At 45.7% G+C, this 408,752-nt stretch overlaps 1 protein-coding gene across 3 annotated transcripts; it reads right to left on the bottom strand.

Annotated features, from left to right (window-relative positions):
* Positions 1-1,155: 1,155 nt before the first annotated feature.
* LOC144756166 (E3 ubiquitin-protein ligase TRIM39-like) lies at positions 1,156-222,087 on the bottom strand. Of its 3 annotated transcripts, XR_013595092.1 has the most exons (9): positions 221,606-222,087; positions 182,291-182,386; positions 70,205-70,435; positions 57,780-57,802; positions 56,487-56,599; positions 33,467-33,493; positions 21,849-22,421; positions 10,619-10,659; positions 1,156-1,371 (listed from the first exon to the last, which is right to left on the bottom strand). XR_013595092.1 is itself a non-coding variant. In XM_078645746.1 (8 exons), exons 1-7 carry the CDS (start codon positions 222,017-222,019, stop codon positions 21,877-21,879), a joined length of 1,449 nt encoding a protein of 482 aa, XP_078501872.1. In that variant the 5' UTR covers positions 222,020-222,087; the 3' UTR covers positions 1,156-1,371; positions 21,849-21,876. The 3 variants fall into 3 exon arrangements, 1 of the variants encoding a protein (XP_078501872.1); XR_013595093.1 differs by lacking the exon at positions 33,467-33,493; XM_078645746.1 differs by lacking the exon at positions 10,619-10,659.
* Between the last annotated feature and the right edge of the window lie 186,665 nt (positions 222,088-408,752).

Raw genomic sequence — 408,752 nt, 5'->3', positions numbered from 1 at the left:
AATAACTTGGTTAGGTTAGTGCCAGTGAATGATTACATTTTTTACACAAGGGCTCACTGTAGCCTCTTTCTTTCGCTTTCCACTCGGTCAAGATGTGCAAAACGAAGAGCTTCGCACAGTTAAGCTCCTAGAAACTCGATATGCAGTATACCAGCACACCACTCAAACAAAGGACTTAAAATAAATGCTAAGATGTGTGTAAGTCTCATGCCTACATATTGGGCTAAAATCTTCAGTGCTGCTTCCTGTTGTACTGTAAACTAGGTGTCCATCTTGGAATTGGGGACATACCTACTTTTCCGCTTGGCTCAGGTGTCCATCTTGGAATTGGGGACATACCTACTTTTCCGCTTGGCTCACTACTGCGCCCTAAGTAGATTGGTACCCTTGACTGCACCCTTAACTGAGCCAACTCCTCTTAATGACTAAGTCTTCAGCAATTACTGGTGTCTAACTCTATCTTTAAATAATCTTTTCAGTGTTTGTAGAGCCCCTTTTTTCGTTGTAGTGCCCAGCAGGCAACCCCGCCAACCTATGTATGGTGGTTAAACCGCCATTCACAGGCTGGCAGGGATATACTTCAGGAGCCAGTAGCAGGCCCCCCTCAGTAGGAGCATTCAAGTTTTTTTTACTTGGGGGGCAACATTTCCCTGCACCATGTGGCGGGCACCGCGTGGTGCCTGCCACGTAGTGCAGGGAAATGCAAACTTGCATTTTTACCATTGCAGCAGGTGCTGCATCCAACAGCACCCTCCGCAATGGTAAAGATACACAAAGCGACCGCCACCGTGGTGGTCGCATTGTCATTCCATGTGCGGGACTGCTGCCATATAGGTGGGCGGTCCCAAGCCCCGGGATGATGGCATCGTAATCAGCCCCTTTGTTCTTGGTAAAGTTATATCATACAAGTTTGCATTAATTCTGTTTAGAGGTTTTTCTGTTGTTTAGAGGAAAATGCCTGTTGCACATACAAAAGGAAAAACAGGGACCTCCTCTTTAAATCTGCTCCCACCCCTTTGTGCCCTCTGAAATCCTGACAGAGCAAATAAACTCAACGCCATACTTTTCTGCCAAATTTGGTAAGGATTTGTTATTAGTGAATCAAAAAAGCCTTTTGAATGGAAAGTGCAAAATAACCATGACACACATATGAATTTGTATTTATTAGGCCAGACTATGGTGAATGAAGTTTATGCAATTAAACTAACTACTCCGAAATTCTTTCTCTTTTGAACAACTAGCGAATTAATGAAAAGTAAACTCTTCTTTAGCAGATGTACGGTCTTCGGATCTCTCCTCTGCCAGGACCTGGTTTATGTAAACAAAAACTTCTTAGTAGGCACCAGTCCTCATGGACACCATTTTCTCAACCTGGAAAATAGGGAGGTTGAGTTAGGAACACACTTAAAGGTAAACAGCTTTATTCTGATATATATATATATATATATATATATATATATATATATATATAAAAGAACCTCCTCAGGAAAAGATATATATATATTAATGTGTTGCATTTGCCCAGTTTCTTCTGTATTTTGTTTATTTAATTAATGTATATTTTCCAAAACAGTCTTTTCAAATTATATAACAATGAACTATTATGCAAAAACAAGGTATACAAAATCAAAAATGTAGCTTATTAGCTGAATATTTACTTTATAAAGTGCTTACAGAAATGTTCATTTGCAAAAACAACTTTACTAGCCACTACCTAGGTATAAGCATTGAAAAATTATAATATGCATTATTTATTTGCAAAATACTTAATTATCTGGAAAGATGTTTTAACTTTTAGCAAAAAGGATTATTGACATCGCAAAACGAAGATATTTTAACTTTACTCTGGGGCATGCTTAGAAACTTTCATTTACAAACATACCTAAGCAAAGCTCGTCCTACTGTTGACAACTGATAGGCATTAAAAACAGACTTTTATATATATTATTGTTTCTGTAAAGTGCTTGATTAGAAATGGAGCACGCAATACTCAAAAAACGACAATTTCTGAGTTGACTTGATGTAATTAGTCAGATCAGTTCCAATATCTAGATACTTAATTCATGTAAAGTGACTAATGCTTCGTTCGGACAGATTGGCGGATACATATTACCCCAAAACTGGGATTTAGAATTTTTTATTTCTTTACTGAAAAACAAACAATTTAAGTGGAAATGTGTAATACTATATTTCACCCTCTGATCACAAATACATTGATTGTCCACTGCTCACAAAATGTTTTACTTTGAGACCTCTTATTTTGCCAAATGGGGTCGATTCAGATTCCAATTCTTAAGATTAGATCTCAAATATGCTTTTGAGGAATTGAGATCATACAAGGAAATATACCTTCTCTTGAATCCCATGAAAAGAATGCATCACTGCCTTCTCAGAGGTCAAATAATGTATTCATTTGCTTTTTTTTTTAAACTAATTTCCGCAACTCTTTAATTTAAAACTCGTTTTACTTTAGCCAGAGAAAATAAACTTTCTAGTTGCAAAGTATCAACCCCTAGGGCTGCATTTGTACCCCACTCAGCAGAAAGCCAGTTTTTGGTTATATGACAATTTACTGACATTTACTATCCCATTGGAATGTTTGGCCTTCTATTGAAGCAGCGAGGAGACACTAGAGTAGATGGGCTGGATTGATTGTTGTAGTTTTGTATTCGTTATACTGTAATATAATTTATATAGTGCGCCCTGGCAAGGGGTAACCTGTTTAGTCCTGTGCACTCAAGTAAACCATTCAATGCATTCACTCCTGTTTTTTTGTGGTAAACTCGATTAACAGTTAGGTGTGATCAATAGTCGGAGATATGAGCATTAATGCAGATGAAGTGGTGAGATTACTAGAGCTAGATGAAATTAGGTATTGTTAAGTTTCAGGTGGAAGACTTTCAAAAGAGAGGTTGTGATCTTTGAAATGAGGTGTGTGCAGTTCGACAGAAATACAATAATGGAGATTAAACTAAACATGCATGCCAATACACTCCACATAAGTCCACATAAATCCAGTCTATGCCACGTAACAACATTCCACATAACTACACTTCACACCATGCCTCATAATACCACTCAACATAATTTTCACTCAACAGTGCACACTTCCACGTCACACAAATTCAACTCTACACATTTCCATTCCACACCACATAATTCAACAACAAACTACATAATTCAAACCAACAACACAATTACACAACACACCATATACATCCAATCTACACCACAAAATTCCACCTCATGCTACAATATTTAACAGTAAACTCCACTACATACCACTCCCCAACACAAAATACCATTCCAGATAATCTCTCTCCAAAACACACAATCCCACTCCATGACACACAATCCCACTCCACATAATTCCAGTACACTCAATACCCACAATTACTATCTACATAATTACACCATGCCACATTATTTCACCACACAACACAATTCCACTACTAACAATTCCAATCCACCCATACATGACTTGCATATATGCAAATGCATATATTGCAAAACCATATATTGCAAATGCTTGTTTACCTTCCAATGTGCCCCAGCATATCCTGTTCCTGGAGGGAGCTGCAATCCTTCTCCTGCCCCTTTCAGCACTGTGCTGCCTTGTCCCTTCTAGTGCCCTGTGGAGAATGCGGTCTCCGAGGGCCCCCACCCCCATCCTCTTTCCGGGCCTAGCTCGTGGCTCTGACTGAAGAGAAACAATGAACATGTTACTTTGTTTCTCTTCAGTCCTGGGTTAGAGCGAGGAGCTCAGAGCAGTCTGCAGACTGCAGCTGCTTTAGAGCAAGCCTCTCTCTCACAGCTCTCTACCGAAGAGCTGAGGGGGCCCCCTTCTCCTACTGAAGACTGGGGGCCCCCCGCACCGCGTGGGCTGCGGGGGTGTTTGTTACGCCCCTGCACCTTGTGCCAGCTCTCCCTGCAAAACTTCAACTAAACAGCTTGCCTGCAGTCCACTACCCTCTCCTGCCTGTTTACCTGCTTCCCTCTGTTGGTGCCTCCTCTGCTCCTTTCTTGCTCTGGTGTGCCTTTTCTGCTTGTTTTTCTGTTGCTTTGCCCTCTTCTGCTCCGTTTTGCCTTTTCTGCAAATTTTTCTACCACCTCTTTTGACATTTCTGCTAATTTTTCTGCCCTCTTTTGCCTTTTCTGCTTGTTTTTTGTCTGCCCTTTGTTTTGCCTTTTCTGCTTCTCAACTTCTTTTTCAAGCTGCCACTAAAGCCAAAATAGGGAAGGCATACGATCAATGGGCCAGATTCACAAAGGTAAACTGAGACGAAAGTCTAACTTTGCAATTTTCGGTATTCACAAAGGGCATTTACCTGTAATAAAGTTAGACTTTTGTTTCAGTTTAACTTAAGTTTTGGTCTTGAGTTTAACTGTGACCAAAAGTCTCCTTTTAGAGGGTTGTATTCCTCAACTTCTCTAGCCGTTCCAGGCCCTTGTTTTGTAAAATGGAAACTACATGCTTTTATGATATGTGCCATGCAAAAGAAAGAAAAATCAAGTACTACACGTGGCTCGGCACTACACATAGTCGATCTAGGAGAATAATAAGGAGGTCGTCTTTGATTAACCTTTTGATGCACATATCACTGTGCCTGACATCCAGGTGTAAACTCTGGTCACTTCCATGAATTATGTTGTGGAAAATCTGCTTCAGAGTCATGCGTGCTGTGGCAGATGAAGAGAAGCGCCCACTTCTAAAGAAGCAGAACCCAAAAATAAAACTTCAAAGACCCAGACCTTAAATCACATGTGGTGTCTGGAAAAGGACTATAAGAAAGGGAGACTAAGTTCCCAAATTTGTCATCTGCCAAGCAGCCAGACAGGCTGTGTGAGAAGGGGAAGCTCTGCAAGATAGACTTCTGCCTGTGGCCAGAACTGGGGGCTAGGGCAAGCTAGTCTCACAGCTAGTCTCTCAGTTGGGTGACCAGTGTGCCCTGTGAGGAACAGGAGTGTTGGAGGGAGTGAAGAACAGTGAAGAGCCCTATTGTGAGGACTCCCTGTGTGAGGTTTGAGGATTCGGCTGAGCACCGACTGGGCCGTAGCCTGTGTGCAAGACTGTTTTCAGCGACCCCTGTATGCCAGAGAGGGCCGCCGTAGACTCTGCCAAATATCAAGCGATGGGTGGAGGGTGCCACGCTTACATGGCTTTGTTGCAGTGACTTTGTATGCCACAGGGGGAGACTGGTGAAAGTGTGTGACCAGGAGGGGTGCAGTGGTGCGGGTGATAGCACCAGAGGAGTCTGCGTTGCGTCTAGAAGGCACAACGGCAACTCCATGTGCCAGGAGGGACTGCCAGGACCAAGTCTTCCAAAACTTTGGTCTATTTTCTGGGGCAGAAGTGAGGCTGTAACCGGTGGTTCTAGCTGCACCGAAGGATCTGCCCTGACTGACTCCTCCCATAGATCACCAGTACGCCCAGGAGGACGAGGCGCCCTCGAGTGACTCCAGTCAGGCACCAATGGAATTAATTTACCCCACCAGGGAGAACTTGACTTACCACATTGCTGGCAGCTGTAAGCTGCTCCGATCACTTGGGATAGGGGTAATGCCACTCCGGAGAGTAAGCCTGTGCCCTTCCACCGCTGTTGCATGTACTGCGGGAAGCTGGACCTCTCTGAGCAGGATCTGATCTTGCAATTGTCCAAGCTGAGTGCACCTACTGTAACGCCAAAAACGTCTGGGCTCCAGCTGTGGGTAAGACTTGAACTACGGCCTTTGGGGCCCCGAGCTTCACTGCTGAAGGTGCTGTGGCACCATGGCCACTTTTTACTGAGATCCTGAAGAGTTAAAAGGGAACTCTCGAGTACAGTCTAATAGTTTGCATTCCCTGATGTAGCCACCAGTAAATGTGGAATAATCCTGAAGACGTTTCACGAAGGAGAATGGGACAGGAATTCGCCTCACAACTACTAGAGGCCCGACCTGACGGGAGATTGTGTTATTCCACTTGAATGTTGCATCTATTTGCATTTGTAGAGTTAGAAATCAAATATTACTTTTTCTTATAAAAGCAATTATTTCGCTGGACATTGATGTACTGTTCGTACAGTTTGCACTTAAGAGTTTCTGATCACTGGCCTGTATCCACACCCCCACTCAGGGTGCCTTGACTGCTCGACCACAGCTACCAATGAGAGTCAAGTGCAGAAGGGCTAATTGGCCCAGTTCCTCAGGATTCATAGTGGGTTGGGCCAGGGGTCTAGATATCCAGGCAGTTCGGGAACTGCAGCAGTGTGCTACACATATACTGGTGCATAATATCCAAATAAAAGCAAGGTGTACATAACAAAAGCAACACTCTACAATACTTTTCATGGGCCGCTGTGGCAACAGACACATGTTATTATTTCTGGTATGAAAAGACTATACCGCAAGCCCATGCTCACATTCTATAATTCACTCTTACATCTGCCCCTACACTCATCCAGTCATTCAGTGTTTCATACTTACACTTTAACTCATTCATTCTCACTTTAATGTATCCATCCTCAAACTCTCACTCATCTATCATCCATTCTCAGTTCACTTGCCCATCCTCGCATTCATTCATTATTGTATCCTCACCTATCCTTTCACCCTTGATCGCCACACTGTCATTCAATTATCCATCCTTGCATCTTTCCATCCATCCTCATGACCTAATTTGTTCAAACTGCCTCAAACTCATTCATGCTTATTAATTTTCTTCAGTCTCCCTATCATTGAACATTCAATCCATCTTCCTATTTGTTCATGTATCCATCAGCACAACTGCACTTGTTCATCCATCTATGTTCACCATTCTATTTCCGTAAACTAAATATCCTCTGCTCTCTTCACCTACTTTCACATTTCCATTTATTCACTCATCGGAACCCTCATGCATTCAACAGAGTGAATCACCAAGTCATGAACAAGACTCTGTCCTTCATGGGCATCTCATAACTGTCGATTGATTCCTCTCCTTTCTTGTCCAATACGGTTCTCATAGATTCATCTAAATTCAACAAGTGGATCTGAACAAATTGATCCTAACCAATGTGGTCGAATAGACTCATCCCAATCCACACCCATCCAAACCTTTCCCCTGACATGTATGCAGTATGTTATTCAATGGGTGGCCTACATAAGCATACAACAACACATATACAACTAAATCTTACAGTTAAGCCCACACCCAGGATCCTACTTTTAAGCCATTACATAACAGCTAGTCAATCCTCCAGCCTGTCACAAGCCACACCCAACCTAGACTAAGTTCATTCTCATCAACAGACACAAGCTTCAACCCCAGGTGGAGTCTGGCTCAATTGCTCAGGCCTGCCAGGAGAAACTACGACAAACATGTATTCATGGCTAAATCCACACACTGCCAAACTCTGCTGGATAACTCCATTAATAACACTAAACTCATCTTTGACATATTTAAGCCTACGATGGTGCCCTCTCCATCTTTCAACTTTGAAGACTCTAGAGCCAAATATGAAGAGTCTGTGCACTTTTTTGACAAGGACCGTAGTCAATTGGGCGTTCCCTTCCTCCAACCTCTAAGGTCATATCATGAACAGCTGCCCTGGCCCACTGCAGAGCACGTTTTTTGCTTCTGATGTGTGTAAAGTTCATATATATATATATATTTTTATATATATGTATATATATAAATATATATATATATATGAACTTTACACACACCAGAAGCAAAATATATATATATATATATAACTTCGATTTCTTCCGCCTCCTCTCCTTCCAGCAAGAAAGTCACGGCACCGCAGCAGATGAGTTTCAATTTAATTTTATTTTACAACACCATGTTCAAAAGTGCAAATTACAGGATGGCCTACGCGTTTCGGCTACACCTAGCCTTCAACTGGACTCGTAATTTCTTAAAGTTGATGCATAGAATGCAAACAGCTGAATTTGGGGGAAAAAGAGAGCACGGATTGCCTCTCTGTGGCCCTACTTCTTCTGCATTAACGTTTATGCAAAATTACAAGTTATCTGTATATACGTTAGGCACATGCAATGCAAAAAAACAGGTGCTCAGCTCTGAGCCAGCGCAGCTCTTCATGATACGTTCCTGATGCTACTGATGTCCTTAACCATATTTGCAAAGGCCAGTGGAGATGGTCTAACCTCATGGAAGTCACCAAGGATGCTCTTCTCAACACAATGGCTAATGTGAAAACCACTAACCCCTTCAGTGATAAGAGTGCCTAGCAGCAGCGCGGAGGGGCTGCCCTGACACATCTTATCCTGATGGATCACATTAATCATCTCACCCCTCTTGCAGGGCTCATTCCACGACTGCCTCAAACTCGGAGGGTCTCACTCCTTCTTAGGATATGTTTGGCAGATCCCAACGATTCCACTGATTTTCAGGCAGTCTGGGATCTTTCCTTTCTAATAAAGGTGTTGGAAAGCTGGGTCTCCTCTCGGCTCTCAAACCATATCATAGTAAATGCATTCCTTGAACTCCTTTCTACCACTGATCAAATTTAAAAGAAAAATAAATTCTACTACCTCTCTCCAGCTCTGAGGGAGCTGCACTGACTTTCGCTGGAGGCTCAGATAAAATATAAAAGTTACCTGTCTCGACCTTCAAGGCACAACACAGAGGTAGACTGAGCTACCAAACAGATTTATTAACATATTCAATCGAATTTCTGAACACTGCAAGCCCTAAAGCGAGGATTCGTAGGTGCTGCAGCAAATATGATTGAACTAAGAACAACCCTGGACATCATATCATTCTGAAAAAGTCAGAAGACCACCTTCTCTTGATCAACTTGTCAGGAAAATGTATCAAGGCCTGAAATCAAGAACTCAATGGTGTAAATGATTTCAGCAAAAGTCTTCCCAGCAAAATGCTGTGTTTTGAAAAAACTTATTTCACAACTAATCTCTGCTGAGGCAGCAACGTCAATATGGTAGATGATGTCTCTAGCTTCCTTCCCTGGGACAGTGTGGCCTGTGCAGTCATATATTCCCCAATGTGTGGTAAAGTGGCGCTGTAGAAAACAATATAAATAAATAAATCAGGTTCCTGACATGGGCGAAGCACTGAAAGCGCTCTCCACCAAGTTGTAGATGATGTTTGAAGATGCCTCGATGCCGGCAGTTCTGGCCTCCTTATATGCAAACCTCTCTGCTTTGGTGTCTCACCCCCCCCCCCCGCGCATAATTCCCGTGGTCCAGGCTATATCTCAAATTTCCTCTCAGGTTGATATCTCTCTCCTCTCCAAACTATGGAGACCTTCAAAGGTGGATGTTCAACCACCACCAGAAGCTCAACCCCCTAAAAAACTGAAATGTTCCTCATTTCATCCAAGAGATTTTATTACCTGCACAACCTTAGATGCACTCATTTCACGTCATCATTCACGGGTTCACCCACGTAGTCAGATTTAAGCACCAGTCCCAAATTGGTGCTCTCGAGCAGCTTAGATTGCTTTGGGCGATCAGACAGTTCATTCTTGAGTAAAATCTGAAGTCCCTATTTTAAGCCCTCTTTCTTTCTACTTGGGCTCCCTCCTCACAGGAGTAACCAGAGCACTCTCTGCCCCTCTCAGAGATGTGGTGAACGCAGCAGCCTGATCTGTCAACAGATGCAAGACGTATGACCACATAACTGCAGTGGCATCCCACTCAGTGAAAGTTAGCTTGCATCACTCACAGAACCTTGCACACAGGGACCCTGGTAGCGGCAGAGAAGCTGAAAGCCCCAGGCGTCACTGCCTCCTGCGCAGCTCTAATTCTCTATTACTCGAGTGACAGCCTTCAAAGAAGAAAACTAGCTCTGAATTTATCTCCGGCTGAGCTGCAAGACTGTGGAAGACCTCCTTTCCCAAAGAGATTCTCATTCTGTTGTTTAATTTCTCTCCATGCCTCGTTCGATCTCTCTCTCTAGGACTCGACTATCTGATGTTCATGTTTTCCCTTGCAGGTTCTTCAAGGATTTTGTTCTCTATCTCTAATCAGTTGTGCTTCACCTTCATTTTATACACTTTTAGTGCCCCTATCAGGATGTTTTTCTTGTGTAATATGCTATCGTCGTTTTAATTTATTATAAAGCATTCTAACTCCCTCGGGCCATATAGGCGATACATAAAACTGCACTAAATATATATAAAAACACCATGTGAGCGGTCTCCCATTTTTCACCTTCCTCTTTAACTTTGCAAACTAACTAGAGCCTGTCTCTGGTACTTGTATTTGAAAGCAGCATAAAGACTATGAAAAGCCCCATGTTTTGGGGTAACGTGTGGACAGGGTCTGCATTAATACTCCCGATGTACAATGATCATAACAGTGGCCACATCCTGGGTAGTATGTGCTGTAAATGTTATTGGTGTGTCTTTATTAGGCCCTCTTCGTTCACTCATTTTTTCGTTGTGATGTAGACTGGGGGTGCTTTCTTCCCCCGATAGGATTTCACTTGCTGTATTCATCTAATTTGCTGGTGCATTTGCTCCACAAAGCTTGAAATGATTTGCTATTTTCCTCATGGTATTCTTAGGATTTGAATTGTACATCGGTTGTAAGTATTTATGTTCATAATCTTTCTGATGCCCTACGGCTACCTTTTACTTGCAGAAAAGATTCATTAGATAGTGTCACTTACCTACAGGTTATTATAGGTTGGTTGTGTCCATGTTTGTTTTTCTGTGGAAATGAGAAATAAAAGAAAGACTATTGAGAACACGCACAGCTTTTGATGCTTACTGATTTATTTGATATTTACTATTAGTTGAAATACTGGTTTGTTGTGTGCACTGAACCCAATGTGTTTCAATTTAAAATATTTTCTTTGCAAATTTGCTCACATTTAAGTGTTCCTCACCATATTTTCAAGGATTTTAAGTACTTCAAAGTGGCGTTCAATGACCTGAGTTTTTCTGCCCTCCGGATTTGTTCTAGGGCCTTTTCATTAGTTGACACTACTTATCAGAAATGAATATTTACAGTAAGATGTTTTCGAATGTTTATGCATGCTGGTTGTGAATACATTGTACTTTGAGTGTTTTCTATCCCTTTGGGGCACACTCTTACTCTTGGATCTATATAAAGTAAATTTTCTTCCTGTATGAGGTTTTAAAGAGGGACGGCCATTTCTGTTTCTTGACACTAAGGGCCTGATTATGATGGCAGTCAGAGGTCAATATATAACTCCTGTCAGCCTTTAAGTCAGGCTGGAGATACCAGACTGAACAGAGGTGTGCTGTCGTATCTTACTTAGCAGACAATTCTTGGGAACTTCTTCTACCTTGGCGTAATAGCCTAGACACTCCCTCAAAGGAATGCAAAGAATTGAGACTACCCTATTACTCTTCTCATAGCTGAAAGACCTAGAAAACCTGCTACACACTGAGATACATCTGAGACTATCAGGGTAGGTTAGTTTTCATTTTTTTTTTATTTCAAATTCTTTTTATTGAAGATTGAAAGAAAAACGAAAAGCAAGCACAAAACATATCCCATATGGTATTTTAAAGAATTGAAGACTTTCATTCTACACAAAGATTTATTGTCTGTCTGCAACCTTACCTGTATTTTTCAGTACATATCCTACGATATAAGATTTATCTGATTTTAGATGTGTGTGCATAGGGTTTTCTTTCTAAAGTATTCCATAGTTTGGCTGCTTGAACAGAGAAGGATGGGTCATCTATGTTTTTTTTTCTTGTATGGTGGGATTTTGAGGCAAGGTGCCAATCTGGAGTGGAGGAGGTGAATTTATTCCTGATGAAGAGTGGTCCTGTCCTATGTATCACTTTGTGGGTGATACGAAGCAGCTTGAATGTGGATCTTCTGGCAACCGGTAACCAATGTACAGCTTTCAAAGCAGGGGAGATGTGGGCTTATGGCTTTATATGTCATAGTTGTTAAAGGTGATCCAATGTAGAGGCTATTGGCATTATCAAGTTTAGACAGGACAAAAGATACAGTAGTTGGACCTTGTGTGAAAATCCCAGGTGAGGGAAGATGTGTCGCAGAGTTTTTATAGTAACAAAGCTTGATCTTGCTAGTTTGTCCACTTGGGCATTCATTGATAGCTTGGAGTCCATGATAATACCAATGTTTCTTACTTCCTTTGATACATTAGGTGGTGTCCCAGAGTATATAGTATGTAGAAAACACACCCAGGGAGTGGAAGGCAATCACCACCTCTGTCCGGCAGACCCTACTGTGCCATCCACAGGGCTGGCCTGTAAAACGGGGCTTCAGGCCCACCAAATGTAGCCTGACTGCAGCTGACTAAAAGCCTGCTGTCAAACCTGTCAAAATAACCTTTTTTGACAGGCATAAAACCTTGATTAAAAATATTAATAAGTCACCCATAAGAATACCTTGTTGCCTACATGGTAATAAGCCTTATATTTAACACTGGAACATTTGATGCATATGTCAAATTTAAGCTGGCATTTTCCTCCATTCACTGGCAGGGCTGTAGCTGGTTCCTAGAAAATGTCAAAATACAGATTATAACTTTAATCTGTAACTTCTGACTGGAAACGGCTAGATTAGTCATTCAAAGTCTAGTCTTTAGATTTATTAAAATCCCAGTTATTGGTGAAGTTAGATCTTCAATAAATACTTAGGAAAAGTAACTTTTAGGAAGTTATTTTTGTCCTGCCTGAAGCATCTAGAGGCTAAATTGTATTAGCCTGTCAGAGGCTGCCCAGTTTGTGCTTGACCTTTATGAGGTGTGAAAAGTGTTCCAAGAGAAGGACACTGTTTTAGATCGGTGACAGTTTTAGCTGGATGTGGGGCAAGTTATCCCTATCAGCTCAGGAAGGGCAGCTGGGGAGTTTCCAGGGGCTTTATTGACTTGAAACAGGAAGAGATAAGGCCTGCCTATTCATAGTTCAGTGTAGGGAGAGACCGTGGAGGGGGAAACTCTTTCCTCTCCAATCCAATGGCAGTCAGCCTAACTGCATTTCAAAGGGAGGGGAAGCTGGTCTCAGAACCAGTTTGGTGTAGCTTAGGAGGTGGAGACTGCTCATTTTCTTAAACTCTCCACTGACTGGCACACAAGCTCTTTCAAGGATTTTACAGCAGCCAATATTTGATCTATCATTGTCAAAGCTGAATCCATTATATTTTCAAAATTTCGAACACAACTCAGCTTGGGAACAAGCGATGGAATTAAGCTTAGGTCCTAGAACAGCAAAGCTCTAACCGGGCAAAGGTTGTAGTTTTTTTTAAATCACTGTTGAGCTTAAGATGATTACAGCTTATCTAGTACTCAACCAGAGAGAGATGCTCACATAACTAAGTGGCAGCAGTCTGAGTGCATAGAAGAAAATATTAAATCAATTATGCCAAAAGAATCATATAAAGGTTAAATGAATGAAAAGATGCAAACAATCCCTGAAGAACGCCACAAGATGATGCCTTACTCAGACAGTGAAAGAAATCAGACTTACTTGATATATTTGCCTATCAAGAAATCTGAAAACAAGCTCAAAATTGCAAGGCTACTCAGCAGAAGGAGTAGTTTCTGTCCTGTAACTCCAGTTCTGTAGTAGGGGTATCTCTGTTATAGTCATAATCTAGTGAATAGTCCCGCCCATGTGCGTGGACCCCGGAGCAATCAAAAATAATCTCTTACAGTGTCAAAAAATGCAGAAAATGCATAGACACTTAAGAGAGAATTTAAAGACAGATAATGCAGCCAAAAAAGGCTACACTGTCCAGTACTTCAACTAGAAATTCCACCATAAAATCCACAAAACAGCAAAGCCTGTACAGATTTCCCTTGCTTAACAGCAAAATCCCTCAGGAATGATAGAGAGAAGAACCTGGACAGACAAGCCCCATAGGCTGCCATTATGTGGCTTAATTAGGATACTGTGCCTTTAAGGAACCTTCCAGAACCTTCTCTCAGTATCCCAGAATGCATAGCAGGTCCAACTTAGCCTCAGTTCTTTTCGAGGGCGTAGGAAACGCCAGACCTGTAGCATTATGATCATGAACAACACTCCACCGGGGAGGCGGGAGGGCGCTTATGACTATAACAGAGATACCCCTACTACAGAACTGGAGTTACAGGACAGAAACTACTCCTTCTGTAGTAGGGGATCTCTGTGTATAGTCATAATCTAGTGAATAGAATGGCAAGCCCATCCCCACACCAAGCGGCGGTGGAGAGTAAAATAACGCCACTACTGTGCGAACAGATTCCGCAGCGAAGCCTGCCCAACCTGAGCGTCTGTCCTGGCATCAGAATCCAGGCAGTAATGCTTAGCAAAGGTATGGACCGACTTCCAAGTGGCCGCCTTGCAGATCTCTGCAATGGGAACATTACGGAGCATAGCTGTCGTAGCAGCCTTGCCCCTGGTGGAATGAGCCTTAGGTTTGCCCCCTAAGGTCTTATTAGCTTTGCAGTAACACAACTGAATGCAGGACACAATCCACCTAGAGATGGACTGTTTAGAGGTGGCAAGACCCGTCCTGACTGAACCATAATTGATGAACAATTGGTCTGACCTACGAACATCTTTAGTCTTATCAAGATAAAACTTCAGCACCCTCCGCACATCCAGGGAATGTAAAGACCTTTCCGCCGGAGACGAAGGATTCTGAAAGAACGTAGGCAAAGTGATAGTCTGATTGATATGAAAATCAGAAACAACCTTGGGAAGAAACTTAGGGTGAGTACGCAGAACAACTTTAGCATTATGAAATACAGTATAAGGTTCCTGGCAACACAATGCCTGAATCTCACTCACCCTGCGGGCCGATGTAATGGCCACTAGGAACGCCGCCTTCCAGGACAGGTGCTGCAACGAAGCCTTATGAATGGGTTCAAAAGGCTCCTTCATCAATCTGGACAGCACCACATTCAAGTCCCATGAAGGCGAAGGAAGCCTGACAGGAGGGAACACTTTCTTCAAGCCTTCCAAAAAATCTTTGATCACAGGGATCTGGAAAAAGGAAGTCTGTGAAGGGCCTTTCCTGTAGGCAGTCAAAGCAGCCAGATGAACCTTAATGGAATGGACATTAAGGCCCGACTGCGCCAGATGAAGCAGATACGGAAGGATGACATCTTCCTTGCATGACGTAGGGTCATAGTTCTTAGACTTGCACCAGATGCAAAACCTCTTCCACTTGTAAGCATAGGAAGTCCTAGTGGAAGGTCGCTTAGCCTCCTTCAGTATGCCCATACAATCCTCTGGGAGATGCAGATGGCCATATTGCACTATTTCAGGAGCCATGCCGCCAAACTCAAAGACGAGAGGTTGGGGTGCACCATCCGCCCCCCGAACTTCGTGAGAAGGTCCGGCCTGCACGGCAGCTTCATGTGAGGAAGGAGAGAACGGTGAAGCAGGTCCGTGAACCACCACTGTCTGGGCCATTCCGGGGCAATCAGAATCATTCTCGCCCTGGACTGGGACAGCTTGATGAGAACCGCCGGAATCAGGGGAATTGGTGGAAAAGCGTACAGAAAGCTGTTCGACCAGTTGATCCATAACGCGTTCCCCAGCGTCCCTGGTTGGTAGTACCTGGAGGCGAAGCCTCGGCATTTGCTGTTTTCGGCGGTGGCAAACAGATCTACGTCTGGAGTTCCCCACCTCGCGAAGACTTCTCCTAGTACTTCGTCGTTTATGACCCATTCGTGGTTTTCCTGCACGATTCTGCTCAGTTCGTCTGCCTGAACATTCTGCACACCTGGCAGATGGGTGGCCGTTATCGACAGTTCTCGAGCCAGAAGCCAGTGCCAGATCGCCTGCGCCTCCTGCGACAGAGTGCGCGATCTCGAGCCCCCCTGCTTGTTGAGGTAATACATCGTTGTCGTGTTGTCCGTCTGAACAAGCAGAGAGTTGGTCTGAAAGGACGGATGAAAGGCCTTCAGTGCCAAGTGAACAGCTCTCAGTTCCAGGAAATTGATGTGGTACGTGGACTCCGTCGGGGACCACGTCCCTTGAATTTGCAGGTCTCCGGAATGCGCCCCCCAACCTTGGAGAGACGCATCCGTCACGATGGTCTGTGTGGGAATGTCCTTGTGGAAGGGAACGCCTCTGAGGAGATTCTCCTTCGAGCACCACCACTTCAGAGACTGAAGAGCATGTAGAGACAGTCGTATCCTGTCGTCCCAAGAACCTCTCCTCTGGTCCCACTGATCCTCCAAGCACTCCTGCAGAGGTCGCATCTGTAGCCGTGCGTGAGGAGTGAGAAAGATGCAAGAGGCCATCGATCCCAGTAGAGAAGACACGGTCCTCACAGTCGTAGACGGAGTTTTCATGAGAGCCTGAGCCTTCCGAACGAGTGATAAACGTCGCTCTTCCGAAGGAGACACGCTTGCTGACAGCGTATTGATGGAGGCCCCCAAGTACTGGATGCACTGCACCGGAATCGGGACCGACTTGGACATGTTGATGTGCAACCCCAGCTTGTTCAAGAGAACGCACGTCTTCTGGAAGTGTGCTCGAGCTTCCGAGAAGGAGGAGGCCTTGATCAACCAATCGTCCAGGTACGGGTAGACAAACACCTTGTTCTTCCTCAGGTGTGCCGCTACCACTGCCATACATTTTGAGAATGTCCTGGGTGCAGACTTCAGTCCGAAGGGTAGCACCGTGTACTGATAGTGATTGGTGCCGACTTGAAAGCGCAGAAATTTTCTGTGTTTGCATGCAATGGGCACGTGGAAGTATGCGTCCTGTAGATCTATGGCACACATCCAGTCTCCCCGTTGCAGCTGAGGGTAGATCTGATGCAACGACAGCATGCGAAACTTTTCTCTGCGAATCCACTTGTTTGCCTGCCGCAAATCCAGAATGGGCCTGAACTCGTTTTTGTCCTTCTTGCGGACAAGAAAGAACCGAGAGTACAGACCTCTTCCTCTTTGAGACAGAGGTACGTCTTCGATCGCCCTTTTCCTTAGCAGAACGTCCGCCTCCGTCTGAAGCTCGCGCAGTTGATACTGCGAGCTGACGGGAGGAATCGATGGAGGAGGGCTGGTGAAACGTAGACTGTATCCATTGCAAACAATATTCAGCACCCACTTGTCCTGAGTAATTTTTCTCCACTCTGCCAGAAAAAATTGAACGCTTCCCCCCACCGGAGCGGGTAACGGACGAGGGGGAAGTAACAGCTCAGGGACGGGACCCGGCCGGGCCCTTGGTCGCGGTAGAGGACTGTTGACGACCTCTACCACCCTGTCGCTTCTGGAAGGGCTGCCTGTACTGCTGCTGCTGCTGCCGCTGTTGATGTTGACCAGCAGACTGCCCCCTTCCACGACCCTGCGCCCCAAACCGACGCTGGTACTGTCGGAAGGGTTTCTTTTCCTTGGGCTTTTCCAGGCCCACTGCCGTCAGGGTCTCCGCTTCGGCCTTCATCCTGGCCATCTCATCATCCGCGTGCTTCCCGAAGAGGGTATCTCCGGAAAACGGGAGATTCGCCACGCGTTGCTGTGCCTCCGGTTTCAACGATGTCAACCTGAGCCAAGCATGGCGTCTCTGGTGAATCCCGTGGCAATATCCGTGCGCGGACAGCAACGATATGTCTGCTGCGGCGCCGATGGCCTGATTAGAGACCAACATCCCCTCCTTGACGATCTCCACAAAGTCCTCCTTGCGGTCTCGAGGGACGAGGTCTGCGAACTGCTCCATCGAGTCCCAAAGGGACCGGTCGTAACGTCCCAGCAAAGCCGAGTCACTGGCTGCCTTCATGGACGAGGCGGATGTCCCACACGCCTTGCGACCAGCAGAATCGATCCACCGGCTCTCCTTGTCCGGAGGCACCGTGGACGCAGGGGAGGTGGCATGAAGCTTCCGAGCAGCAGTCACGATGACTGAATCCGGTACCGGGTCCTTCCTCAAGAAGGCTGGGTCTGAGTCCGGAGCCCTGTACTTTTTCAGTATCCTGGAAGGTACAGATTTCACCGTTGCCGGCGTCAGGAATAGCTGTTCGGCGGGCTCAAGGAGCCCCGGCACCAGAGGTAACAGGGGGCGAGACAAGTGCCTCTTGTGTAAAGTCTCAAAGATTACCGAGGTAGAAGCCGTAGGCGCTTCAACCTCAATGCCCAACTTCGCCGCACCACGCAGGAGAACCTCCTGAAATGTGCTAATATCGTCTATCGGAGACACCCTAGTCTCCGGCGAATCGGACAGCGTGGGCGAGTAGGAACGGGTCCCAGACGGAGAACGTGACCTGGACCGACGTCTCTTGTGATGATGCCTGGATCGTGATGAAGATCCGCGGCCACTCCTCGACTTGTCCCGTCTCCCCGAGCGAGACCTCGACCTCTTGGGCCTCGGACGCTCCTTCGGCCTCCCAGGGTCAGGAGCTCCAGGCTTCTTAGGAGTCTTCTTCGGAGGCGTCGGGAACTTAGGCATCGACACCCCCCTCGGTGGGATCGGGGGTGGAGGAGCAACCGGACGCGGGTCCCGCGGAGCCGGCTTCGGAGGCGGGGTAGGGGCCTTCGGAGGAGGACCCTTCGGCACAGCCGGCCGCGGAGGAGGCGTAGACGGCTTCATCGGAGTATCCACCCCGGAATGCGCCGGTCCCGGCGAGCCATCCCCTCTACCAGAGAGTGGGGAGCCCCCCACAGTCCTGGGCCTGTCCTTAGGACCTCCAGACGCTGAAGACCGGTGTCCAGACGACGACCGATGTCCCCTCGACGTCGAACGGTCCTTCGGCGTCGACCGAATCACACTCCTCGACGTCGAACCGTGTCTCCGTCTCGACGTCGACCCCGACCAGATCGACGAGCCACGAAACCTCGACGACGGGCGATGGTGCCTCGACGGCGACCTCGACCTCTTCGCCGGTCTCGACGTCGACTTCCCGGATCGCTTCGACGGCGAACCTTTGGACCTTCTCGACGTCGACCTCTCCGACCTTCTCGACGTCGATCTCCTTGACCGTCTCGACGTCGGCCTTTTGGAATGCTTCGACGTCGACCTCTTTGGCGCCGGAGATGCCTTTCGTCTCGACGGCGACCTTGACGACGAGGATCCCCTCGACGACGATGTCCTCGACGGCGAACGGCGGTGTCGCCTCGACGGCGAGCGCCGACGCCGGGCCCTCCGATGTCGATCACTCGACGCCGACAGCGACGACGAGGATATCGACACCGGCTTCGACGGCGGCCGGAACACGTTCCTCGACGTCGACGGGCGACGTTTTCTCGACCCAGAGCCCTGGGGAGACCTGGAACTGGCCGTTGACCGTCCCCTCGACGTCGTGGTCAGCGCAACTGACCCAGACGGAGACCTTGGGCGAGGGCTGGTCTTCCTGCCCCTGGGGAGCCCCCCAGAGGCCTCAGCATGGGTAGAAGGAGCCCCTCCTGACCCACCTCGTGCCTTCAGCTTTCTCTCCTCAAGTCCCTGAAGCCTGATCTTCTTCCTCTCCTTCAGGGTCCTTCCAGAGAAGCTTCTGCAGATCCTACACTCCTCCGGGATGTGGGAAGAGGGAAGGCAGAGAATACAGACCTCATGGGAGTCTGTCTTGGCCTTCTTTCTTGAGCACTCAGGGCATTTGTCGAATAATGCAGGCATTATGGACAAAAAAGAGTGCAGAAACACAGAAAGAAAGTCACCAGAGTACTGTAAAAGTACCAAAAATCGAAATCAGTGTAAAACACTAACAAAAACCCTTGAAAGGGAGAGCTCAATGCTCCAGGGTCCTGCTTGCAGGAGCCGGAAAAAAGAACTGAGGCTAAGTTGGACCTGCTATGCATTCTGGGATACTGAGAGAAGGTTCTGGAAGGTTCCTTAAAGGCACAGTATCCTAATTAAGCCACATAATGGCAGCCTATGGGGCTTGTCTGTCCAGGTTCTTCTCTCTATCATTCCTGAGGGATTTTGCTGTTAAGCAAGGGAAATCTGTACAGGCTTTGCTGTTTTGTGGATTTTATGGTGGAATTTCTAGTTGAAGTACTGGACAGTGTAGCCTTTTTTGGCTGCATTATCTGTCTTTAAATTCTCTCTTAAGTGTCTATGCATTTTCTGCATTTTTTGACACTGTAAGAGATTATTTTTGATTGCTCCGGGGTCCACGCACATGGGCGGGACTATTCACTAGATTATGACTATACACAGAGATCCCCTACTACAGAATTTGGATATTCAATGTTTCAAATGCCACAGAATTACTCCAGCTTACGTGCCATTATCAATGCAAAGGCCCAGCCCATTAATGGCTGTCACAATGGAAAGCTCAGTGCTTTCTCCAGGACACAAACCCTACTGTGTAGGCCTGTTATTCCTGTAACATGAAGGAAGTTAAAAAGTACAAATTCACTGCAAGTAAAACTAGCACTGTGAGCCCTACAGATCCTCTTTGTTAAAAAGTCACAGCCCCCCTTTACAATACATATTAATACAAGATTCCACCCCAACCCTTCTTATTCATTCTGCCACCCTTTACAAAATAACTTTTTCTGTTGCTGCCCTTTCTGACACCTTCAGCCAGTTCTAACTTTTAAGTCATTATAAGTGTGCATGCGCTCGCCGTCGTATACAAATGACATTTCCCACAATGCAATTTGCTGTTAGGTTTGAAAACAACCCCAAAACTGGACGAAAATGCCACACCACATTCTTGACAGCAGCTCGGTTTTAAACTTTTCAATATGCAGTCCGTCCCCGGCACACTTATTTCCTAAATACTTTTTTCCCCTTAGCAATGGGCATTCAAACACAGTCACTGTGCTCCGGCAATGGAAGGAGTGCGATTTTGTTTTTCTTACCCAACTGCTGCCTGCAGTGCACATAAACTGTGTACTGGTGGTTGCATACCCTCCTCCTGCGCAGCTTCTGGGGGGAGACAGCTGTAAGCTTGGTGCCTACACGCAGGGCAGAGTTATTGTGATAGCATTACTCGTTTGTGTTGACAATATACAGTTGGTGTACCTGACATTGCTCACTGCTAGTTACGTTATACACTTCACTTTACCTGATGAAAGTGATATTATCCACAGCCCATTTATCTACTTACAGCGGGTAATACAGCTTTTTTTTTTACCAAAATACATTGGGATCCCTTACAGGTTCATTAGCTGATGATAATGAGTGACATTACACATTACTTTTCCGGTGCCGGCATAGAGGGGTAGGTGACTCGGCTCCTTTTCCTCAGCAGATTGGACACAATGTTCCAGGTGTCTTAACACTCCCACGGACTCTGATTGAAGTGTTACTCTTACTACAGACAGGTCACTTCATGACACTACGGGAAAATTGACGCGTGGTGCGAACACGTGGTAGGTGGAACTCACCCCCATCACGTTGTGTAGATAGATTCACTCAATAGGTCCTGAAGAATTGCCACGAATCCTACTGACCAGCAGGCACGAAACATGTTGACCTCTAGAGTTGAGCATAGCTTAACTGAACCATTATGTCAGAAAGCTGCCACTCTGTTTGCTTTTAATGAGTTGGATAGCCAGCCAGAATAAAAGTCTTATTTGGACTATCCTACCTTTTTTAGTCACCTGTTTACTACATCTACACACCCTAGGCCCCTCTCCCCCACTGTATCATACGGCGAGGAACAAAAGATCTCTGCTAAAGAGCCCCTTCACGGGTGCCTGTCGGATATTGCAGCACCGACCCGACGAGGAGCAGGACCATATGATGAAGTATGACACCTAGCTCGTTGTGTGTGTGAGGACCCTTGTTCCGACAGAAGGAATTCCCCCTTCTCTCCCTCTCACCCTCAGAGTCACCCAGTTCACACTTACAAACAGAAGTGGCTTGTTTTATTGATTTTGTGTCTGTCTGGCACTGAGACAAGAGGAACTGCAACTTTAGGTATTAGCACTTGACTGGACATCCATGTTGGACCTCTATAAAAAGCCCTGCAATCCCTCTTTTGTTGATTGACATTACACAAAGCTCTCTTACCTGGTGTTGCCAGCATGCTGATAGGCTCTCACTCCTGACTCGTCACTGGAAGGATCCGTAATGCCCCAGCATTTTTGCCTCCTTTGATGAGATATGGACTGAAACAGAGCCTCAGCACACAGGGGATGGAGGACATATAGAACGTGTAGAGCAGAGACCTGTTATCCACATTGTACACTGAGAGCCTGCCCGCCTCATAATCCAGGAAAAAACCCACCACCCTGGGAGGCACATGGGGAGTCAGGAGGAAGGGAGGAGAGGAGAGAGCTTGGTATTCCCCATCCCTGAGCCACACTATCCAGTATCCATTCTCAGGTAATAGCACTATATCCCCTTTCCTGCTAACAGACTCATCACACACCCCCAGATCCCAGTCTGTCTTGTCCCCCACCTCCACCTCCCAGTAATGCTTCCCAGAGCGCAGCCTCTCTCTCCCCAAAACATTGATGACAGGTCTAAATCTCAAGGGTGTGTCAGGCAGATCCTGTGCTCTGAGTCCAAGCCTCACACTCTTTCTATCATCAGACACAATAAGTCTCCGGTGAGCAGAGTAAGGGTCCAGAGTCACGTCAGCTGCAAAACAGAGAAGAATAAATCAGAGCTTAGCAACCACTCACAGCAGAGCAGCAAAGAGCCAATTAGAGAAGCAATTACTCCTCGCCCCAAAACATCTGATTGTAATAGTGTAAGACCTTATTAGTGATACAGCCATTTATATTTCGAGCATGCAGACATCATCCTAAAAATCACACCATCACTCGTGCTTCTGGTTCTCGGTTGGTTTCTTTACTTGAGGTTCATTTTTTTTTTTTTTTTTTTAAAAGACGTTTATTAGTAGTCAAGAGAGCAGTACATATAGCAAAGCCTACAACCCCGTGGGCCGGCCGCATCATCACAGTGTTACGAGAGAATGAAGGAGCATGGAGGAGGATGTTCAGTTCCTTCGATCGTATCGTCAGTGAATAAGCTTTTAAGTACAACTTCATGCCACGAGTGCTCAATATTCAGTTATGCTGTCAAATGACGTCTTGTTTTATCTTTTTTTTATAAGTAAACATATTAACTCTGCAAACAAAATAAATCTCATCGGTGTGTCCCAATCTTTGGCTGCTCTATCGCGCATCTCTCCGGTATCTACAACACTGAAACCCATGGGTTGTAACATCAGACCATGGAGGTGTGTCAATGGGATAGGGGTTAGTAGTGCACGTGTTCAGTCTGTCTTCGTCGTGGTGTACGACAGTCACGTAGAGCGGTAGGGACCCACGGGCTGTCAACGAAGTGTGTGATGTGCCAGACGGGCAAATGGTATAGCCATGTTGCATATTGGGGAGACTCCACCTGCGTCCAGTCCCGTGGCTGGATATGTAGCCAGGTGAGTCTTCCGGATGTGGCGTGTGAGGAAGACAGGGCTATGTCTGGGAGGCAAGAGTCCGAAACGATGAACATAGGTGTGAGTGTGGGAGGGGAAGCGGTAGGGGAGAGTGTGCCTGTGGGTGCGATGTTACGAGAAAGGGTCTAGGAGGATATTTCAATATGTCATGGAGTATTGGTCCCCCGTGTGGGCAGTCGTCCAGGTCCACAGCCAGCTCGTCGGATGCGTGGTGCAGCCGCTACCCGGGGCGTCTGGGGGGGAGGCAGGCCACCCTGCGAGTGTCATGAGGGGGGGGTAGCAACCCGCGTCCTTGTCTTCGCCACGGATACCCCAACAGTGCTATCCCAATTGTGGCAGTCTCTGAGCGAGCCCTCTGGCCGTGCCCTCCCCCTGGAGGGAACCCAGGAGGTCGTCCCAGAGCTGCGCTATCGGGAACTGCCGTAAGCCTGCTTTCTCCTCCCGGTGCAGTGGCGTGCTTTCTGCTCTAGCCCAGTTGGTAAAGGACGCATACCAGTATTTGGGGAGTGGCGGGTCTCTTTGTTGCCAGTGTTTGGTGAGCAGCCGCTTGGCCGTGATGAGGCCTAGGTCCCAGAACCTATCTTGTGTCTTATTGAGTTTGGTCCTTTTGTATAGCCCGAGAATGCAAGCCTCCCATGTGTGTGGCAGCCCCGGGCCTGTGCTATGTGTCAGGAGAGATGTCACCTCCCCCCAGTATGTGGCTAGAGAGGGGCAGTGCCAGAGCATGTGTAGGATGTCTGCGCCTAGCAGGTCGCATCTGGGACAGGTGGCAGTGTTGACCATGAAGTACCTGTTGATTCTGTCCGGCGATAGATATGCCTGGTGCAGTATGTAGAACTGAATCGTCCGGAAGCGGGAGTTGCGTGGGATATTCACGGGGACAGCCAGTACCTGGGTCCATTCCTTATCTGTCCAATCCCTCCCTCGGTGGGCCGCCCATTTATCCCGAATCGGTTGTGTAGACCTTTGCGTGTGCATAAGGAGGGCCTGTACCAACCAGTGAATGATGTGGGAGCCGTTGCCCATGACGTGTAGGTATTGCATTAGGTGGTGTATCGGCGGCTCTTCATGAACATCTCCCCAGGACTCCGTGTATGTCCGTAGTATAGACGCGTGAAGCAGGAATTGCCCTGCTGGCAGGCCCGTGCCCTCCGACAGTTCCGCAAATGGGAGTATGGTACCATCCGCGTAGAGGTCGCCCATGGTCTCCACCCCAACCTCAGTCCAGCTCTCCAGGATGCGTGGCGTCACCGTTCCACCCCTCCGGGGGGTGCCCAGCAGGGGGAGCGCAGGGGCATATGGTCTGACTCCCTGGGTCAATTTTAGGCTATGGATGAAGCATTTACGGGCCACAGCCACGTGCAGGGGTAGAGGGTGGGGTCCCTTGGTCAGGGGGTGAAACAAGGCGCACACCTGCGTGTGGGTCCATTGGTAGGCAGCAGTGGCCGTGTCGTCCAGGTGCGAGCCGCTAAACCAGTGAGTCACCCATTGCAACTGCGCGGCCAGGTAGTACAGCTCCATGTTAGGAACTGCCAGCCCTCCTTCAGTAGTCGGGGAGTACAGTTTCGCCAGGGCCACGCGGGGGCGCCCGGTGTTCCAGATCAGGCTACGGATCATTGATTCCAGGTCGCGGAAGATCTTTGTGGGGACATACAGTGGGAGGTTTGCGAAGTGATATAGCAGCCTAGGCAAAGCTATCATCTTGGATAGTGCAATCCTGCTGGGCACGTTCAAGTTCAAGTTCATGTATTTATAAAGCGCACTACTCAACCAGAGGGTCTCAAGGCGCTGGAGGGAGGGGTTTACTTTTTATCGAATAGCCATGTTTTCAGTTCTTTTCTGAAGGAGATGTGATTCTGAGTAAGGCGGAGGTGGGTGGGGAGTGAGTTCCAGGTCTTGGCAGCCAGGAAGGAGAAGGATCTGCCACCCATGGTGGTTTTTCGGATGCGCGGGACTGCGGCGAGGGCTTGATTGGATGATCTTAGTTGGCGGGTAGGATAGTAGAAGGACAGTCGGGTGTTGAGGCATTCGGGTCCTAGATTATAAAGGGCCTTGTGTGCGTGGGTAAGAAGGCGGAAAGTAATTCTTTTGTTGACGGGAAGCCAGTGGAGGTTTTTTAAGTGACCGGTGATGTGCTCTTGGCGCGGGATGTCTAATATGAGTCTCGCTGATGCGTTTTGGATGCGCTGGAGTTTTTTCTGCAATTTTGTTGTAATTCCGGCGTAGAGTGTGTTGCCATAGTCCAGTCGACTCGTGACCAGTGCATGGGTGACAGTCTTTCTTGTTTCGAGGGGGATCCAGCGGAAGATCTTTTTGAGAATGCGAAGGACGTTGAAGCAGGAGGACGATACGGCGTTGACTTGTCTGGACATTGAGAGGGAGGAGTCTAGAATGAAGCCAAGGTTACGTGCATGGTCTGTGGGTGTGGGCGCAGATCCCAAAGCGGAAGGCCACCAGGAGTCGTCCCAAGCTGAGGGGGAGGATCCTAGGATGAGCACCTCCGTCTTGTCTGAGTTGAGTTTTAAGCGGCTCTGTTTCATCCATTCGGCTACTTCTTTCATACCTTCGTGAAGGTTGTTTTTGGCGGTGTTGGGGTCTTTGGTGAGGGAAAGGATTAGCTGGGTGTCGTCGGCGTAGGAGATGATGTTGAGGTTGTGTTGACGTGCGATGGAGGCGAGGGGACTCATGTAGACGTTGAAGAGGGTGGGACTGAGTGAGGAGCCTTGAGGTACGCCGCAGATGACTTCGGTGGGCTCTGAGTAGAATGGGGGGAGTCGGACTCTCTGTGTTCTCCCGGCTAGGAATGAGATGATCCAGTCCAAGGCTTTTCCTTGTATGCCAATGTTGTTGAGGCGTTGTATGAGGGTGTTGTGACAGACAGTGTCGAAGGCGGCGGAGAGGTCGAGTAGAATGAGGGCCACTGTTTCACCGTTGTCCAGGAGTGCTCGGATGTCGTCGGTCGCCGCAATGAGGGCGGTTTCGGTGCTGTGTTTGGCTCGAAAGCCGTTCTGAGAGGGATCCAGGGAGTTGTTGGATTCAAGGAAGGCTGCTAGTTGGCTATTGACGGCTTTCTCGATGATTTTGGCCAGGAAAGGGAGGAGGGAAATGGGTCGGTAGTTTTTCAGATCTGAGGGGTCTGCTGTTGGTTTTTTCAGAAGGGCGCTGAGTTCGGTGTGTTTCCATATTTCTGGAAAGGTGGCGGAGTCGAAGGAGCAGTTGATGACATCGCGGAGTTGGGGAGCGATGATGGAGTCAGCTTTGTTGAAGATGAAGTGGGGGCAGGGGTCAGAAGGTGAGCCAGAGTGGATTGAGTTCATGAGGCGAATGGTGTCTTCACTGGTGATTGGGTTCCAGGAGTTGAGGTAGTTAGTTGGAGGGGTGGGATCTGAAGTGGGTGGGGTGAGTTGGTCATTGGGAGTATTCTTGAAGCTGTTGTGGATGTCGGCAATTTTGTTGTAGAATAAGGAGGATAGCGCATCGCAGAGGTCTTGGGAGTTAGTGATGTCGTTGGATGCTGCGGGGGGGTTGGTGAATTCTTTGACGATATTGAAGAGTTCCTTGCTGTTATGAGAATTGTTGTCGAGACGGTCCTTAAGTGCTGGGCTCGCAACGAGGAGATAGCGCGCACCAGGTTGCCCTCTAGTATTGTTTGCGTGTCCCTGTATATGTACATCCCGAGGTACTTAAAGGTGGTAGGATACCATGTGAGTCGAGCACCTCCAAGGTGCACATCGCACTCCCGCAGGTCCGGGCTGAACGAATACACTCCGGACTTTGTCCAGTTGACCTTAAGGCCCGATACTTCTTCGAACGTCCGGAAAATATCCGACAGTTCGTCCGGTACCGCGGTAAGGTCCCGTACATACAGCAGGAGGTCGTCCGCATAGAGCGAAACTATATGTACCCCGTCAGCCAGCGGGATCCCCCATCCTGCTCCCCTGTCCCGCAGTAGCGCCGCCAGGGGCTCAATGGCCATTCTTTACTTGAGGTTCATATTATATGAAATCAAGATGAAATAGAATATTCTTGGACTAGAATGACAAGACATGTTATCAGCATAGGAAGTGGAAGGCAAATATCCTAAAAGTGCTGCAGTGCCATTACAATCCAGCCAATCCAGTCAAACTATTAATCAAGTAGTGCAACATTAGGAAGTTGTTTTCTAAATAATTTTTCTTATAAAATCCAAGAATGTCATCATTTTGCAGTTCTGCTGTGGTTTGGTTGGGTCCAGTCCTTTTATTAGGGCTGTTCTGGATGAGCGAATGCCCCTGACATTAAACGTGTTTGCCCAGTATTAAAACCAGAACAGATTTTAAAAAGGGGCATAAACAAATCAAACGAATAAAGTCTTGCTCTTCTGCGCTTTATAAGAAACATGACCTAGGCCCACTATATTTCCAAGATGGTTGATCGGCCAGAGACGGCAGCATACCAAAGCGAGAGGCCATTAGTTTTCTTTTTAATGTATGCTGCCGGTTTCAGCATGGAATACATTTGAAGGACAATCCAGGCATGCATACGATTGGATAGGCTGCGTTTATCCTCTAAAAGCGATTGTATTTTGGCAGATTTATTTATTAGGTTGTGGAATACCAGAAAAAATAAGATTCTGATTCAGGTAATCGCTATAGATGGAGTTAAGAGTCCTCTTTCTGAGCCTGCTAAAGGAAATTATTTAATGGACTGGTTCGATTTGTCAATACTTTGTACCATGCTTTTATTGTAGAGTATCCTCTCCAACTTGTTGGATAAGACCGAGTTCCAATTGAACTTGTGCAGGAGAGGCATTCTGTGAGAGGCCGAGTGTGGCTCACCGGTTAGAGGAGGCAGACCCTGATGCAGAGCTCAGACCCGGGACCAGGGTTCAATTCCCGACGCGGCAGGGTCTTGAGCTCTTAATGTCCACGGACTCGATAACTCTCGCCTCGTGCCTACTCGAATCGTGGGTTCACACTCTGCAACTCTGGGCAATAGCTTGCTTAATCTCCACTACGACCCCACTACGACCCCACCGCAATGGGATGCCTGGTCTTCACCTTGGGGATGCCCAGTAGGGGTAATCTCGCAGGGAAAGGCCAGGACGGGTTCCCAAAGCAAGCGCCTTGAGACCTTACGGTGATAAGGTGCTATACAAGAGCGTATGATTACGATTACCATGCAGGACAACACTTGCGTATGCCACCGTTGTAGCAATTTTGCTGCTAAGACTGGCAACAGTGGTTTAAAAGAAAGAGCATTCCGTTTTTTTTTTCAAGAGAACAGAATGTGAAAATCAGGCCGTTCCCTTTCTTGACAATGTATTGTTTATGTGCTTGGAGGTGCAATCCGTTGTCAATGTACAGGCCCAGGTACTTACAATTACTGACCACCTCTAGAGTGGTGTCTCCAGGCTAGATTGGGAGTTGTGGCCCTGCTTTATTCCTGTTTATCATTGTTTTAATTTTGATTGTGTTAATTTCAAGAGCTTTAGTCACCTCACTGAGTGCTCTTTTAAGGCCCACCCTCATACGGCTAAATAAAACAATGTCATCTGCATACGAAAGATGTGTCATGCTTAAAGCACCCTGGCGTGGAGGATGGAAATTTACCTGATCTAATCTTGGGGAGAGATTGTCCATAGACAGATTAAACAGATGCAGAGCTAGAACACAGCCTTGTTACAGGCCTACATATGTTGATGTATTCCTTGATCTTCTTGAGCTATCACATACTTTTAACGTGTGCATGTACAATTGCATTATAGCTTGATGGATTTTGTCTGGAAGGCCCCATGTCTTTAATTTGTTCCATAGTAAGTCCCGCTATATACGGTCAAAGGCTGCTTTAAAATCTATGAAGCATAAATGTAAGGTTTTCTGCATAGGTTTACATTTATCTGCTATTAGTGCAAGTGCTAAGATGTTTGTAGTTATACTGAAGCTTCTACAGAATCCTGTTTGGATGATGAGAATTAACTTGCTGTTGTCTGACCATTCAACCAGTTCTTCAAGGATTAGCGATGCGTAATATTTGGCTTCAGAGTCCATAAGTGCTATTAGCCTATAATTGGATGGGTCTGACCGGTCACCACCTTTATATACTGGATTTAATATCGACCCTCTCCAACTCCTAGGTAAGGTATCCATTGTTCCCAGCTCACTATACAGTGCCATCAATGGGATTCCCAGTAATCAGGATCCAGTTTGAAAATGGCCTGTGGGATGCCATTAAGCCCTAGGGCCCCATCCCTTTGCCCTGATGTTATTATCTTTGAAACCTTCTCTGCTGGATAATATTGAGCATTCTGCTCAGCCTGGCAATATGGAATAATACTTGAGTTAGTAGGGTCTATGGTTCTGGGGGTAGAATCCACAATTTGTTTGTTGTTCTGTTTATTATTACCATTGTCCCACTCTATGTGATCTAGGGATAAACCAATGGTAAATGTCTTAATTAGATGACCAGCCCAGGCTTCCTCCATTACACTTCAATTGTTTATGACTTGTGAAGTTCTTGCAAACCCGTTTACAGTTTCTAGTATTTAGGTTTTTTGCATTAAATAGAAGTTTTGTCCAGAATGCCTCTGTCCCGGCTTTCCGATCCTCCCAGATTTGTTTTTTATATTGCTTCCTAAGATGTTTTATTTTATCCCAGGTATGCTTAGAAGCATTGATATCCATTATGCTTCTGGCTACTTTGCTTACTTCCATTCTGAGCGTACAAGACACATTTGTGAGGCATCGTGTTGTCTGCAGAGTGGCGTCCAAGCATAATTAATAGTGGGAGCACATATTGGTAGATTCGAAGAGAAAGCCATCCAGATCTCTCTTGGGCTACACCTTAAGGTGTCACTGGTCTCCATAATTTTCTTAGCCAGACTTGCTAAGTTAGGAATGGTGTTGGTCGCCCATCTTAAACATGTCATGTTGGTTGTTGTTAACTGCCCCATTTCGACAGGTGCTGTCATGTGTTTTAGAGGATTTATGCTCAATTCCACATGTTGATAGTAGTGGTCACACAGGGCCAGATGTAGGTCGCCCAATACCGGTCGGTAATGGCCGAAAATCGGTAATTTTGGCCATTACCGACCGGTATTCCTAAAATGAGATGTAGGAGTGTAAATTTTTCTGATTCGGAAAATATGAGTCGGTATTTTTCCGAATCGGAATATACCGAATCCACAGTTACCGAATTCTTATCTACCGAATCGGTAAATAAGAAATGGTAAAAAATGCCCATGGAGATGTAGGAAACCAGAAAAATGCTGAATTTGAGGAAATTCGGTATTTAGGAGTCGGTATTTACCATGGATTGAAAATAAAGCCCCAAAATGCAACAGTGTAACCAGAATGGCGGCTTTCTACGTCATAGCAAGGCGGCAAAGACCACAGGCAGCAGGAGAGAGGGAATGGCTAAGGGAGGAGCAAGTGTACAGGCAGAGGATAACACTTTTTCAACTGACAGAGCCAGAAATACTGCAAAGGTACAGACTACACCCCCAAACCACCAGCTGCAGTAGGTGGTGTGTCCCAGAGCTGCCTGTCCCATTTCTTCAGGAGGTTCCTTGACGCCATGATGCAGCGGATGGAGCATTATATTTCATTCCCTGACACACCTGCGGAACTTGCAAAGACCAAGACTGTGGGCAGCTAATTTCTTTTTTGTGATGATACGCAGGTCGTACCACCTTTTTTTGAGGTCATCAATTTCCCTGTGGGTGACCCCAATGGAATTTACCTTGGCTTGGATATCAAGCCAGGTAGTGCGCTTGACAGACTCACTCTGCAACATGCAGAGACTGTTTGCCAAATATTTTGCTGTGGTGTTTCATCACCTCCTCCACCAGCACCTGCAGTTCTGCAGAGCTGAATTTCAGTTTCCTCCTGCGCTCTGCTGCATCCTTCTGGCCATCCTGGGTCTCCATTGTGCTGTTCAGGTATGCTCAGGGAAGCCTGCTCCTCTGTCTTTCCTCCTGCTCTTCACACTGTTCAGTGGGGGTGCACCTGCATGGGTGTGGCCACTCCCAGGTACTGGGGAGGGGTGCTTGATTCTGATTGGTTGATTCCACTGTACCTTTGTTGTTGGGTGTGGTTAGTGTTCCTGATTGGTTCACAGGCTCACATGTTTGTTTATTTCAAAATTCCGATTCGGTATTTACCGAATCGGTATTTTCCGAATAGGTAAATTCCGAATCAGTAAAACCCATTCATTCCTATGGGCCAAGAGGCCAATAGGAATGAATGGGAATTACCGATTCGGAATTTACCGATTCGGAAAATACCGATTCGGTATATACAGATTTCAAATTCCGAGTGATTCCGAATCGGTAAATTTTACTGATTTTTTACCTACATCCTAATTTCCGATTCTGAAATACCGATTCGGTATGAGTTGGTATTTAAGAGTCCGAAAATAAAAATGACCTACATCTGGCCCACAATGTGGTGTATTTTATGAGGTTCTTCCTCAGGTGTGCTAGTAACGGTATGGTAAGAATAGTATAATCTATTGTTTACCGCGTGTTTACACCATAATATGTATATCTCGGGGGCCTATCATCCGGTGTTCTTCCATTTACAACTCTCAGACATAGATGTTTCAAGTCTGTAACTAACTTTTGCCCACTTAAATCAATTTTTTTTCTTGCAGAACGTGATTGTGATTGTACTGACCCAATTGCATTTTCTGTTGCTAAATGCTCGTCTTTTTCTTGGGTGTACATTAAGTTTGAGTTAAAATCGCCTGTAACAATTATTTCCCATGTTGGTTTCTCAAACCTTATTTCCATTATCATGGAAATAAAATGTTTAAATAGTGCATTTTTTTCTGTTTATTTGGGTGCGCTTAAACATTAATCAGTATTATCGGTGTGGTTGGATATTTGAGCTGCACGTCAAGTTTGATTATAAGCTGGGCATCTGTTCCAATGTGATGTTCAATGCAGTAGACACATATACTACGAGGCCACCTTTTGGTCTGCCATACTGATGTGATCTCGTGCCTTTGACATGATGGAGCGTGTAGCCTGCCACTTTTTTGGGATCAATTATCCAGGTCTCTTGGAGAATAATGCTTTCGCACTTTTGCCAGGTAGCTAGGAGCGCGTCATCCTGCAGCTTCTGCTTGGTCCCGGGATGTTCCAAGATAGAAAGTTTAACAGGACGTTCTTATGGTTGTTTGTCCTTTGTATGTAGAGACATTCGCTTCTAGAGGCATTTAGTGTTTATATAATCCATTCCCATTGTTTTTCATTCTGTTCCTTTGAGCAATTATTTTTTGATTGTTCAAATACTCCTGTCTTCCCTCTAGCACACTGTAATACCGAGTACACAGGGATGTTTCCTGAGTCAGAGCTGAGCCTCCTGGGCGGCATTAACAATGGTAGAGGGTAACGTCTCCTTGGAGGTTTTGAGAGAGTTATACCCAAGCTTGCAAAACGCTGACTAGCGTTCATCATTTCATCTGCTTGTTCGGGACGGCAAATGTCGGACATACCAAGTTCTGGAATGAACCCAGCCAGCCCAAGTGCATAAACGTGTCTCATCCCCGCATCCCACCCGTCCCATGCCTCAATATTGTGTTGGGGCACGGTCGGAGACGATGTCGGGGGCGGACCGCGTGCCCACACTCTACAGCAGGTCCAGCGGGGCAGGGTTCCCTGATGATCTAGCATATGGCTGCAATGTGGGCAATCTGCAGCTGCTGCCTGCTGTGCATTTCATGTGAAATGTAACACTGTGAATCCTGAACACTTTGCATGCTAGGACTAGTACTTTTCTCTTTTCCTATAATACAGTATGAACATACAAATCCCAGCATGCAAAGTATACCCGGTTCTAAAACAGCAAACAGCGTATAAATAGTGACCTTCCATTTCAGGTAGAATGGAACAGTTTCAAGATCTTTTTAGAACTTCTTATTGCTTAAAAGGGTGTCATATCTGATACGTATCAGTTCCCACAGACTTGATTGCTTGGTTTTACTCACTCTTCAGTCGTCGTCACACGTAAGTATATGGAAACCATGAAAATGTCACACATAAGCCATCTGAAAACTTGGCAGCTAGGTTCAGAAATAGTCCATGTGTCTTCCAGCAGAGACCCTCTGGCATTCTGCACGTTAATAAATGTAATATATGTAAACCGAATTTGCAAACTCTTACATGCAGCTAATTGTAAATATTAACATTGCATGAAGAAATGAAAGAGAATTAAAATGGGAAAAAAGGAAGGTTTTTAGTTACCTGCAAAGTTACGGGCCCATCTCCATTCTAGAAGAAAAAACACAGAATGACAAAAATACACAATATCAAAACAGATATTGTACACATTTCGATTTACAATCACAGTTTAGAATAATAAATTGCATTTAAGTGGAATGTTCTGAGCCATAATTCTAAGGAAATGGCAATTACCAGTACCTCAATAACAACAGTAAGGCTAACAGTTCAACGCCACTTACTCAAATCCTAACTATCCATAATCCTAACTGATACTAGCTCTATTCTTATACCGCTTCTTAATTCGTGCCTTACATACATTAACCCTACCATAACTCTACCTTAATCATTGCACTAAGCCCATCCTTTATCCTAACCGTAGGCTCATATTTTAGCCTAACCCCAACCCCTATCCTTACAATGACCTGACCCTAAGCATTAGTCTTACGGAACCCCATTGTATGCCCTAAAATCAACCCTTGATTTAACTCTTAACTATTGTCATAACCCATAAAAATTCACTTTGCAATTAATTTTGTATTGTTATTATACAAACCATGTTTTCTTCTAAACGTATCTTTGTTTTGATGTTTTACATTTAAAATAGATCAATGACATTATAATAATTAGATGGCTATTACATTTATGGTAGAACATTTTCGTGTCATGAAATTTTCAATTCTTACTGCAAACTTTGAACATGACAAAATTCCATTCTAGATCCCGAGCATTGTATAAGAGTTGCTGAAACTCAACAGCACCCACTTACCAGCTTTCACAGTGGAAGTGTCCCTCACTTAAAGATACCACTTTACCAATGGATATCACCCTCTTTTGTCGATACCATCATGTGATCAGTTTAATGGTTGCAAACCATTTAGCCATAATCCTGTGAGCTGCAAGGAAAGGGGAGCGCCACCTTTCACATCTTTTTATGAGTCATCATGGTTGTCTTAGGAGGACAGAGACAACGGGGCAGCCCAGTCCTCATTCACATTGAATATCCCATTTTAAAGAAAGAAAATAACTTTCAAACGGTCCTTCTCAAGTATGCATCGAAGGTAAAGCATTTTCTCAGACATGCTACCAACACACTCTCCAATGAAATCTTCTCAGTCATGCTACCAACACACTCTCCTAAGAAATCTATCAAACAAAATCAATAGGTTACTATTTCCACAACACGTTTTTCTGTATGATCTATAATCCTCTAAAAATGTATCAGACAAGTTATAATGTTCACCCAAGACCTTGCACAGATTTCTAGACCTAACCAAACCTTGGACTATCTTCTACTAATCAGAGGTGCAAAACATTTCTGTGTATTAAGTACAAATTTAAATTGTAAGCATGTATGCAGGATGAAATATAAATTCCACTGTAATATTCTCATGTGATCATTAATTTACAAGGTACCCGTCAGGAATGTCACATCTCTTGTATATTGGATGCAATCCTCAGCTGTTTGACATCCGGCTGTCTAATTCAGACAGTTTTGAGATTGTAACTCCTGTAATGTGTTTTGCCATCCTATGGATCTAGTCCGCATAATTCACAAATCAACAATAAATAAAAAAGAAAATTTGAAAAACATGTGTAGATGCTGCATTTGCGACTTGTTTTTTAGAGCAATGCGACTGTGATTTTTGCACTTGCAAAGCTTGCAACTGCACATTCCAAAGGCCTTGTAAGTAGCAAAATCATTCATATAGTCAGATACCGAGTGGATCATTTAAGGATTGATGGGCCGGTTTTAGAGTTTGACATTACTTCTAATGCCTTCCATAACTCGAAGATACTCACATCTTTAGGGTAAGAGCAGCTCTAGAGCAACAATGCCAATGACTAATGCCCACCGCATTGGGAGTTGGACATTTGTTGACTTTTATTTCTAGGACCACAGTAGTTGATATGGCGTTCTGAGACAAGAGAAACTGTGGTGGGAAAGGGGATATTGCTGGAAGGACATTAACACACCCATGTTCCTCCGACTTCTAGATGAAGCAGAGGAACTGCAAGTTTAGCGGCATGCAATTTCCATCAGTAAATGTCACTTTTCCAACCTCCTCTCAAGCAGGTCCCTGACAATAATTAGGGGCCTAGCAAATATAAGAGATCTTATTGTTCTTATGATATATGTGACCTGAAGTTATTTACCACTTTTGAGTTATTAAGCCTGGATCATGTATCTATTGCATGACCAGGCCTCCAGAAATCTACTCGGCCACTCGCTATGGCGATTCAGATTTTATCAGTGTCAACTATATTTAGGTCCTACTCACCTATTCTGGGAGCAGGTAAAAAACAGGCATTCTTTTCACTCAGACAGTGAAGGAGCAATAAAGATGCTTTTAAATATTGTGTTTACCCTGTCACATTTGCTCTGTGTTCTGAGACAGAGGTCAGTTTATATCTTCTTACAAGTACTTTTCTTTCTCCAACCAAAGAGTTCCAGTATTTTGCAAAGTGAACTGTCTGACATGCTGTACAACTCGTGTGAAATTAAGTGTCAGGTTTCTTTCTACCACACAACATTTAAATAACTAATAAGCAAACTGTACAAACATTTCAAAATATATTTCAGTAGTTATTAAACCTTCTTTTTTGTAAGCCTGTTAGATGATTTTTTTTAATAGGATGAAAACAAATCAAAACACTTTACTTGGTGAAGTGCAAATGATAAATATCTTTGCTTAAACCAACTTTTCACAGATTATTCTTTATACACTATATAGTTTAGCAGTAAAGTTGCATGTTAGTGGATATGTTTTTGGCCATTTCAATGAGAAATTTACTGTCTGTAAATGACTATGTGTACCACATCATGCTTTAGTAATATAGGGCCATATGTACAAAACTTTTTTTGAGTTTGCAAATGGCCCAATTTTCAGAATTGGGTAATTTACGACTTCAAAACATGTTTTTAAAATATCCAAAAGGCAAATTTAAGATTCGGTAACCTGTTATCGAATCGCACTTTGTGTTTGTGAATCAGTATTTTGAAGGTGTGTTTGGGACAACCTTTCCTAATACTGATTTGCTGTGGTATGTATGAATGTTTTGCAACCAAATTATGACCCCAAAACCTTCTTCTTTTACCGACACCTCAAGGGTGGTGGTAACCATTCGCAAATGGGAAGGAATCCCCATGGGACCCCTTCCCCTTTGTGAATGTTGATACAGATATATTTTAATAGCAGGCAGTGTTCTCACGGACCACTGCCTACTCTTAAAAAAAGAAACTCAAAAATATTTAATTTTAAACACATCCCATTTTCCTTAAGAAAAACGGGCTGCAGTTTTGAAAAAAAAATTGCTTTGTTGAAAAGCAATTACAGACATGGTGGTCTGCAGAACCCAGCAAGCCACCATAGGATGGTAACAATTTCTAATGGGTCGCAAACTGCGACCTACCTCATTAATATTTATGAGGTAAGTCTATTGTGACCCCATTAGGAATCGCCATTTCCAACTTCTAGGTTGTTGTACATTAGCGCTTGTGATTTCCTAATTGCAAATCGAAAAGAATCGCAATTAGATAATCACAATCCCTAAATTCTCTACATATGACCCTATATTTATTAAAAGGACATTTTTAAACATTAAATCAGAAACACTCCTACACCAGCCCTGATGGCAATGCTATTAGCTGAACTAAGAAGCAAGTCCGGGATCATGTGTACCCTATATGTGGGCTAGATCAGGTGTGTCCAACCAGTCAGTCGCGAACTTCCAGTATCTCGCAGCTACCAGCCGTGAGTTAATTATTAAATGAGAACTGCAATAAATAAGTGTTGTGTTTTTCATTTTAAAGTTGGGAAAATATATGTTTATTTTACATTATCAGGCTGCAGATCCTGATAAGGAGTAGTGCTCTGCTCAGATATATGACCAAGGTGGGTCGCAGAGGGTCAAAACTGAAGCACTGAGGTATTTAACTCTTAAATACAGTGGTTCTCAACTCAACATTAGAGCATGAAAACAAAATGATGTTTCTGAATGGTTTTAAATGAGAGAAAATGTAAATGAAGTGTTAACTTAATTATACCATTTACTCTTAATTTTCATTTCCTCCATTTTCAAAGTGTGCATTTACAAACAGCAGGCATCTTGCTCCCAGTGGCCGGTAGACACAGTGCCATATTTATAAGTGAAAAATACAATAATTTTCTTTTATATTGGGAAATGTAAAGTGAAAATAAATGTTTCCATGAAACATTGTATTAATGTTTTTATCTACTTTAAATTAAGCCAATTAAGTCCTAATATTTTATGAAGCATGTTTCTTCACTTTAAATCTCTCACATTTAAACAAATGACTGTATTTTCTGGTTATAAATATGGCATCACATCTACAGGCCACTGGGAGTAATATGCCTGCTGTTTGTAAAGACACTTTGACATAAGAGAAAATTAAAATGATGAGTTTTATGTACTGCATATAAACAAAGTTCACTCTTCAGTTGAATTTTCTCCCATTTCAAAGTGTTACATTTACACACAACAGACATTTTGGTCACAGTGGCTGGTAGACACGCTGTCATATTCATAACTGAAAAATGCAGCCTTTTTAAAAATAAATGTTCCATCAAGTGCAAAAATGCTCCTTATTCTGAACATTTTTACAAAACATTTTTCTGCACTTTAAATTCATCCAAATAAAGAAAACAATGGTTGTATGTTTGTGTTGTACATGTAATGGTGCTACATATGGCAAAATATATATCCAGTGCCACAAGTACATACGACACAGGCTGTCAGTCACCCATTCACATATATCCCATCCATTCACACACATGTTCATACATCCCAAAGGACTATGTTTTCAATGAAGCAAACGGCAGCCCTATCATAGTACCCCTTGTCACAGTATTTTGTTCAAACAATAACGTCAGGCTCCATGAACATTAGGTTTAAAGACAATGAACCTGGGTGATGGGGTGTCTGGTAACAATGTGCAAGTTTCTTTGCCTTCAGTACCTAAGGATGATTTTCACTGATCATGACTAGCTCTCATTACAAAAAAGGTTGGAGACCCCTGGGCTAGATTTTTATTATGCATGGAGCAAACGTTTATCAAACATGAGAGTTTTGTTTGTAAGGCAGAAAGGCCAAACTCACATATTTGAAGGTGCTGCTCTCTTCTGATTTTCCATTGAAGTGTGTAGTGAGCCAGGGGTGTATATTGGCACCCTTTTTATTTATTTTATATATTAATGGATTAACAGCCCATTTATCCCCCTTCCATCTAGATATGCCTAGGATCACAGGCTCCCCAATTCCTGCACTACTGTATGCTAACGAAATGGTATTGCTAGCCCTCACTCAATGTATTGAGACATCAGGTGGACCACTTTGCTTCATTTATGCAAAAACTGAACCTAAAAACTAACTATACTAAGTCAGACATCATACCTTGTGGTCCGGTCAAATTAAGGTTAAACAAAATTTGTATCAACTGGCATGAATTGACGAGTGTTGATAACTTTCGTTATCTAGGGTTAAACTTTAGTTCATCAGGGTTGTGGAATCCCCATCTTTCCCAAGCTAGCATTAAACTAAGCAAAACCGCCAGTACAATCTGTAACCTTATTAGACCAGATATCAGGGGGACCGTGCTACCTACACTGAAGGTATATACCTCGAAGTGCACTAGTGCAGCTACCTATGGTACAGGAGTTTGGGTTTTTAATAAGGACCTACAGCTCTACATGCCAAGAACAGATGCTTACTGGGTAAGTAACATAATCCGTTTGAGGCATTTGTGCTGTAGATACACATCATTCTTTGCATAGACTACAAAGCAGTACACTCTCAAAGCGGTGGCTAACCTGTAGATGTTGCAGTTGTTTGAAGCAGTGTTTTAAGTAATGCTTGGCCTCATTAGCTTGTTGGTGTGCTAACACATCTACACAATAGTGTTTGGTAAATGTGTGAGGTGTAGACCATGTAGCTGCCTTATATATGTCAGCTAGAGGAATGTTACCTAAAAAGGCCATAGTAGCTTCAATTTTGCAAGTGGAATGCGCTCTAGGGGGTATGGATAAAGTTCTTTTAGCTTCTGCATAGAATGTTTGAATGCATTTAACAATCCATCTTGAAATGCCATATGTAGGGATGGGACTGCCTTTGTGAGGTGGAGCAAATGCAACAAACAGTTGTTTTGTTTTGCGAAAATCTTTGGTCCTATCTATGTAGTACAATAAAGCTATTTTGACATCAAGCATGTGAAGAGCCCGTTCTGCTACAGAATCAGGTTGAGAAAAAAAAACACAGGTAACTCAACTGATTGCTTTAAATGAAAAGCAGAAAACACTTTGAGAAGGAATTTAGGGTTGGTATGAAGAACTACTCTGTCTTTGTGTAGCTGAAAGAATGGTTCGCCTGTAGCTCACCAACTCTTTTCAATGAAGTGATCGCAATGAGGAAAACAACTTTCCATGAAATAAACTGCAAAGGACAATTATGCAATGGTTCAAAAGGTGGCCCCATAAGCCTTGTAAGTACAATGTTAAGATTCCACACTGGTGCAGGGGGACTTTTTTGTGGTATTACCCTTTTCAACCCTTCCATGATGGTCTTTGATTACTGGAACTTTTAATAGAGATAAATGCTGTCTGTTTTGCAAACAAACAGATGTATAAGTTAGTCCAGTTTGCAGTAACTGCAACAGGTAACAGATAATGTTTTGGACAGAAGTATCTAGATTATTGGTTTTGTTGTTATTACAATAGACCACAAATCTTATCCACTTTGCTGCATAACATGCTCTGGTAGCAGGCTTTCTCGCAGTCTGCTGGTAGATTTAAATAACCAAACTCTATGACTTCAGGAGACAGATGGCTAAGTTTAGTTCTTTGGGATTTGGATGCCTGATTTCTCCACAGTTCTGAGTGATGAGCCTGGAGGTGTGATGCAGCTTTTGATGCGGAACTACTGACAGTTCCAACAGGGTGGTGTATCATGGTTGACAGGCCCATGTGGGTGCTATCAGAATCAGTGTGAGGGATGTTTGCATGAGCTTCCGAACCTGAAACAGAGTGAGCGGGAGAAGCCACAAGCATAGGCAAGTAACCCTGACCAGTTCATTCATAGGGCATTGCCTTTGGAGAGTGGGTGTGGGAACCTGGAGGCAAAGTTTGGGCCTTTTGCGTTGTCGACTGTGGCGAACATCTATTTTTTGGGAATATTTATTGTTCGAAGTATGGAAGGAGAACTTGGGGATTAGGTTCCCACTCATGAATTTGCTGCCTCTTTCTGCTGAGGAGGTCGACAATCTGTTTACTCCTAGAAGGTGTTCTGCCAGAGGATAAATCCTGTGATGGATTGTCCAATTCCAAATGGCTTGAGAGAGGCGTGACAGTTGGAGAGAGTGTGCCCCCCTTTTTGTACATAGTACATTGCTGTCATGTTATCCTAGCGGACTAGGACAACTTTGTCTATGAGGTGAATTTCAAAAGCTTTGAGGGCTAGAAATACTGCTAGAAATTCTAGGAAGTTGATATGGAGACTTTTTTGACTGTCACTCCACATACCCTGGATTGTGTCATCCTGGAGAAGCAAAAACAACAGTTGATGGATAGAATGCAGAACAATGTCATACATTCACTGCAGTACAGAGATCTGGGCCTAAATCCATCGTTTTTTTGCTCACCATGCCATTCCAGTTTGAACCCAGCCATATGCAAATCTGTCTTGGCCCTGTACCTCATGGCAACAGTCCAGTCCGAACTGCCAAGCCAGGTCCTCCCTGGAATGGAAACAAGCATTATAGGACTGGTTTCGGGGTTTCATCCCTCTTCAGCCAGGATAGCTTGATGCCAATGGCATGGAGAGCACGGGACCCACGTCCGGGCATACTAGTCCTACTCAGGGTGACAAATGCAAAAACAACAGTTGATGGACAGAATGCCGAACAATGTCATACATTCACCCCCAGTACAGAGATCTGGGCGTAAATCCCTTTTTTTTTTGCTCACCATGCCATTCCAGTTTGAACCCAGTCATACGCAAATCAGTCTTGACCCTGTGCCTTACGGGAACAGTCCAGCCCGAACTGCCAAGTCAGGTCCTCCCTGGACTGGAAACAAGCATCCTAGGACCGGTTTTGGGGTTTCACCCCTTTTCAGCCAGGATAGCTTGATTTCAGTGGCATGAAGAGCACAGGGCCCACGTCTGGGCATACGCGTTCCACTCGGAGTGACAAATGCAAAAACAACAGTTGATGGACAGAATGCAGAACAATGTCATACATTCACCCCAGTACAGAGATCTGGGCCTAAATCCATCGTTTTGTTGCTCACCATGCCATTCCAGTTTGAACCCAGTCATATGCAAATCAGTCTTGATGGATTCAACCCAGATCTGTGACTGGGGGTGAGTGTTTGAAAAGTTTCAGCACTCCGTCCATCAACTACTTGTGTTTGTTTTGTTCGCCATAAGTTGGTAGGGTATGCCCAGACATGGGTCCCTTGCTCACTTTCAATTGGATTCAAGCTAGCCTGGCTGAAGAGGGCTGTTAGCCCGAAACTGGTCCCAGGATGCTTGTTTCCGGTCCAAGGAAGACATGGCTTGGCAATTCGTGCTGCCCTGTTCCCATGAGGCTCAGGGTCAAAACTGATTTGCATATAGCTGTGTCTGTACTAGGGTGGCAAAGTGAGCTAAAGAATGATGATGGATTCGACCCAGATCTGTGACAGGGGCTGAGTGTTTAAAAAGTATCAGCACTCCGACCATCATCTCCTTGTGTTTGCTTTGTTCGCCCTAAGTTGGTAGGATATGCCCAGACGTGGGTCCCTTGCTCACTTTGCCACTGGATTCAAGCTAGCCTGGCTGAAGAGGGCTGTTAGCCCGAAACCGGTTCCAGGATGCTTGTTTCCGGTCTAGGGAAGACATGGCTTCGCAGTTCGGGTTGGACTATTCCCATGAGGCACAGGGTCAAGACTGATTTGCATATAGCTGTGTCTGAACTCGGGTGGCAAAGTGAGTTAAAGAATGATGATGGATTCAACCCAGATCTGTGACTGGGGTGAGAGTATGAAAAGTTTCAGCACTCTGTCTATCATCTCCTTGTGTTTGCTTTGTTCACCATAAGTTGGCAGTATATGCCCAGACATGGGTCCCTTGTTCACTTTGCCACTGGATTCAATCTAGCCTGGCTGAAGAGGGCTGTTATCCCGAAATCAGTCCCAGGATACTTGCTTCCGGTCCAGGGAAGACATGGCTTGGCAGTTCGGGCTGGACTGTTCCCATGAGGCACAGGGTCAAGACTGATTTGCATATAGCGGTGTCTGAACTGGGGTGGCAAAGTGAGCTAAAGAATGATGATGGATTCAACCCAGATCTGTGACTGGAGGTGAGTGTTTGAAAAGTTTTAGCACTCCGTCAATCATCTCCTTGTGTTTGCTTAATCCTGGAGACGGCCACCACAACCAGAGATGAGTCTGCTGTTAGCACAATCTGTGGAATAGGGTCTAAGAATGGCCGCCCTTTTGATACATTTTGTGGGTTCCACCACTGCAGAGAGCGATGGGTGCGCCCCTCTACCAACACTAGATCAGTTAATTGACCCTGTGACTGATTCCACTGACGTGCTAAGCACTCTTGTAGGGAACGCATGTGAAGTCTTGCATGGGGTACAATTGTGATGCAGGACAAAATCATTCCCAGGAGTTGCATGAATACTCTCACTGGTAATGTTTGGTTGGGTTGAAACTGTAGCATCAAAGACTGAATATTGTGAATTCTGGCTACAATGGGAGAGGCTACAGCTTTGAGAGTGTCAATAGTGGCCCCTAGATAAGACGGCGTCTGTGAAGGATTCAGATGCGGTTTCTGTGCGTTGACTGTGAAACACATTTGATGAAGTAGGTTTATTTTGGTCTGAGCTGTAGTACAGTTTTGGTAAGTGCTGGCTTTGATGAGCAAGTCGTCTGGGTAGGGAAAGACGTGAATATGTTGTCTCCTGAGATGAGCTGAAACCACTGCCAGACATTTGGTAAATGCACTGGGAGCAGTGGTCCCTGCGAACTGGAGTATTTTGAATTGGTGATGTTTGCCTGAGGTATGTGCGATGAGCTGGATGAATTGGAATGTGAAAATATGCATCTTTTAAGTCTAGAGTAGACATAAACCCCCCCCTGCTGTAAAAGTGGAAGTGCTTGTTGAAGGGTTACCATGTGAAAGTGCTCCAACAGTATGTATTGGTTTAACTCTCTGAGATTCAGAACAGGTTTTAAGGAGCCATCCTTTTTGGGGATCAGAAAGAAGAGAGAGTAAACCCTGAACCTTGGTACTGTAGTAGAACTGGTTCTATAACCCCCTTCAGTAAGAGAGATGGCACTTCTAGTTGGAGCAAGTGCAAGTGGTGTAGGGACAATTTGTTAGAGCGAGGTGGAATATTTGGTGGATTTGTGGTAAGCTCCGGACAATAACCATGTTACATAATTCCTATTACCCATTTGTCAATTGTTATAGATTGCCAAATGGGGAGAAATTGTTGAAGTCTTCCTCTGACAGGTGTGGTATGGTCAGAAGTAAGCGAGGGGAAGTTACTGTTTATTAGGAGAAGGGGAGTTATGGGGTGTGGTGCCCTTACCCCTGCCTTTGGAGTTGTTTCCTCTATATCCTCCTTGAAAGAAAGCCTCTTGAGGAAAAGGACAGGTTATTAACTTTGTAAGAGGGGGTGTTCTGATCTGAGAGTGTGGTTTTGGACCCTGCTCGGTAAAAGGAGCGACGAAAGAGTCTCTGTTTGAAGGAGACTGTAGCGCTGCCATGGACTTAGCTACTACAGTGTCCTTCTTCATTTTTTCAAGCACCTGATTGTCCTCGGGACCAAAGAGATGTTTTTATCAAATGGTGTATTTAAAATGAATTGTTGGACTTCGGGTTTGAACCCAGAAATCCTTAACCAAGCATCCCTTCTTTGGCGAATACTAGTATTGACCTCTCTAACTGTGGTGTCAGCAGCATCTAGAGCACACCTAATTGAAGAATCAGAAATTATTTTCCCCTAATTTACTAAATCTTGCGTTTTTGCTTTATGCTCACCTGGGAGCTTATGGAGCAATTGCTCTATTTCATCCCAGTATGCTCTGTTATATCTGGCCAAAAGGCATTCTGTGTTTGCAATGCGCCAGTGATTGGCATCTTGAGCAGCTATGTGTTTTCCAGAAGCGTCTATTAGTTCGGATTCTTTTTCTGGGGAAGGAGCTGTCATGTACGGGCGTCGGTTGGTTGGGAAACCACAGTAGAGAGCACCATTGTGTGAACGAGAGGGAAATGCAGTGTGCACGTCTTGGAACTTTATCTCCCATAATGCCTAGGGTGTAGCCTGCTTGTCCTGCATCTCTCCTCTATTTCTTCCCCTCCCACACTCAACCGGGTGCTTGTCACCTGATTCCAGTCAATAGCTCCGGAAGGTTTTTGTGCTGTACTACCAAGCTCCTGTCTGGAGATACACGCTACCCCGTCTCCTCTCCACTTTGGCCGCTTTGTCCGTTGAGGAGGAAGGTGAGAGAGACGGCGTTCAGCCGCCTTCATTTTGGCAGTGCGGAAGCGTGGTTCCGAGCCGCCCAGGGAACAGTGTCTTTCGGTTGGAACTTTTCTTTGGTATAGATGCGCTGGAGCACATCCCAGTTGAGCACAGAATAAACTTCCTATGGGCCTCGTTGTTTCACCCCGAGTCAGGCCATATTTTTGTTTTCTCCGCGCTGGAGCGCTAGTATGTGCAGCAGTATCCTGCAAGGACCATTGTGTGGCGCAGAGCTTCTGTATCCTAGTTCCTTTTTTCTTGAATGTTATTGTGACACACGTGCTAACTGCGTGCCTTTGCTGGTCACCTCTTTGTGGAGCCTGGAGCTTCATCTTGCAGATGCCAAAGGACTGCCTGCTCTGAGCTAAGTACTTTACTCTTATCCTTGTAGAAGAAAATGCCTGAACCTGTATGGAGTATAGCGTTTTAAGCTTAGAAACTTCACAGAAGCCATGCTTTGATTTTTTTGTTTTATTTTTGCTTTTTGTGTTTGGTTTACATCAGGACACGTGCAGCAGTGTTAGTAGTAAGTGCATACACATACGGCAGATGTATATGTCTATGGTAGATGCTTAGGGAGGTGTCTAATGCATGTTGTGTTTTGTCTCACTTGCAGGGAACATGGGGCTGCTGTAAGAGTGAGGTGTTCAGCTCCTGTACAGTACTCCATGGATGGTTTTGCAGCTGCACCTTTATTGTTTCTTTTATCCCTTTTTCCCTTTCCCCTGGGGTGCAGCTGCCTGTGGAGTGATTCTATACTACTTGCAGGTGGTTCCACACATGATGAAAGGGTGATCACGCATCATCCATCGCTCCCGCTGTATCCGGCTTCCAAAGTTAGTGGACACCTAGCCTATGTTGTGACAGAGTGACAAGCCCACGGTTACTTACAGCCTGAGCGATGGACACCAACACGGTTCTCACTACAGTGTTGGAAACAATGACCGCATTGCGAATGCCAGTGGAAGCCTTCCGAGTAGAAAACCTAGAATTAAAAACGAGATGGGTACTATGAGGAGGGAAGTAGCAGGTCTGTCCCGCACAACCACTATGGGCACAAGGTGGTCCTCTTACATTAGGGAATGGACATTGCCACTGACCGCATATTACTGACGTGGGGCATACAGCTCATTCCCAGGGAGGAGGAACGGGACGATTCACAAACACCTATGCTACGCCCCCTCAGACAGGTCCTTCAACTATCCAAGTAATACAGCCAGTACTGCTGCCTCAAGCCCCTCCCGAGAGGTTCTTTGGGGACCCAAAGAAGTTTGGAATATTCCTGGGTCAGTGTAAATTGCACTTTATGTGCAAGCCTGCAGTGTTTCCTAATTTTCTCCAGGAAGCTGTCTTCGTGTGAGGTGAATTACAGCATCACCGATAAGGAGTTGTTAGCGATCAAGAGAGCATGCGAAGAATGGAGACGCCAAACACACAGTGGAAATATACAACGACCATCAAAATCTGCTCTTCTTAAAGAATGCGAGAGCCTTAACCCCTCGGCAGCTTCGATGGTCACTGTTTTTTGCCGACTTCAACATCGCAATCAGGTATCGCCCAGGACCACAAAACGGTAAGGCTGATGCGCTGACGAGACCTGCTCTGACTCCTGAATCGAGCCTTGTTCCAGCAGAAGAACCCCTATCATATTGCAGAAGGCCTCCTTTCCATCGGAAGTATTGGCTCTGACCACAACTCCTGATTTCCTAGAAGATCTGAAGAAACAAACCAGGAGTCTGGATGGAAACGCGTGGGTGGCAAAAGAACCTCAGCTCCGTTTCGCCTTGAATGGCTTTAGGTACCACGACAAAAGAGTTTACATACCCGAAGGGCCACTGCAATGGCAAGCCTTGCAGTGGATTCATGATTCCACGTTGGGGGTCACTTTGGAACACAGAAAACCTTGCAGACAATGGCTAGATACTTTTGGTGGGAAACACTACGGAAGGACACTGCAAAATATGTTTCAGAATGTTCCATCTGCGCACACAGACCAAAATACAACACCAACTGCCCAGCGGATCACTCAGACCCATACCTCTACCTCAAGCCCCTTGGCACACGGGGTCTATGGACTTTATTGTGGAGATGCCTCCTAGCTTATCATCGATCACTTGACCAAGGTAGGGCATTTCATTGCATTGACCAAACTACCTACATCGGGAGAACTCTCCAGAACTTTCCTACAACATATCGTGCGTCCATCAGTCATTATTACGGACAGAGGAACCCAATACACATCTAAGTTTTGGAAGGCGCTGTGTGTTGTTATGACATTGATGCCCGTCTGTCTACAAGTTACCATCCGCAGACCGATGGTAAAACCGAGAGACTAAATCAAACCCTAGAGCAGTAACTGAGATGTTGTACGCTACAACACGAAGAAGAATGGAGCACGCTTCTGTAGACGGCGGAGTTCGCATATAAAAATGCGGATCATTCCTCTTTGGGATGTTCTCCCTTATTTTGCCTCAATGGTTACCACCCTCATATGTTACCCTTCGTACAGCCCGTGGCATCTACACATCCCACAATACAAGAACGCCATACACACCTCAGGTCGGTGTTACAGAATGCCAGAAACCATCTGGAATTGGCCACAGCCTGTGATAAACGATACACAGTCGGGAAGAGAGCACCAGAGCCCCGATATAAGGTGGGGATAAAGTGTGGCTCAACACGAAAGACCTGAACTGCAAGGGGAACACTTGGTTACAACCTAAGTTTGTGGGTCCCTATCCTATTGATAGCATAATCAACCCTGTCGCCATGAGGTTACAACTCCCCCCAGCTTGGCGCATCCATCCTGTGGTTCATGTTTCCCTCTTAAAGCCTTGCCTCTCTCACACTAGGTTACCCGATAAACCAAGACTGGTGAAGAGGAGGAGTATGAGGTTAAGAACAATACTTGTCTCCATTAGGGGGCGGGTCCACTATCTCATGGGATGGAAGGGGTATGCCCCAGAGGATCGATCCTGGGAGCTTGGCACTCACCTACTACCAAGCTCCTGTCTGGAGATACTCGCTACCCTGTCTCCTGTCAACCTTGGCCGCTTTGACCGTTGAGGAGGAAGGTGAGAGAGACGGCGTTCACCAGAGCGGAAGCGCAGTTCCGAGCCACGCTGGGAACCGTGCCTTTCCGCCTGAACTTTTCTTGGGTATAGCCGTGCTGGAGCGCGTACCAGTTGAGCACAGAATAAACTTCCTATGGGTCTCGTTGTTTCGCCAGCGCTGGAATACATGAATGAAGTCCCCCGAGCCAGGCCACATTTTTTTTGTTTTCCCCCGCGCTGGAGTGCTAGTACATGCAGCAGTATCCTGCAAGGACCATTGTGTGGCGCAGGGCTTCTGTTTCCTAGTTCCTTTTTTCTTGGAGGTTATTGTGTCACACGCGCTAACTGAGCGCCTTTGCTGGTCACCTCTTTGTGGAGGCTGGAGCCTTATCTTGCGGATGCCAAAGGGCTGCCTGCTCTGAGCTAAGTACTTTACTCTTATCCTTGTAGAAGAAAATGCCTGAACCTGTATGGAGTATAGCGCTTTAATCTTAAAAACTTCACAGAAGCCATGCTTTGATTTTGTCTATTTTATTCTTGCTTTTTGTGCTTGGTTTACATCAGGACACGTACAGCAGTATTGTAAGTCCATACACATACTGCAGATATATATGTCTATGGTAGGTGCTTAGGGAGGTGTCTTATGCATGTTGTGTTTTGTCTCACTTGCAGGGAACACGGGGCTATTGTAGGAGTGAGGTCTTCAACTCCTGTACAGTACTCCATTGATGGTTTTGCAGCTGCACCTTTATTGTTTCTTTTTTCCCTTTCCCCTGGGGTGAAGTTGCCTGTGAAGTGATTCTATACTACCCGCAGGTGGTTCCACACATGAGGAAAGGGTGATCAAGCATCATCCATCGCGCCCGCTGTATCTTGCTTCTAAGGTTAGTGGTCACCTAGCCTGTGTTGTGACATGAGCATCCTTTGAGGTTTGGGAATTAGCTTGTTTGTGAGCATTAGACACTACCAGTGAGTCTAGTGGCAACTGGCCTTTAATAAATATAAGATCTGTTGGGGAGGCTTTATATTTTGTGTCGACTATAGGAGCCAGGATGCGTGCATGCACAGGATCTTTAAAGATTTTATCAGCGTGCCTCATCATACCTTTAAGAATAGGGAGTGTTCGTGATGACCCGTGTATGGATGCTAATGTCTCAAACAAAAAATCCTCTTCTAAGGATTCTTTGTGTAGTACTACCCCATGGTATTCTGTAGCCCGAGCAATGAGTTCTTGATAAGATACATTGTTATCAGGTGGAGATGGCTGGCAGGGTAAAGGTCTGGATCATTGTCTAATGGAGGGTCAATTGTGTAATCACTCCATGGATTTACTGGTAAATGCGTGTCCCCTTCATTAATATTGTCCCCGTCATGGTGAGATGACTGTCATCATCAAGAAGCTTGTGTTTACGAGGAACTTTGGTATGAATATGACCCGTTTCTGGGTTGCTATAAGGTCATTTTGTTTGGGATCCGTTTTCGGTGGAACAATGTCTAAATGTGGATCCAAAGGGACATCCTTCGGTTTTGGTGCTGGGGTTTTAGGTGCTGATATTGTTTGGGCTTTGGGTGCTGGAGATTTCAGCTCCGAAGGCAGTTTATTTCTTGGCATGGAGTATTTCAGCTCCGAACCACATTTCGACTTAAAAAATGAGGATGTCGGCTCCGAAGAGGGTTTGTGTCGACTCGTTGCCAAGCCGGAAGGCTTGACTGGATGTTTGGGAGCTGAGCCAGCTGGCGGAGCATCCGAAACGTTGTCTCGGTGCCGACCTTGGCCCGAAGGCAGAGGTGGTGCCGAAGCCTTAGATGTTTTGTGAGTGTGTTGATGGAGCAAGGGGTCTTCTGTACTCACGTCACCCTGTTCCTGCGGAAATTCTTTGAGGTCTATCTCGAGTTCTGAATCTGACTCCAACACAGAGAAGGTCTCTTCCTCCTCAGCCGGTGATACACCAATATCTTCTTGGCCGTGCTCCTCACCAAAGATATCAGGTATCTCTTCAACATTTTGACGCTGCCTCTCTAGACGTCGAGTCCGACAATCGCAATGGGGTATCTTCGAGTGGAAAAATCTGCAAGCGTCGCAGTCTTCTTCCTTGTGCTCTGGAGACAAGCACACGTTACACACCTTGTGTGAATCAGTGAGCAGATACTTTGCGTGGCACTGAGGACAGAATTTGAACGGTGTCTGTTCAATCAACGGAGAGCTGGACTGATACGTTAAGGCCTGAAGGCTGTCCACAAAGCGTTCCTATTGAAAATAGATTTCTTTTGACTGAAACGATACGCGGGGAGGTGGGAAACGCATATGCAACAATACTGTCGAGGGTAGAGAGTATTGCGCACCGAGGGTAACCCGAAGAACGGGTTCAAACCGGAGCGCAGCAATACATGATCGAACCCGATGGTGTGATGTGTGATGTGATGTGAAAGGGATTTGTAAAGCGCAGCATACACTGTACAGTTTCTTGGCGCTAAGGCAAAAGGACAGAGGACACCTAACTGGACAGTGAGAGGGAAAAGGAAAGGACAGGGGCAGGGTGGGGACAAGGAGGGGTAAGAGGGACCGGAAAAGAGGGGGGTATAGGGATTTTAATTGTACACAGAGCGAAAGAAGTGAGTCTTGAGGAGGGATCTAAAGCGGGTGTAGAGCGAGGCCGACCTTATGTCCAGGGGAAGGGCGTTCCAGAAAGATGGAGCTAGAAACGAGAATCTTAGGCCGCCCCATTTCTTACGCTTGACTCTGGGGACTTTAAGAAGAGCCAAGTGAGCCGAGCGCAGGTTGCGGGAAGGGAAATACGGGTGAATGAGAGAGGAGATGAACGTAGGACCTAGGCCGGCTAGAGATTTAAAGACCAGGCAACCCAACTTAAATTTGCAGCGTTCAGAGACAGGAAGCCAGTGCAGGGATTTTAGCAGAGGGCTGATGTGGTGGTGCCTCGGTTGGTGAAAGATGAGGCGGGCCGCCTGGTTCTGAACAAGCTGCAAGCATTTAAGTTGGTAGTCGGGGATGCCTACGTACAGGGAGTTGGCGTAGTCAATTCTGGAGATGACTAACGCCAAGAGGGCCAAGGTGAGGGCTTCGGTAGTGAGAAAACGCGCGATTTTCCGGATTTTGCGTAGTTGGAAGAAGCAAGAAGAGACCGTAGCATTTATCTAAGGTTTCATCGAGAGGTCTTTACTGATAATGACCCCCAGACTTTTGGCCGAGTCAGTTGGGCGGGGGGGAAGGCCCAAGCTAGCGGGCCAGTAGTTGGAGTTCCAAGGATTGGAAGGACCTCCGACAAGAACCAATTCAGTCTTGTCGGGGTTAAGTTTCAGGTGATTTGTCCCCATCCAGTTGCTGATGTGGCAGAGGGTGGCTTGGAAGTCGGAGACTGACTGGTCCGAGGAGTCGATGTTAAAGACTAACTGGATGTCGTCCGCGTAATTGAATGCGGAGACATTTTTATGTCGGAGAGAACTGATCAAAGGGGTGAGGTATAGGTTGAAAAGGAGTGGGGACAAAGAAGATCCCTGTGGCACGCCGCAGGTCAACCCAACCCTATCCGCAGAGAACTGGGACAGCCGGACCGCTTGTTGGCGGCTGGTAAGGAACGAACGGACCCAGTCAAGGGCAGTACCCCCTATCCCAGCCTGCCTGACACGGTCGACTAAGATGTCGTGGTCGACCGTGTCGAAGGCTGCCGACAGGTCCAGGAGCACCAGAGCCTGACTGGTGTTGGAGTCGGCTCCCCTGCGCAGTTCTTCCATGACAGAGAGTATGACCATCTCTGTAGAGTGGGCGGGTCGGAACCCGGCCTGTTGGGAGTCAAGGAAGTGAGACTGCTCAACAAACGAGCTCAGGATGTTAGTGACATGGGTCTCGAGCACCTTACCGAGGTAAGGGAGGAGGGAGACGGGGCGGAAGTTACTCATGATCGTGGGATCAGCTGTCGTTTTTTTTAAGATAGGTACTACCTCGGCTGTCTTGAAAGTGCTAGGGACTAGGCCGGAAGTGAGGGAGTTGTTCAGGAGTGTCAAGGGGGGAGGAGGGCATGCAGTAAAGGCCTCCCGTAGGATCTTGGGGGGACAGCAATCGGTAGGAGATCCTGAGGTGACTTTGCTAAGGAGGGCGGGGAAGTCTGCCTCCGAAATAAGGGGAATCTGGGTAAGAGAGTGAGGGTTAGGAGGGTCAGCGTGGAGGTTGGTAGGGGGCCCAGTTGAGTCGGGTAGGGGCGGCATCGAGATGCTGTTTTTAATTTTTGCGATCTTCTCAACAAAAAAATGGTTGAGGGAGTCGCAAAGCCCTTGGGAAGGGAGGGGTTTGATGGAGACCCTGTCGGGGTGAGATAGCTCCTCCACAATCGAAAATATGTTTTTAGTTTTGTTAGCTGACTCCACTATTTTGTTAGAGAAGTACGTAGTTTTGGCTAGCGCAATGGAGGATTTATACCCTTTGAGTAGGGTTAAAAACTCATGCCTAGCTTCGGGGGTATAGCTTTTGTGCCAACGGCGCTCGGCTTGTCTGAGTCCAAGTTTTAGAACTTTGAGGTCCTCGGAGAGCCATTTCTGAGCGTCGTGAGGGCGTATGATTTTAACCCGTTTGAGGGGGGTAACCACATCGCTGGCAGACTCAAGCCAATGGCTTAAGTTAGAGGCTTGAGTGTCAATTGAGACGGATTCGGGGGGGAGAGAGGTATTGAGTAGGTCGATGAATTGGCTGATGTCAGCTTTATTCCAGTTACGGGCTAAGAAATTGGTATCCAGGGGCCTGCTGGGACAGGTAGAAGTTTTAAGGGAGAAGGAAATGAGGAAGTGGTCAGACCAAGCACACGGCAGTATGACGGGGGCCGCGATCTCTAGATTGGAGGTCCAGACCTGGTCTAATGTGTGGCCTTTCGTATGCGTGGCTGTGTTAACATGTTGGCGGCAGTTCAGACTGCACAGCAGGTCGGAAAAGGCCGCAGAACAGGCGCTTTCCTTCTCATCCTGGGGCCAGTAGTTAAAGTCTCCGAGGACTAGAATTTTAGAGTTGTTGACGACCACCTGGGATAGAAGATCTCCGAATATAGATGGAAAGTCGGGCATGGATTGAGGGGGGCGGTAGACTAAGACACAAATAAGGGGTGACACTGAGGATTCCAGTCTGAGTGCAAGGCAGTCGACCTGAGGAATACACAGTACGGTGAGGACGGAAAATCTGATGGAAAGCTTGATGATGGCTGCCACACCCCCTCCGGATTTGCCGGAAGCCCTGTTGGCTTGAAGGATGTAGTAGCCAGCTGGAATGGCAGCCAAGATGTCGGGGGAGGATCCATCGTGAAGCCAGGTTTCGGTTAGAAACAGGATGTCGGGACTGTCGGTATCTAGAAGGTGATACATTTCCGTCTGATGTTTTGCTAGTGAGCGGGTGTTAAGGTAGCACACTTTAAACTCGAGACTGGGGAGTGTAGTACGAGGAGGGGGGCGAGAGAAGGCTTGAAAAGGGGTAGAGATTTTGCAGGTGTCAAACTCAGGAAAGTTATTTCGAGCGTAACCCAGGTCCAGATGGTCGAGCTGCGAGCGGACAGACGGGGCTAGAGGCCAGGGGGCATGCAGGTCGAGCAGGTCGACAGAAGAGTATTGGGTAGTGTAGGCAGAGTGACATGCCCTGTGTCCCGGTCGGTCGCGGACGGGCGCAGACGGGCTTGCCTTTGGCGCGCTGTCGGCGCGCCCGCTGCGCGTCCGGTGAAAGCCCATTCATGTAGGGGGCGTGGCCTCCCGTGAGTGGGCGTGACCACGGGTTTGACGAGGAATGGCGGCAAAGGTTACCTCAACCGGCAACAGCGCTATGACCTGCTGTACGGGGGATTTTTAGTCAGAAGATGCTGGGGGAAGTGCCCAGAAGAAGGTAACAAACTGTTAAAATATCAAACAAAATACAATGTTTTTTAAAAATAGAAACGAGTGCTACTCCCGGCTGTGCCTCAGGAGTCTTCAATATCCTAAAGCGCACTAGTTGTCAGCGCGACTTACATAGGCTGGGGCGCGGTGGGCGTGGCCTCCCGTGAGTGGGCGTGGCCACGGGTTTGACGAGGAATGGCGGCAAAGGTTACCTCAACCGGCAACAGCGCTACGACCTGCTGCACGGGGGATTTTTAGTCAAAAGATGCTGGGGGAAGTGCCCAGAAGAAGGTAACAAACTGTTAAAATATCAAACAAAATACAATGTTTTAAAAAAAATAGAAACGAGTGCTACTCCCGGCTGTGCCTCAGGAGTCTTCAATATCCTAAAGCGCACTAGTTATCAGCGTGACTTACATAGGCTGGGGTGCTGTTTGCGTGGCCTCCCGTGAGTGGGCGTGGCCACGGGTTTGACGAGGAATAGCGGCAAAGGTTACCTCAACCGGCAACAGCGCTACGACCTGCTGCACGGGGGGATTTTTAGTCAGAAGATGCTGGGGGAAGTGCCCAGAAGAAGGTAACAAACTGTTAAAATATCAAACAAAATACAATGTTTTTTAAAAATAGAAACGAGTGCTACTCCCGGCTGTGCCTCAGGAGTCTTCAATATAAAAAAAAACAATCTAACAGTTGATGCATATGAGCACTATCACCCAAAGTCACCTTACCTCATGACTGGAAAGACTTCTTCAAAGATAAACAACTTGCAAATATCCGGACCCAACACTAGATGGCAGGTGTATGCATAGCATGTGTATCTACAGGACACGTGCCTCGACCATGTTGTTCTTTACATGTCAAGGAAAACCGCTTTTTGTGACGATGCTGAGTTTACAACCCATCCACCTCTAGTCTTATTATCCACTTTGAGTTAAACCAGGGATTTATAGCGGATTCAGCTGATGCCACTTTTATTATGGGTTAGCATTTGGCTGAACCCAGCAGCTAAGCTTTGTAAGGACATTATACTCAACTGCCTAATGTTGGACGAGGACTATTCCACACCTTGGTTGAGTTGTATATACGGGAAACTTTTGGATCCCTGCGTTTATCCCCCTGGTTCACCGAACCCAGTTGTACTCCCAAAAACACCAAGGAGGAGGTAATGACACTTTTTAAGGACTATACTGCAAACACAAGACTGAAAATTGAGTTTCGAAACCCTCGGTTTTACATTACTGTAGACGTTTACACACAGGTGAATCTCCCTTCTACTCACCTCTGGATTTGTCAAGATGAGAGCGGCCACTTCTCTTTCGCTTCAGAGCAGGGGAAATTCATAGGTCCTTATTTTTTTTTAAAAAAAGTTAGCTCCAGAGGGAAACATAGTATCCACCTGTCCCTGTGACAATCACTCTGCACAATCACTACTGCACTTTAAGTTCTTTTGCAAATTGCACAGTCCAGCACTAAAGCACTTTTTGACACCTCTGTTATGGAGGCTAGGTTTCCGATACTGTAGACCAGCTCTCCTCCATTTACAATTCCTAAGTTTACCTGAAGCTGTGTACTGTGTCAGCGCCTTTTTGAAAGCAGTCATTAGGGTTAGAAAAACTATGATAGGATAATTTGTTAGAATCATACATGAAACGTGGTTTAGTATATGGAGTCTGGTAGAGATGTTTTGGTTTAATTTTGGTGGATAGTAGGAGCAGACCCATTTTAAGGTTTTTGTTCTCTCCTTTCCAATAATTCGTTTTAAACCTTGACCATTTTCTATACAAGTGCACTGGTGCTTTTTGCTTATTTTAAGTATGGTTATTTGAAGTATTATGGAATTGTAAAGCTGCTGATGAATATATATCCTTTTTAACTGTTCTTAATGTAAGATTATTTTGAAATGTTATGTGTGATCATGGCTATTTGCAATATTTCTATGTACATTCATGGTCTATTTCTGATCAGACCAAATAAAGAAATTGATTTGGATGATGAAGGTGCTGTCAAATGTGATATCGAAGAAAAAGGCGGCTCTGTAAGATAAAATATTTGCCTAGGATCAGACAATTTGAGATCAACTTACCGGTCAAGTACATTACAGTTCGGTCGCGTAGATTATTCAAGTTACTAGACCTGCAGATCTAGTAACTTTTTATGATTTTTCAAGGACTGATGACTGGAATTACCTTTTATTATAAAGTTACATTAACTGCATAGCTTTTCCAATAACATATCAGTGTAAGCAAATCAACTCACTTACTGAGCTAACTGCGTTCCGCACATCACATGTTAAATCACAAGAGGTCCTCTCATCCTTATGTGGCTCGAATCATTAGGTGAATAAATATATAGGTTTTTACAGAGCTTCAAAGTTGAAATTCAGTTCTATAAAGTGACCTTTAATTACTACATTCATTTTATTGTTAACATTGATCCATTCATGCTCTTTTATAAGTTTGGATTTAAGTGTCTTAGAGCAACTTAAACACACACACAGATGGCAACGTAATTGTTTGGTGATCTGAAAAATATGAGCAATTACTATTTATTGAACATGCTTTAAAGTGAAATTAATAACAAGCCTGCTGGTTCTCACCTAAAGATTCGATTATCTTTTTCTGTATGTCAACTTTTTCTTCCTTGTTTGCCTTCTCTTCTTTCTCCCTAAAGGTATCACAATCCATATACTGATTTTTCGCACTTTCATACCTTGGAGAGAGACAAGAGGGATGCCATCAAATTTCAATCTGTTTAAAAGGTAATGGATGTAGAGAAATCCTGTATTGTGTCAGATAAACGAGAGTCAGAAGAAATTTGCAAAAATATTGGGATGGAGAAAAATAAGCAATGGAACACCGTGGGTTGGCAAGGCAGGCAGTCTATGCTAAGTTAATTGAAGAAAGATTACCTGATGTAAGACCTTGCATCGTAAAGGATGGGACAGGGGTCTGTGACATAAATAGGTAACGTATGACCTTCTAGGGTAAAGGACCGGATAGGGAATGCATCCAGATGACAAATATAGATTTGCCAAGGGGAAGTGTTTGACTGGGAATCTATGGTTTCACATAAAGAAATGTGAGAAACTCAAAGATAGGAAAGGCTGAAGTATCATGTAGAATGAGGAAAATCAAATACCAATGCTCCTCTCTTTAAATACTTTGATGCTTTAAATAGCGGTATTACTTATATTTATATAGATAAATAATATACCAATGCTCCGAAAATGCAGCAAAGTCAGAAGTCACAAAGAATAGGAACACTAGTAAAGGAAATTACAACACTAGATAATATAATAATATAAAGAAAGAAAATGGAGAAAAAAGATAAATAAAGAATATTAAAAACGATTAAAATGAGAAGCACAGTATAATAAGAGACAATTATTAAAGAAGAAAGAGTTATGGCTAAATAAGAAAGAAGATAGATCCGAAAGGAAAGCACTCTTAACAAATGCTGGCTGGGAAGAAAAGAACGAGGTACATGAGGGGAAAAACACAAAATAGGTATTAAAGAAAAAATAAAATACATAATGAAGAAAGACAGTTAACAGGAAAATGAAAGAGAAAACTAAGAAAAATAAATAGAAAAGAATAGAATTGAAGAAAAAACTCAACCAGTCTTGAGTGACGAGAGGCAAATCTCCAAGAAAGAATGGTCACTCATGGTTAAATATTTCTACATCCCTTGGGCGAAATAAATATTTCTCAGGATATATAAAAGCTAAAGCCAGGTTGTTAGCATCTAATTAGAAGATGGTGAGAACCTTGTGAGATGTATTCACCCCAGGGGCACCAGTTCAAACATTAGACTGTAGTGTGAAATACGTTACTATAATGGCCTCTCTTTCCTTTGTTTATGCTGACCTGTTAAACAACAATATTTTTACCTGCTTAGCATGCTCTTCACATCCTGTGGAGAGAAACACAAACAGATCAACTAATAGAGATTACACTCACAACAAAATATACATTTCTAAAACATGCATATATAGGTACATGTAATTATACACAAATATAAAAATATATATTAATAGTTGACACAAATTTTTATTACTGACCGTCACTTATCCGCCTCACGAATGCATTAAACCCAATAGAACTCTAGAACAACATCAAAATACACTTGTATAAAAAGAGATACATGCTTGTTCTTAGGGATGTGATTAGTTCAGATGCACTATGATATCAATACTGCTTGCTGTGTTACTGGTTTCTTGGCTCCTCTTAAGACTCTGTGTGGTTCAGTGCACTTCCCTGGGCCACCTTCCCCCTCTCTGAGGAGCATCAAAAACAAGGTGATTGATGGTTTACATGAATTAAACTCAGCCGCTGGCATTGTGTGCAAATTAGCGAAAACTGGGATCCGGCCCGAGTAATTAATTCAATCATTCCATCCATCATCTTTTTGTATGCTTTAGTGTGTTGCACTACGTGGAAAAGGTGTGACCAGACATGGGTCCCGTTTTCATTATGCAACCAAGCACACCCTGCTGCACACAGCGAGCCAAAAGCCATGTATTGGCAGAATGTTGTGTGCCTGTTGGGGAGATGGGTGTGATAGTGGTCATAGGTTGGGCACCAGCGGGTGTTGGGAACCATCAGAGGTTGGGCACAGGGCCTCGCGGGAGTCCAAATGCATGCTCAATGGGTGGTTGGGTGTCCTCGGCAAAGAAAAGCAATGCACAGTGTGGGTGCTGTATGGGGGTTGGACACAGGGCCGGATAGAGTTGGGCACGGGTGGGGATTGGGCACCCGCAGCTAATTGGATGCCATCCCTGGGAAATGGGCAGGACTTGCAGCAAACCCCCTACTCTCTTCCCCCAGGCATGACCACGGTCCATACGCAAGGTGGTTGTCACAGGTTGCCCAAGGAGGTCGAGTCTATGATCAACTTTCTTTATGATAAAAATAACACAGATGATAACTGCCAAATTAGAGTTAGCTCAATAAACTGGAACTGGAGAATTTCAGTGTATTTTCACTTTTTAAAAGTTAGTTGTTACCTCATTTCAACACCCACCTATAAAGTCACTTTCCCCCATGATAACATTCTCTGGCATTTCTTTGTGTTTTTCAAAGAAAGCTAAGATCTTATTCCATAAAAAAGTCTCTTTTACCTATGTTTATTCAATAAATATATATTTATACATATTACTTTTTTTTTTTTTTGATAAGCCAATACTTGATAATATACATTTTACAAAACAGCGTATTTTAGCAAGCAAACAGTTCCTAAGTCATAAGGAGGGAGAGGAAGAAAAACGACAACAAAATATATACTTATAGAGATTATATACAGTCGTAGTGGTCTATACTTTCTCATTTCTATAAGCAACAAAAATACATATGTATCAATTCATTGGTAATAAAAGAAAAGAGGGCACAAGGAAGGAAACATATTACCTCCTAGTGACAGCCAGTAGATAGTAATAGTTAGGACCAACTTTTCCCATAGACAAAGAGTTTTTTGTTTTGGTAATAACTTTGGCCTCGTTTGACGAACCATTCCGAAATTTTTAAAACTAGTACACAAATTAGTTCCCCTGCTTTCTGGAAAGTCTTGGGAGGATTCGTCAAGCAGGGAACGAGAAAATGGTGGAGGGCCCAAAATGCTTTTCCCCCATGCAATGTCAATGAGAATTTTGCATACAGCTACTGCTGATACCGCTTAATGAAATTACACCAAATATGACAGAAAAATAGATCTTGGGCCAGAAAGAGTGCTTTTTGTTAGTTGGTGTAAATGTGTTCAGTAGTTTTAGAGTTATTAAAGGAACAAAAATTGATATCTAGGGTTGTGGATCCACCCATGGGGAATTTGCAGATCAGGTTGAATAGCAAGGCAGTGATTGTCTGGCATCAACCTGATAGGAAAGCTGCAGCTGCCATTGTCTTTGTCACATGGCCCAGGGGAGGAAAGAACAAAGTGTCAAAACACAGCAGGGGTCAGTGTCTGAGGTTGCTCCTTCTCTGGAGCGTTTGAGCATCACACCCCAGTGGAGGCGACAGTGGCATGCTTAAAAAATTAAGTCCTATCCAAGGACTATGCAGTGCTGTTCCGTGCAATGTTAGGTGTTGAAGTGTGCAGTCTGTGGGGGCTGGGCGTTAATGTTGGCCAATCCAGTTGATTGGCATGCCATGGCAATGCTTAGCAGAATAGTGGGGTTTAGGGCGCATGTCAGGTTGGACCGGTCTTTGGCTATTGCCAACCCGACATTCAGGTTCTTCAAACCAGCGCTCTGTTTAGGAGCCTGTAGGAATCACAGCGCAGTCCCCCTGGTCTCCTCAGGAGTATTGAGTTTGCCTGCTCAAACCAATCCAGGTTTTGATCTGATGAACCTTTAAGTATCAAAGCAAGGCCTGGATTGGTTTGGGCAGACTAGCCTGTCCCAGCAAGCCTGTGCTTTCTTTTTTCATTTTTATTTTGAGCAGGTAAAATACAAGGATTAAATAAGAATAAAGAGAATAAAGTTCATCTTGACCGTCACAAACAAGTAATTCATAATTATATAATAGCAATATGTAAAAAAAAAAGCACAAATATAATCTTTCCCCCCTTCTTGAGCAAAAAGCCATGCAATCATTCGTTTAAATGGCCCATGGTAAAATACAGCATCTTAAATTCACACATTTCATAAAATATTACAAAAATCCAAATTCATATCACATGATTAGCTAGTTATTGAATGAAGAATGGAAAGGCAGTCAACAAATACCTGACAAGACCCCCTAAAATCCCCATAAGTTCATTAATTGGACCATAGTCAATCTTTTTTACCCTGGAGGTGTTAGACCCCAACATACCGACAATTGACCACAGGTGCTAAACCATCCTACCTTCCCCTTCCCATATTTTCTGGAATTTGGAAACTGTCCCAATCCGCAAGGCATAATAAAGCTCTTGCCTTGCTTTAACCTGCTGCTCTGATACCTACTGGTCATAAGAGGGAACTTCTCTCCATTTCCATTTCTGAAGAATCAATGATTTGGCCACTAAGGTCGATAGGAATATAACTATTTCTGATGAATTGTCTGATTCACCAAGCTACATGTCCCAAATAGGTCCCTCAATGGCTCTGGTGCCATTACGTTTTGGTCCTTTGCCTCAACCCATTCAAAAACTTTGCTCCAAAACTTAAATAATACTGGGCAAATAAAGCTTATCCTTCCTAACTTAGCTGGTGTATAATATAGTAGATATTTTGTGAAACAAACGTCATCCTCTCGAAAGTAGCACCCCTAATGGCCTTATGAACTCATAGATTATAAGTGTTCCAAGGTGAGGGTTCTCTCTTACAAACAGCAGTGGATGCAATCAATTCTTGCTAGGGCAGCTGGCATCACCTATGGAGACAGTTGTTTCAACAGAGTATCGTACCATTTACCAACTCCAACTAGTCCAGAAACATAAAATTCATAGCTTAATGCTGAAGTTGGAGAATCCCCTGGGGGTTTCTTATCATGCACAAAAAGCTGTAGTGGAGAATATGATAAAAAAAACACCCCATCAGAGATTGCTGGATTGCCCTCTTGCAGCTGTCTCCAGGGCCTCATGGTTCCAGCTGTTAAAAAGACCTTAAGCCTACGAATCCCTGCTTTCTCCCACTTCTGAATGCACCCTCTTCCTAATGGAAGGCCTAACAAATTACACTGTTTCAATAGGATAGCTGGATGAAATTGAGGAAAGATGTAGACCTCCTTCAGTTGGTTAAATCTCCAGACTACCACCAAGGGAAATTTGTACTTGCACCATTTTGGGAGTTTAGGAATTTTGAGGAAGGGGAAGAGCTTGATATCTGCTTTGCTTAACATACAGTTAAGATAACAATTCTTAATAGGATTTTCAGAGGTTGCTGCCCACACACACCAATCTAAAAAAGAAGCTTGAAAATAAAGTGTTATGTTTCATACAGGTGCCCTATATAGGCTCAGGTAGCAACCAGACCTTTCACCTATATTCCCCTGACATTACACTACATAACGGTTCTTAGTACTGACCTTTTACCTAGTTACTGTAATGCCTAATTGACATCTCTCTCCCATTGGGGCTGGTCTGATCTACGTCAAATGTATTACAACGGGGGCAAACCTTATATAAGCAAAAGAAAAGGGAGGCACTAGACGTGCCTATCCCATAGTGGCCATGCTCCATGCGACCGACGTGCAGACAATGAGCTGTGCCTGATTGCTAGCACCTACAATCAACAATGGCTACCTCCATGTTTTGGTGAATTACGCTTCAGCAGTTTCCAACCTCTACAAATATTGAAGTGTTAGTCGTATCAACTCTAGCAGTACTTAGTTTACTATAGGAAAGATGTAAACCTAGGCTGCTTTGGTCCAGACGCTGATCTTAGACTGTGTTACAGACATTCGACAACGCAAGTGTTGACTCGACAAACCCAAAATGCCGAAAATTCTACCCAGACCGCCAAATGTAATTCAAACAGACCATTGGCAACAGGAAAGTTTTGCCGTGCCATACGTTAACGGTGAAATCATACCAAGAGCACGCATTGAAACTTTAGCCCATTGTTGGCATACGTTTTTCTCAGGCATTCATTATCGAGCCAGACTCATTGGTCAAAGGTCCTTAGCCAATTTGATCTTGTGGGTCGTCAGTCTACATATGAACCTTTTTGTCCTGAAGATGGTCCACTAGATCTTTCACAAGACAGGACCAAAACATCGACATACCTAACCCAATTTTCCAAATAATAAATGTATGTGTATTGATAATTTCTATTTGTAAATAGGTGAAAGAAATGGGTTATTTACAAAAGTGATTATGAGACAAGTCTATTTTAAAAATAATCAAGCCTAGTCATTTTTGTTTATTTGAATGTCATTTTGTACCCTTTCTCTAAATTATTTAACTACATAAATTTGTACGAAAAAAAGAATACACCCGTTGCTGTTCTTTTTGATGTATTCTTTTGTGATTTCTTCAACTGATTTCAATAATTCATATATCTGAGGCCATTAATCTGGGCTCCCACAATTTATTTTTGATAAATCAAGGTGGATTATTTTTAAATCAAATCCCTGGAAGGCACTGTTACCTGATACTAATTTCTTGTTACCCAAGCCTCCAAGGGTTTAGTGGGTTGCCCAATTTATTTAGTACTATTAGAAAGTTGGCATTTTCCTGCCCTATTTATTTGGTGTCTGCATCCTGTTCTGCGATGACACGATTAGGAGTAATTTACAGTTGTACTTTGTTTATTCCTACCGGAGAGCCACAATATAGAGGGATTGGGTGTGCCTAGATCGGCCATAACTTACAAGGTGTGGAGCTGGGCACAGCCCCACTAGCAATCGAATAGTCTGTGTCCTGCCTTCACAGAAAGGACTTGCCACCACTGCATTGTTCATACAGCCAGCTTGGAGCCCAGACAGGGGAGGCAGGAAACTTCAAGCACTTCAAAGAGAATTCTCTAGAAACTTCTCCTACTTTAAAGAAGGCACACACTATACAAATAGGAGCCTCAGACCCATTTTTCAGTTCATTTTCTGGACCTGCAGAAGAACTCTAAGAGGAATGCCTGCTGCTGGGGCCTGCTGTATAATTCAGTGTACATCTTTGCTGCTTCGCTGTCTGAAGCATGACTTGAACCCTCAGAGGCCTAACCTGCTGTTTGAGCCCTATTCCACTGCTTGAACCTAGGATTACCAAGAGAGATGCCAAGGGGTAGTTGAATGGCCTCCTGATCAGAGCCTCAGGGACAGAAAAGGCTCAACCATCTTAAAAATGCACCTGAACCCAACCTCCAGTATTGGAGCCTTGGGGTGGTGTTAAATGTGCTTAGCTAGCCAAAATCCAAAACTTGGGACTCAGAACAGTTTTAGCCCATAAAAATGTTCTAAGAACCGAGATGAGATCAGGACCAACCTGTTGTCTATCAAACCAAGGTTCTTCTCAGGACCAACAACTCCCGATCAGCAGTCCTTCGCCAAAGGGGTATCCAGCCCTGTGGAACTCTCATTAACTATAGCCTCCAGCTTTGTCCTACAGTAGATTTTTGATTTCTAATAAATAGACTAAGTTTAAACAATGAAAGCGTCTCTTTGGCTTCGTCCATTGGCTCCCCGATGACAACTCCTTCACGGACACCGTCTGCAGCCTTTTATCCAACTGAATTTCGACCTTCTCACAGACTATTTCTTCAAAATTATTTTCTTCTAAGTCTGAAAGTAAGCACTGACTGAGCACAATCCACTTGCTGTATCCAATTAGAGTTCTGTCGCAATCAGTCATATTTTTAGACTTTGACCTTGTCTTGTGCGATTAGATGTCCGTGGTTGGTGCTATGATCTTTTAGGTGCTAGTTTTTACCTTAAAATTTAAGTCCTAACTCCGATTCTACTGATTGGATTTTTGTCGTCTTGGTATCAAATGATTTATTAAAATATACTCTACTTCTCTAAATATGCTAGAGATTTGTCTAGGTTGTGCTGTCACTTTATTACTGCGTCTGTGCTGCATAAATACTTTACGCATTGCCTCTAAGTTAAGCCTATCTGCTTTTGTGCCAAGCTACCAGAGGGTTAAGCACAGGTTAATTTAGTGTCTTTTGTGGTTCACTCTTACAGGGATTGTGACTGTTGCTTGAGCAGGGCTAACATCCTTCTCTACCAACAATCCAATTTTTCACAGTTATGAAAGGCTTAGAATTTAACATATCTTATCCCCAAAAATTGTTTTTAGGAGTGCCTTACCTTTGTCTTGAATACAAAAAGGTAGAGCGCTAGCTGTTCATTAGAACTCTGTGGTGAAGCTATAGGAGCTCACAAGGGACCAAGCTGACAGACTGGTGCTGGTGTTGAAAGCACGTTTCACTCTGCTTGTCAGGATGTTTTACTGATATGAATGAGAAAGATTATTGAGGACTCAAAGAAAATGTGTCCTTATTTTAGCTTTTTAGAACACTAACCATAATTTATATGACAACAGGAAACCATTCATTTTGTGCGTTTACTGCAGTAGCCTCTATGCAAAAAAAAATTCAGTTTTACAGCATTGATTCCATCAAAATGGTGTACAGGTGTGTCACACTTATGTCATAAATACAGACTTTTAGTTTGTTGGACATCATAACACTGGAATCAACTGACAGGCTGCCGTTGATTTTGAAAGTATGTTTCACTCACAATACCTAACTTTTTTTCTGACATGATGATGAAGATATTTGGTATTTTATGAAAAATGTGTCCGCATTTTAGCTTTCTATAGCACTAACAATATTTTCTATGACAAAATGAACCCTCTTAATTGATCCATTTCTAGAGAAAATGCTTTCAGTTTTACTGTTTTGAATCCATGAAAGATGGAGTTTAGGTGCGTCACACTTGCTATGCAAAGAGAATGTTAGCACTGTTGTTGTTAATTAGACCACTGTGGTGTAGATGTAGTAGAGTATAGGAGAATCAATTAACAGACTACGGCAGCTTTCAGAACTGGCATTTAAAAATATAAAAAGTACACAATTTCAAATGTTTGTTTCTAGGAGGCAGAAAAGCAACATCACATCCATACAAAACAATACATTGGGTGACTCTCAATAAGACAAAACAAAATGGATGCTAAAGCTTATAAGAGTAGGAGCTAGAACTCAAAACAGATATCTGACCATGTGGACTACTGAGTCAAATGTAATGTAATGTAAATTGATACATGTATAGCGCACTACTCACCCGCAAGGGTCTCAAGGCGCTTGTACGAATACCGCTGTGGAACCCATCCTGGCTTTCCCTGTGAGGTGTCCACTCCTGGGCACCCCCAAGGTGGAGGCCAGGCATCCTTAGCGTTGTGGGGGCCGTTGTGGAGATTAAGCAAGCTATTGCCCAGAGTTGCAGAGTGGGACTCCATGATTGGAATAGGCACCGAGGCGAGAATTATCAGGTCCGTGGAAATTTGAGCCCAAGACCCGCCGAGGCGGGGAATTGAACCCTGGTCCCGTACTAGACCTCTGCATCAGGGTCTGCTGCTCTAACCATTGAGCCACACTTCTCCACAAATGCTATCAGCTCGAAATACGACAAACCCACCTCAGGATGTATTAGGGGCTAATCTCACCTTTTGAAACTGACGGCACCCACGGCCCTACCCTGAACATCTAGAGTTACCATAATGTACTCTAAGTAGGCAGGCATTGTGGCAGACACACTGGAATGGCCGATAGAGCTACAGCTTTGTAAACAAGACAAACTAAAATAGGCTTCAGGCCACCCAATCTACACTCAATGTCAAAGTTGCCTATAGGGGCTCAGATGTTGGACGAGGAGGATATGACCAATCAACCTTAAAGCTTATTCAAAACTGGAACATGGTGCCAATGATCTCAAGAAGCTTAGCCCTTGGCAAATTTAACCTATCCACAAAATATACCCAAGTTAAGCTAAATTAACCCTTGGTCAATATGTCTTGGTCAGGATGACTGCGTGGTTTTGCAAGCAGTATTACAGGGTGACATTTTGAATGAGTCTTCTGATACCATTTATACAGCTACTTCTGTGTTGCTAGAGCTGTAACAGACTACAGTCTCTTTATTCTTTACCCAATATCAGTCTGGGCAAAATTACATTGCTTTTGGCAAGACAGGTACATGGATCTCTGCAATCTCTTATATTTAAGTACTAAACCTTTAGCTGGGCCCTTTTCACAGGCCTTGTTTTGTAGTTTTTTTTACATTTAATGAAATAAACATCACATGCAGCCATACATTAGATTTAGTGGTATTTGCAGACCATTTGGTCTTCAGACGTCCTCTGCCACTGGACAAAAAGCATAGTTTGCAGATCTTTGGGAAGCATCAGCCCTTAGAAGCCTTTAGACCCTCCTCAATCTAACATGTCAATTATACCCTAATTTGGGTTCCTGACAGACCTTGAGTGTTTGATTGATTCAGATGCTCCGTCCATCACCACCCCCTTTTGTACCGCTTTTGGCCGCCATAAGTGTGGCAGGGTATGCTCAGACATGAGTCCCTTGCTCACTTTGCAACTGGATTCAAGCAAGCCGGGCTGAAGATGGCTGGAATGCCAGAAACCGGTCCTCGGAAGCTTGTTTCCGGTCCAGGGAAGACATGGCTTGGCAGTTCGGGCTGGACTGTTCCCATGAGGCACAGGGTCAGACTGATTTGCATATAGCCATGTCTGAACTGGGGTGGCAGAGTGGGCTAAAGAACGGTGATGGATTAAACCCAGATCTTTTGACTGGGTGTGAGTGTTTGATTGATTCAGATGCTCCGTCCATCACCACACCCTTTTGTACCGCTTTTGGCCGCCATAAGTGTGGCAGGGTATGCTCAGACGTGAGTCCCTTGCTCACTTTGCCACTGGATTCAAGCAAGCCGGGCTGACGACGGCTGGAATGCCAGAAACCGGTTCTCGGAAGCTTGTTTCCGGTCCAGGGAAGACATGGCTTGGCAGTTCGGGCTGGACTGTTCCCATGAGGCACAGGGTGAGACTGATTTGCATATAGCCATGTCTGAACTGGGGTGGCAGAGTGGGCTAAAGAACGGTGATGGATTAAACCCAGATATTTTGACTGGGCGTGAGTGTTTGATTGATTCAGATGCTCCGTCCATCACCACCCCCTTTTGTACCGCTTTTGGCAGCCATAAGTGTGGCAGGGTATGCTCAGACGTGAGTCCCTTGCTCACTTTGCCACTGGATTCAAGCAAGCCGGGCTGAAGACGGCTGGAATGCCAGAAACCGGTCCTCGGAAGCTTGTTTCCGGTCCAGGGAAGACATGGCTTGGCAGTTCGGGCTGGACTGTTCCCATGAGGCACAGGGTCAGACTGATTTGCATATAGCCATGTCTGAACTGGGGTGGCAGAGTGGGCTAAAGAACGGTGATGGATTAAACCCAGATCTTTTGACTGGGTGTGAGTGTTTGATTGATTCAGATGCTCCGTCCATCACCACCCCCTTTTGTACCGCTTTTGGCCGCCATAAGTGTGGCAGGGTATGCTCAGACGTGAGTCCCTTGCTCACTTTGCCACTGGATTCAAGCAAGCCGGGCTGAAGACGGCTGTAATGCCAGAAACCGGTCCTCGGAAGCTTGTTTCCGGTCCAGGGAAGACATGGCTTGGCAGTTCGGGCTGGACTGTTCCCATGAGGCACAGGGTCAGACTGATTTGCATATAGCCATGTCTGAACTGGGGTGGCAGAGTGGGCTAAAGAACGGTGATGGATTAAACCCAGATCTTTTGACTGGGTGTGAGTGTTTGATTGATTCAGATGCTCCATCCATCACCACCCCCTTTTGTAGACCTTTTAATCAGGCATGTTTTTGCAGGAATCTTCAGCCAAGTTATCATGCTGTTGTGCACCCTTGCAACCAAAAGGGTTTCTGCTGTTAGTACCCTGTGATGACTCTTCCCCAGAGGAGATAATGTTCCTGATCTATGTGAAAATAGAAACTATATATGGCTACGTTTAAGGTCTGCATTTGGGCCACTGCTTCTGATATCTTTTAGGGATATATGTTGATACCACGCATACTTTTAGCACGCAGACCATTACCACGCAATTTTTACAACGCAGGATCCTTTACCACGAATACCTTTACAACGCAATACACTACAACGCAGGTACTATTACAACGCATACCATTACAACGTAAGTATAGGTAAGTATATAATATGTTAAAATAATGTAATTATTATTAATATTTTTTTTTAATTAATAAATTATTATTTTAAATATTTTAATTAATTATATTAATTTTTATTTATTAATTTGTAAATATATGTTAAAAATACCCCTGTACCCCAAAACCCAAACCCAACCCTGAAACCTAAAAATACCCCTGTACCCCAAAACCCAAACCCAACCCTGAAACCTAAAAATACCCCTGTACCCCAAAACCCAAACCCAGCCCTGAAACCTAAAAATACCCCTGTACCCCAAAACCCAAACCCAACCCTGAAACCTAAAAATACCCCTATACCCCAAAACCCAAACCCATCCCTGAAACCTAAAAATACCCCTGTACCCCAAAACCCAAACCCAACCCTGAAACCTAAAAATACCCCTGTACCCCAAAACCCAAACCCATCCCTGAAACCTAAAAATACCCCTGTACCCCAAAACCCAAACCTAACCCTGACACCTAAAAATACCCCTGTACCCCAAAACCCAAACCCAGCCCTGAAACCTAAAAATACCCCTGTACCCCAAAACCCAAACCCAGCCCTGAAACCTAAAAATATCCCTGTACCCCAAAACCCAAACCCAACCCTGAAACCTAAAAATACCCCTGTACCCCAAAACCCAAACCCATCCCTGAAACCTAAAAATACCCCTGTACCTCAAAACCCAAACCTAACCCTGACACCTAAAAATACCCCTGTACCCCAAAACCCAAACCCAGCCCTGAAACCTAAAAATACCCCTGTACCCCAAAACACAAACCCAACCCTGAAACCTAAAAATACCCCTGTACCCCAAAACCCAAACCCAATACCCCTAATAAATGTTTTAAAAAAAAGATAAACTTACCTATACTTACGTTGTAACGGTATGCGTTGTAATAGTATCTGCGTTGTAGTGTAATGTGTTGTAAAGGTATTCGTGGTAAAGGGTCCTGCGTGGTAATAGTTTCGTTGTAAAAGTATTTCGTGCTAAAAGTTGCGTGGTAACAGTTACATACCATCTTTTAGTCGCTCCCATTTCGAAGTAATTTCATTTTACCCAAGGATGCTATTTGCAACACAGGGCCAGATGTATCAAAGGTTTTTGCCCATTCTGTGTCTATGGGGAAATGTGTTGATACATATGGCCCTTAGTGATTTGCTTCGTTTTTGCGCGCATGCAGCACACAGTGCTTAGTCTTTTACACCTTTTGCCTTTGGTTCCATGAAGAAAGATATCATGAAAGCTGCAGACAATTTTATGCACGTATGGCTTGTGGGATGAATGGTGCAATAAAACAAAATGCTTCATGGAGAACTACATTTAAACTTGTCATTGACATAAAAGTTTGAATACCCCTGCATAGCGCAGTGGGCTAATCCAAAAAGCCACAGGCAGATGAACAAATGCTGATACCAGTGTTGTGTCTGTAGCCAGACCTTAAGTGAAACATCTAGCAATCTCTTATCTAAGTAAAATGGATAAAGGATAAGCCATATTTTGTAGATGATCTGAGAAAACAATAAAAAACAAATACTAACAAAGTCAAATATTCCGCCTTTTGGAACATATGTTCCGCATAACTCCATATTCTGCTGCTGATACTCTTGTCTTTTTGATCAGGCTCCTTAGGAAGATGGTGCTCTTCTGGTTCGACAGATCCTTTCCTTACCTTCAGTATCTCCACATCTTCCTGCTGACACTTCGATTCGATGTCTGAGATCACGCTCTGGAGGGAGATTCGTTTTTCTTCTAATCTGGTCACCCTCTCCTTGATGTGATGAAGACTATTCTGCTCTACCTCCTCCAGGCTGCCGATGTGACGAGATCTTTCCTTCTCCAAAAACCTCTGGAGTTTATCGAACTCATTAGTGATTTGCTCTCGTTGGCTCTTGAACTTGTCCTGCAACATAAAAAATAAATCACAAGTTCACTCTGAAAGCACTTCCGAAATAGGTGACACATCTATCAATCGACTTCGCACCGAGCCACTGGGACGCAAATTATGTTAACATCCACCGCAACATTAAGGGCTACTTTATGTCACCCTGGGGCATGGAGCATCCAAAGGAGATCCGAAGGAAGAGCTGGTAGTTCTTTACCTCGCATGTACATTTCCTGTACTACTATTTGATGCATGGGAGGAAGCAGAGGCAACTGAATACAGCAAACACTGATAGTAATATTTCCAAATAAATTGTAATTGTGTGCCAGCAATCAGGGAGAGACAGGCCTTTTTTTTATTTCACCGGTTATTTCCCCAGTGGGCTGGAGCCCCTGGAGGCCAGTTCTGAAAGCCCAGGCGGCTGCACCTGGTGCCTCTTTCACTTACCCCACCAAGCTCCTGAGGTTAATTACAGAAGACACAGGGACACTTCACGAGAGAGAGAAAGAGAAGGGGGCAGTGGGAAGACAGAGAGAAAGCAGCCAGAGAGGGAGAAGAGAAGGAGAGAAAGAGAACTGACAGATGGAAAAAAGAGAGATTGAGTGAGAAGGGAACTAGGCTGGTTTGAGCATACTGGCGAGGCCTGCTTTTGGTTCTTCAGTCTGCCCTAAGCACACTCCATGGCTTGTACTGCATATGGGGAAGATGTGAATCAGAAACTGATCTTAGGGTCTGGTAGGTTGTCTGTCTTGTGCAGGGGATCTAATGATGGGAGATACAGCAGCTTTCTAGGAGACGCATTTTGTATTCAAATGAGGCTTCTGCTATAAAGGTGGGGAGCGGATGTGATCTGCAACAGCACATATCTCTGCTGAGAAGTGCATCATTTGTAGCTTCTGGTTGCATTTTGTCGGGAGGCCCACATGCCCTTAAGAAGTGGCTGCAGGTTATGCTCTACGAGACATTGACTGACATCAGAAAAGTTGAGAATATTTTTGTAGTGACTGCAGTTTGACTGCTGTTTATTAGTTTATTTGAAAAATGGTGAAAAGGTCTTCGTCAAGAGATACTCCCATGGTTGGAACCTAAATTAGAGATTGGGATGGTCCTAGGTCGGATACAACATTATGATTGGAGAAAGTCTTAGGACAGATTTCCTGTGTACATAATTTCTACTTCGTAATAAAGCAAAGACAGTATTAGTTCACTCAACAGAGTACAAGAAGAGGAAGGAGTTGTTTTATGGTAAAATATGCATAAACGATTCTAAAAACAGACTATATGTTTGCTTGGAAACAGCCAATGAATTAGCACAACATGTGTTGAGTATCACAGTACGGGTCAAAAGGACGCAAAATAGCAGAGGTTATTTACAAACCTGAGCACTTAGTTGGTGAAACAAGTATTGAGAAAAGTCAATACTTCTTCAAATTGTGAAAAAGTTTTTGTGTTTGTCTGTGTGTGCGTGTGTGTGGGCACGCAGAGCTTACAAAAGGTCACATATCAAGGAGATTAACACTTAACAGGGTGGACTCTCATTTCCTTGCTCAAGCGTAAACATCCCACTGTTTTCTCTGCACCATCTTCATTATTACTTTTGTGGGGAGCTGCCCAAGCACTGAGTCCTCTACCCCGCAATCAGTCAGCATTAGTAAAGCTCAACGCTGCTCACTGCTGCTTTCCAATACCAGTGCTGCTTTCCAATACTAGTGGAAGTCACAGGGGGAGGCGTCTTATGCAGCTACTGCTACCCATAGGACTGTTCCTTTACTGCTGGAAGACAAAGTATGCATACATACAACTCTAAGGCCTCTGACTGTCTAGTTTTCACAAAGTCAAAGTGGGCTACAAGAGCCAAGTAAAGCTTGTGTCCACCAATGGGAGCTCATGGTCATGTGTCATTCAAGCCCCTAAAGATATGGCCTTTTGCTATAGACAAGTTTAAAACAGGGGAAGTCCAATGGGTCAAACTTAACATTTACCTGAATACCACCCACCATTCTGAGAATGGGTAAAATGTCATGTCTCAGATGTGCAGGTGCATTCAAGTCTAGCAGGCATCTCTATTTTAACAACTGTCAGAAATAAACATTAGGATCAGATTGTGCATGGACTACCTCGTTCAGAATGACAGTAAGAGATCAGACCAGGGCACCGTGCTCCACGCACACAACACCCTTGTGGGTCTGGATGGTAGCTGTGGTTTTCCATTTTGGATCTAAGGATTGAAAACCATCAAATACCATTAGAAACGGGGGTCAAGATATCCTATCTACCGAAATGTAAATCCCATTGGATATAATAGCATTTATATTCGGCGGATGGGTTATCAGTCACCATTGTGTCGGAGTAACCCGCCTGCCGAGATCAAAGTCAGGCCCTTAGTTAAAAAAATAATATGTGGGTATAGTGGTACTCCCACAGTACCTACCACTTTAACCTTCTCCCCTCCCCATGATACCACGGTAGCATGCAAGCTTCCACAAGAACGTTTGCACAGTACTGCGGTACCATGAGCATGAAGCTCTTTTAGGAGTATTGTGGTACCTAACGAGAGAGCCACGCTGAATGTTGTGGGAGTAATTTAAACAAAAAATTGCCACTGGTTCCAAGAAGTGTCAGGCAGACAGGGTGTCTCTACCCTACTCTTTTTTGTAAAATGTTGCAGGAAACAGTGACCGAGTCCCCAAGTCCTTTACCAGCAGCGGCAACATTTTCTCTGGGTTGCAGGCAGCCAATCAGATAGCTTGGTACCAATACCAGTCCTGCAATAGCAACATAAAGAAGCACAGAAAAAGTTCCCTTCGTCAATCAGGAGACATATATTTTTTATTTAGGACATTGCGGGACTCCCGTGGTACAAACCGTCCAGACATACCTAACTTTTCTTACTGCTACGTGCCGACCAGAGCACCTATTTAACTCAAATTTCTCAAAAACTACTTAACAGATATACACCGAAAAACAAAAAGCAAGCTTTCTGAAAAGAAAAATCTAACTTGTTATCATATTTCGTTTAATTTTGTGAATTAACAAGGTATATCAACGACTTGTGTTCCCCTCGCCTTTTCTTAGCCCCCAGTCGACCGATCAGCACAAAATGTTACAGAACCCTTCTTGCAGATTTCTAAAACAGTGCCTAAATTATTTGCAAAACAAAAAACTCTCTTCCTATGGAACGTCTGATGTAACTATCACTGCACAAACCCATATTCAACAGTGAACCGTGCAATATTGTTCTATTAAAATACGGATTTCACCATTATCATAATGACAGCCCTCAAAGCAATCTTTAGAGCTTTACCAATATGTCTAGAGTACTGCAATTGAGTAGCATGGCAGACCAATGTATATATGAAAGGTTACCTAAATATTTTAATGTTGGCTGAAGTTAAAAAAAACATATTTTCAAGCTAACAACCCAAAGCGCATGCATTATAAAACATAAATAACATGGAAAGTGTGTAGCATGATCCTATAGGGTTCTGGTAACATTTACATAATATAGGATGTCATCAGGACACAACACTGCCAATATTGGACCATAATAGGTGGTTACCATGTATTTATACTGATATATTACCTACTGGCAGTCGCCAGTAGGTATATATAGTTAGGATTTTTTGAATAGGGATTTCTGAAAATTCTATGTTGAATAACTTTTGAGTTGATGGATGGAATTGGCTGAAATTTTCAGGAAAATGGCACATTTTGTTTCTGAGCGTCCCCTGAAAGTTTGGGGGGGGTTTCGTCAAGCGGGGGCCGAGAACAAAGAGGGGTCCCAAAACGTGTTTTTAACATTGAGTTTTCCATAGGGCGGTTGGACTCACTTTTAGCTCGAACGGCTGAATGGATTTCCACAAAACTTGGCAAAATTGTAGGGACTGGTAGCCCGATGTGCCTTTGCTATGTCTCAAGATATATGCTCCAGTGGTTTTTACGAAAATTAACTTTGAAAAATATATATTGGGCTACATTGGGCTATATATATGTTAGAGCCCAAATGTAGCCCAATGTAGCCCAAAGATGGCCACCAGAGGCAAAAAAAAACAAATGTAGCCCAAATATCAGCCAGATGTAGCCCAACTATAGCCCAATGACAGAATGTCCCAGAGTGTTCTAAAGAACAACTAGAACGCTAACAGTCTTACTTAGGACAAAAGTATGGCACACCTGAAGTCATCTTGATTGGAATAAAGTGGTAATACTTAATACATTTAATTTGAAAAGGAACAAAATGAGGGGTCTCATTTTGCCATATAAATGTTATATATATATATATATATATATATATATATATATATATATATATATATATATATATATATATTCACTGAAAAAACCATAGGTTAGAGACCATATATAGTTAGCTGGACATGTTATTGACATAAAACCAATGAAATTCCATATATAGTTAGTTGCACTAACTATATATCGCGCACCCGCAATCCACTGCTGATGATGTCACATATTACATCATTCATGACATGGTCAGTGACATCACTGATGACATCACTGATGACATCTCAAATGACATCACTGATGACATCACTGATGACATCTCAAATGACATCACTGATGACATCATCTAGTGTCTGTGTGTTTTTGTAAAGTTTAAATATGTTTTACATATTGAAGAATGAGTGGATGTATGGAAGACTGAGTGTGTGTGTGGCTGGCTGGGAGGTGTGTGACTCTGTGCATATCAATGTGTACTTGTATCAGTGATTGTATAAGAGAGTAAGTATGTGTTAGTATATGTGTGAAAAGTATGGTGTTCTGTGTTTAACTGTATAGATGAGGAAATCGAAGTGTGATTGATTCTTCACAGGACTGACTAGGTGTATGAGTGCATATGATAGTGTTGTAATAATGAGTGACTGTATGTATGAGTGATTGTATGGGTGAATGAGTGAATGTGTGTGTAGACGTAGGAATCAGTGAGTGCGTATGTAGTAACTGGTATTGGTGTGTCATGATGTCATCAGTGATGTCATTTGAGATGTCATCAGTGATGTCATTTGAGATGTCATCAGTGATGTCATCAGTGATGTCACTGAAGTATGGTGTTCTGTGTTTAACTGTATAGATGAGGAAATGGAAGTGTGATTGATTCTTTACAGGACTGACTAGGTGTGTGAGTAACTCCATGGATGAGTGGCAGTGTGTGAGTGTCTGCATAGGTGTATGAGTGCATATGATAGTGTTGTAATAATGAGTGACTGTATGTATGAGTGATTGTATGGGTGAATGAGTGAATGTGTGTGTAGACGTAGGAATCAGTGAGTGCGTATGTAGTAACTGGTATTGGTGTGTCATGATGTCATCAGTGATGCCACTTGAGATGTCATCAGTGATGTCATTTGAGATGTCATCAGTGATGTCATCAGTGATGTCACTGACCATGTCATGAATGATGTAATATGTGACATCATCAGCAGTGGATTGCGGGTGCGCGATATATAGTTAGTGGAGAAGTGTGGCTCACTGGTTAGAGGAGGCAGACCTGGAAGCAGAGGTCAGCCCGGGACCAGGGTTCAATTCCCGGCTCGGCGGCGTCTTGAGTCTTAAAAAATGTCCATGGACTCCGGTGCCTACTCGATTCACGGGTTCACACTCTGCGACTCTGGGCAATAGCTTGCTTAATCTCCACAACGGCCCCTCGCGGTGGGATGCCTGGCTTTCACCTTGCGGATACCCTGCCGGGGTTATCTCACAGGGGAATACCAGGACGGGTTCCCTAAGCAAGCGCTTAGAAACCGCTCGGTGATTTGCGCTATATAAATTCCTGTACATTTACATTTACATTTACATTTACATTTACATTTAGTGCAACTAACTATATATGGAATTTCATTGGTTTTATGTCAATAACATGTCCAGCTAACTATATATGGTCTCTAACCTATGGTTTTTTCAGTGAATTTTCAAGGTTTTGTAAATGCAAATTCCTAACTATATATGGTCTATAACCTATGGTTTTTTCAGTAAATTTCATTGGTTTTTTAAAAGCTAATATCTATAGCTGTAAAATATATTCTTTATTACGTGACGTATCACGTAGCCACGTGAGACGCCTCATGACGCGTCGCATAACCGTGACGTATCGGCTCTGCAGCGCAAACAAAACCCGTAACGTAAGCGTGCCGGAGCACGCTTACAGATATATATATATTTTTTAACCTTAATTAGACAAAATCCACACGTGCACATATCTTGAGGCCTTGCAAAGGCACATCAAACAAACAGTCCCTACAATTTTGCCAAGTTTGCTGGAAATCTATTCCCTTAATTTTTTTTTTACTGTTTCTCTTGGTTTTCCCCTTGTTACGCTTACCGGGACGCTACCCGGTACGCGAACCGGACGCTCCAAAAACACAAGATGGCAGACTCCCGTTACGCTGCCGGTTAGCTGCCCGGTTCGCGTACCGGGAAGCGCCTCTACCGCGAAAAATCGCGGGGGACTTTAATATCCCCCTCATCAATCCTAGGGGGTCAGGAGTGGTCTACCTTGCCCCCTTTCCTTCATTTCCCCCTTCGTTTTTCACCACATCTTGTCTCTCGATCGTACCGAGAGACAAGATGGCGGCCGCTCCGGACTGTTTAGAATGTTGACAGACACCGGAGAGCCAATCAGCTTCGCTTCGCGAAGTTCCGTTACGCGTCAGGTACGCGAACCGGGGCGCTAACCGGAGCGCTGTCACAGATATATATATTTTTTTAAACGTTAATTTCTCAAAATCCACTGGAGCACATATATTGAGACATAGCAAAGGCACGTCGGGCAAACCATATCTACAATTTTGCCAAGTTTCATGTAAATCTATTCAGCCGTTCGAGCTAAAAGTGAGTCCAACCGCCCTATGGAAAAATGAATGGGAAAAACGCGTTTTGGGACCCCCCTTTTTTCTCGGCCCCCCTTGACGAAACCCCCCAAATTTTCAGGGGCTGCTCAGAAACAGAATGTGCCATTGTCCTGAAAATTTCAGCCAATTCCGTCCACAAACGCCAACGTTATTAGACATAGAATTTTCAGAAATCCCATAGAGAAAAAATCCTAACTATATATACCCACTGGCTATCGCCAGTAGGTAATATACATATATAAACATATATAATCTGCATATCTATATAAATATAAATGCATGCATACATATACATATATGCATACATATGCATGTTATTTACATGAAAGTTTTAAAAACACTAATAAAAGCAAAGCTAAAAAGCCACCTCATTACAAACAGAATGGCTTTAACTTAAACGAGGGCGAGATCTATTGCATTTTTAATGCTTGGTTACTTTGGTTCTACCAAGAAGGCATTCAGATGTGTCACACATTTGCCATAAATTCTGAATGTTAGCACTCTAGTTGCTCATTAGATCACTGTAGTAAAGCTAGTGCTCACCAGGGAAGTCTGCTGCTAATCATGGTTTGCAGCCATTTTCCCGCATTTTTTATCCCGCAGACTTTCAGTCCGCATACCATTATCCCGCAAGGTCATTGACCTCGCATACCATTATCCCGCATTTTTTCAAAACGCATGTGCATTTATCGCGCATGCCTTTACAAAGAATTACGTTTTAAAGGCATGTATGGTAAATGCATTTGCGTTGTGAAAACCACGATGACGAGAGAGGTAAGTGGGTTTGTGTTAATTTTTTCGTGGGTTAGTGATTGTGTAGTGTAGTGTAGTGTTGTGTTGTGTAGGGTTGTGTTAGTGTAGTGTAGAGTTGTGGTGGTTGTTTAGTGTAGGGTCATGCTGGGGGTAGTGTTTTAGGGTTTAGGGTTGTGTTGTAGTGTTTGCGTAGTGTAGGGTCATGCTGGGGGTAGTGTTTTAGGGTAGTGTTGTAGTGTTTGCGTAGTGTAGGGTCATGCTGGGGGTAGTGTTTTAGGGTTTAGGGTTGTGTTGTAGTGTTTGCGTAGTGTAGGGTCATGCTGGGGCTAGTGTTTTAGGGTTTAGGGTAGTGTTGTAGTGTTTGCGTAGTGTAGGGTCATGCTGGGCGTAGTGTTTCAGGGTTTAGGATAGTGTTGTAGTGTTTGCGTAGTGTAGGGTCATGCTGGGGGTAGTATTTTAGGGTTTTGGGTAGTGTTGTAGTGTTTGCGTAGTGTAGGGTCATACTGGGGTGTAGTATTTTAGGGTTTAGGGTAGTGTTGTAGTGTTTGCGTAGTGTAGGGTCATGCTGGGGGTAGTGTTTTAGGGTTTTGGGTAGTGTTGTAGTGTTTGCGTAGTGTAGGGTCATGCTGGGGGTAGTGTTTTAGGGTTTTGGGTAGTGTTGTAGTGTTTGCGTAGTGTAGGGTCATGCTGGGGTGTAGTGTTTTAGGGTTTTGGGTAGTGTTGTAGTGTTTGCGTAGTGTAGGGTCATGCTGGGGTTTAGTGTTTTAGGGTTTTGGGTAGTGTTGTAGTGTTTGCGTAGTGTAGGGTCATGCTGGAGGTAGTGTTTTAGGGTTTTGGGTAGTGTTGTAGTGTTTGCGTAGTGTAGGGTCATGCTGGGGGGTAGTGTTTTAGGGTTTTGGGTAGTGTTGTAGTGTTTGCGTAGTGTAGGGTCATGCTGGGGGTAGTGTTTTAGGGGTTTGGGTAGTGTTGTAGTGTTTGCGTAGTGTAGGGTCATGCTGGGGGTAGTGTTTTAGGGTTTTGGGTAGTGTTGTAGTGTTTGAGTAGTGTAGGGTCATGCTGGGGGTAGTGTTTTAGGGTTTAGGGTAGTGTTGTAGTGTTTGCGTAGTGTAGGGTCATGCTGGGGGTAGTGTTTTAGGGTTTAGGGTTGTGTTGTAGTGTTTGCGTAGTGTAGGGTCATGCTGGGGGTAGTGTTTTAGGGTTTAGGGTAGTGTTGTAGTGTTTGCGTAGTGTAGGGTCATGCTGGGGGTAGTGTTTTAGGGTTTAGGGTAGTGTTGTAGTGTTTGCGTAGTGTAGGCTCATGCTGGGGGTAGTGTTATAGGGTTTAGGGTAGTGTTGTAGTGTTTGCGTAGTGTAGGGTCATGCTGGGGTGCAGTGTTTTAGGGTTTTGGGTAGTGTTGTAGTGTTTGCGTAGTGTAGGGTCATGCTGGGGGTAGTGTTTTAGGGTTTAGGGTAGTGTTGTAGTGTTTGCGTAGTGTAGGGTCATGCTGGGGTGTAGTGTTTTAGGGTTTTGGGTAGTGTTGTAGTGTTTGCGTAGTGTAGGGTCATGCTGGGGGTAGTGTTTTAGGGTTTAGGGTAGTGTTGTAGTGTTTGCGTAGTGTAGGGTCATGCTGGGGTGTAGTGTTTTAGGGTTTTGGGTAGTGTTGTAGTGTTTGCATAGTGTAGGGTCATGCTGGGGGTAGTGTTTTAGGGTTTACGGTAGTGTTGTAGTGTTTGCGTAGTGTAGGGTCATGCTGGGGGTAGTGTTTTAGGGTTTAGGGTTGTGTTGTAGTGTTTGTGTAGTGTAGGGTCATGCTGGGGGTAGTGTTTTAGGGTTTAGGGTAGTGTTGTAGTGTTTGCGTAGTGTAGGGTCATGCTGGGGTGTAGTGTTTTAGGGTTTTGGGTAGTGTTGTAGTGTTTGCGTAGTGTAGGGTCATGCTGGGGGTAGTGTTTTAGGGTTTAGGGTAGTGTTGTAGTGTTTGCGTAGTGTAGGGTCATGCTGGGGGTAGTGTTTTAGGGTTTAGGGTTGTGTTGTAGTGTTTGCGTAGTGTAGGGTCATGCTGGGGGTAGTGTTTTAGGGTTTAGGGTAGTGTTGTAGTGTTTGCGTAGTGTAGGGTCATGCTGGGGGTAGTGTTTTAGGGTTTAGGGTAGTGTTGTAGTGTTTGCGTAGTGTAGGGTCATGCTGGGGGTAGTGTTATAGGGTTTAGGGTAGTGTTGTAGTGTTTGCGTAGTGTAGGGTCATGCTGGGGTGCAGTGTTTTAGGGTTTTGGGTAGTGTTGTAGTGTTTGCGTAGTGTAGGGTCATGCTGGGGGTAGTGTTTTAGGGTTTAGGGTAGTGTTGTAGTGTTTGCGTAGTGTAGGGTCATGCTGGGGTGTAGTGTTTTAGGGTTTTGGGTAGTGTTGTAGTGTTTGCGTAGTGTAGGGTCATGCTGGGGGTAGTGTTTTAGGGTTTAGGGTAGTGTTGTAGTGTTTGCGTAGTGTAGGGTCATGCTGGGGTGTAGTGTTTTAGGGTTTTGGGTAGTGTTGTAGTGTTTGCGTAGTGTAGGGTCATGCTGGGGGTAGTGTTTTAGGGTTTACGGTAGTGTTGTAGTGTTTGCGTAGTGTAGGGTCATGCTGGGGGTAGTGTTTTAGGGTTTAGGGTTGTGTTGTAGTGTTTGTGTAGTGTAGGGTCATGCTGGGGGTAGTGTTTTAGGGTTTAGGGTAGTGTTGTAGTGTTTGCGTAGTGTAGGGTCATGCTGGGGTGTAGTGTTTTAGGGTTTTGGGTAGTGTTGTAGTGTTTGCGTAGTGTAGGGTCATGCTGGGGGTAGTGTTTTAGGGTTTAGGGTAGTGTTGTAGTGTTTGTGTAGTGTAGGGTCATGCTGGGGGTAGTGTTTTAGGGTTTAGGGTAGTGTTGTACTGTTTGTGTAGTGTAGGGTCATGCTGGGGGTGGTGTTTTAGGGTTTAGGGTAGTTTAGTTGTTTAGTGTATGCTAAAGGCATATTCGTTCTAAAAGTTTTCGTTATTTTAATTTGCGGCCTAATAGTACATGCGGGATTTCGTCATATATTCGCTAATCATACTTTCTATGGCAAAATGAACCCCCTAATTTTGTTCCTTTTTAAATTAAATGTTTTAAGAGTTACCACTTTATTCCAATCAAGATGGCTTCTGGTGTGCCATACCTTTGTAATAAGTAGGACTGTTAGCACTCTAGTTGTTCTTTAGAACACTCTGGGACATTCTGTCATTGGGCTATAGTTGGGCTACATCTGGCTGATATTTGGGCTACATTTGTTTTTTTTGTCTCTGGTGGCCATCTTTGGGCTACATTGGGCTACATTGGGCTACATTGGGCTACATTTGGGCTCCAACATATATATAGCCCAATGTAGCCCAATATATATTTTTCAAAGTTAATTTTCGTATAAACCACTGGAGCCTATATCTTGAGACATAGCAAAGGCACATCGGGCTACCAGTCCCTACAATTTTGCCAAGTTTGGTGTAAATCCATTCAGCCGTTCAGGCTAAAAGTGAGGCCAACCGCCCTATGGAAAATTGCATGGGAAAAACACGTTTTGCGACCCCCCTTTTTTCTCGGCCCCCCCTTGACGAAACCCCCCCAAATTTTCAGGGGCTGCTGAGAAACAAAATGTTCCATTTTCCTGAAAATTTCAGCCAATTCTGTCCTCAAACGCCAAAGTTATTCGACATAGAATTTTCAAAAATCCCATAGGAAAAAAATCCTAACTATATATACCTACTGGCTACCGCCAGTAGGTAATATATATATATATATATATATTCACTGAAAAAACCATAGGTTATAGACCATATATAGTTAGGAATTAGCATTTACAAAACCATGAAAATTCACTGAAAAAACCATAGGTTATAGACCATATATAGTTAGGAATTAGCATTTAGAAAACCTTATTTTACTCACACAAAACCATTGAAATTCCATATATAGTTAGTTGCACTAACTATATATCGCGCACCCGCAATCCACTGCTGATGATGTCACATATTACATCATTCATGACATGGTCAGTGACGTCACTGATGACATCACTGATGACATCTGAAATGACATCACTGATGACATCACTGATGACATCTCAAATGACATCACTGATGACATCTCATTTGACATCAATGGTCACATCACTGATGATATCATTCATGTGACAATACAATGCATCTCCTCACACTTTAATATAACCTCTGTTACACCCAGTGTTAAATACAGAATATAATTTTTTAAACCATTGACACACCAATACTAGTTACTACATACGCACTCACTGATTCCTACATCTACACACACATTCACTCATTCACCCATACAATCATTCATACATACAATCACTCATCTTTACAACACTATCATATGCACTCATACACCTATACAGACACTCACACTCTGCCACTCATCCATGGAGTTACTCACACACCTAGTCAGTCCTGTAAAGAATCAATCACATTTCCATTTTCTAATCTATACAGTTAAACATAGAGTACCTTACATTTTCAAACATATACTAACACATACTTACTCTCTTATACAATCATTGATACAAGAACACATTGATCTGCACAGAGTCTCACATCTCCCAGCCAGCCACACACACATTCAGTCTCCCATACAAATACTTGGACAATCAATCAATAACCCATATAGTTACTCATATAGCTACTGATCAACACATGCAGCAGTTTACAGAACAACAGACATAATGATGCACAAATTAAGACAGTTTAGTCACTAACCCATGCATTCAGTGAGACACATTTAATCACTCACTCATACAGTCAGTCATGCACCTACTAAATCCTTCATCCAGACACTTCTACATCTACTCATTCTTCAATATGTAAAACATATTTAAACTTCACAGAAACACACAGTCACTGGATGATGTCATCAGTGATGTCATCAGTGATGTCATTTGAGATGTCATCAGTGATGTCATCAGTGATGTTATTTGAGATGTCATCAGTGATGTCATCAGTGATGTCACTGACCATGTCATGAATGATGTAATATGTGACATCATCAGCAGTGGATTGCGGGTGCGCGATATATAGTTAGTGCAACTAACTATATATGGAATTTCAATGGTTTTGTGTGAGTAAAATAAGGTTTTCTAAATGCTAATTCCTAACTATATATGGTCTATAACCTATGGTTTTTTCAGTGAATTTTCAAGGTTTTGTAAATGCTAATTCCTAACTATATATGGTCTATAACCTATGGTTTTTTCAGTGAATTTCATTGGTTTTTTAACAGCTAATATCTGTAGCTGTAAAATGTATTCTTCTTTAAATCCAAAAATATATTTTATATGTTTATTAATAACTTTTTTTTAAAATATTTTTTTTCTTCGTTCCCGCTTCGCGAATCGGGAAGCTTCCCATTAGCTGACCTTGATGCCGCGAAATAGACCGTGAGCCGGTAAACGTTTCTTTACCGCAACTGCCGCGTTAGAAAACAACATTGTCACGCCTCCCGTCCGCATGACGTTTCGCGTTGTCGCGTGATACGTCATATGACGTGCTACGTTAGCGAACTGGTACGCTTACCGAGTCGCAAAGCACAGGTTTCTGGAAGCAAACCGGGAGGCCCTGCAAAGCGCGTAATGTAAACACAGCAGGTCATGTGACTTGGTAATAACACTTTTCATTGGTTCATTTCACTTTTGGTTTCCTAATGATGTAAGACTAGGTCATATAATATAAAATGAACACTTTTCATTGGTTGAGAACTATTGTTTTTCCCAAATGATAAAAATCCCTCCTTCTTTCCTCACTCTGACTTTCATCATTGTGAGAGAAAGACCCTTTGTTACCAGTGAGCAATGGCTTCTTTAGTAGCTTCAGCTGGTGCTTCCCCACCACCTCCACCACATCCAAGGAAGAGTGGACCACCTGCTGAAGTTATAATTCAGCAAGAAGAGGAAGAAGAGGAACAGGACGACGAGCACGAAGAGAGGCACTTTTTGCCTGAGGAGCCCAGGACGTCTCACCGGAAAGAAAACTTCATTTGGCAATTTTTTAAAATTCCCAAAGGTCAGAAAAAAGTAAATGCAAGATACGTAACTTGCCTTATATGTCAAGATAGACTGTCCAGAGGGACCGACAAAAAATACAGTTTCGGAAACTACACAATGCATCGCCATATGACTAGGTGGCATCCTAACAACTACAGTGCTGCACAGTTTCGTAACGACCTAGATAATCTCCCTATTATGGCCAGAAGATCTGTTGTACCGGAAGTAACTGGACCAGAGGGCAGGGAGATGGTGCCAAATATACAAACGAGATTTCGTGAAGTAAAACAAGTCTGCGTACATTGCAGTGGATTCATTTGCTACGGAGAAAGAAGCATCACTCTGATCAACAGAGCTATTGACTATCATATGCAAGTTTGTACGAAACGCCCCAAATAATAAATTCTTTTTTTTTGTTTTGTTGCTCCTGTTGAGCCCTTTACAATGAATCGTTTTCGTTGCCCCCTCCGAAAAAAACCCCAAAAAAATATAAAACTGTTCAGAAAAATTCAAAAAAAGTAAAAAAATGTTCAGAAAAATAATAAAAAAAATATAAAACAACAAAAACAATAAAAAAAAAGTTCTTTTCAGAACTACCTCCCCGTTATTAAAAAATTGGTACAATATTTGGAACTGTGCCAACCTCTATTTCTCTTAGTTCGCTTCCCAGTTCGCTCCCCGGTACACGAACCGGAAGCGAACCAAAACATTTTTTTTTTTTTAAAAGAACAGTAAGTATAAGGGAAGGAAACAGACAGTTATGTTAAAAGAAAGACAGCTATAGGGGAGTAAACTAGAGATACTATTACCCGTAATCCACTGTTGATGATGTCACATATTACATCATTCATGACATGCTCAGTGACATCATCAGCAGAGGATTGCGGGTAACAGTATCCCTAGTTTATTCCCTATAGCTGTGTTTCTTTTAACATAACTGTCTGTTTCCTTCCCTTATACTTACTGTTCTTTTTAAAAAAAATTTTTTAGATCAGTCAGAAACAGTGAAAGTAATGAAATATAAAAGACTACGTAGAATATGAGCACTGTATGCAACAACTTTGACACTTACAGAAGCCTCACCTTCTCCATGCCTCCTACACAGTTCTACATGTACATCATAAATGCAAACAGAACAGAATTAATTATACATGTTAAATGGTTTATTTTTGCTGTTCTCAGAATGTATCAAATTTCACTAAAACAGTGACTTGAAGGTATTCATCATATAACAGCGGGGAAAAAAAAACACAATCAAAATGATTGTGTTTAAAAAACCCATACAACATAACAAATCAGAATTCAGAACTCCTTAAAGTTAACTTACTTTCCATGACGGCCAAGGATGTCCTATGAACAGCTTACACTCTGTTGTGCTGTTATTACTTTCAACCCGCCACTTTCTGAAAGAAAACCTTCATCGTTTTCAAAAACATGTTACATACAATAAATGACTTCTCGCTCTCTACCACACGTTTCCACAAGGCCAAATCGTGTCTGAGCCATTTATAACTCTTAGAATTCTTTTAAGCCAATCCCGTCATGTTGTATTTCCGCAACTTTCACAATTAAAATGTTGAAGATCATTTTCACAATCCTGGACTAGTAATATCTTCCCCTTCTTGCTCAATCATGTTCTACATTTCCTATCACACTGATACTGCTTACTATGAAGCAGACTTACACTACCTTTATGACTAGTACAATTATTTAATTCTCTACATCACTTTTAATCACAAAGCAATGTAAAACAGTAGACATCATTGCAGACTTACATTCCCTCTACTCCATGTTTTGATTGGCTGCTTCAATTAGCTTATAAAAAGAAACAGTTTTTCTGAACTCATTCAAAGTGCACGTATTTCTCCATGACGTCCAGTGTTATGGTAAGAAGTTATGTCTCTATACTACACTTATCCTCAAGGCCAAATCGTGTAGGAGCCATTAGAACTTCTTGAAATTCCTCAGAGCACATCCCGAGATTCTTTCCCTAAAATTTTGGTTTTAAAAACACCAGGTAAGAGTTTTTAAGGTCATACGGCAATTTTTTGTGTGAAAATTAAAACAGAATCATTGCAGAATGACCAGCCATTTCTACACTTTAAATAAGCTGTATAATGTCCTGATGTTATTGAAGGACCATCATGATATATAATTGCTACAGTTACAAAAGTCCTTCCTGATATTGACAACTGTGAAGCCACAAAATTTTTAATTAAAGTTGTCAATTTTGTTCCATCAGGCCTACATCGTTGGAACATTAAAATGACATACTGGCCATATGTTTGTATAAATAATGTGGACATCATTTCAGATTTACATTGGCTACACTCCATGTTGTGATCAGCTGCTTTTACTAGCTTATTAAAAGAGACTGATTTACTGTCTGGCAAAGTTAAATATATAAATCTTTCTGAGTCTACACTAGTAGTACTTGATACCCTACAGTTCTCGCAGTCATGCTGCCATTGATAAGAAAGCCCAAACAGGTGATCTACATCTACACCTTCATCATGCAATACATCAAGCATATACATTAAAAACTCCTGACAATCTTGCTGACTATTTTGAGAGAATTGTGTTTGGCCTGAACATCTGTCTAACAGATTTCGAATTTCAGACACACTTTCTATGTTTGTTCTATCAGTGCTACATTTCTCTAACACAGAATTTAACAAACTGCAAAATCTTTGATCAGAATTGACCACAATCTCTTCTTTTACATTTTCTAGAGAAAACAAAACATTAACCACTACATTAGCATAGCAGTTGACACCAGAACTGTTTTCAAATTGAAAACCAACAACATCTTCAACAGAATCCTTTTTGTTTCTGCTTATAATTTCAGGTTCATCAACTTTTCGTCTTTTTGCTACAACCTCCCCAGTATTGGTCACATTTCTTCGTTTCCGGCCTACCACACGTTTCTCAAACAAAGGATACTGAGGCAAATGTGGCGCATACTCTCTTCTTAACCTATTGTATTCCTTAACACAATCTAGATCCGCACAAATGTTTGTGACATCACACTCAATCAAGTACAATCCGGATAAAGTTCTAACTCGTGACAATGCCACATATGCCATACCCTCCTTGAACACAGAACTGCCAATATTCACCAATGCACAGTCTACACTTAAACCTTGCGATTTATGGATTGTCACCGCATATGCCAAGCAAACAGGAAACTGCTTACGACGAACATATAAGTCTTTTACAAGCAAAAATCTAGCAGAACAACGAGCAATTAGCTGTACTTCCTCAATGCCATCAAATTTAATTTTTAAAAATTCAATTCCATCTCTATTTCTGTATTTCACAAAATCAACAACATTACCCATTGATCCATTTACCAGACCTCTTTCAACATGTAAATTCCTTCTTAAAATTATACGGCAGTTCAAGCACACATTTAGAGTCTTTTCAAAACCCGCAGTTTTAGATATACTCTTCTCTAATGAATCCAATTTTGTTTTCAGATTCTCAGACAAAATAATTGTTGATCCCATATGCTCTACTCTGTCAATAGCTTCCAGTTTCACAATCTCTTGCTTTTCTAAATGCAACATTTTGTTGTTGAATTTGGCACATTCTGCAAGAGTTGGCATCAAACATATTCCAGATTTTTTCTCAGTAACTTTCTGAAAAATATTCTCAGGCACAACATCTTCGTCTGGATATAAATTTGTCAGTAATCGTGCATGTAAAGCTTCTTTCCCATGCTCGGTCACTTTTCCAATTCTAACATCTTGTAGAATAGTCTTGTAAACTTCATCCTTTGCCTGACGCATATTTTCATGCAGTTCAGCATAATTGAAGTTTAACCATATATTGACGTTGCCAATGCTCCCTAAGCACTTCCTGGTATCTTCATGCGTGAGCATTTTGAACACAGGTTGCCCTTTCACTGGTGTCAGCTGCAGAAGATCTCCGAAAACAATGATGTGTTTGCCACCAAATAACACATCATACTCTGTTTTGAGAACTTCTTGCATTCTCAAATGCACAAAGGCAAGCATGACATTGGAAACCATGCTTACTTCGTCAATGATAAGAAGTTTCATTTTCCTCAAGACTCTTGAAACTTCAAAACAAGCATCTCCAGATAGCTTGTGATAATTCTAATTTGTTGTCATGCTCCACTGGCAGCATCAGTAAACGATGTAAAGTAATCCCTTTAATGTTATGTGCTGCCAGTCCAGTTGGAGCGGTGACAACACAAGACAGCGATGACTCTGTCCTTTCCTGCAAATAACATGAAATTGCTTTAATAAGGAAACTTTTTCCAGTTCCCGCTTCTCCACTCACGTACAGTCGGACAGGCTTCAACGACGTACATGAGCACTCTTTCTTGTCATGACTTAATCCATGATCAATTTGCATGGTAATCTCGTCATATATTTTCCTCTGCTCAACGTTGAGTTGTCTTTCCAACTCTTCTAAGTTAACCGCATCCTCCTGAGCATGTGCCATGGCTCTTTCCACTTCATTCATAGCAGTGGCAGCTTCATTTTCGATAAGAGGTCCTCCTAGTGGATCCTGACTCAATGAAGCAGAACTCTGACTGTCCTGAGAACTGTCTCTGGCAATCTCGGCTGCAATCGTTGCTTCCTGCTCAATTTCCACATTCAACATTTCTACATATTTGGGAAAAGCAGGACATTCTATGGTCTCCTTGGCAGCATTGAATGAGTCTTCGTAACAAAGGAAATCTCCAAGCAGTTCCTCTTCTGCACGCCAAGGCTTAAAAAGTTGCAAAAGTGCTAAATAGAAAAACTCCTTTTTTTCAGGAGATTCGCCACTCAATTTTCGATGGTTTATCAAGTGGCATTTTCTTTGCTTGACCAGACATCCCTCACTTCCTATTACACCATACACTCCTTTCTCAATATCTTCTTTGATGTTCCTCTTGAATATGTAATTTTGCAGAACCTCATACAGACAAACATTCTCGAGGTGACTGCTTCGATTTGGATAATATGTATCCAACATGTTGCTCTTCAAAATGTCGGTACTGTTTGGCTCCTTTTCCACCAAATACTCAATTTCCCGCACAGGTTTCAGAACTCGATTACGCGTTGCAGCAAGACCAACACTCGCCCAAACGATACTCCTGGACTTGGCATAGAGACTTGCTGAAGACAACCGGTCAGAACATTCGTAAGCTCCGATTTCTCGATGCGACAACATCTTCAGACTGAAACTGTACAACTTCTTGCTGAGGCTCTTTTCATGGGAAATGTCCTCCCACATATCCTTCAATTCTGTCTTCTCTTTTTTGGTGATGTAAGATGTCACATACCGAGCCACAGCCATACAGTTATCAGCCACAAACTGTATATCCATGTTAGCATTCCACATGGACAAAATCACCGGGTTGTAGTCGTTGATGTACTTAGACTCTTCGTTCCTCTTCAAATTGTATGTGTTTTTAGGTGATTTCTTCATCACATTATGTCGCAGCGAAGACATCAAACTGTTCACTCTTCCTTTAGAAATCACCGGTCGTGGAAAGCCGAAACGACATTTGTGTAGAACTTGTCTTTGTTCCGGAATTTACGACGACAGTACTTTCCACATCGATGGCTTTGGAAACGTAGAACTTTTTCTCTTAGGCTTTTTTTCTCCTTTGCGTTTGGAACAGCACACGTAGAATACTGTTCTATGAAACTCATCACTGAGTCTTCTGCATCCGTTCCAAATTTAGGTGCATCCTTGATCCACAGCAACATATGTATACGAGGAGCACCTCTTGCTTGGTACTCCTTCCTCCAGAAGAAATCCAACACCTCTCCAAGAGGTGGATTCTTCTTATTCATGATGAAAGACATCATACCTTCAAATCTATGATTGAAGTACCTACATACATTGACTGGATCCAAAGAGCACAGTTCTCCGGGTGTCTTGAATTCGATGTTTTCTACGTTAGCATTTGCCTCTCGTAGAAATTCAAGTAAGTCTTCCCAGCCATACTCAGCACAGCTCAAAGTGAGGAACCATGTGGGAGTTCCTAAGTTCCTCAGCATACATTTTAAATCACCATGACGACGGTACCAGTACTCATTAGTACCACGCTGACACGCCATGAGATTAATCAGGTGAGAATCCAAAATACTGTCTTGGACATTGACTTTATCCATAAAGTCACTTGCCGAGATGTTTTGCATGTGTATACCACTTTTCAAGATGTGGTTCACTGCATATGACAGTCCAGACAGATCGCTTTCAAACAGGAGATGAAACAGATAAGGAATGCATTGTCGAAACCTAGGATCTCCTGCATACAATCGCAAAGTCCGGTATTCAGAAGCAGGAATTTGATGAGGTCGCTCATCATATCTTCCTCCCTGACCTGTTGGAAAAAGCTGTGGGAAACACCGAGCTTCCAAACTTTCCTCCCAAACACTAATGGGACTCCCTTTCGCTTGTTTCATTTGAAACAACTCAATAGCATTCCCCATGACTTCCTTGGAATGCAAAGGATGAACACTATAATGTTCATATATTTCTTCACTAGTACAGGGTTCTACTTTCTCAATTTGACCAGCACACAAATCGCTATCCTCACTTACTTCCTCTTCTGCAACATATACATTTTTATAGTATTTATTATATTTTTTCAAATACAATGTTGCCCTTTTGACTTTCCTAACATCTACTAAATCTTGCCATATTTTCTTATTCTTTGTCGGAACCCCATTAACTAAGATAACAAGAGGTTCCTCTTCCACTTTTTCTACTCCAATTGTGTTAATGTTTTTCTTCCAATCTAGAGGCAAATAAACAACTCTTATCTGATGGAGGCAATTTCCCTGTCTTTGGCTCCATTCTTACAATAGCCTGAAAGGGATGGATACTTTGAATCAAAATAGATTCATAAGTATTTAAATCCTTCAATTCAGAAGGAATCTCAACCAATTCCAGATTATTATGAACTGCTCTAGCAGGCATCTGGTTTTGATTTAATTTGTTACAACAATAAGTACACACACGTTGATCCAATCCCAAATCAAAACAATTTTCTACCATCAAGTATGTTGTAAAATCCTTCCATTCACTATTATTTTCCCTTTCACTTTTTCCATATAAATCCACTAACTTAGTCTGATTCTTATAATAAGTGCGTCGACAACACACACAAGTGAAATTTGGCCTCTCACTTGATTTCACCTCAAACGTCGCAATTTCCCTCTGGAAATTATCTGTACTGGAAACCTGTACACTATCTTCCACATTACTCTCTTCTTCTTGGTCAATTTCAACATTCTCCTCTATACTTCCAAAGTAACAAAACTCAATTTCTTCACATATATTCTTCACATCTATTTCAGAACCATGCAAAAGAGCAGTGCATAATTGTTTAAGCATAATTGCTGGACTCTTAGCATAATACAACATTCTAACTAATTTCCTCACTTTATTATGATGCACTGCTAGCATCCTGAAATGATGAAAAACACTCTGGCATACTCTCCTGGAAAGACAAGCCAGTGAATGACCATGCAAACCTATCACTTCTCTCACTCTGCAAGGATCTAATTCTTGCAACAACTTCATTTTCTGCTTCAAACTTTTCTTATTAAATGACCGTATAAAATCACAAAGCAAATTGATGGAATCCTGTCGTACACTGCAAATACTACTACACTTCCAGGTGTACACAGGACCCTTAGGACGTCTCCCTAAAACCTCATTACCTAACACCTCTTCTATCTCTGTTGTCACAAGTTTTTCTTTTTCAACTGGACAACCATCTTTCACTTCATAAGCTCGACCACTGGTGTCAACTGCATGCACCAAATCATTATCCTGGAAATAACTCTCCTCATTAAAAAATGCCTCAGAGCTTGAACTATGCATCCATTCTCCAGAAAAAACTTCACAAAAATTACTACGATTAACTATTCTCTTCCATCTACTATTTCTTTTGAAATCATAAATTGCCTTGTTTAGCTTCCTAATTCTATTGATTGTCAAAATAAATAACTTACGTTTAATTTCAAATGCCTGATCAATAACTTTCTCAACTATTTTTTTTCTCTTATAAAAAACCACTTTCTGTTGACCTTTCTTAATATTTTTTAACAAATTGCCAATTATCCTGTTGCGGAACATTCGTTTACGAATGTCCCTAAACTGTTGTTTCCTTCTACTTTCATGCATAGAGTTATCTCTTACTCTAGCAGTAACATTTCTCATTGGCCTTTCCTTACCGTTTGAATTGCTTCTCCTTTTCTGGACTGAAACATTTTCTGTAGTAATATTTTTTTTACTAGAGATATTTCTTATGAATGTTTTTGTACTCTTACCCGGTGCTTTCTTGGTGACTTGACAAATCTTTTTGTTAGAGGACTGCTGCTTTTTTTCATTCACCTGCTGTCTTTGACGTTTTGCAGCCTTTCTCACTCTTTCTTTGCTTGGCATCCTAAAATCTTGAAATCTTGAAATAATCTGTGGTAAAATATAATAAAAAATTTTATTAACCACTATTACCCAACAGTAAATTAATAACAGTCATCAAAAACTTAACACACTACTTAACATTTTTACATAGAAGAATTTTTTGTACATGGCAAATTTAGAATACAGAAATAGCAGAAAAGAAATGGAATTTATATTCATTTTACCTGCCCTGTTTTATATATGAATCTGATCTAATTTTATGACCATATTTTAATATTTTATTGAAGACACTACACATAACCTGTTTTTGAAGGTGTCTTTATTTTTAAATTAAACGGTTTACATATTTACTTTTTATTTATTATAAATTTATAAAATAAATGTTTATAGTTCCATAGGCTCAAGCAAGTCAGCTTCCCATCCTATGTCATACAATTCTGACAAATCTGCATCCTCATCACGTTCTTCTTCATCCTCAGGATTGAAATCATCCAAGGGATCAACATCCACTGATGTTTCAATTACGAGTTCAATGATGAGGTCGAAATCAACTGATTGCTGATTGTCGTTCATGTTGATGTTGTCTTTATCTTTAAAGAAAGATAACAACAATGAGATGTTGCACAGTAAGAGACAAATCTCAGAGATTATAATAGTAAAATTGTTTAACAAGAGTAACATTTTGCAGCTATTATTTAACCATGTCCAACGATGCTGAGGAGCAGAGGAGGTGAAGCCTATCGCCAATTTTTCACTGAACAGGACTCATCTCTTCTTAACCTTGGATAAACCTCACCGACTCTGTGTCCCCTGCACATAATTAAATGTAAAGGGGCAGATTTATATTAACTAGCACATCCCCAGGGATGCACCAGTTAACGTGCACCGCTGCTCTGCCACCCACGGTGTGCCGCATTTACAATCAGATAGGACAAAGCTACATCAAAACCCTGCGCCTGCTTGAAGCAGGCATAGATCTTGACGCAGGTAGGCTGAAAGCTAAAGCAACAACTAAGTGTTGTGTGCAGAAGTTGCAAAAAAGGAAAAATGGCGTTTAAACCAGTAATGAGCCCATGCTAACTTAACACAGAGTAAAGATATCCAGGATCTACATCAGTTTGGGGTTCACGAACCTGGCAGGTACAAGGCACTGAGGCTTTGCACCGTGCATGTCTCATCCCAAATCATATGTTGTTTGTGAATGAAACAATTTCCCAGACCAAATGCTTTGGATTGGCTACTTCTAAAAAATTAAACACCCCTACTATCCCGGAGTTACAGGAATATGATGGTTGGAGTAATTTTACTCGGTTGTCCATTAAAGATTTACAGGCCCTACTCCGTAATTCTTCCTTTAACATTTCCAGTATAAATCCAAAAGGTTGACTGCTTTGGCAACGTGCCTTATCCACGGTTTAATAACGCTGCCTTTTGCTTTATATAAGTTTTCAAATTGTATGAAATATATACCAATAGGTCGTTATTAACCTTTAGGTAGTGGTTTTCTTCATGAGGTCTGGTCGCTTCCATACACATACAGATCTTCAAAGATGATCAAGAAGTTTATCTGAATGGAGAGGAATGCACTGAGACGCCAGATCATTCACTAATGTGTAGGCACATACAGTTACACGGTTCATGCAACAAACACCGACCAAATATGGCTTGCGTGTTGCAAGGCACGCCAGTTCCTGCTATCATCCCCACGTTCAAGTTGTTGGAAAATGGTAGTTATTTGATGCTCAATAATGAAGATTGTTCTGGGTTAATTAAAAGTATTCCTTTTATCGTAACAGTAAGTGAACGGGTTATTTGCTGCAGAAATGTTCTATTTCCTCCCACACATGAACATAGGGAGTTTTCAATCTGGCCACAAATACCAACCTTGGGAGCACATTTCAACGGCATGGCAAGAATAAGAGCTCTTTTGTCTCAGAGAGAGGTGGCCTTGAGTTCGGCCCGTGAAACTTTCGTGCTTCACATAGCGAACACCCGTACAGAGGTGCAGACCCTTTTAAATACAGATTCGCCTTTCCATTTCAGCAAGATGGTTCGGACTATCTCTAACGCGTCCTCCACAAAGGGCCTGGCGCACTTTTTTAAAGTTGTTACCAGTGGTCTCGTGACTTCATTTGAGAAAATCTTTGGAGTCATCCCTGCTTTCTTTCATTCTATTTTTTCCACTGTGCTTGGTGGATTCCCATTTTTACTTGCATTACCAGCGGACGCTCTTGTGCTTTTTTACATTTTTAAATATGGATGTCCCTCCTGTGCAAGCTCCCGCCCTGCAGCTGCTGACGCTGTACCGCAATCGCATGCTTGAATATTATGGCACAATGCCGTTGGCGATATTAAGCACGGCATATGGATTATCTTTTCGATTCTCCTACTTCACCTGTGTCCAGCCTGTATTTCACTGCCTGACCTGTGATTTCGATTGGGCCATTGATTTGTGTCTCTGCGGACCGGTTTCTCCTGACGTCGACTTTAATCAGCTGATGAGTCCTATCATTACTCACGAGTTGGTTTGTCCTGGCGAAAGGATTATGGCTGTGGCATTGATGCATGGACTAATTGGTCCCTGGAATTTACTGGCGGCAACACAGTCTTTCTTGGAACAGAGCTTTCTTGAAAACCCACCGAGCTGTCCTCTGATGGTGATAGAGGATCCGGTGCTGGGAGAGCACGTATGTTCTTTTCCGCTTTTAAATTGGATGGCTGAACTCTTTTCGGATGAAGACGGTGACTTCCTATTAGAGGCTGTTGCAGCTTATTTTGCATACACAGTTATGTCATAGACCTTTTTCATGTTTGATATGCTGAGTACTAGCATTTCATTGACAATTCATTGACTTATTTGTCAAGTTTTTATTATTTAGCTTGCCTATTGGCTTAAGCCTCGATAAAGTAGTTGGCTGTTTTATTTTTCTTTAGCATTAAATTTTCCTAGTTTTTAATGTTTTACCTTGCGGACCGTCCACATATAAAGTTGCAATCTGCTCTCATGAGATGGCACTTCTATTATCTTATTCAGTTCGTTTCCGGATCATGGGGAGGTGTCATGTAGATCCTGGATATCTTTACACCGTGTTAAGTTAGCATGGGCTCATTACCGGTTTAAATGCCATTTTTCCTTTTTTGCAACTTCTGCACACGACACTTAGTTGTTGCTTTAGCTTTCAACCTAATAGTTCATCGTGATTTACATGAGAATAATATGTTATTGCTCTACTATTTGCTTTACTTGTTAAACTATATCTGTACAGCGAGTGCTGAAGTTTCAAGAACAACACGATACAGAATTGTTATGAGGTCTGATCTCCACGACTTCATACTCATAACATAAGTGCAGCTTCTGCCAATTCTGGGCATGAGGCGGGTTTTATATTGCTTTGCCGAACACACATACACAACACTTGATGCGGTTCACATGAAGAGAGAGCTGGTGTATGCTGATGTGATTCCTTCAAATCTAAGACACTAAAGTATGGGCACGCCCTAAACCAACACAAAGAGACCTTCTTAGCAAATAATATAATATGTGTATTAGGGAGGGTGAGATATAAGCAGCCGCGGGCCGTGGAGGGAGTTACGGTGGGGCAGGGAGGCGGGGAGGGGGAGGGGCAGGGTGGAGCCCTCTCCACCCTGCCCCTCCCCCTCCCCGCCTCCCTGCCCCACCGTAACTCCCTCCACGGCCCGCGGCTGCTTATAAGTGTTGCTAACTCTTATTCATTTACAGCATGTTAACATACTGTCACCATTCGCTTTTTATGTACTAGTAACTATGCTGGTAATTTTGCTACTGATAATATGTGTACTTGTATTATCTAAGATACTACGCCTGAGAAGACGGCATTAGTAAATAAACATTTCAAATACACATGTGTTCTTCTTAACTCCATGTTCTGGTTTCTAAGAAATATATAACGACCGACTGTTCATGAGTTCCACGTATCCTGAGGTACTATAAGTTCATATTCTGGATTGTCTAAACATTGAGAGTTTGTTATATCCAATGTGACACTGTACCTAGCTTGCTAAGGGGTTTTTGATTACTAAGGTGAGTTTTGGGGCACCATAATTCGCCGAGGTTCCAATCCTCTGTCCACAGTTCTGTGTGAGAACAGAAACCCTGCGACAGGGGCACCCCTGAGCCTTGCTGGAGCTTCATCACACTTGCGATACAACTCCAGCAATGCGCCACCTTTACGGCACAGATAAGTCACGCATCTGTGCTGTTTTTGCCCCATGATGCGCCGCATTGTAAATGCAGCACACCATAGGTGACGGAACAGCGGCACAGAATGACTAACACATCCCTGGTGATGCGCCAGTCATCATAAATCTATCCCTATGCTTCTTATCTTGTTAGAGATGAACCGCCATATGTATCATCAAAGTTTTTTGCATTTCCTAAATAGCGAACTTTAAGGAATAAATAGCGATTCTTTACCATTCCTAGTTTGCGATGAGCTATTTGCTAATTACAAATTACCCATTCATTTCCATGCAGCAGGAGGCCCATAGGAATGAAGGTGCAATTTGCGATTAGCAATTACCTCATCGCAAATTACGAATTTTTCCGAGGGTGCAGGAGTGTCTCAAGAACACCCTGCTGCACCCCTGAAAAAGAAATTTGGGGGCATATGGCGCACATAAATTTTGAAAACATTCCTTTACCTCAAAAACGATTTTCAACTCATAATTTGAAAACACTGCACATGGGGAAATGACTTAAAATGTCCTTAAGACACATAAAAGCGTTTTTTGATTGCCTTTGCAGCATGTTTCAGTCACCTTTAACATGCCTATGTAACGCAAACATTCAAAATCTAAATTTGCCATGCGCAGGTGGGAGCATATTTACAAGCAATTTGCTCCACAGACAAACTTCTTACATTGAAATGGGAAAAATAACATCAGAGACTCTCAATTACCTTATAAAGAAGCAGACACCATTATGTCCTTCTCATCAATATTAAAACCATTGCTTTTTCTCAAAAACGATTTACAAGTCATAATTTGAAAACACTCCACAGCTCCTATGCACATAAAAACCCTGTCAGTACTAATACTTCACATTTTCTCCAATTACAATTTCTCAAAGAAACAAAATCTATTTGTAAAACACTTGAGACAAAGCAACATTTGAAAAACACAACTTTCTTCAGAATTTTCTCCTTAAAGCACACTATTTTCTATCTAAATTAAAGAAATCTTTTCTCACCTTAGCAAATACTTTGAGTTTCAAAACAGTCTCAGAAACACACCAATTTGTCTTCAGCAGAGCAAAAGGTATGCACTCCAGAGTCTGCAGCTATCAAAAGCACAGAAATGCTGTAATTCCTCACACATATCTCTCATGTCACCCAATCAAAACTCTTCCCTCACTTTTTTTCAAATCAAAACCCTTCCCCCCTCTGCCCCCTCTCTGCTTTTTCTGCATAGCAACCACCTCTTGCAAGACCTCTGGTGTTTCCAAGTTCACACAACAATGTTGCAATTGAACTCTGAACTCTCAGTGCACCTGCATATCCAGTGCAATCTTTCATTTAATGATTTTTTCTTCGCCACTCAAAATACATCTTTCAACGAACTCATCCATGCACCCTAACTTTCTGTTTTCAGCAATCAAAATCCACCAATCACTCTTACTGCTTCATTAACACAGAAACTCCTCAGTTTTTTTCATTTTACACTCTCATTTTTTCAACTGCCATTTCATTGCCACACTTCATCTGACTGCAGAAGAACCTTCTCTCGCCATGTTTTCTGTCTGGATTGTTGGACATAGTTACATCTATTGGGCTCAGAGGTACGCTGAAAACAGGAATTTACCTAACCTCAATTTACAAGATGTGGAAATTAAGTGGTTTGGCCACAGAGGATTAAAATGTCACCAATTGATACCATTGGTGAAAACCTTTATGCATTTGCCAAAACCTGACCTGTTAATTGTGCACTGTGGAGGTAATGATTTGGGCACTTTGACTGGGGTAGGTCTGGAAAAGCTTTTCAAGGACACCTTTGAGCAATTGATGGCACTTTTTCCTCAGACTGCCTTGGTATATTCAAATATATGCCAAAGACAAAAATGGAGGTGGTCGAACCAATTTTGTCCACAAATTGAGAAATCGAGGAAGCATGTAAACAAATCTGTTTCAGCTTACATGAGAGACCATGGAATGGGCTCCCTGTACAACAATAACTTGCGTTACTACATGCAAGATATCTACAGAGGAGATGGAGTTCACTTCTCAGATGAGGGCAACAGAATTTTCACTCTGAATTTAAGACTATGCATTGGTACCTACTTATAAGTACCTAAATGTACCATAAACCCAAAAGCTCTTCTCAGAGCTACCCTACATCTGATCACTCACAATTATTATTTTACTCTAACTTTTTTCACTAATTTTCAAGAAAGTACGCTCCCCAGAACGCTTCCCGGTTCGCGAACCGGGCGCACTCCACGCAAAAAAACGATATTTTTTTTTTTGCCCTGCGAGACCCTTTTAAAGCCTCCACATCAAACCTAGGGGGTCAGGGACGATCTACTATGCCCCCTTATGGTCATTTGCCCCTTCGCTTTGGCCTCCTCTTGTCTCTCGATCCTACCGAGAGACAAGATGGCGGCCGCTACGGACTGTTTGGAATGTTTACAGACGCCGGAGAACCAATCAGCTTCGCTTCACAAAGCTCCGTTAGGCGAAAAGTACGCGAACTGGAGCGCTGCCCGGTCCGCTGTTACAGATATATATCTTTTTTTAAACGTTAATTTCTCAAAATCCACTGGAGCACATATATTGAGACCTACAAAAGGCACATCGGGCTACCAGTCCCTACAATTTTGCCAAGTTTCGTGCAAATCCATTCAGCCGTTCGGGCTAAAAGTGAGGCCAACCGCCCTATGGAAAACTCAATGTTAAAAACACGTTTTGGGACCCCCCTTTTTTCTCGACCCCCCCCTGGACGAACCCCCCCCCAATTTTCAGGGGCTGCTCAGAAACAAAATGTGCCATTTTCCAGAAATTTTCAGCCAATTCCGTCCACAAACGCCAAAGTTATTAGACATAGAATTTTCAAAAATCCCATAGAGAAAAAATCCTAACTATATATTTGGGGGGGTTTCGTCAAGCGGGGGTCGAGAAAAAAGGGGGGTCCCAAAACGTGTTTTTAACATTGAGTTTTCCATAGGACTGTTGGACTCACTTTTAGCTCGAACGGCTGAATGGATTTCTATGAAACTTGGCAAAATTGTAGAGACTGTTTGCCCGATGTGCCTTTGCTAGGTCTCAAGATATGTGCTCCAGTGGATTTTGAGAAAATAACGTTCAAAAAAATATATATATCTGTGACAGCGTCCCGGTTCTTGTGTTGTGTGGGTGATGTAAGTACCAACATGTAGGTACCAATGAAGAGTCTAAAATTCAATGTACACCGTCTCCTCTGTAGATATTTTGTATGTTCTAATATGGGTTATTTAAATGTAAATGTGTGGAAAAGCACTTCATGCTTTAAAGCAATTGTATTTTTGAACTGATTGTTCTTTCCTCTTAGTCCTCCTCTTTGTTTTTTTTCCCCCACACTCTTCTTCAGCATGATAGTTGATAAATTCGTTCCCTCAAAAAATTTATATACATAAAAAAATTATATTAAATACATATAAAATATATTTTTCCTTTAAAAGAAGAATACATTTAACAGCTTTTGATATTTGCTATTAAAAAACCATTGAAATTCACTGAAAAAACCATAGGTTATAGACCATATATAGTTAGGAATTAGCATTTACAAAACCTTGAAAATTCACTGAAAAAACCATAGGTTATAGACCATATATAGTTAGGAATTAGCATTTTCAAAACCTTATTTTACTCACACAAAACCATTGAAATTCGCATATATAGTTAGTTGCACTAACTATATATCGCGCACCCGCAATCCACTGCTGATCATGTCACATATTACATCATTCATGACATGGTCAGTGACATCACTGATGACATCACTGATGACATCTCAAATGACATCACTGATGACATCACTGATGACATCTCAAATGACATCACTGATGACATCTCAAATGACATCACTGATGACATCACTGATGACATCTCATGAGTGATGTCACTGACCATGTCATGAGTGATGTAATATGTGACGTCATCAGCAGTGCATTGCACGCGCAAGTTATAGTGAGTCCAACTAACTATAACGTGGGAATTTCAATGGTTTTATGCGAGTAAAATTTCCAGCTAACTATAACTGGTGTGAAACCTATGGTTTTTTCAGTGAATTTAATAGGTTTTTTAAATGCTAATTCCTAACTATAACTGGGGTGAAACCTATGGTTTTTTCAGTGAATTTCATAGGTTTTTTAATAGCAAATATCTATAGGTAACAAAGTAATAAATTTTATAACAAATTTTAAATAGTGTAAATATATATATATTTTTTTTATTGTTTGCCCTGGTACGCGCCCCGGAGCGCTCCCGGGGCACGTACCGGTGAACGCACGGGTAAGCGCAATGTTACGGCACGCCCTGGGGCGCGTACCGGGGAGCGTCCCGTGAGCGCTAACGAAAACAACATCATGACGTTTCGCGTAGTCGCGTGATGCGTTATATGACGCACTGCGTAAGCGCACCCGGAATCACGCGATCGCATACGATCGCGCAACGTCATGACACGCTTACGCGACGGCCCCCGGGGCGCGCTCCGGGGCGCGTAGCGTAAGCGCGTCGGGTCATGTGATCTGAAAATAACACTTTTCATTGGTGCAGATCAGTTTTGGTTTCCAAATGATGAAAGCTTGGATCATGTGACTTGAAAATAACACTTTTCATTGGTCCAGAACACTTTTGTTTTCCAAATGATGAAAGCCCCCTCCTTTTTTCCTTACTGCGACTTTGTCCTTTGACTGAGGAAGACCTGTTTCGAGTTCTACCTCAGAAAATGGCTACAGTAGTATCAGCAGCTGGAGCATCTGGCCCACCACCACCACCACCACCAACTTAAAGACCACCAGAAGATTATATTGGTGGTGAACAGGAAGAGGAGGAGGATGAGGAAGAGGAGGCACAGACAAGGGAGTTCCTGCCAGAAGATAAACAGCCCTACAAACCCAAAGAGCACTTTGTATGGCAGTTCTACAAACTCCCAAGGGGTTTTAAAAAAGTCAACGCAGCAAAGGTGGCTTGCTTAATTTGTGGTGATCAGCTATCCAGGGGGCAACCCTAACAAAAAGTATTCCTTCGGGAATCATACGATGATTCGCCACATGATGCGTTTGCATCCAAACAACTACTCTAATGCAGAGTTAAGGGACCTCTGCAGTAAACTACCCCCATCATCAGCTCGAGGCTCAACATCAAAACAACCCACTCCATCGGGTTCGGGGGTAAGAGACACATTGGCTACTATCCAACCAAAGTTTAATGATTACAAAATTGTATGCAAATATTGTAACAAGTTACTTGCTTATGGTGAGCAAAGCATTGAACTTATTATGGTTTCTGGTGATAACCATAAGTGTCCAAAAAAACCCTAATTTTTCCTGATTTTTTTTCATGCTCCAGTTGAGCCAATTACAATTCCCTGTTTTTTGTTTCTCCCCATAAAAAATAAAAAAATATATAAAAGTGTTCAGAAAAGCCAAAAAAAGTACAAAATGTTCAAAAAAACAAAAAAAAATAAAAAACAACAAAAAGAAAAAAAACAGTTCTTTTTAGAACTACCTTTGCTTTATAAAAATAAACCTATATTTTTAAAGAATCTGTGTCAATTTTTTTTCTGCAGGGTACGCGTACCGGTTCGCTCCCGGGGCGCGTACCGGGGAGCGCACCAAAAAAAAAAGAAAAAAAAATTAATGAAGGAGTTAGCATGAGGGAAGAACACAAAGAGAGTAATGTTAAGAGAAAGAGAGCTAGGGGGAGAAACATAGAGGGATTGTTTACTATATAGTTAAAAACAGACTGTGTAATAGGGTGAAAATGAGAAAAGTAAAATCACTAAAGGAGCAAAAGAAGGGAAGACAGAGGAAGAACACTAAACTAGAGATAGTGGGAGAATGTGAGTGGGTGTTGAAAAAAAACGATAGGACAGAAAAAAATTGAGAATGAACGGTAGTGGCGTAACTGGGATAAATGAATAACGGTGAGGGAGGGTAAGAAAAGACCAGTTAGTATAAGTAAAGAGGGGTGCAAGACAGTGAAAAATTGAATTAGGATAAGAGATGGGGAGTGACAAACACAAAAGACAGAGAAAATAAAGGTAACAGTACCTGAATGGGATGTGTGTGTGTATGTGAAGTGTGTGTTTGGGGGGATTTTTTTCTGTGTATGTTATGTTATGTTATGTTAATTTCGATTTATATAGCGCCAAATCACCGACAGGTCTCTTAGCGCTTGCTTTGGGAACCCGTCCTGGCTTTCCCTGCGAGATAACCCCTACTGGGAATCCCCAAGGTGAAGACCAGGCATCCCATCACAGTAGGGCCGTAGTGGAGATTAAGCAAGCTATTGCCCAGAGTTGCAGAGTGTGAACCCATGATTCGAGTAGGCACCGAGGCGAGATTTATCGAGTCCATGGACATTTTGAGCTCAAGACCCTGCCGCGTCGGGAATTGAACCCTGGTCCTGGGTCTGACCTCTGCATCAGGGTCTGCCTCCTCTAACCAGTGAGCCACACTTCCCACTGTATGAGGTGTGTGTGTGATGTGTGGGTGTGGTGTATGTCAGAGATGTGTGTATGTGTTGGGACGGGGATGAGGTGTGTGTGTAGGAGTAAGGTAAATAATTAAGAAGAACAGAATGAGTAAAGAAGCAAAGGAAGAGAACAGAGGGTAAGTGAAGTAAAGAATAGGGACTGAAAGAAGTTGAATATGAGAGGGGAAATAGGGAAATTGGAGTAAACATGGAGAATAAGAATAAGTGAGGGAAGCAGAGTAAAGAAACAGGACTGAGGTTGGTTGAGAAAATATTAGTGAGCTTAAAGCAAAGGGTGATGACAAACTACATTTTTTTAGTCACACTTACCATATAATAAATGTAACTTTAATTACATTTTTTTAGTACATTTTATATCTGTGAAAGAGAGCAGAAAAAATAAGTTATAATTAGTAAAATATGTATTTTAAATTAAAAGATACAAATGAAGAGGTTAAAAATCATAACAGTGTGAAACATAGGAAATGAGAGATAGTAATGGAACCAGAGTAAAAGAAATGGGATGAAGAACGATGAGAGAGGAGCAGTGAAGTTGTTGTAAAAGAAATGATAGAAGGTAGATAAACACAAGTGAACATAACACAAGAAGAGTGAGGCACTGAGGACATAGAAGTAGTGAACGAAAAATAGATAGAAAAGGTCAAAAGTAAGGAGCAAACAAAGATAAGCGAGGGAGAGTGGGTGATTTATAGTGATAGAGTGCGATAATAGTGCTAAGTGAGTAAACAGGAATTACTAAAAGAGCAAAGGAGGAAAATACGGAAAAGGGAAGTAAAGCAGGGAGACTGAAAGCTGAAAAGTTATGCAAGGGAGAGAGGTGATGCAGACAGTTGAAATGAAAATGAGGGGTTGTCAAAGAAGTGGAGTAAGGGAACGGGGTTACAGAGAGTGAGAAAAAGACATTATAATTGAGTTAAAAGTGCTGAAAGAGGACGGAAAAAGGAAAGCGAGTGTCAGAGAATGGGAATACAATTTAATTTACACAATCCAAAGTATAGAATAACTTGTACAACATGTTACATAGTTTATTTTTGCTGTTCTCAGAATATATTGAATTTCACTTAAAACAGTGAGTTCAAATTACTCATCATATGACAGCGGGAAAAAAAACCACAATCTAAAAGATTGTGTTTTAAAAAAAACTTAGATACTAACAAATGACAAATGTACACTAATCTTTGATTGACTTACTTTTCCTTGAGGCCAAATAGTATATCATGGAGGTCCTTTTCTCGTTGCAAAGTACTTTGCTGTTCAGTAAAAAATCCATTTCATCAACTTTCTAGAAGAAAAACTCCAAGAACATCTGAAATATTTTCAATATTTTCATATACTCCTTTTTTCATGACTCTTTACTCATTCCTGCACCCTTCCATTTGGCCAAATAGTGTCAGATGTATGAGTATATATCAGTACTCCTCCCGTCTTCATAGGCCAATTACCTTTACCTAAATTTTGTCTGTAAAAACACTAGGTATGAATTTATAAAGCCAAAAGGCAAACGTTGTTTAAAAGTCAAATGAGTGTCGTTACATTGGGTCCAACCTTTAGAAGTTTTTAAATAGCATGTGTAATGCCCTGATGTTGTAGAAGGACCGTCATGAAAAATAATAGCTACAGTTGCAAAGTTCTTCCTGATATCGATAATTGAGAAGCCACGAAATTTTTAATAGAAGTTGTCAACACTTAAACCTTGAGACTTATGAATTGTCACCGCATATGCCAAACAAATAGGAAACTGTTTTCGGCGAACATATAAGTCTTTCACGAGCAAAAATCTAGCTGAACAACGACAAATTTGTTCTATTTCATCAATGCCATCAAATTTAATTTTTATAATTTCAATTCCATCTCTATTTTTGTAATTCACAAAACAAACAACATGACCCATTGCTCCATTTACCAGACCTCTTTCAACATTTAAATTCCTTCTCAAAATGACACGACAATTCAAACAAACATTCAGAGTCTTTTCAAAACCAGCAGTTTTAGATATAGTCTTCTCCAATGAATCCAATTTTGATTTCAAATTTTCTGACAAAATAATTGTTGCTCTGATATGCTCTATTTTATCTATAGCTTCCAGTTTCACTATCTCTTCATTTTCTAACTTCAGCATTTTGATGTTGAAAATGGAACATTCTTTCAGAGTAGGCATCAAACATATGGCAGATTTCTTCTCGTTAATTTTCTTAAAAATATTCTCTGGAAGAATGTTTTCATTTGGGTACAAATTAGAAATTAACCGTCCATGTAAAGCTTCTTTCCCTTGTTGACTTATTTTTCCTACTCTTACATCTTGTAAAATATTTTTATAATCTTCATCCTTTGCCTGCCGCATATTTTGAAGCAGTTCTGCATATTTGAAGTTTAACCATATATTAACGTTTCCAATGCTTCCTAGGCACTTCCTGGTATCTTCATGTGTGAGCATTTTGAACACAGGTTGTCCTTTCACTGGAGTCAACTGCAGAAGATCTCCAAAAACAATAATGTGTTTTCCTCCAAATAAAACATCATAGTCTGTTCTAAGAATTTCTTGCATTCTCAAATGCACAAAAGCAAGCATTATATTTGACACCATGCTTACTTCATCAATGATAAGAAGTTTCATTTTCTTCAGGACTCTCGAAACTTCGGAACACGCATCTCCAGATAGCTTGTGATATTGCAATTTGTTATCATGCTCCACTGGCAGCATCAGTAAACGATGTAAAGTAATCCCTTTAATATTATGTGCTGCCAGCCCAGTTGGAGCGGTAAGAACACAAGACAGCGGTGATTCAGTCCTTTTCTGCAGATAAGATGCGATTGCTTTAATCAGAACACTTTTTCCAATTCCCGCTTCTCCACTCACGTACAGTCAGACAGGATTAAATGATGTACATGAGCACTCTTTCTTCTCATGACTCAATCCATGTTCAACCTGTCCTGTGACTTTGTCATATATCAGTTTCTGCTCAAGGTTTAATTGTTTCACCAAATCTTCTAAATGAATTACATCCTCTTGAGCTTGCTCCATAGCTCTTTCCACTTCATCCATGGCAGTGGTAGCTTCATTTGGGATAATTGGTCCTCCTAGTGGATCCTGACTCAATGAAGCAGAACTCTGACTGCCTTGAGAACTGTCTCTCGCAATCTCTGCAGCAATTGTTGATTCTTGCTCTATTTCTTCATTCAACATTTGCAGATAATTTGGAAAAACAGGACATTCTATGGTATCCTTCGTAGCATTAAAAGAGTCTTCATAACAGAGAAAATCTCCAAGTAGTTCCTCTTCTTCTCGCCATGGTTTAAAGAGTTGCAAAAGAGCCAAATAGTAAAATTCTCTTTTGTCTGGATTTTCACAACTCAATTTTCGATGATTAATCAAATGACCTTTTTTCTGTTTCACTAGACATCCTTCACATCCAATGATTCCATATATTCCATTATTGATATCTTCTCTGATGTTCCTCTTATAAATATATCTTTGCAGAACTTCATAGAGACAAAAGTTCTCAAGGTGAGGACTTCTATTTGGATAGTATGTATCCAACATGTTTGTCTTCAAAATATCTTGTGTTGAGGATCTACAGCGCCGGGACGCTCTTCGGAGCAGCTGAGCGCTTTACAAAACCCCCAGTAACATAACATAACATAACATAATATAACATCTGTACTTTCTGGTTCTTTCTCCGCCAAATACTCTATCTCTTGTACAGATTTCAAAACTCGATTTCGTGTTGCAGCAAGACCTAGACTCACCCAAATGATGGTTCTAGATTTGGCATAGAGACTTGCTGACGACAATCGATCAGAACATTCATATGCTCCAATTTCTCGATGCGACACCATCTTCAGACTGTAACTGTACAATTTCTTGCTTAGGCTCTTTTCATGTGAAATGTCCTCCCACATTTCCTTCAGTTCTGTCTTTTCTTTTTTTGTGATGTAAGACGTCACATATCGAGCTACAGCAATAGAGTTGTCAGCAACAAATTGAATATCCATGTTAGCATTCCACATGGACAAAATCACTGGGTTGTAGTCATTGATGTACTTGGACTCTTCGTTTCTTTTTAAATTGTATGTATTTTTTGGTGATTTTCTCGTCACAGTATGTCGCAGAGAAGACATTAAATTATTTACTCTTCCTTTAGAAATCACTGGTCGTGGAAAAGCGAAACGACATTTTGTGTAGAACTTGTCCTTGTTTCTGAATTTTCGACGACAGTACTTTCCACAACGATGGGATTGAAAGTGTAAAACTTGTTGCCTTAAATTGTTTTCTTCGGTAGTTTTCGGAACAGCACATGTTGAATACTTTTCAATGAAGCTCATCACTGTCTCATCTGAATCTGTTCCAAACTTGGGTGCATCTTTAATCCATAATAACATATGTATGTGAGGAGCACCTCTCGCTTGATACTCCTTTCTCCAAAAGAAATCTAAAACCTCTCCAAGGGGAGGATTTTTTTTGTTGGTAATGAAAGACATCATAGCTTCAAATCTATGATTGAAATATCTGCATACATTCACTGGATCCAAAGAACACAGTTCTCCAGGTGTTTTGAATTCTATATTTTGTATATTAGCATTGGCCTCTCGTAGAAATTGAAGTAAGTCCTCCCATGCATACTCGGCACAGCTAAGAGTGAGGAACCGTGTAGGAGTTCCTAAGTTTCTTAGCATACATTTCAATTCCCCATGGCGACGGTACCAATACTCATTTGTACCACGCTGACATGCCATGAGATTGATTAGATGAGATTCTAAAATATTATCTTGCAGATTCACTTTCTCCATAAAGTCCCTCGCCGAAACATTTTGTAGATGTGCTCCACTTTTCAGAATATGGTTTACTGCATAAGAAAGCCCAGACAAGTCACTTTCATACAGTAGATGAAACAAATAGGGAATGCATTGACGAAACCTTGCATCTTCAGCATATAATCTTACAGTTCGATATTCAGATGCAGGAATTTGAAGTGGTCGATCGTCATATCGTCCACCTCGACCTGTTGGAAATAGCTGTGGAAAACAACGAGCTTCCAAACTTTCTTCCCATACACTAATGGGACTTCCTTTTGCTGTTTTCATTTGAAACAATTCAATTGCATTTCCCATTACTTCTTTGGAATGCAAGGGATGAACAGTATAATGTTCATATATTTCTTCACTTCTAGACACATCAACTTTTTCAATTTTGCCGCCTGAACAATCACTGTCTTCATCTGCAGCTGTTTCCTCTGCTGCAACACATACATCTTTGTAGTACTCATTGTTTTTGCTAAATACAACGTTGCCTTTTTGACTTTCCTAACATCCACTAAATCTTGCCAGATTTTTTTACTCTTTGTTGGAACCCCATTAACTAGAATAACTAAAGGTTCCTCTTCTACTTTTTCTATACCAATTGTATCAATATTTTTTTTCAAATCTAGGGGCAAATAAACAACTCTTCCCTTTAATCCTCTCTGCAAATCTGTAGGAGGCAATTTCCCTATCTTAGGCTCCATGCGAACAATTACCTGAAAAGGATAGACACATTGAATCAAAATAGACTCATATGTATTTAAATCCATCAATTCACGGGGAATGTCTACCAACTCCATATTATTATCAACAGCTCTAGCAGGCATTCTGTTTTGATTTAATTTATCATAACAATATTTACAAATACGCTGATCAGAACTCAAATCAAAAGAATTCTCCACCCACAAATAAGTTGCTAAATCTTTCCACTCATAATTATCCATCTTTTCACTTTTTGCATATAAATCAACTAACCTAGTCTGAATCTTATAATGAGTCCGTCGACAACACACACAAGTAAAATTCGGCCTTTCACTTGATTTCACCTTAAAACTGGTAATTTCCTTCTCAAACTTTTCTGTATTTAAAATCTGGACATTGTCTTTCACATTACCTTGAATTGCTGTCTCAATTTCTACACTGTCCTCTTTTTCACGAAAATTACAAATCTCAATTTCTTCACAAATCTTCTTCACATCTAATTTTGTTCCATGCAAAAGAGCACTGTTTAATTGTTTAAGCTTAAGTGCTGGACTTTTTGCATAATACAACATTCTCACTAATTTCCTCATTTTGGTATGATGCACTGCTAACATCCTAAAATGATGAAAAACACTCTGACAGACTTTTCTAGAAAGACAAGCCAGTGAAAGGCCTTGCAAACCTGTGATTCCTCTCACTCTGCAAGGATCTAAGTCTTGCAACAACTTCACTTTCTGCTTTATACTTTTTTTACTATATGTACGTAAGAAATTACAAAACAAATCAATTGATTCCTGTCGCACACTACAAATACTACTACACTTCCAAGTGTACACTGGACCCTTAGTACGTCTCCCTAAAACTCCATCAGATAACACCTCTTCTGGTTCTCTAGGCACAAGTTTCTCTTTTTCAATCGGACAACCGTCTTTCACTTCATACGCTCGACCACTGGTGTCAACTGCATGCACTAAATCATTCTCCTGGAAGTAACTCTCCTCATTAAAAAAAGGCTCACAACTTGAACTGTGCATCCATTCTCCAGAAAAAACTTTACAAAAATGAGTCCGATTAATTACTCTTTTCCATCTACTGTTTGATTTGAAAACATCAATTGTCTTGTTAAGTGTCCTAATTCTATTGATTATTAAAATAAATAATTTTTTCTTAACTTCAAAAGCCTGATCAACAATCTTCTCTACACTTTTCTTTTTCTTATAAAAAGCAGCTCTCTGTTTACCTTTCCTAATGTTTTTTAACAAATTTAAAACCACTCTATTGCGAAACATTCGTCTACGAATGTCTCTAAACTGATTCTGCCTTCTATTCCTATACATATTATTCTCTCCTGCTCCAGTTTTAGGAGTCTTTGAAGTTCTCTCCTTCCTTTTCAATTTTACTCTCTCATTTTCTTTTTCTACATGGTGTCCATCATTTTTTTGGGATGTACATATGTTACGTAAAAAAGACTTAGTTGTCTTACCAAGAGCTTTGTTCCTGTTTTTTGAAGTATTTGTTGTGGAAGAATGCTGTAATTCCGTTGCTGTTTTTGATTTTTCCCGGTTACGTTGTTTCTTTGTCCTTTCCTTTGTGGGCATCTTTGCTTACTCTTCAAATAACGATTTCAATCTGTGTTAAAGAAAAAAGTAGCACATTATAGACCACTATTACCAAACAACAAAGCAATGACAAAAAGCAAACGATCTATACAGGGTTACAGATCAGGTGAGGATTCTCCAGGGGTGCACAAAAGGTGAGGTCTGTATTGAAAAGTATAGTGGAAGACAGCTCTGTCCACAAGTACAAAGAAGATCAGACCTATGTCTAAGTCCACTGCACTCTTATACACAGGCTTCACCACCTATGCTTCCCGAGAAAGTATTGAGTTATATAGTTATATAGAATTGTAGTTTATAAAATTGTGAAGCTCCATGAGAAAGCGTTTGCCTCAGTCTTATTCCTGTTGTGAGGCAGGTGCAAGATTTTGCCTCAGTCTTATCCCTGCTGTGAGGCAGATGATTGTAAATAGGATCTGTGCTGTGTTTCCTAAATGTGATGTCAAAAACGATTTTGGAGAAAATGAATGGTTTTTACATTTTTGATTATAATGTGGCGCAGAGGTTTAAAAAGTGACGCATCTACCTACATGCATCAATTTTTAAATATGGAGCAAAAAGGTACTTGTTTGGGTTTTCCTGGGGAGCGTAGGTGGTGAAGCTTGTGTCTAAGAGTGCAGTGGACTAGGCTTCCTGAAGCATATCCCTGTCTGCATTCTTAGAGACAGGTGTCAATTTGACTCTTTACTATGATGTTACCTGTGTTTTAAATCAGTGTAGGAAGCATATTGAGTTTGTTTGCATAGAGGAATTGTATTTTGTAAAATTGTGAAGCTCCATGAGAAAGCGTTTGCCTCAGTCTTATTCCTGTTGTGAGGCAGGTGCAAGATTTTGCCTCAGTCTTATCCCTGCTGTGAGTCAGATGATTGTAAATAGGATCTGTGCTGTGTTTCCTAAATGTGATATCAAAAACAAATTTAGGGAATATAAATGGTTTTTACATTTTTGAGTATAATGTGGCGCAGAGGTTTAAAAAGTGACGCATCTACCTACATGCGTCAATTTTTAAATATGTGGCAAAAAGGTACTTGTTTGGGTTTTCCTGGGGAGCATAGGTGGTGAGGCTTGTGTCTAAGAGTGCAGTTGACTAGGCTTCCTGAAGCATATCCCTTTCTGCATTCTTAGACACAGGTGTTAATTTGACTCTTTACAATGATGTTACCTGTGTTTTAAATCAGTGTAGGAAGCATATTGAGTTTGTTTGCACAGAGGAATTGTATTTTGTAAAATAGTGAAGCTCCATGTGAAAGCGTTTGCCTCAGTCTTATTCCTGTTGTGAGGCAGGTGCAAGATTTTGCCTCAGTCTTATCCCTGCTGGGAGGCAGATGATTGTAAATATGATCTGTGCTGTGTTTCCTAAATGTGATGTCAAAAACGATTTTGGGGAAAATAAATTGTTTTTACATTTTTAAGTATAATGTGGCGCAAAGGTTTAAAAAATGACGCATACATGCGTCAATTTTTAAATATGGGGCAAAAAGGTACTTGTTTGGGCTTTCCTGGGGAGCGTAGGTGGTGAGGCTTGTGTCTAAGAGTGCAGTGGACTAGGCTTCATGAAGCCTATCTCTGCTGCATTCTTATACACAGGTGTCAATTTGACTCTTTACAATGATGTTACCTGTGTTTTAACTCAGTGTAGGAAGCATATTGAGTTTGTTTGCATAGAGTAATTGTATTTTGTAAAATTGTGAAGCTCCATGTGAAAGCGTTTGCCTCAGTCTTATTCCTGTTGTGAGACAGGTGCAAGATTTTGCCTCTAAACACCTGTGTCTAAGAATGCAGCAGAGATAGGCTTCATGAAGCCTAGTCCACTGCACTCTTAGACACAAGCCTCACCACCTATGCTCCCCAGGAAAACCCAAACAAGTACCTTTTTGCCCCATATTTAAAAATTGATGCATATAGGTAGATGCGTCATTTTTTAAACCTTTGCGCCACATTATACTCAAAAATGTAAAATCCATTTTTTTTCCCCAAAATCGTTTTTGACATCACATTTAGGAAACACAGCACAGATCATATTTACAACCATCTGCCTCACAGCAAGGATAAGACTGAGGCAAAATCTTGCACCTGCCTCGCAACAGGAATAAGACTGGGGCAAACGCTTTCACATGAAGCTTCACAATTTTACAAAATACAATTCCTCTATGCAAACAAACTCAATATGCTTCCTACACTGAGTTAACACCGGTAACATCATAGTAAAGAGTCAAATGTATTTCTATTAAACATGCACACATTCTTCTTTTAAAAAATGTAAAAACTATTTATTTTCCCCAAAATCGTTTTTTACATCACATTTACAAAACACAGCACAGGTCCTATGTAGAAGCATTCCATGTCACGACTAAAACTTCACAATTGGAGGAGGAGCCAAGATGGCGATCGGGATGGCTGCATAAACGCTCGGCTCCGTGAGCCCTCCCGCCCCGCACATATATCCTGCCGATTAACCTGAGCAGTATTTATTAATTTGAGTAGGGGAAGGAAAGCATTCACTTACCATCTGCTTCTGTGGCTCCACCGTGTAGTTGGCCCGAAGAAATGTCCCCGACTGTTTGGCGGCCTTCGGGGTGCTGAGACCGGGATCTCGAGTGAGGAGAGTGTCCGGCCGTGAATGCAACTTCTGCGGCCTCTGGTCGCGCTGGGAAGCCGCTCGGAGAGAACCTGAGATCCGCGAGCCGAAAGAGATGATACCAACCCATTCCCAATAGCGGGTTGCCCTGCAAGAAGTGCGATATTGCTGGGCCGGAGAGAGTCCATGAGGCCCAGTTCCCCTTCGATGTGCTGCCCGGTTATGTTAACAGCCCCCCCGGGAGCCGGTGGGTGGCTCCCGGAGAGCCGCAGGGGCTTGTTTAGCCTTTTGGTGACTCTCCTTTCTGTTGCCTGCCACGACTATTGAGATCCCGCTGTGGATCCTGCTGGTTCCGGGGGTTGGCCCCGATCCCGAGGTGAGGTGGAGGAGGAAGAGAGCGTGACGGCTGAAATGGCGGGTGCTACCCTCTTGCGTACCCATTGTCCGGGCAGAGAAACCGGTGCCAAGAGAATCCCGGGGTTTGGCAACGTGAGGATAGACCCACGCCCGGCAATATACTGGCTGCATTGACAACCCTACAGTCTACCCTGTTCCGGGGGGATCGAGAATTGGGAAGAAAGGTGGCCGCCATTTTGTGGCGGCATGGATCGCTCTCGAGGTGGCGCTGAGGTGTCTGCCTCTGATTCATTGACGTGTTCCCTGGGTGAGTCTACGCTCTTGGAGCCGCGGATGGGTCTGGTTCCTGAGCCTGCTGTAGCTACTCTTGTCGCACGTGTGATTGTCTCATCGAGGCCTCTCTCTGATCGGCGAGTGGGGGAACAACATCGATCCATGGCTTGGGCGGCCCCGGCGGGGTTTCGGCGCTTCCCTTCTCGTGTGAGTCCTTTTCCAGGTTTGGCGGGACTGTGTTTTGTCTCGAGACTGTTGGCGGTGTCGATATTGTCGCATTCAGACTTCCGTCATGCATCATCTGCGAGATTTCGGTGGCTGAGATCCTATGGAGCGATGACACTGTCTGATCCTCCCGGTGCACTTGGACCCTCTGTGCTACTTTGTGTCCCGTCTGCGGCATTGTTCACCGTTGGTGCTATTGACCGAAATGGCCAGGGGTGACTTTGATTGGGACATGGAAGGACTCATGGATGGTTGATGGTGATTTGAGGGGCGCTTAGCAGAGTTGTAATTGATTGCGTTATACGTGATTGCTATTACTTGTACTTCTTCTACCGTTGCTGTTTAGACGATTTTTGCATGCGGAGGTGGGAGGGGCCGGATGACCAGATCGAGGGCCCTTCTCCTGTTTTTTTCTCTTACGCTTTCTTTTTCTCTCTTTTTCTTTTCTGTATTTTGGGTCTCTTATTTAGGGCGACAGGCACGCTGCTGGGGGGTAGGCCGTAGCCTTCTGCATGGGGTGCAGGGTTGGGGGTTGGGGGATGGGCTTGTTATTTTGTTCACTCTTTGTTTCTATGGCCCTTTGTCCCTTTCCTTTTTCGATGTCGTCGTCTTCCATGTCTCCTATAGTGTGGTTCGCCTTGAGGGGTGGGACTAGCTCGCCATGATTGCTCTGTGTTTATCGCATCTATCCTGACTCTTATGCTCCCTCCCCGTCACTCCCAATATGTGTGCATTACTGGCGTAAAACTTTTCGCTTTTACTTAGCTGTAATGGGGGCGTGTGTGACTGTGCGACATTGATTTTCACTTTATTTTTTGTTATTGTAAAATGAACCGTCTCAGATCCTTATTATTGCATGGTGCCTTAAGTATATGTTATATCCTGGATGCTGCTCAGCCTTCGAACTCCGGACCGCTGTATATTTTTGCACTCCATTCTTCTTTGCCCGTTCTGAATAGCGGCCGGCCGGATTGGTTGTAGGCCCATGTTTGTATTTCCGTGTCACATCAATAAAGGTTCTTAAAAAAAAAAAACTTCACTATTTTACAAAATACAATTAACGCTTTCACATGAAGCTTCACAATTTTACAAAATACAATTCCTCTATGCAAACAAACTCAATATGCTTCCTACACTGAGTTAACACAGGTAACATCATTGTAAAGAGTCAAATATGTTTCTTTAAACATGCACACATTCTTTATTCCTTTTAAAATCCATTCATTTTTCACAAAATCGTTTTTGACATCACATTTACAAAACACAGCACAGGTCCCAAATAAAAACATTCCATATCACTACTAAAACTTCACAATTTTACAAAATACAATTCCTCTATGCAGTAAAAAACTTTTTACCAAGCATTATCAAAAAGCATGACACAAAGCAACATTAAAAAACCACAATTTGCTTCCAAATCTTCTCCATAGAGTATACAAGTCTCTATGTATATTAAATGAATCATAACTCACCTTTACAAATGCTTTAGGAGATTCAGAACAGTGTCAGATACACACACCAATATTTCTTTAGCAGAGCAAAAGGTATGTTCTCCAGGCACTGCAAACCATAAAGGCACAGAAAACCTCTAATTCTACACACATATTGCTCATGGTAACCAATCAAAACTCTTCCCTCTGTATTTTCAAACCAACACCCTTCCCCCCCTCAGCCCTTTCTACCTGTTACCATAGCAGCTCCCTCCTCACTGAGCTGCCAGGGTTAAAAGTTTATTCTACAATGTTGCAAATCACCTCTGCAAGGATGTTTGACCTGCAAATACACCAGCTTATCTGGTGTAAGGTTTCTTTAAATGACTTTTTTTAACCATTCAAATTACTTCTTACACAGAACACAACCATGCACCCTAACTTTCAGTTTTCACCTATCTCATTCTACCAATCATTGCTTGTGATTCAAGAGCACTGAAACTCCATAGGTTTTTTTTTTGCAACCTCCTATTCTTCCAACTGCCATTTCTTTTCCACACTTCATCTGACTGCATCAGAATCTCCTCTCACCATGTATTCTGTCTGGATTATTGGACATAGCTATATCCACTGGGCTCAAAGGTATGCTAGTACCAGAAATTTTCACAACCTTGATTTATCAAACGTGAACATCAAATGGATTGGCCAGAGAGGATTAAAATGTCACCAATTGATTCCATTGGTGAAAACCTTTTTGCATTTGCCACACCCTGACCTGTTAATTGTGCACTGTGGAGGAAATTACTTGGGCACTTTGACTGGTGTAAGTCTGGAAATGCTTTTAAAGGACACCTTTGATCAATTGATGGCACTTTTTCCACAAACTGCCTTGGTATATTCCAATATATGCCAAAGACAGAAATGGAAGTGGTCCAACCAATTTTGTCCACAATTTGAAAAAGCACGGAAACATGTGAATAAATCTGTTTCTGCTTACATGAGAGACCATGGAATGGGTTCAATATACAACAACAACTTGCGTTACAACATGCAAGATATTTACAGAGAAGATGGTGTGCACTTCTCAGATGAAGGGAATAGAATATTCCTCCTGAATTTAAGACTGTGCATTGGTACCTACTTGTAGGTACCTAAATCAGCCACAGAACCCAAAAGCACTTTTCAGGGCTACCATATCTCTGATCACTCCAAATAATTATCTTTTTCTAACTTTTTTCACTATTTTTCACCATAGTACGCTCCCCGGTACGCTTCCCGGTGCACGTACCGGGCGCTCCCCCCGCGAAAAATAAAACCTTTTTTTTTCTTGTTTGCCTATTTCGGCCTCCTAAGACCCCCTCAGAAAACCTAGAGGGTCAAGGAGTGCCTACGATGCCCCCTTATACCCATTCCCAACGTTGTTTGTCCTCCATTTTCTGTCTCAAATCTACCGAAACACAAAATGGAGGACTCCCGTAGCTCTGCTGGTACGCGTACCGGTGCGCGCACCGGGAAGCGCTCCCAAAAATGTTAAAAGTTAATTTACATAAAAACCACTGGAGACACTTTCACCAAATATAGAATAGCTCATACTACATACCAATCCCTACCATTTTCCCAAATTCGATGGAATTCCATTGAGCCATTTAGCCTGTAGACCTCTCTAAATACCCTGAGGTAAATTACTTCACAAAAACACATCTGAAGTGTTAGAATTGACAACCAATTAAAATGTTACTTTCATTTTCTACGTTTTTTACCTGACATTTGATTGGTTATGTACCTGAATATATATAAAGAAAGAGAGGGAAACACAGCCATTTTGACTACTACTTCCTGGTGTACATTTCAAAAGGATTTTCACTAATAACTTCAACTTCTTTTTAAAGGTAAGTTGTTATTTTGAAAACTGAAGTATATTGTGCACTTTAAGTTAATATGGAAAACTTTTTCTGATAGTTATATACTATCCCTCTGTAATAGTTATAGATTTAGATAGACTTCTCTGTTATAGTTATGGATGGATTTAGGCTTGTCTTGTATAATTATGAATTTACTTAGGTTTCATCACATACACTTTTTTATATTTCTACTTCCAGCCGGATACCATACACTGCCCAAAGATAACTTCACTGTTAAAAAATCAAAACTACCTGTCTGAACTTAAACCCAACAGTGCCCTATCTCTACTGATATATTTGTTTTTTATGCAATTTACAGCAACATAATGGAAGGAGATCAAATTAAATGTAATATTTCATTCGAACTTGATCTTCAGGACAACCCAGAGGAAGAGAATAACGATTCAGATTTTTTGGATCAGTCTCTTGATGAAGAGTTTCTGAAATATGTGGAAGAAATGGAATCATGTAATCCAAATGAGGACATTCCCGACGACATAATGTTGGAAGTCTTATTAAATTTTGAAAAATCACAGCAATAAATTTATATTTAATAATTAAAAATGTTTCCAGACATTATTCTTTTTTATATGTAATCAATGAAATAGTACCAAAATGAATATAATATAATGTGAGACTTATAGTATACTGTGCAACTTTTTTGTTTTACATAGTAATTTTGCTCATAGATACTTCCTTTCTCCCACTATATTATCTCCGAAGTGTATTTGACATCTCTTTTTCATCTCCTGCCTCCATGTTCTTTATGTTCTCCTGACAGACTATGGTATGCATTCCATATACCACAATAACTTATATAACAACATGCAAATTATCTACAGAGTAAACGGTGTACATTGAATTTAAGACTCTGCATTGGTACCTACATATTGGTACTTAAATCACCCACACAACACAATAACTCTATTCAGAGATACCCTACCTCTAAGCACTTTAAATTATTATTTTAGTGTTTCACTGAGTTTTCCCCATGTGTGGGGTGTGGGAGGTGTGTGTGGGGGATGTGCGGGGTGTGTCTGTGAGGTGTGTATGTGTGTGTGTGTGTGTGTGTGTCTGGGGGGATGAGGTATATCTGTGTGGGGGGTGTGGGTGGGGATGTGGGTGTGTAAAGTGTGTGTGTGGGTGTGGGTGTGTGGGGTGTTTCGGTGTAGGTGGAAGTGTGGGTGTGTGAGGTGTGTTTGGGGTGTGTGTGGGTGTGGGGAGTATGTGTATAGGATGTGTGTGTATGTGTGGGATGTGTGGATGTGTCTGTGAGGTGTGCGTGTGTGTGTGGGGGGAGGTGTGTGGGATGTGTAAGATGTGTCTGTGAGGTATCTGTGTGTGTGTCTGGGTGTGTGGGATGTGTGGTTGTGGATGTATAAGGTGTCGGTGTAGGGCTGTGGGGTGTTTGGGTGTGGGTGGAGGTGTGCGTGTGTAAGGTGTGTGTGGGGAGTGTGTGACTGTGGGGGTGTAGGGTTGTGTGCGTGTGGGTGTGTGTGGGACGTACTTGTAGGTACCTAAAACAGCAACAGAACCCAAAAGCTCTTTTCAGAGCTACCCTACCTGTAATCACTCAAAATGATTATTTTACACTATTATTTTCACTATTTTTCACCAAAGTACGCTCCCCGGTACGCTCCCCGGTCCGCGTACCGGGCGCTCCCCCCGCGAAAATCGAAAAAAAAATGTTTTTTACCCGAGGGACCCTTTTATGGCCCCCACATCAAACCTAGGGGATCAGGGGGGGGTCTACCCTGCCCCCTTTTCATTATTTTCCCTTTTGTTTTTACCACCTCTTGTGTCTCGATCCTACCGAGACACAAGATGGTGGCCGCTGCGGACTGTTTCGAATGTTTACAGACACCCGAGAGCCAATCAGCTTCCCGTGCGCAGGTCACGTGGCGCGCCCGGAGCGCTCACCGGGGCGCGCTTACAGATATATAACATTTTTTGAACCTAAATTACTCTAAATCCTCTGGAGCACATATCTTGAGACATAGCAAAGGCACATCAGGCTACCAGTCCCTACAATTTTGCCAAGTTTGGTGAAAATCCATTCAGCCGTTCGAGCTAAAAGTGCGACAGACCGCCCTATGGAAATTAACATGGGGAAAACACGTTTTGGGACCCCCCTTTTATCTCGGCCCCCGCTTGACGAATCCCCCCCAAACTTTCAGGGAAGGAGCGGAGCGCCGCGAGGCAAAGTTGCTGAAAAATTCAGGCTGATTCCTCAACCGGCGCTAAAGTTATTCCAAATAGAATGTTGCGATTTCCCTATGGAAATCGATCCTAACTATAACTACCTACTGGCGACCGCCAGTAGGTAATAGATATATATATATAAAACATTTAAACTTTATAGAAACACACAGTCACTGGATGAGTCATCAGTGATGTCATTTGAGATTTCATCAGTGATGTCACTGACTATGTCATGAGTGATGTAATATGTGAGTCATCAGCAGTGCATTGCAGGGGAGCGAGTTATAATTAGCTCTACTAACTAAAACATAAGAATTTCTCTGGTTTTGTACGAGTGAAATGTCCAACTAACTATAAGGTCCCTGAAACCTATGTTTTTTTCAGTGAATATATATATATAAATTATCTACTGGCAGTCGCCGGTAGGTAGTTATAGTTAGGACCTAGTTACTAAAGGAAAATGGCAACATTCTATTCCCAATAACTTTGGCTCCGATTGACGAATCTTTGCGAAATTTTCAAAACTAATTCTTTGTTGAGATCAGCTCCTATGTTGAAAGTTTGGGGGTGATTCGTCAAGGGGGGGCCGAGAAAAAAGGGGGGTCCCTAAACGTGTTTTTTTAAATGTTAATTTCCATAGGAAACTTTAGACATGGCTACAGGTTGAACGGGTGAAAGGAATTACCCCAAATTTGGCAGGGAGAAGGGTCTTGGTATAGGAAGCACGCTTTGGTTTATTTGGTGTAAATCCATTCTGTCGTTTTTGAGAACTATCGAAATTTACAGATATTGATATTTGGGAATTCTGCCATCTGATTGGCTAAGGCGTTATGAGCACGAGCTTGCTGCAGATTGGCTGCGAGCAGTTGCAACTAGGAAGTGTTGGCCGCCATTTTGTGATTCCGTTGAAGCGAGTAAGGGGAAAAAAGGGAGAAAAAAGTGGGAAAGAGGAGGGTAGGAGCGCTGTGAGGTTTGTAGGGTGGGTAGGGTGTGCTATAGAGGGAGTGTGAAGCGAAGTATTTACCCCTACTGGTGTGAAAGTGCTGTTTTGCCCACTGTGAGATGGTGCTGAGGTAAGGTGCTGGTACACTCTGGGATGAAATTGTGCGCTTAAACTGTGAGCTGAGTGGTCTGTAGCATACTGGCAGAACTAAAGTATTTACCCTTAGCAGTGTCAAAGTGCTGTGTAGAGTGAGATGGTGCAGAGGTGAAGTACCGCTAAACTTGGGGATATAACAGTGTGCGCCTAAACTGTGAGCTGAGTGCTGTAAACTGATGTGCTCTGGGCGGTGTAGTATACTGGCTAAAGTGAAGTATTTACCCCTACCGGTGTGAAAGTGATGTTTTGCCCACTGTGAGATGGTACGGAGGTGAGGTGCCGGACACTCTGGGATGAAAGCGTGTGCCTAAGCTGTGAGTTGAATGCTCTGTAGTATACTGGCAGAAGCAAAGTATTTACCCTTACCGGTGTGAAAGTGCTGTTTTGTCTAGAGTGAGATGGTGCAGATGTGAGGTACCGCTAAACTCAGGGATGAAACCGTGAGTCTAAACTGTGAGCTGAGTTCTGTAAAGTGATGTGCTCTGGGCGCTGTAGCATAGTGGGCGCTGTAGTATACCTGTGCAAGTGGTGTTAGTATGCGTTTAGAATATAGCGGGAGTGGGAAGCAAAGTCCTTAGTGGTACTGGTATGAAGACTCAGGGATGAAACTGTGAGTGTAAGTTGTGAGTTTATTGCTGTGAAGTGATGTGCTGTGGGCGCTGTAGGATACTGGCAGCTGTAGCATACCTGTGTAAGTAGTGTTAGTGTGCGTTTATTCTATACAGGGAGTGTGAAACAAACTACTCATCCCTATTGGTCTGAAGAGTCGAATGTAGTGATTTAGGAAGCAGGAATAAAGGAATAATCATGACGAATATAATGCAGAATGTTGCAATGCCAGAGAAGGAAAATGGTAAAATGAGTTGTGTCTAAGAAAGTTGTTGTGTGTAATAAAGGGATGGAGTTTAAAATTATATAGAAAGTGTCATTATTTAAGTGCCATAATTGGACCCACTGGTGCAAGAGCTAGGGTATCCAACTGATGCAAAGTTGAACTACTCCTGCTGTATTCAAACGTAAGCTCCGACGAATTGTATATTATATGTTACAGTTGCATGTGAAATAAACAATAGCTATTACTCTTGAATGACTCTACATTCTATAAGGAAAATAAAGGTAGGATACCATTACCACATGTATTGTTTAAGAAAAGAAAGAAATAAAAAAGAAATTGCAAAATGTAGTCATTAAACTGTTTATGTACCTTGGCAGTGCTTTTTTGTAACAGAAAATTATCAACAGTAGAATAGTTAGCAATCTGTTATACAGTCGATTCAATGTGGTGTGTGTCAGAATTGGTACTAGTTCTACCCATATTGGAATTGAAGGATGAATACAAACATTTTGCTTCTGAGAAGCACATTTGGTACCTTTGTAGTCAAACCGTACATTATTGTCTTCAGCTGTTTCAAAAAAACATTCTCGTGTACAGAGCTAAGGCATCGAGCTTAGACAAACTCCAAACGCTTCTGCTGTAGTCAAATCGAAGCTCCTGCATCAGTGAATTGCACATTATGGGGCTGATTCAGATGCGGGTTGGAAAGGCTTTCCAACCGAATTGGGTTGGAAATGGTTTCCGACCCACTCGGATCGGGAGAGTCCGACCGACCAAGTACGATGCATCCGGATGCTTCCAGACACGATTTGGTTGGACTCCCATTGACTTCAATGGGAGCACGTGTTCCTAACCGCATCATAATTGGGCACTAGGTCGCTCCCGATCCTATTTGGAAGGAGCAAATGCCATTAGGAGGCCTTCCTAACCATATCAGAATCAGGCCCTGTGTGGGAATGCTTTTCAACCCGCATCAGAATCGGGTCCTATATGTTACAGTTCTATGTGACCTACAGAATAGCTATTAGACATAAATAAATAAATTATATAATGAAAATAAAGGTAGTTTACGATTACCACACTGTGCCAACCAGTTCCTAAACAAAGTCGTCTTTTTACATTTTTATCGGGAGGTTCAGAGCAGAGGCTGACTTTGAGAAAAATTGTGTGAAAGAGCTTTCTGAATAACAGGCAGGCAGAGAGGTGTGTGCACAAAGAATAAACATGTAAATAGCGTATTTGCATAGGCCATACATCAACGATTCCTGGTTAGACTGGAGACGTAAGGGGCAATAATGAGGATAGAGTTCAAATGTCTGAGTATACTTAGAAAGTTATTATATCAAAGCAGTAGGATTGAAGTGTATTATAAAAATGTAAAGGAAAAAGTAAAAAAAGATGGAAAAAATCCATTTAAGGATAATGTGAGTTTCTTACAAGTCTTGGAGATTCCAGTCCAGAAGTTCTTCAGCGGCTTGAGATGCGTAATGTTCCAAGAGGCTATTGTTGCCATCATGTGAGAAATGCAAAGCGATCCAATTCATATCCTCGAAGGCACAGTAATGTTCCTTGAATGTTGGAGTGGTAATTTGAATGGGCAGGCAATCTGCGATGTTGAGAAAGGTTGCACGTTGCAGGAGATCTTTTGCGGCTGCGCAGAAATCCCATTCCGCTGCGATTCCTTTTTGCATTGCATTAGCCATTGCTCCGCTGCCAGAACAATCACGATCATGGTTTTCAAGATACTCCATTACCTGCTGGATATCGGGAGCGATTGTTGAGATGTTGGAAAGTCATACATCCATTCGCCAGTCGAATGGGCAAGTTTTGCAATCAGACGATGGTTGCACGCATATTGCATAAGTGTAGATAAATGTTATGTTGTAGCTAGCTTTGATAACAGATAGAGGCAGGTAGTCGAAAAGTTTTTACTTTTTTTTACCGTATTGATGTAGCTTGGTGTAGAGGCGTATTCTGTCGGACATAGTTGTTACCATAGAGAGCGTAGCCATTTCTAGAAGTAGAATTAGTTGTAGGATGGCCGCAAAGAGGGCGAGAATTATGGGCACTGTTCCTGTTATTCCAGAGATGATTGAAAGAATGTCTGAATGTAGTCTGGTATTAAAAGAAGAACACTTTGAAAGTGTGTTAGAAGGCTGTAGGAGACCGTGTTAAAAATGTGTGCCATACCTTGAGTGTGACATGTGTTGTAAAAAGTTTAACAATTCACAAAGTGTAATTGGCGGTTTGTATTTAAAAGGGAGTGTAAGGGGGCATGGCCAAGATGGCGACCTAACAAGACGCAGGATCGTGAGGCTACCCGGCCCTGAACCCCGAATTGGCCCCTAATTACCGCTTTGTCTCCCTCTTCGAACCAGCATCTTCCTGCTTTCATCGGAGGGATCGGCGGTCCCGGCTCTGGCGAGCTCCAGACATCGGCGTTGCCCAAATAACCGACTTGCCGGAGAGCCGAGTCCTGACGGAGGCCGCGCTGCCTACCTGCCCGGGCTGCGAAGAGTGATTCAGCAGCGGACCCCGGGGGGGGGGGGACTCCGACCGCAGAGAGCACTGGTGGGCGATGGCGGCTGGGAGCTGATCCGTGCCGAGACCCACGGGCCAACAGCAACATCCCCCGGAGGTGGCAACGGGGACCGGCTCCTGCTACACGGCTAGCGGCAGGAATCGAGGCCCCGGTCTCGGGCGGAGCGGAAGGAGTAGTTTCTGTCCTGGTACTCCAGTTCTGTAGTAGGGGTATCTCTGTTATAGTCATAATCTAGTGAATAGTCCCGCCCATGTGCGAGGACCCCGGCAATCAAAAATAATGTCTTAAGTTGTCAGAAAATTGCAGAACTGCAAAGACACTTAAGAGAAAATTTAAAGACAAATAATGCAGCCTATATCCACAGGCTACACTGTCCAGTACTTAAACTAGAAAATTCCACCAAAAATCCACAAACAGCAAAGCCTGTCCAGATTTCCCTTGCTTCAACAGCAAACACCCTCAGAAATGATAGAGAGGAAGGCATGGACAGACAATCCCCATAGGCTGCCATTATGTGGCTTAAATAGGATACTGTGCCTTTAAGAGAACTTTCCAGAACTTCTCCCAGTATCCCAGAATGCATAGCAGGTCCCTCTCACTTTCAGTTCTTTTTGAAGGCATAACACGCCAGACCTGTAGCATTCCTTAAATGAACATCTCTCTCCACCGGGGAGGCGGGAGGGCGCTTATGACTATAACAGAGAGACCCCTACCACAGAACTGGAGTTACAGGACAGAAACTACTCCTTCTGTAGTAGGGGATCTCTGTGTATAGTCATAATCTAGTGAATAGAATGGCAAGCCCATCCCCACACCAAAGCGGCGGTGGAGAAAAGAGAATTAACACCACTATTATGCGAACAGATTCGGCAGCGAAGCCTGCCCAACCTGAGCGTCTGCCCTGGCATCAGTGTCCAGGCAGTAATGCTTAGCAAAGGTATGAACCGACTTCCAAGTGGCCGCCTTGCAGATTCCTGCAATCGGAACATTACGGAGCAAGGCTGTCGTGGCAGCTTTGCCCCTGGTGGAATGAGCCTTAGGCTTACCTCCTAAGGTCTTATTAGCTTTTTGGTAACATAACTGTATGCAGGAAACAATCCACCTAAAGATAGACTGCTTAGAGGTCGCAAGACCAGTCCTGACAGATCCATAATTGATAAACAATTGGTCAGACCTACGAATATCTTTGGTCTTATCCAGATAAAATTTCAATACCCTCCTAACATCCAGGGAATGTAACGACCTTTCCGCTGGAGATGAAGGATTCTGAAAAAACGTAGGCAAAGTTATGGTCTGGTTGACATGAAAATCAGAAATAACCTTGGAAAGAAATTTAGGGTGAGTACGCATAACAACCTTAGCAGCATGAAATACAGTATAAGGTTCTTGGCAGCACAACGCCTGAATTTCACTCACCCTGCGGGCCGATGTACTGGCCACGGGGAACGCCGGCCTCCAGGACAGGTGCTGCAACGAAGCCTTATGAAAAGGTTCAAAAGGCTCCTTCATCAATCTGGACAGCACCACATTCAATTCCCATGAAGGCGAAGGAAGCCTAACAGGAGGGAACACTTTCTTCAGGCCTTTGTGGTAAATAAATAAATAATACCCTATTTTTGACTAGACTTATAGCATAACAGATAGCTCAATAAAATAAGAGTCAAGATTCGAGGTAGTAGGAGTTTCTGCAGGTTTATTACAGCATAAGGACAGGATCAGGACAACCTGCATAGGAATAGGACAATAAGGCCCGGCAGCTGCCGGGGCTGGATCTGGGATGAGCGCGCTAACATTCAATAACAAAACATTGACTTATATACATAGCGCAAACACATAGCATTACATTGCAGTAGGCGTAGCAGTGGGTGGAGCAGAAGGCGTGACGCGTAGCAGTCGCGAGAGATAACAGTAAAAAGAGGTGTAACTGGGTGTAACTGGGCGTATACATAGACATGTGGTGCAAACGTAACAGAATATGTCATGAATGGGCGGAAACTTTGGAGGGGGCTACCTAAGGAGCCGGGACCTCTAACCTAATGGTGCGCGAAAACTGGCAATGACGTGTTACTAGGAGAAGCTGGGGGCTATGAACTCTGTGCTAGGAGCAGAGACTAGAGTCTGAAGGGTCGGAGCGACATGTACCTAAACCCTATCTGGTATCTGATGTTTAGGGAACATGTTGATATAAACTAGAAGTCATGAGGGGAAAAGCTAACTTGATTCTAAGACTGGACCATGCATTATTCTACATGTAGTGCGTGATGAAGAATACTAAATGACCATTAAATACAGTATTTCTCTAACGTGGAGACGAGAAGGCTAGACAATGACGGAAACTATTGATGCAGTTCAGTAGCTTAGGAATGCAGAGGAGGAGGACTGAACTGATAACTGGAACTATAACATACTTTTGGCAGACTCAGAGGCAGAGCCAAGCTGCACCGGGCACTGCGAGGCAGGAAGTAAGTGAAGGGTCGAGGATACAGGTGGGGGCTGTATCGCTCCTCAGCGAGGCTTTCAGGAGACAGGAGCTGAATCTGTGGTCTGGGCCCTTTTTGAGGCCTAGAAACGGGGATTTTATAATGGAATAACGTGCACACTGAGAAACGTGGCAACATTACTTTACATAGGCCTGATATTCGTAGTATTCACGAGGACTGGAAGATAGCATACTAGAGGTGGACACAACTGGAATTGCGTCATTAATCAGGCATGGGGAATAACATATGCATATTGGTCATGCACACATAACATATGATGGATGAAGCGTAGGGACACAGAACATGGCAAAATTTACTTTTCCACATTCCCTCCTTGTCACTACGTTTCCATCAGGAAACATCAATTTTCATGATACCATCTATCATTTCATACAGTACCATTTGCTCGTCTCGAATTGTCTTGGAACGGGATTTAGAACGGGGCTTGGGACTAGGAATACAAGAGGTAGCACACATGCTGCAAATCGCAGGGCCACGTTGTATACAGAGGCAGCAGCTTAATATGATCGCTACTGCAATACCTAGAAAGGACAGGACTTTCCATCCCCATGCGGAAATTATATTCCAGAACCAACCGGACCATGTCCAGGTGCCTGGATCTTGATGTAACAGATGGGCAATTTTATGGAGTCTGGTTATAGCTGAATAAACAGACGGCGCGTTATTTGGAATGAAAATGCAGCAACTGGATCCGATGACTCTACAGGCCCCGCCCCTATCGGCCAGTATGACGTCAAGGACGAGACGATTTTGCAAAACGACAAATCTCATAGCAGATTGTTCTTCGGTTAGGTTACCTAGAGCAGAGGCAGTCTCATCTACTACAGCTTCAAGGGTTCTTGTTAACCTACGGATTAACTTACTGTTTACAACTGTGCCTAAATAAGGGAACACACCTTTATCAATATCAATGAATTGCTCTGCAGCAGTTTCAGTATAATCGACAATCGGGAGATTTCTCTTGTGTCTGGTATGTACCAGGAAGGAATTCCTATGATAGTCAGGTGGGGCTAGGAAAACAGGTGGCAGTAGGAAGGCAATGTAACAGGTTCCCTCCCAATCGAGGGGCAGACGGACATATGCAGTTTGACCACAAATAAAATAGGAATGACGTGAAGCTTTGAAAACAGATTTCCCACTGTCACTATATTGGATAACAGTAGTACATTCACTATGACCTATGTGTACAGAACCATAACTAAGAACACATAATTCGCCTTTGACTGGTAGTACTGAAATAGCAGGTAAGTCTGGAGTAGTATCAGACTGAACATTCAGGACCATGAAATTCGACGAATAATTACCTAAATTATATACTTCATTTTCTAGATCTAAACCTGTTCTGTGGGGGAGACCTTGCTTGTCTGGAAAACATGTACTGTTAAGAAAAGACATATCTGTTGAGGATGACGTTAACGTGGACCATGCTCCACACGAACCATTGTGTGAGAATGGATAAGGAAAAAGTGGCAGAACTCCCTTCGGTGTCTGGAAAGGGGGGAGTCGACCACACACCCAACAATTAGTAGCATTGCTGGTCTGGTGTGAATAATGTAACATACGGATAAATGTGTTGTTGCGCATAGCGAGGCGGTAAGAATATTCGTGAGGAGGCAGATCACTAAACGTGTGCTCTACTGTAGCATTAGCAGACATATTTGCATGAGGAACTGGAAAACACAGGAAAAGTGCGTAGCTGGTGCAGGAAATCATTATGCTGAGAAATAATATGAAACTCAGAAAAACGATACATTTGATTGAACTTTGACTGACTCTCTCACTATGGGGGTCTATTTTATACATGTCAGAAACAATTTAACCGTTTCACCTAGGGGAGGACTTATACAATCAAACTGACTGACTTATTTTACTAGACCTTAACTTCAACTTATACTCCTGCTGCGGAGTTTTCTCTAACAAGGGAGGGGTTGTAATAATGTCTTGTGCGGGACAGTCCTTAAGAGCAATATTCTGGCAGTCTTTCGAATCCTGGGAAATGTTTTTAGACGCTGGTTTCAATCCTTTGAAAAGTTTTACATGAGAAAGGTGGACCCACCCCTTCCTGCCTTCCAACTTGACGGCAGTTCGGGTGGTCAAGAGGACCTGGCGTGGCTCTTTCCAACGTGGTTCCAGCGGACTTGATCTGTCGAAATTTCTGATCATCACAAGGGAGCCTGGAACGATCTCGTGCGGTGCCACCTCGGTATTGTCTGGAAATGCGGCGGCAACCTGTGAACGACATGAGTTGAGGGCAGACATCAAGGAAGCTAGGTAATCTGTCAGCATATTACATGAAACATCGGTAATACTTCGGGGTCTAGGAGTACCCCACATGTTAGGGGGGCGGCCGAATACGACCTCATACGGGGACAGACCTGATCTGGAATGTGCGACCATACGCATATAAAATAAAGCGACTGGCAGAGCTACTAGCCAGTCCACACCCTTGTCTTTACAGACTTTTGCAATGCGGATTTTCAGAGTCTGATTATGTCTTTCGACTAGTCCAGCTGCTTCAGGATGGCGTACACAATGAAACTTCCACTGGTACCCTAACAACAGGGAAACGTGTTTCATGAGTTCGGATGAGAATGGCTGGCCGTTATCAGAATATACGACTCTAGGGAGTCCGTATCTAGGGAAAAATTCACGAACCAACTGCTTGGCAGTGGTCGCGGCTGTGTAATCTGGGACTGGATATGCTTCTGTCCACCTGGACAAAGCGCATACAACTACAAGAACATACTTGAAACCTCGACATCGCTCCATTTGAATATAATCCATCTGGAGGACCTCAAAAGGGTGGTCAGGGGGCTGGAAACCACCTTGTTCCACCGGGACACTTTTACCTGGATTAAACTGACAACATATCATACAGGTACGGACTTTCTGCTTGGCTGCAGCTCGTAAATGCTTGTTGAACCAAATGTTCTGGATACTGTCTAACATAGCTTTTTCTCCTAAATGTGCTGGACTATGTGCGGTATTGATAATGACTTGAACCATAGAATCGGGGAGAAACCATGTGGCTCTACCCTTCGTTAACCATCCTTGATCTGTCTGGACCCCTCCTTGTTCAGACCATTTCTTGATTTCATCGGGAGTAGCATGTAACTGGATATCTATGACATCTTGTGTAGGGTCCTTAACTGTCATGCATGTAATCGGATCTGGAGTATGTGTCAGATTAACTGGAATGTCTGGAGTCTGTGCTGTAAGCTTGGCTGTGCGGTCTGCTAGATCGTTACCTTGGGAAATAATGTCAGTGACTTTCGTATGTGCTTTGCATTTCATAATAGCAATAGATGTCGGTAAATGTATGGCATCTAACAGGGCTTGAATAAGGAGACCATGCTGAATCTTGGTTCCATGAGAAGTCATGAAACCTCTCTCCTGCCAGAGCACTCCGAAGTCGTGTACAACTCCGAATGCGTAACGTGAATCTGTGTAAACATTAACTTTCAGGTTCTTGGCATGTGTACAGGCTTGTGTCAGAGCGACTAGCTCTGCTGCTTGAGCGGACAGGGTGTCAATACGGTGTGTTTCAATAACTTCAGTGTCAGTAGTCACTGCATACGCGGCGACTAGTTCTCCTGTACTAGTTCTCATACATGAACCATCTACATAAAGTGTCAGGTCGGGATCTGGTAACGGAATGTCTGTCAGGTCTTGTCTTGGCTTCGTCGTAATGTTAACTACTTCCACACAGTCATGTGGGTCTGGATTTGAACTGACTGATGGTAACAGTGTAGCAGGATTCAGAACGTTGCAGCGTCTGATTTCTATGTGTGGCTGGAACAGTGTCAATTCATAACCTGTTAAACGTGCAATTGTCAAGTGCTGAGTTTGTGTTCGGTTTAAAAGAACTTCTACTGAATGTGGGACTTGTACTGTCAAGGAATGTCCTAAAACTATGGAATCACTTTGTCTGATAGCTAGTGCTGTGGCTGCAACTGACTTGAGGCACGCAGGCAACGCCTGGGCGACTGGATCTAATGTGCTCGAAAAATAAGCACAGGGCTTGTATTGACCTGCTTGATCTTGTGTGAGAACAGATAATGCTGTACCTTCCCGTTCAGTAACGAAAAGTGTAAAAGGCTTACTGTAGTTCGGTGTAGCTAGAACTGGAGCTTGACATAGGGCTTTCTTTAACTCGTTAAAACTAAGTGTATGGTCAGATGTCCAAGGGAGGACAGTCGATACGGCTGCCTCCTGTGTCGTTAACTGTATCAGTGGCTTGGCTAGAAATGCATACTGGGGAATCCATTGTCTACAATAAGAAGTAAGGCCGATAAAAGCACGTACCTCCTTCAGGGTTCTGGGCTGGGGAAGACTCGCTATTAACTGGATACGGTCGGGTGTCAACTGCCTACCCCTCTTGGACAGCAAGTGTCCTAAGTATACCACTTGCTGGACACAGAATTGAAGCTTCGAAGGTGACACCTTGTGCCCCATCTCGGCTAGAAAATACAAAACTGTAAGGGATGCTCGCTCGCAAGCACGTTCAGAACGGGCTGTGATCAGTAGATCATCGACATACTGGAGCAGGGCAGTGTCAGTTGGCATGTGAATATTGTCTAGTTGTCTCTTGAGTGCTTGACTGTAAATACTAGGGCTTTCTGTGAAACCTTGAGGAGCGCGTGTGAACATATAGCTCCTTCCATTTAAACAGAATCCGAAAAGAAACTGGCTGTCTGGATGAATTGGAACACTAAAAAATGCATTCTTAAGGTCTATGACAGTGAAGAACATGGCTTCGGAATCAATAGCAGTTAACAGGGAAGAAATATCTGGAACAACTGGGTACTGAGGAATAATACATTTGTTAAGCTCTCGTAAATCAATCACTAATCGATATACTGGGGGTGCATTCGGATCAGTACGTTTCATGACTGGAATGATCGGAGAATTGCATACATTGGAGTCAGTTTCTACAACTACTCCTTGAGCCTTGAGCTCGTCAATAATTTTGGATAAGGCTGCTACAGCCTCAGGTGGCAATCTGTACTGTCTGATTCGGGGTAACACTACACCTGGTTTGAGAGTCACACGATGGGGTGTGATTTGCATGTAACCTACATCAGTTGGACCTTGCGCCCATAAATGCTGTGGAACATTAGACAATCTTGAATCAAAATCTCGTAACACATAGTGACCCTTAAAGTCACGTAGGAACAGACGTATTCCCTCTGGGGAACAGCAAATAACTGCACCTAACTCTTTCAGTGTCTTAATACCTAATAGATTTTCTGGACATGACTTAGTAAGTAACAGATCAGTAGTGCGGGACAATGGACCTACTTCTAGAGTAACTGGCTTAGATATTTCATTAACTATTGGTTTTCCTGAAAATCCAAGGGAAACATTTCTTGAGCCTGAGAGCGGAGCCCCTGGAACTTCGGCATGACTAATTGTGGTCCTACTTGCCCCTGTATCGATCAAAAACTTTCTGTCTTTCCCTAATACTTGACTGTGAACATAGGGACCTTCTTGATCTACAGGTATCTCGATGAGAGGCAAGCCTACCTCCCTCTCTAGGCTGTTTCATGAATATGACTGGTACTCTGGATACTCGGACTGTGCATACTGGTACATCTGTGATGTAACATGCTGTGTTGCAGCAATGGGCTGCGGTACTGTAACTGTCTGTGGTGCATTCTGTGACTGAGGAATCTGTGAAACTTGTTCTTGTCTAGGCGGACGTGGTCTTTCTTTAGTCTTACCAGTAGCTATATTATGTTTCAGAACTGCACACTCGTTTATAAAATGACCTGGCTGTTTACAATAATTGCAGTTCCCTTTAACGGGAGCTGCAGGATGACTGGCTTGATTCGGACCCCTCTTCTGACTGTCTTGAGGAACAGATTGTGCAACTAGCACTTTCATTTTCGTGTCTTTCATACGTTTTCTCTCGTGTTCTTGCTCTTCCCTGATTCTATTCTGGTGGTACTGGAGCATCTGGAGCATCTGGGACGGAGTATTAGCTTGCCAGGTGCTTTCCACTTTCAAAACTCGGTTTTTAATTTGTGGACTTGAATTCTCGACTAATTTGGTGACGAAAAGGTGAGGGTATGACTCACTACTTGTCTTGAGACCACTGTTAATACTGAAACATTTCTCAAATCTAGAATAAAAATCACTAATATCCTCGTCTTGTTTCTGTTTACAGGCTGAGATTGCATCCCAGTCTTCTTTCCTAGTTGTCAATAATCTGGGTAAAACTTGAATCAATAATTCTGGTAAATCTTTACATTTATCTCCAAGACCGGTACCTGGTACTCTTGCCTTGTCTTCAGCTTCTAGAGCTGTCCAATCGATCTTTTTCTCTCCCACCTCCCATTCCTTTTCCTTTAACTTTTCATACACCCCTGCGGGTAACAGGACCTTTAACATTTTAATGATATCTGGGTACGTGTATTCTCCCATATGGAGCATGTCTTTTAATTCTCTATGGAACCCTGCTGGATCTTTGTCATGACAGGGAATTAATTTCTTCATTTCAAGAAGTTCCATCTTTGATATTGGAGTGTATACAAACACTCGTTGCATTACGCCACCCGCCCCTTGGACTGGGTGGACTTCTCGTAACGGATTCTGTCTGTCTATGTAGAATGATTTACTTTCTGGGGGTGAGACATGAACAAAATGCGGGTTCAAAAACGTTCTATACTTGTGACGCTGTTCTAGAATGACGCTAACTAAATCGGTACCTAGACCTCTCCATCTATACTGGAGTAACTCGTTCAGGATATCGTGCAACGGGCCTGGATCAGAATGTTGACCCTCATACTGAGTAATGAGGTGCTGGATCATATACATACCCACCAGTCGTTGCTCGGCTGGGGGCAATTTCAGAAACATTTGTGCCACTATTTCGTCTGGAAAAGTGGTAGAATCAGTAATCCATCGGACTGCTGATCGGGCTAGTTCTTGTTCATGCATAGTACTTAGTTCACTGTAACCGATTCGTGATTTCAGAATGTGATCGGTAGCTTGAAATACTTGTTCTAGGGAACCTTGTTCTGGTGCTAGATGTTGAAAAAAAGACTTGGGTTCTAGACGTAAATGGCGATCTGGAAATCTGGATTTTCCTACATACGCTATTCTGGCGGGATTCTCGTTCTCTTCCTCTTCAGGATCAGAGATACTTTCTTTCTCGCTTACTTGTGCTGCTTTACGCTGGTCGTGTAACCTTATTATTTCTTTACGAATTTTCTTGTACATACTCTCCATGGCACTGACGGTCTTGTGCTTACCCTCGGCTATATTATCACTCCACCTTGTCAGGATTCTCATTTCGGCGGGATCTTTAGACGGGTAATCTTGTTCTCTTATTAAACAATTGATCAGGAACTTCAATATCATGAGCTGAATCTCGGCTTTCCTTTGAGACATAATTTCGCCAATACTTTCTGGATCATCCCCTGTACGGATGAAACGATATATTCTGTCTAGATCTTCTTTCATATTCGGTAAGGTGACTAGATACTCGGTCACCCTCCTTACACGTACGGAATATAAAACCATATTATACTCGCCTGGGACTGCGTCATAGACACATTCGTTAAGGGCTTGTCTGATTTCTGTGACAGACTTATTACTTTTAGGAGTACGCTGTGATGCTTGAGCATGTAATTCGAGTGCTGATAAACGTTTGTGTGGCGGCGGGGTTTGAGGAAGACCTCCCCCTGCGGCCCCTAAACTAGAATCGTCGACTGACATTCTTCGTCCTGGCAGGGTCGGTAATTGTACTTGTATGGCGGATTGGGCCGGGGGAGCTGTTAAGGGCACCCCGGTGTCTGGAGGAGCATGAATTACCTGGTTTACAGGGACTGGCGGAGCGCGGACAGGATTTGCATATTCGGGGACTGTGTCGTCCAGATAGGACGAAATAAAAATATCAGCTGCGGTCGGTTTGTGACGTAGCTTGGTCGGAATTAATGGCGGCGGGAAATTACTGGATGCCTCTGGGGTCGCTTTTGGCAGGCCTTCGGCAAGAAGAGGATACATACCCTTAATAAGGGCATGCCTCTGTCTGTCTGACTGTTCGGCTTTGACTTGTTCACCTATCTCGATTAATTCTCTTTCTTGGGCTCGTTCTTGGGATTCTCTACTTAACTCTGACTTTCTGACTTCCTTTTCCGTTCTTTTATGCGCTTCCTTGCGCCATAACTCGATGGCATCTTTCTGTGACTGTCTGGCTTTCTTTTTCCATAATGCTTCTTCTACTCGCATGATACATTCGGTATCCCATGTACCCGATACGGGCCATCTATACTTTTCTTCTAACTGTTTGGTATACTCTACCCATAAATCTAGATACATTATGGCGCTTATGCCATGTTTCTGATACATAAAATGACCTGGACTGTCCCTAGGCGGGACAGGAACTGCTTCCTCTAACAGACCCTTTCTAGTTTTTAACTGACGTAACTTGGAAAAGAGCGGCATTCTAAACTTGAATCGGAACACAATACAATACACGAAAAACAATAACAATTGGGAAAACAATTCAGGCATACCACGACATTGGAAATACATTAAACAATATCATAACATAACAGTTCGAACAGAATACTACCTGAAAATACTGAAAACAGAAACAGAACAGAATTCTCGAGAACGGAACAGACTAGAGTTACTGGATGCACTGCTGTAACAGTACGGAACATACCGGTCCCATAAAGGAACGCATCAAGACCCGTATCCACCTAGGTGAACACTTCGTTTGTGGGCTTGGGTACCACCAACCCACGGACCAGGAGTCAATTTAGATTGGTCCTGTCTAGATACTACCCCAGCAATGGTACTCACCGGGCAGCACGGAACGGAAGGCCTCGAACGGGACTGGACTACGACGGACTTCGGACTTCGGACTTCAGTTACGGGTGGGCCTCCGGATACCTCGGACCTTGGACTCTCGGCTTGGGCTCTGGTCGGGACTCGCCGCGTTCCTCCACCGTCTCGTTTGGATGCTGGACCGCCTCCTCCGTCTCCTCCGTGGGCCTGAGGGATACTTGGAGCAGAAATATCTGCCAGTGCACGGTATGGTTCCGTCACGACTGCAGAGGGTCAGGGGGTCGGCGTGGCTTCACCGACGCGTGGGGAAAGGGCAAGTCCCTGTTCGGGCGCCATTATGTGGTAAATAAATAAATAATACCCTATTTTTGACTAGACTTATAGCATAACAGATAGCTCAATAAAATAAGAGTCAAGATTCGAGGTAGTAGGAGTTTCTGCAGGTTTATTACAGCATAAGGACAGGATCAGGACAACCTGCATAGGAATAGGACAATAAGGCCCGGCAGCTGCCGGGGCTGGATCTGGGATGAGCGCGCTAACATTCAATAACAAAACATTGACTTATATACATAGCGCAAACACATAGCATTACATTGCAGTAGGCGTAGCAGTGGGTGGAGCAGAAGGCGTGACGCGTAGCAGTCGCGAGAGATAACAGTAAAAAGAGGTGTAACTGGGTGTAACTGGGCGTATACATAGACATGTGGTGCAAACGTAACAGAATATGTCATGAATGGGCGGAAACTTTGGAGGGGGCTACCTAAGGAGCCGGGACCTCTAACCTAATGGTGCGCGAAAACTGGCAATGACGTGTTACTAGGAGAAGCTGGGGGCTATGAACTCTGTGCTAGGAGCAGAGACTAGAGTCTGAAGGGTCGGAGCGACATGTACCTAAACCCTATCTGGTATCTGATGTTTAGGGAACATGTTGATATAAACTAGAAGTCATGAGGGGAAAAGCTAACTTGATTCTAAGACTGGACCATGCATTATTCTACATGTAGTGCGTGATGAAGAATACTAAATGACCATTAAATACAGTATTTCTCTAACGTGGAGACGAGAAGGCTAGACAATGACGGAAACTATTGATGCAGTTCAGTAGCTTAGGAATGCAGAGGAGGAGGACTGAACTGATAACTGGAACTATAACATACTTTTGGCAGACTCAGAGGCAGAGCCAAGCTGCACCGGGCACTGCGAGGCAGGAAGTAAGTGAAGGGTCGAGGATACAGGTGGGGGCTGTATCGCTCCTCAGCGAGGCTTTCAGGAGACAGGAGCTGAATCTGTGGTCTGGGCCCTTTTTGAGGCCTAGAAACGGGGATTTTATAATGGAATAACGTGCACACTGAGAAACGTGGCAACATTACTTTACATAGGCCTGATATTCGTAGTATTCACGAGGACTGGAAGATAGCATACTAGAGGTGGACACAACTGGAATTGCGTCATTAATCAGGCATGGGGAATAACATATGCATATTGGTCATGCACACATAACATATGATGGATGAAGCGTAGGGACACAGAACATGGCAAAATTTACTTTTCCACACCTTCCAAAAAATCTTTGATCACAGGGATCTGGGAGAAGGATGTCTGCGAAGGACATTTCCTGTAGGCAGTCAAAGCAGCAAGATGAACCTTAATAGAATGGACATTAAGGCCAGACTGCGCCAACTGTAGAAGATAAGGCAGGATGACATCCTCCTTACATGTCGTCGGATCAAAGTTCTTGGACTTGCACCAGATACAAAATCTCTTCCACTTGTACGCATAGGAAGTCCTAGTGGAAGGTCTCTTAGACTCCTTCAGTATGTCCATACAATCTGCAGGGAGATTCAAATGACCATATTGCACTATCTCAGGAGCCATGCCGCCAAACTCAAAGACGAGAGGTTGGGGTGCAACATCAGCCCCCCGAACTTCGTGAGAAGGTCCGGCCTGCACGGCAGCCGAATGTGCGGAAGGAGAGACCGGTGAAGCAGGTCCGTGAACCACCACTGTCTGGGCCATTCCGGGGCAATCAGTATCATCCGTGCCCTGGACTGGGACAGCTTGATGAGAACCGTCGGAATCAGGGGAATGGGTGGAAAAGCGTACAGAAAGCTGTTCGACCAGTTGATCCATAACGCATTCCCCAGCGTCCCCGGCTGGTAGTACCTGGAGGCGAAGTCTCGGCATTTGCTGTTTTCGGCGGTGGCGAACAGATCTACGTCTGGAGTCCCCCACCTTGCGAAGACTTCTCCTAGTACTTCGTCGTTTATGACCCATTCGTGGTTTTCCTGAATCAGTCTGCTCAGTGCGTCCGCCTGAACATTCTGCACACCTAGTAGATGGGTAGCCGTTATCGTCAGTCCTCGAGCCAGAAGCCAGTGCCAGATCGCCTGCGCCTCCTGCGACAGGGTGCGGGATCTCGAGCCCCCCTGCTTGTTGAGATAATACATTGTGGTTGTATTGTCCGTATGTACAAGAAGAGAGTTGGTCTGGAAGGACGGGTGAAAGGCCTTCAGTGCCAAGTGAACAGCTCTGAGTTCCAGGAAATTGATGTGGTACGTGGACTCCATCGGGGACCACGTCCCTTGAATCTGCAGGTCTCCGGAGTGCGCTCCCCATCCCTGGAGAGAAGCATCCGTCACGATAGTCTGAGTGGGAATGTCTTTGTGGAAGGGAACCCCTCTGAGGAGATTCTCCGCTGAACACCACCACCTCAGAGACTGAAGAGCATGCAGAGATAGACGTATCTTGTCGTCCCAAGATCCTCTCCTCTGATCCCACTGATCCTCCAAGCACTCTTGTAACGGTCTCATGTGCAGCCATGCATGGGGCGTTAGGAAGATACACGAGGCCATCGATCCCAGTAGAGAAGACACCGTCCTCACTGTGGTGGATGGAGTGGTCATAAGAGCCTGAGCCTTCTGAAGCAGTGATAATCGTCGCTCCTCCGAAGGAGACACGCTTGCTGACAGCGTATCGATGGAGGCTCCCAAGTACTGAATGCACTGGACTGGAGTCGGTACCGACTTGGACATGTTGATGTGCAACCCCAGCTTATTCAGTAGAACGCACGTCTTCTGGAAGTGTGCTTGCGCTTCCGTGAAGGAGGAGGCCTTGATCAACCAGTCGTCCAGGTACGGGTAGACAAACACCTTGTTCTTCCTTAGGTGTGCTGCTACCACCGTCATGCACTTTGAGAATGTTCTCGGCGCAGACTTCAGTCCGAATGGCAGTACTGTGTATTGATAGTGATTGGCGCCGACTTGGAACCGCAGGAACTTCCTGTGTTTGTGTGCAATGGGCACATGGAAGTAAGCATCCTGGAGGTCTATGGCACACAGCCAGTCTCCCCGTTGCAGCTGAGGATAAATCTGATGCAACGACAGCATGCAAAACTTTTCTCTGCGAATCCACTTGTTTGCTTGTCGCAAATCCAGAATGGGCCTGAACTCGTTCTTGTCCTTTTTGCGAACCAGAAAGAACCGGGAGTACAGACCTCTTCCTCTTTGAGACGGAGGTACGTCTTCTATCGCCCTTTTCCTTAACAGGATATCGGCCTCCGCCTGGAGCTCGTGCAGTTGATACTGCGAGCTGACCGGAGGAATTGATGGAGGCGGGCTTGTGAACCGAAGACTGTATCCATTGCAAACAATATTCAGCACCCACTTGTCCTGAGTAAATTTTCTCCACTCTGCCAGAAAAGATTGAATGCTTCCCCCCACCGGAGCGGGTAACAGTTGCAGGGGAAGTAAGTGCTCAGGGCCTAGACCCGGCCTGGCCTTTAGTCGCTGGAGTCGACTGATGGCCGCCTCTGCCTCTCTGGCGCTCCTGGAACGGTCTTCTGAACTGCTGCTGTTGTTGTTGATGCTGCTGTCCGGAAGACTGGCCACGCCCTCTGGCTTGACCACCAAACCGACGTTGGAACGGACGGTACGACTTCTTGGTCTCCTTGGGCTTCTCCAAACCCACCGCTGTGAGCGTTTCGGCCTCCGCCTTCATGCGGGCCATTTCATCATCAGCATGCTTCCCAAACAGGGTTTCGCCAGAGAATGGGAGATTGGCAACCCTTTGTTGAGCATCCGGTTTCAGAGACGTAAGGCGGAGCCATGCATGTCTTCGCTGGTTAATTCCGTGGCAGAAACCATGCGCCGCCAGCAGAGAAGAGTCGGCTGCAGCGCTGATGACTTGATTTGCCACCAACATCCCTTCGTTCATCACCTCTTGGAAGTATTCCGCTTGTCCCGCGGTAGGAGCTCCACAAACTGTTGAAGGGATTCCCAGAGGGCTCTGTCATACCGACCCAACAAGGCAGTGGCACTAGCAGCCTTCATTGAGGTCGCTGAAGTCCCACAAACTCTTCTCCCAGACGAATCCAACCACCTAGATTCCTTATCTGGTGGAACTGTGGAGGAAGGCGTGGTGGCATGTTGTTTGCGCGCCGCCGTCACAATCACCGAATCTGTAGGGGGTTCCACCCTTAGAAAGGCCGGGTCCAAGTCCGGAGCCCGGTACTTCTTCTGCAGTCTCGAGGGTGCCGCCTTAGTCACCGCTGGGGTGAGAAAAAGATCCATGGCAGGTTCTTCCAGACCCGGCACCAGTGGCAGTAACGGCCGAGACAAATGCTTCTGGTGTAGCGTCTCGAAGATGACTGATGTCTTTGGAGTGGGCACCGTCAAAGTAATGCCCAATTTCGCCGCACCACGTAACAGTACGTCCTGGAAGGACACCAGATCATCAATCGGTGAAACCCTCGTGTCTGGCGAATCCGACAAGGTCGGGGAATAGTCCCTGGTCCCTGACGACCTGGTCCGGGAACGAGACCTGTGCCTCCTGTGGCGCCGTCTAGATCGTGTGGAAGACCTGTTGCGCAAACGTTTCCTCCTCCTGGAACGGGAGCGCGACCTCCCAGTACGTGGGCGCTCCACCGGTTTCCGTGGAGGCGTCTTCCGTGGCCTACCTTGGGGCTTCGGAGTAGGTGTCCCCTTAGGAGGTGTCGGAAGCAGAGGCAGCGACACCGACCTCGGCGGCCTGACAGGCGGCCTCGCCGGCAAAGGTGCGGGCCCATGAGGTGGGACCGGCTGCGGAGGTTGCCCCGCAGGGGGTAGCGGAGGAAGTGGAGGTAACGGCGGATTAACCGGAGGAGCCTCCTTCGGTAGAGGTGGAGGAGTCGCAGGCCTTGGCGGTGTATATACCACCGAGTACACCGAGCCCGGTGACTTCTTCGGGGGAGGAGCCTGTGACCCAGACCCTCCAGAGCGTGAGCGACGCCTCCGACGTCCTTCCCCAGATCCAGCGTGACTTTTCGCGCCAGAATCCCTTCTGCGCCGCTTAGGGGAGGCGGAGATCCTCGGGGACGCTGATCTCTTCCTGCTCGACGTCGAGCGTCGTTTTTCAGGCGTGGAACGGCGACCCCTCGACTCCGGCGTCGAACGCCGTCTCCTCGACGTCGAGTGCTTCTTCCTCGACGACGACCGTCGCCCCCTCGACGACGAACGGTCAGACCTCGACGGCGAGCGTCGACTCTTCCTTCTCGTCGACCGTTTCCTCACAGTCCTCGACGTGGAGGATCCCCTCGACGGCGATCTTCTTGACGGCGACCAGCGGTGTCGCTTCGACGGCGAGCGCCGGTGCCTCCTTCGTCGACGGCGATGCCTCGACTCCGACGTCGACGACGACGAAGACGCCGTCGGCGGTGACCTCGACGGCGGCCTACCCAGGCCTCTCGACATCGATCTTCCACGCTGTCTCGACCCGGAGCCCCGGGGAGAAGGGGAACACATTGTCGTCATCCCTCTCGACGTCGTCGTCGATGCAATCGACGTCGACGGAGACCAGGACCTTTTGCTGGTCTTCCTGCCTCTAGGGAGCCCCCCAGAGGACTCAGCAGGGGCAGAGGGAGCCTTCCCAGCCTGCCCAGACCCACCTGCAGCCTACAGTTGCCTCTCTTCCAGGCCTTGGAGCCTAATTCTCAGCCTTTCCCTCAGGGTCCTTGTAGAAAAGGTCTGGCAGATGTCACAATCTTCAGGGACATGCTCTTCAGGGAGGCAAATAATGCAGACGTCGTGTGGATCAGTCTTGGCCTTCTTCCTTCCACATGCTGGGCATTTGTCGAATAAAGCAGGCATTTTAGATCCCTAAAAAGCCTGAACAAACACACAGAAGTGAAAGGAAACACCAAGTAGCAACTGAAAACACTTTTAAATCCAAAAAGTGTACAAAACTCCAATAAACCCTTGAAAAAGGGAGAGCCCAATGCACCAGGGTCCTGTAAGCAGGAGCCGGAAAAAAGAACTGAAAGTGAGAGGGACCTGCTATGCATTCTGGGATACTGGGAGAAGTTCTGGAAAGTTCTCTTAAAGGCACAGTATCCTATTTAAGCCACATAATGGCAGCCTACGGGGCTTGTCTGTCCATGCCTTCCTCTCTATCATTTCTGAGGGTGTTTGCTGTTGAAGCAAGGGAAATCTGGACAGGCTTTACTGTTTGTGGATTTTTGGTGGAATTTTCTAGTTTAAGTACTGGACAGTGTAGCCTGTGGATATAGGCTGCATTATTTGTCTTTAAATTTTCTCTTAAGTGTCTTTGCAGTTCTGCAATTTTCTGACAACTTAAGAGATTATTTTTGATTGCCGGGGTCCTCGCACATGGGCGGGACTATTCACTAGATTATGACTATACACAGAGATCCCCTACTACAGAACAGGCGCCTCCACAGTGGCTGTGGGGAACGGAGGACCCGGTCTCGGGGGTCCGGAGCCACGATCCACGCCGGCGACACTGGCGCTGCTGTTGGGAGGTCACCCTGGTGTACGGACCACGCGGCGCACACCCGCAGAGGAGACCGACCCAGCAAGCAACTCGAGGCCCCTGCTTTGCGGCCTATGGTGAGCGACCTTTGGCTGGAGCGCCGCGGAGCCGCTGGCGAGCCTGCGGGCCTTCGGAGGACGGAGGGCGATGGTGACGACGGGGCGCACCGGAGACAACCTAGCGGGTGCCGGCGGCTAATAGTGGTCAGACTGAGACTCCGTGGGGCGGCTGCCTAGAAATCGAGTCCCCCGGTAGTAGGCCTTCTGGACAACAGTTGTAGGGGCTGGCGTTTTCGGCGCCCGGGGGTACCATATCCCCCCTGGCGCTGCTCTCCACTCCTGGACAGGTACACGTACCCCAGCACCAGAGAGCTGACACTTACCTGGCTGAACCCACCCTTATCGGCGACGACGGCCCGGCCCCAGGCCCGAGGAGGCCCACATAGAGACATCGCAAGTGGTGAGCCCGGCTGCCTACGAGGCTCTACCTACCTATCCTGCGACCGGAGGGGAGGACAGTGGGGGGTACCCGACGCTGGAGGTAGCGGACCCCCCGACGGTGCCTACTACAGCTGACTCTTGTTGCCCGCACTGCACCCCTGCTTTCCAGGACACTGAGGCGCGCGGTGAGTGAAACCCCCTCTCTTTCTATCCGGCCGCCAGACTCCAGACGAGCCTTGGGGGTGCTGCGTCAGGAAGGAGCCCCCTGCACCCATTCGCTCCCTGCCGCTTGGGCCCAAGGAGGCTGTCCACTTTTCCTGGTTGCCTGACGAAGGGATCTCCATCTTGCCTGGCACCCCTTGGAGGCGGGGGACTATGGCTAACACCAACCGCAGAGCTGGCCGCACAATCCCAGATATGCTAGCTAAAAGCGTTGTGAAGGGGGACAAGACCCGCATGCCTCCCTCACCCACGACCCTGGCTGATTCTATGACACAGGATGATGGGAGTGCCCCTTTCACCAAGGCCTTCCTGGAATCATTATTCAATACCCTGCGCAATGACTTCACGGCTTTGAAGCAAGAACTGGCTGGGGAGCAACGGGAACTGCGCAGGGATGTGGATGGCCTGGGTGAGAGAGTGGCATCAATGGAGTAAGCGGACCAAGCACGCAGCGAGGAGGTTTTTGCGGCAGGAGGTACTCCAGCTCCGGGAACAGCAGGTGGACCTTCAGGCACACACAGAGGACCTCGAAAACCGTTCCCGGAGGAACAATATCTTTGTGCGGGGCGTTCCTTCGAAAGCCGAGGGGAACAGTGTGACCTGCTATCTACAAGAACTCTTCAGGGAGATTCTCGGAGAGCCAGCTGACTTCGAGATCCGTATCGACCGTGCACACAGGGTGGGACTACCAAGACGGGCCTCTGCCCCCGCACCGGACATTCTAGCGTTTCTCTCAGATTTCCCCTTGAAGGAGCGCATCCTACGGGAGGCACGCCAGAAGCAGCCCCTACGCTTCCAAGGCCATTCGGTGGCATTATTTCAGGATCTTTTGGCCATCACGCTCCAGAAACGGAAATCTTTCCGTGCAGTTACAGCCTTTCTCCAGGACAAGGGGATACCATACTCCTGGGGCCATCCGTTTCGGCTTATCTTCAAATGGCAGGGAACCCTGCATCAGATGCGCTCCCTCCGCGACACCTGCACCTTGCTGGACATCGACTACGTGGAGGAGGGCTCGCCTGGAGGACTGACGCCACGGAAACTACACGAGGGACCCTCTTCATCTCAAGCTGATGGGTGGCAGCAAGTGCGAAGACGTCGTCATCCCAAGAAAGGCCTCAAACCTGACCCAGAGACAGTGGCCCATGAAAAAGCAGCAGCTATCCAGGAAGTGGTGAAAGACACAGCGAGTCCTGATTGACACATTGAGGTTTGGGGTAGAAATAACGCATTACACTCATGTAGGGGGGGAGGAAGGGGCCGGGGAGCCACTGGGGCTGCTATTGTCTCGTTCCTCTACATTGACCTACCACGGATCTGGATTACAAGTTGGCTGATCTGGGATCCGAGCTGCGGGTCTGCCAACGCCGCGTTTCTCAATACTGACTTGACCTATGGGCCTCCACGAACTTGTGACTGGTCCAGGACTCTTTTGTTCTTTGAGGGGTTGTTGGTTGGGGTAAGGGAGGGAGTCCACGGGGATTAGGGGGGATTGGGGGGTAGTCCAGAGCTCAAGTCTTGCACACACACACTTGTTGCGTCCCAACAGTGCCAGGCATTTACCACCTGGGGGGAATCCTCTTCCATCCCTGCTGAGGGCCGCCCACTAGGTGCCATAGCTTCAGTTCACAAGCTCCCACACTACGATGCCTAACACTTTTACAGTATTGACACAAACTAGCAGAGATAAGGGGCAGGCTCCTGGTTTACCGAGTGGCCTTGGGGGGGTGACGTTCACGATAGGCTCTCTGTACAGTCCCAATGAGGGTCAAGAGAAATTCCTACACACTGCTCTCACAGAAATAGCGGTTACTGCAGATAGGCACATTATAATCGGCTGAGACATGAATGTCGTCTTTGATGCAACTTTAGATCGATCTTCCCCATGCACCTTTCACGCTCGAAGCCTCTCGGCCGCTTTCACTGACAGGCTACGGGACCTTGATCTACACGACCTCTGGCGCCTACGGCACCCCGGGGAGAGAGAATACTCTCACTACTCAGCGGCACACCAGTCGTACGCCCGCATAGATCACTTTCTGGTAACGAGTCCGGTATGTTCTCTTACATCGTCGGTGGATATGGGAGTCATATCCCTGTCGGATCAAGCCCCGATCTCCATGACTGTTACCACCCCACCGTCTCTCCCACCCCCTAGAGTGTGGCGCCTTCGGGATACACTCTTGCATAGGCAGGCTGTAGTGAAACAAGTACAGGAGGCCATACAGGACTTCCTGCACCATAACGCAAACTCAGACAGCACGCTTGCAACCCAATGGGCCGTGCTAAAAGCTGTCCTTAGGGGGGTATTTATAGCAATTTCCTCAGCTGACAACCGCTTAAGAGCAGAGAAAAGAGAGGAACTCACTCAGAGAGTGCAGGAACTCGAACGCATGCACCAACGGACGGGGGCCCCAAGAGTCTGGAAGCAGCTCAAGGTGTCGCGTGGACACCTCGCAGCTCTAGATAATGACCGGGCCGCATATGCTGCACTTAGGTTGAAACATACCTATTACACGGGTGGGGATAGATGCGGGCGGTTACTAGCCAGCCGGTTTAGGATAGCCCAACAGCGTCAGAAGGTGAAAGAAATTCCCCGCACTGATGGATCCGTCGTAACAGACGATGCGCAAATTGCGGAGACATTCCGAGATTTTTACGCTGATCTCTATAGGGGCACGCCTCCGAATGTAGCGGCAGCATCCGAATTTCTGGACTCGGTCACACTCCCATCTTTAGCACCGGAACAGTCGGCATGGTTAGAGAGAGACATCCGCATCGAGGAAGTGAGCGCTGCAATCGTTCGACTTAAGGTGGGGAAGGCGCCTGGACCGGATGGCTATTCCCCTTCCTTCTATAAGATTTTCTGCTCCGCCCTGGCGCCGTTGCTCACTCGCCTATTCAATTCATTTGCAGACCCAGGAGCCATCCCACCGGATCTCCTGTGTGCCTCTATCTCGGTTATTCCAAAGCCGGGGAAGGATGGCACTAAATGCGGGGCATATCGTCCAATTTCCCTCCTCAATGTTGACCTCAAACTGTACACCGGTATCCTCGCCACGCATCTGGCTGCACACCTGCCAGGCCTGGTGGATCCGATCAGGCGGGATTCATCCCAGACCGCCAGACGGTTGACAATACTAAAAGGGTAACCCATCTGATTGAAAAGGCTTCCCGAATACCTGGGGAATTCATGATATTGGCGGTTGACGCCGAAAAGGCGTTCGACCGTGTTCATTGGCCCTACCTGGAGATGGTGCTAGCCAAGTTTGGGATGGGGGAGAAATTCCGTACCCTCATCTTCAATTGTTACAGTGCGCCCTCTGCAGTGGCGAGGGTCAATGGTTACACATCGACTGCGTTCCCCATCGAGAGAGGGACGAGACAGGGGTGTCCACTGTCGCCACTTCTCTTCGCTCTCTACATGGAACCCCTCGCATATCGAATTAGGCGGCGTCAGGACGCACTTGGCATCAAGTTTGGCGGTGATCTCCATACCATTAGCTTTTACGCGGATGATGTCCTACTCACCCTGGACCATCCGCGGACGGCGCTACCAGCGAGTGTTGCTGAGCTTAAGGCATTCGCTATGGTATCCGGCTTCAAGATGAATACGGACAAATCTATAGCGTTAGACCTGTCTCTTACAACTTCAACACGAGTTTATCTGCAGTCCCACGTACCTGTTCGATGGGCCACGGATACTGTTCCCTATCTGGGAATTCAGCTCCGCCCGACCCTGGACAGGATGATCACGGCCAACTACGCTACTCTGCGTACCCGCATCCGTGGGGAGTTAGACCGGTGGAGACATCTTCCCCTGTCCTGGCTAGGTCGCATCGCGGCGGTTAAGATGACCATTCTGCCGCAAGTCTTATATCTTTTCCTTGCCCTACCCCTCCGGCCTCCAGTAGGCTGGATAAGACAAACTCAATCGGATTTAGCTAATTTCATCTGGCAAGGTCGGAAACCCCGACTAAAGAGGACACTCGCCACTTTGGCTCCCGAGGAAGGAGGCTTGGGCATTCCTGACCTGCATAAATATTACCAAGCGGCACAATTGCGCTATTTGGTAGAATGGAGTAAATGGGAGTACGATAAGCACTGGCTCTTTCAGGACCAGGCGGTGGCGGGGCGCCAATTGCAGGCAATTCCGTTTTTGCCCAGAGCTTCTAGACCTGCCAACCTCTACGCGTCCTCTATAACTCGGGCCCCCCTGGAAGTCTGGGACGCGACTAACGCGCTCCACGGTTTGACGACATTCCCCTCTCTGCTTACATCTCTGGTGGATAACCCTGACTTTACCCCTGGAATGGCTAAGGGAGCCTTCACGCATTGGAGACCCGCGGGTTGCCGCTTCCTGTACCATATGTACAGCCCAGAAGGGGTGATTCCTTTCCAGCTCTTTAAGCAAGAATACAACCTCCCCGAAACGGAATGTATGAGATATCTACAGGAGCGTCACTGGGTGTTGCAGCCGCAGATAAAAGAATCGGCTGATAGAAAATTCACTCCGTACGAGAAATGGCTTTTCTCACGCACTTCCAATGCCAAGCTCATCTCAGACCTTTATAAACTGATTCAGACTCCGACCACGCACATCTACAATCCGGGCACGGTGCGATGGGAGAGAGAGCTGGGTAGGTCCCTGAGTCATAAGGAATGGGGGAACATTGCATATAGAGCTAGGCACTCAGCGCACCACATGGGGCTCACTGAGACACTCACCAAAATATCTCTGTACTGGTACTACACCCCCGAGCGACTATCCGAAATGGACCCTTCCAAGGATAAGCTCTGCTGGAGGGGCTGTGGCCACATCGGAACTCTGATACACATCTTATGGGACTGCCCACTCCTCCGCTCATATTGGGCACATATTTTAGATGAAGTTGACACACACTTCCAGACGGAAATACCTCGTTTCTCTGCTTACATACTGCTAGGCCTCCCCAATGCGCTCACTTACCCACTGCGCTCCCGTAGAGGCCGTCAAATGGCCATAGCCCTTGGGTCGGCTCTACAGAATGTTCTGGCACACTGGCGTACCACCACCGTCGCTACCACCACCGGCTGGCTTCATCGGATGTAGCATGTGTTCGGTATGGAAAAGCTGTCACTCACCGCGGCAGGAAAGGGAGATCAATATGAGGAACTCTGGCAGCCTTTCAGGGCCCTACTCCTGACCGCGTTCACGGAGATAACTTGTCCTAAATATCTCAGACTGTTGCGCCTGACTGCACCCATAACTACGATCCTAAGGCCCTCGAGGCATAAGACATTTAGAAGTTGAAGGCATAAATTGTAGGGAGACTGATGGGAGCTCTGGACTGTGTGGGCGGAGGGGTGACGAATGCGGGTTTTTTGGAGGGGGTGGGCTGAGGGGGGGGGGGGACATTGTTATGGCCTCTTCTAGTTCTGTTGTCCTTTTAGTGCATAGCATTTCACAACTCCAGCGAGCTGAATGTTGCTGCTCTTGCCAGTATAGCCTTTAACGCTGTGCCTCTAACGCACTTGCCTTCTGTATCTGGCGTGATCGCATTGTTTAATGTACTGCCTTGCACTGTCTTTCAAATAATAAACAGATTGAAACCTAAAAGGGAGTGTATTTTAATTTGAAGTTCGTGGTATCTGCAGTTGATAAATTTCTTTTGCAGAAGGGAGCGAGACTTCTGTTCTGAACAAAGGTGCTTTGAGTTTGGTTTGTTTCTTGAAATGTGTTTTCAGACTAGGAATTGAAGGCCAAGTTGAAGTTTGGGAGTTGGTTTGTGTGGGTGGGACTAGATATTGCCACAGGAAGTTACTGTGTTGGAAACAGTAAGGACATCCAGTATGCCAGCTCACATTCCATATGAGTGTATGTTATTTAGAAGCAGATAACTGTCGTTAGAAACTGTGTGAATGTTGGTGTTATTGTGGGAGTTGGCGTCCTTTTAAGAAAGGATGCAAGATTGGTGGCTGTAAGCTTAAAAGCGCTGTGTAGTTGGACATTCTTGGATAGTAATGAATGACTGCCATTATGGTCGCACTATTCACCTGTGAGAAAAACTTTGCATGCCCTTTAAGTCAGCGATTTGGGATAAACCACTGCTCGTGAATAAACGCGCTACCTTATATATTGACATTCAACATGACAAACAACATGTGCACGTAGCAGACACAATGACACTGCATACTCTGGGAACCGTGGCTAGCCATGTATACAAACTAAACATGGCATGGCACCACTGCCTCACTATGCAGAATGTAGGGAGAGATGAGAGCAAAGTATATGCGAAGGTGGCAAGTAATTCTCGATTACAAAGCTATTCAATGTAAAGTCTTGATGGGATGTGACAGACAGACTTGAGTATGCAGAGCCAGACAAGTACATGTGAACATACACTGATGGCTTACTGAGTGAAGTGGACAGTGGACGCAACCATGAAAGTACAGTCATTAGGGAAGATTACCGAATGGCATCGTGTATGTGCCCCCCCCCCAAATGTTTAGGGAAGTGGGCTAGCTTGGCGTACGAAAGGCTAGCGTAGGGGTATGAATAAAAGGCACGTTTTTTTGGGTGTGGTTCTCTTCCGGATTGGCAAGCGTGTCTGCCAGGTCTGTACAGCCTACACCGCCACAAGGCTGACGCTGTGAGGGAAGGTGGGTGCCTGAATGATGCTCTCAGCCTGCTGGTACTCAGAAACCGTCATGGCCGCTGTGACGCATATATGCCCCACAGTCCACCTTCCGACCCCGTGTTATGTGAAAGAGGTCCCATCACTTGAAGGTGGAAGCTCCTGGGTCGAGGCCTGCGAGCTCGGAAGGCTCCTGAGATTAACGCTGGCTAATGCGACACAGGCACACAAAGCCTTGCCTGAGACCGAGGAGCGTGGAGTGCTATGTATGCTAGTAACACAGTAGTCCGACAGATACCGACAGTGGAACTGTGTTTTTGATACCATAGTGGGTGATGCTAGAACTGTATCTGAGAGTGGAGATAAAGGTACTCCTTTCAAGCAGGTGGCAACAACTCTAGGTCCCAACCGTGGAATGGTGTCTTGATCCCACAATAGAGGATGTTAGAACTGCATCTGAGAGTGGAGATGAAGACACTCCCTCCGACCAGCTGCAACCAACTCTAGGTGCCAACAGTGGAATGGTGTTTTTGATACCATAGTTGGCGATGCTAGAACTGTATCTGAAAGTGGAGATGAAGGTACTCCCTTCGACCAGCTGCAACCAACTCTGGGTCCTAACAGTGGAACGGTGTCTTGATCCCACAATGGACGATGTAGGAAAAGACATTGCTCCGGTGCGCTCTGTCTACACCACTCATATGCATCATTGCAGGCTCTGCACACGTTTTGTTTGCTTCGTGTATTGCAAACTGTAGAGCTCAAGTGAATGCCACATGGATGTGGGCTCTGGCTGACCGCTCTCTCTGGCCTACACTGCAGACAGCAGTGTTTACAACTCAGATCGAGTCACTATTGTAGATGAAGTAGTCCTGTAGGAAAAAACATTCCTCCAGTGCGACTGTCTGCATCACTCATATGTATCATTGCACGCTGTGCACACGTTTTCTTTGCTTTGCGTATTGCAAACTGTAGCGATTAGGTCAATGCCACGTGGCTGTGAGCCTTTGCTGAATGCTATCTCTGGCCTGTACTGCAGACTTCAGTGTTCACATTTGACATTGAGTCGGTATTGTAGATGATGCAGTCCTGTAGAAAAAGCGATACAAAAGGGGATGATGGATGGAGCGTTTGAACAAATCAAACACTCACCCCCAGTCAACTGATCTGGGTTTAATCCATCACCATTCTTTAGTTCACTCAGCCACCCCAGTTCAGACATGGCTATATGCAAATCAGTCTGACCCTGTGCCTCATGGGAACAGTGCAGCCCGAACTGCCAAGCCATGTCTTCCCTGGACCGGAAACAAGCATCCTGGGACCGGTTTCGGATTCATAATCCTCATCAGCCAGGCTATCTTGAATCCAGTGGCCAAGTGAACAAGGGACTCACGTCTGAGCATACCCTGCCACACTTAGGGCGAACAAAGCGATACAAAAGGGGATGATGGACAGAGCGTTTGAACAAATCAAACACTCACCCCCAGTCAACTGATCTGGGTTTAATCCATCACCATTCTTTAGTTCACTCAGCCACCCCAGTTCAGACATGGCTATATGCAAATCAGTCTGACCCTGTGCCTCATGGGAACAGTGCAGCCCGAACTGCCAAGCCATGTCTTCCCTGGACCGGAAACAAGCATCCTGGGACCGGTTTCGGATTCATAATCCTCATCAGCTAGGCTATCTTGAATCCAGTGGCCAAGTGAACAAGGGACTCACATCTGAGCATACCCTGCCACACTTAGGGCGAACAAAGCGATACAAAAGGGGATGATGGACAGAGCGTTTGAACAAATCAAACACTCACCCCCAGTCAACTGATCTGGGTTTAATCCATCACCATTCTTTAGTTCACTCAGCCACCCCAGTTCAGACATGGCTATATGCAAATCAGTCTGACCCTGTGCCTCATGGGAACAGTGCAGCCCGAACTGCCAAGCCATGTCTTCCCTGGACCGGAAACAAGCATCCTGGGACCGGTTTCGGATTCATAATCCTCATCAGCCAGGCTATCTTGAATCCAGTGGCCAAGTGAACAAGGGACTCACGTCTGAGCATACCCTGCCACACTTAGGGCGAACAAAGCGATACAAAACGGGGTGATGGACGGAGCGTTTGAACAAATCAAACACTCACCCCCAGTCAACTGATCTGGGTTTAATCCATCACCATTCTTTAGTTCAATCAGCCACCCCAGTTCAGACATGGCTATATGCAAATCAGTCTGACCCTGTGCCTCATGGGAACAGTGCAGCCCGAACTGCCAAGCCATGTCTTCCCTGATGGATTAAACCCAGATCAGATGACTGGGGGTGAGTGTTTGATTTGCTCAAACGCTCCGTCCATCATCCCCTTTTGTATCGCTTTGTTCGCCCTAAGTGTGGCAGGGTATGCTCAGACGTGAGTCCCTTGCTCACTTGGCCACTGGATTCAAGATAGCCTGGCTGATGAGGATTATGAATCTGAAACCGGTCCCAGGATGCTTGTTTCCGGTCCATGGAAGACTATGGCTTGGCAGTTCGGGCTGCACTGTTCCCATGAGGCACAGGGTCAGACTGATTTGCATATGGCCATGTCTGAAATGGGGTGGCTGAGTGGGCTAAAGAATGGTGATGGATTAAACCCAGATCAGTTGACTGGGGGTGAGTGTTTGATTTGCTCAAACGCTCCGTCCATCATCCCCTTTTGTATCGTCCTGTAGAAAAAGACATTGCTCCAGTGCGCTTTGTTTGCACCAATCATACGCATCATTGCAGGCTCTGCACACGTTTTGGTTGCTTTGCGTATTGCAAACTGTAGAGCTCAAGTCAATGCCACGTGGCTATAGGGCTCTTGCTGACCGCTCTCACTGGCATACACTGCAGACAGCAGTGTTCACAATTGAGATCGAGTTGCTATTGTAGATGATGTAGTCCTGTAGGAAAAGATATTGCTCCAGTGTGTACTGTCTGCACCACTTATTGGCATCATTGCAGTCTCTGTACACATTTTTGTTTAGTTTGTGTATTGCAAACTGTAGAGCTCAAGTGAATGCCATCTGGCTGTGGGCACTTGTGACCGCTCACTCTGGCCTACACTGCAGACAGCAGTGTTCACAATTGAGATTGAGTCGCTATTGTAGATGAGGTAGTCCTGTAGGAAAAGACATTGCTCCAGTGTGTACTGTCTGCACCATGCATATGTATCATTGCAGGTTTTACACACTCATTTTTGTTGCTTAATTGACGACAAACTGGGTAGGTGAAGTCACTTTACATATCTGTGGGTCCTTTGTGACCGCTCTCTGTGACCTACACTGCAGACAGCAGTGTTCATAATTCAGATTGATTCGCTATTGCAGATGATGCAGTGTTAATGGTAACAGATATTGCTCCTAGTATGGCCTGTCTACAGCATGCATTATCGGTGGCTGTGCACATGCTGAATGCTTTTGATGTGGTTATGTGAGTGCACTAGAACTGATGGAGCGTTTATGATATAATCTTTTTGTGTATTATTTCAGATCTATTGATTGTGTGTCAGTATACCAAAAGTTGTTGTTCTTTTTACGAAGGAAACATTTCTGTATTAATTCACATCTACTGTTCCTACCTTACTGCAGCATAAATGATTGATTCTTTTAATATTGAATCTCTGCCTGTGATCCAACGATTACTGTTGTAGTTGATCCTAGCAACAACCATTCCCTGAAGCCTGGTTTACACTTACCACACACAAATCCAGCACTGACATCACTGGATATGTTGCTGGGGCAGCCATGCGCTATATAAGCCCATTTAACATAACATAACATATGTCACCATGGTAATAAAAAGGAGTCAAGCGTACATGCCGGTATCCACTTCCACTGTCTATCTGTGTCCGTGTGTTCATTATCTATGCATGATACTGTCTCTGGGCCATACTATATTACGTTGTGTTGTGGGCAGCGTATGCAACCATGTTACCTGTGGTATTGGAGAACATTTCGGTAATGTAACTTTTAGGTGTATGGTTATCATAGGTGGAAGGCTACTTTACAGAGCATGAATATTGATGAAAATGATGGTTGCATGTTGTGTGTAGTGTAAGATATGTGTATATTGCAAACATTTTTGAACAAAGCTCTCTAAGCAAAAGAGGTGTGACTCAAGAAATGCAGTACAGATATTGACTAAAATGGATGGCGGTTTCGAACTGTTACAATGGGGAAATGTTATGAACTAATTAAATTAATTTGTTAATGGTTAAATGGCAATCGCGCAGCCAGTGCGCAATGAGACCGCACCCAATAAGATTTTGAGAAAATATATTTACTATAATAGAGTTAGAAATATATAACTGTTGAAAATATTTTTAATTATCACTTGCTCTCCTATACACTTTAAAGTTTTTTAGATATAGTTTTGAGACCAAAAAAATGAGGGAATGGCGTATGCGGCGTGACATCGTATGTCTATGATTTAACACAGGGCATGGCAGCGTGCATTTGCCGCATTTGCAACGCACAGTGGGGGCGACCCCCTACATACATGATGTAACGCGCCGCTTGGTAGTGCGTACCCGTCGCATACCAAAGTAGCTGCTGGCGCGACCTCATACGTATATGTTGTTACGCGAGACACGGTGCCACAAACCCGTTGGATACGACATGCGCATCATTTTAATGTGGTGGATAGGATTCGCATGTTCATCGAGCTTGGTAGACTACCGGAACGGGACTGTAGTTTTCTCCCCCCAAAAAATATAAATACATATTTTGTGGGGAAGATATAAAAGATTACCTAATTTGTAAAGTTTAAAAAAAGGGTGATATAGAGTTCCAAAATATTAACCACATGCGCTCGGCGGGTTTTCCCATTGAAGTTTTTAAAACCCCGCGATGAGCGCACGGCAGGTAAAACTCATGACGAGCTGAGCTCGTCATCAGCGCAGAAGGGGTTAAAAAACTATTTTAAAAAACATAGGTTTTATAAATATTAAAATATGAAATTAACATTTAAAAAACCTTCGAATTTCACTGAAAAAGACATAGGTTTTACAGACGTTATAGTTAGGAATTAGCATTTAAAAACCTTATAAATTCACTGAAAATACCATAGGTTTCACGGACGTTATAGTTAGTTGGACATTTGACTCATATAAAACCAAGTGAGCTGCTGTCCCAGAGATGGGAGACATGTGTCCAGACACACACGGTGCTAGAAGGGCGGCAGCTTGTGTGATCAGCAAATAGGTGGGGCATTGTGAGCCAGGGTGTCTGAAACTGTCCCGCCCAGAGTTGGGGCGGGGCTGAGTCATGTGACGCAGTGGAACTTTTCCGCATGGGGTGAATAGTGCTTGGCACAACTTCACAGGCCAAAAGGGCCTTTTGTTTCATCAGACACTAGCTGAACTAAGCTAACGTCAAGGGCGCACTGCTTACATCAGACAGATTCTCTAAGCGGTATGCCTAGGGAGTTCCACCACAGTGGGAACTTAACGGACAAAATTCCCATAAAGAATAACGGATACATGGCCAGGGCAGGAGGGCCCTTTACCCATTGTCACACACTTCTAGTGATGAACACTCCAGTGTGTCATGATTTAGCAAGCAAAGGGACTGTTCAAAGGTTAAGTAAAATCCTTCTCCCCATAATAGATAAAGTAGGCAGGCAGGTGGAGGAGTGGTCACCTAGCTAGTGGGCTGCTGCTAGAAGGACGGCAGCTAGGTGAGATCAGCAAATAGATGGGGTAATGTGAGCCATGGTGTCTGCATTTTTCCTGCCCAGAGTTCGCATGGGGCTGAGTAATGTGATGCAGTGGAACATTCCTGCTTGAGGGTGAATAGTTCTTGGCACAACTTCACATGCCAAAAGGGCTTTTTGTTTCATCAGACACTAGCTGACCCAGGCTAACGTCAAGGGCTATTGGGATACAGATGGGGTACTCTATAACCAGTAGGGATGGTTTTCTTTCATCTAGACTTGAAGGAAGGCTCTAAAGCGGAGAGGTTGCGAGTAAGACTATTGCTGATTTGGTGGGGGGCACTGGTGGCGACAGTGGTGGCCTCCAGAGCTGTGGCGGAGTTACAGGGCGATCTGGAAGCAAATGGGTACAGAAAGGTACCTCTGCGCGGCACCATAGGGGGTGCCAGAGCCAAATCAGAGGAGCCTCATCGGAGGTTCCTTGAAACCATGTCGGCACCCGCTAGTCCTTTGGGTCGTTGTGGGCCCTAACAACCGGGGGGTTTGCTATGCGACGCTCCGCCCTGAAAGGGACGTGAGTAAGGTACCAACGGTCACGTGATTCAGGAGAGGATACCTAGTAAGGGCAGCATATTTATTTATTTATTTATTTAGTGTATCTTGATATAGCGCACAGCTACCCCAACGGGGTGTCCCGGCGCTCCTGTATGATCATATGGCAGCTAGATGTTATATAAAAGAGAGAGGTTAGCAGAACAAATGAGTTTTTAAGGCTTTCCGGAAAGGTAGTTCTTCCTGAATCAACCGGATGGAATCTGGTAACTTATTCCAGAGGACCGAGGTGAACACTTGAAAAGTTCTTCCGCCAGAACGAGTTTTCCTAAATCTAGGAATGGCAAGTAAGTTTTTTGATGAGGAGCGGAGAGTCCGGAAGTTGTTGTAAGGGACCAGACAGGTGGAAAGATATGCAGGACCTTTGCCTCGCAGTCCACGGTGTGCCAATACCAGTGCCTTGAATTCCGCCCTTTTTTGTATCGGTAGCCAGTGAAGACTACGTCGATGGGGCGAGATGTGTTCACATAGGGGTATACCTCCAACCAGTCGGACTGCAGCATTCTGGGCTGTCTGGAGGCGATGACAAAGACCTGCAGACAGACCAGTATACAAGCCATTGGCGTAGTCCAGGTGCGAGGTAATCAGCGCCTGGACCACAATCTTCCTGGTATTACTGGGCAAGAAGTTAATAAACTTTCTCACCATTCTGATCTTGGCAAAGCATGCCGCGGAGACTGTATGGACTTGATGGTGTAGTGTGAGGTTAGAGTCCCATCTTACCCCCAAATTTTTCACTGAGTCTTTGGGGTGAGGGGGGGCACTCAAATCAAGAGGCCACCAGATGTTAGGGTCAATAGGAGATGGTTGGTGAAAGAAAAGTACCTCCGTTTTCCCTGCGTTTAACCTCAGGAAATTATTGTCCATCCAGTGAGCGATTGTACAAAGACAGTTTTTTAGGGATCAAACGTTTTTGGGGTAATGCTATTAAATGAAAACAGTAATTGAATATCATCGGCATAGGAATTGGCCTTTATTCCTGTTTGGGCGATGATATCAAAAAGAGGAGAAAAATAAACATTAAATAACAAGGGACTCAGCGAGGAGCCCTGGGGGACTCCCCACCGGAGAGGCCGGCTGTCAGAAGTGAACGGGGGGGTGAACACTGCCTGCGTCCGGTTGGACAAAAAAGAAGCAATCCATTTCAAGGCCGTGCCCTGGATACCCTTGGAATGGAGGCGATCTAGGAGGAGGGGGTGGGAGACGGTGTCGAATGCTGCTGATAAATCCAACAGCACCAACACCGCTCTTGAACCCTCATCCATCCTCCACCGTACTGCATCTGCCATCTCAATTAGTGCTGACTCAGTGCTATATCCTGGTCTAAAGCCATGCTGGGAATCATGATAAGCACCTGATATTTCCAAAAAACCGGCCAGTTGTTGCTGGGCAAGTCTTTCGAGCACTTTAGCGGAGGCTGGTAATAAAGAGATTGGCCTGTAGTTGGATGGTATACTCGGGTCGGCATTGGCCTTCTTGATTATGGGAACTAGTCGCGCATGCTTCCATGAGTAGGGAAATACTCCCGTCTGTAACGAGTCATTCCAGATGCCGTTCAAGGTTTGATTGAGGATTGGTGCCAGCGATTTATATTGCTTCGCAGGCCAGGGGTCAATAGGGGAGCCAGATTTGCTTTTAAGAAGTTCTGCGAGAGATTGTTCAAAAGGAATCTCCATAAAGTGAAGGAACATGCCCCCAGATCCTATATTAGTGGGGTCGATGATACTTTTATTTACATTAGGGTTTTTAGGAAAGGAATCGTAAATAGTGGCTATTTTGTCCTCAAAAAAATCCTAGAGGCTGTCGCAGAGCATCTGCGATACCACAGGAGGGCGTTTTAAAGCCAAGGGGTCGGTGAAAGATCTGACCGTGTCAAATATTTCCCTGGCTGAACCGTGAGAGCGGTTAATTTTGTCCTCTAAAAAAGTTCTTTTATGTTCAATAATTTTTTTTCTGTAATTTTTTAAGGCAGACTTGTAGAGAGATTTATGAGCAGGTGAACAGTTTGTTCTCCACCGCCTCTCCAGGTGTTTGCATTCTGATTTAAGGTTCCTAAGGTCATTAGAATACCAGGGGGCCGATGGGGTGGAGCGGAAGGTTTTAATGGGCCTAATTGGGGCAAGTAAGTCAATTGCGGATGAGATCCGACTATTAAAGTTGGTCAGACGGGTATCTAAATCAGGACTTGTATCTGAGATGTTGAAAGGTTCGAGGCAATCAGCCAGGCTGTCAGGGGAGATCTTGCTCCAGTTTCTGCCCTGAAGTTTGGCTGGGCAGATACGACGGTCCTGACGGTGCCAAGAGAACGAAAAAGGAACGAGATGGTGGTCCGACCAGACAACCGGGATGGGATTATCAGTGGACAGACCATCTAGGTTGGTACAGATCAGATCCAAAGTATGGCCCGCTTTATGTGTAGGGCAATTGATAAGTTGGTTTAGCCCTCCGTCTGCCAGAGTGGACAGAAAATTAAGAGAAATAGGATCCAAGGTATTGTCAACATGGATATTGAGATCCCCAAGGAGGGTAAAATTAGCATATCGTGATGTGGCTTGTAAAACAAAGTCGAGGAATGCAGGAAGGTAAGAAGTTTTTGAATTAGGGGGACGGTATACAAGAAGCCCTGAAAAGGTAAAATTAGGTGCTATTTTAATACAGAAAGGGAGTGCTTCAATACGTTCCAATTGATTGTGGGGGAAAAGAGGAAATTGTCCAATGGGATCTATAAATGATAGCAACTCCGCCTCCAGGGTAGGAACCCTGTCTATTGGCACACAATATGCTGTAGCCCGTAGGGATAGCTAAATGTAACGCGGGATTAGTGTCATCTCCTAACCACGTCTCGGTAAGAAACAGCAGGTCCCATTTGTCCTCTTCCAAAGTGTGGGCAATATCGAGGGAATGTTTTACTAGGGAGCGGCAGTTTACCAAAATGGATTTTAAGCGTCCTAGATTAGGGGTTGTCTGCAAGAAGAGGCAGTGATGCTTTGGGTCGTGAGGTAATCCTAGACGGCATTTGGTAAAAGGTAGATGATGGCCAATGTCCTTGGATGTAATTAGAGGAGAGATGCAATACGAAGGCTTTAGAGACTTGAGCGTGGTATCATAAGACAAGGAATAAGAGGGATTGCTAGATGTTTCGGAGCCTAGCCAGCATAGGCGGGGCTCGCCCCAGTGCTGCCTGGCTCATCAGGCGGGCAGGCGGCACAGTTGGTTGCCTGCCCTTGGATCGCCCATAAGATAACCCACCTATTACATAACGGTGTATGTAATAAACCTGCAGCAACTTTACCCAAATCAAAAATTGTGTTGTGTGTTTATTTATGGGAAATGTATATTATGTTGGGGGGGTGGGAACAAATGCCAATGACGATACTATGCCTGCCTTCGAGATCCTGGGCTGAAGGCAGCAAGGCAGGTACAAGTGCAGGCACAACAGTCATTCAGGCAGACAGAGATGTGTACTGGTAGGCAGGGCCCGACTTAACTTCAACCACTGCGACACTCTGATGCTGTGCGTTTCCACCAGAAACACACGCTGCAGCAGGGAGCAGGGCATGAGAGCTGGGTATGGCTGTAAACCACCACCTGCCCGCTGCCAACTCAGGCCCCGACTCCGCCCCTGGTTTATGAATGCCGTAGATTCTAGAGAGGTGGGGAGATGTGGGTGGGGAGAGGGCCGGGGTCAGTGACTCACTGGAAGAGCCTGGAAGGCATAGGCAAGAGACCCAGCGATGCCTAGCCTTCAGCGCCTGGTCTACGCTTGCTCCGCTTCGTACTGCATGTGTTGCTCCGTCCAAGACCCAGCAATCCCAGGCTTCCGCTCCGCTCTGGACTGCATGCATTTCTGTGTCCTCTGCTCTGCCTAAGACCCAACAATACTGGCATCCGGCGCCTGCTTTGCACCGCTCCTTACTGCATGCACTGCTCCGTCCACTGCTTTGTCTAGCGCTTCCTGTTTCTGCTGTATTAACCACCATTGAATCTATCTGAAGTTTTCTAATCTAAGAACGCTTAAACCCGTTTACTCCCGATAGATGTGCCGAAACTCAATCTGTCCAAAGTTTAAGTACTAGGCAATGCACATGTGATTAAGAGTGTATCCTTTGGTGAACTATCAAGGGCAAGAAGAAGTATGGAAGCAGAATATCTAGAGATCGATGAAGAGATGCGGACCAGATCTGAGGCCAGAGGAGGCACTGATAATATTTTGAAGGCAGCATCCCACAGGGCAAAAAATTGCAATAAGGAAACTGCACTTTTGGCACTAGAAAGAGAAAAACAAGAGGTAATTGAGATAGGTTCTAAAGGTGTTTAACAGTCAGCCCATGCAGGTGAGACTTGCGCTTAATAAGCACTGGAGTTTGATTAGGAGTGATTGGGTAATAGGGCTGGAGATTTAAAAACATCCTTTAATCAGCTTCAGATGTGCACTATCCAAGAAAGACCACTTAGTTAAAAGTGACAGAAAAACTACCAGAGGGAAGGGCACTGGGCTAACACCAGTAGAGGGTTTTGTAAAGTGAAATAAATGCAAGGCATGTCAACATGGTGTGAATATCCCTTCTATCAATATACCATCACGGCAAAACATCAAAGTCAGAGAAGATGAAATTTAAGAGTGATTTTGCAGTGAATATATTCTCACCTGTCCGTTACCAAAAATTTATACGTTGACAGCAATACACTGCCATTGCATAAAAGGATTCTACAATATTTAAAGGTGATTAAGAACGATGATACTACTTACCCAGTTGCCAGACATTTTAGTAAAGTTAATGATGGAGATAAATCCAAACTGAAGTACAGTGGTATAGCACAAAATACCAAGAGGCATAAGGAAGGAGACAGGGAACATGAACTTAGAAAGCTGGAATCTAAGGTTATCTTGGAAATGGATTGCAAAGACAAACATGGCGTAAATGTTAATGAAGAATTGCACACTTTTTTAAATATATTGCAGGTAGCTTCAAAACACAATACAGAGACTTATTCTGTTTTATTGGGATTTTAATTCTATTTTGTTTTTTATACAGGTTTTTTCTTTTTTTGTTTTTTCAACATTTTGTAAAAAAATAAATTGCCACTGGTTCCCACAACTGTCAGGCAAGGGGAAGATAAGGGCAATAGAGATTATATTCCTCACTAGGGCTTTAAACAAATAAACAGAGAGCAAGGTGCAATGCAGCAAAAATAATGCTGATGAATTACATATGGAAATCATATGTGATGTTTGTAGCTCGTATTGTTGAGTTGATGCACATTGCGTAACAGTGCATAATCTAAATTGAATGTCTAAATTACTTTATTGATTAGTATGATTATATATACACTGTAGAATAAATGTTGGCATTACAGTGTTTAATGTACAATAAGGTGGTTAATGTAATGAAGAAAGTGTAAACAATGATTGGTACCTGTGCAGAATGAATTATTTAGTTTGATGGGAATTAGAATGGATTCAGGCACTGCTTATTTATAAGAATGTGCACTAGAATGGTTAATAAAATGAATTAATACACCACCTGCTATGTTTGAAGAACAAAGGTCAATATGCAAACAATGGCAATGGGTACCTGCTAGGTACGGGTTGTGGTTCAATTGATTTGTATCAATAAGGATTCAGGCCGACTTTATTTAGAATGTACAAAGCTACATTAAGGGACTTTGTCATTTTACTGAGGAAAAACTGTCCTTCCCACAGGACAAAAATGAAATTTAATCTGACAACATAGAACTGCCAGTTGCATACTTTTCGCAGTGAGCTGCCATGAAGCCTAGGTGCAAAATATTTGAAACAATTTTGCTGACCAATGACAAGATTGCAACTGGTCAACTGGAATTCTTCAAAGGACTACGGGTGGGGGCACTATAAAACGCCCCTAATCCCTCTTTTACTAATGTAATGAAGGTTCTTAGACCCTACCTATCTACTTTTGCAGTCGTCAATGTGTGCCAAAGCGAAAACAGGCCCAAAATCCAATTTCAAGATGGCTAAATACTTCTGCCACACTAAAATGGACTCTCAGAGTAGGAGGGTGGGGGTGGCTGAGTGTGATAGTGGAACCACCAGTGTTCTCCCCATCTAACACTACAATCCAGTTTAAAGAAAGCACTGTATCTGTATCAAACCCAGAGACAGAAGTCTGGTAGGATAAAAGCATGTCACTTTGCCAACCAGACCAGGGATACACAACAATTGGTTTGTCATTCTGTTCTCTCCCATTCAAGTGAACGCAAGTGTTACATGTGTCTCAACAGACTGGTTAAGCAGAATTGGACAGTTTGGTGTCAACAGGATGGGCACAGCCCCCACTCTGAATATTCTGCAGAAATCTCTGCCTTTTCAGAGCAGCCTATTTTTGCTCCTTGGAAGAATTTTACACCGCGTTCACACATTTTTCAAGCCAAGTATATGGTGGGTATTTCTGAAATGTTAATGCAAATTAAGCTTTAGGAGCTTCAGGAAGTGCAAATGTAACCCTTTAAAAGTTTCTTTTCCTACATTTATGAAAAATATATCTACACCATTAATTTGGACCTTGGTTTGAAACGCAACCGTTAAGAGTGATTGAAGTCAAAGAAGAATGATAACAGCAGCATAACTAGGAAAGACAAGGAATGGAGCTGAAGGAAAACAAGAGATATGATAGACAATGAGGAATTTGACTCAATACCAGAAGACACAAGGGAAAACATCGCTGAGACAACATGTAAACCTCCAACACTCGAAAGGCTCTCAAGTCATAAGCAGCCCAAAGAACTCACAGATAAATTGTTTCATCTACTCGACTAAAAATCTAAACCAAAGAGCAGGGAGAGTAGTGCATTTCTGGCAGAAGAAGCAGGGAGAAAGAATGTGTTCCAAGAAAAGCGGGAGATGTGACAGAAAGACAAGGGCAGTAGGACCTCGGAGAAACAGGTAAGGACTTAGCCAACAGGAGGAAGGTGGAAGAGGTGTTATACAGGGGCAAGAAGCAGGGAGATATGGGTACTGCACGTCAAGAGATTAGCTTCATTGGACAAAACTGCATGTGTCATTAGGGAAAAGAATAACAAGCAATAAACCATCACCCTGATTACTACATACCTGAGACCAAACTGCCCATTCTGAATGTGCTCAAGTCTGTTCTCTTAGGGCGTTTCGTTACGACACCAAGGTGTCTCTAAGAATAGTGATTCTGGCTGACAAGTATGTGGGTTAGTCATTAACAAGGGCACTTCTGATATGTGAGTGTGGAAGAGAGAGTAGGTGGTTGATAATCTGCGCAACTTGTTGATGGTGAATATTAAGGAGTTTAAAAGTATTAGGAACTGATACTATCAAGAGCGTCACTATGTTCAGAGCACAGATTCTATAGCGAGATTATACCCCTGTAAAGCAGTAAAGAATTAAATGTATCAATTACACACAATTCATGTGTGATGTTTACATATATTATATTATGAGGTTAGACTCATGGCTATTTTAGTAAAAACACTGACTTGATGTAAAATGATAGCTTCATGTAAAATGTCTGTTTTAGCATAGCATCGTAAAGCAAATACACCTATTTTTGTACTATCTGTACCAATATTTCATACATAACAGCGCAAACAGTTTTCAGTGTGTTGCCTCTGTAAGTTATCATCAGTCACAATTCCAATGCTTGCCCCGGTAGTGAGAATTCCACACCTACACTATCCACAGCATTAGAGTACCTCCCCTACACCATGCATAGGTACACGGCCTGGGTGCCTTTCCTTTGGTGTTGGGATGTTCGGTGTAAACCTTGGTGTCCTGTTTGGTGCCTGGGTGGCGTGCGCTGTGAGTAGACTGTTTTGTATTATTGCATTGAGCGAAGATTTCGCTGCTTGGCCCACAATGTCCTTTGGCCACCAGGAGTTATGCATGTGGCCCTTTTCAATGTTTTATTGATGAATGTGCTACTGATGACAAATGGCAAAATGGTTGTCGGTTCTGGCCGGGGCTCGGCAAGTATGGTTTCATCTTTCTCACCTAATATTTGTGCATTATCAGACATGAAGCCAAGTATACTTCACGGGGCTCTGCTCACACCACAGTGGGCCAAGATCACACAGAGCACAGGATGAGAGTTGGAAGTCAGTCATTTATGGCAAATTATGAGAAATATGCCAGAGGTAGCGAATATGACATCAGACTTGATCAGTGATAATATCATGGTTCATCTTTTGTCCCAAATAGACAAAAGTTACTGACAGTCTCTGTGTTGCAAAGAATAGGTATTTTGTCTCCGCATGTGCCTCTTTTGCAGTACAAGGTCAATTTTGTCTCCAACGCGTGGATTGTGCGCTGCTATTCCGTTTTCAGAGGGCTCCCGCTTTCTGGTTTCCGCACCTGGCTTTCATGCAGGTGACCTGTCTGGCTGTTGCGGAAGTTGATTCGTGTAATGGTCCCAATTGCGGTTGAGCTTGCCACTCATTGAAGGGAGACACTTAATGCAATGTTTAACACTTTAAGGTGACAGTCCCACCAGTTCAGAATGGATGCATTTGCAATATGCTACGCAGCGTAGCCAGAATTGTGGCTTCAGTTATCTTATGCAACTAACTAGCATTGTTAAAGCCTATGGTACTGGCGTGTTGTAGGTATACTGTGGTTTTGTAGTATTTATTCAGAGGCAATGTCAGAAGCCACAAAAAACCAGTCTGCCTTTGCCACTGGTTACCAGCCCAATGGTGGGAAAGTATCATTTTACACTTACTCAGGAAATTTCAACGCAAAGAGAGGCACTGCAAAATGCTGAGACTGCATTGTGCAATTGGCTAAGGGCCTTCATGGGGAACACCTGCGGGCACCATATAGAATCAGGTACCATGTACACTGGGTGGGCATTCCTCTGCAGCCAAGGGCAGGGATCAGGTTGCTTTAGTAAAGATATATTCACCCGCGCTTTAACCAGGGCAGCAGGCGGGCGGTGGTAAATGTCATCTACAAGTGTGCAGTGGCGCAGAAAAGTTTGGTAAACACTGCGCTAGAGCCAAATGGTGACAGGGTATTATAGACCTTTTGGCGTCTCAATATTCTGGAAAGGGCAGGTTTTTGCATAGAATGTTCCCCCTGATTCCCACAGACTTTTCTGCTCCCTGGTTATCCTTCTATGGGCTAGAACCTGAGACTGGAAGGGGCATCTTCTGCGACTGGTGTCCCAAATTCGTTGATAGTCAATGCTGGGGGAGATGTACATAGAAGGGCATGATTACTTCTTGGCCTGTCCCAAATTTTGGGGTTAAACTGGGTTGGAGTATTAAGTCCACAGTCCTCAAGAATCATTCAGCATTCCTTCAAACCAAATAAGGGCATATAGCGATACATCAGCGAGTGGGTAACATACACCGGTTATCAGCGACAGCATGCCCCGGGGGCACACGCGCTTCACAAAAACACAGAGCTGCAACCAGTCCAAGTGGCAAAAACGGGTAAATAGGTTGAATATTTCTTTCTGGCCTTACAGCTGTATGGAGCCGGTCTCTTTGAGGGGTACGCCCAGGTGAAAATTGTGTGCTTCTTAAGTTCTCATGACCAATACGGTTTGCGGTAGCACACCATGCTGACTGTTTAAGGTCATCCTGGGCCACATTTACACAGCCCAGTAGGAGCTTTACAGCTGGGTGGAGCCAGTCCCATTTAGAGGTACGCCTGGAGGAAAATGGTGTGCTCCTTAAGGTTAAACCAACAAACAGATACTGTTTGAGAGCGGCGCACTATTCACAAGCCCCCGTGGGATGCTCCTATTAAACACAATTTTTGCCTTCAATATCTATACACAAATTTGTAAATCAAATTTTCTCTTCCAAACTCAATGTTCATGCAACTATCAGTTGTTGCCACAGAAACAAAAATTCAAATGCTCGAAGACGTCATATTTTTTAATGACAATTTTCTTTCTTGTTTTTTTCTTCTTGAGTACATTACATCATGTACATGGGTTCATCACAACATCGTATTCAGTCAATCCCAATGCATTTCGGTATCGAGATACCTTCGTCAGGGGAATACTGTAATTAAAACCAACATAACGAAAATCATCAATATTCTGAAATAGGGAGTTTTGGACCCCACCTCGTGTGCATGCAGAACATGGTGTAATTTTGTCATAACGAGTCCCAAATCAAAAAACATGCGGATACCGCTGTGCCTATATTGTCCAATCCCAGTGTGTAACCACTGGCATGCTAACCTACCCAGTGTCACTCTACGACCACATGCTGGTCAATGTCAACGATATTCGTACCTGAACAGCTAAGTCGGTTGCTGGCCACTCTATACAATGTGCTGGGTTCCTGTCTGAAAAAAAAACTACTATCAATGTCTGCTGACAACAGTTCCTGTTTCCTTAACTACCCCCGGTATCGAGGTGCCGCCTACCTGTCAAGCCCACCGTCGTTAAGTGTCCCGTCTGCTCTGTTTCTGCGTTGAACTCGCCGCTAGTTCTTTCAGCTCTGAAAATCAAGAAGCTGCGTTAAACCCTATTCTAAAACGCCCCGATTATCATGGGTGCTTAGTGTAGTAACGCGACCATCGCCGCTTACCTGACTGCTCCGTATTCAACCGGCCTCTCCCCGTCTCACGTTGTTCATAGACGGTTTCCTGTTTCCTATATGCGGCCGCCTCCTTCAAACTAGACACTAAAAACGGACCCCTCGTCTGCTCTATTGGCAAGCGCCATCTTGATATCATCTAATTCTGTAAACACAGCATATGTGTTGAAGACAGAATTCTAACTGGGTTAACGTGTATAAAAACAGTTAGGTAATAATAGTGATGGACTCTGTCCCCTGTGCTAAAGGTTCTATGGAATATCATGTGACTCGCACATTTCAATCGGTACTGGTTTTGACAAAATTACTGTACATGACTGGATTTAAATACAATATTTGAATCGTATAAGTCACATCAGATGATAATTATAACAAATTATAGAAAACACATAAATTCAATTTTGTCATTAAGACCACATGGTTCAAGCGTATTCAGACTACGGATCCAATATGTTTCTCTTTGGGACAATTGGCGATTGGTATCAGCATGTAACTTTTCATCTATGCTCTCTAGTACAGTAAATCTCAATGCTCCTTAAGGTTCCCATGACCTAGGCGGTGTGTGGCATCTACCACTGATTCTCTATGCGGGTATGCCAAGGAGGCTTCACCAGAGGGAGCGGGCAGAATTCCCACAAGGAATAAGGGATGCAGGGCAAGTGCTGGAGGGCAGCCTTGCTCATTGTCTCATACGCCTAGTTATGGACATTCCTGTGCGCCTTGATTTAGCAAGTAAATGGACTGCCAAGGTTAAGTATAATCCTTCTTGCCCTAATAGCCTAAGTAGGCAAGCAGGGGTAGGAGCAGTCTCCTAACAAGTGAACTGCTGTCCCAGAGATGGAAGACACATGCGTCCAGACACACAAGGTGCTAGAAGGGTGGCAGCTTGTTTGATCAGCAAATAGGTGGGGCATTGTGAGCCAGGATGGCTGAAACTGTCCCGCCCAGAGTTGGGGCGGGGCTGAATCATGTGACGCAGTGGAACTTTCCCGCGTGGGGTCTATAGTGCTTGGCACAAATTCACAGGCCAAAAGGGCTTTTTGTTTCATCAGACACCAGCTGATCCAAGCTAACGTCAAGGGCGCACGGCTTAAATCAGACAGATTCTCTAAGCGGTCTGCCTAGGGAGTTCCACCACATAGGGAGCTGAAAAGACAAAATTCCCATAAAGAATAAGGCATACATGGCAAGGGCAGGAGGGCACTTTACCCATTGTCACACACTTCTAGTGATGAACACTCCTGTGCGTCATGATTTAGTAAGCTAAGGGAATGTTCAAAGGTTAAGTATAATCCTTCTCCCCATATTAGCTAAAGTAGGCAGGCAGGTGGGGGAGTGGTCACCTAGCTAGTGGGCTGCTGTCCCATAGTTTTGGCACGTAGGTGTTCAGGCGCACACGGTGCTAGAAGGACGGCAGCTAGGTGAGATCAGCAAATAGATGGGGCAATGTGAGCCATGGTGTCTGCATTGTCCCGCCTAGAGTTCGCACGGGGCTGGGGCATGTGATGCAGTGGAACTTTCCCGCTTGAGGGTGAATAGTTCTTGGCACAACTTCACAGGTCTAAAGGGCCTTTTGTTTCATCAGACACTAGCTGACCCAGGCTAACGTCAAGGGCTATTGGGATATAGATGGGGTCATCTATAAACAGTAGGGATGGTTCTCTTTCATCTAGATTTCCAGGAGGCTCTAGAGAGGAGAGGTTGCGGGTAAGACTATAGCTGATTTGGTGGAGGGCTCTGGCGGCGATGGTGGCAGCCTCCAGAGCTGTGGCTGAGTCACCTCACTGCTTTCAACTATATACCTCTCATCGTAGACGCAGCCAAGTCTCTCGGTATCACTATGGACAAACACCTGAACATGAAAGGTCATATCAGCAATGTATGCAAAGGAGCTAACCACTTGCTTAGATCTCTCAGAAATATCAAACCTTTCCTTCCTCCAAATGATTTCAAGTAAGTAGTCCAAGCGCTTGTTTTGCCGAGGTTAGACTACGGCAGTGCTACCCTCTGTGGCCTGCCAAAATACGCTCTGGCTCCACCAAGGGCTTTACTTAACTCGACTGCCAGACTGGTTACTGATACCAAGCAAAAAGATCATATATCCCCAGTCCTAAAATCCCTCAATTGGTTGCCCTTCGAAGCACGAATTCAATTAAAGATTGCTGTTCTTACTCACAAAGCCATTCACCTTAACATTCCTACTACGTACCTTGTAAAAAAACGTAATCTATCCTGTGGCATAAGAGACTCAAAAGTGCCTCTACCCTCCTCCTGAAACCACTCGTCCTTAAGAAAAAAACAAGTTGTTTCCGAGCTTTCTCCGGACCTGCCCCTAAGATTTGGAACTCTCTCCCAACGGAAGTTCGCAGAATCTCCTCACTGACGGCGTTCAAAGTGGAAGCCAAAAGATTCCTAATTAACAAATTCGTACCCTAATAGGGTTAGTCGCACAGGCCCGTTGACATTGCACCTGCTGTTCCTGTTCTTATTTTTGATACAGTTCCGCCTTGTACACTGTGTTTTACCCTCGCTACACGCCTACACTTGTTTTATTGTATTTTGCACTGTATTTTCTTTCTCTCCCTACTCTTATGGTATTGTTACAGATATTGTTTTGTCCTTCCTCACATCATATTGTAAAGCGCTCTGTTATCTCCCGGGATCTTGTTCGCGCTATAAAAAACTTTATAAATAAATAAATAAGGGTACCTCTGCGAGGCACCATAGGGGGTGCCAGAGCCAAATCCGAGGAGCCTCATGGGAGGGTCCTTAAAACCGTGTCGGCGCGCTGCTAGTCCTTTGGGCGGTTGTGGGCCTGAACAACCGGTGGGTTTGCTATGGGATGCTCCGCCCTGAAAGGGGCGTGAGTAAGGTACCAACAGTCACGTGTATATTATGTTGGAGGGTGGAAAAGGATGCCAATGACGATACTATGCATGCCTTTGAGATCCTGGGCTGAAGGCAGCAAAGCAGGTACAAGTGCAGGCACAACAGTCATTCAGGCAGACCAAGATGTGTTCTGGTAGGTGGGGCCCGACTCAACTTCAACCGCTGCGACACTCTGATGCCGCGCATTTCCACCGGAAACACACGTTGCAGCAGGGAGCAGGGCATGAGAGCTCGGTATGGCTGGACACCACCACCCGCCCGCTGCCTACTCAGGCCCCGACTCGGCCCCTGGTTTCCGAATGCCGGAGATTCTAGAGAGGTGGGGAGATGTGGGTAGGGAGGGGTCCGGGGTCAGTGATTAACCGGAAGAGCCTGGAAGGCATAGGCAAGAGACCTAGTGATGCCTAGCCTTCAGCACCTGGTCTACGCTTGCTCCGCTTCATATTGCATGTGTTGCTCCGTCCGAGACCCAACGATGCCAGGCTTCCGCTCCGCTCTGGACTGCATGCATTGCTCTGTCCTCTGCTCTGTCTGAGACCCAACGATGCTGGCCTCCGGCGCCTGCTTTGCTCCGCTTCGTACTGCATGCACTGCTCCATACACTGCTTCGTCTAGTGCTTCCTGATTCTGCAGTATTAACCACCACTGAATCTGGCTCAAGTTTTCCGATCTAAGAACGCTTAAACCAGTTTGTTACTCCCGATAGATGTGCCGAAACTCAATCTTTCCAAAGTTTGAGTACTAGGCAATGCACAAGTGATTAAGAGTGTATACTCTAGTGAACTATCAATGGCAAGAAGAAGTACGGAACCAGAATATCTAGAGATGCTGACCAGATCTGAGGCCAGAGGATGCACTGATAATATTTTGAAGGCAGCCTCCCACAAGGCAACATATTGCAATAGGGAAACTGCACTTTTGGCACTAGAAAGAGAAAAACAAGTGGTACTTGAGATAGGTTCTAAAGGTGTTTAACAGTCAGCCCATGAAGGTGAGACTTGCACTTAATAAGCACTGGAGTTTGATTAGGAGTGATTGGGTAATAGGGCTGGAGATTTAAAAACATCTTTTAATCAGCTTCAGATGTGCACTATCCAAGAAAGACCACTTAGTTAAAAGTGACAGAAAAACTACCAGAGGGAAGGGCACTGGGCTAACACCAGTAGAGGGTTTTGTAAAGTGAAATAAATGCAAGGCATGTCAACATGGTGTGAATATCCCTTCTATCAATATACCATCACGGCAAAACATCAAAGTCAGAGAAGATGAAATTGAAGAGTGATTTTGCAGTAAATATAGTCTCACCTGTCCGTTAACAAAAATGTATACGTTGACAGCACTACACTGCCATTGCATAAAAGGATTCTACAATATTTGAAGGTGATTAAGAACAATGATACTACTTACCCAGTAGCCAGGCATTTTAGGAAAGTTAATGATGGAGATAAATCCGAACTGAAGTACAGTGGTATAGCACAAAATACCAAGAGGCATAAGGAAGGAGACGGGAAACATGAACTTAGAAAGCTGGAATCTAAGGTTATCTTGGAAATGGATTGCAAAGACAAACATGGCGTAAATGTTAATGAAGAATTGCACACTTTTTTAAATACATTGCAGGTAGCTTCAAAACACAATACAGAGACTTATTCTGTTTTATTGGGATTTTTATTCTATTTTATGTTTTTTATACAGGTTTTTTCTTTTTTTGTTTTTTCAACATTTTGTAAAAAAATAAATTGCCACTGGTTCCCACAACTGTCAGGCAAGGGGAAGATAAGGGCAATAGAGATTATATTCCTCACTAGGGCTTTAAACAAATAAACAGAGAGCAAGGTGCAATGCAGCAAAAATAATGCTGATGAAACATGGCACTGAAGCAATTTGCATGAAATTGCTTTTTGGGGTGTTTTCGTTATTTACCACCAAATTCTAGTTGGTGGTAAATAACGAATCCTAACATGGGATAAGCACTCATTTAAGTGCTCCCTACATTAGGAATTCGGTAATTTACCAAATCGGTATTTAAGAAATCGGTAATTTACCGATTCCTTAAATTACCGATTCGGTAAATTACCGTATGGTTAATTTCGGCCCCTACATCAGAAAAGCCTATTACCAGTCGATAACGGCTGAAATTCGTTAATTTTGGCCGTTACCGACCGGTAATAGCCTTCCTACATCTGGCCCTAAATGAGGAGAGTGGACTTAGGGTTTGGCTGAAACTGCACTGTGTTGCGTTTGTGATGGAGCATTCTGTCGCCAAACTCGAAGTCGAGCCCTAATTCATGTATTACAATATTTCAATTTCGTCTGCTTTCAAATGCTGGTGTATAAAAGCATGAATGAAAAAATAATATCTAAATCAAATGGTAACTTTAAATCAATCAATATACAATATGTCAAATCAGACTGTGTTTATATATGGAAACCTCTCCTAAAGGATGACCTACTACTGTCATCAATATTTTGCTCCTTGGTTGTCAGATATGAGAGATTAGAGTTTATAATGTGGGTAACTCTAAAGAATCTGGGATGCGTCCCTAAATTCAGAGGACAAGTGTCTAGAAAAGATGTCTAGTCTGTTTCAAAGTCATCCATCTCATTTTCTAGAGTCATCATTATTTTCTCCATGCTAAATAGTTCCCATATTGGATATAGCCAATCTCGTTTGACTGGCAACCTAATCTTTAACCCAAATGCTGTGATTGCCTTCACAGCTTGATACATATTTAACTTCTGTTCAGGACAGTTTTACACTTGCTGCAACCGCACTGCCGTCAAACACATATTGTGCTGGATAGAAATGTAAATGTAAATGTACAGGAATTTATATAGCGCAAATCACCGAGCGGTTTCTAAGCGCTTGCTTAGGGAACCCGTCCTGGTATTCCCCTGTGAGATAACCCCGGTAGGGTATCCGCAAGGTGAAAGCCAAGCATCCCGCCGCGAGGGGCCGTTGTGGAGATTAAGCAAGCTATTGCCCAGAGTCGCAGAGTGTGAACCCGTGAATCGAGTAGGCACCGGAGCGAGAATTGTCGAGTCCATGGACATTTTAGGACTCAAGACCCTGCCGAGCCGGGAATTGAACCCTGGTCCCTGGCTGACGTCTGCTTCCAGGTCTGCCTCCTCTAACCAGTGAGCCACACTTCCATAGAGACCCGTGCTTCCGCTTATGTATTGGACACTGTTGAAATGCCCAGCACAGAATCTTTCATTGTTTAAACTAACCCTGAAAAAATGTTTACATTCGTTTTAAACAAACTTTCACTAACTATCAATGTATAAATCTGCACAATAGCACACACGGATTTAAAGATATTCTTTTTTTTTATTTCAAATCATTTTTATTGAAGTAAAGGAAACCAAAAGAAACACAGTACAATAATTCTTCCGTTACATAAATGACTGATTCAGTTAGCGATGTACAATTACACAAAAGCAAAGAATATAAAGTATAAAGTAGGACAATGCTTGCAAAGTTGAAGTACAGGTACATACATAACGCTCAGTGCGTGGAGGTAGAGGCATAGGGTCCATAGGAGTACAACTAGCGCATTTTCAAATACCACAGGGGGAACGTGACAGTATCAACAGTGACTGCCTCAGGGAGGCTTATAGTGAAATGAGGAGGCGTCCAATGATTTCCACAGCTTCTTATTTGTCGGCCTCCATGTAGAAGCCTGAAGTGCCGGATTGTTAGCACCCCTCAGGAATGATAACCACTCCTGCCAGATTTTGAAGTTCACCTCATTTGCACTTTTCCACTTGCACAGAACCACCTTACAGGCCAATGTAAGCATTAAATCCAGAAGCAGGCGGTCCTGATCATTTGACAACTGCGGGTCAAGGGCTCCTAAGATCACATATACAAAGGTCCGTGCAGGTTTGGTCTTGAAAATGTAAGAAATGCAGTCGAATATTTTACCCCAGTATGCTCCTAGAGCGGGACAGTGAAATAACATGTGAGCAAGATCCCCCGGACCTGACTGGCAGTTCCAGCATGTTGGTGAATCCCTTAATTTACATTTAAAGAGTTTATCCGGAGTCCAGAACGCCCGGTTTATAAGCATGTATTTTGTTTGGAATAGGATGGGAGATACTTTATGGGTAAGAGCAGCCTTATGGATTATTTCCCAGTCAAAACATATTCCCGTTGAGTTTGGTTCAGCCTCCCATTTCAATTCCACCTTTCTATGAGCTTTCGTGGGTAGAGGTAACAACAATTTATAAACCCTAGAGACGAAGTGACCCGCATACATAAGTCGAGGGAGATGGATTATTAACCAAGGGGTATAGGGAGAGAAGTTACGAGCGGTCAGTGCAGCTTTGATTTTCAAGAACTCATAAAATTCCATCGGAGTAAGGTCATATTTCTGTTGTAGGGTCGAGAACGGGATTGGATCTTTACCGTCATACAGATCCTTTGCTAAGTTAATGCCCTTCCCGGACCATGATTCCCAGCATAGTCTATCAACGTTATGCTTAAGATAGGGGTTTCTCCACAAGGACATAAAAGATGACTTAGTGAATGTTAACCTTGCTTTGTGTGTGAGGTCAAGTCTAAGTAGAGCCCGTCTAGTATTTAGGATTATATATTTGGAGTGTGGTAAATGTTTTAGGTCCATAGTGAGTAAGGATGCAAGAGGGGCATGTTCCACTAATGATTCCTCAATATTGATCCATATCGGTGTATAGATTGGGGATTTTGTCAACCATTGGGCACCTTGTTTACAGAGGAATGCTGTCTGGTAGTTCCTGAAAGAGGGCAGGCCCAGGCCGCCTTTATCTTTCGCTAATTGCAGCTTTTTTAACGCAATCCTGGCTTTCTTGCCACGCCACAGGAAGTTACCAAACAGTTTGTCTACTCTAGCAATAAAGTTGTCCGAAAACGTCATAGGGAGCATACTAGCCAGATAATTGACCAACGGAGTAGTCATCATCTTGAGCGTCTCCGCTCTGCCCCACCAGGAGATGAACTTCGGTGACCACCCTTCCAATAGTGTAGCTATTTTCTTTAAAGTTAGTTCCTCATTTATCTTCAGAGTGGAAATCAGGTCTTTATCGAAGTCCAACCCCAGATATTTAAAACAGTGAGGCTGCCAGGTAAGACCAGAGTCCCCAATGATACCTTTGTCCCCTATGCTGTTCAGGAGTTTAACCTCCGTTTTATCTTTATTGAGCTTGTAACCAGATACCTTGGAGAATTCCTCGATATCAGCCATAAGTGCAGGAATTGCTTCATCAGCTCTCTCTGATAAGACAAGCACATCATCCGCGTATGCCGTTAATTTAACCGCACAGTCACCAAATGGAATGCCAGCTATATTAGAGTCATTCCTTATATGATACAAGAACGGTTCGATCGCTAGTAAGAACAATGAGGGAGATAGGGGGCATCCCTGTCTCGTGCCCTGCTTTAGACAGAAGGAGGAGGAAAAGGAGCCACCAGCTCGAACCCTTGCTGAGGGGCAGCAGTATAAGGACATTACCAATCTTGTAAAGGTGTCTCCCAGGTTGAATTTATGTAGGACTGCTTCGAGGAAGGACCAATCTACCTTGTCGAAGGCTTTTTCAGCATCCAACGTTATAGCTACTGTGGGTGTGTCTATTAATTTCGCCTTTTCTAATACATGTGCTAGAATCCTCGTATTGTCGCTGGATAGCCTATTTTTAAGGAACCCTGCTCGGGACGGATGAACTAATTGGGGGAGGACCTTCTGAAGGCGGGCAGAGAGTATCATAGCCAAGATCTTATAATCTATATTAATCAATGATATAGGCCTGTAATTTTTCGGGAGCGAAGGGTCTTTACCCTACTTAGGAAGTACTGCAATGATCGCTTCTTCCAGAGTGCCTCCGACCTCACCTGAGTTATTTATTTCCTGAAATAGACGCAAAAGGGGCTCAACTAAAAGGGGGGAGAAGGTTTTGTAGAATTTTGCCGTGAAGCCATCCGGACCCGGGGCCTTCCCTGTCTTCAGATTTTTAATTGCATTCTCTATTTCTACAGCATCAATTGGGCAGTTAAGACTAACCTGGTCCTCGGCAGAGAGCCGTGGGAGAACACATTCATCCAAATACGCCTTAGTCTTGTTTCCCTCCACCTTGTCATTTTTTGCATACAGATCTTTATAAAATACTTTGAATACGTCTGCTATTTTATCTGGTTCCGAATGTAACTCCCCTAAGGCATCTTTAATGACACTGATAGAATTCTTCTGAACCTTAAACGTCAGATACGAAGCTAGACTCTTACCAGCCTTATTAGAATCGCATAGCATAAACCTCCTTCTCTTATCAAGCCAAACCCCCGCTCTTTCACTAACTATTTTATTATATTCATATTTTTTATTCGCCAAGGCATAAAGAGACATGTCATCCCTATTCTGTAGATGTTTACTTTCCAAAGTTATAATTTCCTTCTCTAAGGTCTCCAGATTTGCGTGGTAATCCCTGTTCATTGCTGATCTGATTTTGATGCACACACCCCTTACAGTGCTTTTCAATGCCTCCCACCTGATAAGATCAGTCGTGTCCCCCTCTTTGTTATCCTGCAGATAGGAAGAGATCGCAGCTAGCAATGTGGCCCTATGTTGCTCCTTTCCTAGGATTTCGTCATTCAGGCGCCAGGACGTCTGACGAGAGGAGGGTTTAACATTAGCTATGGATAAGGAGATGCATGAGTGATCAGACATTACACGTGGTTCTATTGTAGTAGACTCTATTCTAGGGACCCCGTTCTGAGACATGAGGATGTAATCGATTCGAGAATATGAATCGTGTGGCGAGGAGTAAAAAGTGTAATCCCTCTCCGTGGGGTTCTGAAGCCTCCATGTGTCTACCAGGTGAAAGCGTTGACATAAATTAAGGAAAGCTTTATGCGATTTATTTGATGTGAAGGGACAATGGGAATCTCTATCTAGAGTAGCATCCATCGGAAGATTAAAATCCCCGGCCAATATGTGAACAGCATCATCGGGGATATTTTCAACATGCTTATTCAGATCCTCCCAGAATTTGAGGTCACTGGTATTAGGAGCATAGATGATCGTGACATAAAACTCTGTTCTGTCTCTGCTTAGTTTGGCTGTGACCCACCTCCCGTCTACACTCGCCTCAGAGGACAAAAGTTCTACCTTAGATTTCTTTGCAACCAGTATCAGAACGCCATTCTTTTTATTCACAGCTTCTGCACCCACAACCTCATTATAGAACTTATTTCTCAGGTGGTAAAATTGCTTAGCCTCAAGCTTCGTCTCCTGCAATAACACAATGTCACCTCTCAATCTCCGTATGTAATCCAGGATCTTCTGTCTCTTGACAGGTTGGTTTAGACCTTTAACATTAAGAGATAATATTTTCAGTCGATCAACATTACACACTCCCAACGGAGTACCGATTGCATTATGTGACATCATTAGATCTTATTTTCATAGTTATAATTATATCTCTCACATAATACAAACCGCAGCATGTTAGAGTGAAAACGCTCTTAGTTCTATAGGACCCACCAGCGTGGAAATAGAGCCCACCACCTGACCCACCACCAAGCATCAAATCAGGAAAGACTATGCAAGCACAAAAGGACAAAATTAAAAAACATAGAACACACAGCCCGACCCAAAATCCCCTCACCCCCCCACCCTCCCCACCCCAACTGTATGTAGCAGGCATGGTGACTGGAAAGAGACTGCGTTAGCACTGCATCTTCCCCGTGCACGTATACATACTTAGAAGATTGTGGAACAAGGAACTGGTACAACATGCTTATAACAGGCTTATAAACGACCGTTAAGTAAGGCAACAAAGGTACGCCAATGCCCAGGGGGCCCCTTCAAGAAAAGAAGCGTGATAGTCATGTAGTCCTGCGGACCATAGGGTGAAGTACGAAACAACAACATGACCAACCATCGTAGTCCTACCCATAACCACCAGATAGGCGTGATAACCTGTAGTCAGAATTACATTACTGAGTCACATTATGCCAATAGGCAATAATAGAGACAATCTTCGCAGCCAAAGAGCAACAACGGATGCACCACCACCAGATAGGCGTGATAACCTGTAGGCAGAATGACATTACTGAATCACATTATGCTAATAGGCAATAATAGAGACATTCTTCACAGCTAAAGAGCAACAACGGATCTACTCATCTCAAAGGACACTTAATGAGAAGAGAACTTATGCAAAGCCTAGAGCATTCAAACCCTCCCCACAAGAGAGAGGTCAACACATATGGAAGTTGCATGGAATGCGTGAGCAAAGCACATTCACTTATATCCTGAGGCCGAGGCCTGATCCTCTGAATCCTCGGGTTTATTCGTTTCCATGTCCAAGTCCTCAGGACCATCCAGCATACGTTTCAATTTCAGTGGGTCAGAAAAGATGTGCGGAGAGCCTTGGATAATCACGCGGTACTTTGCTGGGCCCATAAACCCATACTGGAAACCCCTTTTCTTCAACTGCGGTCGGAGTGCCAAGAACGCCTTCCTCACGTCTACCGTCTCCTTACTGTAGTCCTGTGAGATGTAAATTTTGGCAGATGTCCACAGAATATGGTTATTTTTCCGCATAAAGCTCAGAATCTGCTCTACATGCTGGTAGCGTAGTGGCTTACACACAATAGCTCTAGTGCCTTTCTGATTCTTGTTCATTCTGCCCGGCACTCTATGGGCCCTATCAAATTCCAGCGTGCGATCAAAGGTCATGTTAGTCGATTGGGTGAACCATGATTCCAAAAAGGCCACACAGCTCTCATGTTGATCCTCCGAACCTTCCCGAATTCCAAAAATTCGTAGGTTTCCTCTCCTATTCCTGTCCTCCAACTCAGCTAGTTTCCACGTTGTTTGGTCAGCAACTATACATAGGCGTTTTATGGCATTGCCTGACTTAACCTCCATATCCTCGAGTCTGCTAATCCTTGATTCTGCTTCAACCAGCTTTGCATTGGTGTCGCGGTTGTCTTGTCTGATCGCCGCCACTTCTTCCTTGGTTGCTCTAGCCAGATCTCTCACTTTATCCAGTCTGTTTAGTATCAGCTCTACCGGGTCTGGATTGCCTTTTCCCGCCTTGTTGGGTGAGTTCGGGTTCTCGTATTTAAGCCTCTTCAAGCTTTTCGCTATCTCTTTGTTATCCGCCATTTCAGCTCACGTCCCCTACGGAGTGCTTGCCTTCGATTCTTCCAAGGGCACCTTCTTCGAGCCAGGTATATTCAAGTATACATATATTTATGGGACTACCAAGGACCGTTGTTCACTCTACCTATGCGCCACCTATATGGTATCCATCATGTGCATGTAAGGTCCTGCACGAGTATAGATATGCACTCAGCTCGTCTGATGTGTTATTTTAAATTGCGTTCTGGGCGGCTGAATTGCGTAGCCCTGTGATGTATCTTCGAAGTAGTGTGATAACCCACATAGGGGCAAGACCCAACATCCACTGATTTTCAATCCACAGGCCACCAGGAGCAGCGCAGGACACCTTCGCAAATTTATAAGCCCCCAAGCAGCGCCTTACAACTTACAACCATTTATTCATCAAGGCAGTCTCTGTCATCATGTGTCTGACCAGCAATTTAGTGGCGCTCCCTAGCGTAGGTGTCTACTTCTGCACCGAATTCACTCAGACCGATATTGCCACTGACTTGAAAAATGCATATGCACCTGCACCAGTCGTTATTGCTTGGATGAGCGCTAATTAAATGGGTGCTCAAGCTTCCTTATTTCCTCTCACAGCACGCATCGTTCACCAGCAGCACTTCAAGCAGAGATTGTAAGATATTAGGCAGAGACTGTCGCGTTGATCGCCAGCTGCGTGCATCATGTGTCTCTCATTAGCTGACGGAGAGGTACAGAAACTCCCGTTTTAAAAAGCAGGAGCCGCCATTTTGTGGTCGCGGGTAGCGTCAGTGATTCCACACGGGTCTAATGTCCCATAAAGTCGATCGTATTACTCACGATTTCCTCCCAGCCCATCTTTAGACCCGCTGCTCCCAGCTCTCATTCTTATTTCAGATGGGATCCCTGGTTCCTTCCGGCAGCGATCAGCGGAGCTACGCGGTCTCCACGCGGTCTCCTCGTCCGCTTCAGACACTGCAGTCACCGGCGGGAAACATACGAGGCAGTCGAAACACCCCTTCCCGTCCTCAGAATTCCATGCGCGAACCTTCTAAATGCTCCTCTCACATTCCGGTTGTCGGATCAATGACCTGTGGTGGTGTCGGAGCAGTAAGACACGTCCCCCATTCGATTTTCGATCACGGCACAGGCAGAGGGAATCACAGCGCCGCCATCTCTCTCGGCGTCCAAACCACGCCCCCGGATTTAAAGATATTCTTAACTGAAAGAATAGACAACAGGGTCATAGGTCGTAATTGGCAACCTTCCGAACGTGAGGAAAATAACAAGAATTGCGTCTGAGTTTTGTGATGGGTTTCCTCCCCTAGCTAGCAGCATCAGGGGTGAGAAATTTTATAAAATATCTATTCGCCTACAGGGCAGGGTGATTCCTAAATCTACTCCAGTTAAACAAAATCCACCTGTTTCATTTGGTGCCATGCAGAGGTGGGAAATAGTGTCAACGATCGCATTATATCAGAGCTCTGATAATAATCTCTCTGAATATGCCTGACCTCATATTTTATCAAGGTTTGGATTCTAAAAAGGCTCTGATTTTGCCACCTTTCCACAAATCTGCTCAGAGCGGCTTGAAGTGGGCAGGAAGTGGACACACCCCGCAACTTGAATGTCAGCCTGTGCACACCAACAAACTTGTGTGAGTAAAGGACATTTACCAGCTCCTCTCCAATCTCTTCCTACACTGGAAAAGGTTGGAAATGTACCCCTGACAAGGGCGAAAGTAGAACTTTTTTCCAGGATGGGAGAAAAAATGAGTTGTAAAGAAAGTGGACTTGCAGTCACTCAGCAGATGTTCACATGAGCAAATGTACGGATGTATGTATGCTCATGAGAAACTGGAGTTTAAATTGTTTTTCTAGCAGCACCATAAACTCTGTGAATTCCTGAAAGTTTTAAATCTGCATCAATGCCAGGACACATATTTGCCGGTGCACTTTTATGACTTTCATTAAGAATTGGGTCCCTAATTTTCATGTTGCTTTATTGGTTTTACGCCAACTGTCCATAACTTTTATTTGCACATTTTTTTTTATATTGGCATTCTTGAAGTCTCACGGAAATGGCATCTAAAATTGCACAGAAGTTTAGCAAAAGGGTTTTTTCCAGCTGCATATTTTTAGTGCACATTTTGTTTTAAAAGCTAACAAGCACCAATCTTGCTTTCAGGGAGCATTATTACAAGCCATGAATGTTTACATTTTACAAGCACATGTGCACGTTTTTATATTACAGCCAATGTCAGTATTGCAAGCTGAGCTCACATCATTTCCTTGGAGTGCTCACCCTATTTGTAACGGTTTGGCATTAATGAACCATATATACAAGTCGAATCAGCTTATACATATGTATACAATACTTAGCTTAATTGACAATTTTCTTCCTTAAATCTATGTTGTGGTACTGTTAACTGGCATAGAAGTGGTCTGTGCTGCGCGGGCCTGGGCTTACTTGTCCAGCAGACAAACTAAACATGAAAAAGTGTTGTTCTTGACCCCTAACAATATGGCCAGGAGGAGGCCTGCTTCTTCCTGGGGGACTGGCAACAGTGGTGAACGGTGGTTTGCCTCCACAACGATAACTTCGCGCTTCAATCCTGGAGGGGTACTTTCGCATTGTCAAATTGCGAGACTGAACTCCTGCTCATCTTTGCCTGCGCTGCTGTCGCTGCTGCAATTGACTTGTCTCATTGATCTCCTGTATTCCATTAGTTTGTTTACTGTCTCTCGACTACGCCATTGTTGTGCTGCTCGTTGGCACTATGATCAAACTGTACTGGGTGGCCCGCTCCAAACAGTCCTTTATTGGGTTGGTTCTGTGGTTCGGAAAGGCTGGGGGTGAGATACACAATATTGACAGACTGATGGTTTACACTTCCGTGGCGCTTGGATTGCGTTCTTGATATTGTGAGACGTATACACTGTTTCCCCCCCGTTTCCCCCCCCGTGGATACCTGACATATGTGATGGTGTTGCATTGACCTTATCGTTTAATATTTGCTGGTTGGGGGAGGGCCGCAGCCGGGCGTGTTTGTTCGTATCTCTTGGCTCCTCCCTCTCACTCTCATTTTACTTTATCTTTCGTTATATTTCTTATTCTTCTATTTTTCTCTCTCTTCTATATTTCGGGTTTAGATACTGGGCGACAGGCACGCTGCTAGGGGGGTAGGCCGTAGCCAACTGCAGGGGTGCGGGGTGGAGGGTGGGGAGGGGGGATTATTTTTCCTCTTTTGTTTCTATGGCCCTTTTTCTTCGCTCTATTGGTTTTCCTTTTGCTTTTTCTTTTTCTGCGTCTGGGATCAGTTCATTGTGTTGATCTTTGAGCTCTCATTGCTTTGTCGTACTTTATGCCTGAGCTGTTGTTGCACTGTAGATAAGACCTGGGCGGGCTTCTAATTAGTATTCATAGTGATTGTATGCATGTATATCCTGACTCTTTGATAATGTACTCATGCTTTAATTGTGGTTCTCTTACATTTTGTAAGAATTTTTGTCTGGCCCGCCCGTTCTATGGCTATCTTTTACGGCTCGGCACCTGGTCCCCACCTTTCTTTATATTATATTGCAGCTTTTTATGTTTTTGATTTCATCCTGCTTACGATAAAATTAAACCTTATTTATCCTGTAATGTACTCGTTATATGCCATGATGTCCTGACTTTGATTTGCTGCCGTGCCCCTGGGATGTTCGGCTGAATAGCAGTGTTCACTTTTACGTCAATAAAGGTTTTAAAAAAACAAACAAAAAAAAAAAAACAATATGGCCAGGGTGCCAGCCAACCTGCATTTTACACCCCTGAGCACATATGGTTGTATTTACAACCCAGGACAGTGGAACCATCCCCTTAAATTCCACCTTTTCTAGACATCAAAGAAAAATTGGATATTCTGGTGGCAAAAAATGGTAATTTAGAGAGTTTGCATTAGAACCATCCCAGTAGCCACTGTCAAGTTAAACAAGCGGGCAAAACCACCAACTACCAGGAGGGAACTTTGACACTGCTCCAAGGCACCCTATAAAATTACTGAACATGTAGTTTAATGTTTGGTGGCATCATCCCTTGGATTGGTTAAATTAGTTAATGGTAGTTTGTCACTTTTATGCACCATCTACTCAAAAATACTGGAGTACTGCTGTGCCCATACAACGGCTTTATCCCTTTATATTCAAAGTTGATGCAGTCAATAGCTGTAAAGCAAACTGAGAACAATACTGACCATCGTATGGCTAGTAGTCGACACTGAAATGAAGCAAAATAATGTTTGAAACCCTCCCTCCATAGTACGGCTCTCTTACCTCCAGCTGCTTCACTTTAATCTCAGCTCTCTGCTGCAGTTCGAGTATATCAGCCAGCATTCTGTTCAAACTGACTAGATACCTCTGAAACTCCTCCTAGTAAAAACACAAGAATGTAAACAGAAGCTGTTGTACAATATCAGCACAAATGCAGTCGTTCTTCATTGTTTAGATACCTGCTTTATATTTGTGTTGTAATATTGTTGTAGAACTAAAACTACCTAAAGGTCCATGAAGAGGCCCCTAGGGGCAGGGAGAGGATGTAGTGCAGCGGCCAGAGCTGCTGACTCGAGAACTGAGGAGCCGAGTTCGTATCTCGGCTCAACCTCCTGTGATTCTGGGCAAAATCACACGATCTCCCCGTGCCCATGGACAGCACCTGGATACCCTCACGGATGATAATTCGAGCTATATCAATCTATCAATTATTACTTCATAGGGTATTCCAGGGGCACTTCCACCACCAATCTCCAAGAAGCCAGGCGCACCTGCAGACGCCTGGAGAAGACCTGGAGAAACACCAAGACAACTGAAAACTGCTCCACCTACAAGGGCGCTATGACGGACTACCACAACCAAATCAGAACCACCAAGAGGAACTTCATCCACAACAAAATCCTCGCCAACTCCACCAACTCCAAGTTCATTCAGGAATTCACCAGCCCACGCAGCGAAGCCACAGACATCACCCCATCCCAAGACCTCTGTGACAAGCTTCGGAAAGATCAGAAACCTCTACGACAACTTTGTCTACCATCCAGAAGACGCCACAGCCGCCCCGCCCTTCAGGGACACCAGCCAGCCCACCATCTCCAACTGGACACCAATCACGACCGGAGATACCACCTCGACCATGAAAGGCATCCACTCGGGGGCCCCCACCAACCCCGGCCCTCCTCACATCTACCACAGAGCCGCAGCCACCATCGCACCCGAACTACAACGCAACAATGACACCTCTTTCAAAACAGGCACCTTCCCAGACGACTGGAAGCGCGCAGAAACCGAAAGCTGACCCCACTGACCTCAAGAACTACTGGCCCATCTCGCCCCTCCCCTTCGCAGCCAAAGTCACAGAGAAAACAGTCAACAGGGAACTGACATGATTCATCGAAGAGAACGCCGTCCTCGACCCGTCCCAATCCGGATTCTGAAGCAACAACAGCACCGAGACCGCACTACTCGCCACCACAGACGACATCCGCACCCTACTGGACCAAGGACACCCCGCAGCCCTCATCCTACTCGACCTATCAGCGGCCTTCGACTCCGTCTCCCACCGACACTAATCACCAGACTACACGGCGCCGGCATACAAGGAACAGCCCTGGACTGGATCAGATCATTCCTCACAGGAAGAAGCCAAAGGATCAGACTGCCATCTTTCCTCTCCGACCCCACGAATATCACCTGCGGAGTCCCACAGTGATCATCACTGAGCCTAACCCTCTTTAACATCTACATGGCCCCCATCGCAGCCATCATCCAACAACATGGCCGCATCATCGTATCCTGCGCCGACGACACCCAGCTCGTCCTCTCCCTCACCAAAGACCCCACCAATGCCAAACTCAACTTCCAGAAAAGAATGCAAGATGTTGCAGCCTGGATGACCAACAGCTGCCTGAAGCTAAACTCCGACAAGACAGAAGTCCTCGTCCTTGGAACCACCCCTTCAGCAATGAACAACACCTGGTGGCCGACCACCCTCCGAAGCCCACCTACCCCCTCAGACGATGACAAAAACCTCGGCATCGTACTCAACTCATCACTCACCATGAACCGCCAGGTCAACGCCGTCACCTCCAGCTGCTTCAACACCCTCTGAATCCTCCGTAAGACCATCAAGTGGATCCCCCTGAGTCAGGGAAGACAGTCACCCACACACTCATCACCAGCAGACTGTACTATGGAAACATACTCTACGCCGGCATCAACAAGTCCCTACTCCGCAAACTCCAGACAATACAGAACACCGCCGCCAGACTCATCCTCGGCATCCCCCAGCACAAACACTTCAGCCAACATCTACGAAGACTCCACTGGCTCTCCGTGGAGAAAAGATTCACCTTCAAAATCCTCACTCACGCCTACAAATGCCTACACAACAACGGACCCAAATACCTCAACGACAGAATCAACTTCCACGTACCCAAAAGAAACCTCCGATCTACCAACCTTGCACTGGCCGAAATCCTGCGCATCCACAGAGCCAGAGCTGGTGGAAGATCCTTCTCTCACATTGCAGCCATGACCTGGAACGAACTACAGGCAGACATCAGACGCGCTCCCTCCTTGAACACCTTCAGGAAGACCCTCGAGACCTAGCTCTTTGGCTAAGCAGATTTGCGCCCCCTCAGCCACTTGAGGCCCTCACAGGTGAGTAGCGCGCTTACAATCCCCCTGATTGATTGATTGATATATAAGGGCAGACGACCTCCTCCAAAAGCATGCCAAAAGCATGCTAGCTGGGCAATTACTCTGATGCCATGCTACCCTTGGAGTATTACTGTAAGTCTTCTTCTCGTGGCTAGTATCTCTCATGGCATGCGTAAGGTGAGTAACACTGATGGTACAGTTAACATTAAATAATTGTGTAGCACAGCATTTCTGAATATGGTTATATTCAATGGCACAGAAAATGGGGAGGTATTCATCATCAAATGTCGTTATTCGATTTGACATGACAAATCATAAAAGTACAATAAAACAGTATTAAAAATCATATTCATGAGTGAGAGTGAAACACTCCATCTAAAAACCGTGATAAATAACAACAGACGTTAAGATTATCTAATAACTGCAAATACAGTAGTGCAGGCTTTGCTTGTTTGGAATTCATAGGCAGAAGGCGAGAGTGTATATACTTGTGGTCTAAGTTTGCCATCCCGGGCAGAGGAGTGTGCCGTGTAAAGTGTCTTGTGCCGAAGCCTTGTCACATGGGCAGATTGTGGGGATCGGAGAGCTTATACCAACCCCGTAAAAGTTGAGGGAACTAGTTCAAACAACCACAACCACACACACAACCACACAAACACAACCACAACCACACACACATACAACCACACACACACCCACAACCACACACACAACCACACACACACAACCACACACCCATTCACACAACCACACACACACATAACCACACACACAACCACACACACAAACACACACAACCACACACAACCACACCCACAACCACACACACACAACACCCAACCACACACACAACCACAACAACACACACAGCCACACACACACAAAACCACACACATATAAACACACAACCACACACACAACCACACGAACATCCACACAACCACACGCAACCACACACACACAACCACACACACAACCACACACACACACAACCACACACACAACCACAAACACAACACACACAACCACACAAAACACACACACACAACCACAACCACACATGCAACCACACACACACACATAACCACTACCACACACAACCACAACCACACACACATCCACACACAACCACACACACCCGCACATACACAACCACACACACAAACACAAACACACACACAACCACAGACACAACCACACGCACAACCACACACACAACCACATCCACACACACAACCACACACACAACCATTCACACACAACCCCATAAAAGTTGAGGGAACTAGTTCAAACAACCACAACCACACACACAACCACACACACACACACATAACCAAACACACAACCACACACACACAACCCAACAACCTCACACATAACCACACACACAACCACACACACAACCACACACACACAACCACATCCACACACACAACCACACACACACATAAACACACAACCACACGCACAACTACAACCACACACACACAACCACACACAACCAAACACACAACCACACACACAACCACACACACAACCAAACACAACACACACAACCACACACACAACCACACATGCAACCACACACATAACCACAACCACACACACAACCACAACCACACACGCACACACAACCACATACACAAACCCACACATACACAACCACACACACAACCACACATACAACCACACATACAACCAAACACACACACAACCACAACCATAAACACAACCACAACCACACACACAACCACACACACACCCGCACAGACACAACCACACACACACACAACCACACATACAACCACACGCACAACCACAACCAACCACACCCCACCACACACCCAACCACACACACACACAACCACACCTACACAACACCCACAACCACACATACACAAACCACAACCACACACACAACCACACACACATAAACACACAACCACACGCACACAACCACACACACAACCACACACAACCACACACACACAACCACACCTACACATACACATACACAGAACCGCACCCACACAACCACCCAACCACACACACAACCACAAACACAACCAACCACAACCACAAATACAACCACACACACAACCACACGCACAAAACCACACACACACACACAACCAAACACACAACCACACATACACACAACCACACAACTACACACACACAACCACACATACACAAACCACAACCACACACACAACCACAACCACACACAATCACACACAACCACACACAACCAAACACACAACCACACACACACAACCCAACAACCTCACACATAACCACACACACAACCACACACACACAACCACATCCACACACACAACCACATCCACACACACAACCACACACACACAACCACACAACCACACACAACCACACACACACAACCACACCTACACATACACACAACCGCACCCACACAACCACACCCAACCACACACACAACCACAAACACAACCACACAACCAACCACAACCACAAATACAACCACACACACAACCACACACACACACACAAAACCACACACACACACAACCAAACACACAACCACACATACACACAACCACACACAACTACACACACACCACACATACACAAACCATAACCACACGCACAACCACAACCACACACAATCACACACAACCACACCCACACACAACCACACACAACCACACACACAACCACAAACACAACCACACAACCAACCACAACCACAAATACAACCACACACACAACCACACACACACACACACAAAACCACACACACAACCAAACACACAACCACACATACACACACACAACTACACACACACAACCAGACACACACAACCACAACCACACCCAACCACACATTCACACACACACACTCACCCACAACCGCACCAACACACCACCACAACCACACACACAACCACACACACACACACACGCACACACAACCACACACACAGAACCACACACACAGAACCACAACCACACACACAACCACACAGACAACCACACACACAACCACCCAACCACACACCCAACCACACTCCTTGAGGGTACACATTTGCCGTAGAAAAAGAAACAGATTCCTGGTTATAGCGCATGCACGCAACTCCTCTCTCCCAATGGCCTCAGCTCAGCATTCGAGCTTTCCTGATGCGGGTTGCTTGAGATGGTTTGTCACTACAAGATGCGTGCACCATCAAACCACAAGCTAACAGCCAAAAGTATGCACCAGGGGCAAAAGCCCGTAACTTTCCTTCTTCCACACATGACGCAGGTTGCTTAAGATGGTTCGTCACTACAAGACGTGTGCACCATCAAACTCCAGGCTAACAGCCAAAAATATCCACCAGCGGCACAAGCCCGTAACTTTCCTTTCTTTCCTTCTTCCACACAATGTCCAGTAGTGGTTTGCCGCATCTCACAACACACGGACTGAATACTTTTAATTTTTTTAAATGCAGCAGTCTACGTGTCAGCACAACACATGCAACTCTCGATAGGCCCAATGTTGAGATGTCTTTAGGAAAAAAAAACAGAACTGTTCTTTCCCAAACACTTCTATTATTGGGGAAGTAAGCCTCTTAATCCCTCGTTGCCGCGCGGCTCTTCATGCTCTTTTTTTATCCCCCCTTCCCGCTTTGCACTAGCGCGGCCGTGTCACTTTCATGGCCGCACGGCTCTTCATGCTCTTTTTTGGTTACTGCACCTCATTTAGGGTCCCAAGCACGTCAGTCTGCGTGTTCTCGATTAGTAACCTCTTCCATTTCAGGGCTCCTATATGCCATGTGCTTAGTGCTGCGAAGAAGCTGACAGTCATTCAGGCACTGACGTCTAAGTCACAAGGGGAGCTCTAAGTGTATGCTTTGGGTCCGCTGTCAGAATGTCCGCAACACAGCAAGAAACTGCTCAGATCGATCCATATATTCTCCATGGTAATGTCCGACCTCTTAAAACCGCAAAGGTAATGACTTCCGGGGCACTAGAAGCAGACACTTCCGGAGAAGCAGGCCAAGCATTTCATGCTCATTTGCAACCCTTTTTCCAGGCGTGTTATTCACTTTTCCAAGCAATCATAGGCTTTATATGCGCTACAGCGGTCGCGTCGACACATCGGTGCTCCCCCCCTAGCACGCTTTTCCTTTCAAGCAGGTTTTGCTTTAACTTATGTTGCTTGTTATTTTTCTAAAGTACTTTTGAGTGTAATGAGCTTGTTTTGTTTGTTTGTTTCTTGAAATACCCACTTCTATTTTCTGTGCACCGACGTGGGTTCAGGCCGTCATTGTGTTATGTTTTTTTGTGAGCGGTGCGGGAGGTAGTCTTCATCTGGTCCCTCGGCGCAGACACATGCAGAGCCCGCCCGTCTTGCTGCCCAACGCCGCTGCTGCGGTCATTGTCGGCCCGCCCATCTTGCTGCCATGCACTGCTGCTGCAGTCATTGCTGGCCCGTCCATCTTGCTGCCCAGCGCCGCTGCTGCAGTCATTGCCGGCCCACCCGTCTTAGTAAGCACAGCTAGCACTCTGCGCTTAGATGTGATTCACTTCGTGCTCAGTGCTTTAAAGTGCCACCACTCATTTCCCTGGAAGGTCTGCTCGAGAGCATGCTTAGTGAACCAAGAGCCTGAAGCTCAGCACTGGTCCGCTTTTTAACACTTGCTGTGTCTTACGTGTAAATGGATTCAATGTATGTTTTTATACGAGCAAGTAATGCATTTAGAGGAAGTGAGGCTGTACATCTTTTTGAGCCATCATTGTCTGTAGACTTTCTGTGTACGTATATTTACCTACATGAATTGTGTCTATATGTTATACACTCGCATGTGTTTGTGTATTTAAACAAATCAACCTATAACTTTATACAATACTTTCCTGTATAAGTCTGTTATTTAGCTTCTTGAATCTGATTTACTTTGTTTCCCATGGTTAGATTTTCGTGTATATGTATCACTTAAACACAGAGCGTTGTACTTTTTTGTGAGAGATCTATCTCAGAGCCTTGTGTGTACGGTGCAGGTGGCAAGAACACTGTTTAAACTCTTGCGTTCAGATTTACACACGGGCTGTCTGGTTCACGTCTCCAGGTGCTCTGAACTTTTTCTCTTCACGCAAGAACTCACTGTCCACAACTTCTTGGTTAGCAAGAAAGGCCACTTTATTAAGACAGGTGCAAATAAAATTCTGATCAAACACCTTTCAATTCATTATTTAATAAACCAAAAATTCCTTTAACTTATCTTAGCATCCTTATGAAAGATGAAACCCCCACCAAGATAACCCAAACAAACCCAGAAGCAACTGACTCTTGTTGATACCCCCCTCCTTCCCTTTAACTGCCCTTTGAGTATGGACCAACCCGCTCCAGGCTGCCCACCCCCCATAAAAACCCGCCAACCAGGAACACCGAATAGAGTTTTCCTGCCCCACCAATAGAAAGGTGTCAATCCTGTCCCTTACAGCACCACAGATGAACATCCAATATCTTAGCAATCAAATCCCGCAATTCCAGTAAATAGAAAGAATGTCCCATCTGAGAAAGGTGGACCCCATCCTCCCGGAAAAGGTGCCGTTCAGTAAGCTGTATATGAGTGTGAGCTAAAATGTGAACACCAATCCCCTCACAAAAAAGTCTCATAGCTCTATTAAGTTTCCTCCTTGCTCTTTCCATAGCTGCTTGATTTCGTGCTCCTCTCCATTGCAGCCGCGGTATAAATTCCGTCCAAATCACCATGGTGCTCACCCAGGTGTCCTTGATGACCGCCAGATCCAACTTCATCAGTTTTATCAAAGTCAGGCCAGATAAAGATACCAGAACGTTCTCACCGAGGTGGAGGACCAGCAGATCTGGAGGGCCCACCCCTCCCACGCAGAGTGCAGACAACAAAGGAAACAATCCCCCCAACGCATTCCCCCTTTACCATGCCAGAAAACCCCATGTGTAACACTGTTGAGTCCAAGTGATCTCCCACAAATCTGCTGCTCTGCATAAGCCGCGGCCCATTTAACGAAGGAGTGTCCCACAATCCAAGTCGTCCTTTTACCTTTGACAATCCTGTGCAATGGACCTAGGCAGAAAAACAAGTAATAACAAGAAACGAAGAAAAATTGACTACTTCCTAACATACTTTTCGCAGCATTTCGACTTCCACCTCCCAATTCTGCGTATTTGTGACCAGTCCCACCCCAACCTGGCAGCCTCAGTCGCCACCCCAATACGGAAAGAGTGCGTTCCAAAGTGCAAAGGATTCTCCCCCAAAGTCAACAACACCTTCCTTAAAACAGCCAACAACTGGGCAATAGAAATTGGACTCCCGTCAGCATGACAGAATAAGACACCAGGCGTGAAACAAGAAGAGTCCCTGAAAAGCTCCCATTCCGGAACCGGGCAACAGAAATCCAAACCACTCCTGCCCAAGAAAACCCATTTTCCCCTGCCCAACTGATCTTAGAAGCCTTCAGCCAAAGTCTCAACCTATCGCCCTCCACAAAGACCTCATCACTAGTCATGCCAGCCCTCTCCTCAAACCCAAGAGCTCTGAAGCCCCGAATGCCCCAAAAATTAACCATAAAAAGCACAACCTAAATTTTGCACACTCAAAAGCGTCGTAGCAGCAAGAGGGCAACTGAAACAACATCCTCTGAAGCAAATCAAAAGTCACTGGCTGAAGCAACCACTTCGAACCAGCTTGTTGTCTACCCAATCCCTTCAGAACCTTTTTCACCAAAGACCCCCCCACAGGATCCCTCCCCCACCGCAGCTGCCCATAAAAAGAAATGCCAGTCAGCTTACCAGAGATAGTGGTATGTGAAAGACCTTTATCAATCAAGTGCAAAACAAAACTCAACAAAAACTGTTCCCCAGACAACCCCCCATGACAAGGAAACTCATTACCATAACTCAAGAATTCCCGCCATGCTTGCAGATAACTCCGTCTTGTAGAATCAGCCACCGAATTCTCAACCAACTGGACAATCCTCAATCCCCCCATGCCCATACGTACTGTGGGATCTGAGTCTGGTTGAGCTCTGCCCCAGGAGCCAGTCTGCGGAATTCCTTCCACTGAAAACGAGACAAAGCGTCTGCTATACAATTATTAACTCCTGGAATATGTCTCGCTTTGAAAACAATATTCAGCTGTAGACACCTCAACATGAAAGCACGCAGCAACTTCAGCACACGCAAATCCCTCGCTTTTTGCCTGTTAATCAAATCAACCACCGCCAAGTTATCCACATGGAATAACACAGTTCTACTCCGAAATTCCTCACCCCAGACATACAGAGCCACCAGCAGTGGAAAGAACTCCAAAAAAGCAATACTGCGGCCCTGATGCTGCCTGTGCAAAGGCCAACTTGCAGCATACCATCACCCCTCCCAGAATATGCCAAACCCCTTGACACCAGAAGCGTCCGTGTAAATCTGTACCTGCCAAATCATATCTTCGTCCGCAAAAAACAAAGACACGCCATTGAAATCCTTGAGAAAAGTTAACCATATGGACAGAGCCGCCCTGACAGCTGCAGAAATGCACACTCAATGATGTGGGAGATAGGCCCCAGACAAAGACATACCCAACCTCCTACAAAATGTCCTGCCAGCTCGAACCAACCTACATGCAAAATACAGGTAGCCTAACAATATCTGTACTTTTCTGAGCTCCAACTTACGCTCTTCCACAACTGATAACAAAAAAGGCAGAAATTTCCTGAACCTTGTCCGCTGGCAGTCTTGCTACCATGGCTAGAGTGTCAATTTCGATCCCCAAAAACGTCAAGGTGGTGCATGGAACCTCTGTTTTGTCAGGAGCCAAAGGCATACCAAGTTCCTGAGTCATAGCCTGAAAAGTCTGCAATGCTAACTGACACTTCCCGGTATTTTGCACACCAATGAACAAGAAATCATCCAAATAGTGACAAACCAGCCCATGGCCACTGATGGAAGCAAAATGCCACTGTAAAAAAGTGCTAAAGGTTTCAAATAAAGCACAGGACACCGAACACCCCATGGGCAAAACCTGGTCCACATAGAACTCCCCTTGAAATTGCATCCCCAGCAGACCAAAATCAGAAGGATGAATGGGCAAAAGACGGAATGCCGACTGGATGTCACTTTTTGCCAATTTTGCCCCTTGGCCCGCAGATCTCACCAACCGCAAAGCATCATCCACCGAAGCGTAAGACACACTAGAATCTTCTGGCACGATAAAATCATTAATAGAAGATCCCTCGGGCCAAGACAAGTGATGGATCAAGCGGAACTCACCAGCTTTCTTTTTAGGCACCACCCCCAGAGGAGAAACAATCAAATCAGGCATCGGACAATGCGCAAAAGGACCAGCAACCCTGCCCAACTCAACTTCAGCCCTCAACTTCTTCTGCACAACCTGGGGGAATTCTTTGGCAGACTTCAAGTTGTCCGACCATCTGCCCTGACGTGGGCCACGATACCCGATCTTGAAACCCACCTGGAAGCCCCAAAACAAACGTTTTGCCGCATCAGTGTCTGGATAGTCCGCCAACCATTGTTCCAAAACCTCCACCCTAATAAGTGTAGGAGCCCTTTGGGACAAACTGAGAAGACTGGCCTCGGCCCCCTTGTCCCCTCCCTTGATCTCCAAACCGCTGTCTGGGGAAACTAGTGAGTGAGAGGGTGCCTACCCCCGCATTGCGAGCACTCATGCTTATATTTACAATACTGTTGGGTGCAAAATCCTTTGTCATAATGCCAACAGGCCCCAGATGCTGCTGCCTGCCCCCTGCCCACGACCCCGCCCCAAACTGGGCAGGACGAAATTGAAAGGGCCGATATGTCACAGATAACGCACTAGCAGTGTGTGTAGTAGCGGGCGGCTGGGAAGAAGCCATCCACTGTAACCATAACTCCCCCCAAGAACGCTCAGGAAAAGGACTCATTCTAGCACGGAATTCCTCGTCATAAGAGAGCCAGGCATATCCCCCAGAATAACTTTGGGCCTTTCTGATAATGTCCATATATTTGAACATAGCTACCGCTCTATCTAGGTGCTGTTCGCAGTAAAGACTGGTGTATATAAGAAAGGCAGAGGTACAGTTCTCAATCGTTTTCGGGACCCTAGGACGCCGAGCTAACTCCCACTCCTCCTCCTTAGACCCCTCCTTGGCCTGAATATCCCGTTGGAGCAGTTTAAAAACATCAACAAAGTCATGCCGCCAAATTCTAGACTTAGTCTTTTCCGACAAATGGGAACCTAAGGGCATGCCAATTCCCACGTAAGGCAATTTCTTATGTATGTTCTTATCCTCTTCCACCTGCTCCTTGGATGTAGAAACCCCCCCTGTAGGCCCCTGGCCGACTGTAACAATGTTCCCACCACCTTTCGCCCCTTCAGTAGCATGCCGCACAGGCAGCGTTCTTTCAGCAACTTGCTCCACAATCATCTCATTCCCAATGCCAATAGACCCGGTATGCTTAGTAGGAATACCCTCCCCCCGGTGCCAAACAGACCACCATCCTGTCTTATCTTTTGGCAGCTGTGACGTTCTTTGTTGAAAAACCACAGGGTCCTCCTGCCAAGACTTGATGGACGAGGAGACCCATACTTTTGCGTGGTCCGCACTTGACTCCTGCAAAACACTGAAAACACTGGATTGCCCCAAAACACCCCTCTGGCTCTGCCCTGCAACATCACCAAAATCCCCATCACGTAATTCACCTTCCTCCAGATCATCGTCATCAATATCCAAAGTTATGTAATCTCCATGTTCAACATAATCCCCACTGCCACCAGGCATCTCCCCATCACCAACTCCACCATCATAGAATCGCCATTGAATATCATTATGGTCCACACTAGCGCCTGTAGCAGAAAAGAAATCCACTCCAGATCCCTTTCCTGTGCACCGCCCCCCAGATTGAACTGCAGCCTGTTCAACCCGCAACTTCCTCTAGCCAGCCGATGACTCGCTCACTGTAGGTGTAATCCTGCCCATGCGGCCGCTCAAGCCAGACTGCGCCGGACCCAAAAAAAACAAATCCCCCACTGTGCCATCTAATGCTGATCCCGGATCTGAACCGGGGCCCACCCACACCCAATGGCCACGCTGGGAAGCCGGAACCATCTGCTGAGCCACCGCCCCACCACCCCTCCCTTGGGGGCCCGACGCCAGTACCCGCAACGATGTCAGCTTAGGTCCTCTGTTTACCGCACCCACAACCATGCCCGGGTGACCTGTAGCTTGTAATGACTTATGGGGAAGGGGCAGCTGCAAAGCATCCCCATGAGCCACTGTACCAGTTGCAAGACCGCTGCACCACCACCTGTTGTCCTGTTTGACGTGGCCTCAACTAAATGCACCCCACCTCCACAAGAAAGGGGCTGCTCCACAGCCCCAGCCACCGCAGCCACCCTGGGCACATCAGTGGCTACCGGACTGTGGGCCAAAGGGGCAGGACTCACCACGTAAAGCCGCCCTGCAATCTTTATAAATTGGGCCTGGTCCTGCACCTGCGGAACATCCTTCAGGGCCGCGGTGTCTTGCAAAATCCCCCTCCGAGAAGCAATAGACCTGCCCAGCACTCCAGCACTCCGACCCCTCCCACCAGAAACAGCGCCGAGTGAGGAACTGCCCAGGGCCCCACCCCGCGACCTCGCGGCCCGCCCCCAAGACCTCCCCGCCTTCCACCGGCCGCCCCGGACACACACTCAGCTCCCAAAGGAGACTTTTGCAACTCCGCCGGACTGCCTGGAAATGTGGGGGGGTCCGCCGACGCCACCGCACTGGACTCGTCTTCCGCCGGCATGGCCGCATCTCCATCGTCCTCGTCTGCCTGCAGGGCTAAGCAGGCAGACACCGCATTTGCCATGCCTCCGGCCGCCTTCCTGGTGGGGCGCCCTAGCCCCACCCACGCCTCCCCAGGAACACCCAGCAGCAGAAGGTCTTCCCTGCCCGCAGCACGTAGGACCTGGAGAGCTTGTTGAACTTCCGACAACGCCTCCATGTCGCCCCCAGGCCAGTTAAGTGACGCAGTTAGGAAAAATTATCCTGGCAAAAAACAACTTCTCCACCCGCCTCCCGCCGGCACAGTTCCCTTCCCACCCTTTCTGCCTCTATTTATGCTTTCTGCCCCGCGCTACCACTAACTAATTACCACCTGCAACCCGTGGCCAGCCCTCGCGCGAACCTACCCAGGGAGAGACCGGCTCGCGCAAGGCTCTCCCTGGGTCCCCCCTTTGTTTTTATCAAGCTTTTTGGACGTTCACCTTTTTACATTGTGCATGGTTGTAAAACAACAATTGTCTCTCTTTTTTGGTATAGACGTTCGAACTGGCAGAAGAGAACTCTCATTATTTAAGGCTGATCTGTGACAGCCAAAATGGAAGATCACATTGATGTAGTTTATTATTGAGTTGGAAGCCGCACTGCTTCGCCCCAGTATAACCCCTCCTAAACTTTGTAAGAGCTCTGTGATTTGTGTGTGTATATGAAGGCTTTCCAGCCTACTCGCTTCCCGCTGCATTTTTTAAAAACAGGGATCATTTCTGATTGTCTTCCAGGAAGTTAGAATAAGGCCTCGTGCTACTGTATTGAGATGTAAGGTAATTAATGGGGCCCAGACTTTGATGCATGATTCAAAAAGATCCCTGGCACTCCGTCTGGTCACAGCCCTTTCCCTGATGTTAGTCTCATTATACCTGCCCTCGCCTCAGCCAGGTTAAATTGTAAAAAAAAAATGTGAAATATTTTTTTATTTTCTATATAAACAAGGCAATTTGGACAGTTTAGCACAAATCCGTTTACATCACATAGTCGTGCTACATCTGGCATCTCAGTTACATTGAGTATAAGGCAATTAATATCAAATAAAGTACTTAAACACCACATTTCCCCACCCCCGCATCATGGCCTAGTCGATTAGTCCAGGTCTTCCTCCACCCCAACGACACTTGGAGGCTCACAAATGTTACCCCGAAACTTGTTCCAAGCCCCCCAAATTTTATCCCACTTCCCGGGGCAGCCACGGTGGATGTAGACAGCTTTTTCTGCCACCATTGCCTCGTCCATGTCCCTGCACCATTTATTGAGCGTCGGTGATATAGCCGAGCCCCACAGCATGGCGATGTTGCGCTTCACCATCAACATGCCCAACATCACCCAGTCTTGTTGCCGGTGGTTAAGATCATTAGGTTCCCACACATTAAGCAAACAGCGGCGAGGCTCCGGCAGCAGGGAGATGTCTATCGTTTGGGAAATCGTGCGCATTACTGCTGTCCAGTATGATGTCATGTATCTACAGTCCCAGATGGTGTGGAAGAATGTTCCCTCTTCCCCGCAGTTACGCGGACAGAATTTGTGCGTAGCTTTCCCTATTTTGTATAGGGTCATCCTGGTATAGTACATACGATGCAGGACCTTAAGTTGGACCAGCTTCAGCCTGGAGGGAATGACAGTTTCCTGTGGTGAGGAAAGGGCCTCCTGCCACTCAGAGTCTCAAAGGCGCCCACTTCCACAAACCAGGCCAGCTTCAATGCGGACGTCACGTCTGGGAGGTTATTAATGAGTTTACTATAAGTGAAGGAAGTGGCCTTGTCTTGCATGTGCTCTGTCAAGAGTCTATCCTCGAGAGGAGATGACTCCTGCAAAATAGTGCCTGTCGGTATAGTCGACTGCAGTGCATGTTTAATTTTTAAGTATCGAAACCTCTCCGTCTGCAACATCCCATATTGCGTTTGAAGGTGGGCAAATTCCACCACTCTACCCTTCTTCCAGAGATCACCCACCACCGATATGTCTATGGCGTCCCAAGCCTGAAACCCCTTACTATTACGGAGGAAGCCGAGTTGGTAGGAGTCCCACAGTGGGGTCATTTGGGTAATGATTCCAGAGCACTTAAGACGTCTGTTGGCTTTGTACCATAACTGCACGGAATGCTGTGTTGGACCTATCAAGTCTGGAGGGGGGCGGCGGCTATAGAGATTACGAAGCAGTCCCTTGCCCTCCAGAGAGTGTCTATCAGCGAGGTATGTCGGTTCGGTTTGTGGGGCGTGCAACCAGAAATTAATCTGCTTGAGATGTGCCGCCCAATAATATAATTCAATATTTGGGAGCGCTATCCCCCCATCATACCAGCTTCTAGTCAACTTATCTTGCGCAATTCGGGCGTGGCCTCCCGCCCCACAGCAGATGGGTTACTGTTGCTGCTATTGCTTTGAAATACGCTACAGGGACCAATGATGGGGTATTTTCAAGCACATAAAGGAAGCGGGGAAGTGCCATCATTTTATATAACGCGGCCTTGCCCAAAAGTGTAATGGGGAGAGTCTGCCACACCTTGACGTCGCGTTTAAACCTCTCAAGGAGGGGGCGAAGATTTAGAGTGTAGAATTCGTCGGGGTCTGGTGTAATAAAGATACCTAGATATCTAAATGCCTTCGTCGAGGTCCTCAGGGGGCAGCTCAGGGGCAAGACAGGCGGGTGGCCCGCGAGAACATAGAGGATGGATTTAGTCCAGTTGATCTTGTAACCGGACACTCTACCAAACTTCTCACAGACGTTTAACAACTCGAGAATAGATTTTTTTGGGGAGGTGAGGTATAGAAGGATATCATCTGCATATAGGGATATGCGATACTCCCATACATCGGTCCAACTGAGCCCCTTGATAGAGGGCTCCCATCTAAGCCAGATCGCGAGTGGCTCCAGGATCAGTGCAAAAAGCAACGGAGACAGCGGGCATCCCTGTCTCGTGCCTCGGCCGAGGGGAAAGTCTCGCGAAATGTGTCCATTAGCAGTGACATGCGCCAGGGGTTTAGTATACAACAATCGAATCCAGGCGCAGAATTTGGGGCCAAACCCCATGTGCTGGAGCACTGCAAATAGGTAGGGCCATTCTACTGTATCGAACGCCATAGTAGCGTCTAGTGAGAGGATAACCGCAGGTTCTTTGATATTTGTGATGCGCGCCAAGACCGCATGGAGCCGTCGGAGGTTAAGGGCCGTGCTCCGGTTCGGCATAAACCCCGACTGGTCTGGGTGGACCAGTGACTCGAGGTGCGGGGTCAGTCGCGTCGCCAGCAATTTGGCCAATATCTTAGGCTCCACATTTATAAGAGAAATTGGACGGTAGGAGGCACAGTCTGTCTTCGATCTGCCTGGCTTATGAATTGCGACAATTGCAGCTATGCGCTGACCCCTTGGCAGCTTCCCATTCTTGAGGCTATCGGATAGCATATTCAGGAAAAAGGGTACCGTCGTTTGTATCGTTCTCTTATGTAGCTCTTCCGGGAACCCATTTGGCCCCAACGCCTTGCCAGATGAGAGTGCATAGGTAGCTGCCTGCACCTCTTCAATGGCAATGTCTGCCTCCAATAGAAGCGCAGCCTCTGGGGAGAGTTTGGGTAGATCCCTAATGTAGTCATATACCTCCGCAATCGTATAGGACGCCTGGGGAGCATAAATTTGTTCAAAATGGTCAGCTAAGACATTGACTATATCATCAGGGTCAGAGACCATGGAGCCTTCAGCTGATTTTAGTTGCGCAATGACTTTATCCGCCCTTTCCTTCCTATCGAGCCAAGCCAGCATTTTCCCCGCCTTGTCTCCCAACTCGTAGACCCTATGCTGAGTGGCTCGAACCGCACGAGCAGAACCTAGAGAGGGGCGGGCCTCCTGCTCAGTAGTGGCATAAGCCTGTTCAGTCTCAAGTCTGTCCAAGTCCGCCCGCCGCTCTCGTTTATGACCTGTGATGGATGGAAGCCATCGCCTGTCCCCGAAGGACCACTTTATATGCCTCCCAGAGCACACTGGGCGAGTCCACCGAGCCCTGACTTTCTTGAAAGAATTGGTTAGTAGTGAGTGTGAGTGTCGACATGATAGGTGCCACCTGGAGGAACCCAGCGTGAATCGGGAACATACGCCTCCTACAGGCTTGATGATGGGTATATTTGAGCAGTATCGGGGAGTGATCTGATATGCCCCTAGGGCGTATAGTGACCTCTTCTACCCCATGTAGGGCATCTGCGGATGTCAGGAAATAGTCAATGCGTGTGAGGCAGTTGTGTACTGTGGAATAAAAAGTGAAACGTGTCTCATTCGGGTGTTTGAATCTCCAGCTATCTGTAAGTCCCAGGGCATCCACAAGACCAAGCAGACGGCTCCCACCCCTTGTGTCCCGTCTAATAGGGAATCTATCCTGTGTGTCGTCAAGTATTTAATTAAAGTCGCCTCCTATCAGAAGTGTCGCTACCGGTAGTGTCAACAGAAATGCAGTGAGTGCAGCATGGGCCTGTGTGTGGAGTGCAGGCGGCACATAGACAGAGACAAGATTAAATAGCCGTCCTTCCCATTGACAGGTCATGGCCGCGAATCGACCCTGTTCGTCAACTCGTGCTTGTTGGACCACTAGGGGGAAGTTTTTCCTAATAAGTATCCCCGTGCCTCTGGAGTCCGAGGAAAACTCCGCGTGGGCAATCATCTTTTATCCCCAGCGATCCATAGCCCGGACCGTGGAACCCACCAGGTGCGTTTCCTGCAATAAGACCACCGCGGGACCGCAGCGTTTCAGATATTGCAGTACCAGAGCCCTCTTCACCTTGTCTCCTAGCCCACGGACATTCCAGGTCATTAGAGTGAGTGTTGTAAGTGGAGCCTTCTGCTCTTGCGAAGTAGTGTCAGTCATCGGTAAAGGTGAGGTGCGTCAAACATCTAGGAGTACGATCATCCCGTAGTATTAAAGTAGCATACCAAGTTACTGTCCTGTCCAGCCTGCGTGTAACAAAACCTAAAAAGAAAACCATGTATACAATGGAATCAACAGAATTGAGCAGATCAGTTACCTTCCCAACCCAAGTACCACCCCCCCTCCCTGCCTCCCTGCTTAGCGAACCTACAACTGCCCGCCACCCCAACTCAGCAGAGTGCTTCTTCCCTCCCATAGCTGCAATACTTGCGTGTCGGGGGAAAGAGTCCTATGAGGCAACAGCCTTTCTGAGCCCACCAGGCTCACCCCAGTCCAGGACCACAAGCCAGCTAAAATATAAATGTTCAAATATCCGTATCATGCACAAAGAATTGTCCACAACACTGCCGTTGTCATTCCTCCTCAAGGGGCAATTCGCGATGGGCCTCTTGGCTACCAGAGTCCAGGTCATTTGGGAAATCTTCTCCCTCTCCGCGGCGGTGAGATCTCGGTTTTCGGCCCGTTCCAGACACCGGGCTCCAACCCTCCAGCCAGTCGTGAGTAGCTTCAGGAGAGTCAAAAAACCAAGTCTGCCCTTCAGCCACAACCCGAAGTCTTGCAGGGAAGAGCACAGACTATTGCAACTCCTTGGCTCAGAGTAATTTCTTGACTTCGAAGAAGCTGTGGCGCCTCCTTGAAACAGCCGCCGTGTAATCCGGGAAGAAGGAAACGACTGAGTTCAATATCCGGATAGGGGGGGAGATTCTTGCTGCTTGTAGAATGGCATCTCTATCCCTGAAGTTAAAAAGACGGGCGAGGACCGGTCTCGGTGGGGCCCCCAGCTTTGGCCTTCCTCCAGGCACCCTGTGTGCACGCGACTGAGAAAAAATGTGAAAGTCCCTTAGGCTGTAGCCTGGTTTTTATCAGTTCCTCCACATATAGATCCATCTCCTGAGCCCCCTCCGTCTCCGGAATACCTATAATCCTCACGTTGTTGCGCCGAGCGTGCCCTTCTTGGTCGTCCAGCTTTTCCGTTAGCAACTTATTTTCCTTTTCTAGGCAGGCCATCGATATTTGGAGTTCCGACGTGTCCTGAACCAGGGATTTTGTCACTATTTCCAACTCTTTCACCCTATCCGCCATTTTGTGAAGGTCTGCCCTAAGCAGGGTGACGTCCGTGGAGATTGTTCCAACTGTCGACTGTACATTAGCCAGGGCCTTCATGATGTCATCAAGAGTGACTTTCTTCCCGCCATCGCCCTCCTGCGTTTTGCCCTGGGGTGAAGTTGTGTGCGGCCCCTTTTCGTAAGCGAACTTATCCAGCTTAACCTGAGCAGCCTGGTTTCTAGGCCCTCTGCCCGCCATGTTGACCGGGGTTCAGGGCGCGTCGCAGGCGCAAAAGAAAATGTCTCACCAGTTAGATCGTGATTGTCCCAATGCAGTATTTGGTATAAGGAGGTCCGCGATGGCGAGGGACACTGGGTAGTAGGTGTGGGGGTTAGAAACCAGTCTAGCGTTAGAGTAATAACCCCTTGGGCAGTCGGCGCCGCCTCGCAGACTCTGGAGGGTACCACACTTCAGGGCAGTAGGCCGTCCCACCTTCAAGAAGGAGAAGCAGGTCCTGCAGCATCAACAAAACACAAAGGGTGCACCCCCGCAGCGCTACGTCTCCACTAGTTGACTTCGGGATCTATCAATACCAAGGGTCCGTCTCCTAGGTCGTGTGCCGCTGCAGTCAAGCGGACGTTATGGAGCCCACTTACAGAGCCGGAGCGTCGTGGGGACCAGAGTCAGTGCAGTCCAGAGTAAGGAATACGATTCCCCTTTAGGCCGGCCCACAGCCGCTCGTAGCAGGTGGAGGGAACCGCAAAGACGCCGGAGATGCCCCAGTGTTGCCGTCTCTCACCCAGATCGTTCTATGGTGGAGCCAACAGGTACGTAGCAAAGCCAGGGACGGGAGCCAGTCAGGACGGCCACATCAGAGGCGTGCCCAGTTCACGCTACAAGGCCCCCACCATCAGATGGAGATCGGGCACTGCAAGAGGGAGCGATGGGGGCAGGATCGATGTCCATATGCTCCGGCGCACATCGATGTTGAGCTCCGCGCCACTGGGTGTCCGTCGCCCGCTGCCCAGATCACGCAAGTCCCCGGTCTCGTAGGCCCAGCCAGGCCGTGCGCAGTCGAGCGGGGATAAGTTCCAATGGCGGTGATGGATCCGGATCGGGGTACTCTCGATATTCGCTGCTTGGGTTCCGATGCCGGTGGAGCCCTTCAGCGGACTCCTATGTAGCAGATTAATGCACGGATTTCAAGAATGGGGCTGTTACTGCCTCAGAGCTCCGAGACTAGGCGGCCATTTCCCTCGGCCGGTAGCCACGCCCCCTAAATTGTAATTTTGGCTCTCTGTCCCGTGATACAGTATAGGAGGAGTTGCTCCTACTTGCATAAATATTTGGAAAATGGTCAACCCATTTCTGGACTGGGATAATCCAGTTCATATCTGGTGCTGCTACCACAGTAAAAAGTGGCTGATTTACAACTTGCCAGAAAGCTGAACTATCTCTCATATTCAAGCCTCCTCAAGCTCTTCCCATGCATCTCTTTTAAGTACACTCATCCTGTTCCTGTGCACCTGTGCATATAACCTTCTGGCCTCCTTAACTGCTTTTGGTTTCTGGTGGAGAGCCAGCATTAAAGCATTATGCGCCTATGTGCAGCTCTTATCGAAACATTTGGGGCCACCTCTGTCAGATCATTGACTCTTCCTATTCAGGGCAATCTTCACCTCTTAACAGATATTAGAAAAGGAATCTACAATAGGTTGATCAGGAGAATCAGAGCTACACCTCCGTACCAAAATCTTCAGAAAATCATCAGGATAATCTTTCGAGCCTATTTGCCTAACTTGTTCTTTAGTTAAAAGGGTTTCTTTGTATATATTAATACTCTTTTCCTTAAAATCTTATCAACCAAACTCCACTATAAGTGGATTAAGGTCAAAAATAATACTACCCACTGCCCTTATCTCAATGAGGGAGAGGTGTAGGCAAGCAGACACAAAGATAAAATCAGTAGTTGCATTACTACCTCTGCCCTTAAATGTAGGGACTAAACGAGGGGCATCATAATCTTCCTTAGTCAAAGAGATAAATAAGATCAAATTCTGTTAACAGGTTGTTTAATATCTCCCATGGTTGGTAAGACTAAAATGGACCTGCTCAAAGGCCTCAGGCTGACCTTGTGCCCTCCTATCAAAACTGCATGAAGTGCACGGATGTATATTAAAATCACCTGCTACCACAAAAATGGGCGAGAATGTCCAAGCCATTTCTTGGTTCATCTTCCAACTCTGCTTCGGACGAAGGTGAGTTGTAAATGTTGATTACCAAAACTCTGACCCTATGTGGAAAGGATAAAAAGACACCCATTACAAATGGTACTAATTCTGGTTCACAACCCAGCTCTAGACTCACAAACGTCGCCAAGCCCCCTTTTGCTCTACTGTGTGGGGAGGCTACCACATTAACCTGCATCAACTCGGAATGCAGTAAACCCATCAATAAAAGAGGTCCATTGAGGGTCCCAGGTGTCCTGCAGACACACTATCCCACAAGACTTACATAACTCAGCGCCCTGTTCATCGGTAAGCAAAGATCTTATCCCTGCTACATTCCAACTGAGTACGCCCAATATGTTATTGGAAATCTTGGGAGTCCACACAGTAGCCTTCATCCCCTTAGATGTTTCTTTTATGCTACCTTCTTTCAGGCTCGCCCTTTCTCCTACACCCCCATAGAAGGAGCCATCCTCCCCCCTGTTAGGTCACTCTGTCTGATAATGCCTCAAACCGTTATGAGTGGGAATCTAAAAAAAAAAGGCTAATACTGCCACTATTTGCACTATGTGGTTCATCTGAAGAAGTTGTGAACCCTCCCCTATGATGGGTATGCACCCGGGCAGGGACCACAACAACTTGAGGACCAGGTTTATAAAAATAACCAATGGGCAGTAATGGCATGCTACTAAATTCATGAACTGGACATTCCTGCTCCTATTAGGGTGGATCTGATGTTAGTGAATTAGGCTGGTCACTCTTCTGTGCTTTCAGATGAAGTTTCAGAGGCTGACCTGGTGGATAAAAGGGTTTAGGCAGACCATAAGAAGAGTTATACCGATCTGAATCTCACTTGCAAGGGCTGGTATATAGGCCGGCTGCTCTTTTCAATCTTTGCTTCAGGACTACTAAGGAGGCGTTTACGCTTGCTGCGTCTAAAGCTTTGTCTTTGGTTAAGCCACAGTCCAAACCCTTGTACCTATGGGATCCACTGGCACTGTAAAGCTGCTAACTGTGATCCTTTGTTGTTTTAGATATAGGGCTTCAAAGTATTCTGCAACCTAACATGGAGATTCGGGTGTAGGGACATGAGAATCAAATATAAACCTCCAGCTTCCTATTACTCGCTAGTGGACACCTCTGGACTGCTCCTAGGCACAAGATGCCCTCTTTAAATGACTCATATTTTTACCATGCTCTTGCGTCTATTTGGGGTGAGTTTGTGGGCATCACTTACCTTGAATGGTGAGGGAAAAAGAAATCAAAAGCACGGAACACTTCCACAGCCAGTGAAGATTCCTTGCAGAGATACTTTGAACAGTAGCACATTCCTTAGAGTTCATTAAAAAGGTACATGTACCATTTGCAGTGTAGTAACCGCAGCTGATGGCTGTCTGAACCTGTAACAATTCATTTGGAATCTGCAAGCTAAATCTGGGCAAACACATCTACTAAATCACACTGCTACAGGACTCTATTGTAAATTCTCTATAGCATTATTACTTACCCCCTGAAATAATGTTTGGGGCTCTATCTTAAGCCACAAAGGAGCCGAAGAATTCTGTTTTTCTTTAGTTATAACTATTTTAGCCACAGGATTTAGTTTTGAGTTTAATAACTTCTTTTATATAAAGTAAAGCACTGATTATCTTTTCAGTTAGTAAGCAGTGTGATGCTTGTCTGAACTTCTAGCCTCATCACTTCCTTGAGTAATCCATAAACTGCTCCATGCCCCTGCCACAGGGAGGGGGTGGGAGGTTCGAAGGGGAGTTGTTTCAGGATGGTGGGATGGGGCAATGCAAGGGGGAAGGGAGTCCTCAGCCATAGGGGTTAAGGTTGTTTGACACTAGTGTCTTTTGGGATGCCCTCCTACGGCTGTGCAAACTGGGCCAACTACAACATATTCCACATTTGACCAGTTGACTCTCAGGTTTGTGAAACTGAGGAGTTACAGGCTTCTCAGGGAGACAGAGTGACGGTGCTCGAGCTCACCACTCAACTATGAATCAACAGACGCAATCATCTTAATGTCCAGCCCAATGTTTCTCTTTACAACAAACAAAGTCATTGATACACACAGTAGCAATAAATAATGACCAATAGTTAATGCTCATACAAGTCAGTGTTTCTGAGTGTGACTGCCCGAAAGTGATACACCTACCCTGTTTCTGCACAATTTCTTTCCTGGCGGGCACCCTAAATCTGGGCACCTCCCCCTGAAGAAGGGCTGAGACAATCTTAGAGGTCGATGTTCCAAACAGGCCACAGGTAGGTAAAAGCTCCAACTGGGCATATAGCAAACTCGCATTTGCAGCCCTAGTATGGGCCTATGGTACACACGAAGATGCAACCCTTGTCTGGGCCTACAGCATACACGCAGCTGCAGCTCTCGACTGCGCCAGAAGCAATCACGCAGTTGCAACACTTGTCCAGAATATCAGCAATCACTCAGTTGCAGCCCTCATCTGGGCAATCACATAGTGCTGCCTGGAAGAGGCCTGAGATGGGCACAACATCGCGGTTCCTAAAAAGGAGATGAGAGATTGGGGGTCCACAGGCACACATGGATCCATCTGTTCAGTTACAGGGATGCCGTCAATAAACCTTCCCTGTCTGGGATTAGAGTCCTCTTGTACATGTTGGGCTAGGCCAGGCCAGGGGTGTCAAACGTGGATCTCACCGGCCTCCATTACTCTGATTTACCATAAACAGCTCAACCCCATGCAAGTGCTACATTCACTACACACATTTAACACACACACACACACACAATGACACAGATAAAAAGGTCTACTGGATATTTCTAAAAAGAAATTCCTCACTTTTAGTATTTTCCTAAGCCTCAGATTGGATCTGGAGACATTTGTGCTGCAGTGTTCCTACACATCAGAAGATGGCATTGAGCTGCTCTCTGATTGATCTGTATAGCTGCTTGAAAATGACAGAGCAGAGCGGCTTATAAGGGTCATCCCTGTGCACTAGCTTCCGTTCTGTTCTTTCCATGCATTCCAAGGCAGATAAGGAGTTCCGATCACCTCAAACAGTGTGCTAAGGAGTGTGCCAAGACTGCTGCCAGCAGATGTTCATAATGGTGCCTGGGTCGCAGTCACAAATCAAAGTTGTGTGACCAAAGCACCCTAATGCAGCCGAAGTTGATCCTAGACCTGGAGGCAAATGTGTACATCTCTGATTACAAGAAGAAGCCACTGGCCTTGCATGGGCCCTTCCAAAACATGAGGAAGTTCCTGCAACCCTCCCCTTCCAACTCAAAATCTTCAGATACGTTGAAGTCACTGTCAAACATAAACAGAAGAAAGCCAAACAACACTCAACCCTATCACTCATAACCACTCATGTTTAAAAGAAAAGGCACAAGGGCATCAAGATTTAAGCTACATCCCATGGAGGTCACCAGCCACTGGACTCAAAATGCAACAGTATCCAACATGACCGGAGATTCTCAATCTGTTGTCCGCCCCCAAAAGATCGAGGCCTTGATGGAGGCCATGATGCAAATCTTTAATGTGCCTCTTGCTCCGCCTGGCACACCTTTGGGACCCATGGAGCTTCAAGGGCCTCCAGTTGGATAACCGCTGGTAAGTCCTCCTCTACCAACGTCTACCCCATTGGATCCATTCCTGGGCCTGTATTAACACCAATACGAGCTTCCACGCCAGACTCACTGTCCACGACAGCTTCTATTACACAGACGCTATTGCTGGCTTTACAGGAACTGATCGAGGACCCAGTTCGGACACACATGTAAGTTCTCAAACAGACATCAGCCCAAGCTTTCCCAATGTTGCGCTATGATTTAACTAAAGTGCAACCAGTTATTATGCTACTGGATTCTAACCCGGTGCACGTACTGCAATGCAACTACCAGGCAGACATACTATACATTTTTGGACAGACTGAACCTACATCAGAACAGGGAGAACCCGAGGATACAGATGAGGATGTGGAGGGAGATGGCGTGCTCTACCCTCACTTTATTAATGATGTTGTTGTACACCTTGACTTACAAAATGCCAGTGGGTTTGAACCTCCAGTGAAATGGAGCTTGACTCACGACTGGCTACTAATGAAAGAAAGTGCCTTATTTGCCGTGTTGGTACTGAGGGCAGGCAAAGTAATAGAATTGCAGTTGCTGTACACGGAGATTGGGACAAATTGTCTAAAAGATATTCTCTAACCTGGGTCGGCACCACGGAAGCCCTTGCTCCAATTCAATGACGCTTTTTCTCTGTCCGTTAGCTGGCAAGTAACCAGACGGCAAAGAGCCATTTTTCCTCACCAAGTAACATTTCCCAGAAAGATTAATTGGCCAGGCTTTTTCAATGAAGGTTAATCCGAATTAATTTACCACCAAATCCCCCCGGAGAATCTGAATGGATTGATTCTTCACAGCCAGTGATGCCACAGAACGTTCAGCATTTTCGGTGCAACAGACGTGGCACTGAGAGGCACTACACAACACAGCAGGAGCTTAGGTCATCCAACTCACTTTCCCCCACTGCACCCACCAAGCAGCTTTAGTGTGTCCTCAACAAGTCACGTCCAATCAGTAGGAGGCAGGATAATATATCCTCCCAAGGGTAAAGAAGGGTACTGCAGATGGCTCGAAGGCTCTACACTCTGCTTTTCATTCCCCCACAACACCTCCCTCCCACACTACAACAAATTTCAGCGAGCAGCTGTTCATTCTACTCCAGGGGGTACATCTTCTATTCTCCAAGGGTGCCACTGAACAAGTAGTGGACTTGGGAATAGGCGAGGGCTGCTATTCACGCCTCTCTTCGTTCTGAAAAAGGATACAGACCTCAGACTTATCCTGGATCTTTGGTCTCTCAATGCCTTCTTGCAGATTTTTTTTTCTTTTTTTTTGGTTAAAGACTTTTATTGCAATCTGCATTACTTACACAGCATTTACCTACAACCCGGAGGCCGGCTGCTATAGAGAGACATTTCGTTACACATTTCAGTCATTATTCGCTCTACAGCGTCCTTGGTCGTCATTTGCACATTTCCAATCAGCAGAAAATATACGATTACCTTCCCAAATAGTTTTGTAACAGTCTTATTTTTATATTTTATAACTATAACTAAACGTGTGACTCAGATAGTAGAACAGGTGTTTGTCTTTTTTGACACTCATTACTTCTCAGTGCATTAATTGATGCAGGTAGCAAACATTCACATCTCAAGATCCCCAGTTCTTAGCATTCCTTTTACGGGACGTGCGGCCAACCCATCAGCGCTATATCAACTCTATTTGTATGTGATAATTCAATCTAAGTGCGTCTCATTCAACATCCCCCTCCTTCCCTGAGCTGTCTATATCTCCTTCTGATAGGGGCTCACATATATCCCCTCGATAAGTGTTCCATGGCATCCATATCTTGTTCCATTTCCTGGGGTTTGCTCTCATTTTATAGACCGCTCTGTCAATCACTAATAGTAAGTCCATATTTCTACACCATTGCGCCAGTGTCGGCGCCTCTACTGCCCCCCACTTTTGTGCTATATCCCGCTTGGCCACCATTATCCCTACGATTGCCCACTGCTGCCCCTGACGAGTCAAATCATTCTGTTTCCATACATTCAGTAGACACACAAGAGGGTCTGGTGTAGGGATACTTCCAATGTTTGGGAGATGGTGCGCAGAACCTGTCGCCAGTAGGTGGAGATAATTGGGCACTCCCAGAGTGTGTGAAATAGTGTGCCTGGTTCTCCGCATCCTCTAAGGCAGGTGGGATGGTCAGCTCTGTGCATTTTGTGTAGAGTAGTTCTCGTATAGTAGACTCTATGTAATATTTTAAGTTGCACCAGCCGATATCTCGATGAGATACTCGCTTCTTTTGGTGATGCCATCGCTGCGTTCCATTCTGCGTTGTCCATCTCACCTAGCTCATCCTCCCATTTTGCTTTCAGTTTTACTAGCGGGTCTTGCAAGTTATTAATTATTTTACGATAAGTCAGGGAAGTCGCACTGGCTTCCATAAAATCAGTCAATAGGCGGTCCTCCAGCGGGGACGATTCCGGCACCTTTGTACCTATCTCGATGGCTGTCATTAGTGCATGCCTGATTTGTATGTATCGATATGTTTTATTTGGGCCTAACTGATATTGCTGCTGGAGTTGCTCAAACGGAACAACTCCATCTTTTGTCCACAGATCTCCTACTGTGGAGATCCCGATGTTGTCCCACTGCGTGAAACCCCTACTGTGTCTTAGCTGACCCAGTGCTTTGACATCCCACAAGGGAGTCATTTTGGTTATGGTGCCTCCCCATTTGAGTCTTGCTTGTGCTTTGTGCCACAGTGCCACCGTGTGGTTCGTAGGTCCTATCAGCTTTGCAGCGATGCCCTTGTCGTATAGTGGGGCCAATAAGCTGTGGGTACCCAGCTGCGCTCTGTCTGCCAGGTATGCTGGTTCTCCCTGTGGGGCGTGAATCCATTGATTTATGACCTTTAGATGCGCCGCCCAATAATATAGCTGCACATCCGGCAGTGCTATCCCCCCGTCGTACCAATCTCTGACCAGTTTCACGTTCGCTATGCGGGCGGGTCGATTACCCCATAGTAGTCCAGTTATCGCAGCCGTTACTTTTCTAAAATATTCAGGCGGTATCAGGATTGGGGTATTTTCTAGGACATAGAGAAAGCGCGGTAGCGCTATCATCTTGAACAGCGCTGCCCTTCCTAGTAGTGTTAGCGGAAGTGCCTTCCAGTGCTGCACGTCCGCCTTCAGTCGAGTCAGTGGCGGTAGTAAGTTTAGGTCGTGAAAAAGCCCTTCATCTTTTGTAACATGTATCCCAAGATATTTAAAGGAAGAGTCCGCCATCGCCAGTGGGCAGTTCGCGGACATAGGTGGGAAAGAGATACTGCCATTCCACCATGTCGAACGCCATCCTGGCGTCCAATGACAGAATGGCCGCCGGTCCGGTCAGTAGGGGGGCCCTAGCCAGAGCCCCGTGCACTCTTCTAAGATTTAGAGCCGTACTCCTATGCGGCATGAACCCTGACTGATCCGGGTGAATCAGTTGCTCCAGGTGGGGCATCAGTCTGTTTGACAAGAGTTTCGCTAGAATTTTGGCCTCTGCGTTTATTAAAGATATCGGCCGGTATGATGTACACTCTTCCAGCGGCTTGCCCGGTTTCGGGATTGCCACGATCGTTGCCATTCTCTGGTCGTAGGGTAGGACTTTTTTTTCTAAACTGTCAGTGTACATAGCCAATAGTGGCTCACTTATGACCTTGGATACGGCCTTGTACCATTCAATGGGGATACCATTGGGGCCTGCCGCCTTCCCCGAGTGGAGCGCACTAATTGCTAGCTGTATCTCCTCCTGTGTCAAATCTGCTTCCAGCTCTTCAATTGCTTCTCGGTTTAAGGATTGCGTTGGTACATTGCTAAGTGCCATCTCCGCCATCTCAGGTGTTACCCTGGTTTCAGGCGTATATACCTTTAGGTAGTAGTCCGCTAGAATTTCAACTATCTCCGACGGTCGCGTATGTAATTCACCATCAGCGCTACGCAGCTGCAGGATATGCCTGCCTTCTGCCTGCTTTTTGTCTAACCATGCCAGAAGTTTGCTTGCTTTGTCTCCTATATTGTAGACTCTATGCGCCGTTTCTTCTATATTTCCTACTACTCTGCGCTTTAGATGATCAGTGTGGAGCCGTTGACTTAGTTGCAACGTGTGCAGCGTGTCTACCGTTGGGTTGCTCATGCGTGCTAGGTTTGCACTGTGTAATCGCGTTTCTAGGTCCACTAATTCTTTTTTCTGTTCCCGCTTGTGTCCCGTGATAGTTGCAATGGCCTGACCCCTCAATACCGTTTTATAAGCCTCCCACACTATCGTTGGCGTCTCGACTGAATTTGTGTTTTCTGCAAAGTAGTGTTGAGTCATCTTCCTCAGTTCTTTTCGTATGGGCCGTACCTGCAAATATCCCGGGTAAATCGGGTAGATTCTCTTACGATTTTTTTCTGGGCAGATCAGTGTTAGTGTAAGTGGCGAGTGGTCCGAGACACCCCTAGGTTGAATGTGAACGTTGTCTATGGTGAGTGAGCCCCCTCCTAACGTGAGGAAGTAGTCAATACGTGACAGGCTATTATGTACTGTAGAGTAGTACGTGTATTGCTTTTCATCTGGGTGCAACTTTCTCCAGATGTCCACCAGCCCCTGTGCTTCTAAAAAATCATGTAGTTTAGAAGGTCTCACTGATTGCACCTGATTCGGGAATCTGTCTTGTGTGTCGTGTGCCACTGCATTGAAATCACCCCCTATGATGAGGTCCCCGTCTGGCAGTTCAAGTAGGAATTTCCCTAGGTCCGGAAAAGCAAGTGCGTGGAGTGCTGGAGGGAGATATACCGAGACTATATTGACCGGCTTACCTTCCCAATATCCATACACTGCCGCAAAGCGGCCTTGGTCGTCTGTCTTTGTGGATTGGACAATGAAGGGTGATGACCTCCGCAGCAGGACCCCTGTCCCACGCGACCCGGAGGTAAAGGCTGGGTGTACTATCATCCGATAGCCTCTCCGGTTCAGCGCCTGCGTAGCTGTGCCCTGCAGGTGTGTCTCCTGTAGTAAGACTAGGGCTGGGTTTATCCTTCGGATGTTTTGCAGGACCAATCCCCTTTTTATCTTATCCCCCAGTCCTCTAACATTCCACGACATCAGGGTCAATGGCGTTATCGGTCCCACGTGTTGCTCATCATTTCTATCACTAGCCTGTGAATCTCGCGCCATGTTCCCTTTGTGTTAGGTGATGTGTGTCTGCCAACCCTTCATGTTCCAATGTTGCTTGTTGGCCTATCCCTTCCCGCCCCTCCAACCCTTCCCCTCTGGCTTCATGCTCTCCAGAAGTCGATGCCGTCGGGCCATGTGTGTCCCGAGTATCATAATGAACAGTACTATTGCATCGTGCGAGAGTCCCTCTGGAAGGCAGTGTGCCTATTTCCCACCTCCCACCTATCTGAGTCAACAATGCAAGAAAAAGAAAAACAATCCCGTCCCTAACTCCCCCCTCCCTGCCCCCCTGCTGTACGGGCTCCCAACCGCCCGCCCTCCCAACTTAGCAGAGTGCTTGACCCATCCCCAATACAATTTACTTGCTCGTCGGGGTGGAAGAATCTCCGGAGTCGTCGGCCCCTTTCCTCTTCTCTGGAGGACTTTTGCCCAGTGTCCGTCGTCAGTCTTTTCAGGCGGGCATACTTCTCATTTATCTTTGTAGTTGCCGGGCGGTCATTGTTCGTCAAGTATATGTTCGTCTACGTCTGATCCAGCTGGTGCCACTTCTTCCCTTTCGCTCCTTGACTGTTGTGAGTTCTGTTGTCGACCATTGCTATGTGGCCCCCGTGTTCTATTCGATCCACGAGGTCTATTGGTTGGTCTCCATCCCTCCAACCAGTCCTGGGCGATCTCCGGGGTGTCAAAGAACCAGGTTTTATTGTCCGCTACAATACATAACTTGGCTGGGAAGAGCATCGAGTAGGGAACCTCTCTTTTTCGGAGTTCTTTTTTTACTTCTATAAACGTTCTCCTCTTGCGCGCGACTTCCGCTGTGTAGTCCGGAAAGAAGGACACCGTTGAGTTCATGATCTTGACCGGAGGGGAGACTCGTGCTGCTTGTAGTATCGCGTCCCTGTCGCGGAAGTTAAAGAGGCGAGCTATGATAAGCCTCGGGGCAGCGCCCGGTTTTGGTCGGCCTCCCGGGACACGATGTGCCCTCTCCACTGAGAAATCTGAGGACAGTCCTTTAGGTTTGAGTTCTTGATTAATGAGGTCTTCGATATACAGGTCCGTTGCCCTAGTGCCTTCTGATTCTGGAATTCCAATTATGCGGACGTTGTTTCGTCTCGAGCTTCCTTCCTGGTCGTCCAGTCTTTCCCTCAGTACCTTGTTCTCCGCCGACATCTGTACCATGGCTGTTTGCAGCTCTGACATGTCTTCCACTAATGACTTCGTGATCACCTCCATTGAGCTGACTCTTTCTGACATCTTATGGAAGTCTGCCCTGATCAGAGTTATTTCGGTAGAGATCATTCCGACCGTGGACTGTACCTGCGCCAGTGCTTTCATGACATCGTCAAGCGTTGCCTTCTTTCCCCCATTGGCCTCTGCTGTTTTTTCGGCTGCCCCTTTGCCAGCACCCGGGGAAGAGTTTCCTTTGTCATATGCGAATTTGTCAAGGCGAGATTGGGTAGTGCCGCCTTTGGTGCTTCTGCCCGCCATCTCGATTATTGTTTCCGTGTCGTGCCCAGCAATACATTCAAGGGTGTCTCTGAGGGTGAGTCCCGCCGTCCTTTTACAGTTCTTTTAGGTGTCTCTTTGCCCACTTGTCATCCGTCCGTCTCTGAGCCAGTGTGCAGGCCGCAGCTTTGTCTTGCTCTTCCTATCGCCCCCGTGGCTGGCTATCGGAGGGGGTCTGACCCTAGTTGTCCTCGCAGCACCCCCTGACATCCATGTTGGTGTGACGTAGATGCATTTTCCCTCTTTAGGGTCAGTGTTCGTGCCCCTCACTCGACTGGCCCTGCCTCTCAATTTCGCCCACAGCAGTTCGTAGTGTGGGGGGGGTCTGGGGGCCACGGGGTAGCCGGGGTCAGCTGTGTTGGTGCCGAGTCGTTGGCTGATGTCCTCCGGCGTCGCCGTCTTGCTTGGCGACCTGCCGTCCCCCAATATATGTCGGAGGTCTCAAGGTGTCACCGGCTGGCTTCAGGCATTACATGGGGTCCCTACTGACCAGTCGGCTTCTGCACTGTCTTGTTCTCAGCCCTCAGCATGAGGTTGCAGCCTGATGTTTATCGTGGGACTTCATTAGGCTCAGTGTGCTTCTGTCTACCTATAAGGCTTCAAGGGGGGCCTCGCTTTACCCTGGCCCTCGTCCGGCCATTGCGTGATAGTTAGGGTGCTTGTGGGGCTCACCTAGTGGGTCTCGCTCTCGGGCCGATGTACTGGGCCCTGCTCCGGTGAACGCTAGTTGTCGGCCCCCACTCACAAGCTGCTCCCGACGGTCCCAGCCGGGGGGTAGTTCTCTGCTGCCGTGGATTGTTCGCTGGTTCTGCAGTGCAGGCGATGCCCTTCTGTCCCTTCCCGGGGCCGGCGCCGGAGAGTGCACGCCAAGATGGTGGATGCGTGTCGGTGAGGGAGGCTTCCCTCATGCGTCTGTGGAGCCTGCTGCCCAATTTCTATTTAACTACGCAGAGTCTTAGAGGGCCGGCGTGATCTAATCCCCTGTGCTTCTCGGTGCGGGGTTCTGGGGGTCTGTGCGCTGTTGCAGGTCGCGGCCGGGTACTTCCGGTGATTCTTACCCGGGCCGACTTCACTTCCTGTCGGGTCGCGCTGGCATGCGACCTCCCGGCTTATCGCTCTGGCACAGGCCGCGATTCCCCGGATCTCGTACTCCGCCTCCCGGCCTCGGATTTGAAAAGGAGTCGCCGCCGTCTGTTCCGCCTGGCTCCGGGCATCAGTCTCTCCAGTTTGAGGTGTGTAGTAGCTCGGATTACGTATCGGATTGATTCAGAGGCCGTTCCGACCACGGAGCTCCTCTTTTAAGCAGCCGCCATGGTTGGCTGCTAGCCACGCCCTAGATTTCTTTTTTTTTTTAAATGCTCACGTTGACTGTATTTCATCTGCCCTGGACCGGATGTTGGTGCTACTCTGGCAAGATAAGTAGTTTTATGTACTTATCATGCAGTCCCACGAGTGGGCCAGGAACACTTTCAATTTGCTAGGACACCTTTTAGCCTCACCTCAACCCCTTGGTTGTTGACAAAACTGATGCCAAAGAATGCTTCCTATCTTCAGAGGGAGTCAATGTGAACAGAGGAGTTTTATTAACTTACAAAGAGCCTTTCCCTTGCACACACAAATGAAAGGTGAGACCAGGGAGGGTGAACCTTTGTTCTACAGAGTCAGGCTGGCTCCAAAACCCAGTGGGAGCAAAGCTATCCCCAGTACCATTTTTGAGTGACCACAAAAGAGGGGACTACTAATGCCCATGGGCACACCTGTAGGAGAACACATAGGCTTTCCACATGGGAGAAAGGGTTTCCCATCTTGGATTTTAGGAGCAAGGTGCAGTGCTGGATTGTTTACAATAAGGCAAACAAGAATTGCTGAAAACGTTGGTTGGTTGTACCTGGTAATTTTTACCCCATTGGTTAGGGAGGAACAAGGAGCCACCCCCTCTCTCTAGCTAGTGCCAACCATAAATGTGACACCCTAAGACAACCATCTATAGAACACTTTCTGTACGTGCAGAAGACCATAAGAGGACTGAATTCTGCTTGCTGAGAGAAGCTCAAAAGGAGTGGACCTCCTACCCTCTGAACCCAAGACAAAGATGTGGACTCCAAGGGTCAGTGGGATGACGTTCTGTGTGATTACATAGACACAAGCTGTAGAAACACATTTTCCTGGTCAACCTGTTGCCCAGTCATACCTGGGCCTGTACTGGACACTGCACTAGACCTCTGCTGAGCCAAGTCTTCAAGTTGTAAGAGCCCTTCTGAAGCATGGAACCTTTTGGGGAAACAATGAGGAAAAAAAAGGTTTACCACTGAAATATTTTGGGACATTGAAAAATGTTAGCTTCCAGCCCCCGGAAGACCAGAACTAACCATCGGAGTCAATCCAGTGAAGATGCAACCTTGATCGACTGAAGAAGCAGGTTTGGCCCATTTAGATATTTTCTGCTGCAGCAAATTTGTTTCAGCAGGCCCTCAGCAAGGCGGTATCCAACTCCATAGAGCCCTCTTGAAATCGTGCCTACCTCCTTGCCTAGTTAGAGAAATCTGAGGTCCATTTCAGGAAATAAGTCCCAAGGTAGAAATCTTCACCCAGCGAGGTGCCAGAAGTGTCCAACTGATTTAAAAATGTCCCTGGGTGGGAAGTTTGACTTTTCTCGCCAAAATCAGGGATCCCATACTACCACGATCATAGACTATCATTGATGCATTGTGTTTTTTTTAAATACTTTCACTTAAATCTTTTTAAGTTTATATCTTTTGGTCTACTAATTGGATTTTTGTTAGTCAGTCAAGATACTTTATTTCGATAATTCAATATCATAAAAAGACGATGATACTTAATGTACATTCAAATACACTTTAAAAACAATTACAATTATTATATTTAAAAATATCCCACACATTTCATAAATGTTAAAAAAAAACATGTCACAATGCAGAAAATCCAGCTTTATAAAAATACAGTTAATTACAATCTATCATACTCTTGTTCCTAACCCTAACAGCACCCACCAAATAGCTGGCAACATGAAAAATAACCCTAGGGCTATTTAATAGTTGTAGATATAGGAGAGCGGGCTTGACTTGTAAAAACCCTGCCTCCTTAAGGATGGGAACAAGAAACTTCGTCCTTACAGCCGTGTAATAATCACAAAACATCAAAAAATGCATTGTGTCCTGCTTGGAAAAATTGTCGCAAGAACACAGTGGTGCCTGTTCAGGAGTGCTCCATTCAGGGAAGTGACCTAAATTCAAGTAGATCATATTTAAACGGAAACGTGTTAAAAGAAACCTGTGGTAAGAACGATTGACTAAAACAAGGTAAAGTTCAGGTCCTGGGGGATTGGCAACAATAAGATTAGCCCTTACAGTAGATTTTCTGAGCTCTATTTCCTCTCTGTTTAGGGACAGCATCTGTAACATGGCCCCCTTCGTTGATGCTATGTCCTTGCGAGTTATTTTTTCTGGTGAGAAAAAGAGCTCCGGTCTCCCAAGTTTATGAAACCACTGTTTAACATAAGATAACCACTTAATTTTATTGACATTGTCTAATAAGAGGCAATCTTTAAGAATAACTTGATTCAGGGACAGTTCATCATTCAACCAGGTCTTCAGCCAGGATATTAAGGGGGCCACTCTTATCATGTCTGTAATAAAACCAGCCCCTAGCTCTGAGTGGATCGTATAGATGGAGTGGACTGTGGCACTGATAAGATCGATCTCATAAACTTATTTTCAGTGACTTGTAGACAGTCTATGGTACTATAACCCCATAATGAGCAGCCGTATGTGGCTACCGCCAAACATTTGGCTTTATAGATGTTCAGCAGTGCAACTATGGGCCTCGCCCCCAGTTTTTTGCTAAAGCCCATGATTGCTGAGGAGGTTCTAGCAAAGGCAGCATTTCTATTTTTAATCTGCAGTCCCCAGTTCCCCTTCTCCATGAAGATAATCCCTAAATACGGGAATATAGGGACTCTGCTAAGTTCCTCCTCACAACAGAGAAACGTTTTCGAGTTTTTCTTTCTTAAACCCCTTCCCATGATCATGATTTGAGATTTCTTTACGTTTATTTTAAGGTCCAGGGATGTCATGAAAAGGCCAAAAGCATCCAACAATCGTTGAAGCCCAACCCCGGTCCGTGATAGAAGGACCGCGTCATCCGCATACAGGAGAACCGGTATGCCAAGTTCCCCTATATGCGGTATGTCAAGCGTGGCCTCCCTAAGTGCAGGTTCAAGGGCGTTTAAACAAACTGAAAACAGAAGGGGGGCCATAATGCACTGCCTGACCCCCCTTTCTGACTTAAAGTGGCTAGAACAGCGCCCCTCTGCGTTCACCCTAACAGAAGCCAGGAGACCAGAATGTAGGTCCGCTAGAAAATTTACCAAGGCGTGGTCAAGGCTAAATCAATTAAAATCTGCCAAAGTTTTGTGCGATTTACAAGGTCAAAGGCCGAGGACAGGTCCATGAACCCCAGATATAGTGACCCATCCTTGGCCTTAGTGTATTTATCCACCAGCAGTTGTAGGTTAAGGTACTGATCCAAAGTGCTTCTTTTGGATCTAAATCCATATTGCACATTTGACAGTATCCCTTTGCCATCGAGCCACTCCTGTAATTTGTACAAAATGACCCGTCCCAAGATTTTAACCGATGAATCTATTAGGGAAATCGGTTGGTAACATGCTGGGTCTACCCTGTCACCCTTCTTAAAAACTGGGATGATAATGGATTCTTTCCAGGATGCTGGAATGTTGTTATGATTTAATGCATTAAAGACCTTACACAGAATGTTTGACCACAATTTTGGGGCATATTTAAAAATATCGGCAGGGACCCCGTCGGGGCCAGGTGCCTTATTTTTTAGGGTCTGGTCTATCGCCCTTTCCACTTCTGAGGCCTCAAAGGTAACACAGGAACCTTCCATACTGTAGGTGGTGACATTTAATGGGTCATGCAGGGCGGTATTAGAGTATATGTTCCCAAAATGTTTAATCCATGCGTCATCAGGAATATTGGACTCAAGGGGGCGGTTCTCCTCATTTGAGAAGAGTGGCTGGTTTACTACCTCCCAGAACCGACTGTTGTTTTTTAATGTCTCTGGTTCAAGTAGCTGTAACCAGGCCTTTTCTTTTAGCTCATTCTTCCTAGTTTGTATGTTTTTTTTATAACATACTCTTAACTTGGCTATTAGGGCACGATCTTTTGGACTAGTCTTTAGGGCCTCAAGTAGATCAGCATGTGCCCTTGAGCATGAATGATCAAACCATCTCTTTACATGTTGTTTAGGGGGTCCCTTTACCCCAGTTAAACTTTGGTTGATCTGTTTGCAGATGTTATCAAACGCAATAACTACTTGTGTACTGCCCATGAGTCAAGGCAAATGGCTACATCATCCTCCGCCCTAACCAAAACGTCCTGTACAATAATTTCCGGATTTATATTCGACCACTTTAACCTACGACCTTGGTCTATGGAAATCACATTTTGGCCTCCCTTATGTAACACTGGTTTCAAGGTTAAAAAGTCCCTAGACAATACCTCTACTAGCACCGGGTTGTGGTCACTAAAAACTGAGACCACTGTTTTATACCTTAGCACTTTATCTAATATATAACAGGACATAAAAATAAAATCAATAATTGTACCATCGCCAAGTCCTTTAAAAGTAGGGACCTTATTTTCACCCTCACCGCATCCAGATTCATACAGATTCCACACAGCCAAAAAATCTTCAAGGGCCTCCCCTCTTTTTGAGTGTTCAAAATGCGTATTTATAGAACAAGGTGGACCCTCTTCTACTGAGTTGGCAGAGGGCAGGTTACAAGGGTGAATATTAAAGTCACCTAAAAGAATTATCTCAAAGCAATTTACTTTGGTTCTATAAACTGACAAACAAATGTCCAGGTAATCCAGATTATGTCTGGTACTTTCATTAGCATTTGCGTTATAAAAATTAATAAACAAAATGTTAGGTGAATCGGGGGAATTCAATTCAACAATTAGACAATTTTGGCAACCTGAGTCAAGCTGGGCTAACACTCCTTTCAGATCAAGTTTGTGTCACTCCTTTCAGATCAAGATTTTTGTTATTTTGCTTATTTGAAACTACTCTAATTTTCGAATTTGTTTTGAGATTTTTATTGTTTAGTGTTTTGACTTTATTACTGTTTTGGTGCTGCATTCCTACCTTACATATTGGCCGAAGTTAAATAATTCTCCTCTTTTACACAGCTACCAGGAGGTTGAGTTCATATTGATTTAGTAACTTCTGTGGTTCACCCCAATGGGATATTGTTATTATTCCTTAAGATGAGTAACCACCCACACTAAATAAAAATTTCGTACAGATCACAAAAGGGCATTGAGTTTTTTAAAATTAATTCTATGCAGCTCTACTGGGTAGGAGATTCTCTTTTCAGGGAGTATTCTGGAGTGAAGGAGAGAAAGTTGTGCAAAAGTGGGCACAGTTGAGGTCGAAAGTCTTCTGCATCAAGATGTGACTATGCACTGGACAAGAAACAGAGCCTTGAGCATTCAAGAGCCTTTTGCACTAGAGCCAAGGCCACTATGGTGGGCATTGGTACAAGGGGTGTCTGTCCCTCACATCTGCCACACTGCAACATGGGTGTTGGTGCATACGTTCACAATGCAATAGTGCCTTTAAAGCCAGGTGCAGCTGGAAGGTTACTTTGCCCACTCTGGGCTGCAGGCCTATTTGATATGAGCCCAGTCCACAGGCCCTCCACCATTGGGAAGTACTGCTTCGGTATCTATTCTAAAGATGAGGAATTTACAGTTTAAAGTATCTAACAGAAGAGCAAGCTACTTACCTTTCGAAACACTCTTTCTGGTACATACTGCAGCTAACTGCTCTCTCACCTCCCTGTTCTGTGGGTTGGCACGCTGTCACTAGCGCTTATTGGAAAATGGAAAAGACATGAGAACTGACAGTGAGCGAGGGGGCGCTTATATGCAGCTCAATCACTTCAGGCAAGTACGTAGTTAGCGCCAAGCTGTACGGCCCACCTAGAAGTGTGCTGGAGCAGGCTGAAAAATTCACTTCATCCATTCCGGTATCTGAGGGATATTCTAAAGGTGAGGAATTTGCAGATAAATACTGTCAACCAAAAAGAGCATTATCGAAGGTAAGACACTGGTTACTTTGGTCTAGGAAATCTTTCCTTCAACAGCAAACTGAGGTATGATTCACCCTATCCTGAGCTACAATGTAAGAACAAAAACTGTTTGACTTACTAACATTTCTGTCCTATACCAAATATATAAAGTTCACATGCACAGTATATTCTTAAAAACTTCAGACTTCCATCGTATGTTAAACATAATACTACCTTGAAAAGTGCTTATTGAAACATGCCTATCTGACTACTGAATGTGTGTTGGGTATGATGATTTAGGTGTTGATGAACCAGTGTGAGCCTGGCCCTGCTCCTGACCCATCATCCAAAACTCCAGCACACCCACCTTGTACTCTTGGGAAGCCCCTGGAATGTGCCCTGGTACCCTTGCCAGTCTTTGACATTGTGACCACAGTGTGAGGCTGCCTACCCCTTCTCCAGATTAATTGTACACACTCTGTGTGCTCCTGTGCAAACTCTCGAATAAGGAGCCCTACATCCTAGCTCACCCCTGATCCAGCTCTGTAAGCACACATACCTTGTGCTCCTGGGCAACTTCTCCAATGGGGAGCACTGTGTGAGCCTTGTGATCACGTGACATGCTGCAAACTACACAGATGGGCTCCTGGTCGTCTTCACAGAACAGTTTCAGTTTCTCTTCGTGTTTTCGGCACAGATTCGCCTGCTGGGGAGTCGGACTCGGTACCTGAAGCTGTTTAAGGATTTCCACCATGTTCGCCAGGTGCCTGTTGGGCCGGAGGGTTTTACTTTGAGATATTTCCCTGCACTGAGGGCAGGGGAAGTCAGTATGCAGTCCCTCCCAGTATCGAGTGATACAGGACAGACAGAAGACATGTCCACACTCCACAGACACGGGGTTTGTGAAATATTCCAGGCATATGGAGCACGTGGCCTCCTCCTTCAGGCTCTGGAGATGGTTAGCTGCAGCCATCTTCTGCCTTCCCTTGCTTCCACGTCTTCGGCACGTGGAGCTAAAGCGATCCTGGGCGTGTCTGCGCCAGAGCAGGGTGTGTCTGCGCCAGAGCAGGGTGGCGTGTGTTTGAGGCTGAGCTGGGAGGGGCTCTGGCAGTGCTGAGAGTCTGAATCTGTGACCTGGGCGTGTCTAAAGCGACATAGGGGGTGTCTATAGCGGTTCCGTAAACTCACTTGGGAAAACCTGCTTTGAGTATCTGCAGCGTGAGCCGGGCCTGCCTCAGAGTTCAGTGTCTGCAGCCAATGGAAGCAACTCCGATCTAAACAACAGTTTGCAATGCAACAGGTCTCGCATTTACGCGAGTTTCAGCTATTGGCATTGTGAATGACAATGGCTTTTATTTATCTTCTGGTTTTTTAAACATAAATAAAACGCATTCTCATTTACAATGCCAATAGCTTAAACTCGCGTAAATGCGAGACCTATTGCATTTCAAATGCTTGTTAGACACGGTACATTCAGGGTCTTAGCAATGTTTACTTTTCAGGGAAAGGGGCGAAGAGGTAGCAATAAAGAACAGACAGGAAAGAACACACAGTCATAAATGTAAACTTAATTCGGCCGAGAGGTGGGGGGTATTTAATCGCAGGTGCCTGGCACAGCGCACCGTTTCTCCTGGGAATTTCTACAAGAGAAGAGGTGCTGCTGCTCAGGGTGTGAGGTGAGGAGCGGGGGCTGGGAGGGTTGGGGGACCAGTGGGCAAGATGTATCAAAGGGTTTTACCCATTCTCTGTCTATGGGAAAATGTGTTCATACATATGGCCCAGTGTGTCTTATCAGGGATGAAGTGCTGTTAAACAGGGAGAGAGGGTAGGAGAGATGCATTGGGCAGCCTGCAGGGTTTGCTGATGGTCCGGTAGTGGTAAGGGCCCACAGGGATGGTGAAGTGGGGATCACAGTGCCATCAGATGGATGGGGGGTTCATCACCTCACGAATGCAAAACAATACGTCAGGTAGATGGGACGATGATGCAAGGTTGTCAGTCCTCCGCCCTCAAAGGTACTGCTTGGCTGGCTCAAACTTCCTTAAGGCGCGGATTCAAGGAGCCGCTGGTTTCTTGGGATAGCGAGTTCGGGCCCAGTCTTCATAACCCCAGCCTTTCATCCTTTACTGTCAGGATCTAGCCCAGCCGCGCCTGCCTGACCATTGAACTACATTACCCATGAGGCCATGGCAAGCGGCACTCTATGTATAGAGGGCGGGTCTGGCCTGGCGTTGTGCGTGATACTGAATTGTTTGTTCCCTCGAGGAGTCGAGTTTCCGGATTATGGGGATCGGACGGCTGGCCTTTAGCGCATCAAAGACTTGGGGTGCTGTACGCTGTCAAGGTACGGTGAACTACGCGCATGTTGCTTAATGTGCGTTACTATTTTGCTGGCGGCTCGCGTCGCTTCGTTGAGTGCAGCGTTCTGCATCAGAACGAGATCGGGACAGGATTGAGAGTGGGCACCGTAGTGGAGCGGCTTCTTCAGCACGTCTTGATGTTCGCTCCTTGTTATCCTGGGTACCAACAATTCGAAAACGGATTAGGTCAAGAGAGAGCGGAATGCAGTGGAGGTCCACGCATTACCGTTACAAACATACGCATGAAGGAATGCGTGTTTGGAAACCTGTGGAATATAATTACCAGAGCGGAAAGCACTTGTGGGCTAGCTACACTTTACCGTAATTGGGGGATTCGTTGAAAGAGTTTAGTATTGGAAGCCTTGAGGATTACAATTGCCAAAGCGGAAGGCAGTAGTGTGGTTTACTACATCTTGCCGTATTTGCATCACTAGTTAAAACCTTTGACTTAAGAAATATGTTGTGGATGTGGTGATAAACCCTTTGACTCTGATTCCTTTTGATTTACGTTCAAAGAAGGAAGGAACTACTTGTGTTTCTTGTTCACTTTACTGAATATAGCGTCAGTGCCTCTGATGTTATTTCTGGAGGTTGTCAGCGCTCTGATGAATGGGGCCTGATGACGGAAAGTTCTTGTTTAAGGTTGTTTCTCTAAGAACAGTGGGTATGTTCTAGTTTACATTCAGTAGATATAGAGAAAAGTATACCGGTAGAGATCACTAACCTATGTTTTATGTTGATTAGGAGTGGAAGAGAATATCTCATTATTGAACCCTCTGCTGAGAGACAGGAGTCATAGTCTGCTTGCTCAAGGTGAATAGAGATACCATGTGAGAATTGATGAGAGTAGAATGCATACTTGAATGTAATAATTTGTGTGCTTTCTGTTACAGGTTTCCCTTCCCTGCTGTCCCCTTCCCTTCCTTCCCTCGCCCGACCACTCAAAAACCCTGTGTATATCTGTACGTCAGTGTGTTGGTGAGGTCCGGAGGTGGAACATACTTGCTACAACCGGATTCCGCGGAGTGTGAACTGACAGAATCACGCACCCAAGAATTTTCACTCCGCCCGGTTTGGTTGTGGCAAGCATGGATTCCATAGAGGATGTATTACATGCCTTGGTGTTGGTTCAGCAAGAGCTGGCCTCCTCTAAGGCAGAGACAGCAGCTCTAAAAGACAAGGTAGAACAGCTTACGAGAAATCCTTTCAATGCATCTTCTCCAGCCTCGCAGATTCAAGTTACTGTACCTCCTCCCATTCCTTTAGCTAACCCCGAGAGATATGCAGGGGATCCACGTATAATACAGGTGTTTTTGACACAAGTGTTGTTACATTTATCTTGCAAACCTGCGTCAATCCCGACCAATCATTCCCGTGTAGCGTTTGCTATTTCTTATCTTGTGGGAGATGCGGCCAATTGGGCGGTACCGTTGGTTAAAAACAACGATGCAATACTGTCCGATTGGTCTGCCTTTAGATCTGAATTCGAACGAGTATTTGACAGACGTGCCACTACTTTCAGTGCTCATAGAGAGCTGCTTGACCTGAGGCAGGGAGAAGGGGATTTGATAACATATCTCACTACTTTTAATCGTTTGGTGGCTGAGGCTGAATGGCCTGAGGAGAAACGTATGTCTTTGTTTTACCAAGGGCTGCGTGATGAATTGAAGGATGCTGTGGCCCAGATCGATCCTCAACCCACATCATGTGTGGATATGATTAATCTGGCTTTGAGACTTGATAGTCATATGACTGAAAGAAGGGGTGACAAGGGAAAATGGGAGAGAGGTTCCTATAGATATGACCGTTTCCCTCGCAAAGCCCTTGGTACTCCCGAGACCAGTACAGAACCAATGGAGATAGGAGCCCTCAGAGCACCTCTATCCAGAGAAGAAAGAGAAACCAGAAGGGTGCAGTGGTTATGCATGTCCTGCGGGAAAAAAGGGCATTAAGTAAGGGAGTGCCCAAATAAACCAAAAAACCCCAATAATTGGACTAGGAATAAAAAAGTGGCGGTTTCCACCACGGTCAGCGATTCAGAGAAAGATGGGTATCAGACAAAAGGGGATGATAACAGCCTGGATTGGAAGCTCACTTCTCTGTCCACGAATGGGGTAGGAGAAAATGAGTCACACATTGTGGTCTCAATGAATTTGGAATGCATGCGTCAGAACCATCCAGTACTGGTTATGTTAGATTCAGGGGGAACGGGTAATTTTATAGACGATGGGTTAGTGACCCGTCTGGCGTTGCCCCGAGTACCGAGAGAGAATCCTGAGGAGGTGTTAGCGGTAGATGGCCAGCCCTTAAAAACCGGTCCCATCAGTGAAACAACAGGTGAAGTTGTTTTTATCAGTAGACACCATGGGCGAGAGACACTCAGAGGTATTGATGTTAAATATCATAGATGCTCCCCAATATGAGGTTAGTTTAGGAATGCCTTGGCTGTGCTATCATAACCCTACCATAGACTGGAAAACCAAAACTTTTCAGTTCATGTCTGAGACTTGCCAAGACCATTTTGCCCCCTGTCTTGCATCCCATGTGGCGGTTTTGGCGGTTCCCTTTTTGGCAGCTACTGCTGTTGAGAAAGAAGTGATGATTCCTGATGAATATATTACATATAAGGATGTATTTAGCGAAACCAAGGTGGAACATTTGCCCCCTCATAGGGAGTATGATTGCCGCATAGACCTGGTGGACGGAGCTACCATCCCCACCTGTAGAGTGTACGCTTTGTCTGTGCCCGAAACCAGACATCTGAAGGAGTACTTACATCATTATTTGGACATCGGGTTCATTAGGTCTTCCCATTCCCCGGCAGCCTCTCTTTTGTTTTTTATTGCGAAAGCCAATGGGGACCTAAGGCCGTGTGTGGACTACCGCATGCTAAACAAAAACACCATCCACAACAGGTATCTTCTCCCCCTCATTCCTGTTCTCCTGGATCAAGTAAGGGAAGCCAAGATCTATACCCGGTTAGACCTGAGGGGAGCATATCACTTGGTCAGGGTACATGAGGGGGATGAGTGGAAGACACGATATGGCCTATATGAATACTTGGTTATGCCGTTCGGCCTTTGCAACGCCCCGGCGGCATTCCAATCCTTCATCAACGATGTCTTGAAGGAGTATGTAGTTCATTTCGTTGTGGTCTACATAGACGATATCCTGATTTATTCCATGGAGGAGTCGTGTCACACAGAGCATGTTTGTCGAGTGTTGGATAAACTGCGCGAGCATCGATTGTTTGTAAAATTGAGTAAGTGTGAATTTGGGGTGTATGAGGTGGAGTTCCTGTGGGTGATGCTCAGTCCAGGGGGCCTGCAGATGTCTGAGCGGAAGGTACAAGCGGTGCAGGACTGGCCCGTTCCGAAGAATGTGAGGGAAGTCCAGAGTTTCCTGGGTTTTGCGAATTACTATCGCAGGTTTATAGTCCATTTCTCACAAGTGGCAGTCCCCATTACTAGGCTACTGAGGAAGGGGGCTCCTTTTGTTTGGTCCGAGGAGGCTGGGGAGGCATTTGACTATCTGAAGAGGTCATTCATTACTGCTCCTGTGCTCTCCCATCCGAACTTGGAACGTCCATTTGTGGTGGAAGCGGATGCTTCTGATGAAGCCATTGGGGCTGTGTTGTCACAGAGGGACCAGCACACAGGACAGCTGCACCCTGTAGCCTACTTGTCAAATAAGTTAAGCCCTGCTGAGACTAATTATACGATAGCTGAAAAAGAACTCCTAGCTATTAAGAAGGCCTTCCAAGAATGGAGACACTACTTGTGGGGGGCATGTCATACAATCACAGTGTATACGGATCACCGTAACCTTCAGTATACGAAGTCGGCCAGGCATCTTACGCAGAGACAAATGCGTTGGATGCTCTTCTTTGCAGAATTCAATTTTGTGGTAACTTTTAGGCCTGGCAGTGAGAACCGTAAGGCGGACAACTTGTCCCGGCAGGAATTGCCGGCCGTGCCAAGGAATGAGGACACCCATGCCATTATACAACCATCTAGGGTGGTGTGTGTTGTACGTGCTGAGTCCTTCTTAGCAGATGTAAAGGGGTGTAAAACCCCGGGTGCATGGGAATCCTGGGCTTCCTGGAAACCAGGGCGAGTGTATCTTCCCACAGTTGAGCTACAGAAAAAGGCTTTTACATGGTGCCATGTTGTACCCATGGCTGGACATCCTGGTATACGCAAGACTATCTGTCTAATTCAGAGGCATTTTTGGTGGGAGACTTTGACTAAGGATGTTGCCTTGTGGGTAACCCATTGTGAGGAATGTGCAGGAGCCAAGGGAGAAAACACACGGAAGAGAGGTCTACTTATGCCATTGCCTACCCCTCAATGTCCTTGGCAGAACATCAGTTTAGACTTTGTAACTGGGCTTTCAACTGATCAGGGATACTCGGCCATTCTAGTGGTGGTGGACAGCCTTATGAAAATGGGGCATTTCATCCCTTGTAAAAATCTCCCCACAGCTGGACGGACTGCTCAATTGCTGGCTAGTAACATCATCTGATTACATGATATCCCCAAGGTAATAGTGTCAGACCGACGCCCTCAGTTCATAGCACTCTTCTGGTGGATGTGGTGTAGGGCTTTGGGTATAGATTTGACTCTTTCCACTAGTTTCCATCCTCAGACCGATGGCCAAACGGAACGATTGAATCAGACTCTGAAAAAATATCTCAGGTGTTATTCCAAGGAGGCTCATGAGTCATGGGTTGAGCTGTTATGGATGGCTGAACTGGCCTACAATAATGCCTGGCATTGTTCTACGGGGATGTCTCCTTTCAAAGCCTATTTTGGGTAGGATGCAAATACTCTGCCGGTTGTTCTGCCTGAGGATCTCAGAAACCAGCCCTCTGTTATGACACAATTACTGCGGAGGGTACATAAGTAAGTCAGGTGACATTTGGTGAAAGCAAAATAGGTGTACAAGCGGTGGGAGGATCGTCGCGACTGCAAGGGCCTCAGTTTGCGGTGGGGGACAAGGTCTGGCTGTCTACCAGGAACATTCGGTTCAAGCTCCGTAGTGTATTTCACCCGAGATACATTGGTCCTTACCCTGCTGTTCGGCAAATCAACCCTGTGGCCTCCAGGCTGAAGTTGTCTGGGTCGGTGCGCATACACCCTGTGTTCCATGTCCATCTGCTGAAACCGGCCCTCACATTCAGGAGGAGGGCTCCTCTGCCTATGGTGGGTGATGGTGGCCTGGAGTATGAGGTGAAGTGTATTCGGGACTCCAAGGTGCGTTGGGGAGTGATATGGTACCTGGTGTCTTGGAAGGGGTATTCGGCGGAGGATGATTCGTGGGAGCCATGGAGTAATGTTCATGCTCCGAGAGCTGTTCGGTCTTTCCACCTGAAAATTCCCTGCCAAGCCTGGTCCTAGGAGGCGCTTGGGAGGGGGGCATTCTGTCAGGATCTAGCCCAGCCACGCCTGCCTGACCATTGAACTACATTTCCCATGAGGCCATGGCAAGCGGCACTCTATGTATAGAGGGCGGGTCTGGCCTGGCGTTGTGCGTGATACTGAATTGTTTGTTCCCTCGAGGAGTCGAGTTTCCGGATTATGGGGATCGGACGGCTGGTCCTTTAGTGCATCAAAGACTTGGGGCGCTGTACGCTGTCAAGGTACGGTGAACTACGCGCATGTTGCTTAATGTGCGTTACTATTTTGCTGCCGGCTCGCGTCGCTTCGTTGAGTGCAGCGTTCTGCATCAGAATGAGATCGGGACAGGATTGATAGTGCGCACCGTAATGTAGAGGCTTCTCCAGCACGTCTTGGTGTTCGCTCCTTGTTATCCTGGGTACCAACTATTCGAACACGGGTTAGGTCAAGAGAGAGCGGAATGCAGTGGAGGTCCACGCATTACCGTTACGAACATACGCATGAAGGAATGCGTGTTTGGAAACCTGTGGAATATAATTACCAGAGCGGAAAGCAGTAGTGGGCTAGCTACACTTTACCGTATTTGGGGGATTCGTTGAAAGAGTTTAGTATTGGAAGCCTTGAGGATTACAATTGCCAAAGCGGAAGACAGTAGTGTGGTTTACTACGTCTTGCCATATTTGGATCACTAGTAAAAACCTTTGACTTAAGACATATGTTGTGGATGTGGTGATAAACCCTTTGACTCTGATTCTTTTTGATTTACGTTCAAAGAAGGAAGGAATTACTTGTGTTTCCTGTTCACTTTACTGAATATAGCGTCAGTGCCTCTGATGTTATCTCTGGAGGTTGTCAGCGCTCCGATGAATGGGGCCTGATGACGGAAAGTTCTTGTTTAAGGTTGTTTCTCTAAGAACAGTGGGTATGTTCTAGTTTACATTCAGTAGATATAGAGAAAAGTATACCGGTAGAGATCACTAACCTATGTTTTATGTTGATTAGGAGTGGAAGAGAATATCTCATTATTGAACCCTCTGCTGACAGACAGGAGTCATAGTCCGCTTGCTCAAGGTGAATAGAGATACCATTAGTGAGAATTGATGAGAGTAGAATGCATACTTGAATGTAATAACTTGTGTGCTTTCTGTTACAGGTTTCCTTCCCTCGCCCGACCACTCGAACACCCTGTGTATATCTGTACGTCAGTGTGTTGGTGAGGTCCGGAAGTGGAACATACTTGCTACAACCGGATTCCGCGGAGTGTGATCTGACATTTACAGTACGTTGCCAATAACTGCGGTGCCTAGGGTGGCACTCAAGAGAACTTGTCTGGGGAGGGATGAAGGGGCGCAATACAGGGAGAAATGCGGGGGAGGTTGGAGGTACCTTGCGCTGGTGGTTGTGGATCAGACTGTCACCTTTGGGAAAGGGGTGTGCGAGGGAGTAAGGACACAGGGAGGATAATGAAGTCCCGGGAGGCTAGATAGGCATAAGTCACAGCACATAAACATAGCTGGGGAGCGGGTACAATTGGGCGAAGCATGTTATACAATTCCGCTGGCCGGTAGGGTGCAGCTGCACCCGAGGCTTAGGCCTGGTACCACCTTGCTGGGCTCGTAGCAGCGCGCATGGAGGACTGCATTGCCCCGCTCGAAGTTCATATGGCAGCAGATGTGTAGCAATGAGCTTGAGAATAGGTGAATGATTTGTGATGGTGAGGGGTTACAGAGACTGATCACGACGGGTGGCTTTAAAGTGTGGTAGGGTTGGCGTTATCAATGCACGACAGGTACACACAAATACTTGGAAATGGCGCAGCCGGCATTCAAGCGCCATTTAGAGGCGATGGATGGTTGCAGAGCTTAGGCCAATAACATGTTACAGTCTGTGAGAGATTAGGAGTACTACAAAGATGTTCAATGCGCACGGACAGCAGGTGGGGTGTAGGGACGTCTGGGTGCAAATTTTGAATAGGTGGGTAATGTTCAAAAATTCATACAGGGAAGGTCGCAGGAAGGCTTGGGTGCAGGGATAACGCTCGTGAAGGGGGGCGGTTGCTCGGGCTGCTGGATGCTCGTTTTAGGAGTTGCGGATTAGTAAATGGGCCTCAGGAGCACAAGGTTATTATGTGAGTCATCAGTAGGCAATATTGAGGGTCTAGGGGGGAGGGACAGGCCTTATGCTCAAAGCTGCCAATTTGCAATGGGGGGAATGACCCGCTGAATGTAAGCAAAGCACTTTGTCGTGCTTGAGATAGGAGAAACTCAATAAAGAAAATAGAACAGGTCCCGTGTAACAACAAAGTAAAGGGCCAGTATCCATGGGAGGAATCAAATGATGACACAACAGTACTAAGGAGGGACTAACAAGACTATTAACAAATCATAAGCCAGCATTTAGGAAGGACAAAGACACAAGCCAATGAAAAATATGGGCGGGGGAGTGACACTGCTGTACTAAGGAGGGACTAACAAGCCTATTAATGTATCAGAAGCCAGCATTTAAGAAAGACAAAGACGCAAGCCAATGGAAAATATGGGCTGGGCATTGGGCGGGGCTTCTCTCCCGTACTGAACTACCACAGATCATCCCCTGAGCAGCGCTTGCGCGCTGGCTCAGGCTCGACCTAAAAAGAACACCAGAGTGGAACAAGCATTGGTAAAGCAAATAGCCAAGCAAAATTCATTCTACATTGATTGACCCAGCTTGAGTGAACGAGCGATCCCAGTGATTACATTCATGGGTAATTAACAAGTGAGTGCATGGAGTGCGTCAATGGATTTAGGCAGGGTACACCGATCTTGTAGGGCAAGTCGTTGTCGAAAGTGATTTAATAATGTAATTATTAACATGTTAAGAAGTAGCAGTATTGTGCCAGTGCAAGTATTGTTCTGCTGTGAGTGCCCACCATTTCATTATGTCACAAATTTCCACATGAATCTTTTAATAGGTAGTGTTGTGAACGAAAAGAGGACTAGCGTACAGGACGAATAAGACGCACTTCTTTATTTGCATTAAGATTATGGAGTTAGGATCAACAGGAACTTCTCTTCCCTGGTCCACTAACCTCCACCACTCCTTCCGACTGCCCAGTCCTATCCCTGGAACCTTGTGGCATCGCACGCATGAAAGCGCACAAACAGAATGCCACACACCTTTCCCCTTTATTATAGAAACAGCAAAACAAACAGTGGCTTCTCCTCCGCTAAAGCGGTGGTGTGCCGCAACTCTGAAAATAAGGAAAAATAAAATGATAACTGTTATGATTTTATTTTTCCTATATATGTTAGTGGTTATCTGTCGAACAGGGCTGGTGGATCAGGTAGAGGAGTGGTTTTCAGTCGTGAAGTGTGCAGGACTGCTTGGCCTTTCCTCTCGGGCTGCCCCAAGCTGTCCTGTGCACTTTGCAAACACTCCCATTCCCCGACTGAGCACCAATCCACAGCGCTCGCGTTGTGATTGGCTATGGGAGGCTGTGAGGGCGAGTGCTTCCTGCTGCTGGCCAGGAGTGCAGGAAGATATCAGAGGGACGGAGGACGAAGGAGTGGCAGCGGCCGTTTCGGGTAAATGTTTCTCTTGTTGTTTAGGTTTTCTCTGTTGTCCCCCCCCCCCACAGCCCCACCACCCAGGTCCAGTAGCAGCCGCTACTGGAAACAAGACACAAGTATAAAACGCCAACGAGTAATCATAATGAGCATTAAAAAAAGCATAATAAATTGAACACTAACAATACAAATCCCTAATAACAAAATACACATAATCTACAAAAAATAATCATTAAATATTTGTAGGGATAGAAAGAGGCTACACAGGGATTTCTCACCTTTTCCGATTTATTTTCCATCTGTGAACTACTATTGCTTCATGTGCTCCAGACAGATCACACATTTTCTCCTGGGTATTTTCCCAGATAGCATAGAGCCAGAAATGCTGCCCTTTTTTCTGTTCACCAGCACCCACATTAACCCATCCATAACCAAGAAACCTATTAACCCATTCACAGCAAATGCACTCCGATCATATACTAGAAACACTAAGCACAAGTCACTATCTCTTTTTTTTTTAAATTTATTTTTGAGAAATACATGAAGCGGTTGGTATGAGTCATTCCGATCAATACAGATAATCACAACATAGGTCATAGCTTATTAGCATATTACACAAATAATAACATCGCTTTTTAGATCAAGCGAAATTTACAGAATATATCATGAGCAGTCCACAAAAAGAAGATTCATAATTATAAATAGAGAGAAGAGGAAAAAAAGAAAAAACTATATATAAATCTTAACTTAACACATTGGTCTATTAGAAAGAAGAAATTCAGACATTGGCTTAATTCTGCGAGCAGGGACTAATAGGAAGATATAACCCTATTTTATAACTCCACGTACTGTGTGACTATGCCCCATATTTGTGTGCCAAGTTTCTTTTTACGTAAGCCCTTCAACGCATACAGACTGTGCTCCATATTATGAGTAACAAAAAATCTGGTCCGCCATTCCATAAATGAGGGTGGTTCCTGTTGTAGACAGTACGAAGCAATACACAGTCTATAAACAGCAGTCACTACAAATATTAATTCAGCATGTTGCTTCGCAGGGCCAGTGTCCTTTGATCCCATTTCTACCCCCAAAAGAATCTGAGTTGCAGATAGTTGAATTTGACAACCTACAATTTCCGATAAAAATTGTTCTATCTGCGACAGAAGGGGAGCCAGTGATGGACACATAAACAAAATATGTACATCATTTGCAGAAATGTGACCACATCGAAAGCATTTCCCTATCGCATCCCCAGACCATTAAGACACCTTATCAGGTGTATAATATAAATTAAAGAGGGATTTAAAATGTTGAGCAAGGAGCTTTGCAGATAGAAATAAGTCTGTCGCCATATCCAAAGAGATTTCAATTTGAATATCTTGTCTATCTAATTTAGTCCCCCATTTAAGATTCTGCTGTTCGATATCATTAGGCTTTTGTGTTTAACATCAGCTTATATAAGATACCTATCTTTGCTCTTCTTGTATTAGACTCGATCAGGGGATTTAATTGAAAGGAGATGCCACTTTTCTCTAAAAACTCCCTAATCTGGAGATATTTAGAAAAATTCGCTCTGAAGAGTTTATATTGTATGGGTAACTTTTCAAAAGATTTGAGAGCACCATCAGAATACAGATCTCCCACCACTCCTATTCCTCTCACCCTCCAGTTATACACCACTCTATCCCATAGATCAACTGGTAGAAATATTGGCGATATCAACGGTGTGTAATAAGAAATTTTCTCGAAACCAAACATATCTCTAACTGCTCGCCAAACCTTGTACGCCGCTTCTAAAATCTTAAACCGTGTTCGCTTGTAATAGCTCCATTCAAGATAGAGAAATAAGAGATTTTTTGCTTTTATACCCAATAACATTTGATATATCGAGGGACATTCTGCCAAATGCTCTGGTGCTGTTTCTGTCAACAAGATACCCATCCCTTGTAACCTACATGCATAATAATATAATACAAAGTCTAGTACCGAAAATCCTCCTAGCTTTTTCGGCAATATCATGAGATGCCTGGCCCGTCGTGCTTTTTTCCCTGACCACATAAAACTCATACAGATTGCTTGTAATTGTGCCAATCTAACTTTAGGAATCTCCAAGGGTATACAGCGAAAAAAATATAAAATTTGAGGCAATATCAGCATCTTTAATAGATTACATCGCCCTACTAGGGAAAGGTGTAGGCATTCAGCCCGATCTAGTTGTTTCTTTGCACCGACCAACAGTTGATCCCAGTTTGCTTTAAACAAAGTAGTAGTGCATGTTCGTAATTTTACCCCCAAGTATACAACTTCTTGGCACAGCCTTGGATCAGTAAAATTCGGAATGTTTATACTTAGTAGCTGAGTCTTAGCAGAATTCAACTTATAGCCAGATGGCCTGCCAAAAATTGTGGCCAGTTGTTCGATTGCAGGCATTGCTACCGCTGGATTCGGCGTGACCACAGCCACGTCATCAGCATATGCTAATACTTTAAATTGATAGGACTGTATAAGTAAAGGGGGTATGTGCACGCTAAGTTCTAGCATCTTTAAAAAAGGTTCAATATATAAGGAGAATAACAGCGGAGAACAGGGGCATCCTTGCCTTGTACCTCTGTTGATTTCTACCTCCGCCGACTCGAGTCCCATAGTGTTAATACGTGCAACTGGTCGGTAATACAATGTCTGCAATGATTTTATGAACTGTGGCCCAAAGCCACGTCTCCTCATCACCTCCCATAAAAACCGCCATGTAACACGGTCAAAAGCCTTCTCGGCATCAAGCAAGATTAAACAAAATGGTTCCCGAGTGACTTTAACATAATCCAGGAAGGAAATCACGCAATTTACGTGGTTTGTTGTACTGCGTTGAGGGATAAACCCATGCTGTGTTGATGATACTAATCCTGAAATAACTACAGAAAGTCTGTTGGCTAGAATCTTTGAGTATATTTTCCCATCTACATTTAAAAGCGAGATAGGCCTATATGATCCAGGAATATTAGCCGGCTTACCCTTTTTATGAAACACTACTATAGACGCCTCCCTCCATGTTTTAGGGGGTGCACCTTTCTGTGCCTCTAACATTGTTAACAATAGGTCCATCTTCAAGACAGGGAAAAAAGTTTTATATATTTCTAACGGCAACTTATCCGGCCCTGCCGCCTTCCCTAGCGCTAACCCATTTACTGCCTTTTCGAGTTCTTCTGATGAGATAGGAGTCTCCATTAATTGTATCTCCTCCAACGAGAGGCCTCGGGTACAATATTGAGTGATCAAAGTAGTAGCCGCTACCTCATCATATACTTCATCTTTATATAAAATCTCATAAAATTGTCTAAATACCTCCAAAATTCCCTGATCATCCTTAACAGAGTCACCCTTCATATCTAATAATTCATCAATACGCTGAGCAGTCTCCCTTGATCTCATTTTTTGGGCGAGGCATCTGCCACTTGCCTCACCGTACTCATAATGGATTTGTTTCTTAACAAAAAACTTTTTTGCTGCCTCTTTAGCCCAGGTCAAATTTAGCCTTGCTTTTAGCCGTGCCACTGCTGTGACCTGATCCGATGGGTCTGTCCCAGCCTGTATGCTTTGCATAAGGTTTTCCTCAGCTGTAATCAAATCCTGATAAAGTTTTTTAGTATTGGCTGTCTGTTTTTTTTGATTGTATAAACCATAACTCAGTACCTCTCCACGAAAGGCGGCTTTAAAACAGTCTCACACTCCTCCAACACTGCTACTCCCTCGATTAGTATTGAAAAAGAAAATTATCCATTGTTTCATATGCTCGATGAATTGCTGTTCCACTAATAATTTACGGTCAAAAGAGAACGCTCTTGGTCGAACCGTTGATATTATACCAGCAATTGAGAGAACTACTGGCCCATGATCCGAAGTAATTCTGGGATATACTTGTATCGTTGCCTGATTTAGAAGTGATTGAGTAGTGAAGAAGTAATCTAATCGGACTAGCGTCCGATGGGAAAAAGAAAAAAGTATACCCGGGTGCACCCCCCCTTAAGGAGGCCCACGCGTCCACTAACCCATGATCGCCCGTTAATGCCTGTAATGCTTTAAACACGCGTGGCTTCCTACCAACATACTTTGACTGTTCATTATTTAGAATATTCGGTGCAAGATTTATATTAAAGTCACCACATAGAATCAATGGTGTAGGCCACGCTGCTAATTCAACATTCAGATTTTCCAGAATCCTTGCTCCATCTAAATTTGCACCATATACTACACAGACCGTAAATTTAATATGACCCAAAAGACATTCTGCAATTGCCCATCGACCTAACCCATCAGATAGGAACCTGCCCGTGTTGGTTACATGTCTTTTAGCAAGAATAGCTACACCTCTTGCAACACCAAAATATTTGGTACAAGTAATTAAATTAAATCCTAGTTCTTCTAACAGTTGCCTCTTTGACCATACTATATGAGTCTCTTGCAGACATATTATATCACATTGGAGAGCTCGTAATTCCTGTGCAACCCGGCGTCGTTTCTCCAATGAATTCAGCCCATTGACATTCAACGTGCCTACCCGAATCCCCCTGCCAGCCATCTAATCTGATCTGTTTTTTTACCCATTTTTCCCGCTTATCCCCAAATTAAGCAAAACAAAATTACTGACTGCTCTATCACAAGGACTCCTTCCCGACCTTACTTCATGTATTATTTTCTTTTTTTCTATCCATTTCCCACCAGCTACCCCCAATTCCCCAACCCCCCCTACCCATTACCTTCCCACCACCCCTTCACCACCCACAACGAGGCTTAAGGACAATGTCCTCTGCGATGTGGACGTGCATAACCCCGTGCCCCTGTGTTTGACCCCCAGGCCCCCGCCCTCTGACTGCCTCCCCTCTCCTCCCATTCAAAAGCCTTACATCAGGCTTTCTAAAAATTAGAGACTCTATTCCACTTTACATACTTTTATATGGCTTTATACATCTGTATATATCTCCCCAATAACATTTCTCCCTGAAATGAAGAGAAAAAGTGTTCCAAAAGTAAAAATGCCACAGAAAACCATTATTGAGATAATAGAAAGATAAATCTAAGGGAGAGGGGGAGCCCCTAAAATATATCTGTTTCAACACCTTACTTTCCCATTGCAACTATAACACAACAATCCAGCAATACATCTCAGAAATTGCTACCTCCCGCCCAGTTTTGAAACAAGTTCAAGTTTAACTATTAATTTGTATTATTCAGATTGGGGCTTTTTGGATGCGCTTCCATTTCTTTTAGATAAAGCTGTGCATCTGAGCAAGAAGTAAAATATCGGGTTTGGCCTTTGCAGATCGTCTTTAGTTTTGCCGAATTAAGCAGAAAACATTGAGCGCCCTTTGCTTGGAATGGAGTTACTAACTTCCGCAACTCCCATCGCTCATGTACCGTCGACTGGCAAAAGTCCGGGCGGACAAAGAATTCACATCCAGCACCTTTCCTTTTTCGTTCGGGACGAGCCAAGTCATATAATGCCTCCCTCAATAGATAGTTATTAAGGCAAATTAAAATTGCCCTGGGATATGCATTTTGTTTATTATGCCGTTGCCTGATCACAAATGGAAACCTATGTGCCCTGATTACTTCAATGTCCCAGTTCCAGGTATTGAGTTCAGGGAAAGCGTCTCTCAATAGCTGGATGATAAACGTTCGTGGATCTGAGTCCTCCTTTCCTTCCGCAATACCCAATACGCGCAGGTTGTTGCGTCTCGCCCGGTTCTCTAAATCTGTCAGCTTCCAGTCCACATCTGACCTGGATTCTTGCAAGTTCTCGATATCCGCCTGTTGTTTTACCAGAGTATCTTCAGCTGAGGAAATGCGTTCTTCGACTTCTACCACCCGTGTAGAGACCTCCGCACATGTTTTCACCAACCGTCTTACTGTGTTCTGGAGCTTTCTCACTGCTCCTTGTGTGCGCAAGCCCTCTGCTCTGGTTTCGCTTCGATGCGCCATAATACTCTTGTAAACCATTCCTAAGGTGATTGATTCCTCCTCAAAATCCTCTGCGTCCAAGTTCAGCTGGGTCACTGATGAGCCTTGTTCAAACCCTACAATCGCTGCAGACTCTGTAGACTCTACAGCTCTCCTTACAGTTCCGTTAGAAAATGTGTACCAAGTTCTTCCTGAATTTCCTGGTCTTCTTCGACAGGGGTATCCCCCCAGTCACCCGGATTGCTGAGACTGTCCTCATCGTTTTCCTTATCAGACGCCATTGTCAGATCTGTCATGGAATAGAACTTGCCGTCAGAGCCAGCATATTCAGACTCACTACCCAGGTCACATGGTCAGCGACTAGCTGCCGCCTCCCCCCCAAACCGGCACCCAACACCCAGAAACGTGGACACGAGACGTCTTTACTTTTTGGAAGGCGGGCGCTAGTCGCCCGGCCGTATTTATTAAAGTATGAAATTAAAAGGTTTTTTAATTGCATGATCAACAATTTATACAAAAATCAGCAGGACATTAGATACAAAATTATTGTCAACAAGTTTGAGAGCCTGACCTTAACAAAACTCTAATACATGTTGTTTCCTAACCGAGTCTAAACATCCTCATCTTGATTTTTGTACATTTCTGGCCATATGGCTAGGTCACTACCGGTGTCAGGTCCTACAAGCTGCGCCTCCCCATGAGACGTGCGCATGCGCAGTGTTACCCCGGGAATTGCCCGGTCTACGCCCTGAACTCCATTTACCCACTGAAGGAGGGCCCTTACTCTGCGCCAGCCGGTGACGTCATGAGTATACGCGCGCGGGGTGGCTACCAGCCTAAGGAAAGCGTGAACTACTCCTACCCGCGCTCCTTTGCAGCATGAATTACCTTGCCCCTGGAGCTCTAGGAGTGGCCCGCAGGCCCCTCCCCCTGGGCGGGAACCTCCATAGGATGATGCCCGCCCCCTCAGACCTCAAATATGTGCTCACCGATAATGACCTTACCGCATGCCCCATACCTAATAAATACGACGACCTATGGGGAAAAAATTCTAAAGGACAGCTACACTGGCTAATAAATAATAGCATCACAGTACAGCTACAAAGGGAAAAAAGGCCTAAAGACATTTGGCATCACAGAAAAATTACTTCACACAGTTTGCTAAAAGGGAAAAATTCCTAAACAAAAGCATCATCAAAATATACCGACAGAACCTTTTCTACTATCATGTAAGACATGTGAACAGTACCTTCGAAAAACTTACCATTATACCAGACATAATGCATGCCACAAGACTTTTGTTCCAAGGGATGGTGGGTGGAAAAACAAAGAAGCCCCGAGCGCGGGGCACACCGTACTGCGAGGGAGCGTCCAGGGACAAGGGGGTCTCCTGGGCGCTCCCCACCTCTTTATTCCCGAGGGGCCAGGCGGGGGGGGCACGCCCCCCCAGCCCGCCCCTCCTGTAGCCCGCCCCCCCTGACCCAGACCTTCTACCTTGTATCCGGGTCAGGGAGGCCGCCGGCCAATCGGTGGTGGGTCGCGCCCCCCAGGGCCCGCCCCCACCACCGAGAGACAACACTGGAGAAAGGGGGGGCGACGGTCGCCGCGCCGCCATGCGTGCGGGGGGGCCGAGGGCCCCCCCTTTTCACATGGTCAGCGACTAGCTGCCGCCTCCCCCCCAAACCGGCACCCAACACCCAGAAACGTGGACACGAGACGTCTTTACTTTTTGGAAGGCGGGCGCTAGTCGCCCGGCCGTATTTATTAAAGTATGAAATTAAAAGGTTTTTTAATTGCATGATCAACAATTTATACAAAAATCAGCAGGACATTAGATACAAAATTATTGTCAACAAGTTTGAGAGCCTGACCTTAACAAAACTCTAATACATGTTGTTTCCTAACCGAGTCTAAACATCCTCATCTTGATTTTTGTACATTTCTGGCCATATGGCTAGGTCACTACCGGTGTCAGGTCCTACAAGCTGCGCCTCCCCATGAGACGTGAGCATGCGCAGTGTTACCCCGGGAATTGCCCGGTCTACGCCCTGAACTCCATTTACCCACTGAAGGAGGGCCCTTACTCTGCGCCAGCCGGTGACGTCATGAGTATACGCGCGCGGGGTGGCTACCAGCCTAAGGAAAGCGTGAACTACTCCTACCCGCGCTCCTTTGCAGCATGAATTACCTTGCCCCTGGAGTTCTAGGAGTGGCCCGCAGGCCCCTCCCCCTGGGCGGGAACCTCCATAGGATGATGCCCGCCCCCTCAGACCTCAAATATGTGCTCACCGATAATAACCTTACCGCCACAGGCCAGCATTGTTAACCGACGATCTGGCCTCCCCCCTCTAGCCCCTACCTAAGGAACCCTCCTACTTGCAAATCCCTCTAGCCAGGCCCAGATATTGTCAGACCACAAGACATTCCCTTCCTCATTTAAGTGAACTCCGTCCCTTAAGTAATACCTGTCGCCCCAGATACACCCATGAGGTATTGACTGTAACAGGGGGGCTCGAAACAACCTATCCAACCGTGTGTTGATCCTCTTTACCGAGTGATTCAACGCCCTGACCGAATCCCCCCCCCGCCACTGTAATCGGGGTATGAGTTGCGACCATACTAGTGTGCAACCCGGGCAAGTCCTGGCCATCCACCCCGCCGTTGAGATAATCTCCTCGATCAGAATGCGCCTTCCCAGTGTGGCCAAATCATTCTCCCCCAGGTGAAGTATCACCACTGACGGGGGAGATTGCCGGCGCGCTAAAAGCCCCTGGAAGAAGCCCCTAAACTGGTTGAGACACAACCCCCCTCTCCCGAAGAACGTGATGTCCAACCCCAGTTGCGCCGCCCTTGTCCCCCTGTCACCTGACATAAATACGCATTCTGCTCGTCTTACATAGGAGTGACCCACAATCCAAACACTTTTCTTCATTGTTTCCAGGCTGCAGCTCCGTGCTGATGTATGTTGTTGGTGCCCGACGACAAATTCCTCCCCTGCGTAACAGGTCTGAGAAACTGTAAGAGAGCGGAAACAAACCAAGCGTGAGTGCCATGTAATCACAGCATGTCAATTCGTACATAACGTTTGTAGCATTCTGAGGACCATCTTCCAATTGTCTTCACTCTCTCCACTGGGAGGCCCCCCGCCACTGCCTCAGTTGCTGCCCCAATCCTAAAGGAATGAGAGCCAAACTCTTTAGGGTCAAGACCTGCTTTCCTGACCACCATCTCCAACACCCTCCTGAATTGATACCTGGTCAAGGGGTTACCGTCGGCATGACAGAGCAGTGCCCTGCCCGCTGTGCCCACCAGCAGCCCGTGCAATAATTCCACGTGCTTCACTGGGCAGCAAGGGTTGGCGGGGGCCTGTTGGAGGACTATGGTGTGGCCCCTAGACTCCTGGTCGGTCTTTGACTTCTGAATAGTCACCCACATGGTGTCATCCTGTATCCTCACACTAGCCCTTTGCAAGCCGCCCAGTAGGTCTGACTTGGAACCTGCCACAAGTTCGCTAATCCTCAGCGCCCAATAGAATGCCAAGGAGAATGCTGCCTTAAAAAGAAGCACCTCCCACTCCGAGCTACAAACCGTGTCCAGTGCGCCCAGTAAAGCTGTCAGCCGTGCTAATCCTATGGGCTTTCTCTTATCTTTATGATGGCCCTGAATACGGCGCCAACCCCTCAAAGCCTTACGCACCATAAAGGTATTAGTGGAATCACGCAAGCCCCTAGCTTGAGCGTAGAATGACACCGCTGCCCTATGTCTGTTTGCCGCTGCTACCGAGCGCCCCTCCTTATGCATCCATTCTAAATAGGCCGCAAAGGCATCCTCCTGCGCCCATAGCACCTCCCATTGTTGCCCCAAAAAAGAACAGTAAGACAAAAACGCCCCTTCGTAAGCCGTCTTGGTCCTGGGGGCTAGGCTAGCGACCACGAGGTCCTGTAATCTGGGGCACCAATCTGCCAAAGTATTGCTGGGAAGTGCGCTGGCGAGGGGTCTGCTGTAGGAAGATGCTCCCTGAAAACCTGCATTTTGAAGCGAGAGAGGGAGTCAGCTGCGTTGTTAAGAACACCAGGGACATGTTTGGCCTTAAAAACGACATTCCATTTAAGGCACTGCAAAACAATTTCTTTGATCAGACGAAGTATGAAAGGACACCGTGCTCCCTGTTGGTTGATACATTCCACCACCGTCATGTTGTCTGACCAAAACACCACTTATTGATTACATAGGTGTTCGGGCCAGACCATCAATGCCACCCATATTGGGAAGAGTTCCAGGAAGCCAATATTGGTGGTCAGACCCCATGTTCTCCATACCTCCGGCCACTGTTGAGCGACCCACCTGTTCCCTAGGATGGCGCCAAAGCCCACACTACCGGCAGCATCAGTCCACAGGCCCAACTCTGCTGATGTTGTGAGCGGGCCGGGCCAGACCACCCTGCCGTTAAAATCCTCCAGGAATGCCATCCATATAAGCATATCCTGGCGAATTTCAGACGATAGCCGAGTGCGGTGGTGCTTCTCCCTCAGCCCCTTCATTGCTTGAGCAATGGAGCGAGAGAAAGGGCGAGCCATGGGAATGATCCTCAGTGCGAAGTTCAATTGCCCTACCACCTCCTGTAATTGCTGCAGGGTGACCTTGTCTTTCCGTAGGCATAAACGCAGCGCTGTTTTGAATTTGTCCACCTTGTCCCTAGGCAATCTAAAACATCCCTCCACTGAATCAATCTCAATGCCGAGGAATTCCAAGCACGTGGTCGGGCCAACAGTCTTCCCGGGCGCAAGCGGGACACCAAAAGCCCGCATGAGCACGCAAAATTCCTGCAATGCCAGTGCACACTCCTGAGATCCCACTGTACCCAGGAAGAGGAAATCATCCAAATAATGCATGACCTGCTGATGGCCCGTCACCTGTCTCATGGCCCATTCAAGAAAAGAGCTAAACATCTCAAAGTAAGCACAAGATATAGAACAACCCATGGGCATGCATTTATCCATGTAGAACATATCCCCAAAGGTGAAGCCCAAGAGATGTTGATCCGCTGGGTGTACCGGGAGGAGGCGAAAGGCTGATTCTATGTTTGATTTCGCCATTAGCGCCCCGGGCCCCGTGGCCTGTAATAAGCTAACAGCCTGATCAAAAGAGGCGTACTTAACGCTACAGATACCCTCGTCAATGGCATCATTCAGTGACGCCCCCCTAGGTGCTGACTGGTTGTGGATCAATCTGAATTGCCCTTTCTCCTTTTTGGGGACAACTCCTAATGGGGAACACACAAAATCAGGTACCGGCACTTCAGTGAAGGGGCCAGCTATCCTGCCTAAAGATAGCTCCTTGTCAATTTTGGCGGCCACCACAGCTGGATTGTGTTTTACCGACAACTGGTTTTTACAGTGCGCGCTGCCTGTGTATCCCGCTGCCGGGATCCTAAAGCCTTTAGAAAAACCTTCTTGGAGTAGGGTGGCCGATGTGTGGTCCGGGTATCTGTTCAACCATGGAATCATTGCCACCACATCCACTGGAGTGGGGGGGCCTAACCTGTTTGTCTTACAATGGCTTTCCCCTACCCCTCTGTCCCGTGTTTCCCTGCTTGGACCTACAGGCAGTTTCTGGATGAGAGGGGTGACCACAGGAGGAACATGCATGTCTAAACTTACACGCGCCCCTTGTGCAGGTGCACCTATTAAAATCCCAGCACACCCCTTTTTTCTCTGCCCCACTGGCCCTAAACTTTCCAGGCACCTCACTCGTTTGGGGGGGCCGAAAGGGCTGTTGAGGTCTAGCAGAGAACACCTTGACTGAACCGGAGAACTGAGGGGGGGGTGCATTATCCGAGAACTGTTTATGCCAAGACATGGAGTCCACCGTGTACCATGCCAATGTTCTATTAAATTCCAATGCTTTCCTGAAATTCACATCATACCCTTTCCATGCCTCCCCAGAATACTGTTCACTCCACCCCACAATCCTGCTCGAGTAGCATGCCAATGGCGCCTGTAAATCTGGAGGTCGCTCAGCTTTAATAGCAGTGAATACAGCCCAAGCCTTTATCCAGTTGATCAGAGTTTCCTCAACCCTAAATCTAGCACACTGCACCCTCCATTCGCTTGGGTGCATCCACTCCTTCAGTGTTTTCGCATGCTCCATTTCCCTATTATCTAACAACAAAGAATAAATATAAACATATTTATCTGCCCAAACCATCTCCTTCACAGCTAACGACACATGCTGAGCCAAATTCTCACTCCTGGAAGGTAGAACACCGTCCCCCAAGAGCGGCAATGCCACTTCCTTACCAAGTGCGGGCACCGGGGCCGGCTGCCCATTAGCTCCGTCCGGCTGGGGAAGACTTGGACCTGCAAGGGGAGAAGATACTGGCAATGCAACACTGTCGGCGACCGCTGCCGATTTGATTTTTTCTACAAACCTCGCCGCCTCTGCTGCATGATCTGCAGAATTTGGGAAAGCTCCCCCTTTTTGGAGCCATGGCATCAAGGCCGTTATCTGGGACAACAATTCAGGGGGCATTGAATCTAAATTCCCACCCGGGACAACAGGTACCACTGGGGTTATGCCCAGTGGTACCGGCGCAGCAGGCAAGGCGGGTGCCGGGTGTGGCAAGCCTGTACCCGGGATTGTGGGCACCGGTGGGGGAGCTGCGTCTACTGGTTGACCTACAGGCACCGGCACCACGGGGGCAGGGGGTGTAGGCATAGGTATATGCGGGGGTGGGACGACCGCCGGCGGCACGGCAGGTACCGGCTCTACTGGCCCTGGGGCGGGTGCAGCATACCTGGGTCTCTTGGACTTAGACTTCCTAGGTGGGGTAACAAAATCCCCCCTTGGCAATGGTGCCACCCTCTGGCGGATAGGCCTACCCGATGGGCCAGGGGCATCATCATGCCTTGCATTAAAACGTGCTTCCAGCTCATCTACCTTCCCTAGCCGCTGTTTAATTTCACCCATCTCACGCATCATGGCCCGCATCATAGCCTCCATGTTGGACCCACCTTTACCACCCCGCGGACCTGGCATGATAAAAACCCCCACAAACAGCTGCCTACTCTCCTAATATCACGACAGGTCAACCTTGTGCACCTTTCTGATGGAGGGTCACCAGGGGGCTTTCAGCACCATGCAACGGCGACCGCAACACCAGCGGCTTGTCCGCTTATGTAAGGGGGTGAGTAAACCTAATGTAGACCCACCCGGCAGCCACCAGGAGCGATGAATGCCAGCCCCCCGTACCCCTCTTACCGACCAGTCCTGCGTCCTCGCCGGCGATAGTGATCAGCGGTCCGGGTCCACACCACGGTGCTGAAAGCCCTTAGGTCCTGTCCGCGAGTGAAATGCTGCCGCTAAGATTGCCTGGAATTGAGAAATGTATTATCACCGTGTAATAAAGCAGGAGCAGATTTCGGGAAAAAAAACAGTTATAGTACAGAGGACAATTGCAACCCCCCGTCCACCTCACTGTTGCTGCGTGCCCCTAAAAGACACCTTATATCAGCAAAATACACAACTACCCTCCTTTAAGGCCAGGACAATATTGGACCAGGAACTGCACTTATTCCCATGCATTGTACACCTTGTGCAATGACATGAACCATAAATCACTTAATAGTTAAATCAATAACATTTGTAAGAAATGGCCCCTCGTTTTCCCACACAAATGAACACAGGGCACTTCGCTTTAACTCTTAGACATAATCATGAAAAGAAAGAACAGTTGTCCAGTAGCATTTGTTAAATTTCACACAACAATTACATTTTTCTACTTGTATGATATTTCGCGTTTCTAGATTAGAAAAATAATAAGCCCCACTATATTCGGGTCTCCCCTCCAGGTCCTGCCCTGGTCGACCCTGCTTAGCTTCAGGCGTGACGCTCTCTCCGCTCTGCCTTAACGAGGCTGGAAAACCCTTCTTAATCCCGCGTTATCTATGCGGTTTAAATTCCGCTGGTATCGTAGGAAAAAAACAGCCGCTCAATACCCCCGCGGCTCCACTTACTTTGTACCGCGTTAAATATGCGGTTCGTACTATTGCCGGTATTGTGATCCACAAGAGCCGCTCAATGCACCCGCAGCCTTACCCCGGCCCTCGTCGAGTCCCGGAGCACACCTCCGACGGAGCTGGCCCGCTGTTCGTCCCTGCCCTCCCCGCGCCAACAAATACCTTCTCCCTTCGTGCGCACCCGGGTCCCAAGACAATGAGCCGGCGCCTTTCTTTCCTTGGTCCCTCGGCGCGAGTTCCACGTCCTGGCACCTCTGCTGCCGCCTCGCGAGCGCGGGGCACACCGTACTGCGAGGGAGCGTCCAGGGACAAGGGGGTCTCCTGGGCGCTCCCCACCTCTTTATTCCCGAGGGGCCAGGTGCGGGGGCACGCCCCCCCAGCCCGCCCCTCCTGTAGCCCGCCCCCCCTGACCCGGACCTTCTACCTTGTATCCGGGTCAGGGAGGCCGCCGGCCAATCGGTGGTGGGTCGCGCCCCCCAGGGCCCGCCCCCACCACCGAGAGACAACACTGGAGAAAGGGGGGGCGACGGTCGCCGCGCCGCCATGCGTGCGGGGGGGCCGAGGGCCCCCCCTTTTCAGTTACTGGACAGATAGTAGGGTTTATAGCATCTGTATTACCTAGGTCTCCCACTGTAGCTCCATCGCTATCCAGTAGTTGTTGACTTAGAGAGGTCGCCTGTATTAAGCGTTCATCAGAAAGGCTCACGCTCTCCGCTGTCAGGGGTTCGTGCTGATCAACCGTCATCATATTTTGGGTGTTTTGAGTAATTTGCGAATTCTGAGGCTCCACATTTACACTAGACTTAACTTCAGTCCCCTTTTTATTAAATATTGCTGGCACTACTCGCTGTTTCATTATAGCATCTTGGGGTGGGAGATTTTGGCCGCCCTTCTGAGCCAAGTGCTCATTCTGCCCCTTTGAGCTCGATATGTCAGGTAATTGTGCTGTTTTACGTCTCCTGTCCCCCACCATAGTGTTGTCCGGTGGCATGTTCCCAGAGTTCTCAGATGTGCCTCCTTCGCCACCCCCAGTAACCACCTGTTCCGCTGCCACAGTTGTTACGGCCCCATCAACAGGAGTACTCACAGGTGTGGGGGCAGTCATTCCTCCGCGATTCCTTGCAGCTCCTCTGCCCCTCGCCATTGTCAACACCAATTGCGGGGGACGCAAGCCGCAGGCAACAATCCCGGCACGGCCAGGCAGCCCACAGATCTCTCTGTAAGCGCTCCGCAAAACCACCGCAGGAAAGTTCTGCTGCCGCTCGGCGCACCGAGCAGGTCTCTCTCTGCGTGAAGCAGCTGCGGCCTCTCCCGGCGCAGCCGCGTCCCGATAGACCGATAGGTGGAGCCGCCGCCGCCCGTCACAGCTCCTCCTTCCCTCTCCACTGGTCAGGAACCGCCAAAGAACACCAACAGAGGGAAACCTCAAGCTCTCACAATTTCACGGTAAGTGCCCGCACTCCTCCAGACATGGACCGCCGCCTTGAGAGAGTTAGCACAACAGATACGGGGAAAGCCAGAGGGAGTAGAGGCTTTCACTGAGGGGTCAAACGGAGCATCGGTCCAAGCACCTCACTCGGCCACTGCTGCGGCCGCCATCTTGCCCCATGAATTATCTTCCCGCACAAGTCACTATCTCAACAACCAACACAAAACCAAACAAACCACACTAATACAGCATTCTTCCCCAACTACCACATAAAGGCAGATTCACTCACACAAAACGCCACTCTATCATATACCGCTTACATCCACACATCACCAACACAGCACAAATCCACACTATATATAACTGTATTCCATCCAAACACACTCCCTGCTCATACAAAGCACCAGCTCTACCAAACAGACACCTTTCTGTCACCACCAAACCTATACTCAGCCTTCCATGTATTCATCCATTAACACCTCCTCCTCTTTTCACCAAAAAACACAACCCTTACACTCAACCACACATTATTCCTTCCAGATATCAAAGCTAACACAATCACTCTTAACTATTGTCAATCCTCTCTCACACACCACATATACTCTTTTCCAAAACTCATCACCACCCCCTTTACCATGTAGCTTCCCCTCACCAACAATTCTTTACATTCAAATATTTCTCATAAAATAACTACATCATCATCTTCTCTCACTGTTCCTTAAAATCAAAACATAACACATACACTACCACAACAAAATGTCACACACACACTACTTCATAATACATTCTGTCACAAACTAGAAATATACACCCACTCCAACCCTCCTAACTACACAATCTAACACACCCTAAACCAACTCTACTGCCAAGCTTTCTCTCTTCCCCACACCCGACACATATACAGCAAAACAATTTTCTTTTAACTGCCTCTCATCCATTGGATAATTTAGAGCCTTACATGACCAACATGCTGCACCACCACCTCTAACCCGTTCACCTTCCACCCTAAGCAGACACAAGCAAAATAAACAGCATGTCACTCCTCATAACTTACATTTCCATATCTACTGCACAAGGCTACTCTGCAAAAACAACACAGTTCATCAACTCACTCTCAACCACCACCTCCACACGCAGACCCATTAAAATACTTTCTTAGCCTGCTGGGCGAGGAATACAATATCGAACAGCTGCACTATTGCTATCCTCATACAGCTAATACCTGCACTAAGGACTCGCCTGCTACAAGTCCACAAAATCCTGCTTGCTCTTCTACAATACAAAGTCACACTAAAACAAAGTCTCTAAATTGCCTACTAATAAATGCTCGATCACTCTCTAAAAACAAGCATCACATCTATGACCTTCTCACTGACACAAAACATGTCTTAGACTTCATAACTTAATCATGGTTGGGAGATGACATGGCTCCAGTTTGGCATGAAGCCGTTCCGTACGGCTATCAAAATATCACACAAAACCATATAGGCAAAAGAGGAGGGGGTCTAGTTGATGTATTCCAGCAAACAGTAAATATCACTAAGGCTGACCACATCTCCATGCAAGGTTTTGAGCCCCTCCTCACCGGATGTATCCCTACATCATCTTCCTCCTGTAATTTCCTACTCCTTTAAAGACCTCACCCGAGCAATGCAACATTCTAAGACACATTTTTAGAGACCGTTTCAAACCTGAGAACACTACACTCCAGCCTATGCATTCTTGTGACCTAAACATTTGGTTGGACAAACCCAATATGCCCCATCCAAAAACAATCCTCACTGGCCTAGGCACTCTGAACCTACTTCAGATTGTCCCACATACATAACTAGACACATCCTAGATGCAATTTTTGCAAATACAGAACAAGTTACCTTTCAAACGATTACTCCAGCCACATGGTCAGACCACCATTTGCGTACTTTCCAACATAAAACGCCACATAGAAACACACCTAAAAACACCTTACATGCATCCACCTATCGTACGTGGAACAAACACAATTTTGAACACTTAGAAACACAACTAACATCCAATAGAGATCTAGATACAATACTGTTCAAAAACAATAAGTGGCGACAGGAAGCTCTTGACAATCTTCACCTACAGGAACTTAACAGATTATACAAGTCAACAATCAAAGGTAAAAAAAAGATACAGTCAAAGCAGACACTCTGGACTCCTTTTTAAAACAAAGGAAATTCACTAGCATCTACCCCTTCCTTTTTTTATTTTTTTTTTATTGAGATTTTCCCCCCAATTTTTTCAGGGTAAAGGGCACATCAATAGCAAAGAAGAAATTACTTATTCATACAACACCATGAAAAAAAAGAACAAATACAGTGACATTGACATCCAGGAAAAAAAAAAAAAAATTAAACAATACATGCCAGATTTTGATATATATTCTACTTCACTTATTATAGTACAAACACTGCAACCTTCTCCTAAAAAAAAAGAATAAAAAAAAGATAAAAGGGAGAAAAAGGATAGAAAACTAAATAACATTATCATCATTATCATCATTATCATCCTTTCACCTGGTTATTGGCTCCCTAATTTTTAATCCAAGCCTCCTCCCCATCCTTCCCTTTCTAGCGTAAATCGCTTTTTCCAGACTATATATTCTAAGTATCCTGGCTAACCACTGCTGATACGTCGGTGGCGCTGGGTCGAGCCACGCCGTAGCTATACACAATCTTAGTACTGCCATAGCCACAAAGACAAAGTACCCATCTTCACTCAGGGTACCGTCCGGATTCACGCCCAACATAATTATTGAAGGCGTTAAGTTAAGTGGTATGGCTAGTGCCCTCTGCAAAAATGTCTCAATCCCTTTCAAGATCGTACAGAGATGTGGACATGTTGAAAACATATGGATAATATCCACCTGCAAGCTATCACATCTAGGGTAGTTAATCCCCGATACTCCCCCCATTGCGCTATCTTCGCTGGAGTGTAGTATGTTTTGTAATGCTGTGCCTGAAGGGCTGCAGAGCACAAAACATTCATGCCCATTTCTAATGAGGCCTTAAAACATTCCCTTTCTACCTCCAGCTTGCATGCCCAGCTATCCGCCCATTTCTCCAAATCATCCTGCTTAGTTTCAATTAACTCATAATAAAAGCGCTTAATAGTACAGCTTATTCCACCCTGTACCTCCTCCATTACAGCATTTTTTGCAAACCCCATAGGCCCCCCTATTTTATTGGCCAAAAAACTTCTTACTTGCAGATACTTAAAAAACTGCCTTGTATCCACCCCATATTTTAGTTGGATCTCAGAGAACTGTAGAAAACCCTGTGTCCCCATAATATCCCCAATCTTTGTAATTCCTTTTCTAGCCCATTCTTTAAATATTGCATCTGAAAAAATATCTCGAGGGAATGCTGGATTATCAATCATTCTAGTATATCTATTATATCTGCGCCTAAGCCATATTTCTTGCTAAAAGCCTTCCAGACACTATACGCAGCCATTATCGTCTTGAAACGCGTCCTCTTAAAGTAGCTTGAGTCAAATTGTCTTAACATCACATTTTTCGCCTCTCCTCCCATCAGCAGGGCATAAATTGCTACAGTTCCTAGATCATCCTCCCCTTCTGCCTCCGCCCCCCCTATCAGACCAACCATATACTGCAGAGCAGCTGCCCAATAATAAAGTTTCAGATCTGGTACTGCCCAGCCCCCTCGTTCTCTTGGTAGTGCCATATATCGCATTGCCCTGCTAGTTTTCCCTTTGGACCATATAAATCTATTAATCATACCCTCTATATTCTTAAACCAGATATTTTTAAATAACAATGGGATTGCCCTAAATATATACAAAAACTTTGGTAAAACCAACATCTTTATTATATTTGTTCGCCCAAGTAATGATAAGTGCAGATTATGGAGCCTATCCAGATCTCTTCTTACTTTGTTTATAATAGGGGTGATGTTCAATTCTACTATCTTATCTAACTCTGATGTAACTATAATCCCTAAGTACGTACCTTCCCGGACCACCCGATGATCCTGACACACCATATTCTTATTCTTAATTATTTGCGTTTTGGAGGTATTTAAGGAGTATCCTGACACTTTGCCAAATCTTTTTGCCTCCAATTCAACCTGTACGATAGCCACCGTAGGGTTTGATGTTGGAACCGCCACATCATCGGCATATGCAAGTATCTTGCACTCCCCTCTATATGTTCTTTACGGAGGTATGCTTACATTCATTGCCATCCTTCGAATAAATGGATCCAAATACATTGCGAAAAGCAAAGGGGAGCATGGGCACCCCTGCCTTGTTCCCCTTTTAACCTGGACTGGTGAAGTCAAACCTGCATTTACCCTAACGGATGCAACCGGGTCCCTATATAGTGCTCTTATTGCATTAACAAAACCCTCGCCAAACCCTGCCCTAATTAAAACACACCATAGATAATCCCAGGAGACCCGATCGAACGCTTTCTCGGCGTCTAAAAACATTGCCGCCATCGGGTCCCCTGTTACTTCCATGGTGTCAAATAACGTAATAAGCTTTCGGGTGTGGTGAGTAGTTCCACTCCCTGGAATGAAGCCATGCTGATTACCGCTAACTAACGCTCCTATAACACTTGCAAATCTTATTGCAAAAGCCTTTGAATAAATCTTTGTGTCAGCATTCATGAGGGGTATGGGCCTATAGGAGCCCGGTTCATTAGATGGCTTCCCCTTCTTTAAGATAATGACAATTTCCACCCCGGCCCAGGAACTTGGCACAGCCTCCCCCAGCTGTGCTTTTCGTACTACATTTATCAAATCTTCGCCCAAAACTCTCCAAAAAACCTTGTAAAACTCCAGTGGTATCTGGTCCGGACCCGCTGCCTTCCCAGATGGGAGACTCATCATTGCCGCTTTTATCTCCTCTGAGTCTAGGGGGGTATCCAGCCTCTGCCGTTCTTGCTCTTCCAAGCCCACCACAGGTATTTTATTCAAGTAGACTGCCATTTCCCCAGGGTCCTTCGCTTGCTGTACATCATATAGCTCTATATAGAATTGTCTAAACACTTCCCTAACCCCTTGTACATCCGTGATTAAATTCCCTGCCCTATCCTTGATCTCCCTTACCTCTCCTGCCGCGGCCTTTTGTCTTGCCCGAACCGCTAGGGTACGACCCACCGTTTCGCTAACCTCATGACACTTTTCTCTATTTGCTGTATAGATTTTAGCTGCTCTAATTGCTAAGTCCTCTTCTATTTCCATTCTTAGCATAGCTAATCTAATAAGTGCCGACTCCACTGATCTACCGGCCGCTGCGGCATCACTTAACTCATCCTCAGCCAGAATCATCTCCCTTTGTAATGCCAAATTTCTCTGATGTTCTGTCTTCCGTCTGTTTGCGCTATAACTCAAAGTTTCCCCCCGTACCCCTGCCTTAAAGCTATCCCATACAATCCCTACTGCTGCGGTACCCCTATTAATCTCCAAGAATCCCTCAATCCACTGGGTCATGTGTTGTATATATTTCTCATCCTCCATAAGTCCTCTCTCGAAAGTCCATACTCTCCTCTCGCCATTGGTGGGTGATATATCACTAGGGGATTGTGATCCGATAGCAAGCGTGGTAGTCTCTCTATTTGAGCTGCAGGCAGGGACGCGTTAGTAACCAAAAAGTAATCTAGTCTTACACTCACCCTATGGGGTGCAGAGAAATATGTATATCCCTTTTCTCCTGGCTTAAATCTGTCCCAAACCCCAAACATCTATTAGGGCATTATTCCTGACTAGATTATCCAGTGCTCGAAAGACCCTCTTTTTCCTCCCTTGATAAAAAGAATGAGCTCCTGACCCCAATCCCAACCCCCCCGCTCCATCAATATTGAAATCCCCTGCAAGCACTATTCGAGGGGCCCAAGTAGCCAGCTCAACATCAAGGAACTCAAAAATCTCTGGGTCATCCCCCGATCCAAAAGTTATCCATTCTCCCCCAACCAAACATTCTACCAAAGCCCACCTCCCCCATATATCTTCCATTTTTTTCCTTATCTGGATATCCCTACGTCTTGATAGTATGGCCACCCCCCTATTTCTCGAGCCCTGCTTTGAAGAGGCTAAGACTGAAAACCCTAGCTGCTCTAGCAAATATATTTCAGTTGTCATAATGTGCGTTTCCTGTAACAGTAGAAAATCCACCCTCATTTTTTTTAATAAGATGGAGACTTTTTGTCTTTTCTGCCTGTCATTTAGCCCACATACATTCCAAGATAATATCCGGGTACCCATTAAAAAACGTCCGGTGGCTGTCCTAACCACTTACACCTGCAAGTTTAATTCATAGAAGATTCATTCTAAGGCTGCTTAGTGCAAACATCCAATTCCCCCTTTTTTCTATTTGATTTTGTGTATTGTGTCCCCGTGCTGTGCCCTGTGCCCACCCCTAATCCCCTCCCCCTCCCCTGAAAGCCCTCCCTGCCGTGCCCTCCCCCCCTACAGGCAAGTAGGTCCATGAGACCTATGCGTGACAGCTGTGCCCCCCAGATAACTCGCCCCCCCTCTCTCTCCCACATGATACTACTGGCACACCATGTTTCCTTATCAACTTTACTTAGATCAACATCGTATTTACACCTACGAATTATTACACTTTACCATGGTTTTATTCAAACATTTTAATTATTCAGACACACCACCATAGTGGCAATGGATCTGCTAGAAAGACAATTAGGCGTAGGAAAATCACAAGACCAGCTTTTAAAGTTCCATTTTCCCAATTTTATTAAAAGCAAAACTTTATTATGTCTGACGTTTATGCATCAAATAATTCTTTATTCAGTAAAGCTTAAACTTTATTTCAAAATGATCATTTTATTTAGAGCTCAAGAAAAATCGCTTATTTTAGAAATCAGTTAAAGTTTAGCAAAGAACAGATAGTTCCAAGTTCATTCTCTCCTAACATTCCTAACTAACACCCTCATCTTATCCTTCAGTCCTGCAAAGCAAACAAATAAAGTTTCAAAGAATCTTACATCCAGGAGTCAGTCCTCAGTCGGGCAGCACTTCGAGAGGAAATCGAAAAAGCAACCCCTTCTAGACAAAACCAGGGTTTTTTATACACTAATTTCCTAACTTAATCTATCTAAAAAAGTATCTATCACTACATATTCGAACTCTGATTGGACAAATTCGGGGTGGGTGAGCATCTTCTCACCATTACAACATCATTTTCTCGACGATTCAGCAGACAAATAAAGGGTCTTTGTTTTAGGGCAGTCCATAGCTTAGCCATTTCCTCGAGTTGAAACATCGGAACCTTTTCTAATGATCACAACATTCAAGCGTCCATGTTTGGCACCCATTCTAGGTTCCGGGCCAAGGTAGCCTTGAACCTCCTCGAGCACAGGCAGTTCACTCTGATTTGCAGGTTTTTGGCGCGCCTGCGCAGTCCAGCTCTTGCTCACAGTTTACCCGAGCATCCATCTTTTATATAGGCCTCAGAGGCCTCTTTTGGAACTATCACAGAAACAAACACAAATTCATGTTAATTATTGAAATAAAACCCTTCTGTTTACCTTCCACCATACTAATGTTTTCCCATTAGTTGTTACCTAGCAAATAAGCCACACAAATGCGTTTTATACTTACATAATCGACCACTTCTTGGCACAAAAACGTATACAATAAGCACTTTCAGCCACTTTTGTTTATATTTGAGCTGTGCATTAATTCACAACACAATAACAATACATATTAATTAATTATATTGCAACTTGCAAGCCAAATTAATACGCCCGTGTGTAGAAAAAAATGTATGCATCTTATACTATGGTTGAATAATTTACACAAACATGCCATTAGTGAATGTTAACATTATGGAACATTGACTTTAAGAGGGGTACACAACATTTTGCGTTTGCCACCTCGCTCCATCAACAGTACCCTCCCCCTGAACACTCCACTACTGTCATACTATCTTACTGTGATTGCATTTAATCTGCCTACATTGCGTTCCAAAATGGAACAGCACGGAGCCCAACGTAACCATTGATCACATCAGAAACTGTTGATGCTTATATATTTACTACATGGACAGCCCACGCTCACAACAATATGCCTTTGGTTGGGAGGGTTAGGTTAGGGTATGGCTAAGAGGGGCAGTTACTTCTTCAAAGGGAAGGGAGTGGGAAGTTTCTTTTTGGCTAATCTCTGTCTTATGATCTAATACATCATTTGTAGATATACACCCACCCCATGCTCATATTTTGTATCTGTTTGACAATTGCCAACAATAAAGATATTTAAAATAAAAAAAGTAGGGGTATTATGAGGAAGATAACCTTTCTTCAAAGTTTGATAACTGTCATTACATGTTGTGTGAACCACTTTTAGGTGGCCACAGGGCAAGCAGGGGTTACTGAGCCCAACCGTGGGGGTTGAGGTATTTTACTCCTGATGTCCCCGGACCGACCTACTATGGACCCTGAGCAACTGGGGCAAGTACCCCTTCCATGCTTGACTCTCAGTGGTGACTGTGGACAAGTGGCTTCCTCATGGAGGGGTTGGGTGTAGATGCATGCAAGTGACCACGAGTCATAACTCAAAGTGCAAACACCACAAAAAAGAAATCAATTTCCAGTTCAAAACTTACTTTTATAAGAAATAGAAGTATTATATTTCTAAATCTACACATGCAAAGGAAGAACAATACCTATATGCAAAAAACAAACTACCCTTGAGGTCAGGGCTCTAGTAATTGTCAGGCAAATCCTTGTCCCACTCTCTTCCTTGTAACATGTTCAGGGCTATTCTCCATTCACTAGTTGCTGTATCCAGGGAATTCATACTCGTAGACTGTACTTAAGAGTTCTCCTTTGAATTCTGAGGTATTAGTCAAAAGTGTCTGTGGTGCAGCAGAACCGTTAGGAGCAAGCCCCCCAGGGCCCCACAGGCCCAGTTCCAGTCTTACCTGTTCCGGCAGGATGAAAGTTTTCAGCAGTGCAGCGAGTGCCCTCTCCATGGGCGCTTCTGAGTCCAGATCCTGATCACCGAAGACAGGCTCTATGCGGTTCACACAGCAGCATCCGGTAGACACAAGCTCTGCCCTTCGAACAGTGCTGGCAGCCCGTCCAGCAATCAGAGCTGCTCCCACTAGGCAAATCCTAGGTAAGTTGCTCTTCCACTAAATAGGAGGAAGGGGATTCTCAGGCTCCCTACTGGAGCTACAGCAAGGCTGTGACGTCTTCGGCAGCATCCTTGCAATCTTAAGAGAATCAATCAGATGTAGATTGTGGGTTTGACCCGCCGGTCACAGCAGTAATCCTCTCATCCGGGTTCTCAGCCCTACCCTTTATAATTCCTTTATCAGCCCCATGTCCTTTCCATCTCCTATCACTGAATTAAAAAACAACCTTTTGAAGTGCATAGGGAGGGTTTCTTCCTCCAGTGTGTCCCAACCAGGTCACTGCAATGCAACAATAAACAAATCTGCCTGGGGATATTTCTCCACTCCTCATGCCTTCACCAGGCGGGCCTGGGTTTCCAAAAATGGAACTTTCTCAATGTAGTGTACCAATGCAGGCACACTCACTCAGTGTAAATTCACAGCACTCCTACTGTCTAGTAAGGTCATCCCCATGCATTGTGGCACTTTAGACACTCATGTATTCAGCACACACATTCAGTCTCCGCGCACTAGTCAGTACTGTAGCCTTTTGTAGTGTACCAGGTTGTGCTATATATACCCTACCAGCACTCACACACTCGATGTGTGCGCTGATCAACACTTCATCCTTCATGTCTTGTACTTCAAGTAAGCACACATGCATGAGCACATGTTTTCCTTGCACATGCACTGCATAATACTACGTTTTTCACGTCATGTATTCCCTGCATTAGTAGTGGAGGCCTGGTGCTAACAGGGCAACCTGGTCTTACTGGTGCACAGCTTTAGGGGTAAATACTCCTAGCAGTCTATATTTTCATTTGCTCCTTACAATTAAATTTTTTTTTTTTGAAAACCTTTATTGGTGCAATCAAAGCAGTACAGGCGCAGGCCTACAACCACAGGGGCCGGCCGCAAACTCAGGAGATAGAAACAGGAGCAGTGCAAATGTTTACGGTTCAAGGATTAATCACTTTTTAGTCATAATACGTGGTTGCAGCACAACGAAGCACAAGGATAAGAGAGGTTTCATTTTTATAATATTGAAAAAGAAGCGGAGGCGATATCATCAAGGGCAGCACACTACACAATATACAAAAAGAGACGGGAGGGGCGTATCCCTCCAAGCAATCGGGAATCGATGGTGAACAATAAAGCCGAAAACACACTACGCCCGCCGAAGGCAGGCCAGGAGTAAAGGTCAAACAATGGCGAGCAAGTTAGCGAGAACATCATATGGAAAACCCACCCGTCCAAGACAAGAAAATAGAGGCAAGCGCAGATGCCCGACAGAAAAGAGATGAAATAGGGAGATACAGCCAACCCCACTAAGAAGGAAGAGAGAAAGGGACCATAGAACAAAACAAAGTAAAATAACAGAACCCCCCCAACACCCGCCACCCTACATCACCGTAATGGCTATGGCCTACCCCACTAACAGCGTGCCTTTTGCCCCAGAATTACCCTAAAGAAAGGAAATAAAGAGAAGAAAAAGAGGAAAACAATAAAGAAAATTCTGAGGAGAAGGGCCGGCGATTCAGTGACCCGGTCCCTCCCACCCCCGCATACTAAAATCGTATAATCAGAAGCCATAGAAAAGTGCAAATATCAGCAAGCACATAAAACGCAATCAAGTACAGTCCCACAAGACATGTCCCTGAATCACCATTAACCAGCAAGAAGCCCCTCCAAGTCCCAAACGAGGTCACCCCTGGCCACTTCTGTTAATAGTAAAAATGTTAAACAGCCTTGCAGTTGGGAGACAACTCAATACAAAAGATTCAATCGTCCCAAGCAAATCAGATAGCGCCGCCGCCCAACATCGTCCCAGCCACCGAGAAACAACTGACGATGCATGGCGGAGGCCAGAATGCAGCAATACACAGAACACCAACAGTTCCAAGTCCAAAAACAGGTCCGCCAAGCACGGAAAGGAAAGCACGGGATGCGGGAAGCATCGCAGCATAGCCCGGGCCCCATGCGCCACGGATCGTTGGAGCCTCTCCACTTGCTGGTCAGAAAAAGGCCCCGATGAGAGAACCACCTGTGGGACAGGTGTGACGACAACTAGCTCAGGAACCACATCCATTCTCGCCCCCAAGACTGTAGACTCAGCCGGGGAACATGGCACCGCGGCAGAAGGAGACTCATCGGCACCGACTCGGGGGCAAACCACTACGCTACAAAATGGCGGGTCAGCAATGGCGACGATCCTTCCCTCTAAGTCCCGGGATCTCCGGAGCAGAGCAGTCCGCAGGGTTATCAGTGCAGCCAGTATGTGGCTACGCAGAAGCGTTTCCCCATGTAGCCGAATTCCGGGGGTCTCAAGTTCAGAGGTTTTACCGTCCCCGGGAGAGGTGCGTTCCAGGACGCCATCCGCCATTGCAGCCATTTCGTTCTCCGTCACTTCCCCTCCACCTCCGAGTCCAGTCCGACCATCAGAGTCAACAGGTCCCACGGCTGGAATTCGACAGTCGGCGCTTGGTGCAGAAAGGAGAGTCAACAAAAGGCCGGGTGTGCTCCCCGCAGCTCGCCGGGAGCCAGCTGCCGGTTCCCGGACGGGATTATTAACATGGCCGGGCGTCACACCCAGGGGGAACCGGGCGACACGGCCTCTCTCCGGCTCGGCGATATCTCGGGTTCACGGGGCAACCCACTATTGAGAGTGGGTTGGTACCAACTCTCCCGGCTCGCGGCTCTCAGGCTCCCACTGACCGGCTTCTCATCCAAACCAGGGCCGCCAACACTACGAACACTGCCGGGCGACCTCTGCAATCGAGGCCCCGGCGTCAGCACCGCGAAGGCCGGCAAGCAGACGGGGACAGATCTTCGGATCTACTGCACGGTGGAGCCCCAGAAATAGATGGTAAGTGATCGCTTCTCTTCAACAACTTAGATCGACAAGCCTCGCTCAGGATTATCGTCAGGATAGACGTGCGGGGAGGAAGGGCCCTCGGAGCCAAGCGTTCATGCGACTGTTCCGATCGCCACCTTGGCTCCTCCCCTCCTTACAATTAATTAATGATTTTTTCTATTAACAATTTATTCATCATTTTCATAATGTTACATACGTTTGCAAATATTTTTACATAGCGTAAATGACAGTCAAATTATTTATAAATCAAATGAATATCGATAACCAAAATCCAATCTTGACGATGCCCAATGCATTTCGGGACATCTGCCCCTTCTTCAGGGGCCAAAAATCTACAAGGAAAACATATAAATAATAATAACATGGCATTCTTACACATTTCCGTGGTGCCTATATGTTTTAAAGTACAACGGTTGTAAGTGGTGTTACCAGCAGGAATTATTGTGATATAAAATGTTTTAAAAGCCAAAGGATAAAAAGGTGAAGTTGACTTGGTCAGGTTCTGAACTCGCGATCTGCAGATCATACCAGATGTCAGATGTCAATACTCAATTTGCTGAGTCATCTTGTCGTGGAGAAGTTTTATTTAAGTGTGAAGTAAGCGAAGTACCCGGTAGTGACTTGTCTCGACTCCTGCATAAGCAGCTGTTGAAAACAGAACACAGCTAAGGAGTTAACAATACTTAAACCAGGCAGATGTTTGCTATGCGAGTTTACGGTCACCATTTTAAAAGTGTTTTAATCCTCGAGTTATCACGATCTGGGTACATCGCAAATTTGTGTACTTTTTTTCTCGTGCCACAAAACAATGCCGGGTTTGAGTTATCTTTCAGTTATTACTTTTAATTTTTTTTGCTATGGAAGAACTTGTTGTTTGCAAGTTGCAACAGTCCTTACAAGGCTCATTATAAAAGCTTGATCTGTAGGGTCCGCTGGGTATAGAAAATGGAAGCGAAACATCTTGCAGATGTATAGCATCTCTAGCTCAATTCTATGTTCTGCTTTTTTAATCATGAATAGGTGGCAAGGGTTGGTTGGTTGGTAGTGCGAGTTGCAGTAAGAAAGGAATTGACACATGAAATATGAACGAAGTGAAAGAAGTAACATGATTTATTTCTTGACTGTTTACTTTATCGCTACAGACAGTTTCACGTGCCTTTTGCAGATAGCACTGCACGGATGTTTACATTCGGTCAGCCCTTGCTTATAATTGTGTGGCTTTCATATCTATCTCATTCCGTAGCGCTTTATTTGACGACTTTCCTTCCTGTTCTTTTGTTCGTCCCACCTCCGAAGCATTTCTTCTTTGCCCTCCCTTTTGATTGACTGAGTGTTATCCTTCCACTGCTGACATCTTATTATTTTTCTTTTTTCCTTACTTTCGTTATTCACTTAGTACTCCAAGAGTGCATGTCTTGCTTCTTTCTTAGGTTCTGTGTAAACCTTACAGCACAGTCATGCTTATTCACATGCTCCCACAACCTCCGCCACCCCATTTCTCTTCTCTGCCCTACTTCAGAATGTTCAATAATGAGCACTGCTGAGGGGGTGTGGCTAGCGGCGTACGAACATGGCAGCAGCCTAGAGGAGCTCCGGCGCCCGGTCACACGGCCTCACAAATCCTGCCAGGTATCCTGCAGCCTGCAATGAGTTAAGGGCTGGTAAAGCTGCGGAGTAGCCTCCGGTGCCCTGAAATCTGCTCCGGGAGACGCGGTAAGCCGCCGCCGCCGAGATCTGCTAGGGGGCGGAGTCGCGGCCTAACCACCGCAAGAGAAGCTGGGAGGTGTAAAGGGCTGGGGTGGGCCCTAGGCCCTCATGCTGGCAATCACTCATGCACTGACGCAGGACACACTGGAGGTCTGGTGCAACTGGCCCAGAGCACGTGGGCTCGGCCTCTTTTATTAGTACTGTGTCACCTGACCAGTGACATCAGTGGTGGGTGGGTGTTCAGTGTAGAAACAGGCTCAGCACTAGAATGCTGACTTGTGCTGGGCATTACATCCCTTCCCAAATTGGTTAAGAATTAACCCAAACAGAAAAAGTCCAAAAACCTGTGGGGGAAACAAAACACAGAAAATAACATTGGACTTGTGCTTTCAAAATGAGTCTCTTTGGCTGCGTGCAAGCCGCAGGCATTATAGTTCTTGTGTTCAGGACTAATAGTTCTCGGTGGCACAGTACGCAGTTGTTCGGCGGGTTCTTTCTTCATCTGTGCTGTCTGTCTGCTGTTCTCAGCCCTGCCTTTGCTTCGCTCCGTTGGTGATGAGAGATAACTAGATGACACAGGTGTTGACAGTCTTCTGGTTTTGTTCTCTCTTCTGGCTTCGTGATATTTTTCCGGGCAGGCTTTAGTGTTGACTCTTGGCAGGTGAATAGAGTAGGTGCACACATCCCTCTCACTAGGATGCCCCTCTCTCCGGTATTCCTCTCTCACCAGATCTCCGGGAGGACCTCTTTGCCAGGTTTCCACTGGACTGGTGTTTTCGGTCGTGTTGCTCCACCATAGCCTTCGGGCCGTGAGCGGGGCGCTCCACGAGCCTCACCGCTGTGTCCTAGCTCCACCTGAAGGTTGAGTTGTCGACTCTCTTCATTGCTCTCGAGGCTTTCCTCCTCTTGGGTCCTGCAGACGTGCATCGGTAGAACTGTCTCCCGTGCGGAACTTGCTGCCACCAGAGTCCCTCGAGGCCTCTGATTCTGGTTTGCCATGGGCTGGTGCGAGGTGGTCAGGTCCTCAGCTTCCGGAGTCCTGAGTAGTCTCGCCATCCAATCTTCCGCTCAAACCCCAGAGGTTGATGACGCCAACCGTCTAGCTTGCTCTCTTCTGCGATCGCCATGTGGATGGATGGCTCGTAGTTGGTTGTCTTTGGTCTGCGCTGCCGGTGCTCTTGCCAGGCTTGTCTTCCCTTGCACTCAGGTGTTCCAGTGCTTGTCACCTTGCTTCTTTCCGCAGGGGCGGCTTCTTCTTGCAGTGGCAGCGTGCTATTCCGATTTCTCCTTTCTTCCTTTCCTGGGTGGCGGTTTCCTGGGTTCTTCTCACGACGTACCCTGGTCCCCATTTCTTCATCTTCTCTGGCCAGGCTTCCCCATGCAGTGCGCGCACTCTGGACGTGTCATCCTGGTCTTGTCCTAGTCCTAGGATACCGTCTTCTTGTCACTCACTTCCAGGGTTAGCGTCGCAACCTTTTCTACTCTTCCTTCTTCCTTTTCATTTTGGCGTCATGCCCTTCTTCTCTCTGTTCTTTCTTGCGACGTGATCTGGTCACTGTACTGCCTTGGTCTTCCCAGCCAGTCTTCTACAGGTAGCGTGCACTCCACCTGTTTCTCTCTGTTCTGGGCATGGCTCTCAGACATTGGTCTTTTCTTCTAGTGACTGGACCGGTTGTCGCTATCTTCTCAATTGCTTCTTTTCTTTCCTTGGCGACCATACTTGGTGGTCGGCTTCCACCTTCGGCATGAGTTGTTACGCTGTGCTATCTTCATCGTGGTCGCTATTCACCGTCAGGTGTTTTGGCGTTGGCGCGTCGCGCATTTTGGCGCTCCTGATTCCTGGCACGTTCCGGCGCAGTGCTGCGCGGTCTTGTCGTGCGGGTGTGGAATTCTTGCACTCCTGTCGCGTTCCTGCGCTGTCTCCTGGCGTCTTCCTTGCGCTTTCTGGAGAGTACCTGCGCTTTCCTGCGCTGTCTCCTGGCGTCTTCCTTGCGCTTTCTGGAGAGTTCCTGCGCTTTCCTGCGCTGTCTCCTGGCGTCTTCCTTGCGCTTTCTGGAGAGTTCCTGCGCTTTCCTGTGTCGCAGTGCTGACCTTCGTTCCTCGTTCTCTTCTTAGAGCACTTTGGGCACTCCTGGTGTTTTCTTGCGCTTGACCACTTTCACTGTCTTTTCACTTGCGCAGCTCCTGGTCGTGTCGCACTCTCAATCTTCCCCTTACTTCTTTGGTGCTGTGCCAGACCTATTTCCCCTTGACACAATTGAGGTGCCGCCCTGATGTCCTTGTAAATTTTCCTCAGTCCTGCAGCGAAGTACACTTCTGGTGGCAGGTGCACTTTTCCCTTGTGGCCACTAGATGGCAGTGGAGCTTATTGTTCCTGTGCTGTGCTCGGCTCGTTCCTCACCAATTTTTTTTCCAATGCCTTTTTCTTCCTTTGGGACAGGGGTACTCAAAGTACGGCCCGCGGGCCAGTAGCGGCCCGGCAAGCCTTCCCTGGCGGCCCGCGGAGCTTGAGACACATCGCACCTGTGTGTGCTGTGTGTGTTTTTTTTTTTACTTCAGCAAACACCTCGCTGAGCAGCAGTGCGAGTCAGAGACACTGCTCTGTGGGGGCCCGGGCGATTCCAGCCACAGTCAAGAGTGCAGCTGCAGGGGCGCTAAGAGGTGAACAAAGCCTCATTAACAAACAAATGGTTTTTTAAAGACGTGTTAAGTACTGGGGTGCCCGGGAGCTGGGAGGCTGTGTCAGCCAGGCTGACGCACTGGGGAGAGGGGGTGGGGGGTGAGAGGACAGCAGGAACTGAGAGCTGGGTGAGGTGGGAGGGCAGCGCAGGGAGTGAGAGCCCGGGTGAGGGAGGTGGAGGGCAGAGCAGGGAGGAGTGAGAGCCCGGGTGAGGGAGGTGGAGGGCAGAGCAGGGAGGAGTGAGAGCCCGGGTGAGGGAGGTGGAGGGCAGAGCAGGGAGGAGTGAGAGCCCGGGTGAGGGAGGTGGAGGGCAGAGCAGGGAGGAGTGAGAGCCCGGGTGAGGGAGGTGGAGGGCAGAGCAGGGAGGAGTGAGAGCCCGGGTGAGGGAGGTGGAGGGCAGCGCAGGGAGTGAGAGCCCGGGTGAGGGAGGTGGAGGGCAGCGCAGGGAGTGAGAGCCCGGGTGAGGGAGGTGGAGGGCAGAGCAGGGAGGAGTGAGAGCCCGGGTGAGGGAGGTGGAGGGCAGAGCAGGGAGGAGTGAGAGCCCGGGTGAGGGAGGTGGAGGGCAGAGCAGGGAGGAGTGAGAGCCCGGGTGAGGGAGGTGGAGGGCAGAGCAGGGAGGAGTGAGAGCCCGGGTGAGGGAGGTGGAGGGCAGCGCAGGGAGTGAGAGCCCGGGTGAGGGAGGTGGAGGGCAGCAGGGAGTGAGAGCCTGGGTGAGGGAGGTGGAGGGCAGCAGGGAGTGAGAGCCTGGGTGAGGGAGGTGGAAGGCAGCAGGGAGTGAGAGCCTGGGTGAGGGAGGTGGAGGGCAGAGCAGGGAGTGAGAGCCCGGGTGAGGGAGGTGGAGGGCAGAGCAGGGAGGAGTGAGAGCCCGGGTGAGGGAGGTGGAGGGCAGAGCAGGGAGGAGTGAGAGCCCGGGTGAGGGAGGTGGAGGGCAGCAGGGAGTGAGAGCCTGGGTGAGGGAGGTGGAGGGCAGCAGGGAGTGAGAGCCTGGGTGAGGGAGGTGGAAGGCAGCAGGGAGTGAGAGCCTGGGTGAGGGAGGTGGAGGGCAGAGCAGGGAGTGAGAGCCCGGGTGAGGGAGGTGGAGGGCAGAGCAGGGAGGAGTGAGAGCCCGGGTGAGGGAGGTGGAGGGCAAAGGAGGGAGTAAGAGCCGGGTGTTGTGAGACAGATAGAGATAGAGACAGATAAAGACATATAGAGACAGATAGAGGCAGATAGAGGCAGAGACAGGGACAGGGACAGACGGAGCTAGATAGGGTCAGAGACAGAGACAGACAGAGGGAGAGGGAGACAGAGGGAGAGAGGGAGAGAGAGAGACAGACAAAGGGAGGGAGACAGACAAAGGGAGGGAGACAGACAGAAGGAGGGAGACAGACAGAGGGAGGGAGACCGACAGAGGGAGGGAGACAGAGGGAGACAGAGAGAGAGAGAGAGAGAGAGAGAGAGACAGACAGAGGGAGGGAGACAGACAGAGGGAGGGAGACAGAAAGACAGATGAAGGGAGGGAGACAGAGGGAGGGAGGGAGACAGAGGGAGGGAGACCGAGGGAGGCAGAGGGATAGAGGGAGACAGACAGAGGGAGATAGACAGAGGGAGATAGACAGAGGGAGGGAGACAGAGGGAGACAGACAGAGGGAGACAGACAGACAGAGACAGACAGACAGAGGGAGGGAGACAGACAGAGGGAGGGAGACAGACAGAGGGAGTGTGACAGAAAGACAGAGGGAGGCAGACAGAGGGAGGGAGACAGACAGAGGGAGGGAGGGAGACAGACAGAGGGAGGAAGGGAGACAGAGGGAGGGAGGGAGGGAGACGGAGGGAGGGAGGGAGACTGACAGAGGGCAGACGGAGGGAGGGAGACAGACAGTGGGACACAGAGGGAGACAGATGGGAGACGGACAGAGGGAAGGAAAGAGAGAGGGAGACAGAGAGAAAAAGAGAGGTAAGACAGAGAGACAGAGGGAGAGAGAGAGAGAGAGAGATAGGAGGGAGAGATAGGGAGAGATAGGGAGAGAGAGAGAGAGAGAGAGAGAGAGAGAGAGAGAGAGAGAGAGAGAAAGAGATGTGTGTGTATGCTGGTCTGTTGGCTCAGTGGATGAACGCGTCAGCTGCAGGTGCCTGTGTCCAACTTCATGGTCACAGTTTTTTTCTTTCTAGCCCCGCCCCCTCCCCCAGTGACCCCGCCCCCACCGGTGCGGCCCTCGGCCACAAACCACACTGTAAATTTGGCCCCCGAGAGAAAGTTTGTGAGTACCCATGCAGTTTGGGACAATGCCGGAGCAGGCTTTTCTAACCTCGTCTGGTCCACCTTATGTCACCCCCGGGGCGCTCACTGCCAGGTAGGTGCCTTCTTCATTTATGTCCGTTGGATGTGGACAGATCGAGTTCTATGCTTCCTGGTGCGTCATACGCTCAGGCACTTTGCTGCACATCGGTTACCGGCACTGCAGCGCCTCAATCCGCCCTAGCAGACTCACCTACACTGCGGGCTTCTAATTGCTGTCCCTATTTCCTCGCGCTCGCTCCCCTCGCCTGCCTCAGCCTCACAGTTTACATGCTGCGTGTGCGGGGGGGGGGGGGATATGCGCTGGCGCTGGGGGCAGCCCTTCTTGTCTCTGGCAATCCGTTTCTTCTCCGGCCAGCGATTCAGTTTATGCTCTCCCCGCCCCTCGCAGCAAGCCTCTTCTCTCCCAGGCTGCGCATGGGGGGGGGCGTCCACGCTACACGGAGGGAAGGCTATTGACCCTCTCGTGTGCATTGGGAATAGTTGCTTGTTCCTTGCGAGGACGTGGGCGGTCCTAGCACGGGTCAGTAATATGTTCGGCCCTGGGCAGCAGACACTCTCTCGGGTGAGGTTGCATGTGGGGCTTGTGTTCTCCTTGATGCCGGTGGGCTCCGCGTTAATTACTCAGCGCCCTGCAGCTATCCTCACGCTGCGGGCGCTCTCCTTTCCAGTTCATTCACCCCGCCGCCGCAGCCTCAGGGCATACACGATGCGCGGCGGGGGACAGACAACGCTGCTGCAGGCCGCGGGTGGGCTCCGCTGGCGCTGCTTTATTTGTAAATTGATGTGGCTGCCCTTACGCCCTGCACGGCGCGCTGGTAATGCGGGTGGGCTCCGCAGTAGTTCTCGCCGGCGGCGCTAGCTGGAGGCCGCCATTTCTTTTGCTTCTACCGCTTCCAGCGGGCTCCGCTTTGCCCGCACTTGGTCCGTGGGCTCTTCCTTTCACGCGGGTGGGCTCTGCGTGTCTGGTCGCGCTGGTGGGGCAGTTTAGTTGCGGCCCGACAGTGGCCGGTGCTGGTGGGCTCCGCTCGGCCTTTCACGTCAGAGGACACTTCATGCAGGCCGCGGGTGGGCTCCGCTGGCACTGCTTTAATTAAATATCTTTCACCCTCGCCGCGGCCGCCTCTCGTCACACGCGGCGCGGCGGGGGACAGCAGACGCTGCAGGCAGGCCGAGGGTGGGCTCCGCGAGCCTTGCTGTATCACAAGCTGTGGCTAGCGCCGCTCGCACTGGGGCACAGTTAATGCTTATTGTCCATAGCGGGTGGGCTCCGCTTACATTGCCGGTCACGGCCAGGGCTCACCTTCGGCCGACGGGCCTGTTCAGCCACGCGGGTGGGCTCCGCGTTGGTCTCTTTTCACTCCAGGCTGGGGGCACACACGCTGGGCACGGGAGGTGCGGGGTGAGCTCCCGATCACCTCTTCCTTTTCCTCTAGGCCCGAGGCTCTTCACACGCCTCGTGGGCCTCGCGGCGGCCGGCTGCTTTCTTAGGGGGTGTGCCTTTGCAGCAGGCAGCTCTCTCTTCCCCTTTTCCTCGACGTTTTATTTTAGCTGTGGCATGCTGGGCACAGCTCCTCTCTCGTCGCCATTGTAAAGGGGTGGGCCCTAGGCCCTCATGCTGGCAATCACTCATGCACTGACGCAGGACACACTGGAGGTCTGGTGCAACTGGCCCAGAGCACGTGGGCTCGGCCTCTTTTATTAGTACTGTGTCACCTGACCAGTGACATCAGTGGTGGGTGGGTGTTCAGTGTAGATACAGGCTCAGCACTAGAATGCTGACTTGTGCTGGGCATTACAGGAGGCACAGCAAGCATCAAAGCCGCACGTACGGCCACGTACTGCACGCGGACGTTGAGGGAGAGGCGGATCTCCGGACGGACTGACGGAGAGGAGAACACCGCAGCTGGGGACACCTCTCTACAGTCAGCACAACGTCAATAAGGGGCAGACTACATCATCGCTAAAGTACGGATGGAACAAGGTGGTGCAGAGCCCCACCGATCTCCAGTACACAGAGGAGAGTGAGCACCGGAGTACCACTGTAAATACCGCAGTTTGACTGAGGAGGAAGTAGTTGTGTAGAAGAGTGGGGCCGGAAGAGGTCATACGGATGAGTGGCCATGGGTGCTAATGTGAGGCGTAGGCATTGTGCAGAGAAGTCTGTGTCGGCCGGGAAGACACCTGGAGCGAAGGGCCCTGCCACCAGACCGGTGGCAGGGTGCAACTGGACGATCTGATACCGAGGCGAAAACAGTATAGCCACAACACGCAGACACTGGAAAGGCAAGCGAAGAGCAGCAACTAAGAGGACCACACCCTAGACTTCCTGGCAGAGACTTACTCATCAGGGCCAATAGAGATATCACGCCTCCTGATGGTGACATGAGTACCAGGGGTTCCAAGCCGGTGCAGAGTAACCGCATTGATAAGTATGTGATGGAGCAAGTTTCAGAAATGCATTCATTTCAGCTCGTGAAGTTACACTTCCATAAATAATTAATAATATTAATAATGATGTGTGTTGTGTGTTTATTAATTCAACCTAGATTAAAGTTGCATATACGAACACGCGGGAATAACATTATGTGCTTTATGTTGCAGCAAGTACGTTTTTGAAAAATAATTAACTAACTGTTTGTTTGTCTAATTGTCTTATTTATTGCGGCTATTTAATTAATGGCATGTGCCTATTTTATATATGCTTTTGTCTACGTGATGTCTTTTATTTTATATAGGTATGCGGAGAATCCTGCTGGACTAATTGAAGAATGGTAGATACAAATGCTGCTTTATTTGTTTGCTTTTGCTAGGTAATATAGACTAAATGGGTTAATCATTAGCAATGATGGGTGGATAACAGAACGAATTTCATTTCTTGCATTAATTATTCTTTTATGTTTGTTTATATACTAGTTAACGTGAAAGCGTTTTTGAGGCCTAGTGCATTCGTGATTGAGGAAAATTCTGCTTGGAGAAAAGTAAGAGTCCAAATGTGGTCGATTCTCCTGCCAAAGCCATTGACGTGATGAAAAATGAAACGTGATGAGCTGACTGTTCTTTAGTCAAGCAAGGCCAAGGCCAGGAACCGGCAGAGGAGTATGACATGCTGAGGAAGCTACTAACTCTGTTATTATAATGTTGCAAACTGGAGGAAGCCTCGCAATTCTAAAAGTAAAGGACAATGGACTCTAAGAAAGAGACGGAACTAAGGTTCAGAAAATGCGATGACATGATGGTCTGTCATTTGACAGCCAATCAGAATTTGACTTGAGCAGAAAAATATAATTTTTCTTAGATTAGTTTAGCGTAGAAAGGTATAAAAACTCTTCCCCCGGGGAAGAGGCTGCTGCTTCTTGCTGACCTTTAGATGGGAGTGTCGTGCTGTTGGACTTCTCTTGGAGCACGTAAGAGACTCTTTAGGCCCTAAAATGTTTTACCCTTTATTCTTTTATATAGCAAGAGTAGTCAGAAACTTAGAATTTTAATGATGCCAAACTGCTATTTCCTATTTGAATTATGCTTCTAAATTTTACTTGAAACTGTCATTACCATTTGCAGAGACTTTAATAAAATTGCTTTAATAAAATATTTTAATGCACTTTCTAAATATTAATTAAATAAACATTCTTTGAAAGTCAAGCTGGCCTTGTTTTTCTATGAGTTCAGGTTACTAATAGCAGATCTTTTCGCCACAGTGGCTTAATTAATCATAGGGTTTGTTAAGGTGTGATGAATTCGTTTTACTGCAGTTGTATAGAAATGTATATATTTTGTGAATAGGTTAATTAGGTCACATGATTCAGTTGGTCAAAATATGTCATGTTAGTTCATGGGCTTGTGAATAAATTTTGGTGAGTATTGTGAAGTTGGGTAGCGTTGCTTATGACATATTTCCTATAGGCCGCTGGATCATATGCCCTAACTAAAGACCAACAGGCCGGGCGACTGGCCGCGGAGACAGCAGCGAACGGGCAGGGACCATACCCCCCAAAAGAAGTGATGCTCCAGGATGTAATGGCCACCCTGATACAGATGCAAACCTCCATTGGCTCTATTTCTAGTGAGGTGACACTGCTGAGGGTAGACTTCTCGAAGATGGGCTCCAGACATACGGAGGTAGAGACTACAACTAAAACCCTGTTGGCCGATACCGCAACCCTGCAGCGACGAGTGAGCCAACTGGAACTGGCAAATAAACAAATGGCTGCGAAGCTTGATGACCAGGAAGGGCACTCTCGGCGCAACAACGTGCGCTTGGTAGGTGTTCCGGAAAGCGTCAAGGGGCCAGCGCTGGATCTATTTGTGGAAGAACTGGTACAGACACAGCTGTGCCCTCGTGGCCTCTCCAAATTCTTCTCAGTTGAAAGAGCGCACGGGGTCCCGGGTGGGCGACGCAGGCCGGGAGCTGCCCCCCGGCCTAACCTAGCTCGAATTTTCAACTTCCGAGATAGGGATGCGATCCTGCAGGTGGCTCGAACGGGCCCTCCCATCCAAATTGAGAATAGGACGGTGACCCTATACCCAGACTACACGGCGGCAGTTACGGCCCAGCGGCGCAATTTTACAGAGGTCAAACGAGAGCTCCACAGTAGGGAACTGAAATACGCAATGATATAGCCTGTGAAGCTCACAGTTGAGGCAGAAGGGAAAACCTGGTTTTTCGAATCACCTGTTGAGGCGCAGGAATGGTTGGAGGGCTGGAGACCGGCAAACAAGAACCACAGGCAGGAGAGGCGGCAGAGAAGACACTCCTTCCAAAGGGATACAGAAGAGGCGGAGGACGCATCACGAAACAAGAATGGAGAGTCCAGGCGTGAAAGTACAGAGGAATGACGCTGGTGTATCGGATTTAGAGGTGCCTTTGGACTAAAACTACGGAGAGACTGACACGTGTGGAACCACCCCTATGTTGCAAAAGGGCGGGGACGGACCCCCTCGGCTGTGGAACTGGAGACCTAAGAGAGCGGTGACAGTGCCAAATACTCAGGCGGGACATAATGAAGAGGTGCTGTGGCGAAGAGAAGCCGGGCCATAGGCCAAGTGGGACACATTCACAGGCTGAGAAGAGACGCTGAGCGTGGGGCTGATGGCGGGACATGGGCGAGCTCTTTCCCCACTGTTACACAAGTACACAGTTATGGGACTAAAGCACTCTGCTGAGTTGGGGTGGCGGGTAGTTCTAAATCCGCTGGGCAGGGGAGCAGGGAGGGGGGTGGAGGGACGGGGTCAGTTCTGGGGGATTGTTATGTTGGGGAAGTACCCCCCTTTTTAGTATTGTGTTACAAGTGATTGTGCAGCATGACGAGTTGGATCGTGTTAAGATAGCTCCTGACAGCCTACCCTCCTTTAACAGCCATGTTAGACAAAGACCAGGTCGTTAGAGCCACGCCCCCAAGTACACAAGATGCTCCGAGGCAGTCATCGCAGTTATTAGTGCTCTCCTGGAATGTCAATGGACTGGGGGACAAAATTAAACGAGGGATAGTATTGCATTACCTAAAACGTAACAATCCGGCGGCGGTTCTGATCCAAGAATCGCATTTGCAGGGAACGACTGTCAAGGCCTTAAATAGATGGGGATTCCACATGGCGGTGCATTCGGAGTTCACCTCGGGGTCTAGAGGCGCAGGGGTCCTTAGAAATAAACGCTTCCCTATGATAGTGACAAAGACATACCATGATGACCAGGGTCGCTTTGCGGCAGTATCAGGCCAATGGGAAGGTAGAATATATAATGTTGTGTCGGTCTATATCCCACCAGCACTGCACCAGACTGCTTTCACAGACCTGGGGAACTTCCTACTCACACTCTCCAGCGGGGAATTGATAATTGGAGGGGACCTCAATGCTGTCATGGACCCGTTGCTCGATAGACTGCCCCCGAGAGCTCCTGGGAGGACGACCCACAAACTGCAGGACTTTGTAGAGGCGATGGGGCTGTTAGATGTCTGGCGCACTAGGCACCCGACTGATAGGAAGTACACCTTCCACTCTGGGGCTCATAATAGCCTTTCTAGACTGGACTACATTTTCACGTTAGTCACTGGGATGTTGGGTATGACTGACATTAGACACCTACCAAGAGGCATATCAGACCACTCCCCAGTCATGGTTACATATACAGCCTTTACCCCACAAAGTAAGAGGATTTTCCCCATTAGACCGGGATATTTACAGGATCGTAGGCTGAGAAAGTGTTATTTTGAGGAAAATCAACACTCAGTTACATCGTCAACGGTTTTATTGGAGGCTTACAAGACAGTACTCCGTGGTCATGCGATATCACTGATCACAGGTAAAAAGCGGGAACACCGGAAACGCATGGAAGACCTAGAGGAGGAGTTGGCGAAGGCAGAGGGGGCGCAGGCGCTGAGTGACTCGGAGGAGGTGGCACACTCGCTACACCTGGCGCAGCAGGCATACAGGGCATACGCGCGGGAGGAGGTCACCAGCAGACTGACTACCACTCAACACACAATATATGGCCAAGGGGATAAGGCGGGTAGACTTCTGGCATGGTTAGGGAAAAAAGAGAGGGCGAATAATTTGATAACGCAGATACGTACGGAAGAGGGCGACGTGGTAACTGCCCCACAACAGATTTCCCAAGCGCTGGCTCACCATTACGAGACAGTGTATACACCAATAGCCACTGCAACGGTAGAGGATAACCTCGCCTTCCTGCATGACATTCGCACACCTACCCTTGGAGAGGACGCAGTCACCGCCTTAGAAGAAGACATCACACAGGAGGAGATCTCACAGGCGATTAGGGCGCTACACACAGGGAAGGCGCTGGGGCCCAATGGGATCCCAGTGGAATTCTATAAACTTGGCGCAGAGCAATTGGTGCCACACTTATTAGACATGTACACAGAGAGCTTGGAGATTGGTGCTCTGCCTAGAGATCAACGTATTGCTACCATAGTCGCCATACATAACGCTGGAAAGCCGCCGCAAGAATGCACTTCATATAGGCCGATCTCACTTCTCAATGTGGAGGTAAAGATACACGTCAAGACACTCGCCACTAGACTACAACCGCACCTATCCGAAATCATTCACCCGGATCAGTCAAGGTTCATGCCACACCGCAACACAGCTCTTAATCTCAGACGCTTGTTTGGAGTAATAGAGCGAAAATCGACCTTGACAGAGGATGCGGCCATACTCTCCCTAGACGCGCGAATGGCGTTTGATCTGGTGGAGTGGCCCTTCCTATTCGCGGTCCTCCAGCACATGGGCTTTGGGCCAAAGTTCTGTAGCTGGGTACGTTGGCTAAACACGCGACCAATGGCGGGGGTAGAGGTCAACGGCCATCTGTCCAAAGAATTCCCACTGGGGAGAGGGACAAGACAGGGTTGCCCACTGTCGCCCCTGCTCTTCGCGATAGTGCTCGAGCCATTGGCGGCATGGATTAGACACGACCTCACAATATGGGGCATCCGATGGGTGGTCGGATGGGAAGATCGCATCTCGTTATATGCAGATGAAATTTTACTATATCTAACGTCACCTGCGCGGTCTATTAATTGCCTGCTAGACATCTGGGTGGCGTATGGACGAGTATCTGGATACACAATCAATTGGGATAAACCACTGCTGTATGTTCTACAGGGCGCGATACCGCGATTGCAGAGGGGGTGTACCCTGCAGATGACTACTAAAGGGTTTAAATACTTAGGAATATTCGTTATACATGACCGGCCGCAATTTCTTGAGGCGAATCTGGCCCAACCCCTGTCGCGCTTCCAAAAAGATGGCAAGCATTGGCGCGCATTGCCGCTGATGCTCCTTGGCCGTGCTGCGCTCTTTAAAATGATGTCACTACCAAGATTTTTATATGCGTTACAAAACACTCCTTTTTGGGTCCCATCAACATACTTTGGGGCAATTGATGCGGAAGTAAATACACTATTGTGGGACGGAAAGGCGCCCCGCATAGCACGGAAAAAACTCACTAGGAGCAGGTACGACGGCGGGATCGCTCTGCCAGACGTAGGATGGTATTACTCCCAGCTTGTCCCGATCAACCAGTGGCTACATGCCCCCCAAGAGGAGCCTGCGTACCGGCTAGATAGCCATCTTCTGGCGCCGGCAGGGATTATGAATGCCCTATATAATAAAAAAGGGAAGTACACTATCACTGGACCCACACTGCACAAATACATATTTGGTTCGTGGCTCAGCGCGCGCTGGGATGGGAGGGAGTGATCACACTGGCAATGCCGCTATGGGACACGAAGAAGTTAGGAATGCTGGGAAACACCAAGGGATGCCATAACTGGGACACCATCGGAATATCAACAGTTGGGGACTTGTAGCAGAAGGATGAGGTCGTGTCGTTTGAGCATCTGCAGGCTACTTATGGGTTGGCAGGGACTGAAAGATTTCGCTACATACAGATTAGACACGCACTACAATCTGTCCTACCACCTGCCTCAACCCCAGAGGAATCATCACCATTAGAAGACAGACTCCTTACAGAACATCTTCAAAAAAAGGCAATCTCGATGACATATAAGAAAATAGTTAATAATAAGCCCGACCCCATGGAGACTGTCAAGACCAAATGGCAGAGGGAGGTAGGAGACATTGATGAGGCAGACTGGAGGGAGGCGCTGGCTTCGCCTCGTGAGGTGGCTATTCCATCAAGGCTACGGCTTGTTCAACTTAAAATTCTCCACCGTGTATACTATACGAGGGTACTCCTCCATAAAATAGGGCAGTCGGGCACACCGATCTGTCTCAGGGACTGCGGAGAGCTAGGGACATTCTTTCATACCATCTGGAGCTTCCCCAAGATAGCGGGATATTGGCGGCAGTGATGAGGACGCTCACCTAGGTCACAGGAGTAACTATGTTGCCGGAACCGCGGTGCTGTTTGCTTAATATATAGGAGCCAACGGACTTAAATGCCACACCTCAGGGATAGGTGACCCTTGGAATAACAGAAGCGAAGCGGAATATTGCCCAACGTTGGGGGTCTAGAATAGGCCCCACTCTGGCTAAGTGGTGCAAAGGTATGGATCTGGCAATGGTAGCGGGAAGGTCAGTTTTTATTCACTGTGGCTGTCCCAAAAAGTGGGAAAAGGTGTGGGGGGATGGAACTCCTATCGAGGAAACATATGTGAACCACCACCTCCTGAGGACTCTGACTCGGATGCGAGTACTTGACTACACTGCACGGAGCGAACTGCTAGATGATAATCGGGCATATGTGGAGAGGATACATGAGGTGAATACTTGCAAGTGGAACTATAAGAACCATGGGGACAGATGTCTGTTTACCTACTATGACCTGCTGCATGCCCTGCCAAATATATTGTACTGGAAATGGGGTACTATGAGAAGTGGGGGGGAAATTACATGTTTACTAGTATGGTCTGTTTGCACGTCATGCTAAGTGAGTTATCATGGAAATGTATAGATAATCTTAATAAAATTGTATTAAAAAAAATCCTAAAAAATAGATAAAATAATGAGCACTGCTGCAGCTTGGTGTAGATCTCCCTTTAAAAAAAATGTTTAAAGTATTTTTTCCATTATGGCATGAACACAACAACATTATACATGTAACTTCACGGCTGACAGATCAGGTCAAACTCTGTATCCAGAATTGCAGTGCCTAGCAGGTGCATATGTATCTTAATAAGGCTATTTCCTGCCCCCTCTTGACTTACAAACTATAATCCAGGCCGAGCGGAGAAGATACTTCCTTCCAGAAACGTATTGCAACCATCCCTTACTTTAACACTACTCCAAACGTCATTCAAGGTCCTCCCTTACATCCCTCTATGGACCCCATATTTTATTACATTTTTGGGGCATCCTCACTCTTTTTACCAGTTCCCCTCCCTGCATGCACCAGTCCATATTAGACTCCCACCATAACTCCAACATCTGAACGGAAGTGCATCCCCAGGATCTAATTATATCCTTTCTAACCACCATCATAGCCTCATTACAAAAATGGAGTGCATATTTGGCTGTGGGTCTGCCACCGTCTCCCTCCCCCTGATAACCAGAGCCACTAGTTGAAGGGTACATTCTGTGGATTCTCTCAATAGTCATAACTATTCTTCTCCTCGCTACCGTTCAATATCCCTATCCCCATGGACAACTCCAGGCCCTTTGCAATATTTCCAGTTAGACCAAGCAAAACCTGGCCCTTATGGCCACCTGTCTTAGATATTTACAAGCTTCTCCCCAGTCTGCATCCTCTAACCTCCCCAGGTCTTGTTTCCTTTTCTCTCTCAACTTAGAGAAAGTTTTGACTATCATTAAGTAGGGTAGTATAGATCTTCATAACTGCATATTTGTTGAAGGGTGCTCCCAGAATTCTATATTCTAGTGGTGTTTCTTCTGCCAAATAAGGTAGCAGCTCTTTGTGGTGAAGAATATGGTTCAGCTGTTGATGGCGCAAGTCTAGGTTCTCCGCCAGCTCAAATTGTTCTCGTAACACAGTGAATGATACCATCCCGTACTCATTCCATACGTCCCCAACCCTAGATATACCCATGAGATCACATTCCGGTGGTCCAGTGTATATTCTGATCTCTCCTCTATCTATCTATCTATCGCCCTCACTCTATCTATCTATTGGCCTCACTCTATCGCCCTCACTCTATCTATCGCCCTCACTCTATCTATCTATCACCATCACTCTATCTATCGCACTCACTCTATCTATCGCCATCACTCTATCTATCTATCTATCTATCTATCTATCTATCTATCTATCTATCAATTGCCCTCACTCTATCTATCTGTCTATCTATCGCCCTCACTCTATCTATCTATCGCCCTCACTCTATCTATCGCCCTCACTCTATCGCCCTCCCTCTATCTATCACCCTCCCTCTATCTATCGCCCTCCCTCTATCTATATATCGCCCTCCCTCTATCTATCTATCGCCCTCCCTCTATCTATCGCCCTCACTCTATCTATCTATCGCATCACCACAGCATCACTCAGCACCACCACAGCATCACTCAGGGGCACCACAACATCACTATGCTCTACCACCGCATCACTGAACGCCACAGCATCACTCGTCGCCACCACAACATCACTCAGCGCCACCACAGCATCAATCTGTGCAACCATTCAACAACAACTGGTTAAATATGTTCTCCCAATGTTTCAAGCTTTATTACAAATGTCACAAAAATATGTTAATATTTCACTTCTGTTCTTGGATTTTCGTAACAATAAAATACACTGAACATAATCTTCACAAAAGTTATTTACAAACGTTTAAGCTATTGCCATTATAAATTATAATAACTTTTATTTAAGTATTAAATATTTTAAAAAATTAAAAGCCATTGTTATTTGTAATATCAATACATCTAAGTCACGTAAATACAACACATATTGCCTTACAAATGCTACAGGTGTCACATTTGCGAAAGTTGAAACTATTGGCATTGTAAATGACAAAGCTATTTATTTCGCTATTTTCAAACCCAACACATAAATAAAAAAATTGTCATTTACAATACCAATAGCTCAAACTTTCCTAATGGGAGACCTATTGCATTGCAAATGCTTGTTTGGTAACCATGTACTGTCATATTTAATAAGGCTTAATCAACCATCCATCGTATTGACCATCCATCTTATTGATTAGGAGGTCTATATTCTAATTGACTATCTTGTCATCGCATGCCTCTGTATATAACTAATTATAGTTCTACCATTGGAGAACCATGTTAATGACATTTATACAGCGCACTGTTACCCGGGGGTGTCCTGGCGCTAGTTACATCTCCTGTGGCGAAAAATTAAAGAAGTTTATTGAGCAAATAGCCACGTCTTTAGGCTATTCATGAAAGCTAGAAGATTCGTGGTATTTCTTGAGTGAAAAATTTCTACCATTTGAGAACCATGTCTTCCTTTTGCCAAGCAAGGTTCAGTTGTTACCTGCCCACACTGAGGCTTGAAATGTAGGCCATTTTCCAAACCCTGTTTTGAGTCCATTCCTTAAAGTGCATCTCAAGCCTGCGCTCGTCCTTGAAACTGACAGTGATGGTTAGCCCACTCTGTCTACTGCAGCAGTGGGACATTGGCAGAACCCATTTAAGAGGGCCACGGGACACGCAGAGGCTACTGGGCACAACCCTGGTGGTTGAGGCTTCGTACTTCTGATATCCCAGGCCCAACATACAATGGATCCAGCTCAACTGTGCCAAGTACCCCTTCTGTACTTGACTTTCATTAGTGGCTGTGGTCAGGCAGTCAAGGTTCCCTCGGGGTGGGGGGATGTTGATAGAAGGCAGTGAACCTAACTCATAACTCAAAGTGCAGACAGTACAAACAATAAATCAATGTCCTGTCAAATACTTGCTTTTATGAGAAAAAGTAATGTTTTATTTCTAACTCTACAAATGCGAAGGGATCCGATATTCAGAAGTAACAACACCATCCCCCTTGATGAGTTATTCCCTTATTACTGTTGGCCACATCAGGGAATGCAAATTATTAGGTCATCCTCAAGAGTTTCTGTTTGACTCTTTAGGATTTCAGTCAAAAGTGTCCATGGTGCAGCAGCACCTTTAGCAGTGAATTCCCCGAGGCCCCAAAGGCCCGGTTGCAGTCGTACCCCCTGTGGTGGAGTTCAATAGTGCAGTTAGTGCCTTCTCCTTGGGCGCTTACAAGGCCGGATCTTGTATGGCAAAGTCGGGCCGCTCACGATGGATGCAGCAGCACTCGGCTGCACAACCTCTTCCTTCTGAGTAGCTGCAGGTTCTTCTCCCGCTCGGTGGATTCAAAAGGTAACGTGCGCGTCCCCTAGCAAAAGGGGTGGAGGTGGAGTTCTTCGGCTCCCGACTGGAGCTCCGGCGAGGGTTCGATGTCCTCTGCAGCGTCCTGCGATCCTCCTGCAAACAGTCAGGTGCAGTTGGTGGGCAGTAATCCTTTTGTCCAGGGCACATCTAAACAGGTGGCCACAGTGATACCGGCAGTCCCTTCTGGCATATGGGGTTGCTGGGTTGCTCACTATCGGGTGCACACTTTTCACTCCAATCCCACTACATAGAAAAAAAATATCATGCCCGGCCCAGTTACGTCACTGGTGGCCCCCTCTGGCATATGGGTTCACCGCCGCCAGATGTTGTGGCTCGGCGCCCTCCACACAACAGTCGTTAATTGGCATAGTTTGCGGTTGTCCCATTCTGGCATCCGGGGTTGCCGAAAATAGTATTGCATACTGGCTATGGTCCGATTGGTGCACAGTTGAATCCTCACACCTGGCACAAGGAGTCCTTACGGTAGGGCTCCCCACTGAACCTTGATCTATCTAGTGCTCTCCTCTTACTCATAGACCATACTGACCTTCATAAGCAGGCAGGTGCTGGTGCTCCATCTCCAGTGCAGGTAGTTTTGGTTTCCCTGGGTGTAGTCCCCTCACAGCTTAAAGATTAGCAGACCTTGGCCCTTAGTCCTAGTCACAGGCAGAAGTTTTGCAGAACTTCCCCGCTTTACACAGCCTGTTGATCTACTTAACAGATGACACATTTTTGGGGACTCAACCTTCCTTATAGTCCTTTTCCAAATACCAAATGTAATTCAGGGTATGGATCTTTGAAGTTTTATATTGGGGTTCTGCTTCTTTTGAAGTGGGCACATCTCCTTTTTAATTTTCATCTTCCTTCATGAAAGCAGTTTGTCACAGCAGGCCCAACTCTGAAAGCTGATTGTTCACTACATAATTCATGGGGGTGACCAGAGTTTACAGTTGGATGGCAGCCACAGTGATATGTGCATCAAACGGTTAATCTCAGATGCCCAGTCCTACTCTTTATGATTCCGTTATCAGCCCCATCTACCTTCCTGAGATGCGTGCAGGACCCTTCTTTGTGCTCAATCACTGAATCAAAGAACAGTCATTTGAGATGTAAAGGGAGTCTCTTCGTTTCCTCCAGTGTGTCCCCACCCAGCTCACAGAAATGCAGCAATACATAAATCTGTATGAGGGATTCCTTTCCCCCTCGTCGTGTCTTCACCAGGCAAGCCTGGGCTTTCCGAAATGTAATCCATGCATTACAATGTACCTCTATGTATTGTACCCTCACATGTACAAATGCATTCAGCATGCACGTTTAATCTGTGTGCATGATTCAGCAATGAAGCTTTCTTTAAACATGGTGTATTGTTGCATATTACGTAATGTCAGCACACACATTCACTATGTGCACTCTGACAACTCTTTGCCATTCATGTATTACACTTCACGCAAGCACACATACACCCAGCACACGAGGTCCCTGCTATGTAATGTACTCCTCTCAGGCATACATAGATCCAGCACCCATACTAACCACCAATGTACCGCAGAGTACTGCTCCATCCTTGAACTGTACCCTTCCCAGGCACACATACAACCAATGTTGAGTCACCACTCCAGTGCTCTGCAGCACACCACATCTACCTGATGTAGCCTAAAGTTGAGTTAAGCACACAGCAGTGGAACTTTTAAAAAAGTGAGAGAATCTGTAGACCTCACTTCAGTGACACAGGGTAAAAAGATTCTGTTCACTACTACTAAATTACTCCACGATATGCTGCCACAACTGTGCTGTTTAATTCCTGGGGAAGGCGTAGCCTTCCACCGCTTTGAGGGTAGGGCTTTGGGCCCCCCTCCTAATGCAACAACACTGCAATTCATGATACAGGCCTATATCATTGTGCACACACATGATCTGTGTTCACCTATGACAAAAAAAATCAGCTCTATTGATCCAGACAACAGTACAGTTGGGCCCTCAGGGTACGGATACACATCTTTTACCACACAAAGGACTTTTCTGTCCCAACAATAATTGAGTCCTCACAGCATTGATGAAGGTTTTTGAGATGATAGTGGCTTCAATCCAGTTTAGGCGCCAACATTCAGTCGGTTAATGGAACGTGCCCAAGTAACTATCCCAATATTGTTATATTAGAACATGTCGTGACCTGCCCCCTTCCCGCATGTAATTTTACATTCCACTCATTATACTTTCATTGTTTTGTTTCTCACTGATACAGGCCACCACATTGCAGGTAGGCCATCATCGTGGCAGAAGAGTCCGTCATAATGCCATGAATGGCCACCATATTGTAGAGAAAGCCAACAGTATGCAAACAATTGCTATCATCATTGCAGGGATGATAACCATCCTGCTAGGAATGGCTGCCAATGTACCATGATTGGTCACTTTATGCCAGAGACTGCCACAGTATTTAAGGTTAGGGATGACTACAATTTTGTAAGACCTTTCCATTATTACAGTAGACATACATTTTCAACATACTCAGCCACACATATGAACACATACTCAAACACCCAATCACATTGGCCTCATTGCTAACATCTCAAGAACTATTGTCTTCAATCACGCTCTTCCTCACTTACTTTGTCAGGTCTGTCCTCTTTCTGGTAATAGGGTGTTTATATAAAATACATTGATTTAGGTTTAATAAACATGTAGAAAATTAACATGTGAGCTTATATAGAAGAAACATGTGCACAGTTATCTTGCTAGGCCTCAAGTTGTTTTACTGCTGTGTTGAAGTTGGTTCATTTAGAAATGTCAAAAAGATTAAATAATTTTGTGAAAATCAGTTCATGCAAAATGAAGATATAACAAAAGAATACTTTTGACTCTCGCTAAAGGATAATTTTTATTGAAAGATTGACATTTTATAACATGATTTGCATATTTTGTAGAAATGTTGCTGCTTGCTGAATGCTCACTGGTAGAATTGATCAAAACCTCTTTTTCCTTTCCAGGTTATGTCATTCCAGACTGTTATGGTTTTTTCTAGTAATTTTTCAGAATCTGTATAACTTACTTTAGTTTGAAGGGTAGTCTAGTATAAGTCTAGTATAAGTATCTGTGGGATAGCTTAACCAAGAGCGGAGCTAAAACCTTTCTCAATAGTTGTTGCGACAATTTTAGCTAACATTGTGGATAGTTTATTTTTTCCTTAAGATACAGAGAGGAGTAATCCGGTTCCCAGGAAATCCTCAGATGATGATTAGGTGGAAGAACACAAGATGCAATAGTTGTCAGTACTCACAAACATGTGTTGTTTGTATAATCCTGTGTTCCTAGATCAGAGCAAAAGCTTCTCAAATTCCACTCCTTGCAGACCCGAGCATACAGAGACAAATCTCATGCTGATTCACACCGCAGACTTTGGTCTGCAGAGCTTTAGTTGATACCCCTTACTCCATGCTTAGTTGTGCTGAGACTCTATCGAGTTTCCTGAACATCTCTTTTTGGGACGTTCATTTACCTGTCTTAAAACTTTAAACTTAATCAATAGAAGCTTTATAGTTTTCAAAAAAGGAACTCTTTATGGGTTTCTTATTGACTCTTTTCTCATTTATTTTAGAATAGGGATACATTCCTTTATGCAATGCGCATGGTAATGATTTAGGCAATATATTGAATACAAACCAGATTTGATATTGCTTACTGAATGCAAATAAAACTTACTAAATAATGTGAGAAATAAAGCTCTTCAAAACTTTACCAAACTCTGTTTATTGACTCACATCGAATATTGATTAGGACGTTAAAGTGATTAGAGATTCAATTTTATATTTTCGCTATATCGGCCTGATCGTGCAAGAGTTAGTCTGAGTGATATTATTGTAAACCATTTATTTAAAATCTGAACATACACGCTAACACTGGTTACTGCTCCGATGGTCTGGACTTAGAGCCACAAGACAATATGGCCTGTTACTTCCTAAGTCCCCTTTTACTTTTGGACCAACAGCCCTTGGATGGATGTGGACTCACTCCCTCCTTTAAGGCAAGCATTAAGACCACACAATTTTTGGATTAGGGGGTGTGACCCTCCGGCCGTATTTATTACAAAATTAAAAAACATCAGTTATTAACATTTTGTACAATTACTCAGAAAGTCCAGATACATTGATAGACACCTGATGTAACACGGCTAACCTTAACAAGCTCTTATACACAAGACACTCCTACCATAAATCTAACAATGCTTATATTCACTTTCTGCGTGTCCCCTCTAGAGCCTACGGCAAGTTCAATGACTGGCAGCCCCCAGATCCCAGTAACTACAAATACTCCACGGGAGTAGGCTTGTGTAGGGAGTACAGCTTATCAGACGGATACTTTGCCCCGGGCCCCTCCTACGCCCTGAGCCTTAAACTCCATAACGGGGGCTGCAAAATTCTGCATATTTGCAACCTAATGCGCATGCGCGTGCAAGGATGGCCACAGGCCCACTGGGAAGAGTGACTCCCCCGGCCCCCGCACCCTGACAGCCTACCTACCGGCTGTCATTGCCCCTGGAGGTACATGGTGCTGACCGCTAAGGACCGAAGACTATGCTTACCAATCATGACCTTACCGCCTGACCGGAGACACACAACTAAATACGACAATATTACCTGAAACAAAATACCATGTACTGACACTTTTATTAAATGTTACCAATTTCAACCACATAACTCTGTATTAAAATTCCTGTAACTGAAAAAATTACATCTATTGACACCTTTATTACAAATCATCACAATCATCACATTTTGCATAATTCATATTTCCTGAGATACCTGCAATGAAAATTAAGAGAGAAAAGCAAATACATTACTGGCCCACACATTAAAAATGCCTGCCTAGGGGATGGTGGGTGGGGAAAACAAATTACGGGCCGCTGGTGGCCCGGGTGCCGTTCCTGTAGGGAGCGAAAAGAACAAGAGACTGTTCTGCTCCCCACGCGCCCTTTTAAAGGGGAGCACAGGGCAGGCCGGTCTAAACTGGCCTGTACCAACGTCGGACGATCGCATGAACCAGAAGCACTCAAGTGCTTCCGGTTTACGCCCAGCCGAACGCCGCCCATTGGACGCTCAGGGGAGGTGGGAGTGCCGCATCATCAACTGGCAGGGCAACAACTCCCCCCTCCTCCTTGCCCCATGGGACCGGTGCGACGGCCATAATGGTGGCGCGCGCTAATTAGCGCTCGGCCTTGCCCAGCAGGGCTGCATGACACTGGTACTGTGCTTGCCTTAGAGCTTAGGACTCAGATGTTTCCAGAACCCAATAAATACAATACTACAACAAAAACAAGCACCGCCAAAGCCATAAGGTACAGGTTGTTTTAAAGTATGTATTTTTGTTTTAAAGGGTGTTTTTATCTGATATGCCTTGATGCACAAACACAAAACACACATATATGGACCTATGTTTAAGAAAGGTAACCACCTACACACTAAATGTTATATCCCCATTGTCGTGTATTTCTATAGGTTCTGAATCGATCCCCCTATTCCTGACCCTATTCTGGTTAAACTTACTAGCTAGTTAACTAACAGTCAGCCCATGAGGCAAGAAATCCCCCATGATGCAGATACCGTTATCTGACGCAGTCACACTACGGCACAGGAACGTGTTATCTGATTAGGTCATAACGCTTGAGATCTAATTAGACAAGCGATATTCCTCCAGCCCCTGATAAGGCATACGACGTTCTCATAACAAATCAAACCTATGACAACCTGGATAATCCGTGCGGCCATTGTTTTGATTTCACAGAGAACTTTAGTAAAGAATGTGCTAACGAGCAAGTCGTATGACATCTTTATTGACGTACCTATGTCCATCCTTACGTCAATCCCGGCACCTTTAAGGTATAAATATTGCCGACCTTGCCCTATGCAAAACACACGCGTGGTGACAAGACGGAGCAGCCATACTTGCCGAAGCAGAGAGCCGAAGCAGACCCCGCAGGCAGCAGCCCCGCCTTCCTGACGCGCTGAGAGACGCGCTGCTATCTCAAGCCGAGAGACCCAGCACCGGCGCTTCTGGGCAGCCCTCGCAGGCAGCCTGGAATATCGAGAGCAGAGAAAGAGATACCATTCCTCATTCATCCTAAATTCCAGGTACAGAACTGAATAACCCCTCCTAGAGAATTCTTTAGTTATTCACTTGGCAAAAACAAACTTAACTTAAACTGTAACTCTCTATTCCCGCCCACGTATTAGACTTAGGTCAGGTACACGGGGTAGGCGTATTTAGAAACACCAGTTGAGTACGTTTAGTCAAATGTATATGTGTATGTAAATATATTTTTCATTTTAAACATCATATGGCTCAGAAACCATATCAATGTTTTTACAGTATTATTTTATACTATTGCTTCTAATGTATGCACTTTACTTAACTATAAGTATCGCAATAATATCGATCCATTTCTCTTGTACGAGAAAAGAGACTGATCAATAAATAACATCTTTTATTGAATACGCCCGTCTCTTCCTTTTCTCTACATTCTGATGAGACTAAGAATGCACGTACTGACTGAGTAAAATAATTGCCTTGTGCTCACACGACTCTTGAGATTGACTCTTGATTAGGGGAGAGCAAAGTTGTCATGTTCTATGGTTGTCAGAAACTAAATCCCTTCTTGTCTAATCAGGGGAGTTAATCCTTCCTTGAACATTCGAGAAAGTTTCTAGCGAACTCTGAGCTTAGCTGGCAAACCCAAAAATTAAGTCTAGTATCGACAGTAGTAGACCTAGTTAACGTCTGGCCTAGGCCTTTACTGCTGTAGGTACTATTCCAATGCGCAGAGCCTATTGGGAAAATAGGAGCTACACTACATGGCGCCCAACGCGTTTGGAAAGGGCGATAAAACTAACGTAAGACATTTAGAGTAACTCAGTCGTGCTTTCTCACTCAGACCCCTTTTCCCAAATACTCCAAAGACGTCTGGAGTGGGTGAAAGGTTATAATATCCTCCAAAACCTCGCAGGAGGGAACTCCTATGTATGGTTCTTGGTCTAGTCAACGTTGAAGGATAAAACAGTTCCAAAATATTGTGCATCTAATCTCTGTTTCCATAAAGAAACCTGATCTGCAAATAAACATAATACCATCCTGTCAGCAAAATGGACAGCGATGAAGAACGAGAGGTTACTAGATTAGCTACTGAAATAGCAGATGCTGATGCTACCATGCAAGCAGCAGACGCGGATATAATACTCATTCCGGTCGCCAAAAGGAGATCTATAACCTTAAAACTTATAGAAAATGGACTGACACCTAGAGGTGGCACAGTCATATTCGTAATCGAGGCACACGAATATCGGCAGACAGAGGTATACTATACATGGATACATTTTCCAGCAGCTAATACTATAACAAAGTACTTCCACTATTACAAAGTAGAGGAACCTCCTAATGAGTACACTCCTTTCGAGGAGGTGGAAGTACCACTCAAATTCCAAGAGCATTTGCTCTTATTTGATGGCGCCCTAAAACATAACAATCACATTACAAGGCTCGGTCCTTTAGGAAGACCAGGAGCAACGTGGCCGGTCCTAGCCGGATACACACCACATCCAGACATCGAAAGAATGCCTGCAGCAGAGCTGTTAATACAGCTAAAACAACTACTAAAAATTCACAGACAATTAGTTCAGTATGTAATGCGGACTTCAACAATTCAGCCAGCGATTAAACTTCCACAGCTGACCCCTCAACAGGGGAACACAAATAAAATTACACCACAGAACATCCAATCCTGCCTAGGTAAAGTTCCGGCTAAACGGGAACAGATACCATTCTGGTTGGCACAGAAAATTACCCAAATAGAGGCGGTGTTTCCTGACACCACCCCATTAGAAAAACACAGGATTCTGACTATATGTCTCCCAATGGGAATCGCACCACACATTGAGGACTGTGACACTTGGGGTACAGTCTTTGCTTCCATCTACACAAAAACGCACGGTGTTCCATCCATTTCGGTAATACCAGATGTGCTAAAACAAATTCAAGATGAATATGGTCCAGAACCTGCTTTAACTCTTGGTATGAAATTACTAAAAGACTTCAAGCAGGTCTCGGCTATATTACTAGCCAACATAAAGGGTGAAGCAGCAAACGTGGCGATCCGCCAGAGGTTAAAAGAGACAGATATAGCAGACCAACCAGCTGAAATTGCCAGAATCATAGAAAAATCCTATGAAGAACTAGGCAGAGATAGTCTAGGTGGAATACCAGTAAAACCGCAACTGACTACAAGTCCAGAAAAAATGTTTTTTAATAATAATAATAATTCACCAAAAAAGAACTGGGATGGGAACAAACAATCCAATCCAAAAGAAAAGAAATTCCAGTCCAGAGGAAGGTCTCCTAGGCGAAGAGAGAAATCTCCAAACCCGAGACAAAGGTCACCTCAGAGTGAACCCTCTGGGAATAGATATAACCTTAGAAATAGGGATAATATTAAAAAACCTGATAGATATCAAGACATTGATACACGTCCCTCTCAATCTTTTCAGAATTCCTCGCAGAAATCGGAAAGAAGAGGACGATCAGAAGAGCACGCCAAGTCCAAAGACAAGGAACCTGCTCAACTGAAAAAGAAATCACAATTTCCAAAAAAGAAGGTAGCCAGTATCAAGGTAGTTAACAATGCCGAGAATACTGAGGACACAACTGAAAAACGGAGAGTGGGCTCAGACAATGCTAGACAGCGCAGCAGAGGTGAGCATAGCTCGCAAAGTCCTTATGGATCATCTGGAGACAGTGGACACGAATGAATACCTTCAAGTGGAAACTGCAGATACCAGAGTTAGCAAGCCCCACAAAATATACGAGATAACATTACGTATAGAGGGAGATAAGACTAGGAAAATAAGGGGACTATTTTGGGATAACCTATCCAAAGGCTATGACATCCTTCTAGCTGAAAAAGACTGGCCACCAGAGTTTGTCAGGGAGTGCCCTCATGGCGAAGAAGTAATTATGCCTGCCTTCTCGAATCAAATACCGATTCATAAAAAATACACACTTGCTAGAAAGTGGGCAGTGGCCTTAGCACCTGCTTTATATAAAAATCATGTAGGATGGGATGAGGATTCTCCTCCTCACAAAATCCAGTTAAAATCACAACCAACTGCACAAAGGCAGTACACAATTAAGCAAGAAGCTAAAAAACAAGTAAATGAAATACTAGATCAGCTAGAATACCAGGGGGTGATTGAAACTTGCACCTCACAAATGAACAATCCTTTGTTTCCGGTCTCCAAACCAGACAATTCGTACCGTCTAGTTTTGGATTACCGACACCTTAACACATGTTGCAAAACTTTTGCAGTGCAAAACTCACACAGTGCTGCACTAATGAATAACATAGTGCGCAAAAAATACAAAACAACCTTGGACATCTCCAACGGATTCTTTTGTCAAAACATAGCACCAGAGAGCAGATATTTAACTGCATTCTCAGTAAATGGCACTCAAAAACAATTCTGTCGGTTAGCCCAGGGGTACAAGAACAGCCCGGGGGTATTCTCAGCGAGAGTAACAGAATTACTACAACAATATGATGATGAAGCATTATCTTATGTCGATGACATTTACTTAACAGATGATGACTTGGAGACTCACTTGAAAAGAGTGAACACCATAATACTTGGTTTCGCTGCAGAGGGTTACAAATTCAACTTCAAAAAATCCAGAATTGCCCATCTGAAAATCCAGTACGGAGGATATGAATTATCAAGTATTGCCTGGTTGACAGTCTTTTAAGAACTAGAAGAATTAAAAAATCTAAAAAAATGAAAAAACGTATCCTCTGCCAATCGACATTCTGCCTCTACGACATTACGCCTGTGTAATCTATACAGACGGACATGCTCAACCCTCCGTTTGGGGAGAACATGCATACAATCCCACATGTGAGATTACAAAAGAAGTGTGGCACGGAGGTAAACTAAGACCTCTATTAACAAAATCACACTCAGTAGAAACTAATTCAGAACTACAAACTGAAATATTAGCTTTGAAAATGGCGCTAGATAATGCAGATCGCGAATTCCCGACACTTATAGTGTCAGATTCATATTTCTGCGTCAAAGCATATAACAAGGATTTGCAGACCTGGATTCAGAACGATTACAAAGATGACACGGATGCACCAATAAAGCAGAGACTGCTCTGGGAACAGGTAGCTCTTTTGAAAAAAGAACTACCAAAGACTCACGTGACACACTCACTGAGTCACCAGCGTGATGGCGTTCACGTTGTAGGGAATTCATTGGCTAAAACAGCCGCAGCGGCAGCCAGTAAACCGGCTCCCGTAGATCGGGAAAAGCGTACATTAAAATACATTGACGGCGAAACATTGCTGGCAGTAAAAACGTCATCAAAAGGCGACTGCTCGGCGTTACCGATCAACTATCCACTCAATTACACATACATCATAGATGCAAACTCCATTCCTTTTGCTCGAATCCCTGGAGTGGGGGATAGAGTGATTCCAAACATGGACAGGAGAAACTTGTTAATCGCAGACGCACACATGGGCGAGGGTCACAGACACCTTAAATTAAAAGATTCTCTGGAAGATTTACAATCACGGTACTGGTGGCCAGGCATGAGCCTCCATCTTACCATCTTTGTAAAAAACTGCCCAAACTGCAACAGAGATCGCAGTGGGGAGAGAAGCAGTTTAATACCTCGTCGTATCAAGGCAGATAATATTACCAGCAAAAAGAATGGCTTGCGATTAACATATACAGGCTAGTTCCCACTTATAATGTAGATCCACAGCACTCGGCTGACGTCCGGACTGTTATACAAGATTTGCGAGTCTAAATGGCATATACGCTAAGAGCATGCTACGTTCGACCAATTTTTTCTTTTTCACAGGCAATCCAGCCTGGGGGGGGGGGGAAAGAATGGCCAAATGAGCACAGCCCAGCGGGAATCTTCTCACTTCCTTCCTGAGGGTATGGGATGGTGTAAAGAAAAAACCAAGACAGAAAGCAATCTATAATAGAAAGGATATTAGGTTCGGGAGCTGGGTGGGTCAAACATCTAATAAGTGTCCAACGTAGTCTAAATAACTTGCCAAGAAATTCTCTGAAGGGATTCAGTCCGTACGAATTATTATTCGGAACTAGGATGTTGATCTCTGACCTTGATAGTCAGACTTCAGTGGTAACAGAAAAAAGCTTTGATGTCAAAGACCGTTTGGCTATTTTGCAGGACTTAAACAAAACAAGAAAAGACCTGAGCAACATACAGTTGAAAGAACAGCCAACAACCACTGAAGAATCACCACCTGTCCCAGCAAGACCTGTCTGGATTCCAAAAGTCTGGGATCTAGTCAGGGAGAAGATCGCGGTAAAGAAGGAATTTGGGCCTTCTTACAGAAAAGCAGTTCCTGTCTTGTCTGTCAACGGGACAAGATCAGTTGTACTACCGCCACTTGCTGGAAAAAAGGAGAACCGAGTTGTATCCATCGACCTGGTAAAACCACAACATGTGGCCGATAACCAACGGTAGGCCAAGTGGACTCCCAATAAGTAGCAGAACACCAAGGTTTGCTACCAGTACAGAGGTCCTATCAAAGAGGCTCATCACATTCGAAACGCCTACAGAAGAACAACAAGGACTATGCAACAATGCAATAGAACTAAGACCTCTGAAAACCCAAATAAAGACATTTAGCAGAGACACACCAATCTATACAGAAGTACCAAGTGAAAATGCAAGAAACAAAAATCCTGAACCAATTGGAACAATTGACAGAACTGCATCCGGTTACTTCATCAACTTCGATGATTCCTCCGACGGTTTCAGCGAACAAAAGACACAGCCATCATCAAAATCCTTTAAAGACAAAGCGAAGGAACTTGTGAAACAACTAAAAGAAACATATCTGATCTCTCCATGGATTGAATTTTGGGTGGGTTTTGGTGCATTTATCCTCATACTTTGGCTCATCATGGTATTTACCTTGGGACGCTTCATTGAGGGAAAATATGCTAAAATGGACACAGCAAGTCAGAACATCAACTTGGTCCTCAAACCACACACATCTTCACACGTCGAGAAAAGAGAACTTTCTACAGAACTTTCTTCAGCCAACTTCACAGCAATTCCAATACCTGGTGGGGTAGCCTGGGACAACACTGACTATGAAATTTATGGTCCGGTCGAGATCCTGAAATATCCACACCAAATTAAGATCTCTTTGAGTGACTTTGCAAAACCAAACTCATTTGCTGATGATTGGGACTTTGAAAGTATTAACAATATGATGTCTGACTTAGTAATGTCTGCTAAATTTACAAAACATGATTATTTGCAGGGTTCTACAAATTATGACAGCATGTACTGCTATAACCATTATGGTAACCATTTCGTGCATAAATCTGCACAACCTAGAAATGTTTTAAGTTATAATCAATGGGAACATTGTGCTACACCTCCAAAAGGGAGCTCTAGAACCGTTTATGACAAATATTCATATTTTTCAGGTTTTAACATAACTAATGCTGAAACATTTTATTACAAATTGTCAAACAAGACAGGGATGAAAACCATGATAACCAACACAAAATTGATATATTCAGATTCTTTCTTTGAAAAAATGAATACTTTTGGATTTGATTATTGGGACAAAAATGTTGATTTGAAAAGTGTTTGGGGTACAAAAGAATGGCAAGTACAGGGTTTAGAAGCTTTGTTTAGAGCCTGCATGATCCCAGAACAAATGATATTTTTAAATGACACCGTTCAACAAACCACCTGTCTTGGCCTAGCAAAAATCAAAGATTTAAATAACCTGTCTATTCCAAAGCCAACAATGTTTAGCAATAACTCTGATATAGACATAAACCATATACTTAACCAAAACAGAACACATCCTGATTGGAAACAATGGTTGATCTGGCCCACAGATACAAATAACTGTCAAGATAGATTCCTGAATAAAACACAGGGTTTCAAAATGAACAGGCCAGACCCTAGATATCCCCAAAGACATCACCCAGGGATAATAACAACCTACAGTGTGGGCAAATTATGCCTTCAATGGCTACAGTCTTCCACACTGCCTGAAATTAAGCTACACCTAACTTTACTTACTGATGGTGCTGACTTGCGTGATTTCATACTGGGACCACGCAAACAGCGTCATAAGCGTTTCATAGCAGCCTCTGTATATGCAGCATACAATGAGGCCTGGAAGGTTACTCAAATTGAGACAGCAGAAAGAATACGGGAAATTGACCGTATTAATTTGGAAAAATCACTTTCTGTAGTGGACAATGGGTTAATGACTCTGTCCTCCAGAATTTTTTCATTGGACAGCATTGTGTCTTCAGCAATCGATATATTATCGCAAGACTTACTGTTATTACAACATGGTCAGTCACAATTGCCCTCTATTGTACAGCTTGGCTGGACGTTACAAAATCTGCGTTCAGGCTACGTGCCTTGGCGTTTAATCAACACAACGTCACTATTCCAAATCTTTAACCTTACTGATAGACAAATCGGTATGGCGCAGAAGGGTGCTGATTATACAATCTTGAGCATTGAAAAACTAGAAAGATTACCAATGACAATGTCAGAACGACCTGTCAGTGAATGGATAATCCACGGAATCATAAATATTCCAATCTCAACCTTCAGGTTTCAATACTGCCAAAAATATATACAGGCTGGCATGTACGAGAAATTGGGAAAGGGGTACCTTAAAACAACTTGGAACCTGCCCTATTCACATGCATGTGTCAGTAACAAAGGACAGAAAGTGTTTCTTAGTGGCAACAATTGTGCTATGTCACTAAGCGGCACGCTTCTGTGTAACGGTATTAGTTTGCACGGAGCCTGTGAAGGGAATTCATACAACCTTTCATGTCACCAGCAAGGCGCACCTGCAACTGAAATAGAACCATTCTTTCAAAGACTCTATAATGGGAGTTACATTCTTATTGTAGACCGCAGATGCTGTAGTCTTATGCCCGGGACTCCTTATCTCGTCACTACGACGGCGAAGGTCAAGTGCTGTGGACGTTCTTTGTTCCCCAGCTCCTTTCCAGACAGGGAGGCAAGGGCATGGCCCGGTCTGAAAATTACTTCTATTCGAATAGACACTTTAAGCAGAATGAAAACAGTGCTTCTTCAGACGCCTACAAGGCTCACGTCATCTAAAGAAACGTATGATCTACAAGTCGCAAGGACGACTGCAGAGATACATACATTATTATCAACCAATTCCCCCGTACATTTCGCGGAAATCCTGAGCGAAATCTTAAATATTTCTGATACCACTGGGGTCTCAAAGGTATTTAAGACAGTATTTTCGATGGCATTAACACCATTCAAAGCCATACTGGGTATTTTTCCAGATTTCGTCCATTCGATTTTTGGCGGACTTCCCCTGATCCTGGGACTAATTGCAGGAATCCTATTCCTAGTCCTTATTTTTCGTTATGGCAACCCATGTCACAGATCAAACTCTCGCGACAATGGAAGATACGATCCTAGCCATTGGATACCGGGACCGGATATCAAAAATCCTGGGACTCTCCCGGCTTAGAGACCTAAACATGACTTGGTTTCTATCATTTCGACCAATGTGGCAAAGGTGTGTTTTACCTGTACTAAGGTGTCTGCTATGCGGAGAAGAATGCGTGTTAGACACCTGTCTGACGCTACAATCGGATGCGCCGGTGGATGCAGATACACTGTTGGTTCCTACCAAGGTTCACGCACTGTGCTGCCCTCAAAGGCTGCCAATTCTGATGACGGCATTCCTGGAATCTTCACCACTGCGATTGAAGAGTAGTGAAGTACGAGATGAAAGCAGCATCGAACAGGTACGACCTTCTGTCAGCAATGCAAATCAGAATGTCAATGCAGACAATCATGCGCATGAATGCATGGTTACCCCTATTTCCGACTTAGTGGAACTTTCCCATGAAGCTGTTGACAGTTTTTTCGAAAGCCTGAATGATATGATGTTCTCTCCGGAACAGAAATAGAGACTTTTGAGTAAACTCGCACACGGCGTTCCCTGAATTCGGCCTTCAACTTTAAAAATAAAGTCACATGAACAATTACAATCCAGTTCACGGACAGCAACTTTTTTCAGCAAGCCCCTAAAATATTTTTCTATATATTTTTTCCCGGGACACTGATCTTCTGCTTAAAGTAAGAAACTATTCCTAGAGAACTAAGATTTCTATTTTTTTAGATACTTTATAGACTTTATATAGACTTTAGCTGGCCACTGGTATGTTCACAATATATTTTATGTGATGAAATGGTTTCGACTTTTTTTCTGTATAGCCATATTAAGAGCCATTTCATGTGTATTTCTCATATACCAACAAGCAATAATGCATAACAATGCGTGTTTACTTTTGCATTTAATTCATAGCTTAAGTGCATACAATATATATGACTGCAATTTTTCAGTATATTTGAAAATTTCAAAATGCATTTATGTATTTTGGGGTGGTAAGGTATACACTATACTCTATAGTATGTTGTACTATGTTATACTATGCATAGATTAGTAGATATGACCATAGTTAGCGTGGAGTGGGTGTCGTGTATTTCTATAGGTTCTGAATCGATCCCCCTATTCCTGACCCTATTCTGGTTAAACTTACTAGCTAGTTAACTAACAGTCAGCCCATGAGGCAAGAAATCCCCCATGATGCAGATACCGTTATCTGACGCAGTCACACTACGGCACAGGAACGTGTTATCTGATTAGGTCATAACGCTTGAGATCTAATTAGACAAGCGATATTCCTCCAGCTCCTGATAAGGCATACGACGTTCTCATAACAAATCAAACCTATGACAACCTGGATAATCCGTGCGGCCATTGTTTTGATTTCACAGAGAACTTTAGTAAAGAATGTGCTAACGAGCAAGTCGTATGACATCTTTATTGACGTACCTATGTCCATCCTTACGTCAATCCCGGCACCTTTAAGGTATAAATATTGCCGACCTTGCCCTATGCAAAACACACGCGTGGTGACAAGACGGAGCAGCCATACTTGCCGAAGCAGAGAGCCGAAGCAGACCCCGCAGGCAGCAGCCCCGCCTTCCTGACGCGCTGAGAGACGCGCTGCTATCTCAAGCCGAGAGACCCAGCACCGGCGCTTCTGGGCAGCCCTCGCAGGCAGCCTGGAATATCGAGAGCAGAGAAAGAGATACCATTCCTCATTCATCCTAAATTCCAGGTACAGAACTGAATAACCCCTCCTAGAGAATTCTTTAGTTATTCACTTGGCAAAAACAAACTTAACTTAAACTGTAACTCTCTATTCCCGCCCACGTATTAGACTTAGGTCAGGTACACGGGGTAGGCGTATTTAGAAACACCAGTTGAGTACGTTTAGTCAAATGTATATGTGTATGTAAATATATTTTTCATTTTAAACATCATATGGCTCAGAAACCATATCAATGTTTTTACAGTATTATTTTATACTATTGCTTCTAATGTATGCACTTTACTTAACTATAAGTATCGCAATAATATCGATCCATTTCTCTTGTACGAGAAAAGAGCCTGATCAATAAATAACATCTTTTATTGAATACGCCCGTCTCTTCCTTTTCTCTACATTCTGATGAGACTAAGAATGCACGTACTGACTGAGTAAAATAATTGCCTTGTGCTCACACGACTCTTGAGATTGACTCTTGATTAGGGGAGAGCAAAGTTGTCATGTTCTATGGTTGTCAGAAACTAAATCCCTTCTTGTCTAATCAGGGGAGTTAATCCTTCCTTGAACATTCGAGAAAGTTTCTAGCGAACTCTGAGCTTAGCTGGCAAACCCAAAAATTAAGTCTAGTATCGACAGTAGTAGACCTAGTTAACGTCTGGCCTAGGCCTTTACTGCTGTAGGTACTATTCCAATGCGCAGAGCCTATTGGGAAAATAGGAGCTACACTACACCATCTCTCTGATCAGCTTCATAGCAACGATTGTAGGCTGCATTTTAATGGATAGATTAGCGAATTTGACCGCGGAGCAGGATGTTTTATTGGCTACTCAGTACGGTTTCCACTAGAGTCTAGCTACCATTGATCAAGGTGTTAATCTGTATCTTCGTATTGCCAAATACACCATTGCTAAAAAAGGGTTCTCCATTTTGCATTCATGGATCTAAGCACAGCCTTTGATAGGGTCAGTAGGGAGAAGCTCTGGTCCTTTATGCTGGAGATGAGGGCTGACCCACAGATGTTTTTTTCTTGCGTGATTTACATAGCAATTTGTCTGCTTCACTGAGACTTAGGGACTGCAGAGAGTGTACAGAACCTTTTAAGCTTAATCAGCAATTCCCCCAAAGCTGCACTTTGGTCCCTTTTTTGTTTACTTTATACATCAACAGCCTTGAGAAGTCACTGATTGAAGTAAGTAAAGATCTGGCCAAAGTTGTTTCCCGTCTGACTCTATTACTGATATATGCAGTTCTAATAATTTCATGAACTGCCTTGGGATCACATATTTAGCTCAGCCAGTACGTGGAGTTTATGGACAGCCTCGATTTAAACACTGACTCTACTAAGTCCCATGTTATGCGGATTGGCCCTCAGAACATCAGGACTAGATCGTACAGCATTATGGGCAATCCCCTCAGTCGAGTCCCTGTGTTCTCTTTTTTGGGAGTTTTATTTGACTCTTCCCTATCTTGGTCCTCTCTGGTATCGCCAAGGGGACGTATGTTCTCTAGGAGCATTGCTTCTGCGTTAAACTGTGCCTCTAAGCTGGGTCATAAGTCTATCAATGCTTATATAGAGCCATATGTGTTGCCATTGCATCTTACGGCAGCGACATATGTGTCCTCCCTGCAAGTCCTTGAAAACAAGTTTTTAAGAAACCTCCACTCTCTCTCCCTCAGTACCTCTTCTGTGAATAGCCATGAGGAACTAGGGATTGGGTTCCTACAGGACAGTTTGATGGTAGGACCCTTACTACTCTGAATTTCGTTGTGGGTCCGCCTAGCTAAACATTTTAATCATTCCATTTTAACAGATTACTTGGCCCTAGATTGTGTAGATAGTATTCCGTGGATCAGGTATAGTAAGGCTGGTTTTGTTTTGCTAGGGCGCCAATCATACTGAAACTCTCGTTGTGGAGGACTATCCCTGGACCAAAACAGCCTTTGCAGAATGGAGAGCTAATGAGAGAGTTTTATTGGCCAAGGACTTATAATTGGTAGATGCTTATGTACCATTGCAGACTACATTATCAATCAAACAGTACCTCATATACCTCAGTACCCCAATATGCCTAATTTTCACAGTTTCCTTTTGAAATGATTTTGCTTGAATTTAATTCATACGCCTTTTTAGGTCTCGCGACCTGCGGTGCACTGCATAGCAGTGCTCACGCAAGTCGTGTGAGCTTTAGTAGGTAAAAACGGGGAATGTGAGCTGACCTAGGAATCGAACACGCTTGTGCACGCAATTAGCCCGAAGCACGCGCATAGCTCCTTCCATGGCCTATTGGTGTCTATTACGTGCACCAAGCGCGTAATAGACATCAATAGGCTGTGGGAGGAGCTGTGATTGTGCCACCCAGGCGTGACGTGCGCGTCACTTGTTTAGAGTGCCTCCCAGAAGGTGAGTACCCTCTAAGCTCCAGAAAAAATAAGATGAGCCCTTTCAAGTTGGCACTTTCATACTGCTGCCGACTGCTTTCGTGTAGTTCTCCACTGCGTGATTTAAACTGAGTATAGCTTCTTTTTAGGTATGCTTTACTGTGGCATTTGTTCGTTTTTGCATAATGCCGGGGCACATTATAGTCACATAAATGCTCCAGGTGGCACATGCTTTACACTAACCTTCAATAGATCTGTTAGCGGCAGCATTTTCCTATTTTACGCCCCCTCTGGAGCCTTTCCTCCACACAACCAGGTGACCTTACCCATCATTGGTTACTGTCAGACACCTTACGGCTGACACAGGCTGATGAAAGCAAACCATATTTCTCTTTTTTTCGTTGTTTCCTTTCTTTTATCACATTGCTTGCTGTTTTTTTTAATGTTTTCTCTGTTAAAGATGCTTACTCTCTTCGCATTTTTGTTGCCTGCGTTCTGCATTTCAATTGGAGCGCCATGTTCACATATATAGCTACACATTTACAGCTCTCTACTTTGAGTCTGTTACTGCAAACCAGTAAATGTTTGCAGTGATACAAGTCTATATTTAAAAAATATGTGCATCAATGAACATTTACTCATATCTTCCACCCCAAAAAAGCACTAATTAAGGACTGTGTACAAAGTTATCTACTCTTATGCCATTGTTCTGTCTCATCAAAATTCCCTATAAAAATACATTTACTTAGAAATATTCTTAAAATTAATTATGCTATTGCTGCTGCAGCCAAATTTGCTTTCCCAGCACACTACAGTATATAAATCATGCTGAATGCTAGAAATCCTGAGTAAATATAATTTGCTGGGTATTCCTGTTTGCCATTAGCAAGAAAATGAATGAAGGCCCCAATTGTCACATATTTGGTTAGTCCAACGGACAGCTTTCAGCACAATTACCACTAAGGTAAAGCCAGTAAACACTGTGTTTTGGGACATCTTTTTCTCAATATCAGGGAGGCTCAAGTCAGCTCATATGTTATACTAAACTCGCCGTATGTGCAAAGAAAACAGGAAAGTGTTCTGTACTTTATTTTTTTACCCATGCATAAGGTTATTGATTACAAATACACGTATTGATAATAATATAACATATTATCTTATTCAAAGGGATCCAATTCTAGGAATATCTCCTTATATTGTTTTTTGTTGTTGTTATTTTTGTAGGTACACGGGGAGTGACATAGAGAACATTTTGCACTTCCACATATAGCACCTCCCACCCATCTTCCTACAAGCTGACTTTGTCTAGCTGCATACATTGCTGCAACTGAATTATGTAAAAAACATGCGTACAAAACAAACTCTTGGTGAACATATTTATAAAAGTGTTTATAAACAATTTAAATTGCCTAACTTGTTTAATCGCCCCATTATTCTTCTTGCCCCCCAAAGCTTAATATAAAATATGCAATTTGCATTTGTTTTTCACTGCTAAAACTTTCCATAGTTATATACAATTAAATGTATAAAAGAAAAACAAAATCATTTTTCTTTACATTACACTGCTTAAGGTTTCTTTCTCCATATACGTTTAGGTCAGTTGGTTGGTTCTGGTTTTCAATTGGTGAGCCCTGTGAGAAACATCAGAGCAAAATAACAAACACAATTAATACATTTTAATATCTGCAAGCAGTTGCATCATACTTGATATAGCAGATGCCCGCAAATGTATATGCTATTCATCAAGGCCGCTTATGAGCCATTTGTTATTGCATCTTGATGCATTGTTAAATGATTTGGCTGTCCAGCTGTAGAGCAGCACGTGCACTACAGACGCATAGCTCCAATTGGTGCAGCAGGTGCAGTGGTAAGGGGGTCCAGATGCCTTAAAGGTACGTTGAATACTCATTACAACTGTGCAGCCATAGTTCCCATTTCCTCTTTTGCACTCGCTGGTTAGGCTACTAGTGCAATAGCTCATTTATACTTGGGAATTCATGCTCAAAGTCAAGACTTTGATTCAGAGCTCTTCCATGTCACACACTGTGTGGGATCGAGCAAGTATGTGCTTCTCTCGCTATTTTAAACCTTATGCTCTTAGAAAGGAATTTTGGATTCCATATAAACACGGACATGCATTACATTATTAAGTCATAAAAATTCATTTGGTATGAATGTTGTATACACTCCACTTCAGCTTATACTTATAACCAATAAAAGTATTCCATAACTGCTTAGTCGATCACCATGTTAGCAAAATAGTGCCACAGCCCTAGAAAGTGTGGCTCAGCTATTCCAGAATACATTTATTGGCTTAATGGAGAGGCAAATGGTTTAAAACACAACTCTACTTCAATCCAATAAATCATGTGTTATGCAGCTAAAAACTTAAGGAGCTTTCCCTGTAAGTTCAAGATGGCCAGATATTCAGGCTAACCACTGGCTGTGTGTTTGAGTTATTTTTATTCACCTTTTTTTATTTTGATAGTCTGATAATTTGTCATGGATCTGGCCCAACCAGCTTTAGTGTCGTTTATCTCTCCCTCCTACTTTTGAAATGCATGGCCTGGAATCATGGTCCCTGCCTTCCTATAGCTGCTGCCAGCCTCTGTCTCATAGCTCAACATAGCATTTGCAATTCAAAAGGTCTTGCGTTTGCAAACGTTTGAGCTATTGGCTTTGTAAATGACAATGTCTTTTATTTATGTGTTTTGAAAACGGTTAAGCGGTGCGTAAACATTCACTTTGTACTTATTGTCCTAGCTTACGACTAGCAAAGCTTGCAGTAACTGTGCATCCCTACTGCCAACCTTGCTTCTCGTAAGTAAGGACTATAAGTACCAAGTGCGTGTATATGCACCGCTTGCAAGTTTTCAAAACACATACATAAAAGGCATTGTAATTTACAACGCCAATAGCTTAAACTCTCACAAAATGCGAGACCTATTGCATTGCAAATGCTTGTTTCAGTATTACATTGTGGTAGCACCTGCAGTCCTGGCTGCAGATCTTGCAGTTGTAACAATCACTTAGCCCAGGATACGATACGTAACACTTTGTTATGTTTTGCACTTTCTACAAAAGACCAAGAAGGTCTTTTATCTTACCACTGTTTACTGACAAGCCTTTTGCACAAGTTCGCTCGCACTTTATTACTTAATGTTATTGCCGGATGACTTCACTTGTTCTGATCTATCTCTTTTCTTATCTGGTGCTGTTTCTGTGAGAAAGGTGCTATCTGATACATGATGTGAAGTATTTCTTTTTCAGGCAGTCACGAACGCAGTTTTCACCTGCATTTTGATGTCTGTGTTTTATGTGTATTTTATTCATGTTTTTTATGGTTTTTGTGAAAGAAACCGAATAAAGATTCTTTTGGCTTGACTTGATACGTAGTGTGGTGTGGATTCAAAGGAATTTGAGTTTGCTCCAAGATATCTGAGGATCAACCTAAGCATGTGAATATATTTCTATCTATATGGGATGTTTATAAGCGGTAGTTACCTGATGAAAAATGTTCAGATGATTTTATTTTATTATGGAGTAAATTAATGCATTTATTAAAAAAACAAAAAGAAAGCCAGATATATTTCACAAGTGATTTCTATTGCTAAATTAATGTATCTTGACAAAAATAAAAAAAGGGTATTTGAAGTTAAAATTATATTTCAGAACATGTCAAAATGTTTTGGGGGAAACATGTTGCTTACTAAAACGAAAAGCTTGTCATGGGAAATGTTTTCTAAAACAACAAGAGTGGTGTTTAAGGCAAAATGAGTGTATTGTTGGAAAATGACAATCTGACGTTTAGGAGCAAAATATTTGCATTTTTTTTAAGGTCATACTTGTTCATTAATGCTGATTTGGGGACACATTTTGCCAACAAAGGCCTCAGTTATGAGTTGCACGCTGAGGTATGCATGCATATTTACTGCTACTCTGTGATAAATCCACCTCTGTAACCTGCAATTATAAGTTAAAGCCACAGAATAGGTAATTACCGTATGGAACTGATTTTGTTGGGCGGTAAAACTGCACAATATTCACAATTCCATGGGGTTTAACCTGTTTTGAGCAAATTGTAATTGTATGGGGGAAACTCAGATGGAGTTGGGAGAGGGGGGGGTTGAAGAGGAAAGTGTTTTCTGACATGTCAATGAGACTTTACTTATGCAATGTTACTGTCCAACATTACTGCAAGGTAAAATGGGTCCAGTTTTCCTACACCCAGTAACACTGTCCCACTCTGTGTCAGGCAGAGCAGAATTCCAGGCGGTAATTCTGCTCTGCGTGACTCATGATCAGGACCGTAGTGGTATAATTTCATTTTTGTCTGAAGGCACCTGCCTGCTACTTGGAGATTATTTCATGATGCAGGCTTTTCTTCATCATTATTTACAGATTTTTATGGCATTTATATCTCACAGCTGACAGGGGACAGAGATTACCATTCAATTAAACCTAAAAATATGACCTCTCTCTGTACCCGGGTGATAGCTCTACTTTCTGACGCAATAGTCCTGAAATCTGGATTATAAACTTTTGTCTAAGATGGTTAGGTCTGTGCTACTTTAGTTTCTCCATTGCCATATGTCTGAGAATCTACTTCAGAGGTACGGGATGTGAATATGAAAGGAAAGGCAAGTTAGAAGTGAAGGAAGATGTTTTGTGCACTTTGAGAAAAGACCGAATGCCATGCCAAACCGTATATCCAGGTTGTTTCGAGTGTCTGGAAACACCACCCAAACACCCCCATGGAGAATGAGCTCAGCATGGTGGACTAGGATCCTCCAGAACTAGTTATGAGTAATCCACCATAACGGCTTGTGAAATGCATGGCTTTATCCCAACTTCTTGGAAAAGTAATGTCCAAGAATGTTCTCACTTTGGTTTTCTAAGTCTTCGTAAAGTATGAGCTGAACTGATGCTTTTTTCGCAGGCTTCTTTGGATGAACTGTGGTTTCCAAGGGACTATGTTGTTGGGCTTTATATGTAAATATGCCTTCAGATGAACGGCTTGTGCTTTTTATTGGTTTCTGGGAGATGCAGACATTTGTATCTGGAGAGTAACGTTGAAATTGCTTTCTAGGTTTTTTGGACTGTGAGACAGTGGAACAAATAAGAAAGGTTGAAAATAATCTTTATCTGTGGGCATTACGACTAGGGAGCCACTCGATTCAGAATGCTAGGCAGAATCCAAGCTCTGCGCGGTAGTTTGTGTTTCTTGCAGGTGTCGGAGATCCAGCCTTAGGGAGAGCTGTGTCTGGATCCGGAGTCAACGCCTCTGTAGAGAAAGGAGTGAACAGAAACTTACGCAAGGAGATGAGACCACAGACCACAAAGAATTGCTGGACATAAGAGTTAAGTGCTAACCTAGCTCTCAGAATGGGCCTGCTCTAACCAACATGCTATTGCCCAAAACTGTTTTAAAATCCTTTATTGTCCTTAGAACCATTCTAAACCTATAGCAAAAAACTGTTTTTCACTGAGCTGCTAATCTTTTCAGGAACAAGGGACCCACTAAAATATTCAGTGTTCTTTCACAGATTAAATTAAATTCAATTTCAAAACTTTATTCGGTTGCAGAGCAACCATGAAAGTGCAAAATTAGCAATGAAACACACATATATCCAAGTGCAACAATACTGTATCATCAAACGTTAGTTTACACATATTAACAAATCATTTCATTTCACAAATATATAATATAATCATAAAAACAAGAAAACGTACGATAAACACGTTAATGTACACTGCGTCCGTTAAACGTACCGGAGGTAATGGACGCCTATCTGCCTCCTGAAAGGCCACTTAGGCACCCCCTGGGCCGCTGGCGGTATCCGAACAATGCAGAAACCACCCAAATCCCTTCCCCCCACCCCCGACTGCTCCAAAAAGGAGCCCACCACTGCAACTGGACACCGGGCCCTCGGGCATTGCCTGAGTGCCCGCGTTACCAATCCGACCCTGCCTCCTGGTGGGGATGGCAAGCTCAAAAGTGGGCCTACAGCCCTGGACAATTTTGCCCTGCACTGGGTTATGTTCGGTGCCTATGAACCACTTGCGCTGAAAATCACCTCCAAATAGGAAAAAAGTGCTTATGCTTAGTATTCGGTTTGTTCCGACCGCAATGCCTGAATACAGGATACTCTTTGGGCCGCACGCCATTACAAAAGAGTAAAAAATGTTTGTTAAAAGGTCAAGATTAGCCATAAATTTCGCGAAAGAATGGACAAATAAACACAGAGGTCTCAGCGTTCAGGTAATTAAAACCGCGTCGTCGGCATATAACAATCCTGGGAGTGGAGCACCTTGAATCATCGGGACATCCAGGGTGCAAGAAGTTAAATGCAGACAGAGTTTAATAATATGCAGAATAAACAACAAAGTGGCAAGCAGGCACCCCTGGCGCACCCCACGACCCGGTTTGTAGCTCCCTAGATAATTCTCCATTCTGACCAAATCTGAGTCTGGCCTTTGTATTCTCGTGCATGGATGCCAGGAGATGAGCAAGTGAGGCCTCAAGCCCCATATCCAGTAAGAGATGCCATAGCTTTGATCAATTGACACAATCAAATGCCTTGTTTAGGTCCATGAAAGATATAATGGGGCACGCTTAGCCACTGTATATTTGCCCAATATTAGGCTATGGTTCAGGCACTGCTTCAGGGTGCCTATGGGGCTGCGGAAACCATATTGACAGGGGCTTATGATTTTATTGTCCTCTGACCACTCAGTAATCTTATTATGAAGGACCCTCACAAAGATCCTAGCCGGGATATCTATCAGTGAGATGGGATGGTGGTAACTGGACAACGAGTGATTCCCCATCTTAAAAATCGCGACAATTGTAGATGGCCCCCAAGAGTTGGGTAAAAATACATATTTAAGGCTGTTATAAACAGTAGTTAGGAAGGGGGCCTATAGGTTACTCTCTATTACATCAATGGGCACACCACCAGACACTGTGTATTTCCCCATGCACTCTGTTTATTGAGGCTGTGACTTCCTGTAAAGTGACCTCTACCACAGGGTGCAAATCTGCTTTTTCTCAGAAGTATAGGATCAAATACCCAGCAGAGTAAATTTGACAAAAAAATGGACCACCCACACCTCACTGTTAATATGGCAGCTCATAGGCGATACCATCCTATTAGCCGTTCTCATGGCTGAAACCACTTCCCAAAAGGATTTACTATTGTTAGTAGAGGCTGAATATACCAAATTGTTCCACTGCCTGCCAATAATATCCTTCCACCTCCTTGTTACCTTTTTTTACTGCTTCTGAAGACAGGCAACAAGTGGGGGGGTTCCTGGAAGAGGCAGGTATAGCTTTATGTAGAGCTTGTTTAGCTGCTGAGCACTCATGATCAAACCATTTTCGAACTGAATAGGCTGGTTGCACTGTTTTCGCTGGCTTAGAGAGGGATTTTTGATGCAAAGACAGAGAGCCACAAACGAGCTGACTATATTGTTTTTTCTCCTAGTGTTATCATCAGACAAAGAACCCAAAATTAGCTCCAAGTTTCCTGTTGCTAATGTGCCTAGTAATTGAGTGGGATTAGGAAGCTTCAAACAAACTCTAAGATTACCCGTAGATGGCTTTAAATTGTGAATTAGAGGTCCAATTTTGGCTTCTGCCCTAGATGACACAATCTGGGCTATCTCAATTGGGTTGTGGTCGCTAAAATCGCCTGCATAATGGTCCCGGACAACAGCTGAAAGATTAAATTACTGGATTAAAAAATGAAATCAATAACAGACATACAATTCCTGCCCCTAAAAGTTGGCAACCGTATGTCACTCGCACCCACCTCCTCCAGAACAATATGTAAATCCAGTGATCAAAGAAAAAACATCAATTCCTTGCCCCTTTGATCGAGGCCACCCTCAAAGGTGACCCTGTGTCTTGAGTTTAAGATGGCTAGCCTTGCCTTAAAATCCCCTGCTAAACACAAATATACTTGGTGCCCATGTCCTGTTTCTGTCCTCACAATGAATCAAATTGGAACACACCGGGCAACCTGCGATCAGGGATATTAGTAAAATTGTTATTATAGAAGCTGATAAAATACAATGTTGGATGCTCCATATAAAACAGGAAGAACCTGGTAGTCACTTCCTGGAATGTTCATAGCAACAGCAGGGGCGGTGGGTGACATTTTAAAGTGGTGAGACGGAAAGTGATTTGCATACAGCACCGTAGCGAGCGAGCGTAGCGAGCGAGCCCGAACCCCAAAAGGGGGGTTTGGTGGGATTACCCTCCCCCAAGAAAATTTTGAAAAAAATGAAGAAAAATTGTGCATTTTCAAGCAAATTTGAGAAAGCAGGAAGGTTAATAAAGCAATTGTGAAAGTGCAGTTATTACATTAATAGATGGCATAACATAGGTAGCTGTTTATTCAGTATAACCACAGAGCTTCATACATTCCGTCCTATTATGCTCAGGTGCTGAATTCAGACTATAAGACTTTAAATAAATACCATGTTTTAACAGTGTGGCTCACGCTCGAATCATGCACAGCTTGAGGCAATTAAATAAAGGCATGTCAGTCGCAATGATTTAGATTATCAGCTTTCACAAAGTGCTAAAACAACTGCCGTCCTGAACAGTGCCGTCCTGCCGTCCTTAGCAGTGCCCACCACATATAGTGCCCAGTAACCACCTAATGTCCCAGGTCCAAAAGAAAAAGTCTCACTATCTACTACCGCCATGTTTGAGTTGTAATGAAATATGTAGGCAGCTTCAAAAAGACTCAATATAGGTAGCATGCGCATTAAAAAAATAAAACACGGGGCGTGTCTAGGATGGCGGCGTGATCGGACGCAGGTCTCCGGAGCTCCCTGCCCGATCCCGCCATTTCGTCGAAAATTGCCATATAACTCCCCCAAATTGCACACGGGGGTGAAAGAGGACTGCCTGCTAGTGTAAGCTCTGCCGCAATACCGCGGCCCCTGGTGCCTGCTGAGGTGGAATCGCCGAGAGATCGGACTTGGCGCCTTTTGACGGCGGCTGCACCGGCGAGAGAGAGGAGGTTCCCTTGGCGGTCTGTGGCTTCTTCACGGGGTGCGGGCACTCCGGTGCACCCAGCGACGCCCTGCCGAGCTCCGCCACCGCCGCTACACATTCAGAGCCTCCAGGTGATGCCCGCCCCGCCGACACCTCCACCCGGGCCTAGGGCCACCCCGATCCGGCGGCAGTGTAACGAGAGGCCCCGGCTTCGGGCCTATTAACGGAACATCGGCGCCTCCCATAGCGGCCCATCAGTGCGACCAGCGGTGCACCGGACTGTCCTCCCCACCGCGGAAGACGCTGTGCACCCTCACCTGCCGCCACAATTACTGTAGGAAGCAGCGGCCGCCGTCCGAGCGGCCCGGTGGATGCCTGGGGGCCCGGCCGATGACTGTGGAAATTGAGGCCCCGGCTTCGGGCCTAGCCCTCGCCCAACTCGAGTCCCTGCCGGAGGGCCGGCCTGAGCCCCTGACAAGTCCCACACCCAGCGTGGCCCCGGATACCGCCCCCCCACGTCTCCTGGTGGCCCCCAACAGCCGGGGGCATAGCAGCACAGCCCAGGAGTACCGACAGGCCGCTCCCCGGACGCTGGACCAGCCTGGCGAGCAGTGCACCCCGAGCACACCGAATTTACACAGGTGAGGAGAGTTGAGGAGGGAGCAGGGAGAACTCGGGGGGCATAATCGAGCCTCCGGTGAACGGCTATCTATGTGGGCCAGCACTGCATGTTACTAGACGTCGTCCCTGGAGCGCCTCACTGGTGGTGAGGCCACACTCCCTACACCTCAGTCTATCACTGGGCGAGGTGCCTGCCGGCCCGGGTGGACGCCATTTCTCCGCTCCCCCAATTGGCGTGTGATTGCCTTAAGACATCGGTCCTTGCCGCGCGTCGACGGGAGTAGCCGCCTGGACACTCCATCGCCCGACTGCCTGTCGGGGCCCCACGTCCTACCGCGCCATGGCAGGACAAAGAAGCAGGAAAGGGTCGCAAACTCTCCCTGAACTGTTGGCTAAATCACAGCCCAGTTCTAGCAAAGACCCGCCGTCCCCGGGGACGGGAAAGACACCGCCTACGGCCCTAGATGACCAAGTGCCCATCACCAAATCCTTCTTGGAGACGCTCTTCAACTCGCTCCGAGAAGACTTCAAATCTCTGAAGCAAGAGTTGGCGGGGGAAGTTAAGGAACTTCGGGGCGATGTGGAGGACCTCGGTGAACGAGTGGGCGCAGTCGAAGAAGCTGACCACACCAGGAGTGCCGAAATCGAATAACTCCAACAAGAAGTCCTGCGGCTCACTGACCAACAACTAGACCTCCAGGCCCATGCTGAGGACCTTGAAAACCGCTCCCATCGAAACAACATACGGGTCCGGGGGGTCCCTCAGAAAGACGAGGGGGCTGATGTCGCCGCATACCTGCAAGCCCTCTTCAGGAGCATCCTGGGAGAGGCGGAAGACTTTCCCATCCACATCGACAGGGCACATCGAGTGGGGATGCCCCGTAGAGCCCCGGCCCCGCCACCGGACATACTGGCTTTCCTTCCAGACTTCCCGTTAAAAGAACGGATCCTCCGGGAGGCCCGGCGAGCTCAGCCCATTCAGTTTCAGGGCCTTCCCATTGCCCTCCACCAGGATCTTTCTTCCATTACTCTCCAGAAAAGGAAAGAATTCAAGCCAGTGACTGACTTCTTGCGGGAAAAGGAGGTTCCCTACTCCTGGGGGCATCCCTTCCGGATAATATTTAAGTGGAACGGACGACTGCAGCAGATGCGGTCTCTTAAAGACACGTGTGACCTCCTGGGTTTGGACCAAGTTGACACTGAGCCGGTATTCAGAAGCTCGCAGGGCTCTTCCAGGGGGGGCTGGCAGACTGTACACCACAAACGATCCCCTTACCGGCGCCTCAAACCAGATGCCTCTGTCATTTCCCAGGAACGTGAGACTGCGGTGGCGGAGGTGGTCAAGGAGACCTCTCCCCCAGAGTGATAACCACTTTTGCTAGGGAGACTATACTTCGCAAATGCTCTGCCCCAACGGCGGGTGGGTCGGGTGGGGGGTCCGGAGAAGCCGCCATCGGAGATGACCCCTTCAATGTTCTTTACCACGATCCTGTGTGCCTTGACAGGATTGGGACTACAGGTTTCAGGGATGTTGGGACTGGGTGGGGGGGAGTGGGGTCGGGAGTTTTGTTATAGTGCCACAGCCCGCTACCATTCTTATCTATATGTACTGCCTTGCATACTTTGGTGGCTGTGGGTTGTTTTGGGGGGGGATGTTGGGTTAGGGAGGGATCCGGGGTGGGGACCAGTGTGCCAAGCTAGTTCTGCCCTTGCGCCGAGAGACTCTTCACCGGTGTACAGATGCCGACATGGGGCACGCGTCCACGCACAATGTCCACGACCAGATACATTGAGAGACCGAGTCATGCATAACTTGCCATATACCACCACATGCTCCCTTAGCGCGACTACATTCCACTCTGCGCTGTATCACATGCCCCCTGCGCGATGACAGACAATACCCTTAAGGTTATAATGCTTAATGTAAAAGGGCTAAACAACCCGATCAAGAGGAGAGCTGTTCTCTCCTACTTGGAAAACTCTGGAGCGGATGTTTGCCTACTACAAGAGACGCATCTCCTGCAGAAGGACTGGCATAGGATGCGCTCGCGAGCCTTCTCACAGCAATTCTTTTCCTCCCTCCCGACGAAGACTGCCGGGGTTGCGATTTTAATCTCTAGATCTTTCCGAGGGAGGGTGGGTAACAGGGTGGGGGAGATCAGGGGCCGCCTCCTAGTACAGACTTTTTATTTGGGCGACACAACACTTACAATTGGCTCCCTTTACGCCCCAAACACAGGTCAAGAGACTTTCCTGAAAGTCGCCATTTTCGAAGCTCTTCAGACCCCGCATGCATCCCTACTACTGGGTGGAGACCTTAATGTCGTTATGGACACACACGCTGATCGATCTGGACACCGCTACGGGAGTACTGGGGCTTTGTCATCCACCGGTCGTGACTGGCTGTCAGATAGGGACTTAATAGACCTCTGGAGAGCCCACCACCCGACCGCCTCACAGTTCACATTCTACTCCCATGTGCATCGTACCTACGCCAGGCTTGACCATTTCCTGGGCTCTTCAGACCTCCTTACGATTCTTGAGGAGGTTGCCATAGTACCTGCAGCCATTTCTGACCATGACGCAGTGGAACTCTCCCTCACTCTCAGAGCACCCCCCCGTCCCCGAGGCCTGTGGCGCCTCCGCGAAACCTTGCTACAGCGACCTGATGTCACTAAACGTATTGGTGAATGCATTGATGCCTACCTGTCCACCAACGACACACCCGACGTCTCGGTGACAGCTCTTTGGGGAGCTTGAAATCGGTCGTACGGGGCGAACTTATAGCTATTGCTGCGGCGGAGGCCAAAGACCGCAAGAGCAAACGGGAGGACCTTGCGGCGCAGGTAGCGGAACTGGAGCATGTGCACAGCCGCACCTGCGCCCCTCGTGTGTGGAAACAGCTAAAAGCGGCTCGGGCCCAGCTAGCTAGTCTCGATATAGATAGAGCGGAATTCGCAGCTCTCCGCCTACGACATACTTATTATGTCGGAGGAAACAAAACGGGTCGCTTATTGGCTAGCGCTCTGAAAGCCAAGACCCAACGGGCCAAAATCAATACTTTGGTAGGTACCGACGGTGCGGTGCTCACTGACGACACCCAGGTAGCCGAAGCATTTCGTTCCTACTATGCTTCCCTATACGGGCAGCAGGCTTTTACAAGCTTTTTAACGGTCAACTGGCCCCGGTGCTTGCCCGCCTTTTCAATTCCTTTGAGGGGGTGGAAGCTATACCTCCGGACATGTTAGCCGCTGAAGTGGTGGTTTTGCCGAAACCCGGGAAGAAACCCACACATTGCTCCGCATTCCGCCCTATCTCATTATTAAACCTGGACCTGAAGCTCTTTACAGGTATCCTTGCTGCACGCCTTGGCCCGTGCCTCCCCGGTATTTTGGAACCAGATCAGTCTGGCTTTGTCCCTGGCCGCCAATGTAGCGATAACACTAAACGGGTGCTCCATCTTATCGATAAATCACATTTTCAAACCTCGGACTCTGCGCTGCTCGCTATCGACGCAGAAAAGGCGTTCGATCGCGTGAACTGGAATTACTTACAACATGTACTCCGCCGGTTTGGTCTTAGCGACAGATTCTGCTCACGCATAGCGAGCTGTTACCATCGCCCGCAGGCCAAGGTCCGCTTAGGTAGCCTGCACTCACTCCCGTTCGAAATCCAGCGTGGCACCAGGCAGGGGTGCCCCCTCTCCCCCCTCCTATTTGCGATGTATATCGAACCGCTAGCACAGAAAATCCGGGACAACCCGAGGATCGAGGGCATCGATTTCGGATGCGAACCCCATCCTATCAGTTTATACGCAGATGATGTCATAGCCACCCTGAACCGTCCTGATTCCTCCATACCCGCCTTTATGGAAGAACTTGCCTCATTTGGGGCGATCTCTGGCTTCCGCATCAATATCAACAAATCCCTAATCCTACCTCTAGGCAAACATGCACGTCCACGGGCCCCGGCAATGGGGCACGGTAGCGGCCTTCAGCTGACCACCCAAATACCGTACTTGGGAATTACCTTAACCCCCTCAACGGATCTCACAGTTTCCACCAATTACGCCACTCTCACTACTCAGATCCGATCGGACCTGGCGAAATGGTCCAAACAACCTCTTTCTCTGCTGGGGAGAGTGGCGGCAGTGAAAATGTCCATTTTGCCGTGGATTTTATACCTGTTCCAAACGATCCCAATTATGCCCCCAGCAGATACTTTGAAAATCCTACAGGACTTGCTTTCTAGCTTTATCTGGGGAGGGAAGAGAGCACGACTTCACAAACTACTGACATATAAGAGCATGGATGAAGGCGGTCTCGGCGTCCCGAACCTTTTGCGATATTTTCAGGCATCCCAGCTTCGATACCTAGTGGAATGGTACCGGCCCGAATCGGAGAAGAGATGGCTCTTCCAGGACAGGGCCATGGCGCGAACGTCGCTGTGGAGGATTCCATTTCTAGCTAAACACCATAGACCGAGATACATGTCCCGGTCCCCTATCACCCGCACGACTCTACAGGTGTGGGATCGAGTGGCACTTAGACACGAGTTGACCACTTTCCCCTCCCCTTTTACTCCCATACTAGACAACCCTGACTTCCCCCCAGGCGATGGCGCAGGCGCGTTCCCTCAGTGGCGAGGCACGGAATGTCGAGCTGCAGGCAACCTTTTTGATTTGCAGGGATTTCTTCCCTTCGCAGACATTAAACAAGGGTATGGTATAGAACATCCTCACCTTTTCCAATACCTTCAACTCCGACACTGGCTCACTAACCCTGACATCACTGCCCTAGTGAGCCGCCCCATGATGCCCTTTGAGAAATGGCTGCTTACTAAAACTACAGACAAACACCTCATTTCCGAACTCTATCAAATGCTCACGGTGCACAGACATAATATCGACTCCAAAATATCGTTTGGACAGAATATCGAGTCAAAAATATCGTTCAGACAAAATATCGACAGGACAGAATATAGACAGCCAAAATATCGTTTTTAAGGTAAGTGAAGTAATATCGACTGTAAATAATATAGAAAGTGAAAATATGTAAGTATATAATATAGATAGTAAAAAAAAATCGTTTTTATTTTTAGGGTTCAGGGTCAGTTTTGGGTTTTTGAGTAAAGGGGTATTTTTAGGGTTCAGGGTCAGTTTTGGGTTTTTGGGTAAAGGGGTATTTTTAGGGTTCAGGGTCAGTTTTCAGTTTTTGGGTAAAGGGGTATTTTTAGGGTTCAGGGTCAGTTTTCAGTTTTTGGGTAAAGGGGTATTTTTAGGGTTTAGGGTCAGTTTTCAGTTTTTGGGTAAAGGGGTATTTTTAGGGTTCAGGGTCAGTTTTGGGTTTTTGGGTAAAGGGGTATTTTTAGGGTTCAGGGTCAGTTTTCAGTTTTTGGGTATTATTTTATTATATTTTGTTACTATATATATATGTTTTAATAAATATGAAATAAAAAAATATTTATTTAACTTTCATTAATTATTTAATTATTATAAGTTAATTTAAGTAATTTTAAGTATATTTTAGTAATTAATTATTAATATTAATTTAATTTAACACTGTTTTTAGTAAATACGATATTTTTTACAACTATATTTTTGTAAACGATATTTTTAACTCGATATTTTTGTACTTACCTGTTTGTAGATAGAAACTCGATATTTTGACTGTCGATATTTTGTCAACGATATTTTTAATGGTCGATATTCTGTCCCTCGATATTATTTCAGTGATCCAATGCTCACACCTCCACCCGCCCCAGCTAAATCACCAAGCCAAAGGCGCTGGGAGGCTGAACTGGGAAGGGCCTTGTCACCCAAAGAATGGGGGTACATATACTATAGAGCTTCCCACACCACGCGCAACACTCAGGCAAGGGAGACGGCAGTAAAACTTGCCATATACTGGCACCTTACCCCAGTCCGACTACACAAAGGAAACCCTACGCGCAGCGAACTGTGCTGGAGGGGGTGCGGGGAAAAGGGTACCCTGACTCACATCCTCTGGGACTGTCCGGAACTGGGAGACTTTTGGAAACTAGTCCTGGATGAGATCGACTCCACCTTTGAGACTGAGATCCCGAGGTTCCCTGCATACACTGTGCTAAGCCTGCCCAACGCATTAACGCTCCCCTTAAAATCACTGCGTGGTCGACAGATGGGCATTGCCGTGCAAGCAGCCACGCAGCATATATTATCACTTTGGGGGTCCACGACTAAGCCTACACACACGGGATGGCTCCACAAACTTTGGTTCACCCTTGGCATGGAGCGCATCCATGCCACTCTCACTAACTCAACCGGCGCCTTTCGAAAGGCATGGCTTCCTTTGTTGACTCTCCTGTCCAAGGAGTTCAATGAAATTACCTGCCCTAAATACCTTAGTGTCCTACGTCTCACCGGCGCCACCGATGACTCTCGGTGACTTTACATTTGGTCACGCCGCACCTCTGCGGCACATTACTGGTCACACTGACACTCAAGAGCACACTGGTCGGGGAGGGGGGTGGGAGGTTCTAGGGGGGAGGGTGAGGGAGTTCCTAGTTCTTGTTGTTTTCCTTCTATCACTCTTTTGCCTTTCCACGCACGATGTCGAACAGCTTCTTGGGCATATGTACCTTGCTTATCCTGGCGTACTAGGGAAGACATGCTTGTCTGTCCCGCCCGCTATATATGCCTTGAGCTTGCTTTTTTTTTCTGCTGAGATGTCTCAATATAAGCCTGTTGAAATCTTCAATAAAAACACTTTTGAAACTAAAAAATAAAACACTTTCACAAAATACCTAAGAAGGTGTACAATTCACAGAGGCATCCGTACTTCGGGCTTCCCTCAAACGTACAGCAGGCATACTACAGGCATCCACGGTGTAAGCATCCCTAGCACACTGACTGGCTACGCAAAAATGTTTCTCTCAACATAGATACAGGACACAGATTCTTGTCCTTAGGTGAATCTGCCACAAAAAAGACCTGCTTCAAGATATCATATTATGTACACCACTGTATACACTTTGTATACCATTGCCACTTTCCTCATAGCAAGAGTAGGTCATATAAACTCATCCACAGTGCAAGCTCCCTGTAGCACACACAGAAGGCGAGAAGCTGGCACTTCGAGCTCCTCACACACACACACACACACACACACACACACACACACACAGAGAGCAGGAACAGCTAAGGGACCAGTAGCGCAAGCTGCCCTAATACAAAAAGCAGGTGCATTCGTAAGCTTTCCTCACACACACGTACGCACACACACACTAAATATTTGTTTCCACGATACAGATCTGCGCTACAAGCTTCCCACACACAGAACCGGGCCCGGATGGCATGATTCCAGTTATCAGACTGTTTATAATACTGGAAATAACAGTAAAAGGTGCCATAACGCTCACAGCAGATACAAATCAGGCGTCTGCTGAGAAAGCGTCTCTCACACACAGGTGCAGGTATTCATAGATTCCCTCACAAGCAGGTGCAGTACAAAGAAGAGCCACAGTCCAAACTTCCCTAAGTTCTTTGGGGCGTGATTAGGGCGATAACTTCACCCCAGGTCACTATGGACATTGTCTCCAGTCTTGACCTTTTCAGGTGCAAATGACTGACTTCAGGTGTGTTAGGTGAATTCGTTCAATGTAATTTCCCTGACGTCTTCCCATCGGCGAAGCAAGCAACTGCAAACTCGGTTCCAGAGAATTGTATCTAAACAGGGAGCACGAAAAAGAAACACACAGAAGGTAATAGAAAGTAGAGTAGCCAGCAACTCACTCCCCCTTGCATAGAAATTGATGGTGGTCATTTGGCATCCATTCATTTTCCTAGCCCAGTATTAATGCTTTCGTCTCATATAAGAAATCAAATCATAGATACGCCTGACATTACTGCGATGTGCAAATTTTCAGGCAGTGATGTTGGGGTTGATTATGCTAGATAAACAAATGGGAAGCACCCTCGAGTTTATGCATTTTTCAAGAATACCCCTTAAAAATTCGCTGCCACTAATTGTATGTGCTTTACATTGAAGCATCTTGGAGTGCGTAAGTTGTGTGGGGGGAGGGATGCTCTGTTTTCTTTCCTATGACCTAAACCTCACATCCTTAACTTGGCTCCAGCCTGCCATGCTCTCTAAAGGAACCTACTTGCTTTTCATCAGATAATTTGCTTTAGTTTTCTTAGTATATACAAGCACTATATACTGGGAGCTTTAAAGCGCAAAAACAAAGGGGGACTACCACCCCTGGCAACTACTGTTACCAGCAATTTTGCTACTTTAGAGCATTTTAAGCCTTAAGAAATTATCGGAAGATCCTGCTATAAATTCGGCAAAACTTCTGTTCATCTCCAGACACGAACACAAACCAGGTGTTTCTGGCAGTCTTTGTTGCCCAGGGAGTTTCATGGTAATATGTGGCTTTCTAAATATCTTGAATGACTAACTATGTTAGCAGGGCATTGACACTTAAGGAAAAAAAACACAAGGCACAGAAAGATAAAGGGAGTTTGATCAAGACCACGCAGTTGGGTCAAGTGGGGAAAGCGGAGACTGCAGGCAAAGTTTCAATGTACCAGAATCTACAAATCTCCTACTGGTTGATACCTACACTTTTCCACCTATATAAAATGTTTTATGCATTCTTGTCTTTCTGGAAATAAATAAGTTCTCTGTACTAGTAAAGTAATACTGGCATGTACTACAAATGAAGATTGCACGGATGTACACTGTGTTTGTGCACCAAAGATAAAAATTGCTCGTGGAAAACATCTTTAACATTTTAACAGAAATGATAACTGTAAACGTCAGTAACAACCACAATTTATTTTTTGCTCATAAAATGGTTAACATGCTATTAAGTGAACCATGTGTTGGAGCTGCACGGCCAGATAATAATCCCCTAAGCACTGTAGGTATGCCAGGTACATTTCAATCTCGCCAGGCTGACTCTTTTCCTCCTGCTGTCCCACAATAGTTCCACAATCAATGTATCCAGGTCTGTAAAGATCTGTCTTCGTATATCAAACAGGGTTCCCTGGAAGACGTATAATCACCTGGAAAGTATTACCATATTTTACCCATGTCTGCCTCCTCGAAGTCCTGACCCCGTGTGCAACTCGGATTGCCAGATACCTGGCTATCCTCAGTTCCCTGGGGAGATCAAGAGATGGCAGATCATGTTTTGGCCTCCCTGCTAGTATGCCCAAAGGAACAAATTTGGACTTGGTGCGGCTACATGAAGCCCGGTGTTCTCACCAAATTACGCCAGAACTGCCAGCATGATGGGAACAGAGTAACTTAAGCTTCGTAGGTATATTAATGCATCATCCAAATAGAGGGACAACACGTGGGTGGCATCCTCAATCTGGATACCCCACCCCCGTAGCATCGTCCTGAGGCGGCAAGCCAGTGGCTCCATAGCCACAGAAAAAAGTAATGGTGACAATGGTAAGAGGGACATGGTACAGCTCCCTTGTGTTGGTGACAAACAAGACAAATCCATTTTACACAATGGTGTTGCTTGGGAAATAAGGAGTTTTGGAAACAGAACTTCCTCTGGCCAGTTCTACAGAAAGATTTTTGCATCAGGGCACAAATGACAGAATGATTTTCTTAACTACTGCTACACCTATACACTATAAAAAGTTGCTTTAGCATAATTGCATGAAATGTAGGAAAATTACACATAATTACACAAAATACAAATCTATTATTTAGTGTTGTATTTTAGGGTAAAGTGCGTCCTCACATCAATTTGACAAAAGTATACTTTTTGCTCAAAACAAATCGGACAATACATAATTGCATCAAAAAACACGGCTGCTCACATTCTGGTTGATTGCATCGCCCTCGTGCTCTGTCACTATAATTTTACAGTGAATGGTAGCATAAATATACAATGTGGCTTCACAGTGGAATTTCAGCTAAGAAGGGTAACATCTAACTCCCCACAATTAGACTAAATATTACACCGGCATGAACTAGATTTCACCTGGGCCTAGTTGTAATACAGATTTTAGTCACTACATCTCAGTCAATGGAACACCAATAGGGCGAATTGATTTTGCTCTGTCTGCCAATAGTGTGCGATAAAATGCAGCAAACTGATTTTGCCCTGAACTCCGCTCTGTCTTTTCACGTTTGAAAATCAGGACCCGTAATTTCTTTTAAATTGCTTAATGTGAAATCAACTTGCCCTATGTTTTCCTCTGGAGGAAAACTACTTTTGGCCAAATAGTAGTTACACAATTCCCTTTGCTGGACGCATCCCAAATGATGCAACTAGATTCGCTCTGGTTTATCTGCACCACTAAAGTACTTTGTAATACGGTTATCTTCTGCCAATTGTAGGTGTTCTTCCACCAGACACAATGAACGAGAGCATGTACATTGCTTTCAAAGTAGCTTTGAGGATATTCAGAGAGTCGAGTGAAAATGCCAGATGCACCAGAAGTAAAAAAACATAAATAGACGCACGAGCCACATTTAGTGCTTACGTATGATGGGCAGATAATGTTCCTTTCCACGCTGTGGTTGTGGTAAACTAAATTTGAGTAAATCATTTGAATGCAGAGCCAATCGCAGGCCTTCCAATGTGTAATGTTTTTCAAACGCTTTTCTAGTTAGAAAGGCTTCAGAGCCTGCAAGGCAGCCTTGGGTGGGCAATAAAGCGAGCGGCCCTGGGTTGGGCTCAGTCAGTGCAGTGGTAGTGAAAGCACTCGGTAGCAGCAAGTGCGATGTCAAAATGCACTATTGTTATGAGGAGGGGTTCAATAAAGATTATGCAAGAAATGAGAAAGCACTGATCTTTAGAGCCACGTCTCCGTCACTCCGGCACAGCGTAACTAAACTATGAGTTTTGGGAGCACAGGCAGCGCCATCAGTGGGATGCGGTTATAATACTGCAGGCCACATTGGAGGGTATCCTCAGGACAGTTGTCGCCCGCCTGCAAATGCATCGAATTTTTATTTGACAGTAGTGAGTAGTCGCGTACGCATGCGGTTCAGTTAGCACTTGTGTGATACGAGGTTGGAAGTGATTCGAGGTTGGAAGTGATTCATTTAGCGACGCTTTTGTTTTCCAGAAAATGCCTTACCCCAGGTGGTGACAGCTTAGACAAAGACTCGAGTGAAGTGCTGTGTCGGACGCTAACAGACGTCTGCTGCTGCCTGCCTGCGCACACGTGGCGACAACTAGAGCCCCCTAGTACACACTAGAAGTACAAGTAAAGTACAGTAGAAAACTAACTACTTACTGAAAACGTCACGGCGCGCGTCCCGAATGGCCAATCACTGCATGGCTTCACCTGCTGAAGTCACACAGTGATTTGCCATGATATGCAGTGCTGAGGCAGAGGCAGTATGCTGTGTGCCACCAACGACGCACGGCATCCAATAGGATTGCCTGCCCTTCTGCGCGGTGGACTAGCCAATCCTGGCGCTGCATGCAGTGCCAGGATTGGCTAGGGGGGCACACTGACTGCTCGCCCTGGGGCCTTTCAAACCCCGGGGCCCGGCTAAAGCAGCACCCTCCGTCCCTTCGGTCCCTCTCTAATGGGAATTTCCCACTGTCACTGACTGCCAGCCACTAACGCGCATGCTCGGGCTAGGTACAGCCCGAAAATCCTCATTACAGACAGTACTGTAACTGTAGTACTGCTGCTGGCCTGCTGCAGACAGCCAGCCCCACCCCCTGCGCACTCCACATTCCATCGGGTGCTGCAGTGCTTTATATTTGTGAATTATAATTGCAGGCAGCAATTATGCTCTTGTCACGGTGCGTCCAGGCTTAGTGGGGCTACGCCCCTAGGCCCCAATGGACGCACCGCGGCTGAGCAACAGCCTGGCGTCCAAGACAGAGGTTTACCCAAATGGTTAGTCCCCAGAGGCATGGCCATAGTGAGATGCTGTGGCGTACCCATCATACACAATGGGGTCCAGATCCCAAGTTTACTGGAACAACATGCTTCGTATCAGGTATTGTAATCTTGGAGGTGCATTTTAGAACGCAATCCTGTGATGTTCCAGCTCAAAATTCTCATGTCCCTTTTCCTTAAAGATTGGTGGTATTGAGTTTGGAGGTGAATGGTCCATCAGGAACACGGGCACCTCTTATGGGGTTATGGTTGTCGATTGCTCTAAAATCTGGAGTGAATCTACCTCCGTAAAACCCTATAATGGCGGAAACCTGTTTCTGCAATCTATGCCTCGTTTTGAGAAGTACATACCAGATGCAGGTGGACATGTTGCCGACTTGAGTGGTTTGTAAAAATAGCCCAAAGGCAAGGAAATTTTGTGTAGTATCCTGCGTGGACCTCCTCACTACACTATGCTTGTCAGAACGTACTAATTCTCCTCATGAGCCCCAATAGTTTCTTAACACTGGCTGGCTGGCTGAAATGCACAATACTGCAGTCACCCACGATTTTGTTACTCTCCGACACATTGACATTTTTGTGAATGCTAAGCCTCTGGATGACCCTATTATGCTGATTTTCCCAACTTTATAGTTGGTTATGCATTAGACCTGGCACTCCTGTCCATACTAAAATGTACGGACATGCCGCTGGGGAAACGTTAAAGAGTTAACAGCTGAGTCTTGTCTCAGCTTCATAGCACTATTAAGTGGCGGCAGGTGAGGCTGATGCAGGGTTGCAGTTGGAGCTGCTTCCTGACCACACAGGCTCTTGGGACTTGAAGTCCCCACAGACATCACTCCACGACGCGGGCTGCTGGGGTGCCCGCCATTGCTCTGTTAAGTGCGGCAGGTGAGGCTAGGGCAGAATTGCAGTAGAAGCCGCCTCCCGGCCCCACTCTTGGGACTTGTAGTTCCCACAGGAAACACTCCCCTTTCAAAGATGAATAGAACATTCTAAGTGTTTTTGACTGGTAAAATATAAAAACAGTTTTAAACTCTTGATTGTCTGCAGCCTCCCTGGAGACTTACTCGAGGTTGTGTAGTAACCATAGCTTCAGACACAAACCTTCACTTTTGCACACTCGGGGTGTATCCTTTACGTAGTTTCCCTGTTGTATCTGTTCATGCATGACATAGCATATATTGTGGGAGTGTTTTGTGCTGTGTGACTGTACAAGGGTTCAGCATGATCTAAACTTGTGATCTAAGTCAAGGGACGCAGAGTTTCTGATTCCACTTTAAAATGTTCAGTGAGTGTGGCTGTTTGTTACACACAGAGAGTTGTAAACAAGAGGAGGTGGGGGCAGGGCTCTTCAGTCCTATCAGGGTTCCCTTATACGTCCTACTCACTGACAAAACTAAAGGTTAAAATGACATTATAGTTATATATGGTTATAAGAGCTTTGCTTATGCTACACAAACCCTGTTTAAAACACAAACAACACTGAAATTCACTACTTATAGTTTACTGAGCTAATTATAACTTCCATGCTCGCCATGTACTGCTTATCACCTCATATATTAAATCACTCATGACGTTAATGACAACCATGATGACAGCACTGATGACATCTCAAATGGCATCATTGATGACATCACTGATGACATGCCTGATAACACCACAATCATATACAGCATGGCGTTACTTATTTTTATTTTATTTTATTTATTTAGGATTTGTAACGCACAGCGAATCATCCCATCAGGGATCTTGCGGGCGTCTTTGGCTTCACAGTTCTGGTAGCTATGACAGAGTTGCGGTTAGAACAGCCAGGTTTTTAGCTGCTTCTTGAACTGCACCAGAGTTGTGCAAGCTCATATCTTATACGGCAGTCGATTCCATTGGAGAGGGGCTAGATGAGAGAATGTGCACCCTCCCATTTTGGCCTTCCAAATTTTGCAGCGGCGAAGCAAATTTCGGTTGCTAGATCTGAGTATGCGTGCCGGGTTATAAGGAGTTAACTTTTTCCTTTCCGTAGATACACCGGGCCTGTCCCCTGCAGTGCTTTAAACACAGTCGTCAAGAGCTTAAACACTACTCTCTTCCTCATTGGCAGCCAGTGCAGAAGTTGCAAGAGAGTTCGTGACGGGTACGCAGTGGTTTGTTAAGGACGATTCGTGACGCTGTGTTTTGCACTACTTGTAGCATAGATGCGAGATCCTCCCAGATTCCCACTAGTAGTGAATTACCGTAGTCTAGTCGACTAACTAGTAGTGCCTGTACTAAGGTCTTTCTGGCCTCCAAAGGGATCGATGGAAAAAACTTCCTCAGCATACACATAATACCAAAGCAGGTGCCCGAGACTGATTTCACATGCTCCTCCAGTGAAAGCTTGTTATCAATCATGATTCCCAGGTTCCTTGCCTGTTCTTTTGGGCTAGGTGCCTCCCCAAGTTCCACCAGCCACTAGTCCAAGGACCATAACTCCATAGCCTTCCCAAATAAGAGAATCTCCGTTTTATTGGAGTTTAGCTGAAGGAAGTTCTTGCTCATCCAGGTGGCAGTTTTCAGCATGCAGGACTTAAACTTTGCTCTGGTTTCCGATGGATCCGGCTCGATGGGAATTATCGCCTGAGTGTCGTCCGCATACGAGATTGTCTCAAACTCACAAGATCTAAATTGGCAGCTAGCCCACATAGATGTTAAATAAGGTTGGGCCTAAGATGGACCCCTGAGAGACCCCCTTGTGACCAAGTTTGGTGCATAGGATGGTAGTTGCATAAGTGATGGAGGCATGGGTGGTTGTGCATGGTGAAAGCTATATGGTACAAGGTTTCCAGATTACTCAAGTCTATGGTGCAAGTATTACTCCATGTTAAGCAAGGTAAAAGCTGAGCTCATCTGAAGGGGGGTTGCAGAAGCTATGTTTGAGAGTAGGTTGTGGCATAAAGCCAAAGCATGTTCCAAAAATGTGTGAGAAACGCCAAAGCTTCTGTTGGCAATAGATTATCTACCAATGGATATCTGGGCAAGTGTCCATGTCCCTTCTAAATATTTGTAACATAGTGCTATCAACAAATTCTGTGTAGTGAGGATGTTTATAAGGTGTGGATATTCATTTCCACACCTTTACAGTAGATCTTGTGACATTACAGATTGTTGAATAATGTAGAATGCTGCAGTGTCCACAATGATGTAATTTAACGTGTCATGAGTGAGGTAATAAGTGAAGTGATAAGCTGTACATGGCGGAGGTGCAAGTAACAGTTAAGTCAGTAAACTATAACTGGTGAATTTCTAAGGTGTTTTGTTGTTTAAATGTTAGTTTTATGTCATTTTCCCACCTAACTATAATGTGAATTTTACCTTTGTTTTTTCAGTAAATTCCTAGCGATTTTCACTGTAACTAACTATAACGTCACTTGAACCTTTGAATTTCTGGCTTTTCATATTTAGCCAACCACCCCACACCTCCTCTGTGCACATCCTTCAGCCAAGCACAGTGGTCACATGCCCCTTACTGCTGTGGGCAGCTAACTCCCCCCCCACTGGCCATGGCCTTTGGCCGTGAGCAGTGGGGCTGTCTGCAGGGCCTGGTCTCTGGGGAGGCCCTGTACCCAACCCTGCTGCAGGCAGCAAACTCACCGCCTGGCCTGCACCCGGCCCCATGCGGGTGACTGCCCCCCCTGCCTGGGGCCTATAGCTAGGCTCTGGGTCACCCCCACTGTAACTGTGTGCAGTGAGGTGTTGGCAGTTCGGGCTGGACTGTTCATATTGGAGCAGGGTCAAGACTGACTTGCATATGACTGGGCCTATTCTGAGGTGACACGGTGGTCAAAAGAACGATGCATTAGAATGCCACCCAGAGTGATTGCCAATGGTTAGACCTAATGTAAGCAACCTATCATCACATTTTGTCTGTTTAGGGTCTGATCTCTGGGCATTTATTATTTTTGTAAATAAAAATGTGGGTACCACGGTACTGGCACTCAAGCTTCTCTCCTATGCTCCCGCAATAGCGTGTACGTTTACCCTGTGAAAACATGCATGGTTCTGCACTACCATGGGATTGATGCTTGTGTGGTGACCACCGCAAGAGTACACCTGTACCCCTCTGGAGAGTCGAACTCAGTCCAGTGGGAGTACTGCGGTAACTATGAAACAAATTATTTTATTCCATTTTGGCCCCTGAGTTAGTCCATCCAAGTCCCCCTCCCAAGTGCCTGGGCAGTTAGAATATCCCTATCCTGCTTCTTTTAATATGTAAAAACAATTAAAGGCAGAGTCCTGCAGTGGCTGCTGCAACATTTTCAGTTGCGGCTAGACTGCTGTACCAAAAGGCATGACAGGAGAAAAAGCTCCCTTGGCCAATCAGAGGTCCTTATTTGTTTACATTTGTAGTACCACGGGACTTCAGTGGGACCACCATGCAGCTATTCCAAACTTTTTAACCCTTTCGAGACCATCCCGAACACCTCTTTAAATGTGAAATTCCCGAAAATAGCTACACAGATTTACACCAACTAATGAACAGTACACTTTCTGAGTAAAACTCTAACTTTCTCTCAAACTTCTGTGCTTTTATTAAGCCATTTCTTCTGTGTCGGAGATCCCATTTTTTCCCACAGAAATTAACATGGGAAATCAATGTTTTGCCACGGCCCCTTCCTTTTTTTCTTGACCCCGACTTGAAGGATCACCCCAAAGCTTTTCCGCAAGCACCTAAGGTGGATAGTTTCAAATGATGGAGTAGACGTTTGCCCTACCAATGCCTAATTATTAGAGTTCCAGCTATCAATAGGGGACTAGGGGCATTCCTATAACTATTGGCATGGAGCAGGCAGAAACTTAGAAGAAGCAATAGGTCCCATAAAGCAAGTTAGATTATTTATCATATGCCACTGTGAATTTTATATCCAAAAAGAGAGTTTTGGTGTCCATACGAACTCGGGTAGTTTACCCTTAATCCATACAAGCGCTAGAACCATCACCCCTGTTTCCCAACAGCGGCACGACAAAAGAGCTATCACCTAAATATCATTTGTAGCAAACGGTGAGCTATACAAAAGGGGCATTCCATTTGTATGTTGTTTTTGTTCAATATAATGCCACATTTTTCTGTCAACTGAAACTTAGAGTGGAGTGGGAGAGATTAATTTTGCAATCAGTCACTAAAATCACCAATTTTCTTAGTATTAGGGTACTGCTTAGAAAGTGATAATTTTGCGTAAGTCTGGTGTCTGAATCTCAACCCCGCTCGGAGTGCAAAATATTCTGAGGATAACAACAGAGGTCACCACTGGTGGTAGTCCTGCCTTGGTTGTAACCAGGCATCTTCTTAGACACCGGTATTTTCAAGGTGTCCCGCTGTCACCGAGAGTCGTATTCAGCCTCTACTTCCCATTCTCAGGAAGACACCAAACATGGGACATCACCCACTTCGTAACTCTCGGTCATCTGCAAGCCGTCAAATTTAGACCAGAGAACCCCTCCTCTCTCCACCTTACTTATCAACGTACTATCGTGACCCTTATCACGCCTCGTATCTACACTATCGGCTACTGATCACGCTTCAAACACAGAGTCTCCATTCGAGGATACACCATCGCTTATATCGAAGACTGAGGTTTAAAACATCATATCTACCCTTATTTTACCATTAGTTAATTCAGGATACCGAGTGGTCGATAACCGGGTTTTTTTAACAATCATTCCCGTTTCATTTCTGATATATGACCTGGATAGTTTTTCTTGCAATAGACGGTCACCTGAGGAAGGCTGCCAAGCCGAAACGCGCGTAGTAATTACCCTACCGCATTGCCTTCATCATCTGCATTGTCTTTTTTTTTTTTTTTAAAACAGTTGTTATTGCAGAGTTCAATACAAGGTATAAACACTTTTGCAAATAGTTTACGCGGGACCCGAAATTCTTTCACTCTTTCCAAGTTTTGCATACACAGATCATCTGCATTGTCTTATGCGTACTGTATGTTGCTGCTGTGATTTTAATATTTTCTGTATATGAATTGAAAATCATTTATATAACAAATAAGAAAAAAAAGAAAGAGAGTGCCAAAAAAAGATAAAACATATATATAATCTATCAATAATAAAGTTAAATATTGATTCATCACTTGGGTGAGTAGTCTTTGTACTGTTGGTCATTATTACTTTTTAAACCTTATCACTGTCTTCCATATATATTGTTGTGCATGTTCAGCTCGTTTCACTTGACTATAGACCTTTTTCAAGGTAGTCCTGCCTTGACCAGCGAGTTGAGGGTTAAGGGTGATTACTTATAGATCTTGCCTGATTACCACAGGGGTGAACAACTGCACAGACTGAGCTTTCAGCAAGTCAAAAGGCTTATTTGATGTAATAAGCAAAGTGTTGTGTTTAGGGGTTGGTGGGGAAACAGTCGTAACACCGTGGTCTGAACCATGCGTGTTCCGACTACGCAAGCTAAACCACGCTTGCCTTAACCATTCATATGCCTTAACCACACATATGCGTTGTTAAGACAGTGAGCGGACGAGCTTCTGGCCGCTGGGGATGGAAGCAGGAAGACTTCGCCAGGAAGAGATCCGCGGCGAGGTAAGTGGGGCTGGGCTGTAGTTTTCTGGGATGGGGGGGTTGGAGTAGTTTTCTGGGCTGGGGGTGTTGTCGGGGGTAGTTTTCTGGGCTTGGGTGGTCGGGGGGGAGTTTTCTGGGCTACGGGGGGTCGAGGTAGTTTTCTGGGTTGGGGGGGTCAGGGTAGTTTTCTGCGCTGAGGGGCCGGGGTGGTTTTCTGGGCTGGGGGATAAAGGGCTAGTTTTCAGGGCTGAGGGGGTCAAAGGTAGCTTTCAGGGCTAGGGGGTTTTGGGGCTAGTTTTCAGGGTGGGTGTGTCAGAGATAGTTGGGCTGGGGTGGGTCGGGAATAGGGGCTTGGGGCTCGGGGGTTGTTTTTCTAGAGCTGGGGGATGATCTGAGTAGTTTTCAGGGCTGGGGGAGGGTCAGGTAATATTTTTTAAATTAGGGGTTAGGGTATTAGGCTTAAGGGCTGTGGAAGTGGTTGGGGCAGTTTTAGGGACAGCGCAGGGGTGGGAGGGGGTTGGTATAGTGTTTGTTAAGGGACTGAGTTTTAGGCCTTAGGGCGTGGGGAGGGGATTGATTGGTCAGGGTAGTTTTTAGGGGAGGGCAGAGTAGTTTTTAGGGCTCGGAGGGAGTCGGGGTAGTTTTTTAAAATAGGAGTTTGGGTTTTAGGCCTAAGGGCAGTGGAAGGGGTAGGGGTAGTGGTAGGGACAGCCCAAGGGAGTTGGAGGGGGTCGAGGTAGTGTTTAAGGGTTTGGGACAGCGTGAGGGTTTGGAGGGGGGGCAGGGTATTTGGACCTCAGGGCGGAGAGGAGGGTGGGAACGGGGGTATGTCTGTAGCTTAGGGTTGGGCTAGGAGGGACACAACCGTAGCTACGCATAACCCTTTACCATTCATGCCTTTACTACGAAATCACGTGGTGAAGGCTTGCTTGGTAAAGGAATGCATGGTTAAGAGGCATTTGTGGTTTAGGCTGCATGGTAGAGGCACTTGTGATTTAAACTGTTGTGCCTCTATCATACAACCGGGTTGGTGTTCACCTTGTCTGCCCAATTATTGTATCTCATGCCACATTTAGAGTTATATTAACTAACATTTCACCAACTCAGCACAGCAAGAGAAACTGCTATTCTGTGTTGTGTGAAAGGAAGAGGTCAAAACGTTACAAAGAAATGGCACAGTTCTGCCTCTCCTATTGCTGGTGCACTTGTGACTGCCTAGGGCCAACACAGGCACCCTTGCGTCATGTCAGGATAGTTTTTGTGCAGGAAGTTGTTAAAACTACCCACTGCATCCATGCAAAGAGGGAACAACAAGGAGAAATAAACATATTTCTGCTTGACATGCCAGCCTTGGGTATGTGCACCATTCTGGTGAAAATTCCTCTTTACAAGTCTTTGCAAAATTGTGTTTGTGTCAAAATATATGGGTGGGTGCACAAAAACACCCATGCTTCACTCATGTAACCTTGTGCAAGGCAGTGCTATGCGCTGCGTTACTTGTTTTTTTTTAAAATAAAGTAATGACAATTGAATTTGTGTGGCTTTGTGAGCCCCAAAATAGATTTTGCCTCAGGGCTGCCCCAAAAAAATTCTCAAACTGATGCAAAATCTTGGTAAATCATGGCCTCAGAGTGTTGGGGATTGGGGATTTCCTGAGCACGGAGCCATCATTGGCTCCTCTGTCAATAACACCCTCTTAAGAGAGGAACCCATGATTGAATAGGACAAGTTAATCGGCCCTATTTTAGGGAACCCCTACAGTATTTTCCTAATGTGAGTCCAGCACTTGAGAAGTGCATATATAGCCACACTACATATGGGGCATTGTTTTTCTCCCCTAAGAAAGATCTAAGCTGAGGGCTGCTCTTTTAAAAACAAAGTGCGATCCTACCTCCTCTGGCAAAGGAAGTAGTCATCAGTAATTGCTGTTATTATAATTATTTACCCCTGTACGTACATGCAGATAGACTCCGGAAAACAATATATAGAGACAATGTCGCATGGTTCAGTCAGTCATGTCTCTTGAAAAGTTAAAAAGCAAATTAAATGTGCTCCAATAGAATGTATATTCCATTGGAAATATGTAGATAAGCAGCATTACTACAAGAAAGGGTGAACTATGATTTGAAAAACATTACTAAAGAAAGGCTCTCACTAAGAACCGAACAGCTGCTGCTTCATGATATTTTTAGAATTGACATAAAGGTAAAAGGTGTGACTTTTCGGCCTAATCTCAGCATAACAGTAAGAGAGGTAATTTTGAAGTGCTGAAAAATAGTTGATCCCCAAATTGTTAAAAAGTTAGAAAGATATTATAGCACGCTGCCAAGGGCTATACCGGTTGTTAAAGGCCCTGAAACAAGTTTATAGGCCAGAGTCACAGGCAAGGGCCAATATAGAGGGAGATCGCCTTTAAGAACTGGTATATCCCAAAGCAGAAAGGGAATAAAGCTATTTGAGCATTCCACCCACTGAGGGTAGAATATTCTAAATAAAAAAAGGGAGAAACAGAAAGACAAGCATTGTAAAGATGGAGCACAAGGCTTATACTTGCAATTATTAGTCTTGAGCCACTTCATTGGCTCAACGGAGCTCCCAACATCCCATTGTTCTAATATAGCATAGCTCCTCATAAGGAAACAATGAAAATTCAGTACATAAAAGATATTTATATTAGAATACATAATAGAATACCGTTTTTCCATTCCCTACTTCTTAATAATTTGTTTTTCATCTGTTTTAAATTTTCCAATAAATGCATGCAGAATGTAATCCTGGATGTTAGTATGTCATTTCAATAAAAGTGATGCAAGAATGTTTTAACGTTGTAGGTGAATGAAAAGAATCAATAGGTGAATGAAAATAAATCACCTCGCAGTGCTGCAGCTTTTCAAACTGTTTTCAAGCAAAACAAGCATACATACATTTAAAATTATTGTACATATACAGTTTAGGACGTTGGAGAGTGGCTCGTTGTCATTGTTATCCTTTCTCTTCTGTGTTTTAAGAATCTCTTGAAGTTCATTTTATACTCACTACCTTTAACGTTGGGAAAGTTTCATACGAAAATGGTGACATTCAGTTTAAAAATGTATTTATGTTCTTATATGATTGGGGTACTTTATTCCTTATAATACATCCCATCTCTGTTTTTCTTCTCCTCTCCTTCTCTGTTCTCTCACCACTACCATTTTAGTGGAGTTTTAATTCAATGAGAGCTCATTCCTCCCATTCTCCCTTCGCCAATGTATTGTTATGCCTCTGTGAGACGGAGCAAAACACCTAATCATCATGGACAAGAAAATAGCAATATCAGCTGGGGCACCCAGTCTTGCACAGAAGGCATTGTGCCCCGAAGGCACTGAGAAGAATTCAGATGACACTGATAATTGCAATGCCAGGAACAGGGTAGAGCACAGGTAGTCCACTGCCCGGGATTGAAGGCGGGTGGTAATTAAAAGAGGTACCACAACTATCCACATTCATGTCAAGTCAAGTCAAATGCTTTTGTATAGCGCGCAGATCACCAAAAAGGTTTCAAGGCGCTTGGCAGCAAGAAAAATACATCAGCTTTGGTGAATGGAGTGCCAGGGGTGGAGAAAATTAATTAGGAAAGAGCCAGGTTTTCAGGCTCTTACGAAAAGCCTGATGATCAGAGAGGGACAGAAGATGAAGAGGCAGCTTGTTCCAGAGTTGAGGGGCTATGTAGGAAAAAGACCGACATCCATTTCTCGAAGTCCGAACCCGAGGCTGGAATAAGAGGGATCGAAACTAGATCTCAAAGCTCTGGAAGGTCTATACCAGACCAGTTTCTTAGCTAAATAAGTGGGCCCAATGCCATGGAGGAGTTTGTGAGTTAGACTAATGATTTAGAATTGGCTTCTTTCACGTACTGGCAGCCAGTGGAGCTTTTTGAGGTTGGGTAAAGTGGGAGACCTAGGGGGCAATCCTAGCACCAGTCTCGCAGCGGCGTTCTGAAGAGTTTGAAGTTTTTTCAACAGGCACTCACTGATGGTGACGAACATTGCATTTCCGTAATCTAAACGGCTAATGATTAATCCTTGAACTAGAGGTTTTCTGGACTCTAGAGGTAGCCATTTAATTTTTTTTCGCAGTTTTTGCATTATTCCGTAGCATATACCTGATACTTGATACTTGACATGTGCTTTCATTGAGAGAGCACATTCAATCATAATTCCCAGGTCGCGTACAACTTCTTTGGGTTCGGGGCAAGGTCCTAATTCTTGAGGCCACCAGTCCTGTGACCAGATTGACTTGGCCTTGCCAAATAGCATGATTTCTGTTTTGCTATCGTTTAGTTGGAGTTTGTTTTCCCTCATCCATTCACTGGTATCGATCATGCACTGTTTAAATCTGGAGCGGGTTTCGAAGCAATCAGGGCTACAGGTGATGAGCACCTGCCTGTCGTCCGCGTAGGACACAGTAGAAAAGCCATGTGATTTTATAATGTTGGCCAGAGAGGTGAGATACAAGTTGAATAGCAAGGGACTTAGAATAGACCCCTGAGGGACCCCCACTGTGAGAGGGGTCTTACTGGATGCAAGGGAATTAACCTTGATGTAGGTATGGCGGCCCGCAAGATAGTTCTCAAACCAGGCAAGGGCATTGCCTCTGACACCAATCTCCCACAGCCGGCGTTTAAGAATGTCATGGGAAATGGTGTCAAAGGCCACCGAGAGGTCTAATAGGATCAGAATTGCGGACTCGCCTATATCTAAGGTAAGACGGATATTATCCACTATCTCCATTACTGCAGTTTCCGTACCATGGGCAGCACGAAACCCCGACTGCGAGGGATCCAAAAGTGCATGGGTTTCAATGTAAGAGGAGACGCGCTTGTTGACTAGATGTTCTAGTACTTTCCCAAAGTAGGGCAGTAAAGAGATAGGTCTGTAATTGGACATAATTGAGGGGTCACTAGTGGGCTTTTTGAGAATCGGTTTAACCTGAGCCACCTTCCAGCTACTAGGTATAGATGCAAGCTCAAAGGAGGAATTGAAGATGTTGGTGAGAGAGCTGGCCAGAAGCGGAAGAATGTCATTACACTTTCGAGGGGCCAACAAATCAGAGGGGGCACCAGAGTTAACTTTCCTGAGAGCTTCTAGCACTTCAACTGTAGTGGTGGGCTCAAATTCCATGAGCGATGGTATTCCTATGGTTTCTGGAATGGAAGAATTAGGAAAGGATGCCTCACCATCTTGAGTTGTATCAGGTCTAGTGGCTGAAAACGTGGAGTAAATCAGCTTAATTTTGTTGTCAAAATGGGATGCCAATGAGTTAACCCACTCCAAGGTGGGGGTAAATACTGATTGCTCCACCTGAGGGGTAGTAAACTCTTTCAGTATTTTGTACAGTTCTTTACTGGAATGCGCCGCTTTATTAATCCTTTGTGTAAGATAGAGTGATTTTGCTACTTTTATATTCTTTAAAGAATTAGAATGAGTTAATTTGTAGTTCTTACGGTTCTCAGGCGTTCTGGTTTTACTCCATAATCGTTCCGCTGATCTACTGGCCATTTTCTCTTTTTTCAGATCCTCCGTAAACCACAGGGATGCAATAGTTTTTACATTAACTTTGGTTTCTGGAATAATTTTGTCCAGTGTATTCTTAATGGTGCCTTCCAACTGCGTTACCCTTAAGTCAATTATGTCATTGGGGGGATTAAAATGAGTCATGAAGGCCTCCGGAGTCAATTTGCGCCAGGGCCGGATTAAGGTTGTCTGTTTGTGAGTTGTAGTCCTAGGCCCAGAGGGTCTAGGGAAACTGAATTTTATTAAACAGTGATCGGTCCAAATCATGGGCATTGGTGGTTCACAAATTAGATTAGGCAGGTTAGTGAAAATTAGGTCTAAGGTCTGACTTGCCTGATGAGTAGGGCCTAACACCCTTTGCGTTAATGCCAGAGTTTCCAAGGAGGTGATTAAGTGGCTGGAGTCGGTGTCGTGAATTAGTTCCGCATGGTAGTTAAAATCTCCTAACAGGATAAAATTATATGTAGCTAACACATGCAAGGCTAAAGTGTCTAGGAGAAAATTGACAAATTCAGATTTTTCTCCAGGGGGTCTGTAAACCAGGGCTGCCCTTCCAAGGGACTTCTTATTGAGCTTGAAATTGATTACCAGGATTTCTAGCATGGAATTCGAGTGAGGACTGAGTGGCAGGCGGTAGTAATCACCACATACGTTTTCACAGAATTAAAAGAACTTTGACTAAGGCTAAAACAGATCTCAAAATAAAACAATGTAAAAGCCCCCGTTAGGATTGCAGTCTTCTCAACTGGTTACAATTCCCAATCAATTCCCACACCACACTGCGATTGCGAGCAGAACTTCCAAACAGCAAAAAATGCCGTTCTTACTGCGCAGGAGTCGAGTAAGCACTGTGAGGGGGAGGGAGCTGTTGAAACAATTGGGTAATTACGAACCCCTCCTTTCCACACAAACCTACCACCAAAAACTGGTGGGCAGGGCATTTTTATAAAGGAGCGGCCCAGGACTTCCCAGTTCAGCCTGCCTGAAACATTCTATCAGAGGGTGAAAACACTACAGGGGCGGAACCACACTAATATCTTAATATCACACACTACAACCAGAATAAAAACTGCCCTGGAGGGACGGGCCTTTGTTCAAAGGTTCATATACAGCTCCTGTCAACTTCTCATTCAGGTGGAAGCTACTGGACAAAATTGAGCTGTGCTGAGGAAATCCTTTTATCTTCACAGAACTTCTGGGGACCTTTTTCACCATGGAATAACTGCTTAGACCCTTCATCAAGGGAATGCAACGAATTGAGAAAAAACTAATAGTCATTGCTGAAATAACTGGAAAAGACAGACTGATACTGAAAGAAACATCTGAGATAAATGGATGTTTAACATGAAAAATGATAGAATATTTCACACTCAGACTGTTTCCCCTCCTTCATTGTCAAGCTTGACTTCTCTGTCCCTCATCCACTCTCCCTTTTCCAAAAATACATTTATAATTGTACACATATCCACCCTTCTACTCTCCCTGTCGCTTTACAAAAGTCACAGCTTCCAAGAGGAACCATGTCATGTGTGGTACCTTCAGCAAGTGTTGACTTTTTAGCCAGTATCTTTTCACAGTCTTTCAGGCCCAGATGTAGGTAAATCTGATTTACCGACTCTAGAATATCGAATTTTACCGATTCGGTATTCTAGATTCGGTAAATCCGATATAGGTAAATATTCGGTAATTTTTACCCAGGGCATGTATGTGTGCCACATGGCACAGTTGTACATGCACAGATGTGCATGTACACAGGTATTCGTTATCTACCATGCAATAGAATTACATGGTAAATAACGAATCGGTAATGGCCTGTGGCACTGTTTTCAGTGCCACCTACATCTGGATTTACCGATTCGGTATATTTACCGATTCGGTATTTTACAGAATCGGTAAATTTACCGAATCTGTAAATTTACAGATTCTGTATATTTGAAGGCCCCTACATCTCCATTTGCAAATACCGGTCGGTAACGGCCGAAATCAGCCATTACCGACCGGTATTTGCCGACCTACTTCTGGCCCTCAGTCTATAAAACAAAATTACATGTCTCAATGTCCAATTTGCTGTCGCATTCTAAAAAAAACAGAAACTGTCTGAAAATGCCACCCAAGACACTCAGCAGCTCCACATCATTGCTCTCTCTTGACACACTCCTTTATGAATACTTGTTTTGTAACCATAAGTCACAATGCCAAACATTGTTTGCATCAGGCCGTGGAGGCAGATTTCAAGACTGAAGTCCATCTTCCCTCAGATGGCTTTGGGCACCGTAACAAAGGGCCTCTTTTATGAAAAGTGATGCATTGCTGCGGTAAAACAGTGATGCAACACTTTTCACTGCGCCCTCCTTGCAACACCATGGTTTAGTGTACGGCACTCCATGTCGCAAGGATTGACAGATGCGTCAGGCAACCTGACCTAGCTGTTGGCTCAAATCTCACTCATTGCTGGAGTTGTGTCGTGAACAGGTCGCAACTCTAGCAATGCATGGGGGAGGCCTATACCCATTGCACTGCATCACCCTTAAGTCTGCTATGAATCAGGCGTAAGGTTTTGACTCAGTGGCATCCTAGAAGTGGCTCAGTGAAATCTGATAGATTTAACAGCGCTTTCCTGCTGGGGAACTCCCACCCTGCATACATTATATCTGATGTCGGTATAATGTGGCACAGGAGTTTACAAAGTGACGCATGTGCCTCGATGTATCATTATGTAAATATGGTGCAGCGTGGCGCATTATTTATGCCACTGCTGTGTCACGAAAAGTGACGCAACGGGGGGAAGTGTCGAAAGGGGCTCATAAATAAGCCCCAAAGTGTTTGTGCACCAGAAGCAGAAGGTGTATGTTTGTTTTTTCTGCCTCAACTGCTGCCTGCAGTGCACATACACTGCATTCCGGGGGCTGTACACTTTACCCACAGCTTCTGCAGCAATCAGCCCTGTGCTTTCATGTAGGAGCAGAACATTGTGATATAACTGCTTGCCTGTAATGAAAATGTACATGTTCCCTTACTTTTGGTTAGTGATGTTACATTACTTTACCTGATTACAGCGGGTACCATTCCAGTTCCTTTACCTGGTGATGGAGCAAATGACATTGTACACTGCTCTCTTACCTGCTGTTGCCAACTTTCTCTTCCGCTCTCACTCCTGTCCTGTCACCGGCTGGATCAGCAGCACCCCCGAGTTCCTCCCTCCCTCGTTGAATCCAGGATAGAAGAAGGGACGCAGGGTGACGGGGAAGGAGACGCCAGAGAAGGTGAAAAGCAGAGACCGGTCATCCACATTGTACACCGAGAGCCGCCCCCCTCATAGTCCAGGAAGAAACTCACAGCCCTGGGGGGTACACAGGGGGTCAGGAGGGTGGAGGGGAAGGTGCGAGCTTTGTATTCACCATCTCTGAGCCACACTGTCCAAAATCCATTCTTAGGTAACAATTTTACCATTCCCTTCCTGCTCACAGCCTCGTCACACACACCAAGGGCCCAGCGGGTCTTGTCCCCCACCTCCACCTCCCAGTAATGCCTCCCTGAGTGCAGCCTCTCTCTCCCCAGGACAAAGATGTATTCAGTAAATCTCTGGGAGCTGTCGGGCAGATCCTTCGCTCTGTCTCCGTCTCTCACGCTCCTTCCATCCTTAGACAGGACAAGCCTCCGATGAGCAGTGTCCGGATCCAGAGTCACCTCGGCTGCAAAACAGGTAGAGGCAGAGATCAGAGTCCAGCAGCCAGACAATCATGGCAGCAACCCCTCCTCACCCAATCACAGAACACTCACAGCCAGCTATTCACAGTAATGCAAACCCTATTATAGTTGTAGCTGTTCACCTTTCTACCACTCAAGAGACATGAACCTGTAAATCACACGGGGCCAAATCTACGACCATTTTTAGGAGTCGCAAACTGAGGATCGAGCCGTTTGCAATCGCTGAAACGGCTTTCAGCATATACTAACCTTATTTTGCGAGGCAGTAACCTATCACTGACTCGCAAAATAGGGTTTGCAAGTCGTTATTAGGAAGGGGGTGCCAAGGGCGTCCCTTCCTAATAGCGAGTCACAGGGCAAGTGTGAATATTTTGCGACCGTAATGCGGTTGCTAAACATTTATATTTTACTGACTCCGTGAAGGAGGTAGTAACCCAGTCGCAAATGGGTCCCCTTCCCCTTTGTGAACGTTGGCGCCAATGTTTTTTAAGATCAGGCAGTTTCCTTTTGGGAAAACGGGCCACCACTACCAATGTGTCACAAATTGCGAGCTGCCTCATGAATATTGATGAGGTAGGTCTATTGCGTCCCCATTGGGAAGCGCTAAATGTGTCTGATACACATTAGTACATTTCAGTTTGTGAGTCCCTAATTACGAGTAGCAAAAAAATGCAATTAGAGACTCACAAAATGAAATGGTCGTAATTCAGGCCCACAGCTCCTCAAACCTCTACTTCTCGGCTGGTTTCTTTACTCGAGGTTTCCATTTCATAAAATGAAGATGAAATAAAATATTCTAAAACTGGAAAAGAAAACAAAGCATCCAGCTCTAGAAGAGAAGGCGAATGGCAGGCTCTCTGAAGCGCTGCACTGCCGCGGTCTGGGAAACCCGATTCTGGCTCTAGACTGCCGTATCTAGGTTATAACGTTGTGCTAAAACATTACATTAAACTAAAAGAATAGAAATAGATATAGTAACTATATGGTTTTATAGATGTAAATTATAAACACTGTTCAAAAACAGAACAGCTGTGCACCCCTGAGCATCTGTCAGAACTGGGGTGGCAGAGTGGGCTAAAGAACGGTGATGGATTAAACCCAGATCTTTTGACTGGGTGTGAGTGTTTGATTGATTCAGATGCTCCGTCCATCACCACCCCCTTTTGTACCCCCTGAGCATCTGAGCATCTCTAGCCCCCACAGTTCCCATACCACCATCACATCCTCATTGCATCGCAGTTCCTACTTATCAAATGATAATTTCTTTGTGCATATTTGCACAATGGCCTAGGCACTTTTTAATCCAAACAGGACATCCCTGAATAAATAGGTTGTAGTGGCATGCCCTAGGTTAGTTTACCCAATATCTCTCTGACATACAATTGCACTAATAACAAAAAACCTTGCTCCCAAACTAGGTGGTTGAGCCCACCCGGACTCATAAAGGTGTCCGGGTGTGGGATGCCGATGATGAAGCATACCACAATATGTGGGTGAGGGCCTTGCGTTTCCCTGAAGTACATCTCCACAACTCTGGTAGTAGATGCACGATAACATAGCCCTATTCTTGTCATCTGAGAGGGTGATCACTGACTGACCCAGGAGGACGGAAAAAGAGGTCTGTAGTTCCACTCTCCCCCGACTGTGATTACATATAACAAACTAACTTACACAGAGCAACATACTATCACAAAACTAAAAAGGCACATGTGAAGAAGTACACGGGATTCAGATGTGAACAGAACGTAGCGTCTTTATTGTAGTAGCTCCTGCTACATAGAAATGTCCTATCCACAGGGCGTCCAACAAGTAACTGACACCATGGAGTTCTGAAGCCACGGCACTCCAAATAACACCAACATTCTCAGAACATACTTAATTCTAAAGACCAGCTGATGCAGACTTAACAGGATACTAACATGATACCATGCACCACATAACAGGATACCACACATCTTCCCCCCAACATCACAGAACAATAAGCTATACGCCAAAGATAAAAAATGACATAAAATAGGATGCACTTTAGTCCATGACATAATCACACAAGGCATTAGGGACCTTACATTTGCGTGTGCTTGTACACAATGATGACCGTACATCTGGGGTTCTTTCAGGGGCGTCTCTTCTGACTTGTACACCAGGAGGAACCACAGCGATGCTGCCAAGATTCCAGATGTGACCATCATCTAGTTTAACGGCATTATGAAACAACTTCACCACTTTAAAAGGTGGTGAATATCTAGAAGAACCAAATTTTTGCGGGTATCTCACTCACACGCTATTACTCATGCATACTTTAATTTGCGAAGCAGCATGCCTTACATCAAAATTCTCCTTCCTTTTGAAGATCTTTAGATTTTGTGCGATCTTCAACAATTCCACCTTAGAATTGTCGAGACCCCGTCTTTATCCTTCATCCAAGACTGAAACATAAGTGAGTTGGACATTCTGCCTCTGAACAATTCAACGGGCATTTTACATGTGACCGAGTGAGGTGTCAGACCGTACACTTTCACCCTCTCCAAAATCTCCACTATCCAATCTTTGAACTTAGATTTAGCAATTTGAATAGATTCCTTCAACACCTTATTGAATGTCTCTTCCATGCTATAAGTTTCGAGATGATAGAGAGTGAAACGTTTGTGTCTAGTCCCTCTCTTAAACAAAAATTCTTCCATTTCTTTTGAGACAAGTTCGCGCGTTGTCCGTTAGCAAGCATTCAGGTAGACCTTCTCTGCCAAAGATGTCATCCAAAAACTTTACAACATCTTTCGTCTCAATACTTTGTGTAACTTGCACCTCCGGTCACCTATAGAACATGTCCATCAAAACAAGAAACTATGACTGGCCTGTTCTGCTGGAGACTGGCCCTAATATGCCTAATGCCCCTCCTGCCGACTCCATTTGGGCATTTCTCTCATAACCATGAGTTTAACCCTTGTTGTGCACACCTTGTCACACGTATTACACTCTATGCAATCTCTCACCACACGTTCTACCTTGACATCAATGCCCGGCCACCAAAAGTGTAACTTGATTCTTTCTGTGGTCTTAGATTTACCTTGGTGACTTTGTTGTCCTAATTGGATTATTTTCACCCTGTTACTGGGGAACGCGTTTAGTGCTTCCCCAAAGCAAGCCCCCACTCACGGACAACTCGTTCTGCACATTCCAGTACTTGCGAACTTCCTCGCTTAAATCTTTTATTCCACTCCATCCTTCAGTCACCATCTTACATACTCCACAAATCTTAACGTCAGATTTCATTACATTCCTCCACTCCTCCTTCACTCCATAGGCACTCCAGGGAGTCGCCCTCAAAACCATTGTTTATGTCCAATCTGAAAGAATTAAAACAGGTGTGTAAGAAATTAGAGCGCAACTGGGGTAAGGAATTTTGCCCTCTGGCTAAGCTCATGCTTAGGAAAAAACAAAACACTTATTACAGTGCTATAGACCATGCCAAAAGCATCTACTATTCGGGACACAATGATCTTACCAGGAATAATACTAAGGACATATTTTCCATCATCCAGAGCTTCCTGGCTCCCAAAGCCCAATTAAGTTCTCTCCTGTCCTCAGACTCCTGGTGCGAAAATCTTTCCAGTTTCTTTAAGGACAAAACTCATACTATTCAGGCCACACTTACCTCCTACAGTAGGGACATAGCTGAACCCTTGCCTCCTGGGGCTCAGCCTGTTACCTCCCATCACTCCCTATCTGCCTTCGATCCCATCCACATTTCCAGCTCTCTTAAAATCCTTAAGGGTTTGAAATCAGTCTCTCCATCAGACCCCGGTGTGGCCAGACTTCTGGCAGCCGTTGCGGAGACTGTGAACCCAGAACTTAACAGACTCATTAATATGTCCCTTTAGGAGGCCCTTGTACCGGCAGTCTGGAAGCAGGCCAAGATTTTACCTTTACTGAAAAAGCCATCACTTGATCCTCTGAGCCCAGCGAACTATCGTCCATCCCCCTCTTGCCCAGTGTGGCAAGGTGGGTGAAAAGGTGGTTACCAAACAGCTAACAGAGTTCACTGAAAGTGAAGGCCTTTTACACCCGGTCCAGTTGGGGTTCAGAGCTTCTTATAGCACTGAGGCAGCCCTGTGGAGGTCTCTGAGGCCATCCAGGAGTGTTTGGACGCTGGTGGGAAGGCAGCTCTGATCTTGCTTGACCTGTCTGCGGCATTCGACAACGTTCCACACTTGCTGCTTGCTACTCACTCGACTTGCTGAGATTGGTGTATCTGGCACTGCATGTGGCTGGATCAAGTCCCTCTTGGAGGGATGGATGCAAACGGTGTGGCTTCCCCCGTCTTCTTCATCTCCACAGAAGGTGTCTACGTGGGTTCCTCAGGGGTTCTTCCTGAGCCCCCTTGTTTTTAACATTTATGTGACCCCCCTGGTTCAATTGGCAGTGTATCTGGCGCCAAGGTCATTGCCTATGCTGACGATACCCAGCTCTTGTTTACATGAGGAAAAAATAAGTGCTCTACCTCATCCACAATAAAGTGTCTGACCACAGTTTTTCACTGGCTGGCTGCTCCACAACTTAAATGTAATGTGGAGAAGTCAGAAAACCTCCTTTATGGAAAGTTTCCCCCCCAGTTTAGTGAAATGCTCTTGCCATCGGGTTTCGCCATGCCAGCCTCTACGGGGCAACCCGATAAGAATCTAAGGGTTTGGTTTGAGTAAAACCATACGTTCTCGACTCAGATCAAGAAGCTAGCCAGGAACTGTTTTGGGCTACTCAAAACCCTCAGGAAATTCCTTCTACTTCTCCAGAGGGCTACTAAAGAAACGGTCACCCGAGCCCTTATTTTATCCCGGTTGGATTATGCCAATGACCTATACGCAGGCATCCCTGATTATCTGCTTAATAAACTACAAGTAGTTCAAACTGTGGCGGTCAGGCTTCTTCTCAACATCCCCACTACAAGCAGCGTGAGACAACATCTGCGCGCTTTACACTGGCTGCCTGTGGCAGAACAAGTTACATTTAAATCACTAGTCATTGCACATCAGGCCCTTCATGCTTTAGGTCCAATCGATTTACAAAAGCGTTTTTCCTTCTATACCTATACGCCTTTGAGACAGTTGCACTCCACATCTCAATTCCTGGCTCAGGTGCCCCGTTTCAGACTGCAAAGGATCAGGGCCGGACTGACTACCGGGCGTTTTGGCATGCTGCCGAGCTAGGGGCTGATTTCACTGCGGTGGGGGCTGATTTGGTTGATGGAGACCTGCGTGTGCTTCGAAATAATTAAAGCAAAACAAATTTTGTTCAGTACACGCAGGTCCCCATCAACGAAATCAGCAGCATTCCAAAACGCCCGGTAGCCAGTCCGGCCCTACAAAGGATGGGCGGCAGCTTCCTTGCCCTGAAAGCTGCCCTCCCCTTGAAGTCGCTGCATTTGCTCTCCGCAGCATTCAGGATCCCACTCTCTTCAAGAAAAACCTGAAAACGTTTCTCTTTGTCTAATCTGGTTCTCCCTCCTCCTCAAGGTTCAGGCCATGACACTCTTCGGAGTATCTGTACGCATTATAAATATAAATACCATAACATAACTCTGCTTCACTGACAGCCTCCTCTGCGACTTCACACACTTTATAATCATCCTCCCACAACTCCTCAGGGTCATCGGTCCTGCAATCAGACTGACTGGTAACCAAATGAGAAAGGCAATACACAACTCTGTTTTCAGTGTCTGGTTTATATTCTTCCACAAAACTATAATATTGTAACAGTGGCGGCTGATGGATGGGAAAAATGGCGAGGCGGAAAGTAACAACCCAAGTAGAACATGCGAACGAGCAGGAACAGAGTGGGGAAAGCTGCATTTCACAGCATACATTTCTAGAAAAATTAATAGGAAATTAAACATAAAGAGTTCAAATGGTGTATTTTACAGCCAAAACATGCCTTCGCCATAGTCTCCAATCTCCGAAATGCCCTCCAAACCCTAAGTCAAGTTCAAACCTAGACAAACAAGCACACAGTGTTTCCTACCTGTAAAGCCTGCCTTGCACATTCAGATTAGGTTGATCTACATTCAGTCACAGATTGTCACAGTGATCTTCTTTGAGGAACACAGTGTTGTTATGTTGCACCAAAAGCTATAGTTGCACCTTGAGGCCAGACCACGTATTTTAGGAGGAGTACACAGCGACGCTATCATACACTGCTGGCCCATTCGGACACAGGCGGCAAATATAATTCCTGAAGTTGAATTATGCCTGCCATACTGCAGCTAAAACCCCTCATAGCTTCATGTAATGCGCTCCTGGGATCCCCCTCCTGTGGTGGGCTACTTGAAGGCTCCCACATTACACTATGAAGAATGCCATGGCAGAGGGCCGCTTTTGTTTTAGGATTTGGCAGCATGCGGAAGTAAAACATAACATTTTTCAGGCCTTGGTTTTCATCGGCACACGTTCTGCACTTTCAGTGGGATATTTTGACATGCTTCAGTCGCTGTCTTCCCTCTATTCAGCTACGCACCTTCCTAGATGCTGCGCCCTGCCGATACCTCCGGTTCGAAATATAGAGAAAAGCGGTTCCACGGTGCTACGAGGGATGAGGCCTGCGAGAGTCCCTAGTCACGTGCATAGGGACAGAAATATGACCACCAGAGTCACAAGAAGTAAATCTGATAAGAAGCTGCAATATGGATATTCAGACATAAAAGAGGCCTGAACTTGTGCTCTTGACATTTGCAATATACCCCGCTCAGTCATTGAAAGTGTACAGGGGTGACACTCTGCAGAGGAAGTTGCTGGGAGGGGGATTGAGGGGGAATAAAACAAGTATGATGTTCAGCCTCTATCATCAAAAGGCCATCATCTCTTCTCCCAAAAACACTTGTTACTCCTACGTAGTCGAAAATACTAGCACGCCCACAAACATAGACGAGGTAATTGAGTGTTGAGTGGCTACTGGGGAAAAATGGCGCAAATTTGCTAATTTTCGTACGGCCCTGCATGCGCATTAACTGCACGGTCCTCCGTAGTACTGAACATTTGTCACATTCACTTTCCTGCTGTACCGTCCCTAGATGTGAGGCACAATTTGCATCTTGCTAAAGATATATTGTATGAGCAGTGGTGGTGTGAGATGAATACACCCTGTATACAGGATATGACAAGGATATGACTGCCCAAAGTAAAAACATTCTGGGAAAAAAGTTTCACCTTTGTAAATAAAACATTAGGATGCACACTAAAAGCACACTTTGCTACTCTCGCCACTGCATGCATGACAACCGAGATCCACTCACAGCAAGACAGAGACCTGCTGGATCTCCTACTAACAGCGGCAGTCAAAATAGTACTCACCAACTGGAAAGACACCTCCAAGGCAACTTTCAAGGGCTGGCTTAACTGGGTGACGTACCTTCGAGGCGCTGACAACACCGCCCTCCGTGACTCACCATGGAGAAATCCCAACATGGGGATGTGGGAGTACTTGGACAAGCTCTTAGACCCATATGACCCGCCATGAATACACACTAACAAATCTAACAAGTTGCTCTACCCCACACCTCCACAGGGTCAAAGACTGTCGCGTAGAAAGTAAACTTCTGTATGCTAGCCCAGTTCCTACCTTAACTCTTTTCCTTTCCTTTTCCTTGCCTCTTAAAATCAACAGTGGATAGGGGGGGCAGCCATGCCCATATACTGTATAACTGTTCCACCGATAACATAGCCAATGTGGCTGCATCCTGTACGATTATGTGCTGATGTTTATATGTTCTATGTTCTATGTTTTGAAAAAAACAATAAATATATTTGAAATAAAAAAAAAGCTACTCACTTAACGGGCTGAATCTTACGGCGCTTCTCCCCATTTAGAGGCGGCTGTAACGTGTTTTTTGTTGCAGTAAATTATTCTTTGCATGTACATGTTTTTATGTTTCCACAGATGGCTTCGTTTTCGTTTTGATTTAGTGTGGATGCACGTACACAGTCTACCATTAACTAGGATTGGTCTCACTCAGCTGTTCTGTGCTCACTCAGAAATACATGTTATCAAGTGAAATGCGACCGGAGTCAGAAGACGGATCTCCGCCTCTGACAAATTTATCACAGTTGATCATAATAGTGCACAGTTGTGGCCGGCAAGCAAGGTGGGGGGGGGGGTTGAGCACGGGGCAACGGCGGCTGGCATGTTCAAGGGAGGGAAGGGGGATTCGCGGGTGGGGAATAAAAGTAGTGGGGCGATGCCCCAATGGGGTAGCCGCCACTGTATTGTAAGGCAACCACCCACCTACATAGCCTGGACGAGTAACTTCCCCAGAGAAATTGATAGAATTTGCTTATGGCCCAAAAGATACACAAATCCTCTTTTTCAATTACGGAATATTGTATTTCAGGGCCATCAAGTGCCCTCTGATGGGAACATGATGGTTACGTGTTTGCAATATTTCACCGCCCCTAACCCTTTAGAACTCACATCAGTAATCAAAATGCAGGTGGCAGCAGTATCAAAACTCCGTAGGGAGGGCGCGTAACTAAGAGCTTTCCTGATGTCAACAAATTCATCCTCACACAGAGAGTCCACTGAAACATTACCTCTTTCTTAAACAGTGCCCGCAAAACATAAATATGGCTGGAAAACGGAGGTACAAACTTGTTGTAATATTTGGCCATATCTAAAAAGGTGACCAAATCATCTGTGGACCCTGATACTGGAAGATCCTCAATGGTTCTTACAAGTTGGTCCTTGGGCTTAACCCCCTCTTTGGTTAACTTGTGGCAAAGATACTCTATTTCAGAAAAGTTCAACCTGCATTTATTTTCTCACAATGTTGGACGTCGAACACTTAATTAACCTCTCGAGAACAAACCTTAAACTTATCATCATGTTCTTGCTGAGACGTGCCATACACCAAGACATCATCCTGATAGATTTTAACCCCAGACATCCCCCATAGAACGCTGGAATACTGGGGCTGCGAAATTTAAACCGAACAGCATCCAAGTGTATTTAAATGTCCCAAACAGGATTATGAAAGCCGTCAGGTCTGTGGAATTATCATCAAGCTTAATCTGGTGATATGCGGCTTTGAGGTCCAACGTAGAAAAAACGACAGCACCTTCCAATTGTGTTAAGATTTTGGTAATGTTTGGGAGGGGATACCTATCAGCTACAACCGCCCGGTTGCAAGCTTGGAGATCCACACACGGTCTCACCTCTCTAGAAACCTTGAGTGCAAGAACTACTGGAGTGAGCCATTCTTTCGCTTCCGTCGCTACAATAACGCCCACATCCTTTCATTTCTTAATCCCAGCTCTCATTTATTCTCTCAAAGATAAAGGCATGCCACACACTTTATATGTTACTGAAGTTGCACCACTCTTAAGTGTGATCTTAAGTGTATATCCTGAGAGACGCACCAACTTCTCACTAAACACGTTTTTAAATTCACCACGCAAGTCAAGCTCACCGTCAGTTTTGTTAGGATCGTGAGAGAACATCCACTGCAGCCTTATGCTTGTAAATGTCTCTGAGAACTATGCAAGTTTCCCCACCAGGAACCAAGAACACACCCAGATCACCGTGATGTATCCATCATATTTTGACGGCATTCTTTTAAAACCCATGTGCTATGAAAAATCTGCACTGCAGTTATACCATAGGTGTTAGTTTCAGGGATGTATGATGGAACTACGCATTCATTTACCATACATGCCCTTGCAACGCAGTCTTTACTCCGTCTGCGACGTTACCACACAAGTCATTACGCTGACTTGCTTTAGGGGAGTACTGGGCTTTGGAATAGTATACATTTCTAATCCAACTCCAGTTGGGTGTATCAGTAGGGAATGTGTTTTACTTAAAATCCAACACCAGTCCAACACTGCATTCCCTAAAGCAACGACTTGCAGGGTAACGGAACGTGTAGCAACATCACAGTCGGGGTAGTGACTGTGTTGTAAAGGCGGGTCGTGGTTCTAACTTCATTGTTCAATCCGCGGTCAGACACTCACATTTCCCTCAGTCCCACAACCCCAGACTTCACAGCTCCCACCACACACAACCCCTCTAACCTAGCACAGCACCAGGTAGCTGCTACACACTCATCATTCAGTGACACACCTACCACCCCTGACTTCTCAGCTCCCACCCTCAACCCTTCTCTCCCAGTTCAGAACCAGGTAGCAACCACTCACGCCTCAAACACAGACACAGATCCTTCCCCCTCTTACAACACTCGCACCCCCACCCCTCCTTCCGGACCTAGGACCTCCACACATACCATTATCACTCCTCTCTCCCAGGACATCACAGCCGGCATTAACACATCTAACCTAGTTCTGCACCAAAACAACACGCACAACGACAAATCCCACCCTCTATCCCCCCCAACTCTCAGTCCCCACCTCCCTCTAACTAACTACGCAGAACACACCTCCTCTCTTAATTTAACTCCCCCTCCCCACAACAGGACCATCTCCAATCCCATTTCCCCACCCACTCTCAGCCCCCATTACCCTTCCTGCACCCCCAGCTCCACTAACATACACCCATCCTCCACTTTGATCTCATCGCCTAGCAACAATGCCCTCACTCATACCACCAACCTCCTCCCTACCTCATCCACACCACACCCGCCCAAACACTCTCTCCCTCCTAATACCATCTCGTACACTAACATAACGGAGTCCTGCACCAACACCAGCCCACTCCCCCACCTGCACGACATCTCCCTGGTCAGTCATCCTCCTTCGACCTCCACCCCCACCTCCAACACCTACCCCACATTGGACATGATTAGGGCCACCCTCATCCAGATCAAAGGAGACATGCACAGCATCAAAGAACTACTCTCCACACACCCCATACACTCCTCACCCACCTCCACCTCCACCCCAAACATGTCCCCTACCCTACCGGTTGACCCTCTCACTCAGCACTCCACACACCGGACTTCAATCCCTGTTCGTAATCGCAACAACCGCCCCCGTCGCCGCTGCAACCCCTCACCCACCTCCACCTCCCCTCCCAACATGTCCCCCACCTCTTCGGTTGACTATCTCACTCAACACTCCCCACACTGGACTTCAATCCCTGCTAGCAATCGCAACAACCGCCCTCGTCGCCCCTGCAACCCTCTTTCGGACCTCGACACACTCACTCTCCTCCGTGCGTATGACCCAACCCCCCAAAATCACACATCCACCACACTCCTCACCATTCCCACGATACACTCAAACTCCCTTAGACCCCCACACTAAACAGTAAATCTCCAACCCCAATAACCTTAGAAAAGTCCCTCTCTCTCTAGCACCCTCTACCGCCCTCAATGCACCCCGTCTCAAATGCACTCTCCTCAACTGCAGATCGGCCTCGAAACATTGCGCCGCCATCGCTGATCTCCTCTTATCGCTGGACCTTGACCTAATCATTCCGACTGAAACATGGCTAACTGAAGCCTCGTCACCTATAATGGACATTCTGGTTCCACCTAATTACCACATAATTAGACTTGACAGGCCAGGCAAAATAGGTGGTGGAATCGCATGCATCTACAGGAACAACCTCTCCGTTCTGAAAGGCAAGTCCACCTCCATATTATCCCCAACATCCTGTGAATACATCTGCCTCGACATTATCAGTGGGGGCAAACCAATATGCTCTCTACACAGCATTTACCACCCACCCAGAGACAACCTCACCTTTTCCCAACAAATCATGGATATGATCTCAACCAACTCCGGACGGCAGCTCACCCAAATATACCTTGGCGACTTCAACCTCCACTGGAATGATCGCAATGACGCGGTGGTAAATAGTCTTAAAAGTTTCCTCAATGCCCTTGACCTCACCCAAATATGCAACAGCCCGACCCACGAGAAAGGCTCTATCCTCGACCTTATCATCTCCAAAGAGGACTCTATCCAACTCGAGTCTATCCAACCCTGTGACTGGTCAGATCATCATATTGTCACATTCTTCATCAATGTAAAAGTTAAATCTAACCCGGCTCAATCCTCCAAGCCCAAAGTCTGGAAAAGAGACCTGACAAAACTCAACCCAAGCTCTCTGCCTCCTAACAGCAGCAATCTCCTAATACCACCGCCCGGCGCTAAGGACGTTCAATCACTGACTGACCACTACCTAAACGCTATGACCTCAATAATAAATGAGGCTGCACCTATGCAGTTAAAAAGAGTCTCCACTAAAATCTCCAACCCATGGTATGACGGAAGTCTCAATGAGGATAGACGAGACATGCGACTGGCAGAACGCACCTGGAGATCAGCTCCCTCTGCACTGCACCTAAAAACTCTGAAGAAAAAGAGAAACGCTTATTTCAGGAAAATAAAACGCTCAAAACTAGACTTCTTCAGCCTCCAGCTCGACCAAGCAAAAAACCGTCCGAGAAAACTGTTTGAGCTAATCAAAACACAATCCAAGGAACAACCCCAACCACTCAGCACTGTGCGCGAAGCTCCCTCCTGTGAAGACTTCTCCGCTTTCTTTATCCAAAAAACTGACAACATAAAGAGCGATCTCCTCACTGACGCAAGCCTCTACTCCAAACCCCACTGCATAGCACCCATTGAACCAAAAAACAATGCTACATGGTCATCCTTTGGTACATACTCTGAAGAGGAAATTGGTAAACTGCTCAGCACCTTGAAACCATCCAATCACCTCACAGACCCCCTTCCTGCTAACGCTGTAAAAGACTTTGCCCCTTTGCTTCTCCCACTCTGGACTAGAATTATCAACGGCTCACTTCAACAAGGAACCATACCTGACTCCCTCAAAGTTGGACAAGTCACACCTTTACTAAAGAAACCTACAGCCGACCCCTCTGATCTGAACAATTACCGTCCCATCACTAATATCCCCACCCTCGCCAAACTGCTGGAAAAATGCGTACAACTACAATTGACTAAACACATTGAACAATTTGATCTCCTCAATCCTCATCAATCAGGCTTCCGAGCAGGACACAGTACAGAAACTGCTATGACTCACATAATTGACGACGCACTTCAAATGCTAGACCAAAACGACACCTGCCTCCTCATCCTTCTTGATCTCTCTTCAGCATTCGACACCGTTAAACATGAGAACTTACTCGAACTACTAAGCACAAGAATGGGTTTATCTGGAACTGTTCTCAAGTGGTTCACTTCCTTTCTCCACAACAGGTCGCAGAAATTCAAGAGCAACAACCTGATGTCCTCTCCAATACCTGTAACACTGGGCGTCCCCCAAGGATCCTCCCTATCCCCAACTCTGTATAACCTAGTGATGGAACCTCTCCCCACCTTGCTACAAGCATCCAATTTACACTTTCACATGTACGCCGATGACACCCAACTATATCTCAAATTACAATCCCCCAAAGACATTTTGCTCCTGAACTCAACGATCAGAAGCACCCAATCCTGGCTGGCTGATAATCATCTTAAACTCAATGCTCTGAAAACAGAGTTCCTTTTGATCTCACCTCCAGCGAAGATCTCCACCACTCAAAGTTGGCTCAAACACCTAACGGCACTCAATGTCCAACCCACCATCGTGGATTCAGCAAAATCTCTAGGCATAACTCTCGACACAAATCTAAACATGCAGCAACACATCAGCAAGGCAACTAAGGGAGCGAATTTCCAAATCAATACCCTGAGGAAACGTAAACCTTTCCTCCCAGCCAATGACTTCCAAACCGCAGTACAAGCACTAGTCATCCCTCGAATAGAATATGGCAGCGTCGCCCTCTGCGGACTCCCTCTAACTACTACCGCACCCCTAAGAGCTTCTCTAAACGCTGCAGCAAGGCTCATCACTGGGTCAAAAAAGCACTCTCATATTTCCCCTGACCTGAAATCCCTTAACTGGCTGCCTTTTGAAGCCAGAATACATCTGAAAATCGCCTGCATGAAACACAAGGCGGTACACCTGAACTCTCCCGGCTACCTCACTCAGAAGTTGACAATCTCTGGCGGCGCTAGAAACAGTAGAGGCACAAACAATCTTCTGCTGAAACCCCGTAGATTCCGGAAGGAAAAAACATATAAACGCTCCTTCTCAGGAATGTCACCCAGAATCTGGAACTCACTCCCCCCCGAAACTAGGCTCATCTCTTCCACTACACTCTTTAAAAAAGAAGTGAAAGCTATCCTCATGGCAAAATACACCTGAACTATTAATTCGGTCTCCTTAAGAATATGCACCGAACTGTATTACTTGTTTGACCCCGCTGCATATTTGCATTACTTGTATTATTGATTTACTGATCTACATGATTAGCTTTGCCCTCACTTATTTGTACTGTATGCTCCTCTGACTTACTGGTTTGACTATGTTGCCTCATGTACCCCTTCTGTGTAAAGCGCTCTGATATCTGCAAAGATCTTGTTCGCGCTATATAAAACTTTCAAAATAAAATAAAAATAAATAAATTGTAAAAGATGTTTCCCTAATTTACATCACTTCCTAGGATGACTTGAGGTCTAGGGTCGAATGATGTCCCTTCCTGTAATGTCAGTGGGGTCAAAGGTTGTGTGATGTCACTTTCGCTACCCCAGGCATTTCGGTGAATTGACATCTATGCATATATGTACCTATGCCATATATATATCTTCAATGCATCCAGATGTTGAGTTAGGAATAGTAAATGTATACTTCCCTACATGGATTTACCTTTTGACATTTTGTTCTATACATGAGTATGCCACAATATTTTTGGGATCAATATTCAGTAGTACAGTCAGCAGTACTACAGATGCCAGCAGTGATGCAAAGTCCAGCAGTGCTGTACACCCATCAGCGGGGGCTGATTGCTCTTTCTCCAAAGAGATGCTATGTTCTCGTGACTCTGATAATTCTCCTTTGGGAAAGCATGAATAATACAAAAAATGGCAGACAGAGTCTACCTATTTAAGAAGTATAATCTTTGGTTACCTGCAAAGCTGTGGGCCCATCTTAACTCTAGAAAAAAAACACAGGAAGATAAGACAAACAGAAAATACACAAATATGGATCTACAATGAGAATCTACATTTTTATGACATCTAATTCTCTTACAAATGAAATTATCCATTCTACAACTCCAACCCTGAATGCTCACCATCCCTTTGCCTAATCCTGATCCTAACTAATCCATAAACATAATCTAGCCAAAATCCATTCATATTCCTCATCCTACCCCATCCCTTACTATAACCCTAACCTCATCCCTTACTATAACCTATCCTTAAGCTGATCCTTTATCCCTACACTAATCCCCACTCTTACCATGCCCCTAACCATTACCCATAACCCTTAGTTAACCCCATCCCACTTCCTATGACCAATCCTTGACTTAGCCTTTAACCATATCCACAGTCATTAAAAAATCACGTGCAATTCATTTTTTTTTATTGTTAGTATACAAACTATGTTTTTTGTTATAAACACATCTCGGTTTCATTTTTTGTTAAAACGCACAAATTAATTAAAATATATTATAGATATATTAAATGTAACAGAAAACGCATTGTGCCATGACTTTTTCCATTTTTATAGCACACCCTGTGATGTTCAAAATCCTGGTGCTTGGAAGGTAGAGCTCCCACCGCCCTTCAGGACATGATATAACGTTCCCAGTCCTTCAGAATAGGTTTCCATTGTAGATTGCTTGTGCTCCAAGTCTCATGAGCTGCAGAGCGAAAACAATCTTCTTACTTTAACCCTCTGCCCTCACCCCTGTCCCTGTCTCCTTCTAAAATATAGTGGGAGGGGTGACCTCTGACCCTCCGGGCCGGTCACCCCACCCACCGCGCTCACTCCTCCAGTGTGAGCCCAGGCTGCCCCCGAGTGCCGCCGCTGCCTGCAGCTGTGCCCCTGGTTCCCGCCGAGGGCCGCCGCTGCCTGCAGCTGTGCTCCTGGCCCCCGACCGCTGCTGCTTGCGCTGCCTTGCGCTGTATTCCTCCTGTTTATCGTTCCGATTTGTGCGCTGATTGTGCCTGTATTTCATTTTGTCTCTCTGTGATTGTATCCCCTCCCTGTGGCTTATAGTATTATTTGTTCGTCGCCTTTGTCCCCTGTTGCCCCTGTTGTGCTCAGCCCCTGCCGCGTTTTTCCTCCCCGCCGCTGCCCCCCTGCGGCCCCGCCCCCTTCCCTTGGCCGCCCTTCCCATTCGCCGCCCCGCTCCCGCCTCCCAGCTGCTCCTCCGTCCCACTGGACCATATAGGACAGAGGGGACATGGGGGGGAGCTGTGACCTCTGACCCTCCGGGCCGGTCACCCCACCCACCGCGCTCACTCCTCCTGTGTGAGCCCAGGCTGTCCCCGAGTGCCGCCGCTGCCCGCAGCTGTGCCCCTGGTTCCCGCCGAGGGCCGCCGCTGCCTGCAGCTGTGCCCCTGGCCCCCGACCGCTGCTGCTTGCGCTGCCTTGTGCTGTACTCCTCCTGTTTATCGTTCCGATTTGTGCGCTGATTGTGCCTGTATTTCATTTTGTCTCTCTGTGATTGTATCCACTCCCTATGGCTTATAGTATTATTTGTTTGTCGCCTTTGACCCCTGTTGCCCCTGTTGTGCTCAGCCCCTGCCGCGTTTTCCCTCCCCGCTCCCCGCCGCTGCCCCCCTGCGGCCCCGCCCCCTTCCCTCGGCCGTCCTTCCCATTCGCCGCCCCGCTCCCGCCTCCCAGCTGCTCCTCCCTCGCTCCGCCCCCCCCACTCTCCACTTATGGCAGAGTGGCTAACGCGCAGCGTTGACGTGCAGCGGGCGCGCCCGAAGCGTGCCGAAGGCGCGCCAAAGGTAAGCCCGTCTGCGCCCGTCCGTGCCTGGCCCGCGCCCAGCGCCAGGACCCCTGGCCCCCGCAGACACCAGCCCATCCGCCGGACCTACGACGCCACCGAACTCAACGCACTCAACACCGGCCGAATCCCCGGATGCTACCGAGCCACTCCGAGACGCACCCACGGACCCTTCAGATGCCACTCCTGCAAGTTCACCTGCAACCGGACCTGCACTACACCAGCACCCAACAAGCCGAACACCAGCAGCAACCACCTGAAGTGCATCCTGCTCAACACCCGCTCCGTCCACAGACACGCCATCGAACTCTGGAACCTCCTCGACACCACTTCTCCAGACGTCGGCTTCCTCACGGAAACCTGGATGAACGCCTCCTCAGCACCCGACATCGCCATCGCCATCCCGGACGGATACAAGATCTCCCGGAAGGACCGCGCCAACCAGACGGGAGGAGGCATCGCCATCATCCACAGGAACACCATCCGCATCACGACCAACACCGATGACACCCTCACAACCGCCGAACACCTGCACTTCCAGATCCACACCGACCCCAAGACCACCCTCAGAGGCACCCTCATCTACAGACCCCCGGGACCTCGCACACAATTCAGCGAAGACATCGCCGACTTCATCAGCCCGCACGCCCTCCTCTCCGCTGACTACATCCTCCTCGGGGACCTCAACTTTCACCTGGAGAACAACAACGATCGCAACACCACCACCCTGCTGGACAACCTCGCCAACCTCGGTCTCAAGCAGCTGGTGACCACCCCCACCCACTACGCCGGACACACGCTCGACGCCGTCTTCTCATCCAGCAAGGACATCGTCTTCAGCCACGCCACCGGACTCCACTGGACAGACCACAGCTGCATCCACTTCAGCTTCAGAAGAACCACAACCCACCACCACCAGCAACAGGTTGCACGCAGAAGCTGGAACAAGATCACAGCTGACCAGCTCGCCGCATCCCTGAGCCAGCACCCTCCCACCAGCTCAGCGAACCCTAGCCAGGCCGCCAACAACCTCATGAAGTGGATAAGCAACTGCGCAGACGACCTCGCCCCACTGAGGACCCCTCCCAGCAGGCCCGGCAGCAAGAAAGCATCCTGGTTCACCGACGAACTCAAGAGCTCCAAGAAGAACTGCCGAGCCCTCGAGAAAGCATGGCGCAAAGACCCAACACCAGACAACATGACCACCCTCAAGCTTGCCACCCGAAAACACCACCAACTGATCCACGCCACCAAGAAAACTGCATTCAAGGCACGACTGGACAACAACGCACACAACAGCAAGGAACTCTTCAACATCGTCAAAGAGCTCTCCAACCCCAACGCCGGAACCAACGACATCACCCCATCTCAAGACCTCTGCAACTCCCTCGCCTCCTACTTCCACAACAAGATCGCAGACATACACAACAGCTTCAGCATACAACCGACGCACCCCATGACCGCACCAACGCCCCCCACCACCACCGTCCGCGCCTGGACCCCGATCTCCACCGAAGACACCATCCGTATGATGAACTCCATCCACTCCGGATCTCCAACCGACCCCTGCCCTCACCACATCTTCAACAAAGCCGACGCCATCATCGCACTCCATCTACGGGACATCATCAACACCTCCTTTGACACCGCCACCTTCCCGGAGAGCTGGAAGCACGCCGAACTCAGCGCTCTGCTGAAGAAACCATCAGCGGACCCCACCGAACTCAAAAACTACCGTCCCATCTCGCACCTCCCGTTTCCGGCCAAAGTCATTGAGAATACCGTCAACAAGCAGCTGGCCGCCTTCCTCGAGACGAACGGATCCCTCGACCTCTCGCAGTCTGGCTTCCGGGCCAACCACAGCACCGAGACCGCCCTCATCGCAGCCACGGACGACATCCGAACCCTGCTGGACAACGGGGAAACAACGGCCCTCATCCTCCTGGACCTCTCCGCGGCGTTCGACACTGTCTGCCACCGCACCCTAGTGCAGCGCCTCAGCAACGTCGGAATCCAGGAGAAGGCACTAGAATGGATCATCTCCTTCCTCGCCGGAAGGACACAGAGAGTCCACCTACCCCCGTTCAGATCAGAAGCCACCGATGTCATCTGCGGCGTTCCTCAAGGCTCCTCGCTCAGCCCCACCCTCTTCAATGTCTACATGAGCTCCCTTGCGGCCATCGCACGCCAACACCACCTCAACATCATCTCCTACGCCGACGACACCCAGCTGATCCTCTCCCTCACCAACGACCCCGCCACCACCAGAGCCAACCTACAGGAAGGGATGAAAGACGTTGCCGAGTGGATGATGAACAGCCGCCTGAAACTGAACTCAGACAAGACGGAAGTTCTCATCCTGGGCTCCTCGCCCTCCACCTGGGACGACTCCTGGTGGCCCCCCGCCCTGGGCAGCGCACCCAAACCAACAGACCACGCACGCAACCTGGGCTTCATCCTGGACTCCTCCCTCTCCATGACCAGACAAGTCAACGCCGTCTCCTCGTCCTGCTTCAACATCCTACGCATGCTACGTAAGATCTTCCGGTGGATCCCCACCGAGACCAGGAAGACGGTCACCCAGGCCCTCGTCACCAGCCGACTGGACTACGGCAACGCCCTCTACGCCGGAACCACCGCCAAGCTCCAGAAGAGACTCCAGCAGATCCAGAAGGCCTCAGCAAGACTCATCCTCGACATCCCCCGACACAGCCACATCTCCAAACACCTGAGAGACCTGCACTGGCTCCCGGTCAACAAGAGAATCACCTTCCGTCTCCTCACCCACGCACACAAAGCCCTACACAACCAAGGCCCAAGATACCTCAACACCCGACTCAACTTCTACACTCCCACTCGCCAGCTTCGATCGACTAGCCACGCCCTCGCCGCTGTCCTCCGCATCCGAAGAGCCACCACAGGAGGAAGATCCTTCTCCTACATGGCTGCCAAGACCTGGAACTCCCTCCCGACCCACCTCCGCCTGACCCAAGACCACCTCGCCTTCAGGAAGCAGCTCAAGACCTGGCTGTTCGAGCAGTAGCGGACCCCCTCCCCCAAGCGCCTTGAGACCCTCCGGGTGAGTAGTGCGCTATATAAATGTTTTTGATTGATTGATTGATTGAGTTATATATCCTACCAATCTGTACAATTATAGACAACTGCATGACTCTGGACAGGAAAGAAATAGCGTCCCTCATCCTCTTGGACCTCTCCGCAGCATTTGACACAATCTACCAACCCATCTTCATCCAACACCTACACAACATTAGAATCCAAGGATGCACACTCTGAAGGATCTGCTTCTTCCTGACCGGAAGGACCCAGCCAGTCAGCCTGGCACCAAATACCTCGGACACCCGCAACCTCATTTGCAGAGGTCTGAAGGGTCCTCCCTGAGCTCGACCCTCTTCAACGCATACATGATCCCTCTAGCTTACATTATCCTCTCACGAACAAAAATGTCCTTTCCTATACCAATGACATGCAACTCATTCTTTCCCTCATGGACAAGATTCCCAGTACCCGTATTAAGTTCCATGCAAGCATGACTGAAATCACCCACTGGATGAAGACCAATTGTCTAAAGCTGAACACGATAAGACCAAAATTGTGATCTTAGGGAAGAGTACATCACGGTGGGACTCCACCTGGTGGCCTACAGAGCTATGACCGAAAATCACCACCTCCACCCACGCCAAGAACCTCATGATCATCATCAGACATCAAACTTGGCATAACTGGTCAAGTCAATGCCATCACACTTCATTCTTCCATACCCTTCAGCTGCTGAGGAAGATTTCCAAAAGGCTTCCAATCAGCACGTGGAAAAATGTCACTCACGCCCTGGTCACAAGAAAGCTAGACTACAGGAACACCCTCAATGCCAGGATCACAAAAAAAACACTGGGAGACTGCAGATCATTCAATACTTGGTGGCCAGAATCACTCTCAACCGCCCACCTGAAGGATATCCTCGGGCTCCCCATTCACAAGTGAGCACAATTCAAACATTTCACCCACGCTTTCAAGGCACTACAAAAGACTAGCCCACCAAACCTCAACAATCGTATCTGCTTTCACAAACGTTCAAGGCTACTCCGCTCATCTGGAACTAGACCCAGCGGTGGAGTTTTCTCCCACATCACTCCTTAAGGGTGGCACGGCCTGCCGCTACACATAACAGCCTCCTCTTCACTTCTTGAGTCCTGCAAGAAGCTGAAGACTTGTCTTTGAAAATATTTCCATTAGGCCTTAGGTGTGCCTAAACTCTGTTGTTATATGCTAATTACTCAATTCACTCCCCCTACAGATGTTTTCTGCCTTGCTGCTCAGCCTATGATGAGGTCATATAGAATGTTGAGTGTGTTTGTATTGGAAGGGAGAATCAGTTGGTGTGGAAGGGCTGAGCAGCAAGGAGGCTGCTCCTGGTGGGGCACTTTAAAGGATCTGACTGACATCTTGTAACCTGTAACCAAGAAGTGATCTTATGAATAAAGCTGTGACCCTGTTCTACATCACTTGGTCCACGTATCTTTCCACTTTGTAACAGTGGCGGTGATCTATAAGAACCTTACGTGTGGAGTAAGCAAGACCAAAGGAACTAAAGACAATAAGGACTCTAAGGTAGGAAAATTTCTTTAATGAGTGAAGCCAAATGGAACCTCCACCCAAGCCCCACCAGTGACCCTGTCATCGGTCGCTTACAACTCAAAGTGCCAGATCCTACTGCATTGTCGCTGTATTGGCCTGAGTGACTTGCTGTCACTTGAAGGACTTCTGCCCTTGAACTGTCTCTCCAGCAACTAGTTTCACAGAGGCTAGCATGTTTGCACATCCTGCTGTGATTTCCCTGCCTTCTAAGGACATTTAACCTGCGCAAGAAGTGTCATGGCCTGACAGCAAGTTTTGTCTGTATCTACTGTGGGACTGGACTAGTGTTTTCTTCCTACAGTGTGGGTAGCATTTCATTCCTGTGAGCACCTTGTTATGTTATGTTATGTTATTTGTCTTTTGTACCGCGCACAGCTGCCCCAGCAAAGGGGCGTCCTGGCGCCTTTAAGAAGGTAAACACAACACATCATCTAAAAAAAAGGAGCAAGTTCCGTCAGGCAGATTAGACAAACAGAAAAGTTTTTATTGCCCGCCTAAACTGCAGCAAATTATCCATCGCCCGAAGCTCACCAGGCAGGGAATTCCATAACTTTGCGGCCACCACTCGAAAAGAGCGTCCGCCCATTCTGCTTAATCTAAAACGAGGGACCGTTGACAGGTGCATACCCAGGGATCTCAGGGGCCGCAAAGGAACATACGGACTTAGAAGGTTAGACAGAATTTGTGGGGCCATGCCTTTGAGGATTTTAAAAGCCAGGCAGAGTACCTTACATTTAATCCTCTGGCTCATAGGGAGCCAGTGTAAAGAGCGCAGAGTCTTAGAGACAGAGCATCGTTTAGGCAGTCCCACCACCACTCTAGCGGCGGTGTTCTGCACTCGCTGTAGTCGGATAAGTTCTGCCTGGTTAATCCCGGCCAAGAGTGCGCTGGCGTAGTCCAACCTGGACAGGACCGACCCCTGGACCACCAGCTGTCTGGTGGAGGCATCAAAGAACTTGAGTATTGGCCAGAGTCCTCTGATGATGCCATAACAAGAGCCTGCCACTCTCTTGGTATGGCACGTAAAACTGAGCGCCGGATCCAACCAGACCCCAAGATTTCTTATCTCAATTGCAGGTGAAGGAGTCGTCCCCAATTCCTGCGGCCACCAGTTATCGTTCCACAACCCGGCCAGTTTTATCAGCACCATGACCTCCGTTTTCTTAGTATTTAATTGGAGACAGTTCTGATTCATCCAATTTGCCACTGCACATATACCCTCACGAAACATGCGGGCCTCCACATCAGAGTCCCCACTCAAAGTGACCGCCAGCTGCGTATCATCCGCATAGGAGACCATTGTCAGGCCCCAGGGTTTGACCACCGCAGCCAGCGGTCTAACGTAAAGGTTAAATAGAGTGGGGCTCAAAGATGACCCTTGTGGGACCCCTAGTGTCAACGCGTATGATTTAGATCTGCCGGGTGGGATAGCGACCTGGAATGATCTGTTCGAAAGGAAGGAACGAAACCAACACAACGCGGAGCCCCTAGCTCCCACTTCCTCAAGTCGTTGCAAGAGGATACCGTGTGAAACCGTGTCGAACGCGGCACTCAGATCTAATAACAGGAGTGCCGCAGTTCGACCGGTATCCAACACGGAGCGCAAATGCTCGACCATAAACAGTAGAGCAGTCTCCGTGCTGTGACCTGCACGGAATCCATTTTGCGTGGGATCCAAGATGTTAGCTCTGGCAAGATGGTCTGCCAGGATCCCATTCACATGGGCCTCAGCTACTTTAGTAACCCATGGCAGCAACGAGATGGGGCGGTAGTTCTCGGGCTTGAGAGGGTCCAGAGTAGCCTTTTTTAAGATAGGCGTAACTACCGCCTGTTTCCACCTGGTGGGCACAGTGCCAGAGGCCAGTGACAGATTAATAAGATCCAGCACAGGAGCACGGCACACCACCGACATATCCCTCAACAGAGCCGGTTTAAGTGGGTCCATAGGGGAACCCGACTTGATTTTCCTACTCAGAGAGTTAAATGTTTCCATAGATAGGGGGGGTAGCGTAACCAACTCCACACCACTATCCTTGGGCCCACTGCATGATTCTGGAGTCGGCTGGTCAGTAGGAAAAGTGCGGTAAATTTCTTGCACTTTGCCAATAAAGAAAGATGCCAAGCTTTCACAATGGGGGTCAGAGCGTATTTCTGTAGCAGTGCTCCTCTTAGCCAAAAGGTCTTTTAATACCTTGAATATCGCTTTAGAGGGGTTGGAGCTATTCAGAAATTCCTGTGCATAGTGGGCTGCACGCGCTCTACATACCGCTCTATGATATGCTTTGGTTTTACCCGCGTAACAGATTTTAAGCGCGGGGTCGAAAGATTTTCTCCAGCGCCTTTCGGCTTGCCTGCACTCCCTCTTGAGAGACGCTAGCGTGCTGTCATACCAAGGGCTATGATCTTTAACCCGGCGTTTCGACCAGACCAACGGGATAAGGGAGTCAAGCGCATGAGAAATCCATTCACAGAACAAGTCATAGCCCCCATCCACATTCGTGAAAGGATCTAGCGGAGCTTTCTCCAATAGAAGATAAAAATCCTCTAACTTTAGTTTATGCCACTGTCGAGCGGGGATAGTTATATTCTGAGAGGTAAAAAGGGGCTCTGACATAGGGATGATCGCTTTCACTAACAAGTGATCGGTCCACACCAGTCGTGCGTCTGTGCTCAGGAAAGTACTTTTTGTGCAAGCAGTAACAATTTTAACGGAGGTACACTGAATTCCCGGTGTTCATCTACGTTTCTCTTTCCCACCCATGTTCTATGGATTTGTTTGCTGTGTCACTTTGCTGGGAGGATCTTTAGCACACCAGAGGAGTGTCATGGTATTGTATGCCACCTGTCTTGGATTGTATCAAGTTTAACTTTAGAAGTGAGCTCATGCAAGGATATTTTATTTGTGAACTGTTTGATCTTGTGCACAATTCTGTTTGCTCTGGCTGAACCTCGTCAATTGGACTGCGCGGCTAAGTATACTATATGTAACTAGAGGATCTGTGGGGCATGTTGTTTTATTTACCTCAAATGTGTGCAAGTTTAGGGGATTGGCAGTTAAACTGATGTTCCTACGATTTAAAAAAAAAATGCTGCGCGTGATTCTTTACACGCAATCCTACCTGCCGTACCTCGAGTCCTGCTGTGATGACTTTGTGGGATTCTTACACAATTACATCGTAATCGTATCCAAGCAGCTTGTAACTGCTTGGGGACGCTTTCCAGCTTTCACGTGCAGAGAGCCACCCGGCCCCACGCCAATCAGCGTGCCACCATTTTAGGATCCATGCATTTCACTTGTGTTGCCAACCACATCTTTCACGCTTTGCCAGCCACGTTTTTTTGAGTCCCGGAATAGAGCATGAACAACACTAGATGGAGTTTGGGGACAACGCAGTACCACTGTGCCGCAAAAAGAAGAGACATTGAAAGAATTTGGCTGAGTTTGTGAGTTGTACAGCGGTCACCTTGATTTCTTTTGGTTTTCCTCCTTGGTTTGGCTATTTCTTGTGGGGACATTGTCTTAATACTAGTCCTGTCATGGAGTGTGAAGCCTTGTTTCAACCATCGGTATTCTTCTTGGTAAAGCTCCTAATCTTCATCTAAAAATACTGAATTGCTGATGTATTTTGGACAATGATCTCGGGTGAGAGATCTCTCACTGGAGTAAGTGGAGTGGTGTGGTGTGGCTCACTGGTTAGAGGCGGCAGACCCAGGAGCAGATGACGGCCCGGGACCAGGGTTCAATTCCCGACGCGGCAGGGTCTTGGACCAGGGTCAGCGGACTCGATAATTCTCGCCTCGGTGCCTACTCTAACTAGGGATCACACTCGGCAACTCTGGGCATTAGCTTGCCTCATCTCCACAACGGCCCCCCACAAACGCCGGGGATGCCTGGTTTCACCTTGGAGATACCCAGTAGGGACCATCTCACAGGGAAAGCCAGGACGGGTTCCCCAGCGGTCTATAGCGCAGAGATACTCCTTCGGGAGTCGATTCTAGTGCGTTAGAAACCCACAATTAATTAAGAGACTTTCTTTTTCTTCATTTTTATTAATGTGATGCTTCTTTGTGGTTTGTGTTGATTCTGTATGGAGTAAAGGGGGTGGCCCTGGTCATGTTGGTGTTTATTTATATATTTATTTTTTTGGAGTATTTGTTGCCTCGTGTGAGGTGTTAGACTGTGCGTTGCGGATGCGCACATGAGAAGACTCCTTTTGAAGCTTCTCTGTTTTACTGGTTTTAGTGATACCCTGTTTATGGTTGTTGCCTCGTGTGAGGTACTTGGACGGTGAGTTGCAAGTGTGCACGCGAGAAGTCTACCAATTGTGTATCATCTCTGACTTATTGGTTTTGTTGATACCCTGTATGTGGTTGTTGCCTCATGGGAGGTGTTTAGACTGCGCATTTTGGCTGTGCACGTTGGGTTTAAAGATACCCATATTAAGTTCCAAGAGTGTTTCAGGAGTGTTTTGTGTTATAATTACCCTATTTTAATATGGGTAGAGACTTATTCCTTCTTTGAGGTAGACCTGTCCTGTCCTTAGTATGTGCAGTTGAGGGTTGTAGATCCGTACTCTGCAGCAGTTTTGTGCCTTAGTTTGTGGCGCAATGGGTACCACCGTGTGGTGTGACGGTCTTGTACCCGCAGTTTGGGATATGAGTTATGGTGATAGTATCTATTGTTTTTAAGAATGTATTTCTTTAACTTGCATTCCTTGTTGTTTATCATTATAAGGGGGAGATGTGTATAGTAATTTTATTGGTTTATGCATCCTCCTTTACTGTCATTTGTATGTTTTACAATCTCCATGCATTTGATCGTTTATGGTCATTATAGCAGTGGAGGTGATGTATAATTATTTTGTTGTTAATGCATCCTTCTTTGCTGAGATGTGTGTTTTATCACCTTCACACAATTTTAATGTTTTCGATCACTATAAGGGGGTAGATGTGTTGTAATGTACTAATTACTCAATGCACTCTACCTACAGAAGTTCTCTGCCTTGCTGCTCAGCCTATGATGAGGTCATATAGAATGTTGAGTGTGTTTGTATTGAAAGGGAGAATCAGTTGGTGTGGAAGGGCTGAGCAGCGAGGAGGCTGTTCCTGGAGGGGTACTTTAAAGGATCTGACTGACATCTTGTAACCTGTAACCAAGAAGTGATCTTATGAATAAAGCTGTGATCCTGTTCTACATCACTTGGTCCAGGTATCTTTCCACTTTGTAACAAACAAACACCTGTTAAGTGGCAGGATACCCTTATGGGTGATAGTGCGCTCTACAAATCTGCATAACATAACATAACATGTAACATCTATGACAGTAGTACCTGGAAAGTGTTATTTTTCACAAGGTGATGTCAATGTAACACTATCACATAGAGGGCCACCGGGGAGCATTTATAGACCCATCATGCATCACTCCCAACCAGATACACAAACACAAAATAAATCCAGAGAGTCTATAAGGAGTAACCAATCCCTAAGATTGTGGGAGAGGTGTGGCGCCGCGGCCAGGGCGACTGACGCTGGAATCTGGGGACCACGGTTCGATCCCCGGCTCCGGCGGCAGGTTAGCCCAGCACCATGTGACTCTGGGCAATAGCTCGCTTAATCTTCCCGACGGCCCCCAGCGCCTAGAGACCCTTACGGGTGATTGTGCGCTTTACAAATGTGGACTTTACTTTACTTACTAAGAGGGGGTCACAATGCACATGTTGAAGAAACCTAATGTTTTTAGAATGAAATCCCTCAATGTCAGCTATCAGATAGCTCACATTGGTGTTTACCCGCTGAAGTAAAGCTAAAAGTGCTCCTCTCCATTTTGGTGAGTTGTAGCCCACACCACTACCAATCTGACAAGTGAGGAGGAATCTGATGATGAATCAAGCTTGCCTACAAAGGGTTGGTAAGGGTTTTTGTCCTAAAACATTAAATGCCTGTTTATGAAATCTGGAAAGTGGGTGATCTGAGCAAAGCAGCCCTTTTATTGATGCCATTCTTAGAAAACAGTGTACATACTTTCTTGCACAGTTTTCCCATTTAAAAGAAAACATTTCTAGATTGTAGCTATTTTCTCCATTCTCTTTAGGACAGTCCACAAACTGTAGGTTAATTTAGAATCGCAAACATGTGAGAGAAAAGGACAATTTGGCCTGGATATAATTTGTTAGAAAAGGTAATGTATGCTAAAGCGCATACTAGCCCAAACATCAAGAAAAAGTGCACGGCATGTGGGAGAAAAGCCATTGCACTTATTGAGTTAAAGGGCAGCAAGGGCTCTGAGGAGGAAGTACTAGACTGGTGAATTTAAACATTTGTTTTAACATCCATCATAGGTAGCGGAAAATCCCAAATCTCCAGTTACACAGTCTAAGAGGAGAAATATTTTCCAAGAAAGGATTTGGGACCTATTCAAAGCCCAACTCAGACTCTGATCCCTGGCAGTATGAAAGAACCCTCATTACGATGAAGAGGTGCACATACTTCCTTACCATCAACCACCTCCTCACACTACTTCCTGAAAGCCATAATGAAAGAAGGAATATACCCAGTATAATTAGCCAAGTGCCTAGACTCAGGTCAAGATTGTAAGGCGTGCTAAGAAGCCTCTCCAAGAGCAGCCCAAGAACTCTGTTCGATTCTGAAAACCCAACCCTCAGAGAACTGGGTGAGGGCCATTCAATGGTGTTATCCACGTTGCCATCAGAGCTGTTGATGCTGAAGAGTTGGGCATGTTTTCAGGGGCAAAGTGGAAAATGCTACGGTTGGGATGGACAGGCCAATTGTCTGAACCAACTGGCACCAAGTTATTAGCCACAGTTGTAGTGCCATATGATGACCCCAGAGACTGGACAAAGTCTGCCTAGCAAGGCTTGGGTGAATACCCCCATCTGAGCTGTGTAATTACTAGGTGTATGTATGTATGTATGTATGTATGTATGTATGTATATGATATTTCTTAAAATCAAACCTAGACAAAGAGCAGTAGAGTGCTGTACCAGGTCAAAGACAAGCATAAAGACAACAGGTAATAGGAGAAGAAGCTGGTTTGTGGACAGTTAATAGATTGTGAAGTAGTGTCCTTTAAAGAGATGAGTTTTCAACTCTTTCCTAATCTGGAGATGTTTTGGGTGATCCTGATGGATAAGAGGAGGTTGTTCCAGATCCTGGGTGGAGAGATGGATAAGGACTGCTGCCTTGTTTTCCTTTTTTACATTTTGTGGTCTGCAGTCTGATGATGGCAGAGTATCACCAGGTGGTGAGCTTGTCTGCAAATTAAGTGTGAATGTTGGTTGTGAAGTCTTTGAAAAGCCAGTGGAGTTCCATCAGGAAGGGGGTGATGTGATAATATTTCTTCAGGCCCTGGATGAAACGTGCTGTGGCATGACAGATGCACTTAAGAGGTGCTAGTGGGCAGTCTGGGAGGCCATGTAGCATGGTGCTACCGCCATCTAGATGCAAGAGTATAAGGGCTTGAGTGGCAATTCTGAAGTTGTTAGCTGAAAGAAATGGTTTCCCTTTCTTTAGAAAAGAGAGCTGTCAATCTTTGTGTTTTTTTGCAATGTATTGTTTGGTGATGAGGTTAGTGTTCAAGATGAATCCAGATGTCTTGGCATTCAGGGAAAGCAGGGGTTTGAAGTGTTTAAGGTTCATTTCATTGAGCCACTTTTATACTGTTTCTTGTCTGTTGCCAGGAATCTGCACTGGGACTCTCCCAAGCTGGAAATGACAGGAACCATGTCAAAACAGGGACCAAGTTTTCTAAAAATGAAGGTCCAAACTAACCAGGTCTTGGAGTCTTCCAGAACTCGGACCGCAGAGGGGTGAAGAAGCTGAAGCAGACACAGACTAACAGGGGATCTAAGGTACTACAAACAGATGCTCAGCACTGCAAATGTCATTAAAACAGAACACTTTAGAGCCGAGTATATTGATTCATGTTGAAGAGAATGTACAATAAAAGGGAACTGTGTGTTAATACACACTGGGAACATGACTGGGTCAAACACAATCCTTCCCTCGCTGAGCAGGCCTGCCAGCTTCTAGGCTCTGCAATTCCATACTCTCTTCAGCTCGGTAGGCAGACTGCAGGTAATGTCCCTTACCTCTGGGAGAATGGCTGTATTTCAATCCTCTTCATACAGCAGCTTTTTGAGCATCTTACAGAACACTCCCCTCCTTGGTCAATATCTTTGAACTGGGAAAATGGGATGATTTTGGTCTACTTAGATACTCAATCTCCAGACAGGATGTGGATCCACTGTCTAAGATCCTAGATCCTGCAACCAGTTGAGGTGGTTTTCTATCATATGGCTGTAGTGACACATTGGTTTTTTTTCAATGTGAGGGTTGTAACAGCAGGTAGTAATAATCCTAGATCCCAGAAGGAGTTCCAAGGCATGGGCACAATGAGGAGTGGCACTCAGGGAAAGATAGAAAGTCAGACCATGGCTAGAACAACAGAATCTGCTGACCCTCTCCCTCTTCCCTACCATTAACAAAATAGAGCATTCCTATGTGTTGTAATGTTAGCAGTCTAGTGGTTGTGGGTGGAGCTAGGGGAGGACAGGAAGAGGAGGAGACATAGTGAGAGGAGGGCAGTTAGAGTAGGGACAGGAGACAGGCTGGATGTACAAGAATAAAGCTCCAGTATTAACCCTGTCCCTTGCATCGTCGAGGGAAGAGCTCCGCTGCTGAAAGAAGCTGAGGCCGGACGAGGAAGGTCAAGAGCAAGCGACCGCGGCCCTGAAGACGCCGGGGAACCCCGAAGAAATTCCGACCTGGGAGCGCTGAAACGCTCGGTCGAAGAAACCCCTGAGCGCGAGTCCCGCCAGGGGTGTGTCGCCCAGCAGCCGTGCAGAAACAGGAGTCGGGAGCTCACTCCGACCCTGTCCAGAAGCTGCCGTCAAGCGCGGCCAAGCGCGCCAGAACCGGAGCCTGTGCCGGTGGAAGTGCCTACCTCACGCCTGATGCGTGGGTTTTGGCACGCGGTCGGCTGAGAAAAGCGGGAAAACGAAAGCAAGGTGGGAGCCCACTCCGGCCCTACCTGGTCGCAGCAACAGATGAGGAGAGGAAGATCCTGAAGTGTGCTGTTGCTGAAAACTGCCAACCGGTGAGTCCAGAGTGGACGAGTGATCGAGTGAGCAAGGGGAGAAAACCTTGTGTGTCTGCAGTGACGGCGGCCATCTTGAAGTCAGGCACGTTTCAAGACAAACCCCTTGACTGTTACACGGCGGCCATTTTGAAGTCAGGCACTGAGGAAAGAAATAAGCATTGGCAAAGAAACAAGCATTGGTACCCGAAAATAAACAAGCATTGGCAAGGAAACAAGCATTGGTACCCGAAAATAAACAAACATTGGCAAAGAAACAAGCATTGGCACCAGAAAATAAACAAGCACTAGTAAAACCAAGCGAGTGTGACAAAGACACAAACAAGCACTGCAAAGATGTCCAATGATGATGGCAATGAGCAGCCAGTGGCCGATGTCAGGCCTAAGGCTCCAGATGGGTCACACCTGCGAGCACCCGAACCTCTCCAAGTGACCACTGGGGGAACCATGGGTCCTAAATGGCAAGAATGGTTAGAAGAATTTGAAGATTACATCGAAGGATCAGAAGTGATCGTGGACAAAAAGAAGTTGATTGCCCTGCGCAACTTGGCTGGGCGGGAGATAGTCAAAATAATCAAAGACCTTCCTGCCACGGAAGCGGACACCTATGACAAAGTGCGAGACGCACTCAACAAAAGATTTCTTCACAAAAAGAACGTCGACTATGAACGACATACATTCCACTCGGCTCGTCAAGGGAAGGAGGAACCAATGAGCACTTTCATGATGCGCCTGAGGAGACTAGCTAAGCACTGTGCCTTTGATAATTTCTCAACAGATGCTGCAATAAAGTCGCAAATAATTGATGGATGTCACTCCGACCAACTGAGGAGATGGTTACTAAGGAAGGAACATAGCCTAGACGATATAGAAGAAATGACACGAGTCTTTGATCAAGCGGAAGAGTATGCAGCCGACATCGAAACAGGGCATAAAGGAAGCCGCGAACAAGTGAGACGTTTGCATGCTAAAAGTGACCATCGAAGGAGTTCGAGAGACAGACAATGGAGGTCACGCCCGTCATCTCGTCAAGAGCAGTCAAGATACCAACGGCGGGAACCATGGAAGAAAGAGAGAAGACCCGAGAACGTGAGGAAATGTTTTCGTTGTGGGTATGACTACCCCCATGTAGACAGTTGCCCTGCCATGGGTCAGAGATGTCGGAAGTGTGGTAGAACCAAAAATTTTGAAGTAATGTGTGGGGAATACCACAAAGAGAGACGAAGTGGAGCCACCAAGACAGCTCAGCCCGAAACCAGAAGTGGTACCTCGAGAGTGTCCCGATCCAACACCCGAAGACACCATGCACGAGCGGTCCAAGAACAAATTGAGCAGTCGTCTGGGTCGTCACACTCCAGCCGAGAGTCACGTCGGTCCAGGTGGGAACGGAGGTCACCATCCAAGGAATCTAGGCCTTCATCCAGAGACTCAACATATACCATTGAATATCTGAACTTAGCCGCAGATCCAGACCAACTTAAGACATATCCTCGGCTAGACATTAAAGTTGGCAATCATGATACAAAGTTTGTACTAGACTCGGGTGCATCCCTGAACTATATTCCAGTCACCGAATATGAAAGAATGAGTCCGCGTCCCCCTCTGTCCTTTGCACCAGTCAGAGTTTTCACATGGATGGCTAAGAAGCCACTTCCCTGCCTTGGGAAGTTCTCGACGACTCTTAAACATGAGGACACAACCATCTCTGTAGTCATCCATGTTATCAAGGGCCCAGAAGCGGACTGTCTGCTGAGCCTTCCGACAGCTGAACGCCTTCACCTAGTGGAAATCCTCTTCAAGGTCAGCGGAAATCAAGATGTGACCCGTCAGTTCCCCAGACTATTTCAAGGGCTAGGCAAGTTAAAGGACTGTCAAGTGCGGTTGCATATTAATGAACAAGTCAGACCCGTTGCTCAACATCCTCGACGGGTACTGTTCCATCTACAGACCGCCATGGAAGAAGAACTCCAGGACTTACTAGCCGCTGACATCATCGAGCGCACCGAGGGCCCAACACCATGGGTGTCCCCAGTAGTTATCGTCCCCAAAAAGCGCACAGCCAACAAAGTCAGACTCTGTGTGGACATGCGCCTGCCCAACACTGCAATCGAAAGCGAACGACATCCGGGACCACACTTGAGCGACATGATCTCAGCCCTCAATGGGGCGAAGGTGTTTTCCAAGTTGGACTTAAATAAAGGATACCACCAACTAGAATTAGAGGCCAAGTCAAGATACATCACCACGTTCGCAACCCATCTGGGGTTGTTCAGATATAAGAGACTCAGTTTTGGAGTCTCCTCAGCAGCTGAAATATTTCAAGAAGCTATTCGACAAGTCATCCAGAACATTCCCAACACGCTCAACTATAGTGATGACATCCTTGTATATGGTTCTGATCTACGAGAACATGATATTGCACTCAACCGTGTTTGTCACGCACTACTGGAGGCAAACCTGACTCTAAACAGAGAGAAATGTGAATTTCACCAAGACACATTGAAATTCTTTGGTCATATCTTCTCAGGCGCTGGCATGAAACCTGATCCTGACAAAATTGGAACTCTGAACAACACCAAGAGTCCCCAGGACGTCAGTGAGCTCAGGTCATTTCTTGGGATGGCCAGTTATTGTGCTCGGTACATCAGGGACTACGCAACAGTCAGCCATCCCCTCCGCCTTTTGACCAAACAAGGCCAACCATTTGAATGGACTCCCCAATGCGAGAAAGCATTCAAGGAGATCAAGAAGGCAGTGGCATCTGCGGATCACCTGTCATAATTTAACCCACAAAGAAAGACTGAGATAACTGTGGATGCTAGCCCTGTCGGGCTTGGAGCCATCCTGGTGCAGTATGACAACGACTCAGATCCACGTCGAATCATTGCATATGCGAGTCGTAGCTTGACTGACCCGGAGCGGGCATACTCACAGCCCGAGAAAGAAAGTCTTGCCGTAGTGTGGGCATGTGAACATTTTCATGTTTTCATATATGGTAAACACTTTACTTTAATCACAGACCACCAAGCTCTCGTCACCATTTATGGAAACCCACGATCCAAGATGCCCCCCAGAATCGAGAGGTGGGGCCTCAGGCTACAGGAATACACATTTACTATCATTCACAAGCCGGGGAAGTCAGAAAACCCGGCTGACTACATGTCCAGGCACCCACTTGCATCGTCAGTCTCTAATTCCTCCATTGCGGAAGAGTACATACACTTTGTGACTGACCAAGCTCTACCTCCCGCTATCCCAATGGACACCATCCGAGAGAGTACTGCCAAAGATGTTGTCCTGCAGAAGGTCCTGCGCAGGATTCCGCACAATAAGTGGAGATATGATTCTAAGGATGAAGAGACTGATCCTATCATCAAACAAGAAATGCAAGCTTTCCAACACGTGTGCAGTGAATTGTCAGCCACCACTGATGGCATACTGCTACGAGACCAGCGAATTGTGATTCCCACTCAACTACGACAAGGAGTAGTTGCCCTTGCCCATGAAGGACATCGGGGCATTGTGTCAACCAAACGTGCATTAAGAGAGCAAGTGTGGTTTCCGTATCTTGACCAAATGGTGGAAGCCACTTTGAAGGACTGTCACCTCTGTCAACTCACAAGCAAAAGTGATCCTCCAGCACCACTACACATGACCCCTCTAACACCGGGGGTGTGGCAAGAAATTGCTATTGATTTCTATGGACCCCTGTCATCGGGCAAATATGTGCTGGCTATCATTGATGAGCATTCTCGATATCCCATTGCTTACTTTGTACCATCTACAAACGCCGCGAGTACTCTCAAAGTACTGGATGAAGTTTTTGCGGCCTGGGGCGTTCCCTCAAAAGTGAAGACAGATAACGGACCCCCATTTAATGGACAAGACTTTGCAGCATTTGCAAAACATCTGGACTTCCATCATCGCAAGATCACACCCCTCTGGCCACAGGCCAATGGAACAATTGAAAGATTCATGGCCACGCTTAAAAAGACTTTTCAACATGCGACCGCGGATGGAAAGGACTTACAAGTGGCACTCAATGAAGTCCTCCGAGCTTACCGGACAACTCCTCACGCGACCACTGGACAATGCCCGGCGACACTCATGCTGGGACGTCCCATGAGGAACCGTATTCCAATGTGGGAAGTGGCCTTGCGACCATCATTGTCATCCACTCGAGACCATCAAGAAATGATGGAAACCGACACGCACCGGAAAGACAAAATGAAGTCATATGCAGATCGACGGAGAAGAGCAAGGTCACTCTCGTTACATGAAGGAGACCATGTGCTCGTCCGGCAAGAGCAGCAAAGAAAGACCGACTGCCCATTCAAGGATGAACCGTTAGTGATTACGAAAAGGAAAGGAACTATGTTGACTGCAGAGTCAGAGCAGCGGAGAATCACGAGAAACATCTCACACTTCAAGAAATTGCCACAAGACATCACTGGAACCCTACTGAGTGAAATGGGCACTCCTGGTTCTGAAGAACCACGGTCAGTTGGTTGCGAAAACACTGGTTCAATCAATGAGACACGGAACAATACTAGTCCGAGAGCCAAGTCACCACGACCTCATCGTGACACACGTCCACCCAAGAGACTTATCGAAGAAATGGACTGAGAAGTCAGTGTGTTTATTTGTTTTGTTACAAAAGGGGGAAATGTTGTAATGTTAGCAGTCTAGTGGTTGTGGGTGGAGCTAGGGGAGGACAGGAAGAGGAGGAGACATAGTGAGAGGAGGGCAGTTAGAGTAGGGACAGGAGACAGGCTGGATGTACAAGAATAAAGCTCCAGTATTAAGAACCAATAGTGTCTGTGGTTATTGTAGCAGGATGCTACACTATGGAACGACTAATCTACAATTCTTGGATAAAAGGTCCTCATAATATTTCGAAAGGTAATCCTAACTAGATCTCCTTCACTTCATAGTCTGGTTCTTCACTCTCCAGCCACAGGAATGCAGCAATACCCTTTCACTGTCAGGGCCGAACTGGGAACAGAAACCGGCCCTGGCAAACTGCTCAGCTGCCCCCCTCCTGAGGTGAGGGGGAGTGCAGCCGAGCAGTTTGCGAGGGCCGGTTTCTGCTAATTTGTTACTGGGTTCCGATATTGCCGGCCCCCGGTAACAAAAACTGCCCCCAAGGGCCCAAAACCGGCCCCCACCCTAGTGGCCTACTGGAGAAATGCCCGGTGCCTGCTATGGCCAGTCCGGCCTGTTCACTATCTGGGAAAGCTGCCTCCACCCTCTTACTTGTACCAAACTAAACCAGCGACACCCAAAAATGGATCCAGCAATCATAGTCTCACCACATACCTATGTCACACATCCAACATCTCACACACAGAATGTCAATGCTAGGGTTAGAGTGTTGCATCTCAGCTGAATTTTACATATTTTGGGCTTGTAGGCTGCACTTCCCCTGAAATAGAACAGGGTCTGCTCAGGACTTTGTCCCAAAATTGGTATGCTGACACCACCTCTGTGTGTGACCAACCCAGGACATGGATGGTAGTACCAAATAGTTGCAGATGGCATGCTTGGAGTGCCACTCCAGGTCATAGAAAAGGTCTAAATCTGACTTTACAATGGCAAGGTCTAGGCCTTGGAGCGCCCGCTAGATTAGTGTGGCAGCTGGGCCAAAAAAGTCAAGATACCAGTTTTATATGCAATTGTGTCACTCAGGGTAGAGGTACTCACTCGTTTATCATGCATGGGATATCCCAACAGATGATAAGAATTTTAATAACCAAGAAGAGGAAGTAAGGAAATATTAGTGTAAATATATGGAAATTTAAGCCCCAAAGAAAAAAGTTAGAAGGAAAGCTGAGGGATCAGTGTGAGAAAAGTAATAAGGTGATTCCAAAAGCCAGGGACAAGTCAAGGAAGGCAATACATTGTCTAAAACAAGATGGAACTCAAAAGTGGAAATGACAAAAAGAGGAAGTGAGATACACTTGAGAATCCAGGATGGTTGAAACAGAATAGCTGCTCTATGCCATGGTCAAAGGAGTACATGATGAGATGTGAAATTGCTGCTGTACAGTTATATAACGTCACATGTTTAATTTAAGGTTCAGTTAATCACAGAACTTGAGTTTTAAGGTGATAGATGAGATCAAGGGTAGATGTGGAGTTATTGCAGAATGAACTGTTTTCCAGAAAGCTCTTCAAATTTTGAAGAAACTGGGGAATGGATTCAATTGGAAGGATACCGTATACAGGAAAGAATGAGGTACCGGACAAAGGAGCTTGGCATAGGGAGTAAAAGAGCTATACGAGCAAGGAATAGGTTGGAATCAGAAGGGTCAACATATGAAGCAGCAGGAGATGGTTGAGAACAAAAGCAGGCCGGGCCAAGACTAGTCCTCCTCACCTGAACAGTTCCAAACAGGCAAAGTTCTTAACCCAGTTGCCGTTTTTTCGAGGCACCTCAGTGAGAGGTGAAAGGTGCATTTTTAATGACATGCACTGACGGGACTGTCTCTCGGAAATGTTTGAGGCATGTAGGGGGTGTAAGGCAGCTGTGATGGAGTGTCTGAGAGGGAATGCTGAATGAGGTCACAGAGATCCCGCTGGATTGGTGGATCGCCCTCTGCAACTCTCAGGTTTCCAGATTATGCACCAGGGCGAAGGTGCACAGCTACAGACCCCGCTACTACTGCTATGCATGCACCAACGAAAATGCTGATGGTGCTTGAAGAAAAATCTGAACACTCCAGTATGGTAGAAAAAAAAATGACAAGACTCTGCCAGTGCTTAGGATTGGGTCATTCTCTTGTACAGCACTGTCACGTGACTGATCATTGTTTGCACTGCGATTAATGTGCTAATCCGTCACTGCACAAAACAGCCATTCAGAGTGATTTGTACAAAACCTGCCTTATGCATATTAATGAGGCAATAGTCCCTCTCTGAAACACATGAATGCCATGTTGAAGGCAGACCTCTGTCCAAAAATGTTGTAGTCCCAAAAACCTGGCATTGCAGCTCCTGTCCATTAAACGGACAGGGGATACAAAAAAAATGTAAACAAGCATTTACAATGCAATCGGTCTCGCCTTTGGGACCTTATATGTATTTAGCTATGCAGCACAGTAGCCTGGGTGCTGAAACATCTACTGGTCTTTAACATGGAGGGAAAGTAAGCACCAAATTGCGTGACACGCCAGGTATGGGAACACGTGGAGAGAAATATTGCCTTTCAGAGGGAAATGGTATTGTCCAAAGCTCAGTTTTTAATATAAAAGCAGGCCTTCAGTGATCATATCACTGAAAACACAAGATTTGAAAAATATATTATTGTCTACGGGTGCTCTTGGAAGACAGTTTCTATGGACTTGAATCTAGAGAATGCTAAAGTGATTCTGGTATTTTACTAACCTCTGCTGGTCGTTTTCTATCAAGAAAGTTAAATAGAGGCAGTTGCCAGAAAATCCCTCACCGGAAAGCAACTCCAGTATTTTACTGACCTGGACTGGTAGTGTTCTATAAAGACAGTTAAATAGAGGCAGTTGAACAGAAAAAAAAGTCCCTAAGCGGAAGCAGACAAGTCCCAGGGCTGATCTCCAGAGTCCACAAAGTGCATACACATATAAGTATCTACTAAAGTATATACAAGAGTTCTTGAATGCTCGACCTAAAAATGTGATAATGTGAAGGGATATGAGGAAAGAAGCTCTTATGCCAGCACAGATATGACTTTACAGATGGTGAATGTTAGAAATGGGATTCTTGGTTGGCCAAGGCTTGCGCCAAGGCCAGGCAGAAACCACCATTTCTAATTAGGGTAAGGAAGTCACCCGCCAAGACAACCCCAGCTCACCCCCTTGGTAGCTTGGCACGAGCAGTCAGGCCTATCTCGGAGGCGATGTGTAAAGCATTTGCGCACGCACCCACCAGCAACAACCTCCAGGGCCCCCCCCACAAAAGGAACTCCACACAAGGTATATATGAAAATAGCCTTTGTATTGAAAAACACACTAGATAGGAACACACACTTTACAATGTGCCTGGGGCACGGGCAGAATTTACAGGGGACTATGTACAGGACAGGGCCACGAGAACACTGCCAGGAATATGCACTTGATGGAACTGGCTTTAGAACACATAACAACCAGGAGCTTCATAGAACTAGCATTAGAACTCACTATAACTAGAAGCAACATACTGGGCACAGGATATTCAGGAGGGACACAAAGGAGAAAGCACATAACGCATCAGGAGCACCTTCAGAGGTGCAACACAGAATAACTCTCAGGAATCACATTAACATTAGCTCATAACTTTCAACAGGCCAACTGGCCTCTCTGGGGCTAGGACGCCCAATGTCGCAATGTCAGGACGGCTGCAGGTAGCCAGCAATAAACCTACACGTAGCAGCTGCCCACGAAGTGCTGGGCAGCTGTAGAGGATGATGAGGGGGGCCAACATTGGAGCCTCGCAGGCTCGGCACAATTATGCCACAGGTGGAGCCTCTCGGGCTCGAGAACAAAGGGGCTGGGGCTGAGCCTCGCAGGCTCGAAAGACAATGGCAGACGGTGGAGCCTCTCTGGCTCAGAAGGTCAGTTGGCAATGGTAGAGCCTCTCGGGCTCAATACTAGACAGGGGGGGGATTGGTGGAGTCCCTCTCAGGGGGGGGACGGCAGATTCTCGGGGGGAAGCAGGGGCGCGGAGTAGGCTCCCGCCGCTTCCTGCCTCGTCGCTCTCCTCAGGCCGCATCACAAGCTCCTCGGGCTGGCAGCCAATCACGGCGTGGCCCGGGGACACGTTATCAGGAAATACCGGGCCGGCAGCCAATCACGGCGCGGCCCGGGGAATGACGTCACCAGGGAACCCCGGGCCGGCAGCCAATCCCAGCGCGGCCCGGGAAAGACATCACGAGGGGTCCCGGGCCAGCGGCGGTGAACTCGGGGGCAAAAATAGCAAATCAGGACGGAAGCGAGGTGGGCACTCGCTGGGGGTTCAGGAACCTCCGTGTGACAGGGCAAATGCCGGGTGGGCACCGGCTTGAACAAACAGCGCTCCCAGGCGCTAGGACAGAAATACAGTGCTCCCAGCGCTAGGACAGACATAAAGCGCTCGCAGCGCTATAAGTGAAAATAGAGAGCCCCCAGTGCTACAAGCAGGATAAAGCGCTCCCAAGCGCTAGAGCCACAGAAAGCAGCGAAGTCCTTCAGCAATCCAGCATCTCAGCAGTCCAGGGGCTGGGCAGGGCTCAGGGAGGCAAGCCTTCCCCTGAGCCCAAGCAGCAGCACGCCCCTGGTCGATTCAAGTTGGGAGCAAGAACGTTTTAGAAGAGGTCACAGCCTCTTTTTATACATGAAATTCCTTTGTCTAAAGGTGCTGGGTGGGGGAGAAAGCAGTCGCAGCTGGTTTTGGGAGTACCTTGTTTTCCCCAGCCACCCTTTCCATTCATCAGGCAGGCTAGGGTCATCAGACGCACCCCAGGGGTTAGAGCCAGCATTGTGGGGGAAAAGCCCAGCCCTATACATGATACAGGCGCAGCCCCTCCCTCACATCAGCATGTTAATCTCTCCATTCACCACCGGGGCAGACCCACACAGACTCCTGGAGCCAGGCTCCCCAGCCGGCTTCAGCCAATCACGCGCCAGCACACTTACTGCACACACACACCCATGTCTGGAAGTGGCACTTCCACATTAGACACACGCACGCCGCATACATCATCTCGCAGCATTCAATCACCCGAGTCCGCACATACCAGACTCGAGCCTGTACCCCCCACGCATCAGGAACTACCAGGGACACACACATTCCCCATGCATTCCTATGGGAGGGCAGGCCTCTCTCACCTACACGCACTCAGAGTGGGAATCACCATCCCCAGGTCACATATAACAAGCAAAAACTTCAGGGGTGGACCTGCCAGAAGGGCCAAGTCCAACAGTGAATGTATGCCACCCCCTTCAAGTATACCATCAATAGTCTGCAACCACAGTTATGGTCGCAAACCATTGATATGTACACTTGTGAGCAGCACAGAAGCAGAAAACTTTCAGACCCCTTTTGCACTCACTGGGACATGCGGCGGTGGTTTCTGTAGGGCAGTAACAACCGCAGTTCAAACACACTTATATTTGAAGACAGAAAGAAGGCCCAAATAATCCTTAAACTAAGGCCATAGTTTAAGGGATATTGGCAAAGGACAGTGCAGCAAGTCAACTTGCTGAGCTGCCCTACCCAAAATCAAAGTGCAGGAATGCACCGTATTTATGGACTACGGTGCATTCCTGTCCTGTCTCCCTGCACTGGTGCCATTTCAGCAGTCTAGCAATTGGAGTTGGACTGTTCCCATGGGGAGCAGAGTCTAGAATGATTTGCATATGTCAGGGTCCAAACTTGGGTGGTGTTGTGAGCAAAAAACGATGGATTAAACCCAGCTCTTTGTAACTGGGGGTAAATGTTTGCATTGCTCAGTATTCCGTCCATCATTAGTTCTTTTTGTATATTGTCTATATTACAATAAAAAAGTTAATGTGGACTAAGGACTAGTGAGCTTGAGTTAAAGTTTGGAACCCCTTCGGCTTCTCCTTCAGGGGAAAAAACTCTCATGAATAATGTCTGCCATATGGGAGGTTTTTCCCACTTTGGGGGGATGTCTATGGACTTTTTCGCCCATGACCACAAGAGTTGACATGGCAGCTTTAACACTGGTGGGAATGGTGTTGGACAAAAACATCCAGAAAATAGGACTGGGGTAAGACAAGTGTTTTTTTCCTACAGCTAGGAAAACTATGTTTTCTAAAACTCTAAAAGAGGTGGCAAACTGGAAGTGTGGGGTTGGGGGTGGGACATCAGCTACTTTTCTTGCATTGTCTCTTGTCTGCTCTTCTCTAAATCACGCCTTAGGTATATTTGAGAGATCCAATACAATGCTTTTTTTATTTATGAGAACTGAAGTCACATGTCACTTAGTAAAGGTTGAATTATGTGTCTACTGTGTGACAAAGAATAACTTTTATTATAGATTTCCGTCAAGTAAATAGGTTTTACAGTAAGATATCAGCAAAGGGAGTTCCATCAGTCACTGAGTTGAAACCAATAGCATCACGTTATTAATATATAGGTGTTTTACAGAACTCCAGAGTTGCAAGTCTATTTGATAAGGTTTTCCTTAATTATGGCATTAATTTGTATTATTACCTATTTCCAATTAACCTCAACCACAAACACATACCCAAATGCCATCTGAATACCTTGGTGATCTGAAAATATAGGAGTTTACAATTTCCTGGACATTATTTATATTAATCATATAGTATGGTATGCTAACAGTAATGACATTTGTAGTTTCTCACCCAATGATTCGACTATTTTTATCTGCAAGTCCTCTTCCTCCTCCTCCTCATCTGTCTCTTTCTCTTTCTCCTTAGAGGTATCACCATCCGCATGCTGAGCTTTCACATTTTCATACCTTGAAAATAAACAAGTGGGTATGCGATGAAATTTACATCTCTTCAGAAGGCAAGGTTAGTTGAAGAAACTTGTATGGCATCAGATAAATGAGAGTAAATCGAATACTGTATAAACAGATAAAGAGAAGGCATGGAGTATCCACCCCAAGAAAAATGATGACTGGAACATCAAGCTATGAACATAAAGGGAGCCTACACCGTGAGTGCCTGATGAATGAAGACTTCACATGGTAAATAATCACAATGGGAGATAAATAAGGGATATGAGATCTCGGAGTGTAAAGGATATGGCAAGGAGTGCAGTTAGGTAAATAAACAAACAGGAATTTTGTCAAGGGAAGTGTTGTACTGAACATCTAAACTATCAAATAAAAAAATTATGTAGGCTTCAAAAAAAAGAAATGGGAGAAGGAGCATATACATTTAGGAGAATCAAACTGTCAGTTCTAAAGTACAAACTATGTAAAAAAAAAGTTTAATATTTTTTATTCACATACGTGTAAATGATATAAAAATGTTCTTAAAATGAAATAGTATATTTAACAAAAAATTGACTATCACTAATAATAACTTGTTATTATACAGCACATTGTACTGCACTTCTACTGTTTCTAAATGCTGAATTTAATGAGCACCTTAAACGCCGTTAATTGTACTCAGGTTATCAACGTCAGAAGGATGATGGAAGACTGAGTCTGCCTTTCAGAGATTCAAATTTTCACCTTCCGAACATTGCATGATTCAGTGACAGGCTTTCAGCTCTATTAGCCAATGTGTATCAGTGACTAGCAAAATTGCGGTTTCGAAAATTACAGAAAACAGAAGCCAAGCAACAGAAGCTAAGAAATGGCTATAAATGCACAAATAAGAACTACAGAAAACGTTAAAGAGAAAAACAAAGATAAAAGACTAGAAATAAATAAATAGTAGAGTAAAAATGAAGAGCAGAGCAAATAGGAAATAGGAAAGGAAACACTATTAACAACAGACAAAAAGTAAGACACTAGCCATTTAGAGGGAATGGAAACTCATTAACGAAAGTTCAACAAATATAATTAAAAAAAAATTAAGATAAAATATAAAGAAAGAAGTAAATAAAGTAAAACTATCAAATAAGAAAACAACAAAAAACAATAACTCAAAGCTAATAAGCGACACAGAAAGGAGGCAGTAAAGAAGAATGAACACTGGTGGAGAAAAGTAAGGAAAGAGAACATGAAATTATAAAAAAATGAAATAAAAGAAAGACCGGGAAAGAAGTATGTGAGATATAATACAAAACAAGGAAACAAAAGAAATACAAAAAGATATGGTAGGCTGTTATTAATGATAATCGTACCTGTGCAATGAACCCTTCACATCCTGGGGAGAGAACATGAACCAGTCAATATGGAACTAAAAGAGTTTACGTTCATTTAAAATTTGTATTTTACAAAAGTTAACCATAAATGCAAGAATTATAAACACTAGATATATAAAGAAATATATTATTAATGAACACTCATTTTTATCATTAACAATCACAGATAATGCATCAAACACAAACTTACTTGATTAGCTTATGAATGTATTCAGTGGATTCAAAAGTTAGAGACATACTAAAGTACAAATCAAACACAAGGACATGATGGAAGGAGCGCTAAAACATTTCAGACACTCACCCCCAGTCACAGATCTGGGTTGAATCCATCATTGTTCTTTAGCTCACTTCACCACCTCAGTTCAGACCCAACCATATGCAATATTGACCCTGTGCCTCATGGGGACAGTCCGATACTAAAAGGGGGGTTGAACCCATGCAGTCGCGGGGACCTGGGCGTCATGTGGTATACTAGAAGGGGGGTCCCCGCAAGGAACTAGTGTTGTGTGTGACACACACCAAATAGAACAATGAGAAAGACAATAAAACTGGAATTACTCCAAACACGATTAATTATGAATAGATATTGCCCTTTATTTGACAATACCAAATTCCACTTGTAAAACATACATTATATTTTGTAAATAGTAGTAAGCCCCAGTCGGGTAGTGAAAGGGAAGAAGGGATGTGCTCAGGTAAGTGAAAAGTCATAAAGAAATAGAAATATTCAAGAAAAATGCAATAGCTCAAGTTTATATAAATTCAAAGCAATTCAAAAAATGGACCCAAATGTTTTAAGGCCTTATTTGAAAACCATCAGTTCAAGAACATTCCACGGCTGTATACATGGTTGCAAAAATTCATAGGCATGTGCCGGATGTTCCAAAAATAAGAAGGCGTCGACGTTTCGACCCCTAGCCGTAGGTTACTTTTAATCCTATGAACGGGGTCTTCATCAGGACAGTGATGAGGGGAGGGATGTTGTGGGGCATTCGAATCTGTAATTAAAAACCAACATTTAGATCGATTCATTTCTACGACCTATGACGTGTCGTATTATTTAACATCCAAACGCAATTACCATGGTCTCATGAATAACGAAACCCCGCTAAATAGTCAAGGTCTCACCCGAAGTTAATCAATGTTCATAATGGAACAGTGGAGGAGAAACTAACCAGCATTGCCTTAGAACAGGCAGTATAGTGATTTGTGAAAATTGCTAAACGGTAAATGACATTCATAGTAGAGAACCGTATTGAGCTTAAATGGACTTACTTCAAGTGAAAGCACAAGAAAGCGCAGTGCGATGGCGGCCAAAATTGCCGTATTCCACCCCCGGTCAAAAGATCAGTAAATAACGCGAGATTCTAAATTAAATAAGAGACTCATTTTAGAACATGACATACTTGCTAATATTACAAAAAGGATCATATATAAATAATCACTCACATCAGATTATCCAGTTAGAGCAATATCGACTTATGCCCTAGGATTATAAATTTTGGAGGTAGTTGGATGGCGTCATTTTAGTTATCTGTAAGAATAATTTGACTCGGTTTGCAATCTTGTATAAAAACCAGAGACTCGGTTGCAATCTTGTATAAACAAATACATGGTTATCGAATACGGACTTACATTATGGTTCAGCTTAATGGAATAACGTGGCTGCACTTCATATGATAATGTCTTTTAATGCGCCACTGCAAGAAATAAGAATTTGAATAAAATAAATTGATATTCTCAAGAAATGGATCTCCTATCCTTACCACCATAACCGGCACGAGAATCATACCTCTAGCGGACTCGTAGTTAACTATGTCAATGCAAACACGGCGGGCTGGCGTCATCCGACGTCAGACAGTCAACCGCCGGTAGCTGGCCATGGGAAACTCTTTACAAATACCGGCCTCGTCGGCGAAATCGCCTGTTGAAAGGAAATAAAGCAAACGAAGTTGCCTCACTGTGAAATTTACAACTAAAAAAGAAGAAGAAAGGGGGACCCAGGAAGGAGTAAAAGCTTTACCAAAATGCTCCTAGTCACTGCGGTCGTCTCGCATGCACGTCCAACTCCGTCAGACAACTTTGCGGAGTTTGGGGGTGGAGTAACAAAAAGCCTTGTTATCGACGCAGAAAGAAGACTCCGGGAAACAGGGGAGTCAGGAAAAAAGACTTCCCGCGGTCTATCGTCTCTGTTAAGAGACGGTTGTTGTAAAACGCACTTTACGTCCAAATCTAGTATTGTAAAACGCACTTTAGGTCCAAATCTAGTATTGTGATTATTTCTGGACCTAATTTAAAATGTTAACAATCACACATGGGCTATGTGCACCAAAATGTCCTCGTGCAACTCTCTGTCATGGACATAGGAAAATCCCGCGGTCTGTCGTCTCTGTTAAGAGACCATTATTGTGTAACTTGGATTACCAACTTTGTAGATATTCCTTGACCAAATTTAAAATATTAACAATCACAAATGTACTATATGCACCAAGTGTCCTCGAGCAACTCTCTCGCAGGAGGTTGTAATCGAGTTTTAGGAATTAAGAAATTAACTCATACTGTGTCATCCCTCAAGCAACTCTCACGCAGGAGGTTGTAATCGAGTGGTTATTACAAATATACCAGATGAACACATTCTACCACATGAGAACTAAGAATTAAAACAATCTATCATACAACGGCAAAAGACTCAAGCAACTCACTCGCAGGAGGTTGTAATCGAGTAGGTGTCATGATTCATTATGTGAGATGTGGTCTCTCATACTCTGACCCCATTTGGACAATTCTCTCTAACGAGAAATAAATGACTCATTTCTAGATATCAACCCAAAGCTGCTAATTGGGCCAAACTACTGTCGTGTTCATTTAATCCATTATTGATTGAGTCCAGAAGGGACATCCATTTGGATTCCCGTGTATTTAAGGCTATTCGTAAATTGCCTCCTCTTCTTCCCAAGGTGACTTTTTCAAGAACTAGCCATTTCAGATCAGACACTATGTGTCCTGTCTTTTGCCAATGTTCTACCAGAGGCGCTCCTAACACATTACATCGCACTCTGCTGCAATGAGAAGAGATGCGGGATTTTATTTTTTGTTGTGTTTGACCGACATACACAAGACTGCACGGGCATTGTATCAAATAAATTACACTGCTAGTGTTACAGTTGGTGTAGTGCTTCAGAGTAAAATTGCGTTCTTTATGAGAAAAAGATTTAGTCTGGATGGTGGTATCGCAAGCAGTGCAATTACCACATCTGAAATGCCCCACCACCTGTGGCAAATTCCACAAGGTGCTTATAGTGGGTTGTCGCTCTGATTCCAGAAAGGAGTGGACCACCATGTCACGAATATTTTTTGCCCTTTTGAAGGAATGGAGAGGGAGAGATGGTTGTTTTATCTCATCAGCCACTAAAGGCCAGTTTTTATTGATGATTTGTTTTATTTCATTACTCCGTGTGGAAAAAGTAGTCACACAAATAATGCGTTCTAGTTGTGACTGATTATTGGCTTCAGGGTTCAGCAGACTCTCGCGTGGGTTGTACCATGCTAGTTTCCTTGCACGTTTGACCATTCGCGATGGATAGCCACGTGAGATGAGTCGATCATTTAGAATCTCAGATTCCAAAAAGTAATTCGCTCTAGTAGAGCAAATTCGCCTAATCCTAAGAAATTGGCCCACCGGTAGGTTGTCTTTAAGGCCTCTCGGGTGATGACTTTCATACTGCAAGAGGGAGTTACGCTCTGAGGGTTTTCTGAACAGAGTGGTGTATAGATGGTCTCCCTCAACATAGATTGAGATATCCAAAAATGGTATCGTCTCATTGCTCGATTCCATAGTGAATTGAATGTGGGAATTATTAAGGTTAAGCCAGACATGGAACTCTTGTAATTGTTGATTATTCCCTTCCCAGATGCAGAGAACATCGTCAATGTATCTGACCCATAGGGTCAGATTCATCCGAAAAGGGTTGTGTGGCGAGAAAATATACTGCTGTTCATAATGGTCCATAAAGATAATAGCCAGATTTGGGGCAAAAGTAGCCCCCATGGCTACTCCCTTAGTCTGCACAAAAAATTCATCTTGAAAAATGAAAAAGTTTTGTTTCATGGCAATGGTGAGTAACTCAATTATAAAGTCCGTCGGGACTTGGACAGGGGCTGGTCTTTTATCTAGTTCTTCACACATCACGTCCAAGGCATCCTGTTGAGGAATGCTGGTATAAAGCGATATGATATCGCACGTTACCAACAATGACTTGGATGGATCAAACGGTCTTTCATCAATCAAGTTGATCGTTTGAGTGGTGTCCCTAAGATATGTCTTGGTTTTGATGGCAATTGGCTTCAAGAAAAAATCAATGTATTTACAAAGTGGCTCCAAAATAGACCCACAGCCCGAGACAATGGGGCGCCCAGGTGGGCTGTCCTGGTTTTTATGGACTTTCGGTAAGGTGTAAATTGTGGCCAGTCTAGGAAATTTTTGATTCAGAAATTTGAATTCTTGATCTGTCAGAAAACCGGCATCCAACCCCCTTTGAGTTGTGGTCAGAATTAGGCGAGCCAGATCTCTTGATGGATCACTCGGTAGTCGCTGGTAACTAACACCATCTGATAGCTGTCTGTAGATCTCTTCCTTGTACTTCGAAAGGTCTTGCACTACAATGACGCCACCTTTGTCGGCGGGTTTAATAACCAGCTCCTTATTGTTACTAAGCTCACTTAGTGCCAATTTTTCGGTCTTATTAAGATTAAACTTGACACATTTCTTCTGATCAAGTGCCTTTTCCACAGAAGCTGTAACAATTTCTTCAAAAGCCAGGATCTTGTGGCTCATGGCATATGAGGGTGGGAAGAAAACAGAAGGTTCCTTCAGGCCAGTAGTGGAACTTTGTTGTCTCCTAGTTTGGTTCCGAAAGTAGTACCTTAATCTAATTTTCCTGAAAAACCGATATAATTCAGTTTTGAGCAGAAATTTATTAGCTGTAGCAGTTGGGACATAGGAGAGGCCCTTACTTAACGCCTTTATCTCTTTGTCCTGTAGTGCATACTTAGAGATGTTTATTACTGGATTGGAGATTGCTTGGATGGTCCCAGATCTAATTGGGACTAAGTTAGATACTTGATTTACCACCTGTACGTTTTCTTCCTCGTCGATATTTCTCCATGCAACTCCGGGCGGAATTGTACCTGTTTCTGCTGATTGCCTCTGTTGCCGTTCCACCCCTGTACTTGTGGCTGCCCTCTGCCCTGGCCTCTCGCCCAGTTGTTGCCACGACCTCGCGGGGGTCGCCATTGGCCTCGGCCCTGGTCTAAAAAATGATGAGGCTGAAATAGCGGCGGAAATTGTTGATAGTTTGTATCTGGGGGAGGGTAATTGTAGGAGGTGCTGGGACCTGCTTCGCTCTCACTCCCAGAACTGTACGAAGAATCCGAGAAAGTAGAAAAATAGCGCCTTCCTCTGTAACCCCCGCATCCGCGGTTAGCAAAACGACCTTGGGTGTCTTGTTTATAATAGTCAGGTTGCAGATAAGGGTAGATCGTTTTCTTGTCAAAACTTCTCAAGTCCCTAGCCAATTTTTCCAATTTTTTGGTCTGTGCAGTCAGATCAAAATCTTTGATTGAAACTTCCAAGTTGTCAATGGCTTCTTTAGCTTTAGCCAGTGTACTATCACCTAGGATTTCTGCTTTGAGATCAGCAATCTCCTTGCTTAACGAGACAACTTGCTCAGCGGCGGTCTCGACCCCCAGCACCATCCAGTGCCGAGAGCAATTATTCGCCACGTAACTAAATCCTTCCTTAAATTTTGGAACGTCCACAAATATGACTGGCTCTATTTTAATTTGTAAACCTACCGGTATTATATTCTCCTGAAGGTACCTCGTGAACAAATGCCCATGCAGTCATCATGGGGACAGTCCAGCCCGAACTGCCAATCTAGGTCTTCCGTGGACCAGAAACAAGCATACTGGAAATGGTTTCATGGTAACACCCCTTATCAGCCAAGATAGCTTGAATCCAGGGGCAAAGTGAGCATGGTATCCATGTCTGTCCATACCCTGCCATACTAAAGTACAGCATAATTACCAAAGTGATAAATAGCCTTTCTTTTTTTTTCTTTTTTTCAAAAAACCTTTATTAAGCACTTCAAGTCAGGTACAGTACACTGTGCAGCAGATAAACGTAAATCGACACATTGGTAGCCATTGCAAACAGAGTGAATAAAAAAAAAATACAATCCCACTCACAGAAGTCTGAGGCACAAAAATATGTTACAAAGACAACATAGAGTGCAAGAGAAGCCCACCACATGGGGGGCACCTTCACCGCTGCTTAACTGAAGATGAGAAACATGTAACGGAGGCCTAATGAGGAGGGGGGAGGGCGGAGACCGAACAGCACTGGCGGCCACCACGGGCAGCACCGCTGGGGGTGAGCGGGAATGAAGGTAAGTCACCAAGGGACCCCACATATCAACGGGCTGGGAGTTTGAGGGCATAAGTTCCCAAAACTCCGATAGCAGAGTCTGGCAGCACGAGGCGTCCTCTAGCCAACTATCAACCTTTGGAGCAGGCCTACGACCCCAGCACATGGCCACCCTGCACAGGGCAAGAACAAGCAGCATAGTGATTAGACGACGGGAAGCATCTGTGCAGAATTTTACAAAGCCAAGTAGGCCCAAGGTGGGGTCAGGGGGAACAATGGTACCAGTAATTACTGTGATTGTGGAACACACTCCCCGCCAAAACTCGGAAACCCTATGGCACAGCCATGCCAAGTGCACAAGATCTGCAGCAGGGGCGTCGCAACGTATGCAGGTGTCGTTAGGTATGAGTCCCAGCTTGTGGAGCTGGGCAGGGGTACGGTATATCCTATGCAGGAACTTAAAGTGTATCAGACGGAGCCGGTAGTTAGGTGACAGCTTCTTCGTCTGGTTACAGCAATAGAGCCAGTCTGCCTGCACTATGTCGATGCGAGGTCAGCTCCCCACGCCTCACGCGCACGGTCAGTGGAGATAGAAGTTGCCACAAGTGTAAGAGCATATAATTTGGTGACCAATTTGTGCGGGGACAGAGATGTGTACACTAGGTCGAGGGCCGGCATGGTGGGAGGGGGCTGGGGTAATGTGGACTGCAAAGTCTGGCAAATGGAGTGCAGCTGGTAGAATAGTAGCATGTCCAGTGGACTGGATGACTCCGTGAGGGAGTAAAAAGTGTCCCGTGGAAAAAGGTCCGCAGTCGTCCGCAATTCCAGATGATATACCAGAGGGCTGAAGCGGAGGGAAAGCAGGGTGATTCACTATTGGCACAGTGTTTGCGGAGAGTAAGGGGAGATTTGAGAGCCGGCACAGTCCAGACCAAGCCCAGCCCAGTGTCTCAACAGTATCCACCTCTGCCCAGGGGCAGACTGCAGTCACGAAAAGCGCAGTAGTCAAGGGCCGAGGAGAGTCTAAATCTGCCTCAACAGCCACATGGAGTTGGTAGGGAGTGGGATGGATCCAGAAAGAAAAAAACTAGCCTGTGCACTAAGAGCATATATCTTGAAGTCTGGGCACCCAGGCCACCAGCCGACATGGGGAGAGTGAGAACATCATACACCACCCTCGCTTGTCTACCAGCCCAGACAAGTGAAATAATCAAAGAACGTAACTTACGAAAGATATGGGCGGTGAGGAGGATCGGGACATTCAGGAACAAGTAGAGCAATTTTGGCAACACCACCATCTTGGCGATGGTGATTCGGCCAGCCAAAGACAGTGGAAGCCTGCCCCACACGGAAATCTTAGATTCCAACCAATCTACTGAGCAGCCAAAGTTATATCTCCACAGTTCATCCAGGCCCCTACTCAGCCAGATACCTAAATATCGTGTTGGGCCAGCCGTCCACACAAATCGGAAATCGGGAGTGAACGGGACAGTGGCATCCATCAGAGGAAACAAGACCCACTTACTCCAATTTATTTGTACACCAGAAAGACCGCCAAAGCGTATGATTTCCCTGACCAAGGGGCTGAGGTTGTCCTGAGGGTGGCGGACATACAAAGAAGGGAGCGAGCAGAAAAGCCTATTCCCCTATGCGTATGATGCTGCCTGAGCCTGGCAGCAAGGGGCTCCATTGCGATGGCAAAAAGCATAGGTGATAAAGTACACCCCTGCTGGGTGCCTCAGTTGATACTGATGGGGTCGGTGACCTGGCCATTAATACGTAAACGGGCCGAAGGGGCGGCATAAAGGAGCCTGAATTGACGCAAAAAAGGTTCACTGATGCCCATACGGGGTAGAAGATAAAACAGAAAAGGCCACTCAAGAGTATTGAACGCTTTTGTTGCGTCCAGAAGGGCAGCCACGGCAGGAAGATTAGGATTAATTTGGTGCAGGACAGAAAAAATTGTGCGAAGGTTATGTGCAGTTGCCCTCTCAGGAATGAAGCCAGATTGATCCGGGAGGGCGATGACTGGCATGACGAGCAGAAGGCGAGAAGCGATAAGCTTGGCAAAGATTTTGTTATCAGTATTTATAAGGAAGAGGGGGTGATAGGAATCACGATGATCAGCGGGTTTGTTGGGTTTAAGGAGCAAGGTGATCGAGGCCTCCCGGAAAGACTGCGGGAAGAGACCATTGTCATAAGACTCATTGTACATGGCCGCCAGATGCGGCTCTAAGAGGTCAGCAGGTAAACTACTAATGGTAAAATACTAATGGCCGCGAGTATTTCTTCCCTAGTAAAGGGTGTATCCAGGAATTCCCGGTGTTAGTCCTCCGGCCAGACCAGCGCAATGGAATTGAAGCATTGATCAAAAGTCTTGCGCGACGGGGGAGCACCTGCCGAATATAGCTGCGAATAGAATTCCAGAAAGCGGGATTTGATCCCCTCCGGGGCGGTAGTTCTAGATGGGCCCCCATCCTCCAGGGCCGTAACGTAGGAGGCCGCGCGTGGTGGGCGGAGTAGGTTAGCAAGAGTACGACCTAGGCGATCTCCCTCACCGAAACGTCGCGCCCGCTCTCGCGGCCTAAAAAGGAGAGTTCACGATCTGCTGCTTCAGAGAACTCGGTATGTTTTTAGCATATGCGAGCTAGGTTGGCAGGACTAGGGAACGCAGCCTGGGCAGCATCCAGCTCCGGGATCTCCTTTTCAGAGTGGAGCGAAGAGAACGAAGCACACCAGATTTTTGGGATATACATTCACCCCGAATTACCATCTTAAAACCTTCCCAAAGGACGAACACCGAGTCTACAGAGCCCTTATTAAGTTCAAGATAATTAACTATAGCAGTTTAGAAATCTGCGCAGAATACTGAGTCCCGTAAGGCGTTTGGTGGTAGACGCCAGGAGAAGGCACGCATTGGAGATTGGGGAAGGCGGAGGCGGATTTGGACCGCCGAGTGGTCTGAGAAGGTGCGCGCCATATGTGTTGCATCAGTAAGCCAGAGCAGGGCATCGGGGAGGTCAGCCAGTAATCGATGCGTGACCAGCACCCTCTCGTGCCGGACATGCTGGTGCCCTCCCAGCCATCGGGCCGGAGGTGGCGCCATGCGTTATAGAGGGAGTTCTCGAGTAAGATAGAGGGGAGGGCCGTAGTTGCACGAGGGTGGAACGCCTGGAGACTAGACCAATTGAGCGCAGCAGATAAAGTAACATTGAAATACCCGCATCAAATGACCGCCGCAGGACCACAGGAGGAGATGAGGTGCCAGGCATGATTGAAGAAGGGCGGGTGATCAGTGTTGGGGCCATAAACCGCAGCTAGTGTCATGGGTTGGGCCAGCAGTGAACCATGTATTATTACATACCTGCCCTCAGGGTCAGTGAGTGTGTGAGCGGTGTGCCAGGGAAGACCCTGGCGTATTAAAATGGAGACTCCCGTAGCGTAGGAAGAGAAAGTGGAAGAGTGAATTTCGCCCCAATAGCGCGCCTGAAGACGGGAAAGGAAGGAGGGTAGTAGGTGCGTCTCCCGCAGCAAACAAATGTCGACCAGCAGATTGTGTCAGACATGAGGAGGAGGTGGTATGTGTGGCGAGGCGCAGCACAGGTAGGGAGCAACACAAGTAGGAGACCTCTGTATGAATAAGAAGGCAACCAGGAAGACCCCTAGGGAGGATCGTGTATCCCCTATGACGGTGGAATAAGGGCTTAAATCCAAGGCCCATTGAGGGGGGAACCAGGTGCCCTGCACAGCTACATTCCGCAAGGGCAGCAAGTGTACCTGCTGTAAAGCTAGAGGACCAGCGCCAACATAAAGCAATGACACCATTAGGCCAAACGTCACTTTCAAATATTTATGCCCACCTTTATGAGAAAAACATACCGGTCCGTTTTTTTACTTACGTCACTAGTTTATTGTTTCATTTTTTCACTAGTGGAGCATTATTTTTTTCATAAACAATTCAACAGCTCTTTTGTGCATGTACAACCATAAAACATTACATTACATTACATAAAGATATCAATAGACAATGCAATTTACAAATTTACAACACATCCAACTCACACACTGGCCAATTCATTCATTCTTCCCTCATACACCAAAACATACACTTTGGTCCTATTGTCAGTAGTGAATTCTCTGTCCATATAAATGGTTTTAGATCTCAAGATTTAATTTGGTCAGGAAAAGCATTTAGAAGCGGAACCCTGCTTTTTAAACACAATTCTCGCTATATTCCAATTGACAAAAGGCACCAAACCAGGTCGACGCGTTTCGAACCCCCAATTGCGGGGTTCTCCTCAGGTCCAACAGTCTATAAAAAACAAACAAACACTGGTTTCAATATAACATCCAAAAGCAGACTTAGTCACTAACATTGGCACCACCTGTCGGTACCCAGTTCCCCTACCCTATTAATGTGAAATGCAGTCTTAATAAAGGTGATGTTGAGTTGACGAGACACTCTAGACAAAAAGACATAACAAACATCTTAACACCCAACACAGTCATAAATATACATACATCTAATCTACAGAGTCCATGTGTGCATCATTATGGGGCACTTACCTATTTAATTATATGAGAACATTTCTGGGGAAGAGAGGGAAAGAGAAAAAAACGTGAGTGTAACTCAAGTAGCCCGTCAGAGTCATTAATGGAAAGCAGAGGGCAGGGGCTGAAGGCATAGCGCTTCGGGATGCTTACCGAGTATAAGTGCTTCAGAGATCCAAGCACGGTGATGAGTTATTCAAAACAACGCGTGTTTCTTTAGTCGCGCCCTGCAACAAGAACGGGCCAGCGATTTAAAGAAGGAAGCACCGGCAGACTGAGTGTACTTCTAAGTCAAAAAGACGAAGGGCCATGTTACCTCCGTTTCCGTTCGCTCGTGTCTCTCACAGTGTTGGGGGAGTGTGCTTCAACGTAATCCAGCCTCTTTTTGGATTATTGGTCCAAGTGGCGGTCACATGATCGAATCACGAATCTAGAGAAGGAATGCTTAAGCAACAGTGCTTTTTTTACGACGAATTAGTAAAGCTTTATTGAGTCCTCATTTAGCATTAAAAGTTAAACTCGGGGCAGTGAATGGGCTTGAGGCTAACGCGTCTCAATGGAAATATAACCCGTTGATGTACAACTTAATTTCCCATGTTCAGAGGACTATATGAAAACTCAGTCCGTGGCGTGGAAGTTGTGATGGCTACAACAAATCCCTATTGTTGAGCGGATCCACTTGCCAACTTACTTTCATATCGGATATTTCCAGCCCCACACTATAACGACTGTTTGCTGGTTGGAGTTAACTGTGTGTCTACTAAATGCACCATTTTACAAGAGCAACTACCTTGAGCGCATAAAAAACCAAATGGTCGCTGCATCTATTAAAGTATTGGTTCATGTATTCACTTTGAAGATCTCAGAAATCTCATTCAGCCCTGTTGTTGCTGTATTATATTTCATTATCAGTAGCGCGTCGCGCTGATCGAGTTTGCCTTCAATGTCACCTCCACGTGGATCCTTATCGATCTTAGAAATGATGGTCCAACGTAAATCGTCCTCTTTGTGTTTATTTAATACCCAATGTTGTACCAGAGGGGCATTTGGTGTCTCTTTCCTTGTTCTAGACTTATGTTGCGTGATCCGCTGTCGTGCCTCCTGGGTGGTCTTTCCTATGTATAATTTAGGACACGGGCACGTGATCCCATATACCACATTTTTGGTTAGACAGTTTGTGAAAACCTCATGCTTCCAATGGATCCCATTGAAGGTAAAGACTGACCCTTCATTTGTCTGCGCACAACAGGAACAGTTGCCACACTTATGGTGGCCTACTACTGGAGGAAGTCCCATCATGCCTCTTAGAGTTATTTTTGGGGCAGGGGGCAATGCTGCCTAACAATATGTTGCGCCACACTTTTTTCTTTTTTAAAAGCAAAAAGCGACGGTTCATTAAAATCACTGTGTAGGTCCTTCACCAGGTGCCAGTTTTGCGTCACCATCTTTCGTAGCTGGTAGGCATTAGGGCCAAACTTTGTGACACACACAATTCTTTTTTGTTCTGGTCGGACTTTTTTTTTAAGTAAAGTTTTTCGCGGTACCCACCAGACACATTTTAATGTGGGTTTTAATAGTTTCTTTGGGTAGCCTCTGGCTGACAATCGCTGGACCAATTCATTTGCATGAAAAAAATATTCCTCCTTATTTGAACAATTTCTTCTAATTCGAAGAAATTGCCCAAAAGGCAAATTAATTTTAATATTAAAACTATTAAAACACACATTAAAACGTGTCTGGTGGGTACCGCGAGAAACTTTACTTTAAAAAAAAGTCCGACCAGAACAAAAAAGAATTGTGTGTGTCACAACGTTATATAGCTATTATTGTCTCTGTTAAATATTAACAGCCCTTTCGGGTAATTTGATAATGAGCATGCCATAATTGACACGCACAGATTATTGATCGAGGAGGTTATCTGCCACTTTAGAATAGAGAATGCTCATTTATATAATTTAAGTATACTTTTATTGAAGCCTATTTTTAATGTAATAGATTTACCCGTTTACACGCTCCACCCTCTCTGTTCAGAAAATAAATGCACCTTTTATTACACACTGAGTATCATAAGTAACTGGACTGCGGCTTTAAGGCACTCGGAGGAGACTAATCACGTGACCTCTCGATGCCTGTATTTAAAGCCTTTTTAGAAACACGCCAGGTGATACTTTTTCTAACAGCCAAGAAACGCCGGCAGTTATCCTCTGCAGCGCCGTGTTCCCTTCGTGTATAACCTTTGACGGTAAGGATAATCGCACAATCCAATTGTCCTGACGTTTTATGTTGCCTGAACCGTGACGAACGTTGTGTTCTTAATTACAAACACTGTGGGTTGTGTTTGTTTGTGTAATTTAGAATCACGAGGAACGAGGGAAAGGACCGGTTATTTAATGCCCAGATTCCGAAGAGTGTAACCCTCACGGACACGATTATATTCGGTTCGGCTGTCTGGTCTAGTTGCTACAAATCATAGCTACGTGTAAGTTATGTTTATTTTCAAATGAGAAGTCCTGAATTATTTTTGGGGAGGTTTCGATATTAAAATAGATGCATTTAGCAATAACGTAAGACTTGTTTTTTCTCTTTCTCCTTTTTTCATGGCCCTTCTTCGGTTTCATACAAGAGACCAGACGTGAGGCAAGTGATTAAGGGGAACGTGTTGGTTTTAATTGAACTCCACATGTCATCGGATTTCTGTTTTTATCTATAGGTAAGCGTATGTATAAAGTTATACTCTTACTTAATAGAGTTACGAACGATGATCGTAAAGATTAGATGATGATCAGTTAATAACTTTAAAGATTATGGATCAAAATACCAATTAGTGTGGGTATTTGTTTCTGTCCAGGGGAACCAAAGAATCTAACCAGACGACACAAGGTCTGCCAGGACGTAGGACAAGAGTATTGAGCTTTTTCATTATCGCAATAAGGAGATTACGTCTAGAATATATCTAGGTAAACACATTATGTTGATAGTGGTTCATTCTTGACGTTTCATTTCATTTACCTTTTTTACAAATATACAAGTAATTATGGCTTAAATTCTGTTTACCATATAGATACTAAGTGATATCCTATGAAACAAAGCCACATTCGGAACTACAAACGAGGTCGTGTGGTCTCTACATGCGATGATAAGAACCATCTAACACTAATTAGAAACTACAATTCGATCTCTTGGGTGAGCAAACTATGCTGTGTTTGTCATCATGTGATTGAGCTGCATTATAAGTTTATACTGAAGTACGGCATCTAAGGCATCTGATGTATGTCCTCTTCCATCCGTAGTGTTTTAGTGTCATGTCCTTTGCAACAGCGAACTATCAGTTGTTAAGGAATTAGAAGTGGATCCTAGCCAGTGTGATGAAATTTTAAAAGTAAGTATTGTCCATCCTGTACTACATAATTGCCCATGATACTCTTTAGGACCTATAATGGGGGGTCATCATTAATTAATGACTTGATGTCTTGGGTCCTTACCTTTAGATACAATCGCCCCAAATATTTTTTTAACCTGGGATGGTCTTTCTCTATTGAGTCCCTATCTATTTTGATATGATTACCAAACAACTGCTCAAATATAGAACTATTAGCTTTGTAACTTGTTTAGCAAATATCACTTTGCCATAGCAAGTAGGGAAGGTGTGTTGCATAAAAAGATTGTTGTAAATCTGTCGTATTAACTATATTGTATACGATGTTTTACTGTTAATTTAAATAGATTCTTTTAGTAAATGTTAGAGTTTGTATTTTTATATTTATTAATTATGTATTTCAGATATATTTGTGGCTCCTGAGGAAGGCGTTTTTTCAGAACGCCGAAACGCGCGTCGAAAGTATTGATTGCCACTTTTTGCCCTTTTTTAACATTATATGATAATATTTTATGAATTTTGTATAAATTGTTTTTGTGTATTAATTTGATGTAACTTGTATATTATGTTTGTTTTTAACATGAAAATCTATTAAAAAGAATAACATTTTGTATCGAAATATATCGACAGGTTTCTTTTTGCAATCACCCTTCTCTTTGTTAGGATTGTTTTTGGTTATTTACACACAATTTGTTTCCCTGTCCGGGGAATTATTAATTCTAATCAGGGGGTCCTTGTTGTCTACATTATATGCATTCAGTGCTCAACACTTCTTGCCTTAAGGGGGGCACTTCCATCTTCTTGTATTCACTCTATGGACCCTGCGCTTTGTCACTTCTCCTGTCAACACTGTCCATTTAGAGCGACGGAGGTGATTAATAATACAAGGAAAACAGAGACAGCTCTGAAAATGACACTTGTCAATTGCCGATCACTACCAAAACATGCAACTGAAATTTCCCTATTAATTCAAGACCTGGACCTTGATATCCTTTTTTAACTGAAACATGGCTTGGATCCACTTCTGGCCCAGATATCGTTCAGGCTCTCCCTCCTGGTTACCTGATCCAACATAGGGAAAGAGGACCTAAGGTTGGAGGAGGAATCGCCATTCTTTATAGGGAGCATTTAATCTGTCGTATGACTGATAGTCCCACCCCAGATTGTGAAAGTGCACTATTTTCTATTACACTATCCACAGAACTGTCATTTTCAGGTCTTTTAATTTATCGTCCACCTGGCCCAATAGGACAATTTGTAGAAGGAATAATTGAAACTACCCTACAGTTAGCTAGCACGGTTTCTAATTTTATAGTATTGAGAGACTTGAATCTCCATTTTAATAATTCGTTAGACAACATTGCAACAGAATTGACTAAGGATCTAGCCACTTGTGCCCCTATGACAATCTTAAACCTGGCTCTGCCCCATACCAGTACCCACATTATTAACCTAGTTAACATCTCCCTTGAGTCTGGTATGGTACCACAAGACTGGAAGTTGGCCATGGTCAAGGCTCTGTTAAAAAAAAAAAACCTTGACCCTGAAGATTCCTCCAACTACCGCCCCATTTCCCTTCTCCCTGGCATCAGTAAGCTTATCGAAAAATGGGTGAATAAACAGCTGGCATCTTTTTTAGAGACCTATGATTTGCTCCATCCAACTCAAACAGGATTCCGGAGAGGACAGGGAACTGAGACAGCACTGTTGAGGGTGGTCGAGGATTCCAGGAGGATTCTGGACGCGGGTGGCAGCGCGGCCATTATCCTCCTGGACCTCAGTGCCGCCTTTGACACGGTGAATCACCGTGTCCTCCTATCTCGCCTTGGAAGGATTGGGGTCACGGGCAAGGCCCTTATGTGGCTCGAGTCTTTTCTTAGTGACAGAGTTTTTAAGGTCTTTTCGGAGAACAGCTGTTCCCTGCCAGTACCATTGCAGTGTGGGGTGCCACAAGGCTCCTCCCTTAGCCCCACACTGTTTAATGTGTACATGGCGCCCCTGGCAGAAGTAGTGGCTCCTTTTGGAATCCAATTAGTAAGCTACGCCGATGACACCCAGCTAGTTGTCTCCCTAAAACAGGTGGAATCTCTCCCGACCAATCTTTGCAGCTGCCTGGAGGCGGTTGCGAAATGGATGGATTCTTCTCACCTGAAATTGAACGGGGGGAAAACTGAGCTGATGTTACTAGGAAAAAAAGCCACATTCAACAACTTGACACATTGGCCTTCCTGCATGGGGCTTGGGCCCATTCCAAAGACCGAGATTAAAAGTCTCGGTTTCTGGTTGGATGCGGAGCTGTCATTTAAGACCCAGGCAAGAAAGACAGTGGCCGTTTGCTTTGGACTGTTGAAGACAATTCGTAAAATCCTTCCTCAGCTACCCGAAACAGCTAAGAAAACCATAGTCCAGTCCCTTATTCTATCTAGGCTGGACTATGGAAATGCACTCTATCTTGGAGCCCCTGTTTCGGTTACCCGGCAACTCCAGGTCGCCCAGAACTCTGCAGCGAGGCTACTTACGGGTACTAGCTACCGTACATCAGCAGGACCCGCACTGCGCACCTTGCATTGGCTTCCCATAAGGGAGCGGGTTCACTTCAAAACCCTTTGTACGGTCCACAAAATACTCTATGGGAGGGGCCCCCCATCCTAGATGACATGATTAAGTCATATAAACCATCTAGGAATCTTCGTTCGAATCAGCAAAACCTTTTGGTAATTCCCAGGATTAATAGGGCCCGTACAGGAGGCCGTCTTTTTTTTATTTATTTTTTTATTTTGTAATATGCAAGTGAATCGGAAAGGGGGAAGGGGAATAGAGCAAGAGGATCAAGAAAAGAGGAAAGGAAGAACAGGCGACAGGTCGCCACAAATCCCCACACAGGGAGAGCAAAAAAATTGGGGAGGGAAAGCGTTCGCAAAGGAAGGGGCAGTAGAACTCCAAAGTCCACTACAAGATGACAGCAGCCAGGCAAAGCAACAGGGTTCGGGCCGGAAGTCCGCCCATCACAGTGTTCAGATCATTCCTGGTGCTCCAACCGTGAATGCATTGTTCGTGGTCAAGAAAAGCAGCCCCAACCTCAGCCGAGGTCTAATGTCCAACCCAAGAGCCAGGCAAGTCGCAACAGGAGAAGGAACCCAGAATTAACTTCCCCAACTACCCCCCCTCCCTCGTCCTCCCCCCACACCCACCCCCCCCCAGTGGTGGCGACATTCAAGCTCACAAACCAACACAGTGACTCCCGCAGTTTATGGAAGACATCCCTAAGTTGCTCAGACTTGGAAGAGATGTAGGGACCTCAGCGCTGATGGGCATACCGCCGAAGGCAGGCCTCGGGACAGAAATCTCACAAGTGGGCCCCAATTGCACATAAAATTCTTAAAGTTCCCCCGGAATATGTCAGAAAGACGTTCCATGCTCAACAAACGCCATAACCGGGCATGCCACAAGGAAACAGCAGGGGTAGATGGGGACTTCCAAGCAGCCGCCAAAGTCATCTTAGCCGCACCCAAACACAACCACATGACACGCTTATCCGCCCTAGTTTGGTGCTCAAGCAATGGATCCCTTAGGCCTAATAGGACAAAGGCCATGGAGTCAGGGATTGGGTAGCCCAAAATATCCTTTAGGTGGGAGAGAATCTCGGCCCAGAACGGCCGAATGGTGGGGCAGTCCCACCATATATGGCTAAAGTCCCCCAACATCCCACAACCCCGCCAGCATCTATCTGAAGTAGTTGGAAATATGCGGTGTAATTTAGACGGATATAAGTACCAATCAAAGATGAGTTTCATGTGGGCCTCCCTGAGGTCAGTAGAGTGGTTATGTGCCGTCACATCTCGCCATAATCCCTGCCACTCGTTGACGGAGATGTCCCTCCCTAGAGTGGACTCCCAGTGGTCTTGATATCGCGGCCGCGGAGACATAGTAGTATCTAAGAGCAATCTATACAGAAAAGAGATCGCTCCTTTCATGGTGGAAGTGCGAAGGAGAAAAGACTCAAATTTCGTCAGAGGTCTGGTAGCGGCGTCCACAACTGCAGGCGACGTCGCCCAGTGTAGGAGCTGAAGATGTCTATATCGCTCCGTCGGGAGAACTCCATAGTCCCTCATACAGTTGTGGAAAGTGAGGGGTTCGGCGCCATGGAACAGGTGGGTGAGGGCCCTGCAGCCACCCTCCCTCCAAGTCTCAAATGGACCCTCCGTCAGAGCCGGGGGGAAGGCCGGGTTAAAATGAATTGGGGTGAATGGGGATGGGAATGTGGTCCAACGGTCATCGCCGCTCACCGTATCCCAAACCTTCAAAACCGTGCTCGTGGGAGTGCTGATGTATGTATTCCTGGGTCGGTCCATCTTAGGCTTCCAGGCTAGATCCCAGATGGGTCGGCCCGCGACACTCCGGTCCATATGGAGCCAATGCTTCTCCGAAAGCTGTTGGGACCACTCCACCAAAATTCTCAATTGGGCAGCCTTGTAATACAGATGCATATCTGGAAAGCCCACTCCACCCTCCAATCGCGGGTGTCGAAGAACCGCAAATGGAAGCCGCGCTCGGCCACCTTGCCAGACATATTTCAGCATCAAGGTCTTCAATCGGCGAAAGAAGTCCAGTCCTATCGGGATGGGTAAAGCCTGAAACAGATATAAGAGCTTGGGGAGGAGAACCATTTTGAGCGCATGGATCCTGCCCAGCCATGAGATAAATTTGGGTTTCCATCGCTCCAGTTCAGCCCGGATTGATGTCAACATCGACGGGAAATTAGCTTGGAACAGGGCACCCACGGTGGGAGTCAGTCGCACTCCCAGATAGAGCAAGGATGACGACGCCCACGTAAGCGGAGTAAGCGACCGGATCCGCTGTACCTCCTCCGGTGATAGGGTCAGGTTCAAGATGTAGGACTTATCAAAGTTAACCTTAAATCCTGCAACCTCCTCATAAGCGGAGAGTACCGAGTGAACATGGGGGAGTGACAACGCTGGGTCACGAATGGACAATAAGACGTCGTCGGCAAAGAGCGAGATCTTATGTTGCTCACCCATAAAAGGAAGCCCTAGAATCCGCTCATTCTCCCCCACCGCCAACGCCAATGGCTCTATGCTAAGAGCGAAGAGGAGGGGTGAGAGGGGACATCCCTGGCGCGTCCCTCTGGAGTGGCAGAAGCTTCCGGACCTGTGGCCGTTGACCAACACTCGGGAAGTAGGGCTACTGTAGTTGGCCTCAATCATTCGCACGAAGTGGGGCGAAAACCCAAAGGCCACCAAAGTCTGGTGTAAAAACCCCCAATCGACGCGATCGAAGGCTTTCTCCGCGTCAAGTCCTATCAGTACCGCAGGCATGTGGAACCGTTCCGCTTTTTCAATGAGGTGGACGACGCGGCGCAGATTATCGTGAGTCTGCCTACCCTTAATGAAACCAGATTGATCAGGATGGATCAGGGCAGGCATCAGGTCTTGCAGTCTGCCCGCCAATATGGAGGAGTACAATTTAGCGTCTAGGTTGAGGAGCGCTATTGGGCGATAAGATGTACAAGAAGTGGGGTCTTTCCCCGGCTTGGGGATAACAGTAATCAACGCCTCGGCCATAGAGTCCGTGGTCCTACCATCAGTCGCCATGGCATTGAAGAGAGAGACTAAAGAATCGCAAATGTCAGATGCGAACGTCTTGTAGAAGAGGGCCGTGTAGCCGTCAGGCCCAGGGGCCTTATGCAGCTTCAAGGCCTTGATGGCATCCAGGACCTCCTCTCGCGTGATGGGAGAGGACAGCAAGTCATTCCATTCTGTAGAGACTTTCGGAAGAGGCAAACCCTCCAGAAACTTGGATTGAGCCTCCGGATCGAGAGCATCTCCCGAGTAAAGCGCTGCATAGAAGCGCCCAAAGATGGCCGCTTTGTCCGCGTCTCTGTGCTGAACAGAGCCCGCGTGGTCACGTATACCACCTATATAATCTCGTTCACGTTTGTCCCGAAGCTGCCGGGCAAGATGGCTCCCAATTTTGTTGCCTTGGGAGTAGGAGGCACGCCGAAGACGCAAAAGAGTAAATTCCGCTCTGTTGTTATAATGGGCCCTCAGCTTCCCTCGCACTGCCGTCAGGGGGCGCAGAGTCACCCTGGAAGGATTCGCCTTGTGGGCCTGTTCCAAGGCGGCAAGTTCCGATTCAAGGGCCTCCCTCTCCTCACGCCTCAATTTGTTCAGGTTCGCGTTGAGAGCAAGGCACGTGCCCCTTAAGGAGGCCTTGCACGCGTCCCACGTGTTATATACCGAGGTGTCTGAAGGAGGATTGAGGAGAAAGAATTCACCAATAGCCTTGCGCAAGGCCTTACAGGACATCTCATCCCTCACTAGAGCAGCTGGAAAGTACCACTTACGCCAACCGTCCCCCCCAGCGGTCCAATGCAGCCCCAGAACCACCAGGCTATGATCGGATAACGAGAGCGGGAAGATAGCAGACAGTTGTATATCCCCCCGAAGAGCCTGGCTAACCAAGACATAGTCAATGCGAGAGTACGAGTGATAAACGTTAGAAAAAAAAGTGTAGTCCCTAGCCTGCGCGTGAACAAAGCGCCAACTGTCTACTAGCCCCAGATCACCCACCCGACGCTTAGTTTCCTCCGAGAAAACGCCAGTGTCCGCTCTGCGCGCTCCAGAACTATCCAAGTCCCTGTCCCACACCATGTTGAAGTCACCCAGCAGGATCAAATGCCCCTCCACAAAGTCCCCCATCCTATCCAGCAAATCCTGCAAAAAGCCATTCTGACCTGTATTCGGAGCATACAGCACTGCAAAAGTACAGAGGCGGCCATGCAACATCCCCTTCACCATAAGCCAACGGCCTTCCTTATCAGCATTCACACCGACGGGCTGAAAGTGTAGGGAAGCCCGGAAGAGAAGGGCCACCCCTCTATGCTTCGTGGTCGCGGACGCCCTATAGATAAGAGGGAACTGCCTATGACGGAGTCTCAGTTCGTCCCTCCTAGCCAAGTGGGTTTCCTGGAGAGCAACCACATCTAAATGATGGTCCCCAATGTACTTCCAGAGCTTCTGCCGCTTTTGCGGGGAATTAAGGCCTTTTACATTCCAAGTTCCTATGCTAATAGGCATAATGGGAAATTAAAAACCACGCCATGCACACGCCTAGAAAGCCACTCAACCCAGGCAGCCCTCCGACACATTCTGGAGCCCAAGTCCATCGAGGACATTCAAGCAAGGGGAACCAGGGGTAAGACCCCAGCCATAACCATACTAAGGGGGCCGCCCGCCTATTCCCCGAACCTCCCAGGACGGCCACTCCTCCAGGAAGTGTAAGAGCTAAGGGAGCCATCTCACAGAGCAAAATATGAGCCGTAGGAGCAAACATCGTTGAAGACACCATCATCATACAGCTAACACACAAGGTCGCCACCACCACCCTCCCCAACACCACCCCCAAACCAAAGCGCTCTGCCACTACAACTACTTGCAGAACACCAATTGACCCGCCCCCCCGGAACAACCCCAATACAAAAAAAACAGAGCACAAGGCCCGCAACCTGAAATGTAGGTTCGTCAGTTCCAATGGGCCACAGGGCACAGGGTCCACATCAGACTGGTATCGGGGTGGGGACTCCAGATCAGGGGCCCCCAGGACCAAGGCCCGGGGTGTCTTCTCCAAAAGTACCATAGTACCCCAGGGCCGCAGGGACAGAGGCGCCCCGGCGCCCGATTATCAAAGAAGGCAGGGATCATGCCGCTCCAGAGGATTGCTGGGTATCCGCAAGAGTGGCCGAGGCCACTGACGCCACCGCCGATCCCCTCTCCTGCAGACTGACAGAATGATCCGGTCTCAGCCGCTCCGGGGAATCCCCAACTCGGTGCCAGGATGAAGAGCGACGTCGGCGCCGCGAAGAGGAGGACTGTGTCGCTTGCGATGATGAATCTTCCTCCAATCCCAACAGGTCCCTCGCGGCCCTCAGAGAGCGGAGCTGCACCAACCTGTTCTGCCATCGGAATATAATCCTGAAAGGGTGACCCCAGGAGTAGGAGATGCCCTGCTCCCTTAGATAAGCAGTCACAGGCCGGAAGTCCCTCCGCTTCTGAAGCGTGGATGCTGCCAAATCCTGGAATAGCTGAGGCCGATGGTCTCGGAAGCTCAAGGAGCCGAGGGTCCTGGCGTTCCGGAGGATGCGTTCTTTAATCTGAAAATCATGGACACACGCAAGAATGTCTGGGGGGGGGCCACCCCGCCTGGGTAGGCCAACTCTGTGCACTCGATCCAACTTAATCTCCTGAACATCTTCCTCGTCCAACACCTGGAGGAAGAGGGCCTGCACATACCCCCTTAGGTCAAAAGCCTCGCCATCCCAGGGGACCGCTCTGACACGGATGTTGTTTCTTCTGGAGCGGTTCTCCAGGTCCTCGGCATATGCTTGCAAATTCAGGTTTTGATCTGTAAGGCGAAGAACATCCTGCTGCAACTGGTGAACGTCATTTGCCATATTCAAGTCATGATCTTCTAACACGGCTACCCGCTCCCCAACGCCGTCCACATCTCTCCGGACCTCACGTAGGTCCGACGCCAGTTGAGCACGAAGCTCAGAAATGTCCTCCTTGATCGAGGCAAAGAGTTCCGCCATGAAAGCCTTGGTGGCTGGCGCCTCCTCGTCTGATTGTCTGGTCGAGCCACTCGCTCCAGGGGAGTTCGGCGGTTGCGATCCCTTCGAGGCCCCCTCCTTCACTGTCCTCCCTTTGCGTGGCAAGTTCGACATCGTGGCGAAGCCTCGGAGGCAAGGCCGTCCAAGAGGTAGGCCGTGCAGGGTTTCACGGTAATGTCCAATCCCAGACACTCCGCACACACTGACAATCCCAAGTCGCAAGCAGCGCAGTGCCCGGGGGGCCCCCCCGCGCGGCACCGTGTGGCCAAAGATAGGGGAAACTCCCTAGGCTGCAGGGGTCGCGTCGAGGCGCCGGGCAGGGACAGCCACTCCCAGCACGCCCGTTGTCGCCCGAGCAACAAAGTTCAGGTTCCTCCCAGCCGTCCAAAGCTCACCTGCACACTCCGTCCTGGGCAGCCTTTCACTCCCCGCCGTGCGGCACCGAAGATCTCAGCAGTGGTGTCCACGGGCCCCGCAGGGGGTGGGGTGGTGTTTGCCAGCTCCTCCGAGGAGCACGCTGCTGCGCTGGGCCCTCGCTCACTCCTCTTCCCCTGTCGGCACTGTGCAGCGGCGGCCGGTAGTATGGCAGCCCGGTCCTGCGCTCCACCACCACTCCAGGGCCCGGCGCTGTCTCAGGCGGGGCAAAGTTCTCGTTTGGCGGGTAGGCTCCGCTCGCAGCCACAGTGCCCAGGAGAACGTCTCACGCTGCGGGCGCTATCAGCAGGCCGCGGGTGGACTCCGCTGGCCGTGCGAAACTCAGGGCCGCTGCTCGGGCTCACCTTCGGCCCACGGGCCGTCACCTTCCACGCGGGTGGGCTCCGATTCGATTCCCTTGACTGCGGGCGACTCGGGTGGGCACCGGCAGTCCGCCCTCCTCCCGGCACGTCCTCACCGGGGCAGCCGCGCACCGGTACTCGAGGTACAGGGTGGGCTCCTGGTCGCCTCGGGTCGCACTGTAAGCTCCGTCGTCCTCCACTCGATGGGGGCACTCAGGGTCGACCCGGGCGGGCTCCGTTTGTTTAGCCCGATGTATGGGGCCGCTGCTCCGTGAAGCCACGCCCAGCCGACGCCGAGTCACTGCACTCCCCGGCGGCCTCGTTTTCACGCCAAGCCGGTGCTCAGTAGGCCGGATCTGGAAGAGCACCCGATGGCGCCTTAAGATCGCTCCAGGATGCGTCGAGAGCACCGGACCACTCCGTTGAACGCCGCCGGCCTCCGCGGATGTTTCAGAGCGGAATGAGGCCCTGCTGGCAAAGCTATACAATGCTTAGCAAGTCGGGCGCCGGAGCGACTCAGAAGTACGTCTTACTCCGACGCCATCTTGGCCACGCCCCCGGAGGCCGTCTTTTTTCGTATAAAGTGGCTAGGTTATGAAATGCTCTTCCCCCACTCCTCCGATAAGAGCCTAACCTACTTGCATTTCGAAAGAAGCTAAAAACTGTCCTATTCCCTAAGATCTAGACAAACTTAGGCTTCCGCATCTTCTGTAATTTATCTCCCTCTGGTTTAGTCCTAGGCGCTGGGATGCTTCCGAGTAGCCATGCGCTATAGAAGAGCCTCTACAATTACAATTACATTTACATCAGCGGGTTATATTTCCATTGAGACGCGTTAGCTTCTAGCCCATTCACTGCCCGAGTTTAACTTTTAATGCTAAATGAGGACTCAATAAAGCTTTACTAATTCGTCGTAAAAAAAGCACTGTTGCTTTAAGCATTCCTTCTCTAGATTCGTGATCCGATCATGTGACCGCCACATGGGCCAATAATCCAAAAAGAGGATGGACTACGGTTGAAGCACACTCCCCCAACACTGTGAGAGACGCGAGCGAACGGAAACGAAGGTAACATGGCCCTTTGTCTTTTTGACTTAGAAGTACACACAGTCTCCGGTGCTTCCTTCTTTTAATCGCTGGCCTGTTCTTGTTGCAGGGCGTGACTAAAGAAACATGCGTTGTTTTGAATAACTCACCACCGTGCTTGGATCTCTGAAGCACTTATACGCGGTAAGCATCCCGAAGCCATATGCCTTCAGCCCCTGCCCTCTGCTTTCCATTAATGACTCTGACGGGCTATTTGAGTTACACTCACGATTCTTTCTCTTTCCCTCTCTTCCCCAGAAATGTTCTCATATAATTAAATAGGTAAGTGCCCTATAATGATGCACACATGGACTCTGTAGATTAGATGTACATATATTTATTACTGTGTTGGGTGTTAAGATGTTTGTTATGTCTTTTTGTCTAGAGTGTCTCGTCAACTCAACATCACCTTTATTAAGACTGCATTTCACATTAATAAGGTTGGGAAACTGGGTACCGACAGGTGGTGCCAATGTTAGTGACTAAGTCTGCTTTTGGATGTTATATTGAAACCTGTGTTTGTTTGTTTTTTATAGACTGTTGGTCCTGAGGAGAACCCCGCAATTGGGGGTTCGAAACGCGTCAACCTGGTTTGGTGTCTTTTGTCAATTGGAATATTGCGAGAATTGTGTTTAAAAAGCAGGGTTCCACTTCTAAATGCTTTTCCTGACCAAATTAAATCTTGAGATCTAAAACCATTTATATGGACAGAGAATTCACTACTGACAATAGGACCAAAGTGTATGTTTTGGTGTATGAGGGAAGAATGAATGAATTGGCCAGTGTGTGAGTTGGATGTGTTGTAAATTTGTAAATTGCATTGTCTATTGATATCTTTATGTAATGTAATGTTTTATGTTTGTACATGCACAAAAGAGCTGTTGAATTGTTTATGAAAAAAATAATGCTCCACTAGTGAAAAAATGAAACAATAAACTAGTGACGTAAGTAAAAAAACGGACCGGTATGTTTTTCTCATAAAGGTCGGCATAAATATTTGAAAGTGACGTCTAGTACTGGCAGTTGTGTTGTTCTTTTGATAGATTAGGCTTAGCCTTGCTGGGTCAGAGCCACGACCCTGTGTCGTTTTTCTTCTTTCTTACCATTAGGCTAAAGTCAGCATGAAAAGCCAAGCACAGTGCAGTGTCGTAAGCATGACATGAAGGAACAGTACCAAACAGAAAAGCAGCAAAAAACAACAAAAGCACCCCCACTAGCAAAGGAGGAGCCCCCAACCCAGACCACCCACAACCCCAAAACAATCCCAACGACCCAAACAAGAAACCCAACCAACACCACACCCACTCCAACCCCCCCAATCAGGCTGAGAGGACCACCCACCCCCACCCTGGGAACCCGCAACTGGGAAGGGATAACACAGCAATAACAGTGGGAATCATCCCGGTGGGGGCATGGCAGGACTCGGCGAATACCCCTGCGAAGAAGCAGGGTCGCCAAGCTTGGGTTAGCAGGCAGCATCCAAAACAGACAGCATATTAATCAAAGAACTATTGTCCGCACAGTCAATTGTTGTCGCTCAATCGGTCAGCGCACTCAAGTGGAGACTTGGGAGGGGAGGATCGGGCCTCTTTTTTCTAGTCTCTTAGCGAATGCCAGGGCCTCCCTCGGGTCAGGAAATACAAGTGTCTTGGAGCCATGTCAGATCCTCAACTTCGCCGGGTAGGCCAGGGAGTATGAGACATCAGTGGCGTCACTAGGGTTGGTGTCACCCGGTGAGGGTAACTCATGGTGTCACCCCCTCACGACTTACCGCATGGGTTCGAGTCTCGGCAATGACGCTGAACATCCTGTGATTCTAAGCAAATAACTTAATCTCCCATGCCTAACAAAAAATGAATGTGTCCTCATGTAATGCAACTGGTGCTATGTAAAGCTCTCTGATACCCGATTCGGGTCAAGTTCGCGCTATAGAAAACTCTGTAAAATAAAAAAATAAAATGTAATATTACTTAACCCGTAGTCTGTTGGCTTCCACCACCACCACCGCCCCCTTGCTCATACCTGTGCAAGCCGGTACTGGGTCTAACTCGTGAATGCACAGTACGTCCACATCTGGCAAACCGCTGCAGGAGTCCTACTACTCTTGTACGTTGAGCCTGTGAATAATTCTTATTTTGGCCTTTGTTCCCTCTCTATCGGATTTTCAGGAAAAGTGACATTTTTGCTAGAGCAGTACCGATGGTGTCCTCGACGAGCAGCCTCATCTATCAGACTTTGCTCCTCCATCTTGGACAAGTATATTTATAAGATGACAGCTCTGGGTGCGGCTCTTTTCGGGGTGTCTCTTGACCCTGCAGCTCCTCGGTCAGTGCTCTGCCTCACCCGGGGCTCCGTCCTCCGGACCTCCCGCAGGCAGCGCTCACCTGCTTCATGTACACGGCTTCTAGGCGCTTGTGTATCCTCAGTGCTCCTATGACCAGTCTGTGCTGCTGCCTCTGAGCCTCCCCCCGCCCTCCAGTTTTGCCCTGGACCCCCGGGGCCTCTGTGCTCCTCTGCTCTGAGCCCCCCTTCCCTCCACCCCTTGCTGTCCTGGACCCCCGTGGCCTCTCTGAGGAGCCCCCGTTGCCTCGGGGGAGCGGAGCTGAACCACGATTCGAGGACTGAAGCCTGGAGAGGTGAGAGGCCTGACTGTGCCCCAGGAGCCCCCGTCTGAGAGAGGGGGGGCGGGTTTCTATGAGCATATATCTGCCAAAGTTTCAAATTGCTTATGTGTTACATTTTCAGAATTTCAGTGAAATTATGAGTGGTATTAAACGATTATGAGTGACACTTTACTCACGAGCAAAAACAAACAAGAAGAACAGGACAATCATATAAATAGCAGAAATGTCACCCATTTGAGCAATTAGAAACTGTAAGGAGATCTGGGGCGTGGCTACGACGCCACGCAAGATGGCCGCGTTGTGCTGAACCTCCGCCTCACCGGACCTCTTCTTCATGGCTTCTGGTGTTTCCACGTCGTCTCCGTGAGCCTGCATGCATCGGAAAAGCTCCGGAATGTGAGCTGCCTCTAACGCGCCCACCTAATTGATTTTCTGTCAGCGCGTTATTTATTGCTAGCCCTTCGACATTGGAGCTTCCTGTGGCGCCATTTCACGGTGTTATCTTCCCTCACAGAACGAGCGCTTCACTTCACTGCGCAGAAGAGGTTTGCCTATGTTTTTCTTCCCTTGAAATGCTAAATTCAGCAGTGGACTGTTTTTGCTTTAACACCTGAATATTCCTGTGCCTCTTTTTTATCGGTGCAATTTATATCAGGGAATTTGGAGGTCTGTCGTCACAGCATTATTTATGGCAATACCTTTGCTCCCTCGTTTAACAATACCAGCATGTGAATTCTTGCTGCATCATCCCTAGTAAACGAGTGGCAATTAACACATGCATATTGGCAGACTGCTGTTGCTGTAATTTTTTATCTGCCTTATGCCTTCTGTGAGAGCTCCAGACCAGCGTTTTTTCTCATGATTCTTCATACTGCAGAGCTCTAATGCCTACGAATTTTCTCTCATGCAGATTATTGCTTTAATAATAACATTCTGACTGTGCCTCATTTCCAACTGTGCAGTTCATCTCATGGAATATGGAGGACTGTCATATCACCATTGTTTATGGCTACATTACTGTGCCCTCCTGCTGCACCGTTCCCAGTAAATGTAATCCCTGAATATTGGCGGACTGCTCTTGCTGTAATTTTCATCCGTCTTATGCATTCTGTTAGAGCGCCAGACCAGCGTTATTTCTCATGAATCTTCATACTGCAGAGCTCTAATACCTGTGCACTTCCTCTAATGCAGTTCATTGCTTCAAAATAATCTTCTGCCAACGCATTGTCAATTTGCTACCAATGATGACCATCTTTCAGCTTGTCATCTCAACCCTTTACTGAATGTCTTATCCTCACGGAAGCGAATATGTAACTCATTGTTTGGCACTGGCTTCTACCTTCTGATGCTCCAGGATTCTAACTTCTCTTATATCCTCATAGTCAAGTGACTATTTTGCGCTCCACTGATATAGACTAGTTTACCTGCTAGCACAAGAATCATTTCTAAGGTAAAGCTACGTAAGCCTCAATTTGTCTTCACGCCATCTATGAAAACTCTGGTGGGTTCTCCATCTGGTGCACCTAAGTCGAATTCCTCCGTCAAAATGTCGACTCAAAAATCATCCTTGGCTCACTCATCTACTGGTAAGCCCTCTTCACCGGCTACACCAGGCAAGCGCCTCAAACACAATTCTCCTACACCAGAGGATAACCCCCCTGCCTCGCCTATTGATCAGATTTTGGAGGAACTACGAGCAATGCGTCCCTTTATTGAGAAGACGAGTACAGATATGCAGCTTCTGAAAGATAAGTGGGAATCCATGGATGCCCGAATTTCTACTGTTGAGCTCCATATTCCTGAACTTCAATCCAACACGCAACGTATTGGGGCGTTGGAGAAGACTGTCCTCTCCCTACAAAAGCATACAGAAGATTTGGAAAATCGCAATAGGAGAAACAACCTCCGTATTTACAATTTGCCGGAAAATCTTGAGGGGGACAATCCAGTGCCTTTCTTTACCACCTTCTTACCGAGACTCTTGGACTTGCCTCCTTCTACATCCATCAGTATACAGAGGGCCCATAGATTGGGCGCGAGAACTGACTCTTCTTCCAAACCTCGTGGAGTAATCATCCTCTTTTTGAAGTACACAGATCTCCTTTTGATTCTTTCAGCAGCAAGGAACAAAAAACAAGTGACTTGGCAAGATCGACGAGTCTACTTATCTCAAGATGTCTCCAATGTTACTGCCTCCAGACGTAAAGAATTTCTGGCTATGCGTCCTTCTCTAAGTTCTATGGGAGCAAGATATGGCCTCTTTCACCCTTGTACTTTCAGAGTCACCTATCGGAACAAGACTTGGTCATTTCAGGAACCTGGAGAACTACGGAACTTTCTCCTATTACAAAATGAAGAAGGAATGGATGCCTCCTCCTCTGCTTCGACCAGTGGCTGAACTTTGGCTCTTGTTGTCTCCATGTCTTGTTCTCTAGTAATCTTTCTCTGACTTCATGTTCCTCTCCGCATCACTTCTCTTATCCCTAAATATTCTCATTTTCCCTATCTCCTCTTTGATTGTCTCTCTCTTGCACCTCTTCCAGTTACTTATTGTTCCTCTCCATATTCTAGTTCTCTCTTTATGTCAAATGTCCTGTATGTATGTCAATAATTTCTCTTTTTTCCCCAGATGGATATATGTCGGTTGCTTCCTTCACGATTTTATCCCATCCTGTATTCCTTTTTGTCCGGTTTTGGCGTGGTCCTGCTCCTGACCCTGGTTCGTCCGTGTAACGCATCACCACCTCCCCACCTTCCCCTTTGTGTACTTCCCCCTCCAGGTATGTTTAATACAGGCATCCTTTTGGATTT

This window comes from Lissotriton helveticus, chromosome 5_1, assembly GCF_964261635.1.
Source record: "Lissotriton helveticus chromosome 5_1, aLisHel1.1, whole genome shotgun sequence".
Classification (NCBI taxonomy): Eukaryota; Metazoa; Chordata; class Amphibia; order Caudata; family Salamandridae; genus Lissotriton; species Lissotriton helveticus.
Note: the sequence above shows the minus strand (reverse complement) of the source record. Positions and strands in the feature narration are given on the sequence as shown.

Coding starts and splice junctions, on each gene's coding strand:
- LOC144756166 (XM_078645746.1), bottom strand. CDS start 222,019: ATGGCTGCAGCTAACCATCTCCAGAGCCTGAAGGAGGAGGCCACGTGC. Junction 33,494..56,486: donor AAAGATAATCGAATCTTTAG/GTGAGAACCAGC, acceptor TTTTTCTTCTAG/AATGGAGATGGGCCCGTAAC. Junction 22,422..33,466: donor ATGGGCCCGTAACTTTGCAG/GTAACTAAAAAC, acceptor TCTGTTTTGCAG/CTGACGTGACTCTGGACCCT.